The 576,716-nt window shown below is 41.7% G+C and overlaps 3 protein-coding genes and 1 pseudogene across 13 annotated transcripts in view; 1 reads left to right on the top strand and 3 right to left on the bottom strand.

Annotated features, from left to right (window-relative positions):
* Positions 1 to 174,420, bottom strand: part of Liprin-gamma (liprin protein kazrin) — a 199,392-nt gene extending 24,972 nt beyond the window's left edge. The window contains 8 exon segments of the mRNA XM_076796696.1: positions 3,101 to 3,464; positions 7,558 to 7,764; positions 18,846 to 19,231; positions 20,514 to 20,885; positions 23,093 to 23,510; positions 55,435 to 55,547; positions 134,493 to 134,519; positions 174,220 to 174,420. Of these exon segments, the coding sequence (XP_076652811.1) occupies positions 3,101 to 3,464; positions 7,558 to 7,764; positions 18,846 to 19,231; positions 20,514 to 20,885; positions 23,093 to 23,510; positions 55,435 to 55,547; positions 134,493 to 134,519; positions 174,220 to 174,307 (1,975 nt within the window). The 5' untranslated portion in view covers positions 174,308 to 174,420.
* A 14,112-nt stretch (positions 174,421 to 188,532) lies between these two features.
* Gata (glutamyl-tRNA(Gln) amidotransferase subunit A, mitochondrial) lies at positions 188,533 to 190,596 on the bottom strand. 2 transcript variants are annotated; one of them, XM_076799038.1, is made up of 3 exons: positions 190,302 to 190,596; positions 189,641 to 190,214; positions 188,533 to 189,584 (listed from the first exon to the last, which is right to left on the bottom strand). In XM_076799038.1, the coding sequence occupies exons 2-3, from the start codon at positions 190,167 to 190,169 to the stop codon at positions 188,554 to 188,556; spliced, it is 1,560 nt and encodes a 519-aa protein (XP_076655153.1). In that variant the 5' UTR covers positions 190,170 to 190,214; positions 190,302 to 190,596; the 3' UTR covers positions 188,533 to 188,553. The 2 variants fall into 2 exon arrangements, with proteins under 2 accessions (XP_076655153.1, XP_076655224.1); XM_076799109.1 differs by having other exon boundaries at positions 189,641 to 190,185.
* Positions 190,597 to 194,239: 3,643 nt separating this feature from the next.
* Positions 194,240 to 469,347, top strand: Da (transcription factor daughterless). Of its 9 annotated transcripts, none has more exons than XM_076796347.1 (18): positions 194,240 to 194,466; positions 195,857 to 196,955; positions 232,406 to 232,455; positions 239,368 to 239,605; positions 239,686 to 239,714; positions 241,506 to 241,550; positions 436,162 to 436,246; positions 444,031 to 444,167; positions 447,427 to 447,711; positions 448,731 to 448,892; positions 450,417 to 450,476; positions 452,031 to 452,183; positions 452,268 to 452,385; positions 456,114 to 456,267; positions 457,799 to 457,888; positions 460,147 to 460,292; positions 460,377 to 460,531; positions 462,051 to 469,347. In XM_076796347.1, exons 2-18 carry the CDS (start codon positions 196,874 to 196,876, stop codon positions 462,093 to 462,095), a joined length of 2,034 nt encoding a protein of 677 aa, XP_076652462.1. In that variant the 5' UTR covers positions 194,240 to 194,466; positions 195,857 to 196,873; the 3' UTR covers positions 462,096 to 469,347. The 9 variants fall into 9 exon arrangements, with proteins under 9 accessions (XP_076652462.1, XP_076652447.1, XP_076652480.1 ...); XM_076796332.1 differs by having other exon boundaries at positions 241,503 to 241,550; XM_076796365.1 differs by lacking the exons at positions 194,240 to 194,466; positions 195,857 to 196,955; positions 232,406 to 232,455; ... (1 more) ...; positions 239,686 to 239,714; positions 241,506 to 241,550 and adding an exon at positions 292,295 to 292,504.
* Positions 469,348 to 470,580: 1,233 nt separating this feature from the next.
* LOC143358877 (ATP-binding cassette sub-family G member 4 pseudogene) lies at positions 470,581 to 483,544 on the bottom strand (annotated as a pseudogene). Its single transcript, XR_013083021.1, has 2 exons — positions 483,397 to 483,544; positions 470,581 to 474,129 (listed from the first exon to the last, which is right to left on the bottom strand). The product of XR_013083021.1 is annotated as an ATP-binding cassette sub-family G member 4 pseudogene (transcript).
* Positions 483,545 to 576,716: the final 93,172 nt, after the last annotated feature.

Below are 576,716 nucleotides of genomic sequence, written 5' to 3'. Positions count from 1 at the left end.
CTGTTATAAATGTTTAACCACTAATAATTTTATACGGACGTGTATAGTAGATACTTTTCTGTTGTTTTGTTTTTTAACAATTTATAAACCGCAAAGAAGCTTTAACCAGTTAACTGTGGAATTTAATTTTAAAAATCCCTAACAGGCGCGGAATTAAAATCAAATAATGACGAGTATACACGTCGAACGCAAACCAAATGTCGCTATTATAAATTTTACGAAAAAAGTAAAGCGAAATGAGAAAGAATTACATTTTTATTCGTTAAGAAATTAACATTAGCATCAATCGCATCGCAATAGAGATTTGGTCCGACGTGTATACACGTCAAACGCGTTTAACTGGTTAATCATCGCCACTGTAAAATAACTCGTAGAAGAAGAGGTTAAAGATTTTCTATTAAATAACGAGCCTAATTATTAAACTTATTTAAATCACTATCACTATTAAAAGATTGATTAATCAGAAGAATGACAGAATTCAATTGATTATTTTCTATGTAATCCCTAAATGAAATGATCGGGAATTTTTTAGCATTATTACAACTGCGTAGAATCGCAAAAATAAAAAATGTTTAAAAAGATCAAATCGAAGGATTCGGTTTGCGTTTTTCCGAGTTATATATTGTGTATCGATTTGAGCCATATTCTGTTTGGAAACCGTTTTGTTGGGATGCGTTTTATTTTCATGGCGGCGTTCGCGGAAGGGATATTCGCGGGATTCGCGCGCACGCATGCGATCGGCTGCGAAGTATGTTTGTCCTAGCCGAAATCGATCAATCCGTTTTAATGCACGGACACGGCGAGCCTCTGGCTGAATAATACATGAAGGAAATGCGCTCGATTAACCCGCCACCTACGTTCGGCTAACATTCGCGGTTGACGGAGCTATCTTCTCTCTGTTCCTTTTTCATCTTCATCTTCTTCTTCTTTCTTTTTCCCCTCCCTTTTGCGGCAACGAGCGCGGCCCGACGATCCGACGGGATGCACCGTAATGCACTTTAACTAGGCGATTAATCTTGGCGCTCTCGTCGCACACCTAAGCGCAGAAATCGTTGCGAGCCGCCCTGACATTCGGATGAATAATAATGGCGATTACGTTGTTACGCGTCACTCGACTTCATTCGTCAAGACGATTACCCTCGGATGACTTCTGCGCGATTACGCTGTATTACGGGTTAATTAAAACCGGCACGCTTCGCTCTGGGGCCCTGTTGCTTCAGTATAGTGACAAACGGGCTCTCTTATGTATACTCTGTGGTTCAATAAACATTCTCACATGGCGCGATTTAAATAATTCACGAAGATACAGGTTGATTCATCTACGTTGAATATCTTCTTGACGATGCGAAACAATGTGAGAAAAACGTGAGCTAATTTGAGGAGACAGCTGTAGCATTTTATGCGTTTATGGCAAATATGAGGAAAGATGATATAAGATAGTAAAACAAGCTAAAAGAATTTAAGAAAATATAAATAATTAACACAGTGTGTGAGCAGTGTCTTTTCTGACGACTTGATTGCGCTGGAAAATGAATTTAAAAGTCAGTTAATTTTAATTTAATTCAATTTAATTTTTATTTGAAAATTTTTAGTTGCTGCCTATTTATTTTATTTTATAAAATTTTATTTTCATAACGACTATTTCTTATTTTATGAACCTACTACTTTTAGCATCACTCATTTTATTCCATGAAATGCTATTTTAACCACTGCCATTTATTTCATAAACTTTTATTTTCATTATATCACCATTTACTCAATTTTATAATATGCATTTCAACGGTCATATTGTACGAAACACGTAAGAATTATGACACCGTGTCGAAGGAAGAAATGCTTTTCTATTTTCAGTCTCGTTTTTTGCAATCGATGCAGTAAATTCTAAATTTCCGTAGTCTAGTGAACAGCAAGGAGTTTTTCTCACATAGTTTTTCAAAGGAAGAGACTCGAGATGCATCGACGGTCGCAACAGCTGTCCACCTCGCTCTTGTAACCCATATGTTACGAGTCAGGTGTAAGCGAAATGGGGTAGCAAGCCATTATGGTTCTCCTCTTTCGAACGACAAGCTATAGTATTTACGGAGACAGGTAAAACCCATTTCATGTCGTTACAGTCACCACTGAAAAATTCAATGTATTGTCGAGTCGCGTTCGACACGTAAGGCTAGCTGGAACGAAATGTGATATCGAGGCAAACTCGATAAAGAACCACAAACGGTTAAACAATTTTTCGCGCATTTACTGTACATACACTGCCACGTAAAACATGTACCGTCTATTTAGCACTAAACCTACCGAGCGTGAAAGTATGTATCGCTTGATAAGAATGACAAGATTGAATTTATATAGAAGTTGCGCCATTTTTATTATAATTTATTAAGAAATGTATTCAATAATTTTCCATGAAATGAGTCGTTATAATTTGAAACCGAATGACAAATCGCAGAGCTATACGTACATGGTTTTACTAAATTGTTTATAACTACACTGCGGACTTTATGTACTTATGATAAAAGTGCGAAGATCAAACACAACCGTTAGAAAATGATTAAAATTATTAAAAATACTGTTGTATTATTATCAGCCCATTAATATTGTGAAGAAGAGAGGTGGACGTCCATATAGCGCATATATTGTGCAATTAATTCACACAACTTTATGTACTTATGATAAAAGTGGGAAGATCAAACACAACCGTTAGAAAATGATTAAAATTATTAAAAATACTGTTGTATTATTTTCAGCCCATTAAAATTTTAAAGAAGAGAGGTGGACGTCCATATAGCGCATATATTGTGCAATTAATTCACACAACATTTATTTTGCATAAAAATCCGCAGTCTATTTGTAACACAAATCGAGACATTCGCAGCTCGGTGAAATTCGACAGGCTGATGAACAAGATTGCAGAGATTCAAACTTCACCCTATTCGCGAGGAAAATAGAGTTCTCTTTTCTTCCAACTTCCGCATAAATTCTGCATAAATTGATGCGCGGAGAAGAATCCCAGTCATCCCGATAGTCCGCCAATTCCAGGCTGGGAATAGGCGAACCGAGGAAGTTTGTTCGACCAGTTCGGGATAAAATGAATGCGACTTACCATCGGTGGTGGAGTCGGATAGGTTTCCGCCCACGCTGGTCGCGCCTCCGCTCTCTCGATCGCTCGATCCCCTCACACCGCTGTCCGCGCTGCAACTTCCGCGATCGCCCGCCTGTCCACCGGAAGAGCCTGCACCTGCCGCATTCCCGACGTTCCCAACAGTCACTCCTAGTTCTGTGCTGCCTAATGGCGGTTGAGAATTCATATGAGGGATGATACCACAGCCGCCGCCGCCGCCGCCGCTGCTGCTTCCGGCCCCCGGCGTCGCCGCCCCGTTCACGCTGCCCCGGGGGAACGAGACCAAGGACTCCTGGTCGCTCAAGCAGATACCGCCGCCGCCCCTTTCCGCCAATTGACGCTGCAACTGTTGACAGAAACAGTTCCGTGGAAACAACAGTTCCGGCCCGCCCTTTCTTTCGCATAACTACCCGAACAGCGGCCCGTTCTCGTGAAACGGCCCATAGCTGTCCTGGCCAGAGACTCTTCTCCCACTCTACCTCCTTTTCTCTACTCTTCACCTTTTAACCTCTTAAATACTCCACGCCACTGTGGTGGTTTCCATGGAAAGCGTTAGTATGAACGGTACGCCACTATAGTGGTTCTCCGTGGAAAGCATCAGTTGGCATGGTACGGACCACTATAGTGGCTTTTTTCCCATCCGCGGCAATCCGCACCGTCCCTGGGAGACACAGATTCGGACAAGCGCGTCGTGCTTAACCTCTTAAGCACTGTACGCCACTATAGTGGCTTTCCGTGGAAAGCATCAGTAAGAATGGTACGGACCACTATAGTGATTCTTTTCCCATCCGCGGCAATCCGCACCGTACCTGGGAGACAGAGTTGCGGACGAGCGCGCCGTACCTGGGAGATAGAGTCGCGGACGAGTGCGCCTTAACCTTTTAATCACAACTCTATCTACCAGGGTCGGCGCGCACCGATCTCTGACGCGTGTACTCTTCAACGACAGCTTATATACTGTCAGGCAATTTAGTTTAGGCGAATCAAATAAGAAAAAAAAAAAAAGTGAAAAACGTACAATACCGCCCAAAATCAAGATATCCTCGGAAGCCACTATAGTGGCGTACCGTTCAAACTGATGCTTTCCACGGGCGCCGCTATAGTGGCGTGCAGTGCTTAAAAGATTAATGGCAAGCGTCGCGTGCAGGCGCACGGACTCTCGCGGAGAATAATAAGAAAATTATCCGGCTTCGTCGGACGCGCCCCTTGCGACGACAGAATCGGAAGCAACGAAGACAGCGTTCTGTTACTTTCTGGAGGCGATGCGCGTCCACCGTCCGGTTGTCATTTGCAAAACAGTTGATTAAGGTGGAAATCCGCGGGAACGTTTGCCAACCACTTTTATTTAATGAAAGTAGAGTGCAGCCGGGATGTGCGCAAGATCCTCGTCGCGAGGCGGGAAAGCGGAAATATTTCGGAGCGTGCGTGACTGTCGAGCAGATTCCGGGGGCGCAACCCTCGAGCCATCAGTTTTAAACTCGTTAGCCGGAGCGGCCGTTTATGCACAGCGTCGAGGACAATTTGAGGGCTCAAAGCCGGGGCTCACCCTCCGCGTAATTGCATGTGCAGGCAAAAGAAATGCTTCTTACCTAACTGCTCGTAATAACCGGCCGATCGATCGCCGATACTTTTTCCTCGCCCCCTTTTTCCCGGCCACCCCCGCCGAGTGGTTCTGACCATAAAAAGAACTTTACGCCGGTGTTCTTTAAGTAACGGAATTACACGGTCCCCCTCCGGAGACGCTCGATTTAACCGAATACCCCCGCGACCTCGATGATAATTAGTTGAAACTTTATTTTCTAATAGCACGGAACCGGCCATCTTAATACCATCGAAATATACGCACTCCCCCCCTCCCCCCCCGCTGCACGACTAAAAATATTTCTGTCTATAAAAGCACTTCGGGGAAAGCATCCCCTAAGTAACGGGCATAAATGTTGCTGTGAGAGACTCGATTCGATCGAATACTCCTCCGACTGCTCGTAATTATGCTTTATTTTCTAATAACTCAGAACCACTCCATTTTTACCGGCCCTTAAAGCGCACTTCATACCCTTCGCGATTACTCGCGGCTGCTTTTAGCCGAGCGAGGAATTTATGGGAATGTTCTCCCATAGTACTGTGCGGTGTTCGTACAGAGAACTTGCGCTAAGCGATGCTAAAAGAACGATATCGGTGCTGGAAAAATAAATGTGACCGCGAATGGAGATCGAAGATAATTTTTAAAATGGAGTTACATTTTCTTTTTCCACATATTTATCAAATTATTTAACACACAAGTGCCGTACACGATCACGATACTCTGTAAGATGAGTCTAGTAATGTCATGAAATAGCTATCCGTTCTTCGTGTATTTATAAAACACGAAGTTCTGTAGAGTTTAATACGATTTTTATTTATACTCGATCCGCGAAGCGTGCTGCTATTGAAAATAAAAGTTTGCTTCGTCCCACTTTCTTAGAACCAGCTGAACAAAAAATGGAAAATCGAGGAAACGACCATGAAGAAACTCCCCGAGAGTTAATCCGACGGTAAAAGTGTCAAGGGAATCGCATAAAATAATTTTCCTATTTCCGCGAGTTTATTCGGGACCGCGTTTTCCGCGAACTTGAACTTCCTTCTTTTTTTGGCAGCGTCAAAAGGGAGAACCGGGGGACAATTTAATGAAGCTCTTCACGGCGAAAATTAAAAAAAAAAAAAGAGGAATTTCGAAGTGGATTCAAAGCGACTCTCCTAGCCGTATTCCCAGCAGCATTTAATTCCAGGAAAACTTGGTCGCGTAACAATTTCATCGTTAAAACCTTAGAGACCAAACTTCGCCCGGGCGAGGCCAACTTCGCTAAAAGCAGAGTCAACGCGTCCGGTAAATAATTCAGGAAGTTCAGCATCCGGCTGTCTCCACGCGTACAAAAAGAAATCTTTCTCTCTCTTCCTCCTCCTCCTCTCTCTCTCTCCGAGGAGTTCCATTTTAATTGTTATTCCTCGCGAAACACTCGAAAATAATAGCCACCGACGGCATTGAACTGATCAAAGTCACTTCCGGGGCCGAGGTAATACATACTTCTCCGCCCGAGCTATTTACTTATCGACTCGCTCCGCCATTTTCCCTTGGAACAGGAAACCTCATTAAAATTCCCTCGGACACGGCGGAAAGTTCTTTTCGAACACAATAATACTTTCGCCGAGAAACGCCGACGAGCATAATGCCGCCGACACCCTGTCATCTTCCACCGAACTTTTCCGGCGAACTATGCCCGCTCGGGAAAAAAAATTTCACCCCAACAAAAGTCGTTTATTCTTCGCTGACAAAGGGGCCAGGGATCCATTTATTTGAGACATGCACTCGGAAAGTGAAAACAATAGGAGACACCGTCATTTTTCTTTAATCCGGATGACGCGCGAGATTTTTGAGAGAGGGTGTTCTTCTTCTGAACTTTAAGGGTTGCTTCCACCCCTTGTACATGTATTATGCCATATATTAAAAACGTTGGCGTAAAATATTTAAAAAAAAAGTGCTCTGATATTGTTGTTTGTACAATATTATTTTTATTTTAAAGGGTTGCTTCCACCCCTTGTATATATTGTATATTATGCCACATATTAAAGAGGCAAGCGATAAATATTTTTTAAAGAAATTTGCTCTGATATTGTTGTTTGTGCAATATTATTTTTATTTCAAAGGGTTGCTCTCACCCCTTGTGTGTATATATATATTATGCCATATATTAAAAAAGTAGGCGTCAAGCATTTTTGAAAAGAAATGTGCTGTTACATTGTTGTTGTTTGCGTAATATTATTTTTACGTCAAGCTTTAAGGGTTGCTTCCACCTGTCGAACATGAACACTAAAAATAAGGCACGAATGAAAAATATTAATTGTATTTAAAAGAAATGAAGGTGTGTTGCTCTTGTATAATTTAATATATCATACTTACAATGCAGTCTTTTAGGGGTTGTTCTCACCCTCTCGCATATAAACATGAGAGATTTGAGGGATGAGATATTTATAGGAAATGAGAAGCTGCTAGCCCTATATAATTTAATATATCTGTAATATTTCCAATGCAAACATTGAGGGTAGTTTTGACCACTTGAGTGCAAACCTATATCAAAAATTAATCTCGTCAAAAATATTTGAAATGCAATCTATTGGGGGTTATTTTAACCCTTGGTGCATAAATATTGAGAGGAAAAATATTAATCATATTTATAGGAAATAGCTGAGAAATTTCCGTATAATTTAATATATCATATTTGCGACGCTGAAGGGCATTCCAGAGGTCACAAATAACGGGAGCAGAGTCACCTATTTTCCAAGGAAACGGGGCCGTTACACTTGTATTGTACGACGCCTCTTGTTCGTTTATACACTGTGTCACTTGTGTACGGTAGCTGATGAACGGGGGTTGTAGCTAGCCTAGTTGAAAAGGAGATTCTTACCTCTTTTATAGTGGCGTGTGCGTGCGAGAGGGCGGCTTCTTTGTCGGCCAAACTAGCCGCGAGGCTGAGGCTTCGATCGGCTTCGTCCCTCGCAGCCCTCAGCAGACTCCAGCGTTCCCTTTCCCTCTCGCGTTCCCGATCCTCCGAGGGCATACCGACTCCTTGTTGCTGAAGGCGTCCTAAGGTCGCCTCGTTCTCCCGCATCCGCTGCAATCAACGGTCAAAGAGACCCATATCCGGGCAGTAACTCCACCCAAAACCACCACCGTCTAACAATGCATGCGAGCGTACAAAGTGCAAGCTACTTGCTTCCAGACACAGCACAAATGATTAACGTGTCGACCGGACGACAGTCTTCAACATCCAACTTCTTTCTTTCCGACTAGCTAACCCAACGTCATGACGTTGCTTCTGAAACTCTCAACAATCTTCACTGATCACAAAACGTGACATGAACGCTTCGGGATCAGTGATTGCTTGTTTTTGGGTGTTTCAAAATAGGGGTTGCAAGTTGCAAGGTCACGTCATGGTACCCGGAGGCTCTAGTCAATTTCAACAAACCTCCTGCTAAAGTCTTCAATGATCACGTGAAAAAGGGATGGTGGTGTTTCAGTGTTCAAAGATTTTGTAATATAGGTGTTTCAAAATAGGGGTTGCTAGTGTAAGTTCGTTTCATGGGACCTAGGGGCTTTAGACAATTTTAGCCTCCTCTGACATCGATCCTGAAACCCGTGACAATTTTCACTGATCACAAAAAACGACATGGATGATTTAGGGTCAGTGATTGCTGGTTTTTGGGTGTTTTAAAATAGGGGTTGCAAGTTGCAAGGTCGCTTCATGGTACCCGGAGACTCTAGTCAATTTCAACCCACCTCCTGCTAAACTCTCCAATAATCACGTGAAAAAGGGATGGTGATGTTCCAGTGTTTGCAGATTTTTAATATAGGGTGTTTCAACATAGGGGTTGCTAGTGTAAGTTCGTTTCATGGGACCTAGAGGCTCTAGACAATTTTAGCCAACATCCACCCCTGACATCCTGCAACCCTTAACAATCTTCAGTGATCACGCGAAAAGGGGACAATAATGTTTCAAGTTCATTGTTTGCAGATTTATTAATATAGGGTGTTTCAAAATAGGGGTTGCTAGTTTAAGTTCGTTTCGTGGAAATTGGAGACAATTTTACAATGTACCTAATATTTTTAATCCCTAAACCTGCCAGAACAAAATTTTTGTTCATAAAATTGAATATCAAAAATTGACCAGCACACAAACAGTACAGTGAATTCTCGATATATGTCAACAACTCTTGCCAGGGTCATGTATCGTCCAGGAGACATACTCGAGCCGTGTTATGTTTACCGAGGGCTCTCGAGCTTCGTGGCACCTCGCGGGGTATAGCCTGCGGTAGTGGGGATAATTCCGCGACGTTTATCATCCAGGCCTTGGCGACATATATAAAGAAATTACTGTAATTCCTTTTCTGTCAGATTTTTTCCCTTTAGAGCAAAATACTTTTTCGAGAGGTCATTTCACACAAAAATATCTGTAAAACTAAATGACAAAATTTTCCAGTGATTTTCGCTCACAGAACAAATTGATGCTGATGCAATTCCGAGTTGAGAAGGGTCTGTAACCGATTTCGCATGGGAACGTCGGATTTCCCCGCAAGTCTGGCGCAGATTGAATTCTCCCCGGGTATTTTTTCGTTGCCGGTCGATCGGTAACTCGATACAGGTGCGACTCGGGACCCGTTTATTTACAGGTGTCACGTACCCTTCGCTTATTAGCCGGGCGGGATATCAGCTACGGAGAACTTAATCCACTTATCTTTCCCTCGGGCGTAAGTTACTTCACGCTACGTAGAACAGGTGCTGCAGCTGGTTTATCGGCTAAACTTCGGGACAACGCGATTACTGCCACTCCGGCGGATCGGTCAGGTGTTAGCCGGTGTTGGCGAGTCAACATGTTTCGGGGGTTAAAAACTGTCGATCGCGCGTGTTGCTCGCCCGCTCGACCGGAAAACCGTGCTCCCTTACGCGGAAACAAGTTGGACCTCGTTCGAGAATATTTTCTACGTGTTCGAAGAGACTTATTGTAGACTAGACTTATTATCGCAGGCACTGGCAGCTTCCATGAACCAGATTCCGTGATGGTCGCCGCTGATCTGACCTATACGAAATCTTCTCAGAAAATCGCAATTTGCGTTTAACCCTTTGCACTCGAGTGGTGACTCTGAAGCACCACTAAAAATTGTTGTGGCATTATTTCGAAGAAATTACGTGAAATATTACACAATATTTGTTACATTACAAAATTTGTATTTAATAGATCTCTAAACATTTAAATATTATATGTGGAAATCGGATCAGTTTCCTTTGAATACAATGAAAATGTTCTAAGATGGAAGAAAAATTTAGTTTTAGAATGAACATAGCGCCGAGTGCAAAGGGTTAATACTAGGTTTACGGACCACTAAAAGCGACTATTTTACTTTACTTTATAAAAATAACTAGAATATAGCTATCCAAATTTTGTGCCATTTTTTAAACAGTATGAACACAAAGACATACACTCGTTGAATAATTCCTCTTGTATACGTTTTGACAATCACAATAACCGTAAATTAAAAATATTAGAGACCTTCATTTTGATGGGTTCCGCAAACCTATGGGGGTTGCATACATCGGTTGAAAAATACGAGAAATTCAACCATTTTTTTTTATATACAAAATTGTGTTTTATGTACGATATTCGTCTACTATTTGCTGAAAATTTGAACTAAATATCTTGAACTAGAACATGGCAGCCATTCTCTCACAGCTCTGATTGGAACAAGGGAGATCCAACAATTTAAAAAAAATATAAAATTACGCTTTTGGTAAGATCAGTACGTACATCTTATTATATGATATAAATAAGCTAGAACATGGCAGCCAATGTCTCTGAAACTCCGTATTTATATAAAATAAAGAAAAAGAGTTACAAATAAAAATTTTCAGGTTTACTACAGTCAATTACTACAGTCATATATGTCAACAACACGGGTCTTGCAGAGGATCGGACATATTCGAGCCGTGTCATGTTTACATTCCTCGCAGTGGGGATAATTCTGCGACATTTATCCTCCAAGCGTTGGCGACACATATCGAGAAATCAGTGTAATTAACTCACAAAGATTGAAGTTCCACCCCTCGGAAACTCAGCCCCAAAGCTTTCTACGTACACCCTGAAATATCAGCTCTGATACATTTACTAAAATTTCCGAGTACAGAACGAAATACCACCGCGAAACGGCACCACTTCGGTTGGCTCACCCGGTATATTCCGAACGAACAGGTGAGCCTGCCAATCAGAGTACGTCAGTCGAAGAGCCCCGAAAATCGATAAGCCTGTTGAAACAGCGGCCATGGTCGAAAAATGTGTATCCGCGGGCTGTCGATAATTTATTTAACCGGCGCGTTTCGTATTTCGCGTGCAGGATATCCTTCCGCGTATCCGCGCGGCAGGATGTTAGCGAAACATCAAACAGCGAGATCCACGGGAGCGTACATAGCGACGTTTACTATGTCAAACAACGGAAGAGAGCCGAGGATATGGTGGAGATCGACGAGATTGCCGGCGAGTTTCTGTTTGAACAGCTTCTGGCGGGGGTTGGACAGGGGTGGACAGGGAGGGGTGAGAGGGGGTTTGTTGGATGCACGGATGTTAAGCCGACCGGATAAAAAAATCATACACAGAGACCCATGGGTTCTTTCAGGTTCTCCTTCTCGTAGATGGAACAAGACCGGTGGCGACACGTCGGACCGTTCGCCCCGGTGATGAAGTGGATTACGCGCGATCCGACAAGACGGAAGAGTATAAAGCAAAAGGGGAAATTGACGTGCTCCGCGGAAGAGAAATTGCCGTAAGACCCGGAACAAGGTCTGTTTCCTTTCATGTTCCATTACGAAGAAGCACCGGCCGCTTTCTAGTTAGGAGATATCCGATGATAACGGATAACGCGGGCTCCAGCCGCCATTACGAGCTACCATGATGGACGCTGATGACCCCGAACACCATGAAATTCGGTGGAGCAATAATAATACGTTTAATGTTCGCTCTCTCTCTGGGCCAGATGATGTACTACGAGCATTTACTGTGCCGAAATTTGCAGGATTTCAGCCCCAGAATTTATTAGAATCGTAAGGGTTGTTCCCCGATATTGAAATCGGTAAAGGGGCGTTTAAATTCTTGTTTGTACGTTCTTAAAGTGCGTACCTACATCGTGTCCCAAATTAGACAGATTTTTGTATCATTTGATGCAAATAACAATTATTAAAATTTTAAGGGTTGCTCTTTGATATTTAGAATCGTGTAAATTTGTGTAGCCTGGTTTTTCAGTGTGTGCATCCGCGGTGCGTCATAAAAATTCGTAAATGATTCATACTGTGTACTTTTTCGAGTGAAATTTGTTAATTTTTTTATTTCGTTCTTATCTGGACATACAATGTTTGAAATGTACGACCACGTTTTGGCTTCCACGAATATTTTAATTCAAGTGAAAAATGGTAATCGCTTTTTTCGTAAACACGAAAATTACCATTTTTTAATGGCGAGCAGCACGCTCGTCGTACAGAGCTACGAGGTTAACTATGACATGATTTTGTAAAACGACCAAGCATTAATTTCGGTAGCAAGCGACATCTTTTTCGACTGTTTTTTAACAAAATTAATGTTACTTCATGTTAGGTAATTATAATGTATAAAAATCAGACTGGCAGATGGTGTGAATACGTGAAAACTAGAATGACACTTTCTGTGATTCAATTAACAGTATTCATTAAGATAAAATACAATATCAATTAATTAAAATACGAGCAAATGACAAGGACAACGTTCGAAAAATATTTCGCTGATATCAGTAAACACGAGAATGCCCGGATACTTCCGGACGGTACTGCATGTATAGTAAAACGAAGATAATGCGAGCGGAGGAAGTATAATTAAAGGGGAAAACAGAATGTAATTAGAAACGAGATGTATAAAAAAAGAAAATAACAGAAATACGCGCGTTATAAAAATACGGATACAGAAATGAGAATGTACAAACGGTGGAACTGTGAGTATGAATAAAAAAACGTCGATAATAATGAGATACCATTGCAGGTTCTCCTCTTCCAATTAGATTCCAGAGAATATAAATATGAAATAATTAGTAATATACCATCTGCAATTCTACTTGCTCATTAAGTCTTTAACAGAGTATCACAATGACTAATTATATCCGTAATAAATACTACATATATAGCCTAGTCTACAATTTAATTTTTTCATTTTGTTTAATAAAACAGTAAATATTGTATTTATATTTGCAACCAAAATAAAATCAAGAGAAGAGAATAATGGAATATTTATGTTTTTATTTGTCGAAATATTTCGTTGATAAAATATTGTTTTCATAACGAATTATAGCTAAATTAAACACTGTTTGTCTATGCCCAAGCTGTGCAATCAAGAAGATAGAATAACGCGGCGGCTATTAATAGCCACTGACCTACGATTTAATGCATTTTTTATTTTCTTTAATATCGCGAGGGCACACCTGGCAGATTAAAAATAGCTGGCCAACCTTTCGCTCGTTGAGAATAGAATATCAGGGTTGAGGAACAGCTATGAACATTGTTCGCCCTGCGCGGGCGCCTTTTTTCTGCGAAATAACTTAGGGAACACTGGCGAGTCGGCGTTTCTTTTACGAAACGAGAGACCGGGAACTTCGAACCGCGGGGCGCAGTTTCGACGTTTAAAAAGGCGAGTTTCGCAATGCTAACGGAGACGTTCTCCCGGAGTTTCGGGGTGGAAAAGTTTAAATTAAAAACCCTATTTTCCGAGGGCGGTGGAATCCTGGACAGAGTTCAGTCAAGCTTGTCGAACCGCAATGCGAGAAGTTCAATCATAAATCACGGGTGGTCGTCGGAACTAACATCGCCCTCTCCGCGGAAACTATTCTTAATTAATTGGACCACGCACGGGCTTATTAAGCTCGCGGAGCCGCCGACATTTACGTGCTTGTTTCAAGGAACGTTTACGTCGTTTAATTTGGGACACGGTATTTACGATCGTCGGCGCGGAATATAATATTAAAGGATATTAAAGTGTTCCTTCCGAGTTCCACGGGGGAGGACACGGTTGCCGTATGATGCATGGTCCCAGTTCTTATGAGAATTTCTCCTGCTACTAAACTCTGTATTTTTCGCTGGGAGCGCCATTACTGCGCCTTAAGCTGCTTGCAAGAAACATTAAAGACTGTCTTTGTAGAGCAGGGCATTAGCGATCCCGTTCTTCTCTGAACGTCGAGCTCGATTTTTGTCGACGGCGCGGAGACCGAGAGCAAAGGGAGCGTGACAGAACGAGAATGTTTTTTAATTTTCCCTGCAAATACTTTAAGCCGATTCCCGTAATCCCTGTTTAGACCTGGCGCGAGCGACGCCCTTCGGAACTCGCGAATTCGGGACGATCACTATTAGCAGGTGCCGACAGCTCGCGACGCGTGACGTTCTTCTGCGAACCTCGCGAGGTTTATAATATTTTTGTACGTTCATTTTCGACGTTGTCCTCATTTTTGTTCCGTCAAACAGTGGAGAAAGTCGTAGATCAATTTTTAAGGCGTCGCACTGTGGTCCTGATCCAGGAATTAGCTGTTCATTTGATAAAAAATCAACTTGCTTCTTAAGGTGTATATTGCTTGATATCTGTAATCTGTTTGTGAAAATAGAAATTGATATTTAGTGTACAACCACGTGTTCTGTGATGGCTCAATATTGACTACGATAAAATAGAATTTCAATTCAAGACTCCGTAGACTCGCGATAAGGTAGAGTGACCACGTTACCGACAAAAATAGGCGAAAAATGGTTTTACGTGCCTCCACTTTTCGTCCTTATATGAGAATATTTTTCGCTTGGACAGGGCTCATTCGAAAGAGGAAGGCTCAATCTAGCGTGCAAAACGTTCAATATAAAAAATTAATGCCACCTTGGTTTTTCAATCGTCACTGTATATTTTTTACTTAATGTTACAGATAACGTCAAGACGAATCCAACGACCTACTTTACTATGGCTTTACGCCTTGAAACAATGCTAAAATCTTTCTGAACAGCTAATTCCTCGATCTGGACTTCAAATCTGTGGAAGATTCAATTGTGAAAAAAATTGTTGAATGTTTCCACAGAAATTTCAATTTCGAGGAAGAGTGTCTTCAGTTTCTCATCTGCTGCATCGTGTAAAAGTGTTTTAGCGAAAAATGAATAACGACGTGCGGAAGTAGAGACTTCGAGCTTTAACACGAGTCCAAGTTTATTGTTATGCGATTATTTTTTACGGAATTACAACTTAAATTTCGTCAATTTCTCGAGAATCGGAAATTTTATATTCGAATACTTTTGTACACATACGCAGCAACTCTTTTTGCACTGTTTTCTGAGGAACGCATCAGCCGCGCGATAAAAAAGTTGTACAGCTTTAATTACTTATTTTTGTACAGCTTTAATTACTTATTTTTGTACAGCTTTAATTACTTCTTTGGCGAGTTCAAAAATGAGATTGCAGCAAGTTGTTTGCTTCGGAACGACAGAAGTTTTTCATTTTGTTCGTCGCGCGAAATTGTGCGGCTAATGAAGGCTGGTGCATTTCGGGGAGAAAAAAACAGTCGTTTTGAAAGGGACAAAAGTTAATGGAACTTCCGCGCGAGAGCCGGATGAACGAAATTAGGTTTTGAAAATGCAGTGTCTCGCGTGGCGACGTGTTTTCGAACGTTTGAAAATCTAATATGAAAGACGGCACGCCGCCGTTGGAAAAGTCCCGTCGCTCGGCGTGCAACAATTTAATAACAGTCGGGGGAATGGTACCTGATAAAAACGTACGAGATTGTGTCCCGGTTTCTGCACAAAGAGCCCTTCTAACGCGACGCGCGTGTACCACGCCAGAAATATTCTTCCTTCAATCTGTTTAAAGCCTTAGAATGCGGTTGCTCCGGTCGGGGGCAGACATTTTTCGCTCAAAAATCCAGCCATGCTGCTTGAAACTTTGAATCCGAGTCGAGTGCATTCTAAGGATTGCAACGCGCGGCTGCTTTGACCGAATTGAAACGGGAAGATCTCGGTGCTCTTTCCATGCCCGCTTCGGAACGACGATGCATTAGCCGTTCGAATTAATTCGGTGTCTACGCGCTTCTAATGGTAGCTGTGCAAATTAATTCTCGGCTCTGACAATAAATTAGCTGTTGCATTCATTTCTTTCCTTTTTTTCGACATGTGGGACCTAATTTTCTTGTGAACATTTAATTTCACTTTTAATTTTTACTCGGACCTAAAGTAAAGATAATACAATTTTACTGGATTTTTGCAAGTTTATATTGCTGCGCGGCAAACCAGCTTGTTGAAATTTAATACAATAAATACAATACATATAATAATTCTACATATAATAAATACTGTACAATAAAATTTAATACAACAAAATTCTACTCAATTTGTAGAAACGTATATTACTGTGAAGCAAACAGCTTGCTAAAATTTAATACAATTTCGTCTTTAATTTCCTCGGGTCGAAAGTAAGGATGGTTAAATTGTACTGGATTTTTATAGGTTTATATTACTGTGAAGTAGACAGCTGGTTAAAATGTAATAAAATTCCATTTTTAATTTGCCATGGTCGAAAATGAAGATGATAAAATTCTACTCAATTTGTGAGAATGTATATCACTGTGAAGCTAACAGCTTGCTAAAATTTAACACAATTTCATCTTTAATTTCCTCGGGTCGAAGGATGTTACAATTGTACTCGGTTTCCATAAGTGTCTATTACCGTAAAGCTTGTTAAAATGGAATCAAATTCCATTTTTAATTTGCCAGGGTCGAAAATGAAGATGATAAAATTCTACTGAATTTGTGGGAATGTATATCACTGTGAAGCAAACAGCTTGCTAAAATTTAACACAATTTCATCTTTAATTTCCTCGGGTCGAAGGATGATAAAATTGTACTCGGTTTCTATGTCTATTACCGCAAAGCTTGTTAAAATGGAATCAAATTCCATTTTTAATTTGCCAGGGTCGAAAATGAAGATGATAAAATTCTACTGAATTTGTGGGAATGTATATCACTGTGAAGCAAACAGCTTGCTAAAATTTAACACAATTTCATCTTTAATTTCCTCGGGTCGAAGGATGATAAAATTGTACTCGGTTTCTATAAGTGTCTATTACCGTAAAGCTGGTTAAAATGTAATAAAATTCCATTTTTAATTTGCCAGGGTCGAAAATGAAGATGATAAAATTCTACTGAATTTGTGGGAATGTATATCACTGTGAAGGCTAACAGCTTGCTAAAATTTAACACAATTTCATCTTTAATTTCCTCGGGTCGAAGGATGATAAAATTGTACTCAGTTTCTATGTCTGTTACCGTAAAGCTTGTTAAAGTGTAATCAAGTTTCATTTTTAATTTGCCAGGGTCGAAAATGAAGATGATCCAATTTTTGCTTGATATCAATCTCGCGAACTTCCGCAGGAAAGTAAATTTGCATAGCGTATCAGTGAAAGAAAAGTTTGGCCCGAGGGAAGACGCTCGATCCAGCCAATTGAAGAAGTTTAAGGCCGTGAAGTTTCAACATCTGTTACACGAAAATCGAACGTTAATATAAAAGTTGCTCTTACTGCAATCTCAAACGGCTCGTCGATTTCTGCAACACCTACCTCGAGAAAGTGCGAGCAAAAAAAAAAAACAATTCGTTGTTCCCGAAATGAAACGCCAGATTAATTTAAGTGTTGCGAATAGGAAAATGCAAATTCGGGTAAACGTTCCGGGCGCGCGAACCCCGCGGATTCGTCCTGGAAAATGAATCGGCTTAGGGTATCGATGAAGCATGAATATTGCAGGCCGGTTTTCGCGAGATTGCGCGGCGGGGATCAGCGCGCGTTGTTCATTTGACGAAATTGAAATGACCGACAGCGTCGGGCCGGCGCGGGCGATAACGGTGTCGGGAAAATGAGAAATTCCACCAAGTTTAATGAAAGTATTTAACAGGCAAAATTGCTGTCTCGCGTAGAGGAACCCCTCCCGGTTGTTACCGGGCGAGAGCTGAAGTTGACGCGCGCGCCACAGGGAAAATTGAAACGCGTTTCCACGAGGCCGTTCGTTAAGCGAGTTTTCCCGCGGTTATTTTTCCACGAAATTACAAGGTCAAGTCGCGGAGAAAAATTTCGGTTCCCCGGGGGAATCCTGTCCAAGGCCACAGGGGTCCCCACTAATTAGCAGCTGGCCCCTCTGATGGGCGCAGATGAGTTTTAGATTGGCCAACCGAACCCTCCGGCGAAATTTGGCAAACATTGAATTAGCTGGACACGGTTCGGTCGCTGGGCAAAATTCGGTCATGATTTTTTCGAATTTTTCTGGATTAGCGTTAATTCATCTTTCCAAAAATTGTACTATACGCGGTTAGTAAGTTGCCAGAGATTTTCTTTGCTCTTGATCCACTCGAAAAACGTAATAGTGCATTAATCTTCATTTTAGAATACACACGAATGGACAAATTTATTTTCTGGGAAAATATAACATTTTAAGTCATTTAACGGTGGCCTATTAATTTCTCAGTTAGGCGATCGATTCTGGAACATTTTAAGTGATTTAGCAATTTTATTTCCAATTTACTCGAACGATTTAACTTTATTTTTAATTCGCGATTATTATTAGCAGGATTTTACGTTATCTCTAATTCACTCAAATGGCCAACCCCTTGCACCACTATTTATTTTGTGATTATAATAATTACAAATTTTTCATCGTTCAGAATTTCATGGAAAAAACGATATATTTATTGTATGCCTATGTTTTCTCTAAATATCAACTACAACAAAATGGAATTTTATTTCGGTTTAAAGGAAATTAATAATATTTATTAGACTCTGTTCAGCATCTTCATCACGAGTCTGACTCGATATTGCAGGGTAAGGAAGCAAGACGCTATATTACAAAATGTATAGCACACTTTTGTTTATTTTCAAGTTACTCGAACGATTTATGGAAAACGTGAAATAGTGAGCAATTTCTGTCCGTCTAAGCTTGCCTGGAAAAATGCGAAAGCATTGATTTGAACTTGTTCGAATGTAAAAATATCGCCTGGAAGAACGAAAAAAGAAAAAAGGAGGAAAGGAAGCAAGCAGAGTCTACAAGCTTCTCTACAAAACTCTTCCACCATCTACATAATATATCCGCGTCGTGCGAACTTCTCAAATCAACGGAAGATCGACTCACCTGTTCGTAGTTCCTGATGAAGTCCCGAAGTTCCCGTTCCTTGTCCTCGAGGGTGCCGTACAGCGCCTTCATTTGATTAAGCAGGTCGAACTTTTCCGCCTTGAGCCTCTTCCGGTCGGCCTTCAGGGCTTGCAGAGCTTCTTTCGCGTGTTGCAATTCCATCTCGAGCGCAACGAATCTGGCCTCCTCTTCGAGCACTGCATCCTCCGAACCGACCTCACCTCGGGCCGCTCCGCTGAACAATAGCTTCCTCAGTCGGGCAACTTCCGCTACCAAACGCTCGTTCTCCAATCGGAGTCTTCTCGTGCTGGCTAGCTCCGCGGAGCCGTTGCTGCCGCTCCCGTAGATGTTGGACAGCCTGGATGCTACCAGTGGATCCCCTATTCCTGGAAAATAGCGTCACAAGTTAGCCAAGGACAATATAATTCGGAGAAAATGGGATCCGGTATTTGGGATTTTTGGGTACAAGGGTGTTAGAAAAACAAAACAATTCAATATTTATGCGGTACATAGAACACACTGTGCTGAGTAAAAAAGCCCCAGTAAACGTAGGTCAATAGGTCAACCGTTTCTGAGATATAAAAATTTTTGTTTGCTAACATCACGATTCATTTGCTACTGGCCTTTTGATATTTACAGAAAATTTGCCGATACACAACTGACTGATTCCGGATGAAATTTACTGTCGGCACTTGAAACAGGACATTCAGAACGCGGTCTATAAACACCGAAGTAAGTATCGCATGCGATGAAAGTACAGTATGTTCAGGGTGTTCGACTACGGGTGGGAGAAAATTTAAAGGGTGGTTCTCCAAGACAATATAAGACGAAAATGAAGAATAAAGAAATTGCGATTTCGGCTTCATATGTTAGATATTATCAATTTAAAATCCGCCTAAAATGCGGCAACCCGACCAACAGAGGGTACCTGTGACGTAGGCAACGTGCACTTCTGTTGACCGGGTTGCCGCATTTTAGGCGGATTTTGAATTGCTAATAACTCAATAATGAAGCCGAAATCGCAATTTTTGTACTCTTCATTTTCGTCTTGTATTGTCACGGAGAACCGCCCCTTAAATTTTCTCCCACCTGTGTTCGAACACCTTGTAGAAATTGATGGTTGGAGCCAAAAACACTAAATGCCTGAATCCCAGACCATCAACCTCAACTTCTCCACTGGAACAATTCCCCGTCCCCAAAAACAGTGGGTGATAGGGGTGTCTAACAACGCAGACAGCAGGTTAAATCGCAGCGTGGCACAGCCGGGGGCAACCCTAAACAGCAAAGAAACACACGCGCGACTACATCGATCCCTGGAGCCATCAGCGAAGAGCGCAGACCGAAGGAGCAGATTCGGCAAGATGGAGGACGAGGTGGGTAGAGAGAAAGCTAGAACGAGCTAGAGGACCAGCGACGTGTCATTCTCAATAATGCACCGAACCGGTGGCTAGGCGGAACGTCTCAGAAAGGCGTCTCGTTAGTCACGGAGGTCTCCGCCACATTGAAGAAAGCTCAGGCTAGCATTCATCTTGCGCCGGAGACCCCGTTTAATTCCCGGGATTCGTAGGAACGAACGAGTCGCTGCCAGGAACAATCGCGGACACCGAGCGCACGGAGGGCGAACTTGAAAGGGAGGGCCTTCCATAATTAAATGCTGGGGTTACCCACCGAGGGAATTAGCCGGGGACGAGGGTCTGCTGCCCGGGGCTGGTCCAGGTGGTTCATTGTCCTCGTCGCCGGGCCGCACCTCGCCGTCCACCAGGTCCTTGTCGATGTCCTTCTCGTGATCGTTCATCTCCTTGCTGGATCGAAGGGACTCGCGGTTCGTCGATATCCGCAGCCTGTCGCCGCTCGATCGATCGCTCCCACCGCGGTGCAGGAAGCCCGATCTGTTGCTGGATCCTCGATCCGGGCTCGCGCTGCCTGATCGAGAGTCGACGCTGCCACCAGAGCCGCCGAGACGCGTCTTCTCGAGCGCTGGGGCGTAAGGGCGACGAGTTTTGTCGATCGGACTGCGACTCGGTGACCCATTGAGCTTCTCTGCAAAAAAATTAGACAGACTCTTTTGATGACGCTTCTGACGATCACACGAACATTTTAGCGGTTGTGTTTGTGTTTGGGCACGTGTGCCGCCGGCATTGGGAACTACGTCTTCAGCATTCGACGAGGCCTGTGCTTATTGGGTGTATTGAGCAGCGAGCAGGTTTTGAGTGTTAACAGAACCCGTGGTTGTTATTGTCTTTTGTTTATATAGGAAGTCGCTGCGAACTTCGCCAGCTGATGGCTTGCTAGGTTAGGTTGCTCTAATGAATTTTCGTTCAATGTTGAATAACTAGGCCGCTACTGCAGCGACTATGAAAGGATCATTTAAAAGGTGCGAGTCTAGTCAACACTTTACCGACCGGTAGCCTATTAATCCTATTAATCGGCTTCGTATCCCCGATTCTTACCGACCGGTACCCATTAATCAACTTCGTGTCTGCGACGTTTACCGACCGAGCCAATTAATCCTATTAATCGACTTTTTATCTCCGACTCTTACCGACCGGTTTATTAGTTTATTAGTCTATTAAATCAGCCTACAGAATGTGGTTACCCTTTTTTTGTATCTAGCGTTTATACACCCTTCAACGTCTGACCTAGTATAATCTGACCCATAACCGGTTACCACGGCAACCGGAAAAGAGCCGGTGTCAGGAAAATATTTGCGGTCGAGTGATCGGTAAGAAGCGTGTAGGATGATCAACCGGTATCGATCGGTAAAGTGGTAACACTAACCTTACCACCGTCGGTAAAAACGACCGGTTCCAGATTTTTTATTTTACAATTACTGAAATTATAAAGATGCTTTCGTGGGAATTGATGAAATAAATTTATTTAGCATATCATATATTATAATACGAACCGCACAAAATCTGAATAAATTCATTCTCGTCATTGTTATGCGACAACATGTATCAGTTACTTTTACGGCTCGATTTAGTGCTGAATCCAGTTAATGATTCATACGAAACGTCGCCGAGTGAAACCGTGGAGCAGTGGACGCGTGCGAAATAAAATGAACTGCGCAAATTGAATTATTAAACCTGGGTAGCATGGGCGAAGTACTCGACTAGATTGATAATAAAAGTTTCACGAGCCATTAAGCAAAGTGCATGATGTCCTTCGTTTGCATATTACCGACTGGACACGATTGTGCACGTATCCTCGTAAATTAGACATAAAATGTGCATAATAACCGGTAAAAGTTTCACAGCGTCGGCCCGGTATGCGGTGAATCTTTCATCAAAACACGTGGACGTTGTCACACTCGACGACAAAGGGCCCGGGGAAAGAATAAGCGAGAGGCAGAGAGTAAAACCGTAATGAAATCTCCTGCTGGTCACAGAAGAATCTTCACAAAGGCCATGACAGCTGGCGCACGGGGTTTTACACTCGGTGTTCCCATCGTATTACAAGTTGTAGGAGAAAATGGTGAATCATGGGCCAGTCGTAAAACTGGCAGCAAGTAACTGCAAGATAGTGAGGTATATACACCGTGTTCCGGAAATCAAGATAAACTTTTAACCGTGAACTATGCACGAGAACCTACAGTTTTGAATTATACGCCCGGGGAACTTTTCCCGTGGTAAGATTTACGTGTACCCTAAACGTAAGTTAAAGGCACGAACATTTATGGGAGAAGTTGGAACGGTGTCGTCTGCGAACACTTTTAACCTCCGCGGGCCCGGGAACTCTTTTGTTGTGTCGAACCACTAAATCAACATAAAGCTTCCCCTTCTTTTTTTTCGGAGGCGCCGGCTGCTAACGAATAGGTTCGGTGGCTAATTAACGAACCCACAACATATACTCATTGTTTAGCGGTACATCCATGGAACTTTGTAATCCTAACTGAAAGGACCAGCGGTCCATTGTAATCCTTAGAGACGTTATTTTTGTATTCGATATTTAAAACATTTTCTATTGCATTAGCTAAAAAATCTTGCCACTTTTACTGATTAATTGTCATCACCAGACAGCATTACACGTTCCAGCTCATAACTCCGGTTACGATAAACATTTCCAATATTTAAAAATGGCTATAAACAGCCAAGAGTCACACCTAACAGTCCATAAAATTCCAAAAACATAACTCTTTTCATCACCCAGAAAAAAATCCCAAAATCACCTCTGTTATCGGTTACCCAAAGAATATAACTGCTGTCGCCGGTCAGAGGGAAAGGATTAATTATGGTGACCATACTAACCGACGGGGCTGGATCGCCGATCGACGGGGCTGGTCCTCTCCTTCCTGTCAACCGGACTGGTTCGTTTTTCTATGGGGCTGGCAGATTTGTCGCTGGCCGTGCTTCTCTTGTCGACGGGGCTGCTGCCAGCGCTGAGCCTCTTGGCGTCCTCTTGTTGTTGCTGGACGACCTCTGTTGATTCTTGGGTTCCGGGGGTAGTGTTGTTGGTGCCGCTGGCCGACCCGTTGTTGTTGCTGTTCCCCGGAGCAGCGGTGTTCGTCCCGGCCCCGTTGTTGTTGTTCAACACCACCGGCAACGCGCCTCGAACATCCCTCAGCTCGCCGCGGAGGGTCGCGCACTCACCCCTTGCACGTTCCAGCTCCCCGTCAAGCCGGGCGCCAGTCGCTGCGTTCTCCTCCACCATCACGCGAAATTTTGCCTGGAACAACAAAACAAAACAGAAATTTAACCCTCTTGTTCGTCACCGAAAAACTTCACACAGGACCGGGATACCAATCACCAATCATTATTTAATCCTCGAACGGCGTGCCATTTTTATCACTAGAGTGCGGGTTTTATGTATTTATCAGAAAAATAAGTAGTAGAAATGTAGAATAGTAGACAGATTAAAAGAATCAGAGGATAGAAGGAATTTTTTTTTAAATTGTGTTGCAGAAAGATAGCAATTTGTCCCAGAAGTGTACTTCCTTGAAAGGGATGATTGCTGAGGTTATTTGAAGAAACTTTTTCCTTTGCGAAAATGTTCTCCGCGGCTTTGTTAACGAGTTATTAACGAAAAACACGGACCAATCAGAGCGGTGGGCGGATACCGGCTCAGCCAATGCCCACGCCGCGCTCAGGGGAACCTGTCGCCGAGGCGGAGTTTGTGCGCTGTAACCGCAGTCCGATTGGTCCGTGTTTTTCGGTAATAACTCCTTAACGAAGCCGCGGAAAACATTTTCGCAAAGGAAAAAGTTACTGCAAATTACGTCAGCAATCACCCCTTCCAAGGGAGTACAACATTTTTGGGACATCCTGTAGATTCCACAATTTTCATTTCTGGAATCTTTAGAGACTATCGTATCTTTGTTTTTAAGAAAATTTAAGAAAAAATATTGTGAACTTTACGACATTCAATATATTCATAATTTAACTATTGGACTATTTTTAAGAAAATTTAAGAAAACATATTGTGAACTTTATCACGTTCAGTATATTCATAATTTAACTGTTGGACTGTTTTTAATAAAATTTAAGAATAAATATTATGAACTTTATACATTCAGTGTATTCATAATTTATATTCTCAGGAAGTAATTTAAAAACGGAATTGTGAACTTTAATGACACTGAATATATTCGTAATTTGTCTTCCCAAAAAGTAATTTAAAAAAGGAATTGTGAACGTTAACGGCACTGAACAAATTCGTAATTTATATTCTCAAAAAGTAATTTAGAAAGAGAATTGTGAACCTTAACGACATTGAATATATTCGTAGTTTACATTCTTTATTTAGAAACGCATAATTCTTCACGTCGGCTCGGAGAAGCCAAGAAAGAAAAAAGCGCCGGTGAAATCGCGAACCGGAAGCCATAGTGGGCGCGCCTCGGAAACTTCGCGAAACCGGAAGTCCCTGGAACAATCGTCGATTCGTCGACACGAGCCCGCAAACTTCCCGAGGAAATTTTCGAGGGGGGCGTTGACCGAAAACTTTTTAGCGAATTTTTCGCCCCGCTAATGAAATAATGGCGGCGACCCTTTGTTTGCTTAGCGGGGCTTCCAGCGCCATAGTTGGAAGGGGAGAGAAGGGGGATAAAGTCTGGCCGAAAGAATGCGTGACGGAGAAAGTATCGAAAGTTCTGGGAAGTTGCGATACCGGCTGCAATCGCGTTGCACGCCGACCTTTTCGCGAAATTGCGAGCGCTAATGCGGACCCGAAGTACACTCGCCGAAATTTCTATAAAGTCATCGTCATTTTCATAGATATTTTTAAAATATTACAATTTCTGTTGCTTTATCGTATCTGGCCTTGTGCTTTGTTGACACTCTGATAGAAGGACCGCGCACTCAAGACCGCATTGTTTACTATTTACGTTTTTTTTAATTATTTCTGCGTGGTGCAGAACACAAGTGCGAAGTTTCTATAAAGTCACTTAGTGTTTCTCTGGATTCTGAGCAGAGAACTACGGGAAATTGCAAACATTCTAAAAGTATTAGTTTTAGAACTCATAGAAATCCTGTTTTTTATAATTTGATTCGCGTGTAGTATAATGCCGAGAGGAAAAGTACTAACAATTGAAGAAAAAGCATCGATCGATGCTTATAAAAATATGGGCTGCTCTAATCGCGCAATTGCTAAGAAAATTAATCGGTCATATACTGTGATTAATAATTATATCAATTTACGCGAAAATGACGGAAAAAATCATTTTAAAGGTGGTAATAAAAAATTGTCAAAGAGACAACATTCATTATTAATGAGGTCTGCGGCTAAGGAAACGAAAAATGCAGCACAATTGCGAGCTGAATTGGAGCTCCCAGTAACAAGAAGACGTGTGCAACAACTTTTAAATTATTCTGGGCAATTTGTGTGGACAAAAATGCAACGTAAACCAGGCCTTAAAGAAACACATAAACAGGCCCGTCTTGATTTCGCACGGGCACACATGTCCTGGACGAAAGAGTCGGAGTCTGTCATTTTTTTCAGATGAGAAAAAATTTAATTTGGATGGGCCTGATGGCTGTAAATATTATTGGCATGATCTGAGAACTGAGAAAAGTGTGACAATGAGTCGTAACTTTGGTGGTGGTTCCCTAATGATATGGGCTGCGTTCAAAGCTGACAAAAGGACTCCAGTGTGTTTCATAAAACACAAAATGAATTCTGAAAATTATACGGATTTGTTAGACATGGTTCTAATACCCTTTACAGAAAATATTGAAGATGACAATTTTATTTATCAGCAGGATAATGCTGCAGTGCACGCGTCGAAGCACACAAAGCAGTGGCTTCTTGAAAGAAATATCAATGTTTTGCTATGGCCTGCTTGTTCTCCGGACATAAATCTTATTGAAAATGTTTGGGGTATCATTGCGCGACATGTTTATAAAAACTGCAAACAATACAACTCCATTAGCGAACTAAGGGATACGGTGACTGAAGCATGGGCGTCTGTTAAAACAGAAACGCTACAAAAGTTAGTTTCGTCAATGCCCAATCGCATTTTTAATGTAATTCAAAAAAATGGAGGTTATACTAAATATTAAAATAGATATAATAAAAAAACAATTGTTAATTTCAACTTTATCCGTATAAAACGAAACTGACATTATAGAAATTTCGCAGTCTGTTCTGTGTAAAATTATATTTTTGTTTTCTTTTATCAATAAATGTTATACTTATGTTTTTAAATCGGCGTGTATGCTTTCTTTATGTAATCCCGAAATGCTACCAAATACAAATTTTTCATTGGTAATGGTATAATTATAAGAATTCATTACAAAACACAGTGACTTTATAGAAATTTCGGCGAGTGTATAGCGGGCAAACAGGACCGCAGATAAAAGTTGGCTTCGAGCTTGAACCTTGCAAAATTAATAAGTCTACCGCCAATGCACTTCTGTTATGCTTTCTCGCCCCGCCATCTTTTAAATTCTGTAAACTGCAGCCCCCTCACAATTATTAAACATTTATAAAGAGAGATTTAAAAAGTTTCAGATTAAATGACCAATAACTTCGCACGCAATCGCTATTCCTTACTAAAAAAAAATATCCTCATACTCTGCGAAGATGAACAAATTTATCCTCCAACTTTGAAATCCGTGCACATATTAGGGGTGCTCATAAGTAATCAATTATTTGCAAAGAATTTGTTTTGCCTTTAGTTCTGTACCGAGAAGTCAGTGTTCAAAATATTCTAAAAAGTATAATTTTCTTTCAGCCCTGTAATTAAATGGCGGCGTCCGTACCTTGCGAGGATCATATTCGTCATTGCCAACTTTTTCACTTCTGTAGAAGATGCAAGGAGGCACCTCGAGTCATATTTTTCTTCACGAACCCCGGATTTCTATAAGAGGGGGATTGAAAATTTGCAGGAAAGATGGCAAACTGTCCTTGATAATGATGGAGATTATATAACAAATTAAGAAATAAAAACCTGAATTTACTACAAAGTTTGTTTTAGATTTCAAAATAATTGATTACTTATGGGCCCACCTAATAATATTTCCGGTTGAAGAAATTCAACACACAATGGAGGAATGCTGAGCAATTGTTGGGGCGAAGAACGCGATTTTCGAAACGAGAATGTAGTGATGCATTGTTGGGCAGATGAAGGCGGAGGAGTCCGCAGAGACAGGGTAGATTTGCAGCGGGCAGATGAGCCGGTCGGAATAAACAATGCAGTAGATAAAAAGCTCGCTGCAACGGCGAAGCGTGCAATATTAATAAGCCTACCGCGGCGCATAGAATAGGAATCCCATTGTGGACCCGGCATTGTGCCCGTCGTTCCGAAAGCTTCGCCGCATGACGATATTGACTGTGCTCGGGGAAGTTTCTGTCTGGTTCTCCGCGTCGCAAAATCCGCGGCGCGGCTCCGACGCGCGCGGGAACAAAGGATTATTTGGATATTCAACACGGTGCTGTCTTTAAGCCGTCGACTCGGCTAAGACGCGGCCTTCTGTATCGGCAGTTCAACCCTGCGAAGCTCTCTAAGCGGTAATTTCTCGTGTAAATCATTTCGAACAGATTAAACGTAATTGTCGTCTGGAGCTCGCCGCGGAATTATTATACAGGATTATCACAGTGTCCTCTGTGTGTGACTACGGTTCTGCGGAGTTAACGTCGACTGATCCAGAACTTCGCCGACCCCTGGATGCCCCGGAACCAACTTTTGCCTAATCAGGAAAGGAGCCACAACTTCCGGCTTCGTCCTCTCTTCGCCTCAAAGTCACGTTTCCTTAGTATCTAATCAGCAATTTCGTTCATGCTCGCGGATTAACGAGTGACGTCAGGGCGCGCTGAAAGGCCCGGTTTCTGGACAAAATTACATTAGTTGAAAACTATAGGTGATACGAAAAAAAATACTTCAGACATTACTTAGTTGTTATGCTGCAGTTATGGGGCAAAATTAAAAAGAAGGGTTTCTGGCCTATTAACCCTATTTAATTAAATGCGAAAATTCTGAAAAAAAATCGGACAGATGTCAAACACCCAGTTACATATACTGTAATTAATTCTGATTTTTAAGTTGAGAATCCTGGTTGTAAAATACCAAAAGCTTCAAGAAAAATCGAAGAAATGCAGATTTCGCTTTGCAGTTTAAGAGCAACAACATTTATACTTTCACAGCATCTGTGTATAGGTATAAATATTGTCCGTGAATTTTTTCAGATTTTTTCGTGAGGTGTGCCGTGGTAAATAAATAATAAAAACCGCCTTTTATCGACGTTTTTCTCAGGAGAAACTAATACAAAATTTAAGAAAATCGAAGAAATACATATTTCGCTTTGCAGTTTAAGAGCAACAACATGTATACTTTCGCAGAGCATCAGTGTATAGGTGTAAATATTGTCCGGGAATTTTTTCAGATTTTTTCGTGACGTGTATCGTGGTAAAAACAAAATGAAGACCGTCTTTTTCGACGAGGAACTAATACAAAATTTAAGTTTTTAGATTTCGCTGGAGGATCACCGGAGGATTTACGGAGGGATGATACGGGATTTAATAAATGAATTTCATCGCGGAGAAGTTTTCGCCTTTAAAGGGTGGCGCAGGCCCTTTAAGGAAAGCTGGCGCCGGTCTCCGGAAGGTCCGTTCATTAACGTGATCAGGGAAATGATTTATTTGCGAAAGCCCGGGAGATTCTCCCCGGTTCCCACGGCCGCGGTTTGCACGGGAACCGTTGTTAATTGCACCGAATCTCGTCCTAGGGTTTATCAGGGCCGATCGGAGAGCAACGTGGAAAAAGAACAGCAGGAATCTGTTCCGGCGCGCGTCCCGATAACGTCGATAACCATCGGCGACGCTGGTTCCCCGTCGCTTTTATTCGCCTTCCCGAAGATGTAATCTCGGAAACGTTGACCTACATGCCGAACCCGAACCAGCCACTGATACACAAGCCTCTGCTCGCTAACTGGGCTCGCTTTATATGTGCACATGGCGCGCAGCCTGCGCAACACAGGCCCTTAAACACATAAAGCGTCCGCAGGCATTGTGGCGAACTTCTGGTAAACTAAGCCGACGTTTGCTCCGCTATTCTTGGCAGCCCGGCAACCGGGGCCATTGTTTGCCGACCGGTGCGTTTATTTAGTTAATGTTATTAACTTCCGCGGTTGTTGACCGGCTTTTTTTCGAGCTTCATCCCCCTCACCCCTGGAATCGAAATAATTGCGCCGTGGGATCGCGAAACGCTCGCTTGGAAACCGAGGAGGTCTCATTATTCGGTTCCCAAGGTGAGACATGAGAGTTTTTCTGGAAAATTTTATGTAGCAAAATTGTTGGTGAATTTTGTCAAGGTTTCAGCTGCTCTGAATCAGGATTATAATCCCTTCAGAAGGGTCCGAATGGCAAATGGTCGCTCAGAAATTAAGGAGATCTCACTATCGAACTTCTAGGGTGCAAACTGTAATTTTTCGGAAAATTGCATATAGAAAAATTGTTGGTGGATTTGGTTGCGATTTTAATTGCTCTGAATTGGGATTATAATCCCTTCAGAAGGGTCCCAATCGGAAACTGTCGCTTAGAAATTAAGGTGACCTCACTATCGAACTTCTAGGGTGCAAACTGTAATTTTTCGGAAAATTGTTGGTAGATTTGGTTGCGATTTTAATTGCTCTGAATTGGGATTATAATCCCTTCAGAAGGGTCCCAATCGGAAACTGTCGCTTAGAAATTAAGGTGACCTCACTATCGAACTTCTAGGGTGCAAACTGTAATTTTTCGGAAAATTGTTGGTAGATTTGGTTGCGATTTTAATTGCTCTGAATTGGGATTATAATCCCTTCAGAAGGGTCCCAATCCGAAACGGTCGTTTAGAAATTAAGAAGGCCTCACTATTGAGCTCCCAGGGTGCAAACTGTGATTTTTCAGGAAAATTGCACGTAGAAAAATTGTTGGTGGATTTAGTTGCGATTTTAATTGCTCTGAATTGGGATTATAATCCCTTCAGAAGGGTCCGAATGGCAAATGGTCGCTCAGAAATTAAGGAGATCTCACTATCGAACTTCTAGGGTGCAAACTGTAATTTTTCGGAAAATTGCATGTAGAAAAATTGTTGGTGGATTTGGTTGCGATTTTAATTGCTCTGAATTGGGATTATAATCCCTTCAGAAGGGTCCCAATCGGAAACTGTCGCTTAGAAATTAAGGTGACCTCACTATTGAGCTCCCAGGGTGCAAACTGTAATTTTTCGGAAAATTGCATATAGAAAAATTGTTGGTGGATTTGGTTGCGATTTCAATTGCTCTGAATTGGGATTATAATCCCTTCAGAAGGGTCCCAATCGGAAACTGTCGCTTAGAAATTAAGGTGACCTCACTATTGAGCTCCCAGGGTGCAAACTGCGACTTCTGAGAAAATTACAACATAAGTGCAGTTCATCATATACTTTTCACTTTGACGTATGAATTTTAAACAATATAAAAATAATTATTTTCGTCTCTACAGTTGTATCTAAATAATTTATATATTTTATCCAATTTCCTCGAAATGTACTATGAAAACTAGTACAGTGAACACAGCCATACACAACGGAATCATTAAGCAAGTAAACAAAGTGTTCTTCCTAATCCTACCTTATTAAATACACGAAGCAAAGGTCGCCGATCAATAAGTTGCAGATATTCGTACAAATTTTTATGCTGCAGGTTGCGAGACCTGCAGCGAAATGGCACCCCATTTCCCTTACTACGAACACCACTATCAAAATTTGAAAACCTACAGTAACGAGCAAAACTGAGTCTACACTATTTGAAGCAACATAACTTTTTAAAAATTAGATCAAATGACTTATTGGATTGATATTGGTTAATTCGTTTACAAGTTATAACCGCTTAAAAGCGGAAAAATTGCCATTTTTCACGATTTTCGACTTAAAATCGCACTTTTAATCGTTTATAACTCGTAAACGAATTAACCAATATCGGTGAAATTTTCAGCATGGATATAATTTATTCGAGCGAATCAAGTACATTCTTCAAATTTTCAATACAGGCTCAGGTAAAAAAGCTGAAAAAACCAACTTTTACTATTACTTTTGCGATTCCGACCAATTCAAATTTTCTACACCTCGTCTAATAAACTAATCCTTCTAACTTCTCAATAAAATTCAAGTCATTTGATCTAATTTTTAAAAAGTTATGTTGCTTCAAATAGTGTAGACTCCGTTTTGCTCGTTACTGTACGTAACCGTGTTCCACGCGTCCGCGAAAGGCACTAATGTACAAAACGCGCAGTCGAATTGTTGCACGCGCAACGATCGTCGATAAATCTCGCCGCAGTGTTGTCCAATGGGGTTCCTGTCGTCGAGTAGAAATTGATCGATGATCGTGCGGTTGTCTGGTGCGAGGAGGGCATGAATGCGAGTTCGCCGTCGGTCTATCTCACTCTCCCCTTCTTTCCTGCGATGAAGAGAAAACGGAAGGCGCCTCCGGGAACGCAACAAGTTCGCGATCCCTTTATCCTCGTCGGCTATCCTTTTGTGTCCCTGGAACTTGGCCAACGGTGGCTCACCGCCGCTGCTGCTGCTACCCGTCCGTCTCCTCCCTTCGTTTATCCTCCGACCACCCTCGCCTTCGGGTTCTTATCTAACCCGAAAGTGCAATCAATCATTTCAGAGGGCGATCACTCTCCCGCGACCGACTGCTACGAGCAAAGTTCGGACGCGATTGACCGTGTAACGAGAGCCCGCCACACCGGGTTTCCACTTTGCCGGGAACCGATTCCGGCCGGCGATTAAGCGGACCGGACCGTTCTGCTGCGATGGCAAGTTTAAGGGTTGCACTTTAGACCGACACGTTATCTCGGTTTCACGCAAAAATAGCTCCGTCGAAAGTGCTGTCTTCGAACGTCTCTCGAAGTTAACAGCGATTAAAGTTCTAGAACTGGTTGCAGTAGCTGGCGACTTTATACCGGCACCACGACCACTTTGCGAGAGACGATTTTATTAGGTGTACCCATAGGTAATCAATTATTTCCAAAGAATTTGCTTTGCCTTTAGTTCTGCACCGATCTTCGAAGACGAAACACGCATTCGTTTACAGTTTTCGGTAAAACAGCGTGTATTCAAAATATTCTTGAACCTTGCAAAATTAATAAGTCTACCGCCATTGCACTTCTGTTATGCTTTCTCGCCCTGCCATCTTTTAAATTCTATAAACTGCAGCACCCTCACAATTACTAAATATTTATAAAGAGAGATTTTAAAAATTTCAGCGAAATTTTCTCTATCGGTAAAAGCTTCTGGAGAGCGCTCCGATTAAATGACCAATAACTTCGCACGCAATCGCTATTTCTTACTGAAAAAAATATCCTCATACTCTGCGAAGATGGACAAATTTATCCCCCAACTTTGAAATCCGTGCACATATCAGGGGTACCCATAATCAATTATTTGCAAAGAATTTGTTTAGCCTTTAGTTCTGTACCGATCTTCGAAGAGGAAACACGCATTCTTTTACAGTTCTCGGTAAAGCAGCCTGTGTTCAAAATATTCTAAAAAGTATAATTTCTTTTCCAACCCTATAATAAAATGGTGGCGTCCTTACCTTCCGAGGATCATATTTGTTATGGCAAACTTTTTCATTTTTATGCGGGATTGCACCCCCCGTACTCACCGGATATTGCTCCCTCTGACCATCATCTTATCTCTGGAGCAGTATTTATGAAATAAACATTCACTTCTGTAGAAGATGCAAGGAGGCACCTTGAGTCATATTTTACTTAACCCTGGATTTCTATAAGAGGGGGATTGAAAATTTGCAGGAAAGGTTTGCAAATTAAGAAATAAAAACTTGAATTTACTACAAAGTTTGTTTCAGATTTCAAAATAATTGATTACTTATGGGCCCCCCTAATAAACTAGCACTAGAACTGCTTTGCAAAAGATTCTATACACGAAAGTATAACGAACATTCGGTAAATAATAAATGTTTCCTGGAATGAACAGTGAGGCACACGTAGTTCCCTTTGTAATGTTTCCTTGTACAACATCGTTTGATAAGAAGGTATTGAAGAGACATCAGTGTCTGGTTATCGCTGGCTGATTAGGGGGGACGCGCGAGCCAAATGAAATTAGGGGTGGGCAACGAGGAATTTCTATTAGACAGTACCGAGATTACGAGCGTCGAACGAAGGCCAAGTGTCAAATACAACACGATTGATCTCGATTAATATACCTCTGATGCGGTCCGGTGGCACGATCGCCTCACCGGTGTCCCCACGTAACCGCAGCTCTAGCTACATTCCGCAATCATTGACCTATCTCAATGAACAGGCTGCCATGTTAGCCGGAACAGGAGAGAACTGTCTATCATTCCGTGCTGGGGATTCCGTGGTAATTGAATGAGAATTGGCTCATCTAGAGATTCAATCATGTCACTTCATCCCGTTGTTCGTGCGGCCGAGTTGTCGTAGAGGAGACCTGGGATCGAATTTTTTGGTGGTTTGGCGGGAGGCAGCGAAAATGTCGGTGAAAAAGAAAATATTTTTGTTCGAGTGCACGTGCTTCTACTCGTTTTTCCTCTTTCACTCATTTGTTACTTTCACTGTTCATTTATTACTCTCGCGATTCGTTTATTCACCACTCATTCTACTCATTCATTCCTGTCTGTCTTCCTTTATTGCTCTATTAATTCGCGGTTACTTATTCATTCTTCTCATTCATGACTGAGTTTATTAATTTATTACTCTATTGCTGCTCAGTCATATACTCATTATACTCATTCATTACTGCCTTTACTTCCGTATTACATTATGACTATTCGGTTACTGATTTGTTCTACTCATTCAATACTGCTTCTACTTCGGTATTACTTTATGGCTACTCGGTTATGTACTCATTCTACTCATTCAATACTGCTTCTACTTCGGTATTACTTTATGACTACTCGGTTACGTACTCATTCTACTCATTCAATACTGCTTCTACTTCGGTATTACTTTATGACTACTCGGTTACGTACTCATTCTACTCATTCATTACCCTGTCTATTACAGTACTACTTTATGACTACTCGGTTACTTACTCATTCTACTCATTCATTACCCTGTCTATTACAGTACTACTTTATGACTACTCGGTTACTTACTCATTCTACTCATTCATTACAGCCTCTATCCCAGTATTACTTTGTGACTACTCAGCTGTTTACTAATTCTATTCATTCATTCCTGTCTCTATCCCTTTAGTGCTCTATTACTCTATTACTTGCTCATTCTACTTGTTCATTACTGACTCTATTCATGTTTCACTCATTTTACTCATTACCACTTCTTCTCTACTAATTTGTTACTTTCCCCGTCTATAATCATTTAACACTATTCCTGTTTGCTCATTTGTCACTCTCTACTCATTTACCCCTCTCCACTCATTTGCCACTATTCTCTCATTTACAACTTTATCAGAGCTTTATGCGAAACAAAAATGATCTGTATTTTTTTTTTCTAGAAACAGGGCCACAAAGAGAAATTTGTGTCTTTCTGTAATTATTCTAACATGTACAGAATAATGCACCCTCGTTTTTAAATCCTTCTGATCGCTTTAATGCTTTATATTCCATCTACTGATTTTCCTCCTAAATACATAAAATCCTCAATCCAATTATCACATTATCGAAAACTTACTAAAATGTTCAAACGAAGAAATACACTTTCATCGAATATCAGTGTCCCACTGACTCAGAACATTTTTCTTTTAGACAAAGATCGACATTATACTCATCACTCTTTCCATTCGTCTCTGTAAATTTTCCGTTTCCTGAAGGAGGGACCACTTCTCTCTAACATCGCGTCAGCGACCCCAAAAGGAGGGAACAACGGGGCAGAGCAGCGAAACGAGAACCGTTTGACGTGATTCCCCAAATAAATACGCATTCAAGCCGATGATGCAATCGTCGGGTTCGCCGTTGCATTAGCGCCGGGAAAGAAATAAGAGTTGCCAGAGGAGGAGGAGTTGGAGGAAAAAATGAGGCGGAACCGACGGTGAACAGGAAACGCGGAAGAGGAACGAGCCGGAGAATGAGCATTACGGGAGCCACTCGAATTTATGAAATTGCAATTTCAGCTCCCGGTAGCAATTTATCCGCGCAGCGCGCGCCGAGCAAGGAAAATAATCCACCGCCTTGTTCCTTTCCGCCGCATTTCTCTTCGCTCGCGATCCGGGACAGCGTCTATGAATTTCATTCGCGAATTGCTTCTCAACGCGAACAGACTCGTCGGGTATCGTCCCGATCGTTTCCCCGCACCACTCCCCATACGTATCGGCACGCTTCCGTCCGCATACAAACAAAAATATCAGACCTATTTTAATCAAACCCGTCCCGGTAAAATATGACTCTGCCCGCCATAGTAATATCCGCAACCCCTTGCTTTGATACCGGGCCGATTCGAGAACGTCTAAAATTGAATTTTATTACGCCCGATTTTCAGACGTTCCGTGAATAACGCGACGAATTTACTGTCTTGCTTCTCATCGAGTATCAATAGCTACCGGAAACCCGCAAGCTTTCCAGTAACTGTAAAGAAACTCGATCATTTTCTTTTATACGGGCTGTTCGGTGGCACAACCGAATAGGGGGTGATTTTCCATGAAAAAGTAAGCCGAAAATGTGGAGCAACATTTTTCCATAAGAGACTTCGTTTTCGAGAAAATCCAGTTTGAAATTTCCTCCACCGCGCCCGCAAGTAGAAACGGCTGGTCATGACCAGACACGGTCGAGTCCGGTTTGAATTCGATTTACTCGAAATTGAAGCCCCGTATGCGAAAATTTTATTCTACATTTTCGATGCAGCTTCCCGCGGAGAATAACCTCGGGTCGTTTTAAAAATGGTCGCTCGGACGTGGCGCGTGTTTTCTATAAATTAATGCAGCGATTTGTAGTTACCCGGGTTCGTCAGCTTGACGTATGCTCTTACAAACAGAAAATCAGAAGTAGTTCTTATTTTTAATAAATTTTATTGTCGAATCACCCTCTATAAACCCTCTAAAAAACCCACACTGTATTTCTTTTTTTTTTAATATGAACCCACCAGCTCGTGGAACGCTGGAAGACAATTATAGATTGTTACATTTATTCTCTGGAACGTTTCAGCCTGCTGAAAATGAACAACCGCCGATGCAAAAGTATTTGTTAAACATTTCTCTAATGGTGGTTTCTTACGTTCCTCTGTAATATTGACATAAGTTCCCGGCCGCGTATCGAAAGATCCGAGAAATCCACTCGTACAATTACTTAGAGTGACAAATGCTCGGAGCAAGTCGCTTAAAAAATTAATACCGAGGGGAACTGTGCGAGACGCTCGTGTGATGATGGTAATGGAAAGGTTTCCAGCAGATTCCGGGAAGCTCACGAACACTTCTGGACCTCGGTGTGGGTTTGATTTAAACAATAACGGGGGACGAGCAGCGGTTTCACGCTAGCAGCGGAAAAAGTATTACGGCCATTCATAACCGCGGGAGCTTACGGAATTAGCCGCGACGAGGCTGCGTGACACGGAACAACAGGGAACGTGGACCGCCATGCTATTTAAATCATACGTCCCTTGTCGAGCCGCCTGATGTAGGTCAAACTCGAAATTATACTCGACAAAGTATTTCAGCCCATAATTTCCATGATCGCAGCGGTGTTCCGGGATTTTCGGCCTCAAATGCGAAATATCGTTCCCGATAAAAAAAAAAGTCTAATCATTGCGCAATAATTTTAAGTCCTCTGAAGCTGAACATATTCTGACCAATCTAGAAAAACATATTAATAAAATTCTCGACTCCAAAGACGCCGTACCGCTTTTAATTGGATCCAGCTTGGGTCCAATTCGGCCCAGAAGCAATTCTATGATATTCGTATTTTCTTGCAAAAGTAATATCTTCAAGAAATGAACTAAAAATGATACAGGTCATTCTTTATGGCAGGCTCCTTTGCAAAAGAATTATTTCAATGAAATAAACTATTCGTTTTAAAAATGATACTAGTCGTTCTTAATATAGGCTCCTTTGCGAAAGAATTATGTCAATGAAATGATTTACTCTAAAAATGCAAGTCAATTTTCGCGAAAGATGAGATAAAAAGCTGCTCGCAGAAATAAAATTAATTTAATCCACCCACAGAGCGAATTGTTGTCGACGGAGTTAGAGATGCATGTTCTCCCTTAATTGGACGCCGGCTTCGATCCGCTGGATTTTGCAGAGTATTAATGTAACAATTATGTGAACATCGAGGAAACGTTCAAAGGAAACGCGCCGGTGGAAGGAACACACGTGAATAGGAGCGGAAGAGCGTGACAGAACGAAAGCAGAAGCGCTCGCCGTGTTTCGTAATGATTACGAGGCAGCGAGCTGAGACCACGTAATAAAAGAGAGCGTGGCTTCCCAAAGCGGGGTTAACGAGAGCCACTGATTTCATTGTTCCCAAGAAGCGTCATCGCCGCCTCGATTCATTATAGAAACTTTTCTCATGGTTTTTGCGCCGCTCTTCATCATCGACGCGTTGCCGCTCGTTACAAAACACCTTGTACGCGAAGCATTAGCTTCAAGTACACCGGAATTTCTCGGGCTTCTCTTATCTAGACCGTGCGCGATTGTGAAGGTGTGAAAATCAGATAGTAGGCGAAATTTTGCTCGTCCGTGTATTGGTTTAGCTGCAGCGAAAAATTAATTAACTCCCATGGATCGAAGTAGCCAATTACAAAATAAGGTATTCCCATATATGAATTATATAAATTATTCTAAGATAGTTTTTCATAATGTATTAGCTACCGAAAGTTTGGAACTGCTCTGTGAATTAGTGAAATTGTGCCCGTCAAGTTGGCGAGCTCGAGTAACTAGAAATAACTATATTAAATTATGAATAGCGAGAGCTACGTTTGAGTGATCGGTTTTAAAAGTAGTGGAGGTTGTTCTTGGTGAAAAGCTGCATCGAAAGTGCAGAATAAAGTTTTCCCGTACGATTCTTCGTTTCCGAAGAAAACGAGTTTAAAAATTCCTTGTGCGCGCCCGCAAGTAGAAACGGCTAGTCGTGATCAGACACGGTCGGTTCCGGTTTGAACTCAATTTACTCGAAAACGGAGCTTTGTATGCAAACATTTTATTCTGCACTTTCGACGCAGTTTTTGGCGTAGAATAACCTCTGGCTATTTTTAGAACGGTCGCTCCAACGTAGCTTGTGTTATTTAATAAATTAGTGTACTAATTTCTAGTTACTTCATATTGTCAAGTTAGTAACTGTTTCTGTGGAAGCAGACTCCAAAGCAGCTCTCAATTTTATAAGCGAATAAGCGATAAACATTTTATAACTTATCTCTCGGTAAGCTCGAGTTATCAGAGATACGAATCTAAAGATCTAAATTAATCTGAAATCTATAATTGGAAGCTGTCGGAAATCTGTTGGATCAAACGACGGCGCGATTGATTGAAATCCAAATTCTGTAACTCGACGAAAATGTTTGTCTCGGTAATGCACGAAGCGGCAGAGATAGCGAGATGTGCTCGCAGGATTAATTGCGCCGCGAGACGCGAATTGTGGCGAAACGCGGATCACGAAACCGGAAAGTCACCCGGATCGCGATCAGCAGAAGGCGTGGTGGGGGGTGGTGAGGATGGGGGAGAAGTAATTTCCGGAATTACAAGAAACGCCGCGCATCAAAACGGCCTTTGATGGTTCTCCGTCAAAGATTAAGTCGGCACGAATTAATTGGATTGATTGCGACAGTTACGGACCCGTAATCCCGCCACTGTACAGTTACTTCTGTTACTTTGCTCGAACGCTTTGATGTGCCCGCAAGCTTTCGCGAGCTCCTACGAGCGATTTCCGGTCCGTTGGGATTCTGACGTCAGGTAAAAGCGATGTTAATGAAGGTGCGGAGGAAAACTTGCAGAAACGAAGTTATCAGAGATCATCATCCCTCGTCGAGCAATGTCACTTCTGTCTTCAAAAATGTTATTCGTTAGTTATCATTATATAAAAATTCTCCATGTCAATTCATAAATTCTTTTAACCCTTCTATTGGTTTAAATTGCACCAACTCATTTTTCCCATAAATCTATAAAATCCGCAGTCTAGCTATCAAGCTTCAGAATTTATTAAACATTGTACAGTAGGACCTTGTTGATAACTGAAGTCTCTAGTGACTCAACAATCTTCAAATTGCTGAATTTAAGTTTATCCATCGCTATATTATTTATTGTACAATTCTATGTCACGGGAATCTATGAACGGAAATTTTTATTATTCCAGGCTGTAAAAAAATTTGAAAAAATTCTGAGGTACTCATTCGAGCCTCTAATTTAATGTATAAGTGCAAGCTAAACGAAATGTGTACTCGGTTTTACAGTAAAAATAAAAAGGAAGGTATTAAACAAAGAATGTTTCGCCTGACCTTGAACGACCCGGCGGAGGGTTGACTATTAATTATTAGCCGAGGATTAGGGAAGACCTCGACGGCCGGACTTTGGAAGGGCCTGTATAAATTCGACGGGGGCGAAGACTGTACCACTTTCGCAGGAATCCGATGCGTTCGAACGGGGCACGCCGGGTCGCTCGCTAAAGTCCGGTTAATTATAGACGGGGACGCATAATTTCGGCCGCGTGTTAAGTTTATATTCATCTGTCACGCTCCGAAAAGGTTCACTGCACCCGGCATACTGCGGCACCGGCTGATACGGCACGGCCAGCGGGTTCGCAATTAAATGTTCCGCCGTCGACGTCGACGCCGACGCCGACGCCGACGCCGACGCCGACGCCGATGCCAACGTCGACGTCGTGCAGGAGAATTCCGTCGACGCCTTTGCCGAAACTGTGCCGTGCTAAGCTTTGATCTTCGCTCGCCCCGCTTAACCCTTCGACTGGCAAGTTATGGCGGCAATAACGCGTCATTGGTACCGCCCGCGCGATCCCAGCTATACGAGGATTAATTTGCTGCGCGTCGAGAACCTTGCTCGAGACCCTTCCAACAATTTATGCACCTTTTTTGAGCCCCAGCTTCCTGGGTTCGAGTTTGTAGCTGTTTGCACACTGTGCAGCTTATTACTTGGTTTATTCTTTCCTGGATGTATCTTATCCAGTGGTCCCAATTTTATTTAGTTTGTCGACTCGATCAATTTCTTCTTCCCCTTTCGTCCTATCTTTTGTATTTGTACTTCCGGTTTGCTGATGTCCTTACTTCAATGTACCTGCGTCGTTTATTTGGGTCACTTTTTGGTTTTGTTTATATGTGTACGTATCTTATTTGCTTATTTTATATTGCATATTTGATTCGCTTATTTTGACTTCATGTACTGTACTTTGTTTGATGGAATTCTTCCTTTTGCCTTCTTTTTTGTATTTTTAGTTCTGGTTCCTTAACCTCCAAAGTACGGCGCGCTCGTCCGCGACTCTTTCTCCCAGTACGGCGCACTTGTCCGCAACTCTGTCTCTCAGGGACGGCGTGTCTCCCCCGGATGGGAAAAAAGCCACTATAGTGGTGCATATCGTACAAACTGATTCTTTCCACGGAAAGCCACTATAGTGGCGTACCGTTCAAACTGATGCTTTTGACGGAAACCGCTATAGTGTCCGTAACTCTGTCTCCCAGGGACGGCGCGCCTTCCTGCGGATGGGAAAAAAGCCACTATAGTGGTTCGTACCGTTCAAACTGATGCTTTCCACGGAAAGCCACTATAGTGGCGTACCGTTCAAACTGATGCTTTCCAAGGAAACCACTATAGTGGCGTACAGTACTTAAGAGGTTAATATCGTTACTTTGATGTATGTGGTTTTCTTGTATCACCTTTTGTAATTTATATGGGTACGTATTTGCTTATTTTCACTTCATGTGCTACATTTTTTTAATAGAACTTTTCCACTTTTCCTTTTGCACTTGTTCAAAATGCAAAACTAGTTTGCAGTCTCTTTTACAAAAACATAGTGTATTTCTATCATGTAGCTTCTGCATCCTTTGAAATACAGCAAAACAGAGGAAATACGTGAAGAATTATTTAACATTGCTATCAACCTGCCAACATTATCACAAGACAAACTAAATTTCTGTGAAGCTCCACAAGTAATAAGTAGACAGCGGATATTTATGCAAAATAAAAATTATCTACTTGGATGAATAGATTCAAAATAATATAACAGTACTTGTAAATTCTTCTAATATCTTTACTGTTTTAAATTACACCTACCCGTCTAGTAATAATTAACGGAATGACGGGTTCTGGTATTCTTAATCCACAATTGTCGAAATTGTAAAAATGCACGAATGAGAAATTATTCAACAAATTTACTTCTTTGGGTATATATTGTGAAAGAAATGGCTAAAAATTTGGATAGATACATTTCCGTTATTTTTCTAAGTATAGTAACGTAGAACAGGCAAATATTCAGTGCCCCGTAAACCTAGTGTTAATGGCTGAAAGAACATCCAAGGGCTCGTTAACAACCACGTCGAAACAACCTAACGAATTCAAAAAAAAAAAAAAACAAGAAAAACAAACACATTTCCTCGCAATTTGTGTTTCCTCCTACGAACGCGAAAATCCCGGGCGATTGTATCTCGTGCGTTCGCGCGAGTTTTTCTAATGACTGTAATTGATTAGTAGAGCGTGGTTAACGAGTTAACGAAATGCACGCGGCATCGGTTCGGATTTTCTGGGTAGCAGATTCGCGGAGAAATATAGCAACGAGCAGGGAGAGAGAAAGAGAGAGAGAGAGAGAGGGGAGATCAGAGTTTCGAGTGGCGATTTTTTTATTGCACCTTCGTGGCCTGATTCAGCCCCCGGGGCTCGCCGTTGGAAAAATAAAGGAATGCAAATTTAATTACCGGAGTACTCGGCAGGTTGACGAGCGCCGAGCACACGTTCCGCGAGCGAGGCCCCATGACGTTTCGTGAATTTTAGTTTAAATTAATCTCGTCACCGTAATTCCCCCCTTGCTCCCCCCTCGATCCCCCCGCCTCCTGGTCACCATCCTGTTCGCGCTTGTCCAAGATCCACGGGGATACGGTAACGTTGTTATAACTCGCATTATGCGAGCAGAATGTTGCAGCAATTCCGCGTTAATTGAACCGGCAACGGTCGCCCGCGTGCGAATGGACGAATTACCTCCTTTTGACGCACTTTTCGGCCAGCAACGGTGGACACGGTGAATCTTTAATTCGCGTTTGATCTCACCAACACCCAACGCAGCGTGTCGCATAATGCATTTTTCACTGATCCGGTTAGCCCGAGCCTAAATTGCCGCTTGAACCAATTCCGACCGCCATCGCGGCTGTAATGACCAAATGTAAAAAAGTCCTTTATCGGGTTTCGACGAAATTATAGCGTCGAGGATTCTAATGTGTCGGAAATGAGTTTAAAAGTTCCGGGAACACGGGAGTTGCGCGAGTTATTTCTTCAATTCGGAACTGTACAATTTTTTATCCAAAATGTTACTATCTTAACTCTTATGCAGAAAATCACTATGCGTGTATACTCATATTTAGAAGCTTCGGTATTTAGGATTTCTGCTTAAATTTTTATTTTTAAACCCTAAATCGATATAATAGCGCAAATAAAAAAGTACTGTGATTTAATTTAATTGATTAGTAATTTGAGAAGAAATTTATTTGAGAATGGTGTAGCCTTCGTTGCAACATTACAAAGATATTGTTTATCGGGTCCGATTGAAATTATAATGCCGAGAGTGTTCGCAATAATTTCATGTAGCGTCAAGAATAATTATTCGCGCCGGTGGTTTAACGAGTAATTTATTTAAACAGTTGAAAGCGTCATTGGCTTCACCGCAACAGTAAAATGCGAAACCATTAGGTCCGAGCGAAATTATAACGCCGAAAGTGTTAATAGCGATTTCATTTAGAATGGCAAATGATCGTTTGAACAAACGGTGTAACGGATAAACGAATAGAGACATGGAATTGTTAACACCATCACCATGCAAATTCAAGCCATTCAATTTCTCGGTGATTCGATTACTCGATCGCATGTGCAACTTCTAATTTGTTTCGTCGCTCGTGCGAATTTATCTAACATTGCGGGTCGGCGTTATTATTCGATAGAAATAATAGAGTTTGATTGTGCAAAATTCACGCGAAATAAAGTTCCGATTATACGGTGGAATAATTGAATCGTTATTATGGACCATGTGCGCGAGTCTCGGGCAAACATCGATTCCCATTTATCCGCGGACTCGTTTAACATGCTCTCGAATATTGATCAAATCAATTTTTTCCAAATAACTCCAATAAACGATATTTCGCATGTTTTAATGAAAAGTCGCAGTTCTGCTGCCGCTCAATTTCAATTTTTAAACGCGAGTCCGTCGATAATTAATTGCTGCCACCGAGTGAACAATTCTTGTTCGACGGGGCACGATAAATTGTACAAACCCGGTGGAAAATATAAAACAACGGAAAGAACAACTGAATGTTTAACATCGAATGTTTAAACAATGTTTACACAATGTTTTTTCAGGGAAACCTTTCGAGGTCCACTTATGGTCGCAATAGCTGTCCACCCAATCTCAATTGCTTCACACTTCTACAACATTAATCCTTTCAAGATTTGACGTTCCAACGATTATGATATCAAAATACTCGATAAGTGTCCCCAGAATTTTTTTAGATTTTTTGGAAGCCTAGAACTAGGAATACAGTGATTTCTCTATATCTGTCGCCAAGACCTGGACAATAAAGGTCGCGGAATTATGCCCACTAGGGCCTCGGACACCGAGCAGTGTAAACATACCACGGATATGTCTCTTGGACGGTATATGTCCCTGGCAAGACCCGTGTTGCTGACATATATCGAGAATTCACTGTATACAGGGAGCTTCACCTAACTCGAGCATCTAAAATATCTCGCTTGTTTTTTTATGATAGAAAAAAATTGCAGAGGAAAACATTCAGGTTTTCAACATTCAAGGTCATTCAAGGTCAACCTACAGGTCGTTGGATTCGTCTTGTCCTCGGCTATCACATAGCGATAATAACAATATATCATTCCATTTAAAAAAAACTTCGATGACCTTGAAATCTCAAGAAATATAACCTCGAACAAATTTTTTTATCATAACATTTGCCCTTCTGAACCTACTAATGTTTTCCTGTGACATTTTTTTCTATTACAAAAAACAAGCGAGATATTATAGATGCTCGAGTTATGTGAAACGCCCTGTATATAAAAATAAGATTGCAGACGGATAAAGCTTGGAGCAAAAATTTGAAGATAAGAATTTGGTACTTAATGGGTTAACATGCTTCCGGTAGATAAAATCCGGTAGGGAAAATGTGCATCATCGATAACTGTGCAGTTGCAAAAATGGTCCGTCGCGCAAGGGACCGTTCGCGGCATAATAAAATAATGGTAATAACGGTAATCGTGGTATTTTCTAAACAATGACCGAGAGACGCGTGGTCCGACGATGCGAGGTGCGCAAACAGACGGCACCGGTGTACATATGTAACGAGATGAGCGCGGGACGAAGCGGGGGAGAGGGGGTGGGGGTGGGGGGCGGAGGGAGGTTTTCACGGGAACGTTACGGTAAACGTTTTGCGGGAAGATCCCCTGTGAAACCGGAAGCCGGCGGTGTTTCGCGGATCATGCACCCCGTTGAACGGGCAATTCCCTGTTTCGTTGTCGAGCTGAAGGGCTCTGGTGCACGTTGGTGGAGGTCGCGGGGATGAAGGGGGAGAACCGAAAGGAACGCGGTGTAGGAGGGGCCACGTTTCAAATGCAAATAGGAACACGCCAGCCGCATAAGAGGCCGAGCTTAGCAGTTTTCAGGGGTGGTGGGCGCGAACTTTCGGGTTCGATAAAGAGTAGAAAAGCAATTTGGTGGTGGCGCGGCCGAGGGCTTACGCGTTTCGCGGAACGAGCGGGAACCAGGCGAACGGGGAAATGGAGGGAGCGAGAAATTACGCGCGAGAAAACGGATCTCACGGTTCGACTCGCCAGTTTCTCTCTCTCTCTCTCTCTCTCTCTCTCTCTCTCTGTCTCTCTCTCTCTCTCTCTTTCTCGTCGATTCGAGGACAGTTTTATTGTCGGACCTCTGAAAGGAACACCGAATTCTTCGCGCTCCTCCGCAAACGTTGCTCCGTTCGCTTCCTGTTTGCTTCTGTTCGCCGATATGTACACTTGTTGACGCGATCGATCGCGAACGCCTCGGCTTCATTCGGTGCGTCCGGTGCGATGCGATCGACTGTTTCGATGGTCTCTCGGGATGTTTGTGCAATTTTTTAAACCTTCAGCGAGAACGCGTGGCCATTCTTTTAGGCTATTTTTAGACGATTTTTAAGTAAGATAGAATTTTCATTCGGAAATTTGGGGAGCACAGGACAATTTGTGAAGCAGTTTTTGTTCCGATTTTGTCTTTGACTCTGTGCATAATTAACCCCTTGTACTATAATATCGTGTCAGACTCGTGATGAAGACTTCGGAGAGAATTTTCTGAGTATGTATATTATGAATTCCCTTTCAATTGAAATGAAATTCTATTTTAGCGTAGTCAGTATCTAGTCGTTACAGACCACGTGGTTATACAATACAAATTTTCTATTTTTCCTAGTTGATTATAGGCATCAAGAAAGTTCTAATCATTGTAATTATACAATTTATACAATAAATATAAATTTTCTATTTTTCCTAGTTCATTATAGGCATCAAGGAAGTTCTAATCATTGTAATCATACAATTTATACAATAAATATAAATTTTCTGTTTTTCCTAGTTGATTATAGGCATCAAGGAAGTTCTAATCATTGTAATCATACAATTTATACAATAAATATAAATTTTCTATTTTTCCTAGTTGATTAGAGGCATCTAGGTAGTTATAATCATTATAATAATAAAGTAAAGTATAGTGCAAAGGGTTAAAGATCGTCTGAATTGCAAGGGATGGAAGATAAGTGAAAATGTATTTCTTTCGTTAATGATTGTAACACTGCACCTACCAAGCATTAACTGAATTTATTGAGACTGTCCGTAATTTCCAATATAATAAATGCTTGCACAAGGAAATTTATTCTACTATTTTCCACAAATGAATTTTTATAGTTTGAATAATTGTAAAATATGAAACCGGTCATTTTGACCGTGGTAGAGTTAGTGTTAATATGTTTTTGACAATTTTGAGCGAATTAAACATGACTCCTCCTCTAATATCGCAACACAAAAATTGAGATGCTTCAATAATGTAACAGCACACTCTCAAAATTTCAAAAGAATCGGTCGTAGAGAATTGTGCATACCAATATTTATACTACAAATTCACCATCGTCTACAACATCCCAAATTTTGTAAGATTTTATTTCCTACAGCTTAACGCAGTGTTTTATTTTACCGAAGTTCGTAATTTATTGATCTCTGGAACGTTTGATTGGATACGAGCTGCATAAAAATGACCAGAAACGAATATAATGACGGATTATACGTCCTACCGTCAGCATATTTAATCGTAAATAATTGAATATTTAATGAGTTGCTAATGAAATGCACTGGTGTCTGTGGAGGGTATATTCCACTCGTTTCAGAATGCAATATTGAATTTAATGAAATGTATAAAAGACTTAATTACTACGTGCAGAATCATCAATTAGCTGCTGATGCATAAAACTGCACAGTGTGCATTCATTACTGATACCGAATAGCAATATACATTTTCTCTTATCAAGAAAATACTTATTGTTACTTCTATAATGCCGCGAAGTAGCCTGAAAATTTCAAGAGTATCGTTTGCATAATTTCCGAGATAAAAAATTGGGGAAGGTCACGCGATTTCCAACGACTTATACAAAGTTCCTCCCATAACGAATGCAGCAAGGACGCCATTATCGTTGATATTGCAACACAAATATTCATATTGTTGCTTCAATAGCGCGATAACATACTTGCAAAATTTCAGAGGAACTGTTTACATAATTTCCAAGGAAAAAAAACTCCAAGGGGCCACTCTATTTTCAGCCAATCGCGCAACGGGCTCTGCCCTTTAACAAGTGCAATAAAGTCGTCATTATCATGGATATCATAACACAAAAATTCATGTTGGCGCGTCAATAGTGTAACGACGCACTCCAAAAATTTCGAAAGAGTCAGTCGCATAATTTCCTAATAAAAAAACGTCAAAGGGCAACCCAATTTTAAACGAGTTATACAAAACTCCTCCCCTAATGGGCGCAATAGAGACGTCGTTATCATAAGTACTGCAACACAAAAATTCCCATTGACGCTTCACCAACGTAATAACACGCTCTAACAATTTCAAAAGAATCGGTCACACGACTCCCCGGGAAAAAATTCCAAAGTCCAGTCAATTTCCAGCAAGTTCCGCAATGCTCTAATGAATGGTGCACAGTCGGCGTCGTTAGTAAAACTAAAATGGAATCACGTTGAAACATCAAATACGAGTGCGCACCGTCTGTGGCGCGGTCCACAGCAGAAACAGTGCAGCCAGGCACCGAAAATTGAAAAGCAATCGACAAACAAACTCACCACCACAGGGTCACAGGGTCTCAACCCCCGCGTTTCGATCTGCAGCGAATTGCATCGCGCGAACGGTCGTTGTCGTCGCAGAAAATCTGCAATATTCGTAAGTGGTCGGGCGAAAACACCGACCGGCGTGGCACGGCCAACACGAATTTCCCGTGACATATATCCCTCGGCCGCCGGGTCGAAGTTCGAGCACGCTATTTCCCCGGAGGTTTTCCCTGATAGCGCCGCGAGGAAAGTCGTTCCCGCTAATGCACGTGAACGTATTAACGTCACGTTTCGAATTACGACGGGGATACACCGGTAGCCTGATTAAAAACACCAGACATCGTGACCCACTACTATTCCCCGATATGTTTACCGAGCACCGGCACTTTGCGCGGGCGTGAACAATGCTTTTCGCCTCCCCCCCACCCCCCACCCCCCGCAAAACAGCTTTCTCCGGTTTTAATGCAGCGGAATCGATTGTCGGCGTAATGCGTTTCTCGTACGCGCCGACACTTTCGTCTTCCGGGCTTGCGGGATTTTTTCTCCGCCATTTTCTTTCCCCGTCCCCCGGGTTGAACAAACGCGCGAGAACGCAACCCCTAACGCAGCCCCGTGTTCTGCGGAGGTCACAGACGACGACGACGTGGTTCAAAGCGATCTTTGGATCGTCGCGAGAATTCTATGATAAAAAAAATTAGCAGATCGAATGCAAAGAGTTCGAAAATACTGTTGCGCTTCTTTTAAAGAAGAGGAACAATATGCAGCTACTGTACCTTGCAACCAATGTGGACAATTTTTCTTTTGCAGAAATATACGCAGGCTATCTGGATTTATTAGACTGCGGATCTTTATGCATTCATGGCTTCTGAAAATTTTCAAATATGTTGTAACATAAAATTCCACAGAATTTAGTACAATTTTTATGTAATTTTTATTTCCAGATCTACAAACTACTAAAAACCTACCACCAAAAATTAGATTTTATTCGTGTCCACTTTCCTAAAATTTTGCTAGAGAAATTGAGAATTGCATGAACATCCGCAGGCTAGACATTATGTATGAACCATTGAAAAAGAGTTAAAGTAAAGAGTCAAAAATAAAGTTACAATTCTTTCGGTACTGAGAGCTTCGAATTAATTTGCACGCCACGTTATGAACTGGTACTGAAGAAGAGAGCGATTGGATTCGTTCCGGTTCTTTAGCGCCACGATCATGCATTCGCAGCGACGTAACGTTACACAACGGTTAATTCAATAGTCGTGGGAGCGCGGCTGAAACGGCACTAACAAACCATCGTGCTTGTAAAATTCGCGGCGCTTGTTCACGCGCGTGGATTCACGGGTCGCGCGAGTATTATACGTGCCTTCGCACCATTGGTGACGGATTAACCCCCTTCGAGACCCAACCATACTTCCCGTATTACCCACAGGATCCCCATCCTCTCTCTCTCTCTCTCCCTCTCTCCTGCTCTGTCGCCCAGCAAGAAAACGTCATCCATCACCATTACCAACGGAACCACCCGTGAAAAAAAGTCTGACAGTCGAACAGACAAGCGTCTCTGTTGGTCGTAAGCCGATTTGATGGGGACGCACGAAAGAACACATTCGCATCCGGCTCTACTCGGCGAATCCTGCGCCTTTTACAGCCAAGATTCCGTAATTCACGATAAGGTAGAGTGACTACGTTACCGACAAAATTAGGCGAAAAATGGTTTCACGTGCCCCAACTTTTCCTCCTTATGTGAGAATATTTTTCACTGGGAAAGGGCTCATTCGAAAGAGGAAGGTTCGATCTAGCCCGCGCTGGTCATGAGCTGACGAGATTATGCGGATATTTGGTAACATAAGCGTGAACGGAAATTATGCAGCAGTTGCCGACCTGCTGACTCTGCAGAAGTCACGTGACTACCCTTGGCCCTTAACACTAGGTCTACGGAGCACTAAAAGTGACTGTTTTGCATTACTTTATAAAAATAACAAGAACGTGCTGTCCAAATTTTTTGCCATTTTCTTTTTAAATAACATATACCTAAATAAATCTGTTGAATAATTCCTCACGGATGTACACTACCGCTCAAAAGTATCCGGACACTCCGCGGTGGATACGTCGACGAATCTCGTATTTAATTTTAGCGTAGTATTGTTAAGTCCCACATACGTTAGATATTCCATAAGAAACTAATAAAAATCGATTTTAGTCACTATTTTAGGCACTGAAATAACTTTTACGCAATGCTAATACATATTTCGCAAGTGCCTGGAAACTTTTGGGCGGTAGTGTATTCTTTAGAATCTTAATAATTGTGAATTAAAAATATTAGAACCCGTCATTTTTACAAGTCCCGTAAACCTAACGTTAACAGTGGAACTACAAAACCCGTCAAAATGACTCGAGTCTAATTTTTTAATTCGTGATTATTGCAAAGGTGCATCATTCGACAAACCTATATCGTAAATGTTTGTCTGAATTGCAGTTTCACAGAGGACCGAGCACAAATACAGTGATTTCTCTATATAAGTCGCCAAGGCCTGGCTGATAAACGTCGCGGAATCATCCCCACTACAGCGAGGTATACCCAGTGAGGGGCCTCGGACACCGAGGAGTGTAAACATAACACGGCTCAGGTATGTTTCCTGCACGATACGTGACACTAGCAAGACCCGTGTTGTCGACATATATCGAGAATTCTCTGTATCACCACATGACCAATAAAATCGTGAAAATTGTTTATTTTCGAAACGCACAGACATGTAAATATTGTAAGAAAAGGAGTGCGTTCAGTTTCTAGAGAATTTTCGTATTCCACCGAAAGAAGATAGGCGAGATCTCACGGTTCGTCCCCAAAAATTGGCGTCGCGACGGGACGAGTGTCCTAAACAAAGGGGTGGTTGGTGAACTATGTTTGCATTGTAGTCTTGAATTACCGGTTTCTATGCTAACCAGCGATCCGCGGCGAGTGTATCATGAATCACGCGCACTTGCCAATGCGCTCGAGCGAAAAGGGGACAGGGACTAAATGAAAAATGCAAAATCAGGAGACGCAGCAACCGTCCGTTCCCCCTGCCACCCCACCCCCGTTTCACCCTCTTTTCCAGCCTTTTTTTCGCGTACCGCGTGTTTGTCGAGCTGCTAAGTGGTACCCCGCCATGCCTCACAGTGAATCCTCTCTTCCTCTCCTCCTGCTTCGTCTTCTACGAGCTCCCTTTCACGTTCGCCGCAACCCCCCCCCCCCGACGCGCAACTCGGTCTTCTTCAACCTCCAATGGAACGCTGTCTTTCCGCCCCAGAATGCCGCGGGAACCGGAAGACTTTCGTAACGAAACCGAACTGAGAAATACTCGCGATGAAACCCTCATTGTGCTCGGGCTTGCGCCGCTCGAATTTTTCACGATTTCCTCCTTCCGTCTCGCGGGAACACTATGCCACCGTGTCGTCAAGTATTCTAGCACTGAACACGCTCCTACGCCGGTTTTACATCAACTTTATACTGAAAGTATTTTCGCATGTTTTAATGCCATTTCGCATCTGCAAATCGATACAAAAATTATAATAGAAATTGTTTCACCTTTGGATCGATTTGCCAACATTTGGGAATCTTTCGTACTCAAGGTCACGCGAAGGTTTTAGTGTTATAGGTCATTGGATTCGTCTTGACCTTGGCTATACAGTCCCATTCGAAAAAAAAACTTTGGCGACCTTAATATCTGAAAAAAAGAGAAGAGCTTGAGAAAATTCTATTTATTAAGACTTATTGAGACTTCTAACAATCTAATAATCTAATCTTAAGACTTCTATTTTTTACAAAGTGGGTTCGATAAATATTCTCAGAGGAAACGCATTTATCGCTTCTTCGCAAACGTCGCTCTCAAATAAATATTAATCGAAACGCACCGAAGACAAGTGCGCAACGTAACGTCTTCTATTATTTTAAACCGATCCGTTCCATCTTGAAGAAAAACACGTTCCACCTTGCAGGAATACGTTCGATGAACACTTTCGGATAAAGCATTTCTCGCGCGAAGATAAATCCGTTCGAAAAGCCTGACGCGCTTCGAGGGGCCCGCCATCCGGGCGCCTCATTACAAAACCAATTACAGTGCTATACGAACGGATTTCCATCGTTCGAGCATCGCGATCATGTATTCGGGCCGACGATTTCCATCAGGGCGTTTGCTTTTTGTTATTTTTGCCCGGGGATCCTCGGGAGCTTCGAGAGGGGGCGAGAAAAACCGGGGGATCAGAGAATCGAACGCGACGCGCATAAAAGGGCGATTCCGACGTCGAAATGTCGGACACGGAATTCTCGGTACGTACCCGGTGCCAGGCTCCTTCCGTTAGATATTTTTCAGCGGCCCATTGATCATTCCGACGACACGGCGTAAGATTGAAAACGTGTCTCGGCTCGTGCCGCCGGCCAATTTCCGCCGTGTCCTCGTTCCCGGAGAGTTGCGCGCGGCACATCTTTTTCTTAATTTTCGACAGTCGGCCGCGATTTTTCCCCGGAAACCGTGACTGGAATGACGGACGATTCCTCTTTGTAAAACGGGGACTGCAACGCGCGAGTTACACGGCGAATGACGCGATGCGAGAAACCGGGATTCGCCGCGATCCTTCGGCGTCTGACCGATGGCTGACCTATACTACTGGGCGCAGATAAAATCGCTCTGAATTACTTTAAAATTACGAATTCGTGACATACCATGTCGTTTCTGGAAAATCTCTGCCATTTTCTGGTTAACACGTTCGCGGACGTGAATGCTATAGCATTCATTTTCATAGCGATGCAAAACGACGTGAATTCTATAGCATTAAAATTTTAAAGTCAATTTGTATTCATTTAATTTTATACAAAATTAAGTTTTTGTAATTAATATACATTTCAACGTAATGACCAACTGTCGTTACTAATGACAGTTACCTTATTATTATTGTTTATGTCTAATCAGATTTCGGATAGTACAACTAGTTTCAAGAAAAATTGCCTGTCTATTCTTGCAGCTCACTGAAATTTTCACTGTCCGTGAACGTGTTAACTTTGCTCACAAAATGGAGGATTTTTGGCAAGAATTGTTCGAAGTTGAAACAAGTTTTCTCGTATGGAATGATGGACCACGGACAGAAGAGATAAAATATTTAACACGTGCCACATATCAACCCCAGGGATTCTTGCAAAATCAGAGTAATTTAATCAATGAAACCACAACTAGAAATTTAAAATGTATTACAGGGGATGCTGTCTCGACCCTTTTGAATTCGAAAGACTCGAATAAAATTCGGTTTATCTGGTGGGTATCTTATAATAAAAATGAACTTCTAAGCCCACTCAAAAATCACTGTCAGTCATATGTGACTGACGTGGCAGTTAACGTGTTAAATTACCCAATTAACGTGATTAATTTCGATCACAAAAGAGTGCCGAACGTTTGTGCCGGCGTTTCGTCGTTCGTAATAACGGAATTCCGGTGGGATAACGGAAAGAAGAATTTTCGAAAAATTCCACACGGTTCTGCGTGCCGGATAGAATCCACGGGCATCGAAAATATCCAACGAATTCGCGATCCGCCGGGGGGAAAAAATGTCATTTGCGCATGGCGGTAGCATGACCGTGAAAGGAGGAGACGGTTCCATAAATAACGGAGAACCACGGCGTATTGTTCCTTCTCGAACCCTGGACGACCGCGATCCGTGACCATCATCGGCCGACTAATTGCCGGCCCGTCTATTTAATTGCGTTAATTTCGGAATCACCGCAACGGCCGCGACAGGACCCGATTTACCGGTTAATGTGTTTATACAGGACGCGATTCGTTAATTACGCGGCCACCCCCTTCGTTCGTCCGTTCCTTCCTCCAATTTATATCATTTTTTTCACCGTGGATAGGGGACGCCGGATCCTGTTTTCAATGCCGGGGAGCAACAACGGACGAGGAAAAGCGGCGGGAGGGCTCTCGCGGAGAAAGGGACCGCCGTGGAAAAGGGACCAACAAAAGTCAACGAGACGGCGCTTCATTTCATTTCCCGTGGAAAATTGTTCGACGTACCTGGTGGCGCGTTAATTCGTTGCACGAGTTCACCTGCCGGGACCAAAGGCAGAGGATGTTTTTAGGAAAATATCACGAGAAATTAATTTTTCACCCTTTACCGAATGCCCTTTGATCGCTCGAAAGCAGCTCTTCAACTGCGCTCGGGTCTATAATATTCTATAATATTTTAAACCCTTTCAGTGCCATGCGCACATGCTCGTAAATACGAAGTTATACAAGTTATAAAACGGTATTTTGTTTCAATAGGCACGACGCTTTTCGAAAAATAAATTTCAATGTTGACCCTTCAGTGCTCTCTGAGCCTCTGTGATAATAAAAGTAACTTTTCAGTCGTATTCCTAAGTATTAAGTTATACGTGCTTTAAAAGGTATTTCGTCAAACATAAATTTCAATGTTGATCCTTCAGTGCTTAAGAGCAATACTGGTTTTTAGTTTTCAAAAAGTCCATTTTCCTTTGCATTTAACATTAGCTTTACCGAGCACTAAAAGTGACTATTTTACTTCATAAATACAACAAGAATGTGTTGCCCAAGTTTTTAGCCATTGTTTTAATAAATTTGTTGAATAATTCCTCAAGGATGAATCTTTAGAATCTTAATATTTGTAAATCAAAAATATTAGAACCCGCCATTTCGACCGGTCCCGTAAACCTAGTGTTAAAGAATCCGTTTGAATTTGCAAAATTAAAACTTAAAGTTATAAATTGATGAAATAAGCACAATCTTAATTTTTTCAAGGATAAAAACTTGTCAACCAAGGTTTCGAAAATATTTAGAATGGAAAGGCTTAAATGAGCAATAATTTTATTGTATGTATTACAAACAAAATTTTAGTAGCATTAGTAGCAGTACTTCCTTTCGTTTCAAATATTTTTAATACCTAAAATGCTGATCGAGTAAAATCCCACTGAGAAAGCTAATTTTATCTGCTACTTTCGATTCTGTAAATTCGTAATTGCATTCACTTGAAACTATTAATAAACGGATTATATAAAGCCTGCAGTTCCCCAGATAATTGATTAATGGAGAATGACACCGGATGGCACTTATCACTCACGAATATAGAATTCCAAAACGACCGAAACGGATTGGCATCTCGTCGATTTCGAAGTGTTGAAATGAACGAAGTAACACTGGTAAAAATACCAGAAAAATTGTCGAGCATCTATATATCTCTACTCGATTGATTTTTTTCCGCTCCTCCGCGCAACAAATTGCCAGTGGTTCTATCGTTTCTCTCTACCGCAATATAATTTGCGATTTCACCTGTCCGCGTTTCATCGAATTATCGTTCGCGTTCGATTCGTATTTATTGCTTCAGATTGTTTCAAATCTGAAACAACGACGTCGACGAACGCACACACACACCTCGTTGCGAAAAATGAAACCGCGAGGAAAATACGTTCGTCCGCGACGGCCATTTTAAAAAGCAATTTACCATGGCACTTTATGGGGTATTCGTGTCATTTCGAGGGACATAAACTTCGGTCATTTCCGGCGGGACATGTAGTTAGCGAAATCCATTTTTCAGTTGACGCTGGACGGCGTGTTTAGCGCTCGTGGCAAACAATTTTTACGATGAAAATAATTTCTTGCTGACGTTTAATTTATTCTATAAAATTAAAAAGAAAAAGAAAACTACTTCAAGTAGACTCACCTGTGCATCTGCAAGGATGCGTCGCATCAAGGCCAGGGTGGGGTGCGTTGTAAGATCATCCTGAAGGGCAAGGGCCTCGCCTTCTTTGTTCAAGCGGTTTAGTGTGTTGAGAGCTGGAAAAAGAAACCATCGAAACCGTGAGAAAACGGTGAAATTGATTGGCTCATGGCAATTTTATCTTGTGTTAGTATTTTACATCCGAGAAATTTTCGACAAGCATACGTTGATTCCCAGTTAATAGCTTTGTAGAGGGTACTATACTATGTTAGTAAATTTCGCCAATTTTGTAGTACAGAATACTACTAAACAACCAAGGACCTATTTAGGTTAGTTCTATTTTGGTTTTGTTTTGCTCAAAATTAGTGGATAGTTTATAATTAGTATAGTTTATTGAGGAAGCATAAGATTATATAAAATTACGTATTATATTGTTATATTACATTACACATCAATTTGTATAAGAACGAGGAGGGGAGTCCAAACCGGAGAGGCAAGGCGATATAATAAACAATAATTAATAAAGTAATAATAGTGCTTTCGTGAATAAAAATTAATTTCTAATACAGAATGGTACTTTCGCAATTTTTATTAACACTAGAAAGATTGACCCCTAGTCAAAATGACTGGTTCTTAATGTTTTCTTTCACAATTACTGGAATTAAAATGTAAAAAATGTGTAAAATGTACAAAAATGTTTTCATCAGAAATTTCTAAATGAACTTCTTTATTCGAGCACACGTTAGAACAAAAATGGCATGAGGTTTGAATGGACGTAGTCACTATTACAAAGCAATATACATCAGTCGTATTTGTGACTCGGTAGTTCCAGCGTTAAAGAAAGTCATCCGGCGGCGGCCATCTTGCCGAAACCGAGTCCCATGGTTCCTCCAGTTCTCCCTTTCTATCCCAGCCTAACTATACCAGGTTCGACGTGCTCAGTGGCACGCATCCCTTGATACTTCCCGTATCCCGATTCCGGCCAGATGTACCCGGTTAATGAGAGAATATGTAGGTCCCCGGCAAATTATGTATTAGCCTCGCGTGGCGCTGAGTACAAGATTAGTATAATTAATAGGTCGCTGCGTATCGAAATGCTCTGTATGCATTGTGCCGCGGAGCGCAAATTGCTGTACAGCTAATTTCACTGTAACAGGCTTTGCCCTGCTGCACAGGTTTCGAGTTGTTGTCTGAATTTCTGTTGCACTGTGACCTCGCGCAAAAAAAAGAACAGTTTCCAGAAACTGGAGACGCCATTTTGCTTGGAAGAAATATCTGTTGTTCTGGAGTCGAACCTCTTCTTCTTCTTCTTCGAGCATCGTTGAGCGAGGTCTTTTAATGTTGTCCTAAGATCTATTTGCAGCTTCTTCGGCTTCATCTTCGTGCTCGAGGAATTATTTTCGTTCGTAAATTAAAAATTCAATATCCCCTTTTTCAGTACTCATTACGGCTTAAACATAAGCACAATTAATCCCTTGCCTTACAATGTCGAGTCACTCTCGAGATGAAGATTCTAATAAATATGTGTGTTATCAATAGACTGCGGATCTTTATGCATTTATGATAAAATTGAGTAAAATTTGAAGTTGTCGGAAAATTTCAAAAATTTCAAATGTCAATATTCTGTTTCTCGTCTGTTGTAATTAGCAAGTGAAGAAACAACATTCTATTTGATTAAAATTTTTCGTAATCGATGCAGACAATTTGTAGTTTCCACAAAGATCCGCAGTCTAGTTATTAATTTCCTTCAAACCGAAGTAAAATTCTATTTTGGCGTTGTTAATGTACAGCTATTGAACAAGATATAGGCATACAATAGATTTTTTCCTTTTTTCAAGAAATTACGAATTACAGAAACGTTCTGATCACTGAAACGGTAAAATAAATCGCAGTGCAAGGGGTTAATGTGGGCACAGTAATTGGCACCCCCACAGTAATTGGGACCCTTACCCCAGGAGGAACAATTATTTTTCAGACGGCGAGGACTATGATCGAGTAAGAAATAGAGGAAGAGATAAGGAGAAGCGGAGAGAGAACTGGAGGAACCATGGGACTCGGTTTCAGCCGGCAAGATGGCCGTCGCCGCTCGACTCGTTCATCTCGCATTACCTTCGCCGAGTCGTTCTCAGCGATGGGGATAATTGAATTCTCGGAGAGCACGGTGCTCTCGCTCGTGGCGCGAACGCAGAAAGGCCCGAGGGGTGCCAAACTGTTATCGACAAGTTCGTGGGAGAAGCTCGTTTCGGGCGCACGGCCCACGGACGCCATATCCCTCGGCCGTCCTCCTCGCCAGCGTCATGATACATCACGTTGGACTTCCAAGTGCTCTTTGATGTAGATCGCCCGGGAAACTTCCGACGATCGAATCGTGCTCTCGTGCCTCGATCCACTTGGCCCGGCGACCATTTTAAATCTTCATGCTGCCCCTCTTGGCTTCCTACCATCGCGCTCTGCAACCATTGCTTCCTCGGTGATCCCGCATTCATTATTTTTTATAGTCCTCCTAGTGCTCGTTTAGGCGGGCTCTTGGACCTCTTCGTTGCGCTGGTTTTCGTGATGTATGATTTTCACGGGTTCTCTAGTGACCGAATTTTTAGTGCTCGATCTCTACGATTCTGCTGTTCTTATGCTAGGAAAGCCCCAAGATTTTTTGAATTTTTATTTGTTTTTTTTTGGGTGTCGTATCTCCTTTATCAACGAATTTATAAAAATATCAATGAATCAACGAAGAGAATGGAAATGATATTGTATGTAAAAATATATAAGGTTACGTGAAGGTTATAATATTACAAGTCTTAAAAAAACTTCGATGACCTTGAGATCTCAAAAAATATAACCTTGAACAAATTTTTTCGCCTGTCATAATATTTGCACCTCTGAACCAACTAATGTTTTCCTCTGAAATTTTCTACTATCATAAAAAACAAGCGAGATATTTTAGATGCTCGAGTTATGTGAAACACCCTGTGTATGTATGGTTTGATATTGAAAGTGGAATATTGAAAATGAATTTAATGTCGACATTTTATCGGAATTCCCCATCACGGAGAATCACGATTCGCGCGTAAATCAATACAGAAGAAATTTCCTGAATTTTACGAACAGGTGTATGCTTCTTCACGTGTTCGCCGGTCGGTGTAGCAGGAAGTGCCATAAGCGTTTGCCTCGTAAATTCAATTCCGGCGCGGGAATCTCATTCGCCGAGCCAAATACGCCGGCCGTAAACACAGTTCGACTAATATTGCGGTAATAAATGAAAGTATGATGAAACAGGTATTGAACTTCGAGCCAAACGTTCGATGGGAGTTTCGAGTATGCTTCGAATCGACATTTATGAAAGCTCGAGTGACGGAGAGCACAATACATTTACGAAGACGAGAACAATAGAAACTTCGGCTCCTGCGAGTGCCGTTTAAAAACGTCCTGTGCGGGGTCACAGGAAGCGGAAGTGTCGCAGTGAAATTTTTCAGTAATTTTTAATTTGCTTTAATCGCGTCTCGGAAACCTTGCTCATTCTCCTAAACTCGATAACAATGTAAATTCTAATTTAGATAATCGTATATTTTATCTATAAATATTATCTACTTATTCAGTCTTTCAATTGTGTTTTCGGATTTTATAATTGTAAAAAATGATTATGATTTGCTGTTTAGATTATTTTTATGAGGACGTAATCATGTTCGTAAATTTCAGAATATTTTGAGCCAAACAAATAAAGAGAAATTGAAACAATTCGAAAAAGCAGACAGGTTTGCCCGCATCTCTCGCGCAATTTGTTTCTCTGCGAAACCTAGTCGAACAGGATTGCAAATAAACAATTCCGAGGTAATCGGTTCGATTCCGCAGCTGTTCGCGACACGATCCGGAGCTATAATTGCGCCGATACGACAATTAATTAACCGAGAATCTTAAAGGCTCGTTTGGCGGCCTCGCGACGAATTCCTTATCTCGTCGCATCATTACTGCAGCCGGGCGAAGTTCCTGACGAAAGGATGCAGCGCCGCTCGCTTCGAGTGCGAACTCGGATAAGCTTAACGCAATTACGGTTGTGAATTATTTGTTTCTCGGCCGGGGAAAACGGAATGAATTTAAACCGGAAAACGCGGTGCCCGAGACACTAACTCCTCCCGAGCACGGTAAATTGTCCCTAAAAAATTTACTGGCATCGTCCGGACGCGCGTGCTTAAGTATTAAAACACTTATCAAACATGACGCGGTACCGATACGGTGGAACAGCGTGCTCGTTGCACGAGGATACAAAGTTTATGAAAAACTAGCGGAACTTCGCGAAAACAAACTCGAAGTACGCGAGAAAAATTATTTTCCTCTGAGGAACTTCCCGGGCGAAGAAAATCTTCATCTATGCCGAAGAAAATGGCTTCAACGTGTGCCGAAATTTTTATTTTATTTTATTTTTGTAGAATATTTATTATTTTTATAATACGTACGCGAGAAAAATTATTTTCCTCTGAGGAACTTCCCGGGCGAAGGAAATCTTCATCTATGCCGAAGAAAATGGCTTCAATGTGTGCCGAAATTTTTATTTTATTTTATTTTTATAGAATATTTATTATCTTTATAATAAGAAAATGTGTGAAGATACATATGTGTGAAAATTCTCTTTGTGGGATTTACAGGCACCGCAGACTCGGGATTGGCTTCCGGTGTGAAGAGCACTCCGCGGACTCGACTCGCTCGCATCGTTCTTAATTAGAATTCACTTTTCTTTGTTATTAACGATTCCCACGCGGGGCAACGGTGTGTAACCCAGCGAAACGGTAATCGAATTAAGGAAACTTTGCCTGGGAATCGACGACGTTGTTAGCGAGTTCCTCGATATTATACCGGTAGGCATATATCGCCATCGGCGATCGGATCTAATAATACAATTAACGCGCAGCTATCGGTGTGCAACCGGTATGTTTGGGACTTGGGAGTCGTGGTATCTAGATGGGAATTGGCAACTTATACGTGTGTTTCGTATGTTCGGCCGGAATTGAATCAATAACTTGGAAATTCGGTGGCTTTCGAGGATATTGTCAGATAAATTGGGGATCTTGAGGTGAGCCGAAATTATGTTGAATTGGGATCGAGCTGGTCCAGGTGGTATTAAGATGTATTATTCAGTGCTTAATCATTTTCAATTATATTGCAAATTGCATTTCCGGTCCTGGCGCAGGTGAAGCGAATTTTCCAGATAAAGTGGCAAATGCGTTGAAAGATTTTTGAAAATTCAGCATTCCAAGAATTTTTTCAATAATCAAATTCGCGTCACATTCGCATTCAGTTTAATAGCATTCGAGGATATCGGAAATTCCAATGTATTCCAAATTTTTTAATTTTTCGAGAATTTCAAGGTTACAGGTAATCAGAGTTTTCGAAAACATTCTATTACCAAATATTTATGGTAAGCAAACCATTTTTTCACATACCTCTCCGCCATATTGAATCCGCCATTTTTTTTTTGTAATTTTGACTTGAGATTCATATATAACGGCACAAGACATATGGAAATTCTAGTTTGCAAGAGAGTCCAATAATTGTTTGTGTCGCGCATCCGCCATAATGAATCCGCCATTTTGTGTTTGGTAATGTTGACATCAGATTCATGTTCAAGGCTACAAGAAATAGGGGAATACTAATTTTCAAGAGAGACCAATAATTTTTGGTGTCACGCATCCGCCATATTGGATTCGCCATTTTTTGTAATTTTGACTTGAGATTCATATTCAACGGCACAAGAAATATGGGAATACTAATTTTCCAGAGGATCCAATAAGTGTTTGTGTCACGGATCCGCCATATTAAATCCGCCATTTTGTTTTTTGTAATTTTTACTTGAGATTCATATTCAACGGCACCAGAAACATGGGACTACTAATTTTCAAGAGAGACCAATAATTTTTTGTGTCACGCATCCGCCATATTGGATCCGCCATTTTTTTGTAATTGTGACTTGAGATTCATATTCAACAGTACCAGAAACATGGGAATACTAATTTTCAAGAGAGACCAATAATTTTTGGTGTCACGCACCCGCCATATTGGATCCGCCATTTTTGTAATTTCGACTTGAGATTCATATTCAACGGCATAAGAAATATGGGAATACTAATTTTCCAAAGCCAATAATTTTTTGTGTTACGCGTCCGCCATATTGTATACGCCATTTTGTTTTCTGTAGTTTTGACATCAGATTCATAATCAGCGACCCGAAAAACCGCAGAGTATCAACTTTGAACTAGAATACCCCTTCCTATTTTGAAATTAACTGTATTGAAAATAACAATTACAGAAAATTAAAAAGATGCTTTCGTGGGAAATGATTAAATAAACATAATTTAATGGAGCATGTATAACAATACGAACCGCACAAAATCCAAATAAATTGAATCTCGTCATTTTTATAACACGCCATGTTACTTTCAAGGCTCGGTGGGTGTACTGTTAAAGACTCTCAAGATTCTCAAAAACTTTCAAGCTCTGCAACACCAATTCGCAAAGTTCCTGACGATTGCCAACACCATAAAGATCTGAGAACCATTCGATCCCAAGACTTCGAAGGCATCCAAATTGTCGATCGCTTTGCAGATTTCCACGATTTCCGAGATCGCAATAACTCCGATGTCTTTCAAGCCGGGTACATCGACGTCGTAGCTCGCTCGAGCGTTCTCGAAGGTGAGCGTCGTCGGTCGGAAAACGATTTGCAAGAGGAGCCTCGCGTCTTGGAGTCCCATCGCCAGGCGGCACGAGCATCGGGTTACGGTCAGGTATGTGCATTAAAGCACACGGAGGCCTGGCCCGACCCTTCCAGGTGGTATATAGGGCTACGTGCAAACACGCGAGCACGTTAAGTGCGCTTCCAGCGCGAGGTCGCTACGATACCGGCGAAGGATACCGCGAAGGGGTTGGCCTGATATATGGGATGGGTCCGATATTATGCGCGTACGCGTCGGAATAGCTATTCTTTACGAGCGGGAACTGAAAGCCTGTTCAATATCTCCCAGGACCGGAAAAGTGGGCGAGAATCTAAACCTTTTTTTTTCGCGAATCTGCACGAATGATTGACCCTCTGACCGACGCGAACTCTGGCTTGATGCCATGAGCGTTTTTTGCTGCGTGATATTCGCACGGCCATCGTTGTGGATTGGTAAAGAACTTCATAATTAGATTACATTTATGAGTCGGTGTAATTGAAAAGAGTAAAAAGATTAAAAGAGTTTAACAATGTCGGCATACAATGTTTAACATATAAAAATGATTAATGAGTAAAATAAATTTTCATTTGGCTTTTGTAGATTGCAATTGTTGTAGAAAATTTTTATTTTGCATAAAGATCCGCAGGCTATTCGTAATTGCACGAGTTGTCTACCGGCGTTTTTCTTTTTTATTTGTAGACTGCGGATTTTGTGCATTCGTGATAAAAATGAGTAACTGTAAAATCGTAAGAAGATTAGAAGAATTTAGAGATACTGTTACATTATTTCCAATCTTTCAAACATATCAAGAAAAAATATGGATTTCAATTTCACTCCAGTTTGTTGCTATTCGAGTGGAAAATTTTTACTGTGATTTTTATTTATCATAAAAAATACGGACCTGTAGAGGCAGAATAATTATATTATTCTCGGCTTATTAAAATTATAAAAAGAGGAAATGCACTTTCGTTCAGCTTGTACTGCCGACGAGTTGCTCAGTGTTTATTCTGCACAAAAATCCGCAGTGTAGTTGTAACAGGTTTTATGTAATATTGTTCGTTCCACAGAAGTAAATTATTCATTCGACGTGGCTGTTATTCTATTATATTCATAACTACTCTATAAGAAAGAATTAATTGGGCAATGATTACCAGTGTGCATGTTAGTTATTTAGGGATTTTGTTAACTTAGGAAAATCAACAAAAAGCTACGTAAAATTCACAAACTTTGTGATTTATAATAGAGAGTGTAATTACAAAAATGAATTTCACGGAGTTCCAATATGTTCCTCCATATTGTACAATAGCTTCCTGAACACTAAACCTACCAAGCATTAACAGTATCTGGTAAACATTATAAAAATGGCAACCCTAAATTTGTTAAGATTGTCCGTAATTTTCAATGTAATAAATGCTTGGACAAGGAAATTTATTCTATTTTCCATAAATGAATTTTTACAGTTTCAATAATTGTAAAATATAAAACCCCATTCTCTCTGCCATTTTGACCGTGGTAGGTTTAGTGTTAATATTACGTTTCCAATAATTCGTGACTCAATTCATATTTTCAGATGAGCAATCGCAAGAAACCATGACGATATTCAATCAATAACAGTAACAATAGTAATTGTGCAGTATCTCTAATTGTACACAGTTGACAGGTGTCAATAGATATTCCCGACTACATCCGACATCCAGATGAATATCCAGACGAATTAATTATGAATCGGATAAAGGTGTCGAAATAGCAATCCGCCCACCACCACCGCAACCCCCGTTCGATTGGCGTCCGCTACATAGCGTTCTGCGTCACGAGGAGTAGGTACTACGATACAGGAACCAATCACCAGAAAAAGCCCCGTGTGCACCGAAGTAATCCCTGAACCATTTTGTGCGCCTCTCACCGGACTCACCTTCCTCGAAGGGCTGCGCCCGTTTAGCGAATGCCTTCGAGAAAACGCCACGCGGCTTCGAGGCCTCCACGCCGTTTTCTACGGCTGCGCTCATTTTTCTGAGTGGTCCTTCACAGTGGTGCTTCTATTGCCACGACGGATAAACGGACCATCTGAAATTCACGTCACACTCTAGATCTCTCACCCTTCGAAATCTGACGTTGTTCAGCATCGATCGGACGGCAACAAATAATCACATCATTCAGGCATTTCAACATCATTAGCGGGAACATCTTTAAACAAATTGCCGAACATCTTCAGTCAATCGAAGAAACAATCGAATCGACTTCTTAACCTCTTAAGCACTGCAAGTCACTATAGTGGCTTCCGTGGAAAGAATCAGTCTGAACGGTACGCCACTATAGTGGCTTTCCGTGGAAAGCATCAGTTTGAACGTTACGAACCACTATAGTGGCTCTTGTGCCTACTGCGGCCAGGCGCGCCGTCCCTGGGAGGCAGGGTCGCGGACACTATAGCGGCTTCCGTAGAAAGCATCAGTTTGAACGGTACGCCACTATAGTGGCTTTCCGTGGAAACCATTAGTTTGAACGTTACGAACCACTATAGTGGCTTTTGTGCCTACTGCGGCCAGGCGCGCCGTCCCTGGGAGACAGGGTCGCGGACACTATAGCGGCTTCCATAGAAAGCATCAGTTTAAACCGTACGCCACTATAGTGGCTTTCCGTGAAAAGCATCAGTCTGAACCGTACGCCACTATAGTGGGTTTCCGTGGAAAGCACCAGTCTGAACGTTACGAACCACTATAGTGGCTTTTGTGCCTTCCGTAGCCAGGCGCGCCGTCCCTGAGAGACAGGGTCGCGGACGACCGCACCGTACCTGGAAGACAGAGTCGCGGACGATCGCGCCATGCTTAAGAGGTTCAAGAAAAATTGACGTTGTGGTGTCTTGGTTGAAACGGTGGAGAATTCGATCCTGAAACTCGCCCCTACAAAATGAATTCGTTGGAAGAATTTATGGCAGAAGGGCTCGCATTAGTTGAACATTTTTAATCACTTTTTCATGCTTCAGAAAATGAATTTGCCTATGAACACAATTTCTGTAGTTCAAGTTGACTGACAAGCTGTGTTCCCTCCACTGACACACTCAAGAATTCGATCCAGAGACTGGCCCCTTTAAAATTAACATGTTGTAAGCCACAGTCGACGCATTAACAGTGATCACATTTTTTAAACATTTTTACAGTAATTTTGGTAGATGAATTTCCCTACGAACACAATTTTTGTAGTTAAAATTAATTGATAAGCTGTGACTCAAGAATTTGATGTAAAGGTTCGTCGCAAAGCCGTAACATTTCCGAAAATTTCCGACGATAATTCAGTGTTGTTTAATTTCGCACGGTCGCGTACACGTCTAAAATAACACTGCTCGCGATAACGAACCGCGAAAGCTCGCCAATTAAACTCCAATTAAAATTCTTCTCCCGCGTGAACAAACAATCCTCCCCCCCCCCCCGTTCGGTCCGCGATTCCCAATCATTTATCTAAATAAAAGTTTCGTTCCTTCTCTCTTTCTCTCTGTGTTCTAATTGCGCACGGTGGCGCTAATCGCAGCGAAACGTGTATTCGAACTCGCTCCGCGTAGGAGACACCGGAGCATCGATCCCCAGCTCGCGTTGCTCGGATCGCCAGGACGCATAAATCAACGCGCTAACTTCGTCGAAAAGTCCGGCAGAATTTATCGAGCGCGTCCTTTCCCGTGTGTAATGATAAATTATGACGATCGAATATCGGGTTCCAGGCTGGGGGACGCGAGAAACGCGTGTGTACACAGTCTCTATGTACCCTCGACCCCTGTAATAAGGGTGGTGCTGGCCTTGCGCAGTTTTTAGGGGACCCCGCGCTCATGGTATTAGTGTATTAGTGTGCCTACGCTCGACGTCGAGGCGTAATGACATTAACTTACCGACAGGCCGGTAAACAAGGGTTATCGAGCTCGTCCCGGTACCAGATGTCCGCAAACATCGGCGAGCTTCGTCGACGCGAAAGTATCAATCCCAAGATTAGGCCTAGACTTCGCAAAATCATGCTCAACCCCTTCTTCGATTACACTCCTCAAAATGATAGCAATTACTGAAGTTGGCTTCATGAGAACTGATTCACGTTTCTTTATTCGATCATACGATTCCTGAAGCAAAAATTGGACTCGCAGAAAATCGAGTGAGCTCGAAAAACCGAACGCAGTGCTTTCTCGATATATGTCAGCGACACAGGTACTTGCCAGTGACATACATCGTCCAGAAGATACTATTCTTTCATCCTCGCTGAAAATATTATGTTTACACTCCTCGGCGACCGAGGACTCTCGAGGTATACCCCGCGGTAGTGGGGATTGTTCTGCGACTTTTATCAGCGAGGTGTTTGCGACATATATCGAGAAAAGACTGTAATTGATTTAAAAACGAATCGTAGATTTTCGAACACGTTCACTCACTGTAGCAAAGTGTACCGAGATTAATTAACACTAGGTTTACGGAGCAATAAATGCAACTATTTTACATGGCGTTGTAAAAATAAAAAGAATTCTATTCAATTAGACTTTCAGCCATTTTTATTGCAATATGTGCTCAAAGAAATCTATTGAACAATTCTTCACGAGTGCGTCCTTGCACTCTTAAGAGTTGTAAATTTAGAAATATCGTCATTTTGATGGGTCTCGTAAATCTAGTGTTAAATTTCGAGGAATTAATTGCAGCTGGCCGGGAGCGTCAATATGTCGTTTCGTAGTGGGAACAAAGGGATCGAGATTTGATGGAAATCTACAGAGTAGAGTGAGATATATATATATATATATATAACAATCGCAGGGAACCAGGTGGAATCTCGTCACGAGCAGACACTTTGAGCAACAACAACCTCGCGTTTCGAAATAAGCCAGTAATTTCGGACATAACGGAGGGCCGAGTGCTGTTGTCACGTTTATTCCCAGGCCCGGCAAGTTACGAACGTTGCACGACCCCCCAGAGTTCAATTCCGAAATGGACATACTACTAGTTTGTCGATCCCTTTTGTCAGCCGGCGGGAGAGAGCTCGGCGAGTGACAGTCTCATCTACGGGGATCCCGACAAAGCCCCATGCAGAGCACCAGATTTCTTTGTCACCCGGGAAACTAGTACGACTTCCCCCGGCTTCTTCCTCCTCCCAGGCTTCAAGGTCATTAAGCAGATATCTTGGAATTTTGCGAAATATCCGAGGAAAGGTGAAAATTCCTCCGGAGGAGGACATTTGACCTTAGCCCTTTGCTCCGCGTTTAGAACTTCTGTATCATTGGACTGCGCATCTTTGTGGAAAATTAAATTTTTCTGTGTCACTTGCAGTAGACAGGACTTAGATATAGATTTAATAGTTTTGACGGATTAGGCAAAATGACTTGCTCCTAATTTTTTCTTTTAGAAATATTTAAATCATAAATATGTTTCCACGAGGAAATTTTTTAATCTCTATCGAAGTAGATATTTAAACAATGCTGATACGAAATTCTAAACAAATGGAATTTTGTTGTTATTATAAGGCCAGTTGCGTTTAGCGGTTGATAGTTCTAGTGTTAACAAGTTGAAAATATTTTTTGTTCTGGTAAATAATGAAATACTTTATGCAGTCTAAAGTGAGGCATTTTTAACAGTAACAAATGTATGTACACTATCTGATGAATCTCGTATTTCATTTTAGTGTCGTATTGGTAAGTTCCACATACGTGATTTTTAATTTAAAACATTAGTTATTTCATAAGAAACTAATGAAAATCGATTTTAGTCACTATTTTAGGCACTGAAATAACGTTTATGCAACACTAATACATGTTTCACAAGTGTTCGGATACTTTTGGGCGGTAGTGTATGTGAAAACACACATACATACAGTTCGATAAATTTGGAAGCGAAATATTTGGACCAGGAAGTTTAAATTGCGGTAAAATTGTTTTTCAAAATACAAGAATGAAACCTCTGGTTTCCATAGGAGAGACCACCATTTTCAGCTGGAAAATATCGAAATGGTTCCTTACGGGAACGGAAACACCGAATTATCTCGAGGAAAAGACCAGTTCCGAGCTTCAGGTGACGTTAGCCAGAAAAAGTCCGACGTAGCCGCGTTTCAATGTGGGCTCTCGGAGTAATTCGAGATTTCTGCGCTGCTTGGCTTCTCAGAATGGCAAGGTAATGCCGATGTAATTTGTATTTACGGTCCCCCACGGTGCCATTGTACCGAATTGCTCAATGGGCCACATATCCTTTTGGAAGAAGCATCATCCATCGGCTGACAAAGCGGAGAAAAGGAACCGGGGACTCCTGGTGACGCAGATCCTGCCTATCCAAAGCCCTTCTACACCGACCTTGATACATTTCATGCGAAACGTCGCTAATGGGAGTATGACGTCGAATAGAGCCCCAGATGAATATATCATTTCCGCTAATATGAAGCGCAGACTTTTTCTCTCGACTGCTGTGTGGAGACGCGGCTTAAGAGGTCCTGTGCAACCCTGGATGACAATAGAGTGTGACAAATTTGTGCAATTTTGGCGTGGAGTTAAAGAAGAATATAATCTTCGATAATATGTATTGTAGATTTATTCCTTCGATAATGGCTCTTGTGTGGAGACGTAGCTTAAGGGGTCCTTTGGAATGATGGATGTTAATAGAGTGTGGGAAATTTGTGCAATTTTAGCGTGGAGTTAAAGAAGAATATAATCTTCGATAATATGTATTGTAGATTTATTCCTTCGATAATGGCTCTTGTGTGGAGACGTAGCTTAAGGGGTCCTTTGGAATGGTGGATGTTAATAGAGTGTGGGAAATTTGTGCAATTTTAGCGTGGAGTTAAAGAAGAATATAATCTTCGATGATATGTATTGTAGATTTATTCCTTCGATAATGGCTCTTGTGTGGAGACTTAGCTTAAGGGGTCTTTTGGAATGGTGAATGTTAATATAGTGTGGGAAATTTGTGCAATTTTAATGTGGAGTTAAACAAACATATAAATTTTGATAATATACATATATTGTACATTTATTCTCTTGGTAAAGGCTCTTATGTCGAGACGTAGCTTCAAAGTTCCTTGGGAACGGTAGATGATGATGGGACGAAGAAAATTTTTGCAATTTTAATACGGAGTTGTAGAGGATTGTGATTTACAATATTATATATTGATCTTAGTTCTTTATTCTCGATACTGTCTCTGATGTGGAGACGTACCTTAACATTTTTATTAATCGACATGATATGAAACTGTTATAATACAAGGTCGACTTTAACTTAACGAGGTAGAAAAATTTTCTGGAAGCTTTGATACATTTTACCAGATTACCTTTAATATAAAACCTTAAGCTGCGTCTCCACAAGAGTGCCATTATCGAGAGTAAAAATATCCAGTCAATATATACCACAGTAAACGATGAAATTCTTTATTCTCTATAACTTGTGTCGATTAAATTCAAGAGATACAAGTAAAAATTTGTCCAGTAGGAAACAAATTAAATTCTACAAAAGTGTAACGAGGGAACCCAGTCGCCGCTGATTATAGCAGACAAAAGCAATTGAATCTGACTACTAATTTACCGCGAATTCAGTGTGGTATTCAGTGAAACCAGATTTTCCTTCGGACGACATTCGCACAGTTATCGCGATACGGGTCTCGCATTGCAGCGTACACGTTGAACAGGAGAACGACATTAACATTATATCGAGTTTCTAGCGGCTCTGACAAGAAAGAATCGGCGAGCGGCGAAGAATTAACACGTCGCCGGGGCGGAATAGCCTTCTTTCTATTTATTCGTGCCCCCGAGGGAGGGGGAAACGGGGGGAGGAGAGAGATTCGCGCCCGTGAGATTACCAGAACGGTATACGGTTGGCGATAATTAAGCGGATTCTACCGTCGGCTCATGAATATTAATGGAAGCGAGCGCGTGTACAACGCCGGGAAAAGCGTGGACGGGGGCCCCCCGATGTTCTTTGAGCGGCCCGAAACAAGGAGCTACCTCGTTACCAGCTACCTTTTATTTCGTGTCCACCTTTCATCAGAGTCGGACACGATCGAGGAATCTATCAGGACTTTCACAAAGTCCGCACACACATCGCAATGGCGCGCGTCTCGCACACCCCCCCTTCCGCTTGCCGAAGTTTCCTCGATATCGTCGCTCGGTATATCGATGCGAATTAACCTTCCGCTGGCTCATTCTAATTGCTCTCACCGACGCCCATTTCCGACGTGGCCGGTGGACGAGCCTGTTGCGACGCTCAGTAGACAACTTTGGGAATTTTGTGGACCTTGGCTCGAAGATGATGATTTCTTGGAGATGAGTTTTTGATAGAAACTAGGTTCTAGACGTTTTTCTAGGACTCCGCGAGTCTTGGTTTCAAGATGATCACTTCTGGAGATGAATTTTACTAGAAAGTAGATTTCAAATGTTTTTGTCTGGGACTTTCTGGACCTTGGCTCGAAGACGATGATTTTTTGGTGGTGCGTCTAGATAGGAACTAGGCTTTCAAAATTTTTCTAGGACTCCCCGAGTCTTGGTTTCAAGTTGATCACTTCTGGAGATGAATTTTACTAGAAAGTAGATTTCAAATATATTTGTCTGGGACTTTCTGGACCTTGGCTCGAAGACGATGATTTTTTGGTGGTGCGTCTAGATAGGAACTAGAATTTCAAAATTTTCTCTAGGACTCCCCGAGTCTTGGTTTCAAGTTGATCACTTCTGGAGATGAATTTTACTAGAAAGTAGATTTCAAATATTTTTGTCTGGGACTTTCTGGACCTTGGCTCGAAGATGATGATTTCTTGGAGATGAGTTTTTGATAGAAACTAGGTTCTAGACGTTTTTCTAGGACTCCGCGAGTCTTGGTTTCAAGATGATCACTTCTGGAGATGAATTTGACTAGAAAATAGATTTCAAACATTTTTTTCTGGGACTTTCTGGACCTTGGCTCGAAGATGATGATTTCTTGGAGATGATTTTTTGCTACAAACTAGGTTCTAGACATTTTTCTAGGACTGCCCGAGTCTTGGTTTCCAGATGATCATTTCTGGAGATGAATTTTACTAGAAAGTAGATTTCAAACATTTTTGTCTGGGACTTTCTGGACCTTGATTCGAAGATGATGATTTCTAGGAGGTGTGTCTAGCTAGAATCTGGAATTTCAAAATTTTTCTAGGACTTCCAGAGTCTTGATTTCATTTTGGAGGAATGATCGAGTTTGAGAATTTTTTCTGCTTGGAACGAAAGAGCTGTGCGAATAATTTGTATGCAGTATGATTCTGTGGACTCTCCCGAATGTGACGGTATTTTTATTTATAAGAACGCGAGCATTTGAGTATGTTTAAATAATTTTTTAAGAGAACCAGACACTTGATCCTAACCGATGAAACTTTATTCATAACCTAGATCTACAAAAGGCACAATGTAAATTTACAGTCACAGACAAAGAGGTTAAATTCGAAATTCGGAGCAAATACCAATTTCAAAAAATGCTTTTACACATTACCCAGTAATGCTTGTAACATCTCAAAAAAAAATAAATCAAGACATTTACAACAACTTTTTAAAAGTTAACCCTTAGCACTCGAATGGCGACTGCAAGGCGCCACTAAAAATTGCTGTATCATTATTCAAAATATTTTTTACATTATTAAATTTGTTTGTATTCAATAAATTACTAAACACTTCAGAATTGCACGAGTAAATTGCACCATTTGCGTATGTATAACACGAAAAAAAGTATATAGAAAGGAAATATTTTAGATCGGAAGAAACGTTTCGTTTTGGAGTTAAAATAGGTTCGAGTGCAAAGGGTTAATAATTTTTACATATTAGTTTTCACAAGGTTCACATAATGTTTCCCCCGACTGTGCAACGCTCAGATAATTTCCTTGGGAAGTTAAAATTACTGAAAAATAGATGAATGGGCCCCCGTGGAAAAGGGAATTTAGTGGGAAGGTTTCGTGGACGGTAGGAAGAAAAAAAAAAAGAACGGAGGATGATCATGTCACGGGCGGGGAAGCGTACACGATGCATTATCCGCGGAGCAAAAGGTTTAGATACCGTTCGCATTGTCGTGCCGGTGGTCACGGATCGTCGATCCTTCCGGTCCGGCTTTCACCGTTAAGGCTCATCCTGAATGCTCTTTCGAGCGAGACAGATTGTTCCAACGCTTATTGTTCTCGTGCGACGTAAATCAAGTCGGCCGATCGGGAACAGTAACCCCTCGATCGTGAATTCCGTCTTCGGGCTTACGTGCGCCGTCTTATCGGATAAACATCTTTATAGATCTCGTGTCGTACATGGCAGTCTGGTGTCCTGAAAAACTGCTTCCTGCATACTCGTGTACGGGGTGTCGCGTAATCCCGAACGGCTAATCCGATCATCCTTTTATTTTATACGATTTCTCTTATTTCACCGTGCCGATTTACTTTCCTAACGCATTATCGACCGGCCATTATTTTATAACTTTTAATACAAAAGTACCCGTAAGTATCAGTAAGTTTGCAAAAGTATCAGTAAGTTTGCAATTTTGCAATTTGCGTCCCCAGGAACCAATATTTTCGTTTGGAATTATAATTTAAACAAGGATTTCTAAGCTTTCTCTCGGTGCAGCACAATTATTGAAAATATTGTTAACCCTTAGCACTCGAATGGCGACCATAAGGCGTCACTAAAAATTTCTGTATTATTCAAAATATTTTCTACATTATTACATTTGTTTGCAGTCAATAAATTACTAAACATTTCAGTATCGTACGAGCACGATACAGTGAAATACAGTGAATTCTCGATACATGTCAAGAACATGGATCTTGCTAGTGACAAGTATCGTCCAGGAGACACACTTGTTAATGTTGCCGTGTTATGTTTACACTCCTCGACGTCCGAGGCTAGCGGTAGTGGGGACAATTCTGCGACGTTTATGATCCAGGCCTTGGCGACATATACAGAGAAATTACTAATTACTGTATATAGGAGGAAAATATTCTAGACCGGAAGAAGTCTTTCGTTTTGGAGTTAAAATAGCTTCGAGTGCAAAGGGTTAATGGACATCCGGCAGATAAAGTGCCAAGAAAGAACTATTTCGAATTTGCAATGCAATTTTTAATTCCGGGACCCACAGTGTGTTCTCAACAAAGAGTATTGGATTATATTGGATTCGAGGTGCGAAATCCTGATTCGGGACTTCTGTGGGATAACATGAAGAGCAGAAAGGGCGTCGCGGCTCGCCTAGGAAACAATAATTTCTCTTTGCTTTTCCTGGTGGGGGGCAAGCGGGGCACATTCGGGATTAATGAACACGTTCCTCTAATTCGAAGACCTCAGTGAGTCACTGTGCAAGCGTCCCCGCTATCGATTCTCCGTAGAACTGAAGCAAACAGAGCATCGGAGAGAGAGAGGAAGAGAAAGTGAGAGAGAGAGAGAGAGAGAGAGAGAGAGAGAGAGAGAGAGAGAGAGAGAGAGAGAGAAAGCGATAGTATATTCGTGGGAGCGTGCACGAGCGGCGAACAATCGATACAATTACGGCGCGAGGCAAGCTTTTAATTACAGCCGCGCGTAACTCCGCTTACTCAATACGTTCTCGCCGCGCAGAAAAGCGAGTACGGGAGTCTTTCGACCGGGCTTGTCCTTTGTGCCTTGAGCACTTTTCATTTCTCTGCCGTCCGTTTCCGCTCCGGGTAATCGAAAGCTCCGCCGGCCAAACAGAAGTGGAATCAGGCGGAAAGAAACGGGTCGTGGGGTTTTTCGGAGCCTCTTGTAAGAGAGAGAGAGAGAGAGAGGAGGGGAAGAGATTCGCCTAACGTCGGAAACGCCGCGTTATAATTAGCGGTCGCGGGCCCGGGGCCGCTAATTAAGCCAGAAGTAGGAGAAATAAAAGCCAGAGGCCAGGCTCGAGCCGGCTCCCCTCGCTCGCTCGGCCAATTCCGAACTTTCTCGTCGTGTCCTTTCGATCCCGGGCCGAGCCGATTCGATTAAAAGCGACACCTGCTCCAGCAAACTTCCTCCCCGACGATTTAATCGTGTTTCAGAGCTGTTCGTGCTCTTAACTCTGCTCCGCTCTGCTCCGCTCTGCTCCGCTCTGCTCCGCTCTGCTCTGGTCTGCTCCGCTCTGCTCAGATACGCGAAGACCTGTCAGCCGAGACTCGCGCGATAAAGAATGCTCGCCGAGTGCATTCGAAATGTTAATTATCCCGCGGAGACGCGTTTTTAGGTCTTCCTCGTCGCGGAGCATCCTCGTGCCCCAAGAGCAGCGTAATTATTGACTTGTCGCAAGCGTCTTAAACCCTTCCCACGGTAATTAGAGCGGAACTTTACGGCTTTGTCGAGTCCGCGGCGTCGCGAGTGAATTAACGCGCTCCTCCGGTTTTGAACTTTTTGAAAAAATTAGTCTTCACGCGTTTTCTTCGCGCGTTCTTGAACGTGTGTGTGAAACGATTTATTTGGTTTCGTAGAATCGATTTGACTCGTTGTCGCGACACCGTGGTTACGAAAGGTGATATAAATGTTTGTATAAACTGAGATAGGGAACGATAGTTTGTTAGCTGATCGGATACTTCGTTCTCGATTAGGTATCCTAATCGGGGCGTTCAGACCAGCTCGCGGTCGGCTTACTCAAAATTGCAAAAAACTGTAAATTCTTGGAGCTCGTCGATAGATGTGTATCAAAAAGTTTAGTATTGCTAGTTTTGAAAAATCCTGTTAGAAGTAAAAATTCTACCAAAAATTGTCCAACTGCTAACATTGAAATTGTCTAAGAAAATTTGTTATTTCTAACGCGTAAAGAACGATCATCAAAATTTATTTTTACTTGAAGATCCCCAGTTTTGAGAACATTTGTCTTTTACATATTCCTCAGGATCAACAAAGGGAAAATTCTTGGAGCTCGTCGATAGATGTGTATCAAAAAGTTTAGTATTGCTAGTTTCGAAACACCCGTTAGAAGCAAAAATTCTACCAAAAATTGTCCGACTACTAAAATTGTCTAAGAAAATTTGATATTTTTAAACTCGTATATAAAGATCATCAAAATTTATTTTTGCTTGAAGATCCCCAGTTTTTAGAACATTTGGCTTTTACAATATTCCTCAGGGTCAACAGAGGGAAAATTTTCGGAGCTCGTTGACAGATGTATATGTATGTATAATAAAGTTTGGTATTGCTGGTTTTGAGGAGGCCTGTATAGGGTGCCCCACCCATCAGCGTAGCTGGTCTACTGAGCCAATTACCGCGTGGCATCTCTCTCTTTCTCCCGCAGCTCGTGGCAGTACAAGACTCGTCAGGGTGACACGCGAGACGGGGCAAAGACGAAAAGTGGAATGGAACAGGCCGAGGGAAAGAAGACTCGGCGCGTTAAACGCGCGAGAGGAAAATGGCTTGAATGTGGAACAGAGATGACTGAGGGGAGGATCCATGAATATTCATGCCGCGGTTATATCGCGGAGCCAGCTCGGGGGGAAAAAAAAGGAACGCCACCCAGCGTCGGTGACCCGAAGCAACACCACGGCCGAAATTATTGAATAAAAAAAATGCCACTATCCCGCCACGTAACAGGCTGGATAGTAGACTGCGAATTTCGTGGCGACACGATACTACCGACAATTCTGCCCTCCATTATTTATCTTCTACCGAGTCAACTATTTTCCCTTTTTTTTTTAAGAATTTTCTACTGTTTGAAACGATTTTTTAACTTAAATATACAGTGTTGGGAGTCAATGTAGCTAATGTAAATGTAGAATTTTTATTAGGTCTATTTTATGGACAAGGATTCGCGAATTTTTATCAATTTTTTACTGCCAACTTTATTTGGAATTTTGACCCTTTCAAGATTAATTATTTTAAATTTTTCTACTGTGAACTTTATTTGGAATTTTGACCGATTCAAGATTAATTATTTTAAATTCTTATACTGTGAATTTTATTTGGATTTTTGACCCTTTCAAGATTAATTATTTTAAATTTTTCTACTGTGAATTTTATTTGGAATTTTGACCCTTTCAAGATTAATTATTTTAAATGTTTTTATTGTGAATTTTATTTGGAATTTTGACGCTTTCAAGATTAATTATTCTCAATGTCTCTACGGTGAATTTTGTTTGGAATTTTGACCCTTTCAATATCAATTACTATAAATGTTTCTTCTATTAAATTAATATTAAATGTAGTTTTTTTTCGAAGCTTATGACTGTGGAAGTTTCATTTGATTTGTATCCTGGCGTACATTCCAGATAAATTAAATGTTGACCAGCCCCTGGAAATTTGATATTTGAATTTACTAGAGGCGAAAGCCGAGTTGAAGGAGGTAAATATTGAATTATGCTTGCAGTGTTATTTTCGTTCGAAAATTCGACGTACTGTCGACGCATAAAATGTATAATTCAGTTATACGAATTGATTTATTGCTTTCGGGCCGAGTTGTAACTTAAATGAACACCTAATTACGTCGTTATTAATGACAATTACGGACAAGCAATTATTAATGACAATTACGGACAATTTATTAATGACACTCGCCTGTGTGCATTGTCAAATGGGCCCATAATCGTTAATCCATTACTGCGATACACACTGAACGCTTATTGTTACGGATTGCATTTTAAATAACTTTAATGCCTATAATTCATCTATAATTCCCGCCGACGTATTAACTACTTTCGATCCGCAATCATACTGAAACCTACAATACACGACCACAGTTATTTTTCGATTTAGTATCAAATTCTTTCAAGTAGACATACCAACACGGAAAGCTTTTTTACTTTGAAACAATGTTCTGCAAAACCAGAAAATTATTCAATAAAATGTTAAATTCTTTTTCCCAGGGAAAATAAAGTGAAAAACGGTTACAGCACTAAAATGAATTCCTACAGGAAAATTTCATGAACAACGACGACGAATACATAACAGGCCCAATCGCGTTGTTTATTCGACGGAATATGAAATTCTCCAGCCAGGTATACTAACGTGAAACATTGCTGTATCATACAAATGAATTCCTACATAAAATCTTGTCAAAGAAAACCGATGAATACGTGTAATATTAAATTCTTTCGACCAGAGAGACGAGCCGGTAGAATTTCGACAGAAAAATAAATTCCTGCATGGAAACGTCGTAAAAAGAGCTTCGTGTTTTCTCTTTCGAAAAGAGGAGCGAACAGACGGAAGGAAAATAGAACTGCTCGCGTATTTTGCTCGAGTCTCGTTTCTTGTCAGGAAAAATATGGATCACCGCGTGTACACGGCACCGAAAAGACCGATTGCAAGCGGAATTTTCAGTTACCAGCTGTTGCGTTCGCCCGTGTGAAAGCACGGGCAACGGTTAGCCTCGCTCGAGTAAGGATAACTTTAATACGTACACCTCAGCCAGGAAAGCGCGCGCGGATAGAGCTTTATCGTCGCACGCTGTTGCGAAAGCTCGTTCCCGAGAAGGTGCACTAAATTGCTTCTTAATTGCCAGCCACGAAGTTGCTTGTACACATGTATGCACACGTGTACACGCAGGCCATTGAATATACGGGGTGGCGCTCCATTAAAACGGCCCGGATGCGCCATAGCGATTCGCAAACCGCGAAAAAATTAACAAATTCCTTTTTAAGCTCGACCAATTTTTCTGGGATTATTTTGCGGTACAATTTTGGTGGAACTGATCTATTGATGTGACCATTTCATCTTTTTCCTACTTTTTCTGTTTTTTTATCATTTTGTTGGAAAATATTGCGAGCTCTGATTTGTTTGAATTAATTCATTTCAGAGTTTTGATATTTTTATTCTTTTGGTCTTCGCGGAGAAGACTCGATTTTTATTCGCAAGGAAAATAATTCAGGAAACTCAATTGTGGGGACATTTTATGTATACATTAATTTATTTCTTTGTTTTAATGTTTTTATTAATTTTTCTTTTATGTTTGTGGAGAAAATTGACCTGAATTTGGAGTCAAATATTTCAGTGGACTAAATCAAGGAGAAATTAGCAATAAATTAATTTATTTTTCTGTTTTTATGTTTTTATTACTTTTCCTTTAGTCTTCTGGGAAAAGATTTGATTTTTATTCACAAGGAAAATAATTCGGGAAACTCAATTGTGGGGACATTTTATTTATATATTAATTTATTTCTTTGTTTTAATGTTTTAATTCCTTTTTCCTTTATGTTTATGGAGAAAATTGACTTGAATTTGGAGTCAAATATTTCCACTCAATATTTTTCAATATTTGTGGACTAAATCAAGGGGAAATTAGCAACGAATTAATTTATCTTTCTGTTTTAATGACTTTATTCCTTTTTATTTCATGTTTGTGAAGAAAATTGGCTTGTGTTTGGTGTCAAAAATTCCAGTAGACTAAATCAAAGGGACATTAGCAATAAATTAATGTATCTTTCTGTTTTAATGACTTTATTTCTTTTTATTTCATGTTTGTGAAGAAAATTGGCTTGTATTTGGAGTCAAAAATTTCAGTAAACTAAATCAAAGGGAAAGAATTAATTAATTTTTCTGTTCTAATGTTTCATACTATTTTCTCCGAGTTTCTTTTTTTTTTATATAAAATCAATATCTTATTCGCTTGAGAATATTTCCCCGAGCTCAATCACTGGAAAAAACGCCATAACAGTAGCAGGATTAATTTTTTCACATAGCTGGATGCCGGCTCTCAATTTTGGAGGGGCCTGTAGACTCGCAAGCATAAAATTCATTACAAAACACCTTGAGTTCTTAATTCAAGTGCATCCTCCTTGTTCTCCGCGATAAAGACGAGGACTCGCTTAACGACCGACCAGAACAGCATCAGATTTATATGCAGTTCGCCGGGAGAGAGAGAGAAAGAGAGGGAGAGAGACGAGAGAAGAGCGAGAGACAGAGAGGAAAAAGTGTGTTCAACCGACTGCTATATGCGTCGCGACGATTTAATTCCAGAACTATAATTAGACTCCTATGTTTATTAATGAGCCGGCGTACCGTAGTTCCTGTTTGCACCGGGGCAGCCTTCAGACTTTCGTAGCTCGCTCGCAGTCATTCAGACTTCGTCAACTGCAATCGGACAGAGTTTCTGTGCAGGTCGCCTGGCATCGAACTCGACGAACGAACATCGCAAACTGAGACAGACGCGCGCGCGCGCGTTCCACTTGAATAATTACGGTAATTGGCGAAAAGAAAGTTTAGCGGAAGAACGGTCCGAGCAATCGCGTTAACAGTACTAAATGCACCGCTAAACGGTCCCGTTTTAGTCGAATGAAACTGACGTTTCATCGGACGTTCGTTGACGAAAAGATCGAGACTTTCTAGCGAAAATTCTTTCTCCTACTGTAATCATCAATTACAGTCATTTATATTTTATTCGGAAGCCTGTCTCGTCTCGAGATATCGAATTGGCTCATCTCCGTTACGAACTTATGCTAACGAGACGTTACAGGGACGTCGAGGATCGGACACCGTGGAACAAGAACTGTTTCCGGTACCCGTAAACCTCGAAACGGAAGATTACTGTCCATCCGCGGACGTCAAACTGCACATACGTCCACCGTGATTGCAGGAAGCAATGCGTGTGACGTTCAATGACGCGAGATGTAGCTCAACGTTGCACGCCGGCCAATGTGAATATTGTATAAACCTGTTGTGCGAGTCTGACGGGCTGTCACGCTGCCTGGGTTTTGTTTTACTTTTCTCCTCGTTTCCACTGACACAAACAGAATGTCTTTCGCGTTATTTTTTCCGCCTTGGAATCGACGCGGCTAAGACCGACGCACGATAAATAAATTTTAAATAATTTCTTAAATATATACTTGTATTCAGGGTGGGTCGCCTAGTGTTTTTCACCTGAAATTATCTTTGCTGTTTTCAAAGATACGTTAAATGTCTTGAGGACAAAGTTGAATGATAACATGGAGCACGTAGGATATAAAAAATATTTTTGTTATTGTCAGTTTTTTTTTTTTAGAGAAATCAAGGTCACCTTCAGTTTTTGAAACGTGGTCTGGGTCAGGTCTGGGTTAAGTATTCTGTCCTGATATTTTAAATCTTGTACGTTTTCTCCGTCCGTGACCTTGAATGACCTTGAGCAATTATAGTCACTGAATTCCCATTGAAAGGGACTGTCATTGTAGGTGTTTAAAGAAAAGTGGTTCCATTTTTAAAGAAATGAAGGTGACACTGATATCTCTTAGAAAAATGACATAAAATCAAAAAGTTTTTTTGTATCGCGTGGGCCATATTTTACCATTCTACTTTCTCCTCGGGACGTTTAATGTATCTTTGAAAACAACAAAGATACTTGCGGTGAAAACGTTAGGTGACTCACCCTGTATACATAATAAGGAGGCTATTTTAAAATTTTTACTTTTAGTAATTATTTAAGAATTAATTTAATATTTTATATGAATGATAATGTGAGAGATATTTGATTACAGTTTGTAAAATTGAACTTTGCACCTTTTGCATTGGGGGCTATCAAAATGAAAATACAATTTATTATTAACCTGGAGTAGAAATGAGAAAATGAAATAAAATGTTTGGTGCACTTTCCCACCGCGCAAAACGTCGAAAAAATTGTCTGTGAGAACGAAACGTACGGTCTAATCGCAAGGGAGAAGATGCTGCAGGAAGATCTGCGAATGTGTGTCAGAGAAATCGCGTGAAGGAGAAAGAAATGCGAATGGGGGTACGGGGGAGCCATTCGTCATGGGCGTAGTAAAAGTTGCAGGCGTCGTGTGCGCACGGTCACCGTGGAAAATTGACGGATGCCGAGGGAACGGAAAACTGCGGCGCGCATTCATGCGCATTCATTGCGTCACATTCTCGTCGCGGCATTGAAAACGAGCAAAAGCACCGGCGGGCCATTTAAGGCACTTGTGTCTCGTCGTCGTGTTCCCGTTTTACCGTAAAGGTTGCCCTCTCTCTCTCTCTCTCTCTTTCTCTCTTTCTCTCGCGACCGTACGAGGTGAACAAACCAACGAGAACCACCTCGAAGCCCTCGATCCGATCGAGGTTGACGGACAACGGAGAATCCGTGTGCCCCTCCAATGGACACCTTTTACCCGAAACCTTCAACCTTCGGCCCTTAAATGGTCGCGAGAACGACGTCTTGCGTAACCTCTTCTCCGAAGACCTTGCACACTTCTCGCTTTCCTGCTGCGACACTTCGAGGATACCGGTTTCGACTGCCACCGTTTCGATGCAGTACGATTCGTCAACGTTTCGATCGTCGGTGAATTATTAACGTCCACGAAAGTCTCGCGAAATTACAGTCATTTACAGTGATTTCTCTATATATGTCGCCGAGGCCTGGATGATAAACGTCGCGGAATTATCCCCACTACCGTATGCCCTGTGAGGGGCCGCGAGAGGCCTCGGACGGAAGTCTCGCGAAATTGCAGTCATTTACAGTGATTTCGCTATATATGTCGCAGAGGCCTGGATGATAAACGTCGCGGAATTATCCCCACTACCGTATGCCCCGTGAGGGGCCGCGAGAGGCCTCGGACGGAAGTCTCGCGAAATTGCAGTCATTTACAGTGATTTCGCTATATATGTCGCAGAGGCCTGGATGATAAACGTCGCGGAATTATCCCCACTACCGTATGCCCTGTGAGGGGCCGCGAGAGGCCTCGGACGGAAGTCTCGCGAAATTGCAGTCATTTACAGTGATTTCTCTGTATATGTCGCCGAGGCCTGGATGATAAACGTCGCGGAATTATCCCCACTACCGTACGCCCTGTGAGGGGCCGCGAGAGGCCTCGGACGGAAGTCTCGCGAAATTGCAGTCATTTACAGTGATTTCTCTGTATATGTCGCCGAGGCCTGGATGATAAACGTCGCGGAATTATCCCCACTACCGTACGCCCTGTGAGGGGCCGCGAGAGGCCTCGGACGGGTCTATCAGGTATATCTCCTGCACGATACATGACGCTGACAAGACCCGTGTTGTTGACGTATATCGAGAATTTACTGTAAACTGTGTCCAAAAATCATCTACAAGAAAACAGAAGTTCTAATTTATGAAAAATTCGGGAAAAAAAATTTCGGAAAGTATCTTAGTTCAGAAAAAAATTCTAACGAGGCCAAGAAACAATTTTCACTTATTTTTATCCTAGCATCTGACATATATCGAGGATTCACTGTATTCCGCTGGGACAAAAGGGGAAAATTTACGATTTGTTACGATGCCTATGTCCAATTTATGTATCGTCTAAAATATGTATAATTTTATTCCGATATACGACGACGCTTTTTATTTCGAAATAAGAAACTCGCTATCCCTTCTTCTTCATCCGAAATACGACGGAAGCCGGTCCCGAGCCATCGCCTTATATCGAAAGAAAACGGTGGTGAAATATCGGCGTGGGTCAGAAATGACTACGGCATAGGCTTAGAATTGAGGATTAATTGTAATATATTATTGAGGGTTAATGCATCCCTTAGTACTTCAATTATTTCATTAAAATAACCAATACTAGAGTACAAACAAAAAGAAAGTACGTTGCAGTTATTCTGACGAATAACTGTGATTAAATAAAAATTACTTGTAGTCAAGGTATTTACAATTTATTGTGATTCTCCATTTTATTAATAAATGAAATATGGTGAACGAATCTATGTCAGCAGTTTCCCCAGGTAAACAGTAAGACCGGTTCCTTTTGTAGTGTTTTGGGCTATTGTCGATAGAGAAAAGCAGCTTTGGCGTTCACAATAAAATTTTTATTTCTGTATCACGGGGGGGGGGGGGGGGGACTACGAGAAGGGACAAAAAGGGACGAAAAGGGACAAAAAGGGATGAAGTGGTATCCGGCTGGTGCGCGCGGAAAATGTCGACCGAGATTCAGTTCGAGACACATATCGATTTTTCAGTGGCACTGGTCCCGGGCAACCGGCGCAGCCGGTAAATTCTAATAAATATTTATTGCCAGATAAAGTAGCATGCAAATACGCGGTCACGCGGCGGAATCTCGATCATCGGAATACATGTTAACCGAACTCCTTCCGGTTATCTGAGCATTCGACAACCCTCCGCGGTTTCGTCCGCGCTATACTGTCTCCGTGAATTTCCCCCGACACCCTCGCCGTGACTGACAAGTGTAATAACGTTGCCAATAATGCTCATCCGTCGCATGAACCTTTTTGTCGAACGTCGCGCTGTCAAATATATTTCGAAGCGTGGATAAATTAACGCCAAACCTACCGAGCATTAAAACGCAGCTGGTGCGCGTTGGCTTATAAAAATACCAAAACTGAATTCGCATGGGCTTTGTACAATTTTTATTATATTTAGGTCTTTATGTAAAATAAAAATTTTGTGAAAGTAATATCAGCTGCATAGACTATAATCTCAATAAGGTAATTTTTAATAATTTCAGTAAGGTACAAGTATATTGAAGTTCTGAAAATTTGTTGATAGTGTCACTGTTTCGTTTTCGTCATTTTTGTCATAAATGCATAAAATCCACAGTCCAATGGTATATTTGAATAAAGAAATCTATCGAATCAATTCCCGCGGGAGTGTGTCGCGAGATTAAGCAATTTTGAATAATATTTTCAACTGTTGGGATGATTTAGAATTTTCATATGAAGCAGAAATGAATTTTATTTCGACGAAGATAAATTTTATTCGATAAAGCACGCGCCGCTGGTCCGTCCGCATAATTGCATCGCGAATCTCTCGCGCGATTTCGGAGTTTCTAGATAAATTATTTTAGATATAAAGCGAAATTTCATATGCACCGTTTTATTTGTGTTCGCGTTCGATCCTTGAGTTTTAAAAAATATGATGCAATCGCAAAGCTGTTACCGTCCTCTACTTTCCAATGAAAAATAAAAAGTAATAAATCCGTAACTCTTCGATTCAACGCCATCTTTTATTCATCGTTAGTTTTTATTATTTAAAAAAAAACAGGTATCCAAAGAGAAATAAACCGTAAATTTAACAGTAGAAGGAAATGAAAATGAAACAATTAAAACTATCGTTCTTTGCTACGCACACGCAAACATTTAGAATCATGATAGAGTACCGTGAATGTTCAACAGTTTAACAAAAATAATTTCCTGGTTATAAAAAAGAATAGAGAGGCGAAAATGAACCAACGAAATCAATTTAAAATGGCTCTTTCATGCTTACACAATTTGATATGGTACATAAATGAATATGGACCTTCGGTGATCGATCAACATGGAAAATAAAGAACCGTACTCTAAATTTAAACTCGTTAAATTCTGAATAGCCTCTCTAAAATTACACGCAAACACGATCAATACTTTCCACCGGGTGTTTCAGAAATAAACATCCACACATTGCTAGCACGACATACATTTATATGAAACCATTTAACCATTTAAACCATATTTTTATTTATGGATCACGTTTGCATAAAAATCGATTAACAATTAGTAAGAAAAATTGCAAAGAATCAAATTTTTTAAAAATCGCGAAAAATCGAATTTTCAAGATATTCTTCAAACAAATAGTGACATTTGAATTCTGTTTTCGCAGATCTATTCCTTACAAAAAAAAAAATACACAATTTTCAATTTCTCTAGCTCTGTATAATAGTTTCTAAGATGTTCAATAAACTATGTTTTTGACCCCCCCCCCCCAAATTTTGGGGGGTGTTTTCACCCCTTCAGTGTGGACGATGGCCGATAAAAAAAGCATGTGCCGAATATTTCTCTAAATGATTGAATTTATTCACGTTTCAGAGGATTTTTATGATAACACGTCTCTCAATGAAGAAATATATTAATTAATATTTAAAAAATATATATATAGTATATTAAAAAATTTCTTCATAAAATATTTTTGTATAACCTCACGAACAGTAAAAGAAAAAATCTGAAATCCGTCATTTCGACAGTTTAGGTAGATTTAGTGTTAAAACCGGCTTGCCTAACTGGAATCATTTTATGCAGTAGAAACCGTGCAAAGTCTGAACAAGCAGCATGCAGCTACCAGCAAAAATATCGGAGCGTGGAAACGATCGGCTGCTTTGGAAACATCGCGATCCTCGTATTCGTTCCGTCATCGTGTCCGAGACACAGAAATTGCCGAGCAATCGGCGGAACGAATCGCCGTTTAATTAACTCCGATCAAGATTCAAGGATTCAAGAGAGCCCAGCCAAGAGAAACAGAACCGGCCCCGCCGCGGAACAATGCAAAGTGTTCCAATAACGACCGGCACGATGACCCGAGGAGCGGAACGAATGCAACAAGAAGACGCGACGACGGTTTATCAGTTCGAGGCTCTCCGGACTCGCAGATAAAACGACGGGACGAGGTCTCGGGGCGAGAGTGAGCGTCGGAGGAGAGAACGACGACCGACTCCCGACGGGAAAAGAAAGAAAGGAGATGTTGAAGGAAGAACTCGCCGGTGAGCATTCCTGCGCTCTGAACCCGAGGAGAGTTCGGCCTGATCCGGAACGCGAGCGTTCCCACGCCGAGCGGATCCGCCTCGGAACCAAGCCGCTCCCTTCGAGCGCGCGTCCACTTCCGTTCCCCAGTTTCTAACTGCTTCCCTACCCGTCGACGCTCGAAACTGCACGCTTTTCTACCACTTTCTCGCACTTTCTCACCTCGAAGATATCCCACGAAAATATTCAGGACGAATTTGAACAATTCATCAATCCACACGGGTCCAATTTTGCATTACTTTATAAAAATAACAAGAACGTGCTACCCACATTTTTAGCAATATTTTTAAAATTATTAGGGGAATCCATAAGCAATGAATTATTTGCAAAGAATTTCCGGGCCTTTGATCCTACTCGATCGAAGATCTTACAAGTAATATGCACGTTGGCCTGCATTTCCCTCTTTCGAACTTTTGGAGATTCAAGCGTGTTTAAAATATTATCGCGGATAGGGTATAGGAGTACAGTGAATTCTCGATATTTGTCAACAACGCGGCTCTTGTCAGCGTCGGCTTCGAGCGTGTTTAAAATATTATCGCGGATAGGGTATAAGAGTACAGTGAATTCTCGATATTTGTCAACAACACGGGTCTTGTCAGCGTCGGCTTCGAGCGTGTTTAAAATATTATCGCGGATAGGGTATAGGAGTACAGTGAATTCTCGATATTTGTCAACAACACGGGTCTTGTCAGCGTCGTCTTCGAGCGTGTTTAAAATATTATCGCGGATAGGGTATAGGAGTACAGTGAATTCTCGATTTTTGTCAACAACACGGGTCTTGTCAGCGTCGGCTTCGAGCGTGTTTAAAATATTATCGCGGATAGGGTATAGGAGTACAGTGAATTCTCGATATATATCAACAACGCGGGTCTTGTCAGCGACATATATCGTCCAGGAGACGTATCCGAGCCGTGTTATGTTTACACTCCTCGGCGTCCGAGACCTCTCGAGCTTCTTGGCCGCCCACGGGGTATACCCCGCGGTAGTGGGGATAATTCCGCGACGTTTATCGTCCAAGCCTTGGCGACAAATATAGAGGAAATCACTGGAGACCCACTTTTTCTGTCACACGCTCGAGGTGCTCTAGACTCATCGTTTTCGTGTCACGCTCGACAGCTATATATTTCGGCTTGTTAGCGAGCATCGAGTGTTCCGCTTTGCAATGGCGAAAAATTTACCCGTAGAATTAAATTTTCTAAATAATTTTTATATATATATATATATAATTTAATTGTTTAATGTTGCTTCAACATCAAAGGTCATTAGCAACACGGTACATTTTCTTACAATATATTATACATATTTGTATCCTTGATATACTTGGCAAGACCGGCGATATACTCCTTAGAACTTAACAGAATGGGTAAGGATCTAGGCAACTTAGCATTTTTCCTTTCATTCTTATATTTTTTGCATTCTATTATTAGGAGGTTTATGTTAATTCTCATGTATGTTTCCTTAGAACCTCAATAATTTTAAATTAAAAAATACTAGAAACCGTCATTTTGTCGGGTCCCGTAAACCTAGCATTGAAAGCCCGCGACTAGAGCTCAAAGGAGAATTTTTAAACTACGAAGCACCGTCATTAAAAAATGTCATAACTTGGGAAGTGAATGATTTATCTTGGAAAAAATACTGCGGAGTCTTGAAACATACACGAATGTATACAATTGCTCAGTTTAAAATATGTTTGAATATCATCTGTCTTTTTTAGGAGTGTAGGGGAAGTCACCCTTAATAAGTATTCGGTTGAACGCACATACCCCCGGACGTTAGCACACGATTTTCAAAGCGCGACTCTTATCTGTGGCAGCCGAAAAAAATTAATGAACACGCCCCGCAAACGACGCAACGCTGTCGCAAACGAGAAACTTTGGGCTTTCGCCTGGCAGGCTGGGTTTTTCATGTCGAGGCAGAAACACCCGAAAAAGGCAGACATAAACTGTGCCCTTACAAACTGGGTTCGGCCAAGAAAAGTCTTGCAGTATTTTTTTTTTTTTTTTTTTAAGGAAGTTTAACGCTGCATTACTCGGGTCAAGAATATTTACGTTACTATGCCCAGATTGCACTCGCCCCATTTGAGAATTTCTTCAAAGTTTACTGGCACCTGCGAGGGGCGCAACGAAAGAACAAGACTTCTGGCAGTGTTTCTTAATTAAGAACATCAAATTATGCGGAACAGCAGCCTGGATTTACGTGGAAATGCTGTTTATTAGTATGTTGGCAAAAAATTGTAGAGACGCGTTTCAATTAGTTTCAATTTTTTGAGAAATGCTGGTTTGTCCAATTTATTTTATTTCTGTATTTCAGTACCTATTTATTTTTTATTGGGTTTTTGAAGATCTATTTATTATATTCTTATTTAATATTTCTAATACTTCCATATTTCTTTCAATAATAATTGAATATTTGATAATGAGTACCTTGATCTTCAACTGCCAGTGCTTAAAATATTTTTCATATTTTAATATTTCTTTTAGTAATGATTTAAAATTTTTCTAATTTAATATTTGATAAAGAGCACCTTGATGAACAATTTCTCCGACGAACAGTAATAATGCTTGACTAAAAATAGCGAAATAACAAATAATAGTGAAATAGTCCGACTAAATTTGTTACAAAAGTAACTGTGAGAAGTGGAGTTACTTGACTCGATGAATATTAAGATTTGAAATCAGTGATTCGAGGAGGTTCTTGGGACGAGACCGAGACAACTCATCACGGTTTATTTAACAGCTCTCGCCCGACGATATTAATTCGCGATAGTGATATTCCCAGCGCCTGAATATTCATACGTCGATGAAGTACATCCATTAGAAAGCCTTCCGCGTCCCACTTTCCCCGCGGACAAAATCAACAAACAAAACGTCTCGCCGACCACAATAGAAATAATCAAAGCGTAATAGTTCCGTTCGATATCTCAATTAAATGAACACGGCGCACGTTTGTTTCGTTAACGCATGCCGGCGGTACACGCAGGTCCAAATTACACGTTCCGCGCCATAAACCCGGTTTTGAATTGCTATGAACAGTAGTCATGCACTCGGGAGCAATATCGTCGGAACAGAGAAAGCTGTGCAACCAAATCTGTCGAGATGCGCGTGATCTTGTCAACAAATCATCGAAAAAACAAATTACATAATTTTCTTATGTGACTGCTGTGAAATTCTACATATTTCAAAATAACATTTAAGACTTTAATCGAAATACATTTTTAATAGTCTAAATTGCGTCTTTTATTGCTTGGCTTGTTTGGGACAATGGGTGCAAAATTATTGAACCGTGGACTTTATGAATTTAGTATGAAAGGGAGCACTCACATTCTAAAACTGTGAAAATATTGAGGAAATGTAAGAATAGAATTGTTAAAGAATGATTATCTAGCTCCTATTAAATTCTGCTACATTTAAGAATATTTAAAACTGAATTTATTAAAAATCCACATTTAACAGTCTAAATTGTATTCTTTATTGTTTATGTCCTCTCGAACGTGGTGTGCAAAATTATTAGACTAAAACACTAAAAAGTTTAAGAGAATATAATACTAGAATCAACAAAGACAGAAATTTTTATGTGGATACTATTTCACATGAAGATTGTCTAATAAGCATAAAATTCTACTACATTTAGAAATAATATTCAAGACAAGAGTAAATCATATTCACGAAGAATACTCTAGTATATAATAGTCTTTAAGAATACCTGACTTTAATCAGTATCGAATACTCTATACATCTTTTATTGTTCGCCCTGTTCAAACGACGTGCATAAAATGATTAAATTTTAAATTTCGGATCAAATTTAACGAGTTCATTGCAAAAAGGAGTCGCCCCGAAGACTAAAGACATCAAAAGACTCAAAAGAAACAATGCTGAAAGCATTCAAGAAAGAAACATTCTATCTCCCATTTCTCGGGATGCAAATCTTCATACCCCCATAAAGCCTTCACCATAAAGTCCCGCCGTGTTCACGCGAACAATACAAAAAAAAAAAAAAAAAATAAAAAAATTCGCGTTTAACGGCGCCCGTAGTGCCTTTTACAGTCGGTCCTCGGAACGACGCTAAACAACCGAACATCCCGGAGTCGCGAATTTAATTAAAAACTTCCGAACGCGAAAGCGGCCGAACAAATGAATCGAGTTGAATCGCCGTCGTCCTTAAAAACATTCCAGGCCGGTTCCGTTCCATTGGAATAATTTTCGAGCAGCCTCTTTTCACCGGGTAATCCTCGTGTCATCGATGAAGCAGCAATCAGCCGTCGATTCGACGTTTCGCATTTTTTTTTTCCAATTACAGAGAAAAGCGAAAGAGAGAGAGAGGGAGAGAGAGAGAGAGAGAGAGAGAGAGAGAGAGAGAGAGAGAGAGAGAGAGAGAGAGAGAGAGAGGGAGGGTCGGCGGCTCAGTTCTCCTTTTTTAAATTCAATTTTCCGGCACGAAGTTCTGGCTCCTTTGTGGCCGAGGGGCGGCTGCAGCACAACGGGAAACGCATCGGACCAAGATGCAGGCGAAACTTTTCGCTCGGCTACGTCCACGACCCGCGCTAATTATCTCCCGGAATCGTGAAATGAAGCGAACGCAATTTACGGGCGCCCTTTTCCCGTAATCCGCGGGACAAAGAAGCACTACCAGTATAAAAGAACCGGGCTGGAAAAAAGAGAGAGAGAGAGAGAGATGGGCGGTGGAAACCAATCGTAATACGTTTATCAGCGGAGTCACATTTACGATGCCCAGGAGCCCTGAAACTCGGTCGACTTGCTCAGCAAAACAAAGAAGAACGATCCCGGACACCGCACCACGGTTTCTCTCGCACGTGTTTTCTAATTTCCTTCGATACAACCCCGCGCTGCACCGCGCTGCACCGCGCCGCTCGACGTTGCACTTTCATCTCGTCCAATTTTTATTCTCCGCTGCCTGCGCTTTCTGTGCAACCGTCACACTCCATCTGCTCTTCCCGACGCGACACCCGGGATCGATACACGCGCACACCACCTCCACCCTTTTCTTTATATTCTTCTTATGTTATTCCCACTTTTATTTCGTCTTCAGTTCCGTCCCGTTCCTCCAGCACGCTCTGACGTTTCGCGCGATTATTTTCTCTCGAACGTCGAAGGGCCGTTTTGATCGATAATTACTGTTCCCCCCGATCCTCCACCGCCGGGATTTCCCTCAAAATTGAGCACGACGTAGTGCGCGCGAGATTGGGGGAGGTTTAATTCATCATTTTGCTCGGCTCGAATTTATTCGCCGAATGCAGACCCGTAAATCTCGCCATTTTGTGGAAACAGTCCAGCGAAGACTGGCTTTTCTGGATTTTCTGCGAGGGAACTATTTGTCCAATCGAGATGAACTTTTTTGACTCACATTTGAAAGGTTTCGTCTATTATAAAAATATTTTTATTCTAGTCGGAAACGTCAACCTTGTTGTACATATTTTTTTAAATTGAAATTTTCCAGTAGAAATTATATGCGAAATATTCTTTTGTCAATCTTGCAAAATTCTTGTTAAAAAGTTTTCACAAAAATATGATTGTATTCCCTGAAGTCTCTTCTACAAAATAAGCTTTGATCCACTGTGATAACCACACTGCGGATCTTCATGAAAAATAAAATATTCTGTTTCAATTGCAACAAACTGGAGTGAAATAGTAATTTATTTTCTTTCTTAGTATATTTAGTAGGTCGAAAATAATGTAATAGTGTTTTTAATTTCTTCTAATGTGTTCACTGTTTCAAATTACAAAAATATTCTATTCCAATTGCAACAAACTGGAGTGAAATAGAATTTGATTTTCTTTCTTGATATATTTAGTAGGTCGAAAATAATGTAATAGTATTTTTAATGTCTTCTAATGTGTTCACTGTTTTAAATTACAAAAATATTCTATTCCAATTGCAACAAACTGGAGTGAAATAGAATTTGATTTTCTTTCTTGATATATTTAGTAGGTCGAAAATAATGTAATAGTGTTTTTAATTTCTTCTAATGTGTTCACTGTTTCAAATTACAAAAATATTCTATTCCAATTGCAACAAACTGGAGTGAAATAGAATTTGATTTTCTTTCTTGATATATTTAGTAGGTCGAAAATAATGTAATAGTATTTTTAATGTCTTCTAATGTGTTCACTGTTTTAAATTACAAAAATATTCTATTCCAATTGCAACAAACTGGAGTGAAATAGAATTTGATTTTCTTTCCTAATATATTTACTAGGTCGAAAATAGTATAATAGTATTTTTAATTTCTTCTAATGAGTTCACTGTTTCAAATTACACCTGCCCATTAGTGTCATGAACGCATGTAATCCGCAGTCTAGTGATAACTACAAAATTGTCGTCCACAATTAGCTGTTAAAGTACCAGTTTTATTAACACTAGAACTACCAAGCAGTAAATGCAACTGGCATACAGTGCCTTATAATAACAACAAAATTGCATTCGTTTAGATTTCGCACCAGTTTTGTTTAAATATCTACTTCGGTGGAGAAGTTTATTATAAATTTTTTTCATGAAAATATATTTATAATTCCCTTATTTCTAAAAGAAAAAAATTAGGAGCAAGTCATTTCAGTGACTAATCAGTGTTTTCATGAAAATATATTTATAATTCCATTATTTCTAAAAGAAAAAATTAGGAGCTAGTCATTTCAGTGACTAATCAGCGTTTTCATGAAAATATATTTATAATTCCATTATTTCTAAAAGAAAAAATTAGGAGCAAGTCATTTCAGTGACTAATCAGTGTTTTCATGAAAATATATTTATAATTCCATTATTTCTAAAAGAAAAAATTAGGAGCTAGTCATTTTAGTGACTATTCAGCGTTTTCATGAAAATATATTTATAATTCCATTATTTCTAATAGAAAAAATTAGGAGCAAGTCATTTCAGTGACCAATCAGTGTTTTCATGAAAATATATTTATAATTCCATTATTTCTAAAAGAAAAAATTAGGAGCAAGTCATTTCAGTGACCAATCAGTGTTAATCTCGTTTACCACTTGCAGGAAAATTGCAGCGGCCATTCTAATCGGCAACGGTGGCCTGAATAATAGAATTTGTTGGAAACCCATGCACTTTTCCGGAAATTTTCTTTCTCTAATGGTTCTCGAAGTTGTTTCCCGTCGGACAGAGAAGCTTTTTGGTTACAGAAGCTCGAGCAGTTCGGATAATTGGGTAGATAATGGAGTAACCTCCTCAATTATCCGAACTCCCTAATCGCTGATTCGCTTCCGTTCACCCGATACACTTGTAACCCATTCAAACAGCCACGATGCAATTCCGATCGACCCAGAGCTAGACCAAACTATAGCGACACTGGCTGAAACCCCATATCCTTCTCTGTGAACGTGCAAATCGTATAGACGCATGGAATCAATTACTATAGGAGAGTAATCACATCTACGCTAATTGTAATACAAGAATGTATCGCCTGCATATCCAGAAGTAATTGAAATCAATAATCGCGCCATTTTGTCCGGAATCTGTACGCAAAAGTATAGCTACAGAATCAAACATCAACTTTTTGAAAACCAACTTGTTTGCTAGGTGAATTGTGACTCTTTTCAAAAAGATTCTTAGTCCGTTCGCAAAACCACTATCCCCGGCGTCGTAATCAGTCACGCGAAATAAGACTTCGCAAAATGGCGCACGCTTGAAGCTCGAACATCGAAAATTACGGTCGCAACTTTCTTAAAAAGAATATGAAATGTTCAGCTTAGAAACTTTCTTAGAAACTTGTTTCTGGAACGTGCCGTATCCAGTGTCTTGCAAAATAACGTCGGAGAGCTTCGTTCGGATTGGTCGAACAGTCTCTTCTATTTTTCCTCCGACAGAAGAGGAAGTTGTTACTACGAAAATCGAAAGATTTGTTGCTGGAGCTGTTGAAGTTCTCGGCAGTGAATTTTGGAGAAGTCGAAATCAAAGTTTCTGTACGAAATATACCTACTACTCCTACTTTGCATCCTTGCAGGTCAATATTTTCGAAAAACTTTCATGAAATGTCGAATTATTTTGTTATAATTATATTTTACCGGTTTTATTAAAATTATGTATTTTATGAATGTCCTGGTTTCACTGTTATTTAAAGTGTATACAGTAGATCGAGTCGTTCGTACACAGACTGCAGATTGATTTATTGAGAAGACTTTTTCACATTTTTATTAAAAATTCCATATAATCTCTGTAGTCTTGGAGCTCTATATTAAAAAGGAATTTAAATGATAAATGGCACAATAAATATTTAAATAGACCAATTATTAACTGCTCTCAACCTTCCTCACAGAAGTACTGTCTAGTAAAATATTTACTTGTATTATTGTATGTTGTATAATTTGAATTTTCACTGTAATCTATAATTGTCTACTGGAAATGTATCCAGTAGATTCAGTCATTCGTACACAGACTACATATTGATTTACTGAGAAGGGATTAGAAGAATGACCCATTTTGAAGTCCTGGTTGAATGACTAAAAGAACGATTAAAAAATATTAATACAAACGCGTCTGTCAAAATTTATTCAGTCAATTAAACCATTCGTACACAGATTGCATATCAATTAATTAAATTCAGATTAGGCGAAAACCACTTTTCAGAGTGCTGGTTTTACTGTTATCTAAAATATTAATGGAAGCACGTCTGTAGAAATGTATCCAGTAGATTGAGTCATTCGTACACAGACTACATATCAATTAATTAAATTCGGATTAGGGGAAAACCACTTTTCAGAGTGCTGGTTTTACTGTTATCTAAAGTATTAACGAGAGCACTTCTGCAGGAATTTATTCGTCAGATTGAATCATTCATGCAGAGACTGTAGGTCGATTTATTGGAATTGGTTTAAAAGAATGTCCCGTTTCGAAGTCCTGGTTCCATTATTATAAAAAATAGTCATAAAAGCACGTCCGGAAAATGTATTCAGTAGATTGAATCATTCATACGCGCACTACGTATCGATTTATTGAAATTGGATTAGAAGAATGCCCCATTTCAGACCTCTGATTCTGCGATTGTTAAAAATATTAATAAAACCACCTCGGTAGAAATATATTCAGTAGTCAGTTTCATTTATATGCAGCCTACAATTAAACTCATCAGAGATCTCAATAAATGCGTTACTTTCGATATTTATACAGGGTGTCCCAAAAATGTTCTACTTCCTTGAAATGATTTCTGAGGTCATTCGAAGTAACTTTTTCCTTTGCGAAAAATTTCTTTGTTAAGCAGTTATTAACGAAGCTGCGCAGAACGTTATTATAAAGGAAAAAGTTGCTTCAAATGACCTCAGGAACCGCCCATTTTAAGGAAGGAGGTCACATTTTTGGGGGGTCATATTTTTGACGGGTCACATTTTTGGGGAGTCACATTTTTGGGAGATCAAATTTTTGGGGGACCATATTTTTGGGGGATCACATTTTTAGGGGATCACGTTTTTGGGGGGTCACATTTTTGAGGGATCACATTTTTGGGGGATCACATTTTTGGGGGATCACATTTTTCGGGGGGTTACATTTTTGAGGGATCACATTTTTGGGGGATCACATTTTTAGGGGGGTCACATTTTTGAGGGATCACATTTTTGGGGGATCACATTTTTGGGGGATCACATTTTTCGGGGGGTTACATTTTTGAGGGATCACATTTTTAGGGGATCACATTTTTGGGGGATCACATTTTTGGGGGATAACATTTCTGGGGGATCACATTTTTGGGGTCACCCTCGTAATAAAACCAAGCTCTTAATAATTTCAGTTCTGATATAATTTTCACTAATCAATGAGAACAGGAACTGGCGCGAACACATGCTTATTTATTGCAAGGAAACTTGCTGAAGAAGACAGCAGAGAGCGCGGAGACGTTTATTGCTCGAGCAGGCAAAGTAATGTTGATAGGCCGCGGTCGGTGTAGAGCCAAGGAATCGGGCGCGAGTGAATTTCAAATTCATGAGAAAAGTCTCCGGTCTCTCTCTCTCTCTCTCTCTCTCTCTCTCTCTCTCTCTTCCGTGTGTTCCGCAGCGGATATCGTTACAGGCGAGGGAATATTAAATAAAAAAATGTCGAGCCGGTGCTATTAACTCGCTTCCGTTCGTGCATCCACTTGTGCCCCATTGAAATAACTACGTGCCGCCGAGAGAATCGAGTAGGTTACGGGTACTACACGGTTCGTAGCGAAATTCTCGCCGAACAAATCAAGGGAGAGGGACCTCGGAGAGGAGAGAGGGGCTCGGAGAGGCGGGACGGGATTCACGGCGCGGAGATACAACGACGACGACAACGCTGAAACAACCGTGGGGGAGAAAGAATTGCACCGGTGAATGCACTCGCGGTGCAATTCATACAAACGCAACGAACCGGTCGACCCCTGTTGACACAATATCATATCGGGCTCTCTTTCTCCCTCTCCCTCTCCCTATGTGGAACGTCGAGCCAGCAGAAAGTAGAAAACTGTATTTCTGAATGTTGAATTCGGCGACGACGCTGGAAAGAGTCGGATGAGAACGCTCGATTCCGAAATATCAGTCGCGAGTCGAAAAGCGCCGAAAATGTTCGATTCCGACGTCGGGAAACGTGGTTTTCGGTATCAGATGCAAAATCCTTGGACGTACAGTCGTGTCTCGACACGTGTAAACGCTTCTAAATCGAAATGTCGCTTAGATCGTGTTCCAACATCATTTTCCGATCCTCTGTCTCTTCAACGTGGAGAAGAATGACGAGCAAACAAATATTTCTATTTATCCATGTAAATTCTAATGATTGTTTAACGAAACCTTTACCAACATATTCGTGACATTTTTCCGGTTAAAACGATACCAAACACGATACAATTCGAATTCCATTTACTCGTGTAATCCACGATATAGTGGAACCTCGATTATCGGAACTAATCGGTGGAACGCGAGTGTTCGGGTAATGGAACAATTTGATGAAATTTTTATCAATTTGTACAATGAATCGTATCGAAAATTAATCGGTTTAGACGTCAGTTCGGATAATGGAGGTTCCACTAAATCGTCAATTGTACGAGCAATTGAGTTCATAATGGCGTCGTGTTCGGGCTCGTTTTAATCGGAAAAATGTGACGAATATGTTGGCGAGGGTAAATTTTGTGATTTAAATTATCGTGGAACGATCTGTGCAGAAATTCGCATAGTCTGATAGCCTAGTGACGGGAAAATAGGGAGGTAAAGTGTGCCGCGGATAGGAACGACGCAACGGAGATGCGCGCTTTCTACGGGGAAAGGAAAATAGAAAGACCTGCTGCTCTCATCCCCGGGGCCCCCGACATTTAAATCTTAATGCATCGCTTCCGAAGACAAACTGCATCTGATTGCAAGTTTATCTGTCTTAAGTTAATTCGCTGTTACGTTATCGGGGATTGAAATAAGTTAACGTTTCAATAATAAATGGGCCGGCCGCTGCAATCGCGGAGTGCAATCTCTTGTAATCATTTCACTGGAGGCTAACGGACACACTGTTCGAGAGACCACTCGACGAGAGAGACAGAGAGAGAGAGAGAGAGAGAGAGACCTCGATGACTAAAATCTCTCTCCGGTGAAACGTAATGCAGAGATGCGCCCAACGATAACGACGAACAAACGTTGTGTACACCGAATGCACCGGTACCTTTCAATCGGACCGTGCAATCTGAGACGACAATTTCGGCCACTGGGAAAACTGCATTGGCCCGCGATGCACATTTCTGTTCTAAAACAATCCGCAGCTAATCGCGAGAAATCGACTCCGTCGCAGGAATGCAACCCTCGACAGAAATCGACTCGGGAAGAATTCGATTTCCGATAATACCTACTTGCCCGGAATTTAATTACTGCGCTCATCCTGCTGCCACCTGCACCATCTAAAATCCAAGCGCTTGTCCCAAAAATTTTCTCAAAAACTGCAGAAATAGATCGAACTCTACGTGCGCCATTCTGTTCGAGAATATCGAAGAATTCAGCAAAGTATCGCTCAGACAAATTTGGAAAACCATCTGTCCGAAGGTAACATTTATCAATTAATATCAAATTTTTCAGACAAGTCAAAACTATAAATACAAGCTCGGTGGAACCTCACCAATCATTTAGATAATTTTAACTTTGACGTGAACTGATGAGGAGGATGTTGGATGAATTTTTCACATTTCTATTAAAAATTGCATTTAATCTCTGTAGTCTTGGAGCTCTATATTAAGAAGAAATTTAAATGATAAATGGCACAATAAATATTTAAATAGATCAATTATTAACTGCTCCCAACCTTCCTCCCAAAAATACTGTTCTGTAAAATATTTACTTGTATAATTTTATCTTGTATAATTTGAATTTTCAGTGTAATCTATAACTGTCAAGAATATTTTTGCAGTGACATAAAAATGTATTATTCCGCACAATTTCCTAAATGAATTCCGACAATTTATACACTGCACAATTTCCAGGAATTTTCACAAGCGAATATTTTTGTGTTCGAGGTGCACCGGTGCATCGATGCACACGATATTAGAATAGAACGAAGGGTTGGGTAAAGTAGGTACACGTCTCGAAAAATCGACCAGTTTTCTTCTCGAAGAATATCTGAATTTTGTTTTTTCTCTCTCTCTCTCTCTTTCTCTGGAGGAGCGTGGTCGTTTCCGTTACAGAATTTTTCAATCGGGACAAGAATAGGGACGAGGAAGAGTGCAGTTGTTATTGTCCGCGAAAGCTGACCGATTCCATCGCATTGTGCACGGTTTCGTAGCGAGCTAACAGCACCCGTCGTTCCTTTTTCCCCCTGTCATCTCGCGGCTTCAGCCGTTTCCAAGAAGAAGATTTCTACCTTGAAGTGGACCGTGAATAATAGCGTTCCGGGCGAGAGAAGCATGCTTCACGGGCGCAGCGTGAAAATGCATCGAGGCGAAACCGAAACTCTCGCGGCCGGCACCGATGAGATCGCCGAGAACCGATATTATGCAGTTTTCATTGATGAAAACGAAACGCTGCGGATAGACTGCCGAATGTTTGCGCAGCCTCCTGCATTTTTCAATCAAAATCCCGCGACAGCGCAACTGAGAATTCAGCCACGGTTCTGAATAAAAAAAGCCACGGTTCTGAATAAAAAAAAAGCCACGGTTCTGAATAAAAAAAGCCACGGTTCTCGTCGGAAAAAAATTCCATTCGGATGTCTCATTTTACCTTTCCTGATCAGAATTTTCAATAGAGATCCATTTATCTCTTAATGCGATTTTTTCTCCATTTTCTTGGTGTATGGCTTCGGAAATAATTGTTCCTTTATTTTATGAAAAGATTTGAACGAGTACTCGCATTTTTAAGCACTCAATTTGGTCCAAACTATTAAAAATAAGTAACTTTCAGTGTCTTCAACTTTTCTCGTGCGCCGAACTGTAAATATACCGAGTCAAATGTTTCTTTGCAGTGACGAGTTTGCATAATGCATTCCGTTTAGGTTAAAAACAGAATCGCACATCTTATCTTCTAGATAAGGCATTGTATTTTCTTTATTGTTCTCTGGAATCGTTTCGTTACGTTGCAATATTATGTTTTACGCTGCTAGTGATTTTTAAAGAGAAACACTAAAGCAGAAAATTAAGGACGACGAATTGTGAAAGCAATTAATTTTCTATCATTTGTTCTGTGTAAAAAGTCCTGTGCAGAAATGAAATCTCACAATATTATTTATTCTCTTCTGGTAAGCTTAAATATATTAAAACATTATATTTGTAGGCTTGGTGTTATTTGACAAGCGAAGAACATTTTAATACGTCATTATTTAATTTAATATAATTTTAATATAATTCAGTATAATTTCCTACGGTATTTTCTTCGCGAAGAACGAAATTTAATGGAATCGTAACGACATAATTTTGTAGAATTATTTAAGAATTAAGGGACAAATTTTTCTATTCTAATTCTAAATTTCTTAATTATTTTCTATATCTAAATTGTTCTATGTAAGAAGTCCTGTGCAGGAATGAAATCTCACAATATTCATTATTGTTTTCTGGTAAACTTAAACACATTAAAACATTATATTCATAGGCTTGGTATTATTTGACAAGCGAAGAACATTTTAATACGTCATTATTTAATTTAATATAATTCAGTATAATTTCCTACAGTATTTCCTCCACGAAGAAACAAATTTAGTGGACATAATTTTGTAGAATTATTTAAAAAATAAGGGACAAATTTTCAACGGAATTTTTTCGCGGAAAACAGAGGTTTGCGAAAAGCACAGGATCGGTAAATCGCGTCGAGTAATTCGCAACGATCGGAGCAGTAAATCCTTTCGAAATGATCGCGCACCTAGTTTCCCTTTGTCGACGAATTTACGTATCGCGTGCAAGTCGTTCAAGGTGATTTGTAACAGTCCCGATTGCAAAATTTATCGCATCCAAAACGGTAAACACCGCGGCGAATGTTTGCACACCAATTGCAATTTCGAGCGGCAGCGCAAAAACAGAAATTGAGCAATCGTTTGAATCAACGAGTCAGCGAGTTGTACTGCGCCCCGGACACAACCTGTATTAATATGTTTTGTCGTAAGGTACACACACCGTGTACCGGCCCGAAATAAATCCAATCGCGTCCGTCCCGACATGTATGAAACCGTGGACAAGTTTACATTCTGCTAATATTTGCTCGGGGTAAATACTGGAGAAAGCAACGTGTCTCTGCGGCGCTCTGCGAAGAGGAAGATCAATCGTCTTTTACGATCGCAACAGATCCAAAACAATTCCAACCTTTTCGCCGGACCTTGCGCGGCCATGATTGCTCCGGAGAAATTCGCGAAAGCCGCATTCGCCAATGCTTCGTCACTGCGTTTTCAATTAATTTAATATTAAAAAAAAACAGTGGTAATCTGAATCCAGTAGAAAATTGGAAATCGTTTCACTAAAATCAATATTAAATATTCCTAGTATGATAACAGATTTTCCTTGCAGAAATTCCTAGTAACAATAAAATATTTTCGAAAATTGCTATCACGAGCGAGAAGCGATGCGAAGAAAATTAAATAGATTTTGCAGGCGTGACCAGTTGAGTAGATAAGATAAATCGGATTTGATTGAACGGCCGAGATTAAAGTATTCGGATGAAATTATTTCAGTTCCCGACGCGTTTTGTGAGCGTGAGAATTATTTATGGATTTTATTTCGAGGTTTTAGGTTCTAGGCTGATTCTGCAGAGCGTTGATGATTCTCATTCGCGATACAGAAGAATCCGAAACGGGTTTAAGATACGCGAGTGCTAGAACGCCCACGTTTGCACTTCGGGAACATCGATGTACACGCCAGTTTCTCAGTAAAATAAGGAAACACAGTGACGTGGTTTATTTACAAAACCTGGACGAGGCGACTGTCGATGAAAGGCTGCGAGAGAAACTGCACACGAGTATGAACAATTGCGTTTTACACGTTCACGAGTTGCATTACCTCCATTTTATTTTCTGGAAATAAATCAGGATTTCAGATTTCCATTTTTATTTAATTAATGTCCTGGATAATGTATTTGTAGAACTGTAGAAAATATTTTAGGCACATTTGTATGTCCCCAAAAATGGTTTAGTGATTTTATATTTAAGTATTATATTAATATTAGCAGAATACTACAAGAAATTTAATTATTCAAAGCAGAGGGCACTGGAAGCATACAGTCATTCGATTTTAATTTGATATAATATCTATGAAACAACCCCATTTTAATATTGCAGAACAACTAACAAATTAAATCACCGAGCAGTCAAAACATAGAATCGTTCTGCTATTTTCGAAATATTAATTTCTACAAATTTTCCACTTAAATTTACTCGAGACTAATGCCACTACAAAATTTCAGAAAAACAATAGGAAACGACTTAAAAGAATGTAACGGAAGGAGAGCGTTTTATTGTTATCCGATAAAAATGTTTAAAAGGCGTAGAATTCATCGGATATTTTACCGCACAGCACATTCTATTGGTTATCGCGCTCCAGTTAAAAATATTCTGATTAAATTGAAGGGCAAGGTGACCGAGAGACAAAAACATTGCAAAACGAAATCCAAAGTGTTTTCAACACACGTGCGGGTCCGTGCACGTTCGAAGGTGGACAGTGCCACGGGAAAATCAACCCTTCAAAAAGAGGTTAAAACCGGGCAGACACTTTTTATTTTGACAACGGTGCCCGTGTATTTTATTTGCCGCGGGGTGTCGCCCGAAAAAATACCGCAGGAAAAAGGTCGGTCGTGTTTCGAGCGGCACAAAGAAAGTTTCTTGAGCAAAATCAACGCGAGTGGCTCCGAAAGTCCTTTACCACGATCAAACAAACGTAACAAGCTTCCCGAGTCGATACAGAAAATATTGCACAAACCCGGTGCTGCACATTCGAAACACACTCTACAGAAGGAAACCACTCGATCACGGCTCGCATCGGTCAAAAGAGACCCGATCGAGCACGTTCCCTTCGAAAAACTCATGAAAAATGGACCCAGCTTCCTTTTCCATTTCAATCGAGCTCACTCGCTCGCCGCGAGACAAAAATACTGTACCGACACCGCGTCGATCACACAAAAGATATACTGTGACGCAAAAAGTCTCGTTTACACAGAAAACCTCGGAGAGCCCAACCGCAAGAAGTATCCTTCGCCAAAAAGTCACATAAAACCGGACTGATTATCCTTGAGGGCAATTTGAAAGAAACCTAACACCACCACGAAGAAAGCCATGCAACCAGCACGCTGCGAGCACACCACAAACTTGTCGGAATCCTCCAGAAATATCGATCCTCGTTTACGGCTCGACAAAAACCACGATGATCGACGCGAATGGGCAAGAAACCGCACAGGAAAAGGGTAACGCACGCGTGAAAACGACACTGCACCTTCTGATGCCCGGTGTAACGGGCCCAAACCTCCACAAAAAAGAAGAAAAAACAAATTACTGCCGCCGAGAACCACACTCAACGAATCCTGAACAAATCCATTAAACAACTCCAGAATCGCCCATCTTGCGAAACACTGCAGGCCCAACGGGCCCCGGGGCCCAAACCACAATAAAAACTAAACCATCGATACCCAGAACCACACACAATAAATCCATTAAAAGACAACTCCAGGATCTCCCGTCTTACGAAACACAGCAAGTCCCAACGGGCCCCGGGGGCCCGCGACAAAAACCAAATAATTGCAACCGAGAAGCACACTCGACAGATTCTCGACAAATCCATTACAATACCACTCCGGGATCTTCCATCTTACGAAACACGGTGGTCCCCCAAAACGGGGGCCCTTTAAATCGAGGGCCCAGGCGAGTCTCTCGAATCTTCACCGTTTGTGACCCAAGACCCACTTTTAGGTTCACAGACCCACATCGTTTCGGCACCGAAAAATCGAACGAAATAAAACTGGATACGCTACCGGTCATTGGAGCATCCCAGGCGAATTTGGGCCTTGTTTCGATGATCATTTAGGGGAAAAACGCATCCGAGAAACGACACTGACGACACTGACACAGAGAGGGGACACCGTGAGAAGCACTCGGAGCACCGGTCGCCGCAGAACTGAGGACGAAAGAGGAGGAGAGGCTCGTCGGACCTGTTCGGGCCCCTGCACCGGGCCTCCGAGTGGTGGGGGGAGCCCCCAGGAGCCCTCGAGCCACGGATCGGGTTCCAGGGTTGCCACTGACCCGACGTCAGCGGCTGAGCAACGACTCCGAGTCATTATCGTACCCGCTATTATCGTCCGACCGCGTTTTCGGCCGCTCTCCCAAAGAGGAAACAATTGGACACCAGGCTACGAACGGGATCGCTCCGACGCGACGGATCCCTCCATTGTAATGGGGATAGGTAGCCGGCAATTGCTGCTAACGAACTGGTCCTATGACGGTGCTAATGGGACGAACAGCTGAAGTTTCGGACGGATCTGTTGCATTTGATCTAGATTGATTCCTGATCGTCTTGTCATTTGGTTATTACCTTGATTGATATGTGAATGAGTCTGTGTGAAATAGACAATGGGTTTCTTTATTCAGGTATTTTTGATGTTTTCATAGCTTGTGTGTGGGTGACACAGATTTTTCTTTGACTTGGATATTTGTACAGTTTATGTCAAATTAAATATTGCTTGGATATTAGAACGTATATTGAGGTAGTATTTGTTACTTTCTTTGTGGTGACATATTGGGTGCGCAAAATTTTTCAAATTGTTCCTGTAAAGTCTACAAGATGCAAGAAGATCAATTTTAATATTGTTTGGGCACACAAAATTGTAAATATAAATTACGTAATTTTTTTAGTACATACGTTGACGTAAGGTTTGTTACCTTTTTTGTGGTGACAAATTGTGTGCGCAACATTTTTCAAATTGTTCCTGTAAACTTTACAGGATGCAAGAAGATCAATTTTAATATTGTTTGGGCACACAAAATTGTAAATTTAAATTATGTAATTTTTTAGTACATATATTGAGGTAGAATTTGTTACTTTTTTTGTAGTGATGTATTGAGTGCGCAAAATTTTCTCAAATTGTTCCTGTAGACTACAGGATGCAAGAAGATCAATTTTAATATTGTTTGGGCATACAAAATTGTAAATATAAATTATATAATTTTTTAGTACATATATTGAGGTAGGATTTGTTACTTTCTTTGTGGTGACGTATTGAGTGCGCAAAATTTTCTCAAATTGTTCCTGTAGACTCTACAGGATGCAAGAAGATCAATTTTAATATTGTTTGGGCACACAAAATTGTAAATTTAAATTATGTAATTTTTTAGTACATATATTGAGGTAGGATTTGTTACTTTCTTTGTGGTGACGTATTGAGTGCGCAAAATTTTCTAAAATTGTTCCTGTAGGCTCTACAGGATGCAAGAAGATAAATTTTAATGCTTTTTGATCATACAAAATTGTAAATTTAAATTATGTAATTATTTAGTACATACATTGAAGTAGGTTTTGTTACATTTTTTGTGGTGAGTGCGCAAAATTTTCTCAAATTGCTCCTGTAAACTCTACATGATGCAAGAATTATAATATTGTTTGGACATACAAAATTGTAAATATAAATTATGTAATTTTTTAGTACAATATATTGTGAATTATTTTGACAGTATTCCTAACGACTCGCAACACCAGCACACGGCAAATTATTTGCAATTCTATTTTCGAAACCGAATCCGCAACAAGGGGAAATTTACATCGGCAATCAGTGGCTTCGTTAAGCTGCAATTAAAACAAACAATTCTCCGTTTCCGCTGACGTTCGTGTTTCGATGTATCGTACTACATTATCATCTGTCGTAAACGCACACCGAACCGTAACCTACTTACTGCACGACTGAATTGTACGCACGAGTATGGTTTCAACGAACGATTCACTAAGTGCGTCTATTAATTAGTTGAACGCTAACGACAAGAGATCAACGAGCAGCATGTGTACACCGGTTACAAGTGACACTTCGGTAGCCGAATTTTTCGCATAAGCGAAGACAACACTGTACAATAATTTCCCGAGGACCTGATAAGAGTCAGTGGCGAAGCGCAAACAACAATTTCGTGTGGATCGGTTCTCGATGGGATCGCTGGTCCCTCTATTTCCTCCGAACAAACAGAAATCACGGATCAATCGCAGTGGCCGTAGGGAGAAGGCTCTCGATCCTGGCTATACAACTGATTCCTGCGTCAATACGATTTGCGTTATCGTCGGCGCAAAACTCTCCCCGCTAATTCCGCGTTCCTCCCCCTCCTCTCTCTCTTCTCGACCACCCCCCGGCAAACCGTGAGCCCTTTTCAACCCTTATCTCGAGTGGAAAGCGAGTTTTCCAGGGGCGAGGCGCGGTGCCAGCCGTCGCGACGCGTCGGCAGGGTCTCCTCTCCTCGAGCCAATGCTTTTCCAATAAGCCTCCAGATATTCCCCGCCGAAAGGAAGAGAAATTCGAAGGTCGGAAGCTGGGCCGACGGCCACGCTCCGAAAAGGGTGCTAGACGAGAAAGGAGGAAGGCGCGGGGGTAGAAACCACTCCCCACCCCCACCCCCCACCACCCACGCAACGTTGAATAATGTACGACACGTAGATCCTCTCTTTCCCCGTGTCCTTTGGACTTTCGACAACCGGGGCGGAATCAGCTTTCGCGAATTCCTCTGATCCCCGTTGTCTATCCAACCCCTGGCCAGCGTCAACAGTCGGCGAGAACGGCGAAAGAGAATCTTAATGAAATTTTTTTTTCGTTTTCTTTTTCTTTTTTTCTTGGTCGACCTACCCCCCGGGACCAGGGTCACCCGAGACCCGAGATACGTGTCTGGAACTTCTCCTGGAAGCTGGACATGCGCGGGGTTTTTAAGAGCCTTTTTAGGCTTGGGTTGTGGAGGTGATTTGCTGCGACGTTTTTATTAGAAGACTTTAGGGACTTTGAGACGTCGTTGTTCGCGTTTACGGCGAGTTGGGGTAAATAGTGTTTGCCGGTGCGCGTGGTGGTGAGGACAGTGAATAGTGAAGGTGTGTAGGCTGGGAAGTAATGGTTGGATTCAGGATGTTTGCACTTGGATCTTGACTATGTTCTTCAATATTTATTTTGTAGTTTGGTTTTGACTGTGTTCTTGAACTTTTGTTTTACACTTTGATTTTGACTGTGTTCCTCAATATTTATTTTGTAATTTGGTTTTGACTGTGTTCTTGAATTTTTATTTTATACTTTCATGTTAACTGTGTTCCGCAATATTTATTTTCTAGTTTGGTTTTGACTGTGTTCTTGAATTTTTATTTTATACTTTCATTTTGACTATGTTCTTTAACCCTTATCACTCGAATGGCGACTGTAAATATTTTTTACATTATTAAATTTGTTTGTAGTTAATAAATTAGTAAACACTTCAATATTGTACGAGTAAATTGCACCATTTTCGTATGTATAACATGAAAGAATACATACAGAAGAAAAAAAAATATTCTAGGTCGGAAGAAATGTTTCATTTTGGAGTTAAAATAGCTTCGAGTGCAAAGGGTTAATATTTATTTTGTACTTTGGTTTTGACCGTGTTCTTGAATTTTTATTTTATACTTTGATTTTGACTGTGTTCCTCAATATTTATTTTGTAGTTTGGTTTTGACCGTGTTCTTGAATTTTTGTTTTATACTTTGATTTTAACTATGTTCTTTAATTTTTATTTTGTACTTCGACTTTGTCCATGTTTTTCAATTTTTAATTTCTACATACTATGATCTTGACTGTTCTCTTTACTATGTATGATCGCTGAACGATTTGCTGATTGTGAGAGATATCTATAATTGACACATTTATTATTTGTAGGATCTCAAAATATGTTGTATGCTTGGTAATTCCCAAAAACTGCGAACAACGTACCAGATTGACAGGAGCAACGAAAGATGATTAAAAAGCTACACAAACATCCCGAAATTGTTGACCATATTTACAGTGAATTCTCTAGATAAGTCGCCGAGGCATGGCGGATAAATGTCGCGGTATTATCCCCACCTCGATGACCTCGGTCGCCTCATCGTTGTCCTTTTCTGTGTTTAGCATGGATCGACTCCTGGACGATAAACGACATCGAGACCCGTGTTGCTGACATATATCGAGAATTCACTGTACATATAAAATCGAAGTGGGTATGATTTACAATATCGTTGATGATGTACTGTAAAATGGACGTCAGCTCGGTTTCCACAGATTTTTGGATAGAATGAAAAATGGACGCCGATCCAGCGTTCCCCGTGAACAATGTGTTAATTATTATTTTATGTATCATCCGGAATATCGAGCACCGGAAGGCCGATCGCTAAATTATCGGGTGTCGCGAGTGTTTTTAATCGCGATTCTTCCTCCCGCGACGGTACAATTGCAAATTTTACTGCAGCCCGGCGCATCCATGCAACCGTATCACCCTTTAACGGGTTAACGAGTTCGAAATAAGAAAAATGAGTAACGTCCTGGCATCGTTTCTGGTGCACGCCCGGGTGAAATCGGCCGATCCCCTCCGGACTAGAATATTCTCTGGACACGAGACAAGAGGCAATAAAGTTTATGAGCTGCATTTAGTAGGACAATAAATATCGGTGCGCAGGGGAAGAACGCGCCGGTGTACCGATGGCTTTTGTGTATTTAAGTGCTCCGATATTTATGTACCTACAAATTACACGGGACACCGCGGTACGTGTTCGGAAACCTTCGTAAATCGAGGCCTCCTCTCGGTTCTCGCGGAGAAGTTGCAAATTTCGAGTGTATTATCGGGTAATCGATTTGATCGTAAACATTCTCTCGCTATTACGCTATCTTTTCTATGTTTCCACACTTTCCATATGTTCTATGCCTTTTATACTATTTATGAAAATAATTTCTCAAATTTCTGAATTTTTTACATCCATAGTCTTTCTATATTTTCTATACTTTTTACTGTATTATCGGGTAATTGATTTGATCGCAAACGTTCTCTCGCTATTACGTTATCTTTTCTATGTTTCTACACTTTCCACATGTTCCACACTTTGCATACTTTTTATGAAAACAATTTCTGAATTTTCTCAATTTTTTACATTCATAGTCTTTCTATATTTTCTATACTTTTTACTGTATTATGGGATAATCGACTTGATCATAATAATTCTCTCGCTACTATGTTGTCTTTTCTATGTTTCTACACTTTCCACATGTTCCACACTTTGCATACTTTTTATAAAAACAATTTCTGAATTTTCTGAATTTTTTACATCCATAGTCTTTCTATATTTTCTATACTTTTTACTGTATTATCGGGTAATTGATTTGATCGCAAACGTTCTCTCGCTATTACGTTATCTTTTCTATGTTTCTACACTTTCCATATGTTCTATACTTTGCACACTTTTTATGAAAATAATTTCTCAATTTTCTCAATTTTTTACATTCACAGTCTTTCTATATTTTCTATACTTTTTACTGTATTATGGGATAATCGACTTGATCATAATAATTCTCTCGCTACTATGTTGTCTTTTCTATGTTTCTACACTTTCCACATGTTCCACACTGTGCACACTTTTTATGAAAACAATTTCTGAATTTTCTCAATTTTTTACATTCATAGTCTTTCTATATTTTCTATGTTTTTTACTGTATTATGGGATAATCGACTTGATCATAATAATTCTCTCGGTACTATGTTATCTCTTCTATGTTTCTACACTTTCTATATGTTCTATACTTTGCACACTTTTTATGAAAATAATTTCTGAATTTCCTAAATTTTCTACATCTACAGTCTTTCTATATGTTCTATATTTTTCCAAATAATTTATATTTTCTATATTCTCGTGTTACCTACATTCTTTACCATATTCTTGTGTCTCCTATACATATTTTCTACGGTACCTATACTGTATTCATCATTTTCCACATTTCCTGCATTCTCTGCATCTTTTACACATTTTCCACGTCTTTTCAACATTGTTTTGTAATTTCCACATTTCAGATGAGCATTTGCAACATTTTTTTGTAACATTTTCATGCTTCCTTACATTTTTACTTTCTTATCCACTTTATATGTCTCTCATTTCCTACGTGTCTCGTGTTTAACATTTCACACCCTCTGTCTTGTTTAAAATAAAACAAAATATTCCTCGAAATAGTACACGTAAAAACGTCCGTTCAATAATAAATGTAAAAATATACAGTAATAAACGTATGATCGCAATAATGACTGTAAAAATGTGACGATACCAATAAACGTACAAACGTACGTTCCTAATAACAACGAATGTAACAATTAACATTCGTATTTCCGAACATTTCCCGCACTCCTTTGATCGTTCGAATCCTGCGATTTCAATTTCAGCGGGCGCGCACGCGCGCGAGCTGAATACATTTCGCCGGGATAAAGATATTCATAAACCGTTTACATTTCGTGCTGAATGTTGAAATTTAAATAACCATTGCTGAGAGCACCGTTCCCATGGAAATTTATACGCGTCCCGACGTGTATATCCATTCCGCGTCGTACTTTGTGCCATACGGCCCTTCTGCGCGATAAACGCGACAACTAATCCTCTTAAAGTTTTCAGGTCTTCCTTTAAACACATAAATCGGGGGACAATGTGTAATCTCGTACATTCGAGAGGGCGCCATAACTTCCGCAACGGGTTACGAACGTAAGGAGATTTTATTACTAATTATTTCGATACTTATCGGCGCCGCGTGGCATGGCGGCCCGCGCGCCGGTTCGCACAATTATGGAAAATACACGAAACGCTGTAAAGCCCGCGTAATTCCCATGGTTAATAAACATGCTCCGCTCTGTTACCATCATTATGAAAACACTGTACCCAGAATAATACCTGCAACAACTTCAAATACAAATATACAAATTTTCCCTTCGATTGATCAGATTGATTTTTATACATCTATATTTATGTTACAAGTCCTGATTAGTAGACTTGTTTTTATGCAAATTACAAATTGTTTTTATTAATGACAACGTGCAGTTGTAGACCTTAGGTTTCTTTTCTTAATAATCTTATTCAGTTGAAAATAGTACAACAGCATTTTTAAATTCCATTTACTTTATTTTTAATTTCACTTGTTTCACAGTGTTGCATTTGAACTAATCTTTTTCATAAATGCATACACTCAGTCTATTGATTCTATTGGTTGACGTTCTGCTACTTTCAAAAACAAACCAAGGAATTCGCATTTTAAAATAGTAAAATGACGAGCAGAATGCAGACGTTATGAGTATAAAAATATCAATGTGTTATTTCCAGTGTGTTCAAGTTGTTTAGGAGAGAAGGAATGTTCTATTTTCTAAAATCTTTATGTTGCGTAAAACTCTACAGCCCAGTGATGATTAAAATTGAGTAATGAAAATAATTTAATGTTCAATAAGTTCTGGTAGGGATTTTTTGGAATTTGTGAATAATCTGGGAATTAATTTTTAGTTGTAGTAAAATTTCGCGTTTCCGCGGACAGTTGCGAGGTTTGCCAAGTCATTTTCGGTGTGCAGGTGTTCGTTTCGGGGAGACGAGGGTTCGAGGCAGTTTTTCACGAATCTTGGCCGAGCGACCCACGTGGCCCGCACAGTATACCGGGCTTATGGTGGCCCTGAAGGCAGCAGGTGGTGGCTGTAGGTTCACCTGGACTTTTCGGATTTTAGGCGTTTCCGAGTTCATAAATAACGAATTTCCCCCATGGCTGCCTGCTGCCACGAGCCCCTTCTTCCCCCAGTTCTCGCTAACCAGCTTCCTTCGCATTCTAATTAAATTATTTTTTAATTTTCCTCCGAATATTTCCTCCACGTCTCTCTAGAGATCCTCCTTCTCCTTTTTGCCATTATGCGACTGTTTAAAGCTCGAAATTTAATTTGCTATTGCTGCAGAAAATTTCACTCTGCTGAGAACAAGAAAAAAAAATCTGAGAACTCCAATTAACGAAGGCTCGACTAATTCTGGCCGGAGAATACAAAGAACTAGTATACGATTATGAAATTTTATTTTCCTCGCGCGGGTGTTTAAAACGAAATTGAAACGAATGCACGACAACGTTTAGCCAGAATAAATAACAAAGCTACTTCATGAAACGGGCGGAGTTTAATTAAACAAAGCGCCGATCGCATTCCGCGAAGCCCATATCGTAGAATAACGAATCAGACTGGCGGTAAATATTTCATTCACGATTTGACGAGCGCGATTATTATTCATTTCAAACGGGATAAATTCCAACATTATTTCGCTCGTCATGAATATTTAATCTTCGCGATATCTAGAGGCGGCCTCGCCGTACAATTAAATGATTCACTCTCGTAACGCCCGTAACGAAATATCTGCGTGCAATCGGTGCAAAAGCTGAAGTAATAACTTTCCTATATGTTCCCACCACAAAATAACAAATCAGAAAATTTAAGCAAAAATGGTGAAAACTCGCACAAGCACTTTAAAAACCAGCGCCATTTTAATCCCTCTTCAAAGACTTGAATTCAATCTATACAGGTTGCAGTGTATTAAAATCCCGTATCAGATAATATTATTAAGATAAAAAATTGTGTATAGAGGTTCGGTGAAAAATATTTTCAAAATATTGCTAAAAAATTTCCAAAAAATAACTCGCATAGCGCCATTTTAGACCTCTTTCAAAGAGACTTGGACTCAATTTATAGAAGTTGCTACACAATAAAGAGCCTCGAAAAAATTAGTGAGATAATTTTAAAAGAAAGTAAAACGTGTGCAATTGTCAACATCATTAGCAGCCAGTATTGTCAGGATGAAAACCTGGAAAAAGTTCAACCGTTTGGAAAAATTGCAAACTCCCTGTCAGTGTGAGCAGCCGTGCGGCGCCTTCGCGGCGAGCGCATTAAAAATGTTAAGGAACGTTTATGTCGTTTGTGGTTCAATGTTAACCTGTCGGACAGCATTCGAATAAAACGCCGTCCCGCCTCGTTAACGATTCACAACCAAGCCCGCATTTTCCGAGACGTCTCGCGCGTACGAGTTCTCTCGCCTTATTGCCGAAGGAGACGACGCGTGGGTGGATTGCAAGTGCGTCAAACGTGTCAGCTCTCGTTAAACACCTTGGTGCATTCATAGGTGGCAAAGTTCTCCGGGACCTATCGCCGTCGTCGTGCCAATATGTATGCGCATCATCCTCCGGATCGGCGCTGTACACGGGCCGGGGCTGTTTGCAAGCTTTATGCTACGTATCGACTTGGAAATTGCTCTAGAAACTAAACATCTCTGCTGTACAGACACCCACGAGCTATTCCTACCGTTGCTCTCGCGCGTAAAAAGAAACGTGGCGGGAATCGGCTATCAAATCGATAGAGACATTTCAGTCTTCGCAATTTTTGTGGATACGCAGCGTAAGACTCCAATATTTATTTTTTTCTGTCATTTCCACATTAATATTTGTGGTATACTTTTCACTTTTGCTCTAGAGAAACTGTTTGTACACTCGATTGTTGCTCCCATGTGAATACACAGCTTAAGCTTTAGACCTTTCGTAGCATAAGCTCTGAATATTGAGCAGCTTTACTTTAATTTCAATTTTAACGTCATATTTTTCACTTTTGTTCTGGAGAAACTGTTTGTACACTCGATTGTTGCTCCCATGTGGATACACAGCTTAAGCTTTAGATCTTTCGTAGCATAAGCCCTGAATATTGTGGAAGCTTTACTTTAACTTTAATTTCTATGTCACATTTTTCACTTTTGTTCTGAAGAAACTGCTTTATACCCTCGATACTTGCTCCTACGTGGAGACGCAGCATAAGCTTCAAATGATAGAAATCCTTCATTACACTGATAATTTTAATTTTATTGACAGTAAAAGCTATCTAACTATACATTAGTTATTTTTCTCATTTTGCTTCTGCTCAAATTGTTTGATACCCTTGATAGTTGTTTTCATATGTAGAAACGCAGCATAAGCTTTCGACCTATAGAGCTCCAAGTCCACTAGTAATCTTATTCTTATTCCTCTATTATTTTTCTGATTGCTTGCTAGAATTGTTTGGTAACCCCGATATCTCATGCGAAGACGTAACCTAATTTTCAAATCTTAAAAAGATGGCAAACCTAAATTCCTTGTACTCTAGTGTGAACGCACAACATAAGCTCTAAATTCTGAAAGACTAACCTGCTACTCTCCCTGTTCAATTTCGTTTGATACTTCACTGCCTTGAAAGTTGCTCTTATGTGGACACGCAGCCCAAGCTGTATTATAGCGAACATCGAGAAACACCGCAGTGCTCGTTCGTTTCCCAGTTTATGGAAGGGGAATGTGTCGCGTGAAGAGCCCCACCAGCCGTCAACGTAGACACCATGGGGTGTCCATGGAACCATACAGTGAAAAGACTAACCGAGGTAAAGTGGGGGAACTAACGGAGATAGAGTGGGAGTATTAATGGGAGGAAACTGGGAGAACTAATGAGAACAAAGTGCGGCTAGCATTGGGGATATTCCGGGGGAACTGATGGTGGCAAGGTGGGAGAAATAATGAAGCCAGAATAGGAGGAAGGATTAACGCAAAATGAGGGAAATTAAAAAAAAAGGTAATATGGGGGACACTAATGCGGACAAAGTGGGGAAATTGATAGAGACAAAATGGGAGAATTGATAAGGGTGAAGTGGGCAAAGTGACAAACACATAGTGGGAGAAATTAAGGGTAATGTGGCGGAACTGATGGGGGAAAGTGGGAGATCTAATGAAGGCAGTAGCAAGTGGCAATTGCAATGGATGTGAACTGGTGTATAGGCAGTAATAAAGACAGAATAATAGAATTAATCGGGGGAAGGTGGGGGGACTAGTGGAGTAGGGGAAATTAGTAGAGCTGGAGTGGGGGAACTAACAGATGCACAATGGGGGGAATGAGTGGAGTCGAAGTAGGGGAAGCTAATAGAGCTAGAGTAGGGGAAAAGTAACACAGCAGAGTAGGGGAAATTAGTAGAGCTAGAGTGGGGGAAGTGACAGACGCACAGTGGGGGAATGAGTGGAGCCAGAGTAGGGGAAGCTAATAGAGCTAGAGTAGGGGAACTAACGGAGCCAGAGTTGGGAAAGGTAACGCAGCAGACTAGGGGAAATTATTAGAGCTAGAGTGGGGGAACTGACAGACGCACAGTGGGGGGAAGAGTAGAGCCAGAGTAGGGGAAGCTAATAGAGCTGAAGTAGGAGAACCAACGGAGCCAGAGTGGGGAAAGGTAACACAGCAGAGTAGGGGAAATTAGTAGTGCCACAGTAGTGGAATCTGACTAGAGTAGAGAAAACAGAGCCAAAGTTGGTTAACTAATAAAGACAGAGTATGGGAAGCTAATAAAGCCAAAGTAGAGAGACCTAACAGAGACAAAGTGAGCACAGCGTAACAGAGTATAACAATACCCCGGAGTGCTTCAAAGCTATGCCACGTGTCCGAGTGACTCACGCGAAATTTTAGGGGAGGCAAAATTTGATAGCCGCAGCGACACGTCTCGTAGAGAGGTCGAATGTTTGAAGTGACACTCCTAAGTCAATAGGTAGCCTGGCTCGTGCATCGGACCGGCGAAATCTCTCGAAACTCGAGAGTAGAAGTTGGACACCACTGTCCCCGGATACTCGTGTATCCCGGGAACTATCCTCATCTATGCAGATGCTCGGGAACGACGACACTCGGGGCTCGGTCGCCTCTGGTTTTTACTACGAAAGCGACAGCTGTTCTACGGGACCTTGCAGCGTTCGCTGCGAAGACGAGGGGTCCAGGTTGTTTTCTGTGGCCAAGTCTTAACAAGCCTCCCATCTGGAGATCGGTCTCTCGCCCTCGAGAAGAAAAAGGAAGGGCGAAGGGAGGGCGCCGGGCACGTTCCGCCACTGATAGTACTTAAAAATATATTGGTTCCTGTTTTCGCTCCTGCTTTCGTGAGGGGAAAGCGGAATGAGTTTCGTAATCGGGTCTCGGCACTTCCGTTTCGCTGCTGCTGCTGCTGCTGCTGCTGCTGCTGCTGCTGCTGCGAATGGTGTTCTTTACATCTCGAGATCGTTACCAGCAGGCTGCAAATTATTAGCAATTCCAACTGCACCGAGGATTTTTATTTTCACGTACCTAGAACCCGAGGAGAAATTAAACTAGAGAAATTAGATTCAACGAAATTTATACTCGAGCGCTGTCGAACGCAGCGAAATAAATTCGTAATTGGCACAATTATATTTGGAAATAAGTTTCCAAATATTTCCTGAAGTTTCGGAGTAGAGAGTAAGTACGGTGATTTCTCTGTATACAGTGACGAGCGAAAGTGTAAACACACTTCACTAGTTTTACATAAAACGTGATAATACAACCTATTCTTCAGTTGAATGATAAAGATTAGGTACTGATTATTACAAAGTGAATAAGATAAACAAAACATAACAGTTTATTTTAATTGATAGTAACAATATACGGAATATTTATCGAAAATAGGGATTGAAGACAATTTTTACAGTTTTGCACTTTAATTGTGCTCGTCGAAAGAAATCTTTAAATTAATATTTTGTCCATTTTCCTTTAATTTTTGTACTGCTACTAGCCTGTGTGGCATACTATCTATTAAATTTTTTAAATAATTTCATTGACAATTGTGTGTCAAGAAGTTGATACACTACCATAGCTTTTCTTTATTCTTGCAACCATCGTATGATGGTTATGATACATTTTACTGCAATTTGCCGTAGTGAAAAACCTTCATCGCACAATGAAATGATACTGTTTCTTTTATCTACACTAAGTGGTTTCATCTTGACTCACGCGTGTCAACGAACTTTAAAATAGGAGAAAAACCGTGTAAACACCAGTCTTACTACAGTTGACTATCAGTGTTTGTTTACAATTTCATTTCCCTAGCATTCGTGTACTATCTTAACCCGATGATACGTGCAAAACTGTAAACATTGCTTCAAATCCTTATTTTTGTAAAATATTATATATATTGTTAACACTAGGTTTACGGGACCCGTCAAAATGACGGGTTCTAATATTTTTAATTTACGTTTATTGAGATTGTGAAGATCCATCTACGTGGAATTACTCGACAAACTTATTTCCTTGGGTATATATTATTTAAAAAATGGCTGGAAACTTGGATAGACACATTCTTCTTATTTTCATAAAGTAATGTAAAATACTCTCTTTTAATGCTCCGTAAACCTAGTGTTAATATTATCTAACATAAACTGTTATGTTTTGTTCATCACATTCACCATACAACTATTATTACCTAAGCTTTATCATTCAATTGAAAAATAGGTTGTATTATCACGTCTCATGTAAAACTAGCGAAGTGTGTTTACACTTTTGCCCGTCACTGTATGTCGCCAAGGGCTGGATGGTAAACGTCGCGGAATTATCCCCACCACCTGGACGATACATGACGTTACTAAGACCCGTGTTGTTGACATATATCGAGAGTTCACTGTCCTGTCTGCTAAGGCATCACGCTGAGTCGCTAATGAAAATTGTAGTGTCTTATTCATTTCACGCGTGGAAAGAAAAGTGCTTCAAATATTCAGCACACTTCCACAGTAAAAAGGGTGGATGGAGCGCGCAAAGAAGATGCTCGAGGCGGAGCAGACAGCAGGTTTTGTCACACGTCCAACGGAATACATTATTTGCGAGGAAGATACGGAGTTTTCCGAAATACTCGGGAGGCTGGTGAGAAGACATCGTTCGGTCGCGTTCGGAAGGAGGTTAAACGAGTCTTAGGGAAATTTCACGAGAGCAGGATCCTGCCCCTCGATCCCCTCTTCACGTGACCCACCCTCGTCGCACTTAGTCATTCTCCCCTAACCTCGTTTCAGGCTCGTGGCGACGACGACGACGACGGTACAGGACGTTACAAAGGGCGAGATAGAGAAGGGCCGAGGGCTGTGAGCCCGAGTGTAATGCGTCGCGAGAAAATACGATATCCGGAGGATTCCCGGCATCTCCTCCATTTTCCTTTCTCCCGAGGCCGAGGCTCGCTGCTTTCCTTCGTTTTCATTTCGTTCGAGAGTTACCGCCCACCCGTCGAGCCGAGTCGCAAAAGTTACGCGAATCGATGGAACACCCGGGGATATTGCGTTCTCTGATGAGATACGCTGAACGGGATTTATGATCCGTTGTTAACACGCCGTTGACCGTCGCGCTTTCGAGATATCGATGGCACAGTTGGTTAGAAATTGCGAAATTAACCCCTCTTCCGATCGCTCACTTTCAGCGCCCACTGGGGGTCTGGCCAGTTCGACGTTCGCGAATTAATTTCGAGAAAACGGACGCAACCATCGAGCTGAAATTTTGTGGCCGTGTTTGCGCATATCTGAAACAATACCGTGAATTTTTGTTAAACGTTCGGTTGAAAATTGTCGGAGTTGTTAGTGAATGTACACGCCCCGTCGCGAAAATGCTGCGTCCATTGATCCTGTCCGTTGCAGTCGCCTGAATGAAACATATGATGTTTTATTTGTCTTGCGTGCGGCTATTGTTGCGCCTACAATCAGTAACGCTTGAACAATTGACGAAATAATAAAACTAGATATTTGAAGGGGAAACTTTCGGGTTTTATGATTCCCACGAGTTTTAATAAAATGTAATAAATAGTTCTGCTATTACTTCAAAAGTGAATTTCAGCTTACCAGCTTCGGTCGTTATCTTAACATTAATTCTCTAATATTGTCTTGAAAAACACGGCTTGAAATACTCCAGTAAAAATAATGAGAGACGCGCAGACGAACGTGCGACGAACAAACAAATTTTCTCACACGTGAAAACTGTTTGTTCCCGAAGTTATAATTGTAATTAGCTCGGTAAACGCAGAGTTCTCGTCTCGTCAAATAAAAGTTTGAACTTTGTGCGAGCCGAGTCTTTGAAACTATGTTTTTCTCCGCCGTGTCCTCGCAGCAATAAAGGACGGAGCATCGTTTAAATTGTTGATTCTCCTACGGGAACTGACAAAAGGCGAAAAGATTGAGTCCCGTGTAATAATTTGCATTCTGCGCGCCCGGTTCGTCCGTAGCCGGAGCTGCAATTGCAGGAATAAATCGCGCGTAGACAATTGAGCCGGCTGGTGGGGGGTATTTTGAATTCACGATAAGAGAAAGGACATCCAGGCAGATCGATATCTTAATTGCGATCGAGCTCCGTCGAGACTTTATTTCGTTCCCGCTCGAGGATAAATTAATCCGCGATCGGACAATTAATTTCCCCGTTAAACCGGAGAAACGATCTTGTTTCATTCTCGGCCATCAAGTTTTGTCTAATTGAATGTCGCGCTCGTTTCGACAAACAAACAATTGATCGCTTCGACTACGAAAATAGACCATCGAAAAAATATTCCAGCGAAACAATGCGTTTCGTTGAAAATTGTATCATGTACCATTCAGTAGCTATTGTTTTATCAATCACCACTAGACTGCCCGCCTTCATGCAAAATAAACATTTTCTTCGTTAACTGCAGCACACAAGGACCAAAATAAAAATGTACTTCCATACTTAATAATTTTAGTTTTATTTCTTAACTTCTTCTAATATCTTTCTCATTTTTATCAAGAACACATAAAATTCCGCAGTCTTATTATCGCAATTAAAAAATGCTAAAATATTGTATTCCGCCGGCGTTGTTAATTAAACTTCAGCCGACTTGTTCGCATGGGAATTGTGCTTCCGGGAACAACGCCTCGTTATTTTACTACAAATATTTTTCTGAAACAGTGGTTCTGTAAAAAATACCTGTATCCCATACATGAAGGTACACTTTCAAAAATAAAACAAGAACAGGGAACAACTGTTAAAACCCAGATTCATTAAGATAATTATTTAAACTTACTTTGCAACTAGAGACTTCTAACGTCCTCGGAGAAGAACTTTTTGATAAACCTTTCGTTTTCGCAGCTCCGATCCCAAGATCCAGTTCTCAATAAACAAAAGCGAATTCCCAGTTCGATAACAGTCGCCGACAAAACCCGTCTCGGCTAATCAAGAAACACCGAGTTGTCCTCGCCGTATATCGACCGATCGAAAATCCAGGATCAGACTTACGATTATGAGCAACATTCCCCTGGTTCTTTCTTTCTTTCTTTCTTTTTTTTGTCGCCAGGTTTCCCCGTCGATCCGCAATCACCGTCGAATTTCCGGCAGAGCGAAACTGCTTTTCCCGAGTCGATGTTCATTCGTACGTGTTTTCGCGCCACCTTGTATCCGACGATGGGGGTGGTCGGAAAATCGAGGGTGGAACAGGGTGACTAACTGCACGAGCACGAGGAGGGTGGCCCAAGAGTACGCCTGGCGAATACCGAGTGTCCTTAATACAGGGTGTCCCGAGAAAATATTCGCTGTCGTGTTTTATACCGCGATAACGAACCTCTTTTATCAGTCTTTTCCTCGCTCAACCGACCCCACGAACAATGATTATTTATTCTTACGCGCTTAGGACGATCGTATCACCCCGTAGCCCCACCCTGGACATCCCTAACTCAACTGTAATGGCGCTGGTTTTTGAATTTCTCCGCAACTTTTGCCAGCCACTCAACCAATACAATTGGAACGGTGTGTTGTATTATTTTTACTCGCTTGGAGAGAAAATATTTTTTAGAAACTAATCTACTAATTTCTTTTATATTACTTTTAATTCGTTGAGTAGGGGGTGAGAAATTCAATTTTCAGTGAGTTCTATTTGAAAATATTTTCCCAGTACTGCTTCAAAAAATCTTTCTTTTAAAAATTCGATTATTACTCATCAATTTATAGAATAATCTATCTATCGTGTGCCAATTAATTTTCTCCTAAAATGTGTTTCTCTCCCGGTGACAATTTTTTCCTCCACGATTTCATCGTCGCCTAACGAATATTGTTCTGTTTTCGAAAAATGTTCACTGGAGTTCATCTTCCAATTTCTGTCTCTTTCAAAGTAAATTTTATCTCGGGCAATTCCTGGCTTGGAGCTCGTCGCGGTTCTTCTTCGAACTTTCTTTCTGCTCGCGCGAGCTATTAAAGATCGCCGGGTGGTAGCAAGAACTTTTAATGGCGCGGGAACTACTACATAATCGCGGGCGCAGCTAACAGAATTTCAACGTTCGCCTAACAACAACGGCGTGACCGGCAGCGCTAACTAAGCCGGCCGACACATTTATTTTCTCGGTTACGGGTCTACCGTGCAACAATATGGTTCTCGGGCATGATCCATCAGGGACGTATGTATCAACGACGGTGAATGGAGCCACGCAACACCCAGCACGTGACGAACACACGACCCTTACACCCTTACCCTTACGTTCTTGCCCCTCGCAGACCTTAGCCCTGTCCCTCTACCCTCTCCACGGGTCTCTCGGTCCCTTCGTACAACGAGTTATCGGCCTTCCGTCCAAGTTCCGGATACCTTTCTGTTATTCTATCGACGATAGAAACCCGTGTTTGCGTACCATCGGTGACCACAACCTTAATAACGCTGATGGAACCGGTCGACATGTGCAATATCCAATCTATTAATCCTCGGACGGCGAACCAGTCTTGTAACTGTATGATTGATGGTGCTTGGAGCCGTTCACTTTATTTATACATTTTTTAAAACATATTTTTGAAGGCACTTCTTGCTAATCTATTGTACCCAATGCAACAGCTCTTTTCTAGGTCAAAATAGACTATCGTATCACTGTTGGAGAATTAAGGGCGTCTTTTTGTCTAGAGCATCATCTTGGTTTCGAAATTTTTGTAAACAAATCGGACGACTGTTTTGTGTCGAGTTTTTGTATACATATTTTCTATTATTTGGACTACACAACAGAATTTTTTGAAGTCGAAATACCCACAATTGTAGGAGTTATAGTTCCTTCAAGACGGTCATATGGACGGTCAACTGGTTTAAAGCGTTATCTTGTATGCCTTGGTATGGACATTTTTATAAACAAATCGGACAACTGTTTTGTATTTAGTTTTTGCATTCATATTTTCTATTATTTGGACTATATAACCGAATTTTTTGAAGTCGAAATACTCAAAATTGTAGGAGTTATAGTTCCTTCAAGATGGTCATATAACTGGTTTAAAGCGGTATCTTGTAGGCCTAGGTTTGGCAATTTTTATAAACAAATCGGACGACTGTTCTGTATCGAGTTTTTGCATACATATTTACTATTATATGGACTATATAACAGAATTTTTTGAAGCCGAAATACCCAAAATTGTAGGAGTTATAGTTCCTTCAGTATGGTCATATAACTGGTTTAAAGCATTATCTTGTAGGGCTAGGTTTGGAAATGTTTATAAACAAATCTGACTACTACTTTGCGTCGAATTTTTGCACACATATTTACTATTATTTGGACTATACAGCAGAATTTTTTGAAGCCGAAATACTCAAAATTGTAGGAGTTATATTTTTCTTATTGGGATGTTCTGTGTAATTGCACAAAATTTGGTAGTTACAGGTAATAATTATGAATTGTTCGTCGATGCAATTTTTATTCTGCAGATATGGGCGTGTGTTTTGATCTTCGGATATTGTTCAGCGTGAAAAAGGGTATCGACGCATCGTTATTCATCAACGCACGCAACGATTCGTCAATTACCGGGTCTCGTGCGAGTTTAAAAGTTGCGAATTGATTTATTAGACAGAAACCGATGAGAGACGGGATTCGTTCCCGGCATTACGTTGCAGAAACTGGCCCTGGCATTAGCGTCGCGACGCAGGGGTCGTTCTCATGAGTCACCCTCGATCTACACCCCCCAACAGAAATGTGACTCCTCCGATAACCCGAGGAAATTCCAAAAATATTTGGCAATATTGGCTTGTTTCGTGTTACACGTTCATTTTATCGATGGATAAAATACACACCGAGCCCCGTTTCGATGAACGAATGTTATTAACAATCATCGAATTTTCGCATCGATTCAACACTCTGCTCTATTGTTCCGCGGGATAATTCTTGTGTTACTACAATTAAATCAATTATGCACTTTATTAACCGTCATGTGTGATATTCATTCATCGGTACGTTAACGCTTTGCGAATTAAATTGCGTTGAAATTGATACCCAATTAGGAGTGCATTTAATTGTCATTAGAGTGCAGTGTACAATGTAGATCAGCAAGACTAAACGTGAACGAAGCCTACTTGCAACACCCCTGATTCATCCCTTCAATTTTTTCCATCCCCCGAAATACAAGTTCCACAATTTACTAAAAAATAACTGTCAATTTATTCATCTCACAAATAATTAAATTGTACGAAATATATAATTGTACGCCTCGAGGCCTGTCATTTGTTAACACGAACTTCACTGCACAACAAATTTCACAATTCACGAACAAATAACAATTTATTCCAAATTCATTTTTGTCACTGAATTCATTTCCTGTTTCAATCCTGATTCAATTGCCTGCAGAATGGAGAGAAGGTATATGGTAATTATTTTGAGACCGGAATACATTTTAATTGTTCGCAAACGGACAATAAATTCACGTAGAAACAGCCATTTTAGGCATTTATGACAAAAAGGAATTAAGTGAGCTGCGAAATGATGACAATAAACGAATATAGGAGTGTCATTATTTTCGACTCATTCGAATTATCAGAAGAAAAATGCATTTTAGTTTGTCTTCTTTTTATTTTGCACAAAGATCCACAGTCTGAGCAATTTCTAAAAAAATCTAGGTTCCACGCACAGCAGGAACACGTAATAAAAAATATTTCCAACCCCCATGGCGCGACATAAGCGTCGATTTTTAAGTTCCATTCGGAGTCCTTGAAACAATGCCGATGCCCGTTCGATAACAGGGCGGTTTTGTCGCCTGCTTTCGAAACACCCTGTATACGAGGTCACCCCACCGCCAGATATTGATTTAGTATTACAAGAGAGAGAGAGAGAGAGAGAGAGAGAGAGAGAGAGAGAGAGAGAGAGAAAGTGTGTGTGTGCTTCACTCCACACAACAGGGCCACTCTGTCGGCAGCGTTTCTCGCATTCAGGCCAGCGTTCGCTGGTTTTTTCGAAAACGAATTCGACAAAAGCCCGCGGAGCCGATCACAATGCCACGTGTTTGCCGGCTTGCCATCCCGGACGACCGCTTTCCTACGACCGTCGTTTCTTTTCACCGGAGGACTCCCGTGTAATCGTTTCACGCGAAATGACTCCTTTGTCCCCGGGCAAGTCTCTTCGCTACCCTTTTAAATGGGGATAATTGAAACGGTTCAATTGGAAGGCGCGCGCGCGCTCGAAGATAACATTCGTCCCGGGGAATCGTCGTTTTTTACCAGAAAGTAATTGTTGCACTCCTGCCACTGCAGTCGCAAAAATTCGACTGGAATTTAAATTGAACTCGGAAAATAATTTTTTTTTTAATTGTCTTCAATATTATCAGAGGAAGGGGTGGTAATATGGCTCCCAGTTTAATATTTCCCCCCAAAATCAATTTTTTCCAGGAATCAATTGTTGCACTCCTTCCACTGCAGTCGCAGAAATTCGACTGGAATTTAACTTCGACTTGAATTCAGAAAATCATTTTCTCACAATTTGTCTTCGATATTATTGGAGGTAGGGGTGGTGATATGACCCCCAGTTTTATATTTCTTCCTAAAATCAATTTTTTCCAGGAAGTAATTGTTGCACTCCTGAAACTGCAGTCGCAGAAATTCGACTTGAATTCAAATTCAACTGGAGTTCAGAAAATAATTTTGTCGGAAATTGTCTTCAATATTAGTGGAGGTAGGAGTGGTAATGTGGCCCCTAGTTTTATATTTCTCCCTAATCAATTTTTTCCAGAAAGCAATTGTTGCACCCCTGCCACTGCAGTCGCAAAAATTCGACTGGAATTTAAATTGAACTCGGAAAATAATTTTTTTTTTAATTGTCTTCAATATTATCAGAGGAAGGGGTGGTAATATGGCTCCCAGTTTAATATTTCCCCCCAAAATCAATTTTTTCCAGGAATCAATTGTTGCACTCCTTCCACTGCAGTCGCAGAAATTCGACTGGAATTTAACTTCCACTTGAATTCAGAAAATCATTTTCTCACAATTTGTCTTCGATATTATTGGAGGTAGGGGTGGTAATATGACCCCAGTTTTATATTTCTTCCTAAAATCAATTTTTTCCAGGAAGTAATTGTTGCACTCCTGAAACTGCAGTCGCAGAAATTCGACTTGAATTCAAATTCAACTGGAGTTCAGAAAATAATTTTGTCGGAAATTGTCTTCAATATTAGTGGAGGTAGGAGTGGTAATGTGGCCCCTAGTTTTATATTTCTCCCTAATCAATTTTTTCCAGAAAGCAATTGTTGCACCCCTGCCACTGCAGTCGCAAAAATTCGACTGGAATTTAAATTGAACTCGGAAAATAATTTTTTTTTTAATTGTCTTCAATATTATCAGAGGAAGGGGTGGTAATATGGCTCCCAGTTTAATATTTCCCCCCAAAATCAATTTTTTCCAGGAATCAATTGTTGCACTCCTTCCACTGCAGTCGCAGAAATTCGACTGGAATTTAACTTCCACTTGAATTCAGAAAATCATTTTCTCACAATTTGTCTTCGATATTATTGGAGGTAGGGGTGGTAATATGACCCCAGTTTTATATTTCTTCCTAAAATCAATTTTTTCCAGGAAGTAATTGTTGCACTCCTGAAACTGCAGTCGCAGAAATTCGACTTGAATTCAAATTCAACTGGAGTTCAGAAAATAATTTTGTCGGAAATTGTCTTCAATATTAGTGGAGGTAGGAGTGGTAATGTGGCCCCTAGTTTTATATTTCTCCCTAAAATCAATTTTTTCCAGAAAGCAATTGTTGCACCCCTGCCACTGCAGTCGCAAAAATTCGACTGGAATTTAAATTGAACTCGGACAATAATTTTTTTTTAAATTGTCTTCAATATTATCAGAGGAAGGGGTGGTAATATGGCTCCCAGTTTAATATTTCCCCCTAAAATCAATTTTTTCCAGGAATCAATTGTTGCACTCCTTCCACTGCAGTCGCAGAAATTCGACTGGAATTTAACTTCGACTTGAATTCAGAAAATCATTTTCTCACAATTTGTCTTCGATATTATTGGAGGTAGGGGTGGTAATATGACCCCAGTTTTATATTTCTTCCTAAAATCAATTTTTTCCAGGAAGTAATTGTTGCACTCCTGAAACTGCAGTCGCAGAAATTCGACTTGAATTCAAATTCAACTGGAGTTCAGAAAATAATTTTGTCGGAAATTGTCTTCAATATTAGTGGAGGTAGGAGTGGTAATGTGGCCCCTAGTTTTATATTTCTCCCTAAAATCAATTTTTTCCAGGAATCAATTGTTGCACTCCTTCCACTGCAGTCGGAGCAATTCGACTGGAATTTAACTTCGACTGAAAATCAGAAAATCATTTTTTCGAAAATTGTGTTCAATATTATTAGAGGTAGGTAATGCCCAATATTATTGGGGGTGGTAATGTGGCCCCAGTTTTATAATTCATAAACTATCCATTTTTTCCAGGAAGTAATTGTTGCATTCCTGCCACTGCAGTCGCAAAAATTCGACTGGAATTTAAATTGAACTAGAATTGGGAAAATAATTTTTTTGAAAATTGTGTTCAATATTATTGGTGGTAGGTAATGTCCAATATCATTGGGGGTGGTAATGTGGACCCCAGTTTTATTTTTCATTAATTTCTATCAATTTTTTTCCAGGAAGTAATTGTTGCACTCCTTCCACTGCAATCGCAGAAATTCGACTGGAATTTAGCTTCAACTAGAATTCAGAAAATAATTGTTTCGAAAATTGTGTTCAATATTATTAGAGGTAGGTAATGTCCAATATTATTGGGGGTGGTAATGTGGATCCAGTTTTATTTTTCATCAATTTCTATCAATTCTTTTCCAGGAAGTAATTGTTGCATTCCTGCCACTGCAGTCGCAGAAATTCAACAAAAATTTTCCTTCAACTTGAATTCAGAAAATAATTTTCTGAAAATTTGTCTTCAATATCACTATACGTAGGGGTGGTAATATGGCCCCCAGATTAGTATACGTATGTACATAACTATTTGTATAACAAATGCATAAAAATTGCAGAAATTTGTAATCCTTCCTTAATTCTTCCAATAAAATATAATAAAATAAATTGATGCAAATGGGTTGACGTGCACGTTGCGAATGAAACTTTTTGAGACAACCTAACAGATGTATCTCTGGAAACGGATGTTTCGCACGCTCGCACGTCGTTCGTTCGCGGATGCAGGCCATTCGTATCTGTATTCGGATTGAAGATTCAGAAAGCAGGGAATTTAATTTCGTTTCAGCCCGGGAGCCGCTTATCCAATCGAGATACATGTAATCCAGAGAGGAACGAGGCAATAACGATAAAAATAATCGTGTATGGATGCCGCTACACCGGCATTCGAGTAGCCGTTCAGTCACGAAGGGGACATTTCGTACGATATCGCGATGATCCCCGCGCCTCTCTTTGCGACGATAAACTTTTACAATCGAAAAACGAGAACGGAGAACGCAAACAAAACGTCCGGGCGACCGGACGCGGACGTGCCCGTTTAATCGATTCAATTTTCAAAATAAACATAAGCCGCGCGCTGCATTATACTTCGCGTTTACGCGTTTCAACCACCCACGGCTTTCGCACGGCTCTCGGAGAGCAATTCATCGCTGCGACACTTTGAAACCTGTCGCGTTCCTGTTGACTGTTCACGCAGTCTTTGCAAAGGCATCGTGAAATGAAAATTCAAATCGAACCAAGTAATAATAATAACAACGGAGGGAGTTGATCCGCGATTTCTCGTTTCAACGATACTTTGAAGCCTTATGAACCGCTGCTGGCTTTTAATTAAACACAGCTGTTACTTACTTTGGGTGTAGAATCACGAGGATCAATAATAACATAAAGATCACTTTCAGAGAGGGGGTTGAAGATGCTCTGTTATTGATTTTTCGTAGAATAAATATTTTATGAGGCATACATGAAAATTATAGGGATTGAAACAAAATAGAATAATAATGATTTTAAGGGAGGAAGCTGATCCATAATTCCGTGTCTTATATTACTTTTAAACCTAATACACTGCTACTAATTTCTAAGTAAATAGGTTTGTCTTGCACTTTGGGAAGGTGCAACAAAAGTAAAATAAAAACCGAGGGGATGGAAACAAAATAAAATAAAGACCATTTTAAGAGTGGGGGTTGTAAACGCTCTATCTTTGATTTTTCATAGAATAAACATTTTATGTGCCACACATGAAAATTATAGCGATTGAAACAAAATAGAATAATAATGATTTTAAGGGAGAGAGCTGATCCATAATTCCGTGTCTTATGTTACTTTTAATCCTAATACACTGCTACTAATTTCTAAGTAAATAGGTTTGTCTTATACTTTGGAAAGGTGCAACAAAAGTAAAATAAAAATCGAATGGGTGGAAACAAAATAAAATAAAGACCATTTTAAGAGTGGGGGTTGTAAACGCTCTATCTTTCATTTTTCATAGAATAAACATTTTATGTGTCACACATGAAAATTATAGAGATTGAAACAAAATAGAATAATAATGATTTTAATGGAGGGAGCTGATCCATAATTCCGTGTTTTATATTACTTTTAAACCTAATACACTGCTACTAATTTCCAAGTAAATAGGTTTGTCTTGTAGTTTGGGAAGGTGCAACAAAAGTAAAATAAAAACCGAGGGGATGGAAACAAAATAAAATAAAGACCATTTTAAGAGTGGGGGTTGTAAACGCTCTATCTTTGATTTTTCATAGAATAAATATTTTATGTGCTGTAAATGAAAATTATAGGGATTGAAATAAAATAGAATAATAATGATTTTAAGGGAGGCAGCTGATCCATAATTCCGTGTTTTATATTACTTTTAAACCTAATACACTGCTACTAATTTCCAAGCAAATAGGTTTGTCTTATACTTTGGAAAGGTGCAACAAAAGTAAAATAAAAATCGAGGGGATGGAAACAAAATAAAATAAAGACCATTTTAAGAGAGGGGGTTGATCCATTCTTCCTTCACAACGTTTTAAAACCCTACACACTACGTTTGATTACTAACACAATATTCCGTACACCTTTCAACCATGCTACAGAACTATGGCCACAATTCCAAACGTATAAAATACCATAAAACAGAGCAAGCCGATAATACTAAAACGAAGATGGTTAATCCGTAAACCGGAGCCTGGATAAATTGCAAACACTGTTCCAAAAAATATTGCTCGGCCTTCATCTAGGACGGAGGAGAACCGCAGAAACGAGACCATGCGATAAAATTGCATAACGCATAAAAGTCCAGGGGAACCGGTTAAATGCGTCGTCACCTCGAGCAGAACGATGTCGCGTGTTTCTGGAACGAAACAAGGGGCAGGGAGAAGGTGTGGGACGAGGATGATCAAAAAGTGTGTCCCGGCCATCGAGGAATATTTACTCTCGAGGATTAAATTGAAAACAGTCGTGCAGAGGAAAGGATAAGAGCCGACGATTATACTCGACCGGAGAAGGGACGAAGGGAAGAGAGAGAGAGGGAGAGAAGGGCCGATGGGAAACGGGAAATAAAGAAGAAAAAAAAAAGGGAAAAAGCGAAATTGTCGCACGGCTGCAACGTTTCATCCTCAAGAATCACTCCGGAGCACCGCAGTAATCCGCAGGACTAGAAAGGCACGCGAAATTGAAAAGATTTCCGTCGATTTTTCCCTCGTCCCGTTCCGGCGCGGCGAACACGGGAGAATTCGAGGATTTCCAATCCTCTTCGGGATGCACGGTTTCACCTGACGAACCGGAACGATTATCGGGGAAATATATGTCGGGGGTAGAGAACTGGCGAACGTTATCCTTGTATCGAATTGATGGCGGAACAATTTTCTCCGCGGGCAGATCCGCGCCGAAGATATTGCAAACGTCGCGCATTTCACTATCGACAAAAATCAGGAAAACCAACTTTCATGTTGCTATCCAAAACACCTCCATGGAAGTGCTCCCAGACATCTATTACACAGGTGAGTAACGATATTAACCCTTAGCACTCGAATGGTGACTGTAAGGCACCACTAAGAATTGCTATATCATTATACAAAATATTTTTTAAATTATTAAATTTGTTTGTATTTAATAAATTACTGAACATTTCAGTTTTGTAGGAGTAAATTGCACCATTCCCGTATGTATAACACGAAATATATATATGTAGAAGGAAAATATTCTAGGTCGGAAGAAATGTTTCGTTTCAGAGCTAAAATGGCTTCGAGTGCAAAGGGTTAACACATTCGCGACCGCTGACGTGAATTCACGTCATTTTAAATTCTATTCCTGATTGCCGCTGACGTGAATTCACGTCCTGGAATTTTTGTTTCTGAACGCGGCAACATTAGGCGCATTAATGGGATTGGATTTAAATTTAAATTATTAATTAATTTAATAAATTATTCAAAAATTTTCCGGTCGCGAATGTGTTAAAATCAATAAATAAGTATTAACTATGTCTGGATATTTCACCTGTAAAAATTCATTCCATTAAAATTCATTTACCAATTGTGCTGGTGCGTTCTTTTTTGTAAAATCCATTTTTAATTGTATTCAGTATTCTGTCACATGTTGTAATGAGAATTTTTGAGCAAACTTTTATCCTCTTCATAGTTGAGTGTAAACTTAGCTGGAGATGATTGAATAATATAACAGCTAGTTTTATTATTGCTGTTGAAATATTAAAACTTATTATTAGTTTTATTGTTATCGTTAAGATTGATATTTTATGAATAAACTCCGGATATTGTGCACTTATGACAAAATGGACGGATGAAATGTGAAATATTAAATTCAGAGAAATCTGTGTCCGGTTTTATTAAATCATTCTTAAATTTTTTACAATTAAATCTAGAGAAATCTGTATGCAGTTTTATATTTCTAAGTTTAACGAAGGCATTTACGAAGGAAATAAAATTGTTATCTCTTCGATCTCCTTTAAACTAGCCCATAACAGTGTAGACATGTTTATAAAAATGTAGATTCGACTATAAAACCGCAAATTTGCATACAAGAGCATAGATTTGCATGAAATTGCACAATCCGCCGATAAGACAAGCTTGTATTGCACATTTCTCATTTTTCCCGAAGCCGTCCTCATGAAAAAATGCCGTTAAAAATGAAAACAGGAGTTTTGAAAGCATCACATACAATTTTCCGGTGCGAACAATTACAAAATTAAGTTGACAGATTTGCAAATCGATGAAAACAGTCGTCCGTAAAAATTCGCGCAGAAACAGGAAACGGAAATGTGTGCAACGTGAAAACCGTTCGACAATTCTAATTGGAGGAAAATCGAATGGTATATTTAAAAAAAAAAGACGAACAATTTCCTGTCCGATTACTATGATGCTTGTTCGATTATTGCCACGAGCGCTCGAGAAGCCAGGGACACGTTCATTGAATTAATAACGAACGTGAATTAATCCGTCAAATAAATCATACAAGCCGCGAGCGAAAGACGAATCGATTATCGAATGAAAGTTTAATCGACTAATCCCTGACGAGGGATCGATCGACAGATTTGCTGGCCCCCGAGTAAAACGTTGATTGCGATTTTGCGATCGCTCTGTAGCCACGATCGTGTATATTTATCCTGGATCGCTCGACATTGTTCAAATATTAAACGCAACCAAATGAAATATCTTTTTATGGCAATTGAGACACGAATACATTCTCAGTGGTACTTCGAATTAAATAATCATTTTAGAATTTCTTCTTCAATGTTCAAAAATATCATGTGTCATGTTAACCTAAATTCAATAATCGGGTGATTAAACATTTTAACAGTCTTTGGATTACATGTCACTGACGCTGCAAGCGCATCCAGTGCAATTTTAATATTTCATAAATACCGTAGATCTATTATTAAATTGAAATATTAAAGTTTGATAATGCTTCGAACAAAACAAATTTAATGAATTTAATTTCATTGGTTTATTAATTTGTTTTTAAATTCGATGGGATTTTTTTTATTGACTACAAATTAGAAATGGCTATGATAAAGTAAACAAAATTGAATCTAGTGAATTATATCTTTTCAAATTCAAACTTTTGTGCAAATAATTTCGGCTTTTATGATGAGAGATTGAAAATTCGAGGACTTTAAATTCTGAAGATTTTAATGTGTTTGGTCAACAGGATGGATGGAAAACGGTGCTCGCGAAAGAATTTTTAGAATATTGCAAAACGACTAGCAAAACTTGTTGGCGAATATAGTGTAAACATATTTCTATGTCCGCCATTTTTTTCTGGCTGGGAGATGCGCGATAATGGATTTCCGAGCACGGTCGCATTCTCATTTCTGCCGGTAATGGTGTCCCGCGAATTTCATCGCGCCTTCCTCGACTCGATGGCGTTATTTCCCTGGACGATCTTTGCCTCCAGACTAACTTCCATCATTCCAGGAAAGAAAGATCCACCGTGTTCTGTATGGAAGTCGGATGTGATCATACTGTTGCTCCAAACATTCTATGGGAAGCTTCTACAATTTTTAATTTTCTCAATATTTTTAAATTATTAAAAGAAAAATAAGAAACAAAAAATATGAAACAGTGGCAGAATGACGTGACACCTTTCGAGGGATGATTCCAAGTTTCAAAGTAATTTTCACCAGAAAATAAAGTCCTCTTTGCATGGACTACCATTTTATTTTCACAAATACTGATCGTTAAAAACTCGAGACTAAATCTGTCAAGATTAATAGTACAAAATTCAAAATTATTCGCAACAAAAAATAAATTCCTCTTTGCATGAAATACTGTTTTATTGTCAGAAATATGGATCGTTGAAAAATGGAGATTATTTCTGTCAACATTAATACCACAGTATTCAAAATTAATTGCAACAAGAAATAAATTCCTCTTTGCACGAACTACTATTTTATTGTCACAAATGTTTATCTTTAAAAATGGGAACTAATTCTGTCAAGATTAATAACACAAAATTCAAAATTATTTGCACCAAAAAATAAATTCCTCTTTGCATGAACTACCATTTTATTGTCACAAATTCTGATTGTTAAAAAATGGAGACTAATTCTGTCAAGATTAATAGCACGAAATAGAAAATTATTTGCAACAATAAATAAATTCCTCTTTGTATGGACGTCTATTTTATTGCCACAAATACTGATCGTTAAAAAATGGAGTCTAATTCTGTCAAGATTAATAGCACGAAATAGAAAATTATTTGCAACAAGAACTAGATTCCTCTTTGTATGGACGTCTATTTTATTGCCACAAATACTGATCGTTAAAAAATAGTAATTCTGTGGAGATTAATAGCACGAAATAGAAAATTATTTGCAACAAGAAATAAATTCCTCTGTAGATTAACTATTATTTTATTGTCACAGATATTCCGGGTTAAAAAAAAGGAGATAAAAACCCCTTAATCGGGGGAGATAAATTCTATTTTATTGTCGTAAATATTGATCCTTAAAAAATGATTGAAATTAATTCTGCAATACCTACAAATATCGACAAATCGTTGAAACATTTGTTTGCAACCCGTGCATAACCATTCCGATTTCGTACTTTCGATATCAGCATACGCCCTCGACTGCAATTTCATTGTAAACGGCAAAGGGTCTCGGTTGGTTCCATTTGCAAGCAATTATCACGCGACCCGTTCAAAGAAAGAAATTCTCCCGTAAACGGATTAAACTGCGACAACTACGGCGCGACGGAATTCGCCGTGCGGCGGCACAAAGGGCTGAAATTTCGAAATTCTGGGAAACCGCTGGCGGGGATCTACCTGTTTTGCCAAATAATTCACGTTTCCGTGGGCCGCGGTATTTTCGCCGTGCTCTCGCGTAGACGTGTCGCGGAGTTAATTTACTTGGTGGGCGAAGCGCGAGGGTAGAACACGGTGTTACGGCGGGAAAGTCAATTTTCCGGCGAGGGTGGAAAACGGCGGTACACGTAGCAGAGAGCTCAGGGCTCAGGAAAACCCGAGGAGGAAAATCTTCGCGAATTTACGAGGTCCCGAGGAGACAACGAAAACTCGCGCACCGGATCACCAGGACTAGGCGCCTACGAACGACGATTATGCACTCCTCTGAACAAAATGATAGCACGCGTATGCTACCTTCAATTTCTCGAATATTTCACAGAATTTCTGACCGAGACACACGGTATGATAATTTCTAAAAACTTGTTACAGATTCTTGCGAAAGCAGCTTTCTAAGCAACCGGAAGAAAAATTTAATTAATCTGTTATATTTATTTATTTAAAATAAAATTTAATTAGCTATTTTGTAATTTGGTAAAAGGTCTTGCAAATTATGGTACCTTCATTCCCGTCGCCTGAAATTCAGCGTCGTGACATTAGGCGAAATTGCTCAAAAAGCAAATGTCCTGAGCTCGGGAAAATCGAGGGGGGGGGGGGATTTTCGCGAATTTACGAGGCGTCCCGAGGAGACAACGGAAACTGCGAATCGGGGCTAGACGTCTACGAACAGCCACGGCGATTATGGTCGCCGAGGAGGCAACGAAGGGGAACAGATGGAGAAGGAACATAATCCTTGGGTAATCCTAATCGACGGATTACTCCTCGCGCTGAAATCGGTCATTCAACTCTCACCGCGAGGCCCTAATGGCAGGGCCACTTCCGTCGCCTGAATTTTTCAGGCGCTCGCTGTTGCTGCGAAATGATTTTCTTTTTATGCTCGCCGGAAGATGCGCCACCGCCGCCTCTAAAACGTTCTTGAAGAAGGAATAGGGTTGTAGAGGCTGTGCCGAGCTGCGGATTCCCTGTTCGAGGTGGCTTTGAACCCTTCTTATTGGTCTATATTCGACTTTTCAATACTGGGTTATGTCAATCCAATATTTCAATGTTGGATATTCTAGTTTTGGTATTTAGTGTTCTGGATTTTTATATATATTATTTCTTTAACCCGTAGCAATGTTAGTATATTTCATGTTACTATATTCACTCGATTCCATCTCGATTTCTGTAAGTAATTCTGTATTTTATATTTCCATGCTTTCACTATGCTTCTATATTTTATATTTTGCATTTATTATTTCGTATTCAGTATTTCTATACTTCATATTTCGATTCCAGTATTTGAATATACGATACTTTAACTTTAACTGTAATTTTAATATTCAAATATTCTTTTAACTTCAATATTTCATTATATATGCCACTTTAATTTTGAATCCTTGATCTTAATATTACAATATTCTATTTTTCGACTTCGATGTTTCAATACTTAATATTCCGACTTCAATATTGAAAGTTTCGATATCACTTTTCAACTTTAACATTAAGATTCAATATTTCGTCTTCAATATTTTAATATTCAATATTTGATTATATATGGTACTTCAATTTTGAAACCTTGATCTTAATATTGCAATATTCTATTTTTCGACTTCGATGTTTCAATATTTAATATTCCGACTTCAATATTGAAAGTTTCGATATCACTTTTCAACTTTAACATTAAGATTCAATATTTCGTCTTCAGTATTTCAATATTCAGTACTCAAATTTATCATTCTACAAAACGTAGCAATACTACCAATACGAGGAGCCATAAATCTAACACAGTATAATAGGTCTCAAGTGAAGAATATAATCAAAGGCAAAAGAGGGAGACTTACAACAGAAAACGTCCACGAGGTTCCGTCCTGCAAAAAGAAAAAATAATAAAATGAAAATGAAGGCATTTTCTCTTGCATTCTATAAATTGTACATATTATTAATTTCTCGCATATTTCCGCGCAATATACATGCATAAAATTTACAGTGCAACAATTATCATGATCTCTGGAAATAATCTCGAGTGTTATTAGTGAAATGTAGCTCGCAATCGACGAAAATTTGCTTATAATTTCTACATATTAATTTTTTGCACATTTCTATGCGATATGAATGCATAAAATTTACAATGTAACGATTATCATGATGCCTGGAAATAATTTCGAGTGTTATTAATGAAATGGAGCTAGTAATCGAAGAACATTTGCTTATAATTTCTACATATTAATTTTTCGCACATTTCTATGCGATACGAATGCATAAAATTTACAATGAAACAATTATCATAATACCTGGAAATAGTTTCGAGTGTTATTAATGAAACGAAGCTAGTAATCGAAGAACATTTGCCTATAATTTGTATATATTAATTTTTCGCATATTTCTATGCGATACGAATGCATAAAATTTACAATACAACAATTACCATGATCTCTGGAAATAATCTCGAGTGTTATTAGTGAAATGTAGCTCGCAATCGACGAGAATTTGCTTATAATTTCTACATATTAATGGTTCGCAAATTTCTATGCGATACGAATGCATAAAATTTATAATGAAACGATTGTCAGAATCTCTGGCAAGAATCTCGAGTAATTAATGAAACATGGCTCGTAATCGATGAACATTTAATAGGACGTACACTTTCGCGGCGGTCTGAAAACTTTCTCGGCTTTATCAGCGTTGATTACGTGTCCTCTCGAATCACGCAATCCTATTTCCACGAGGTGTCCCAAGTATTTTCAGTATCAGATCAGATACTCGTCAGGACGCATTCAAGGAACCCTCTTTTAATCGTTCTCGCCGAGGAAACAGGCGAAAGCTTCAACCGAGTGGAAATCCAATAACAGATCCTGCGACAGCGATAAATGCCAGCAACGTTTCCACGCCGCGGTGACAACGTGTACGAAGAAAACGTCGGAGGAAATCGAGAAAATCGAAAATAGAAAGAGAAAAAATATACTCGAAGGACTGTCCAACTTTTCACGTTTCAAAGCGAACCCATTCAACGTGTAACAATTCGCTTTACTGACGCTGGACCATTCAAATTGTCCTTGATGCTGCGTTCCTCCAAATACTTCACTGCTGCATTCATTTATACGTTCATTTATTCTTTAAACTCTTTTTCCCCCCATTTTTATGCGGATCTGTTATTCAGCAAAAACGTGAACATTTCCATAATAGTTACCAACTCGCAAAATGTTTTTTAGAAGGGAATTAAATTCTGCGCAATCACCCAACTGCAAAATATCATATTTCTCTTGGATTCTAGTAGTCTGAATAATTTAAACTTTAGTATCAAATGTTTTGGCAATAAGTGCAACTGGGGGTTGAAACAGAAAAATGTAGAGTACAATATGTAAAACTTTTTTACATTCGACTGTTATTTAGAGAAAACGTGAAATTTTTCATAGTGGTTATCCTCTCAAATATTTGTCAGCAGGTACAGTGAATTCTCGATATATGTCAACAGGGTCTTGTCATGTATCGTCCAGGAGACATAACCGAGCCGTGTTATGTTTACCGAGGCCTCTCGAGCTTCGTGGCCCCTCACGGGATACACCCCGCGGTAGTGGGGATAATTCCGCGACGTTTATCATCCAGGCCTGGGCGACATATATAGAGAAATCACTGTAATTAAATTACGCACAATCACCCAGCTGCGGAATATAATATTTTTTTATCATTCCAGCAATGCGAATAATTCTAAATTTTATGTGAAATATTTTTGTAACAAGTTTCTACAAAACACTTTTTGTAAGGGTCCAATATGTAAACATTTTTATATTCGACTGTTATTTAGAGAAAATGTGAGACTTTTCACAGTGGTTACCCTCTGAAAAATTTGTTGGCAGGAAAATAAATTATGCACAATCACCCAACTGCAAAATATAATATTTTTTTAATATCCCTGCATTGTGCATAATTTTAACTTTCATATAAAATATTTTTGTAACAAATCCAACTGAGGGTTGCGAGTTTAATTTGCATACTCGACTATTTAGAGAATACAAGAACCCTCTCCAGTGGTTACATTTTTTCTAACAACATTAAGCAACAGAAATAAATTATATACAATCGTCGAACCGCAAAATAATATTTCTCTTCGCTCCATTCGACTTAAATCGCTTTGAATTTAATTTAAAGTGTTTCGGCAACAAGTCTGACAGGGGGTTGCGAGTCAAGGGGTTGCACCGGGTGAGAAAAGCCGGCGGATCATTGGCAGACACGATTCCAGGGGCGACGTTCGAAGGAATTCGGTGTGCAAGCGTGGTTGTATCGTGTCGGCGACGGTTTTCCCGGTGAAACAACACGCGTAAAATTGGTCGGGCGAGGACGAATCGGTTTGACGTCCGTCGAAACGTCCCGAAATTGGCGTGGAGAATTTGCCGCGTCCCCGGTGCCGGGGTTCATTTGCTACGTGAGAGGCGTCGAAGACGAGGAAACGATTTATTATCGACAGGATACCCGTTATTCTCCGTCTGCGGTGGAACCAGGCCGAGAGAGCGTCCGTTATCCGTCGCTCCAATTTTCCTGCCGGTTTCTCCGTGTACGTGTGCACGCCGCGGGAATCGATCGAAAACCCGTGGCAGCAGCGTTTCGATCAGCTCGACGGGAATCGCTTTATCTCTACGCCCCCGTGTTCGGCTTTTCTTTCGAGATCTACCAAAGAGAGACAGAGTCAGAGAGAGAGAGAGAGAGAGAGAGAGAGAGAGAGAGAGAGAGCCAATATTGCCCGGGACCGGTTCAACCGGCCCGATATTGCTCCGTCGGAGAACACTTGTTCGCGATTTCGTTCGAGTGCGGAAGGTCAGGGATTTCAGGGGTCTACCTACTTCCACGACCTCGAAGAATAGAATTTTTCTTTTATATCCCGGCGAGCTCGCGACCCCATGTCCCGGATACCCACTCGTCACCAAATTGCCTGCACTTTTCTGCATTTACTGCAAGCACGGATTTTTAGGGAAACGCGTGTACGTGTTAATCGGGATTTTACTTCTTCTTTCTTTTTCTCGTGCTGATGTGTCTATGGGGTAGTCGTCATTCCCGCAGCTAGAGTTATTACAAAGTAATTATTGGACTCCGGATAGAAAGGAATAGAAATATCTTTCAGTAATAATTTTAATATGGTAAAAATAATCTATCAATATATTTGAAATCTTTCCACTGTTTTAAGTTGCATCTTACCATTTTTGGCGTAAATGTATAAAATCCGTGTTCGAGCAAAGATCAGACCATGAATATACATATTAATCCTTTTATGATCAAACAGTTCGAAAACTCACAGCAAATCAAAATCGGAGAAGCACCAAATAGAAGAAAAATTATTCGATATTAATGATAACAGTTCGAAACAAAATTGAACGATCTACCTCAACCTTATTTTTTAAGACACTTTTGTACCAAGAATCGCGTAGAAAAGTGAAGACTCGAAAGTTTTGCGGATTCAAAAATTCCTGCGCAGCTCCAACAATTTTTCTCACGAGTCAGACTACGGTGATTTCTCTATATATGTCGCCAAGGCCTGGATGATAAGCGTCGCGAAATTATCCCCACTACCACTGCCATTGCAAAGCGGAACACTCGATGCTCGCTAACAAGCCTAAATATAGAGTTGTCGAGCGTGACACGAAAATGACGAGTCTATAGCGCGTGACAGAAGAATTGGGTCTACAGTGATTTCTCTATACTTGTCGCCGAGGTCTGGACGATAAACGTCGCGGAATTATCCCCACTATCGTATACCCCGTGAGGGGCCACTAAGCTCGAGAGACCTCGGACGCCGAGGAGTGTAAACATAACACGGCTCGGGTATGTCTCCTACACGATATATGACGTGTTGTTGACAAATATCGAGAATTCACTGTACAATGGATTTGGAGACCGAGGTCTCCTCTTTACAATAGCACCATTAGCCCTAAACCTACCACGGTCAAAATGACCGGTTTTCTATTTCACAATTATTGAAATGATAAAATCGTTTTCCTAGGAAATTACTGAATTGACTTCTGTATTTAAGCAGATATTATAATAAAAATCGTACAAAATTTAAGTAAATTCAATCTTCTCCCTTCTATAAGACGTTTCACTTTTTATATGTTTTGTGCTTGGTAGGTTTAGTGTTAAATTTGACGTACGATTTTTCGTTGACATCCTGAAGCACTCTAAACATAAACTGTTCCTCAGTTGTAGTACATTTTACATAACGCTCTCTGATCGAATAGGCATAACTGAACGAAATTTCTGCACACCTAAAAAATGTTATTGTACCCCCCGAACATGGAAAAACATATCCAGAAAATTAAAAATTCCCACGTCCATTGATCGTTTTAAAAAAAAAATCCCAAAATTGGCCCTTTCGAAACAAGCAGCTTGCATCAGGCAACAAAGGAAACCTGCTTCTGAATTGCCACTTCTGCCTAAAACAAGGAGCCTAGTTATCTCCCATTGAGCCACCGGTTAGGGGAAACAGTCGTGGAAATGATCTCGTGGTAGAAATACTCGATCAGGGAGGGAGAGAAAAAAAAAAGAAGAGAGGCAGCCAAAATAGTCTGATCCGCGGCAGCGTTTCAATTACGGTCGCTCAAAAGCGTTCCCTTTCGACCGTTGAACGCCCTTCGAGCGTCCAGAAATTACTTCATCAGTCGACCAAACCGCAATACGTTGAACAAACGATCGGGACCGGCCGTTTTTTCGATTCTTTTCAGGAAACCGCGGTTATATATTCCGGACGCAGAGGGAGATAATTGGCTCCGCGGGCGAAACCCGATCGATCAGCGTAACGCCGAGGCGCTTTAGGGGCTTGCACGGGTTCCCATAACGCGTTTGTGCCACCGTGGATCCATGCTCGGTTCCCGTGAATCCTGATTGCTCCCAGTTTGTCCCGTGTCTTCACGCGATCGACAAGAGGGAAACCTCCGAGAGAAACTACTAGGACAAGGAGATGATTAAAAAATTCCTATGGACCTCAAAAATATTTTCCGCTACTCAAAATACCATGGACTTGAAGATTGAAGTCTCCCCTTTACAATGACACCGTTAAATTCAATGTACAATTGTTTGTTACCACCCGATTTCACTTTGAATGTAAATTGTGACATGGTTGATTACATTAAGTACATTTTTCGTAAAGCTTTCTGATCAAACAAAAATCACCAATTCAGCGAACCAAAAAAAATTGCATCATGTTCTCTGAACATTTACAACTGTACCCAGAGAGTTTGAAATTTTTAAGTCCATTCGTACTTCAAAAAAAAAATTCCCAAAACAAGCCTCTCACATCGGCCAACAAACGAGACCTGCTCTTCTCGAAAATTGTTGACCATTCTAAAATTCCTACGGGGCTCAAAAAATTTTTCTCGTGACTCAAACTGCAGCAGATTTGAAGATTGAAGTCTCCTCTTTAGAATGACGTGATTAAATTTTATTTAGGACTTTTTGTTGCCATCCTATTGCGCCTTCAATGTAAATTGTGCCGTAGTTCATTACGTTATACATATTTTTCATAAACCCCTCTTATTAACAATCAACTCGAGCTAATCTACAGAGACCCTTTTGAGAGACAGTCTTTAAGGGATAGTTTCGCATTGTTCCTCGTTCGTCGCGTGTCCTGGCGCGATCTAGAAGAGGGAAAACCTCCGAGAGAAACCGCTTGGACGATAAGCGGAACGGGGGGGGTTGAAAAAGGGGTGGAAAATGGGGGTGGGCACGCGAGAGGACAGAAGCCGAGAAGCTCAAGTATCCTTTGGCGCGCGTTTAACCTCCCCCCGAAAAGAAATTCATCGCGAATCCACTTTTAGAGAAACGCGAGGCGCGGGAAAGGGGTGGGGGGAGCGGGCACGGCACAAAAAGCTCGAGTATTGTTTACCCTGGCAGGGGTGGGGGGACGACGGGGCGGAAGACGAAAGGGAGACGCAGAGAATTCGACCGCGCGATAAAGGGATGACAAGGAACGAGGCTCGAGTGCCGGAACCCGACTTCTACCCCTTTTTATTCGACGAGCGAAAGGCGTGTAAACGAATGAAAATGAGAGGCCGACCGGTCGACTCTCCTCTTCTTTAATTTGGAACGTTCACTGATTTTTCGGTGAATATTCCTGGGGAATATTGGGGTCGCCGCTGGAACTTTTTGCGAATTTTTTAACCCCTCGCGGTGGCAAATGACAACACTCGATGTTCGAAGTTAATCCGATGACGGCGGATCACAATTTCCTACCTAAACAGCACGCGGTACTGGAGTGAAATTTATTTTCTCTCTTAACGTGTTTAATAGATTGAAAGTGACATAACTGTATTTTTAAGATCTTCTAATGTTTTTCTATTTTAAATTACGTCTACCTATTTTTGTCATAATTGCAGAAAATCTTTTTTTTTTCTTGTGAACCCCTGCCCCACAATATCGGGTCAGATTCCGTGATGAAGATTCTGAACAGAGTCTAACAAATATGTATGTTATTAATTTCCTTCAAATCGAAATAAAATTCTATTTTGTTGTAGTTGATAAATATCCTTTCCAGGCAACATACAAACTATTTATTGTTTGCTACGAAATTCCGAACGATTTCTAATCATTATAATCACAAAATAAATAGCTGTGCAAGGAGTTAAGCATTGCACGAGATCCATTTTGCTATAACACCATAGATTTACAAAATAATTAGCACACTAATTAACGTATTAAATTCTTCAATTACACCTTTCTAGAAATGAAAAAATAGACAGATATTTACATTTGGAGGAGCAACGAACATTTCCACACTTAAAGGTAGATAAATTTTATGCTCGCAACAGACAAGCGAAGAAACTGAAGAGCCATCAGTGTAATAAATAAAGTTTTTAAAAACACTTAGTACCCACTTATAAAATTGAGTTACACAGCTATACCAGCTTCGTGGTGAACGAAGTCTCCACTTCAATGCATCGAGCATCACAAATTGTTCACGGTGCTAAGCGTCAAGAGAAACGTCATTTTCCTAAATTGGAAAAAATCTTGATTTGGTGGAGCGCCGCGTTCCCGTGGCAAGTGTGTCAAATTTCAGTTGGTGAATTGTTCAGGTCTCGTCGAGCCGTGTTTTCGCTGTCCATAAAATATCGCGGCCGCAAGTTTTGCCGTCGCTGCAACTCGAAAGCGAACGAAAGAGGAGGGCGCACGTATTCGTCTGGAATTCCTCTCGGGTTTCTTCGGGGAGATAGTTCCCGAAAAGAAACTATCGATCGGAGGGACCGCAGACCGCAAACTACTACGGGCTGGCAAAGTCAGTGTGTCAGCGAGCAGGGATCTCCCGGGAGACGCTAGCTGGACTGTCAGCTCTTGTTACGAATTCGCGAGCCACCCGCCGCCGCCGTCAGAAGCTACAGGTACAACACACGTTTTCGCTGATGGAGACCGATACACGGCACCGTCTAACGTGCTGCAAGCCAACAGGCTAAACTGGAAAGCGAACACGGGGGCCGACCATCGAGGAGCTGTCGGTGGTAATCGATCGCAACCTCGAAAGGAGATGTCGCACAGTGTGCCGTTTCCGTGAGATGGGTGGAAATCAATTCAAAAATTCTCTCCTGCCACAAAATAGCTTAAAACTGGATCATTTCGCGAGCCACCACCAGTCTGCCTCGACTGAAAAGAAAAATTAATTTCACAAAGATTTTTTAATTTTCTACCCCCTGAATTTCTGATTCCCAAACAAGTAGCTTTAAGGGCCAAGTCACGTGACTTTTTCAGAGTCAGTTCACAGCCTTCAGCCACTGACTTAAGATCCGTCTTGGTCTTGATCCGACGGGTCTTAAGTCTGTGATTAATCTTGTCACATTTTTTGCTCTGTATTATCGATATCATGAATTCCGACGCCAGAAACGTGCTTCAAGTTTTTGGCTTTGTTTCGCAGAGAATCGAGACAAAATATAGTTTAATTTGTAGCTGGAGATACTTTCTAGCGCGCGCTGCTCTCGATTTCATCCAGAAAACTCATCCAATGGCGTAAAAATGCTTGGATTCCACGGCTTGCGCATCGTCAAGTTTTGGCCTACTTCTAACGCTTATGTTACCAAATATCTGCATATAATCTCGGCAGCTCATGACCAGCGCGCGTTGGATCGAACCTTTCTCTTTCGAATGAGCCCTTTCCCAGCGAAAAATATTCTCATATGAGAACGAAAATTTTTGTCGGTAACGTGGTCACTCTAACTTATCGCGAATCTACGGAGTCTTGGCTTACTAGATTCACGGACCACTGAGAGTGACTATTTCATATTTCTGTATGAAATCAACAAGAATACAATTTTTAACCATTTCTTTGTAACATATACTATACTACATATTTATAACATATAATTCCTCGTGGATGCATTTTTACAATCTCAGTAATCATAAATTAAAAATAGTGCGGCGCATTTCCAGGATTCCATTTTCAAGCCGCCAATGCACCATTGATGTTAACGATTCAAATTTAAAAAAACTATTTTTGTTTGCATTATAACGTTAATAAATGATACCTCAAATTTTAAATCAATCTACGAATTAGAATTCTCAAAAAAAAAAATTCTTGAAGAACAAGCCATTTACAGAAGGTTCCCCCCTTAACAGTTAACAATCTAGACCTAGAAAATAAGTAATACCAGAATACTGCTACCTCAAAGAGTCTTAAAATCTGTTTGCAGTTAATAATGTATCCTTAGCAGAGTCATTAATTTTGTCCAGCTTTTTGCGATTCTGGAGCACCGTGCATCTGTTACGTCGGATTCCAGAAAGAGGGTCTCGAGTAACGAACCTCCACGATAAATACCCAATTAAACTGTTCACCTGCAATCCCTCGTACCACCGGCTCATTATACTCCTACGAATTAGCAACCGAACGCCCTTACAGGAGCTCCTGTTGCAATTGAATCGGTGCTTATGGGGTTTCGTTCCGGTTTCTTTTCACGGGATGAAAGTAACTGCTCGGCTAGGTTTCTTTGTAATCGAATGGAACAAACGATTGTTTGTTTACCAATTAGCAGTCTAACTGTTACAATTCTGCAGTTCTGATGCATATTGAGCAGGGTAGTAGACATTTTAAATAAATCCTCTCGTGGAATTTAACACTGGCTGAATTTTGCTTTGTAGAAAAACATACAAAAATCGCTGCGAGAAACGTGACAAATTAGTCTTATGCCCAAGTACTATGGCACCTACACCAGAGTTAACCCTTTGTACTGTAACATTGAATTCTGAACACAGTCTAATAAATATTAATTTCCTTTACTCCGAAATAAAATTCTATTTTATTAACTAGGTCTAAAGGGGCCGACAAAAGGGTCCAATATTTTTAATTTATATTTTTGTACAGTTCTAATATTTTTAGTTTAAAATCATTAAGATTCTAAGGACGCATATATGATAAATTATTTAGCAAATTTATTTCTTTGGGTATATATTATTTTCAAAATACAGTGAATTCTTGATATATGTCAACAACACGGGTCTTGCGTCGTATATCGTCCAGGAGACATGCCCGAGCCGTGTTATGTTTACACTCCTCGGCGCCCGAAGCCTCTCGAGCTTCGGGGTGTACCCCTCGGTAGTGGGGATAATTCCGCGACATTTATCATCCAGGCCTTGGCGACATATATAGAGAGATCACTGTACTCCCTAAAATGCGGATATCCCGTTCTCGTTATTTTTATAAAATAATGCAAAACAGTCACTTTTAGTGCTCCGTAAACCTAGTGTTAATGTACAGGGAGCACATAAAGGCGTGCAATGGATACAAATTTTCCTCTTCCCCTAGTAAACGGTGTCCCAGGAAATGACGAGCTACCAAGGATTTCTGATCACAGCGACCTTAAACTAAATCACAGCGCAAGGTGTTAAACAATACAACAATCCCTGGCAAACAACACACCTTCAAATTCCTCTAACAAAGAAAAAGACAAAACTTCATATCCCACCCAGGATTAGCACGCCTCCATTACCAGACCGATCTAAACAGCCATCAACCTATCGCTCGGAGATCTTTCAGCGGAGATCTACGAAAATTCCAGGTCAGGTCTGGGTTAGGTCTGAGCCGCGCGGGCAGGCACGGGGGCCACGAGCTTCCGAGCGATCCGAGAATCATCCATCAGGGTCGCCTAGCATCAGCTAGTCGGTAACCAGTTCCCGATAGGCATCGCGGCAGTGCCAGGCACAAAAGGCAACACAGTTGATGGTGGAGGGGGGCCTCTCGCGAGAGGGGGTGGCACGCGAAGTCAGTCCTCGGCGTCGGTATCCTTAACGAACCGGCGAAAATCGCTCGAAAACTCGACATACGTTTCCATCGAATCAACAGTTCCGCTGGTTCGATCATCCCTCTTGCTCTTGCTCCGTGTCCTCGAGGCGAGCAAGACGAGCAACCGGTTCTGTAGGGTTGTCCTCTTCCGTCCTCTTGGCCCTGCACGTTCCGTAGGGTTGTCCTCCTTCATCCTGCCGGCGGGTTTGTGCCCGTTCCATAGGGTTGTCCTGCTCGGTCCCGATAGCGCGTCGTCCTCTTCTGTTCCGTTGGCGGGTTGTGCGCGTGCCACACCACGCTGGCAGACCCCTGCACGCCCTGCAACCCGCCCGCGGTATTGATCCACGAGCCAGCAGCCCCCATCCTACGCAGTCTATCGAGTTCCGCCCCTGCGGGAGTAGGATTGTGGCGATGGTGGAGCGCCGGTGAGCCAGGACACGGCGTCGGTGTTGGGCGATGTCGGTGGTGTTGGCAGAGTCGACGGCGTGGACGGTGTTGGTGCGCAGCTGGAGGGACTCGAACCAAGAGGCCAAACCGAACCGAACCGAGCCAACCCCTACCTTGAACCGGGCCGCGTCCCGAGCGATTCGCCTCCGTCCATCCGCAGGCACACACCACCCACGCGGACGGAGACGCATAAAAACCATCCTTATTGCTCCATCGACACGGTTGCCTCGCTACTGCCACTCGTTCTTGGCTGCGAGAGCGTCCGGAGCTAGCATCAGGATACCCTGCAACGTGTCCCGCTGCGTCGACCTAGCTCCATAGCACGCGTGAATAGATCTCTATGCGTCTTTTTACCCGTGTCCAGCGAAACCACTATCGCTGGGTCCTCGTTACGGCTCCTCCACACACACACACACACACCCCACACCACACACCCCCTACCCTAACGACTGGACACCCTCCGCAGCTCCTGCTGTCTACATTACCAGCCGTTTGTACTCCGACTCGGTGATACGACCCGGCGATTCGTCGCGGGTCGCTCTATACCGGTCGATAGCCGCGCTCACCCGTTCAAACGGGGGTCCCTTCGATGCTTACGGCCTCGATTCAATTGCCGATTCCGGCGCGGCGGCGGCTGCGATACACACGAAGACTCGCTGCGTGATCCGCCGAGAGCATTGCCCGCGATGGTTATTGTTATGGTTTTTTGGAGCTGCGGCGGAAGCAACGAGGGGGTTTTGGTGTACTTTGCGCGGAGGAGGACCGCAGGGGCTCCGGGAGTTATGGCGGAGATATCGGGGACTCTTAGGGTTGCGGCTATGGAGAATCGTGGCAGCGGATCTTTAGGCGAAGGAAAAATTGTTTGCAACGGCAAGTCGTGAAGTCGGTGTTCCGAAATTCACGGAAGAAGAAATTTGGATTGAAAACAAAGCTTTTCAGAGAAAACAGAGCAAAGCAAACAGAGTTTTTTTTTTTATTTTGTTTATGATTGAAAATTGTACAGTTTTTATTGATTCATAAAGTATACAGTATAGGGTGGATAGCATATCGGGCAAATGGCCTCCACGGCTTTGTTGGCACATACGCGCTCTTTTGTTGAAATTTTCCACGACCGTTCCACGTCCGTTTTGAAATGTTGTTTGGGACGAACTGCTTCGATGGTTTGTGTTAAACGACTTATTGAATTTTGTAACTTTGTAATTTTGAAATTTTGTAATTAATGTCTTCACAGTTGATGAAGTTCAATACCCGACCATCCGAAGTTCGCTATTCCGTACATATTTTGTAAGAAAATTGCGAACTGCCAAGTCTTCATTATTTTTAAAATATTGCTCAACAAAGAAAACGCTTTGTTCTTTCGTGTAGCGCTCCATTTTGAATAACCCTGAACTGTCACGCTGTCTTTGTTTTTCGTGGTCAACACTGCACAAATGGCGCGAAATTCAAATCTTGCGTGAATTTTGGGACACCCCTAGGAACTGAGTAAAAATTGATTTCTCCGTTTAGTGAACTATTGATCAAAAAATGTTTTGTTTATTTGAACAAATGTTTATTTCGCATGAAGATCGTCTATTTATTAGTCATTCTCTATTACACATATTGTACCGTTTGTTACTTGTAATTTCCAACTACTCCCATCTCAGGCTCTTATCTGCTCCGATAACATAGGTCAACGTTCGGATAATAGAAGTTTGTTGGTTTCGTACATAAAGGTGCGACAGTCTGCAATAGTCCGCGTTTTCTCCTTTACTGGAATAGCCGCATAAAGGTTAGGCATAGACTATACACCTTTATGCGTTTATGATAAAAATGAGTAGATCAAATGCAAAATAGAAAATGCATTTAAAAATGTAAAAATGCTGTTTTATTATTTTCATCCGATTAAAATTATCAACAAAAGGAATAAATGGCCTGTGCAATTAACATGGATAATTTTCATTTTGCATAAAAATCCGCAGTCGAGTAGGTACTAATTACAAAGAAACCTAAGCAAACATTGCGTTAACACTAAACCTACCAAGCGCAGAACAAATAAAAGTGAAACGTCTTATAGAAGGCAAAAGATTGTACTTAAACGATTTTCATTAGAATATGTAATTAAATAAAGAAGTCAATTCAGTAAGTTCCGATGAAAACTTTTTTTGAATTTCAATAATTGTTAAATGAAAAACCGGTCAGTTAGGTTTAGTGTTAACTAGTGAATTTCTTTGTTAACGCAACGCAGCATATTTCTTGCGGATAAATAGCTGGAAACACGAATGACCCACAACGGTAAATTTTCGAAACGATCCATCTGGTTTCGAATTGCGGCGGAGCACGTTATTATTAAAACAGAAGCCCGGCAACATTTCAGCAATATTTCAGGTGATAAAATTACACGAAACTGGCGGTATACTAATGAAAGAGCTACCGGTTCGTGTGCGCCGCGATAACTCTGCTATTCGATGTAAATCTAGCATGAACAAGCTTGTAACGGATGCAACCCTGTGGACAACAATATCCCGGGAACAAAGCATATTCCGTTGCGATAGAGTAACAAAGTTACCGCGCGCTCTCTCTCTCTCTCTCTCCCTCTCCCCCTCCCTCTCTCTCTCTCTCTCTCTCTCTCTCTCTCTCTCTCTCTCTCTCTCTCTCTCTCTGTCACTCTCTCGTTTCGAGTTTACATCGAGCTCGAAGGGAGCACTAAACAAACCGCCGAGCGAATGACAAGAACGACAAGAATTCCTAGTATTGACGGACCCGGAGTTGCATTACAGTCCATTCTCGAGATAGGGGTAGTTTCATCCCTTGCGCGGAACACGGAAAGTCGATTATAAAATCTGTTTGTGCGCGACATCATTTTTAATCGCGGCAGATTAATTATTTCTTTCGCCTGAAAAAACGGCTCAGAGGAATATTTCATTGCTTTTTCGAGAAGAACGGGATCGCTTTGAGCGCGTCCATTATTTTTTTACTCGTCCACGAGTCTTATCCTGCAGAGTGAATAAATGTTTATATTAATGAAAGGTATATCTTGTATGAAAATATTTCACTTCTTACTCGGAGACTAATCACGCGTGGTTTTTCCAAGAATTGTTAAAAGACAGAAATGGTAATTTAAATGAAATTAAATTTTACTCATTGTCGAAGTTATATTTACCATACGTGACATTTCTGAGATTTTTTAAGCGAAAGGGTACACGCAACAAAGCTTCAAAACGTGACCCAGTTAACATTGTAAAGCACGAACAATTTCAAACACAAAGTGCCTGGAGGACTGTTCAAAGCCATATTAAATCCTTCGCGTTCTTAATTAACGTCCCAAAAACATTCCACGACTGTTTATATAACGCGCACGCCAACGACAAGCACGTTTAACAATAACGAAAAGCACAAACGCGCAGTCCTCCAAACGAAATTACATTCAATTACCAACTCGTTCGAACCATCATTTTAATCAGAGTGCCGGCTCAAAGTACCTCGGCTCTAAAATTAATTAATCCCGCGGCAGTCGAAGGGCGTAAAAATATTAAAATCCAATAAAACCCTGTCGCGCAGAATCCTAATTACCAAAATCCCCGGTCAAAGTATCGAAAGCACGGCAGAGAAAAAAAATCTGTCCGCCACAAAGCCAACGATTCTCGAAAAATTCGCTTTCATCCGCGAGATCCGATAAATCGATCTTTGAACAAACGATACAACGTACAAACCGTCTTGTTCATAGCTGAAAAAAATTCACACTGTTTCATTGATTTGCTTGCATTTTACGAACCCTTTGTTAGAGCTTCATTGTTACATTATACGCCAGTTACGATTCACTTTTGTACGAGTGTGCACTCGGGGGGACCCCTATTGTGAAATACGTGTTGCAAACGTCGACGTCGATTTCTTTTTGTTGACAAAAAATTTTACAGTCGCAACAATGTCCCGACACGTTTATGAAGACGACAACTTTTTTAATATTGGACCGCACGATTTTCGAGTATTCAAGACCACTTTTACTAAAAAAAAAGCTGGCTCAAATTTATAGATTTATAGTATTTCTTAAATTTTTAATACAGGCCCACGTGAAAAAGTCGTGAAGAGTTACGACTTTTCTCCGCAGTTCCGACCAGTTGCAATTTTTTCAAAATTTCGTTTCCACGCAGCAAACTCATTACTCTATCTTCTCGAATAAAGTCCAAGTCGTATAGTCCAATATTTCAAAAGTTATCGTCTTTTTTACCCTTTGCACTACAATTTATTTTACGATTAGAATGATTAGAACTTCTCTGATGCCTATAATCCACTAGGAAAAATAGAAAATGTTTATTTTTAGTATTTTCTCCGAAGTTCCAACAAGTTGCAATTTTTTCAAAATTTCGTTTCCACGTAGCAAACTAATTGCTCTCAAAAAGAGTCCAAGTCGTAAGGTCCAATATTAGAGAAGTTATGGTCTTTCTAACCCCATGCACTACAATTTATTTTGATGCCTACAATGATTAGAACTTGTCTGATGCCTATAATCTACTAGGAAAAATAGAAAATTTATGCTTATTTTTAGTATTTTCTCCGTAGTTCCGACAAGTTGCAATTTTTTTCAAAATTTCGTTTCCACATAGCAAACTAATTGCTCTAACTGCTCAAAAAGAGTCCAAGTCGTAAGGTCCAATATTAGAGAAGTTATGGTCTTTCTAACCCATTGCACTACAATTTATTTTGATGCCTACAATGATTAAAACTTGTCTGATGCCTATAATCTACTAGGAAAAATAGAAAATTTATGTTTATTTTTAGTATTTTCTCCGCAGTTCCAACCAGTTGCAATGTTTTCAAAATTTCGTTTCCACGTAGCAAACTAATTGCTCTAACTTCTAAAAAAAACTGCAAGTCGTAAGGTCCAATATTAGAGAAGTTATCGTCTTTTTCACCCCTTGCACTACAATATATTTTATAATTACAATGATTAGAACTTCTATGATGCCTATAATCCACGAGGAAATATAGAAAATTTATGTTTATTTTTAGCATTTTCTCCGCAGTTCCAACCAGTTGCAATGTTTTCAAAATTTCGTTTCCACGTAGCAAACTAATTGCTCTAACTTCTAAAAAAAAGTGCAAGTCGTAAGGTCCAATATTAGAGAAGTTACCGTCTTTTTCACCCCTTGCACTACAATATATTTTATAATTACAATGATTAGAACTTCTATGATGCCTATAATCCACGAGGAAATATAGAAAATTTATGTTTATTTCTAGCATTTTCTCCGCAGTTCCGACCAGTTGCAATGTTTTCAAAATTTCGTTTCCACGTAGCAAACTAATTGCTCTAACTTTTCAAAAAGAATCCAAGTCGTATCCAACCCCTTTCTAACCCCTTGCAATACAATTTATTTTGATGCCTACAATCTACTAGAACAAATAGAAAATTTATATTCATTGTATAACCACGTTGTCTATAATGGCTAAACATTGACTACGATAAAGCAATCCGATAATTTAATTTCAATTTAAAGCGAATCGATAATATACAGGGTGTCCCACATAAATGTAAACCTTTACAATCCTATCAGAAAACTTCAGAGGACAAAGTGACAGTATACATATTTAGAAAATTCTGTTCGAAGCCTTCACCACGAGTCTGCCTCGATCATAGTACAAGGGATGAAGAGTGTCCGAGTGTTATTGCGAGTGACTCTGCACAGGTCAATAAAGAACGAGTTGACGAGAATCTGGCCGGTAATGAACCAAAAATTTCTAGCTGGAAGTGCTAAACGTGTACCAGGGTGGCGAGCAGAGGGTTTGAGCCGAAGAAAAGGGGGATGAGAAATCGGAGTTCGAGACGTCCTAGGAGTGAAATTAATGTCCGCTCGGACGCGTCTCGGACACGGCGCAGGTGACCAGAAAATCGCAGCCACGTGATTACGACTGTAGCTTCTTTTCATCGGGCCGGCTGATCCGCGTTTGGTATTAGCCGTAAGCCGCTTTGCGTGGGCGTTTGACAAAGACGAGGGTAGAGGGGAGCGGCGACGCAAAGGGGGGAGAACGGGCGGATAGCGAGGGTAACGCGGAAGCGAAAAAAAAAAGGGAGCACGACGAATGGAACAAGGGATGGAGGGCTGCTGAAACGACCTGTAGTAGGGTGAATGGGGATCGCACGGTCCTGGGATACCTGTGGCTCCACACGACCATCGCCGCGATGCTTTTTTCTCTCCTACCCCTTTGTCCACCGCACCCTCCCCCTCTCGCTACTTTTTCCACCCCTTTCTAGTTCTACCCCTTTTCCGCCAGCGAATTTCCAACCCCCGCGCCGAACCCCGCGCGTCACGGAACCGTCGCCGCCAGTCGACGCGAGCATTATCGCAAATATCGACCACAGATTCGGCTACTGATAACGAGTTTTCGTCCGCATGAAACCCCAGGGCCGATCGAGAGCACCGTGCGCGCTCTACACGATTTTTCACGGTTTCCTCGACACAAGCTTTGTCCCGCGGCCGCCGATACTAAACCCGCGCGTCTGCCCGTAATGGTGATTACCAGACGCACGCCGGAACCCTCAATGGCTGAACTCGGTCGAATGAAATTCTACCGCGCGGCGAACACGACCAACGCTCGTCCCGTAAACCACTCGTTTCCTCGGACCAGCCTAATTAACGCGCCACTCATTTTTCCGTTTGTCCCGCGGCGATTGAACGCCGCTTCATTGAAAATCAGTGTCCACCGTTCGCTTCCGGGATAATCGAGTTTCGCTTCTGAGAAAGATTGCGGTCCTCGGAAAGTTCAGACTTTTTTGAAAAATTGGACGAAAAATGCAAAATTTTTGGCACCGAAGAGGAATCCGTAAGCTTGGACAAGATAGAATCAATGTGCCTTACTTCAGTCGCTACTTAATAGTTATTTTGGGAAACACAAACTGCCCAAAAATAATATATTACTCGCGCAATTGACCAGACATCATGCTTTATTTTTCTGTGAAGCTAGATTAGGATTAGTTTCGCAAATGACGCAAAATTTTGGAAAAATTGTGCTTGAACGAAAAATGCCAAATTTCTGTTACCGAAAAGGAATCCGTAAGCTTGGACAAGATAGAATTAATGTGCCTTATTTAAGTCGCTACTTAATAGTTATTTTGGGAAACACAAACTGCCTAAAAATGATATATTACTCGCGCAATTGACCAGACATCATGCTTTATTTTTCTGTGAAGCTGGATTAGGATTAGTTTAGCAAATGACGCAAAATTTTGGAAAAATTGTCCTTGAACGAAAAATGCCAAATTTCTGTTACCGAAAAGGAATCCGTAAGCTTGGACAAGAGAGAATTAATGTGCCTTATTTCAGTCGCTACCTAATTATTATTTTAGGAAAAACAAACTGCCCAAAAATAATATATTACTCGCGCAATTGACCAGACATCATGCTTTATTTTTCTGTGAAGCTGGATTAGGATTAGTTTAGCAAATGACGCAAAATTTTGGAAAAAGTGTCCTTGAACGAAAAATGCCAAATTTCTGTTACCGAAAAGGAATCCGTAAGCTTGGACAAGAGAGAATTAATGTGCCTTATTTCAGTCGCTACCTAATTATTATTTTAGGAAAAACAAACTGCCCAAAAATAATATATTACTCGCGCAATTGACCAGACATCATGCTTTATTTTTCTGTGAAGCTAGATTAGGATTAGTTTAGCAAATGACGCAAAACTTTTGGAAAAATTGTCCTTGAACGAAAAATGCCAAATTTCTGTTACCGAAAAGGAATCCGTAAGCTTGGACAAGAGAGAATTAATGTGCCTTATTTCAGTCGCTACCTAATTATTATTTTAGGAAAAACAAACTGCCCAAAAATAATATATTACTCGCGCAATTGACCAGACATCATGCTTTATTTTTCTGTGAAGCTAGATTAGGATTAGTTTAGCAAATGACGCAAAATTTTGGAAAAATTGTGCTTGAACGAAAAATGCCAAATTTCTGTTACCGAAAAGGAATCCGTAAGCTTGGACAAGAGAGAATTAATGTGCCTTATTTCAGTCGCTACCTAATTATTATTTTAGGAAAAACAAACTGCCCAAAAATAATATATTACTCGCGCAATTGACCAGACATCATGCTTTATTTTTCTGTGAAGCTAGATTAGGATTAGTTTAGCAAATGACGCAAAATTTTGGAAAAATTGTGCTTGAACGAAAAATGCCAAATTTCTGTTACCGAAAAGGAATCCGTAAGCTTGGACAAGAGAGAATTAATGTGCCTTATTTCAGTCGCTACCTAATTATTATTTTAGGAAAAACAAACTGCCCAAAAATAATATATTACTCGCGCAATTGACCAGACATCATGCTTTATTTTTCTGTGAAGCTAGATTAGGATTCGTTAAGCAAATGACGCTGGAAAATTTTGGAAATATTGTTTTCGGTCAGATTCAAGATTGTGATCAAAGAAAAATTTTTTATCTGGGCTTGTAATGGAGATTTAGAAAATATTTTGTGGGAAATAGTAGTGAGGAACTAGAAGAGGAACTATTGTAACTATACTGCGGTATTTATGCATTTATGACAAAAATGAGTGGGCGTAATTTCGAACAGTAACAACGTTAGAAGAATTTGAAGATACTGTTATATTATTTTCAGTCTATTAAACGTGATCAAAAAGAAATTAAATTTGTTGCCCCAGTTTGTTGCAATCCAGACAGTTTTTATTTTGCATATAGATCCGTAGTATGATTCTAACGTGGCGTTTAGTCGTGTCGAGTTTTCGATGATATAGATGACCCTCGGTTAACGCGGCAGTTAGGTGTATCGAAGTCTCTAGGGTGGAACTTCCTAACATCGTGAACCACTTATGTCTGAGCGGCTGGATACAAGTTGACAGCGCTTCAACACATGCTTTTAGATCCAAGTTGATACCGTTCCGTGGATATCGTTACCCGCGCCCATCAGGCGAATGGATCCGTGGCTGCGATCCGATCGTAAAGCAAAGCGACGTCGGTTATAATTATCAAACGAATTTAATCTGCCTCCACTTTTACAACCACCAACCAGAATTTCTGCCCTAACGCTAAACCTACCGAGCCTTAAAAATAACTGATACATGTTGTCTTGTAAAAGTGACGAGATTGAATTTATTTGGATTTTGTGCGGATTATAATACATGCTCTACTAAATGTAATTAATCATTTCCCACGGAAGCATTTTATAATTTCAGCAATTGTAAAATAGAAAATCTGGCACCGGTCATTTTGACCGGCGGTGGTAGGTTTCGTGTTAATGAGATTTCTTTCGGTATGTCACAAACATAATATCTTCTATGAAGTAGATGATGTAGTTTACTTTTGTCTGTAAAGGGTACTTTCCACATTTTCTGCATCAAATAAAAGTCCAGAAATAAACTAGAAAAAAAAATCTAGAACTCTCTAGGGTCGATTTCACCCCCATTATATTTATAATTTCATTATTCTTAAAAGAAAAAATTAACCAGACCATTACATTTGAGAAATAAATTTTAGAACAAGCTATGTCTTTCGGTATGTCACAAAAATAATATCTTCCATGAAATAGATGACATAGTCTAGTTTTGTCTGTAAAGGGTAGTTTCCACATTTTCTGCATCAAATAAAAGTCTAGAAATAAACTAGAAAAAAAAATCTAGAACTTTCTAGGGTCGATTTCACCCCCATTATATTTATAATTTCATTATTCTTAAAAGAAAAAATTTACCAGACCATTACATTTGAGAAATAAATTTTAGAACAAGCTATGTGTTTCGGTATGTCACAAAAATAATATCTTCCATGAAATAGATGACATAGTCTAGTTTTGTCTGTAAAGGGTAGTTTCCACATTTTCTGCATCAAATAAAAGTCTAGAAAAAAACTAGAAAAAAAATCTAGAACTTTCTAGGGTCGATTTCACCCCCATAAAGCGAATTTTAGCAGAAAAAATCGCATAACCTACATATCCCCAATGTTTCATGATTTTTCAAATTTCCGGGTTCGAGATCGTTCCTTGACAATCTGTAAGGGGTGGTTTTCACATTTTCTGCATCAAATAAAAATCAGATTATAAAATCACACCAAAAAATAGCTGAATTCTCTAGGGGCGATTTCAACCCCATAAAGTGAATTTTAGCAGAAAAAAAATCGCATAACCTACATATCCCCAATGTTTCATGATTTTTCAAATTTCCGGGTTCGAGATCGTTCCTTGACAATCTGTAAGGGGTGGTTTCCACATTTTCTGCATCAAATAAAAATCAGATTATAAAATCACACCGAAAAATAGCTGAATTCTCTAGGGTCGATTTCACCCCCATAAAGTGAATTTTAGCAGAAAAAAATCGCATAACCTACATATCCCCAATGTTTCGTGCTTTTCAAATTTCCGGGTTCGAGATTGTTCCTCGTCAGTCTGTAGGGGCTGGTTTTTACATTTTCTCTGTGCTATAAAAAGCGAGGTATAAAACTGAACTAGACCACCGAACAAGTATACTAGAAAACATGGAATATTTTCCAGTGTGTTATTAAAGTGCCACATACCGCGAGATGAATAACGTAGAGGGTGTAGCGTGGCGGAAGGGTTGTTTTTCGAGGAAAATACCGGCTCGATCGAGCCCTTCTCTCATCCGGAAGTTAACAAGTACCGGGCAAGATAGCTCGAAGCTCGAAAACGCCAATAAAAGTCACCCCCCAACCCTTTCGGACGGGGTTCCGCGTTCTCGCGTGACGTCACGGAATTCAGGTACTCATTTAAGTTTCGTTTACGTTACGTGCGGGATGCAGGTTGCACCCTCTCGTTTTCCCTGCGCTTGTGCATCGTGGACGCACGCGAGCCAAGATGAGCGCCGACCTTATAGCTCGATAAATTAGTTGGCTGGATACTACCGGTCATCACGGCAGGTGCTTTCACCTAGTAGATTTGCTCTCTGCACTGGGCTCGGTCGGTTGATTGCTGCATCTGGGCTCGACCTGCGAAACCCACCCAGGTAGAAACATATTTTTCACCTACTTGCCCTAGTTGCTTACCGCGAGTTCGGCTGTGTATGGATCTGGTACATTTATAGGTTTCCTGAAATTCAGCGCGCCTATATCAACCCCTAAGTGCCATCGTCAAAATATACTTTAAAAATTCAATGATTCAATTAAATTATATTCAACCCTTCATACTGGGTCACAGAGTTCCTACTTCTTCGTAACCGTTCTTCGAATTTTTATTTTTACTGCTAACTGGTTTAAATATTTATCTAAATTATCACGGTAAAGTAACTCAAAATTTTACTGCGCATTAAATCATAAATATTAGGCCGACACGGTTCCACTATAATTGTATATTTTAGCGTAAATATTCTTCGGAAAATGTGATTTTGCTGAAGCAACTGAGATGCCACCTCCCCAACAATATTATTTTATTAAAGCAACTGAGATAACACCTCCCTAAAAGTATTATTTCATTAAAGCAACTGAGATAACACCTCCCTAAAAATATTATTTCATTAAAGCAACTCGGGTACCACCGCCCAAAAAAATATTATTTTATTAAAGCAACTGAGATACCACCTCCCCAAAAATATTATTTCATTAAAGCAACTCAGATACCACCTCCCCAAAAATATTATTTTATTAAAGCAACTGAGATACCACCTCCCCAAAAATATTATTTCATTAAAGCAACTCGGATACCACCTCCCCAAAAATATTATTTTATTAAAGCAACTGAGATACCACTTCCCCAAAAATATCATTTTATTAATGCAACTGAGATACCACCTCTCCAAAAATATTTTATTAAAGCAACCGAGATACACTTCCCTGAAATTATTATTTCACGGAAGCAACTAGTACACTTCCCTAACATTATTATTTCACTGAAGCAACTGATGCGGTTCCCTGAAAATGTTATTTTACTAACGATGAAATTTCGATGTGTCTCGAATTCTTTCAGTCGCTGATTACGTGCGTTCCATCGTCATTTAGCTGATTAATTATGTGTTCGCGGACCAAGGAGGTTATGAAGCGAGAAGCTGGCAGGTTCATTTTCAATTAAGAAGGATTCGCCGAGGATTTTAATATCATTTTAATACCGTAGCAGCGGCGATCGTTCGGTCCTCATAATTTTCCCTACGGTCGCCCCGGCAACGAGGCATTCGTCCGAGAATTTATACAGTTCCCCGGAATTTTACGGGGGTTTTCTTCTTCCAATTTTCAGCCAACGAACGAACACAGATCACGGTCGAGTTTATCGGTGTTTATTAAAAAAGAAAGAAAAAAGAATCACTTTGTCATCGATGCGACGATGGAGTTCACTGTTTCGGCTTCGGGGAAGAGAATCGTCGGCGATCAATCGCGCAGACATTAACAGAAATTTATGCAACGGATTCTTGTTTCTCCGCGGTCGCTTTACATTCTCTTTTGCCCGTCTGTGTAACCGAATGGCAGGAAATGGTAATATCGCGAGGCTCCATTCAATATACTACGACATCTCTTAAATAAATCCTTTGACTCCATTCAGTTCTCTCTCTCTCTCTCTCTCTCTCTCTCTCTCTCTCTCTCTCTCTCTCTCTCTCTCTCTCTCTCAGCGCCTCTTCGTTCGCGTCCTCGTTCCGCTCTTTTTACTGTCGCGTTCTTGCGCTTCACTCTAAACCGTCTTATTTGCAAAACACACAAACTTACGAGATTACATTGCCAGCCCGCAGAGATGCTGCGTACGAAACTAACGAGTTCGGTCGAGACGCTCTCTCAAAAAGTGAAACACTCAGCAACCAAGAAAATGTCGCTTGAATAAACAAGAGCGCGATTTGAACGGCTCCTCGGACGAATGAAAGAGAATTTTTGAGCATACAATTACGACAAATTGTCATCGATGCACTCGTTGCGTTTGTGAAATTTATAATATGAGAAGAGTGCAAAGACTGGTGATTTTAAGATAGAAGGAAACAGAAAAGACTGGAGATTTTAAGATATAAGAATATTGCAAGACTGAAGATTTTAAGATATAAAAATGCTGCAAGAAATAGAGATTTTTAAAGATAAGAAGACTGCAAGACTGAAGAACTCCAAATATAAAAATACTGCAAAGGCTGGAGATTTTTAAATATAAGAAGACTGCAAAGACTGAAGACCTCCAAATATAAAAATACTGCAAAGGCTGGAGATTTTTAAATATAAGAAGACTGCAAAGACTGAAGACTTTAAAATATAAAAATATTGCATGTCTGAAGACTAAAATATAAAAATATTGCATGTCTGAAGACTAAAATATAAAAATACTGCAAGACAGAAGATTTTAAAGTACAAGAATACTGCAAGACTGAACATTTTTAAATATAAAAATGCTGCAAAAACTGGAAATTTTTAAATATAAGAAGACTGCAAGTCTGAAGACCTCCAAATATAAAAATACTGCAAAGGCTGGAGATTTTTAAATATAAGAAGACTGCAAGTCTGAAGACCTCCAAATATAAAAATACTGCAAAGGCTGGAGATTTTTAAATATAAGAAGACTGCAAAGACTGAAGACTTTAAAATATAAAAATATTGCAAGTCTGAAGACTTTAAAATATAAAAATACTGCAAGACAGAAGATTTTAAAATATAAGAATACTGCAAGACTGAAGAATTTAAAATAAAAAAATACTGCAAGACTGAACATTTTTAAATATAAAAATGCTGCAAAAACTGGACATTTTTAAATTATAAGAAGACTGGAAGACTGGAAGGCTGAAGATTTTCAAAATTAATCCTGCTGGGTCCACAAAAAAATTCATAGCGCCTCCAATAACACTCCACTAACAATAACAATAGCAAACATTCTTAGAACCTCCAGTGACAGGACTAAACCCCGAAAAGGGGTAGTTTAGCGTTGCAAGGGGATGAAAAGCATGTTGGGGGTAAACTAGGGAATGGGGGACTGCACGAATGCCAACTGCAACGAACACTATGATTCATTGCTGCTTCCACGGCTCCAATTTCTGGATCGCATAGTAGCCGAGTCACTTTACCGTGGTTTTAGCACGCGGAATAAAGAAAAGAAGTAGAAAAGTCGCGCGAACGTGGAAAATTGAGCTTGCAGCAACGACAGGCAGTAAACCAACGGGATATCGTTCGGAGCGGAATCGTGATGGAGCTGTAAAAAGCGAAACAGCCGCCTGGATCGAGTTTATTGGACCCGGTCACACGTCAAACCATCCCCGGGCCGGACCTAATAGCGGGAAAGATGACCATGGGTCGATTTTAAATTCGATGGCCGCGCGATTGTTGATAATGGAACGTAAAGCGTACAGAATTCATTAAACGCAGTATGAATACAAATTCCACAATGTTCCGTCGAATGTGCTCCATTATTTACTAGACTGCGTATCTTTCTGCAAATTTCATACGCGATTTCATGAAAAATTAAATAAAGGAAGAATTTCTTTGATCGATCCCGAGATTTATTACCGTACAAATCAAATTCGTTTTTAGTGACACACACGTTCTATTGTATTTTACAAATTTGCGTACGCTGTAAATGCATAAAGGTTCGACTGATAAAATCTGCACTATAAAATCGGACATTTCATGCGCAACAACACCTAATATTTATTTTCGAAATGTAACGCTTCATCGGACAGAAAATAAAATTAACTCGACGCTCGGTTGATCTTTACACGTCTTCCTTCTATCCAGTTTCACGCGAAACTGAATTCCCAACGTTCTAACGAGTTCTTCCCGATATAGTTGGCCCAAGTATTCACAATTAGTAGACATAGTTGGAGCCGCAGCGTCGGCCCATTACCTGAAACGCGCGCATACAGCGGACTCCTAATGAAATTAAATGTAATTGGATCGGCTCGAGCCTAATTCCGATACGCCGCTAGTCAACGTATTAATTATAACTTTCGAACTAATAATTCGATATTAATTCATCGAAGGTGTCCCCCTCCCCCTCAACCGTCCTTTGTTCGAGTTCTATTCCGCGGACACGGTAACCCAGTTTCGCGGATCTTCTTTTAGAAGACTTCTAATTGAGTTCTCGTTTCGAGCGAGCAGGCACCTCCACCGTGATTATAGTTGCTCAACTTGTTTATCGAAAAATGCGACACACTGTGCACACTTCGAAATAACGACCATAAATCTATTCCAGTTTTTCGATGTTAATTTCAACCTCAATTTTAACAGAGGAGAAACATTTCAGATGATTATATATTTTTTTTAGAATTGTTTCTTTCTTCCTGTTTGATTAAAAAATGGATGAATAAAATAACAACCTTAAATTTATTCCTTTTCTTCGACGTTAATTTCTCCCTCGATTTTAACAGAGGAGAAACATTTCAGATGATTGTATATTTTTTTAGTATTGTTTCTTTCTTCCGAGAACTACTTCTAGTTAGATTAAAAAATAGATGAATAAAGTAACAACCATAAATTTATTCCTTTTATTCGATGTTAATTTCTCCCTCGATTTTAACAGAGGAGAAACATTTCAGATCATTATATATTTTTTTAGAATTGTTTCTTTATTCCGAGAACTACTTCTAGTTAGATTAAAAAATAGATGAATAAAGTAACAACCATAAATTTATTCCTTTTATTCGATGTTAATTTCTCCCTCGATGTTAACAGAGGAGAAACATTTCAGATCATTATATATTTTTTTAGAATTGTTTCTTTATTCCGAGAACTACTTCTAGTTAGATTAAAAAATAGATGAATAAAGTAACAACCATAAATTTATTCCTTTTATTCGATGTTAATTTCTCCCTGAATTTTAACAGAGGAGAAACATTTCAGATGATTGTATATTTTTTTAGTATTGTTTCTTCCCCCTAACAACTACTTCTTGTCAGATTAAAAACTAAATGAATTGTGATAAACCACTACTAATTCTCAAATGACCAGCTCCGATATTCTGACTTTCCACGAAGGCACAAAAAGCCGTATTAATTTTTAATTACTGCACACGGCAGTTTCATTTCAGTTTCTTTGACTTCAACGCACGTTCTCATCCGCGTTCAAAGTTTCTTTGATTTATAATTGAAAAAAGCCCTTTGAGGACAACTGCTGTCATATTTCAAGAATAAAATATCCTTGTACATTTTCTAATTCTTTTTTTTTTTTAATCTAAGACTGCGATGTGCGATGATCAAGCTCTCTAAAAAAAAGATATTTTAAACATTTCAAAAACGGTTATAAACTGAATAAAAATTCCCCGATCGAAGTGTTGTCGAGAGGAACACGCAGAATACGTCTGAGACGAGCGAGAATCGCGTGATCTGCGAGAAACATGCGATCATGCTCGTTGACGACCCCCAACGTCGTCGATGATCCTCGGTAAGTGAGGCCTGTTGGTTGGGACAAACAAGTAAATCACGGATAATTGATACGGTTTTCATACGGAGTCCGTCGAATACTCGAGGAGGCCGAAAAAGAGTAAAGTAATCACGAACACGCGTTGCTTTCCATTCATGCGGCTCCGTTCGGGCGGCCATAAATTTTCCGTCAACGATCTGCTCCCTCCCTCTCTCTCTCTCTTTCTCTCTCTCTCTTTCTCTCGGTCCGCGGATCATGTCTTGTTCGCCTGATGGTATATTAAGCCTGGATCGAACTTGCCCATAGAACAAGCCCGCGTCTCCTATAAAGAATGCAATGGCGGCATCGTTAAAACTTCATACAGGCGCAGGAAAGAAATAACGAACGCGTCTCGTGACGAAACTTTTCGTCTCGGCCCGAGATCGTGTATCAATAATGCAGACCCGGTACGAGTCCTCATTTCCGTCGTGACCAGAAAAATGGTAGAAAATGCTTTGCCAATTAGCCACGGATACCTTCTGACTTTTAATCGTTTTCGATTACTGTATTTCCAAATGCTACAATTTCACTGCTTGCGTTTATCCCGGTGAAACATGACCTCTACAAAATTTGTCCACGAACGCTGATATAAGATTGTCCACTGACATAAATTTTAAACTGGAGTAAAAAAATCCAGACAGTAATCGCGAAATATTAAAATATTAAATAGCCACTGAATTCGACAACAATTTTTAACTTTCCTGAAAATAGTTGATGTCTTTTCTCTCTTACATTTAATTGTAACATGTAGCAGCTTCCAGCAGCAAATAAATTATTCTTCCACGTGTCGAGGCAATAATAATTAGAGTGCAAATCTTCAAACAAAATAAAAATTGCCTGCATTAATTGTAAGACGCAGTGGTTATTTAGAAATTTTTGCCTTCCAGTAATAATTTTAATAAATTAGATATAGTACATCGACATTCTTGGATCTTTTTAATCATTCTACTGTTTTAACACTACAACTACCGAGCAATGAATGCGACTGATGTGTATAGCTTTGTAACAGAGACGAGACTATCCATTCAAACTTCGCACAACATTTATTGCAATATGTGCTTGAATGAAGAAGTCAACAATTTCTGACGAAAACATTTTTACAATTTCAGTAATTGTGAAAGAAAAAATTAGGAATTTTTACAGGTTCGGTAGTTCTGGTGTTAAATGCCACCGACTCGTTTTTGTCATGGGTGCATAAAACCGGCAGCCTAACAATAATAATTTTGAAGATTGTATCCGCCTCGATTCGTGACTTTAATTGCAGAAGAAGGTAAGTACCGCGCGGCGCGTGCGGCCCGGTCTTCAGGGTTCCTTTTCAATAAGCACGATCATTAAAAGGTTAATCCCTTCGTCGCCCTTATCATCCTAATTGCCAGCGCCTTGTCGTCACGCTTCATGATTTAGACACAGAACGCCATTGTCCTCCCCCCGTGCATGACGTAATCGTTATCTTTTAAGAACGAAAGGGTTCAGGGTCGTGATTATGCCTGGCGGGGGCGACGCTGATAGATCGTGTGTCCCAAGGGTGTAAAACACTCTCCCTCGAGAGGGGCGCGAGTGGCTTCAACGGGTGAACAAGCATGATGCTGGGATCGGGCCTAAAGCGACTATCTCTAGTATTCGCCATCCCCTTAATTACAGCCATCCGCGAACGAGATCCTTTCGATCTTCGCTCAGGGAAACGAACATACTTTTCCCAAAAGTCGAAAATCTAGAAACAAACGAGTTCGAAAAATTTTTGCACAAAAATCCGCAGTCATTATTACTAGACTGCGAATTTTATGCATTGGAGTAGGTGTAATTCAGAACAGTATCAACATTAGAAGAATTTAAAGATACTGTTACATTATTTCCAATCTAACAAACATAATGAAAAAGAAATTCAATTTTTATTTCAGCCCAGTTTGTTGCAATTCAGATAGAAAGTTTTTATTTTGCGTAAAGATCCGCAGTCTAATTATTTGGGGGACACATAAGTAATCAATTATTTTGAAATCTAAAACAAACTTTGTAGTAAATTCAAGTTTTTATTTCTTAATTTATTATATAATCTCGCCGCCATTTTATTACAGGGTTGTAAAAAAAATTATACTTTTCAGAATATTTTGAACACAGGCTGCTTTACCGGAAACTGTACAAGAATACGTGTTTCCTCTTCAACGATCGGTACAGAATTAAAGGCAAAACAAATTCTTTGCAAATAATTGATTACTTATGGGTACCCCTAATATTACTGTGTACAATGTATAGAAAATCGAATTGCGGCAGGTTTAAAAATTTAAAAACCGCCGTCCGTTCGTCGGTGGATCGATCTCTGCTAATTACCGAGGCCAAACAAGACGACCGTGGTATTTACAAATAAATTCGTAATTCGATGAATCTCCCTATGATTGTATTCCACGTTTAATTTACGGGCGACCCAACGGGAAAATATCGGGCAGATATATATTCTAGCGGGTGGAGGCCGATCCCCGGCTCGAGCCACTGCCAATAACTCCGGACAGTTTTCGTCTACGATATTATTTCACTGTATTTACGTCATCCAATTTCCCCCCGGTTCTAAACCCTGTTATACCGCTGACGATATAATGCCGGATTAATATACAAATTGCGGAGGAGGCAGGAATGCTCCTGTCACTGACAGAAGAGAGGGCGGAGGGCGTTGTGGGAGGGAGAGGAGGATGCAATTGAGAAAATTGCTGGGATATCGGTTTCACCCCCGTATCACTCGGGGATGCTGGGTGCGAAGTGCAGAAATCTAAAAACAAAATTAAATGTAAAAGCTGCGGGACCGGAATGTTGCTTGTATCGTGTGCTTGATCTCCAACCACTAGAACGTAAAGAGGCGTCACGAATAGGTAAAACATTGTCGCAATGCTAATCCAACGATGCAACTTGCTTGTTTCTAATAATTTTTTGGCGAAACCTTCACCGACATATTCGGGACATTATTCCGAGTAAAATGATTCCAAACACGACACAATTTGGACCGTATTTGCCTGCGTAATCCGCGATAAAGTAGAACCTCGATTATCCGAACTGATCACTGGAACGTCTGATAATTCAAATGATAGAACAGTTACGTAGCTACAAATATAAATTAAATCTGTACCGATTTGTACAGGATAGAGGAGTTATATGAGAGTCCAGATATCACAGGTTCGGATAATAGAGGCTCTACGGAATCGTGAATTTAAAAAAGAATTGTGCGCCGAATTGTGTCATGTTTGGACTCGTTTTAATCGGGAAAATGTCACGAGTGTGTTGGTGAACGTTTCATATAAAACTGAATAAAAATTGAAAAATATTTGTCATTGGATTAGTATTCTGTTCGAAACGTTACTTCTCGGTACGCTATCGAACGGTGCAACATGCGTTAAAATCGATTTAAGGGCACATATGACACCCTCGTACTGCCATACCCTTTCCCCTCGGATCTGTCGGATGATGATATGGCTGGGAAATTCTGCGAGACCCAAATTCTACGTCGAAACCGTCATACCTTGCGAGTAAACGATTTCCGCTATAATTTTCGGGTAGACGCCAAGATATTACAGCTGACGCAAAATCTGGTCTTCAACCTCAGAGGGTGGTTTCGTGATCTATTGGTAGCCATGTCCTGAATTAAATCGTTTTTATACTTAGAGGTAATATACAGTGAATTCTCGATATATGTCAATAATACGACTCTTGCCAGCGTCGTGTATCGTCCAGGAGACATACTTGAGCCGTGTTATGTTTACACTCCTCGGCGTCCGAGGCCCCGCGGTAGTGGGGATAATTCCGCGACGTTTACCGTCCAGGCCTTGGCGACATATATAGAAAAATCGCATGTAGACTTCTATGCAATTTGTGCAAAATCTGCGCCAATTGAAAGAAGGCGAAATCAAGAGAGTTGTTTCTTGCTTTAATAATTTGAATAGATTTAAAATTTTGGTAAATTTAAAATTTTGATAGATTTAAAATTTTGATAATTAAGTCGATTTTCCGATGTCATGGTGTATGAATGTACCGATCAGCAGGCATCATATGCTAAAAAGTGCCAGCTACTTGAACCCACCATACAGATTCCCCTCGAAACTACCCTCCACACTATCAGCGTTATTCCATCGGAAAAGTTCCGCAATTCCTCGGATTTATCGGCGTCCCACCCATTCGCAGCTGACTTTCAAATTTACTAGTGTAATCGGCCACTGTAAATGGCCCCCCAAGGTGTTTCGTCTCAATTTCATTTGAATATCGATCTTCCTCGACGAAGATATCTAGGGTAACATAACACACGCGTTGCTATTCAGGCTCCAAATATACCACGTTTTATCCCCTCGTCCATTATCAAAATTAGTAGAGCATTATTCAGTGCCACCCGAACAAAAATCTATTCAACCCTCTGAACTACTGCAAGAGTGTTCGAATAAAAATATTGTATATGATAGTGCGTAAGTCTTAAGAACACTATAGAATTTTTTAATATCATTATCTGTGACCTAAATCGTCATTGTTAGTACTGTGTTTTTAGTACTTTATATAAGACACTTCGAAAATGTTAAAATGAAGCGTGTATCGAGGAAAAATATTTTCTGTGCTGGGGGGGGGGAAAATGTACAAATACATAGAATGGTATTTCAACCCTTAACTGCTAAAGTGAAGAACTAGAGATAACCCTCTATGATCTATGTCATTTTTACTAGTTTTTTTTTATATAAGACGCTTTGAAAGTGTTCGAATAAAACATACGTCGATCAAAAATATTTTCTGCGTTAGGGAAATAACATACAACTTCAACCCTTAACAAAGTCAGGGTCAGTCACTGCCAAAACGAAGTCTTGGAGACGTAATGAAATTTTTAAAAATTGCATTCTCTAGCAATAAACTTTCCTACAGTACCGCCTATTTCAATACACGATTTAGTTTACCTCGGAAGCTTGGTTGCAAAGAAAATATAATAAGTGTACTGGGTAAAAGGGAAAGATTGAAAAAATCCACCCCCAACGGTGAGTAAAAAAAGATTTCACTTAATAATGATTCTGAGCAGTATAACAATTCTATGGGAAGATTCTGCGCAATATAACAAATCCGCATCAACATTCCAGAGCTGAGAGGCAGCATAGTGATTCGAAATTACGGAGGGAGAACGTGTTTCCGGCGTGAACGACGTCGGAAGATCGGCTCGAGCGAGTTCGAAGCGAGTCGGAAGCGAGTCGGAGAGCCCTGGCCCAATTCCGGGCGAACAATTTGACAGTGTAATTAACTGGTCCTCGAAATTTCCTGCTAGCGAATCAGTATGATGCTCGCGGAACAACGGGAATCACGGGCCGATGCGTTTGTGATTTACAAGCGAGTTAAACGGCCGATTAACGGCCGCGGGAACCGACCGCGTAGAATGATGCGTTAACAACGACGCGAAAGCGATTGGAAACGAGATTCGCAGTAGCCGGCGCCGGGCTCGAACGAGCGGAATCGAAATCACGAGTCAATAAAACACCCGCGAGGATACCCTTGGTCAAGAGCATCGAAATCATCGGCGAGGCTGCCAAAGCGAGGGTTTACTCTCCTAGTGTCGGTTATTTCCGTGGGCTCGGTTTCAAGGGGTTGCACGCCGACGCTCTCGAATCAACCGAATTTCGACTGGACGGGGCTTAAGAAACAAAGGAACTTTCAATTAATCCTGTACAATGTCATTGGCGGTCGATTAACGATAATTACTTCTCACCCATTTCGCCGGCAGTGTACCGGCTGCGACTCCATGGCGCTAATTGTGATTAGAGCCGACCCTGGCACGAGCGAACGTGAACTTGTACCTACAATGATCGCTGCTAACCAGGATGACTGTACAGGCTTATGACGAGAATTAGTCGGTTAACCATTCTGGCACGACATCGGTATAACGTAAACACTCTGACTGATATTGAAAAATTGATTACACCTGGTACAAAATTTATTAGGCACGGTAACAGTTTCATAATTTCTCATTCACTTTCTAGAACTTGAACAGTGCAATCGAAAATGCATATTCACATTCACGGGTCCGGAAGTATTTGTGTGGCTGAAGGTCACTTCAAGGTCACGTTATTATGTACGTTATTATGTCTACGAGTTTTACGTGAAAGTTAAATTTTTGTAGCTGAAGGTCACTTCAAGGTCACCTTATTATGTATGTTTGGATGTATGTTGCAATTAGCTGTACGATGTAATAAGAAAAGTTTCTAGGTGTATGCTAAAAAAAGAAAACACTAATCACCTTGAAATCTCTGGAAAAAAATTGTCAGATATTCGTCCATCGATAAGATTTACAGTACATAAAAATAGTTGTTTACATTTCAGCAGCTCGAAGAGATTTTTAGGTGCCCTTACTTAATAGGACCACCCCTTTAGGGCCTATAAAAGTCCCTTAAGAAGTACAGTGTTTACTCTATATACAGGGTCATCCGTTTTTAAACGGCCAAACGTCAACCAGCTATAGAGGACCCCAAATGGAACAACTTTCACCCCTAACACTTTTTTTGATTCGAAGTTATTTCATTCAGTCTCCACGGCGTGCCCCATGTCAAAAAAACAGATGCCCCTATTTATTTTAAACCAAACAAAGGAAAAATCATCAAGATACATAATTGCAGTCCTAATATATTTAATCTTAAGTGAACGCAAAGAATGACGGGTTTTTGCAATTATCTAAAAATCAAGACCGAATCAAAAAAAGTGTTAGGGGTGAAAGTTGTTTCATTTTGGGGTCCTCTATAGCTGGTTGACGTTTGGCCGTTTAAAAACGGATCACCCTGTATAGAGTGTTTACTCTCTCTATATATATGTTCCAAATTCCTAGCCGATAAAAGTCCCAGAACTATCCCCACTTCGGCGTGGTATACCCCATGAGGAGCCAAGAAGCTCGAGAGAGTGTCTCCTGGCCGATATATGTCCCAAATGCCTAGCCGATAAAAGTCCCAGAACTATCCCCACTTCCTATCCACCTTCCACTTCCGGTATATACCCCGTGAGAGGCCGTGAACCGAGACGTCTGACTGTGCTTTTCTACGTCCGGCGTGAGAATAGTATCTTCTGGCCGATGTATGTCCCTGGCCAGACCCGTGTTTTGGACATATATTGAGTAAATACTGTATATACCCTATGGCAGTGTTTCCCAAGGTGTGGTACGCGTACCCCTCAGGGTACGGGAAGAGTTTGGAGGGGGTACGCACTACTTTTGCGCCAGTGTTGCCAGATGGAGACTTGAGTCCCCACTCTAACTTCCCCTTCTACCGCGCTATTCCCCACGCTTGCATCGCGGCTCGATCACTGAGTACTCGGTACTGGCATAGAGGGGGTAACTTTTTCCCCTCGATTCGTGCTCCCTCCCCTCATCTGGCGACACTGGTCAGTGATGCAAAGCAGCCAACCAGCGACAGTCCACTGTTAACTAGTACCAAGGACGTAGACGCCCGAGACTCCGCAGATTCGCGATAAGGTAGAGTCACCACGTTACCGACAAAAATCGGTGAAAAATGGTTTCACGTGCCCCAACTTTTCGCCCTTATATGAGAATATTTTTCGCTGGGAAAGGGCTCGTTCGAAAGAGGAGGGTTCAATCTAGCGCGCGCTGGTCATGAGCTGACGAGATTATGCAGATGTTTGGTAACATAAGCGTTAGAAGTAGGCCAAAAATTGACGATACGCATGCCGTGGAATCCAAGCATTTTTATGCCATTGCATGAGTTTTCTGGATGAAATCGAGAGCGGCGCGCGCTAGAAAATATTACCAGCTACAAATTGAACTATATTTTGTCTCGATTCTCTGCGAAATAAAGCCAAAAACTTGAAGCACGTTTCTGGAATTCATGAAATCGATAATACAGGGCAAAAAATGTGACAAGTTTGATCACAGACTTAAGACCCGTCGGATCAAGACCAACACGGATTTGAAGTCAGTGGCTGAAGGCTGTGAACGGAAATTATACAGCAGTTGCCGACCTGCTGACTCTGTAAAAGTCACGCGACTACCTTTGGCTCTCAAAGCGTTACCTATTGTCCTTACCGAGGAGTACTTGGTGTTACAAAAATGAAACAAGTGTTACACAGATGTCGACACTTTGGGAAACACTGTCCTACGACAACGGTGGCAATTTTCTCCCAAATATCGTGCACATCTCCTTCACCTAGTCCAGATACGACCGTGCTCATGCTGATAACCGAGTGTCCCACCCCTAAACGGCAGAAAACCCTCACAATGGGTCCATCATCCTCTAAGATCGTCGAGCCGTGTCTCGGCGGTCCGTGGAACCCTGCGACCATGAAAATTCCTTTCTCCGCCGCTAAAGATCAATCCATAGGTCGGCATTGCGAACAGACTCGACGCGGAAAGCCGCGTTCCGGTGGAATTATCGTCGGTCGAATCGCTAATTGGATATCCAGGAATGGCTGGAGAGGACTCTCGATTTGCGGGCTTACTTTCGGGAGGGTCGTTCTCAACGAGAAACCAGCCAGCACGGGGAAGAGGGGGGGGGGTATTCGGAACAGGAACGGCGCCGAAGGACAGTCGGTGGAACACGATTAAGGCCTCGCAAATCCAATCCCTCCGTCGACGGGAAAATATTTTCCCTGGCCGGTCGGTAAACACGTCGACGCTTTCGTGTCGACGAAGATTGGCCCCGGCTAACTTTCGGAGGAATGGCGGAGACCAAAGTGAATCAATGGCGGTTGATTGGCCACGTCGACGTGCCACGGAGTCCCGGGCCTCGGCCAATTACACGGCCCGTCCTATAACTACAGGCCACAATGACACCCCGTGATTTTGCGACCCCCTAACCCGACAGGGTATCTGCAACCTTCACTTTTCCACTCTTCGGCTCGCCGCGCTGGACCTTCGGATCCCCGATCCTGATCGCCCAATCGCAACCGAAGTAATCTCCGTGTTTGACCAACACGCTCTGCTCCACCTCTAACGCGTCCATCACCATTTACTAACATTTTTCCCGACAGAAAAATCGGTTCAAGATTTTTCGTTGGGAATCGGTGGATTGCAAGAGAAACAAATTTTTCTTAATTAATTCATTATCATTTCTCTCTTTGTAAGTTTGGTCTCTTTTGCAACCGAAAGGAAATACTACTACCTCTGGTTTGCGAAAGAAAATACTACTCTCTCCTCAGAAATAGTAGCACGATAAATTATCTACGTTTCTTGAACGAGTCATATTTCATTTATAATTTTAATAATGGACATCGGTCGTACCGACGATTCATAATTTGTTAACAGCAACAGCGAGTCGTCTAAATCCACAATTAGGAAGCTGGTGATCTGTGTAAGAACATAAAGTGAGAAACTGAATAAATTACGAGTCGCAGATAAATCCAGGTAGACATCAATATTGAATGGCGGCGCTAAGGAAGAAGAAGCGGCACTCGGCATTACCGGTGCCATTTATAGCGCCCCATCGAGACGCGAATGCAATATGCATCGGCTCCAAGCTTGCACTTGTGGGATCTGTCTCTCCCTTATGACAACAATGAGTTCTTCCCACCGAAGAACTCGATACAAGCGTATCTCTCATCGAATTAAAGTTCGTTGCTATCATTGAATTTGTGAGGATTCCAGCTCGATCTTGGACTCTGCCTCGTAGGGATTCATAATTTGCTCGCGTCAGTTTCCCTGGCGTTTCGAAACACGAGAGAGAGAGAGAGAGAGAGAGGGAGAGTCTACTCTATTATATCTTTCGTTTCTTGTAATAAAATCGCGGATTATTTAAGGGGTAAGAGAACGCGAGAGAGAGAGAGAGATGCGGTTTCTCCTGTAATTCCATAATCCGTTTTAGAAACAACAATGGTGACACGGAGTTCCAGATTCCAGTACGTTCGTCACTCTCGGGGAAACTAATTTTACATACTCCGTTACCATTGTACTGGCGCACGTGTGCTCGCGTATGTGCATACAGAGTGCACACAGAGTGCAGTTCCGCATGAAACTCTACCTTAACGCTCATCATCGTGCGCCACGAGGTAATAGATAGCCGCTCGTTTTGCGGTAACCCGTTAAAGTCCGCGCGATAATGAAATCACTGGCCGCCGCTTTGTTTTGCATCGAATAAAATAGAAGCAACACGGTCCCGCGCCGCTGTTTAGGCAAGAGAAACGCGACGACAAACCGCCGAAATTGAAAACGCAACCATTAGCGGGCTGAATTCATTTTCGTCCGACGAATTAAATCGCCGCGACGCTCCCGTTCGCCGCTCGGATATACTCACTTATTAATCCTTAATCAATCCTAGCCTTTCTCTCGACCTTCTATCGGTTCGTTTTATTTCGAGATTTTTGTGCCGATCGCGACTGGGACCGTTCACCGAGTTGAAACGAATGAGACATGGCGTACAGTAATTTTCTTATTTTCTTGTCGCTAAATTTGACATCAATATTCTTAATACTGGTATCATAGTATCGAGAATGTTAGCACAAATTTTTGTGTACGAATCAACAAATTTTTAAATACAGAATTGAGTAGAAGCGGAAAGCAGGAGTTAAATCGAAGTTTATTTCGCCCCTTTGATTTGTGTAATCTTTCACTATTTTATATTCCGCCCGATAAATTTCTTCACGAATGCAAAACAATAAAAATATACAGGGTGTTCGCGCTGAACATTTACTGTAGCCTCATCAATAAAGAATATTTGTGAACACATTGGTATGCGATATTCAAAATGTTTCTTCCGTTTCTGACCTTGCATGGCCTTGAAGGTCACTGTGCAGTATACGGATGAATTCGTCTAGACACACGCTTTCATGTGATACAAAAAGATATACAGCATACCATTGGAAAAATTGAAGGTCACCTTCATAACTGACAAAATAGTATAAACACAAAAAATGACATTGCGTTGCGTATAAAAAAACAGTACTACTTTTTCCACTTTCATTTCTTTCTAATATTTACTATTTACAAGAAAAACGCTAGCTACTAACAGCGTGAACAGCCTGTATATAGTCTATTCATGATAAATGCATGACACCCACAGTCCCCTAATGCTAATTTCAAAACTAATCCCTTGCACGAATGAGGAATTGCAATTTTTTCGCCGAAATAATCTCGATTCTCATACAAAAATCTTAAGAAAGAATTGAATAAAATTTCACTTTTCGGAGGACTTAAAAAATTGTTTGAGTCTTTCACGACCCGCAACGGAAGAGAAATCAGAGTCTAATCGTGCCACTTTGGAGCACAGAAAGAATGGATAAACGTGGAACATTTGTTGCGCCCTTTCCGCGAGCATAATCTCGTTTGACGAGGAGCAAAGCACCGGGAAGTCTGCCGAGTCTACCAAAACTTCGCTTGTTCGTACAACTGCGCGCCGCAAATGTTTATTGCCGGCAACTATTCCGTTCCCTAGCCCCGTTCGCTGAACTTTCCGCGATGATTACAAAAGTTACGGGGCCGTTCGCGCTGACAGACCGAACGCTGCGCGCGCTCCGCCCGCAGTCGTAAGAATCGCACGACGGGCAACAGCCGAAAGTAGCTGTAACGTAAAACCGCGAAAAATTCTTTCGCCGTTACACAAGCTGGCCCTGTGCGCCGCGCCGGAAACCTTTCATTGCCGACAATTCAGACAATTCGTCGCTGACAGGTCGGATTTGCGACGAGCCCCGCTAATTCCTGGTGCTAACATACACTTCGATGATGTAATTGGATTTTACCATCGGCCCTTATCGCGTTACATTCGACCTCCACCGAAGCGTGTGTAAATTAAACATTTTTCCTTCGTATGCTGCTAATTACCATTTTATCAACGGGCCTGCAAAATTTTCGTGTTATTATTACGATCAGAACGTATAAATACAGTGAATTCTCGATATATGTCAACAACACGGGTCTTTCCAGGGTCTTGTATCGTCCAGGAGACATACCATCGACGTCCAAGGCCTCTCGCATACCCCGCGGTAGTGAGGATAGTTCCGCGACGTTTATCATCCAGGTCTGGGCGACATATATAAAAAAATCACTGCAGTAACATTCGGCAGGGGGATTCTCGTTATGTTAATTGCGTCCTTGAAACTTATAGAGACTCTAGAAAGAAAAGGGGAAGTGCTCGTTGCATGCCTAGATTCGCCATACAAATTAACCCTTAAAGGCCAAGGTTAGTCACGTGACTTTTGCAGGGTCAGCAGATCTTGCAGGGCGAAAAGTTGAGGCACGTAAAACTATTTTTCGTCTAATTTTGTCGGTAACGCGGGCACTCTACCTTATCGGCTCTTAAATGGTACAACGTGTACTCGAACTACGAAGTATCGGGACCTTACAAAAATTTACATTTTCTCAGACATCTCCAAGTATATAATTTAAAGTTCAATAATCCAGAGCAGCAGCAAAGGTACCAAAAATTAGTGTAACTTTTGTTACGGTCGCGAGAGACCTCATACCAATTGAAGGTTAACCAAGAAATGAGTAACGTCCGTGTACATTGAACTCTGCCTACGAATGAATATTATAAACCAAGGAGTCGAAGCAGACGTGGAATCATCGAATTTGTCGAGCGTGTCGGCCCAGGAGATAAGGAGTTGTTGATTTCGATAAGGAACGGTGTTCGCAAGTTCGCGTGATTATGTGCACATTCGGATGGTCACTCACTGAGTCGAATCACGTTCGCGTACAGGTGACAGAGTATCCATCGGCAGCAGAGGAACACTTGTAGCGCGGCCGGTTTCAACGGCAGCATGACGATCGTTTCGTATGTGAAGCTTCTCGATCCGTCTCAAAGACGGATGACCGCGTGTGATCCGCGCATAGAGGAACCACGCACTGAAGTGGCCCACATATTAAACAGCAGTGTACATCGCATCGAGGTCCGAGGGCTGCATAATATGTGGGACCATTGGGCGCGAGCAAGAGGGGAAAAAACGAGGAAGAGCGCTGGAACGAGGAAGAGGGAGAGAGCACGAGCAAAGAGGAACCGAGTCACCCGTATACATACACACACGCGCGCACACGATATTCCCCTACTCGCGCGAACGAATGAATGACGCCATTCGTTCAATTGCGACTAAGATCCGGATGTGTCGAATCTCGAGTGTTTATCGCGGCTTCGAGAAAACGCGGCAACCGCTGACCCTTCTGTGCACCATTTCACATCATTTCGCGCTCTCGACCACGAAGATTACAGTCAGTCCCTTCAGCTACTTCGACGAAAAGAGATAATCGAACGGTCCGGACCTTTGATCCTACTCGATCGAAGATCTTACAAGTAATATGCACGTTGGCCTGCATTTCCCTCTTTCGAACTTTTGGAGATTCAAGCGGCGTTTAAAATATTATCGCGGATAGGGTATAGGAGTACAGTGAATTCTCGATATATGTCAACAACACGGGTCTTGTCAGCGTCGTTTAGGAGACGTACCCGAGCCGTGTTTTGTTTACACCTCTCGAGGACCATTCCGCGACGTTTATCGTCCAAGCCTTGGCGACAAATATAGAGGAAATCACTGGAGACCCACTTTTTCTGTCACACGCTCGCGGTGCTCTAGACTCATCATTTTCGTGTCACGCTCGACAGCTACATATTTAGGCTTGTTAGCGAGCATCGAGTGTTCCGCATTGCAATGGCGAAAATGGTAATTCTGATGTTCAAAATTTATCTGGAAATATTTACAAAAAGTGATTATATAAGTTTACCAACTATTTTTCTAGTTCTAACACTTTCCAAAAACATTCTCCCACTATTTATCACCCGTTCAGCACGAAGAAGTACAGTCGCTAAAGAACAATGTATTAAGGGTACATAAGTAATCAATTATTTGCAGAGAATTTGTTTTGCTTTTAGTTCTGTAACGATAGTTGAAGAGGAAACACGTATTCTTTTACAGTTTTCGGTAAAGCAGCCTGCGTTCAAAATATTCTAAAAAGTATAATTTTTTTTACAACCCTGTAATAAAATGGCGGCGTCCGTACCTTCCGTGGATCATATTCGTCATTGCAAACTTTTTCATTTTCATGCGGGATTTAATGCAACGGTAACAACAAAGAAAATTTGCGTTGTTTATGGAGATGTATTGAAGGTCAACAAATGTCAATGTTGGTTCAGGAGGTCTGCTTCTGGTGATTATGATCAGTTGAATTTGATAATGACACCCTAAAATCTCTAGTGGAAGCTGATCCAAAATAATTGATTACTTATGGATCCCCCCAATATGTTTATAAAAATCATTGGACTTCCGGCGTCCCCCGTCGAAACAGCCAATAAAAATACGAATATGAATAAAAATCCTCCGACAGCTCAACGATGCCAGAAACTCCGAGCAGAGTTTTCAACGGGTTTCTCTTAAGTGAAAAATTATATAAGACCGATACGAAGGGCCAGTGCAAGAAACAGGCGATTAAACATCGGGAACGGAAAAAAAAACGAGAGGAAAGGGAGAAAGAAAAACGAAAGTTCCCGTGGAGAGCAAACATCGCGTGACTTGTCGTTGTAAGTTTATGTCGCGGTTACCATTTCTCTCTACGGGAACGCACTTTATGGAGGATATTATCGTTCTAATACCCCGCAGAGCCCGCTGCCAAGGGACTTCTGGAATCCTCGAGGATCTACTCTCTTTGTCTCCCTCTCTCTCTCTCCCTCTCTCTCTCTTGCTCCATCGGCCAAGAACGCTACGATCGTTTTTATTCGAACCATAACACACCGTGCTCTCTCGAAACAGAATCCTCTCTAGTTTATCGGCTGTTGTTCCTCCGCGATCAAAATTATCATGCCGCCTCGGGAAAATCGTCCCCCCGTAAAATCACTCCTCTTAAACCTTAAACGTCATATGTGTTTCCTTAGACTGAACTCGATTGCGGTTCACACAATTTTCAAATTATAATCCTTTATTCCTTTCCACTTTGTGTATTCTTCCTTCGCATCTCATTGCTTCACGGCTAGAATCATTTTGATTAACAATAAGCCTACCGAGCACAAAATATACAAAAGTGAAACGCCTTGTAGATGTGAGATGATTCAATAAGCTTTGTACTGCTTTCATTATAATACGTGCTTAACACTAAATCTACCACGGTCAAAATGACCGGTTTTCTATTTCACAATTATTGAAATTATAAAAATGTTTTCATAGAAAATTACTGAATTGACTTCTTTATTTAATGTGCACTTATCTATGTATAGTAGACAAATTAAATTCATCAACTGCTACTATTATTATAGTGCCAGGGGGAGTACCAGTTTTTCTAAAACGTTTCGAACTATCCTCTGCATCCGTTTAAAGCGTAATGATTAAAAAGACGAACAGCGCCAAGAAAGGTCCAATTTTCTCCAGGCTCGTATGGACTCAGTCGTAAATAATAATCCGTAAAGATTGCATGGCGTGTGGCATCAGGATAATGGAAGATATTTCGCGAAAAACTGGATGGAACAATGATATCGCATTTTACCCGGTGCCCATGGCTCCATAATACATGCTCAGTAATAAGAGAAAGAAAATTACGATTTAATGCGTTCGGTACGGCAGGCACGAGTACGCAATTACTATGGAAACGCGAGTTCGAAACGTGATATTACCGGAAGACATTTCATGCCACACCGTACAGGTAATACTAGCCTTGCGGTCTCACCGCGAATCTGCAGAAAAATCCTGATCCGAAGATTGATTAATCCTTGTCCGCTTTTCAGCGGGCTAAAATTAGGAATTCGCGATGCGAGACGAATTCTTGTGTTTTGAACGGTATTCGAATCTCGTTTCGAAATTGTCGGACGCACCGAAAGATTAATTCACGATTTTTAGCGCATCATTTGCTAGAAGCAGAAAATCGAAGATGCATTTCACAATAGCAACAAACCTTTTGATTAAGCAATCACTTAACGACAGCGAGAGAAAAATATTTTCGATCGTACAATTCCTTTGTTTATGATCTTCTTTCAGAATGTTGCGCAACAGACGATAATGGTGAAAGTTCGCGCAGATCTGTAATTTGCAATGGACGATGGCAGTTGCAGTTTTAGATTCTCCATTGCAGTTTAAATGCCGGGCATCATTGACATTTCCGGTTCTAAGAGCTTCAAGTTATTGATTATAGCAATAATTTGTTCGACAGGTACAGTTATATTACAGGTCAAGCATCACACCATATACACATATAGAAATGATTGAATTAGAGTTTGCACCGAATTAAAAACTCACCGAGTTATGGTTAAGTGGATCGGCAGGTGAGTTGTGTATTCCAGGTGATTTCAGCGTTCACAACCGCGGAATGAGACACTGTGATACACAAATACACTGTCTGTTGACCTCTTCGGTAAACCTGAAAAGTGACAGAAAATTAGAAAAATTAGAAGAAAAAAACAATTTCCATAAAAGTAATATGGGTCATCGAGAATTCTGTTAATATCAATTTAATGTTACATATTTTTGAACACACTTCCTTCAGATCAACCGTTGACCTTCTTACTAAAATCGGTACTGGAAAATTAGAATTTAGATGGAACGTACTCTGGGTCAAAATCGACCCAAGCTCCGAAAAGACTGAATAATTCACTATAAATTCGATGCACAGGCAGAATAATGAAAAACACCCACATTAGCCAACAATGTAAAATAATTTTCTCTTTCGATGTAAATTGAAATTGCTGTTTCTCTTCGAAATACAAATTAAACACCAAGAAGCTTTCGCGACTCAAAAATCGAAGGACGAGGGACCATAGCTCGGAGAAACAAACATTTGCGTTCAAAGTCCAAGCGTAATCCCGTCTGCCCTGTAATTTAATAATCAGCCCACAGTCTCTTTCACGCCCTCCGACTCGGAGAGGTTAATTATTCGTTAATTAAAATCAGCACCGAAGTAGAAAAGTTGTTTCTAGAAGAAGAAAAAACTGCAAAGTTCCTCCTCCCCTGGTCTGAATAATTCGCGGTCCGGATTTCAAACTAAAATAGGAAAATCGGTAGAAATATGTTTCCGAAAATCTGATTAACCATCAGAGAAAATGCAATCTAGGCCAGGAATAAAAGGGAACGAGCATTATTCGATTAGGCGGTCGATCCGCGGAACCAGGTAAAGGGAAAATTGCTCCACTTCGGTGCCATCCGCAACTGTGTATATCCTTGGCTTATCAATAAATGATTTCGCCGGCTCCGTTAATCGTTACACAGTCTAGGGTCGTTGCACTAGAAACTTCAGTTCAAGAGAGACAGACAGAGAGAGAGAGAGAGAGAGAGAGAGAGAGAGAGAGAGAGACTCAGTTTTGTCTAGAATACTCGCCGGCTTGACCCTACTTTGCATCACGTGCCAAGCCGAGTGGGATCAGGTACCATTTATCCACTCGAACCGGTTGCGATGCTGTAATTCAAACCGTTTCGAGGGCTACCATTGTTGGCCAAGAGAGATATCAGTGTCGCTTTGACGTTAACGTAAATACTTCGTGTTGTTCGGCGGCACGTTAGCAAAAAATCAAGGAATCGCAAACTCTGTGCACGCTGTTTCCGAAATCGTGGTACAAGAGCGATGATTCTGCGTGCAAAAACAGGTCCGAAAAAAGTAATAACATTTTTTCGTTCGACACTTCGTTTTCGAGTAAATCGAGTTTCAAAAAATTCAGCGCGAGCTGTTAATCACTGTGCGACATTTTGGTCATTTCTGACCAAATAAAATTTTCTAAATAATAACAAAATTATATTATATTTATATTAAAAATATTAACCCTTAGCACTCGAATGGCGCCACTAAAAATTGCTGTATCATTATTCAAAATATTTTTTACATTATTAAATTTGTTTGTATGTAATAAATTACTAAACATTTCAGTACCCTACGAGTAAATTGCACCATTTTCGTATGAATAGTATGAAAAAAAATATATAGAAGGGAAATATTCTAGGTCGGTAGACATGTTTCGTTTTACAGCTAAAATGGCTTCGAGTGCAAAGGGTTAAGTTTTCCACGATTATGGAATCAAAAAGCTAGTGCAGCAATCGCACTTTGCAACTGCACCGATGCACTTCCGTGAAATATCGCACTAGAGGACGACACAGCTTGTTGAATCATGCAAAATATTCCTCTACAATTTCTTTCTATCTTCGACAACAACCAGTTAATTATGTAATGTTACTGGGCGAGATAAGATCGTTCAGAAAAATAGCTAATTAATTAGGGGGTTGAAGTTATCAGGAGTCGCAATTGTAGTCGGACCTAATTCACGAGTCGCTATGATTTCATCCTTTCGGTCGTGGCGATTTCATTTTTGCGAACTCTATTTCTGCTCCGCGATAGGATACTGGAACAAGGGAAAAAATGATAGCGGAATATGGCCGGAATAGATACCGGCTCGGTTGTTCGCAGCATCGTAATTCAAGCTGCAAGAGAGGATATCCATTGTCGGCGGAGAAAGATATCAGTGACAGTGAGTTTAGGTACTTAGTCGCGAGTCGCGTATCAAAAGGGGGAAGCCATTCGGAGGCCCAGCGACGGGTATTGTCCGTAAACGTGCCTTTTGTATTCCAATTGAACCTCGAATGGATCATCTGCGTCGCGGGAAAAGTACGTCGCATTCCGCGGATCCTTTTGTTTAACGGATACGGAGTATAGCGCGGGGAGTGGGGCCAGGGGGAAGAAAGGATCCACTCGGTGTCCCTGACAAATGCAAAATGTGTCCTGCACCTTTGAATGCCGGGGAGGGAGCGACCTCCGCGAACGCATCAAATTGTCATCAATTGTTCGACAAAGGCTCTGTACTAGGAAAATGATTCGGATCGAAATACTTCTAAAATATTTCTAATTCCAAGTAAAATAAAATACTTCTAATTCCAATCCAAATACTTCTAACATATTTCTAATTCCAAGTAAAATAAAATACTTCTAATTCCAATCCACATACTTTCAAAATATTTCTGATTCCAAGTAATATAAAATATTTCTTATTCCAATCCAAATACTTCTGAAATATTTCCAATTCCAAGTAAAATAAAATACTTCTAATTCCAATAAAAATACTTCTAAAATATTTCCAATTCTAATAAAAATAAAATATTTCTTATTCCAATCCAAATACTTCTAAAATATTTCTAATTCCAAGTAAAATAAAATATTTCTAATTCCAAGTAAAATAAAATATTTCCAATTCCAAGTAAAATAAAATATTTCTAATTCCAATCCAAATACTTCCAAAATATTTCTAATTCCAATCCAAATACTTCCAAAATATTTCTAATTTCAGGCAAAATAAAATATTTCTAATTCCAATCCAAGTACTTCCAAAATATTTCTAATTCCAATCCAAATACTTCCAAAATATTTATAATTTCAGGCAAAATAAAATATTTCTAATTCCAATCCAAGTACTTCCAAAATATTTCTAATTCGAATTAAATCCACGAGTTTCAAAAATTGTGGATATAAAAGTACCACCACTCTATGGAAAGTATACAAAATATTTGAATCATTTTAAAAGCAAAAGTCTTCTAGTACAGCGTTCAATTCAACTTTCGAAATCTCAGATTGCGAAAGCATAGGTCGATTTATTAAAGGGATACAGAATAGTTTTGAGGATCAGAAGGATTTCTATTAACGAAATATGTTTTATGAAGTTCCCGAACGCGGTACGTTTGAAAATCTTGTCTGCGAGAGGATGCACCGGTGTATTAAAGGAATACAAAAATGTTCCGAGTTTCTCGGAGATACACGGGAGCTGTCGAGCGCAAGAAAAATCTGTGGCGCAACGAATGCGTTTCTTAAATATAAAAAGAATTAGTCCGTACACGCTGAACGAATACGAAATATGCCGAGATCCCGGAGCACCAGATGTTCGCTTTGTGAACCGAGAGCAGAGCGTACTGACATTTTAAATGCAACAAGGATGCGTTCGAATTTCAGAATGCAAGAATTGTAGTGTGAAGATAGTTGAAAATATTCGATCTCGGAAAAGTAGAGCTCGAGAGAAAAAACCCCGGGAACCGACGATATTAGAATCTCCAGGGGAACTTAATATGTACTCCGGTGGCCGTAGAGATGAGTCTACTCCGGTAGAACGTGTAAAAATACACATGATACGAAATCTCGCGTTTTCAGGCCGCGCATTCTGACCTCTCTAAATATAATCCTCATCGATAAAGTTGAATCTCAGCCGGGCTAAATTAATTTCGACCAAGAACGAGCTTTCGGAAAAGAATGACACACGAGCATTTTCCACCGACGGGGCCACTGCGTGTTATTAAAAAATTGTTCGATTCCTAGAAAGAAACGCGGCTCCGATGTAAATTTAGACGAATATTTTCGGCCGCGTGCCTCTGCGAGGGAAACAAATGCATAAGATAATAATCCCACTTTATAGAGAACATTAATATCGGCGTTATATAAATACATAACTGGAACGCAGGAAGTATTATTAAAAATAATTTGCACGTGACTTATTTCGCTTTTCCCTGGAAATTTAATTATCACAGGGCTACATTCATGGCTATAGACATAGCTGTAGAAACGCTATAGAAACGGAACGACAAAGGAGCTACTTCATTTTTTAATTTCAGACCAGCAGGCTGGGGTCGTGTCAGCCAATGAGGTAATTTGATTTACATGCCCCACTTCGAGGAACTATAACTCCTACAATTTCGAGTATTTCGACTTCAAACAATTGTATTGTATGGTCCAAATAACAAAAAATATGTGTGCAAAACATCGATGCAAAACAGTCGCTCGATTTCCTTTCAAAAATTTCCAAACTGAGCCTACAATATTACGATTTAAACCAGTTATATGACTATGTTGAAAGAACTATACCTCCTACAATTTTGAGTATTTCGACTTCAAACATTTGTATTGTACAGTCCAAATAACAGAAAATATGTATGCAAAACCTCGACGCAAAACAGTCGCCCGATTTCTTTCCAAAAATCTCCAAACTGACCCTACAGAATGACTAGACCAGACGACCCCTAACAACTTTTGGCTCTTAGAATTCGAAAGTAGAATCAGTAGGTCATGCACAGACGCGTCAGACGATTCCCACGAGGCTCGTCGAATTTTCACACTTCTCGAAGACAAAAGCTCCTATGAAAAAATTTTTATCTACATTTTCGACTCATTTTTTAATCCAGAAAAAACATCCTTCCTTTTCAATTGTATCACTAGTTTTACCGGATTAAAATCTTTCGTGTAAAATCGAATGGTGTCTAAAAAAAAAAAAAAATAAGAAACAGAAGAACAGGGAAACGAGGGTCGAATATAATCGCCAGGCGAGGAAAGAAATGGGCTCTCGGTTCGTTTGAACGCGTGCAACAATAAAGTGCGATAACTACGTGGCGCGAACGCGTGTTTATGAATCAGGATCGTGGACCGAACGTAGCGAGAAATTAAGCATTACGAGGAAACGGGGGGTCCGCCGACGCGCAAGCACGCTCTCTCGCGATAATAAAATTAGTCGGTTCATAACCGTTCGATGCTTCCTTATCTCTAACGCGTAACCTTCCCTTTGTGTCTCGTCGTTGCGGCGACGATATGGGTTGCGCTCACGTAACGCGCACACTTTTGCGGCCCGTAATGCACCTTTTTTTGTCGCGGCACACGAACGTAGATTAGATTTAACCTCCTCGTTGAATTTCCTTGGAACGAGGTCGCCGAGGAACAGTGCGCGTCGCTCGTTTTCAAACAAACAATTTAGACCACTTCCACGTTACTTGCAAACTCCTTCGTTACTCAAAATCGTCGGCAACGGAGAATTAATGCGGCGATTACTGTGCTCGTTATCGGCGTTTGCTACCAAAAATATTATCACAACGTTCAAATAAATGCGTGTTACTTGCCATTTAAAATACAACGTTCAACGTATCGGTTTTTGTAAATTCTTGGAGAAAGGTAAAATGTTTAATCTGAGCTTAGTTTCACCGGGATCTAGAATACTTCACGGAAGCCTATGAATAGATTGCTGATCCATATGCAAGTTTCTATTTTTGTAGATTGTTTTATAAGGAACAATTTTGACCGAGAAGTTCGTCAAATCTGTGAATACCGTAAGTGCATAAAAATCCGCAGTCTATTTATCAATGAAAAAGTACCTCTATGAAAAAATAGAGGATGGCTGAATGAAGTTCCATAAATAGGTTCTTGTTCGAAGATATTGTTAGCAAGAAAACAAGGCTGCACGTTGCGTGCACATTTCTTTTTTGTGTTTCTTCTTCTTCTAGCAAGATACGCGGGTAGTTTGTCTTCTGCACTGAATTCCTTCGGTCTCGGTTGTCCATCGGCGCTAAAAATTGGCTAGAAAAGACGTTTCCGTGACTCTGGCAAATTTCCACTGATAATATGGTGCCGTTAATATTAGGGTGCACCAAGGCTCGGAAAATGTTGCTTGTCTGCCCCGCGCGGCATGAAGCGTGTACCCATTCGTTCTATTTCGAGGATATTGATCGGCTTTCATGCCATATGAGAATATAAGGTTTCGAGGGAAAGTTAAATCGTTGCCTTACGCTCGACCTTAATATCTTTAACCATGATCACTATAAACTTTCTCAGGAATCCGCGTCCTCATCTCTCGCGTGCTCGTCCCGTTGCAACCGTGTGCAACCGGACTGGGCTAGCTCTCTAGTCGTGACTATAACGCTCTCCTTCTTAGTAAACATTTACCACGGAATCGTGACGATTCTATTAGGCTAGCGGCGTCGCTAGACCGCCGGGGCCTTTGCGCACAAGTTGCATGTGCAAATCGCTATTGGTATTGCTAACAGCGGCTACAAAGTTTGCACTTCATCCTCGTCGATGGAAAACTCTCCGACGTACAAATCAATCTCTCCTTGATTTGTAAGAAAAAAAGATGGGTAACCACAATTTAAATCTGTGGACATATTAAAAAGATTTAAGGATATCAGCGTATTGGTTTCAACTTAATGAAATAATTAAGAGAAGAAATAAATTTTTGTCTCGCTCCTGCGTCTTGCAAACATTTTTTATTCTACATAAAGCTCCGCAGTCTAGTTATTATATTTCTCATAAATTGCAAACGTTGCATTCGCTTTACCAGTGTTTGTTCCTCGGTGCAATTATTCGACCGTGGACGTTGGTGCAATTTTTGTGGGTAAACTTGAAAAAGGTGGTATGAAGAGAAATATTTTTTAAACTTTGTTTTTTGGTATTTTTTACAAATTTTTAAAAGTACTCCAAGGATTTTATGCATTTATGACAAAAATGAGTAGGTATAATTGAAATAAATGGATGAAAATGTATTTTAAAATATCAATGTACCAGTTTCGGCTTATTTAAAATTATTAAAATTGTTATTGCATTCTGCGAAACATATGCCAAAATGTATATTGCTCGATTAAAAATGGTAGACGCCAAAAAAATGTAGTATTACAACTATACAGACTGTGGAAAGCCCGAACAAACTTTTCCAACATACACAAAAATATAATATTCATTATTAAACAGCGTTGCATCAATTTTAATTACTTTTACTTCAAATATTCTATTTTCATCGTCCCAGCGTTCGTTTCAAATAATTACTTTGTAGAATTAATTATCAAAATATTTTGTCATAAATCCTGATAAAAATAGTAATGTTTCGCTGTACTTTAAAAGTATTGAGATAATTATTTCACTTCTGAGCATTTGCATAACAACGCGAACGTTCGTTGCAAAATTTGATTATTTAATCAATCGTTATGATTCGATGTAACGCGTTACCATTGACACCGCGCTACTCGACAGTGGTTATTATAGCCACCCTAACCTCTCGCGCCAAGTGTCAATAGTGCTTGTACTAACAGAACAGTCCATTACTACTTAAGCTCCAATTGTACTAATGCGTGAATGATAATAGAGACGGGCGACGAAAATCAATAATATTTCAGGGCCAAATTGCACGGCTCGATTTTTGTATTGAAGGCACAAAAAAAAATATCTTTTCAATACCTTTGATCCTGCGGACCTAATAATACAAATGGCGACCATGGTGTCTCGTTGTATTTAAGATTCTATCACTGACATTTTCAATGTTACAACTTATCAATTACAACGTAACGTTCTATGGTTGACAATGCGATGAAATCTGTACAGTGCACATTTTTTAATTCAGCATACACACTCATGCAACGTCCTCTCGCATACATATCCAAAATACATTCAACATAGACTCAACGTATACCCCCTAACTTACAGAAGACTTAATCTACGAACCAAACGGGGGATACGAGATAATCGACTTTGCCAATTAACAATATTCTATCACGGTGAAACAAGTGTCCCAACAATTTCCGGCAAGTAAAAATTAGCAGTCGACCATGTCCGTACCGTAATCCGCCACTTAATCGCAGCCTTACATTCGTTCACGCCGAATTAGGTTATCCGTAGAACAATAGACCCTCCGAAGACCGTGCTGCGAGCAACTGTACAGCATGTCATTCGATCAAACAGTTTCTAAATACATAGTAAATAACGTAGCTCGAGCGACCTTGGACAGTGCAGCCGAAATCAAAAAATCAATTGAATATTTACCCGTGTGGCGGTCCGCCGTTGGAAGATTCTCGGCGCACACCTGTTTAAATCCCCGTTACGTTTAATTATCCGTTTCTGCGCAACACGAACGCGCCTACACTGTCGATTCTACTATGAGGGGATCCCCTGTGTCAAGGGGGCTATCTGGATCCACGGGGTAGGGGGACACAAGAGGGGGCACAGCGGATCCTCCGCTTTATTTACGAACTCCTACGACACTGTTGATCGCGGCGCGAAATCGGTCGCGATTCGAAACCCGCCACTTCGACATCGCACACGTTTTCACCGTTAAACGCCGCGGGGATGGAAAACAATCAGATCTTGGAACAACAGCGTGGCAGGGAAAATAGAGACGGTGGGAGAGAGGGGAGAGACAGAGAGAAAAAGAGATAGAGAGAGAACGAGGAGATGAACAAACGACGATTCCAGAATTAATCCGAACGGCTCGCGACACTGACGGTTCGAGGTCGTCACGACGACTGGCGGATTCGTCGGCAGAGTGCGACACGACAGCCCTCGGCCGGGTCAACGCATGCGCGGTAACACCGCCGTGCCCAACCCTGTTTTTCCCCGAAACCTCCCCTAAAATGCGATCACACTTTCCGCTTGACGTTTGTCAAAGTGCTTCGAATCTTTTACAGTTATCCTTGGTCCTAGTACAGAACCGAAGAACGACGATCGTTCGTGCAACACCGGGGACATTAACGCCGCGAGGAAATATTTATTCAACGCTCTGTGCAATTAGCAATTCGCCGCGGCTACGCCATATTCGGTGCACAGGCACGCAAGGATCACGAGATACTTTACGCACGACGTTCCCTATGCTGTTTTGTTTACTTCACTGAGTAAATGTTATATCGACTCTGCGAAGAGTTACTTCTGTTATTCAGCGAAATGTCACACCCTGGAAATAATTTTGATAATTCGAACCCCTTGGCAACTGTATTATTTTTGTACTTTCTGTAACAATTCTTCATGTTTGTCGAATGTATTGCAGAACCACCCCGAATTTCCTTGGACATATGCAAGAGCGACTGCTGATAATGCAAATTGCGAAGATTAACCAGTAACAGAAGGGATTTCATAATGACGAAATTCCGAATATTTGTGTTTTAGATTTTCTCCAAGAAATTGGAAACAACGTCGAAAACTTCGGACGGTGTGGTTTTCGTCTCTTCTTCATGTCGGTTTCGGATTCGTGAATTTCGAATTCGTCCGCGAGAAGAAACCATCAAAATGTCAGCGTGATACGCTCGCAACGAAAATCGACTGAAATGTCAGAGCGATCTAATTATTGAGGGAACTTCAATGGGCGGTACGTGAAACGTACACAATGCTGTTTGTTTGTCAGTCGATCCCTCAAGCCTCTTGGGGACAATAGACTTCGAAATGTCAGAACATTGTGGCAGAATGCTTGCTGTTCGATAAATTCGCGTGCAATACTTCACGAATAAAAAGCTTTCGATTGTAACAATGCTCGATGGGTCTTATGAAAATATAATTATTCCACATGAGCAAAATTAACGATTCTACGTACGAAGTTTGGCGGCAACGATTGTTCGATTTTCAATTGTAATAGAGAACAATGTACACGAAGCAAAATTCGAAAATATATCTTGCAATACATATTCGTTGCGTGGAAAATGTTTAAACGTATCAAAGTAGAATGGGATTCTATTGAGAAGGGGGAATTTCATCCGCGGGCGAGGGCTCGTGTACGGAACTCCTAACAAAGGGCCCGAGTAATCCCTAAACAGCCCTAAAATAGCAATTTCTATTCCCAACAGTTTTCGGTCGTCGTTCGTCCCCCCATTTTCAAAGAGAAAAATGTCTATACGTGAAGATATTACAGCGTCATACACGTATACAGTATTTTAATACGAGATTCATGAATGTACATCGTTCATAGCCAAAGAGAAAGCACGAAATTCAGTGTTCGAGCTTTCCGGGCTTCAATTACGACGCTGTCCACTTTAACATAAATTCTACCCCCTTTTCATACTCGCGACCGGTGTCAAGTAATTTACAGTTGCATATATCGTCGTGGCATTCATTCGTAGAGCACGGTACATTGCGATGCAATAACAGAAGGGTCCTCCATCGTGGCAAGCAAACGCGACCTGATTACTCGATGAATAGAATTTCAGATACGGCCGATAGCTCGTAGGAGCACAATAATTTGTATCTCACGATGATACAATAACCGTGTGAGAGAGAACGCAGTATCTATTTAAATTCCAATTGCCTTTTTACGAGTGACCGTAAAGCTGCGCGGAAATAATATTACTTTTCATGCGTGTCGCAGACGTCGCGGATACCGACCGAGTCCTCCGCTGATTTAGATCGTGAAATTTTTAAAAGGAAAATAAACCGAATAATGTGCTCCCAGAACATCAGCCGCAACGGTTAGCGAATTTTTGCGAATAATTCGACGGACTCTGAAATTTTATTCGGAATTTATGAATAGAATTAAAAAGATCGGGATTGATGCAAAAAAAAAACATTTTATTCATCTAAAAATATGTCATTCAGCTCAAGTTTCGGGAACTTTGCTCTTTGTTCGATCCACTTCGCTACTTTAAGGAGCCTCTCCTCGTGAAAAGGGGGAGCCATAAGCTGCAGGCACAAAGGTAGACCACTTTTAGAAAGTTTAATTGGCACATTGACTGCCGGTATTCCCGCCATATTAGCGGGCTGAGTACAATAATCTTGAATCAAACACTGGGTCTGATTATCCAATGAAATAAATTCGTCGTAATTCGGTGCCTCTGTTAAAGTGGTGGGGGTGAGTAAAAGGTCTACATTATTATTCCACGCTGCGTCAAAATCGTTGGAGATCAGTCTTCTTATTTTCATTGCTTTTACATAGTAGTCCTGATAGTTCTGTTCCAACAGAAAGTAATTTCCGACTAGGATACGCTCTCTCACTACTCGGCCGAAACCCTCCGTTCTCGTTTTTCTATAAAGTTCCTGCATGGATTCCCACTCGTCTGCTCTGTGACCATACTCCATGCCATCGTAACAAGCTAAATTGCTGGCAACATCGCAACGATTCAAGACTGAATAACAAGCTATAGAGTAGCTTGTATGTGGCATTGATACCACAGAAACAGATGCTCCGGCTTCCTTCAAGTACTCGGATACTTCGTCCCAGCATTCTTGAACGTCAGGACTTATGTTTTTGACCTTGTATTCTTTTGGTATTCCAATTCTAAGGTTACTGATGTCTATTGAATCTGGTAGATTCAACGGAACATATTCTTTTTGACTACAGGTTGAATCTGCTTCGTCTGGACCAGCTATAGCGTTTAGAACCAGTACCGCATCATCAACATTTCTTGCTAGAATACCAGGTACATCCATAGAATTTACAAGAGGAATAAGTCCATATCGAGATAGCAAACCGTAAGTGGATTTCAGTCCGACAACACCACAGTAGGATGCTGGATTTCTAGTTGAACCACCAGTATCCGAACCTAATGCAGCATAACAGCTTCCAGTGGCAACAGCTACGGCAGAGCCACCACTACTCCCACCTATAATTTTGACAGTGTTTACAAGGAATACGGGGGAAAAAATTGACAAACTATACCTGCTATATGCCATGAATTCTGATCAGTACTTTGTTCTGTACACTTTTCTTTGGAAACACTGTTACGATAATACTTTGCTGATACATCTGAATTCCACAAGTTTCTAGTTGCCCCGTAATATGAATCAATAGTTCCCGAACCCATAGCAAATTCATCAAGATTGGTCTTGCCTATTAAGACTGCTCCAGAGTCTTTCAAACGTTGGTACACAGTTGCGTTGTATACAGGAACAAAATTTGAAAGCATCTTTGAGGCACATGTTGTTGGGTGACCTTTTGTGCAATAATTGTCTTTAACTGCAATGGGAATTCCATCCAGCCCGCCCAACAACCCATTTTTTCCCTGTCTAGCATCTGATTCTTGTGCTTCTTTATCTGCTGTTTCGCCAGTGACAGTGATGTAAGCGTTTAACGGTTTAATAAGTTCTGTCAACTTGACAGTGGCTTTTGTAATGTCCGAAGGCCGCAGATCACCAGCATTTATCTTCTGGCTAATCTCTTTTATTGGCGCAGAAAGTAATTTATTCATGTTTCTGTTAACACCGCTAAAGGAAATAACACGTCTTCCTAACCCCTACGCGAAATATAACCTCAATTGGTATCCACATAAACTATGTTAAATAAAACAAGACTGCCGAGCGAAGATAACTATTTTACTTACGTAATATCTTATCGACTACTTGTTTATAAAATAAACAATATTCGTTAAATTAAAATAAGTGATTTGTACGTCGATGAGCGTAAGAATAACCTGTACACATTTTCAAATATAGGCAATCATTGCCAACTATTGAGAACGATATGGTTTAAAGGAATTGTATGTGAAAGGTTCGTTTTTTAACAGTTTTTGGCCAATCTCATGCTAATTTATATATTTTTTATATATTTATATCTTTCCATTCAAATTTAACCTAAATACATTCCATCTTAATTTAATAACAAAACCATCTAGTGGCAGAAAGATGGAACTGTAAGAATAGACTTAACATTTTGTTAGTGCCGCTACAAACAAGGTATAGGAGTAGACCAATCACCCAATGTATTTTTATATCTCTTACCATTTTTGTGTCGCATCCTACCGTATCGGTCGGAACTAATTTTGTGGAACTAATATCACAGACGAAATGTAAGAGTACGCCAGTCACCTTACGCTGTTTCGTGTCGCACGACATGAAATACCGACTCTGCCCAAATAGAATAAGCAACTGGTGAACTGGATCTCAGCGCACACAACATAACTCATGAATCGGGAATATTAGTGAAAATCAAGTATCTTTTATACTCCCAATAATCATACATAAAAGTTACTTTGAAATGCTCAAGACATGTTTTAAAAGTTACTCTGTATCTCGAGTACTATTAGCCATTTTTACTAAAAAGATTAGATGGTAAGATAGCCAAGAGGGTATTCGACAGCATCATTGGTAAGAGGAATTCTTACAATCGTTAAATAAGCAGAGACAACAAATTTATCAGTGTACATTTATCCATGGTTCAAAAGTTATTCTGTACCGTGAGTTCTATTATCTATATTTACTAAAAGAATTAGGTGACAAGATGGTGAAGGCTGTGCTCGTCGACATCATTGGCGAAAGGAATTGTTATAAACATTTATATTATAACAGGAGCTAAGGTTTATACAAACGGCGAGATGATAAGGTGGTAAATCAAGCGAGCCAAGGATAACGGGCAGCGGATTTGATATTTCGGAATTTGGGAAACGATGGCCTTGCGACAAGTATGACAACAGACGTAAACAAAAGGTTTACGTCTGCGTTCGTTCACCCGAGGCCGGCCGCGAGCTTGACCAGCTGAGCTATTGTCAACGCCGGTACACGGTCGAACCGAGGCAGTTCTTATATGGATGCCATAAACTTTTTGTTTGGTAATCCACATAAGAACTGTGGTGGCCCGAAACGGTTTTTGCGTTACCGGAGTTACCTGTATGATAAATTAATGCGTGCGAATATTCATGGCTTAAAAGTTATATTATATCTCGGTTTCTTTAATTTATATTTACTAAATAATTAAATGGCAATATGGTCAAGGGAGTGCTTATCGACATCATTGGCGAAAGGAATTGTTATAAACATTAAACAGCCAGAAATAATAAATTTATCAGTGAAATGTGTTCGATAAATTAATACGTGCGAATATTCATGGTTCAAAAGTTACTCTGTATCTCGAGTTCTATTAGGTATTTTTACTAAAAAATTAGATGGCAAGATGGTCAAGGGATTGCTTGTTGATACTATTACAACTTTATCAATAACAAAGAAATAACAAATTTATCAATAATTACTATCGCGGCGATCGAAATCTAGCGAAGTTAGTTTGGGGTGGGGGAGTTGCACCCCGCGCACCTGATCTCGGCGGCCGCGCTCAGTCCGTCAGTCGAGGTGCGCACTCAGGAGGGAGCGGAAGGGCTCCGGGACCAGAAGGACGAAGGACCTTGGAGTTGACCAGAGGTTCTCCAGAGCTGCCCTGGCCCACCCTGACCACCCTGGCCTACCCTCGCCTACCTTCGAGTGGACCAGGGATTCTCCAGAGCTGCAGTGGACATCACTGGTCAACCCTGGTCCACCGGTTGGCTCGCGGTCGGCCAGTGGTTCCTGGAAGCCGTCTCCGCTCACCTTGGTCAACTTTCAGCAGCTGGTAAGTAACAACACAAATATACATTTTCTGTTTTGGAATACGTGTTCATTCAACGAACGCCGTCAATTATTATTTCTGTATTTTTAATTCGAATTTGCTTCGGAATTTTTCACAAGTTTCTTTTCTTGAAATTACATTATATTATATTTTTGACATAAAATTAGTACTCTGAAATTTTATTACATTATATTATATTATATTTTTGACATAAAATTGGTATTTTGAAATTACATTATATTATATTATATTTTTGACATAAAATTCGTACTCTGAAATTATATTATATTATATTTTTAACGTAAAATTGGTATTCCTCCGAGTGGAGGTCCCTCAGTGGCTCACTCACAGGCCTGGCCGTGGGTGAGTACGGGTATTAGCGAACCCGGGGCGACCCGAGCTTGTAGGTCGTTGCGTCCCAATTTCGTTAGATTTATTTTTGATTGGTATTGTCCATCTTTCCGATCGAATATTTACTTCTAAACTTTCAAAAGTCCCTCTTGTAAAATTTATGTATATGGTTTAAAATTGGTATTCCTCCGAACGGAGGTCCCTCAGGGGCTCACTGCTGTGGGTGAGTACGGGTATTGGCGAACCCTCTCGGCCATCGCTCTTCGTGAGGACACGTCGGGTATCGATGCTGGCTGGAGTTGGGCTGCAAGCATTGTACGCGTCGCGTCACCCTCGAACCAGAGCCTTCTGCTCTGGTTCGGTTTTGTTTCTCTCCTTGAAAGAATCAGAGCCTTCTGCCTGGTTCGTTTTTCATCTCCCGTGAATCGGAGACTTCATCTCCGATTCACACCTTTTGCTCCGCAATAATTACTCGATATACGCTAAATGGTAAAGTGACCTTTTCCATTTGTGGAAAAGTAATCTTTCCCATTTAGCGATATGCGAAATGTAGAGTGTAATATTGTAAGAAAGGGAGTCAGATGGAAGCGTATTGAATTCCTTCTGGCTTCCTTTCGGGTCTCTCGTTCAGCAACCTCCTCGTGGTGAGACCTGGGCAATCGGTATTATTCTCTATTTGTAAGAACTTTTAGTATCTTACAAATAGAGAATAATATCGAGCTAATAGCTGCTGATTTATAATTCTCGATAACATTGTAAAATAGAATTTAAGACTTACTAATTATAAAAAAAAACTGGTGTATTTAATTTAATTGTGTCTGAATTTACTTTAGGCTAGCTCGGGATGGGCTAAGGGGCCTTCAATGCCTTCCTTGTCTACCTGTGGCCCATCTTTACCTTCTTGGTAGATCCTTTCAATTAGTAATCGAAACAAACAGTGTTTGTTTCGGAATGCCTTTTTAATAGCTTTAAAGTTCTCTTGTTGGTTTTGGCCGCACTTGTGTGCGGATTTAGCTTGACTAAATTGAGCGGGTGTTAGGTTTGCTCTCGTGAGCGGGTGTTAGGTTTGCTCTCGTGAGCGGGTTAAATTCGCACCCGCGTGCGAGATCGGTAGACCGTAGTCGTGTACGGGGTTCTGGGACGTATCTTTATCATTTATTATAGGCATATGGTCTAAGCTTCTTGTGGATCTAGTTGCAACATTTATCGTTCGTCAGAGTAGAGGGCGTAAGAAATCTAGTTGTTGTTAACGATGTCGGTATTTCAGATCGTGAGACACGAAACCCCATATGGTGATTGTTCGACTCCTATACCTCATCTATGATATCACTCAATTTCTTGCGCCCTCTACTCTGAAGAACGATAAATATTGGAACTAGATCCACGAGAACCTTGGATCATATACATATGTATAGTTGAATAACTCATTTCAGTATTTATTTCCAACTAATTGTCTAATTATTAAAATCCAAATTTAGGTAAGATACAAAATATATCTCGGAATTCATTTTGCACCATTGAATACTGAAATTTAAGATATGTAGTTCTCCTAGAGGTCTCCCACTGTTAGAAGAGTACGGTCGTCTATGCACGCTATAATCAACGCCATATGATTTCGCGTTACATTGAGGAGGCGTTTCGAAGGAGTGAGTCACTTTCGGTTTTGATAATTGTACAAAACAATTGTGACTCGATAAACAATCGACGCAAATTGTCGTAAACAGAAGAGGAACACCAGTCAGTATACTGTTATAAACTCGAATACGGTTTTCTAACTTAAAAAAATGCCAGATACTTCGAGTATATTGCACTATCCATTGAAGGTAAATATTATCAAAATTTTCACATTATGTATTTTCAATTCTGTAAAGTGATATTTTCCGCTGGATAAAAGTGATTTTCTGCGCAATTCCAAATACCGTTCATTGCATGTTAACTATTCGTTCTCCTCTTTATTTAACATTCGTGTTGCTTTTCCCCTGCTCTTCCGCTCGCAGGTATTTAAATGAGATTAATTCGTAGAACAGATGTCTTATAATCTCCCATAATTACATTTCGAAACGATATTTCATGCGGCACCTTCAGCGCTGTGTACATTTACGTTTGAAATAAAATACACTTATGTAAGTGTGGATGGCAATGAAACAATACCATAACTTGTTTGACAAGTTTCTCATATCATTGCTGCGGTTCACGTAATACCGCAATTTTCGTGAAATCAGACCACTATACTGTCCTAATATTTTAAGACCATCTTTTACGATCCTATCGGATTTTTTCAGGTGATATTTGCAATACATTTAGTGCTAGTAACATGGTAAGAATACGTTTTATATCTTAATACATGTCAATTACAAAATATTTCATAATAGAGTTATAGTTTAGATTATAAATTCTCTGTTAATTAGATTAAACAAATGATTTTTAGGAGTGTTCAGGGGTACTGGTGTCCAAGATCAGTAATGTTTTACAATTTACTCTTCTTTATTTGTATATTATGGGCTATACATCATATCGAGTCAGACGAACCACTGCAATTCGTAAGCTAGTAAACAATATAATTTCTTATGTACTGTTTTATTCATGTGCGCATAATCGAATTGATTGTTTTAGGCCCTATTAATAAATGTACTTTCCATATTTTTTGATGTAATAACGTTAGCAATTTATTTTCCAACAACATGTAAGTCAGATTTTTAATGGATTCATGACTAACATATACCGTATGGTATTATATTGGTTTGATTAACCTCCTTACACAGAAGATGTGTCTATCTGATCACACAAACTTGTAGATGCATCTGAGAAGTTTAGCGCAGGGATTATGATCATTAATCTAATCGTGCGTGTCTTCACGAGCATATCACTTCTGAGAATAGGCCAAGCGAGAGGCGGATGTTTAGCAACAATGTCCTCGCAGAGTCCAGCAATGGGTCAGTAATACATTGGACAGAGATCTGTGTTTTGTAGGCCTGCGTTGCTTCTTCAAACTTTTGCTTTAAGTAGGTGCATGAGATGTTTTTAAGTTTCTGTAGAATATATTTTACTTTACTTTTATTGCATCTGCAAATGTCTTTATATTGTCTCAAACTTAGCTTATTATACCTATAAGCAATATTTCTGCTAAGTCTGTAATGTGAACGTCACACTGTTGTCTTAAATTTATGATTTAGATGAGAGAAGTACATGTCTATAATGTTTCCTTTATTTTAGGTTTCGGACGACAGGAGTATGAGGACATATCTCACCCGATCCCACAGAATTCTGACTTTGCTGGAGTATAAGGGTACGACATGAAATTTCGGAAATTGATGTCAAAACTCATATCAAACACTCTGTTGTATCTGTGTTAGCAATAAGATACGTAAGCACGCGTAATTCAGCCATACTCAGATCTATTTTCTACAACAAAAACTCCATGAATCGAATTCAACGAATCTCTTTCTGAATCTGAATCAATGAATCTGAATCTCTAAAGGCAAGCCGAAAAGAGGTGATTACACAGAGGCATTGCCTCCTTTCAGTAATGCAGCAATAACGTACACATCGAAACGTGGCCTGCCGTACCAATCATTGGTATCAGCATATACATTAACAATGACAGGAGATTGTAACATAATACTAAACAAAGAAATGTATTATTGTACCACTCTAATAAATTTTATCTTAGTTGTATATTTCGTACGTTAAATTAACGAAGATTTATTGTCGAAGATCTATTGTTGTTTGTACTTGTAACTTGTGAATAAAACTGCTCACAGCAATCTGTTTGTAGGCTTATATCTACCTGTTAATTATATAAACCCGAATAGGATAAGTTAACAATTTGAAAATCAATTTCTATTCGGTTCTTATGTCTTGCAAATTACTACACTATCCTTCGCACACTCCTCGAAAATAGTTACAATATTCTGATTTTGGAATCGTAGGGAAATACAAAATTTGAATATGTTCAGAGCAAAGAAAGGGGGGGAATTTTTCTCTATAGGGCGAATCAGGGTTGAGAGTTGGAAGTGAATTTGAATTTGCCGCGGCCGAGCGGCGGCGCAAGCGACGTAGGCTAGGTGGCGGCACCGGCGATCTATAAGAAGCGCGTCGGTGAGGCGGCTTGGTTCAGTAGTGTGCGTGACCGTTCTGGGAGGAGGGTGGCTCCGCGCGCGGCCGCACCGCGAAACCGTGCCCACTCTGCTCAACCACGGACGTCCACTCGTTTTCTCGTCTCGTGAAAACATGGCGGCCAGCGACGACGAGCCGATGCATCTCTACGAGGTCTTTCAGAACTGTTTCAATAAGATCGCCAACAAGCAGCCCGGTGAGTGTCGTCAGCCACGAAACAGTCCCTTTCCCGAGCCACGGCAACCGGAATCCCAGTGCTGTGCGTGCGCACCGTGTGAGAAAAATACACGGCCAGTCTCTTGTGTGTCTCTGGTGATCACTTGGCTACGATCAAGCATCGCGGGTTTAATATAGCGAACGCGTCGCTCTGGTGTGCTAACCTCTGTGGACAGATATCTCCCGCGAGGTTGTATCAATCGTCCGGGTGTAGTGGTGCGGTCGATCGAGCCCTCGATCGTCTCGAGGATCGCGCCGGACGAGAATCTCTCGGCCGACTCCGCTCTGCGTTCTGTGTTTTGGTTTGCTTGTCAGTGCTTTGGACAGTGCTGCCCCGTCGTAGTGAACTAACCCCCGGGGGATAGATCTGTTCCTCCTCGTGTTCCACCTTGTACGTTCTCGTGGTTTCGCCCCCGGTTACCGTGAAATTCGTCCACGCTACCACGGGGACACGGAAAAATGTAATCATAACCTAACCTATACACGGATTACACACACCAGAGACACGGACACGCTATTCTCTCTCTCGGCACGGTGCTGTCATGTGCAACAGCGTCACTGTTGTGACATGCCCCCGCGATGCCGTGACGGCTGCGGCCCGCCCGAGAAAAAGACTTTTCAAGGTTACTAGAGAGATTCTTCGCGAATACGCGTGCACGACTGCCTTCGGTTTCATGAATGCCAGCAGAAAAGAGACGCGTTAGTTGAAAGTTTGCCCACGGACTGGGCGTGCTCCGCGATCGCTCGCTCCTCGTACCACGTGTCTCCGGCGACGCCGCTGGAAGAAAGAGAGCAATCGTTAGAGGTTAATCGTTCGAACGTAATGCCACGGGACCATAAATCCGAGTCTTTTTCTCGGCGGACTGCCCCCGGGGGATGTCGAGGGGAAAGGACTATCGTGCGTCTTTTTTTTTCCTTTTATTTTTCTTCTTTTCCATACACCTGCCCGATCCGGAGCGAGAGAGACCCTCGCTGCTCGATAGAGACAAAGAGAGAGAGAGACCGAGAGAAACGGCTCTCCACGATGCGCCGTAACTGCTGCGTGTTGTAAACAGAACTGGCTACGCTCTGAAGCAAAAATACTTTCGAATACTATCCGAATTTGTATATTACGTGCTGCAGGTACAACATTTTAATTTCTGTAACTCGAAGCGTCGAATTGAAATATTTTTGTCTATTCAAATTTGAGGATGAAGCAACGTCCAGCGAGATGAAGCTACTTTTAGGTTAAGCACGAATATTGGTATACAAGTGAGTATGTAACTGCGGATCTCAACATTTTCTAATTCAATTGTGCTAGGCAGAAGATCTATGTATTCCTTCGTCTCATCGTTTTAATAAGCCGAAAATTCATAAGCCGGTAATTTCAGTTTTGAATTTCATCTGACACAAGTATATAAAATCCGCAGACTATGCATGACAAAAAATATTTTTAATTTATAAACACAATTTCATACAACTATTTATTATTGAGGATAGTATTCATCAACTACTGGTTGTTACTTTATGCTTCGAAGTGGTCCTCATTCATTTCGATTGTCTGTTCATGCACGTCTCTCTCTTTCTCTTTCTCTCTCTCTTTCTCTTTCTCTTCCTAAGAGATAATCGACGCTCGTACACGCGTTTAACACCGTCGAAATGTTTCTTATCTGTTTAAAAAAAAGCCAATCTTATCTGACTGACATTGTTCAGTTTTGATTTATCGCCGATAACGATAAAAAACATGGCAGCGCCTCTGCTCGCCGCGAACTACAAGATCGTTCGAAATGTTTATGTATACATCAGGCCGCGGCGGGAAGAAGACACATAATCGAATGGTTCGCGCGACGAACAGGATTCCGAGATCGTAGTTGGTCAACCCCGGCTGTTTGTTTAGCTTGAGAGATGCTGTTTGGAAAACGGCAGAGGTGCTCAACTCGAGCCGAACGCCATCTTGGCGAGTTTCGAATTTTCGCGGGCGCTCGTCGCTCGAACACTTTGAATTCTTCGCGCGGGAAATTCAAACGGCAGTTCATCTCCGAAAGTTTATTCCTATATTAACTCGTACAATAATTCGTATAAAATATTTCTTACACCTATCATAATGCAGTATAATGGATAGGCTATTTAAAAAGCGTCAGGAATTTCTCAAAAATTATTTTCAGTATTACTTCCAGTATTATTTTCAGTTATTACGAACAATTCTAACAACATTTCCTCTGAGAACTCGATTTTGTGTCAAAGTCTTAAATAAGAAGAAAAATTAGCAATATGCTTTTCTAATAATTATATTACACGTTTAGAGCGACATAAATGAAATATGGAATTTTTATAATGTTCAGAGGCGAGAAATTGTGAAAGGAATGATTACTTGGGGCGGAAAAATAGCGGGACTAGTTGGTTGCTAACTAATTTTATTAGATGTAAAATTTGTTGCCGATGGAACGGAATTTCAGTTCCGGGAAATTGTAAGACTCGTTACAAATCGACTAAATTGTATCGCATGATAAACCGTGTCGTAAATTAACAACGGAAGTGGGACTTCCACGTGCGAAATGTTTGATAGATTAATTGCACGGGAACGAGCCGCAATTTTATTATACGATGCACGCGCGCCGCTCGTGTTTAATCGGAGATTAGATACATACATACACGCGCGCGCGGGCGGGTGTGAGCGCACACGGACGGGCGAGTCGTTGTCGGGTTTTACGCGGTGTTTTCGAGTGTCGGATCAACGGCGATTTCGAAAATATATGTCCGCTTGTTTTGGGATCGATTTCTCGTCTTACTCATTTATATTCCGATGTTTGAGCGGCGCGCGGTGTCGGATTCGTTAAGCGTCAATTGTTCTGGCGTGCCGGTCGTCAATTGCCAACAATCCGGTTAATTCTTCGCTCGTTTTGCCCGGTTAATTTTCAACGATTGCTACTTCGAGTGGAAACATTATGTACGATACTGGGTGTCCTGCAAACTCGCGAACCACTAGAACCGTGAGAAACTAATTAGACAAAATAATCGTAAAAATTTCATCCACCGATTGTGAGAAGCAAAGTCCCGACTTTTTGTTTTGATCTATTTCATTTTTCTTCTAAATGCATAAATTCTGAAGTCTACTTATGTGTAATTCAGTTACGGGAGTATCTGTTACTCCAAATTTTGAGTGAAATTATTGGCCCATTAATTTTATAATAATTGTTAGTATTATTATTCGGAGTGCACCAATGGGTTTGGGGATACACACTCGAAAATAGGAAGTTAAACACCTGCAACACGGGGATATTAAAGAGCAAACATGTTAAGAGATAAAACTAATACCGATATCTTCTTTGCTACATTGATATCTTCCGGATGCAATCAAACTCCTTAATTCCTATTTACTCTCAGGCTTACGTATGCATCATTTTGTTCCATTTGCTTGAAATTAAGCTTTCGACTTATATTCCATAATTTATCGTTTCCCCTTGTGACAATTCTGATTTTTGCTATCTCGTAATTATGCATCGTTTCGTCTCTTCCGGGCATCATCAGTGCTCAATCGAGTCAGGAAAACAAATACCAATTTTTAATAGCATTTCAGGGGGTGCATCCGACGATGGTTAATAATTTTCTTTTACTATTATTTCGTACTGCGGGTCTTTATGCAAAATAAGAATTGTTTTAATAATCCAAACAATTTGCGAGTAAGTTGTCTCGATATTCCCTCCGTTTAATTTTTGTACCGTTTGAAATTACACCTATCCATAATTTACCCCCACAATTTAACCCATTAACGCCCAAGAATTTTTTTTTTAATTTTAGCAAACGATGGACAAAACATCTAGTCAATCTTAGATGGCGCTAGAAGCAAGCAAATATAATCTTGTTATCCTGTACTCAAGCGAGTACAATGGGCGCTAATGGGTTAAATAAAATTTTCTTCTAATTTACGCATAAAATTCATATTTCCGTAGTCTGATCATCAGTATTGTTTTCAAATGAAATATCGTTTTACTGTTCAACAAAACGCGGTGCATCGTAAGTGTTGTTTCTTTCGTCGGATACGAATTGTGTTGGTTGAATGGGCCTGGCCACCCTACGTTAGCAGTCGAAGGGTTAACGTCGAAACGATTATAGTTCGAGAGGATCGAACAATTTCGAAAGGGTCAGGGCTCGGTCCAAGTGCAAGGGTATCTAAAAATACGATCGAATCACGGCCGCGACGCTCCAGAAATATTTTCTTCTCATCAGGAGCAACCCGTTCGCGGCTCCAGCGTCCTCCGTGTCGGGTCGAACGCGTTTCCTTTCGATCGAACTTTCGATTCCGTCGCCGGCAAAACGATCGAGAGTGGCGTGTAAACGCGGCGAAAACAGGAGCGCGGATCCCGACGTCCGATCCGATCTAAAATTATCAGCCAGTGACTCACGAGTAAATCTACCTGAAGCGGAGTTTGTTTCAGGAAACGATAAAACGTTGAACGGCGTGCGTAATCGCGCTCGCGCGACAACCCGAGGGTAAATAATTCGCATTAATTATCCATCGTCGAACGAAATTGCACGGAGCGAGCCAAACAGAATGGAAAAAAGATTTATTGAGCGCTGCTCGGCAAAAAAATTAGCTCTTGGCAGTTTCCGGTGCGAAATATTTCTTCAAAATTGCATCGAAGTACGGATTATGCGAGCGGATTCTGAAGTCGATCGGGACGTCATTAACCGTTATGCAACTCCACGTTTCGTTCGAAACCCTGCGGTTTGATGATTATTTTATATTCCATGGATGTATTATTTCGTTGGAGTTATTTCTTTTTCATTAATCCTGCGAGTGTACTTGGATTTTGTTGGGCAATTTTTATTGAAAAAACTGGATTGCGTTCTCACTTTTGCTGCTGGGGAATTTATCCAGGAAATTTTATTTCAACACTTTTCATTAATTCCGGGTATGAGTCCGTAGACATCAAGGTCCAGAGGGTAGTCTGCAGATTATTTTGCATGTCATTATTGTAGGATACGGGACCACATTACTGTGGGGGTGCCAATTACTGTGCCTATATTAGTTACACTTATTTTTAAAGGATAATGAATATTGAAAAAAATGTAATATCTCTTTTTTAATATTCGTTACGCTGTAAAAAGAAGTATAATTAATATACGCACAGGAATTGGTACCCCCGCAGTAATTGGGTCCCTTACCCTATTATTAGGTTGGGCAATTTTTGTTGGTAAACTAGATTGTGTTCCCAGGTTTGCTGTCGAGGAACACAGTTGAATGTCTGGAAGAAATTATCTGGAATAGACATTTCCATACAATGGGTGCCAATAAGTACAAATTAATTGGAGAAAGCAGTTTTAGTACTCAACAATGGCACTAGAGGTTTTACAATATAGAAGCTAGCTTATATTGCTGTATGGAGCAACGGAATTGTTTTCACGTCTTCTTATTGCACGAAACGCAACACACGCCCTTTTACTAGACCCCCACTCAATTCTCCCAACAAGGGAATTTTGCTTTCATGCGAGTGTCTCGGATCTCGAAGGCCTGTAGGGTAGTGACGAAGAATCGAGAAGAGATTTCGATTTGTTTAGGTAAACGACAGCGATGAGTAAGCCCGACTGGCAAGCAATTCGTAGAGATTACCTTCTCGATCGGATCTGACCCCAGAACGCCATTTCTGAAACTCTCTCGTTCCCCGGAGCGAGAGTTTCAGCGAACAACCATAAACGAGCTCCAGACACAACACTCGTGACTTAGCTCCGTTTCTTTCCTTCTCCCACGGATTCTCTTATCCCATAAGACGGTCTTTGTCCTTCTCTCTTTCTCTCCCCTCTTTGACTTGTCTCTTTTTATTCTCTTCCCCTCTTGGATCCCCCCCTCTCTTCTTTCATCTTTCTTGTACTTTCTCTGGCTCCGTCTCGCTTTCCGGAGAATTATCGAGGGAGTGTCACCGTGATGCACCTGCCTCTTGCTCTCTCTCTCTTTCTCTCCTCTTTTTTTCCTCACTCCCACTATATCCTTCTTTTCCTGCCGCCCTCTCCTTCACTCTCTCTCTCTCTCTCTCTCTCTCTCTCTCTCTCTCTCTCTCTCTCTTTCACTCTCTCTCCCTCGTTCTTACTTTCGACTCGTCCCACTCCTTTGGTCGCACACGCGCCTCGCACACGACTTCGGAATCGCCGTGGCCCGCGTATGGAAATTCGCTTTGGCAGTCCCGACTGATAGATGGGACCGGGTTTGTTACACGGGGGATGAAGTTTCTTCGAAATGATTGCCTCGTGTCGATGCGATTCCGCCGCGACTCGCGCCGCATTCGATAACGCTGCCGCGGAAAGTTTAACGCGCTGAATGCCGCCAGAATTTCTTGAGTTTTTCTCGCAAATTTGAACTACAGTGAGTCCTCGATATATGTCAACAACACGGGTCTTGCCAGCGTCGTGTACCGTCCAGGAGACATAGGGACCCGATCACAATTGCTGCGTCCATGTTAATTATACTTATTTTTAAAGCATATTGAATATCAGAAAACAGATATTTTCCATTAAATCAGTTGATATATATGTTATATATCTCTTTTGTAATATTCATTATGCTTTAAAAACAAGTATAATTAATATAGGCACAGTAATTGGGTCCCTTACCCTATCCGAGCCCTCTTATGTTTACACTCCTCGGCGTCCGAGGTCTCTGGAGCTTCTGGAGCGTGGGGATATTTTCGCGACGTTTATCATCCTGGCCTTGGCGACATATATAGAGAAATCACTGTACCTCGTTCGTGGAGGCGTTGAGCGTCATTAATAACGATTGTTAAGTATTTCACAAAGAGGTTCTTACCTTGTTTAACGTATTGGCAGACTGATATTCACTGGCATCGATTTGATTCTTGAGCAACTCAATGTCATCGATGACCACTGCGACGTGTTAATGATTCTGGACACTCGTGATCGGAATTTTAAAAATATATTCCAGAAATCTAGAAGTTGGTCCATGGAGGATGGATTTTGTACTTGGGACACAAATTTTTTTTTAAATGATGGGCACTTGATAGTGAACTCGTCTACATCGGTAGGATTTCATGGTTACTTAGCAACAGACTGATATACAGAGGTGAGAACGATTTTTTAAAGTTCTTGCCACATTTACGACTCTATTGCTTCAATGTATTCTGTAAGGATAGTAAAAATAGCTGCATGGAGCCTGGTCGTTTTACTCGCGATGGAGCGTCTAGCGAATAGACTCGAAGCATCGATTTCATAATCAGGATTTAATAGTCGCTGCGCACTGCTATCTCGCAGAGGTATGAATCATTGTTGTTGGTGAGCCTATAACTTTATTTGAAAACGTTTTATATCACAATCGTGGCGACTCCTAACTGCTCTAAACTGCTGTAAGTAGGTTAATGGAGCTACCCATGGAAATATAATTGAACTATATCATATTGTAGCAAGCCGAGAAGTAAAAGAGAAATACGTTTGTAAAATCGCTAAGGCTTAATGGGCTTGTGGTGGGGGGGAATTCGGTAACTCAAGCGCACCGTACAAGAGCAACCATAAGCAGTAGAATTCCTCCGTGTCGAAACTTCAAAGCGTCGACATCCGAGACGACTTTAAAACGACTCCGAAGGCCACGGTTTGTTCGAGAACCGCCTGGAAAGTTGACCGATTGATTAGCAAGTGGTTTTAGAGCCGCATAGATCTGTTTGCACCGTGTCTTCCGGAAGCGGTGTTCGAGCGAATCCCAGGGGGAAACGGTTTCCCGTGGGCAGCCTCGCCGGCGACTTTTCGTTTCTCTCCTTAGGAAAGGCCAAGTCCAAAGTGCGTGGCGCACACGCACGTCGACGCACACTCGCGAGGGATGAGCATAATCTACATTTACAGGAGGGGCCCGATGAGCATCTGCTTCTGCACCCCTCTCGGCCTCGACCCCTCATCCCCCTTGCGCCCTAGCCCCGAATCCCTTTCTCCTCTGACGAGCATCATCCTCCCACCGTGCACGCGTTCTCCCAATCATGATCGTTCCCTCCTCGTCCCTGCAACACGAACGCGCCTCTCGGCTTCGACCGGGGTGTCTCTCTTCGTCTCTCCGTTCTCTCTCTCTCTCTCTCTCTCTCTCTCTCTCTCTCTCTCTCTCTCTCTCTCTCTCTCTGTCTATCTGTCTGTCTCTGTCTCCCTTTTTCTACCGTGGCGGATCGGGAAACGCGCGCGTTGCAACGGCGTTGCAGTGTTCGGTGTCGCGATAGGGGTCACGCGGCGATGATCGCCTCGTGTTATCTTCCCCGTAGCCTTTATTATTCGCGGTATCGCGCCGCGAAAAATTCGTAATCGTTCCTCGGTCGAGTTTTCAATTCACCGCGATTTTTTCGATCGGAATCGTCGCGCCTGGGCTATTGCGTCGCGGGAACAGCGCACACACGCGATCCGCTTTTTGCGATTCCGTCAGAGAGCATTGTCGGCGATGGTGGGCACATCGTTCCGTCGATTTCTTGCCTGCCGAGTTCCACCAGCAAAAATCCGCCCGATAAAATGGTTAATGAGCAGGCTACCGAGCAGCAGCGTTCGATTTTGCGGTGGATTATGGAACACGCGTCCCCGGCTCGTTCCTCTTTTTCTTTACTTTTTATCTCGCTCTCTCCTTCTTTCTCTCTCTCTCTCTCTCTCTCTCTCTCTCTCTCTCTCTCTCTCTCTCTTTCTCTCTCTCTCTTTCTCTTTGTCTCGCTCTTTCTCTTTCTCATTCGCTTTGTCTCTCGCTCGTCCGCTCGGCAGAGTGGGACGACGCTTGATACGGAGTTGTAATTTTTTGCCGGAGCCGCGTGTTCTCCGCAGTAAATCTTGTTGCGAGTCTGTGCTTACTTTTGTGGGGCGTTGTAGAGAGTTAAACGCTTTCAGGAGCGGCCTTCGGTGATGTTTTACTCAATATCGAAACGGTTCAACCGGGTAAGAACTCTGGTCACCGTCTGGACGAAAATTGGTTGTATCGCAGGCTGAATCAATCTCTTCCGAACTAATTATCGGCGTTACCGATAGCTCAATGTTTGGCGCAATTGGCCGTATAATAATAGGGAGCATGGTACTTTGTTCATTCAAAATGTTCATTAGCTGATTGAACTGAAACGATACAGAAAAAAGTCTACCAATCTCGTAGCTACACTACCAATCACATGACGTCCACCAGTTTAGCAGTCACGCTATTAACAAACCTAAAAAGGCTTTCATCCTAGTAGCTGCACTATTAACTGTCCTCAAAAATCTACCAATCTCACTGCTCCCTTATCAATAATCGTAAAGTGTGTACCAATCTAGTAGCTCCACCATTAATAGTCCCAACAAGTCTCTCAATCTAGTACCTAAACTATCAATAATCGGAAAATGTCTACCAATCTAGTAGCTCCACTGTCAATAGTCCCAAAAAGTCTCTCAATCTAGTAGCTACACTATCAATAATCATAAAATGTCTACCAATGTAGTAGCTCCATCTAGTAGTCCCAAAAAGTCTCCGAATCTAATATCTACACTATCAATAATCCCAAGAAGTCTACCAGTTTAGCAGTCACACTATTAACAATTCTAAAAAGTCTTTCATTCTAGTAGCTGCACTATCAACAGTCCCCAAAAATCTACGAATTTAACAGCTCTCCTATCAATAATCGTAAAATATCAACCAATCTAGCTTCACTATCAATAGTCTCAAAAAGTCTCTCAATCTAGCAGCTACACTATCAATAATCACAAGAAGTCTACCAGTTTAACAGCCACACTATTAACAATCCTGACAAGTCTTTCATCCTAGTAGCTACACTATCAAAAATCCTCAAAAATCTTCGAATCTAACGGCTCCCTTATCAATAATCGTAAAGCGTCTACCAATCTAGTAGCTCCACTATCAAAAGTCGCAAAAAGTCTCTGAATCTAATAGCTACACTATCAATAATCACAAGAAGTCTACCAGTTTAACAGCCACACTATTAACAATCCTGACAAGTCTTTCATCCTAGTAACTACACTATCAAAAATCCTCAAAAATCTGCGAATCTAACGGCTCCCCTATCAATAATCGTAAAATGTCAACCAATCTAGCTCCACTATCAATAGTTCCAAAAAGTACCAACCTAGTAGCTACACTATCAATAGTTCCATAAAGTCCCAATCTAGTAGCTACACTATCAATAATCCTAAAATGTCTACCAATCTAGTACCATCTCTCTCAAGCACTCACCTCTCAAAATTCACCCGCACGACGTTATCCCAACAGCATCCTCACTCCCAATCACCCCTAATCATCAAAACTGACGCCCCCAGTATCAACCCTTTATCCCAAATCATGCTGTCGCGAGGCTCCAGATTCGTCCCAGCTACTTTCTCCGAAGTTTAGCCTATCGATCTAATAGCTACACCATCAACAATCCCAAAAGTCAATCAATCTACTACCCCCACCAACTCAAAAAGTTACCCAATCAAGTACTTTTTTTCTTTCTCAAACTTCAGTCACAGAAAATTGCTCCAAAAGCATTCGCACTCCTAATCAACCCTAATCCTCGTTCGATCTTACTTGCCCAAGAACATTACCCCCTTTCATCGCAAATCGTGATGTCCCAAGGCTCATTCTTCGTCCAAGCTACTTTCCTGGTGTTTTGCCTAGAAATAAAAACTTGTCGGATGAATTCGGCTCTCTCGCTCGCTCGCGAGTTTCCGGGCTCCCGTGTGTAGGTTCGCCTGCGAACTCTAGATCCAGTTGGTCGTCGAGTATGAGGGGCTGAAAGGGGACCGACGGGGGAGAAGTTCGCGAAACGGGCTAGCGCACGCTGCGACTCGAATTCCTGACTAATGCAAGTCCCTCGTTACCGAACGCGGCCCGCCATTCGCCGCGCTCCCGTTATGGTCGATATGAATTTGCCACACCGTGAAACACCGTCGTCGTCGGCTTCGTCGTCGTCGTCGTCGTCCTGAAACTCTCCTCTCCGGTTCCTCTTCCCTCTCCGTTCCGCGTCCCGGCCATCCATCGGTCTCCGTTTCTCTTTATCCTCTTGCACTCCGAAGCGTTGTCTGCCGGGCGTCTTCCTCCTCGCGTTCTCTCTCTCTCTCTCTCTCTCTCTCTCTCTCTCTCTCTCTCTCTCTCTCTCTCTCCGCGTCTCTTTCCATCGCGGGTTCGAACTGGTCCCCGGTAAATTCGCGATGCTCCGCGGGGAAGAGCAAAAGTCCATTAGCCGGCGCGAGAACTGGGTTACTGAAAGGGGCTCGGACCGATAAAAAAGATTCTCGATGATTCTGCATCCGCCGCGATCATCCGAGCGGGCGACGCGATTTCAAGCTCCAGAAGGAACCTCCGGCCTACAGGATGATTCAGATTAGCACGGAGATCTCGAGGTTTTTTGCTTCGAGCAGGAGACGCGCTGGACCATCCTCGTTTCGTGCGATGTCTCATTTTGTGATTGTTCAGACGCGGTTTGGTGGTCTTTCTTCTGCGAGCGGGGGAACTTTCGCGTTTCGAACAGCCAAGCCGCCTTCTCAGTCTGCAGGATCTGTTTCAGGCTAGTGTGGAGATCTAGGGATTTTCGCGTTCAATTAGCTAATCTGCTGGACCACAGCATCCTTCGTTTGCTGTATCGTTGTGCGATGTAGAACGAAGAATTTATTAGAGTCTGAACATGTGAGATCTGTGGAATTGTACTGGGAAATCTGAAAAATGATCAAATCAAATATTTTTGCTATGCTTTTCGTTGCTTCTAGTATTTAATTGGGATACTGAATTGTTCTTTTGTACAGCGTGCTCTTGTTCGTTCATGTTTCATGTGGATTTTGAGAAAGTGATTATGTTTTATGTGGATTCTAATACCTTCGTGAAGTAAATTGAGATATTCGATTGTTCTTTTGTACAATGTATCCTCATTCGTTCAGTTTGGTTTTTAGGAAAGTTTGAGGAAATTTTACTGAGTTTAGTTCGGATGTCCGATTGCGCTTTTGTACAGTGTTGTCTCTTCGGTTAGGTTTTCCGTGTGGAATTCGAGGAAGCGTGCATCATATTTTTAGTGAAAATGTCCGTCGCACAAGGGAGTAGGGCGCGGTAACAGGGGCTACAAGTATTCCTTGCTCAAGAATGTCTTCCCGTCCTCCGGAAAGACGAGCATCCATCGTCCTAGAGAGTCTCTTAGCAGTCTGACTGAAAGCACCACCCTACGAGGTACCATATCCTGGTATCCCCTTGCTCCATTGGCGCAGGCATCGCTGTTCTCAACCTCCCCTCTTCATGCTCAATGCAAACTTTTACTGTCGCCTTTGATCTCCTCCATGACTCAATCATTCGTTTTTCTTTCAGTAGTCAAAAGCTGTCAGCTTTTCGGTGTATTAATTCCAGAAATTATTTAGAAACTTTGTCTTGTCTCTTCTTATATTATTAAATAAGCTGTTTTGATTTAATGTGACTTTTATGTGCATTCACGTGGCAGTCAACTTGTTAGTTCGTACACATAGCTCATAAGAATGAGATTTCTTCCAGAATCGAATGTCAATTGTGCCTAAATTTAACCCCTTAACTTGTACGCTCGAGTTCATTCGAGCGCGCTAAACAGGCCAAATTGTGCACACTCGAGATAATTCGAGCGGCGTTGTATTTTATGCTGCTGTAATTTTTCACACTCGAATATAATCGAGAATTGAAAATAACAATGTGGAAGCAAAGAAAAAAAAATCGTTTCATCGATATTTATCATTTACACGGGATTGTAAGCTATAACACTTACTTATTCAAGAATAAAATATAGCCTTTTTCCGTGGAACAAAAGCGCAGTATATCAAAAATTGATTTTTTTTGGCCGGTTTAAAAAAAAAACTGTGCGTTAAGAAATTAAAAAATTTTCCTAGAACAATAAAATGAAACGCAATCAAAACAATAGCATCACCTCTAGATACGTCCCTACATTTTCATAGAAAAATTCGAAGCGACAACAGCGTCACTCATTATGTGCTCCAGAGGACACAAAAACATTCCGAAACACACGAAAACGTTCTGAAACAGTCCTAAAAATCCTTTAAAAATTAGGCTCCATTAATTAGTCTGTAAGCGGCCGTGCGCCGTCGCGGCCTAAACGCAGGAACCACCTGCAACGATCGGTGGCGTGTGTAGCCACCAGCGAGTACAATTTCTCGTGGTCTCCGAAAATAAATCTCCCTTTCCAAAAAGGATCGAAAGAAACCCGTCTCGAGGCTGCGGTGGTCGGTGCCGGTTCACAGAGACGAAAAGGTCGATCGCGGCCCGATAAGAACCGGCCAGGAAGAGTGATCGCCACCTGTACGAGAGCAACAAGCACCGGCGAATCCGCCGGAAAGCTGTTTCGGTGCGCATGCACGTACGGCGAGCGTGTGCGGGCATGTGCAGGCGTGTGCATTCACGGTTGCGGGGCGCAAAGTGCACGCAAAGTGCAAGAGAGCGCGCGCGCCGCTGCTGGTGGGTCTGGTGTGTTTGTGCCGACCTGCACCACGTTCGTAATAGACATCTGGCCAGATTTCGTGAACTGTCTGGGCCCGCGTGTACACACGCGTAACACAACCAATAAGCCTGTGTGTATGAGAGACACAGGCGAGCGCGCATACACCGGGTCTCCCGAACAAATGTGCATTCGGCTCTCCTGGCGCCAGCCGAAAAGGGGGCTCTGATTTTTTGGCAGGTGCCACTGTCCTCGGTCAGCGTCACCTTCCGACGTTCAATGGCCCGCAAACCGAGCAAAAGGAATCCCCGAGGAATCTTGATTCTAATTGGACCCCGAGATCCCCCGGGTCACCGCCGATCGTCGAACTTCTGCCCTGTAATTTCGCTCTGACATAGATCCTCCGGCTTCTAGACTCTCGATCCTCCACCGAAGCTCCTCTATACTTTGCCCAGGATCCGGCGAATGGATTTTTACTCGAGTTTTTGGGAAAATTGCCGTAGGGGCGTTGCCTTCTTGCGGTCCCGGCACAGATTGAAAGGGAGCTTGTCTGGGTTTTCAGAATGCTGATCCACGATGCACTCGAGTCTGTGGATCCTTGCAGAAAATACAAATAATCCACGTCTATCGAGAGAAACAGGGGTTAAATTAAAATGTATTTCTTCTTTCAGCAACTTTAATAATTTGCGACGAATGTAACGCGATTCTTCCATTTTCTAAGAGCCTACACAGTTCGCGAGTCAGATAGTTAACACTAGGTTTCCGGAGCACTAAGAATGGCTATTTTACATTTCCTTATAACATGTTCGGTTTCTTCTTTGGTAGAACACCTTTATTGTTCCAGTTAGTATGATAGTGGCAAATGATGTGATGGCATACATGTTCGGTTTCTTCTTTGGTAAAACATTTCCTTATAAAAATAACATGAATATATCTATCAAAATCTGTAACCATTTCTTAAATAATATATACCTAGAGAAATCAATTTGCTAAATAATTCCTCACGGATCCACGTTTGCAGTCTCAATATTCGTGAATTAAAAATATTAGAATCCGTCATTTTGACGGGTCCCGTCAACCTAGTGTTAACAAAGGACGCAGGCTGGTGCTCCACTGACTCGTCTCGTTGCACAGCATATAGTAATTTCTATCATTTTCCATGTAAAAACTCCAAACGAATTGCTCGCTTTGCTTATTACGTGTTGCGTCGATTGATTTTACTAATAGTATATCCTGGTAAAATATTTTGTTCACCAATTCAGATGCAAAATACCGGCACATATGTGGCGCGTGAAAACTCTCGCAAAAATTCTCTGGCACATACGCGTGCCGAAGGGGTCGAAGGGGTCAACATGACTGATCGAGAAAACGATCGGAAACGTTGAAGAAAAGGTTCTGAGCGAGCCCGTTCCAATTTTCGTGGAAACGAGGAGCTGGCCGGCGTGAGAACGCGTGCGGCTGGAACGTGGAGGTGAAAATGGCGGCTGGCTCTCACCTGTTGAACGCATCCCCGAGGCGATCAGCAAGATTCGCTTCTCCTCTCGGTATCTTGGCTCTGCCAAGGTGGTCCTCTTGCTTCGGCGAGGTGGTTCGCGTGAACCTGTGAATGAAAACGCGCGTTAACTCCGTGCAAAAGCGACCCGACAGAGGCAGACAGCGAGAGGAAGAGAGACCGAGAGAAAGAGTGGCGAGGAGACGGAAGGCGGGAAACCGGAGCACGTGTACGCCACGTGCCACCGACACGGCACGAGCTAGCGAGCGTGCGCGCGCGCGTGCACCCGTACCCGTACCCGTACTCGTTCGTACCCGTGCTCTCGTACCTGTCCACGTACCCGTGCACACCTTTGCGCGACCGTTTCTTCCCGTAGCGATTTTACGCGGCGCTCTCGCCCGTTTTCACCGGTCCCCAGAATCATCGTCTCCGCGGACCTGCTCGCTTTTACCCGGGCCCGATCCGCACGAATTTCTTCGGGCCCCGATTGCGACACTACGATTTCTTCTGCGTCTGCGTTCCCATCCGCTAATTAACGAAACTCACTGTTCATTCCGCTATGCTCTTCACCGTTCTGATTTACCTGGCTCAAATTACTCGATCCAGCTCACCGTCCACTGTCTGCCATTGTATTCGTATTTTCAAGGTGGAAAGTGTTTTCGTCGGATTTTTATGCATTTATTGGTTACGAAAATTTTCAAAAAATGCTGTAATATAAAATTCAATGGAATTTGGGACGATTTTTCTTTGTTTCGGAGCTGCAGAGGCTGTTCCCTTGAAAAATAGGTTTTTATTTCGTAAATTTGTCTACGAAAATTGGAAATTGCACGAACATCCGCAGTCTGTTCATCGACGACGAAAGTAAGCGCATAGAACTTGTCGTATATAATGAAAATGTTGATATAAAAAATTACATACACTTGATTCATTCATTTCAATCTGTTCTTCTGTGAAGGCCATCGAAAATATGAAAGAGACTGAACGCAAAAATGCGATGTTAAATAACTAAATTAATTTCAATTTTCCTGAATTCTGCAACATTTGTTATACTTTTTAAAATGATATTCCTGATGGTCGTGTTTTCTTTCTCATTCTAGCATTACTCCGGTGTTTACTATTTGTAATTGTGAAACACAATTTTTATGGAAAAAGCAGCAATATTCTATGCGATAATTAAGGATAATTAATCATAGGATAATTAATCTGCTGGATTGTTAATCTGCTCCAGGGTCAAGCAAAATCTCACACCGACGATCATGACAGCGGATTTTTATACAAAATCAGAATCGTCCAAGCCAATTATGAGAAACGGAAGTTAGGCGAAGATGCATTTTCTCTCTCAACAGTACCAGTAAATCGAAAACAATACATTCAATTCCTCCAATGTCATTACAGTACCGTATTTGCCCAACACATTTTTGTCATAAACGCACAAAACCCCCTCGTCATCCGCGTGAATGACTTCGCCAGAGATTATAGTGATGATTGTCGGAACTCTCTTGAATCCTTCGAGGCCGAGAATGTCGTCACATTAGCGTCACTTAATCTCCTCGAGGAAAATATTTCCAATATTTTTCGGAAATCTTCGTGCGCCAATGAATCCTGGATTATCTGTCGCCAAGCTGAGGATTTATCTTTATTTACTATTCCCGGTGGAGAACCAGTAAAAACCAGCAAGTCGAACCCATAAGACCCGCAGCGAAGTTAGCAGTGGCCCCGGTCGATACACCTAAATTTCGAGAGTCTATCCCCGGTATCTCCTCTTCGAGCGAGTTGGACAGCGTCCAAAGGAGACGAGCGAGGGAAGATACCCGGGACAGATAATCCATTTCAAGAACATTCCGGATCGTTCTCTGCAATCAGTCGAGCATTCGTCCGCTTTTCGATTGGTCCTCCGGGTCTCCGTGGCAAGAATTCGTCTCGTTAGCCCTCGCGGAATCGATAGAGTCTTAACACCGAACCACGGCCAAGCGACCTGGCTTTTTAATTATTAAATCCATAAGGAGAAGCTCCCGTGCGAAATGGTTGGCCTAATTCCATCACCTAAGCGTGCGTTGTCATAAAATCGTACAAGATCTGAACTCTTTTTCTGTGTTAATTCTGTCATTCTATCTAGAATCCTGTGCCTACATGCACAGGGACGTACCACTTCCAAAATGCAAATTAGAGAGGAGGTGCAACTCGCTAATTGACTCTAGTATATGCTCAAAACCATTTTAACCCCTTGTACTGTAATATCGAGTCGGAACCGTGATGAAGACGGGGACAGAATTCGAACAGAATTTTTTAAATATGTATTAGGTCGTCCCATAAGTTCGTGCCGTGGATATGTTTCTATTATTCGCCATTGAAGAGTATTTTAATGAGAGACCGCAGAAATTTTATAGTGACGGTATGATGTCGTTGCCAGAAAGGTCGGAAGAGGTTGTGGAATGAAAGAGTGATTACATATTTTATTTTTAGAATTTAAATTCTAATTTAATTCCCTTTAACATTTTGACTGCCATGTCACCCATATGACGGGATTATTTATCCAGGTTTTCACGTTAATATAATCATTGATCCAAATTTGATTAGGCCCTGCAAAATGCAAGAAAGTTGGAGGACTACTCGATATCGTACATTTAACATTTTTCAATTTTTATTTCATTAAATAACTCGCTTTGACTGTATCGAATTTTTGAGGTTTCTAGTAGTCAATATTTAGCCATCACGGAACACGTGTTTATACATATTTTCTATTTTCCCTGGTAGATTGTAGCCATCGAAGAAGTTCCAGTCGTTGTGATCGTAAAATAAATTGTAGCGCAAGGAGTGAGTTCCCTAATTTTCCGTTAACAAGTCTGAGGAGACGGAGAGTGCGATATCAGGGTTAATCCGCGAGCCACGTTGAGAGCCACTGGATCCACCGCAGTCTGCGCCACTGTTCTCCGATGGGCCCCTTCTAGGGTAACACGAAGGGGGGCACTGACAGCGACAGCTGCCGCTGCTGTTGCCGTGCCCCCCTCTCCCCTTTCCGCGTCCCTTCAACGTCGACTCCGGTCCCTTTTGCCGAGCCGTAGCCCTCTCGGTCCCGCGGGGCCCCTTGGCACCACGACGTCCCCACCATCGGGCCCCATGGTCGCGTGGCAGTCAGCCTTCTCCTCCACAAAATACACCTTCGCCGTACCGTTTACTCCCAAACGCCGCAACGGACGATCCTCTCCCTTTCCTCCCTTCTCTCTTCGGTCTTTTTGCCTCTTCGTCTTCCTCGTCCACGCTCTTTCATCCAGCTCTCTCTCTCTCTCTCTCTCTCTCTCTCTCTCTCTCTCTCTCTCTCTCTCCGTCTCGTTCTCCTCGTCCGGGCAACGCACAAGCCGGCGGCGCTGCTCTCGCTGAATTTTTCAGCTCTCCTCTCTACGTGGGCTAGGTCGATTTGACTGGTTTGTTGGCACACACGAGTCCCGGGCCGGACCGGTGTTCTTTTCACCGGGGAATTTTTATGCGCCTCTCTTGCTACCTTTCCGTTCCAGAAAGTAACGGTTCCGGGATGTTTGCTCCTCTCTTTTGCACCAGCCTCCGCGCGAACGTGTCCTGGCGCTGTCCCCGCGGCCGCTCGATCTGGGTATCATCCCGGCTTCAGCTGCACCGCGTCCGTAGAAAATTTGTGACCGACCGGGTCCCAGGGACACGTTCCACCTCGGATTCCCTGAATTTCTGCGAGGCTCAGGTCTCAGGCCGACCGACAGTCTCTCTCGGCTATAAATATCCTCCTAACAAAGAGTCCTTGCCAACCAAGTTCTGTTGCAACAAAGACACTCTTCTATCGACTGTTCGGAAGATCGTTTTGTCAGAGTTAGCACGAGAAGAGGAAGCTCCTGTTCGATCTGTCGCTTCTCCGAGTTCAAGAAGTCTCAACTTGGCGGCCAGTTTCGCTGAGGAAATTCGGTTGGACCGGTTCGAGCGATGAACGCGAGGACGTGGTGTCCAGTCCTGTGAACCTTTCATCAGACGTTTTAGAGACTTTTTGAGATAGAAAAGTCCTCAGAAGTCCTCAGTTTGGGTACTCAATCTTCCTAGGAAAATTAGTGTTGACTGGGGCATCAACTCTAAACAAAGTCCATTGCTTCGAATCCCCTAAATTTCTGTCTAAATGAATCTAGAAATAGCAGATGACCCGAGTCCCTTTGGAGCTAACAAATCCTCAATCTAAGTGTCCAACCTAGCCAAAAAGTTTCCAACACTGATTGGACCAGTAGAGTCCTCTGAATTTCTGAAGAAGTTGAGGTACAGAAGTCCTCAGTTTGGGTACTCAATCTTCCTAGAAAAATTAGTGTTGACTGGGGCATCGACTATAAACAAAGTCCATTGCTTCGAATCCCCTAAATTTCTGTCTAAATGAATCTAGAAATAGCAGATGACCCGAGTCCCTTTGGAGCTAACAAATCCTCAATCTAAGTGTCCAACCTAGCCAAAAAGTTTCCAACACTGATTGGACCAGTAGAGTCCTCTGAATTTCTGAAGAAGTTGAGGTACAGAAGTCCTCAGTTTGGGTACTCAATCTTCCTAGAAAAATCAGTGTTGACTGGGGCATCGACTAGAAACAAAGTCCATTGCTTCGAATCCCCTAAATGTCTGTCTAAATGAATCTAGAAATAGCAGATGACCCGACTCCCTTTGGAGCTAGCAAATCCTCAATCTAAGTATCCAACCTAGCCAAAAAGTTTCCAACACCGATTGGACCAGTAGAGTCCTCTGAATTCCTGAAGAAGTTGAGGTGCAGAAGTCCTCAGTTTGGGTACTCAATCTTCCTAGAAAAATTAGTGTTGACTGGGGCATCGACTAGAAACAAAGTCCATTGCTTCGAATCCCCTAAATGTCTGTCTAAATGAATCTAGAAATAGCAGAGGACCCGGGTCCCTTTGGAGCTAACAAATCCCTAATCCCTAATCCAGCCTAGCCAAAAAATTCCCGACACCGATTGGACTAGTAGCGTCCTCTGAATTCCTGAAGAAGTTGAGGTGCAGAAGTCCTCAGTTTGGGTACTCAATCTTCCTAGAAAAATTAGTGTTGACTGGGGCATCAACTATAAACAAAGTCCATTGCTTCAAACCCTCTAAATTTCTGTCTAAAGGAATCTAGAAATAGCAGATGACCCGAGTCCCTTTTCAGCTAGCAAATCCTCAATCTAAGTGTCCAACCTAGCCAAAAAGTTTCCAACACCGATTGGACCAGTAGAGTCCTCTGAATTGCTGAAGAAGTAGAGATTCCAGAGAATGTAGAACTCCCCGAGCGGCAGAAGTCCCCCAACAAAGACTATCTAGCAGCCAAAGATAGAATAGTCAGAGCACAAAGCCTCTTCTAGCGCAGTCTGGAGCTTCCCGAAGCAATCATAAATGGCTCGATCAGTCTTATTTCCGTCTGCCGGTTTGGAACACTGAGAATAGTTTCCATGTGTGCCGCGCGGAAGAGTTCCACGGGCACAGTATCCTTTTGTTGGCGACTACACTGATCGGATGTGTTTGCTACGACAAATGTCCTTGCGGTCAGCATAACGTATGGCCGAAGGATTCCAGCGCGCAGAAATAACCTTTTAAAAAGACTACTCGCAAGGAAAGGGTCCGCTACATATAGACGGGACCCGTCCAATAAAGACTATCGGGACGGTTTCTACACACGGGAATACCGTTCTGGTCGGGTTCTACACGGGCCGGCGGAGGTTTTACATGCACGGGGCCCGCGCGCACGCTTGTCGACGAAGACGTCCCAGTAAAAACTGAACACAGAGGACACTAAGGAAACCTCAAGACCAGAGATAAGTCGGCCCCGGGGAAGAAGTAAAGAAGTCGCGTGGCGACTTCGTTCCTCTCCGACGACGATCGCGGTCGTGGCCCGTGGGACTCACGGGCCCGATACACGTATAATGCCCTGCGGTTTCGGGCCCCGGCGAACCATGCCAGTGTCCGACAAGGTGGGATATTATATCTGGAAGTGTACTGTACACGCTCTTCCGATTATTCTCAGTCCGTTGGTTCCACTGTGTCCTGGCGAGGGCAAGCTTTCGAGGCCCTGGAGATGGCCCGATACTCCTGTATAACGGGTGACCCAAGAGTTTCGGAACCCCATCCTTTTTATTCAAATCTCTTGATTTTGTCATCAGTCTTGGCAATCTTCACAACACCATTTTATGAGAAACGAGAGGAGGAAATATTTTTCACGTGTACAGGCTGTCTCATTCTTGCGAATTAAAATGGCGTCTTTGGGGCACAAGTTATTGTCAGTGTAAGGATTGTTAGTGTGAGGAAGGATAAATGATTTTGTATCTACTTGCAGAGTCTTCTATGTACACCATTTTTCGATAAATAAGAGAATGAAGCATAATTTTTCTACTTGTACAGGTCGTTTCATTTTTGTGGAACAAGATGGCATCGTTAGAAATTATCATCAGTGGTGCGAGCAAGGATAATTGACTTTTCATCTTTCGTATACCATTTTTCGATAAATAAGAGAATGAAGGCTTATATTGATACGTGTACAGGGTGGTTAATTTTTGTGAATTAAAATGGCGTCTTTGGGGAACAAGTTATTGTCGTTAGTGTAAGGAAGGATAAATGATTTTGTATCTGCTTACAGTCTTTTATGTATACTATTTTTCGATGTATAAGAGAATGAAGCATGATTGTTTTACATGTACAGGTCGCTTCATTTTTGTGGAACAAGGTGACATGGTTAGGATTGAAATTATTATCAGTTGTGTGAGTCAGGATGATTGACTTTTCATCTTCCGTGTACCATTTTTCGATAAATAAGAGAATAAAGGTTTAGGTTGGTACGTGTACAGGTTGTTTCATTTTTGTGAATTGTAATTGCATCATTGAAATATAAATTATTATTGGGGAAGGAATATCGACTTGGTACCTGTCTCGCAGAATCTTATTTGTATACTATAGTGTCTTCCACGAGCTTGCTCAATATTTATAGGTTGATTCACAAGTGGTGATCGGAGCAATATTGTTATCTCGAGATTTTGGGATTACTTGGGTCCCCTTTACGAAGGTATTAATTCTAAACTAATTTTTCTTCCTGTTACTTCTAATGGGGCAATTGTTAATCCAAATTAACCTCCAGCAATTAAGTAGCTAAATGACGATTGCTGTGTTCTGGTTCAACATAAACTCCGCTACTATCTTCAACAACCCAAATACACAGTAGCTGAAGCAACAGTGTCGTAACCACAAAGTATACCTTCTTCATTAGCTGTCCAGGTGTCTAAACCTTCAATCTACATACAGGTTGATCCAGAATTAGTGAAGTTAATTTCGTTGCTTTTTATATATACCTGCACAGTATGGACAAACTTTGGATATTCCATTTTACTCCATCCTCAACAAAAAAGTAACAAATACATCGAGCAAAATACACAATAAATAAAATCAAACTCTGCACCCTCTGCAACCCGAACTCGAAACGAATAATCAAGATATCCAAATTTTGGATAACCAACGAATTGTAAACAATAGGCTTACGGGACTCGTCAAAATGGAAGGTTCCAATATTTTTAATTTGTGCTCACTGAAATTACAAAGATGCATCGATGAGGAATTAATTAACAAATTTATTTCTTTGGGTATATATTATCTCAAAAATGGCTAAAAATGGCTAAAAATTTGGACAGACATATTCTTGTTTTTAGAAAGTAATGTAAAATAGTCAGTTGTAGTGTTCCGTAAACCCATAGAGAGCGTTAGGACATCGAAATTTTGCAGAAACGTATCGAATTGGCGGAATCGATTCGAGAAGTATCGACCGTGGAGCGAGTCGGTGCATGTGAGGGCACGGTTGAGCACCATTGGCTACCTGAGTTCTTTTCCACATTTTTTTCGTCTTTCTCCTGGCCCTCTATTCTTCCTCCCTCGGTGTATAGGTGTGCGTCTCCCCTCTACCGTTGGGGTCGAGGGCCCCAGGGGTGGCAAACCCGCCCCGTCCCCCTTCCTTTCGCTATTCTCTGTCGGCCAGTGAGTTTCGTTGTCCTCGTTCCTCGTTCCCCGTTCCTCCGTCTGGCTCTCTCGTCCTTACCTGCGCGCACGGTACACCCTTTTGGGTCGCGTGGCACCGTGCACCGGCACGACGGTACACACGCGAATTCTCCCATAGAAAATGGCTCGTTGGGGTGCGTGGGCCTTGCACGCCGGCGGTCCACGTATCGGGTGTCCCGCAAAAATATCGGAGCACCGTCCAGAAAAAAAGTTGTCGGCAGGAAAACCGATATCTCCGAGCAGACACGTTTTGTACCCGTTTAATTGTTCGCGGGCCCTACGGGACAACGGAACACATCCTTCTTCTTACCATTTTTCGGGACGAATTCGCAGCTGAACGTGGACCTTTCTCTGTTTGCTTCTCTCCGCGCCACCTCTTTCGACAAACACTGTTTTCGTAAAACAAGTCTCATTCGTTCGGATAATCGAGGTTCTACTATCAAACGCGCGAATGCGATCGAAATGGTATCGAGTTTGGTGTCGTTCCAATCGGAAAACCGTCGGGAGTAAAAATTTCGTTAACAAATCATTCTGAACACATATTATTTTGAAATCTAAAACAAACTTTGTAGTAAATTCAAGTTTCTATTTCTTAATTTATTGTATAATCTCCATCATTATCAAGGACAGTTTGCCTGTCAACCAACGTTGACACTTGTTGACCTCCGATACGTCTCCATAAACATCGTAAATTTTCTTTGTTGTTACATGAAATCCCGCATGAAAATGAAAATGTTTGCCATGACGAATATGATCCTCGGAAGGTACGGACGCCGCCATTTTATTACAGGGTTGTAAAAGAAAATTATACTTTTTAGAAGATTTTCAACACAGGCTGCTTTACCGAAAACTGTCTATCCTGAAGAACTGTTCAACTATCGGTACAGAACTAAAGGCAAAACAAATTTTTTGGAAATAATTGATTACTTATACCCCTAATATTAATTTGCGTATAGTTATTTACGCTTCGACTGGTAACAATTGGGACTGTTTTTGGAATTTCGACGGTTGGGACACTTGGGAATGGTAAAATGGCCATTTTCGTAGACACAGTTCTCGCTCCGCAAAAATCATTTTTCTCCTGCAAAAATAATTTCTCTCCGTGTATACCTGTTTCGCGAGCTCGAAGATGTCCGACGTTCTCGGCCGTTCTGCGGGCAACGCGCGGATGGTCGACTATTAAGATTTATTGTTGCACGACGTAAAAAATAATACTTCGGGGGAGATAATCGAATTAAGCCTTTCCAGGCAGGTGTTCCATTATTTCTTTCAACGTTTTACAGGGCGACGCTGGCTCGCCTTTGTCGCGGCTCGTTCTCCGGATTTTTCGTCTTTCGCCCCGTTCGTTTACGTTCGAGGCTTGATTTAATCGTTCTCTCGGCAGGTGGTGATGCGTCGCGTTAGGAACTCGATCCCCGGTCAGATAGCCCGACGAATTATTAGCTTGTCGCGGATTAATTGTGTTTTTTACGGTCCCGGATCCAGTGGCGTTACGTTCCTTTTACAACTACACGCAGATTACCGCGCGGCTTTGTTTCGTTTTGTTTTATCCCCCGCCTCTTCGGAAAATGAGAATCCGCCGAGAATCTCGCCAATGCTCCTCTGTAGCGGCTTATGGACAGGTGAAACTGCAAATTCGCAATCGTCAATTATGTTTTCTTATTGCAGTGGTTCCTCTATATATGTCGGCAAGGCCTGGACGATAAACGTCGCGGAATTATCCCCACTACCTCACCCTCTGTGAGGGTCAAATTTATTTTATATGATTTTTAGGGGTGGAAATAACGTTCATAAAGTTGAGGTGGCACTGTAAGGTGACAATTTGCGATTCACTGTCTCGCAGTACGGTCGGTTATGGTTGCACCGGCGTTATCGGAGCGGAGCGTAGCAGCGCCGGAATTTTTTTTGTCCCGAATCTTTGTAACTCGATCGAAATTCGGCAAATTCTGCGCGCATATGGGAGCGAGACGGATCGGTCGGTCTAAATTTCACGAACTCCTGCAAGGTACCCACGCGGATCAGGCGTGCGATCATTTTTCGAAAAAGGGAGAGAAATCCTCCGGGGACGGACTGGACACACAGGAATCCTGGGTCAAACTACAGGCGAGCGGTCATCCAATCCCGGGCCTGCATTAAGGACGTTCGACCGAGCGTGTGATCCTGTATTTTAACACCCGAATTTTCAACATGCAGACTTTCAGCTTCGCGTACTGCAACCATGCATTTCTCGTGTCTCTCGCAGACTTTGCCTTTCTTACCCGGGACCTTGTCCCTTGGACAATATTACAGTAACATTTTACGTTCTCTTAATGCACTTTCCATCTTAACGTTTCCTATTCTCAGAAATTAGAATCTTTTATGGTTCTTATATTCTCAATATAATACAGCTTATTTTAGTATTTGATTGCAATGCGTCAATTAGTATTTTCACTATTCCATAAAATATTATAGAATCTTTATTGTCACTTCTCCCCCTATTTTCTATTCTTCTTAATCAGACAGTGTCATTTATGCAAACTTACATGCATTTATTGGCAAATTTTGGGGGGACTGAAGGTAAATAGTTCTGCATCAATGCTTTCAGTAAATGAAAAATAGTCAAAGTGCAGTGTTGTAGAAAATCCGGCACAATTTTATAATTCCATCTAGATTTTCATGAATGACTCTGCTGCACATGCAAAAAACTTGTTATAAAACCACACTTGTAACCAGAAAGATGGAAGATTATTATTGAAAGATAATTTTTATTTCGCGCAAAAACTCCTTTAATCTTCCACCATTCTATCAACTCAATACCGGGGGGATAATTAATATTAAAAAATGGCGAACAGACAAAGTATGAAACAACAACACGGTTAGGCTGCATTATACAGAAGTGCACCACCCTCGCGAGAGCATCCCCCGAACAAATCAAATTAGCCTGGACCTTCAGTTTCAAAGAAGCCGTTAAAAGGCTATCCAAAAAGATAAATTGCATCGTAAACCGACCAGTTAAGGGCTGAACATTCTCGGGCCGCGAAGGGTCGAACATGAAACGGATCCGCAGCCGGAATTCCTGTTCCCTTTTAGGGGAAAAATTCCGGTCAGAAAGGGTTAATGGAGGATCTCGCGGGGGAAAGGGTTGGGGGATGGGGGGTTGATACGATAAGTCAGCCACTCGGCGGGCGGGCGCGGGGGTGGCGAACGACGAGAGCACACGGGGAACTCTTTCGGTCGCGAAATTTTTTTTTTTGCGCGCTCCGGGACCGCGAAATGCAGATAGGTCGTGGCAGTTTTCCGTCCTTGTCCCTCCGTCCATTTTGTTTTTTATGCCCGGCCTCTTGTTTTTCAACGGTTCGCGTTCCACGCGCTTTTTTACGAGATCGTCAACGCTGAAAGTGTCTGGCGTTCTCGCTGCGCGTAATATTCCACGATATTTTCCCCCCCTCTCCAACCCCCCACCCGCGCCACCCCTCCTTCACCCCCTCCACCCCTCGCCGTGCATCGTCCCCCACCCCCGCGTTCCTTTTTTTCCGCGTCGCCGCGGCGAATCCGCGGAACGGTGTCGGCGCGGTTTAATCGATTCGCGGAATCCCCTTTCCGGCGATTGATTTCGCGAATCCCGGCGCTTTCGAAAATTCATTGAGAATAATAACGATGCCCGGTGATGCTCTCTTTTTTTTTCGTTTTTTCGTTTTTTCTTTTTTTTTTTTTTTTATTAAACCGACGCGTCCGCTGCCACGCTGCTTCACCCACATACCGATGATGAAACTCTCTATCTTTCGGATCGAAGAGGGGCGGGTGTGGAAATACTTGATCCTAGCGGTTCAGGTATCGAACGGAGGGCGAGGGGGTGGTTCTGAACTATGGATCGAAGTGATCTTCGGAAGGAGATCTTTGGATTTTTTGTATTTGCCTGAGTGGCACTTTGGGACGATTAATTGTGAATGGCACGGATTTCGCGAAGCGATGTGTCCATGCAGATTTTATAGGATTTAGAGTGTTTTTATTCGACATGTTGTTTTTAAGTTATTCTCAATCCTTTCCAGTCGGAACTATTTTAACACTAGGTTTGCGAGACGTGTTCTAATATTTTTAGTTTACGGTTGTTGAGATTGCAAAGGTGCGTCCATGAGGAATTATTCAAGATGTTTCTTTCTTTCGGTATATATTATAACGACATGTAAAATAAAGAAATGTAAAATTTAAAGTATAAAGTAATTCTTGTATAAAGTGTATAAAGTAATTCTTTACAAAGTAATGTAAAATAGTCACTTTTAGTGCTCTGTAATTCTATGCGTATGAAACTGATACAATTTATTCGTACAATACTTAACTGTTTAGTAATTTAGTAAATGTGAACAAATCGAATAATGTATATTTTGAATAGCAATGTAGCAATTTTTAGTTGCGCCTCAGAGTCGAAAAATTGTTTAGACACTGCTCAGCAAGAATTTCGAAACCTGAAGACATAGAGGATGACAAAGGAATATCCAAGCACGTATTACGATAAAAATGGCAAAAAATCTAAATAAATTCAATCTTGTCATTTTTATAAGGCATGCTCCAGTCACTTTTAGTACTCTGCACGTTCCGCGTTGAAGGACAGCATACATGAAAGTCCAAATTTTTCTAAAATAAGCGTGATGCAAAAAAAAAAATATAAAATTGCGTTATTTCTGAAGTGACCTGCATCAGAATATTTTTGATATTTTTCTACATTTACTTTGCTATGTTATGAAGCAGGTTAAAAATCACAGAACTAGATAATATTCACAATTTTCTTTTTCCTACCAAAAAATATAGTGGATGCAGCAGAAAGAATTAGTGTACGTGGCTTAATATAACTAATGAAAATTTTTGTACGGGTCTAAATTGACCCAATACTGTTCGGAAGTTCACTGGAAGTTCTCTGATACCGAGGGAGTGACTTTAAAAAATTTTTCCATATGGCGAATTAGTGCATATCGGTCGAGAAAAACGGGAAATCAAGCACCGATGAGTAATTATACTATGCAAGCCTACTACAAATTTTGACACGGGTCTAAAGTGACCCAATACTGTTCGGGAGTTGACTGGAAGTTCTTTGATAACGCGGGGTGTTACTTAAAATTCTTCCACGTGACGAATTAGTGAATATGGGTCGAGATAAACGGGAAATTAAGCACCCCTGACTACTTACACTATACAAGCCTACTAAAAATGTTTGATTCGGGTCTAAAGTGACCCAATACGGTTCGGGTGTTAACGGGAAGTTCTTTGATAGCGACGGGGCGTTTTTCAAGGTATTTCCACGTGGCGAGTCGGTGAATATGGGTCGAGAAAGAGGGGAAATCGAGCACCGCTGACTAATTACACTATACAAGCCTTCTAAAAATGTTGACACGGGTCCAAAGTGACCCAATACTGTTCGAGAGTTAACTGGAAGTTCTCTAATAGCGAGGGAGTGTTTTTTAAAATTTTTCCACGTGGTGAATTAGTGAATATGGGTCGAGAAAAACGGGAAAACAAGCACCGATGAGTAATTACACTATGCAAGCCTACTAAAAATTTTGACACGGGTCTAAAGTGACCCAATACTGTTCGGGAGTTGACTGGAAGTTCTTTGATAGCGAGAGGGTGTTTTTTAAAATTTTTCCACGTGGTGAATTAGTGAATATGGGTCGAGATAAACGGGAGATTAAGCACCCCTGACTACTTACACTATGCAAGCCTACTAACAATCTTTGATTCGGGTCTAAAGTGACCCAATACTGTTCGGCAGTTGACTGGAAGTTCTTTGATAACGCGGGGTGTTACTTAAAATTCTTCCACGTGACGAATTAGTGAATATGGGTCGAGATAAACGGGAAATTAAGCACCCCTGACTACTTACACTATGCAAGCCTACTAAAAATGTTTGATTCGGGTCTAAAGTGACCCAATACGGTTCGGGTGTTAACGGGAAGTTCTTTGATAGCGACGGGGCGTTTTTCAAGGTATTTCCACGTGGCGAGTCGGTGAATATGGGTCGAGAAAGAGGGGAAATCGAGCACCGCTGACTAATTACACTATACAAGCCTTCTAAAAATGTTGACACGGGTCCAAAGTGACCCAATACTGTTCGAGAGTTAACTGGAAGTTCTCTAATAGCGAGGGAGTGTTTTTTAAAATTTTTCCACGTGGTGAATTAGTGAATATGGGTCGAGAAAAACGGGAAAACAAGCACCGATGAGTAATTACACTATGCAAGCCTACTAAAAATTTTGACACGGGTCTAAAGTGACCCAATACTGTTCGGGAGTTGACTGGAAGTTCTTTGATAGCGAGAGGGTGTTTTTTAAAATTTTTCCACGTGGTGAATTAGTGAATATGGGTCGAGATAAACGGGAGATTAAGCACCCCTGACTACTTACACTATGCAAGCCTACTAACAATCTTTGATTCGGGTCTAAAGTGACCCAATACTGTTCGGCAGTTGACTGGAAGTTCTTTGATAACGCGGGGTGTTACTTAAAATTCTTCCACGTGACGAATTAGTGAATATGGGTCGAGATAAACGGGAAATTAAGCACCCCTGACTACTTACACTATGCAAGCCTACTAAAAATGTTTGATTCGGGTCTAAAGTGACCCAATACGGTTCGGGTGTTAACGGGAAGTTCTTTGATAGCGACGGGGCGTTTTTCAAGGTATTTCCACGTGGCGAGTCGGTGAATATGGGTCGAGAAAGAGGGGAAATCGAGCACCGCTGACTAATTACACTATCCAAGCCTTCTAAAAATGTTGACACGGGTCCAAAGTGACCCAATACTGTTCGAGAGTTAACTGGAAGTTCTCTAATAGCGAGGGAGTGTTTTTTAAAATTTTTCCACGTGGTGAATTAGTGAATATGGGTCGAGAAAAACGGGAAAACAAGCACCGATGAGTAATTACACTATGCAAGCCTACTAAAAATTTTGACACGGGTCTAAACTGACCCAATACTGTTCGGGAGTTGACTGGAAGTTCTTTGATAGCGAGAGGGTGTTTTTTAAAATTTTTCCACGTGGTGAATTAGTGAATATGGGTCGACATAAACGGGAGATTAAGGACCCCTGACTACTTACACTATGCAAGCCTACTAAAAATGTTTGATTCGGGTCTAAAGTGACCCAATACGGTTCGGGAGTTAACTGGAAGTTCGTTGATAGCGACGGGGCGTTTTTCAAGGTATTTCCACGTGGCGAGTCGGTGAATATGGGTCGAGAAAGAGGGGAAATCGAGCACCGCTGACTAATTACACTATCCAAGCCTACTAAAAATGTTTGATTCGGGTCTAAAGTGACCCAATACGGTTCGGGAGTTAACTGGAAGTTCTTTGATAGCGACGGGGCGTTTTTCAAGGTATTTCCACGTGGCGAGTCGGTGAATATGGGTCGAGAAAGAGGGGAAATCGAGCACCATCGTCGAATTACGCGGTACAGCCGGCCGGTGGCCGCCACGATACCATCTACACGGATTTCGGGCGGGCATCAATTCGGCATTACAGCTCGCGGAACGCGCGCGACACAACCTCGAAAACCGCGCGGCTCGGCGCGCTCTGCGAACGGCGATTTTCACCGCGCGAGACACGACCGCGATTTCGTGGTCAGCCCCGGTACGGCGTCGTATATTAGCGCGACACCATCGAATTAGAATTACCTGAAATTATCGCACCCTTTCTGCGGTCTTGTTACCTTGTACGAACCGAAAGTAGCATCGATTTATTTAGCACGGATGAACAAACCGAACAGACTGTCCTACAAATGCCACTGCACGTCGAAATCGCCTGATTTGGCCAATCGTCCAGTTAAGAGCCTCCAATTTTAGAGCAATTAACACTCGGTGTGTTTACCCTCAAATGAGTGTCCCTTCGAAACAATTAATTTTAGAAAATCGAAAAGGGAAGCAAACTTGACTGTTTTATAGATTTAATCTTAATTGAACCTCAATTTCCATTTTCGTAGACAAATTTCTTGCACAAATAGATTTTCAAAAATTGTATTATTGTGAGAATTCCAGAAAGTTCCCTACAAAATCTAGAATTGTGTAATCCTTCGAAGGCTACACTTACTATGCACACATTACACTGGAGTAATTACAATTTCACAATGTCTCAAACACGAGGTCTGCTCTCAGCAGTTTATTCACCAGTAACCCATAACTTTCTAAAAAGGCTACGAATGATCTCATAAGTCGAGAAAAATGTATAAATCCAGTCCAATTATTACACCGGAGCAATTAAAATGTTCCATAGACGAGGACCGCTGCGAGCAATATTTATTCTTCAGTACGCTAACCAACGTCTTCGTGGTTAGCGCCCCTATGCGGGGCGTAAAATTACAATTCACAGGAGCCCGTGAACACTTGGAGTTCTATCGTGGAAAACAATCGTACAAGGCCAGCAGCAGCTCCGGAATCTCGTGGGGGCACATCCGTGGTAATTCTTCATCGTTGCCAGTACTCGATAGAGGTGACGCCGGCAGCAGCCAACGTGGAAGACGAACTAGTCGTGACACGAAGCTGCCCGGTGCTCAACACTACGTCATAACGGTCGAGCTGGCTTGCACCGGTCCTGAGGATGACACGATGGACCATGGTTTAGCTTGTCCTTTGATGCATGATATTGCAGACTCGGTGCTGCACGCTTCGGCAAACATGTCACGAGCAAGCCGAAACTGTTAGGATTCATAGTTATCTCGGCCCGATCGTGTCGTAGTCGGACACTCGCCCTATCGTCCACGCACGGATATATCCGTCCTACGTAATGTGATATACTCCTCCTGGGCTGCCCTTTCGCGGTTATCAGGATGGCCCGGCCCTTTCTGCTTCTCGGCTTCTTCGGTCAAACCGCAGCGCTGTTCCCTTCAATTTGCTAAATATGTTGCACTTGAAGAGTCATCGAAATATTGGCCCCTTCCGGGTCCCTTGGTTTTCGAACTTTCTTTTCGCGTCGAATCATAGCTTATATCGCGACATTAATCGGTGTAAATTTCCAAGTTGAGTTGGCAATTTGTTTCCGAGATATCAGAGATTAAAGCTCGTTAATGCAGCGATCTAAAATGTACGGATTTTTAGATTTTGGAAACTTTTTTAAATTGTTAGGTATTGTTTACAGATACATTGCATATATTTATTACCTGTTTCCCGTGATATTGATCATATACAAAGTACCACACAATTGTCGTAATATGGCTGCAAGCTCGTCACCTCTGACATATCATGATGAGACTTATATATTGCGAACTTCAGACATGTTGAAAATGTTTCAAATTCAATAAAGAAAATTTTAAATTCGGTCATTTTGGTCTTGCCTTTTCAAACATAGTACCAGCGGATTGTTGAGATTTTTCCGATTAAAATGAGTCCAAACACGACGTATATCGGACTAGTTTTATAGACTTAACAATTACATGACGGACCGTAGTTGCCGGTGACTGGGTCTCGCGTGACCCATACTAGCGACTACACGGTCAGGGACAAAAAGTCGAGATCCACACGCATGTTGTGGACCCGTGCAGACCCGGTCATCGTCATGCGAGGGTTAATGTGAATAACAAAATATATGGTTGTCATAGCACACAATACCAAATACAGTGAATTTATTGATATTTGTCAGCAACAAGGGATTTGCCAGTGTCCTGTATCCGTGTTGTGTTTACACTCCTTTTGTGGCCGCTCACGGGGTATTCCCCGCGGTAGTGGGTATAATTCCGCGACGTTAATCATCCAGGTCTTGGCGACATATATAGAGAAGTCACTGTAGATGGTCTTACTCTAGAAAATAATAGGGGATGATAATAGGAGTGAGAAAAGTACAACACAAAAGCGCACATTTACCAATTGTTCGACCGATTGATAATAAACAACCAAGGTAAATTAACAAAGGCAAGACATTTAAATCGAAATAAACCCGCTCGATATGGAGGGGATGAAAACGCTCGTCCGCATCAAAGAATACATTCGGCGTGGTGATTTTCATCAGCGAGTTAGTTAAAAAAAAAAAGCCCCCGACCACTATCTCTCGGAGGCCGAAAATCAAGCAATAAAATTTTTTTATTCGCATAAATATTCGCGCACTCGTCGCAGTCGAACGGAACGGGTCCGCGGCCGTCGAATACAAATAAATGTAAATAGCAGGAAGCGATCGTTCATTGAAAACCCGACCGAAGCCTGCCCGCGGGGGAAGAAATTCATTGTCGAACGGCGAGGGGTGGCGCGGGGGGTGGCTGGGATACAATAGCGGCCGGTGGCGATAAAATATCGTCGAATTAAAGTTAATCCGAATTCTTCCGCGGCGGTTTTCGAAACCAGTAAATCCAGCCGATCCTCATAAATTGCTGGCAAGACGCGGGCCCACGTAGTTTCTTCCCCTCTCTTCCTCTCGTTCGCTCTTCTACGCTCTCTTTCGCACTCTCTCTTTCTCTCTCCTTCTCTCCCTTCTTCCCTCTTTCCCCTCGGTTCTCTCCTGTCTCGCCGCGTGCACGTACGTACTCGGGGGTGGGCATTAATAACGGATGAAGCCTCCTAGCGCACCGAGCACGGGGAACCGCGTAATGTTTATCTCGTTGTTTATTCCGCGTGCGTGGCAGCCGCAACGCGGAAAACGCGCGGCCCGCGGATTCTTAGCGCGATCGCGGTTTTGATTTATAAAGACTCGCCGCGAATTTATGCCCGACATTAATTTTGCATCGACTCGCGAGCCGCGCCGCGCCGCGCCGCGCCGTGCGTGCACGTCGGAACCGTCTTCTTGCGATACCCTTCTCTCCACCCTTCCACAATTTTTCCGCGCAAATATTCCGCGATCGTCGACTAACGCTGCCGCGAACCCGTTCTATTTACTTCCTCGAAATCGCTGATTTACACCCGAATTTTATTGTCAGCTTCTTCCGTATTTACTCTCCTCTTTCAATCGCTCCCGCGGTGTGCGCTTCTTTGGGAATTTTTAACGAACAAACGGCAGGGTGTACGTTCGCGGAAATTTTACTGTGTTTAAATACTACTTCGAAGAATGCGTGCAAAAATTTTCAGCTCAGAGGATCCATTTTTAAACAGATACGATTATCTGTTTATAGATAGGAACCTGGGCATTCTTACGAATAGGTATTCAGAGGTTCTAATTTTTAATAACTGTATGGTTGAACATAAATTGTCGGAAATTTTACTGTGTTTAAATACTACTTCGAAGAATGTGTGCAAAAATTTTCAGCTCAGAGGATTCATTTTTTAATCAGATACGATTATCTGTTTATAGTTAGGAACCTGGGCATTCTTACGAATAGGTATTCAGAGGTTCTAATTTTTAATAACTGTATGGCTGAACATAAATTGTTCGAAATTTTACTGTGTTTAAATACTACTTCGAAGAATGCGTGCAAAAATTTTCAGCTCAGAGGATTCATTTTTTAATCAGATACGATTATCTGTTTATAGTTAGGAACCTGGGCATTCTTACGAATAGGTATTCAGAGGTTCTAATTTTTAATAACTGTATGGCTGAACATAAATTATTGGAAATTTTACTGTGTTTAAATACTACTTCGAAGAACGCGTGTAAAAATTTTCAGCTCAGAGGATTCATTTTTTAATGAGATACGATGATCTGTTTATAGATAGGAACCTGGGCATTCTTACGAATAGGTATTCGGAGGTTCTGATTTTTAATAACTGTATGGTTGAACATAAATTGTCGGAAATTTTACTGTGTTTAAATACTACTTCGAAGAATGCGTGCAAAAATTTTCAGCTCAAAGGATTCATTTTTTAACGAGATACGATTATTTGTTTATAAATAGGAACCTGGGCATCCTTACGAATAGGTATTCGAAGGATTTGATTTTTAATAACTGTTGAACATAAATAGTTGGAAATTTTACTGTGCTTAAAGGGTGTTTCGAGGAACGTAAATAAAAATGTTCAGCTCGAAAGATTAATTTTTGTAATAAGATGTGATTATTTGTTTACACAGTAAACATTACACTGTGCTCGTACACAGGCATTCGGAGTCTCGTTGAATACCGTGGTTGAATTTTTATCTGGTTCATTGCGAAGCATTTCGCGGCGAGAAATACCGTTTTAATGCGAAAAATATATCTATCCGCGGTTCCCCGCTTTTTGACAATTCCAACGAGTATTTTATTGTTCTCCATTCGTTATTTTCAGCCGTGCTTGTAGCTTTTCCCGCGCGCTGAAATACGATTTTCCTGAACATTCGTGTACAACGACCCACAAATAACGCGAAAACTCAACAAAAACAAACGTTTGATCGCCGATTACAAACAATGGGAGGTCAAAATCTCGGGAACAAGCGGCGAGGGGGAAAAATTGTTTAACACATTTCGCCGCTGAAAAATATAATCTCGCGATTCAAGAACAGCAGGCGAACCGTTACATTTTCCTAACTTCCTGTGACAAATAACGCACTAAAAAAAAAAAAAAAAAAAAAAAGCAAGGATCTCCCGGCTTTACGATGCTCGTTGGCCAGAACCGTCGTAACTTTATTTATGTTAACGTTTAGCGGAACTTTATTTCAACGGGGACGGTGTTCTGTGTTTCAATGTTCGCTCGTTTCTTTCTGTTGCAGAGAAGCCGGGATTCCAGTCGCCGTATGGCCCCACGATGGACAACGGAATGGTGAGTACCATTTTCCCAATTATCCCACTAAGATCCGCCGTTTCTTTGTCCTTTTTTCCACCCGGGGGGATGATCTTCGGGGAGTTGAGCGGGGGTTAGGCGAGTCTAGGATTTTCTCCCCGGGAGAGGAGGGCGGCTCGACCAACTCAAATCTCCAGATAAAGCTGGATTACGTAAGAAACAGCGGCGTAATAATTATTGCAGTCGTGGAGGCAAATTTATCCGAGAAAAAGTTACTCCGACCTTCCCTTCCCACCCTTCCCCCCTCTCGTCTTACCCCCTCGCGCACGCCCCCGGATAATCCGAAAACTTTAGACCGGGTCATATCCTTCGTAGCGGTGCTCATCGTGCTCGGAAGGCAACCGGTGCCCTTATTCGTCGTCCCTGGCCCTGTAAAATCCGTCGTCCCTTAAAAATATCTCCCGCGCAGACTCTCTTCTGATTTTTTTTAAACCTTTTCCCGACTAGTGGCTGCTTCGAGCAGAAATTGCTGCACCGAACTAATTAAGGAAACACGCCGAACTGTTGCTGAAACTTGTGGAACGAGATGAGCAATTTAGGGGATGCTCGTGCAGTTTCGTTTTTGACAGAATTAGCACAGTTAATTAACGAGCCATTAAATGCAAACACACACGACGTCACGAAGACGACGGATCCAGCAACGAGACACGATCAGTAATATGTCGACGTTCAACTGTACATTAAACACGCGTTGCAATATTTATTAACTCGCATGCATACGTCGTGATTACATTGTGTATATCGATCGTGCCACTGCAGTCGGTTTTCAAGACACACCCTCCCCGCATCAACCCTTAAACAATTAGGCGAAGCTAGTTCTGAAGACCCTATACAATTTTTAAACCGATTTTTTTTTTACTTGTATGATTTTGTTTATTTTCTATGTAGATCGTATGTTTGTAAAAGATTCTTCTTGTAGATTTTCAAGGTAATGCTTGTTTAAAAAAGGAAGGATATTGGAGGAACAGTATTTTAAACCATTTTTTAATGATGATCTTGCATTCTAATAATGTTCAAATGTGTTTGAAGTAGAATTTTTCGAGATCAATCTTTTTTTAACACTAGATTTACGGGACCCGTAAAAATGACGGGTTCTACATTCTTTAATTCACAATTATTGTGATTGTAAAAATGCATATACAGTGATTTCTCTATATATGTCGCCAAGGCCTGGATGCTAAACGTCGCGGAATTATCCCCACTACCGCGAGGTATGCTCAGTGAGGTGCCACGAGGAGTGTAAATATAAAATGGCGTGGGTACGTCTCCTGGACGATACAAGACACTAGCAAGACCCGTGTTGTTGACATATATCGGGAATTCATAGGAAATTTATTTAACAGTCTTATTCCTTGAAATATATATTATGGTAAAAGCTGCTAAAAATCTGGCTGAACATATTTTTATAAAATAATCCAAACTGGCCACTTTCAGTGCTCCGTAGACCTAGTGTTAATAACGTTCTTCTATTTTCTATATTTATATATATTTTGTATATTTTTATATTTACATACATATATTTTCTATATTTTCTTTTGGGGGCAACAGATATTGAAGTAATTCAAAACCAACCCCTCCAGGCAAGAACTACCCTCACGAATAAAAACTCTGAAGCTTCTATTCTCATTTTACCAAAAAATGACTAAAAGTAACCACAAAACAGTATTTTCCAGAATTAAGAAGACAATTTAAGGATTTCACATCTTCATACAAACTACTGAAAGATCATTGGGACATCATGGCGTCCATTTCGAGTCATGCAGGTTTCGATGGTGCACAATTAGTTGCTCAAGATGGAGTTTCTTCGGTCCGCGATTTCCACGCGATTTACCAGGAGACATTTCTCCGTGGAGAGGAAGGGGGGGGGGGGGGGTGGGAGGAGAGAAAGAGAGGGAAATTAATCTGGACCGTGAAGCGTTCCTTTTCTCCCGGAAATAAGAATTACCCAATTTGGCGAGGGTTGAGCGTCGTCAACCGGCAGCTTTAATATCACTTACGTTCTCTCCCTACGTTCGCGACGCAACATTGTGCTTGTGAACACGCACACCACCGGGACCGGTACATACTAATATATACATTATGTGGAACAAAGGAATACGATGGAGGAGGGGTGGTCCAGCGGGGTGGTTTAAGCCAGCCCGGATGAAAAGTTATTCGCGGGGCGCGGATAAAGTCCCTCGTATTTTCTTCTGCCACGGCGTGCCGGTCATCCATTTCTTCCGCGCGACCTCCGTGACGATCGCTAATTAGTAAAACATGCGGGAGGACCATTATGCTCTTACGTTTGCTATTCAAGGCCGATTAAATTGGTACGTTTAACTCACGCTGATATTTCTTCGCCCGGGGGTGCTTTCGGTTTTCCTTTTTCATGGCTCTGCCCATAAATGATTACCATGTTTCTTTCTGATGATCTTTTCATTTTGAGGGAGGGGTGAACAGTGAATTCTTAGGGTTGAGTGTTTCTCAGTGGCGTTCTTGTATTTTACATTTATAAATTTCAATATATAATTTAATTTATATTCTTTTTTAGAATTTACATGTGTACCAATATTTTTTAAGTGACAACTTGAAACGTCTTAAAATTTCCAAAATAATGTAAATAATAGTTAGCACTTGAACAATTATAATCGTAAAGATTAAAGTACAATTAATTCGGGCGGTGTTTTTAAAGTGATTAGTAAACACTTGGGAGAGTGTGTCTTTGTTTGAAGATAGTAATCTTTCATTTACGATGGAGTGCTGTAATATTTACTCACGAAACTTCGATAACGTATTATTTTTCGTGTGACTCATCGAAAAAATATATATCGGACGTTGGCATGTTATTCCAACTGGGGAGGGGGATTTTAAGAAAAGTTGGTCTTATCAGGAACATGATTTTTTTACGAGGAATAAAGCAGGCCCCTTTAGCTCGTCATAAACCAGAAAATCTTGATTAAACCCACAAATTGCGATTGTTTAAACCAATCTGCCTTTTCATGAAATTTATCACCTATTTAAAAAAAAATCACAATTTTTCTATGACATTCAACGACGTCGCACTTCGTAATTTCAACGCATATTTGTATGCTTCGAATGTAAATTAATCAGACAAGATCGTAGAAGTCAACAATAATTTTCTTCGATATTCTGTGATCAAGAAAATCTTGATTAAACCCACAAATTGCGATTGTTTAAACCAATCTGCCTTTTCATGAAATTTATCACCTAAATAAAAAGAATCACAATTTTTCTATGACATTGAACGGTCGCACTTCGTAATTTCAACGCATATTTTTACGCTTCGAATGTAAATTAATTAGACAAGATCGTAGAAGTCAACAATAATTTTCTTCGATATTCTGCAATTCAATATTTTCAGATATTCTGAAAATTAATCTGTAATAATTCGACTGCGGGTATTAACGCAATGTAAAAATCGTAAGTATTTTGTCTATTCGTTCGCGATTTCGCGGAGGTAGAATTTGAATCAAACTTCAATTAAATCTCCGTTAACGCGCTCATTTTATAGCGCACGCCTCGCCGCGCTGTAAACGCGCAGAGGCCGTCGACGGAGACCCGTGGAACGCGCGCGGCGGAATAAAACGCTCCGTGTTCTGATCGGGCCGATAATCAACAAGGGTCGGTATCGAGCCCGTTAAACGAATCCTTCGAATCGAATAAATCGATCGGCTATCGGAATGGAAAATCGCAGAAGCTTTCGCGATTTCATCAGGCGAAACGATTTCCGCGATGGTTGATTAAAAGCGACCGGGGCCCCCCTCGTCCGTGGGCGGTGTCGACTCTCTCAGAGAGAGGAGAAGAGAACCGCGTCGAATTTATAAAACGCGTAATAGGATGGCGGCCTTGCGCCCGCATTCATCGCGCCTGTTGCTACACTTTTAATTGTCTTATCCCGGCGACCTTCCTTTTAATCGGTGGTCGGTGATGGTGCACGGCAACCTCGCCATCGAATTAGCCGATCGTCGAATCCTTCAGCGGGTACTCCTGCGGCGACTAGAATGGGGTTTATGACTCTTTCAGAAATAATATTCCTCCAATTTACGCGTCGATGCGAACGCCTACATAGTTGTCGGAATGGATCATGCGAGTGATCATCAATAATTTCCTCGCAACCGGTCGAGGTGCGCACGGTGCCCCGTGGGGCAGTGCCCTGGCTGCCTCCAGAGCAACAAAACCACGCCTACTTTCGGTGGTTCAATACAGGGCGAGATTGACAGTCTTTTGTGGCTGTTGTTTTTCAAATTGGTTAAGTAGAGAGTGCTAGATTTCTTTTACGGTTCTTAGCAGAGCCAAATAATTAGGGTACTCCCCTGTGCGTTGTATTACTTCCTTAAGAGCAATCAAACCACGCCCATTTTGTACTGTGTGCGACAGCAAGATTGGCAATATTCTATGCGTACTATTTTCAAATTTATAAACTAGAGAGTGCTGTACTCCTTATGAGTCTTAGCATAGTGCCCTACTTAGGTTAGGTTATGAGCATGCAGTTCCCTGGCTGCTTCGAGAGCAACAAAACCACGCCTACTTTCAATAGTATAATAAAAAGCTGGATTGGCAGTCTTTTGTGGCTGTTGTGCTTCAAATTGGTTAAGTAGAGAGTGCTACATATCCTTTTATGACTCTTAACGAAGTGAAATAATTGGGGTACTGCCCTGTGCGTTATAAAGACTTCCTTTAGAGCAATGAAGCCACGCCCATTTTGTACTGTGTGCTGATAGCAAGATTGGCAATATTCTATGCGTATTGTTCGTGAATTTATTAAGTAGAGAGTGCTGTACTCCTTATGGGCCTTAGCATAGTGCCCTACTTAGGTTAGGTTATGAGCATGTAGTGCCCCGGCTGCCTCGAGAGCAACAAAACCACGCCTACTTTCGGTGGTTCAATATAAGGCGGAATTCACAGTCTTTTGTTCAAATTGGTTAAGTAGAGAGTGCTACATTTTCTTTTCTGACTCCTAGCAGAATGAAATAATTAGGGTACTGCCCTGTGCGTTATAATGACTTCCTTAAGAGCAATCAAACCACGCCCATTTTGTATTGCCTGCAGATAGGAAGAATAGCAATGTTCTATGCGTCTTGTTTTCGAATCTATAAATTAGAGAGTGCTGTACTCCTTGTGGGTCTTAGCATAGTGCCATACTTAGGTTAAGGTATGAGCATGTAGTGCCCCGGCTGCCTCGAGAGCAACAGAACCACGCCTACTTTCGGTGGTTCAATATAAGGCGGGATTCACAGTCTTTTGTGGCTGTTGTTTTAGAGTTTGTAAGGTGGAAGATGTTCCTTTTCGATTATGGCTTTTAGCAGAGTGAAATGATTATGGTATAGACACGCATTGCCTCGCGAGGCTCTATCGTGGCTCCCTCAAGGGCAACAAAGCCACGCCCACTCTAGATACTTTATGTCAGTGTAAGTGTTATATTTTTGCTTGTGGTCGTTAGCATAATGATCACATGAATTTGTAATTTTATAAAAACTAGTGTAAATAAAAGACGTTTTCCACCCACGGACTTCGCGGTAAAATCAAGATAAAAATAATATTAATATTCCTTAGCATACACGTGTGGAGCTAGTTACCACAGATAGGGGTTGACGGACAGGGTGTAAAGGTCGGAACGATATTTCAAGCGACAGATGAGAAATGTGGTGAAAGCCGGTGAAAAAAAAAACGAGGTCGTAGGGATGAGTTTCGGAGTCGGTCGACTACGAAAGCTTCTCCTCGATGATGTTATTCAAAAAGTGCGTTCATGACTGGTCGCGACGCGGTTTCTAGGAAGAGGCGGAGATAGCAGAGATTTTTTGACGGCGCCGTAGGGCAGTATCTAATCGGCAGTCGTTAAACCATAACTGATAAGGAGTATTGATTTCGATGGGTGATTTATTGGAGCCGACTTCTATCCGCTTCTTTCCTCTGCTTCCTCTTCGCCGATAGCATCGGCCAGACGCGGAATTATTAATTACGAACGTGGCTGGCACGAAAATTGTTTCGCAACGTTAAATCACCGTTTATTCTCCTCTCCCGTTTCAATTTTATCTCACCACCGTTTTCCTCCGACTCCTAGCCTCTAATTTGTTATTGCTTCACGCACTGCTTGTATTTTATAGTAATTTTTACGGTTCTCTTCTTGCCATTCTTTTACATTGTTTGCGGACGTTACATCAATCCTGTTGCGAAAATTTCTTCATGTTTAAAATGAGAAATTAAATTTCTTTTTAATGTTTCCATGTGTAATTTAATTATTTATTTCGTTTGGGAAGCACTTTCTCGCTATTCCGCAAATCTTTGACACATTTTCTAAGTGAGACTTTTTTTATGCGGTCCCTCTCCACCGCACAAAAAAATTTTCTTTAATATGTTGTAAAAACATTGAACTGTTTACATTATATATTAATTTTTAAGGTATTCTACTTGTCACACTTTGTCATTTGTCAAAGGCTCCGCCTGTGCCATGAACGTGTTATTATTGTCATTATGTAGACTGCAACAGTAATTTTCAATGGAAGCATTTTTATAATTTCAGTGGTTTTGGAATAAGAAATGTGAAGTCGGTCATTTGACAGATTAAGGTACAATTACTGTTAAATACAGTAATTTCTCTATATATGTCGCGAAGGCCTGGAAGATAAACGTCGCGGAGTTATCCCTACTACCGCGCGGTATACCTCGTGAGGGGCAATGGATCGAGTGAGCATAACACGGCTCGGGTACGTCTCCTGGACGATACAAGACCGTGGCAAGACCCATGTTGACATATATCGAGAATTCACTGTATTATGAAAGTTCCATTGTCACTGATCGAGAAAAAGTGCTAGTCTAAAGATATGAAAACTGATGATCATGTCTGGTTCCCAGAGCCTCCAAATAAAGGGGATGAAATTGTTCTTTTTGCAGACGTACGGTGGAGGAGCATACGGTCCGACAGCAGGGGGGCCAGGCGGGGGGCCAGGGGGAGGTGGGGGCGGGGGTGTAGGCGGCGGGGGCGTCGAGGGCGCCACCTACCCCCCGGATTCCCCTTATTTCCCGTTTGGAACCCGGGGTGTACCGCCCTCGGTGGGTACACCCACCCCCGCTGCCAACCCCGCGGCACCCACCGGCACCAACGGAGCACGGTTACCAAACTCCGCAGCCGGTTAGTCTCTTTTCAACCCTTTCTTCGTCTCCAGCCCCAAAATTCTTCGAAGCTCAAGCCTCTCTGTTCCGATGTTTCAGGTGCTGCGGCGGTCAAGAGGAAGAAGGATGTAAGTATCCTGATATATATATATCCATACCTTTTTTCTCTCTCTTGTTTTAACGCTTTCTCAGTTTAATTGGCTATTTTGCAGGTACTTAGAAGATTAGAAAATGTCTCCTGGTGCATTATTGTTTCCTAGTACAATTGCTTCGTTATTGTATTCAGTTGATTCGAGAAATAATTTCGCTCCCCTGGATCCACAAATCGGTTTACTATGATATGAACCGCCATAACACTTTTATCATTGTTTTGTAGCCTTCTTAATTTTTAATCGAAATCGTACATTGGACAACTCGATTCGTTTGTTTAATAATTTACAATGGGTAGATTTTCTCGCGACTTCGGTAGATGTGACAGAAGAAATCTGAGATCCATTATTTCGACGGGGTTCGTACAGGGCTAAGGGATGAATTGATAACCGAGCAGGGGATGATGATTATATTCTGAGTGTTTTTAAATTGAGGGTGAGAGATGGACTAGATGGTAGACATTCGAAGAAGGAGGGTTTCGGTATAGTCATATATTTTGATGCTGTCTTACACGGGATCTGGATATCATTAATATACATAGAAGGAAATTGTTTCGTTATGCATCCATTTTTTTATTCGTTTGTGGCTGCAACTTGATTCACTATCATTGGTTTATTCAGCTGTGGATGAACACGAGTATCTAGGACGCTTTTTTCTAACTCTCCAGTTCAGAGTGTCTACAGATTTATTTAATGGAGCCTAGTAAAGAACGTCGTCCATGAAAAAGTATGTTTTATTGTTATTGACGTTCGTGGTTGTCTGCGAATCTACTTAATCAGACGAGAAGCTAGTGTCAACGAAGTGAAGCTTAGCTCAATTACTTGCAATCCTGACCGGCTACAATATCTACGAAAAAAAAAAAAAATAAAAAACAATTTGCCTGACAATTATAATATTGTTAATGCAAGGTGTCAAATAATATTCTAACGCAAGAAAAATTTGTGTCACTATTGTTTTCATGTTTCTAGATCAACTGATAATATTAATCTTAACCCCTATTCGTTCCCAAATGAAGGAAATTGTCATAAATAATTCCTTGCTATCAAATTGTCACAATCGTAGAAAAATTGTACGCTGGGAGGGAATGAATATGATGAAAGATAACAAAATTAACTTCCTAAATTCCTGATTTGTCACAATTAAACACTAGAACTACAAAGCAATAGATGCAACTGGCATACATAGCCTTATAATTACAACAAAATTGGATTTGTTTACATTTCGTACCAGTTTTCTTTAAATATCTACTTCGATAGAGAAGTCTATTAAAAAAATTTTCTCATGAAAACATATTTACAATTTCAATATTTCTGAAAGAAAAAATTAGGGGCAAATCATTTCGACTTATTCGGTAGTTCTAGTGTTAATTAAACAATGTGCAGAACAAGTACAGTAAACACTAGCTCACTCAGAATTCATGAGACACTCAAAATTAATGGACGATGCTTCGTGAAACTCGCATTCGATTTTCCCGTGTCTAATTTTCTTTGTATCTGAATGCCTAAATTTCCTCACAATTAAAAAACGTGTAAAAAAATTGGAACAAAATTGTTCAGAAAAATCGCGTCCCATTTTCCTGCGTGTGATTGAAAACTACGACCGACTGTTAACAGAAGAAAGTTGATTACCACCCCGGCAAAAAAAAGGTTCCAACAAAGCCAAGTTTAGCGTCAGAAGATAAAGATCGACGTGCCCGAGCAGTTCGATCGCGATCGAGCCGCTCGCGATTCGTGTAAATCGGACTGATCGTTTGCTCTTTTATTCAGCAGGCCCTGGACGGACCGGACGGCGAGGTCGTAACAACGCAGCACTGGGTGAGTGGACTCGGAATCATTTGATAAACGCATGCCGAGTTAGGTCAGCCCGTCGTGAAACGTGTTCCCCATTCGATAATCTATCGGGACAAACGCGAGCCTAAGCGGCGCGATTGATAAACGCGCCGCGCCGGGGAAAAAACGACGGAATTAGGTTGCCCCTCGGCGAATAATCCGCGTCGTTTTTCGTCGCCTCTCTTCGCCTGTTCCTCGAACCGCGAGCAAGACACGCGATGATCTCAGACACCGTTTACGATCCTAATCTTCCACGAGAGGTCGCGGGGGATAATGATTTCACCAGTGGTCTGGGTCGAGACTCGAGATTCAGGGTCTCCGGCCAGATTTCTCACGACGATTGTCATATGGTTTAACTATAGTCCCGCTCTATATTTTTCCAGAAGAACCTATTTTATGGTGGGACGCACAGATTTTCTTTACTCGAATTTACCGAGCTGCATAAAATTAAAAAAAAATCTTAAATACACTTTATACAAGACACAATGAAGGAAACAACGTGATGCAAATACATTCAGCGTTGTTAACACGTACAGCGATGTGTATCTAGAATTCGAAGAAGGTGCAGTCTTTTCTCGATATATGTCGCAAATACTTGCCCGATAAAAGTTGCAGAACTATCGCCACTACCACTATCCTTACTGCTGTGAGGGGGGGGGTATAAGAATAGTATCTCCTGGACGATATATGTCGGCTGGCAAGACCGGTGTTGCTGACATATATCGAGGGAACACTGTGTATTTCACACACGTACGCAATAAAAGATGGCGAAGTTCGTTCTAATCAAAGAACGATGGCCGGTGTCGGATCTCGAAGAATGTTAAAAAATGTGACACGCGCGAGGCATACGGAAGAGGCGGTCTCTTCGGCAAATAGAATGTAATATCGATCGATAGGCGAACGTTAAATATTTGTCGTCCCGGTGTTCGTGACTCTCCTTCGAGTGCCGGAGGGAAAGAGGCGGAAAACAAATCGCCTCTCGATCATCAAATACGCCCCCGCACCTGTTTAAATTCTCCTACCGCGCGACCGTTTGGCTGATTTATCCGAGGATAATTCGGCGGACAATTCGAGGTTTATCATTTCTTACTCGGCGGTTTCGAATGTACAGGGCGAGCCGCGTGAATTTATTTTTCGCAAAAATCTCAAGAGAAATGTCGACGATCTTGAGAAACATTTCTTTGGGACACATTTTTGTCGAGAAATAGAGACGGAAGATCTAAATAATTTTGTTATCATTCTGGGTGAATTCTGAAAATGTTTGTGCGATACCATTTGCATAATCCACCCCGTATATTTAATTCCAAGTGCGGCCGTTCCCTCTGAATTGAGCAGTCTTTTAATTTATAATTATTTGTCTTATAATTAGACTGCGGATTTTATGCGTTTATGACAAAAATGGGTAAGCACAATTTAAAACAGTGGACGTGTTAAAAACATTTGGTTTCAGCTTAATAAAGTAATTAAAAAAGGAAAGAAATTTTTATGTCGCTCCGGTGTTTTGCAAACAATGTAAATATTTTTTATTTTGCAAAGGATCCGCAGTCCACTTATAACATTGAGTTATGATATTAAGTGAAGATTTTCAATTGTCGTTCAGTGTGTACAAATGGAACAAAAATACTGATCGAACGATAAGTTACAATAGCATAGGATCTAATAAATGATTAATTCTCAATAGAGTAACTTGAATTACGGTAACGGCGATTCTCGCGTTTCCCGTAGGATCAAATTGAACATACTTGAAGTTAAAGTATGAAATTTGATTAACTAATGGCTTAGAATGGTTGGTTAACCGTGTCGATTTGCACGGCGAAATTACGGCACTCGCGGAAAATTGCGAAGCCGCAGAAACTATGAATTGCGGAGCGAAAAACGCTTCCCCGAAGTCCGCTGATTAGGAAGGCGCGAGTCAATCGATTTCCGTGGAAATTGGTCGGGGATAACGCGGCCGGGACGCGGCAAATCGATAAGATTAATTATAACGATCTTCATTTTCGGCGACCCATGTGATTTCAACCAATCGGCCGAGACACGCGAGCTGATTATCGCTGCTAATCGCGAGCCTCGATAACGGTTAAGCCTGCGTCGACGTCCCTCCCTGTAAGGAATTTTTAATTAACCAACCGGTGCTCGTAGGTGATCTAATCGGTCACCATTCATTTGTACACGAATGTCGAAAATACGAAAAATCAATGGATCGCTTATCGTTGTTGCCGCGTTATCGCGAACACAGAATCGATACTACGGAGCGCCCGAATTCTGACGCCAGTAGGCACTTTTTTACCAGAAAAGTTAACACACGATCACAGTGAGTTCCCGATATAAGTCCCTTGCGCGGTTCTGACGAAGGACATTTAGACGAAATCTGTGATTCCCGCCGAACGTTGTACAGTGATTCCTCTATATATGTCGCCAAGGCCTGGATGATAAACGTCGCGGAAGTATCCCCGCTACCGAAGGGTTATCGGTGTGAGACCACTCCTAGTCCGATTACAAAACTTCTTTATTTTTCATTATTTTTTTATCAGAGTTTCACCGTGGCATTTTTCTGATTAAAGTGAAACCAAATTTGATATAATTCCGATGATATTTACTTGTGTAATGACTAGGGGTGTGCGAGAACCCGAAGGTCGGGGCGTGTCGGGAAGAGGTCGGGTCGGGTCGGGTCGGGTTCCCGAAAATTTCGAGATTCCCGAAAGAATCGGGTCTCCCGAAAATTTCGATTTCCCTTTAGGGAATCCCGATTATTTCGAGACTCCCGACTTTTTTTGGGAATCCCGACACTTTTGAGAATCTCGAAATTTTCCCGACCCGACCTGACCCGACCCGATATGTCGGGTTCTCGCACACCCGTAGTAATGAGCGATGCAAGTTACTTTCCATATTTGGTGTCATTTTAATCAGAAAAATTCCACAAATATATTGGTGAAAGTGTCATAAAAAAAATAATGAAGTTTTGCTATTGGATTAGTAATGGCTCTCGAGTTTCATGGCTCCTCACGGGGTATACCCCGCGGTGGTGTGGGTAGTTCCAGGGACAGTTAAACGCGAGGTTTGTAGGCACTTATATCGGGAATTTACTGTAATTCTGATCTCAATCTGTTCGACAGAAATCGCTCCCAGAGGCTGAAATCAATCCTTGCAATTGTTATCGTAGTTTTACATGCAATTTTGTTGTCAAAAACTAGTTGATTCAATACGCTATCGGTTCGTTTCAATCTTCTAGACATAAAATTGTCAAGGGGTAAAATCAATCCTTAATATTTTCATTAGAATTTACACACAATTTCAGTTGTTTGCAAGTCAGTGAACAATCAAATTCTTTTAATTCGTCAACAGTTCCATTTAATTTTTCAGACACACAATTATTTCTGGGAGGTGAAATCAACCCTTAGAGATTGTCTCTATCAGATACAATTTTTTAAAGATCCGAAGTGCAATAGTATAAATTTATTTTGAGTATCCTCAATTCATGAACTCTCTAGATTGAAATAGTCGTTAAAAAACCAGCCGCTAAAAGTTCCATTCGGTCGATTTTCTAAAATTAATCAGGAAATCCCCTTGACGCTAATATTCGTCAAAAGTGTCTCCCACCCCAGCCTAATCTATTATCTATCATGCGTTCTCAATAATCCCGAGCCCGACAGAGGCGATCATAATTATTACCACCACCCTCGCAGGATGATTCATTCCGTGCCGGTATCCGCAGTATCATTATCCCCGGCACCAGCATCCCCTAAACGATAACAAGGGTAGAAATCTGTAGCCTAGATCCGCCGACAAAAAAAAAATATATATATTCTATTCCGTCCTGCGTGCCGATTTAGCAGCCATGGTATTTATATTACCCGAAGAAGGCATGGGTGCCTGCGTGTGTTTTCTTACGGGGTCGCGACGCCGCCCGGTCACGGACGGTGGACCTTGAAGAGAAACCGGGGAAATAGGGACGTTGAACAGAGGGTGTTGCGGAGGGAACGATAAGTGAAACTCCCTGCGGAGGTAGCCCGGGAATACGGTTACAACACCCTCGAGGACACTAGAACGCTCATATCCTAATAGAAACGTAATCGCGTAGTCCTGCGCGTTGAATAAATTATTAGCAGGCTTACGCTGTGACTGCGCTGGCCCGAGGGTTGTTCAAGCAACACACCATATCGCCTGGATTAACGGCGATCCGCACCGTGGGATAGTCGAGGATTTATTCGGCCGTGACTCTACGCTCTTATTTATTATTGTTTTGGCCCCATTACCCCCGGTTGTCCGCCGCCGATTTTTACCGACGACCGGGGGATGATTTCTGTCGGGTAATCTTGTTATGGCGTCGAGCCTCTTCCCGCCAATTTTATTGCGAAGGATGGACCGAAGGGTCCCGTATGATTTCTCCCTTCTTCGAACTTATCCTGGATTTTTAGTAATTAATTTCTTCCGATTGATTGCACCACTGAGACTGACAAATACAGAGAACTCTCGATATATGTCAACAACACGGGTCTTGCCAGCGACATATATCGTCCAGGAGACGATACTCCTCGACGTCCGAGGTCTCACGGTGGATAATTCTGCGACATTTATCATCCAGGACGTGGTGACATATACAGAGAAATCACTGTATCGATGCTATACGGATAGGCAACCATATTTAAACTTGGTCTGACGTTGACGTGTGCGGTGCTATTAAACCGAAGCTAATTTCGAAAAAGTGAATATATCACCGCATTCTCGAGTGACACGGCCCAGCATGGCGACGGGTATAGTGAGCGAGGGAGCTAAGCCAGATTTCCCGATGTCCTATCCGTTCGACATTTTTCTCCGGGGTATTGTTAAAAAAAGAAATTCTTGGTGTTATCTGGTTTTCGGTTGGACGCTTCGTCGGCGCGCCCGTTCGTTTCGGTTAAGATCTCTCGGAGCCCGTATCTTTCGGAGGCATGTTTGTGCATAGGGGGCTCATGGGTATCGGGAGAAGACCATATGGTGTCGCGTGCTACGGTCGCCAGACCGTGGAGCCCTTCCAGTTCGGCTCCATGGCTCGCGCTATGGCTGCCTGAATGGCTTCTCGCTAATTCGTGGCCTCGAGGAATTTCGTGGCCGCCTCGAAGAAACCGAGGATCCGTGCTCCCGTGTAAGTGGCACGCATTTTCACGGGCCGATGGGCCCTTCCACGGCCCTGGACCACCTCTAACTTTCGATGGACGAACGCCCGACGACCGGTGCACGTCTTGTGTCAAAATGGTCCTCGCTTTGCCCCGTCACGCAAAATCAAAATTTTTGGCCGTCGATTGCAACAAATAGCTTCCTTCCTTAAGGGGGCCGGCAGGGTTTGAAATCCATATGCTTATGCATGGGTCAAAACCTTTTCAAACTATCGCTTCAATATTGCAATGAGCAGTTTAAAAGTGGTCACTTGTGTTTCCTAAAAGTCCAATTTATGTCTGTATAGAGCCCAAATTTCGAATTTCTACCTCATCGGGGAGTAATTAACAATATTCGGCAGAAAATTCGAATTCTGAAGCAAGTATGACGTCACAAGATGGCTGCCGCTGAGAGATTCTCTTAATTTCGCGAGATTTAGTGTTCGTATCGAAAAAAGGGCTCTATACAGACATAGCGAAGACATGTACAAACACGGTGGTATGCATTTTTAATTGATTACTTACTTATTTAAGACGTAAAATGTCTAGAAAAAAGGCACAGGATAACATAGCGTGACAGTCAAGGCCAAATGCCTGCCGGCCCCCTTAAGATCCAAGACTCCGCGATTTACGATAAGGTAGAGTCACTACGTTACCGACTAAAATAGGCGAAAAATGGTTTTACGTGACTCAAATTTTCGTCCTTATATGAGAATATTTTTCGCTGGGAAAGGGCTCGTTCGAAAGAGGAAGGTTCAATCTAGCCCGCGCTGGTCATGAGCTGACGAGATTATGCGGATATTTGGTAATATAAGCGTTAGAATTAGGCTAAAAATTGAGAATGCCCATGACGTGGAATCCAAGCATTTTTATGCCATTGGATGAATTTTCTGAATATTTTGTCTTGATTCTCTGCAAAACAAAGCCAAAAACTTGAACCACGTTTCTGGCGTCGGAATTTATGATCGATAATATAGAGCAAAAAATGTGACCAGTTTAGTCACACACATAAGACACGTCTTAGAGGTCTTTATGCAAGATAAAAATTGCCGACGTTGATTGTAAGGAACACAGGCTAAATGTATTTCTTCTTTGACTAATTTTAATCAGTAGGAAACAGTATAACAGCATTCTTGAAATAATAAATAGTTTTGTATCGCATGCAGTCTTTTTTGTCACAAATCCATAGAATACGCAGATCTCTGATAATTCTTGAAATCTTCTGATATTTTAAAATGTGAAATGAAGTTCCCCAAGTATTGCACGCAGCTATACAACTAGGTTTACACGAGTTCAGTGTTGTTGAAAAGTGGCTTCAATCCTCTATAATCCTGTGGAATTAATAAAGGATAAAGCTGTGCTTAACCTTCTGCATTGGTTATTCTATATTTTCCGAGTTGTCTGGCTGTTAATAGCATTGCCAAAATGTACAATAACAATTTTTGCAATGAGTGATTTGTTTGTCCTTGAAAAGTAGCTTTAGCCAACTAGTGAAAGACATCCTAAAGCAGTCTCTGCGTTAGAAATAATTAATTTTATTCTCTTTTTATTCTGTTTTCTAAGTGAATCCAGCAATAATAATAATTTTGTATGGGGTAGGAAACCATTCTAGTGACCCTCAGCTGATGAGATTGGATTTTTCAGACGACACAATATTTTTAACCCTTACAGCGACGTGTACTAATTACTTAAAAAATGGAACATAATAGTAATTTTCAATATTACTGTTCTAAAAATGAATAGTAAATATATTAATTCCGCTGCTGCATTTTGGAAGCCCATTTTGAACGTCCACCTAAGAATAAATTTATAATGAATTCTAAAGTTTAAACAGTGTTTTAAGTGTGTTGAGTCTTGATCCCTTGTATTAACACTTGGTGTACGGAGTCACTATTTTACATGAATTTATAAAAATTACAAGAATATGCTGCCCAAATTTTTAGCCATTTATTTTTTAATAACATATACAGAAATAAATTTGTTGAATAATTCCTCGTGGATGTATCTTTAGAATCTCAATAATTCTAAATTAAAAATATTAGAATTCTGACGAGTCCGGTAAAGCTAGTGTTAAAAATGTTTGATAGAACATATGAAACACGGAATAATTCAGTATCATTTTGACGATTTCGGTGCTCTGTGTGGAAATAAGGATAGGTGATCACTGAGGCCGATTTTGACACTAGGAACAATAGTGGTCTATTCTATTTAATAAAAGCCGGCGATGATCGTCGGTTGCCCGGATCCTCCACTCGAAAACGCGGGCTGTAATTTGAAAGATCCCCGAGAACGACCCCGATAATGAGTCCCGTGGGATTCGAAACGTGAACGTGGCCCACGTTCGGACAGTGCGGCGCCTACGAGACCGTTCCCCGGCTTTTCGAAACGGCCGGGTTCAAGTAGCCAACCGTTCATTATGGAGCATGAGGCGCCTCGATCAAATAAATGATACAACGTCCGTTTCGAGAGTCGTTATCGGCTGGCCGGATTATGCTGACAGGAAGAGTTTGTCAAACTGGTGACTCCAATGGAATATTCTGTTCCCATAATGAGTCTGCGGATCGGACGATTTTTCACTCGGGCCCGCTTCAGACTTGGAATTAGGATTCGATCGTTTTTCTCCGGAAACTTCAGGACTGATTAGTGACACTTGGAACTGAACGAACAATGACAAAAACGCAGGAACTATAGAAGTATTCGGAACGATTGTATTGGAATCATTTATCATAAGAAATAAAAATAGATTTGGGTTCATTGCTCGAGGACTCTGGGAAGATTTACAGTCTTTTCTCGATATATGTCGCGTATGGCTGATAAAAGTCGCGGAACTATCCCCACCACCGCGGAGTATATTCGAGAGGCCTCTGTCGCCGAGGAGTGTAAACATAATACAAACAGTATAAATATAATACGAATAGTATCTCCTGGACGATATATGTCACTGGCGAGAGAACACTGTAGTACTCAAAAGATAAATGTCACTCTGTACGTAAAGATACGTGTACATATACAGACTCGAATCTAACGTCCCCACTTCCGGAATAAAAAAAGGACCGACCGCAAAAATGATTATTAATAGCCAGCAAGTAAAATCCGCTCGAGTGTGTCCAACAATTTCTAATCTGACGATCTTCCGTTTCCCAACGAGCGCGCATGCCCGTTTCCCGTGGATCCCGCGAGCAAGAGGGATCTACCGGACAGCTCGGCGCGACTTTCTCGCGGCCTCTCGAATTACGCAGTCGATAAACGTCAAGCGGGACAAATGAATATCGAAAATCGCTCGTAAAGCTGCTACTCGGTTTGACGAGCGGCCTGCGTGCGCGCACCGGGGAAAAAAATCGGCGGGGCCGGTTCATTAATCGTGCACGCGCGATTAGGCACGTCGCGGGTACGAGATCTAGGCGGCGTGTGTAACCGAAGTTATCTAACACGTCGGCGCACGGTGCGCTCGAGCGCGCGCGCGCGCGCGCAAGAACAGAAGCGAATCCGCGAGTTTTCGGAGACGAGAAACGGGCCGGGGATAAATTCTTACGGCATTTGCGCCCGTAAAAATAACGACCTTAATGATCTCCGCTGTAAACCGTCGTAACCGCGGGGCGGGAGGGGGGAGAGGGGAGAGAGGGCATTACGGGGCAATTAAAAGCGAAACCTCAAAAGTGGCCGCGGTTTAATTTCTTCGTGAAAACACCTGCGACTCTGGCGCATCGTAAACCCGACCCGAGTCAATCGGAGCCCACCGGGCAACCGGAGGAACGAGCCTCGAAACTCTTCGATCGATCTGGATCACGGGCCCCGCGTGAAACTCGCGACGGCCACGCGCGCGCGATCTGCCTCCTAACTGCAGTCGCAGAAACTGCGTTTGTGCACGCATTGTACGATTTGTAGCTCCGGCAGATTTATGTGGATGCTGATTGTTGTTCATATTGAACTTCACTCCGATTTGTATAATGGCACGAGAAACGCGTGACGTGTCCGAGCCGTCTTTGTACGTCAAGCGGTTGATGCTTGCAAATTGCTGAAATACAATTGGGAACAGAGTGGCCATCTTCCGTCACATGGATGAAAAATATATTTTTCTTTGATCATTTTGGTCGTCCGCAACTCTGTCTCCCAGGTACGGCGCGATCGTCCGCAACTCTGTCTCCCAGGGACGGCGCGCTTGGCCAGGGATGGCATAAAAGCCACTATAGTGGTTCCTACAGTTAGAACTGATGCTTTCCACGGAAAGCCACTATAGTGGCGTACAGTGCTCAAGAGGTTAAGTAATTGATTTTTGCACCGTTTTAGGTGGAAATTGTGATAAACGAAGTTTGTGGTAGAGATGATGGATTGATAATTAAGTTTTCACTAATTGTGATAGCAAAATGAGATAAGATTGATTAAACACTGACTTGAAACTTACACGTTCGTGTGCTTTAATTAATTTTTTAAGTACATATGGTAGGTTAATGAGATTAATTGGACTTTGTACGTTGCTCGGATATCTACACGTACACTTTGATTACTTTTGTTTTATACGTGATGTAATATTGGAAAGTGTCAAATTGTAACACAGTCGTGAAGAAATAAAAGGTTTGACAGTGAGCTGGATGAATTTTTATGCGATGATTAAAATGTCTCATTTATCTGATATTTATTAGGTCAGTATGAATGTAGACATGAATCAAGATTAGTGAAAGTAGAAATCAATTCACTGTAGCGTTATCGTCGTCCTAAATCGATTGTATAATATTCCCTGTATTCTGACATTTCGTTCCATTGTTTAGTAAAGCTTCTATTTCTCAATTTATGATAATAATCTCGTTATAGGATGGTTAAATATCGCCAGTGTTTTCTTACCAATAGATGCGATTATGTCGGGGAGAGTTTCGAAATTGGACCAGCGCCTAGATTGGACCTAATTTACAATTCATAGTCAATTAATACCTCTAATAACACTGTAAATATTTCTCCTCCGCAAGATACATAGCTAAACCAGACCCCGAGCATAACTCACAGTCAATTGATACCATTAATAACACTGTCAGAATTTTTCTCCGCCGAGATATATGGCGGTTCAATCTAGATACCAAATACTTCTACCCTTCTCTATTAGCAGGGGTTGTTTCGCTAATCATAGGCAAATTGCAGATCGTTATGCTAACTTCAATTTCCATAGATTATTTTCCAAAAATCTGAATAAGCAAAAAACTTACACATCAACGATCAAAAAATTCCTAGCGGTAAAAATAAAACGGAGGAATCATTAATATTGTTTAACCCTAAACTATCTAAAATGTTTCTGACAACTCAAGGATATTTCTAAACAAACAATAATGTACTCAAATTTGTTATGAATTTTAGTTGCTTTACATACTTTATGATCATATTAATGTAGTTCGAACGGTTCGTTTAAAAAAAAAGGAATGTCAAAGTATTATTGTCCAGAGATGTTAAAACGCATCGTAAAACACCGAACCAATTAATCCTTTTACTGCTCATCAACATGAAAGTAGCTAATAAAAAATGTCGTATAAACTGTCTTTTATGTAACGCAGATGTTTTGTATTTATATTATAATTGTCCGTGTATTATGTCGCTCGCACTTATGTTAAATTACACTTTTATTACAAACAACGCGCAAAAACAATATTTTACAAGCACATATAAACTGGCTCTATCCCGCATTAAAAAAAAAAACATCGGAGGGTCCAAAGGTTGATATCAACATATTTTGTCATTTTGCAATTACGCATTTTTAAAAAATTCGAAAAACACAAAAATATACTATTATATACACACAAAAATATATAATATTTCTCTAGAGTCAAATATTCATGTTTACGGCGATAGAAAGAGATGTTTTAAATTCGTTTACGGTCTGTGAAACGCGCGAGGGTTGGGGAGGCAATCAACACTAAAAATCTTTTCAATTTTAATTTTATTAAACAATTAGCTTTGATTCTACCCTATTTTTGAGATCACTGGACGAGTGTTCAACGTGTTAAGTACAGGTAGCCCTCCTACAACACGGCTACAATGAAATTAAAGTTGCGTTAAATTAAAATAATATTTTTTGTTTCGTATTGCACATACATTTGTATTTTTAATAAAAATTAAGTTGTTTATGTAGAATTAAAAAAAAAAAATTTGTTTTTAATAAGTTTTCGGATCGTAACCCCCCTTTTTCTACTGGCTCTGGGTCTCATACAACACGGCATTTTCTAGGAACCTATCTACCGTGTTACAGGAGGGTCACCTGTATGTCAGAAGAAATCTTCCATTAAACAAAACGAACTTTCCCATCGTTTCCATAGAAGAATCCGCCGTGATCGAAATTTCTAGAAAAATCCACGGACAACTCACAGGACACAAATCTCCTAAACAAAAAACCCGTAAAAATCGTCATGAAGCGTCCCGATGGCAAAAGGGCAGTGTCAATCATGCGTCGAAGCTCTGTCGCGCGGTTCCCAATGGGGACAGGCTGTTTCGGCCACGAAGTTCCCGAAATCCCATGGATCGGTCGATGAACGGCTGACCATTTGGACAGAAGGTAGCACGGGCTGTCTTGTCGACGAATCAATTACCGTGAATCGCGTGCGAGAGAGCCGGGGTAGAAAGAAGGCGAGAAAAGTGGAGGGAAAAAGACAGAGCCAGGGGGGAGGGGAGGGATGAAGAGGAAGGTCAGCAGCAGGAGCAGCAGCAGCAGCCGTAGATGAAAAGAGAGAAAGTAAGAGAGAGAGAGAGAGAGAGAGAGAGAGAGAGAGAGAGAGAGAGAGAGAGAGAGAGAGAGAGAGAGAGAGAGAGAGAGAGAAAGAGAGGACTGTTCGCCGGAGACGTTGAACGCTGTTTGACGGGCACCTGTTGCTGGTAGCACACGAGCCAATGCCTCTTTGGCTTGCGCTCTCTCCTCTGTCCTCTCCCCTCTCTCTCTCTCTCTCTCTCTCTCTCTCTCTCTCTCTCCTCGCCCTGCTTTGGCCCGTTCCTTGGTTCGCGCGCCATTTTACCGAGCCTTTTGTTCCCTCTTTCCGCGTGGGCTTCGCGGTCTGAGGGTTCCGTAATTTCCCTCGCCGAGGGATCGAGAAACCGAGGGCAGCCCGAGCGGAAACCGCCGCGTCATCTCCCTTTCTCCCTTACTCCCTTTTTCTCTCCTTTCAGATCCCGTTCTATTTAGGAGAGAACCGAATTTAGGGCTCTCGAAACCGAGGAGAATTTTCTGCTATTTATTGCCCGGCTCCTCGAACGACTATTATTATACAGTGACGCAACGGCCGGGTCCGAGAAATCGAGGATTTTTCGTGGATTTCCTCCTCCTCTCTCTCTCTCTCTCCCTCTCCCTCGCGGACTCTCATAAAGTCTTCCGGTGTCGAAGCCGGTCGATTAGGCGAGTGTAAGTGCACTCCGTCGGTGTCGTTGCTTATCTGCGAGCCGAAGTGGTCCCCGATCGTAGGAAACGCGTTTTGCTTAATCCCACGGGACCCCCTAAACCCCCCTGCAATTTCACTTTGGACACCTCGTGTGTCGGCCACCGCCATTGTGTACGGCCCTGTTTTCGAAATTTATGGGCCGAATCGAGCTGTAAATAGTTCTATCATATTGATATTTCTTCGGCCACGGAGATCAATCTGCTGCTTTTTCTTTATCGAAGGACGATAAATCCAACCCCTTCGTGGCGGTGTTTCGTTTCTTTATCGGGGCGAGTAATGGCTACTCTTGCTGGACGTGTTAGCCTAACTTGGCGACTGTTGAATGCATGGTACTTGTTGATTTAACTCGTTTATTCTTTCTAGTAAATCAAGTTAGTTTGAAGTTCGGTGGTCGGTAATTGTACGTCGGTGATCATGATTTTTTGGATTTAGATTTATTAATTGTCAACAATCTGTCTAGGTTCATTCTGCAGCTTAAGTCTACATTTTGACTTTTCCTGCAGTGTAAAATAGTCGAGAGAATAAAACAATTTGAGGATATCGATGTACATATACATATATGTCGCCAAGGCCTGGATGATAAACGTCGCGGAGTTATCCCTACTATCGCGAGGTTACGTCATGAGAGGCTTCGGACGTGGAGAAGTGTAAACATAACAGGGCTCGGGTATGTGTCCTGGACGATACACGACGCTGGCGCGATCCGTTTTGTTGACATAAATCGAGAATTCACTGTACAGCGTTTACTCTATATTTGTCCAAAAGGCCTAGCCGATAAGAGTCCCAGAACTATCCCCGCGGAGTATACCCCGTGAGGGGCCAAAAAGAGAGGGCTCAAGACTCAAGGGAGAGCCAAAAAGAATAGTATCTCCTGGCCGATATATGTCCCTGGTTAGACCCGTGTTTTGGACATATATTGGGTAGTCACTGTACTACTTTCAGCTTTACAAAAATTTTAAACGAAAGAAGACATTTGTATTTGCCTCCGGTGACTTACAATTGGCGAAGAAAATTCTTTATTTATTTACTTATGGTTTATTTTTATGTGGTCGCATTAACAGCTAGGTCATTAGCGACCACATGGTTTGCAATCAAATATATCTCACATGTTACTTGCGGAGATGTTTAATGTTCACATTGTGAGGAGGGCAGCAGAAAGCAAATTTGTAACAGTTTATATACAGGGTGTCCCAAATAAATGGGAACACCTAAATATCTTTCGTATTTACAGTCCTATCAGAAAACTTCAGAGGACAAAGTGACACTATGGCAGGGGGCCATTTTAATGGTGAAGAAAAAAATTTTTTATGTCGTGTTTTTCGATTGTATATCGATAGATTTAAAAAAGAGGACGTTTCCAATGTTGTGCTCGCCTAGATTTGACCTGAGGTCATTCTCGGTGGAAAATCTGGATCGCAGTGAGGAGGATTCTTGTTTTGCATAAAGATCCGCAGAGTACTAATACCGAATAACAAATTAATTCAGGGGGGCAATTTAGGCTCCCCAACAATTAGATCTCTGTTTGCGGAAGAGCTCGTTCCCATTTTGCGAGTGCTCGCGTACGGAACCGACAAAATGGCACCGGTGAAGTTTGTCGTCGCAGGACAAGGGGGTGGTTGTCGATGGTGAGGAGCCAGATTATCGCGCGTTCTTATCGTATTTACCCCCCTTCCTTTTCTTTACCTTTCCCCGTCGATCTTTCACCCCTCTTCTAACAAACTCCCTCTCTCGCTCTCTTTATCTCTCTTTCTCTCTCGCGGGCAGCGTGCAAACTTGCCGCAGTGTACAGAGTACACAGCGCGGCGCAGCACGGGTTTATAGAGTGAGTTGTCGACTTACAACGGGTAAACCACCACCCATCGGGGGTTGCGGAGGGTGAGGGGAGGGAAACGAGCGGTTGTGTTGGCCAGGCGAGACGAGGGGAGGGTTTCTATCGGGCCTGGATAAAGCGACCAACCGAGAGAGAGAGAGAGAGAGAGAGAGAGGACGCCGAGATATGATCTATACACATATTTTCTGGCGTCGAACGATACGCGGGAACCGTGGCTCGCACGCCGGCCCGACTATTGTCCGGCACGGCGCTTTAATTTGTTGCATCGAGCGTCGTTAAGCCGCGTAATTGAAACCGAGAGAGTGATTTTTAGCCGGCGATCTCGCGCCTGATCTGCTTCTACCTTGACGAGAAAGCGATTTTGTTAAATACCGATTAACACTGGGGACCTGTCCAAACAATGGGCTCTAATATTTCTAGTTTGCGATTATTGAGATTACAAAGATGCATCCATCCGAAATTATTCAACAAGTTTACCCCATATTATAAAAAGAATTGTTAAAAGTTTGGATAGATACATTCTTGTTATATTTGTAAAGTAATGTTAAATAGTCACTTTGTAAAAATAACAAGAACGTGCTACCCACGTTTTTGGCAATACACTCTGTATACTTTATATATGTCGCCGAGGCCTGGATGATAAACGTCGCGGAATTATACCCACTACCGTATACCCCGTGAGGGTCCACGAATCTCGAGAGTATTTTTAAAATAATATATATCCAAGGAAATAAATTTTCTAAATAATTTCTCATGTATGCGTCCTTGGGATCTTAATAATTTTAAATTAAAAATATTAGAACCCGCCATTTTGACGGGTCCTGTAAACCTAGTGTTAAGAGTAATGGAACTGTTCCCTAGAATTTTAGTTCCTTATTTAGTAAGATTTATAGGCATACGACCATATAAAATATTCATGAATATTTAATGAAATTGTTGTCTCTTCGAATATTTACAACCCTTGCCAGAGTGAAGATACATGTTTTCCTATTGCGATTTCTATAAATAAATCCATAAAAATCCTTTCCCGCTGAAAAATAATTCAGCGTGAAACTATCGTTTTAAGTACAGTAATTTGATCCTAATGTCCGTGTTATTCTTCTGTGACGCAATCGCATTTCGTCCTTTGTCGTGTCGAAATAATTGTTTCAGAATCACAGCAATTAGCAGAGCTTTAATACGCCGGTGATCGGTACGATAATTCGGATAGTAGTTGCATTTACGATTGTTAAGGCAGCCGACACGGTAATTGATATTATTTTCCATTTTTGATGAGGATATTTAGCGCGGCTGAATGAGAGGGGGAACAGAGAAAAGGTAGTGATCACAATTTCAGAGGTAAATCCTGGTTCATTCTGGTACACTGGTAATTATTATTGATACATTCCCGGTAATAATCTCGACGACCCAATTAATACTATCGACATACCGATAGGCGCAGTTGCGATACACCCAATAATTTATCGCGATAATCCCACAATGACCGTAAACTATCGCTCACGCGTGCATTTTCGGCCGATCGCACGCGAGATATATACGTTCACCGTGTCTTCCACACCCAGCCGAATGCGGATCCTGTGTAATCTGAAGCGGCAGGATAGATTCTGATTCTCCGGTGAAATTAATTTCCTGTAAAAACCGTCCTCGATACGATCTCGTGTCCTGAATCAATTCCCATACGCGATCTGCATCTGTGAAATTGTTCCAGCCGAGCAAACTCCCTTTTTGTTTGGCTATGCACTTAATATACTGCGAATTCTCGATATTTGTCAACAACACGGGTCCTGCCAGCGTCATGTATCGTTCAGGACGCATACCCGAACCGTGTTATGTTTACACTCCTCGTGGCCACTCACGGGGTACACCTCGCGATAGGGATAATTTCTGAAATCTGAAATGAATTTATGAAATCACTGTATATGCATTTTTACAATCACAATAATTGTAAATTAACACTTTAATGGCCGCACGTCTACGCAGTCAAACGTCGCCAGGGGCCGGCAATACTTTTGAAGAATTAACTTAAAACAACTTTATTAAATTCACAAAATAATTCAACATGTGCGAACATACACATAAAACAAAAAGCAACAACAATTTAACAATAAATTTAATATTTTCCCTTTGTGTGATAATTATTAATCACACACATGTTGTGTGAGCGGCCATTGAGCGGTCATTTTTGCCGGGTCCCGTAAATCTAGTGTTAAAAAAAGATTGATCTCGAAAACTTCAACTTAAAAAATGTGTGAATATTATTAAAATGCAACAACATCGTTAAAAAATGCTTTAAAATACTACCCCGCGATAGTGGGGATAATTCCGCGACATTTATCGTCCAGGTCTTGGCGACATATATAGAGTTATCACTGTACTAGTTATACCTATAATAATTAGCATTATTAACAACCGTTAATATGACATACAACTTTATCATTATCTGATCGATTATAACAAACAAACGATACAATCATCGACACATATGATTAGACTGCGGATTTTATTAATATATGGCAAAAATGGGTAGATGAAATGTAAAAGAATTGAAAGATCATAAGAATTGAAAAGTAACAATTAATTTCCAGTTTTTTCTGATTAACGCAAAAGATTTTTATTCTGCATCACATCCGCAGTCTAATTCTAATAATTCGCATTTCTGTCGAAAAATTCTGCAAAGTTCCACATTTCCATCGGGTCTGGTAAATTAAAAATAAATAGAAACTCCAGGAAATTATATATCTGCCAGTGTTTGCACTGTATAATTGTTTGAACATTTTTATGTGCTATGATTACAGTGAGAGTTCTCTGTTTGCTGGTATTGTATCATTTTTTGCGAAATCAATACTGTCGACGAATGTAGTGCCACTTGGATGCTAGCCAGGAATTTTAATTACTTTATTAAACACTTGATACGGAGAATAAAATCCTGTAGAAAGATTCAGTGTGTTTCACAGAAAATTCTGTGTGTCTCGTGAGTGGTTACATTACAAAACAGGAATTTTATTAAACTTATTAAGACTCAGCAGTTTGCTGGTTGTTTAACAGTCCTTTAAAATCGAAGACAAATTATCGAGGGGTTCTTAATAATTCTTCGTTAACGATAACAATTTTATACATGCAGCGACAAATTGCCTCGAGCAACGTACTGTAACAACTTCTCTTGAAATTACTATTTGAACGAAAATGATTAAACGTCCTTCAGGCACAACACAGTCATTAAAAAGCCTAGTAATAAGCTTATGGTAGCTACAGTGTAAAGAGAGGCGCTCAGCAACATTTGCTACAGATCATGAAATAGAAATAGCAATTTCGTCAATGCAAAATAAATTCCACGTTCTAAAAAATAAGTTTTCACCTTTTTCAACAATTGACACTTCATCAACCAAACATAAAATTGCTATGGTAAGGGGGTACCAATTACTGTGTCTATATTATTTATATTTATTTTCAAAGCGTAATGAATATTAAAGAAGAGATGTATAACATATATGTTCACTGATTTTAATAAATAAAATTTAATAATCATTTTCTAATATTCATTATGCTTTAAAAATTAGTGTAATTGATATAGGCACAGTAATCGATACCCCTACAGTGATGGGGTCCCTACCCCAATTCCAAAAAATTCCAAATCTCAAAAATTAAATGTTCAACTTCCTCGCTCAACAATTGCTGCAGCTCACAAAATAAAATATCGACTCCATCAACCAAAAATGAAACTACTAGTTTTGAATCCAATAAATCCCACGGTTTAACAAATAACTTTTCCACCCCTGTTTTCACCGACTCCCGAAAATCGAGATTTACAAGTGCATCGATGGAGTAAAAATAATATATATATTTTCTCAGGGTCTCTAGGCTCGCGTAAATATGACAAGCTCTAAAATGGTGGTTGCGTAGCTCGAACAATAGGAAGACACCGCGATTACACACGGAGCGTGGTCCGAGAAGGGTTGAAAACCGGCCCATACGGCGTGTCCCATGGCTGGTTGATTCCACCATGGCGGGATATTTAACGACCGGTAGGTTTCCTACGGCGAGAGATCAATCTATTACCTTCGACCGGCAGGAAATTTCGAGTGGCCACTATCTGTTCACCCCCTGTCCGAGGTCACGTGTCTCGCAAGGGGGTTTCCCATTCGAGTGGCCGGTTCGCGTGTGCCCCGCGATCGTTTTCATGGGGGATTAACGACCGCGGTGAGAACTGCACGCCAATTAACATATCAATCGTCCTAAATGGATTCATCTCTCGATCCTTTATCCCCGCAGAGGAGTCGGGCGGACTCGCTATCTGCTGGTTGAACAAACGATGCGGTACAATGATGCTTTGCGCTACCATCTCCTGTTTTCTTTTGTGGCTTCGCCGCGATCATTTTCGAGCACCTCCGGTCCTTCTACTATTGCGTGGCATTAAGCGCACGTAATCTGTAACGCATCGGTCGATTTTTTTAGGGGAACAGATGCGAGAAAGTGGAATTTTGCGTGGGGAATGTGTGAAGCTGATTGAAAATTAGAGTGCCGTCGGTGGGTGTTGTTTAGGTATTAATTCTCTAGAGTGGGATTTTATTTGTCGACAGGGTGGCAAGGATTATTTGATTTTTAAAAATTGTGTTTTAAATATAGGTATACAATGATCTCTCTGTATATGTCGCCAAGGCCTGGATGATAAACGTCGCGGAATTATCCCGAGGAGTGTAAACATAACACGACTGTACGATACATGACGCTGACAAGACCCCTGTTGTCGACATATATCGAGAATTCACTGTATCTTTGCTATGAGAGTCATTGCATTGTAATTTATTTTATGACCAGATTGATAATTATAAAATATTCATATTTATCGAGTTCTGTTTGAAATGCTCAGCTAGCGTTTAACTTGAAATTTTATAACAGTGAGGGCAGTTCAAATAGCAAAATCCAGGGTATAGGAATCATATTTAAACTAGTTGTTTAAAATAAAATCTGACAGTTAATGAACATTTTCTACAAATGTCTATCTCCTTATTTTATGAAAATCGAAATGAGGGAATAATTTCCAGTAGATAATTGCTTGCAGGAATTTCAACAGTGTTATTAATTTTCGTTAATGCGCACGTTCCCGCAGATTTTACAAATTTTCGCATGCACCGTTGAAAGTGTCACAAATATGCAATTTGTCTGAACGCGCGGCAGGTGTCCCAGTGCGTACACGCACGTACTCTATTTATATTCTGGGAACCAGTTGAACACTTCAAAATCAAGATTTTTCGGTCGCGATACCGCTGGCTTTTTGTATGTATTCTTATATAATGAATTATACAACCACGCGTGCATGACATAAAATGCGTATTGTATTAATAATCTTTTATATGTCTTCGCTAATGATATACATTACCGTTCATGAATCACGGGTACCCTTTAATCGGTAAAAGGTGTCTCGGGAAAAGAATATATATTTTCCTGAAGTATACTCATCGAAGAATTACATGCTACGTGGTACGTCATCCCCGGAGAATTTCTCTTCAATATACCTCGTTCGAAATTATGCTACGTTCGTTCCAAATTTTATTCTAGAAAGATATTATTAACCCAAAATGGGATGAAAGCCCGACTTGTAATTAGGGGTGCTTGAAGTTTAAGGATAAAATAAAAAAAGGAAAATTGCACCATGTACTATTTTACTCTATTATTTTTCTTCAATTAATTTCTCCTACTGCAATGAGCTTACGATCTTTTATTATTGAAAATTTACAATTTTTATTTGCTAGTCCACTCAATAAATTTCCTAATTTTTCCCCACTAGTTTCTATACAGATCACAATTGCATAATATTTTTCTATAAATATTACGATTTTTTTCGTTAAAGACTACATTTTTATTTTTCCCTAAATAATCAATTAACATCAATAACAACTCTCATTTACACTCTGGCCCACATTTCTTTTTCATTCCTTAACAAGCCACCCCAAACACAATTTGCACAAAAATTACAAGAAAATTATTCTGCAACACGTTACACAATTTATCAGGTTTCACGGTAGTTGATGGAATCGTGGTCGCTGAAAAAATCGTTCCTGTTTGAGGACGCGGTTTTACACAATTCCCAAAGTAAACGTGGCCACTTTCTAGACAGAAATTTCGAGCCGGACTGGTTTCTCGCGAAGATAACGGCCGCGATAAACCGAGCCGGGGAGCCTCCCCTTCCGGTTGCACGCTCGGTGCACCGAGCGCAACGGTGCAACGGTGCGCCGTTGCATAGAGGATTGCATAAGCGTAAGGCGACGGGGCTGCATCCGTGGGCCCTCTCCCCTTGAATATTCGAGGGGGCCGCGAGGGTGGCGCGCGTGGATCCTCGCGTGCCCCAGCACGTGAAGCGAGTAGTCGCGTGTGCAGTGTGCGCCGATCCGCTCCGCGTGTGTTTGAACAGGCCGCGTTTCAGCCCGGGTCTCTCCCGTTGCGGTTTCCCTGTTGTACCGGACGGGCCGGTCTCTTATTTGCTTCGTAGATCAACCGTGGATCATTAACACACTTGCTACCACCTTTACTTGCTGCGTACCACCGCATCTTATTACATTTTGCTCCATTTCATTCCCCACCCCCTGTTTCGTTTCATTTTCCTCCATCTCGTTTCGGTTTGTTTTATTTTTCGGTTTATTTTGTTTCAACTTTCTCCATGTTGCTCCGTTTTGTTCAATTCTATTTTGTGCCATTTCGTTTCATTTTGTACTGGTTTATTAAATTTTCTCCCACTTCGGTTGATTTTATTCCATTTTGTTCCAGTTTGTCCTATATTGCTCCGTTTTATTCCATTGTACTCCATTATGTCCCATTTTGTTCCATTTTGTTCCATTTTATTCCAGTTTGTTCTATATTGCTCAATTCTATTCCAGTTTATTCTCTATTGCACCATTTTATTCCAGTTTGTTCTATGTTGCTCCATTTTATTCCAGTTTGTTCTATATTGCTCCATTTTATTCCATTGCATTCCACTGTGTCCTATTATGTTTCATTTTGTTTCATTCTGTTCCACTTCATTTAACTTTGCTTCACTTTGTACCACTTTGTTTTATTTTGTTCGATTTTGAATCATTTCATTTGATTTTATTCTATTTTGTTCCATTTATTTGGTTTTACTCCATTTTGTTCCATTTTATTCCATTTTGTCCCATTTATTTGGTTTTACTCCATTTTGTTCCATTTTATTCCATTTTATCCTATTTTGTTTCATTTTGTTTCATTCCGTTCCATTTCGTTTAATTTTGCTTCACCATGTACCACTTTCTTTTATTTTGTTCGATTTTGATTTATTTCATTTGATTTTGCTCCTTTTTGTTCCGTTTTGTTCAATTTTGTTTTGTCCCATTTCGTTCCATTTTGTACCATTTTATTTGATTTTGTCCCATTTCATTTGATTTTATTCCATTTTATTTGATTTTATTCCATTTATTTGGTTTTACTCCATTTTGTTACATCTTATTCGATTTTATTCCAGTTTGTTCTATATTGCTTCATTTTATTCCATTGTACTCCATTTTTCCCTATTTTGTTCCATTTTGTTCCATTTTATTCCAGTTTATTCTATATTGCTCCATTTTATTCCATTGTATTCCATTTTGCCCTATTTTGTTCCATTTTGTTTCATTCTGTTCCATTTCATTTAATGTTGCTCCATTTTGTTCCATTTTGTTCAATTTTATCTTGTCCGATTTCGTTCCATTTTGTGCCATTTTATTTTATTTGATTTTGTCCCATTTCATTTGATTTGATTCCATCTCATTCGCTTTCATTCCATTCGGTTCCATTTTATTTGATTCTATTCCATTTTGTTCCATTTTATCCCATTTTGTTCCATTTCTATAATCCTGTCCCATTTCATTCGGTCTTGTTCCATTTTCCTCGATTTCGTTCCATATTGTTTCATCCTGTCGCACTCTACCTTACACAGCAGATGAGTCACTTGAATCGCAACATTCATTTTTCCGTATGAAAAATCGCAAACGACAAACAAGTTTACCAATCGTTACAGGTGTAAACAAAATGTCGTAGTTATTCACTGAACAGTTTCCATTTCGACCGAACGCAATTCGTTTGGAAGCTCGGTAGATTCTATTAACGCGTTCCGGGGTGGAAACAATAGTCAGGAAGCTCAGCTGCCAGGATCAAGAAGACATTAGCGAAGATCCACTCTAACCGTCCACACACGGGTTAGATTCGGTGCCGGAGTATGTATCTATAATTCCCTAAAATTACATGTGTACACAGGGTGGCGCGCGTGTGTGTGTTTGCTCTAGGTACGCGGCAGTGTTTGCGCGTTGCGTACAGCTCGGCCGAGGGTGCGGGTTGATACGAGCTAAATCGAGCACCACCCAAGTGTGCTTCATTTGTGGCGTACCGGCCTGTGAAATTTCGGGGGATGCCACTCTCCGTACCCCACCCCCGCTGCGCCCTTTTGTCGCCCCCTTGGCTCCCGACGATCTGCCGACTGCCCCCGGGATGAACCCGAACCTACCGACGGAATTCCTGTCGGATCTCCTCGAACTTCTGTAAACAATTTATTAACCCCTCTTAATTGGCCGAGGAGAGCCGAGCAAATCCCATGGGGGTTGAACGTCTTAACTAAAATGCTCAGTTCCTCCCTGTGAAATAGACACTTGCTGAAAAAAGCATTAATCTATACTACTGTTAAACCTACAAGAGTTCACAGTGCTTAGAAACATGTGTCAGTGAAAGCGGTGGATGGGGGTGAATGATTTTTTATCCTAAACCTGCTTAGATTTTTGCTGTCATTTTTTAAAGAAAAATTAATGTCATTTGTTCAATACATAGGGACTGGAATAGAATGTAGTATATTAATTTTTTGAAGTACTGTTAGTTGCGGTATAATAGAATGAAATAATAGAAAAATTATAGTATGAGGTAACAGCTTGAGAGAATTTTCTTTGGAGTCATTACAGCGTTTTCTCGATATATGTCAACAATACAGGTCTTGCAGGGTCATATATCGTCCAGGAGATACTATTCTTTAATCCACGTCAAACGTATAAAAGGACAGCAAAGCTCTAAAGGCCTCGGTCGCCGAGGAGTGTAAACATACCTGTCCTACACGATACATGTCAATTCAATCTTTCCCAAACGCTGTTCTTCTTTGCGCCTGGAACACTCATCGTTCATTACACATGTAAATATTCATTTAGTCTCATTCTTTTTTTTTAGAAAAATGCCACGTTGGTGAATGTCCCATAAAAAAATAATGAAAAATAAAGATGTTTTGTTATTGGATTAGTAGTGGTCCCACATCGATATACCCGAGCCGTGTTATGTTTACACTCCTCAGCGTCCGAAGCCTTTCGAGATTCGAGGCCATCACGGGGTATAGTCCGCGGTAGTGGGGATAGTTCTGCGACTTTTATCAGCCAGGTGTTAGCGACATATATCGAGAAAAGGCTGTATACACAAAGTATAATTTCTATAATTTCGTGGATAACAATAAGGATAGTTCTGCGACATTTATCAGCCAGGTATTTGCGACATATATCGGGAAAAGGCTGTATACACAAAGCATAATTTCTAAAATTCCGTGGATAACAATTGATGAACTGACTTTAAAATCCCCAATGAAAATGAAACAAATTCAGTATACAAGACATTCTTGCTACGTATTAAATCTCCAGTACTTAAAGCTTGTTATTTCATTGGGCTGTGTTCCATCATTTACACCACTATGAAACTGTGCGCTCAGCAATGAACTTTATATTGTTTGCATTGGCATCAAGTTGAAAATACGAGACAAACAATGCCTCCGCGGAGAGTTAATTTGTTGCGTTATTATCATCGTTCCAGTGTTTCGCGAGCGAAGGAAAATAGATAGCTGTTTTTCTAATTTATCAGGAGAAACGGGAACTCGCGGCAGCCATTCGCAGTCTACTTAGCAACATAAACGTGATATAGAGTCCCGCGGGGGCGGTTAAGTATCCCGAAACTATTTGAAGAGCAGCACGTACTTTAACTACGAGCCTAGAATTTGAGCCTACCGAGGGGGGTGCGCCGGTTATTTACTTTGAGGGTGTGTTTGCATACACGATCGCGGCTTCCGCTCCGGCTCCGTGTTTCCATCCCCGTCCCGGTGAAAGCCGTTGTTTCGCCTGGAACCTCGGTCAGCCACGTTTTTCCTGACCCGTCAACGGGACCCCGAATTCGATTACCAGGACGTCCTCCACCTTTCCACCCCCCACCCCTAACTTGTTAGTTTTACGGCCTGCTGGATACGCCGCTTCACATTTTTCACGGAATTAGAACGAACGGCGATCGGGCCGCAGAAGAAAGGGAGCGGGACTACCCTTGTACACTTTCTTCGCACTCGCACCCCAATTTCACCCGAGGCCCCCGCACAATTTTCAATTAAATCGCTTCCTATTCCTACCATTTTTGCGCCCCCAATTTTACTATTTGCCAGCAATTTTTTACCATTATTTAGTTTGTCACACTCGCCCCCTTCTCGCAAAAGGAACAAAATGAAACAAAATGGAACGATGTAAAATGGCGTACGATAAATGGCCCCGATAGTTTTCCAAAATTCGGAGACCTAGAAAGAGCGCATCTGAAATGCGGAATCGCTCGAGAGCGTTAAAAAACAAGAAGAAGAAGAGGAGGAGGAGGACGAAGGGAAAAAATGGGAACGATTTTCGAGTCCGCCAAGTTACCCGCGCGCCTCCAATTACCATAAATCGAGGGCGCGCGTTAAGCGTCCGCGGCTACGAAGTATAAAAAGCAAAAAGATTCCTTGGTCGATCGTGAACGATCGAGAGAACCGAATAGCCCCGTGGACCATTACCATTTTCGGGACCCAACGAAATATGGCAGCATGGAATTAATTTAACGACGCCATTGCGGCGCGATGGAATTTGATGGAACGTGCTCTCACCCGATTCTTCGTGGGCAACATCAATTAGTATGGAAGAATGTCTCACATTGTACATGCGCTGATCGCGGAATCATTTTCTTGTATACAAATTATTTCTGGGTGGCTTATACGATCGAAGAGAGATATGCGATGGAGTGCGATCGTGGGGTGAGAATTTGATAAAATATCGATTTTTTAATTTTGCTTTAACATCGCGTGAACGCGTGACCGCATAATTTAAGACGAGCAACGGGCAAGTGAATAAACTTGTGAGAAACCGAGAATGAATAAAACCTGAAAGCACATATTTAGTATTGAAATTAAGTAACCGTAAGCAGACTGTTATCGACACGAAATTATTAACATAATTCAATTTTTCGTTTTATGAAGACCTCGGGTAATACCAGAGGGAACATACGAAGAAAAAGAAGCAGGATACTGAAAAGAATACTGGGCAATGAAAAATACAAAAAAATTAGAAATAAAAAATCGTAACGGTTAAGAAGGAACGTTTTAATTAACCCTCCATGGCCACACTGGGCCGTCTAGACGAAAATTTTACTTTCGAACCCTTCCAAAGGAGAAGGAGGAGAGACCCTCACGTTTCCGAATTTATTTCGAAAAATTTTTATATTTTATTGATAACGGTATTCAAGTAGACACTTGTATAAGTAACCTAGAATTTCTTCAAGTTTTCTGAAAGCCGGAAACTGTAAAAAAAATAGTTTTGTAGACAAACGAGTGCTTACGGACGACGCGAGAAAGAATTGTGTAGGTTCAGAAATTAAACAAACGAATTAAGATCAAATTACGGAGTACAAAGACAGTATACTGCCCCCACCTCTTTCTCTTGTTATATTTTAGCGCGGCGCGTTTGAGATTGACCCTTCCGAAAACCTTTTCGTATTTCAGCCGCGTCCCGCCCTCTTCTAGGTCCCGGAATCTTGGAAAACTATCGAGGGCGTACAGCGAGGCTGATTAGAATTTTATTATCGCGAAGGAGGAGAGAAAAAAGCAGGGAAGAGGTTCAAGAAGGGTGGCATATGGCGCGACTCCTCCGGCTTTTGAAGTTTCGGGGATGAAAGAGGCCGACGTTCCAGAGTTTACTTGACTCCCGCCCCCTTTTCCCGAGGATTCCCCGCACTCTACAACCCCCTAGAAACCCACCCACACTCACACGCATACGTACACACATACATATACGCGCACACCCTCTTTCACTTTCCCATACCATGGAGGAGTCGTTACTCACGGAACGAGCTACGATCCCTCGTTCCAAGTGGCCCGACTTGTCTCCCGAACTCTCGAAACGACTACCGCCACGGAAGACGTTGGCCAAACATCCGTGTGAATCCTATGGTTAGGCCATCTAGACCCTGAGGAGGCTCCACGAAAGCCCGATACGATTTCACAGAGGATTTCTACTAATTCTTGCGACGAGAATTTTTATGGGGTGCTTTCAACCCTTCGATGACGAATCTGGCAAGATTTTCTTTATAGAAAATACAGGGAATTCTCGATATATGTCAAGAATGCGGGTCTTTGTCAACGTCATGTATCGTCCAGGACGCATACCACTGTTATGTGTTTACACTCCTCCCCCTTCGTGGCCCCTCACGAGGTATACCTCGCGGTAGTGGGGGTAATTCCACGATGTTTATCATCCAGACCTTCGCGACATATAAAGAGAAGTCACTGTATTGGTGGACTCCGGAATTTTTATGCAAAATAAAAATCTGTTGCGTTGGTAGCAAGACACAGAAGTTGTAAATTATTTCTGTTTTTACTAATTCTTGTGACGAAAAGATCTTTTTTATCAGCTATAAGGGAATTTTAGGAGAGAATCTCTAGTATTTTGTGAATTTTGGAAATTTTCTGAAAATATTGGATTGGGGATTTTGGGGATGAGTTTACGTTACTTCTTAGAGTCAGATTTTTGAGGGAGCGCTTTCAACCCTTGGACGACAAATTAGTGAAAATAGAAAATGATTGACCCCAGCACTCCCAAGCCTCGAACCTATATTCATTCTTTACCTATTTCTTCTATAAAAATTGTTTTTTAAAAAATGTTATGTAATATTTAAGTGTCTGGCATTTAGATGTATATTTAAGAAATAAAAGTAGATATGTAACACTCTTCTCTCAGAACGAATATTCACTTCTAACAGCATTGAATGCTTGACTGTAATTGAGAATGCTGCGTCGTTCCTTGCCAATCAGTTCTGTGATTCACTTCTTAGTTCTGGAATTATTTGTTATTCTTTGGAGACAAAAGGAGCAGTTGGGTCTGCTTTTTCCCTTCTATGCACTGTAATTTTTTTCCTATAGCAACGGGGCTTCGGAATATTAAGCTTGAATGCACAAACGACGATAAATAATTTTTTGAGAATTTCTCACCCAAGAAAAATGGTCCTAATTTAAAGTTTTTCAACTTATGGGTTCGAGGAGCCTCTCCTTGGGAGTGCTAGGGTTAATCATGTTGCATGGCTCAAATTTAAACTAGTATGTGATCGTTCAAGAACACAAAAAGCCATAATAATTTTGTTACTTCTCAAAAGTAATATTAAAGAAATTGAAAAGTGGGTTCTCGGCATGACTCAAATTTAAACTAGTATGTGATCGTTCAAGAACACAAAAATCCATAATAATTTCGTTACTTCTCAACAGTAATATTACAGAAGATGAAAAAAGAAATTGAAAAGTGGGTTCCTGGAGTGGCTCAAATTTAAACGAGTATGTGATCGTTCAAGAACATAAAAATCCATAATGATTTCAGTAATTTTCAACAGTAATATTAAAGAAATTATAAAAAGAAATTGGAAAGTGGGTTCTCGACATGGCTCAAATTTAAACTAGTATGTGATCGTTCAAGTACATAACAATCCTTAATAATTTCGGTACTTCTCAACAATAATATTATAGAAGATGTAAAAAGAAATCGAAAAGTGGGTTCTGGGCATGACTCAAATTTAAACTAGTATGTGATCGTTCAAGAACACAAAAATCCATGATAATTGCGTTACTTCTCAACAGTAATATTACAGAAGATATAAAAAGAAATTAAAAAGTGGGTTTCCGGCATGGCTCTAATTTAAACTAGTATGCGATCGTTTAATATAAAAATCCATAATGATTTCAGTACTTCTCAACAGTAATATTAAAGAAATTATAAAAAGAAATTGAAAAGTGGGTTCTCGGCATGGCTCTACTTTAAACTAGTATGTGATCGTTCAAGAACATAAAAATCCTTAATAATTTCGGTACTTATCAACAATAATATTACAGAAGTTATAAAAAGAAATTGAAAAGTGGATTCCCGGCATGACTCAAATTTAAACTAGTATGCGATCGTTTAACATAAAAATCCATAATAATTTCGGTACTTCTCAACAGTAATATTACAGAAGTTATAAAAAGAAATTGAAAAGTGGGTTTCCGGCATGGCTCTAATTTAAACTAGTATGCGATCGTTTAATATAAAAATCCAAAATGATTTCAGTACTTCTCAACAGTAATATTAAAGAAATTATAAAAAGAAATTGAAAAGTGGGTTCTCGGCATGGCTCTAATTTAAACTAGTATGTGATCGTTCAAGAACATAAAAATCCTTAATAATTTCGGTACTTATCAACAATAATATTACAGAAGTTATAAAAAGAAATTGAAAAGTGGATTCCCGGCATGACTCAAATTTAAACTAGTATGCGATCGTTTAACATAAAAATCCATAATAATTTCGGTACTTCTCAACAGTAATATTACAGAAGTTATAAAAAGAAATTGAAAAGTGGGTTTCCGGCATGGCTCAAATTTAAACTAGTATGTGATCGTTCAAGAACACAAAAATCCACAATAATTTCGGTATTTCTCAACAATAATATTACAAGAACATATACATAATATTACAAGAATATGTAAAAAGAAATTGAAAAGTGGGTTCCCGGTAATTGGCAAAAATTTTTATTTGATTTTGAGTAGACGTTAGCCTCTCCGTGAGAACGTCAGGGGTGAATTTGTACGGCGAATAAATTGCGGGCAGCGTCTCGCACGGTAATTCGAAGTGTCCAAGTGTTCGCGTTGAATATTCGGTCGCTTGTAAAGGAAGAGATACGGAAGTCGCGGGGATGTTAAACGGGACAGCAAATTGACAACGAAGAAGGAAAATGTTTCGCAGCCGGAAGAAGCATCGCCCGGTGGCGTAGGGTGCGGACGAGGATACAAGGTCGTACGAGCAGGCGTAGGTCGATCGTAATAAATTACCAGGAAAGTTGGATACACGCGAACCCCGCGCGAGCCTCTCTCTCTCTCCGTGTATATATATATGTGTGTGTGTGTGTACGAGCGTGGTTATCCATCCTGGTTCACCCCACTCACTGTTATCTTATATGGCCGTACTTAGGGTACATTACCCGGAATACGAAGGTATACCGAGCCCCGAAATTTCTATTAGTTCTACAGGAGGAAAACCACTTCACGAAATGGGACCCTGAAGTTCCCCCGTCGAGCCACGAAAGCGAAAGAATCCTCGCAGAAGTCTCCGCTTTCCAACGAAAACACCCCCGCGTTCGATTATTTATACTATCATCCCCCTCAGGGGGTTCGATGTTCATTCCTCAATCCGCTGCGAGCGAGAAACTTCGCCAAGTTTACGGCGACGATTGTTGCTCGAACCTTTCTGTCGCGCAGCACCGAATTCTTGGGGTTGTTGTGGTTCCTGGCTAATGGGGTGGATTTGTTTGCAGTCGCCGTTCGACTCGTTTCGGTTATCTGTTGACCCTAATAGAGTTCTTCGGAGTGGTAGCTTGTGCACTCTTTTCTTCTGAAAATTGTTGGTATCCTTAAGGACCCACCGTTCCTAACTCTTTCAGGATCCCGCTCGCTATTAGTTCGAAACAATGTCGATCCGGCCCGAAATAATTCAGATCGTCGTGGTGTACGGCCGGCTTTGTTGCCGAATACCATGAGAATCGATTCCTCGAGTTCGGTTTAATCCTGCCCGGATAAACGACGCTCCCGGGTCACCGTTGATCCGCGTTATTCCGTAACTGCGTCCCCGAAGTTCGTGTCCCGTCGGCCTCTCGCGATCCGGCCACGCTGACGAAGGAAAATCGGCCAACCGATCAATTCCCGGGGACAATATTTTGCAGTAGTTTGATATTTCTCATGAGTATCGACTATAGTTCGGTAGAGGGGGGACGCACGGCCACCGTGCACTACAGCCAAGATGGGTAGACTAAGCGGCGGAGGTTGGTACTAAATCTCACCCTAAAGCATCCCTACCGAGCCACCCCTAACTACGCTACTAGTGCTCCTGCCACCCCTCGTTCAGTGTCTCGCATTGGCGTAGCTAGCGGCGCCGAGGAACCCACGATTTTCGCCAGGATTCCTTCCTGCGGCTGCTCTCCTCTCGCTCCTCAAGATGTCCGCCAGCATCCTTTCTTATCGCGTCCGTCTTCCTGGCCACGATTCTCTATCAGATGCAACCGTACTTCCTTCGTAACGTATTTTTAAGGTTGCGATATTCATCGATTTGGGGCAGTTTTTGCCAAGTCGATTTTTATTAGAAAATATTGGTGTCGCGATCCAGTCTTCGTTTCGTTCTTTCAGCAATGGAGAACCAAAATTGATGTTTACTGCTTTTCCTGCGAGCACAGAATTTATTTTGATTTGGTTACATTGCTATTTTCCTCCCTCGTAGAGAAACATTATTAATCCTTAGCACTCGAATAGCGACTGCGAGGCGCCTCTAAAAATTGCTGCTAAGTTACTAAACGTTTCGGTATTGTACGAGTAAATTGCAACGTTGTCGTGTGTATAACATGAAAAAATAATATATAGAAGGGAAACATTTTAGGTCGGAAGAAATGTTTCGGAGTTAAAACAACTTCCGAGTACAAAATCGTGACATTTATTGATTTTCTCCCTGTTAAACAGTCAATTTGAAGGGAAAGTTTCGTTCTTGAGTGAATAATCGTCCTCGTTTATGTCACAGTTCAAAGTAGCATTAGAATAAAATTAGAATGTAGAATTAGAGAATTTTTCTGTGGTAGATTTAGAAGCCACGCATTGATCTTCCTGTAATATACTAAGCCCTGTGAGAATGTATGACGATACAAACAAATTGACATTTATCAGAAGCTATTACTTTCAGAATTCACTTAAAACGAATTCCTACTTTGTTCTCCTTCCAATAAAGTAAATTAGATTCCAAAAGGAGTGTGCAAATGGTCCCCAAATTGTAGAGAAACAAAAGGCAAAAACTGTCCCAGGTGATCGCGCAGGAAAATCCTCAAACGACAACAAACGTCGTCTAACAAACCTGGTCTGTTGACGAAGAGGAGATCAGGATCGTTGAATAAACGAAATCAAATTCGAAATACGCAGAATTCTTTTCTGCACTGTCGCAGACCATTCGGGGGGAGTGTGTACCAAGTTTTCGCAGCGATGCGAGTCGAGGCTAACTAAGTGAACAGCATTTATTCCGTCCGCTGAAAATCCTCCGTGAAGCAGAACGATCGATAAGAGCGGCGATCGGTCTCGAGCCGCTAAAGCGATCTAAAAAGAAAATAGAATGGCGAGCAAACGAGGGACACGTCTCTCTCGATATGGTCGTTGGCTTTCGTCTCCTTTTTAGGACACTCGGCTTCATCCACCTATAAACCGTGTGTACATATGCCGGTATTATACCGTTTCTCTCCTCTCTCTCTCTCTCTCTCTCTCTCTCTCTCCCTCTCTTTTTCTCTTTCTCTTCCAGCTTTTCCCGTCTTTCTCGTTCGCCTCGGCGCAAACGAGGATCTAGGAATCGACGTGCCGGGATACAACGTCGTGCGCTGGCTCTCCGCGATCGAGATTCGTTAGGTCGATCTATATTTGGACGAATCGATCGCGGGGAGGGGGCAGATACACCGCTAGACCAGCCTCGATTAAGGCTAATCGGGATTAATCTCGCGGATCTCACAATGAGAGACCGCGAGTTCTTCTGCGTCTATCCAGCAGGCCGGCACGCCGAGAGCGAATTAAAAAGAATTAATTAGAGAGAGATTAGATATGGAGGCTCTCGCTAACGACGGAGAACTGGCTACGGACCCCGGCCGCGAGTCACGCAGTGATTCTTTTCTATGTGTGTTGCACCGTCGTCGTCGTCGTCGTCGTCGCAGTCGCAGTCGTCTCGCTCGGTGCACGTAACCGGTGCATAAATCTATCGAAAATTGACCCTTCGTTAGTGGCTTAATTAACAGGATAAGTAACGATGGAACGCGGAACGCAGCCACCAACCACTGCCCCAGCCGAGATTTATTTCCTCATTCAGAGGACTCTTAACGCGGCCACCGAGTCGGCGATCCTTCAACGATTGTTCCACGGTCTTTGCAAATTCTCCGGGAGAGCGCGATTTACGCGCCCGGACCTCGATATATGTATGCGGCGCGCCTCTCTATAGGCTCGCACCGAGAACCGGCTCGAACGGTGCAAAAATTATTATGGATTTGTCATGCGTTGTTCACTCGGTGGTTCGTAGTGTTAAATACACTCCGAGAATCAAAATCCAGTAGTCGAACCCCGAACTGATGCAGCTCAAACCCAATCAACGTTTGTTAATCAAGCTAATTATTATAGGTATAGTACAGTGATTTCTTTATATATGTCGCTAAGACCTGGATGGTATACGTCGCGGAATTATCCCCACTACCGCAAGGTGTACCCCGCGAGGGGCCACGAAGCTCGAGGAGTGTAAACATAACTCGGCTCGGGTCCTGGACGATATATGTCGTTGGCTAGTGTTGTTGACATATACCGAGAAGTCACTGTAAAAGTGAAACGTCTTATAGAAGGGAGAAGATTGAATTTACTTATAGTCTGAATGATTTTCATTATATGTGCTTAAATGAAGACCTGAATTCAGCAATTTCCTATGAGAACGTTTTTATAATTTCAATAATTCTGAAATAGAAAACTGGTCATTTCGACCGTGGTAGGTTCAGTGTCAATAATTTCCCAAAATTTCAGCTCTCTTTCAAGTAGTAGTCCCACAAAAATCAACGAAAGTCAACTTTCATCGTGTCCGCCAACCCTGTGGATCATCAAACAACGCGAGACAAAGTCAAACCTAGATTTCCATTTGCACAAATCACGACAATCCTATCCCATCTGAAGATCTTGAAAGACGCACTCTTCCTCAAGGAGTTCAACATGAACCAACCCTGTCTGTCCATCATGTTTGCCACCCACGTGGATCACCATGCGAGACCAAATCGATCCTAGATTTCCATTGGTGCAAATCACATCAAACCTCAACAACTGTTTCCCAAAACGATGTCCGACCCTCTCAGAGTCCCCAACTCTCTCTCTCTCTCTCTCTCTCTCTCTCTCTCTCTCTCTCTCTCTCTCTCTCTCTCTCTCTCACTCTCTCTATCCGCATCGATCATCAAACAACGCGAGACCAAATCGAACCTATACACTTGTACCCTTCGTGATCGATCAAACAACGTGAGACCAAATCGAACCTGTATTTTCATTTTCGCCCAGCTCGGACAGGTAAAATACCAAATTCGCCAAAGACATCAGCCCGTTCACACCGACGCCCGCACACATGCAACGGTCTCGTCCACCTCTTCCCCCACCCTCGTCAAACGTCCCGAGACCGGACCCGCGCGAATTGATCTCCCTTTCAAAATTCACTCTCCGCTAAATCGCCGGCGAACGATCTCCGGGGCTATTTCCTTTTCTCCGCGCGATAAGTCTCGTCGGTCTTCGACGCGGAGGTGAACAGGGGATGGGTGGGGGGAGGAGGATAGGTTTGAGTCGGCCCGATAATCTCTGGGCGGTAGTGAGTGCTCGAGGTGTGTGCCCCGTGTCGAGTACACAAGCCAGTTGCTCGAGTACACCTCCGTGACTCGCAAGAAAGGTCAGATTAAGCCGTCTTCATGCTACGCTACCGAGCAATCCCGTTTTCCATTGAGCTTACGCCAGTGGCGTCGCCCCCAACCCATCTCTATATACCCCGTCGCCCTGCAGTTAATGTGTTCCAGGGTGGAACCCTGCCTGCTCCCCTCCTCTCCCCGCCCCTGGCCCCCTCGAACTCCCCTCCTGGCAGACCGCCCCCAATTTCAGCCCTCTTTCCACATCTACCCTTACCGGGAGAGAGAGAGAGAGAGAGAGAGAGAGAGAGAGAGAGAGAGAGAGAGAGAGAGAGAGAGACAGAGAGAGCTTCTCTTCTCCCTCCGTCCCTGAAAACCCACCGAACTCTCCGGGATCTCGGGTTCGCCTCAACGAGAGAATATTTCTCTCTCTCTCTCTCTCTCTCTCTCTCCTCTTGCTCGCTCCAGACCCCCCTCTGTTCTTCCAACCCCCTCGCAACCCCTCGAACTCCCACATCGCTTCTCTCTCTCTCTCTCTCTCTCTCTCTCTCTCTGTCTGTCTCGTTCTCTCTCTCTCTCTCTCTCTCGGTTTCTCTAGGTCTCCCGTCCTTCTTTCACTTTCCCGTCCTCGATCCAGCACGGTCTACTCCTACCACACCTCTTTCGCCTCTTCATACTGCTCCTCCTCCTCCTTCCGCTGTCTTTGTTTTAGAAATTAGAAGCGGATTACCGAATCCCCTTTTCAGCTGCGCTGCGTTATTAACTATTACCTTTTAGCCGGTCACCCTCCCACGCCGAACGAGTTGTACCGGGAAATTAAATCACTTTTATGGAACGCTCGCGACGATTCTTTCCAGCCCCGCGGTAGGGGCGAGTTCCGGACAAAGTCGCGGAGGGAAGATCTTTGTGTTCGATTTGTTGGCACGTTGAACGATCCCGAGGGGTGCGGGGGGATTCGCGGATCTCCACTGCGGTTTGCGAAAGTGTTTGGCACTGAAGGGTTTTAGTTGGTCCATTTTGTTTTGTTTAACCCTCGCGGCACCTCCGGGAACAGTTGCTTTGACGATCCTTGGAGAATTATTTTACAGTAATTTTTCTTTACAGTTTAAATCAGCATTGTGTATTTGATTTATATTGACACGGTTTAGTGATATTTGCCTTGCAATATACACACTGAAAAATTGAACGTTTGACAGTATCTAAAGAATTTACTCTGAACAGCGAATTGATAATAAAATATATTGATACTGCATTTTAACAGCATTTTTATGGAAAATCTAGTTCTACGTAATTATGTAGAACTAGATCTTTATAATTATTGCAATCGTGCTCAGTGAGAATCCTAGTGTTCTTGTTTGCGAATTCTTGGTGTTTCCATGTTACGCTCTTCTCTTTTGTCACTTTCCATTTCCATTCAGAAAATAAATTATAAAAATTCAGGAGGAAGAAAAAATTGCTTTCAGCGACCGAAAGTGTCCCAACAAGACAAAGTGTCCTTGAGAAGCTAAAGCAGCCTGGTTGCTAATGATTAGTGTTTCTCATCGCGTTTTTTTCCGTTAACTTCCATTTTCATTTCATAAAATTCCGCGAAGATTGCTTTTATCGAAAGCTGTGTTGGCGAAGCCAAACACAGTAAACTGTCTTCGAGCAAATAAAGTGGAAACGTCGCCGGTGTTTATCAACGCGTTTCCACGCGAATCGGTGAAGTTTATAAATGCGTAAAAATCCGCGATGTCGTGCGTATAACACGGAAAATGTAATTGCACGGTACTCATTTGCGAAACTGCCCGTTTTACGAGCGAATCAACTTCTTTAGTGGTTCTTTATTAGCATTTAAACGTTCGGTTATAGCTAATCCGAGCGACTATATCCTGTTCTTGAAAAGAAGAGACCCGACCGTACACTATCTGTCATAATAGCTGTCTGGTCTACTGCAATTACTCCAGATTCATTACACGTGACCAACGAGAGGATTGGGTTGGACAGCTGTTATAACTGTCTGTAAACGTCGGGTTACATCTTTCGAAAAACAGAACCACAGTGTAATTACATTATTGATCCTCGGCACGGTGTCTGACTTGTACATATTCCCGGTTTATATTTGCTTTTTCTCGACGGTATTTTATCTATATTGCACTCTGTGTCTGCTCGACAGAAATTTTCATGTTGGTACAGGGATTACTATAATCCGTGCAGTCAATAAATCACGGAGTCAATTACGAGTCTGCAAAAATCAATAGAACACAAGATCTCATTAAAACTTAACGCGGCTACGGATCGTCATTAATCTCCCGGATCTCTCAACGCATCGAATCAAATTTCGATTAATCTCGTTTCCTTCAAACCGATCCGAAATATCAATTTCCATAAACGTCCGCCGTCTGATACACTAGCAAAAAGTGACTTCTCTAAAGAAAATTTAATTATACTAGTCTGCGGATCTTTGCGCAAAATAAAATATGTCGGAGAAGCGGGGACAACGTGACAATGGTTTTCTTTCTCTGACGACTTCAATAAGCTGGAGATAGTACATTCATATTTTCAAATTCTTTTAATTCTATTTTTTCAAACTTATGTCTGTCATAAGTAGACTGCGGATTTTATGCATTTATGACAGAAATGGGTAACCACGATTTAAAGCAGTATTAAAAAGATTTAAGAATGTCAGCGTACTGGTTTCAGCTTAATAAAGTAATTAAAAGAAGAAAGAAATTTTTATTTCGCTCCTGCGTCTTGCAATCGATGCAAACATTTTTTATTTTGCACAAAGATCCGCAGTCTACTTGTAATATTGAGTTATGATATGAAGTGAAGATTTTTAATTGAATTCGCCCAATATAGTCATAAATACTATAGTTTATTCATAAATACATAAAATCTATAGTTTAGTTACAGTAGACAATGGTTAACAATTTAACGTAAAATTAACCAAGACAAATAGTATGTATATTTTATTTTCATTGCAATCTTTCAGTCGATGAATGAAATTTTTTGTAGTTTAATCCCTTGCCCTAGATTCCGAACAGTCTAATAAATATGTATGTTATTAATTGAAAATAACATAACAGCATTTTCAAGTTCTTCTAATGTTTTTCTATTTTAAATAACACCTACTCATTTTTGTCGCAGTTGCAGAAAATCTTTTTCTTTTCTGTTAAGCTTTTGACGTGACTCATTCAGCTATAACACTATAGATTTACAAAATAATTAGTACATGAATTAACCCCTACAATATCGAGTCATACTCGTGATGACGATTCCAAACAGAGTCTAATAAATATGTATGTGCAGTGTACTAATGTGCAGCTGTTGAACATATAGGCATACAATAAATTTTCCCCTTTTTTTTAGGAAATCACGAAGCACGAAACAGTTCTAGTGAAATAAATCGTAGTGGAAGCGGTTAAAACTGAATATAGCGATTTCAAAAATGCTCAAAGTACTAGAAATTCTCTCCTAAAATTCCCTTATAGGTGATAAAAAAATCATTTCGTCACAAGAATGAGTAAAAACAGAAATAATTGACAACTTCTGTGTCCTGCTACAAATGCAACAGATTTTTATTTTGCAATAAAAATTCCGGAGTCCCCCAATACAGTGACTTCTTTTTATATGTCGCCAAGGCCTGGATGATAAACGTCGCGGAATTATCCCCACTACCGCGGGGTATACGTCGTGCGGGGCCACGAAGCTCGAGAGGCCTCGGACACCGAGGAGTGTAAACATAACACGGTTAGGGTACGTCTCCTGGACGATGTATGACGCTGACAAGACCGGTGTCGTTGACATATATCGTAAAGTGCTCAGTCTTTTCCAATCTTCTCAATTTCCACGAAATGTGAACTAGCCGCAATCGATAGTGTTTTGTGGACGTAGCATTAAGAGGATCGTGTTGGTGGACAGCGACCTTTGCAGAAAAGAGGGAACGCAGTTCGCCGACTGCACGGCAATAGCCTCGAAGAATTTACACACGCTGGGTTCGGCCCGAATCGAATCGGATCGGATCGGATCGGATCGCGGTTGTTCCTCGTCGCCTGTACTTTCCCCGGAGCCGGTCCCGTCGACGCCTTATCGTTCAATTTCGATCTCAGTCAATTTTCGCGTTATCTAACGATCGGCCTTAATTATATCAGCTCTCGGCTGGTAACGGCGTACGGGTTCGGCTGGTAATGGCACGAGGCAACGTCGGAGTTCCGTCTTCTTGCTCGCGTGGGCTTTTTGCCGTGTCCTCGCGAGAACGCTCGACAAGGAGCATCAGCCGACAACGACCGACAGCGGTCTTATGATTATTTTTTCTTCTTTCTCTCTCTCTCTCTCTCTCTCTCTCTCTCTTCTTCCCCTTCCCCCTCTCTCTCTCTCTCTCTGTTTCCCTCTCGTTTTTCTTTCTTTCGTTCTTTGCGCCGGAGAACGCCGGGCTCGCGAACGGGGAGGGACCACGCGGCGACGAACACGACGAACGAGAAGAAGAGGCGTCCGGGTCGACGACTCTCCACCTTTCTTTCTCGTCTCCGTTTCTTCTTGCTCTCTCTCTCTCTCTCTCTCTCTCTCTCTTTCTCTCTCTATCTATCTATCTCTATCTCCTCTTCCCTTGTACTTTCGATGTGTCTCCTCGAGCCGAGCGGCGCGGATGATCGCGAGACCCGCAGTTTACACAGTTGGCCTGGCGAGGTTACCTAATTATTTGTTGCCCGCCGCCAATGACGAAACACCTCCCCACGCCGACAGGTTACGACGTTGCTCTTCGTCTTCCTCCGTTCGGTGCCGCGAACCTCCTCTTTGCCTTTCCTCGATCGCTTTCTTGATCACCCGCCGATCCGGTGACACGTGGAATAATTTCTAGACGATGCGTCGACCCTGAGGAACGTCCACGATCGGTCCCCGCGCACTGCGATCGAAGAATTCGGGAGTCAACAGAGCAAAGACGGTACTCGGGTCAGAGTACCTTCTTCTCATTTCTAGTTTTCTTGTTCCGCGGCGACCTGCCGTTTAGGCGACACGTGGATTCGTTTCTGGGTGACGCGTCGGCCCTGAGGAACGTCTACGATCGGTCCCCGCGCACCGCGATCGAAGCACAAGGGGTTTCAAATCAGCGAAGATGGGTCAAACAGCTTGGTCCCGCTAACTTTCTTGTTTTCCAACGACACGACACTCGGATGTAGCTCGTGGAATTATTTCTAGGTGACTCCTCGACCCTGAGGAACTCTTGCGATCGCGTCCAAGTACTCTGATCGAAGGGTTTGGGCGTTCACGGAGCGAAGATGGGTCAGGTAGCTTCTGTTCTTCGCTGGGTTTCTTGTTTTCCGACGATGTGGCGCTCAGGAGACACGTGGAATTATTTCTAGGTGATGCCGAAGGACGTGTATGATTGATTCCGTGCACTTTGATCGAAGCATTGGATCGTCCACACAGTGAGGTTCTTTCTTCAGTAGCTTCTTTGTTTTCCGACGATATGGCGCGTAGGTGACACGTGGAATTAATTTCTAGCCGAGTCGTCAACCCTGAAGAACACTCGTGATCAATTCTGCGCACTAAGATCTAAGAATTGGGCGTCTAGGGAGTGAAGATGGGTCTGAGTAGCTTGTCTCCTCTAGCTTTACTGTCTACCTGCCGTTTAGGTGACGCGTGGAATTTCCAGCTGAGTCCTCAACCCTGAGGAACCCTTAAAAATCGTTAGCATCGATTACAACGAACAGCAGACGGATAGAAACTTTCATCTTCTTTCAATAATTTTAATAAGCCGAAAATAATGCATCGACGTGCCTAAATTATTTTAATGTATCCACTGCGTTAAATTGTACCTACTCGTTTTTCTCATATATAAGTAAAACCACCAGGGGACGTGTCAGCAAGGTGCTGCAACGAATCAACCGCGAGACGGGGGATTTTTTGATATAGTTCGATCACGTATATCGCCCCGGGGGGTCAACGCATTAGCAGCAATCGTTCCGAGTGGAATCGTACGAGTTGTTCACCCACGATCCCACGTCGCAAGCAGCCGGACCACGCGAAACATATTCCGATGGCAACGAGTCCGAAGAGAAGCATCGAGTTGACACCAATCGTCTCGGGGACCTTTCTATTGGAGACACTTGATCCGAGCTTCGAACCCAGGGAAGAACAGTTGGATCGATCGATCCTCGATGCTCGTCCCGATAGGTCTGCACGGGGCACAGGTACGGTAGAGCCTCCCATATCCGAACTGACGGACAGACGGAAGTGTGCGAATAACGGGGTTTTCGGATAGCAATCACTTCTCTGATATTAAACTCTTCAGCACTGTACGCCACTATAGTGGCTTCCGCGGAGAGCATCAGTTTGAACGGCACGCCACTATGGTGGCTTCCGTGGAGAGAATCAGTTTGAACGGTAACGCCACTATAGTGGCTTTTGTGCCTTACGCGGACGAGCGCGCCGTACCCAGGAGATAGCATTGCGGACAAAAAAGATAGTTTATATTTATTGTGTGCCCATGTTTTCTCCAAAGTATCAACTACAACAAAATAGAATGTTATTTCGGTTTAAAGGAAATTAATGACTAGACTGCGGATTTTATGCATTTATGACAAAAATGAGTAGGTGTAATTCAAAACAGTAAAAAGATTGACAGAGTTTAACAATGTCGATATACCATTTCTGACATACAAAAATTACTAATGAGCAAAATAAATTTTTACTTAGCTCCTATAGATTGCAATTGATGTATAAAAATTTTATTTTGCATAAAGATTCGCAGTCTATTAATCACATACATATTTATTACATTCTGTTCAGAATCTTCGTCACGAGTCTGACTCGGTATAGCAAGGAGTTAAGAGGTTAAATTTCATCCATACTCGATTTTTGTCAACAACACAGTTCTTGCCAGCGTCGTGTATCGTCCAGGAAACATACCCGAGCCGTGTTATGTTTACACACCTCGACGTCCGGGGCCTCTCGAGCTTCGTATACCCCGCGGTAGTGGGGATAATCCCGCGACGTTTATCATCCATGCCTTGGCGACATATACAGAGAAATCACTGCATTTAAACCGAGAAACTTTGCATAATATTCAACGATCCCAAATATTTTTGGCTATATTTTCTCCGCTAAATCGCGTGTGCTTTTCAACGCAAGTAACTGTGTAGAATTGCATTCTTCCTCGAAGACCCTCAATCAGCCACCATTTCCTTTGGGTACGCGAGGAGGGCCCATATAGTCCCCAGAATTTTTCGAATTAGGGACAATGTTTGCAGAAGTGAAGACCCGCGCTGTAAAACAATAAATCCTGGGACAATGGGTCGAGGGAGTAGGAAATCGGCTCCGAAGTTAAGGTGGATTTGAGGGTGTCAGGTGGAAAGAAATGATGAATGACTACGGCTGGTACCGGCTGTAAAATAATTAAAGGCGACAGGTACAGAGCTAGAATCAAAATAAGCCTGCAGAACAATGTGGCACCAGCACTTCGCAGTTAGGGGCTACCTTGTACCTGAGGTCTGCTCATGGCGGTTAGAAGTTTCACCAGCGACACCCGTGGTGTACGCACACCTGGAACTTCACCGTGTTCGTGATTTTTTGGGGTAAACAAATTCGGGATGTATGCGTTAATTTTAAGCTACGGGAGCGACGTAATAAGATACAAATAATGTAACAATATATTCTTGGAATTTTACTGTTTTGCATTTGATTAATTTTTGCCGCAAATGAAAAGTAAACAATGAAAATAAAAAATCCTGTAAAATATATTAGGGGGACCCATTATTTTGAAATCTAAAACGAACTTTGTAGTAAATTCAAGTTTTTATTTCTTAATTTATTATTATTCTCCATCATTATCAAGGACAGTTTGCCATCTTTCCTGCAAATTTTCAATCCCCCTCTTATAGAAATCCAGAGTTCGTCAAGCAAAATACGATTCAAGGTGCCTCCTTACATCTTGTGCAGAAGTGAATGTTTTATTTCTTAAATAATGCTCCAGAGATCTGAAAAGATGATGGTCAGAGAGAGCAAAAACTTCCCATTGCAATTTTTTGACATTTTCCTGAGTGAGTTTCGTTGTGTGGGGCCGGGCATTGTCAATTTGCAGTATTACACCTTTTCTGTGGACTAAAGATGCCCTCTTTTTCAATAGTTCTGAACGCAGTCGTTGTAATTGCTGACAATACAACTCAGCAGTAACTGTTTCTCCAGGTTTCAACATCTCAAAGTGAATACTGCCACGACAGTCCCACCAAATGCACACTAACACCATTCTAAGTGATAAGCTACGTTTAGGGGTTGATATTGCGGTTTGATTTGCAGAAAGTCATTGCTTGGAACGCTTTATGTTATGATAAAGAATCCATTTTTCATCTCCGGTAACGATTTTGCTAAGAAATGGATCTCTACGAAATCTGGATAGCAATGAAGTGCAAATTGATCGACGAATATTCTTGTTGGTCTCAGATAATTGATGCGGTACCCATATGTCTTTCCCATTTCGTGTAGGTGCCTTTGTATAGTTGACCATGTGGACCCAAGGCTTCTCGATAATTCTTGTATACTTAATTTTGGATCAGCTTCCACTAGAGATTTTAGATTGTCATTATCAAATTCAACTGGTCATCCACTTCGAGGCCTGTCAGAGAGATCATAATCACCAGCAGCAAACCTTCTGAACCGACGTTGACACTTGTTGACCTTCAATACATCTCCATAAACATCGCAAATTTTCTTTGTTGTTCCCGTTGCATTAAATCCTCGTTAGGTACGGACGCCGCCATTTTATTACAGGGTCGTAGAAAAAAATTATACTTTTTAGAATATTTTGAACACAGGCTGCTTTACCGAAAACTGTAAAAGAATACGTGTTTCTTCTTTAACGATCGGTACAGAACTAAAGGCAGAACAAATTCTTTGGAAATAATTGATTACTTATGGTTACCCCTTAAAATATGCATTAGTTTTGCGTTTACTCATTTCTGTTATAAACGTGTATAAATTTTTGGCTTTTATGAAAACCGGAAGAAAAGGGAAACTTGTTTCACAGACTAGAAAATTTCTTCTTAATTTCAACGTTTCCTCGCGGTTTCACGAATTCCATAAGCGCATAAAAGAGCACAGTCCACTAATAAGAAAAATCGTCGGCTCGGCCCACTTCGGAACACTACGGATTAATAAATTCAGCGGAAGTGCTCGATTCGGAACTTTCCCTGCAGGGTGGCGTGTTCCCCATTTTTACGATCCCGTAAATAATGGCCGGAGAGCCGGCCACCGTCGATCCGGCGGTAATTTTATCTGCATCAAGATGTAATCTACGCGGTGTGTATCAGATCGGGACACTCGAAACGGACAGGGGGAAAAAAAAAGAAAAAGAAAAAAGAAGTCACACGGTTAACTCGAGAGCGCGCGCGGCAGAAAGTTCGTCAAGCTCGAAGATAAATAACGACGCCGTTCAAATAAACAGTTGCGTAATTCCTGATTCGTTGATTCGGCTGATAAGTATCGTAGGGAGCTCTGGTCCGAGGCCAGGTTTTAACGACCGATCCGCATCGGTTTCTCGTCCGTGGGTTTCTCGGGTCCCTTCGGTCGGAGACGAGAAAATTTTACGTCTCTCTGCCACGAGGACTCGCCGGGACTCCCGTGGCGCACTTGCTGGCATTAATATGGCCGCTGTAAATCTCGAAAGGTACTTGTCGCGCCACTACACCGGCATATGGTCTTCCCGAATATCATTTCGGACGCACCTTGCCCTGTCCCAACGAAAAAATGCTGCCCCGACCGTTACCTTTCCCTTAGGTTAGGGCGGCCTCGAATCACTCTAATTGCATACCGAATTCATTTCTCGCTCAACCGTGCTTCCTTAGAGGCCGCACGACGTTCTAAACGCATTCTAACACGGACAATTAAGAGGGAGTACACAAAAATTAACTTTTATTGCTTCGAACACGTTCCGGGAAGGTTCGATGGAATAAATTCTTTCGGTAAACGCCGACCTACTGGGCATTCGTTGTTTTCTAACGTTTGCTGGAAGTTTAGAGATGAAATTATTTTTATTTTATTGACTGGACTCCTGGAATTTTTAAGCGGGCCAAGAAAATAAAAACTTCTTTTAATACTTGTCCTGGGAATTTTGGGAAGCTAACGTAATTTTTTGTCGCATGATTATTGGAGTGGTCTGGTTAGGTCCAACAAAGTAAAAAGAATAATTCTGTTCATGATTATTAACTTACAATTAGAGGTAGTGATAAAATTGGAATTAAAAATCTTAGCGTTTACTCGATATATATCCAATACATGGGTCTAGTCGGTGACATATATCGGTCAGGAGATATTATTCTTTGATCCACGCCGAACGTAGAAATTGTCATCGAAACTTGAGGATAGTTCTGGGACTTTTATCGGCTAGGCATTTGGGACATGTACAGTGTAAACACTGTATTGTTTTAAATCGCATCTACTCATTTCTGTCAAATCCATAAAATCTACAATCCAGATCAGTTTTAGCATGTACGGACGATCGAGTGGGGGCAGAATTTCCTAGCAGGTTGAAAAACAAAGAAGATGCGGCTAGATTCCACCCGGAAAAAAGTCCAGCTTGTTACGCGTCTCAACGAGCCGGAGAGGCGTGCGTCAATTCTGCGAACGGGACCGGAGCTAAGTTGCACCGTGTTGAAGCGTCGCTAAACGATCTGTTAGGCGAAAATATCTTCATTCCGCGGGGCGAAAGGGCCGCGACGATACCACGGTTTCGGAAAATCTGTCTCGGGAGACAAACGAGATACCTCCGTGGCGCCAAAGGTAGTGCTCGTTAGTTGGAAATTCGTGAGTAATTTTAGTGTCGTACCCACGCGACTGGCCGAAGGTATATAATTACCTAACCTCACCCGACCCAATCTAACCCACTTGGCAAACGAGCGAGAGTTCCAGTTTTCCCGGATTGAAATCCGGATATGACCAGCCGGACATTCGACCAGGAAAAAAGTAGCTCGATATACACTCGGGAACAACCCGAGAACCACTCTCGACATCGCCTCGATACATGTCCGGAGATGGGTCCATCGAAACCCTCTTAACGAGGCAGACCCCCACTTTCATCTCTGAAAAACCTTCGTTGAACACCGATTTCCCTTCTGTCGCTGTTTCAATACTCGAGCCACTGAAGATTATTCTGATTGGCCTCGAAATTTAAATATTTTATTGAATTTATTTTGTTAGGAATTTTTACAAATGTGAGAAACACCGAGGCTTGAACAGAGCCTCTTAACGAGGCAGACCCCCACTTTCATTTCTGAAAAACCTTCGTTGAACACCAATTTCCCTTCTGTCGCTGTTTCAGTACTCGAGCCACTGAAGATTATTCTGATTGGCCTCGAAATTTAAATATTTTATTGAATTTTATATTGTTGGGCATTTTTACAAATGTGAGATACACCGAGGCTTGAAACATGCTCGGCACCTTAATACTCCCTCTGTTTCATGACATCTGTTATTTGTTTTGACACATCTTTCAATTTTTAGGTTAACTTGATTACAGTGAATTCTCGATATATGTCAACAACTCGGGTCTTGGCAGCGTCATGTATCGTCCAGGAGACATACCCGTGTTATGTTTACACTCCACGGTGTCCGAGGCCTCACGGGGTATACGGTAGTGGGGATAATTCCGCGACGTTTATCATCCAGGCCTTGGCGACATATATAGAGAAATCACTGTATTACGAATTATAACTATTCTTCTAATTTCATCGGCTGATCGAAATCAATTGTTTTATTTCAGTTGAATATCGACCCATTGTAAGAGTACGATGAAAAAAAGGGAGTTTGAAAAGCTTCGCAGCCAAGGGATCCTGCCCACAAGTTTAAACTGCAGTAAAGAAATGATTGAAAAATCCAGAAACTATGTCAACACTCAAAATAAAAATTAGGAGCAATATTTTTAATTTAATCTAGTTTTCTGACGATAAATGTTGCGTGCTACATTGATTTTCTTTCGCTGCTATTATTATGGGACAAATCAAGTTCATCAACTGCCACTATTATTATGGGACAGAGGGAGTATTATTTTACCTTCTCGTAGGCAATATATCCCGCGGAGAATTTTTACAGCGGTTCGAATGGGCAATTTGCAACGGTACGCTAAGATTATTATAAGATATCAAAGAAAAGGTTCCGTGGTGTTCGCCGAAGAGACCGCACAGTTCGAACACTCCTGGCCAAAACGCTGGCAGCAACGGTACCCTAAAATCGTTTGATCGTCCCAGGCAATATCTATGATCTCCCGTGGAGAATTTTTACAACTCTCCTGATGGACAATTTTCAGCGATCTTCTGCCCGAGGACCACACAGTCCGACTGTCTCGGAGCGGGCGCCCCGGAGGCAACGGTACCCTAAAAATCGTGCGAGAAGAAAGGCGGCGGTTTGACCGGACGGAGGCGAAAGGTATTTCGCGAAACGGGAAAGTGCGTGCTTCCCGTGTGGCGTACGCGTCCCAGTCTCTGTGTTCTCGTTCGATCTCGCGTCCGCAAAACCCCGCGGTGCTGCGTGTTTCGCGTTTCTTCGTTCCACGGCTTCCTGGTAACGCGGAGCTTTTGTCTCCTCCGAAGACGCCGGGGCACTTTCGCGTGCGCCGCCGGAAAAGAGGACTCTCCCTCTCTCTCTCTCTCTTTCGGCTCTCTTTCCGACTCAACAAGTGGACCGATGTTTTCGGGACGGCAGGAAGAGAGAGAGAGAGAGAGAGAGAGAGAGAGAGAGAGAGAGAGAGAGAGAGAGAGAGAGAGAGGAAGAGAGAGGGAGCCATCCACCTACACTCGTCTCCCCCGTCGTCGTCGTCGTCGTCGTCGTCGTCGTCGCTACACGAGAAAGAGTGGTGGGTTCTGCGGGCAAAAACGCCGGCCCTTCGCGCTAGGGGTTGCTTCCTGCGTGCAGGGAACGTGAAGGGGGAGCCGAAACGTTCTCTGGTCCGACATACCGGCTCGAGGGGAGAGGAGAGAGAGAGAGAGATGCTCTCGCAGGGACTGAGAGGCCCGAGTCTAGCGATGGCTCTGAAAGAACCGCGTTTTTAGGTTTCACAGAACCTTCCGAATTTTATCCCTTAGCACTCGAACGGTGACTGTAAGGCACCACTAAAAATTGCTGTATCATTATTCAAAATATTTTATACATTATTGCATTCGTTTGTATTTAATAAATTACTAAACATTTCGGTATTTTACGAGTAAGTTGCACGATTTTCGTATGTATGACATAAAAACATATATATATATAGAAGGGCAATATTCTAGGTAGGAAGAAATGTTTCATTTTGGAGTTAAAATAGCTTCGAGTGCAAAGAGTTAGAATTGTCTCTCGTTTTTATAATTCTACTGGCAACAAGGTGATTGCCATGCATATTTAACCCTTTCGAGACTGTTGGTACACGCACATCCCAGTATATCCCATAAATACCGAAAATCCGTCTCGAAAGGGTTAAGCGAACGAATTATTTCTTGAGACTTTGCCCTGCTGTTTTTTTGCAGCGGTAGATAAGCTGTGAAAAATTTGCTTTTGGCTTACGAATTGAAAGAGGATTGAAAATCTGAATTTCTAGTCATTCTTGTGGGTCTCCGATTAGGTCATTTCCATGTTTAGAGGAATGGTTGAAAGGGAGGATGTACAGAAATTAGGAGCTCCGGAAGGGTTAATGACATTTGTATTCCATACATGCAAAAAGTGCCGAGCTACATTGTGTCGTTTTATAGGCGGCAATTTCGAATGTGTCACTGAATTAATCAACTGCAAAAACAGGTGACTCCCAGCATCCATCGTTGACCACGCACACAGCCGTATTTTATTTCGGTCAATGTATACTATTATAGTATTTATAACGTATGCAAATACTAATCCATCTCGCTGTCATCGGGCACTCAGCTCGGAACTCTTAAAAATAATCATTGAATGAAGATAGATCCTCCAATCTAGCTTTGTCGAGTCCTATCGACTGGCTAGTGAAATTAAAATTCTACAGAAACGAAGAAAATTTCACCCTTCGTACTCGGAAGTTATTTTAACTCCAAAACGAAACATTTCTTCCAACCAAAAATATATAATAAACCCTTCTATATATTTTTTTTTCGATGTTATACATACTAAAATGGTGGAATTTACTTGTACAGTACTGAAATGTTTAGTAATTTATTAGATACAAATAAATGTAATAATGTAAAAAATATTTTGAATAATGATATAGCAATTTTTAGTGACGCATTATAGTCGCCATTCGAGTGCTAAGGGTTAATAAAACTCGGCTTCTTTTTTTGAGCACGTCGGACACTTCAAAGACATTTGCTCTGACATTTAACAATAGGATTGACAATTTTTTGAACTCTGAATATTTCTAACTGTTCACATATTACTTCAACCAAGAATTATAAAAAGTGCTGTTAATTTATAGTCGTTGGTTCGAACCATTTAATTATTCAGTACTTGTAAACACTTCAGCGAAAATTCACCTCCCTCCATTACTAGATAATGTTAATCGTTAGGTACCTAATCGCTGCTCACCTGACAGTGTTAAAATTTGTGCAGAGTAAAAAACTCCTAATAATGTGACTATTGGAAAACCTACATGAGCTCCAATTTTTTCCAAATTGTCAAGTAAATTCGAAATACTCCAATGGATACACTTTATGAAGCAGACTTTATGGTATTAACCTGTAAATTGGAAATGAATGAAAAACTACCTTAGTCGATTGTGTATTTTGGATAAAAATGGTTCAATCTCCAATTTTTTCCAAATTGTGAATTAAACTCGAATTACTCCGATAGATACACTTTATAGAACGAACTTTATGGCATCAACCTGTAACTTGAAAATGAATGAAGAACCACCTGAGTGGCTTGTATAAATATTTTTGAAAAAATTTGTTCAATCTCCAATTTTTTCCAAATTGTCAAGTAAACACAAAATACTCTAATAGATACACTTTATAAAACAAACTTTATGATATTAACCTGTAAATTGAAAATGAACGAAAAACCACCTTATTCGATTGTGTAATCATTAAAAAAAAAATGATTCAAACTCCAATGTTTTCCAAATTGTCAAGTAAACTCAAAATACTCTTTAAACAACGAATTATGTAAATATTTTTAATAAAAATGGTTCGATCTCCAATTTCTCCAAATTAAGAACTAAACTCGAATTACTCCAAAAAACCACGCTGTCAGAAAATACCTCAATCTCAACTACAAAACAATTTCTAAGATTCCTATGCAAACCCGAATTATCCAAAAAATAGTGAACCAAGCTCGAAACACTCGAAAAACACAGTTCACCCCGGAATCCTCGGATTTCAACTTTTGGAGTAGAATTCGAGAGTGAGAGGTTCGAGCGCCCATCGCTAGCCGCGCATCCGTAGCCGTTTGGAGGGGATTAGTTTCGGGTTGTAGTGGGGGGTCGGCGTAGCCGGAAGGGGAGGGGTGGGGCGGGAGCCTCCCCTCGCGAAGCGTCAGTCTCTTCGCGTACCCCGTGCAGGAAGGATCCCGCGTGGTTGCTCCTCGTCGCCTGTCCACGCAGCTCTCGCTTCTGCCCTGCCGATCGATCTCGCATCCGAAATTCTCGGCTTCCATCGTGTCACGTTGACCATAATCTCTCGTGCACAGTGCTCTCCGTTGCAATCGTTCGTCGAGTGGTGGTTCGTCCGGTTTCTCCGCGAACGGTCCTCCGGACTCGACTCTGCTCGGCTCTGCGTCCTCGCGTCCCCAGTGCGCTTCGCTTCCTTGTACAATTCCGTGAACAGGTGTTCGTCTTCGGTTGAAAAAGCGACGCCGCGCGTCGGATGGTGCATGGGCGCGCGGGTGAATGCCTAGTGGTACGCGATGCGTCCTCGTGGCACGCGGCGGCGTCGAACCTTGTGAGGCTCAGCCCCGTATCGAGCAATGCTCCGATCTGACTCTGTCCCCTAATCGTCAGTGAAAACCGAACGAGTTTGCCAGTGTGTGCCCGGTGCTCCCGGAAGTCCCGTCCGAAAGTGGCGAAAGCTGATTATGCGACCCGAAATACTAGGAACGTGTGCGCACTGTCCAGCGGAGCTCATCTGATAGAGCCGTACCCTAAGCGTGCAGTGATCTGACTCTGCCCCCCCTGATCTCCATTCTCAGTGAAAAAACGGAGGACCCAGTGAGTGCCGGGAATTTTCAAGTGGCAGCCTGATATGCTCCCCGAGATCCTCGGTGGAACGTGAGCGCACTGTCCAGTGGAGCTCAACCACCAAAATCATCCCCTAACTGCTCCGAATTCGACTCTGTCCCCCCAGTTGCCCGCGTTTCTCAGTGAAAGACCGAAGAACCCTGTTTGCCGTTGTGTGACCGTTGGTTTTACGAGTCCCATCAGAAAGTGGCCGTCTGATATGCGCCCCGAAATCCACGAAACGTGTGCGCACTGTCCAGCGGAGCTCACCAGCTAAAGCCACCCCCTGGCGAGGGACTCTGGCTACCTAGCCGGACGATGAGAGCGATACACCACGGTCGAGGCGCGATCGTCACCAAGATTTGATAGCGAACCACCTGGCGGCCGAAACCCGGCCTCTCTCTTCTCTCTCTCTTCTTCTCCTTCCTCCTCTATCCTCTCTCCTCCTTAGAGTAGCGACAGCCTAACCGCAAGACCATCCCCCGCTCCCCTCTCCTTTCAACCACCCCCAAGGTGGCCGCGAGATGCAGTCGAACACAATACTGCGCGACGTCGCCAGCACGGAGAAGCTGATGGTAAACAACAACAATCTGAACAACAACGGCTCTCCCGGCGCGGACATCATGTTCCAGATGGAGGACGACGGGCTCACGCAGCTCGGCAGCGTCTTCCAGTCGGCATACCAGTCGATCGTCGGCGGTGGTGCGCAGGTAAGACCCGTTTCCAACCCCTTTTCGATGCACCCTGCACTCGTCGACTACCAGTTGCGTCCGCAGACGAAAACAGTTCCATCGATTTCCAACGCTGATCAATAGGCGAACGTCTCTTTCGCTCCGCTCTCGGGAGTTGTACTGCTCGGGGTGAAAAAGAACAGCGTTTCGAAATCCTGTTCGAGGACAGGAATAGTGGTTGGTGATTCTTGGCCGCCTTTGGTCGAGGGGAAGCCTGAAGCGTGCTCTTGACTCGAAAATTATTCTTTTCTACTCCCGACTCGGGAATTATCTTAAGGGTTGAAACAGTGTGGAAATTTCGTTTGAAGATGAGAGTCTCATTGCAGGCTCTTAACTGGTTAGAAGAGGTCCTGAACTCACAAAGTTCGATAGAAAATTTAGTTTTGGTCTTATCTCGGAAATTGTGCTCTGGGGGGTTGAAAAAGAAATTACCATATGACAATTTCGTTTCAAAAAATAATTACTGATAGAAAGATTCTTTGTTAGAGTCTTCCAACTGCCCAGGGTTCCCAGTAATACTGTTCAGTAAAAATCCGTTTTTAAAAATTTGTACTTCAGGGGGTTGAAACAGAATAGCGTGCAGAACAATGATCTTAATTACAGACTTTTATTTAGTCTCTTAACTGAGCAGAATATGGACTTCCCAATGAAAATGTTGATCAGAGGAATGTCCCCATTCGTAGATTGTACCTAAGGGGTTGGAAAGTGAAAATGGCGCGTGGAAATTTAATTTGAGAGCGAACTGGTTGGAAGATTTCTAGTTCCAGTCTACTAACTACCTTCAATAGGCCTACAGCAAATAATTTTGTCACCGAAAAGTGCCTGCTCCTTCAGCTTAAAAAATCATCACCCTGGGGGTTGAAGACAAAAACAGAAACCCTATGGAAATTTAGTTGAAAGAATCTCAAATGGAAGCGCTTACCGATCAAGAAACACGCTCTCAGTTAGCAATATTAATAAAAAGAGCGTTTCCCCTCTAGCAACCGTAATTCTAGAGGGTTGCAAACGGAAACTACCACCTAAAACTTTAGTATAACGGCGGGAGACCTCGATGAAGTGCCCGAGTTATATCGATCTCAACTAATCGATACAGGACACCAATTAAGAAACGTCTTCGATAAAAGACAGTTCGCTTGTCGGGGTTTAGGGGTTGCAAAAATTGAAGGTTCTTAGTTGTCTCTTGGCTGGCCGGAGAGGGTAGCCGCGGTTAAAATAGGGGCAGACCGGATGCACCGGTTGGAAACGAGTTCCTTTCAATCTCGGCCAGGTTTTCACGGTGCACAGGGTTTCCCTGTAAATCCGATTGTGCGTCGATTGAAAATAGAGACACGTTTACGATTTTCTCCGCGCGGCCGACGGAGCGTGCCGAGCACGCCATCGGCCCACTGACGTCACTGTTACGTCACGAGCATGGCCGTCGTCACGTGGGCGGGCACGATGGTCGTCCGCTTTTTTCTTTTTCAATGCCGGCACCCTTGCCTCGGATGCTCGGGGTGTGCTGGAATCTTTTTTTTTTCTTTTTTCTTGTTTCCACGCGTCTCTCTGTTGTCTTTGCGCGTTTCGGATACATCGTGCTTTGATTGCTCTCGGGGTTTTTAAAATATTGCTTTTGATCGGCCGTCAGGATATTTTTCCTCGTTAGGGGTTGTCGGCGGTTTAATGTCACCGAAACTGAAACGATACGCAGCAATATTACAGGTTAAAATGTTTGTTACAGATGATTTCACTTTTAATATTTTAGTGTACATGCTGCGTGTTTCGTTGTGAGTAGGAGGGGATGAAAGTCGGAGTAAAAGGGGTAGTTTAGACATTAATCTATTATTCACGTTTTATATTCCTACGATTTTAATATACATTTCCCATAAATATGGTTGTCACTGAATTTTTTACGCTTTTAAATATTTTAATGGAATTTTTATGTTGTTTGGTAGTTTAATAGGATCCGTAAACAAAATTAAAACATTCAATCTGAATCTAATTTTTCTGAATTATGGAATGAATTTTTTGAATATTTTCTCGCTGTTTACTCGTCACAGAGCTACAGAAAGTACTATACACGTCTATTTAATAGTACAATCAGAATGGGGAGAGCTTACGCAACGACGTAGGCAGAAAATATAGGCTGTCGTTTTTTCCTGACTTCGATGGGAATTACGGACAATATGCTACTTGAAAATTCTACTGGTTCTGATTCTACAATGCGTTCGCATAGATTTATACCCCCGGTTCAGATCCACCCTGTATAATTCAATATTCTAGAATCCATTGTGTACAGTCCTCGGAAACATTTTTCGGCTGCAGGGCATGCCGCACAACTTTCCCTTTTCTCTCCGCGCGACCGGTTCAGTGTGCTAATTCAATTTGGCAGAAGAAAATCGAAAAACTGTGACCACCGAGAAACACAAAATAGCTCGAACGAACAAACTAAACGAGAATTCTAACCAGCCACGGTGAACGAAACTGTGGATTAAAAAACATTAAGGGGTTGAATCCTGTAAAACGAAATCGTCCAATATTTCTTCACCCTTGTCCACTTTGAGACCCTTACTGAATAAACAATATGTTCTGCGCGTGGTTTTATTAGTTGTGGACACTGAATGGCGGAATATTTTTATAACTATGTGGTTGATAATGTTTTTGAAGGTATTTCTTGAAGGCACGTTAATCTTTCTGTTGTCCCTAGTGCTGGATCCATTTAACCCTTTGCACTCGAAGCCATTTTAACTTTAAAACGAAACATTTCTTCCGACCTAGAATATTTCCCTCGTATATATATTTTTTCATGCTATACATGCGAAAATGGTGCAATTTACTCGTACAGTACTGAAATGTTTAGTAATTTATTAAATGCAAACAAATTTAACAATGTAAAAAGTATTTTGAATAATGATACAGGAATTTTTAGTGGCGCCTTACAGTCGCCATTCGAGTGCCAAGGGTTAATTAATTGAGTAACTGGATGACGATTTTGGTACTCTGGGTCAAAACGGACCCGGACCCCATTGTGGGAGGATTAAATTTTTCTCATCTCGCGTTGGATTTGTATTCTTGAAGAAGGCATTTTTTGGCATTGTGTCAACTCGACATCAGAGGACCGATTAAAACATGAAGGGCGTGTACGGTTTAATCAGAAAGCAATCATCCGTTTCAACTGAACTTCGAAACACTGGCTGCTCGCCCCGACGAGATCGAGAAGCGTCTCGTCAGAATTTACGGCGGGTTCGGCCCGATTATCTCCGCGAAGTCAGTTCGCGTAATAAGGAATATCAGAAACAGCCGGGCGGGGTGCGGGGGTGAACGTCTATTTCGACTCGTATGGCGGCAGTGACTCATCATCATCCCGGCATTGTTTCGTTAAATGGAATTTCTATCTAATTTAAATGCGGCTTAGCCAGAAATAATGCGATTATGCGTTAGCTTATTCTGTTTGTTAATCTCCTTTGCACACCATTGTCACCCTGACGGCCGAGAGAGGCTGGGGAGAGACGAAGAGAGAAAGAGCGAGTGAGTGAGAGAGAGAGAGAGAGAGAGAGAGAGAGAGAGAGAGAGAGAGAGAGAGAGAGAGAGAGAGAGAGAGAGAGAGGCAGAACGCCACGGTGTTTCGTGTACAGATCCCCCTCCGTCGCCCCTCTGGCCCCTCTCCGTCGTTGCCACGCCGTTTTGTACGGCACTGTACATTATTTCGCTACAGTCCGCGCAGCACAGCCGCTAGATCCTCTCCGGCTTATGGACTGGTCGGTGCGCAGCGGTTCTCCTTCTCCTTTTCCACTTGGAACTTTAATTTCCCCCTTAATCGCGCGTTCCGGAAGTTCCCCCCTCGCCCTGCTCTCATAAATCTCTTCTGCGAGAGCGAACTCGCGAGTTCCAGGTCTCGCGTTTTCCTCCGAGAGAGGAGAGCCCTCTCTCGGGGGCTTTCACGCGATCTTCCGAGCGAGAGCCGCTCCTCGATAGACCTCGATAGGCGATCCAGGTCGACGAGAGACGATATCGAAATTCTTTTTTTTTTTCATCTCTCTTTTCCGTTGCGCAATCTTCTCCTTGTCTACCGCCGCGCCACTTACCAATTGCCATCGCGACAATAGCGGTCTAATTACAAAGGACCAACGTCAACGCGGGAGACAACAGGTTAGAGCGAGGCGCCTCTCTCACCTGCGCGATCGACAGCTGCCGATCCATTGTTCCTCTTCCCGCAGCTAACCGATCGCGAGCGGAATTGGAGCGGCCGACTTTCCGCGAACGTCTCTTTTTCGGATTCCGCCGGTCGGATGCTGGAAACGCGATTAGGTTCGCGATGACGTCCCCTTCTCCCAATGATACCCTTAACAGTAAACCTATCAAGCATAAAACATATACACCAACGAGCAAAACTGAGTCTACACTATTTGAAGCAACATAACTTTTTAAAAATTAGATCAAATGACTTGAATTTTATTGAGAAGTTAGAAGGATTAGTTTATTAGACGAGGTGTACAAAATTTTTGAAAAAAGTTTGAATTGGTCGGAATCGCAAAAGAAATAGTAAATGTTGGTTTTTTTTTAGGTTTTTTATCTGAGCCTGTATTGAAAATTTAAAAAATGTGTTTGATACGCTTGAATAAATTATATCCATGCTGAAAATTTCACCGATATTGGTTAATTCGTTTACGAGTTATAAACGGTTAAATTTATTATTATATAATTTATTCGAGCGAATCGAACAGGCTCAGATAAAAAAGCTGAAAAAACCAACTTTTACTATTTCTTTTGCGATTCCGACTAATTCAATTTTTTTTTTAAATTTTGTACACCTCGTCTAATAAACTAATCCTTCTAACTTCTCAATAAAATTCAAGTCATTTGATCTAATTTTTAAAAAGTTATGTTGCTTCAAATAGTGTAGACTCAGTTTTGCTCGTTAGTGTAAATGTGAAACGTCTTTTAGGGGGGAAAAGATTGAATTTACGTAAACTTTGGACGATTTTCAATATAATATGTACTGAAATAAAGAAGTCAGTTCCGTTCATTTCCTGTGAAAACGTTTTTATAATTTCAATAATTGTGACATAGAAAACCGGCCATTTTCACCGTCGCAGGTTTAGTATTAATGTGTTTGCTAGTGTTTAATTCTCTGCTATGCTGCCTCTTATTTAATTATAGGCAGACTGCGGATCTTTATGTGAAAGTAAACATTATTTTACCTGAATTGCAACGAACTGAAGTGAAACAGAAATTTATTTTCTTTCTTATTATGTTTAGCAGATTGAAAAGAATGGTATGTTTGATACTTTAAATCACACCCATTTTTGTCATAAATGCATAAAATCCGCAGTCTAATTATAGGTAACTAGGTCATCATTCGCGAACACAACGACGCTGATTAAAAACTCCAATACAATCGAACTCTTCTTATTTGAATACCGAGCCTACCACCATCGATCAATTTGATCGGTTTTATATATTTAAACAATTACTGAAATTATACAGATCTCACGAATGTCTTCAATCATGACTATACTCCTGATCTTTCTGCAAAATAAAAATTACATCACTTGCAGCATACTAACTAAAACCATCTTTCAATCTTTAATGATAAATTAATTGGATGATACAATATAGCTAGTAGATGACAAATATAGCAAAACAAAAATTGGAGTACTACCCTAAAAAGCTCAACAACCCTTAAAAAATGGAACCTCTCGCCAAACCCTTCTAGAAATGTTCAATCACTTCCCGCGCCATGAATTCGCCAAACTCTTCAATAAATCGACAGGCTAGGTAAAAAAAAAAGCAGGTTAGGAACCACGATCAAAAATTTCCATAAACATCTGCGTCGATCCAACGATTTCCTGGCAGCAATCTCTCTGCATCTCATTAATAACTCGGTGAACCGTCCCCCAAAAATTCTTCCACCCTCCGCCGAGGATCGGCCGGGGCATACTAAAGTGCCCTAACGACTCGGAGCCGAGCGAGCACCGTCACCGAAAATCGTAGATCCCTTTACCTGCCCCCCGAACAATGAATTCATTCGACGAGGATTTATCGACCGAACGTAGGGGCGATATTTTTTTATCCCCCCGCCGATCTCGATTTCGAGAGCGTCTGGTGGAACCAGTTTTTGATCGGGCCGTGGTAAGGCCAGCCATTTCCGGTCTGCGTACTCTCCCCCCCCCCTCTCTCTCTCCACCCTGTTCGTATATCCGGTTCTTGGCGGTCTCCCGAAACGTGTTCGAAACGGTCGGGGCGCTACGCGGGGATTTCGAGGAGCTTTTTTCCGGGCTTTGTCGGGCGTAAAATCTTGGCCGAGTCATCGTCGACCCACAGAAACGGGAGAAAGAGAAATGGATAGAGAGGGGAGGAGAGAGAGCAAGAGAGCAAGAGAGAGAGAGAGAGAGAGAGAGAGAGAGAGAGAGAGAGAGAGAGAGAGAGAGAGAGAGCCGACGGAGGCAGCCACTTAAAAATACTACAACAAAAAGCCAGAGGGCCGCGTTCGTTATGAAAGCGTTATCTCTCTTTGGGCCGGACTTAATTAGCCGCTCGCGCGCTCATTTTTCCGCTAAAAACGGACTCGCAATTAAACGTTTAAATTAGCGGCGACTCGTAAGTGGCCCCGGCGAAATATCGCCGGTTGCCTCTCTGTTTCGCAACGCGCGTCGCGTCGTGTCGCGTCGCGGCGCAATTTTCGATCGCAGCCTCAACATCCGTGCCGTATACGGTCCATCCGCCGACACCTCCGCCGGAACGAGAGACATTGTAACTTTTTGATAACGAGCGCGTGATCGACGGTGTAATTGGCCCGTCGCGTTTCGCCCCGTTAACACGATTGAACGCGGCTCACGAGGATCAGTGGAACGGCACACAGCCGCCGGCAAAAGTAATCTTTGATCCGTTACACCGAATCTTGCAAATTTACTCGTACGGCAGGAAATTGCAACCGTTCGGCAAAACGATCCGTTCGACATTATTTTTTAACGAAGTTATACTGCGCTGCAATTTTCCTTGCGAACTGTTTTTTTTTTTTAGAAACGGTTCTTGGAAATTTGTTACATTCACCCCCCATGTGCTTACTCTGGATGTCTTTTTTTTAAATTGTGATTTATTCAAAAACAAAATATACCAATTTTTGGCGGCATATATGAACAGCAGAAAGGTGGAATTTCTTTTATAAAGTAATTCTTATAATAGTAATTCCACTGATATTAATAAAAATAATTACGTTATTATTTGATATTTACCACAAGAAATCTAGTCGCAGAACACTTAGCACTCCTTCAGATTTGTATAAAATAATCCATAAAAATGAGAATTTGCAGACAAATCTGCAGTACTGAAATTATACAGACATGCATTTATCATGTAGTATTAACAGTGTTAATTTGACATAAATATGTACCCACTCCATGAGTCCAAGTAATTTAACTTTATTTTGAAACCTTAAATTTTGTAAACCCTCATTTTCAACGATTTGACTATTTTATCATAAATAGAACAGTTTCCTATGAATAATTTTCTACGATGACAAAGTTGACATTCTGAACTATTTTACATGATTCGAGTTAGTACGGGCATACAGGATGAATCACGCGAACGGGATTGAATAAGAAAAATGATTTTGATCGATACATCCACTGATGTCACAGTTACCATTACGATCCTATCAACATGATCTGGAACAGACACGGCAGATAAATGGATCGTTTTGACCCACCGTGGTTTACACGCAGCCTCCACGATGCAATGTTGCATAAAATTTTATGTGTACTTTCGACTGCATCGTATTAACATACGTAGCCGTATGCATGCTCAATAATTGCTTATTAATCACATAAATGAGTATGTTGAGAGATAAAGCTGACTCCAAACGACATATTTCTTGTACACGAGCGATGTAAATTGCGTGTATTGTTAAAAATTAATTTTTCTGAAATTTTGTTTCGCCGACGATGAATGTTATCGCTCAAGGTGTTCCACATATTATGCAAATTATGTAAATAAGCTGTACTTTATGCTGTTCTGGATTTTTCTACAGGAAGTTTCTATACAAATTTATTCTGGCACAAAATGTTATAGTAGACAATCGTTGTTAGGGAAAATTTAAGTAGCTTATTGAGGATGAAAGAAAATTATAATTGATCTTTGGCAATTTTCTTGCGGCGATAATTGAGAAGAATTTTAGAGAAAAAATTTATTTCAATCTTTTACAATTTTTACTAATAAGCTAGCCAACAGTAACTACTTGAAAATATACTCTGCATAAATATTTTAAAATAAAAATCAAGACTTATACTCCAGGCTACGAATATGTTATGTAAAGTTAATTATTAATAACAGTAACCTTAAGAAGTGATGCCCTATAAATTTCAAACCCTATAAACGTTATTATGCAATTTTTCTTTCACTTAGCTCCAAATCATTTCACGAATCATCGATATTGCCCAGAAAATCGTGGAATATTTCACAAAAATAGGAATTACACAAAGTTAATTTTTATTAAAAATATACACGCTAAAGAAATATGATCTCCTCAACCCCTATAAAAGTTACGATGCAAATTTTCTTTCACTCTGCTCCAAATCATTTCACGAATCATCGATGTTGCCCAGAAAATCGTGGAATATTTTACAGAAATAGGAATCACACAAAGTTAATTTTCATTAACAGTATACCATCTAAAGAAATATGACCCCAACCCTATAAATGTTATGATGCAATTTTTCTTTCACTCAGCTCCAAATCATTTCACGAATCATCGATGTTGCCCAGAAAATCGTGGAATATTTCACAAAAATAAGATTTACACAGAGCTAATTGTTATTAACAGTATACCATCTAAAGAAATATAATCTCGACCTCTATGAAAATTGTGACGCAATTTTCTGCCACTGAACTCGAAATAATTTCACGAATCATCTCTGTCTCAAAAATCATAGATCGTAGTTCTGCGTCACAAACGTAGACAATGCAAACAAGACGCAGATCCAAATTCCGAAATTCACGCGTCCCCGCGCGAATGATCGATCGGACTCGCAAGGGTTTCGATTTCACGCTCGGTCGAAGTCTGCGCGAGCGTGTACCGTTCGGCAAAAAGCTCGAAAACGAAACTGGTTGCGGCAATAAAGTGGCACTTGTCGGCCAATTCGACGATAGGGGAAAGAAAAAACAATCAGCTTCGAGACCGGAGCCAGGTCGCCGTCCCATTTATATCAATTCTATTCATTGCCGCTTTTAACCTAGCCCTCGCCCGTCGCTCAGCGGTTCTCATCCGCGGTCTACTTCGATATCCGTCATCCGCGAAACCGATCGAACGATTACCAAAATCGATCTCAACACGATGATCATCTCCGAGCACCGAAAATTGCCGACTCGATCAACAGTCTATTAAGTGGCGTGCCTGATTACCATCGAAACGACCGATGAGTCCTCGAACTGACCGCCTCGACATAGGTCGCGGGCCGGGTCGGGCCGGGCCCGATTTGCATAAAATTCTGGTCTCCGGGCGAGGTTCTTCGGCAACTCGATGGACAGGTGAAACGAGGCGATGTAACGGGTCCTGTCGGTTTCATTCAATTCCCCTGGTCCCGATCGGCAATTACCTCGACCTCCTGGAAATCGAGCCGATTTTTTGCCTTGATCCAAATTTGCTCGATATATGTCAACAACACGGGTCTTGTCAGCGCCTTGTATCGTCCAGGAGACGTAACCGAGCCTCTCGTGCTTCGTGACCCCCCGCTGTACTGGTAGCGGTAGTGGGGATAATTCCGCGACGTTTATCATCGAGGCCTTGGCGACATATATAGAGAAATCACTGTATTTAGAATACACGGCCTCTATAGCAATTCACCGAGTCCTTAGATCGTTTATCTGTAACAGAAGTTGGTGTAGATACTCTTTTGACAGTGAATTGTTCAGTATAATATTTTATTCAGTAAAAGGTAATTAGGAATTGTATTGTATAAATACTGATGTCAATCCAAAAAGCAGACTATACAAATTTATTATTTCTCCTTAATTCTTAATCTATAAATTGTGTAAAAGATAGATACAGCAGACTATAGTTCTTCCAGCTAAGATATACCACGAAATAAAAATGGTGGAGACCACTGTTGGGGTAGTTGAAGTCAAATAAATTGCTCCGTTAATCAGATTATGTGTCCAAGGCGTCTAATGAAGGTCCCATGCTCGACTCTTGTTTTCGATAGTGAAGATGTTCGGTGCTAAGTGATTTTTGGACTGTGTGGCACGAGAAACCCGCGGTGTGGTGTCCATGTAACCCATGGGACAGCTTTCACGATCAACGTTGGGCGCTTGACCCGATCGTCTCGAATTTTCGTCTTAATTGAACCAGCAGTACGCAGAGGCCAGGACCACCGCCATCGACGAGCACTTTCGCTTTCTCGTTTCTCTCATTCTCTCTCCTCCGCTTGTACAGTTGATCGCAAAAGTTAAATCGCGCGCGTGCCAGGAAAAAGAACTTTGTTCAAATAATACGATCGGTCGCGATGACGACGATCGTGTATGTGTATATGTGTGTGCGTGTGTGTGTGTGTGTGTGAGCTTCCGGCAGAGATGTTTTCCTTTCGTTTCGAATTAACGTGTACGTTTACCACATACGCTGATTCATACATTTATTCACTTAGCGAACGACAATTAAGGTTAAACGTTTTCGGTCCCACGACACGACATTCTATTTTATTCCAATTACTGCGCGGTTTATTCGTTTAGGCTAGTATTTGCTCGCAATGTCACTATTGCATCGCGTGCATCGGCAATCTTAGCACTTTCTGAACGCTATGAATAAACTGGCAGGGAGATGCGATGGAAATATTGTTGAAATATAACGCCAACTGCCATTGATCATAACAGAAATGATGAAAAGTTGTTTGGATTATAACAAGCTCATTATTTTTGTGGTACTGTTAATCGTTTCTAAATTATTTATTCACTGTACCTTTCTGTGACACTATTTTCTTTATTTTTATACAGATGTTGGCTTTCTTAAACTTCCTAAAATAATTTTCATGGTTTTCTGTCAATATTTTTGTGAATTCTCGAGGTGGTGCAATTTTTCTCCCAAACTTTTTTTTTTTTGTATATGTCTTTGTGACAGTATTTTACAAATTTAAATTGTTCGATAAATTCTGTATCCAAGGATAGTTATGCAGCTAATTCTACTGCGATTCTAAATTTCATTATTTAATTCGTAATAAATTCACAAATCCGAGATTTCGAGAGTACATGTCGAGAATCAGTGTATTCACACCATCCCTTAACTTGCACCTTAAAAATCTCAGCATCAAATTTTTTTTTACAACCTCCACCAAGTGTAACAAATAGTCCAGATCATAATCTACAATTCTGACTAATTTTTTCCCCAGATAATCAATTTTTAAGTTCACAAATCCGAGATTTCGAGACTCCATGTCGACACTTCATATATTTAAATCATCCCTTAACTTGTAACTTAAAAATCTCAGTATCAAATTTTTTTGACAAATTCCACGAAGTGTAACAACCAGTCCAGGTCATAATCTACGATTCTGACTAATTTTTTCCCCAGATAATCAATTTTTAAGTTGACTAATCCGAGATTTCGAGACTCCATGTCGACACTTCATGTGTTTAAATCATCCCTTATCTTGTACCTTAAAAATCTCAGTATCAAATTTTTTTTTTACAAATTCCACGAAGTGTAACAACCAGTCCAGGTCATAATCTACAATTCTGACTAATTTTTTCCCCAGATAATCAATTTTTAAGATCACAAATCCGAGAATTCGAGACTCCATATCGACAAGTTCATATATTCAAATCACCCTCCAACTCGTACTCGTAAAGATCTCGCCAAAAAAATTTTTTAAACAAGTTCCAACAAATGTGACATACACTCCGAACTATGTATTAAAACTCCGACTAATTTTCTATCCCCAAAACCAGTCTCGAACCCGCAAATCCTTGGAAACATCCGCAGCGCGGGGCTCCAATCATGCCGGCGACCTCGCCGTTGAAATCCTCTGCCGGAGCGCAGCAGCCGCGAGTTCTATCGGTGCGGTAATTATTAACAACTCAGCGCGGCATCTATTCATGCATGTATATCCCGAAGTCGCGAATAAATTGCCGGCAGAAGGAATTGGGGCGATATTAGAACGGTGGCCCCGGGGGCGAGAAGCCAGAAGCCAAAGGGTCCTCGAATTTCCTGCGGCGTGGTTCCGGTTGATCGTCGCTGCTCCTCTCGTAATCTATGGTCGGGATTAGCATTGGTACTTAGGCACGTATGTGTAACCCATATGATCACGCTTGTAGCTACAGATCCCGGGTGCAGCGTTGCGCTCGCGCGAGTGCGCGCGCGCGCACTCGAGAGCAGTCCACTCCACAATTTGCGCCCGACATATACACACGCGTAAATAGATACTCCGTCGGGGAATATATTCGTAATGGGGTACGCGCACGCTCACACGAGAACGCACACGGACGTAATTAGACACACGCACACGGGGCCAGCACAACCGAGTATCCTCTCGCATACCAGTTATTCGCGTGACAACAGTATATCCCTGCGCCTGCAGCTCCACTAATAGCGGTATCCTAGGATCCAACGCGCGCGCCGACTGATATATCCATTCCTCGTAACCATTATCCCCTTGGTTCTGTTTGCACGGATATGTTGCGTCGGGGACACGCGTATTTCGCGCACACCTAACTCCCCACCCCCTCCCAACCTCGCCGGATCATCGGACTTTTGCGTTTGATCCGCCACTGACCCGCGATCATGACAGTTTCGACGATTTCCGCGGGGATCCCCGATGAATCCAACCCGCCACGGATTAGCGCGCTACGCCTACCCCGCATTAGCGACAGGCGACCCTAATTCCGTTTCTTGGACCGCCCGTGTCGCCAATACCGGAAGTAGAACAGCGAAATTTTTGGGGGTTGAACGGTTCAGTAGACTTCGTCGCGGTGGGAGATGGAATTGGAAAGTGCAAAATAAAAATATTTATTTCTTCTTTTGACTATAGATTTGCAGGCTTTTCTTGTTGTTAATCTTTCGGAAACAGTTTTGCTATTCAGTGAACCATATATGGGTCACGACCACTCCTACTGAGAAATTACTGACTGCACGTAATTGGAGATAACTAATGTTGCGTGCACGATTAATTTGATCGCTATTTTAGATTTAATTCTCCGACCTTGTGAAGGCACTAAAAGAAACTTTGTGTTGTTAGAACAATGTTTATCTTGCCTTCGCAACCTGAAACCAGTCACCGAGTCCCAAAATATGAATGTGCACAATCCATCACGCAATCGATTGAGGTCGGGATTTTGGTCGGGATTAGGCCAATTAAAAAACGATCTCAATATTCAGCTGGGAGTGTATATTTAACAATTTCTCAGTATTATTTATTATACTGCGGATCTGTACGCAAATTCTAAGTCTGATGAGCTCTTTTACGAAATCCACGGTGAGGAACAATTTATCATCAAGTAGACAATTTCTTATGGTAAACAAAGGTTAGCAATATCATTAACGTTTGTTAACCTATCCAAATACTAAATTCGTCTGTACAAACATATTTTCCAAGAAAAGTTCTAATTTCACTATCCATGCGATCTATAAAATCGTGAAGAAAATACAGCTAATTAAAACGCGAAGCGGAAGTGCATCTCCGGAGGATCTATCAACCATTTCCGAGGAGCTTAGAAGAATTAATATTCAAAAGAACTTATGTCCACAGGGGGTTGAAAAGGCGTGCTGAAATATCTATGCGAGGCTCTACCTCGGAGGGGTAGTTTTCCAGCTTGAGGAAGAACGGTCGCTGGAAGGAAACCGTGTCAAACATTTTTTCAAGTGCCGCACGCGTTTCATTAAAATTGGAGGGTGCGAGTCGGCTAACGCCGCTTGTAAGCACACACACACACACACACAAAGAGGAAGTCGTAACAGCGACGGATAAGTTGTTACGCAAACTTTGCGCCGTTGATATGGAAGTTCCTCGGACTCTGGTCACCGCTTAGCCGGTCGTCGGGGCGTAATCCCGGTTGTAATCCGGCCGAAGGCGCGATTTAATTAAGCGGAAATTAATAAAGTGGCGGTGCGCGCGAGCGCGCGCGAAAATTCCTGCGGAAAATCACGTCGTCTCCGTCCGCGTTCTAATTGCCCTGTATACTCTGGCTCACCTGTGTTTGGCTCTGGTATACGTGTCGCCTGACAAGATATACACCTATATCGGTCTATGGGCAAATCGTTGTGCATGTGTGTGTGTGTGTGTCTATATCTCTGTGTCGTCTCTGTCTCCATTTGCGTGTGTCTGTAAACGTGCTCGCGAGCGTCGCAGCCGCATACAACCCCCTCGCGACACACCTATAGACGCGACTTGACAGGAATGTGTGATACCTATATACACGGGTACACCCGCGCCACCCCTTATGTATACACGTGTGCTTCCCGAGCCACTGTATAGACACCATATATACGTCCGATTATTAGTGTGTCACACACGCTTGATTTGGTAGCGGGCTTATAACGGCCGCCATAGTGCCGAGAGGCGCCAGCTGGATGTGTTTCGGAACGCGCCCCCTCCCCCCGACCAACCCCCTTCCCGACACCGCAGCTATCTCGCTTTTGTGTATCGCGCGCACACACCCGATCATGATGACGTTGATGATGACGGTCCTAACGCTGCTAGCCTCAGAACTTCACGATTTTCCCCCGAAATTTCGGAAGATTTTTCACCGTTTTCGCCAAAAATTTAACCCCATTTTTGGGTATCTTGCATCGGTTTGATCATTTTTCGAGTTCGCTAGGTGGATTATAGTATTATTGGTAAGGTAAAGTGATTTTGGAAGTTGGTGACTAGGTATCAAGTTGGCGGTGGTTTCCCGAGGCTCATTGTTCGGCCAGGAGTTGAGAAATTCTGGGGTGAGGTCCTCGAATCAATACGCCTGGGCTTTGTCAGTCCGTTGTTTCCGAAATTTGTTGACGTTCTTTATTTTATCTCCTCCTACATCGTTAGGGGTAATTATTAGACGACTGTGCTATCGATTCGAGGGCCGAGAGCAGCATGCAAAATGTAGAACCAGGAAAGTAGCTCGAAACCAATACGACTGGACTTTGACACTCGATTATTTTCCAAATCCAGTGACTTGTTTCGGCTATTTATTTATACGTATGCTCTCCGACAACTGTTTATTGTAATGCATCGTGAATTTAGGGGTTGAGGACGTTTTACATGAAATTAACAAATACTTTCGCTGTCTCCGAACCAATACACCTGGACCTTACCACACAATTATACAGTTGTTGCATATGAAACGTCGTATTATAGTTCACAGATTTATTAATTTACCGATTGGAGGTACAAAGCTGATCTTTTAGGTCACATTTCCGGTTTTTGCTTACACGTGTAAATGTACTTTTAAGGGTTTGTGTCCGTACTTGTGTCTGCGTCGTTAAACGCGACTTTTCCGTCGGAGGTGTCCGCGAACAATAGTCATTAGCGTAGATACTGGCCGAGGCGTGTGCGAGCGATTTAATAACGCGTCGCGAGTGGGCGTCGCCCGTCACCGACGGAACACACCAATGGGTGTCCGATATGTGTTCCGTCGACGCGACGCGACGCGACGGGCCCGGCGATCTCTGTGTGCACGTCGCCGCACAAAGGAGTACACGTGCGAGATCATCTGTAATTACATGCTTTCAAACGCGACGATATCTGTCCTCTTGTTAACCGTTTTCGTTCTCCTTCTGTTTCAGGTGAGTTCACAGTCGCTACCGTTGCTTGTCGATTAACGAGGCGTCACCGACGCGTCCTCCCCGGTGAGTGGGCGACTCTGTCGCTTCTTGCGAGCATCCTTAAGTCCCGTACACAGTTTTTAGTCCCATCTTCGTTTCGACCTCTCCGGAACGTCTTTGCCTCTTACTGGGTCGAGGAATATTTCAGAATTGACTAGTAGACTGCGGATTTTATGCGTTTATGACAAACGTCGATCATTCCCAGGGACTGTGAGAATTTTAGTGTACCATTTTCAATTTATTAGAATTATTAAAATATTTTGAGAATTTTTATGTGACATTTTCAATTTATTAGAATTAGTAAAATACTTTGAGGATTTTAGTGTGCCCTTTTCAATTTATTAGAATTATTAAAATATTTTGAGGATTTTAGTGTGCCCTTTTCAATTTATTAGAATTATTAAAATATTTTGAGAATTTTAATGTGCCATTTTCAATTTATTAGAATTATTAAAATATTTTGAGAATTTTAATGTGCCGTTTTCAATTGATTAGAATTATTAAAATACTTTGAGGATTTTAGTGTGCTCTTTTCAATTTATTAGAATTATTAAAATATTTTGAGAATTTTAATGTGACATTTTCAATTTATTAGAATTATTGAAATATTTTGAGAATTTTAATGTGCCATTTTCAATTTATTAGAATTATTAAAATACTTTGAGGATTTTGGTGTGCTCTTTTCAATTTATTAGAATTATTAAAATATTTTGAGAATTTTAATGTGCCCTTTTCAATTTATTAAAATTATTAAAATACTTTGAGAATTTTAATGTGCCATTTTCAATTTATTAGAATTATTAAAATACTTTGAGAATTTTAATATACCATTTTTTAATTTATTAAAATTACTAAAATGCTTTGAGAATTTTGATGTGCCATTTTCAATTTATTAGAATTATTAAAATACTTTGAGAATTGTAATATACCATTTTTTAATTTATTAAAATTACTAAAATGCTTTCAGAATTTTAAAGTGCCATTTTCAACTTATTAAAATTGTTGGTGCCAGAGAATTTTTATTTTGCACAGCAATCCGCAGTGTACTGGTCACAGAAGGTCCGATATCCTGAAACACATTTTATAATTCATAAATCTTGCACATGAGCTTCCATGTTAGAAAAAGCAATAGTCCCACGAAAGCTCTCGCAAATATAGAAAATATGCAATTGCGTAAACAGGCAACACCTCTCGTTTCCTCGGAACGTCTTCAACGTTTCACAATTAAAGTCAGACCACAAAGAAGCCTCCGCCATCTGCTTAAAACATATCTTACGTTTACCAACGGCTAAAATATTCCCAAGAAAACTGAAATAAACCTTCAAGTCAACGGTCAGGTTATCCTCGAATGGTACCCTGGGTCTTTCGTGACTCCAGAAAAATGTTCTGTATACTGCTTCTATGTGTTGCAAATATGAAGTTCCTTCAGCTTCCTTTGAACGTTTAGATTTGGCAGGCCCGAATTATGCACTTCGAGTTATCTCGGTACATTTTCAGCATTTTCTCGGTAGATTCTAACATGGTAGAGCGCACAGTCCGAAAGTACCAATTGAGGGTCAAAAATTTTGATTTTCCCGGGGGCTCCGCGTTCGATCCCCAATTACCGAACCGTGTAATAGGCTTAAACCGCGTTTCCACTGTCGGGGAGCTTTCTAATTTTCGGGACAAAGAATATCTGGCAACGTGAACGTGACTCGGCCTTAACGACGAGGAATCGGGAGGGAAAAGAAGCGGCGTGAAGAAAAAAAAAGGAAGAAAGAGAGAAAGAGAGAGAGAGAGAAATGAGGGACGCGCGGTTGGGTCCGTTCCGAGACGAAAGAAAACGAAGGAAACATGGCGACTTTTGGGCCATATGGCGTTTACGGATACCCAAGCACCGTAAAACCTCCACGGACATAACCTGACCTCTCCTCCCCATTTCTCCTTCCCTCTCTATTTCTCTCTCTCTCTCTCTCTTTCTCTTTCCAGCATGAGGCCGTCTCGAACCGAACGGGAGCCTTAATCAACAACCGTCAGGCCCTTAAAGGACGACGAATGGTCTCCGCTCTCTCGGAGTCACGAAACCGACCTGCTACGCCGGTAGCTGTCGGATCGAATTCGATCCTTCCGTTCGAAATAAAACGAGAGAAACTTTTTCCTATTCGTTACGAATTTCCGCTCCTGCCACGGAGAAAATTTCTCCCCGGGCTCGCCCGAGCATCCAGCAAAATTAATTCGCTCGCTCCGCTCCGTCTGCGGCGGCGTTCTCCTTGTCCGATGCCTCATCGGTTTCGGAGCTGTCTTTGGAGACCTTCGTAATATTAACAATTTTCAAGGCCTCTGCAATTTTACATACACCTCGTTGGAACACCCTTTCAAACCCCTAAGTGGGCCTCCGAAATGTATAATACTCTCACCGAACAAAAGATCCCACGAAACCAAAGTAATTTACTCGTTGCAATCAAAACTGCAGAGTTAAAGCACATTGCAAAAATTACTTCTTGAAGATTACTTCTTCTTCTTCTTCCAGATCGTACGATAAATTTCAGTTGAAGCAACTGTATCGCGAACAAAATGAATTTTTGAAAATAGTGACATACGACCGACACAGCGATCAACGTGTTAAAAATGCGATGATTCAATTAATGTATTTAGTAATCGTTTCTCTTGAAATAGTGAAACGCGGTGAGATTGTTAAATTTCTGTTAAATGCATTACGACTTGACATCGAACAATTATTAGCATAAATTTAAATGGGGCAATGTTAGATAGAGAGCAATTTTCCTGGTCACTATCACCGGAGCCGTATGCAACTTTGTTGGTTACTGTCATTATTCGTTAGCTAAAAAATAGCAATGGAGGGTGTTGTCGGAGATGAAAGTAGTAATTCTGATTATAGTGAAGAAGAAATTGGGCAACTGAAACTCAAAGATTTTGGTGATAAAGGCCTTCTTCTCATGATGCAAATGGGTTAATGGTTAAAATAAAAGTTCACGAGACAAAGAAGTTTCTACTTTATATGTACGTAACATTTGAGGAGGATACACCAATTCATTATTGAGATATCATAGCAGCCATGAAAAGTGATATACTGCTGAAATCATACAATAATTTAAATAATAGTAAAGATAATTGCATTAAAATTAGCATTATTCTGAAATGCATCCAAACAAGTATACGTACCAAAATTTTAAGCACCTGCCCTAACCATTATCGATCTCATAAATTATCTAAAATTGACAACTCTGAATGCTCCCTTAACACTAGACCTACCAAGCCCACCAAAATGGCGGATCTTCTTTTAGAATTATCGAAGAACATAAATATTTTATTGAGCAATTTTTTGATATCCCTTTTTATTCAAGTACGTGTTACCATAAAAATCCACGAAAATGGCGGATGTTCTTTTAGAATTAGCGAAGACTAGAAATATTTTATTGAGAAAAATTTATTGGTATAGGGTAAGAGACCCCGTTACTCGGGGGGTACCAAATAATACTGTGCCTATATTAATTACGCTTATTTTCAAGGTATAAGGTACAATTTTATATCTCTTTTTTAATATTCAGTATGCTTTAAAAAGAAGTATAATCAATATAGGGACAGTAATTGGTACCCCCACAGAAATTGGGTCCCTTACCCTACCTCTCCCTTCAAGTACGTGTTACCATAAAAATCCTATTTAATCTGACTAAATTATCCTGATATTATTATAAAAGAATGCACATCACTCTCCGTTTAGGGTTCGGTAGTTCCATTGTCACCACACATTTCCGAACAAAATCCGAGGAAGACCTCGCTTATGGTGAAACGTACGTGTTCAGGCGAACAGAGCAAAGGTGTTGAGAAGGCGAACAAGCGTTGGCATGTAGAGCAAACGCAATCGCCGGGGGCGTTGCGTGTAATTGAACCGCAAGAGCATGGTCGCGTGGCGTAGCTGGAACAGAGGAGAAAAATGCGAGAGCGGGTGGGAAAAGAAAAAGCGGGAACGGGATGCAAAAGGGCAACGGTGCGATCGGGCGGTGGGATCCAGAACCAGGCACCGAGCAAGGCACGATCTACCGTGAGATCTCGCCGGAAATCGGAACTGGCTCGGGCAAACCTAATCTAAGCTCGATCCGACCCCCGAGACACCGGCCCCGGCTTGCACCGTTCGCGGCGTTACGGCCGATGGACGCGCGCACACAAGCGCGACCCCGCACGTTTCGCGCGATTATGCGAGCTACCGCTATGCAGATCGATCCCCCGAGTCGAAGGTGAGGGCCTGTCGACCGGAGAACACGTCCGTGTGCTACGTGTGTCCATGCTACCCGGTTCTCCCTCGAATTCCGCTCCGGATTGGCTACCCGGTTTAATAACCGACCCTGGAGCTGGATATCTGTTTGCCGAGACTCGTAATTGACTTTTGATTTTGGTCTTCCGGCTGCTTGCTCCTTTGTCGACCTCTGTGGTCAATGAATACGGGGCAGTTTTTAATTGCGAGACGATAGGGCTGCGATTAAGAGCTCATAAGTAGTCGTCAAGTGTCCATAAGCTTGTATTCGAATTTTGGTTTTGGTCCTTGGTCTTTTAAAAGTCATTGTGTATTCAGAATTTTTTATTTATTGCTAATAGTACTGTAGTAGAGAGTGTGTAGGTAACTGTATGCTGAGGCTTGTTTCTGAATTTTTGGCTTATGTGTTCTAGACCTCTAGAATGCCACATAGAATGTTAAAAGAGAGAGAGAGAGAGAGTTAGTATTAATAGTTGTCAAGTGGGTTGAAAATCGTATTTGACTGGCTCTGCAATTTTTGGTATATTAAATTTTGGTCCCTGGAATTTTTGGACTATTAAAGTTTTGTCCCTGCAATTTTTGGAACTTCAGATTTTGGCTCCTGGAATTTTTGTGCCCTCAGATCTAGCACTCGGAAATTTTTGGATCTTCAGATTTAGGTCTCTGGAATGTTTGTTCTCTTAAATTTTGGTATCTGGAATTTTTTAGCCTTGAAATCTAGATATCTGCAATTTTTTAAATTTTTCTTTTCTTAAATTTAGGTCCCTGGAATTTTAGAACTTTCAGATTTTGGCCTCTGGAATTTTTGTTCTCTTAAATTTTGGTGTCTGGAATTTTTGAGCCTTGAGATCTAGATACCTGCAATTTTTAAAAATTTTTCTTTTCTTAAATTTAGGTCCCTGGAATTTTAGAACTTTCAGATTTTGGCCTCTGGAATTTTTGGGCCTTCAAATCTAGTACTCGGAAATTTTTGGATCTTCAGATTTAGGTCTCTGGAATAATCGAATCTCTTAAATTTTGATCTCGAAAATTTTTAGGCCTTCAGATCTAGATCTCTGGAATTTAAAAAATTTTTCTTTTCCTAAATTTTGATGCCTGGAATTTTAGGACCTTCAGATATTAGTTTCTGGAGTTTTTGGCATTTTATGGCTGTCTTAAATTTCTATGGATACCTAGAATGTTTAAATTCTTATATATTCCAATAGTACAGTACTAGAGAATGGCCAATACTCGTAGTTTATCGGGACTCGTAAAATTACAATTTTCCCACACGCCGAAATCGTGAAAAGATCTGTTCGGTTCGCGTGTTTCCTGCACACCGATATGGAACTTCATTTTTAAGTCAGTACGAAGAATTTCGTTGCTCGCGCACGATCGACGAGACAGTCAAAGTGTTAATATGTCACTCTGTTGATCTATTTACAACGTTTCAGTGCTGCTAAGATTATACCCACATACGATCCAATTGTAAATACATATCACGTTCGTTGCATGCTTACATTCACTGCATCGCATTAGACTACAAACACTGATAACAGAAAAATCTATTGACTGAACCAGAAAGATTCAAGGAAAACTGTATATTTTCAGTTTGCACCTTGAGGAACCGTCAAAATAACGATCAATACGAGGAAAAGATCACAGATGCCATAATCTGTCGGAAGTACTTCGCGTTTTGCACTTGCTCAGATTCTAACCTTGGATACAAATAATATTATCATTGGATGTAACTGCTATAATAGTTTACAGGTCTAGTTATAAAAATGGGGGCTAAACTCTTCAGATTTGTAATTAAAATTGATATTCAAATTCATCAGAAAATTATCTAGACGATATCGATTCTCAAAATTTTTATAATGATTTTCTTCCTTTATCTAAAAATGCTGAAAATTATTTTAGATGGTTGTATTGGCTTCTCTACCGATAGAAACCACAATATTCAATCTAATCTTGACAATAATTTTTCTATTGTTGATTACCAGAACACTACATTGGACGTTCTAGTTTCTATTACTAATAGATAATTTTAAAAAAATATGTGATGCTATTGACATTAAATTGAATATGACCACACGAGGCAAAATTAACTTCTGCAGACAATACCAATTTCCAGTATCAATACCAGTGGTCCCCAAAAGTGGACAATTTCCAAATCCCTGAAAATTCAGATGACCCAATGAGAAATCATAAAAAAAAGTCTCTATAGTCTGCCAATTGGTCCCAACCATAGTAACTGCAGCGATGCACCGAATCTTTCTCACAGGTCTGAGGCTCCATAATTGGTGAGGTCGGAAACGAGCGATTTAGGGGCGGCAGGGAAGAGGTGGGGTGGGGGGTTAGATCGAAGATACGAAGGGAACAAATAAAAAGAGGCGAAGCGAGTTATCTTCGAAACCGAAACTTGCTTCGTGACTTCCAGGGGGGGGGGGTTAGGAGTCGGAGAAAACTTTCCGAGTCGGGGTTAAATGCGACGGGGGTAGAGGGGGAGAGGGTAGGGAGTTGGTTAGGGGGGGGGGTGGCGCGAACAACAATAGCAAGAACGGCACACGTAGGGACGTAAACTCCGCGGAGGATCAGCAGGATATAATCTGGGGGCAGGCACCGTGGTAGGCACCATCTACCGTGAGATCTCCACGGAAATCGGAACTGGCTCGAGGCAACCCTAATCCGAACCTGATACGACGCTCGCAGCACGGCCGCAGGCTTCTCAATTATTCACCCGGCGATTTCATACTGTCCAATCAAAGTTTAATAGAAAACCGGACCGCCGCGCATTAACCTGTTTGCCTATGAACCGCTTTTTTCCGCCGGGAAACTGGATCGTCGTCGAAACACGTATTTATTGTGTTAGGCGATGCGCCGTAAAAGAGAAACGTCGTCGGGGAGAGCGCGCGATGTAAACATGATCGTAATAATGTTTCTCCGTTCGTGTTTCTCGCACGACTTTTTTTTTTTTTTAACGACTTCAAAATAATCCCAGAGTTTTCTGGATTTTTAGTAAATTCGTAGACTGTGGATTTTTACGCAGGATGGTCGACTTTCGTTGCAGGACACAGGAACCACGTGTGTATTCGTTTCTGTTTATGATCGTTTTAATTAGACGGAAATATTGATGGACTTTCTAGCAAATCAATTTCTTTGGTTTTATCTCTGTTTGGTCTTTTCTTGGAGACTGTGATTGATATTTTGTATCCATTGTCAGCGAATTTGTTTGTTGAAATATTTTTTTTTTTAACTGTTTTATGCGAGATTTTTGACCCGTGGATTTTTGGTAAACTTATTTTGTTGCTGGTTTACAAGACATTCGTTGCCTTCTTTTTCTATTTTAATGGGAAAGTATGTTGTACTGGGACTAAAATGAAATTTCTCAATTTTATATTAAAATTCGAGAAAAATGTTCAAAAATATGGTGTCAAAGATCAATGAAAAATTATCAACTTCTATATAAAATTGTTAGTTGAAACACATGTGGACAAATGTCTAAATATAAATATCGACGTAGGGGCCAAGTAGGAATCTATTCCTCTCTTTAATAATTTTATTAAGTTGTAAGAAATGTATTGGCAATCTTAAATTCTTTTAATCTTTTTATTGTTTGAAATGACACCCACCCGTTTTTCCTATAAATGCATAAAATCCGCAGTCTAACTATCACTGTTAAACATGAATTATTAAAATCCTCACCACTGGTTCACTTGTCGTTCTTCAGGGGGTGGAATCAACCCCTATCTTGCCTGGAGCCTTTACCTAAATTTTATTAAATACATTTCTGCCACCACTAGAAGAATCCTAAATTCATGGAGACATAGATTGTATCATTTTAATCCACTGTGGCTTATGAAACAAAATTTAAACTATTAAGAGACTTTCTCATTAACCGACATCCTCCATCTTTCTCTTTGACTTCAATTTAAAATTCGTGTTTAACACTAGCTTTACGGGGCACTAAATATCCCTATTCTACATTACTTTATAAAAATAACGAAAACATATCTATAGAAATTTTTAGCCATTTCTTTTACAATATATACCCGAAGAAATAAATTTGTTGAACAGTTTCTCATTCGTGCATATTTACAATTTCGATAATTGTAAATTAAGAATACCAGAACCCATTTTGGCGGGTCCCGTAAATCTAGTGTTAAATGCTCATTAATCTTCACATTAACATTAAATCCTTCCTATCTAACTATCCACCAAATAGATTTACAATATTAATAGTTGGATTAATAGCAAATTATGAATATAATTTAAAAGCAGCAAAAAAATAATAAGAATTTTAGGTATAGGATTAGTAAATTTAGGATTTTATCATTTATTAATTCATGCCTTTTTTAAATCTATAATATTTATATGTGTTGGGGGGTATATTCATACGAGTTTGGGAAGACAAGATATACGAAAATTTAAGGAAATTACTAGAATAACCCTTTTAAAAAGAGTTGTATTTATATTTTCTTTTATAAATTTAAGTTGACAGTTAGATACTTTTGGCACATATTTTCGCTACTAAAATAATAAATAAAAATTAGACAGGTCTTTCAAAAATCGTCGTCAATTGCCATTTTTCTTTGGTATTCCTCTCATCTGGAGCAATTGAAAGACATTCTATCGTCTCTATCATCTCGGAAACAAAGGGTCCAGTTTCCTGGAGGCATGCGCGTCGAATCGAGCGGTTCTTTTTCGAGATTTTAAGTCCTTTTACGCTGGATGACGGGTCTCTAAGCTGGAAGGTTCGCGCGCTCGGCTATAGCAAGCGTCAGTAGGCGTATTTATAGCAACAGTCAATAATTTCGTGGTGGAAAGCATCGCGTTTCGTCGAGAGTGTGGATACACGTCGCCGGGGGGGAGAGAGAGAGAGAGAGAGAGAGAGAGAGAGAGAGAGAGAGAGAGAGAGACGGAGAGAGAGAGATTGTTTCGCGAGAAATCGAGCCACCGAAAACGAAAGCTCTCGTGGCCTCGCTGTCGATCCTCGCGATTGCTCTATCGACAGCGATTACCGTCCGCTCAGAAATTCAACATGTTAGTTCCAAGCCCGACGGCAGCCTACTCCCGTCGTCCTATTCGTCGTGGTCGTCTTCGTGGTCGTCGTCGTCTATAAGTTAATTCGAATCGATCAAGTGGCCGGTCGCAGGTACACGTGTCTCTTTTAATTTGCCATTGAAAGCGGTCTTATTTCTCCGAGTGAGAGGAACCGGGTGAGGGCAGCGTGTAATGGGGTCCCATCGACTTATTACTCGGCGAGTACGCCCCCGGTCTTCGGGAAGAAGAAAAAGAGACGTGATTACCAGCCGGTGCAATTTTCTTTATCTCAGACCGGTGTCCCGGTCTTAATCCGACTGATATCGGTTACGTCACGCCACCGATGATACGCGGCAATCGACCAAACTCTCGAATCCGAACTTGTTTTGTACAGATAACGCGATTCCCTGGCTGGTCCTCCAGTCTCGAGAATTCTCGAAAATTCTCGAAAATTTCGCACCACCGGGTGCTCTTATCAGTTCGAGAAAGACTGGTCCCCAGTTTTTAATACCAAAAAACGTCGAGAACGTCCAAAAACCAGCAAACGCTTTCGGCGCTTTATGCGAAATAAAAATTATTTCGATCGCAACTAGCAGAAGTCAAGTATAAAGTAAATGAATAATACTGAAATTTTTTTATTTAATTTTAAATCTATTTTCAATTTAAATTTGAGAAGGCCTTCTTTTTAACTGGGAAATTTATTTGAGAATTTTTTCTTTTTTTCATTGATGGATCCAGGAATGAAAATTGTGTTGGAGTATGGTTGAAATTGTGTTTCCCAAGTTCTCGAAGGTTTCAGCGCGCTATGAATGTGTAAAGAATTGATCCGGCTTTGTTAATACTTTTGTCGAGAGTATCCGTAAGTTTTTTAGTGTTTCGCGCGGGGTTAAACGAGCCGCGAGGGGTTAAGAGAGATTCTATAGGTAGCATTATGGTCGTACTTCGACTGGCTTCTGTTAATAATTGATACTCTTGTAAGCAAGATCGAATGCACTAGCTGTTGAAATTCACCAGTTTGCGGTTGCTATTTATTGAGAGCCGAGATCAATATCATAGAAGGAAGCACAAACGAAGAATTACTTCAATGCTTCCAGCGGATTATGGTGCTTCAAGGTTCGTTCGTTTGCCTTGGTTAATGTTCTTTCACTGTCTTCAAATCATCATAGAAACCGTTACCGTACAACTAGAAATTCAACGAACAAGTTAAAAAAAATGTACGCATGCAAGAATAAAGTCCAGTTACAAAAGAACATTTCTCAAATATGAAAGTAATATTTCTGGAACTAAATTAAAAAATTAAAGCATCTCTAAAAAGACTGATTAAGCGAACGCTTTATTTCGCTCATAAATTTTTCATAGAATATCGTGTAAAAATTACAAAAATGGGACCTAAATGACTCTTATTTAAATTGATACTAAATGTCAGAGACGTAGATTCGACTGACCGAATTTTTCATGGAATATTTCCGTAAAAATTTTAAATCAGACTTCGATTTGACCCGATACTACGTGTACGAGAGAGATATAAACTTCACGAAATGAGAATTTTATGCAATCGATTTTTCTATAAAACATTTCCGTAAAAATTTTAATCAAACTAGATTAGAACCTTCTGAATCTTCAAAGGAAACATATAAGATCGTTACTATAGTATTTTCGAACCCAGAAAAATAAGAAAGCAGCCATCTGCGAAGGAAATATTCCAGAAAAGAGAAAGAATTTCTCCTGGCTTTCGTCGTCAGTCGAAAATCGTCGATTCTTGTTTTCCGGGAGCAGACACCTAAAAGACCAGTTAAAAATAGGAATCCCCGTGCTTCCTTTCTGAAATTTTTTTTGACGAAGCAGCCAGCCCCGAAAAGCACCCTCGAGTCGCCGAGGGTCTAGCGTCGGAGCAATTTCGGTGGGGGCCGGTTTGGATTTGTTCTCACGCGGCGTTATTTACGCGACAAGTCTCGGATTTTAATTCGAGACCACGGGTGACCGGTCCTGAAATTCGATCCAAAATTACGGGAACGATGGCCGACGAGTTCCGGGGCCGGGCAGAGCCGAGCAGAAACTCGAGATCGTTCTCGTTCGGTCCCAGGGAATTATGGTTTTCGACGGTCAGAATTATGGTTTTGCTACGCCAATGGTTGGGTCATTTCCTGAGTGTCGGGGGTTCTTGCTCCGTTCTTCCTCTGTCCCCTTCTCTCTCTCTCTCTCTCTCTCTCTCTCTCTCTCTCTCTCTCTCTCTCTCATCTTCTTTTTCTCTTTCTCCCTCGTTCTCGCTCCCCGCTTTCATTTTTCCCTCTGTCTTACTTTCTTTTTTCTCTCCCAGCGTCGTTTCTTCGTCTCTCCTCTCTTTTCGCCCCCTTTTTATCCCTCCTTAACTGCGCTTCACCGTGGCGGCTACCTTCTTCCTACACGAGACAGGGAACGGTTCGTTCCGTGGAGCAGGAAAATTACAGATGTAAGAAAAAAGAAAAAGGAACGAGAAAGATCCACCGCGGAAGAAAGAGAGAGACAGAGAGACAAAAATGCGAGCCTCGTTCACGCCGAAACAAAACGTACTGTGGGATCGCGACAATGCGCGCCGAGCGCCTTGTTGTTGGACGAAATTCGGCCGGTGGATTATGGCTTATTGACTCTGACGAGTGTCGCAGCCTGCAAAGGGTTGGCCCTGTTTTCGCGAAAAACTGTTCCCCGAAGTCGTACACTAATTCTTCCCACCCTAAGCGAGCTTGACAGTTACGGCCCCTCTCAATGGTCTCCTTAATTGGTATACTTTTACCATTTTCTGTCTTATGTAATCGAACATTCTCAAAATACAGAATTTACTCAAATATTTTGTCGAAAGAAATGACTCCCCATGGGGAAATCATGGAGATAGTTTCCTAATTTTTTCCACCCTCAGCTACATGAATTGGTACATTTTTACCATTTTCAGATACAGAATTTACACAAATATTTTGTCGAAAATAAATTCCTTCCCGTGCGGGAATCATGGAGATTGCTTCCTAATTTTTACCCACCCTCAGCTTCATGAATCTTTTTACCATTTTCTGCTTTGTGAGATCGAAAATTCTCAAAAAACGGAATTTACACAAATATTTTGTCGATAAACTTCCCCCAAATCGTTTCTAATTTTTTCCACCCCAGAGAAACTACCACTCATTTCTTTTCTCAATAGAATCCTCAGATGGTATATTTTTACCCTTTTATGCTTCGTGAAATGGAAGATTCTTAAATAGAATTAACACAAATATTTTTTTAAAAATTGTCTCGTGAATATTTGTTAATTGTTTCCACCCTGAGCAAGCCAACAAAATTCTTTCGTCACTGAATTCATCAGTCGATACATTTTTGCCATTTTCTGCTGAACACAATTGAAGAATCTCGAAAAGCAGAATTCTCAGAGTTTTTATAGAACAAAAAGGGAGAAAGAAGAAAACAGCTCCAAGTGTTTTTGAAATTACTTTCAGAACTCCCTTTTCCAATTAATTAAATTCTGTATGTTTAATATCGCAGGTACTGAAGGTACCATTTTGAAGAAACGATTCCAAAACCACCTGGTTCTTAATGCTTACATAATTCTCCCTTTTCCAAGTCACAGTATCATTGGAAAGTTTCCTCGTCGTAATTTTCTATTTACACTAACAATCCTCAAGGAGGCACGTGTGTATTATTGATGAGGCAATCCAGCAATTTTATCGTCGCGCCATATAAAATGTAGGCTCCGATAACATTGTTATTAGGTGTGCCAACGTGCAATCCACTATTTTTCCAAAGAAGCTTCCAACGAGCGTTGAAATTGAACGCATTGATCCGCTGATCCCTCCTCTAAAAATGGCGGCGAACGTGCTAGACGCTAACTAACTACCGATAAACTCGTCCGTGTTTAATCTTCTACGAAACGCCTATCGATTTTATCAAAAAAACATTGTCCCATAAATTGATCGACAAATTACAGAACTCGACGGAAAAATTAATCGTTATAAATCAATCCGCAACGATTCGCAACAACAGAGAGCTCCTTTCTGTATCAGCTGTTCTATCGCGTTCCAGGAAATACAAAAATCGTTCGACTCTTTCAAACACTATCTCGACAAAAAGGAAAAAATACACAGAGAAGAAAATAAAGATAAAGATAAAGAGGAAAAATAATTTCCCAAGGCCGCAGAGGATTCCACCGATGAAAATCACACCCCGAGCCCGGGCATTTACATCTTCCCACAGAAGTTCCGATTCGTTCCGAAACGACGGCAGTAAAAAAAAAAAAAAGAGACAAAGGCGGACCGCAGGAAGAAGAAGCGTAACCCTCGTTTATGCTTGAACAAAAAGTCCTCTCGGTGGGATCTCGATGGTGTACACGGTCCAGATCGGAACGACTTTCCATCCCGTCGGAACGACCATTTTTTGATACTGTCGAAACAGGCCAATATGGATCCTCCGACCGAAGATTGCATTGAGAAGAAAGAGACGGCGAGAAGAATACGAACTCTTGGGAGAAAGACGGAGCAAGAGAGAGAGAGAGAGGGGGAGAGGGAGAGAGAAAGAGAGAGAAAGAGGGGATCGATAAGGGTCGTCGTTTCTTGCCATCGGGGAGAATCAATTTTCCCCGAAGCGAGGCTTTTCATCGCGGGTATCGCGACTCGGAACCACATTTTCCTTTTTTCCTGCCTCTGGATTAACGTAATAAGCGGCGAGATATGGAAAACGCACCGGGGACACACACCGACGCGTCGATCTCTTTGCACAGGTGCACCTAATCTGAACTTCTTTTCACCTATCGACGATTGAATTGTGCAATCGTGTTGATAGACGCTCGGCCAAGAGGCTCGCGTCGCTTCGCCGGGGCGTCGGTAATTCGCTTGTCGGCCCGCGAATCCTCCATTTCGTTGCCACGGGTCTTTCTTGGGGCTGGAGCCCCGGGGGCGCGATTACAGACAGCTACGCTACTGGATAAATTATAAGTGGAACGCCGACGTCGCTCGTTTATGATAAAAGAGTGAATTTCTGCGACGGGAAACAAGATTGAACAGAATTGAAGAGCAACGATAACCGTCGATCTTAAAATTATTAACCCCTTCCACTACTATTTATTTTGTGATAGTAATAATTAGAACATACTTCGTCGTTCAGAATTTCATAGAAAACAAGAAGATAGTTTATATATATTATATGCCTATGTTTTCTCCAAAGGGTATACATCAAGTCCAGTCTTTTCTCGATATATGTCGCAAACACCTGCGTCATAAAAGTCGCAGAACTATCCCCACTACCGCGGGGTATGAGGAGCCTCGAAGCTCGAGAGGCCTCGGACCCCGAGGATTGTAAACATAATACAGGTCCTGCACGGTATATGTCGCTGACAAGACCCGCGTTGTTGACATACATCGAGAATTCACTGTAGAACAAAATAGAATTTTATTTCGGTTTAAAGGGAATTAATAACATATGTACATACATATTTATTAGACTCTGTTCAGAATCTTACACTGTGCATCTTTATGCGAGCAAAAAATTTCTTTGACGTTTGTTTTTTCTCTGAAGAATTCTAATAAGCTGCAAACTCATATGTAAGTTACACAGTCGTACACTATAACCTTTAACACTAGGTTTACGGAGCATTAAAAGTGAGTATTTTACATTACTTTATGAAAATAAGAAGAATGTGTCTATCCAAGTTTTCAACCATTTTTTAAATAATATATACCTAAGGAAATAAGTTTGTTGAGTAATTCCATGTAGATGGATCTCCGCAATCTCAATAATCGTAAATTAAAAATATTAGTACCCGTCATTTTGACGGGTCCCGTAAACCTAGTGTTAATTTTCACATAGTGGGACTCGGATCCATTTTGTGCTAGAATTGCGAACATTCCATTGAGATTCTGATTTCCCGGTATCAAGTTTAAATCGTTAGCCATTCCTATTTGATCTAATAAGATCAACATCGATCTCGTAGAAGTTCGAAAAAATGTAAAAAAAAAAATAGGTACTAATCTAGCCACGATTGCAACAAAATCGTGAAAAGCACGAGACTAGAATATAAATAGAAACGTTCCCTACAGCATCATTTTGCCGCCATAGATTTACGAACGGGTCTTCCCCGAACCGTTTCTTCCGCAATTTGCGCTTATCTCGGGGCATCTTTCGCGGGCCCGGAAAAATCTGGTCGGTCTCCCCGGGCCTGTCTCGGGCCCGTTGCTCGCGCAGATACGTAACCTGTGATTTGGGTTTTCGAAGGTCCCTAATCCCAGGACCCTCGTCTCCTTGCACAACCTCGTTATTGCTGTTCCGTGTGTAAAACAATGAGATTAGCGCCGGCCGAGAACCGGTCGCACGCTTTTAAAGCCCATAATCCCACGCGGCTAGAGACCTGCCAGAGGATAGCTACCACCGCCAGCACCCGATCTTCTTCTTCTTCTTCTTCTCCTCCCCCTGACAGGCTCCCTCGCAGCCCTTGCTACCCTGCTGCCTGGGCTGCTGTCTAGGCTGCTGCTGCTGGTGCGTCTTCACCCTCTACCTGTTCTCGGAACCCACGAACCTGGCACGAAACGAGACGCGTTCCAGGGGTCTCGAACCTTATGGGATCTTATGGGACCTGGCCGATGGGAAATTAGCCGGTTCGCAGGTTTTTCGAACCCTCCGTGATCATTGCTGCTTGTTCATTTGGACCCTACGAGGTTTCGGGCCAAGGACCTTGATTTTTTCCGATCGGTTTGGGATCTAGACAGAGGCTGAGAACTCTCTTGCTTCCTCCATTTTGTTATTTCACATTTGTTCCTGAAATGCAGACTTTTAAATTGTTTTCCTTCGGCAGAACACTGTTTTTATATTTTATTTAGTCTGTGCAATTTTCATAGTTTCTTTGGACAGTTTGTGTGTTTTTTGGGGGCAAAATATTATTATATTTATATTTATTATTATATTTATATCTATATTTTTAATTATTGTTATACTTTCTTTAGTCGCTACAATTTTCGTATTTTCTTTGGACAGTTTGTATATTTTTCGGAGACAAAATCTTATTAATAAATTAATATTATATTATTGTTATATTTGTATTTATATTTTCAATTATATTTATGTTTTCTTTAGTCAGTACAATTTTCGTATTTTCTTTAGGCAGTTTGTATATTTTTTGGGAACAGAATATTATTAATAAAAGTATTATTATATTATACTATTATTATATTGATATTTTATTTACATTTTCAATTATTTTTATTTTTTTTTTTTACTAAGCACAATTTTTGTTAGACAGTACAGTTTCCTGTAGTAAAATGTGTTTCCCCCTAGTCGTGTCGAAAGTCGTACGTCTTTCTACGTATGTTACAAGATGTACCACTTTATAGAATGTGAGGTTATAAATGAAGCATAATTTTAGAATTTATTAATTTACACAATGTGTGTGTGTATGTTCGGTGAGGGAAATAAATGAATGAAAGAAGAAAGGCACCGATCTACATATAGCGTACAGACAGTCATCGTCAGAGACATATAATAATTTATTCAATAAAATTCTTTATATTCGTCTAATTGAATATTGTGCATAATTTCCCCCCACTTCATTGACTGTAAGTGTAAAGTAGAAATAGTTGATCGTATCTATTTCTGCGAGTATGCTACGGGTCTGAAGATCGAGTGAAACAGCAAGCAATTGGAAAAGTGGATTGACCAAAAATTTCGTTTAGCGGTTGGATTTCGCGGCGCGAAGTTCGTCCGGCGTGGTTTTTACGAGAGTCGTCGGAGAGTTTACGAAATGTTCCCGGGCTTTCCATCTTTTTCTCCCCCATCGTGCAACACGAGGAAGATTTACATTCGCGCAGACGTTGATCGCGCGAGCGCGCGCCCGCCTCGGTCTCTCTGTGCGTGTTGACAACGATGCAGGGCAGATAGTGCACACAGCTCGCCTGTGCATGTGCATTCACACGTACCCGGTGTAACGGCGCTGACGCATGCGCGTGCGTCGGTCTCGCAGCAGCTGTCCGCCAGGTGCGTGGCCCGCTCGACCAATCAGGGGCCTCCCCTTGACCGGGGGGTGCTCAACCTTCGGTGCCCTCGATTACCTGCGCCCTTTTAACGTGGCCCGGTGTGTAACCTGCGACCGAACACAGGACCATCCTCAGCACTATCGAATATCTCTCCTCCCTCGCGCAAAATATTCTTTTAACCTTCTACACAGGAAACGCGAAGCATTCCTGATGGAATAATACGCCTCTCGAGATCACCTGTGCTCGTTCTGCTGAGACTTACACTGGGCTCAGCAGGTCCACCATCCTGAAAAATATTCTACTATTCGGAATTGTTCGATTCCTCTTCAGCAAATCCCATTGGTATGGATGGGTTATACTTTTTGGTCATTTCTGACCATTTTACTGAGACTTCCTGCGGACTCAGTGTGCCCTCGTGGAAAATATTGTACCCCTTAGAATCGTTCGATTTTTCTCGAGAAATTTAGCTGATTTGTAGCTATACTTACATGTGCTTGTACTGGGGGTGAGTTATTCTTTTTGGTCATCTGTGCCGTTTTTACCGAGACTTCCATCAGACTCAGCGTGTCCATTATTGTAGAAAATATACTAGTAAAAATTGTTCGATTTTTCTTCAGGGAGAAATTTACCGCGTTGTCTTCGGGGTGAGTTTTACCCTACTTGATCACTTTCGGGACAATTTTACTGAGACTCAGCATGTCCACTGTCGTGGAAAATATTCTCCTTAGAGATATTTGACTTTACCTGAAATTTACCTGGTGCCCCATAGGTGTCCTTAGGGGTGAGTTATCCCTCTCGGTGAACTGTGCCATTTTTCACCCCATTTGGTACGATACCACCCTACCGTGGCCGAGTTTAATGTACAAGTCACATCTGAACTGTCGTATTTATTCAACGAAATATGAAATACTGTCGTATTTGTTCAAAACAGAATTCGTTCTAAACCGAACTGCAACATCGTTACTCAACTACGGATTTTATAACAAGAACGAGCTAGTGCAATTTAAAACAGTAAAAATATTAATACTAGAACTACCGGCTGAGTTAAAATGACTTGCTCCTAATTTTCTCTTTTAGAAATAATGGAATTATAAATATGTTTTCATGAGAAAATTTTTTAATAAACTTCTCTATCGAAGTAGATATTTATAATAGTATATTATATCAAATATAATGTAACAAGGCAATGTGTGCCAGTTGCATTTACTGCTTGGTAGTTCTACTGTTAAACGTATTTGGAAAGAGTGCATCTTGCAATTGGTACAGACCATTTTTATTCTGCACGAAAATCCGCGGTCCATTGAATGGAACAGGACCTAACGCAGTATATTACATAACATCGATAAAGATGCAACAGCTATGAATGCATGAGATTCATTTTTCAGCAACAGTCTACGCGACATTCTTTGAATCCTCCAAGCAACCTTTGAAACTCTCCAGACACCAGTTTATTTGTCCTTTGTAAAGAAATATTGAATCGTTCTTCCGAAACGACGAAAGTTTCCTGGTTGGTGGCTGTCCACCTGGAGCAGCACTCCTTTCTGGGGAACCTGTACCCTTTTCTGTGGCTTCATTGTACCCCGTCGTACAATCTGAATATCTGTAATCTCTTGACAAATATTCACCTTTACTCTCCCCTGGAAGGCGACATTTCCGTGCCCGATAGGTGTCTTCTCGGAAGACCGATCCTTTGCGACTACCTGAACCTCCTTTTGCAGCGGAATGTTGCAAAGAGATATTTGGCTATTCGTGTGTCCTCTTTTCCTTAGAAAGAGAGAGAGAGAGAGAGAGAGAGAGATTCTACGAATAAATCATCACCTGTCTCCTAGAATTTTAGACCAATTTTGCAACTTGTGGTTCGATTCGGTCACCAAGATGTCCTTTTTCGCCACAAACTGAAATTTGATTACCCGAGATAGGCTTCTTTCAGAGTGCAAAATTGCTTTCCACGTGATCTACACAGGAAAGTATTCGAACGCCCTTTAAAACAGTATAACTTTTTTCAAATTGGACCAAACGACCCGATTTTTCTTAAGCAATTAGAAGAATTGGTTTACCGTATGACGTGCGAAAAAGATTTTGAAGTTACATGAGAAAATAAAAATGGTACTTTTCACAACTTTTTTATTTGAGGCTGTAATGAAAATTTAAAATATACTTTTTGTAGATCTATGTTAGTTATACGCGTACTGAAAATTTCATCGAAATCTGTTGACGCAGATAAAAATGGCACCGAAAGATGTTAGAATCTGTGGATTTTAAGCAGAAACTGACCAAGTCGTGAGAAACTACGATTTTCACCACTTTTATCTATTTCCAGCTCGTGTGTACATTAATCGATTTCGATGAAACTTTCCTCATGTGTATAATTAACACAGATCTACAAGACACATATTTTAAATTTTCATTACAGGCTCAGATAAAAAAGTTGTAGAAAGTGCCATTTTTATTTTCTCATGTAAATCTTGTCAATTGCAATTTCTTCCATATTTTTTTTTTTGTACATCATTTGGAAAACCAATTCTTCTAATTGCTCAAAAAAGTCGGGTCGTTGGATCAAATTTTTAAAACAGTTATTCTGTTTTAGCAGTTTGACTGCCAAACTAGAAACCTCAAAAATTCCATACAATCAAAGTAAGTTATTTATTGAAATAAAAATTGAAAAAATTAAATTTATGATATTCAGTAGTCCTCCAACTTTCTTGCATTTTGCAGATCTTAATCGGTACAATATCAACGTAAATATTCATTTTAAAACCTGGACAAATAATTCCGTCACCCACGTATGAGTGACATGACAGTTAGCGTGTTGAAGGGCGCTCGAATACTTTCTGTGTATATGCCCTTTACACCTAACCAGCAGCGTTACATCTTTCCGAAAAATATTCGCTTCCTTCGAAAATTGAAATGCTCCGGCTGATAGGCGTCCTCCACGAACACTCCCTCCCGGATTACCTGTTTCCTGCAGGTTCATTGTGTCTCGTCGAATCTCCTCGACATCCTCATTCACGAAATTTTCACCTTTTCCTGCCAGAAGCCGCACTTTCTCTGGGCAATACCGCTCGTGCACTCGTTCACCTACTTGCGAGCTGACAATCGGCCGTCAAAATTGCATCGTTCGATACCGAGACTCTTCGCTGGATCATCGGATCATTTTTATGTGGAATATTTAAATTCATTCTAACACGGTCATTAATTTTAAATCCATGCATGTTTCCGAGCTGTGGCGAATTTTGCAAATCGATGTTGGACTGGACTTAACGTGTTTATTGATCGATTAATTATTGTTCACGAAACAGTGAAAATGCTAGGGGCATCCAGAAAGATTATGAAGAAACTGTACAATAATTTACTAACTATTTTAGCAAAAAAATAAAGCGAAAAAAATGTTAAAAAATTTTGTTTTTTATCCTAGTAACTAATCATATTAATCATTTAAACCAGCTTCTCCATCTACAAGAGACATTTAACACTGCATTGTTTACTGGCACTGTGGTCGAACTTCGAATTTGCTACTCGAGCCACCAGAAAAATTAATTAATTAAATTCACCTCTTCATTCGTCACAAAAATCAGTTGATCTTTATTATTTTTATTTCCTGCGTCGTTCTGTAAATTCTCTCGACTCCAGCACTAACATCCATGGTCAAATATGGCGGCTTTCAGCGAACAAGTTCGCGACTGTCTTTCTTTCGACACGAGAAAAATTAATTAATTAAATTCACCTCTTCATTAGTCACAAAAATCAGCTGATCTTTATTATTTTTATTTCCTGCGTAGCTCTGTAAATTCTCTCGACTCCAGCACTAACATCCATGGTCAAATATGGCGGCTTTCAGCGAACAAGTTCGCGACTGTTTTTCTTTCGACACCAGAAAAATTAATTAATTAAATTCACCTCTTCATTCGTCAGAAAAATCAGCCGATCTTTATTATATTTACTCCTTGCTTAGTTCTGTAAATTGTCTCGACTCTAATACTAATATCCATGGTCAAATATGGCGGCTTTCAGCAAACAAACTCGCGACTGTCTTCCTTTCGACACGAGAAAAATTAATTCATTAAATTCACCTCTTCATTCGTCAGAAAAATCAGCCGATCTTTATTATATTTACTCCTTGCGTAGTTCTGTAAATTGTCTCGACTCTAATACTAATATCCATGGTCAAATATGGCGGCTTTCCGCAAACAAGTTCGCGGCTGTCTTTCTTTCGAGGATTTCAATTTTCCCGCGTTTCGCAGCTCGACTCGGCGCAATTTTCGGTTAGCACTTCGGACATTTCCGTTACGAAATGCAGTTCTTTCTCGGATGTAAATTACAATTCGCCTTCTCCCGATCCCCGAGGAAAGACCACACCTTTTTCCCGGCGAAAGGTTCGCTCGAAGAGTGCTGCGTTAACTTCGATCGCGAGGCGGAAGCGTGTTCGCAATTTCTCGGAGGCCGAAACGTGCGAATAGCTTCCCGAGCTGGTAATGACGGACCTCGAGGCGTGGAATCACGATCTGCGGACGCGGTGATCTGTTTCTGCGAAATAACTGCGCCATTAGCTGGTCACTAACAGTGTGTACAACGGTCACAGCCGACCACGGATTAGCGGCACCGTTCTGCCTCGGATTAGCGCAACGTCTTCGCGCGACCTGCGATAGCCGAGTTTTCGATGGTCATTCTCCGCGTTCGAAAATTGTTCGAACTTCATTTATCTGACTCTTTACTTACGCGATTCTAACTGTAAATTGTTATATTCCCATATTCCTGTACAATCGTACAAAGTATTCCTACACTCTTTAAGCACAAATAACTTTTTTAAAATTCGACCAAACGGCTTGAATTTTTTGGAGATGTTGCAAGTGTTAATTTACCAAGTATAAGTAATTCTTTTTAAAGAAATTTCTACTAGTCGCAATTGCGAAGAAAGAAGTAGAGCTCGCGATTTTTTCCATCTGTGTCTGTAATGAATAGACTGCGGATTTTATGCATTCATGACAAAAATGGGTAGGCGTATTTTAAAACAGTAAAAATGTTGGAATACTGTTACATTATTTTCAACCTATTAAACATATTAACAAAGAAAATTTCTATTTCACTCCACTCTGTGGCAATTCAGCTAGAAAATGTTTATTTTGCACAAAGATCCGCAGTCTAGCGATGAAAATTCAAGAGCCACTTTTTGTAGATCTTAGTAAGCTACGTACATGCACAAAATTGCATAGAAATCGGTTGACGCGTTAACAAACTATTGTAAGTTGTACAAATCTTTGAATGTAGGGTTTAAATCGCAGTTTCCCACAATTCTTGCCATTTTCAATCAATTGTATTTCCTAGGGGTCTCGATCGATTTCGAAGAAATCCAAGAGGTCAGGCCCCGGCTTCCTGGAGCCATAAACAACGAAATCAACGAGTCCCACAAATCGCGAGCGTCCCGTTTAGGTAACTATTGTGTACGGAGCTCATTAGGTCGGGCACGGAATATTTCTGGCGCATTAATAAAGAGGCCACGTCCCATAGTTCAGGTCCGATAGGGTATCTGTTTGGCTGGCAGGCCGCGGGATCGGCAGCCGCGAGTGACCAATCATCTCGGGCCTTACTTTGTCCCGAAATCGGGACGCGTTATCACCGGCTGGTCAGAAGTCCCGCAGCTGTTCGCGAATCGGGTCCGCGTTTTCGCCAGCGTGTTTCGTCCACGTGGGTCCGTTCGTTGCGAAACCGTTCCTTTGGCGATGGAGAGAGCCTAGGCAAAGAATCGTAACATACGAGCGATCCATTAAAGGCGATCGGCTTCAGCTGGCCGATCCGGCTAACTTTATCCACGGCGAATTGTCCCGGGTGCCGGGGCCCCTCGACAATGGACGCCATTCCGTCTCATTGTCCGGCCAACGAAGAAAGATAGGCCCCCATGGGGGTTATCGGGGGCAAGAGAGGGTGGGAGAGACGAAGAGAGAGAGAATCTGAGCAGAACGATCGTCGTGCGTTACACCGGAAAAATTTTACAACTCCCATTCGGCGTAATCACTTATTGTGCGCGAGCGCGCGCGCAGCTTAAGACCCGCTCCTATTATTATTCGGTGATAGGTGTACCGTGTAGAACATAAAAGGGTACAAATGCCGGGTCGCCCTAGAGAAATCGGCGCCGCTTATGGGAATCGGTTGCATCATGCCGCTACGGGGAAAAATCATCGAGATCCGTATTTCGAAATACGGATTTCATCCCTTTACGCGCAACGGACGTGTATTTTTAATTGGTTTGCCGGGCGTGTTTAATTTCTCACGGGTTTCTTTTTGTATTTGACACTTCGGAAAAATTCCGCTCGTTCGTTGCGGTTCGCACGTTTTTATCCCGTTTGTTGTTTATGCCAGTTCGAGGCCGCTGTGTTTGAAACGGCGTTGCGCTCTAAGGGATGTTTAATTAGCCGGTCTTTGTGGGATAGAAGGTTGCAAATATATTTTGCGCCGGCCGTTTTTACCGCAATGGAATTGCTGATTTCCGAATTGTGTTATTTGCAGACTGCGGATTTTTGTGGAACGTTACTGTTTATTTTCTTCCCATGGATACTGCATAATATTGAAATATTTTTGAACGATCGAGGAACAATATGGAGGATGAAATTTTATTTAATTGTATCTTGGAATAATGTATTCGGAAATATTTTTCTCTTAGTGGTTGCGTCCATTTCTACGAAAAGCAAAATTCTCTAAAGTTAAAATCGAGGGTAAACGGAGAATTAGAAAGACATAAAAGGGCATTGAATAATTAAAATTCATATTTCTTGATTCAACATTGTTGTGCTCTATAATTTGCCTACAGTTCTTGTTAGTATAACCATCCCATTTGAATAGAATCTTTTACAGCCACATCGGAAAGAGAAAATTCCATTTCGTCGACCAACAGACTAGTGCCAAACTGTGCTTACATTAAAGTGAAGGTAGAAACGTTATTAAAGTGCATTAATGGTTATGCTACATTTTCTTGCACCTTACAACCTCGCAAACGTCATGAAAGCCCAAAGATCCGCAATCTCTCAACAATGAGTTAAATAACGATTTTCCCCTAGTCGCGACTATAAAAGAGAAATTGCGAAGCACGGGAAAGAAGAAAAAATCGTGAAAAACGTCGCGGTGCAGTGGTGGACATTTAGAATTCTCGATATATGTCAACAACACGGGTCTTGCTAGCGTCAGATATCGTCCAGGAGACATAACCGAGCGGTGTTATGTTTACACTCGTCCTCCGAGGCCTCTCGAGCTTCGTGGCCCCCCACGGGGTAGTGGGGATGATTCCGCGACGTTTATCATCCAGGCCTTGGCGACATATATAAAGAAATCACTGTATTCTGTTTTATTTTCCAATTTGAATGTGGAACGACTGCTTTTACTTCATTTGCAGCCTGTTTTTTCAAATTATTTCAGATTTTTTTGTCAATAATTATAGATTATTCCACATAGCAACTACTCATTGTCACTTGTTCCCATAAGCGCATAGAATTCACAGGTTAGTAATGGTTACACTGCGGATTTTGTGCATTTATGACGAAAATGTGTAAGCACAATTTAAAGCAGTGGATATATTAAAAAGATTCAAGGGCACCAGCGTATTAGCTTAACCCATTTGCATCATTCGCGTATATATACGCTCAATTAATTTTTTCTTATAATGCTGAAATGTAAAGTTCTTTTACTTGTAGTCATTTTTGTACTTAAATATAATAAAAAAAAAAAAGAGTTTGGTGATAAAGGCCTTCTTTTCATATTGCCTTATGATGAAAGGAAGAAAGTAATTTTTATTTCGCTTCTGGGTCTTGCAATCGATGCAAAAATGTTTTATTTTGCACAAAGATCCGCAGTCTAGTAATGTGATAAAACGTCGCTTCAGAAAATAAAAAAGAAAATCGAAATCAGAAATCGCTGATGGTCGGACCGATGGAAACCGCAATTATTTTCGCACGAACCTAATGAATGGACTGATCCTTCTCCTCGGCGATTCCCACTTATGCGAAAAGAGAAATTGCGCGGCGACGGCGGCCGCGGGCATGAAAGGGAGAAACGAAAGGGAAAAACTCCGCGGCAGAATGTTTTCTCCCTTTCAACAGGCGAGTCAACCGCGAGTTAACCGTTTAGGGAAAACGTCGGCTCCTTTGAAACGCCCGCGCAAGATTTGCCGCTGATTTGCCGGGGAAACGCTGTGGAAATGTCGCGGCGAACCGGAGAAAGAGAGAGGAAGAGAAACAGAGAGAAAGAGAGTAGGTGCGCACGTGCAGCGGCAGCAGCAAAACGTGTGTGCTCTCGCGGGTTTCGGGGCACGATTGATGGCGACAGTGGAAAACAGAAGAACAAGGAGACGAGGAAAGAGCAGAGAGAGGGTTAAAAGCCGGCCAGGAAATGTCATTTTCATCGCGGGCGGTTTTGCCACTCGAGAAAATGCAAATTGTGGGAACCGACGATTGCGAAACTGGAGACAGAGCTCCGACCTCTCTCTCTCTCTCTCTTTCTCTCTCTCTCTCTCTCTCTCTCTCTCTCTCCCTCCCCCTCCCGTCCCTTTTTTCTCTCTCCTCGACGCTGGTACCCTTTTGTTCTCGAAACCTGATCGAGAGAGTCCGCAGGTTCCCTCGATACGTTTCTCATGTGCCTTGACATTATGCAAAAAAGTGGAGCGCCGCAGAAAAGATGCGCCTCGCTCGATGGAGCTCGATGTGCATACGAACTGCAACCCCCGGGGGGGGGGGGGAAACTGGACCCGATTGCAAGATAGTTTGTCACAATATTGGTGCTGGACTCTGTTGTTCGTGAGCTATTGTGCGAGGCCGGCCGGTTTTGCCTCGGGTTTTGAGTTAATATCGATTTTTAAACAGCATTAATTGGTCTCGAGAGGTTTACACCTTGCGGACGACGATTTTTCAAAATATTTTTCAGTTGTAGTAATTGGTTTATTTTTTGCCTTCCGGCCTGAAAATGGGGGTACATGTGTTTTGTGTGTAGGTGTTTCTGGCACTGTCAACTTATTGTGATTTCTATTTGTCTTCAGTTTCTTCCCTTCTTCTGTTTTCAAGTACTGTACGCATCCATTCGGTTCTTACTTCTTCTCCTCCAAATATTTTGTAATATAGATGTCTAAAAATAGAAATACATATTTCTGCAATTATTAAATTATCTGTTTGCAACGTTAGACATTAAATTTACGGACCTGACGTAACCGATTGGACGACATTTGTCCCCAAAGAGACACTTGACAGTTAACACTGCTCATGAAAATGGTAAATAAGTTCGTTTGGTAATTTTTACAATGCAGATCTTCATCGTTCCAAAGTACCTTAGATATTGTTGTCGACACGCACAGAAGTCACGCGGCGGGGAACGTGTCACAGTGATTTCTCTGTATATGTCGCCAAGGCCTGGATGATAAACGTCGCGGAATTATCCCCACTACCGCGAGGTATACCCCGTGAGGGGCTGCGGAAGCTCGAAAGGCCTCGAACGCCGAGGAGTGTAAACATAATACGGGTCCTGCACGGTATATGTCGCTGGCACGACCCGTGTTGTTGACAAATATCGAGAATTCAAGTAATTGTCGTACTTTTATCTTCCAATGGCCCCACGCATAATTTCTACTAAAATCACAGACGGGCATCGGTGACTTCCTCTAATCTTGAATTACAAACATAAAGTCTGGAATTGTTTGTTACTCAGAGGATATATACATAGAAACTATTTATTTTCGAACGAGAGGTGGCACTTCGCGCTGACAGAGTGTCCGAAGAGTGCCATTAGCGTCGTTAAACGGAACCGATTATGACTGCGGACAATAAATCGTCAGTACTAGCGTTTCGTATGGTGATCGATCGAGCGATCTCGCGTATTAGCGATCGTGAAACGGAGCGGTTGATCGGTCGGACAGGGACTACATACTGCGTAAGTCAGAAACGGTCTTGGAATACGGAACGGGCTCTCGGCGGAAACAGTGGTATCTTCTTTCTGTTGTCGAGCGCACAAAGTGCATCGGCGAGCGCATAGGGCCGGTGTTTGTTCGCTAGACAATCGCACTATTAATAACGCGGCTCGTGTGCTAGATGCAATCGACGGGTCTCCGTATCCGTCGACGCACCGTGAAATCGGCCGGTTTACTATCGAACGATCAAACGTTTCGCGCATCGTCGGCCATGCTAGTGAGATTAATGAGAGGCTTTGATGCGTGCCAGTAATCATTAATTACATACATTACGCGACGCTTACTGACTGCGGCCTCTCCTCTCCTCGTCTCTGTCTCTCACCGACGGTAGCTCTACACATTCTCTCTCTCTCTCTCTCTCTCTCTCTCTCTCTCTCTCTCTCTCTATCTCTCTCTCTCTTTCCGCCTAGCTCTGTACGCTCCTCTGAAACCCTCTCTGTCCGCGTTCCAAGCGGTGTTCAATCGCGTTAACTGTTGGCCTTAATGTACCAGGAAATGGACTTGCCTTCGGTGATCACGTGGCTTCCGTACATATCGTGCCGCGTAATCGCCATCTCGCGATGATATCGACGTTGCGGCCCAACAATTTCGTTAAGTCCGTCGATTACCAAATGGACCCCATAAGCACCACACCGCAAGAAGCCCCGTCAAATCCTTCGAAACACTTCTCTCATTTATCAATCCTTTGCCCTTAAGGGCCAAGGGTAGTCACGTGACCTTTTCAGAGTCAGTAACTGCTGTATGATTTCCGTTCACAGCCTTCAGCCATTGACTTAAGATCCGTCTTGGTCTTGATTCGACGGCTTTTAAGACTGTGACTAAACTTGTCACTTTGTTCGCTCTGTATTATCGATATCATGAATTCCAACGTCAGAAACGTGCTTCAAGTTTTTGGCTTTGTTTCGCAGAGAATCAAGTCAAAATATAGCTCAATTTGTAGCTGGAGATATTTTCTAGCGCGCGCGCTACTCTCGATTTCATCCAGAAAACTCATCCAACGGCATAAAAATGCTTGGATTCCACGGCATCCACATCGTCAATTTTTGGCCTACTTCTAACGCTTATGTTACCAAATATCTGCATAATCTCGTCAGCTCATGACCAGCGCGCGCTAGATCGAACCTTCCTCTTTCGAACGAGCCCTTTTCCAGCGAAAAATCTTCTCATATAAGGACAAAATGTTGAGGCACGTGAAACCATTTTTCGTCTATTTTTGTCGGTAACGTAGTCACTCTACCTTATCATGAATTACGGAGTCTTGGTAATCTTAACGTTAGATTGAAAAAGAAGGTATCTGGTCAGTCAGTGATTCCCTCCGACAGATTTGTGGTATTGTATCATAATGAGGGTGATCAGATATCTTCATAATTCTATTAAAAATCAACATATGTTTAAAGAAAAAATGGATTAAGTTTTTTTTATAAAACATGAATTAAAACATTTTTTTTAGAAAACATGAATTAACGCAGAATAATGCTTGCTATAACATGCAACAACAAAAAATGTGTGTGTATACGTAAAAAACACGAGTGAACTTGAAAAAACTATTAAAAACTTACAATTTATAAAAAACGATTCTTCCACCTGATTCGTCTTGTGAAACCGTTTAGATTGCGTCAGAAATATTGTTTGTATTTTCAGAGATAGAGGAGGTATTTAGGTGACCTGTTTTAAGCGAAACACCCTTTATATAGCAATAAAATCGTAAATGCGTGAAATTAGCTCCGGCAATCTAGTGTTAACACTTTAAATGCCGGTTTTCGTAAAAGTCAAACAAATCATTGAGCCATGAATTGTTCAGTTATTGTTGTTATTAATAATAAAATGTAACATCGGTTAGAACTGACACCGTCAAGCTGCCGTCACTGTCTACCGACGTTAGTCGAAATAATTTACGAGGGGCTGAAGTAATTAATGAACCGAGTAAACAGTCATTTTCGCGCACGAGACGAGAGCCATTTTCCTTGAAGTATCCGCGACGAGTTAGCGCGTTCCGGAAGACGATTCGAGGTTCCTTTGGTCCCCCGGTACTCGCGGAAACTGCCGGCGAATTATTCAGCGGGTCCCCGCTTAATTGGCCCTTAATTAGTCTCCGATAATTTGCCCGGCGAATAACCAGACCCGCTCGGCACGATGAAATCAGCCGATGAATTATTTATCGTTCCCCCGTTAGATGGGTCAAGGGTACTTTGGAGAGTCTCGTTCGTGCCAAAAGCCATTAGCGCGAGAAGCCCGAGATCGTTTCTCCCTCTCTCTCTCTCTCTCTCTTTCTCTCTGTTTCCTCCCTCTCTGCTCCAGCTCGGCGTCTGGCTGCCCACTTTTTCCCCACCCTTTTCCGGCTTTCACTTTTCCATACTAATTTCGCGACAGGACCAACCGGGCGGGGGACAGGTCCTTCCCCGAGCGTGCCAATTCCCTCTCCCTGCGCTTCGATCGACCATCGATCCTTCGCAAAAGTTTCGCGCATCCGTGAAATTCGTCCACCCGCGTCCACCCCCTCGAGGGGGTGGCCACCCTGTGTAGTGCAGGAACAAGTTTCCGAGTTTTTTCAGAGATAATTACTGAGTGAACAGTTCTAATTTTTTGGTGGTTTAATCATCTAACTTGGAGCTTCATGTACCAATTTACTCAAATCAAAAAGTTACAAAATGGCGGATTTGTTCGCCTGCTACGAAAGCTCGCTTCCTGGAGCGTCGATTGCTATAGTCGATGTCATTGTGATTGACTGCAATATCTGAAATAAAAAATTTTAGTTGGTTTGTCAACAGAATTGCGTCATCTAAAAACTTAGTCCACGAATTTTCAAAATTTTCGGCTCTCATAGAAGTGACAACAGTTTGAATTCCAGATAAATCTGTTTGTAGGCATCTTCCCAGTTTGACGATGCGATTTTGAGACAATCTTTTGGAATTTTTTAACAGGAATGTATTGGATATTATAATTTCAAACTTTGCACACTTGTCAACTAACATTCCAAGGACGTACTCCATTTTTTTGAGGCAGCAATAATCATTTCCGTCCATGTTACACCCACTGCAATACTTCAGTGGTTCAACTGAACGTAGATCAACGTAGATCAAATTTTCGTACCTTACTACTTCTGTAACATCAGCAAAAATAATTACTGTTGCTTCCAAAAATTTGTATACACTCTTCGAACATTACTTAACAAGTACACAAAATTTGGAATAATAATACTCGACGTTCTTCTTCCAAAAAGTTCCAAAAGATCGTCTTGCAATCAGAGTATCAAACTACTATTCGGAAGGAGTACTCGAATTTTGTTAACCAACAATATTAACGATGATAGTTTTCTGTGACGTCACAGCAGTGGTTTAAGGTTCGAAAGAGAAGGTGATTGCCGAGAAACACGTCAACCGCGACCCGGAATCGGTAAGAAGAATTCTTTAACCGATCGCACGTGAAATCCCATCAGCCGTCTCGTCCCGTTGTCCTATATACCGGGTGTGCCCCGTGGTTCGTCGCACGACTCGCCCCGAGGGGGTTGCCACTGACTACTTGACTGACAACCAATTATACGAGCCGGTTGGCAAGCCAGACCCGTTTATATCGGGCGAAACCGGCCGGATCCCCAGGATCCTCGTTCGGTTAATCCCGGCGAGGGGTTAGAAAACGTCTTAAGGCGGTGGGCACGGCTCAAGATTGTGTGAGTGCATCCCCTCCCTAGTTCCGCACACGTACCCGAGTTTTGCAAGGGTACGGGAGGCCCGCTCTCATTTGTTAACAATGCAAAAATAGTACTGTTCTGTAGTCAAAATCGCTAGATAAAAGTTCAATCTAGGGTGAAAAGGTCCTCAGAAGTCGTACTTTTGCGTTTTTTAGCCGTAATTTGCAATATTCAGCAGCATACTGCTTAATCGAGTGACATTATCGTAAATATCGAGAGATTCAGAGCTCGTATGGAGTTCGTTGGACCTTTCCACCCTAGCGGGAACATATAGGAACTCAATGCCACGCCGATCATGTTGTATGCTTACGTATCAAACAAATGAAAGCGGGCACCAAGAAAAATTAGATCATTGAGTATTTCATCAAAATATAGTTCCGACATTTTTCGCTACGAGCGCTGTACTATGTTCCCGATCTGTCTCATCGTCAGTAGTCACTGTATCGGTAAAACAGAGGCCTATAGGAGCATGCGCGGCGCGAAAGCGTGGATGGCGTGTACGTGTGCGACGGCGATCGCAAGGGTCCGGGATGCCTGGAAATATTTCCCAATAATGCAGAGACGGGACTTTTCCATAGTGAAAAGAGCTAGATAAAGGTTCAATCTAGGGTGGAAAGGTCCTCAGAAGTCCTACTTTTGCGTCATCGAGAAATGATTAGCTATATTCGGCAGCATGTTGTCCGCCAGAGAGGCCTGTAGGAGCATGAGCGGCGCGTCAACATGGATGGCGCTGTCGTAGCTTTGTTCGAATAGCCGTGCCGTGGCACACTCACACACCGCCTGATCAGCGTGTACGTGTGCCGTCGGCGATCGCAAGGGTCAGGGATGCCTGGAAATATTTCCCAATAATGCAGTCACGGGACTTGTCAATGGTGAAAAGAGCTAGATGAAAGTTCTATCTAGGGTGGAAAGGTCCTCAGAAGTCGTACTTTTGCATCATTGAGAAACGGTTAGCAATATTCGGCAGCACGTCGTTTCTCAGGGAAGCTATGGGAACTGACATGGCGGCACATTCACCCACCGCCTGGTCGGCGTGTACGTGTGCCGACGGCGATCGCAAGGGTCCGGGATGCCTGGAAATATTTCCCAATAATGCAGCGACGGGACTTTTCCATAGTGAAAAGAGCTAGATAAAGGTTCAATCTAGGGTGAAAAGGTCCTCAGAAGTCCTACTTTTGCGTCATCGAGAAATGATTAGCTATATTCGGCAGCATGTTGTCCGCCAGAGAGGCCTGTAGGAGCATGAGCGGCGCGTCAACGTGGATGGCGCTGTCGTAGCTTCGTTCGAATAGCCGTGCGGCGGCACACTCACACACCGCCTGATCAGCGTGTACGTGTGCCGACGGCGATCGCAAGGGTCAGGGATGCCTGGAAATATTTCCCAATAATGCAGTCACGGGACTTGTCAATGGTGAAAAGAGCTAGATGAAAGTTCTATCTAGGGTGGAAAGGTCCTCAGAAGTCGTACTTTTGCATCATCGAGAAATGGTTAGCAATATTCGGCAGCACGTCGTTTCTCAGGGAGGCTATGGGAACTGACATGGCGGCACACTCACACACCGCCTGGTCGGCGTGTACGTGTGCCGACGGCGATCGCAAGGGTCTAGGATGCCACTAACCATTTCCCAATAATGCAGAGACGGGACTTTTTCATAGTGAAAAGCGCTTTAGCCAATTAGCATCTTGGAAGGTTGGATAATACAAGGATGTGAATTTTCAGTAATGGCACTAGATAAAAAGATCAACCTGACATGCTGAATCCCTCAAAAATCCCTAAAAATTATTGTTCGCGAAATGTAACAAATAGTTGGGCAAACTATATTTATCAATTGATTTTTTCTAGTTTTTATCTCCAGATAAAAATGAATATATTCTAAATATTTTCTGTAAAAATTTGATTTCAATATCTCTAATGGTTTGAAAGCAACCTGTTGCGAATTAGTATCTTGCGTCGATGGCCCGCTCCATAACATTGACACTGGAGGGTGTCATAAATTAGCCCTCCCACGACACTGTCTCGCCGAAGACGAAAGAACTTTCCTGTAACCTCAGTGCAAAACACAGTCATTCTCTAAAGTCTGAAACATTGCCGCTTCGCACGAATGTACGATTGCCTAGTAAATATGATCCAAATTATATCATGTTTGGTGTCAATTTTATCAGGAAAATTACACGAATGTGTTGAGAGAAGTTTCATGAATATATTATGAAAAACAAAAGAATTGGGACATTGCATTAGTATTGTTTCACCGATATACCTGACCCCGCATAATGTTACACTCTTCGGCGGTCTAGCTTCTAGCCCCTTCGAAGGGTAGACACTTGGGCGCGTCATAAATTGGCCCTTCTCCGATAGTGTCCAGCCAAAGACGAAAGAGCTGGCATGCAGCCTCGGTGCGAAACACAGTCATTCTCTGAAATCTGCAACATCGTCGCTCCGAACAAATGTACGAATGCGTAGTAAATATGATACAAATTATACCATGTTTGGTATCATTTTTATCAGAAACATTCCACGAATGTGTTGAGAGAGGTTTCAGGAAAAAATAAGGAAAAACAAAAAAAATGATGACATTGCATTAGTATTGTCTCACCGATGTACCTGACCCATGTTACACCCAACGACCGGCACACCGAACGGCCAGGCCGACTACGCTTGCAATGTTCCGCATTTTATATGGATTTCTGTATGCATTGTCTGGCCGGCCTGACGGTACGCGGGGTCCGAGAGTTTCTGCGTTTTTATGAAATACATAATGGTAATAACGGTACTTCATTCATAACTTATAACGTAACTTTTAATATACTTGGTTTTTTTTATAATTACAGTAGGTATATTTAGCAAACATGTGCATAATCTTTATTTGCATTAAATTTTGTATTAAATTAAATTAAATTAAATTAAATTAAATTAAATTAAATTAAATTAAATTAAATATTTCTGGAATTCCGACGAATTTGTTTCGAATGAAGTTGCATACGTATCGATAATATCATTAAAATATCCTCACGAAGTTACCGCACTCCTCAAAAAATTGTCATACTTTACCTTCTTGTCATACCTTCTAGGCGTATGTAACTTCGTAAGTATATTTTAATGATATTATCAATACGCAGAGTTGGGCAAAATAGTTATCGAAATAAAAATTTCGAATAACGAATGAAAGATAAAAAAATTTGTATTAAAATTTGAAAGTTAAAATTACAATCTCATTAAAGACGGTCCAAATGCTCTAGATAAGCTCTAGAAGTCATTCGTATTAACAATATTGTTCTGATTAAAAACATAAAAGCATAAAAAAATAAAAGCATGTATTAATAAATAGATTAAAAACATGAAGCATCATTTGGACTGTCTTTAATGAGATTGTAATTTTTATCGTAACATTACGTATCGGTGAAACTTGTCCTAATCCCACAGGCATTCTGTGCCCCTTAGCTCTTTTATCTGGGGTTATATTGGGAGGGCTAGTTTCTGACACCCTCAAGCGTGTACCTGTCGAAAGACCCAGAAGCTAGACCGCCGAAGGGTGTAACATTGTGCAAGGTCAGGTATATCGGTAAGACAATCCCGATGGAATGACATAATCTTTTTTGTTTTCCATTATTTTTTCATGAAACCTCTCTCAACACATTTGTGGAATGTTTCTGATAAAAATGACACCAAACATGGTATAATTTGTATCATATTTACTACGCATTCGTACATTTGTTCGAAGCGACGATGTTTCAGATTTCAGAGAATGACTGTGTTTCGCACCGAGGCTGCATACCAGCTCTTTCGTCTTCGGCAGGACACTATCGGAGAACGGGTAATTTATGACGCCCCCAAGTGTCTACCTTTCAAAGGGGCCAGAAGCTAGACCGCCGAAGAGTGTAACATTATGCGGGTGCAGGTATATCGGTGAGACAATACTAATGCAATGTCCCAATTCTTTTGTTTTTCATAATATATTCATGAAACTTCTCTCAACACATTCGCGTCATTTTCCTGATAAAATTGACACCAAACATGATATAATTTGGATCATATTTACTAGGCAATCGTACATTCGTGCGAAGCGGTGATGTTTCAGACTTTAGAGAATGACTGTGTTTTGCACCGAGGTTACAGGAAAGTTCTTTCGTCTTCGGCGGGACAGTGTCGTGGGAGGGCTAATTTATGACACCCTCCAGTGTCAATGTCACGGCACGGAGTTATAGAAAGCAAATTTTTACTGAAAATATTTAGAATGCGTTCACTTGTATCTAGAGATAAAAACTAGAAAAGAATCATTTATTTAAATATAGTTTGTCAAACCATTTGTTACATTTCGCAAACAATAATTTTTACGGATTTTCGAGGGATTCAGCATGTTAGGTTGATCCTTTTATCTAGTGCGAATCATTACTGAAAATTCACATCCCTGTATTATAGAGAAATGGGTTGCGGAATTCCAGACCCTTCCAGCCCTCGTAGGCACACGTACACGCCGACCAGGCGGTGTGTGAGTGCGCCGCCATGTCAGTTCCCATAGCCTCCCTGAGAAACGACGTGCTGCCGAATATTGCTAACCATTTCTCGATGATGCAAAAGTACGACTTCTGAGGACCTTTCCACCCTAGATAGAACTTTCATCTAGCTCTTTTCACCATTGACAAGTCCCGTGACTGCATTATTGGGAAATATTTCCAGGCATCCCTGACCCTTGCGATCGCCGTCGTCACACGTACACGCTGATCAGGCGGTGTGTGAGTGTGCCACGGCACGGCTATTCGAACGAAGCTACGACAGCGCCATCCACGTTGTCGCGCCGCTCATGCTCCTACAGGCCTCTCTGGCGGACAACATGCTGCCGAATATAGCTAATCATTTCTCGATGACGCAAAAGTAGGACTTCTGAGGACCTTTTCACCCTAGATTGAACCTTTATCTAGCTCTTTTCACTATGGAAAAGTCCCGTCGCTGCATTATTGGGATATATTTCCAGGCATCCCGGACCCTTGCGATCGCCGTCGGCACACGTACACGCCGACCAGGCGGTGTGTGAGTGTGCCGCCATGTCAGTTCCCATAGCCTCCCTGAGAAACGACGTGCTGCCGAATATTGCTAACCATTTCTCGATGATGCAAAAGTACGACTTCTGAGGACCTTTCCACCCTAGATAGAACTTTCATCTAGCTCTTTTCACCATTGACAAGTCCCGTGACTGCATTATTGGGAAATATTTCCAGGCATCCCTGACCCTTGCGATCGCCGTCGTCACACGTACACGCTGATCAGGCGGTGTGTGAGTGTGCCACGGCACGGCTATTCGAACGAAGCTACGACAGCGCCATCCACGTTGTCGCGCCGCTCATGCTCCTACGGGCCTCTCTGGCGGACAACATGCTGCCGAATATAGCTAATCATTTCTCGATGACGCAAAAGTAGGACTTCTGAGGACCTTTTCACCCTAGATTGAACCTTTATCTAGCTCTTTTCACTATGGAAAAGTCCCGTCGCTGCATTATTGGGATATATTTCCAGGCATCCCGGACCCTTGCGATCGCCGTCGGCACACGTACACGCCGACCAGGCGGTGTGTGAGTGTGCCGCCATGTCAGTTCCCATAGCCTCCCTGAGAAACGACGTGCTGCCGAATATTGCTAACCGTTTCTCAATGATGCAAAAGTACGACTTCTGAGGACCTTTCCACCCTAGATAGAACTTTCATCTAGCTCTTTTCACCATTGACAAGTCCCGTGACTGCATTATTGGGAAATATTTCCAGGCATCCCTGACCCTTGCGATCGCCGTCGGCACACGTACACGCTGATCAGGCGGTGTGTGAGTGTGCCGCGGCACGGCTATTCGAACGAAGCTACGACAGCGCCATCCACGTTGTTGTACGTCCGTACATTCTCTCTTCCTCTGTTTTACCAATACAGTGTGTTGCTCGATACTGAACTTTGGAAAACGTTCCTAGCTCCCCTACTGGACAGAAATGTTACTATTTAGCTTCCTCTAGCGGCCGTTCGTTCTTTCATAGCGTGACGATCATTATTGTGTCGGGGCATTCGGAGCTTGCCCTGGTCAGGTTCGGTTCCCTCCCCTTAAGAAGGATTACGTGCGGAACGGAGGGACCGTGGACGTTGCCGCGGCTCGAAATCGACGTCCGACGATCCCGTGAAAAATGTTTCACGCGTTCCGCTTGATCCGTATCGAAAATAACATCCTTCTCGCAAAAACTAACAATCTAGCCGCATAAAGTGTCGAAAACAACCTGGGACGTGTTATAAATATATAATTGTGCGAAATGAAATTAAAACATTGAAACCGCTTGTTCACCTCGGTTTACGTCTCATGAAACAATGAGCCCACGTAATTTCCTCCCGTAATGGATTCGGAAAGTCCACGTTATATAATTGCGTCGGCTCGGTGCTCGGACGTAACTTATTATACACGCGTATCGATTACATTGTTAATCTATTAGTTCCCCGCGGGGCACCGGAAAAAATGTATTATCTGGCGTAGTAACCTCGCGATGACACGCGGCAACGATAAAAAAGAGCCGAGCCGGTAATTAGTAACGATCGTGTGCGCGCGCGAGCGAGCGAGCGAGCGAGCGAGCGAACAACGTCGTCATTTCCAAGAAGCACGGTCCGCCATTTTTCTTCGGAGGATGCGCTCCCCCACCTCGCGACTTTGAGAGCTTATATCTCTGTTAATACGGGTCGTAGAGGGTTCGTAGAGGGACGAGAGGAGAGAAGGCGAGGGAGAGAAAAGTTAGATAACCCCGGGGGTACGGTGAGATAAAGTTCGACCGGCCGTTTATTTTAATCGGAAGCGATAGTCGCGGATCACCGAGGAGCGCCATGTTGTCTGCCCGCTTATCGCCATCCCATTGGTCGTTGTGATTGACGCACGTCTAGGAAGACTTGCCTCCGACCGAGGAAACGGAGAAAAAATCATTAAGAGCTAGGTAACGGCGCGCGGTCACGACCGCGATCCGTGATTTTTCTACACGCGAGAGGGTATCGCGATTTTTCCGAGCGGCAGGCGGTTTCTTTTTCGAGGGAAAATCAAGAGCCGGCCATTGTTCCGCGTAGAGGAGGTTTCCGAAACATCGGGCGCGTCCGCGATTAAATTTAATCGTCGGAAACATCGCGGCCCCGATAAATTAAAAGCCTCTTTTGATCGGGGCAGCACGCGCGCGCCCCGTCCAAAAGACCGAAAATGAAATTCGTGAAATTTTTCCGTGCCGCCCGCCGGCCCGCGCTCGCGACCAGCAGAGAGAGCTATGTTTTTTCATTCGAGCGTTTTCGAATCGCGGTTTTTGAGATATGACCTCCGGCGCGGCCGATAATAGAGCGAGGGGGGAGCAGGAGGAACGTTCAGAAATTCATTTGTACGGACAGCATGAAATTTTCGATTTATTCTGCCGCGGATGTGTGGCGTACGCTCGCGCGCGCTTTTCGGCGCCCGGGATATATACATATCTATCTATATATATATATATACATGTGCGAGAGCGCCGGGACCCGGCTCGAAATTATTACATAATTGTTATTCACACCGGGCGTGGAAAATTAAAGCGGAATATCGCGAGAATAAAGCAGACGCGAGCCGACCGAAGTGGCCAATAACGAGGCGGTCACTCGTTCCCGGGCTATCGCTCGTAATTTTCGTATCCGCGCAAACATCATTTTTACCCCCTGGAGCGCGGACGCTCCGCCAGCGGCTCTCAACTCTCATCATCTTCGCCGAGCAATGCAATCATAAAAATTCCGAAGCGATTTATTTTACCGAATTTCGGAAAATCTATAAATTTGTCGCTACTGCCCGCTCCTTCTTGCAAACCTCGCGGCCAAGTTTCGGCACACTATGTACCCAAACGAATTTTTCTGCGTGAATAAATAATTATTAGAATATTATTATTGCAATTTTGCATCTCGTTGTCATCAGTTTCGATCGTCTTAGAAGTTGGAAAAACATGTACGTTCAGTAAATTACCCTGGACTGAATTAAAACACTGAACGGATGCAAGAGTGTCTCATTAGTGAACCATTAACCCTTTGCACTCGGCGCTATTTTAATTCCAAAGCTAAATTTTTCTTCCGTCTTAGAACATTTTCATTTTGTTCGTACGAAACTGACCCGATTTCTACATATAATATTTAAACTATTAAATACAAATTTTGTAATGTAACAAATATGAAATAGTGCCACAACAATTTTTAGTGGCGCTTCAGAGTCACCACTCGAGTGCAAAGGGTTAAATGGCTAAAACTTAGTATGGGGATATACAGGGTGGCCCACATAACTCTGAACAGCTCAATATCTCGAAAACTATGCCATCGATTTTAAAGTTCTTAGTCTTAAATTGCATGGAACTGAAGGGCCTTTCTGACTACATAAACGTGAAGTGGCCTCCCTTCCCTTTTAACGGGGGAGGGGAGGTACCTTTATAATTTTAAATGGAACCCCCTATAAAATGTTACATATTTAGATTCTACCGGAAAAAACAAGTCAATTTTGTCTGAAACATTTTTTTGTCAGATACTTCCATGATGAGATATAACAGTTTGAAGTTTCGAGTTGTAGGTACTTGAAGCGCTCGGAAATAGCGTTATGGAATTATACGCGCTTGAGTCCTTTGCTTATTCGTGAAGAAATAAAATGTACTTTAAATTAAATGTTCAAAATGTCCTCCACGGGCTTGTAAACATTTATTTACTCGAAACATCAAAGTTGTTCTAACACTTTTTAACATTTCGGGAGTCACTGAAGCGCAAGCGTCATGTATTCTTTGTTTCATATCCTCTTTTGTCGTCGGTGGTTCAAACATAACTTTGTCCTTTACATATCCCCATAAGAAAAAATCTAATGGTGTTAGATCGGGGGATCGAGGAGGCCATTGACGAGGTCCCCCACGATCTATCCATTTGTTCCCAAATTTTTCGTTCAAAAATTGCCTGGTGATGATTGCAAAATGTGGAGGAGCGCCGTCTTGTTGGAACCACATTTCTCTTCTAACGTGCAGTGGCACATCTTCCAAAAGCGCAGGCAAATGATTTTTTAAGAAATCACAATAACTTGCAGATGTTACAGTTTCTTGAAAAAAATAAGGTCCAATCACAAAATCTCCTATTAGGCCACACCAAACATTTAAAGACCATCGATGTTGAAAGGGAACACATCGCATCCAATTTGGGTTTTCCACGGCCCAATAATGCAGATTATGTCTATTTACATGCCCTGAATTCATAAAAGTGGCCTCATCGGAAAAAAGTATTATGCACAAAAAGTCGTTTTCCACAACACCCTGCAGCCACTCACAAAATCTTACGCGGTGATCGTAATCTGCTATCGAAAGCTCTTGTGATAAAACCATGTGATATGGATGATACTTTTGCCGTTTCAAAATTCGTTGAATTGATTAACGACTAATATGTGATGTTTGTGCAAGTGTGCGTTGACTAATATGAGGATTTAATGTAATTGCAGCAAGAATACTGGCACTATTATTTTCATTAGTGACAGCTTTAGGTGTATTGCGAGTTTTTTTACACAATTCACCGTGCTCGCGAAGCCGCTTTTCTAAATTATGAAATGTTGCATGACATTTTTTGATCCCATAACGTTCAAAAAACACCTAACGTTAATAACATATTCACTTCTGTGTCAAAAGTAGCCATAATCACAATGTTACTGCTTGAATAACAGCTCTAAACTGAAAACATTTTCATAGATAAGTGAGTCAAACTCAAGAATTGTAAATATTGTTGTTTGTGTTTCTTCATGAATAAGCAAAGGACTCAAGCGCGTATAATTCCATAACGCTATTTCCGAGCGCTTCAAGTACCTGCAACTCGAAACTTCAAACTGTTAGATCTCATCATGGAAGTATCTGACAAAAAAATGTTTCAGACAAAATTGACTTGTTTTTTCCGGTAGAATCTAAATATGTAACATTTTATAGGGGGTTCCATTTAAAATTACAAAGGTACCTCCCCTCCCCCATTAAAGGGGAAGGGAGGCCACTTCACGTTTATGTAGTCAGAAAGGCCCTTCAGTTCCATGCAATTTAAGACTAAGAACTTTGAAATCGATGGCATAGTTTTCGAGATATTGAGCTGTTCAGAGTTATGTGGGCCACCCTGTATAAAATTCCATTTGAACATCAACGTGATTTTTCCCAAAGATCTCTGTACCTAAAACATGCAGTCTACTAATTACTTCCAGCGAACGCGCAAACGTATAATTTCTTAATTACAAGAAGAGAAACTCCGAAAAAATGAATCGCGGGGTAAATAACAGTCCCGGTGGCTCAAGGCAGTAACATTTGCGCCAGTGGAGGGTGGTATGGATAGCCAGGGGGTTGGAAAAGTCGGCGGGGATCGCGCGTCTCCGTAATTCGCGGCAGTTCCGCATTGTCTTGTGGAAAAAGTGAGCGGTCCGCGGCTGATTGTCGGTGTGTCGTAGATAATTGTATATCATTATCTGGCCGTTCGAATAATCGTAGTATTTAATTTAATGTAAATTCCGTGGCTCGCGTAGTATTCCGAGTCTTCTCGGAACGGATCGATCGGGCATGTCTCGTTGGCCGATCGGCCGCGCGTTTTCGCGATAAATCGCGTGGCGAGCCGATAATAGGCTGCGGGAGAGAGTTGTAGATTTTTCCCTCTCTCTCTCTCTCTCTCTCTCTCTCTCTCTCTCTCTCTCTCTCTCGGTTCTTTCAGCCCGCGTTTCCGTCGGTGTTTTTTCATCGCGTCGCCCGTGGCCCGTGCGCATGCATACCATTAAAGACGCTCACCTCGCGGGCCGAGCCTAATTGTAATTATTATTATCATCGACGGAGAACAAAGTGCAGGTTCCCCCGGCCCCCGTGATCATCGTCATTATCTCCTTATCGGACGCGGCATCGCATTACCGCTCTCGTTTACATCGGATCCGTGCCCGTTCATTATTCCCCGGGGCAGATAACCATCTCCCTTATCGACTCCTGGCGAGAGAGGACCGCCGCGGGACACGTGGGCGTGCATCGCAAAGGAATTGAAATATTTTTCGTACCTTCGCCCGCATGCTGCGCCGGGAAATCCCGTCTTCCGAGAAGCCCATCTCTCGCCGTTTGCGCGCATTCCGCGAAACCGTATCGAAAATCTTCGATGCCGGCGTCTGCTCTGCGGAAAATTTCACTTCGTGTAATTGTTTACTGCTTTAGTTGGTCATCGGTTATTTATACTGATGACACAGTCCTTTGTGCGGAGCTGGAAATGAATTGTAGACGAATTTACTTGGGTACACCGAGATGCGAGAGCGTTGAAAGTGAGGAAATATAAAAATTTTGTTTTGTAGGATTTGAGGACGATTTTCTGGGATTTTTGTGGGCTGGACGTTGTTGATAAAATAGTTAGAGCATGAGTTACTGTTCGAATTTTTATACCACCTTGTTTGGGAGGTCAAGATCCATTTATTGTTTGTTAAAACATTTTTATTCTGTCTGCAACATTTTCTTAATTTGTGGAGCTCGATTTTGGGGGACTTTTATGGGTTGTGCACAGTTAGTAAAATATTTAGAACAATATTTCCTGTTCAGATATTTATAACGTTTGATTTTTCGGCAAATCAGAAATTTTTGTTTTGGTTAAAGATTTTTCTTCTGTCTACAACTTGATCTACTACTTAACGTACCAGGGTTCGACTTCAAAGGGGTAGTTTCACTCTCAAAATATTTCCTGCGACTAAAAGAAATATATATCTAAATAAGTATATACTCATTGGACAGATTAAATAATTTCTTCGTTTCCTTTTTCGCTGTTTATATTACAGTACAAAAATAAATTGTATAAATAAGTACAGTGAAAGATTAGATAAAGTTATTGACTCAACTGACCCGAAAATATTTTTAATACATTTCAGTCCAAAAAAAAATAAAATGAAACTCATCTTTCAGCTTTCTCAAAAAATGTGACAGAATATTTTGGTCAGACCAATATTTTTCCAACAAAGAAATACTGACGTTGATTTTCTAAAATCACAATTCTTACTTTTCATGACACTTATATTACAAAGTTGCCTCAAATTTTTAGGTCACAGTGTTCTACAAGCTATTTAGATTATTTTCATGTGATCGTCCAAATATAATATTAAAATAAAATGTATATGGGGTAACTTTCCACTCGTCAACTGTCTAAAAATTAAATCTTAATTGTACTTGAAAATGAACCCCTTGCAACTACAATTTATTTTATATAATCCACTAGGAAAAATAGGAAATGGCTAAATATTGATCAAATAGAATTTCATTTCAATTCAAATGGAATTAATAATATACGTATTTCGAAAATTCTGTTCGAAGTCTTCATCGCGAGTCTGACTCGACATTATAGCACAAGGGGTTAAACCGATTCATGATCATCTTGGTTGATCAAACTTCCGTTCTGGGAACAGTATCTTCACTTCAACAAAACCCAGTAGAATAACCGTATTTTCCGCAAACACCGCAAAGAAATACACAAAATCTACTTGCCAAAAACCGTCTCGCCCCGATCACAAATTCGCATCAACCGAAACAACGTTGCTGCAAAGAGCAGCATTTTCCAGGGCTCGCAGTCGGAAAGACTCGGCACAGACTTCGGAAACGATCTTCCCAGTCCCAGGAAGCTGCGTCTCGTTTCGATCGATCGTCTTCCCGGTGTTCTCTTTGTCCGGGTGTTGGAATCGTTCGGACGCAGTCGTTTAAAACGGATCATGCATCCAAAGGTGCAAAACAGTATCCATTCGAAATAGAAAAGTCGATGGGTCCGGGTCGGGTCTCCGTCGCGCGAGAACTATCGTTTCGACGAGCGGAAAACTCCATCGTCCTCGATTCCAATTTCCCTCTTTCTCCCTTTTTCTCTCTCTCTCTCTCTCCACTATTTTTCTGTCGGTCCTTTTTCCCGTTCGAACAGGGTAAATCGCGAGCAACACAGGCTCGTGCGAGCCACCCCCCGGCACGCAGGACGATTTACATATTTCGGCGTGCGTTTGACCGATAATAATGTTTCGTCCCGTTTTCGACGAATGGCTCCATTACCGTGGGGCAGCGGAGGCATCGTTGCCGGTGACTTTTCGTTATTATGCGCTTTGAAAAATCAGCAGCCGACGCGTATCGCTCCGACAACAATACGATCGGGACAAACCGGAGACCCACGGACCGCGGAGTTCCTTTGTGTGATTTAACGCGGCCGAGCGTCCAACCAGGGGGCACACAACGATGTAACTTTTCACTGCGGAGCCTGCACCGGCCATTGATCATCGGCTCTGGATGGCGTAGGGCGGCCATCCGACGGATTTCCACCGGTTTCCGCGGGATTAAAGCGCCACGCGATTGTTTAGCGATGTTGACTTCCGAGGACCTGTTTGTTTCCTCTCCGTGTACCGATACTTTTTCAGTCGAGTTTTGCACGCTGATCGTTCGTTCGCGTTCGGCTTTGATTCATATTGTTTTGCTTGGGGGATCATAATTCGCTTTTTTTCTGTGAACATTGTGATTATTAAAGTACTTGGTCTGTTTGAGAGGATTTTTGAATGATGATTGTTGTTTTATTCGGTTGGGGGTCGATTTTAGTTGACTTAGGGGATGATGGTTCACTGAAGTCTATGTAGATTGTGATCACTAAACCAGTTAGCTTGTTTGGGAGGATTTTTTGACCATTTTTGGACGATTACTATTTTTTTTATTCGGTTCGGGGTGGATTTTGGTTGACTTGGGGGATGATGGTTCACTGAAGTCTATGCAGATTGTGACCACTAAACCAGTTAGCTTGTTTGAGAGGATTTTTTTGACCATTTTTGGACGATTATTATTTTTTTTAAGTCGGTGAAGGGTGGATTTTAGTTGACGTAGGGGATGATGCTTCCCTGAAGTCGATGCAGATTGTGATCACTGAACTAGTTAGCTTGTTTGGGAGGATTTTTTGACCATTTTTGGACGATTACTATTTTTTTTATTCGGTTCGGGGTGGATTTTGGTTGACTTGGGGGATGATGGTTCACTGAAGTCTATGCAGATTGTGACCACTAAACCAGTTAGCTTGTTTGAGAGGATTTTTTGACCATTTTTGGACGATTATTATTTTTTTTAAGTCGGTGAAGGGTGGATTTTAGTTGACGTAGGGGATGATGCTTCCCTGAAGTCGATGCAGATTGTGATCACTGAACTAGTTAGCTTGTTTGAGAGGATTTTTTGACCACTTTTGGACGATTATTATTTTTTTATTCGGTTGAGGGTGGATTTTAGTTGACGTAGGGGATGATGCTTCCCCGAAGTCGATGCAGATTGTGATCACTGAACTAGTTAGCTTGTTTGAGAGGATTTTTTGACCATTTTTGGACGATTATTTTTTTTTTTTAGTCGGTGAAGGGTGGATTTTAGTTGACGTAGGGGATAATGCTTCCCTGAAGTCGATGCAGATTGTGATCACTGAACTAGTTAGCTTGTTTGAGAGGATTTTTTGACCATTTTTGGACGATTATTTTTTTTTTATTCGGTTGGGGGTGGATTTTAGTTGACTTAGGGGATGATGGTTCACTGAAGTCTATGCAGATTGTGATCACTAAACCAGTTAGCTTGTTTGAGAGGATTTTTTGACCATTTTTGGACGATTATTATTTTTTTTTAGTCGGTGAAGGGTGGATTTTAGTTGACGTAGGGGATGATGGTTCACTGAAGTCTATGCAGATTGTGATCACTAAACCAGTTAGCTTGTTTGGGAGGATTTTTTAAACATTTTTCGACGATTATTATTTTTCTTTAGTCGGTGAAGGGTGGATTTTAGTTGACTTAGGGGATGATGTTTCCCTCAAGTGGATGCAGATTGTGATCACCAAACTAGTTAGCTTGTTGGAAAGGATGTTTTGACAATTTTTCGACGCCTAACATTTTTTTTATTCGGTTGGGGGTGGATATTAGTTGACTTAGGGGATGACGCTTCCCTCAAGTCTAAGCAGATTGTGATCACTAAACTAGTTAGCTTGTTTCGGAAAATGTTTTGACAATTTTTCGGCGCTTACAATTTTTTGTATTCGTTTGGGGGTGGATTTCAGTCGGGGGATGATGATTCTCCGGGGTGAAGATTGTGATTACTGAATTAATTACTAGAGCTTCTAGAAAAAGTTGTAGGCAAGTATTGCAAACATGATCCGCGACTACACGAGCAAGCGATATTTCTCCGTCACGCATGTATGCGAAATATTACACAGTTTAATAACCTCACTGTGCACGCGCCTCGCACATTACTCGTTGATTGGAATTTACGCGGAGCAGCGTAACGGGGAATAAAAGGTAAGATAATTGTAGAATTAAAATATTGGAACTGTGATTAATGCGGCTCGGCCCGAGTAATGTATTGTTTTCCTATATTTATCGCCGCTATAATCGAACAAAGAGGGTCTAAAAGAGAGTCGGAACATCGATCGGACGAGGGTTAATTTCATCGAATGACAAATAGCCGTGCGCGGAGAGGACTGGGGGAGGGATCGAGAATGGACTGTTTTTCACGGTGGCTGTACAGTTTTAGGGAACGGTTTTATTTAGATTGTTCCTTGCGGAGATTGTTTGGGTAGGGTTGTATGTCCTGACGAACGGCCGAGAGACCGTCTTTGAGGACGTTTCCTCCCTTCTGCGGCTCTTAGGAATGTATAAATAGGAGAAGTTGGTCTCTGTAAACAGGAGCCTCGCCGGCGGAAGTCTTTGGAAGTTTGTGTACGTATAGGTCGAGGAGGAGAGGACTATGGAAACTGGACTCTCGGGGATAAGCTCTCGACGGTGAAACGTGGGAAGATACAATTTTTATTTACGACCTTGGGCCTCCGCTTCGGGAGATACTGTTAACCGCGCGATTACGATGATTATGATCTTACAGTTTTTAACTACGCCGAGCTCCGAACGAACACGGACAACTTGCACTCTACATCCCTGCAAATTATCGATCTTGACATTCTAATCCGTGGCAACTGTTCAAGGGTAATCGCTGGACTACAAATATTTATTATAATATGGAATACATAGATATAATAGAAATAATACATATAGAAATATTAATAATAATAATAAAATAAAATATACAGTAATAATAATTACTGTTCACGGGTAATCGCTGGACTACGAATATTTATTATAATATGGAATACATAGATATAATGGAAATAATATATATAGAAATATTAATAATAATAAAATAATAAAATATACAGTAATAATAATTACTGTTCACGGGTAATCGCTGGACTACGAATATTTATTATAATATGGAATACATAGATATAATAGAAATAATATATATAGAAATATTAATAATAATAAAATAATAAAATATACAGTAATAATAATTACTGTTCACGGGTAATCGCTGGACTAAGAATATTTATTATAATATGGAATACTTAGACATAATAGAAAATATAGAAATAATAGGAGATAATATGGAGTCATAGTTCGCACTGCAGTGGACCGTTCACTTTGTCACACATTACTCACACTGTGAAGTACTGCAGATATTAAATATACAGGAAATTTTCTCGGCAAGAAATTCAGCATCACCTACATAAAAATAATCAAATTAGTATGTGCGACGCGCGACAGTCACTACACACGAATATGGTGGCGCCATACCTGTTAAAAACGCTGAAAATCTCACATCTCTACAGACATATACCTTTTGAACTAGAGATCACCTAGAATTGAAACTTGGATTTTCGGAATTTTCTCGCCAAAATCTACAGGATTACATAAAACAAAAGTTAAACATTTCTGGTTTCCTGAGGTGAAGTTTAACCCAGTACAGTTTCTCCAAAATTGATTCTACGCGTTATTCAGTCAACCAAATCTAACTTCTAGAAACTACTCGCATCATTCTCTGCAATCTTACCCCCTAAAGTGGACCTTCAAAATATATTTAAAAAATGCAATTATTCAATTAAATTACACTTGATATTCCCGCCTAGTGAAATGGTAAATCGAAACGTGGCGAGACAGCGATCTAAATCCACAAATAATTATTAGAATTTTGAGTGTCGACCCTAACGGTTCACCGAAGGGTTGCTGTGTCACCGTTTCCGTAACAGCAACGTAGAACTGTGCACAGTAGTAGTTAAAATGAAGACTAAAAAGTCGGAAACACAAAAGTGTGAAAGAGAAATGATACTTCGATTGCATAAGGATGAAAAATCATATAAGATTGCAGAAATTATAAACAGAAGTAAGTCTACAATACATTATATTATTAAAAAATCAAAAAATGAAGGAACAATTGCGAACAACGCTCGATAAGGTCGACGAAAGAAATAAAATGAACGAGAACAGAAAATTATCATTCGCGAAATAAACAAAGATCCTACTATATCCGCTCCTAAACTCACAAATATAGTAGCTGATATGTTTCATAAAGAAGTTCATCCGGAATTATGTCGACGAATCTTACGAAATAATGATTTTCATGGCAGTGTACCACGAAAGAAGCCATATATTAATGCGGTAAATCGAAGAAAAAGACTGGCTTTTGCAAAAGCATATCTCAATAAACATCTTTGCCTCAGATGGTCAAAATTATGTTTGGAGAAAACCAAATACGGAATTGGAAATTAAAAATTTACACGAAACAGTGAAACACGGAGGTGGATCGGTTATGGTGTGGGGGTGCATGGCAGCAAGTGGCACCGGAAATTTGGTATTCATTGATGGAATACTCGATAAATATAAGTATTTAAATATTTCAAGGAACAACCTTAAAGAAAGTGCCCGCAAATTAGGATTATTGGAAGACTTCCACTTCCAACAAGATAACAATCCCAAGCATACTGCAGGAATTGCGAAAGAATGGATCACACAAACACACCACATATATTAACTACTCCACCGCAAAGTCCAGCCATAAATCCAATTGAAAATTGATGGGCTGAAATCGGAAAAAGATTAAATAAATATCAAATAACTTCAAAGGAGGTATTGAAACAAAAAATCATAGAAGTATGGAATTCCATTGCCGTGTACTTTTACAAAATCATTGGTTTATAGTATGGAACGTCGATTGAAACACATCGTTACTGCTAAAGCTGGTCCAACAAAATATTTACATTAAATAATGTAATAATATATGTGGCGTTCGAATACTTTTGTGAGTCACTTATTGCGCGTGTTTCTAATAAATATATCATAACTTCTGCCTACGTTGTTGAATCCTTTTCAAATTTCACTGACACAATCTTGAGACCTCCCCCTTTCTATAGATACCAAATTGTTCTGTACAGATTAGTTTAGTACATCTTATTTTACTCATTAAAATGTGTGAACGTAAGCGTTCGAATACTTTCGTGAACCAGTGTAATTGGCCGAGCATCGGCTCTCCGTTCAAAGGTTAACAGACGGGAGCCATTGACTCCCGGGTTCCCGGTATTTGTTTCATTTCAATAACTCAGGAGGGTATAATGGATCCGCCGCGGGATATTCTCCGCGAGAAACGCGGAAACCGTCGGGGGTGTCGGTGGGAGAGAGCTCCTCGCCGAGTTCGGTTAAATATTTAAGTAACAGAGCATTTCACTCCCGGGAGTACATTGCGGGGGCGCGAAGACGTCTCTCGTCTCTCGCAGCATCCCTTATCTTTATCCGTGAGATATCTCGCGGTGACTGGAGCCGGTGCTGGGGGAGGGGGTGGGGGGGGGTGTCGTCGTCGTCGTCCAATCGCGGTTTTATTGGCTCTCTTAGAAACCGGCTTAAGTACGTTTCTGTGTCCCGCGAAACCCGCCTTTCGAAAATTCCAGCCGCTTTTTCCAGCCTTCTCTCTCTCTCTCATTGTCTCTCGTCTCCCGTGATTTCTGAAATTTTCCGCGCCACCGTGCTTCTCCGGAGATCCTCTTGCTCGTCCGAAGAAAAAAGGAGAAACGAGAGGACTTTTACCGGGCTCTGTCGAAATTTGTGAAAGCACTCGGCTCCGGAAGAATTTCTTTTTTTTTCCAGTTTGAAGAGATTCGAGAGGAAAGTTTACTTTGGCGGATTGTTTGTCGAGGGAAGTGTTGCTCGTTCTCGTGGACAATCTCCTGGCATTGTTCTGTCTCTCCGGTTATTTATAATATTTGTTTAATGTGCTTGTTTTCGTTGCGGTTTGGCATTCCGTAAACTTTCAGCGTCCAGACTTCTTTAAAATATACAATCCCCGTGTACATACGGTTTGGCTTAATGTGTTACAACGATGCTCTTGCACGGTGTGTTTGGAAATACTGAGCTGGTGTGCGGTAGACTTTCAATCGTGCCTGTACAAATTTCTTTTTTTTTTCAGAAATGTCTGTCTCGACTTTGGAAAATTAATTGTCCCTGTTTAAGCGGACTTTAGAGCGATTCTGTTGGACAGTATTCTTGTAGAGGATTTTTCAGGAGTGGAAAAATTAAATATTCATATCTTTTAATACAGACCACATTTCAAAAATAGTACTCAAAGAACTTTACAACGCCTTGATTTCTTTTTAAAAGTTGGTTTCATTTAATTTTGTGAGAATCGATTCCGACAAATGTCTGATACAAGGTGTTTTAGAAAAATTGAACCGTGCCCAGGAAATTTTCCTCATTTAATTTCATTTTCAACAATTTTCTGATCCATGCTGTTTCACAAGTATACTGTGCACTGCAGTGAACCTTTTAGATCTTGATTCCTAAAAGAAATAATTTATCCCGACTCGATTAGCTTTCCAGCAATTTATAGCGACGATTTTCTAACAGAGAACGTTTTAAAAATTCTGCTTGGATAAAGTTCGAACATCTTGGTTTCTTTCAAAAATTCGTGGTCCTCTATTATTCAGATTGGAAGAAAGGAATTCGTTTTAGTGCTGGGCAGAGTCGATAAATTTTTCCGAGATTCCAGTCACCGTGAACTAGTCCACAAAAGTCTCTGCTTGCATAAACATCCGCAGTCTAATTATAACGGGCAGGGAATATGTATATCGTAGGTAGCGATACACATACACGCTGCCGGACAGACGAACGAGACCACGAGCCCCGTGATTAATGAAACAGGATAAATATTGTTTTACAACGATATGATAAAACTCGCGCGTAGCCGAGCCGTCCTATGAATTATTTGTGCACCGTTTTGGTAGGCGAGTTTCATTAAACCAGCTAGGAATAATATTTTCCTTCAAGTTAACCCAAGGGTTACATCCCCCTGCCTCGCAATAACGTATCAGACTTGTGGCCAAGATTTCCAACTTACTCTCATAAATACTGACCTTATTCCTATGCTTTTCACTGGAAATTAATATCTCACTTCTTTCCTCGTAAAATGGAGTTAACGATATCTTCATTTTTCCTCGCTAGACTCCTACGTTCGCATTATTGTTACAATAAATTGTTAGGCAATGTTCGGGGCGACTGAATTTGAATCTCTGTACAATATTTGCCAAAATGTGCATCGTGAATTCTCACGCTATAAGTTTGTAAATTTACGTATACATTATTATTTATTTCGAATAATTTCCTTTAGTTTCATTATTTCAATTTTTGTTGCTCCCAAAATTGCCTACGTTTAATCTGCGATTATTTCGTAAAAAACGATCGTACAATATTTGCTACAAATTGCATCAATAATTCAGTGCATTCACTTTTCTCCCGCTATAAGCTCGTAAATTTACATATACATTATTATTTGTTTCGAACAATTTCCTTTAGTTCCATTATTTCAATTTTTGTTGCTGCCAAAATGGCCCACGTTTAAACTGCGATAATTTTGTAAAAAACGATCGTACGATAATAAATTTTGACTCATTTTGCAGCTAGAAGTCTCTAGTTTCATAATCCATCGTTCATTTTACGCTAACATTTTTTCCCATGATGCAGCGGGCGAAGAACCGAAAACAGCTTTTTCTCAATAATACTGTACACTTAAACATCTGTGGAAACTTTGAAAAATTGTTTTCATGACCGAAACCGCCACGGGTTTAAAGATTGGAGGTTCCCCTTTACAACGACACTTTAGAAATTGTTGTACGATTTTTTAAAATCGTTTTATGGAGCCTTGAATGAGAGGCGAGCCACCCAGCGTACGGTATTATAAGCTGCACGAGGGTGCAACTTTGCGCGTCCTTGTGCCTCGATTTCGTTCCACAAAAAAGTGAACAAAAATCGTGCATCGATTTTTAAGGAGTCGTTGTAAAGGGGAGGCTTTAATCTTCGAATCCGTGGTAGTTTCGTTTACGAGAAAAATTTTTGAAAGTTTTCGGGGCCGTTCGATTTTGCATTTTGCAGGCAAAATGGCTCTTCGGTTTCCTAGCTGCCGCGTCGTGCAAGAATATCTCGGAGGAAAATGAGCTCTGCTTCAAAATTGGTCCCATGGTTGTGCTGGAATATTGGAGTTTATGCGATGATCCCGATTTAAATATCTGGAATGTCAGAAATGTTTAATTGCTCTTTGGATCCGCTGTATCTGGACGGAGACGTTTCGAGCGGACGCGTCGAATGAAAGAGATGGCGCGTGGGTGTAGCATTGTTCCGCGAGGAATCGGGCGTCCCGTATCGAGTAAATCGCGAAATGGAGCCCACCCGATCTCCGGGGTCTCGAATTAATGGAATCGATGGCACTCGTGGAATCGCGAAACAGTTGTCGTTTCGAGGGTCGTCGACGCGCTCAAAAATGATATTCCACTCGATGGGCCCGGGGGATAATCGAAAAATTAGTGAAGTGCCCTCGACGGCTGGCCTGACGCTCGTCGAAAAACGCACCCTCGATGGAGCCCTCGAGTGTCCTCGATCCTCCGGTTTTCGATACTCGCGGAACAGTTACCGTTCCCGACCCCTATCATTCTCCTGCTCTTCTATTTTTTTTTTTTTCACCCACGCACACCCTCGCAACCGCACCGTTGAAAACCGAACGCCTCGGCTGTTGTCTACATTGTAATCGAGACCTGCTCTTTTCGCAACCTAATTTTAAATTCGATCGGCCCGTAGACAACAAAAAAATAAAAGACCCCCCGACGAACAGCGTTTCCGGGTAATTAATTATCCACTCTATATGCTAATTAGCCGGCCAGCAACGCCGCGCGACCCTACCACGGTTTGCCATTGTGCTCGCCAGGAAAAATTCAAGAATAGGACGAGAAAAGAAAAGCTTCCTGTTTACGAGCGACCTCTTCGCCCCCCCCCCCCCCCCATTCTTTCACTCTTACGCAATTCACATTGAAAACACCGATAGAAAAAATCGAGCCTAATGGGACTCGCCGCTGACATAAATGCACGCATCGATTCGATCCATAACGCGCGTCGGGGATGATCTACGCACGTGAAAGCGCGAGCCGCGCGAAAAAGAAATTATTTACAGGTGCGCGCCGCGTGTTTATGCAAATATCGAACGGTGCATCGCGGTTGCCAGTACCGGGTGACCCGAAGCAGTCCGTATTCCATGGAATCCGTGTGTGGTTATGGCTTTTCAGGGGAAGTGCAAGCGTCGACTGTTGCCGTATTTTATTGCGGAAATTTAATCTTCGGGGTCGGCTGCCGAGTCTTATTAATTGGCGCTGCGTGCGACTTTTTGGGTCGAGAAGTGCACTGTGAACTGCGATTTTCAACCATTTTTTCTCTTTTCACAAATTTATCCAGAGGCTGCACTTGATTTTTTGAAATAAGGGAAGAGTTGGTAGTGAAAATGACTGCTTAGTTTCGCTTCTGTGACCTTTTTTAAAATTTGTAATTATTTACACAACTTTTGGCGTAAGCAGCGCGTGTCTCTTTTTTCAGCAAGCTTTCTTTCAAGTATAATATATTTTTTGGTAGGTCATTTAAAAATTATCATCACATTATTTATTGAGTAATAAAACCACAAGTTGAGGAATAATAAAATTCCTTAATTTGAATTCATGAAAACGAATTGTATCGTCTTTTTGTTTTAAAAGAAGCTCCTAATATTTTGTGTTTTTTTATTGATGCAATTTGAGTCCCAAGAACGAGATTATTTTGCAAAATCTCCTAACACCTTCTTTTAAAGTGTGCATGATTCAGACTCACGAGTTAATACGTCGTATATTATTTATTTATTTAAAAATTACTTTTTGAGTACGTTTTTAATGATACTGCAACGAGTGAATGGAAATTAAAATTATATTTCTTAAACCTTAGGGAATAGAGAATGAATGTTACTGGTGTTTTGCGTAACAGTATTGTGTACTGCAGGCATAGTTACGGGCGATACGATATCGAGAAAGAACAATCTATACCAACAGTGCGCATAGTTGATAGTGAAGAAAGTTCTTCGGCAAAGTTGGACAAAGTTTTTACACCACTACTATCGCAGTTACAACTTTTAATCGAGGAACTCGCCTCCTGTTTCATTGAAGTTTTGATAGACTATTGCATGACGATGTAGATTTACATAAGAATTCACCGTCCCAGAACAATAAAACAACTGCTACAAATATTTACGTAAATTCACTATAAATTTTTCTATTACCGAAAAAATATATATTTAATCTCATAATCTAAGAGTTTCATACTGTCACATAATAAGGTAGTAACTAGGTTTTACACTATGTACGAATTATGCATACTAAACTTTATTAACATTTTTATATGTATATTTTATACTTTTATAAAATCTTTTATTACACGATAAGTCGTTATTGAGTGTGCATAAAGATTTTCAGTATAATAAGAATTAGAAAAAGCTGTGTTCTTTCAGGAAACCTGTAGAACATTCATAATTCATAATCTAGAATATTTTGCCTCCTTTAACTCTTTGCATACGCGGATTTTTCTATATAAAAATCCTATATAAAACTTCATTTCTGTAAAAAAAAGATATACTCTCATCGAAGAGTTAATTAAAAGCAAAAGATATGGCTGCAGAAAACTTGTGAAAAATATTCATAACTTGGATTCTTTCGCCGCCTTCAATTACAGAAAGATATATTTGTGAAAAAGTAACCCGCAGAGAAAGTTTTTCGCTTGGAATATTTCGTTCCCTCGGCGAAAATAACGATTTTGCAAACCCGAGAGCCTCGCAGCACAACTTTTCGACCGTTATCGATGGCTCGTTCGATCGAGCACGATATTTAATAAACCTGAGATTAAGCGGAGAACACCGGTCGGCAATTAATAACAATCGGACACGATAAAGATACAGAGGCCCCAGCCTGTTCGCGGAAAATATCATCGGACCGGGGCGGGATTGATCGGCGCCGAGCTTCACAATCGCGCAATTGCCGCAGGTGCGGCTACAATTTCACGCGTCATAATTATTTGTTATCATTTAATTAATCGCGGCGACGAGCATTTATTTATTTACCGGCGGGTCGGGCCGAGCCGGGCCGGGCCGGGCCGGGCCGCAGAGGATCGATGCGGCCACACGGTGTACGCCCCGTCGACGGTGAAAAGCCGAGAATCGACTGGCGGGTTCGATTAATTGAAATTAGGCGGCACGCTGCGAGAGCCGATTGTTCGTTCGCACTCTCGGTTTCGTTCCCGATCGCATTTCGCGACCGCAGAAACGAAATTATTATCTGGTTTTTAAACCAATTAGCCGTCTGCACACCTGCAGCGTTTTCGCATCATTTCATACACGTTTTTCAATGTTGATGTTACATTCAGACATTTTTTAAAAACGATTTTAAGAACGTTTGTAAATGTTGATTGGGTTCAACGTTTTTTAAAAATGATTTTAAGAATGTTTTTAAATGTTGATTGAGTTCAACGTTTTTAAAAATGATTTTAAGAATGTTTTTAAATGTTGATTGACTTCAACGTGTTTAAGAATGTTTTTAAATGTTGATTGACTTCAACGTTTTTTGAAAATGATTTTAAGAATATTTTTACATGTTTAATACATCCTGGGAATTTTTTAATTGATTTTGAACATGCTTTTATATGTTGAACACGTCTAGAGATTTTTTAAATTGATTTTAAGCATGCTTTTATATGTTGAGCATATCCTGAGATTTTTGAAATTGATTTTAAAAATGTTTTTATATGTTGAGCATATCCTGAGATTTTTGAAATTGATTTTAAAAATGTTTTTATATGTTAATTGCATCCACAATTTTTCCAAAATGATTTTAAGTCGACGATTTTAATGATTTTTATACGTTGATTGCGTCTAAACGTTTACAAAAACGATTTTGATAATAGTTTTAGTCGTTGTCTGAACCTAACATTTTCTAAAATAATTTTAAGAGCACTTTTGAATATTGATCGTACCAACAATTTTTTGAAAACGACTTTGAAACATTTTTACAAATTAAGCACATCTAGAATTTTTAAAAATTGATTTTAAGCCTGCATTACTGATGCAAGAAATATTTAAGTCACATTCCTCGTTTTGAAAATTCTTCAAAACTTTTTGAGACATTCTACCCTGTGCATAGATTAAGTAACCAAATTTTCAAGCAATAATAATAGTGAAATTAATAACGACGATGATTAATATCCGAGTGAGCAATGGTTAACACCGTTTTTGAGGGTTGAGCACATGCAGAATTTGTTTAGCATGATTTCCACAAATATAACAATGAAAATACGACCAAAATAAGTGCGGGAAACGAGTATAAAATAATTGACAAATCTGGAATAAAATGGAAGCAGGATTGAACGATCTCGAGAGACCCAGCGCTTGAGCACCGTAAACGCAAAGATCATGTCCAAGGAAAAATGGAAAACATAACTGTAAATCCGAGAGAGATCAGCAGGTCGGCAAATGAACAATTTACGACAGTCTAACCCGAAACTAAAATATACCAATCTAACAGTTTTTTCGCATTACGGTAATGCTGCTTTCCCATTCGAGACGGATGGATAGATGTTAACGGTAAGAGGTGTACATCAATTCGCCAGGAAATTTTCCATTTTTTCACGCGGTTCGAGAGAGAAACAGGAAGATAGGATCGGAAATTACACGAACGCAAAAAGAGAGGGATAGAGAGAGAGAGAGAGAGAGAGAGAGAGAGAGAGAGAGAGACGGAGATAGAAAGAGAGAAACGGGTGATCTATGCCGGCGAATTGATCTACGACGAATTCGCGAGGCGGCCGCACAAATCATGCTTCGATCGGCGGCGGTTCCAGGCCGGAGATGCGGCTCCTCGGTGGAAGCAGAAATTGCTGGCGATAAATAATAAAACGAGCCGTGTAATTTGAGGTAACGGCTTTCCCGTCTCCCTTTTTCCCTTCGTGTGCGACTCTCTTCCGCGATCGCTTGCATTCGTCTCCCGTTCTCTCTCCCTCTCTCTCTCTCTCTCTGTTTCTCTTTCTCTCCTCTCTTTCGATCGTTTTCCGCTCGAGCCCCCCGCGGCGCCTCTCGCGTCTGCAAGAAAACGCACGCGAGCCTCCGCAAAAGAGGCGCGTGCTCGACACGCACAGTTGGAGAAGAGGCGAGCACCACGATTCTGCAAACTCCGGGACACAAGAGGAAACCGCGGTCACCAACCAATCCCCCTATTCTCCGTTTTAATTGCGGACCGTTCGAGCATCGGCGTCATCTGCTCGCGAGTTCAACCGCGACGACACGATCTCTTCCTGCCACGCACGACACTTTGCCTGCCCTTCCGGGCTCCCGATTTTTCGCTTCCTACCCGGCCCCACCCTTGCCGGAATTCTGCCAAAATACTCGATCCAAAAATCCCCTGTCTACCTTCCGCAATTTTTAGAAATTTTTCTGGAAAAATTAAGAGGCTAGAAACGGGTGCCTTATTCATACAGCATAGTATAGTACAGTGCATATTATAGCAGTGTGTAATATAGTATGGTGTAGTATAGCAGTGTATAGTATAGTATAGTATAGTGTAGTATTGCAGTGTATAGTATAGTATAGTATAGTATAGTATAGTATAGTATAGTATAGTATAGTATAGTGTAGTATAGTATAGTGTAGTATAGTGTAGTATAGCAGTGTATAGTATAGTATAGTGTAGTATAGCAGTGTATAGTATAGTATAGTGTAGTATAGCAGTGTACAGTATAGTACAGTGTAGTGTAGTATAGCAGTGTATAGAATAGTATAGTATAGCAGTGTATAGTATAGTGTAGTGTAGTATAGTACATGCAGTATAGTATGTAGTATACTATAGTGTAGTATAGCACATGCAGTATAGTATGTTGCTACATATACTATACTTAGTGCCGCAAGAGTTACACCCTTCCTTAGAATCGTCTGCAAGAAAAAATTTCCTGCTCTGGAAAAAATTTTGTCCGTCTGAAAAGAGTGTGAAGAAATTTTTCTGGACACAAGAATGAACCGTTTTCTTGAACAAGTGTTTTTAAGTAATGTTTCCAACTTTTTCTCACATTCTTAGAGCAACTTCGTTACCAGACATTTCCCAAGAAGCAACGTTAGAAACACTCGATGTCAACGGTCTCTACGGCCCCTGACGAGGGTTGATGGAAGGCCGAGGGAAGTGTTTACGCGACCCGGTGCGATTGATTCATCGATCTCAGTGGTGCTCGTGTTTCGCATTCAACGGCGGCGATTCTTGCCGATCAGCCGCACACCGGCATTCCGAAGCGCGAGCCATCGATACACGCAAATGCTTGCGGATTTTATACAGGGTGCGCCAAAATTCGCAATACGCGTCAGCTCCGAGAGACAGTGCAGCTCAGTACACGAAGAAAATTACGAACAACGGACTTGCATTGGTGGCTGCGTTTCCGGGATAAATAAAAATCATTTTGGTACTAGTAACCATTTTTAGAAAATGAGCCACGATGGCAGGAAATCGCACGGAGATCCTAGTCTTTTATCGAGAAATGGTCAGTCGATGTTGGTACAGTGATTTCTTTATATATGTCGCCGAGGCCTGGATGATAAACGTCGCGGAGCTATCCCCACTGCCGCGGAGTATACCACGTGAGGTGCCGAGATGCTTGTAAAGAAGAGTGTAAACATAAGACGGCTCGGGTACGCCTCCTGGACGATACATGTCGCTGACAAGACCCGTGTTGTTGACATATATCGTGAATTCACTGTATGAATAATTTCTACGAGTTTGCTGGATCTCGGGATACTTATGGTCGGGAGCGTATGTCGTGTGGTGCACTGGCGCGCATACGTGTTGCACGCATGCAAATACTGTAACGTTCGTTGTCGTATCGCGCGCGCTCCGCGGCCCCTTGGCGATTTATTACGTTTTTGCGGCGGGCCCCTGTTCCGCCGCAATATCTTGTGTCGCGGTAATTGAATATCTGAAAATGTCAGGAAGCATATAAGACGGCAGGTTGCATGGGGGAGCTGATTGCACTTGGCCGGGAAAAATAACGCGTCGCCCGACGTGAAACTGTGTCCGAACGCCGGCCTCGTCGCCGATGGAAATTGAGGGATGTCGCCGACAATCGGCCTCGTTGCACCCTGCGCTTTATTGCATCGGGGGATAATGAGAAAATTGCATAATCGTCTCCGAAACAAGTCCCTGAAAAGAGAAAGAGGCCGTTTGTGACAAAAATGATGGAAATTTTGTGGGACAATGGAAACTACAATAGAGTACAGTGAATTCTCGATATATGTCCACAATACGAGTCTTGCCAGCGACATGTATCGTCCAGGAGACATACCCGAGTGTTATGTTTACACTCGACGCGACGTTTATCATCCAGCCCTTGGCGACATATACAGAGAAATCACTATAAAGTATTTCAAGGTTTCTATTCCATTCTATATGTGAGTGCAAAAACATGGACGATAGCATTATGTGATATTTAACCAAAATGTGGTGATTAATTAGCGCAGAATTTGTCTTGTATTATAATAAATCATTTAAGACAAAATTGAGTGAGTACAATTTGAAGCAGTGGGCAGGTTAAAAGAATTAAAAAATATTAATATAAAATGTCTAGTTAGCCCTATGTTTTGTGCAACTTTTATTTTGCATTAAGAAAAAATTTCATTTCTAGCGTAATACAGTCCAGCAACTTGTAATTCATCGACAGGATATGTTTGCTTCCAATGGTGTCTCTTCCGACCAATAAATTTATTTTAAGAAAATGTGCTTGTTAAATGTTACTGTCAAGGATCGGACATTTCATACGCGGCAATTAAAAACTTACAATCTCGCATCTCGAGGTCTTGGAAAAATCGTTTTGGATCGATGTCGAGAGAACGAACGATCGAGCGTGTATCGTGTAGGTTCCGGGCTATCAAGATCGTCGTTTCCCGGATCGGGGCTGGTAGCGAGGCTGGTAGCGCGGGCTCGCCACGGCAATAAATATCGCAACTAATTAGCGATTCGCGCTCGCATTTCACACGGTCGTCGAAGTTCCCCGGTAAATCTTCGTAATTGCACGCGGTCTGGCCGGGATACGCGTGTTCCCGTCGCGGTATTCCGCTCTGGTCCAGGGTCAGAGGACGCGGAACGAAGCGGAGCGGAGAGGAGACGCGCGTAGCAGAGCGGTGCAGAGCGGAGCAGAGCGGTGCAGAGCGGAGCCGAGCGAAGCGGAGAGGTACCGAGTCGTAAGATATTTATCTCGTGCTCGCACGCGCCTCGTAAATTCGCGCGCCGCTGAACTTTTATACTTTGCCTTTAATACACTTTGCTACGGACCTCCGGGGAGAGGGGGGGGGGGAGAGAGAGAGAGAGAGAAAGAGAAAGGGGTTGGTAGGGAGCTTCACCTTTCTCTTGCCGGGTCCGCTGGCAAAAAGAGTCGAGCACGAAATAATACTTACGACGTCTGGAACGATTCTCGGAGATCCGCGGCTCGTGTGCACTCGCTCTCGCAGCTTTCTTCTTCCTATCGTCGATCGATCCACCGCCGGGGATAAAGCCGTAAGCCGGCACCGTTTTCGAGCCACCCCCCTGCAACCCCCTTCATCCCCGTGACCCCTTCCCGCCGCTGTATCCCCCCTCCCCCGCGCAACCCCCGCGAGCTCCACCGTCGACGATGAAAACCAGTCACCGGGAGAAATGGAATTTCGCGGAAATCAGATTTACCGTTTCGCGGTGTCCATCGCTCTTTACCTCGCACCCCCTCTCGACCCCCTACACCTGCCTTTTTGTCGAACGCTTCCGGTCAATGGTTTTCGGTGGAAATTGTCGCGTCGATCGACACCGGCGACTTTTTCGTGTTCTTCGGAATTTTTGAATTTTTTTGACACGATCTTTCGATGATACCTTTGTTGGGGTGAGGCCAGATCTTTCGCGATCGTGAAATATCTCTGTTAGTCAGCTTGAGCTCGTTTGGAATAATATGCGTGAGAAAAGACTGCAATTGATTCGTGATTGAAGATTACAGTGAGTTCACGATATATGTCATCAACGCGGGTCTTGCCAGCGTCCTGTATCGTGCAGGAGACATACCCGAGCCGTGTTAGTGTTCCATTTCCAAAAGTTGTATTTTGCAACTTTTTTATGCGGGTTTATATTACAAATTTAAACAGTACATTTTGTACATCTGTATCAATTATACATATTCTCTGAATGTTTCATCTAAATCGGTCAACGTTGCAATGAGCTACAATCGTTTAACGATGAAAACTTAAGGGCGAAAGTCGCAGAATTTTGGCCTTGTCAGGGAATTTCGCCCTTATGTGATCATTTTTCAAATTCTCAGAATATGTATAATTCACACAGATCTACAAAATGTACTTTCGAAATTTTCAATACAAGTCCTCATAAAAAAGTTGCAAAGTACAACTTTTAGTATTTTCTCTGCACTTTCGACCAATTGCAATTCTTGTAAACATTTTTTTTCACTTTATTGTGTTAAGTTCTTAAAAAAAAATCCAAGTCGTATGGTTCAATATTAACGAAGATATATGATTTTTAAAAGCGTCCGAGTATTAGTGGGAGTCACTGTATATCGAAATTTTACTGCGTTTGAGTTTTCCTTAAAAATAGGCACGAACTTTCCGGACAACCCAAGAATTCTACAACAATAATATGAGCCGTTTATTTTCAAAGTGGCCTAAGTCCATTTGTCAATTATTGTTTGTTGCCCGTAATTACGTGTACAACTTCAAGTTAGCTGTCACAAACAACATTTGCAGTGAAGTATATTCAGAGTATATACGATAATTTTAGACACATAAGTTTTCGCAGTTAGTTCAATAATTAAAACCATCACTTTGAAAGTGGCCTAAGTACAATCCATTATTGATAATGTCCGAAGAACATTATCACAAAGTAATAACTAGAAAAAAAAGGTAATAACGGAAAGGTAATAACTTTAATCTAAATGAAATGAAACAAGAGTATTTCATATCAATACAATTTTTGGAGGTCGCAATTTTTAAATGGTTAAAAAATTCTAACGGAGAAACAATAAATGGGTTAAAAATATGCTGAATGCGTTTTTTGAGAGATGAACCATATAAAATTTTCTGTAATATATCAATGGCTGAGTTTGAAAATATTGTATTGACACCACTTTATAAAAATATAAGACGAATTACAACAGCGCAGCGATATACAAAGACATGATGGACTTACTATGATACATACCACCGGAGCACTATGACTTCTCCAAATCTCTCCCGCATACACAAAATGTAGATGAGCAGTGAATTGTTATGTGATTCATGTAGTTAGGAAATGTCCTGAATTGCATAAACTGTGTTTTTGAAGTATTATAAAGATATATAAACTAAATTGAGTATTTTTTTTTCAATTTGAAGCATTTTAAATTATGTCGAATGGACTCGGGCTCTTTCAAATTTTACAACGAATCTTATTGTTAACTTTGAAAGTGGCTTAACTCTATTTTTGGTAAGAAAACACATATTATTCACTTAACAATTGCTATTATTTTAATAGGCACTGTAAATAACTCTTTTAGATACACTTAAGCAGTATGACACATTGGTATCCTATACGTATATTTTTAATTTTATTGAAACACAAACCCTTAAATATCTCAATTTAAGTATAAGTGGACTTAGGCCACTTTCAAAATAAACGGCTGATATAATTGTTCAATTTTTGGAGTTCGAGTAAAAATGTCTGAGAATCGAGCATGAGAAAGAATTCGAAGCTGGTCGCACAAAGAAACCGTGCCGCTGCGCCGTCGGAACGCAGAAAAATCGAGCAGAAGGTCGTCGTTCGTCGAAAAAACTCGTTGCCCGGGACGCTGGGGTCTCAATTTCGCCAGGCTTAATTTACCAGCACTTCAGGAGCGGGCTCGTCGGGTCCGATGCTCGGTGATTTGTGACTCTGGATGCCGTTTCGTTCTCCGCCCTGTACCGGAAGCGTTTCCCGCGTGTTCGAGCCCTGTACAGGTTATCGAGGAACGCGCGGCGTTCGACCAACGAAAAAAGTCGCGCTAGCACCGGTCAGCAGGTAGAGGGGGGGGGGACAACAGGGGTGAGGGGAGGGGAGGACGATAGTGAAATGGCCATTAATTACGAGCGTCGGCGCTGGTCTTCCAATTAGCTCGAAAAACCGGGTCCCGTTTCCCTCCTCGTCTCGCTCGCGCGAGCTCGTAATTTATGAATCGACTAACAAGCGACGAGAAGAAGAATCGCCACGCGCCGATCGGAGCCGACTTTCCCGTCTTTTCCCGGGCTCCGGTTAATTAATCGCGCGACCTTACGCGAGTGGAACACACTATTCCCCCGATGATCGTCTCGAGCACGGAGGATTAGGCTCGGTTATTTCTGTCACGGTGTATAATCTTCGCCGCGGGGGCGCGAGCGCGCGCTCTGACGATCGGCTTTGTGCCTCCGGTCCACCCACCCCATGGAATATATTTTTATTTTTTTTTTTTTTTCGTCCCCGGTCAGATCCCCCATGGCGGCAGCCAAATCCGCTTCCAGGCGTACAACTCTATCGGCCGATCAAATAATTGAAACGCTTAATGCCCGCGCCCTTTTCCTTCCCGACCCTCGTTACCGGCGACAGTATCAATCACTATGTCTCCGGTTTCGCTTACCCCTTGCTCCGCGATTTATTCTTCGGTCACTGTGATTAGAACCTATTCAACCATCATCGTTTCCTGGGAGAAAAAGAATATTTATGTGCGTTGCACGTCTGTGTACTCTTTTAAGAGGCGTCACTTTAGAAACTTTTTTTCGACTAGGAGGAATTGTTTTTTATAGGACTTTCGGAGTTTTTATTGACCTCTCGAACATTCTACATTTTCTTGTCCCAACGTTCCTAGTTAATTCTTTGTTAATCTTTACAAATCGATCTAAAGTGTCTCAATTATTTCTTTTAACATTTCCACTTTAATTTATGAACAAACATTTCCTTGGAATTTTGTACGTAATATTTGGGTCGTTTCTTAATTTTTCTATGTGAAATGAAAGAATCTCGCGACGGATCCTCTACGTGCAGATTCTCACCCCATCAGGGGGTGAGAATTTGTCGGACGACTCGTGAGAGTTCGCGAACTGTGGATGATTTTTAGTGTCGAAACTCTACCGGTGGAAATGTGGGAAATGCTTGCGAATTGCGTCGTAAATGAAGATGACTGCTCTAGTCGTAATTCCAGGGGGGTGGAAACTTGCCGGAACTATGTACATTCGTTTGGAAGAAGGATTCATTGTGTTTGGATTTTAGAGCTCGCCGTTTCGGGGACTCGTGAAAACTGTGTCGAGGGGAGGATTTTTGTCATCGGAATTGCGGGGGCGGAAAGTCGAAAAATATTTCGGAACACTTTTCGGAGGGACGAATGGTCTTAAAGGTGAAGGGGATGAAAATTTAGAATTGATTTTAAAGTGCATTAAAAGTTACGACGTACAAAAATATTAAAATTCCAAGTATTAAAAATTGTCTGAATTGCTACGAAGCACGGTAATGCACGGGGATGGTTTATAATAGTTCCAGGAGGGTATGGTTTCGGAAACCAGGAAAGGACAAAGTTCAATAATAGGTTCTTTGTGGATAGAATCGATCCGAAAATTGCACCTAAATCGCGGAAAATTTACCCCCGAGGCTAGCACTGCAGTTTTCACCCTCCTTGCGATTAATTCTCCCCAGAATGTATTTTCGACGCTAACTGCCGCAAACTCAATAACGAGGCGAATTATCTGTGTGATTGTACCCTAGCGGCGAAGGGCGTTATGAAACCTGAGGGTCACTATAGTCGGTACCCAATAATTCAACAAAATACAGTCAGAGGGAAATGCTACGATTTTTGTGGCGAATCACTTTGATTGTAATGCGTCGACTCAACTTTTTATAGCACGCGATACCTTTTTTTTCAATCCCATTTTAAATCACAAGTCCAAGCTATTTTTCATACGAAGAGAAACTGTGGACTCGACACTTTTATATCAAGTATAGAAAGGGAAATATTTATATTTTTTTTTTTAAGGATTAAAACATTCCACACAAAATTTTAACCCTTTGCACTCGAAGCTATTTTAACTCCAAAACGAAACATTTCTTCCGACCTAGAATATTTCCCTTCTATGTATTTTTTTCGTGTTATGCATACGAAAATGGTGCGATTTACTCGTACAATAATGAAATGTTTAGCAATTTATTCAATACAAAACAAATTTAATAATGCAAAAAATATTTAAAATAATGATACAGCCATTTTTAGTGGTGCCTTACAGTCACCATTCGAGTGCTAAGGGTTAAATGTTCAAGAAAAGTAATATCAAAGTACTAAAAGTGTTTTTAGTCTAATTATTTTTACGGGAGAGCATGAAGTCAATTTTTCCTAACTGCCAAAATAATTTTCAACCCTTCAAGTATTGCATACAAAATTTAAGAAAAACTGTTTTCACATACCTAAGGGTTGTACAATTGAAAGTCCTCACGAATCTCTTTCAAGACCTCTATTTCCATCACATTTCCAAATCTTGGCTCTCCACCCCCCGGGAATAATTCTAGATTACTATCGTCCGCGTAAAGTCCCCAGTTTAAGAGCTTTCCCAAAAACCACCCCCATCGTGCCAAAAAATTCGTACGCAGCGATTCCGTGTCCTTTAACGTCCCCTTGCAAAAATGCCAGGACAACCTTGGTAGCTTGCACCGTTCCCGGCTTCGTAACTCTTCATCCCCCCTCCCCCGGAAACCACCACGTTTTTTTCCAACGGAAAACGTAGCTACGTGTTGCTATACCGGCCAAGGGCCTGGAAGGGAGGCGGAGGCGAATCGGTGCGTGTTTCACGGACGGGCTGCGTGTTCGCCGCTCCCTGTACTTGTGTCCGTGGAGGGTTGAAACGTCGAGGGGGTTGGGAGAGGGTGAGTCAGGGGGGTGGGTAGTTGAGGCATTATAGTGCCGCTACAAATCATAGGGCAGACCCCTGTGCTTCAACACAGTCCGTGTGCCCGGCTCCGAAACCGTTTCTCTGTGTTCCCGGGGTGGGAAGGGTCGGCTGACAGTGGGACGTTACACGCTCTGTGTACTGTATATTCCGTTGGTGCAGGCAGGGGTGGCGCACCCCCGAAAACTGCCGCCGCTAGAGGGGCCCGAGGGATCCGTGTACACATCGTTACTACCTTGTCCCCCCTTTTCGACCCCCCTCCCCTCTTTCTCTTGTCGTACGCTCGCCCTTTTCCGATTTTTTTTCCTCGCTGTACTCTTGCTAGTTCTGGATCTCGTGACGTCATCGGCGATCCGGGATTTAGGGTGGGACTACTAACATTACTCTACCACTGTAGAACCTCGCTACTTGCAACCAGCGTTGCCGCACAAATTCCCTCCGAGGCAATGCGCGACGTCACGTTCCGACGACTCTCCCACCAGTGTACCAATGGAGGGGATAACCAGTGACGTCACGATCCATACTGTAGTCCGGATATTTCCGAATATGTCCGTTATTATTTCGGTTGGACTATACTATAGCTTCTTGAAGTCACTCGGGTTCTGATTATAGCGTTTCACTATTTTTCCTTCAATTCCCTCGATCCGGTGACGTTGGTTTCAACCTCGATTTTTGTTTTCGATCCCGTGTCGTGCAACGAGCGAGGTTCTACTGTACATCCGTCTCGCTCGTTATACGGTAGTGCACGGTTAAATTTACACGAGAATGAATACGATGTATTCAAGGCTATGACTAGGAAGATCAATGTTGCTTCACCAGGGACAATAACCGAGTACCCACTTTCAATTTCATAACTTCGTTCATATGTTCGTTGACAAATTGCAAAATTATTGTAAACTTTTATGTCCCCGGATGATCACAGATTAATTTCTATTTGGGGTATAAAAATATACAGTGATGTTGTAAAGTGCAACATGAACTTGTTCATGGTTGAACTGAAGCATTGTTAAACGAAATATATTGTAGGATGCGTATTCTGTGTGCGTGTGTGAGGAAGAGCATGATTCAGACGCAGCGCGATTGAGTGGCGGTGTGATTGAGGTGAGCCGTGTTTGAAGGCACGCGTGCGCACTGTTGTCAGACCGGGGAAATTGAGGGGAATACAGTTACCCTTTCCCTGTCATTACCGGATTAGTCACGTGACATAGTGGCGCACGCACGACAGAGGCGAAGCGCGTCACGTGACCGGCCGTGGTGGAAGAGTGGCGATAGGCGAATGGCGTCGTAGGAGGGGTGAGGTAGAGTGGGAGGAAAGTCTTGATTTGGCGACAATGCGCGCGCGGGCATAGTGAGTGCGGTTTTTGGAGGGAATGAGTGGTATTTAGGAAGGCCTCGCGAGGACATACTTGAGTAAACCGGCGTGAGAGAGAAGAGAGAAGACAAGAGAAGAGTCACTACAGTGATTTCTCTATATATGTCGCCAAGTTCTGGATGATAAATGTCGTGGAATTGTCCCCACTACCCCATGGAAGCCACGAAGCTCAAGAGTCCTCGGACGCCGAGGAGTGTAAACATAACACGGCTCGGGTATGTCTCCTGAACGATATATGTCGCTGACAAGATATGTTGTTGACATATATCGAGAATTCACTGTACCACTCCTCAAAGGGTCCGCAAATCGAGAATTCGAATCCCACAATATCTATGAATTAACCCTAACACTCCCAAGCCTCCCAAGAATCCATACTATTCTTTACTCATTTATCCTAAAAAAAAATTATTTTTTAAAAAAAGTTTTATACTTTTCATAGCAAACTTTGGTTCTTCCTTTCTATGCACTGTAATTTTTTTCCTACTGCAACGGGACTTCGGAATCGGACTTTGGGACTTTAAATTAAAATTATTTTTGTTGGGTGAAAAATTCTCAAAAAATTATTTATCGTCGTTTGTACATTTAAGTTTAATGTTTTCCAACCTATGGGTCCGAGGAGCCCCCCTTGGGAGTGCTATGGTTAACACACTGATTTCTTTAGTCAGTAAAGTTTATAAAATTTCAAATCTTCAGAAAGCGACCAATTATTAAGAGAATTAGATCCACGGATCAACAGAAGCTCTGGCAGTTCTGAAACTTTCGAATAATTCGCTGAAAAGACGTGGCTCGTCATAAAGGTTCGAGTCCTGTTCATACCATAGCGCGTATAATAATATACCTAGTGGATGGGTTCTCGGTTGGTTCTCGACGGTGACAGAATGGGTCGTTGGGAAGATCAAATGTTCGAGTAAAGGGTGGGCCGTAAAAGCGGAATCGAAAGCGTCGATACCGGTATCGATCGTCGAACAATCAAGATTTTTCCAGCGAAGGTGTTCCTCCGTCGGCGGACATGCAAACAATCCTTGACAGCCGTGTCACTCGACACCGCGTCAAGTGTTTAATGAGAACGCACGGTCATCAGCCAACTATCTCCCATCTATCGGGTTACGTGAGTCACGAGCTTGTAATCTGAAATAATGTCGGCAGCGTGCAAAATTCGCCGAACGAGCCCGAGAGATCGCGCCGCGCGGAAACAAAAGCTCTCTCTCTTTCTCTCTCTCTCTCTCTCTCTCTCTCTCTCTCTCTCTCTCTCTCTTTCTCTATCTTCTGTCAAGTTATCGTAGCGTTCCCACACACCTGCCTGAAATCCCATAAAAATCCCATGAAATCAGCCACGTTATAATTACTCCCGCCAGCGGATGAACGTTCCGAAGAATTATGTGGACTTTAGGAAGATCCGATGGGGATGAAATAAAAATTTTTCCGAATTAATCTCAACATTTATTTCATCTCCGAATAATTATAATCCGTTGGAAACGACATGACAGCGTTTTGAAATTCATTTAATGTTTCTTCTATTTTACACTGGAGCTGCTCATAAACGCATCAAATCCGCAGTCTATTTAAACGGTGGATTTTTAACGTTACAGAGAGTTGCAGTTTTGTTGAGAAGAAGAAAATATATACATTTTTTATCAAGGGTTAAAAATTCCGAGAATATTACGAAAACTGACATATACTTTTGTCATAATTTTAAGGGCTGTAAACCTGTAAAGTGAAATAAACGGTGGTAGCATCTCCGGGGATGAAAAATTAGTAAACATACTGCTAGAAGGAACGAGTCGAAACGTTTGAATATTAATGAAGACATCTTCCGAATTAGAATTTTAAGGGATGAAAGGTGGAGGCTCTTACTTACAATTCCCCCCAAAATTCCGCGTTTCTTTTCCTCCTGTGGAAACCGCGAAAGTGTTTACGCAGTTCAGTAAGTGGCCAGGAAACTGCGAGGGGTGGGTTTCCGCTCTCCTCGGAGGGAGTTAACGCGATTGGCCACGAGCTTCCGTGTAATTGGGAACAATTCATAAATTTATTGCGACAGACAACACACAAGAGTCTCTTCCTCGTGTTCCTCCCTCTGTTCGAGCAGCCCCTGCACACCCCGTTTTCTCGCTCACCCTCGGTTCTCCGATATTCGGTTCGGTCGGAGGGGTTGAAGTGGCTCCGGGGGGATGAGGGCAGATAGAAGGGCGAGAAAAACGGGGTCTCGTCTGTACCAACTTCGACACATTAAAAATTTAATAACTCGCCCGGGTCGGTTGGTAAAGTAGGCAGCTAGAGCCGGCCAGGTCTCACCCCTAAATCCTCCCGGAGTCTACCAACGTGTAGTCAGTGGCTTTCAATTTTCATCCCCCTCCTTCTTTAACGCGTTAACCCGCGCCCGTGTATGTATCCTTGTCTCGCGTTAAAACCCGACTCGGTGTGCACTTTGTTTCCCCGTCGACGGGGGTGCACCCCTGTTAAACCGTTTATTTCGCAAGAAAAATAATCGGAAAATATTCCTTTCTTGTCCTGAAGCTTCTCTTGCCCGGCCAAGATTAAACTCTTTCACTATGGCTGCAGCGAACGCTTTTTACAACCCCTTTGCCGATGCGTTTTTCAAAAACTTGGGGTAGAATCTGCTTTTAATCCTTGTATTCCAAATTGGAAAAATAAAGGACTCCCTTCTGATACGGCAGAAATAAAAATTAGAATTCTTGAGGGTGGCTTTTCATTTTCGTAATACTAAATTTTTTAGTATTAAATATATAGAGAGCGTTGTGGTAGCATTTTAGGGGGTGAGAAATTAATAGAAATGTTACTAAAATGTTAACGGTGTAAATGTAAGAATCTAGGGGACAAAGTAAAAATTTAGGGGTTGAAAATTTAGGATACGGGGGGTGAACAATTACAATAGAAATCTCACTCAAAAATTATAAATACAAGAATCTAGGGGACAAGACAAAAATTTGGGGGATGAAAATATAGAATATAGGTGAGAAAATATAATAAAAATATTACTAAAAAATCGAAGGTCTAGATATGAAAATCCAGAAAAGAGAATAGAAATTTATGAAGCGAAAGTGTAGAATGTGTTTTTCGCGACACTAAAATGTTCGTTCGGGGTTTTCAGTTAAAATTAATCGCGGATTAATTGTAGCATGCGAGGAAGGTGATTGTCCGGCCCTGTAACGAAAGTTGCAGTGACAGGGAGAGGTTTTACGGTTTTTTATGGTCGCAGAAAACGGAGCCGGGGTAAGTCATGATTTAGGGGTGGGCTCGGAGTAATTATTCTGTTCTTCAGCGGGATTGAGAACCCGCGGGGTAATATATTATCAAATTACTACCACCTTTTCCCCGCTGCTGCCATTCGTCTCGGTGGCTCTCTGTTCAACCCTCGGCCGGCGGCAACGGCGAAACCGTTTTCGTTTCGCAATTTAACTCCTCTTTCGCCTCATTTAGGCCACATGCAGTGTGACTCAGCGATCGTAATAACTTCTCCGAGAAATGACAAACACAGGGGGTTGTTCGGGAGCCTCGAACTTGGAAAATTCTCCATTCGGAGGGTAAAAGTTTCCTTTTCAACCCTTACGTGCGCCTAAACTCTCCAATTAAACGTTTTCATATTTCTGCCGTGGCAAAAGTGTACCGTCGAGGGTAGTTCTTTAACAACAATACTTTTCCGTTCCCGTGGATACCTAAATTAGTACATGTTTTATTTATTTTTTTATTAATTTATAAATTACCTACTGAAGTCATCAAATACACAACTTTGCCGTTTATTTCAGGAACTCTTGAAATGTAAAAATTCTGGAAAATTTTAGATCTAAATTACACTTGTAAATTGCACTTTCTGCGGTTATTTAGATTTAATTAACGGTAACGGGACGAAGATGGCCGACGATCCGGTGCTCGGGCCTCTCGGCAGAAATCGAGTTTCGAGGTTTCCGGTTTCGGGGACGAGGTCCTCCTCGAGTCCAGGCTCTTCAGGACTCGCAGGACGAATTTCCTTCGGCCCCGCGCCGCTAAATTATCCCGCGATTAAGCGCATCGGCGAATCCATTAACGCGCGCGACCCCGGTTTAATTAACTCCCCGCCGCGGAATTAAATACTATCGCGGACGCGTATGAATTCGTTACGGGGTAGAGATAACGGTCAGCTGCTTCATAAATTCGCCGCGGGCGCTCTCTCTCTCTCTCTCTCTCTCTCTCTCTCTCTCTCACTCGCGTATCGGCCGATTCCTGGATCCTCTTTCCTGGAAGCCTGGCGCCGGCGAGTCCTGATCCGAATAACGGTGATCTCGATCTCTCGGGATTTCGGGACACCGGTAACTCGTTTAACGATCGCGAATATATATCTGGCCATCGCAGTTTCGATCAGCGTTCGCCAATATCGGTTCGTTAATGGTAACTAATTACCGGCGATATCTGTAAGATTAACTCCGCGTTAAGGATTCGGTATATCTTATTTTACCTCGCTCGTATGCTAATTAATTTTTACTGCTTCTTTTCCGTGTTCTGCGCCTGATGTATTGGGCACTGTATCTTTATCGCTCTCGGTATATTTTTTGTCAATATTTAGTGAGCTGTCTTCCGTTAAATACGGACCATATTGACAAGTCAATTTGACTGTAAGTTTATGAGATTATGTGTTTTCGGAGCTAAATTTGGAGACGGTTCCAAATCACGCGGAACTTCACACTCTTTTCGTGTTTTTCATTTTTCACGAGAAAAGTTTGCAACTGAAAAATCGGAAAAAATTCTCGAATATGTGGTACGATATGCTGAATATGTCAGATTTTATTTGGAATTTTTAGTTGCGATAAAATGGGGAGAACGGGGCAAAAACTGGTTTTTCGTTTTTCCCCCGAAACTACCCTTACGGGCGGGGCTGAAACTTGGCAGAGAGGGTTCTTTCCTCGAACGAGCCATTTCCGGATAAAATCGGCCGAAGGGCGTTTTTGACCCCCTCCATCGGCTGGGCCCTTTTCATCCCTATTAATTGAGCAATTATCGTGTTCCCACCGCGGTCAGGATTTCCCAAGTGAGCGATCAATTAAAGAATAATAAATTGAAATAACTAGGTTTGTGAAGCAGAATTTTCGCTCATTTTCATCTGCGTTTCGTGCTATTATCGAGGTGCTACCGTAGTCAGAAATACCCCAAGCGAAGGAAGGAAGGACAGTGCATTTCGCGGGATGATTTCCGCGCTGGGGGTTTAACGAGGCTTTGATGAAAACGCCGCGCGTCGCGCAATGGTTAATCTTCATCTGACCAGACCGGGAAATTTATTGTTCCCGACGATGACGGTACAAACCACTGTTAAATAACAATTACAACGGGACGAGGGAAAGCAGCCACCGAAATGCGCCCGTGTAACGTCAACCGGCGGTAATTTAACTGCCGCCCTCCATAAACAATCGTAGCCAGGACCATAATTATTATTGTACAGGTCCGCGCCGGAGAGAGCACATTGTATGCGCGCCACGCTGCGACAGTTAAATCGCCATCGTTAAATGTCCGGCTTTACGAGTGCCGTTGGAATCGGCGTTCTCTTCGTTATCGTGCCACGGGACTCCTCGTCCACCCCCTTTCGCCCCGCTCCAACCCCCTCGACGCGCTTCTCCAACCTTTTTCTTTCGCTCTGTTATCAGTGTTCCAGCGGACCGCGAGACTTCCGGTTTAGGACGCGAATAAAAGTCGTCATCGTTCCCGTAGTTAATCGATACAAGGGGGTGGGTCGGGGTTGACAGCGCTCGAAAGATCTCCGTCGAACCGAGTCTACGCCTGTTACGAATTTAATCGCTGTGACTGACAGCGAAAAGGGGTTAAATTACAGGTTCCCGAGCGGCAATTTTCAGTGGAAATGGAGCGTCCATGGTCACAGACGCTGCTACTTAATTTAGGCCCGGCCATTATCGAACCGTTTAAACCTGGCGGCGATCATGACGTGGTGAATCGAAAATTTGTATTATTTGCAACATCGTATCTCGTCCGAAGGAAAAACTTGATGTCTCATTTCGATTATACAATACGATCTCCTTCGGTTTTTATAGTCGCACATTCGAGATTGTACGAAAATTCAACTTACCGGAAATGGAAAAATTGTAATTCGTATTCCAATGTTAGCAAATATTCAATTTTGGTGAACACAGTAAATTCTCGATATATGTCAGCAACACGGGTCTTGCCAGCGACATATACCGTCCAGGAGACATACCCAGGAGGCCCCTCGCGGGGTATACCCCGTGGTAGCGGGGATAATTCCGCGACGTTTATCATCCAGGCCTTGGCGACATATATAGAGAAATCACTGTATTTAATTTCTTATAGAATTGGCTAATTAATTCTATTTATTTATTTATTTATATGTATCGTTTATTTTAAAGTGGTCGCATTAACAGCTAGGTCATTAGCGATCACATCGATTACAGTTGAATATAAAAGAGAAGTGTTACAGTTAATATTTACATTGTGATGGGGTGCAGCAAAAAACGAATTTGTAACATTTTATATGTATCAATCGATTTAAAAAACAAAAGGACGTTTCCAATATTGTTCTCGAAAAACAGTATACAACTATACCATAATAGTATACCTACTGTTCGGAAAATCCAGATTTAATTTCTATACCGATGCGCCTGGTGGACCAAATTTCGCATTAGCAAGACGCGAAAGAATGTTTGACAGACCTAACTGATGAACGTTGTCCATTCTATTTTTGTCGGCGAATGAATATTTTCACCGTTCCGTCAGCGAGCGTGTTAATTGTGTTCCTCGAGACAGGGCTGCACCGTGTGCAGCAGGCTTTCCGTGAAATTTCGTGTGCAGTTATGCGACACTCTTGCTGACGCGTGACGTCATCCCAGCACCGATCCAGCACACCTCCGACACGTGATTTTTTCGCGTTGCGATGGGGAGCAGAGCGCAGAAACCCCGTGCGTGGGAGTGTACCGGCGACAAACGGCAGAGCGTTGAATATCCTAGAGTAAGGACATCGGGACCATTGCTCGCCTACTCGTCCTCGTTGCTCCATTATTACTCCACTCGCCGGGGATGACGAATGCTTCGTTGGGGTGGCCGGAATTTCGCGCGGCTGGCTAATTTTCTCAAGTGGTCCATCCCCCTCGGTCCTGAATAAGCTAAAACTTCTGAAAAATTCACCCTCAAAAGGAGCTCAGGAGCTATCGATTATTCGCTTGTCATTGATTAAACTATTAACCTTCAAAGGTTTTAGTGAAGTTTCATCCCTTACTTCTATTTGACCCCTTGCTCTGCAATATCGAACTACAATACAAATAAAATCTTTGAAATACGTACTGTCTTTACTCGATATATGTCCAAAATATCTAGCCGATAAGAGTCCTAGAACTATCCCCACTGCCGCGGGGTATACCCCGTGAGGGGCCATGAAGCTTTGCTGTCCTTTTCTACGTTTATATATCAAAGAATAGTACTTTCTATCCGATATATGTCTCTGGGTAGACCCGTGTTATGGACAAATATAGAGTAAACACTGTACGCTACTAATTTTCTTATAATTTCTTTAAAATAAAATTCTTATTGTTGGCGATATTTAACCACTGGAGCATACATTCAATATTAGATTACTTTGTTTGTAATAACTTCACGCGAGACTGAAAATATTTACTAAACAATTCTTGAAGAAACGAATATTCATTAAGGTTATTCATTTCCGTGAAACCGAACTAAAATTCTGTTTCTCTGTTACGGATATTTAACCATTAGTGGAAATATAGGAATGCAGACAATATCAATTTTCTTTTTCTTCTAAAAAATTATAAACAACTAGGAAGTTTTATTCATTGTAGATAGAAAATGGTCGTGCAAAGGGCATGAACCAAAGCCGATGAAAAATGTGATGATAGGCGACGTTCATTTTTGGAATATTTATTCTGATTATCAGTGGCGATAACGCTAATGATAACGCTCGCGACATGGATCAATTCGATGACGCACTTCGCTGTAGACGTGACATAACCGGAGCGGTATTTTTTATGGCATTAAATATAGAACGTTCTTCGTTTTAATTGGTTCAATAAAATTTGCATCTCCTTATTACTATATATTATCATATATACTTTATACATTTAGAATTAGTGTTTTACAAGACAAAAATCCACTCTCGACATACAAGTTTATTTTGTTAAGAATGCATTAAGATCATTGTTCTTTCATTGAAATCTACATAAAAATAGAGATTTTTATTTTTAAGAATGTGTCATATATAGATTCTTTCCTTTACCATTAAAACTCATTCGAAAATAGAGATTTTTGTGTTATTATTTTCTAATGGGAATCAGAAGCACTCCAAATGTTGCAAAAAAGAAAATACTATTTGTGAAAGGACAATATTCAAAGAACAAGCTTCATCAGTTATTGTTAAAAAATGAAGCTTCATCAATGGTTCTTCCAAATGAAGTTCATCAATAATTGGACCATTTATTTTAAAGGTGGTGGAAGTCTATTTTTTGTTGATAAAAAAAATACAAATATAAAAATTATGTGATATCTCATTTAAAAAACAAAATTGACTTACACCACTTTCAAAATAAACGGTCCAATTCTCGGTCAAAATTCCAAAAAATGTCGCATGGGGACACCAAAGTATCCGGTTCGAAAGGGTTAGCGTAATCGAATAAAAACGCTCGTCACGAGCAGAAAAGCTAATCAAGTCTCTCGGCAAAAGAAGCAACCTCGAGTCCATCTTTGGGAAAAAAGTGATCGGATGACTCTGATGACTCGCGGCGGCTTATCCGATCGGAATAATCACGCGGCCTTGGTCACCATGAGGGCGACGGTGACACGCGATGAGAATTCTTCGTGCCCCCTCGATCCCCTTCATTCCCCCCCTCGATCCACCGTACCGCGTGGATCCCGCGAGATCACGGGATTAGAGGTAGTAAACGGTTTCCATGAAAATCGTTCGCCCGTTACTTCCGGTTACCTTGAGCCTCGCTAATAATTCGCTCGTCGGTCCCCCGTAATTGCGTTATACTGCCTGACGAGTCTCTCTTGTCCGTCCACGATACTAATTAAAATTCTTTCGTTTTGTTTCAGGTAAGTCGATCGATCGCCGAGGTTCATACGGCGCTGCCTTTGCCGACCAGTATTCAAGGTGGGATCGTTGATCAGCAGATTGCGGATTTTTCCGTGTAATTAGAGCTCGATCGTACGAACGCTGAGAGCTTCTGCGATTTTTAGCCAGCTCGAAATCAGATGACGCACAGGTTTAGTATTTTGTGGTAGTTGGTCAGCAGGAAGGTAAAACTGGCCCAATTTTAGAGTTTTCACTTCGCGATTTTATTTTGTAGTCTGTCGATGAGGTGACGGTATTTTTTATACTCTTCGATCACTTTTTTAAAGTTAAAATTATAGGTCGAAATGAGGCATTTCAGATTTTGAATTCATTATACAATCACATAAGTGATATTTTTAAGTTCTTAGCAAGACCATTGTCTCTTCAAACTTCGTAGAACCCATTTTCATAAACCGGTGGTGCATAAAACATAGTACAGTGAACTCTCTATATTTGTCGCCAAGGCCTGGACGATAACCGTCGCAGAATTATCCCCACTACTGCCTCGGCTGGGACTCTGCCGAGGAGTGTAAGCATAACACGGCTCGGGTATGTCTCCTGGACGATACATAACGCTGACAAGACCCGTATTGTTGACATATATCGAGAATTCACTATACTGCATAAAATCCGCAGTCTGTTGTTCGTGGAGTACTATAAAGCTTCTCTCATCTGACATAAATAGGAAAATACATAGATCTTTGGGTGGGGGAACATTGAAGTAGTAGAACAATCATTCCTATGATAATAAAATTTATGTATTATTGAAAGAAATAATTGTGATGCTGTTGTAAACGTCTCCAAGCTCGTTAGCTATAGAAATGTTTATCCAAAAGTGTTGTACAGAAAATGCGTACACATAAATACACACAAAATTATCTACGATCAATTTTGGCGGGTGGTTATAGAATTTTAGTTTCAAGAAGAGCGGCCTTATAGCAAAAATTTGAAAAATTAAACGAAATAGAAGTGAACACTCAATTACATTGTTCACAATTTTCTCAAGCAAGTACTCAACCAGTTAACTGTGTTTGACGAGTATACTCGTCATGAAGAAATGGCAATATTTTGTGTCGTGACGAGTATACTCGTCAAAACAGCTATAATTCAAACAGCGGTTAATTTTTGCGACGCAACTTAGGTACACATTTTTCAAAGAGGTCGCAACAGCTAACTGGTTGAATAAAAATGATCTTAGGTTACGGCGTTGTCATCAGGGTCTTCAATAACCACGTAACTAGGCAGATAGGCGTACAAAATGCTCGTCTTCCGGAAAAATGATTCACCGAAAAAGAAATCATCTTCGAATCAATTCGCTTCGGCAAGTTTCTCCCGAACAATTTCTCGAGCAGCGCACACAATCTCCGACTCGTATCGACTTTTTCCCGTGTGTATAACTAATGTCCTTTCTGTAGTTCAGATTGGTGGAGGGGAGCGGGAGGTGGGGGGACGAACAAACGGTTAAGCGTCGTAACGAATTCTCTGTTGGTCGGATAAAGGTGGATCAAACGAGATCCCATTGTCGCGAACGAAAGGAGTCGCGCGATCGACGGAAAGAAGGTGAATTCCAGGAACAACGACGCGGCGCACAAACCGAACCAAGCCCCCGCTTCGTAGCACGTGGGCAGCCGCTAACAATCGTAAACAGGCGTGCTTAATTCATTCAACTTTCTAGCACCGCGCCTACCACCTTCTCTCTCTCTTCCATGCGGAGCGGAGTTGCCCGCGCCGATATTTTCCACGTTCCCCACGGAAATGTTTGTCATTCGCCGTTTATGCCGGTTTCTTTATTCAGCTGCCGCTCGCCGCGGCGATATGCAACAGCGTTTTATGTGTTTACCTAAGCCGGATCATTAATCTTTGACCGCGCCTCCTGCAACGACCTGTAAATCTTGCGCGCGCGGAAATCGCGAGCGCCTCCGTTCCTCCACGCATCGCCGGACCCCGGTAACACGGACTTTTATAGCGAGCAAACCGATATGATATTTACACCGATATCCCCCCTCCCCCCAACGCTGGAAATACCGCCGATCCTCCGCCGAGCTGATTTCCTGCGGCGACCGATCGGCACTTGTTTGTTCCGAGCGGAAATCGGTAGCACTTGGAACGAAATCGGCAAAATTTCGGAGTAAACTACAATTTTTGGGGATTTTCAGCAGACATACTGGCGATTTTTGACCGAGGACGCCGATTTCCTGCGACGATCGATCGGTACTCGTTCGTTTCGAGCGAAAATCGGCGGAACTTCCGTGAAATCGGTGGTCTTCTCTAAGCAAACTGAAGTTTTTTGGGATTTTACAGACGTAACACCGAATTTCTACCGCGTAAGCCGATTTTCTGAGACCACCGATCGGTACTCGTCCGTTTCGAGCGGACATCGGCGGAACATCCGTGAAATCGGTGGTCTTCTCTAAGCAAACTGAAATTTTTTGGCATTTCTACAGACATAATATAGAATTTTTACCAGGAAAGCCGATTTTCTGCGATGACCGATCGGTACTCGCTCGTTTCGAGCGGAAATCGGTAGCACTTGGAACGAAATCGGCAGTCTTTTCGAAGCAAACTGAAATTCTTTTGGGATTTCCAGCGGGCATAATAGCAAATTTTTATCGAGGTTGCCGATTTCCTGCGTCGATCGATCGGTACTCGTTCATTCCGAGCGGAAATCGGCGAAACCTCCACGAAATCGGTGGTCTTCTCTAAGTGAACTGAAATTCTTGGCATTTTCACAGACATAATAACGAATTTCTGCCAGGGATGCCGATTTTCTGCGACAACCGATCGGCAATCGTCTGATTCGAAATCGGTAGCACTTGAAACGAAATCGGCAGTCTTATCTGAACAAACTGAATTGTTTTGGCGCCCGTCGCAGAAATTGCGAATTTTTAATCAGGATAATCGGTTGCTGCACATCGCAAATAAGATGGAAGATCATTTTCCAAACAAGAAAGATTCCTCTGTGACGCTACACGAATCGACGATTGTTATTCCGTCTAGGGATCGTCGATCGCTTGAGATTCAGGAAGCCTCGATCGAAGGCTCGCATCGGATGAGCTAACGGTACCGAGGCAGTGTTAGAGATCGTCCGAGGAACGCCTTCTAATTGCACAGGCTCGCTAATCTGTCCACGAGATCTCTTCTTCCGCCGTGTCACGCGAGATCGGCGAATTTTTTTGGGACACTGTCCCCCAGCCAATTCATCGAGATCGTTGACTCTTCTTCCTTTTAACCTCTTTAGCAACACTTCCTGTGAGTCCAGCATCTTTGAAATTACGCAAAGTAAAAAAGAATTAACAGGACTCCTATAGAAACGTTGGTAATATTTTAATCAAACAGAAAAGTAAATCATTCTTTTCCACTTTAAAAAGTTTCTCACGTTAAAATATTACAGACCACATAACACCATCAAGCAACTGTTTAAAGAGCCTGTATCTGTTCATATTTTATGTAGCAGTAAATGTATAATAAATGTACAAAGAATTGTGTAAATATACCGTACACTTACTAGTACAACAGATACTTATATACAAAATCATGATGATACTTTTCTAAACGATTTTTTGTCTCGTTATACTGGGGTCTACTGTAATTAATTTTTAAAGGAAAGTCTAGCCACATTGGAATCTTCTTATTTTTATGAAGCGCTTCAGGAAGTATTAAATCGCAATGTGATCGGTCAAAAATTTCTATTCAATGTTAAGAAGTCGTATGCCACTTTTGTACTAGGTAAAATTTATATAATATTATTTCGGACTCCTTCTTAAGCAAAAACACAAGGTTGATTCGTCTAAAAATATAGAGTTTTATTATTAATTACACACTAAATAATATTTACATATTTCCCACGTGTCACACTAACCTAAAAATATAGAGAATCAACAATTAAATGTTTGTGCTTCCCTATATTCTCTCCCCGTACAATCTTCTTTATAGAAATTTAATATTAATATATTATATTAATATTAATATAGAACTTTAATATTTCATTAATTCGTTTCTCACGAATTATCGAGGTAATTAATTATTAAATTAATTGATTCACGTGTCACTCTCTCTATCTAAATCTCTGTTTACTTTTTCCTGTCTAGTCCTGACCTCTCTCGAGTATTTATATGTAACTCACCAGCCTATACACAAAGCTTACATTTATACAGTTCTTCATTGATTAATTTTCTAGAGGCACACGACATCTCCAACGATTAAATAATTTGAGAGCTTAGATGTTACACGATGTAATAGTTTGTGGCCGATTTTTAAAAGTGTTAGATTCTGAGTTTTGTCATGATTTTTAAAAAATTGAAGGCAGTTTTTTTCCTGGTGTCACTGTTGGTCCCAGATTTGACAAGAAGAGGGGGACAGTCGATGGCAAAAGTCCCGCGCCTAGAATATCGGCTGGCAATTAAGAATCGCGTGGGCGGTGCCGATGGAGGACGACGCTGAAAGTGAGAGTGGTTCGCTGAGCTCTGCGGCCGGCCGATTGAGAATTCTGCGATTGAGTAATTGCCAAGCGACGAGTGTTACGCGAGGATTTACTGGGTTCGTTGACACCCTCGGGGACATTCTTTCCGCTAATCGGAAACCCAAGTCGATCTGTCATTCCGTGTCCCGCGCTGCGCCGATCGGACAAATTGAAATTTTTACGGATCGGGTGTCGCGATTGAAACGCTCGCCTCGAATCGGTAAACATTTCATTCAAGTACAACTGTGCTCGAAACAATCGTACATTTATATCAACTGCTTTTTGGAAATTCGACCTCTCTTGCTATCCACCTGCAGCTCGACTTTTATACACGTTTATTGGAGTGAAAAACGTTCTTGAGAACGTAATTCTCGCTCAATAATAATTATATTCGGTAATCATATTTTTATTGAATCCTACATGTAATTGTTTTTTTTTAGACTTTTCTGTTATTCACCCTCACTTTAAACTTTATACTCATTTCTAGACTACGGATTTGGTGCGTTTATGATGAAATTGGTGGCTGTAATTTGGCTCCTATTTGGTACCTGCGTCCCGCAATTAATATTTGAAAGATATTTTTAACACTAGAACGACCGGAGCAGTCAAAATGACTGGTTCCTAATTTTTTCTTTTACAATTACTGAAATTGTGAAAATGTTTTCATCGGAAATTTTCTAATGAACCTCTTCATTGAAGCACATAATAGAATAAAAGTTGTATGAAGTCTGAACAGGCACAGTCTTATCACTGTTACAAAGCAATATACGTCAGTCGCATTTATTGCTCGGTCGTTCTACTGTTAATTGATGAATCCAAACATTTTTCAGGACAGGAATAAAATCTAATTCTACTGTTTTCTATGACAATATCGTTTTGATTACCACTTGCCTTCGGTACTAAAAAATTGCACGAGGCTCAACAAACTGCACCTGGACAATCAAGTAAAAGAAAACGTGGTGGAAATCAGTGTAAAAATTATTTCCTTAGAAAGATGTCTTACAGAAAGAGAACATATGTGTCTGAGGTTTTTCAGGGGAGCACAGACTATAATGCCAGCATTAAAAAGATCATTTCGCAGAACCGGAAGCTAACGAAATCGTCAGCTCCAAAAACCCCGATAGGACGGTGTAGTCCGCTTTGGTCACGAGTTATTCAGAGCCGGATCGCGTGTTTCATTTGTGCCCAATAGATTTCTAATTTGGTCGAATAAGGTCAGAAAAGGTGTCCACGTCAGTGTCGGTCGTTTTGGTCGTGCTTGTTCCACGTTCCTCGTTCCTCGTCGGCTAGTTTTATTGGCACGTGTGCGTGTCTCTGTGTGTGAGTGTGTTTGTGTGTAGGTTTGCCCGCGCTCCACCAAAGGCGACAGGCAGTCTGGGCCAATTTACTCTTCGCTGATTAATTCTTTCGTCGGCGGGACAAAAGGAGGGAACGTCCCGTTAATCGATCCCCACCCGGTTCTCTTCCGGACAACAGCTCTCTGGGAATTGGAAAGATTCCTCGGAGACAAACTCTCTATCGGTTCCCTCGGAATTTTCGTTACCCGTGGCCTTGATTCCTCTCTTTGATCTCTTCCTGCACTGTCTCTTCCTATTTCGCCTCAAACAACCTCCGCCCGGGAAACGGGAACGAATTTTTTACGCGAAGGTATATTGCATTCCAACGTTTGTTGCAGTTGGGAAAGACGAAAGCGTTCAGCTAAAATCTATTGACTTCACGGTTTTGAAAGAGCATTTTAACCCACAACTGGATTTTCAAAAAGAACTTTGCAATTTTAATGTTTCAATTAAATTTGAATCAAATTCAAATTTAAATTAAATTCAATCATATTCATTTATATTTAATATTATATTTACTTATATTTAATGTCATATTCAGTTATATTTAATATTATATTTACTTATATTTAATATCACATTCAGTTATACTTAATATTATATTTACTTATATTTAATATCATATTCAGTTATATTCAATATTATTTTTACTTATATTTAATATTATATTCAATATTCATCTGTGGAAATAGTAAATAGAAGTGTAGTAAGACAGTAAAATTTCACCTAAACCCAAAACAATATTTGTAGTTACAATATTCATAGTTGCACAGTAAATAATTATAAGCATAAGTTTGAGTGTAGCCTTATCTGCCCCAATAGTTCACTTAAAGATTAAAGGCATCATTTACAGGCAAGTAACCCCCTATTCATAATTTCATAGTTCAAGATTGTTCATGTCTGCACCAGGCTATGCAATTTGCCAAGGGATGAAAAATTGTATAAACGTTCTTGGAGTTGTAGGATCGGCAAAATCGCAGTAAATAAATTCTTTAAGAAAAAGAATAATATTCATGACTTAAGAAAAATCAGCAGCACGATCAGTGTAACACAATACATATACCACAATTTCAGAGATTGCTGACAGGGGTAGCAGCGAGCAAACTTTGAGAAAAATTAGGCTCATGATCTACTGCATCAGTGTAACACAATTTTAGGGGTTGCTGATGGGAACACCGATGAACAAAATTGAAAAAAAATTAGGAGCATGGTATACACATATTAATTGCTAACAAGGGTGGCTCTAACCCCACAGATCTTCGAAGACACACTAAAAGAAGTATACTCTCTTCTTCCAAACCATTTTGATGACACTCGACTGAAAACTTCTGTATTCTTCCAAGGATGATTTCATCCCCTAAACCCACACGAAACCCAATAATTACGGGGAAAAAATATACTACAAACGAACTTCTCTACCGCAACTCCAAAATTTCCAAAATCCTCCCCGAGGCTCTCACTGAAAACTCGAATTACCCCCAAAAATCGTGTCTCTGCGAGCTACAAGAAGGGCGTGTTCGATCGGCTTTCTGCTCGCACTGTACCGGTTTTAAAGGACTCCGTGGGACTATGGGAGAAGTGCACGAGTGGGAAGGAGAAGGAAAGAGAGCGGTCGCTTGCTCGCACAGGTACGGCGTGCTTACCTGGGATCTGAACGACAAGGACGGCGGAGGTGATCGTGCCACGGTTAAACACACCGGGGATAGGCTAGTCGTCGAGGAAGGAAAGGGACGGACACACCGGTTGTCGAAGCGTGTTCGAGGGAGACAGCTTGGCGCTCGGCTACGGAGAGAACAGAGAGAAGAGAGAGAGAGAGAGAGAGAGAGAGAGAGAGAGAGAGAGAGGGAGGGAGAGAGACGCAACGGAGGCTCTCTAGCTGAAGAGTAAACTGGCCAGACTGCCTGCCGCCGTCGACAACGTAACACACCGTTCTACCAGCCTCTCTGTGGCGGTGGGGGGAAACGGACAGGGGAAATAGGAGAAATAGATACACACACACACACCCTCTCACCCACCCACATACAGACACACACACACACACACACACATGCACACAGAGCTCGGCAAAATAATATTTTCCGCGAAACACCACGCGACACCATTCTCTTCGGTGACCGACTGTGTTTCGCGAGCGAACGACGGACGGTGTCGCGTGACGAAATTCGAAGACGTTCGTGAGCCGTTTCTGATTTCTGTCGCCGCGACACGGAACCGGAGAAGCTGTTTCCACTGATTGCTTCTGTTACAGAACGACCGGGGATGGTCTTTTGTCCAAGCAGCTCTATCTTGGCTCCAGTGCTTTGTTCTTGAACCGAGTTCGCTTTACCAAACGAACACTCTTGGAGTTTGGTGGCTGGCGGACGCCGCTTATCGTTTTTACTCGGCCGGGATATTCAATGGTCTTCAAATTGCACTTTACGACAATAGGAAATTGTTCCGGGACTACCGAGGTGTCCATTTTCTGTGGACTTTATTGTCGCGGCCGGGCGCGATTCTTGTAATTTCGTGGCGAACGCGTGGGTGTCTTATTATGTTCATTTGTCAGGAATACAATCCTTTGATCTTCATTCTGCTTTTATTGGCGGGGCCAACATTGTTGCTGGATATTCTCCGATGTTCTTTTGTCCTAACTGTTCTCGCTTGGTTCTTCTGCTAATTTGTCGTTTCTGTCTGCCAACTCTTGTTGTTGCAATGGTCTTCAAATTGCACTTTGGTGAATATGCAATAGTCTTCAAATTGCACTTTTTGATTGTAGGAGTCACTGCTTCGGGACTATCTAGGTGTCTTTTTTGGGAGGATTTTATTGTTGTAGTTTTGTGCCATTCTAGTAATTTCGTGGAGGGGTTGCTCTTATAATATATATATAAATATTATACATAAATATTTTTTACTTTAATTTTTTCAATTGTTTTAATTTTACTGAAGCAAAGGTTTCCGATTTATTATTCCCGCAATAAATAGTGGAAATAACTGTCCTATTGTACGTTCATCTTCCACAGATTTGTTTTTTGAACAGAGTGTGCATAATTGGTTGCAACACAAATATTTTGAAATGCGCGCGAGCTCCTGCGTTCAGTAGGCGAGTATGAAATGTTGGTTTTACTGATTGTCGCGTTTGTTAATACTTTCGTGAATGAAAAATGTTTACGACGGCCACCATTTACTTGTCGAGCTACAGTTTACCTTGCCGCTTTTACGAAGCAACGTTTGCGTCCGTGCTAAAACAATGCAGAGAGGAACCGGTGTACAATAGTATTCAAAACTATTGATACGGCCATAAAACCATAAAGGAAAAATTAAAAAGTGTCCCAAAAAGTTGTAGAAATTCTGAAATCCGCTTTATAAACCGTCTGGATTCCTCATTTTTTAATAACATCAAAAGTCACCTTAAGGTACAGGAATATAATCCAGTCCGTGCTAAAACAATGCAGAGAAGAACCTGTGTACAATAGTATTCAAAACTATTGATACGGCCATAAAACCATAAAGGAAAAATTAAAAAGTGTCCCAAAAAGTTGCAGAAATTCTGAAATCCGCTTTATAAACCGTCTGGATTCCTCATTTTTTAATAACATCAAAAGTCACCTTAAGGTACAGGAATATAATCCAGTCCGTGCTAAAACAATGCAGAGAAGAACCTGTGTACAATAGTATTCAAAACTATTGATACGGCCATAAAACCATAAAGGAAAACTTAAAAAGTATCCCAAAAAGTTGTAGAAATTCTGAAATCCGCTTTATAAACCGTCTGGATTCCTCATTTTTTAATAACATCAAAAGTCACCTTAAGGTACAGGAATATAATCAGTCCGTGCTAAAACAATGCAGAGAAGAACCTGTGTACAATAGCATTCAAAACTATTGATACGGCTATAAAACCATAAAGGAAAAATTAAAAAGTGTCCCAAAAAGTTGCAGAAATTCTGGAATCCGGTTTATAAACCGTCTGGATTCCTCATTTTTCAATAACATCAAAAGTCACTTTAAGGTACAGGAATATAATCCAGTCCGTGCTAAAACAATGCAGAGAGGAACCTGTGTACAATACTATTCAAAACTATTGATACGGTTATAAAACCATAAAGGAAAAATTAAAAAGTGTCCCAAAAAGTTGTAGAAATTCTGGAATCCGGTTTATAAATCGTCTGGATTCCTCATTTTTCAATAACATCAAAAGTCACCTTAGGGTAAAGGCATATAATTAATCAAAATAATCGTCGCTATTGTAACACGATAAAATGATCATTGGAGAAATTATTGACACATACAATTAGAAACAATCAATGAAGGTAGACAGACAAAATGTTCTGCCTGGATTACAACAAATTGGAATGAAATAGAAATTTATTTTCTGTCTTAATATGTTTGATAGAAAATAATGCAACAGTATTTTTAAATTCCTCTGTTTTCTAAAATCTAGGTATTGAGCAGGCTAAAAAAATGATTGACATCAGGCACGGCATGATGATAAATAAAATAGGATCATTGATGGTACAGAAGAAAATAATCGTCGATACTAGACCCGAAGAAAGAAATCGATAAAAATAGTTGTTGAGGTTGCATGCTACCGCTGCGGCGGTGCGCAGGGATGAATTGCAGTGGTATTGTACAGCAGGTTAGGGTTAACAGCCGCGAGTTATTCGGTCCCCCCGGCGGCTGGTAAACAAGCACCGTGTGTAATCGAGGCTCGGCGTCCCGCAGAAATCGAATCGGCGCGTTCGGAATCGCAGCGAGGCAAGGCAAGGCAAGGCAAGGCAAGGCAAGGCGTAACACGAGTAACCGATTCGAAAGGGTACGGTTGTCGCGTCGAACAGATATCTAGGTGAAGGTGTACGATTAGGCACCCCGCGGCCCGTGGTACGGTACTAGTTTTCGTTGAGCAACCGGTCTCGAGCCGATTCCGGAGTGCGCGCGCGCGTTGCCCGTTTTCTCGGTTGCTAGTTTGCTCCGGCTCTCTCGATTACGCATGCCGATCCCCGTTTTGTGTCGCTTTTCCCCGCGAAATCCCGCCGCGGACGACCGGCGCGCGATCGATTGCGCGAACCCCGCCGATCTGAAATTAAAAACCTGTTCCTCGTTCCCCCGCGACACCGTTGCCCGTTGTGTTACGCGTTTCATAACTAGATCGCAGATCTTTATGGGTCTTTCGGTTATTTAACGATTATTGGAACCGTTCATGTTCGAAGTTCGAGCGAATTTAGTGGCGACACGTATTAGTTTTAATTGGCAGGAAGTACTACAGGGATTAATGTTCTGTGCGGCTGTATTTATTACAGACGCGGTCCGAGCAGATAGAAATTTCTCTGTGCGTTCGTATGGTCGGTTACATGCGCGACAATTTGTAATTTTGTCGCTCGAATGAAATAATTTGTTCGAACATTTTCACGCGGAGTCGATCAGACAGCATTTTCTCTAGCAATAAAGATAAAAAGAAAAGAGTGCAACGGGATTTTGGAAACATTGTTTCATAAATTCCATTAACGTTTCGGAATCGTTTCGTTTCGCATTTTTTCCCCGGGGGCGGCCAGTCTTCAATAGCAGGTTACGGAATTACGGCGGGAAACTCCGAGATAGAGATAAGAGATTAAGGGGTTGACAAATTTGAGGAGAGTCTTGCACACTGTATTTATTGTAGAGTCGGTCCGAGGAGATAGAAATTTCTCTGTGTGTTCTTATGGTCGGTTACATACGCGACAATTTGTAATTTTGTCGCTCGAATGAAATAATTTGTTCGAACATTTTCAGTCGGAGTCGACCAGACAGCATTTTCTCTAGCAATAAAAACAAAAAGAAAAGAGTGCAAAGAGATTTTGGAAATATTGTTTCATAAATTCCATTAACGTTTCGGAATCGTTTCGTTTCACATTTTTTCCCCGGGGGCGGCCAGTTTTCAATAGCAGATGACGGAATTACGGCGGGAAACTCCGAGATAGAGATAAGAGATTAAGGGGATGACAAATTTGAGGAGAGTCTTGCGCGCGGTGGAAATTCATCCAGCCACCGTGGAAAAAAAGTGTTCCTCTCGTGCCCTCCGCCCCCGCGGCGCGTGTAGCGGTGCCAGAGGTAAATCCGAGGAAAAACTGGCCCGGCGACGTGCAACAGGTAGGAAAGCGGATGCACACAGGCCACTGCAAGTCCAAGCAGCCCGTCAAATATCGGCGGAACGAAGGCGGCGGTTAAACTCGCCGCCGGCAAACCGAAATATCGACGCCGGCCAACTATTTCCGATTCGAATCGCCGACCAGCCATTAGCCCCGAGCGAAATTTCCGCCGTGCTTGTCGGAACGATTTTACTGTCTCGCCTTAAAAATCCAAACGGACCGAAACCATTTTCTTCCACGTCCCCTACGCGAATTTCTAACGAACCGGTCGCTTGTTTCATTTTTATCGGACAATCCGGCCAACTTTTCTTATCGAGTCGGAGTTTTTAATTGTTAGAAGATTTTCATTTTATACTGTCTCGCCTCGGAGGTTTCGAGTGAAATCCTTTTAGAATTTCGTAGAAATTTTTCTAGACAGTGGTTACTCTGTATATGTCACGAATGCCTAGCCGATATAAGGCGCAGAATTATCCCCACTGCCGCGCAGTATACTCCGCGACGGGTCAAGAAGCTTCGCTGACCTTTTCTACGTTCGACGTGGATCAAAGAATAGTGTCTCCTCGCCGATATATGTCCCTGGCTAGGCCCCTGTTTTGGACATATATCGAGTAAACACTGTATTTGTAATACTAGACTTACGGGACCCGTCGAAATGGCGGGTTCTACATTCTTTAATGTAAAATTATACTAAAAATGCATTTGTAGGAAATTTATTTAACACGTTCATTCCTTGGAACACATATTATGGTAAAAGCTGCAAAAAATCGGACTGGATATGTTCCTGATATTTCTATAAAATAATCCAAACTGGCCACTTTTAGTGCTCCGTAAACCTAATGGACACTTTGAGTGAAAAAATGATTGTAGCTTTTCGTGCAATTTTCATTCAGCAATTTAGTGAATTCTTCTGATGCTGTCTTGATTTAGAAAAATTCTGAACGAAGGGATTTTCCTCGCGATTTAAATTAATTTTAATTGGTCGGGGGTCGATTCGGAACAGTCGACTCGTTAGAATATTTTCGAACAATAGTCTTCGTCGGAAATTCCCTCGACAAGTGATCGGTTCCATTTACTCGCCGGTCCGAGTTTGTCGTCGTCCTCGAGCTCATCAAATCGAGCTTATCACGTTCTCCATCGCGACGAGCCTAACCTTGGACCGAGCAACTGTGTAAACGGGATTCGTGAGTCGTTCAACAATGTTTCCGCAGCATCGATTCACTGCGAGGATCTATAATATTGCACGATCTTTCGTAGCATAAATCACGCGGTAGCTAACGAGACATTAAAGGTCGAGTTTATCGGGGAGGAATCGAGGCAACGAGTATGCTACCAGTCGCCCCTACACGGCGTCTTCATTTGCAGTCTTGCGGAATAAAGTCCGTCGGTATTAACATTTTAATAGTTTACGTATCGCTAGTTGGCCGACGAAATGAAAAAAAGAATCGTTGTTTAACTGTCGAGGCTTTAACATAAGCTGTAATATATTTCATTTGCTTATTTTGACGATATTATTTAAAAGAGCACTAATCTTCTTTTCTCCAATAATGTCAATTGACATTGTAATTGAAATGTGGCATCTTTTCTTTAATTTAATTTTTACGTTTGGTTCTTGCTTAATCGTTTCAAAGAATCGTGCTCGCTTATGGGAATTGTTTCATGATAATCCGGGTGTGATTCATAGAAATTGCTTCATAAAAGTCATGCTCGTTATGTAGAAATTATACTCCTCCTAAAATTGCAATCTTGTCAATTTTTATTATCTTCGACTGCACTTTGACACCTAGAGAAATGACTTCACAGTACGTCAAACCGAGTATGGTGTGATTCTTGCTGTAGAAGACGTCTTGTTATGTCGATTGTTGCGTTATAGCGAGAGCGAACGTGTTATCGAAATACCCGGAAAAGATAAACAATAAATTATTTCGGGCATTTCTGCTGAAGTAGCATCAGGTGGTGGCGTGGTCTGATGTTGATAGTAACTATCTGCAATTATCGTTAATTATTAGTTATCGTTGTTATTGGACATCTGCATATACTGGACATTGCTATACATTTGGGTCGGAATGCAGTCTACAGTTCACAGAATCTCCGAGAAATTGTTCGTCTCTTTCCAGTTCGTGTACACATTAGTTCCTGCTTTATTTAGCACTCGAATGGCGACAGTAAAGCGGCACTAAAAATTGCTGTATCATTAAATATTGTTCACATAATTAAATTTCTTTGTATTTAATAAATTACTAAACATTTCAATATTGTACAAGTAAATTTCACCATTTTGTATAACATGAAAAATATATATATACAAGGGAAATATTCTAGGTATGAAGAAAAATTTCGGAGTTAAAATAACTTCCGAGTGCAAACGGTTAAAAATATAAAATTTACGGAAACATACTAGATGCTGCTCTACAACTATCTTCCGCAGGAGTCTTAAAAAGCGATGTTCTTTTTTCGGACACATCCCCATAAAAATGAATTCCCGTGCCCGGTCGGAACAGTGCCACTTATCCGTGAGCGACGGCGGCACTTGCCGCGTTAAGCGTACGCAAAGTATAAAATTCATGAAAACTTTCTGCGATTGCCAGCGTCGCTGCAGAAAATCCGCAACGTATTTCCCTGCAACAAAGTGCAATGGCCAGTTTCCCGAGGCCGCAATAGGGAACGCAACAGAGTTGCCGGGAAACGGGGTCAGAACGAGTCTGCCCGTCGAGAAGGGGTTGAATTAGAGCAATTAGATCAGCCCCGACGGATATCCCGCCGCTTTGTTTCGCTCGCGAGAGGGAGAATGAGAGGGATACTTTCACGCTGGAAGATCGAGAGAAGGAGACGGGGACGAAGATAGAAAGATAGGGACAGATTCTCGAGAGACGGCGGTGGTCCGCGGATGAATCGATTCTCAGGGCGCGCGCGGAAGTCGGGACAAAGGAAGAGGAACGGAGGGAGAGAGAAAGAGGGAAATACAGGGAGCAGAAGAGAGAGAAGGGGAGAGAGAGAGAGAGAGAGAGAGAGAGAGAGAGAGAGAGAACCGATCTGGCGGCAGTAGCACACCGGTGGTGCCTCTCCTCTCCTAATCCTCGGCAAAGCGCCTCACGTCGCCACGAAGTCGAAGTTTACTTTTCGTGCTCAAACATAACTCCGGGCCTTTCGGAAGTGGGGGGTTAAACACACATAATCCGCCGTTTTCCGCCGTAACTCGTAACTCCCGCTCGTATTTTCTCTCGTCCCTCTTCTCGCTTCTCTCTCTCTCTCTCTCTCTCTCTCTCTCTCTCTCTCTCTCTCTCTTTCTTTCTAGCGGTCGCCGTCCGAAAACGCCCCCGCACGCCCCGCACCCCTCTATGCCCCCTCGTGGCCCCGAAAATCGCTCCGCCTCGGTTCCGAACTATTTCTGTAGCTCTCTCGGTGCATCCACGCGGGGAGAGATGCAACGATGCACCGCGATGCACCGCGAGAGCTCGACGTCTGACTGCCGGCTCGAGCACAACGGCTTTCGATGAATCGTGCCGTCGGCATTCCCATCCCTTCGGCGCCCGCGACGCGATTAGGCTCGTCCTGCTTCCTCCTGGATCCTTCTCATCCGGTCCAAGCCGGATTTCACTTATGGACTGTGCATATCTTGGCACGAAAATATTTTTTGATCCTGGAAAACCCAAAAGACTTTACGGAAGGTTTTTTGGATACAGGATTTAACGCTAGACCTACCGACACTTCTTGTATACCTGTTACTACCGTGCGTTGTTATTATATTATTAAGTTATTGTTAACCCTTTGCACTCGACTCTGAAGCACCACTAGAAATTATTGTGGCATTATTTCGAAGAAATTATAAAAAATATTGCAAAATATTTGTTACATTATAAAATTTGTATTTGGTAGATTACGAAACATTTAAATATTTTATGTGGAAATCGCATCAGTTTCGTATGAATGAAATGAAAATATTCTAAGACGGAAGAAAAATTTAGTTTTAGAATGAAAATATCGCCGAGTACAAAGGGTTTATATATTGAACGTAGATAATAGGCAATTTGTTGCTGAACGAATTAGTAGATGAACAACTTCCATAAAATGACGATACTTTATTTTCATATAATTTCAATTATACAAAAAATACTACAGTGCTCTTTCCTCGATTTACAAAATCGTATTGTGTCGTCCACCTTTGCGGTTGGGTAAAATAAAAATATTTCCATTTACTATGAAATCTGGAAATTTCAATAAGATGTAATAAAAATGTCATTTGGCGGTATGCTTCCTTTATATTACCAATAAAACTGCTGTGTATTTCTTTAAACAAAATTTTAAAAGATATTTGATTATTCTCTCTGGTATATTAATTGGATATTGCCCGCAGAATGTATTACTTTTTACATGCTAAGTTGATTATTTTTTACCTTGCTTTGAAAAATACCACACTGAAATCCACTGAATTTCTTAAAATTGTAGTTTTCTTTAATTTTCCTTGTTCACGAGTGTTATTATTTTTTGACAATTTTTAAGCTTTTCAACAGTGAATTGTTAATTTTTTATCGAATAAAAATGTAATCCTTTCTCATTCTGCTTTATTATTTATATTTACAATTTGTCATTGCTAGAGTTTAATTCCGCGTGCCGTGAGGGATTTTGAAAATGAAATTCCACAGTTAACTGGTTAAAGAGGAAAATATATTTCTTTTACGTAAGCAAATACAGTTCAATACACGAAAGCTGAGGAGTTAATTAACGAAACGATGATTAGGCTGTTTGTAGCTGCACACGTTGCCTAACGACAAGCAGACGAGAAGTTTCACGTTACAAAAAGGATTTTTGGAAAAAGATCGATACGTACATTGCGACAGCGTGATGGGCTCGGGCTAAGTTTATAGAAATGTTTGCCTCACTGCATTTTATGTGCGAGATACCATAAATGCATAAACATCCGCGAGTCTTTTGATGTGTGGACTGCGGATGTTTATGCGATTCCCAGTCTTTGAAAAGAAATTTTCGAAGGTTGCTATTAAATAGAAATACGCGGCGTTCGGTCTCTCTTTCTGTGATCAAGGTTCGAATACGTTCGAAGAAATACGAGGATCGCCAATGATCATTTTGTCATAGTTGGCGCAGTCAAATATGCTGTAAATGCATAAACATCCGCAGTCTACTGATGAAATATGACCACTGTAAACATAAGCTGCGGTTATCGAAGTAGTTATGATACAATACATATCGACGGTGTGTCGTTTCAATCGCGTATCTTCCAATTTCTGTTTTGAAAATATCCAGTAACTAAGTATCTATAATACATAAAATTCTGCACGTATTATCGTGAACATACATAATGTATAGTGAGTAGACTACGGATTTTATCCATTTATGACAAAAATTAGTAGGTGTAGTTTAAAACAGTGAAAACATTAGAGGATTTTCAAAATACTGTTATATTATTTCTAATCTATTAAACATATTAAGAAAGAAAATTGATTTCTATTTCACTTCAGTTTCTTGCAATTCGAAATTTTCATTTTGCATATACATCCGCAGTCTAATAATGGGATTTATAATAATTAGACTCCGGATTTATCACCTGGAAATTTTCAAAAAATGCTAGAATATAAAATTCAATCGAATTTAGTAGAATTATTATTTATTTCGGATCAACAAAGCCTGCCACCACTGAAAATAAGATCTAATTTGAATTCACTTTCTTAACATTTGCCTACAAAAATTGAAAATTGCATAAACATCCGCAGTCTAATAATAACGTAAGGACCTTCTAACTGGTATTAATTTTAAAATCAAATTACTGTAATATAAATCTTAGAATTCTTATAAATCCTATAATAGGAGCTATGTATTAATCAAGATTTGGTATTAATAAAGTTGTTTGTGGGGTTTTCCGTGTAGGGGGTAATTCTGACAATTAATAGACGATGTAAATAAATAAACAAACCAGCTGAAAAAATTAGCAGATACACAGTTACACCGATACATAGATACACAGATACATAGTTTCTCAATTTTCTGAGTCTTCGTACAATAATTAAAAATAATATTCCACTTCCAGATCGATACTTATTCCCTATGGGCAAATCCCAATTAAATAAATTCATACTTACTCTTCTACGAGCTTTCCTATCCCGTTCGACCACTTCGTTCTTAACAAAAAAGAGGACGACTTTATTAACAAGAAATAATAGTAACGCTAACACGTCACCAAGACCCACGAACCTCACTGAGAGAAAAATGTTTCAAGCAACTTAATACTATTTTTACGAGATCCAGAGGTTACCAAAAATTTTTCTCGAACCGCGTTCGCTCTCGACCCTCACAGGCAACCGTAATAATTAAGAGTAGCACGTAGCAATCGTGGCTCTCAGCTTCGTTTTCCAATCGGCTCGCGATTCTAGCGCTCGGGGTACTTGACCCCCGACAGAAAAAGGGAAGAAACAGCCGATTAAGATATCGCGATTAATGCTCGCGCGGAACGGAGCCGAAGAGGGAGGAACGGGTGAGCACGAAGGGGGCGGAGGAGTAGGAAAAGAGGTGAGATAGCGCGGCGCAAAACAACGTTCGCCACCAATGAATCAATATACACACACTCGTCTTTTTGACGATGGCCAGCGCGCGTTCCGGAATAAATCTCCCGCGGCGCGAGGCGAGCCAAGAGGCGAGAGAAAGAGAAAGAGAAAGAGAAAGAGAAAGAGAAGTAGAGGAGACCCTTTACCGCGCTCGAAACGTCTTCCTCCGTTGGTCCGTTCGTCGGCCCGACGGAAGGGCGACGGGGCAACCAAACCAGGAGGGGCGAAGAGGGAAAGAGGAACGCTCTCGATCGAGATACACTCGCGACAAAGCCGCGCGAGCGACCACCCACTCGCTCGGAATCGCTCGACGGAGTTCTCGGAACCTGCGTCAAGCTCTCCCGACGAGATGAAAAACTGTTATCGCGAGAATTGCTTTTGGGGAACGGCCGCCGCGGCAACGTGGAATCCTCAGACCTTCGATTGTTAATGTCCATTTCGATTTTTGGGGATATTACCCTTTTTTCACCCTCTGCGCTCTCGATTGTCTTCTTATTCGTTGGAATTTTTCATTCTGCTGATTTTGAAGATCAGAAATTAAATAAATTACTGGGGAAATTAAACAGAAATTAAATTAACGGGGACAATTTTTCAGGATTTTTAGACCGTGAGTTATTTAATGATATTGACAACGTCGGTGGATGTATGATCGTTTAAATGGCCCTTTAATCTCTAGCATTCTGCTTCTTCGGCGACATTCATTTTATTGTTCTAACTTTATTAACCACATATTGTAAATATCCTGATATGTTCGGTAATAATTACAACTTCAATGAAACACTTCATTAAACATTTTGAAATAGCCACCCCAGTCACCAGATTTGAACCCCATAGGGAAATTATGTTATGAACTGTACAGGTACGGAACTTTTGCTCCACTTCGAAAGCACATTTGTGGAATATTTTGGAACGGGAATGAAACAATATATCAACAGAAAGTATGAAAAAGTTGATCACGCGGACGCCAAGAATAGTGGAAACTGTAATAAAGAAACGTGGCGGATTCATCGATGCAAAGAAAATATAAATATTTTCTAAATAAGGAAAAATTTGTTCGCATCCTTCAACGATTATCTGATTTTTACAGAGTCGAATACAAACATGATCACTGTCCTAAGGAGTTACGAATGTGTGATAATCCCAGACATTTAATTGTAACCATTTTTTAATGGTCCTCGAACGAGAGATACACACAACTTATGGATCTTGTCTTTAGAAAATCATATTTCCAGTGTCCCAAAACATGTACCGCAAAGATTTACGACCGTTCGGATCGAAGGAAATTATCATACACGATTCGTCAGCGTGCTGTCAATGTTTACAGCCGTATAAATTACAAACATCTTCGCAAATGAATGACACCAGAAACCCTCGTAGATTTCCTCCTTTGCATCGCTTTGAGCCAATATCGAGGCAATAAATCACGGGCAATAAAATTCACTGTAGCACGAGCAAGAAAACGAAAATCTCCATAAACATCCGCAGAGTCTATTCATCATACGGATCACCATATAATCTCTCGACAAACGTTTCGAGATTCTCGACGCGAGAGGCGGACAAATGAAAAGTGATTGCTCACGGAAATTAATTGCGGTTCGATAGAGAGTCTAAAAAAAAAAAGAGAAAGAAGAGAAAAGAAATCTTCGTGGTCGAAGAGTCAGGTGTGCTCGGGACGGACAAATGAAGTGAGAGACATATAAAGTACATAGATAAAATGAGTGAGCCGAGTGAAATGAGTAAAAATGAATCAAATTCCTCGTTCCCGATCGCGGAGAGGGGGTACAGAGCGTGCCCCCATGAAATTCTTATCGGTGTTCCGCGAACTTCGAGAAACTGCAACTGGCGGAGAGTGCAGCGCGCGCGCGCGCGGCTGCAACGCGTTGCAACGGGGACGAGTACAGTCTAGTGTCCGAGAAGTGAGAGAAGGTTTTGCACACGAGCGCGTTTTCTACGTGCACCGGGAACAACCGTGGAGGGGTACACGCCTGGACCCAGGCTCCGTGCGGCGCGTAGCTTATGAGCCGAGCAACAAAACCAGTCGTCTCTCTACTGGCGAACCAGCTGCCCGTCGCACAGGCCTTCTAATTCTCTCGCGATTGTTCTAGCGGCGCGACGCTGCACGCGAACCGCTCGCAAACTCTTCCCGACGCGAACGAAAATCGCATAGTCTCGCACCGCTCGGAATCCCTCCGCGTCGTTTTTGTCTCGAGCAGAACGTCTTTTTGGGGTTTCGGATCGGAGAACGTTGGAGACCGTTTGACACACTGCAGCGGTAAAATTTTACGGTTTTGTTGGGAAACGTAGTGTGCTGTGATCGTGCATTTTTGGTTTCTCTGGAAGGAACAATTTTCCAGAATTATTCTGTTTGACTAGGTTGGGAACGGTTTGACACACTGCCACGATTCTCTTTTATCATTTTGGATGTATGTAGTTTGTGCTAGAGTCAGTGATTGTGCATTTAAAGGGTTTGAAGAGGAACATTTTTTGGGGAACAGGTTCGTTTGACTATGTTGGGTACGGTTTGACACACTGCTACGATTGTCATTTTAGATGTATGTAGTTTGTGCTAGAGTCAGTGATTGTGCATTTTCTTCGTGCATGTAAAGGGTTTGAAGAGGAACATTTTTTGGGGAACAGGTTCGTTTCACTACGTTGGAGATTGTTTGCAACAACTGCACCGTTACACAGCCTTTCTTGTAAAATCAAACGTGCACACTTTGTGTTACAGGGATAGTGATAGAAATTGTTTGACGTTGTTTAACGTTGTTTGACAACTATGTATCTGCATTGTCTTCTAATCTGTATTACGATTTTCTTAGAATTCAAAGCTTCTTCTCATTTTTATCAGACACGTGGAACTGAGTTTCTTCCAAAAATAGGAGTCTCTTTTTGTGCACATGGCTTTCTTGTTCTTCAACAATTCCTATAAACTGGGCCTACATTCTGTTAACTTCGATTTTCAAGAGACCAAAATATTTCTTCAGAGCACGGGAACAGTACTCGAAATCATTGTTTGACACCGTTGCACGCCGTTTGAAGAGCACGCTTACGACTTCAAATCATTCTGCTTCTCCTAGAAGGAAACTTTCAAGCAATCCCAAGACAATACGATTTTAGCTGGTTTGTTAAACGCGGCTCGCGTCCATAATTCACCAGCAGTGTGCTGGATCGGGCAGCGCGCGATCAATCTTGCTCCAACATTGTCGCGAAGAATACTCGGTGTTTGACACGGTGCGTGGCGACGGTTCTTCGTTTTAACGCGCCGAGCGTATTTTCGCGCGCGGAACTCTCTCGCAGGCGGGTGAAACAGCTTGTTCGTTAAACGCATTGTGCTCGAAACCGTTCGGGCGGTTCGTCGAAAGGCCCGAGCGATTCGAGGAATTCAAATCGAAGGGAGCCCCGGGACACGGGTATCTTGTACTTTCCGCGCGCTGATTAATGATCATCGCGAGGCTCTCGCTCGCGCCAGAGCGCTGGCCGACTCTCGCGCGAGTTTAACCGAATAACGAGGAACGTCGGCAGCGAATCGAGCGATCCCAGTTCCTGCAGCGATAAATTGCATTAAACGCTATACAGTCGGAGGCGGGGGCACACGCAGAGCCGATCGTCCTACGCGAGATTGTTTATCCTCGGCGTTGCACACGCCGGATACAAATTTATCTCGCGACTTTGCATAATTTCCTCGGATACGGACCGACGACGCGCGACCGGCTCTCCGAGGCCCGAGCTTTTGGAAGACGTTCAAGACAGCCACGCTGAAACTCGCATGACGAGATCGACGATGATAGCTAAGCTGGTTGCCGATCCCATCGATTGCCCGAAGAAGCGTGACGAGCTGATCGCGTGCTCGGGCACGGTGTGCTGTAGGACTCTATTAACGGGTTGAATTTCGCTCGTGGAGACAGGTGCCAGTGCTAATTTTCTCTTAAAGGTTCGTTCCTGTACGGAAAAGCGTGTTTGAGACTGTTGCATACTGTTTGAGTTAATGGTGTGGCGAAGGGACTCGTTGTACAGTCATTCATTTGTAGGTGTCAGTTCTTTTCTGAAGTCTCTTGACGATCGTTTCGTTTGTTCTTACATGGGTGATGTTTGAGACTGTTTGAGAGTGTTTGAATTCATTTTGTTGTGCAGTGACTCTCCAGACAGACGCAGGCATCAATTTTCTCTGAAGTCTTCTGACGTTCATTTTCTTTATTTGTGCACAGGGAAAGAGGTTGAAGACTGTTGGTTCGTGTTTGAATTAATAGTGCTGTTAATTTTGTCTTATATAGACTGAGTGTAGACATCGTTTCTTTTCTGAAGTCTGTTGAAAGTTATTTATTCCCGTTCAGAAGACGAGGTTTGAAATGGTTGGTTAGTGTTTGAACATGGGAGTGGCAATTGTGTCGTGAATCTTTTTCATAGACTGAGTGAAAACTAATTTTCTCTTTTCAAATTCCATTTGGTTGCATGTAGGAAGAAGATTCTGTTTGAGACAGTTGGCTAACGTTTGAATAGTCCACAAGAGGAAGTGTTTGAGCCAGTTGCCCGAGTTTTGACCATTCCCTGAGAAGGAATGTTTGACATTTGTTTATCCCTTTACCATTCCACGGAGTAAAATGTTTGAGACAGTTGGCTAACGTTTGAACAATCCAGAAGAGGAAGTGTTTGAGCCAGTTGCCCGAGGTTTGACCATTCCCTGAAGAGCAATGTTTGACATTTGTTCATCCTTCTACCATTCCACGGAGTAAAAGGTTTGGAGCAGTTGGCTAACGTTTGAACAGTCCAGAAGAGGAAGTGTTTGAGCCAGTTGTCCGACGTTTGACCATTCCCTGAAGAGGAATGTTTGACATTTGTTCATCCTTCTACCATTCCACGGAGTAAAATGTTTAGTACAGTTGGCTAACGTTTGAACAGTCCACAAGAGGAAGTGTTTGAGCAAGTTGAACCGAGGTTTGACCATTCCCTGAAGTGCTCGAGGCAATTGTGTGACCTTTGACCATTCCTCGACGAAAAATGTTAGAGACTAACGTTTGACGATCCGAACGAACGTTATTAGCATCGGTCCCCGGGATGATTAAATTCCGAGGCGAGATTTGAAAGTCTAATTCGCCCGGGAGAAAATGTCGCCGGCAGCATGGACCCGGAGCAGAAGAACCGTTTGATTCCGATACGAGAGAAAGCCGGCATGGATCGGAGCTTCAAGAAGAACGCGGACTTCAGGATGAATCAGCAGAACTTCAGGCTGATCGACTTCGGGGTCGACGCGAAGGCTGGTCACGCGACCGAGCAGGGCAAAGTCGCGACCAGGTACGGCCAGATCACGGGCGCGCAGGTGTCACAGGTGCAAATAAGACAGGTCAGGCTCGGTCCAGGGAACGGAGGACCGTCGAGTCCTCTGCAAGCCGTCTGCAATCGTTCGAGGCTGACCAGCTCGAGGAGCCCCAGCCAATCGATCGGACAGTTGAACGTGGATCAGTACCAGGCTTCCAGCCCCAACAATTTGACCGGAAGTGGATCCATGATGCAGCTCAACGTCTCGTCGGTTCCCTCGCCTGGATACTGGAGCCATTACAGCGGACAGGAGAGCGGGGTAAAAATTTATTTACTGAGATTAACGGGAAAGACCAGTCTCAGCTTGTTGAAAAGCTGAGACTCATTCTTCGGGCTTCGTGGATTCATTTTGATTTAAAATCTGGGAGATCAGTTGAGCTAAAAATGGAGGGTTGAATTCACTGATTAGGTTTAGCTCCTGCCAGCTGGAAAATATTTTTGTTACAGTATTCTCACAGTACCAGATTTCTCTTAATTTTGAGTAGAATACTCAATCTTTTAAATGAATTCTGAAGTATCAATTCTGAATTATGAAGTAAAATGTATACAGAACAAAAACTTTCGTTGTACTTTGCACAGTGATCTTTGCTAGAAGTGCATAAAAGTTGCTGAGTAGTAACAAGGCTGGTTATATCAGACGTCGAAATAGAAAGGCTTAGTTAACAATTTACTATCACCAGACTCGGATGGTCTGTTTGCATTCACAGCAGCTCAATGACAACATTTGCATGGGCAAGCATTAATGAGGTTTCTAGTTTATCTCCATTACAAACAATTTTTTAGTCGGCAAGTTCAACTTTCCTTCACGTTACAGAATTTTCTGGCATAATCTTAACAGTACAATTTGCATAAAGATTCACAGAATCTCCGTAGGGTCGAATTGTCAGCATCTTTAGTAATAGTGCGTAATTTTGTGCGAACTCAAATCATTATAGGCAATTTACTTGGGGAGATTACTCATCCTACAAAAGGGATACAAATACCATTAATTTGTGATAACTAATTTTACTAAATTTTTAAACTTTCTTACTAGTAAAATTAAATTGTGTCACGGGGAGCTCTGTCGTTTGGAAAGAGAAATAAAAAAGTGCAAGCTTTGCCATTTTTTTCCGAAGAAACTATGAGGCGATTCTTTGTGAAACTTTCTGGGTAATTTGTTTCATATTCAAGGAACGTTCACAAATTTTTTCGTTGAAAAATATGCTCTTGAAAGGGGTACATAAATAAACAATTTACGTAGAACCTCGTCACAGTAGCCTTGGATTTCTACCACAAATTGAAAAAATGTGAAAAATTGACAAATTTCATGTGTAAGAAGATAGATGTAATTTACTGTTTCCCCGAATGTGTTAGGTTCATCTAAGTAGCTATTCTTCAGCTGTATGAATAGGCGCGTGACAATTGACGGAGTAATTTTCTTTCGAATAAGAGGCTACTGTTTCGCGTACAGTTTCTGCCATAAACGTCAGGGGAACCAAGGAAGATCGGTTTCTCGAAGCCAGTGAATTGTCGGATTTTCATTCATCGTTAATTGGTCTGATGCGATTATGTAGGTGTCGGAGCTCGATCCAGGTAGCGGATCGAGCGCGCAGCATCGTCCTGGATCGGTTAGGGCGTGTTGGTACGTAGCTTAGACCGTGGCACGGCTTGTGCGAAAATTCGCCGTCTCTGTCGGACAGGTATGACAGTTTTACGATTGGTGTACCTGCGCGATCGGGAACTCTCGGTGTTCCCGTGGTGCGCGAGTCCCCGCGCCGATTAGTCCCAGACGGTCTAGGACCGGTTTAGTACCCGTACGTGACTTCGAGCCGGTTCGGAACTTTTATTGAACCGGCGCGCATACCGGATGCACTTGCCGCTCGGTTTATTCGCCCGGGAACTCTACCGGTCAGCTGTCCCCTGGGCCTGCGACAATGCGTTTACGTTTTCTCGGGGCCCCATTGTCGCCACGACCAATTTTCAGGTGTACAGTCTCGTACGCGTACGCCTCCCGTCATCATTGTGCCCCGACGACTATTGCCCCGGTCTACCTGCTCAGGTGTTGCCGACTTCCAGAACTTCTTGCCCTGTTTTATGACGGACCCATTAGGGTCGGTGCGCGCGAAACGAAAGATAATTTCACGGACCTATTATACGAAATATTTATTAGTAGAATCCGCGACTGGGACCCATTAATGTGATTAGCGGGTCGAGTGATGGGGCTCCATGGGGTACCCAGGGACTCTGCTCCTTTTTTTACTCAAATTGCTGTTGAACTCCTTTAGAAGCCAAGCTTGTAAAGGGACGCTGATTTTTTGACTTTGTTCGTCAGGGTCGATCCTTGGTGCTCGTTTTAGCCGCTCTTTATTAGGCCGCTTTGTCTGCCGTAATGAAGGTGTTTTATTTGGTAGTTATTCTCGGCTCGGTTTTGTTGCTTAGAATCCCAAACTTTTTTACAGGTTTTAGCACCACAGTTCGCATAATCAGCTTTAGAAATTGGTTCTGTTATTTTGTCGATGAGATTACCGGTGGTAGTGTAAGGACAAAGCGCGAGGTTCGATTTAGTGTGTGTTTAGTCGTTTTTGGAGACACTTTTCATTTATGATTATTGCTTTGCAGTATAGCTTGCTAACACTCGGCTGAGATTGGTATAAAGTTGTGTCTTTACAGAACGATTTCGAGAAACAGGCGTCAGGTAAAATTATAGTATACAGAAATGCACAGATTTTGAATCTCAAGATCACATTTTTGCTCATTGTCATGATACGGAAAAAAAGTAATTTGACCTCGAAATTCAAGGTCAATTTTGCGGCAACTCTTTTTGATGGATCTTCGTCGATCCGAAGATGTAGAATACGTCTATGACAACGAAGACCAAACATTTCTTTAACACTCTGTATTTAAATTATGAAACGTTAAAATTAGCATTTTAGAACAATTGAAAACGCCACATAGAAGTGATCACTAGATTGCAGAGTTTTGTGCAAAATAAAAATTCTTGTCTTAATTATTCAAACACGCTGAAAATAATGTCACAGTATTTTTACATTCCTCAAATTCTTGGTATATCGTACTTTTTCGTATTCCATCGACTCTACTTCGTCATAAATGGGACATTTTTTGATCGATAAGGGATGTCCATTATTTGTCAGCCTAATGTACAAAATTGCCGGTTAGAGAAAATGATTTGTTCGTTGTAGAGCACACGCGATCACATCGGGCGTTCGTTTAATTCCCATGTTGAGTCGCGGATCGGTCGGTTTAATTTTCCATTAAAGCCCCGCCATAATTAAAGACCGGAACTCTCGGTCGAGGTTACGAAAAACAATTGGCAGCAGGAAGTGGCTCGCAGGTCCGAGGCTGAGCCTCGACCTAGCCTCGAGTCGCGTATCTAATGTTTGTCTCTCCGCGCGAAGTCGTATTCACGGCGCGTTTCGCTCGCACAGCTAATTAGTATGTGCCGCGGTGGCACGTATTAGGCGACGGTCACACTTGCATACGAAACGCACGCACACGTACACACATGGGGAACACCCTTTGAATCCCGTCCTTGCGGTCTGTCGGCGAAAAACTCGCGCCAAAGAATTTCAAGAATCCTCCCATTGTAACGCGCTCCCAGCACCGAGCGTGCTTTAGGCGAGAATCTATTAGGTCAACGCCGAATTTTTACGAGGAACGACCGAAATGCAACCTTGCAACTTTCCACTTTTCCAGACACGCTGCAACCATTGAGATCGAGCGAAATTTCCTCTCCCCTTGACGATATTTTTTCATAAATTAACAACTTTCTGTGGAACAAGGAATTTAACTCCTGACGAAGATTTTTAAACTGTATTAAGCACGAATGGTGTTCATTTGATTTATGCTGACATTGATCTTTGTTTTTCTGGTATCAATGTAAATATAAATATCTTCCTTTTACACTAGGAAATTATGGAGCACAAATTGTTCTAATCAAATTTTTAAATTGTATTTAGCACGAATGTTGTTCATTTGATTTATGCTGAAATTGATCTTTGTTTTTCTGGTATCAATGTAAATATAAATATCTTCCTTTTACACTAGGAAATTATGGAGCACAAATTGTTCTAATCAAATTTTTAAATTGTATTAAGCACGAATGTTGTTCATTTGACTTATGGTGAAATTGATCTTTGTTTTTCCGGTATCAATGTAAATATAAATATCTTCCTTTTACACTAGGAAATTATGGAGCACAAATTGTTCAAATCAAATTTTTTAATTGTATTAAGCACGAATGTTGTTCATTTGACTTATGCTGAAATTGATCTTTGTTTTTCTGGTATCAATGTAAATATAAATGTCTTCCTTTTACACTAGGAAATTATGGAGCACAAATTGTTTCAATCAAAATAGCTATGGAAAAATTCATACATTGTGAAAAGAAAAATATGATCACTATACTCAATTTTGAATTTTTGTTCCTAAATATCGTAAAATGTTTAATTCCCCTCTATTTAACGCTTGCACATACTTCTTCGAGAATTAAAATTACGAGTGAAATAAAATGGACCAACAGTCAAAACACAAAATAGCTCTTGCATCAAATAAAATTTGAACCCGAAGATCTCCGACGCAATTGTTAGCAAGGAACTTTGGAGGAAAGAGAAATTTCCATGCTTTATTTATAAGTGGTCATCAGTGTTGTTGTTTCTGTGTTACGGAACGAGTTTTAAATTTTTCTGCGACCGAAATGTGCGATACGGTTACTTAACATTGTTTACCATGCGATAATTAAGTATCGCTCTGGACTGAGTCACTTCCGGCCCGTGATAAATCTTTTATCTGTGCATTACATGCTAATCTATTCCACTATGTTTTATGTATCTTTGTACCGCGACTTTTAACTCTTGATATCTACATGTATTTTTTTTTTAGAATATCCATTATAAACATCCACTCCTGAAATGTTCCGTGAAATAATCGGAGTATCGCTTGAACAGTATATAAGTTACAATAATTTCAATATTCCGTTAATATTAACAATGGTAGAAACGTTTATGTTCATCAATTTCCAACGTTTAATTCAAGAACGAAGTTTGCATTCATCTGTGTACCTGTTCTCATCGTAGTTAATAACGTGAGAACAAGTTTCGAAAAAACTTCACGGTGTTCGTTTTAATAGACCAGAACTCGTTTGCAACTTTTATAACCCTCCGCCGGTCTGATTTCAAAAGGAACGTTATGGCGCATCACAAATTACCAACTACAAATTGAATCAGTTTTTCTCAGGCTTGAGTTAACAATGCGACGTAAAAAGAATTTTCTTTCGCCGCCATTACGGATCGTAAACGAGCAGCAGTTCGTAAAGCTCAATTATTATATTTTAGTATGAACTGCGAAGGTACTGTACCGGTGTTTAACACCCACAGCGAGGGGGTTCGCGTAGGTAAACTAACGGCGTATAGGTGTGTTCCCGGCGGATAGAATAAATAAGGCGGACTCCGGTGGCGGTATGTCAATTTGCCGGAGCTCTCTCTCTCTCTCTCTCTCTCTGGAAGACAATTATATTAATTAGTTGACGGGGGATCATTAAAGTGCCTTTGATGTTCTCGCGTCCCCCGTTGGCAGCCTCGGCGGATCAGTTTTTTCGCTGCGAATCGTTCGAATTCGCCGCGGGCTTCGCGGGACCGAAAAACCGCGCAGCCAATTTATTTTCCCGGCGTATTATTTATTAAAACAGTCACTTTTCGACAGTGTAATTACGATTTTTAGCGGTGTCAAAGAGACCAAAAAGAATCCCGCCGATCCTCTCTCCCGCGTGCATGGAAAATCGACGGAAAGTTTCGTTGTTTCCTCTGCCGGTGTTTGTTCTCGTTTTTTATCCGGTCGGGGCCAGTCACCGACAAAAGGGTACCTACCGGCGAAATTAACGAGCGTTCACCGAGCCCGCACGTTAATAGCGGTAATAACCGAGAGACAAGATTATGAAAAAGCCCGGAATAAAAAAAAAAAAAACATACCGCATGAAATATTCCGGATCGGGCGTGGTGCACGTCCCACACGGCAAAGTCCCGCCTGTCTCTCGCCTTTCTATCCTCTGCTCGCGGCGTTCCGGCCCGAGCTTAATCGCTATCAACATCTCTCGATTGTCGGACCACCGTTCGCTCGAATATCGACCCTGATTATCCGCCAATAATCGCGGAAAACGCAGATGGTCCTCCGATAAAAGTTTCGATACGAGTTCTGGAAACATAAAACAGAATTGGGATCGGGGCGCAGAAAAATTTACCTTGCTAAAATTGAAAGGAAAAAATTAAATTTTACTTCGTTGAAATTAAAGGAAAATTTGAGGGAACCATTACTTCCAGCTAAATACATCTCACAACACAAACAGAAAGAAATTCAAGTTCTTAAAACATCTGAAAAGAGGAACCGGGCGAATTTGTACTGTGAGGAATGCGTAAATATTTTTTTTTTTATTGAATTTTATGTTGTATAATATTCTGAAGATTTTTATAAATGCATGAAGACCCACGGTTTAATCACAATTCATAAAACACAGGGGACACGAATTTTACTGAGATCTCACTTCAAGTGAAATATAATCCATTCAATCTGTATTTTAGATATTGTTACAACAATTTTATCGATGAATTAAACAGTGCTTCTGTCAGAAGAGATTGTGGACTTCGATTTCGGACACGTTTGCCACCTCGTGGAGACAATTTTCATTCATGATTATCGGATTATAGTAGAGCCTCCATGGAGTAGACTTTATGCAAGAATTGGCCAAGTGGATTGTAAGAAAATGTGTTTTATTTTTCAGTGATTTTAGGAAGTCGAAAATAATATACAGAAATCTATAAAATCCGCGATTTATCCATAAGGTTTAACGCCGTGAGATTTATATTTACATTAGAAATGAGGTACAATTTTGTAATGCATGTAAGAAACGGGGATCCATGGATCGCCACGATGAGACGTTTTCGCCGAGTCTAAAGGCTTCGTTACCGAGTCCGCCATTGCGAAACGTTTTCCGCGAACCGTTCGCCCGGAGAAAAAGTGACGTCCGCCCGGTGAAAATGTAGGCTAGTATCTCCTCCTCCGTTCTGGCCCTCGAAATGACGGAAAATGATCTTCTTGCTAGTCGTGGTCCTCGTTTGCTTGCCTGATAACCTCGTCGTCGTGAAAATTGCGTCTCTTTCCGCGGGTTCTTGCGCGCAGCAAACGAGCTCTAATTGCCCTCGAACGCGAAATAGATATCGTCTGCGAAGGGTAGAACAGTGGTAACAATAGTAACAGATTGTAGACTAAACATTCGCCGACGTTGATGAGACGTGCTCCGGTGTCCAGGCTCGTGATTTCATCCTGGAAGATCATTCGAGACGCTAACGTCAAATTTAGTGGCCCCGGAATGCATACGCGAGAAAAATTTATTGCTCAGTTGTTTTGCTCTGAATGATATACATTGCCAGTGTTTTATTGTTGGCGGAAGCGTTTATCCGGCAGTCAAAATATTTTTGTAATACATATTTGACGATTAAAGATAAAATCCTTATGAGGAGTTCTTAATTTCATAATAATGAGGAATTTTTTAGTACTGCGATTCTTATTATTATGAATAAAGTTCTTGTGAGGACTTCCCATTGGGAAGTTTGTTATTTAGGAAAAAGTATTCAAATAATAGGACCAAGGCTTTTTAGTGTTATGTTTTGTTTGTCTAGCAGTTAAAATATTTTTGTAATACATCTTTGATGATTACAAATAAAATCCTTGCGAGGAATTCTTAATTCCATAATAATGAGGAATTCTTTGAATGGAGAATTTGTTTAGTACTGCAATTTTTATTATCATGAATAAAGTTCTTTTGAATATTTCCCATTGGGAAGTTTGTTATTTAGGAAAACGTATTCAGATAATAGAACCAAGGCTGGTCCGAGACTCTATTTAATTTATTTAATGCTACAATAAAAAATGGTTTGTCATATCTCGTAAAAATCATAAGAGTGAATTTATTAGGAAAGCAATTTATTTAAAACGTTCTGATAAATACATCTTTTTGAGAGTGGCAAAAGAAGAGTTTCTATATTTGTCTTTTCGTTTTTGTGAACTGCATGCCTGAATAACAGACTAGAAACCTCGTATCATTGGATAGTGAATAATCGTTATTAATAACATTGATCACCGCTACGAATAAAATAAACGGTGCTCGCAGAACGAAACACATAAAACCCACGTGGCAGTCAACATATCACAACTGGTTTTTCGAAAAAAGAGATCTGCGATACACCTACGGTCACAATAGTTGTCCACCCTAGTTCTATGATCCATATATACTTGACTTATCGAAGCGGGGTGCTCAGTTATTACGCGACCAATGCTGCACATTCACGATTATCCGACCAAAAAATAATTTCTAACAACTTCCACCGAAATTCTGATGCAATGAAATTATTGGATTCCGTACTCCAAACAACTTCCAGTGCTGAAAGTTAAATTTGCATTGATTTTGTATTAATTCTGCACAGAAACATTGATATATATTAGTTGAGTTATTGCAATTTTCCAAGTTGAAAGTTTCCGGGGAGGTGTCACTATTATTTGATATTGTCTTACCGTAGCTTTGGCCCTTATTTAAACAATTGATATTTTACACTAAACCTACCACCGCCGGTCAAAATGACCGGTCCCAGATTTTTTATTTCACAATTACTGAAACTACAGAGATTTCTCTATATATGTCGCCAAGGCCTGGGTGATGAATGTCGCGGAATTATCCCCACTTCCGTGGGGCCACATCGAGGATCCTCTGTATAAGGATGATTTCGTGGAAATGATTAAATTATTATACAGTGTTTACTCGATATTTGTCCAAAACACGGGTCTAGCCAGAGACATATATCGGCCAGGAGACGCCGTTCTTTGATCTGCGTTGAAAGAGCAGCGAAGAGGCATTGGATCATGTCCCCTCACGGGGTATACCCCGCGGCAGTGGGGATAGTTCTGTGCCATTTATCGGCTAGGCATTCCTGACATATATCGAGAAAACAGCACAGGATCCAAACAAATTCAATCTCGTCATCTTTATAAGACAACATGTATCAGTTACTTTTAAGGCTCGGTAGGTTTAGCGTTAATTATTTCACTTTATTACGTTATTGTATTCATATTAGCATAAACTGCACCGGATGCACGTCGATTCGGTCAACATTTTTGTTACGTTCGCTCGAGCTCTGCAAAACGAGGGATCTGTGCCTGTCCACTTCTCCGGAATAAATGACACTGAATGAAAAAGATGTTCGAGATAGCTGAGTGACGAAGCAAAGTGTTAATTAGCAGGTGGCGAAGCGGTCCGTCGATTTCGCGCCACCCAGTGGACAGGTTCGCACAAATCATCGCCGGCCGTTCGGAATACAGAAAAATCGGCGGCGTCGGCGATTCGGTCGCGCGTGCAAGCGCCGCAGGGTTAAGTAGGGGCGGAAAAACAGGGTGCCGGTCTCGGGTGGGAGTGGTGTCTGGAGGGAATCGCTTTATTTTCCCGGAAAAAGTTTCCCGTTCGGAGGGATTCGTGAGAAAAGGGGGACGGGCAGAGGGGTTTCGGCGGGTAGGCGAGGGGACGAGCCGGGAGCGAGAACGCGATAACCGATCGTTCGGTATTCCGCGCGCGGTGACAAGAGAGGAAAGTTCCTTCGTATATCGACGAGCGGAACTGCATGCCTCTTGTAATTCTGCACGGCCGTCGTCTTTTATGCAGGCTTAAATCACATTCTCGACGAATGAGTCGACCCTTCGAGCAGACGTAGAGCGAGAGAGACGGCGTGTCGGTGCTCGACGAGAAAGAGAAACGCGGCCGTTCGGCCGAATCTACCGGGTGGCCTGCGAAATTCTCGCCGATCCGACGACTTTGCGTCGCTTTGCCACTCGATCGGCAGAGTCTACTCTCCCTTGCTCTCTTCGGAGACTCGCGTTCTGATCGAATGAGTCAACGGGAGTCGAGGAACGATACACCGTGTTCGCGTCTCCCCATTTGTTTTTACACTACCCGCTGTTAACACGTTCACTGCCACGAACATTTTACGCATTTCACACGAGTTTCAACTATTTCGTTGAAATCGGACACTTATCATAGTACTGTTATGGATTTTGTTCACATACGGATGAAATCTGAAAAATTGCTGGGTTTACGGACGCGTGAAATGAAGTGTCAACCTTTTTTCATTAAATTATAACGGCTGAACCAACAAACCGACGAGAATGAACTTTTAGATACTCGTAGTGAAAACATAAGAGTATGCGATAAAAATTATGTCACTTGAAGTACCGTTGTTATTCACCATTTATTTTGCAATTACAATGAACTCTCGATATATGTCAACAACACCTCGAGGCCTCTCTCCGCGGCACCTTACGGGGTATACCCCGCGGTAGTGGGGATAATTCCACGACGTTTATCATCCAGGCCTCGGCGACATATACAGCGAAATCACTATATTTTGAACGAGTGTTATATTTGCATAGCGTGGATATACTGAAACTTTTGAACGAGTTGAAATCTAAACACTGAGTATATCGTCGCTGACGATTGAACTGACTAAAATTACTGCATTCGACTATTGAAAATGATTAAAAGGGAATACACAGTTTCATTTAACATCTGTTTCGTACAATTGAACAATTTCTATTTTGCACAAAAATCCGCAGTGTACTAATGACTAAGCTGTCGATGCTGAAGAAGAACCTGTTGTTAAATAATCGCAGCAGTAATAACGTGTCACTATTCTCGAAATCCTCATATGTCTTCCCTGTGCGCTGTACCATCAACAGTGATTTCTCAATATATGTCGCCAAGGCCTGGACGATAAACGTCGCGGAAGAATCCCCACTACCGCGGGGCATACTCCGCGAGGGGCCACCGCAGAGTGTAAACATAACACGGCTCGGGTACATCTCCTGGACGATACACGACACTGGCAAGACCCGTGTTGCTGACATATATCGAGCATTCGCTGTACTCATTTCTGTCACAAAAGCGTGTTGGACTTCCTGATGAAGCAGCGACGCTTTCGGAGCCCGAAATCTCCGGATCACTTATTTTTAATCGGCGCGCGCGCGCGGAAAAACCGGCGGTTTTGAAGCTGTTGTACCGCGGAATCGCGGCCGCGTCGGAAGACGAATCGCGTGTCGGTGAACCGGCGTGTTCCCGGTGCCAAGCCAGCACTGATTTAGCAGCCGGAAACTTGGGATCGTCGTACGAACAGCAGCGCTACCAGTTAGCATTGTAACCCAGATATTCGAGCGTAGACTTCGGCCCCGTAGATCGACTCCGTCTCTCAATCCGATATAGATTACGGGAGCCTCTGTGCGAGTCTGATGGCTCGAGCTCGTATCGTTGTCCAGGTACTACCGGGACTAATTCCCCTATAAACTAGGCGCGCGGGGTAGATCAGACGCCCGATGATCTACGATCCGGTAGATTTTGGGTCACCGGGTACCGCGGCGCGAGCGATCGCTACCTAAATCTAGACGGTCTAACTGGCAGCTACCGCTGTACCGCTTTGATTACCTGTATGTCACTGGCGGATTTGCCGAAATTCAGCTGTCTCGCCGCTGCCGGGCAGCTTAGCTTCCTCGTAATTAGCGTACAACGCCGGGGGTAGAAGCTCCGCGATTACGCGTAGAACGTTCCGATTTTCGCGCTCGCTATGTTTCGAAAGCTCGGGGAGCCTGTCCGAGCATTTTTCAAAAGTATACAACCTTGAAAACGCTTTCCCTGACAAAGTTATGACGAGATGTAGTGCTCCGCAGTAGCAGTGTCAGTGATTTCTCTGTATGTATATGTCGCCAAGGCCGGGGTGATAAACGTCGCGGAGTTATCCCCCCTACCGCGGGATAGTGAGGGGCCATGAAACTCGAAAGGCCTCGGACGCCGAGGAGTGTAAACATAACACGGGTATGGCAAGACCCGTGTTGATGACATATATCGAGAATTCACTGTACAAAATCGAAAACACATTTTCGCGCAGGATATTTCAATAACTAATCGACTAATCGCGTTCAACCATTTTGTTCCTCGCATATTTCCGTGCAGCACACATTTTTACTTCATATTTTATTTTTTCATAATTTTTACCCGTTTTTGTTTTTCCTTAATTTTTCATAATTCAGTCGTTTGTGATTGCCGTAATCGCCGTGAAAAGCTTCAGCTCTTGAATTTTGACTGCAGTGATTAATTTGTTTTTATTTTTCGCATCGAGTATTTTGTTTTTGCGCGTACGATTAGGCGATGACTTTGCGTAGCCGGCTGCACCATTCAGGTTTATATCGCAATGAGAATACCTCGTGATTCAGTATTCATAATTTAGGTTTACCGTGACGTAAGCATCTTACTATTCTAGTTTAGTGCCACGTGTCCCGTTGACTCGGTGTGATAGCGTCTATCTACTTCGTAAGTTACGCGTAAAATATAATTGCAGTTTAAGACTATTAGAAGTTGAACAGTTTCGCCACTGGCGCAATCTGGATACTTTATAGCAAAGATATAGTATGTATATTGTTTCTCGGAGCTATATATGGCTTGCTGATATCGTCTGAAGTAAGCTTCGATATTGTTTCTTTCGATGCGGTTCTTTATTAGGTGGTACAAGTCAAACTCGAACAATATACTTCAATAATATTGCAATATCTCTTGACTGACTGGATTCTTTCTAGGTTTAGCAGAGCGTACTATATTTTATATAGTGCGTGTCTGTTAGCTATATAGCACTCGACACTTTGTATGAGTTAGGTACTTTCTCTCTGCAATTTAGTTACTTCGGATTCTACGTCTTTTGCAAGTTAAGCACTATGTATCGTACTCTGGAACTTAGCTACCTCATGCTCTAGGCTTTATGCAAATTAGACCCCGTACAATCTGAACTGTAATTTAGCTACCTTGTACTTTAGGTCCTATTCGACTCAGGTATACACTTAGCTACCTTGTAACCTAGACACTTCACCTTCCAGGTCAATTGTAGACATCTTGATCTCTAATTCCAGTTTTGCCCTAAATATCGTGATCTCTAGACCTACGGGCGCTAAAGAACCTCGCAGTTTATGTCTATTATACCCTAAACAGTCTTATTGTTGGTTCTACGGTGCTTTGTTCTATACGTCTATGACAAGCTATGCACCTCCAACCATAATTCTATTGTGCAGTTTAGCGAACACGTTAAGTACCAAGCCCGTTTTTGCCGTTCCATTCAGGCCAAAAAATCCTTCGTTTACGTTTTTTCAATAAATTGCGTTGTCCCCTAATCTTTAGTCTCACAATCAGTATGCAAGGGCAGACCTGTGCCGTAACATGAACCTAAAATCTGTGGCCGGTCCCTGGGGACCGGCTGGGCCCGAACGGAAAGTCTAGCGCCGGTCCCTACGGACCGGTGTGGCACTTAGCGTGTTAAATGGAATTGTAAATCTCTAGAATCCAGGTATTGCAACGTGTTACTCCTTAGCCTAACATTTTTGGTGCTCTGGAGACCTAGCATCCAAGCACCTCGCACCATAAATCCACTGAGCTACCCTTGATACTAGATCTGAGATCAGGTACCTAGGTTAGGGTTAGGTCTGGCACTCAAAGTGGATTTTCTCGAAAACAAAGCCTCGTATAGAAAAATTTTATTCTTTATTTTTGACGTAAAATCGTCCCCTTTCTGGTTGTACCGTCAAATAAAATTTTCTAATTAACACTAGGTTTACGGAGCACTAGAAATGACCATTTTACATTACTTTATAAAAATAACATGAATCTATAGATCAAAGTTTCTAGCCATTTCTTTTAATAATATATACCCAAAGAAATCAGTTTGTTAAATCATTGCTCACGGATGCATTTTTACAATTTCAATATTCGCAATTTAAAAATATTAGATTCCGTCATTTTAACGGGTCCCGCAAATCTAGTGTTAAAGTAAGCACCGTTGCAATCATCATATTCTACAGATGGAAAATTTTCCAAATACGCTACGGTAGAAATTCAATATTTTGATCGTTCAGGTTCTTCATTTATCTTCTGAGCATTTTCTGAAATTTCATATGCAATTGTTAATCAAAATCTTATAGTACTCAACCATATCACATTTTCGTCTCGCGGTCCACCTAACAGTTCCACAATTTCCCCACAACCTAAGCTTCTTGTCCCACGATTACCGATCCAAAAAAAGAAGCTGGTCCACCAAAGGTCCCATAACATCCCCCATAGAACCGTGGGGGGACCACCGCCGGCGACTGGTCTTGTCGATCGAGGCCTCTCGTGGTCGTCGCGGCTCGCTCGTTAAAAACCGATCACGTAGACCATATCAGCCAACTAATTGTTGATTATGCAGCCGTTTGTCTTGGCTCCGGCTATGTACGCGGCGACGATACGGCTAATAAATAATGTAGACGTCGTTGATCTCTAGCCTCTTTTCACGTGCTGCGCGCTGCTAGCCGAGGCACCCATACGGAATTACATATGCACACCTGCGCGCCTCTGTGTCCCGACCCGTTGTAAACCGACGTACACCTTACGGGCTCTCCTCGTTGGCAATGGCGGTGATAGCGATAGCGTTGGTGTTGGTGCCGCTCCGCCACCGGATCCTCCATCCCGTGTAAACGGCCTTAAGCCTCTTACGTCAGGTTTCCACGAGTGGGTACGCCTGATAATTACCAATTAGTGGGTGCCAATTAAAACCAGGGTAAGCTTTCGATCGTACCCGGTTCACGATCCCAATCCTCTTCTCTCCGACACCTCTCCCATCCCCTCCCTCTCTCTCTCTCTCTCTCTCTCTCTCTCTCTCTCTCTCTCTCTCCATCTTTCTCTCCACAGCAGCCGATTCCTTCCGCCGAGGATTTACTCGTCGCAAATGAATTCCAGGTCCCGAGACTTCTGTTTGCACATCGTATCGTCGTCGTCGCGGCTTCTTTGTTTAAAGACTGACTCCGGAAAATTTTCTTTGGTACCGGTTTAGTCATCCTCGCTCGGCTCGGGCTTCTCTCTCTCTCTCTCTCTCTCTCTCTCTCCTCCTCGGTCTCGCTGTCTCTCTTCCTCTCTGTCTTCTCCGACAGTGTCTTTTTTCGTCTTTCTCAGCGCGGAACGAACGTAATTGCCCGTGAACGGTTCGGTTCCCGCCTCCTCGTTCGCCGGCGTAAAATATATATGTACATATATATATATGTGTGTGTGTATGTGTTGGATTTGTAAGCACGGTTTCCGCGTCAGCACAACAACCGATCGGGTGTCGGTATGGAATAACGTTCGCTAATGAGATCTCAAATATTAGGCGGCATCGTATCTCTCGTGTTTTGCGAAACTTTCGCCCCCCCCCCCCCTCCTTCCGTCCGTTTCTTTTCCGCGGCGCCCGATAAAACGCGATTCCGCGAAATCGGAGATACCGGACGCGACCGGGAGAGTAAAGTTCGGGCGAATCTGTGGAACAGCTAGCGCGCACACTTACGCGTACTGATCCATAATGCACGCTATGTAATTACTATTCCCCCAATGGCGAAAAAAATGGAAACTCCGAGCTTCGATCAGGCCAGTTGAAACTTTACCGCAGAAATTCTCCGCCGTTCCTTCGGTTAAATTCGGCAGAAACCACCAGCCCCGGTTAAGTGTCCGTATTCGGTCCCGAATAAAATTACATTTATATCTTGTACCGGTATGACTTGATTCCAATTTAAACGTGTGTAGCTCTCGTTTGACCTTCAGTTCGAGGGTCAGTTCGAATTTTTTGGAATTGGGGAAGGGGGTGGAGGCGGTCACTTAAGTTTGCGTTACCGTGGACGCGCGGCAGTTCCGCCAAAGTCAGACGTTTTCGAATCGGTTTACCTGTTCGACGAGGTGATCCTGTGTTGTGGGTTTTGGTTTATTGTTACCGGGGTTGTTGTTCACTTTTTTTTTCGGGGATTTCCAAGCCGTTGGTCGACGAGCTGTGCTTAAATTATGCGAAACGACGCGACACGCTCTCGCAGCCGCATTATGCTCGACGAGGAGAACAGAGAGCGTGGCTCGATTCCTATTCGTCGCGGACGTTCGAAATGGCACAACCGGAAGTCGTCCTGTGTCAGAACATGCCTATTCCATCTACGGGTATTTCCTTTATGGCCGGCCGTACCCTCCTCCATGGGAAACCATCGGGACCCCGTCCTACACGGGCTGAACGAACATAAATTTAGTAAAAGAAAATACGAGAATCAACGGCGACGGTTTATCGGCCGATTCTTTCCCACATTCGTGGGCCGGCTACGATCGGCCGTGAAATTTCTCATTTTTGACCGGTGCAGATCCGTGTTTTCTCCTTCGTTTACCGGAAATGTTAATTCCTCTTATTCTAATATGGTAGGTCTCGTAATAACTTTTAAGTGGAAATTCGAGTTTTTAAACATAACGTGGAAGTTATTCTGATCAATTATTTGGTTCAGAACCATGATTTATTAATATTAAAATAATCAGATTAAAATGGTCCGTTTCATTTCTGTCTCTTTCATAATATTAAATAAATTGATTTTCCAATTCGCACAATAAAATGCGAGCCAATCAATGTTTCGGCGAATGCGCTCTTATAATTTATTTTTAACCGGAAATTTATGCTTGCGTTTTATATATTATATTTTATTATTTATATTGTTTTTTTTTTGTTTAATTAAATTGCTGCGTCTTACCACTGTTTTTAAATCTGGTTTTTAAGATTACAATTCACAGAATTACAAATTTACAAATTCACAATTTTCTCAGATGTTTCCATGCGTGTTATTAATGTTTTCTGTCATCTGTTTAAATATAGCCTTTTTATCAGTTTGTTTCTATATTTTTTATTGTTCCTGATCTCGGTCAAACGTTGTATTAATTTTCTGGACCTACTTTCGGTGTATCACGTTTTCCCTTCACATTCCAATTTTTAATGTGTCTGGTCGATTTAACACGGTAACGATAGAAACATTTTTTCTTATTTTTGTAACCATCGATACAGTGTTGCATGGTACTATAGCTGTAAAGAATACACCTTTTTCCATCATTTACAATTTTTTGTTACAAATTGAACGATCTTCTACATTTCTCCGAAGCTAGGTACTTTCTATAAGACACACACATCATTCTCGGACGTTCTCTAATCACTTCGACCATTTCAATTAATTTTATATTAAAAGTTATAGCAGAAATAATTTTTCGTTGCTTTTCTAATTTCCGACACGCGGAGATAATAATAATGCACGATCAGCTTCCATTTTTTTACAGTTTCTTGTATCAATCAAACGTTGTATATTATTTTTTCATATCTGCTTTCTAGAAGACACTTTTCTCCTTTACAGTATACAATTAAAATGGTTTTATAGCAAAACAGACGCTTTTCAGGAACCATTTTCTATATCTATACTGTTCATTCTACAACATACTTCTTTTCAGATTTTAATCTTTCCGATCATGTAAACGAGTTTTATATTAACACTCGACGTAGAAATACACTTTTCTTGCCCCTGTAACGTGCAACTCTAATCTCTCTGGTCATCTAAATTAGTTTTACGTCGAACCAATGGTAAAAGTACATTTTTCTTATACTTGCAACGATCAGTTGCAATCTCTTTGATTGTGTAAAAATGCATTTTTCTTAATTTTCAAGCATACCAGTCCAATCTCTTTAGACCTGTGAACTAATCTGGCTTCAAGATAATAAGTAAAAATATTTCCAGTTTCCTTGAGTATTTAAAACTTATTTTTCTGAGTCTCCTAACGTCTAAGCCCAATTTGTGTAGACTTATGAATTAGTTTAGTTTTGGAATCATAAGTAGAAAACATTTGCAATATCTTTATATATTTAAATCAATTTTCCATTGAACCAAGGGTATAATTGTATGTTTCTCATCTTCCAAAAATCACATTTCAGAAAGGACAAAAATATTTAAATCAATTTTCCATTCAACCAAGAGTGCAAATATATTTTTCTTATTCTTGCAAGGATCAGTTGCAATATCTTTGACTGTGTAAAGTGGTTTTACCGAAAAGTAAAATGAAAATGTATTTTTCTTAATTTCCAAACATACACGTCCAATCTCTTTAGACCTGTGAACTAATCTAGCTTCAAGATAATAAATAAAAATATTTCTAATTTCTTTGATTATTGAAAACCTATTTTTCTGAGTCTACTAACGTCTAACCCAATTTCTGTAGACTTATGAATTAGTTTAGTTTTAGAAGTATAAGTAGAAAACATTTGCAATGTCTTTATATATTTAAATCTATTTTCCACTGAAACCAAAGGTACAAATACATTTTTCTCATCTTCCTAAAAATCCCATTTTAATTCCACCGCACACGTAATTTCTTTCGCATCGAAACTAAACGTAAAAATATATTTTCCCTATACCCCTGATCTCAACTCCACTCGTTTAAATAGTCCTGCACCGAACCAAGAATTAAAACTATATTTTCCCACTCTTCTAACGTCGTGCACGTTTCTACATGTCTAAGCATCGTTAGATTAGCGTCCTGCATTCGATCAACACCTGTTCGATCGTTCTCAAGGGAAGTTCCCCCGTCCCGAAGGAAACCGGCTCTCATTGGCAACAAGGTGTGCGTGACACGATCAATTTGCGTAGAAGTAAACAGTCTCATGCGGGTGCGTATAAAGAGAAAGAAAGGGAGAAGAAGAAGAAGAGAGGAGCAAAGCTCGTTAGAAATTATCCGGCATTCATCAGTGCCACGCCGGCCACTTAGTTTAAAGACCGTTGCGTCCTTTTTACAAATCGCCCCGCATTTAATCTATTATGCGGCCGGTACGGGGCCCAGGGTCACGATAACTCGAGATCCATTCTTCCAGGGTATATAAATTTTCATTGAAATTTAATTAAACCGATAAACAGATACGTTATCGATACGCTATCGGACGTCCGACGCTCGCAAATCTGTCGGTTCGATCCGTGAAAGTCGACTTCGACGGGCTTTTACTTTCGTTTTACTCGCGCGTCCGTCTTCCACATTGTACAGGCCGATTCGGAGCCGATTCACTCGAATTTACAGGCACAACGTTGACCTCGAAAGCAGGGACGAACTTTCTAGCTGGACGTTCAAAGCGATCATTTTCTTCTCGAAACGCGCTTCGGTCATCTGTCATCGAATCTCTCCGTGCGCGCGCGGTTTTCACATATTTATTGAACAATACGATAACTTTGATAAGCTTTGATACAACTAATTAACGGGGAAAAGCTCCTCGAGGTTTCCGCAATCGGATCGGTGTATTCCGGTGCTAATCCTTGCGGCTGCTGGTTCTTTCGCAACAGCGTTCGTCAGAGCTAATTATTAGCCGGGCAATTTCGAGAAAAAAAAAAAACAGTCCGTGGAGAATACTATTCAGCTTGCGTTACTCACGCTGATTTCTAAAGCGTTGGAAAATTTACACATCAACGAAAATCGATGCCACTTTCGTTCCATCTTTCGCACAAACAATTTTCTTCCGATCCTCTTCAATTCTCACGAAATGAGAAAAATCCACAAAAATTTCAATATGAACAAGTTTTAACCCCTCGCACTACTATTTATTTTGTGATTATAATGATTAGAAATTCTTCATCGTTCGTTCACGTTATTGTATGCCTATGTTTTCTCCGAAGGATGTATACCAACTACGACGAAATAGAATTTTATCTCGGTTTAAAGGAAATTAATAACATACATATTTATTAGACTCTCTTCAGAATCTTCACCACGAGTCTGACTCGAGATTGTAGGGCAAGGGGTTAATATGACAGGGTTGACAATTTTACGGGAATGACTAAACTGCAGATTTTGTATAGTTATGGTAAAAATGGACGAGTGGAACTGACCAGGGGACAGACCAGTGCATAAGAAGAATTGGAGAATATTGTTAGGTTTAAAAAATTTGTCAATTTATCAGGACTAGAATAGATACGGCTTCATATAACTTCTTACCGTTCATGCAGAAAGTGTTCCGTTCGCGCTGAGATCGGCGTTTCCGTGGTGATAAGGGCGTGTTAGGGGTTGTCTCGAGAAATCGGTCTCACAGGCCACTCTAATTTATTCCATCGGGTCCCGAAGACAGTATTTAAGGAATCACTTTATCGTTCCGATCGCATGCTGGTAGATGACTCGTCGAATATGCATAGGAAGCGCAGCAATGCCGGTAGAAGTGTTCTCATGGGAGCGAAGTGCCAGCTGGTTACGTCGAATCGCTCCTCCTGGCCGAGCGTCTTGGTACAGTAATTAATAAGGGGGTAATCGGCGATCTATTATACTGAGAACCGGGGGGAACCCTCTCTCTCTCTCTCTCTCTCTCCCTCTCTCTCTCTCTCTCGCAGCTCTCCCCGGCTCTCGCACCGACCATTTCCGCCCACGTGTAGTCGATAACGGCGATGACACGGAGACAGAGGAAGAACAAGAAGAGGAATCGATTGTCTCCGTAATTCTTACTAATTCGTCATCGCTGCGAGATCATTCGCCCTTTTCCCCCCGGGAAACATTACCTGCAGGCTACAAAATTTTTTTGCTGCAGTTCCGGACTCAGTTTTGCCCTCGCTGTATTTTTTTTTTTTTTTTATTTAGTTCGAATCGTGATTTTGCGAGCGAAATAATAGATGGAATAAAACAATATTTTCGTGAGCGAAACAGTAGACAGAATTCATATTTTTCATATTTTTGTGAGTTAGTGGAAATTAAGTCGGTGGAATCGACAAGTGTAATAGAATAAATTTTTTAAGTCAATTAATATCTGAAATAGATTCGCATTTTTGTCGTGAGTCAGCTGATACAGTAAAACATGATTTTTCTGCGCATCTTGTTCGATCACTAATTAGTAGCTCGGGAAGAATAATGAGGAAAGATCGTCTTGTTTTGTTCGTCCCACGACTTTTTATCTGAATTATTTTTCTTATCGAGGACTTAAGTAGAGTGTTGAACTTCTTCGTTATAGGTACAGTGCGATTGTTATTTTGGTACACAATTAATTCGGTTCGGGGTTAATTAGTGTAGCGAGATATTCGAACAAATTGGTCGTAAATCAGAAGCGTCTGGGAAATGTTACCATACGCGAAGATGTCTTGGCTGTAACAACAACAAAATTATTATTGTAACGCGAAAGAAATTGTCTGGGGATAATGCACTTTTTCCGAGATCTTTTTCAAATTTCTTTTTCTCAATCTTTTTTCTAGAAAGTCGATCTGCATTGCTACGCTTTTCCAAACAGAAAATACAATAAAGTTTGCACGAGTGCACAATTAAAAATCCTATGAAGAGAAAAACTTTGTAGCAATCTAAGATGCAAAATTATCTTAGGTAAAGGCTAGAAGAGCGCCATATAATCCCTGAGAGCTGTCATGAATTACAACCATAGAACTTGTTACGTTCGTGGTGAACTACGTGAGAAAACGCATCTCTTCTACGATAACGTTATCGCTAGACGTCTACTTTTCTATTTATACCATGTTTGAACTAACACTCGGTACACAACCTGCTTAAAAAAAGGTTGAGTAAGACTTTCGCGTTGTTTGCCGTGTAATGTGACCCCCAACGGCGAAATTTTTCTCTCTATCTCGATTTCTGCAACTTCAAAAATCCTCAGTGCCTTCGCTCAATCAACACTCATAGTTGAAATAAAATTTACTCTTGCAATAAATGCCTACAAATTCATCATCTACTAATAACTCAAACAGGCTGCTGAAAGATGGGGACTTTAAATGTGATCTTGTCAATTCTGGGTCAAAATGGACCCAACTTCATTTAGAAGAGTCAAGCAACTCAAATTGCATCTCAATTCAGAGAAGTGAAATGTTGTTTACTCTTGTAATAAATGCCTACAAATTCACCATCCACTAATAACCCAAACAGGCTGCTGAAAGATGGAGACTTTAAATGTGATCTTGTCAACTCTGGGTCAAAATGGACCCAAGTTCATTTGGAAGAGTCGAGCGACTCAAATTGCATCGCAATTTAGAGAAGTGAAATGTTGTTTACTCTTGCAATAAATGCTTACAAATTCATCATCTACTAACAACCCAATCAGGCTGTTGAAAGGTGGAGACTTTGAAAGAGATCTTCTCAACTCTCGGTCAAAATGGACCCAAGTTCATTTGGAAGAGTCGAGCGACTCAAATTGCATCGCAATTTAGAGAAGTGAAATGTTGTTTACTCTTGCAATAAATGCTTACAAATTCATCATCTACTAACAACCCAATCAGGCCGTTGAAAGGTGGAGACTTTGAATGAGATCTCCTCAACTCTGGGTCAAAATGGACCCAACTTCATTACGAAAAGTCAAGCAGCTGAAATTGAAATGTTGTTCACTAAGACGTGTGGTGAACGAATTTTGATCGAACAGCGTGTATGAAGAATGAAAGAATTTTTGATTAGGCGCGCGTCCGAGTCCCTGAAGATGACGTAAGAGGATAGTAGGAAGTTCTCCGAGTATCGCGTCGGGCAATAATTTCTGTAAGGGCAAAACAGCCGGTATGAGAACGTGAGACAGACATCACGTGCTCAATTTTCCGAAGGCGTCACGTAACACGCGTTGCCCGGCTCGTAGCCGACCCTTCTGTCCTATTTCAAACCCGAAGGAAGCTAATTTCCCTGACAGAGACGTTTCCATTCGGGTTTCCTGGAGGCCACCCTCTACGTCTTGTCGCTCGTCGTCGGCCGCAGCCCCCGGGAAAAAGCGAACTAAATCAATGTAGGACATTTATATTGGCTGGAAATCGCTGACTCTCGCCACCGTGGACACCCAACCAGGACATATTAAGATTTCTGATCCGCCTTCCTTGCCCGTCCGGCCGCCGGACATTTTTATTATTGCGTGTCCACCCCCCGAAACCCATCCCCCGCCCCATCGCCGCCATTCGGAAATAAAACGTGAATTATTGGCCACAAGGTGGCTCCTCTCGGCCACCAGGTCCTGGCACCACGGTATTCTCCGTGCCATCGTCGCTTCCCTGGATCAATTTCCTCGATCTTAATCGGTGGGACCTCGATTTTTTTACTCCCGGTGATATAGCGCGCGAAAAATTTTATTATAATTCTGTCTAGCTGGCACACGGCCGCGAATTTAGAGGACTTCCGGAGATATAGTGAGATATCAGCTCGGATAAATTTTCTGGGTACCCTCTGATTGCTTCTTCAGGGTCTTATTGTTCTCTGTAGACGAGATTTATTTGGGGACAATTTTTTAATATGATGGAGACACTTTTCTAGTGTTATTTTTCACAGAACACTGCAACATTGGCAGGATTTTTGAATTCTCTTTTTGTGAATTCTCGATATATGTCAACGACACGTCATGTATCGTCCAGGAGGTATACCCCAGGCCTAGGCCTTTATCACCCAGGCCTCGGCGACATATATAGAGAAGTCACTGTAATATAAAAAATCTACCCTTATTGGTATTAGGCGGCACATGGGAATCGTTCAAGCACCACTCTAGTAAATAGAAAATTTATGTTTCACGAAGGACAAACGGGGCAGAGGGATCAAGATGTTTTGAATTTAATGACCAGGTTCGTTAATCACCGCAGCCTCCCAAAGAAACGAAACGGGAAACGTGTTCGCGGGAAGGAAAAAGGGGAGTAGAGTCAGAAGTGAAATCGTGTATGGGAGAGCGTATCAGAGCGGCCGATGTCAAAGCAATTCATTTAAATTAATAGGTCCAGAGGCCGAGAGCGTTTATCGCGTGATTAGCAGCGGCTTTTTTCTCTCGTGACTCCCACCACCGGATCGTTCGTATTTGTAAGCCGTTATCGACTGCTGCCGCGATAAACTCGACGCTTTTATCGCGTACAATTATGTGCCCCGTCCTCTGCCCCACTCCTTCGCTCGCCTGAGCCTCCCTTCCACCCCTCCCCCGCCCCTCTTTTCGCGAGATACGAACGCATCGCGGAACGCTGTCGAAGATCTTTTGTTCCTCGGATCAGATTTCCCGCCATCCTTTGCCCGCGATGTTCACCCTTTCAAACCGGGGGCGGTTCAACCCTTTGCCCCCGAATTTCTTTTCTGTGCGGCTTTTGTTTCATAGGGGTGCATTCGTCGAAAATATTTTTAACTGAGAAACAGCGAAAAGAGAAAATTATTTTGCATTTCTTTTTAAGTTAGGCTCTTTTGGGTTTATATTCGGCTGATTGAGGGTTGTTTGATCTGCTTTTTGGTAAAAAATTAGGTTGGCTCAGAAATTCTAATGTGCACAATGTGAATTTAGAATAGTTTTCGTTCCTCGAGAATGTTTTATTTAAATTGGAAAACAGTGGAATTTTTTGTAGTGATCTGTTTTTAATTTATATTCTCGTCTGGTGAAAAAATATTTTATAGTTCGATAAACATTGTTATTGAGTTTATAGCGCAGTCGGGATACAGAGGATATTTTAATTATTCGACATTTCTGCGGATACAAATTTTATACGAACTGATTTGTGAAAGCTCGGGGTGGATGCGAATTTATTTATTTTATTACGTCTCGTTGTCACGATATCATAAATCTTTTCAATCTCTCGGTAAACTTGTTTATTTTATTGCGTTTTGTACATTTACGACTGCTATAAATGTATTAAAACACCGGAGGTAGTGCACGTTAAAAGTTCATAATGTCTTATCAATGCTACGGGGAACTGGTTATTGATATTTTGTGCGATTTTTAACATCGCTGTTTATCGGCTGATTTTATGCACTGCTCAACAACCAGTGGCACTAATTTTATGGACGGGGTTTGTACTGACAAATAGTTCTGACATGTAATCAATTTAAAAAATGTGTCGACAAGTGATTCTAAATAGAAATCAATTTGAGAAATGAACTAACAAACAATTCCGAAAATTAATCAGTTCAAAAAGTGAACTGATTTTATTAATGAAACATTATTGTGATAAATGAAAGTTTGATACCGCAGTCTTGTGAATACAGAGATTAACAAATTGTTCACAGTGTTGAACTCTAAAAACGCAATCCCAGTAGGTAGCTGTTATACAAATAACAATATAAAAATAAATCAACAGTCTCAAGGTTATTGACATAATTATTAAGACACTTTACACAACATTAAATTTAAATTTGAAAAAACGAAGAATTAAAAAATTCTAGTAAAATTATTTCTGCGCATCTCACAGAAATGAATTTAAACGCGTTAATTCTGTGCAATATTAAATTCCAAAAAATTCTATACATTGTTGACGGAAGGGGGCAGCAGCCCCTCCAAACTCTTCCCAAAAATTTCAAAAACATTAAAATTCCAGTAAAAGCTGTTCCTAAGCAATTTCGCAGAAGTGAAGCAAGTATGTTGGCAATTTTGTAGAACATGAAATTGTAATCTCAGCAACCTGGTCGGAGATCGGAAAGCTGCAGTTTAAAAAGAAAGTGTTTCGCCACAGTAGAAGGACGTGTCGGAAACAATGGCAGACTGGCTGGCACAGGTCCCGAGTCGTCAGAACGGCCGTCGGCGGCGGCGGGCCGCGGATTCGCAATTGTGCGAATTTGTCGTTCCTCAAAGTGGGAACGAACGACACACAGAGGCTATCAAAAGGACGACACCTAACGCGTCTTAGCCCCTCGACTATTCCGTGTCCCCTGATTGGCTAGAAGGCTTCCCCCACCGCTGGTCTAGCGACTCGGCGCGTCTCGGCGCGCAGCCGAGCCCGCTCGCAGTCTCGCGTCACCCTTCGCGTGCTCGGTGTCTCGTTTTTCCTCGTTTGTTTCGCCGCCCTCGACACTTGTTCCTCGGTTCTCCCTCCCCTCTTCTCTTCTTGGTGCTGTCCACAGTGTCTTCGAACCGCGCCATAACCGTCGGCGAACAGTTTACCGGTAGTGCAGTGCTATCGACAAATTCGACCGTCGTACAATTTTATTTCTATTTTTTTGGTGAATCTCGAGGGGTGGTTTTCCACGAGCGAATTCCGGGGAAAAGTTGCTGGGCCGCTTTCAACCGCTGAAATTCGACGACCATAGTCCTCGCGTTAGCCGAAACTTGCCTGTCCCTCCAGGACCCTCGCTGGCAGCAGGTGGAGGTGGCGGAAGAGAGCAGAGGCCGAGAGGCGGGGGTGGGGATACCCACGGACAAAAGTTTTCGGAGCGGGGAAGCGCCGCGGAATATTTTAACATATATCACGGCGAAATTGGGACGAGGGTATGCCGCCGCGAGACTCTCAACCCCCGCCGAAAGCTTTCCACCCCCGTGACCGCGTCCCGACGTCGTAGATCGCCGGATATACACACCCGCACACCCCCCAGCCCAACGTCCGTGATGCTGCTGCTGCTGCTGGGCCACCACGCGATCTGACTTCGTTCTTCTTCTTCTTCTTCTTCTTCTTGTTCTTCTTCTTCTTCTTACCGTCGTTTGCTGAGACACACTCGCCGGTCGAGATGTTTGTGTGCCCTACAGACTACACCGGATACAGAATGGTAAGGGTTGAGGATGGTTTTATGAGGAGTGTCGGTGTGGGACACTGGGTTCCATCGATTCGGACACCGAGTGATTGGGGATGCGATTTGAGACACACGGTGGGGGAAGGAGACATTTTTGGGTACTGTTGAAAATTGTCATCAAATAATTCCGGGGGTTGTGTGAACTGGTATAGTAATTTTGGGAGGATTGTACATTCTTTCGTGTGACGAGAGAGTAGATTGCAGCTTCTGGAAATTGGGGGTATTTTGGAAATCGTCATAAAGTGATTTTAAGGGTTGTGTAAACCGAGCTCTGGATTTTGAGATAATTTTTAGAATTGTGCTGGTAGAACATTTTTGTGTATTTTTGTGCGATGAGAGGTTAGGTGGTAACTTCTGAAAGTTGGGGTGGCTTTTGTCGATCCAAAAAATTTTGTGAAACGTTTTTAGGGGTTGCTTAAAATCAATTTTTAATTCTGGGACGATTTCTGGAAGGATTGTGGTGATTGTACATTTCTATACATTTTTTTTTAAATTAAAATATCAGGTTGGAGCTTTTGGCGGTGGGGGTGGTTTGTATCCATCGAAAAAATTCCTTCATCAACTTGAAATTTTGTTTAACTCGGATTCTTAATTTTAGGAAGTTGTTTTTTTTTAAGGGATTGTGAAGATTGTAGATTTTTATATGTACACCTACTTTTATGAATTCAGTAAGTAGGTTTTGCAAATGAGGGTTGGATCATAGCCATTGTTACAACACCAATTTTAGATTTTCTCTCACGAGATAATAATCTGCACTATATGCATAATTTAGGAAAATAACATTATCGATAAATAAAAATTGAACAATTCACCGTCTGAAATTTACTTAGCGTATTTATTGCACAGAAGGGAAACCCAATGTACAGGAAATTAAATGAACTAACGAGAAAGAGTAAAAAATGTGCAAATACAGGAAGTACGAACCGGCGCAGCGCGGATGCGCGGAACACGAGAAATTTGCTGATCTGTCCGAGTTATCTATGTCGAAAATACTTTGATCCTTGAGTCGCGAGAAGATCGTCGTTCTGGCAACACGGTGATAATTCCTCGGCACATATTTTCATTGTGCCGTAAACGCTTGGCATTCTAACTAACACTGACGCCATTGAGACGGCCGTGCTGTTGCAACGTGTTGCTCTGAAACTGCAACCGCGTGTCAATAATCCACGGCTGTATTCGCGGGAGGAATCGTGCCGTTGCATTATTGATAGACTTTATTCGTCGGATGACCTCGCCTTTCAATTCTGAACGATCTTTCGTGCGCTGTATCTGGCTGCTGTGTTTTAATCATTTTCTCTGGCCTTTTTTGTTGCAGTATGGCTCGGATGAATTCGGCCAGGACTCGCCGAGATACACGTCCCCGAAAGCTGCGGCCCTTTACGCTGACCCCTACTATATCGGTGAGTACACAACCATAATCTCTTCCGAAATGCAACGTGTTTCAGCTCGTACAATATTACCTGACTTTCAACGCATTTTTCTAACGCGATCTTTTATTGCAGAATTTTTTTTTATCGCACTGCAAAAACGTTCGACACTTGGTTGTTGTAATTGTTGCTTTTATAGACTTCTTTTTGTAAGACAATCGTTAGCCGAGAACTTTTTTGCTGCAATTTAAAAGCATTTAACACTGATTGCTACATCATGCGTTTGATCGTAAATTACGGTTTTTGTGGACGATTTTATGGGAAGGCGGAGAAAATTTAATGAAGATCCACTTATTTTTTTTGTTTATTGTAGAGAACGGAGTAGAAGAGCCTTTTTTTAATTATTGTGTTGCACTTTACAAAATGAAACGTGTAGAGATATACCGGAGATACTCTGTGCCCCTGTGTTGTACATTAATTCCGAAGGATTCGTTTACTCCTCGGAGGACACAATTTTTTATTTGTACTGAAAATCTTTATGCAAATATAGAGTTTCTTACGTCCCGCAAGAAGCCTAAGAAAAGGACATTTTAGTTTCGTCGTAACTGTTGATGTTTAAATACAGTTAACGATCTGATTAAACGTTTACTGCGGCATTAGTTATTCAATACTCTGCACATTCGTGTTGCGCATAAAATCCCACAATTGCATAAAATCCGCAGTCCGTTAATCAGTCGTAAACCGTTGAATAAGCACTATATAATCCTGCACCTCGACAAAAACTTGACTGAACACGAATTGGCCAAAAAAATAACTAATACGAGGATCTAACAAGATATCAATTAAAGCGTCAAATAAGCAGACTTTAAGATCGCCAGTTAAATACCATTAACAAATTTTTGCTGAAACGAGACAAAACGCGCTCCGTCAAATATGACGAACGTTTTCAAAAATGTTTAATCGCACTGTTTCACTGAGTTTTCAACCTCAAAAAATTCTGCTGGTCAAGTTCAATTCTTTGTAATCGTCAAAGCTGCGGTATGCAAACCTTTGTTTAACACTAGGTTTACGGGAACCGTCAAAATGACGGGTTCTAATATTTTTAATTTAAAAATATCAAGATTCTAAGGTTCAACAACTTTATTTCTTTGGGTTTAAGTTGTAAAAAAAATGGCTAAACAGGCTAGGCTAACTAGGCAGCTCATTCTTGTTATTTTTATAAATTTTGTGCTCCGTAAACCTAGTGTTAAAACGCTGGAGGAGGCAGCAATCACTAGTTGCAAGATTCAAGATTGCAGTAATAATTTTTATATCAGAATCTTTCCTTTTTATTATATCATATACATTAACGGTAGGTTTACGGGACCCGTCAAAATGGCGGGTTCTAATATTTTCCATTAAAAATTATTAAGACTAAGGATCCATACACGAGAAATGATTTAACAAATTTATTTCTTTGGGTATATATTATTTTAAAAATGTGGGTAGCACGTTCCTGTTATTTCTACAAAGTAATGCAAAATAGTCACTTTTAGCGCTCAGTAAACCTAGTGTTAATAAGCTCTCTAAGAAAGAAGTTTTTTCGACAATTTCCGGAAAACATTTTCACAGTTTCAATGATTGTGAACGAAAAAATTAGGACCGGTTCGATAGATTCGGTGTTAAAATCGGCGTAGACGGTGATCGATCCGGATCCATCGATCGATGGATCGATTAGCCCAGACGGTCCGCCCCGGCCAAACCGTGCGCGCGCGCGCGCGTATGTCTATATCCGCCGGGAATCGCGTAACGATTCGAACGAACGATAAAAGGGAGTTTACGATCGCAGTAATATTCAGCTGTTTAACGCGCGCTCGTAAAATTCGTCGCTCTGGCTGTCGCGCGTAAAAACAATAACAATCTCTCGTTATTTGTTCGGGCTGGTGCGGGCCGCGACGCGCGACGCACCCTGAAATTTCGCGGCTACGCCGTCGACCGTGGGGGAAATCGGAGAATAGCGTCGACAAAAAAAAAGGATAGCAGGGAGGAAGAGCGAGGGTGAGAGAGAGAGAGAGAGAGAGAGGAGAGAAAGAGAGCAGAAAAAAATTTCGTTCGCGCGGAAAAGCCGCGTCGACGCGGTTCGTTCCCCGCGGCGCGCAATAAACTTTATATCGCGGCTCGCTGTTCCTGTTTTACGCCGATATAATTTAATCGCGTTGCGAAACCGACGTCGCGGTGCTATTTCGACGTCCCGACGCCCTCTCTCTCTCTCTCTCTCTCTCTCTCTCTCTCTCTCTCTCTCTTTACACCGCGAACTCTGTTTACCGTCGTTCGCGAACACGTCAGGGATTCCGACGACGCGCGGCGTCGAGGTCGGGATCGAAGGAATCCGCTAATGATGAATAATGATCTACGTTCAGTGCATCGTTTTGTAGAGCTGCAGCTTCCCCTTCTATTAAGAACTATTGCCTATAACTTCTTTTTCGAAAACTCCGTGCAATGGGAGCCACAGTCGAATAAGAATCGCATTTTCAAGTAACATAGTCCAAATCAGTGAACGCCTTACCCTCTTAACAGTTGATTTACGGGACCTGTCAAAATGACGGATTCTATCGTTTTTAACTTGCAAATATTGAGATTGTGAAGCTGCATCCATGAGGAATTATTTAACAAATTTTGATAGATACATTCATGTTATTTTTATAAAGTATTGTAACATAGTCATTCTTAGTGCTCAGTAGACCTAGTGTTAAATTAGGTGGTGTTTTTTACGTGGTAAAAAATCTGGAGTTTATGGGAAATATTAAGCGACGTCTTAGCTTCATTTTTATATTTTTTTCATTTCTTAAAATTGCAAATTGACAGAGTAGCACAGCATCATTTTACCACGTGTCATAGTCAGAACCTCGTCACTTTCGTCCAGCGTTCAATCTTTCTGCAGTATGTAAAATAAAAACTTTTGCGACAAGTTGAACAGAAATATATGATTTTGCAATAATTCAAAAAGAAAATAAAAAATGCCAGCTTCCTAAAAATTTTCTTCCTTCGCTGTAGACAATTCAACTTTGTACGAAATCAACTTCTAACATTCATAAAAATTCAACGAATTGAGACACGAAGAAAAAAGGTACGCTACATTACAGATGATTTTATCAACGACAATGCTTAAAAATTTCAAGTCAATCTGATGGAAAGTTTGGGAGATACACTGGATGCAAGTTTGAAGTGTATAGCTGCGAGAAAGAAGCTAATACATTTTGATTGGAAAATACAAGAAGTAGTTTCTTGACACAGCAGCTCTCCTAGAATTATGTGAATAAGTAAATTTGTAAAAGTCGTGTTCAAAATTGTTTCGTGTAAGCGCATAACATACCACGTTTCTATAATGATTCGCAGTTTACTAATCACTTAGCCGGATGCATTCAGCGTCGAGTTACTTGTTTGCTCGCTTCGTAGAATCGGAAAGATTCTGTTTTCTCGGAATAGTCGGCGTTATTGACGCGAATCGTCGGAATTAGTCGAAGGATCCCTGCATTAACGGTGTTACTGTAGTTCATTGTCTGATAAACGGTGAAGCGGATCTCGTAATGAATTTCAATGAAAATTTTGCTTACTTCCAAAAGCGACCAAAATTCTAAAAAAATCCGCTGGAAGCATTACTCATTAATTGACTCGTCTATATTAATCTAAAAAAAAACCCACAGAAAATTACACGTTGACACGTGGACTTCTCTATGCAAAATAAAAATTGCAACGATGGTGCAAGTAGCCATATAAAACTTTCTTTAATAATTGTAACAAGTTTGAAACAGTATATCAGCATTCTCAAAATCTTTCAATCCCTCGACTGTCCCAAACTGCACCAATTCGTTTTTGCCATAAAAGATCCCCATTTGTGTCGGAGGATTAAAAAATTGTGCAATCCGTTCGCAGAGCCCAAAAAATATTTTTCCATAATTTTTAATGAATCGCGGTAACGTGGAATGTTATCGGGGATTCCGCGTCGCCGAAGTTCGAAATACGGAAAGAATGTCGAGATTAATAGCGCCGGGACTTAATAACCGGCCGAAGTTTATTCAATTTTGAGTTTAGGGATGTTTGGAGTTATCGCAGGCCGGGTTTAATAGGATTTAGGCGCGAGTTAGCTCGATGGAAATCTAGGTTCAACAGATGGCTTAGGAGAACTTGGGTCGTTGGTGGGTTAGCAAAACTTGGCTGTATCGTAATTTCGATCTGATATTTAGGGTAATCGATGCCCGTAGCGAATTATAAGTTCCCCGGCAGGAGAGTGATTTTAATTCAATTCGAACTTCTAGAACGAGTTCGAACGTTAATTTATCGAAACGTTTGCCCATAAGGGGAGTAGAAACTGTCTGGCATTGAATGTCGGGCAGGTTTTGCATTTATTGTAATTCGGGTACCTACGATCTTTTGCGGAGCATGAACTTCCGGTTACCTAGATAACTGTATAATTTCTACCACACTTCCGTGGAACGTGCGCGTAACATGACACTGTTTAACGAATGAGTTTCAGCAGAATTTGGATTTCACTGAAATTTTAGTTAATTCTCGTCAGTTACATTTTAGTTTCTGTGAAACATGGGCTCGGGATGGCTGAAATTTACAACGGACCAGAAGGTAGATCTACTTCAATTTCAGTGGAACGTGTTTTAGGGTCAGTAGAATCTCCCAAATTAAATTAAAAGTTCCAAAACCTCCAACGCTCTCAGACACTCGGCTTTGCTGAAGGGATTGTGTCATGCACCGTGTGTCAACAATTATTACTACAGTAGCATTTATACTATATTATGTACTATATTAGTACTCCTAACTCTAGAACTAACGGTGCAAGCGATTGCAAATCGAGGCTCAACTTTCGTGGAACCGAGGATGTCTTTCCACCGGGGAAGACGACTTTTTGGAGTAGTGTATCGCGGAGTAAAAAATTAATTACGGCCGCAGCGAGGTGAAAGGTCTTCCAGGCGATTTCCCTATGTTGGATTTTTGCGGTGTACCATTCTCCCGTAGGAATCGCGGAAACGAGCTCGCGGAAACTCTCGCGGGCGAAAGTTTCGCGGACGGATTACCGAGGCGGTAAATCAATAAGATCGGTAAAGTTTTCCGGGTAAAGTTGTTATTAAAGATCAGAGGGTAAAAGGAGAACCCGTTGCCGGTGGTTGGCTCTCCTCCTCGAATACGTTTCCTCGGGCTCGTGACACCCGGTAGGCGAGCGGAATAGCTTATAAATGGGCGTGCGGGGGAGGGGCCGGGGGACCTGGACGAAAAAGTTTTATCAGACATCGAATGCCGGGTAGTCGGGTAGGGAACGGCCGGGTAGTTTGGCTTAGTTTCAGTTCGCCCGTCGAGGGAAACCCCGGCCGCGGAATTATATCAAGCAAAAGTATCAAGAAATACGTTCCCGAAGCTTATTGCTGTTGTTTTCAACTGAAATAATGGCTCTACCGTTCGCCCGTTATCCTCTGTACCGGGTGTCCCGATCCGGGAGCTCGAAAAATTGTCGCTTGAACGGTTTACAAACAGTGTGCTTGGACCTATTAACACGATTACGCGAGAAAACACGGATCTGATTGGTATTCTAGAGCCTCTATCGTTGTCTGGAGCCCTGTGGCCCCGCCTACGGGCACGCCTACTTTTGTTATTGGTTGCAACAGACGCGGTGCCTAATTGAATTGTGTGATAGAGTAGCGACATGGACTATAAGTGTTTGTTATTAGTTAGGCAAGTGAACGCACGTTCGATTCGAGGGTTCAGTCTAGTAGCCCCGCCTACTTTTGTTATTGGCTTAAAAAGTGACATTTTCCAATTGAATTGTGTGAAGGACTGCGAGAAACCTGTGCAGACTTAGCAAATTAGTTAAACAAAAGAATGCAGCTCTGATTGATGTACAACAGCCGCTACCCTTGTCTAGAATTTAGTAGCCCCGCCTACCATTACGCCCACTTTGCTTTATTCGCCGAAACACTCACGTATTTTCTTTAAATCGCGAGACAAATTAGCGAGCAGGATTATGAAACTCCTGTATAGACATAGCAAGTAAGTTAAACAAGTTAATGCAACTATTATCAACGTCAGAGTCTATTAGCTCCGCCTACAGTGACGCCCACTTTGTTTTATCAGCTAAAACGGTTGCGTTTGCCAATTAGATTGTGTGACAAGATAACATAAGTGTTTCTGTTAGCTGACAACTAATTTTCTCACCTCTGTACCATGACACTTGCTAGATTTATTTAACCCCCTTTGACCTTTTGCAAATTGACAGTTTGTGTGGTCTACATTTTTGTACACAGCAGAAATCAGACTTTGTAAATTCTGCACGAAGACTATCAGTGAATATTTAGTGGCCATTTTAATTTTATTAAAAATATGGGGAAGCAAGTTAAAATTGCGAAACATAGACTTAAAAACGATTTTAAAGACTTAAAAAATTGCAGAATAATTGTATAGAAAATTCATTTAGTGAAACAGGTGCCAGATTAGAAGTTCGAGTGATTATCAACGGAATGTAGATCACTATGTGGGTAGTACAGTACATTACCCAGCTCCCCGGAAACGTAATTTACACGGGGTCCGCGGAATCGAATTTCCTCGGCTCGTATCAATTCAACGGGACGTTTTTCTCGCGCCCCGCGGGGGCGTGCTCGTTAGCCGAGAACGATAATCTCGAATGGCGGGTAATTCGAGCGAAGTTCAAGCCGGGTACGTGTCTTTTGACCTGGACAAGGAGGTGCGAGAGCGTTATTCGGGCACGTGCGCGACATTCTCTGGTCACTGAACGCCACGTGCTGCTATTTGTTGCTCCAGCCGCGGCTCTACACGTTCGTATGTGTGCGGATGCAAACGATCCGATTACGGGTGCAAATTTGTAGAATCGCGAGGAATTGATTTTTTCGTATTTCCCTGCGGTGTGCGATCCAGGAGAACCTCGAAATCTCAGATTTTAGGCTTGTTCCGAAAATTTAAAACGTAGACGACAAAGAATTAGTTCAGTGCAATATAAAAGAGATTTTCTAAGTATGTCGTACACTAAGATATTCTGGTTTCAACCATTTTCTTAAGACGGACGAATACACTGATTTCTCTGTATATGTCGCCAGGGCCTCGATGATAAACGTCGCGGAATTATCCCCACTACGGAGTATACCCCGTGAGGGGCCACGAAGGTCGAGAGGTCTCGATACACGACTCTTGCAAAGCCCGTGTTGTTGACATATATCGAGTATTCACTGTATTTCCGAATTCTTTCTTTTCCTCTGTTTTAAATTTCTCCTACTCACTCCTACTATAAAAATACATTTTGGTGATCCGCAGTTTAACCCCTTATCGCACAGTTTTTTTGAAAAAACAAATCAATTTTTGATATACTGCGCTTTTGTTCCATGGAAAAAGGCTATATTTTATTCTTGAATAAATAAGTGTTACAGCTTACAATCCCATGTAAATGATAAATATCAATAAAACGATTTTTTTTTCTTTGCTTTCACATTGTTATTTTCAATTCTCGATTCTATTCGAGTGTGAAAAATTATAGCAGCATAAAATACAACGCCGCTCGAATTATCTCGAGTGTGCACAGTTTGGCCTGTTTAGCGCGCTCGAATTAACTCGAGCGTACAAGTTAAGGGGTTAACAATAAATTCCCCGAAGCTTAACAAATTTGTTGCACCCACCACCATTGTGAAAAGATCGACAACAATGGAATTAAATGTCCATTCAGCCCCAATTTTTGTAAATTAAAGATTGTTTCAAGATTTTGGAGAAGGAGAGGTACATACAAGGAGTTGCTGAAGATGCTAAAAGTGAGTTTACCTTTGTTTCAGATGGGAACGCCGCAGGAACGGGTCCTGGAGATCCATGGACGGGTGGCGGCGGCGGAGTCCAGCCCCCGTACAGCGGCTACGCACCCCCTCACCTGGCCCAGCCAGCCTACCCCATGCACCTCCCCCACGACCCCATGGTAAGCGACTCTTTTCTCCCTTCGGCTTTCGTTCTCTCGTTTGTACGGCACCCCCTCGTTGGCCGGCGGCGATCAATCACGCGTGAGCTCCGCTCGCTTCTTCGGACCCGGCGTTCCGGGAACCCCGTGACAGACAAGAGGAACCTCCCCCATAATTTCTGTCGTTGGTCGGACCAGCTGCCGACGAGGTCGTTCGATTAGAACCTTGCTGGTTATCTTCGCACCGGGAGATCTTCCCCTACGCTTCCGCACGAAACATTTTAAACATCTTCCTCGAGAAAATTCCAACCCCTCGCAACCCTCGAATATTCAGACTTTATAAATTGTTAATCAGCAATCGACAATTTGGTTTGTCCTAGGTCTTTGTCAATCTTCTTCGCTGTTACCTCGGATCTATCAGTTCGGATAATCGAGGTTCTACTATTTCGTGGATAACAGGATTAAATAGGATCCAAAATGCGTCGTGTTTGGTCTCATTTTAATCAGAAAAATGTCACGCATACGCCGGTAAGAGTTTCATAAAAAAATCAGTACAGTCAAAAGAGTATTATCATAAAATTACTATTCTGTATCGTGTAGTCGCCTCTAGGTAAGACACGTTAAAGACTCAGCTCTTTCAGTACATTTATCTTCATGTGCTGTGTACTTTAGGGAGTGCACTCTTCATCCCAAAATCATCGCAAAACATTTTTTCATTCCAAGCAGAAGCTATGCTTGAAGAAAGGACGCATAAAGTCTGTTCGAAAAGCAAGCTCGCTCGCACCTTTGTGGCCGCAGGAAACGAACCCATCAATTCCTAATTTATCAGTTGCCATACACCCAGGTTCCCGAACGACCCGCCATCATTTAGCTAATCCAGTCTGGAGCATATTCCCACAGAGGGTAGGAGAGCGTGGAATATATATTTCCATCATCGTAAATTCCCGCGGCCGGTTTCCCCGACTCCCAACAAGAGTTTCGACTCGTTTGACACTGTCGGATTCACCATGGTCGTTGGCTCCCACTAGGTCAACCTCTCCGGGCTAACTCTAATCCTCTCCATGAAGCAGTGATATCCAGCAGCCTCTCGGCCAGCTGGTCGAATCTCGAAACCTCGCACTGCAGCATCGTCTTGTTTCGCCAGGCTGTCTCTCGCCGTGTGTCTCCGCGAGGTTCGCCGCCTGTCTTCGTCCGGTTGAGAGACACTGTTGACAGTGTACTCTGAGCAACGTGAAATGACTCAGTGGCTTCTATATATAGAACGTTCCTCCCGCTACTCGGTGTTTCTAGTCAAGTGCAGCCTTCGTTTGATTTACGCCGTTCATGGCTACCACGAAATCCTCCGCTCTCCGAACGGCCTGCGTTCCTCGAACGAACCCCATGGAATCCGGCCCCTGAGAGGTGCCCCGATCGATCCCCCGGGAACTCGCTCCCTACCGTGCATCGATTAAAGGGTTCCCGCGACCTTGGGACCCTTATTTCATCGCTCCGCCAGCCGCAATCCTCGGCGGCCAGGAGACGTGACGCAGACGCCTTCTTCGGGCCTTTGTGGAGGAGCTCCACATTTTCTTACTACCTTACTATTTTTCTTTTAGTTGTTTAGGCTCATAGAGTGGGGTAGACAAGTATTCTGAATATTGAGTAAGTGGTTACAGTGTGATTGCTGAAGAAAGACAGCTTGAACGCGGTAGCCTCTCGTGCAGCTTGCTGGAGGTTATGCTTCAGAATTTTTTTACAGAGAACCATGGGACCGACTTACTTGAAATTTATAGGGCGTGTCAACAAAGTATCGAAGCAGTAGACGCAATTTTGTTCACCGAAAATTCTTAGTCCTTGCTGAATTAAAAATAATATTCTGTCACAATGACGACACTTGTTCGTCGTCTATCGTTCCCGTCCATCTGAAGCGAACAATTCGAAATGGCATCACTTTCTACGGAGTATACCCATTATCCACTATCGTGTTAGCATCCCAGTGTCAATTTGGCAAAAACTCGAACCTACTTTCGACAATGATAACGCAAAATTGTAATTTTTTTGGCGCTCAGAAGAAAAGGAACCGCTTCCAGCCGAAGATTTTTGCGTTCGAGTTTGAAGAGAAGCACAGGGTTTCTTTTCAGCGTTTCTGTCGGAGAAAGCCGAGTCTCCCCCCCCCCCCCCTGTTATCGCCTCGTTCTTCCGTTCGTAAAGCGAACAATTAACGGGCTTGTCGGGCTCGTGAAACGGCGGGCACGACCGCGCACGCAAACCTCCCTCTAATTTGTTGATAAATACTCTTCGGTGTTCGCGTACCGGGACCGCGCTTAAAATTAGACGTTTTACGAGCGGGCTTCAGTAGGTGCGAGCGTGCGTGGCTGCACGCCACTAAGCGTATCCGATATCAAAGCTTTCCTGGCCCACCCCATGGTCCATTATGAACCTGAAGAGTCGGAAAGGTCGCGAGGGATCAGTCGGCCGGGACCGCGTCACGGCCACAGAAAACTTTTCGCGAGTACATTTCGTTCGGAGATATCACCCTCGATGCACTTTGTCTCGCGGACTCTTTATCGTCGCCGTTTCGAACGGTACTGCGACGACTGTGACGTCCGACGGACGCCAGCTTTGATCTCCGCGCGGCACATCTAGTTCAAATGTTTATACAGAATTGTCAATACACCGTTTTCAACTTGCCAAGGTTGTTAACCTCTTAAGCACCGTACGCCACTATAGTGGCTTCCGTGGAAAACGTCGGTTTGAACGGTACGCCACTGTAGTGGCTTTCCGTGGAAAGCATCAGTTTGAACGTTACGAACCACTATAGTGGCTTTTCTGCCATTCGCAGCCAGGGCCGCCGTCCCTGGGAGACGGAGTCGCGGACGAGCGGCACCGTACCTGGGAGACAGAGTTGTGGACAAGCCGTGGTTAAGAGGTTAAAAAGGGAACAATAGTTTATTCAGTTGCCGGATTTGCATACCTTCTCGGCACCCATTTAAAAAATATTTATGCTCCAAGGCCCGATTAACCCTTTGGGTAAAATCTTCTATTGCAGTTGCGCGTCTCAAAATGAAAAATCGTGAATCCCAAAATTATGTCCGCAAGGTCGAGAATTGTGTGTCCCAAAATTTGGATTGAAGATCGAAGAAATAAAAGAAAATGGGGGTTTAACACGTTCGCGACCGATGGTACAGATGCAACGGCCAAAATACGGCCCTGTCGTGAACGTGCGTTGGGGCCACCCTCCAGATTCTTGTCCAGGGATGAAAGTTGTGAGCGAAGGGGTTAATGACGATGATCGTTGCAGGCGTACTCGGCCATGTCGCCGAACGGAGAACCGGCGGCGCCGATTCTGGGCTCGGCGGTGACCAGTGCGGCCTCACTGCCACCAATGTCGACATTCCGGCCTACCGGCGCAGTTGCGGCGAACAGCGGTACCGGTGCACCATCCCCGGCGTCGTTGCAATATAGTCATAGTCCCGGTGCACCGACGACCGCACCCTCCGCGCCCAATTCTGCACCCACGACGAACCAGCAACCCACCACGGGGGACAACCTCGGCAAGACTCTTGCGTCTGTAGTCAGCACCAGAGTAAGTCCCACATTGTTCCTAGTCCAATTTTCCGCACACTGGCTTCCAACGTCGCAAAACAACTTGGAAACATAACACTTCGTCAACCTCTTTCGACCATTTCGATGTGGGAGCCTGGAAGTACAGGGATGTCCGGATACATGGCCATCGACTGGGACCGGCGTTTGCTATATGTATGTATATCCCGACCTTCCAGGAATTTGTTCGGACGGTGTCGGAACGCTTCCAACGATTGGTGGGGATAACTCGTGGCCATGTATCCGGACATTACTGTGTGTGCTTCAAAAGTGTTTCATGAAATTTTTACAGATTGTTTAGGAAAAGAAGCGGGGTACCATTTCATTGTTAGGAGAGTTCTTAAATTCTCTGATATTGTGAAAAGCTTTTAACCCTTAGCACTCGAATGGCGACTGTAGGGCGTCACTGAAAATTGCTGTATCATTAGTCAAAATATTTTTTACGCTATTAACCTTTAACGGTCCGGAAGTATTTCAAGTTTGCTAACCAACAAGCGGAAACAAATTCACAGAAGTGACCTGGCACAGTGCTTAACGCGTTCATTATGTAAATATGACAACAGTAAGAGTGATAAAAATCATTTTATTATTTTTATCAGTCTTACTGTTGTCATATTTACATAATGAACGCGTTGTAATAACCCGTTAAGGGTTTAATTTGTTTGTATTTAATAGATTACTAAACATTTCGGTATTGTACGAGTAAATTGCACCATTTTCGTATGTGTAACATGAAAAATGTATATATAGAATTCGAATATTCATTTATTTATTCTCTTTTATTTTAATTTATTCAAATATTCATTTATCTATTTTTTGTATATTTATATTAGTTGGAAGAAATGTTTCGTTTTGGAGATAAAACAGCTTCGAGTGTGTTCTAAGTGTCTCGCTGCGAAGACCGAAGAAGCTAGGAGGTTGTAAGGGATGTTTGGCGGGGTAACCGAGGGGTTCCGGTTTCCGAAGATCGGTATGACATCGGGACGTTTTTTCACCTTGCAGATTTACCCCACGGACCAATCAGTATCGAGTTATAGCAGCAACCCGTCGACGCCAGTCAGTTCGCCGCCACCTTTGACGGGTTCAGCGCCGGGTTGGGCAGCAGGTGCTGCGCCGGTGTCTCCGCACTTCACGGCGGACCCCAACCGTGGAACCATTCACATGGTATGCACCGATGCAACTGTGGAATCGTTATATCATTTTTTCGTTTATGGTTCACGTAACATCGTACACCTGGCCGCTACTTCCAACGAGACCTCTCTCGGACGTTTAATTCTTTTTTTTTTTGCTTTCTCTCTCTCTCTCGTAAAAGAGAGTTTCTCTCTCCGAAGGTGGTCGAATTTATTCGGGGAGGGGAGGGGATCTCGTTGGGAAAGTGCACTGGTGCATCCTCGAACGCAGACACGCTTCATCACCGTTACCGATGCGCTTTAGAAACAGGTCAAGGACGTTCGTAACAGAAACCTCTGGTGCTCACTTCTCTAGCGATAGTTTATCGCGTTCGCACTGGGATCGACCGTGATGACACTGACGTCGTGTTGTCGATGACGCGTTTCGGGGAGGATCGAGACGCGAATCATTCGATTATTACGATTAGGCTCCTGCCGCCACGCATTTGGACACCGTTCGCAAGTCGTCGGGAAAATTAAACATTTCTGGAAATTCTTTTAAAAATTTATGAAACTATGCACCTTCATTTTACGCTATTAATCGTTTTGTTAGCTACCCTTCAATGCCAATAGTTGATCTATTAAATTAGATATTGAACATAGGGGTAGTTTGCGAGAGGCTTTCAAACTTCTCCATTTTCTCACAGATTTAAAAGCGAGTGTATAAAATTATGACAATGTTAAAATGTTTGTAGGCTTCAACGTCAGTGTAAATTACTGTAAAGTGTAAATTTCCATCGACTCTCGCGGTCTATTTCACGGTTCTGCTAATTATTCTCTGTAAATCTTTTACTGAGGTGTGCTTTGATATTGAAAACATTTTCCCGTGACAATAATCCTCGATAAAAATCGCGTGTAAAACATAGGAGGGAACGCAGCGAGCAGCCATCGATGCAATTATCAGCGCAACGAGCGTGACTCGCGTCAAATTAATTGGCACCACGGTTTTCGCACCGCGGCGCGGCAACAACGAGATTAATCGCGCAAACCGCGTCTGCACGGCTTCTGAAATGACCATACGAAACGTATTTGTGGGTCAACAGTCCGCGAATCGCGTCCAAATGCGTTCGCAGCGGAGGACCGGTTTTCGCCATCCCCGCCGCACATTCTTGCATTCGCGAAATCAGGGGTTGATTGTCGCAGACGATTGAGATTGCCACGTTTTCTTTTTTTCTTTTGGCTCCTTTATGCAACGATTAATTCCAACTGCACCCGAAAGTAGCATGCACACCGGACGCATCGGAGAATTCACAACCTCCTGTGCTCGCATCTCGTCTCCATCCCCCTCCCCCGCACACACAACCCCCCACAAACAACGAATCTGCAAATTTCAATCGCTCAGATCGCATCTCATCGTTCGTGTCCATTTTACGTGTCTTTTTTTTCTCTCTTTTTCGTTCACCCGTTTTTACCAACCCCGCCATACACCCCCCCCCCTTTGTTTGTTGTGAACGTTGTGTTGACTTGGTTGTTCTCTTTTTTTTTTGGTTTTGTTGTTGCGTTGGTGTTGTGTGTGAAGCCGGCGCCTGAACAGCAGAGGCTAGACGATGCCATCGGCTTCCTTCGCGACCACGCCGAGGTGAGGATTGCCGATTTTCAGTTTTTTTAAACTATCCAACCCTTCACTCGTCCCGTCCCTCCCTCCTCTTGTTCGTTTTCTCGTTTACCTGTTTAACACCTGTTGACCCACTCATTCGTTAACACCACACTCTGTGCATGACCACTGATAACGTCGTGACTTCTGTGTACACTGACACCTGTCCTCAGAAATTACGTTTTCCCAACCCCCTTTCGAACCACCCCTCTGTCCTCTCGGTGAATCAATCGACAGCACAGTCATAACTGCTTTGAAACAATTACTATTTTATCCTGGCTTCAGAACGGTTAAAATTCACACGTTCCACAGATAAAAAATCATCCATTTTTATGATTCTAAAATAAAATATTTAATTTCTCTTCGATTGTGTTCGAAGTTGTGTCTGATTTCACGTTCTAATATTATGTTTTAATTTTATGTTCTAATCTCGTGTTGCAATTTCATATTCTGATTTTATATTTTAACTTCATGTATTTGCTTCAAACATCAAATCACGAATTTTATTTTTATTTAACTATTCTATGCCTCACAATTTATTTAAATGATTTTATTTGAAATTATGAGTGGGATACAATTTTTAAGAAAATTATTGCTTCTGAAGAGGAAATGGATAAACTACCCATTTGAAGAATGTTTTCCGAAATTAATTTGTAAGGAGCGTATGAGGATACGAAGGCTTAGCGTTTTTTTTTTAATATTTTGTACACAGCAAATTTTTAATTACATAAGCTGTAGTAGCTTTACAAAGTTTAATTCTTTGTTCTCCGAGACGTCAGTAACTTCATCCACTTGCTGACTAAACTGATCCTTGATTTTGTTTAATCCTTAAACTGCAGAGACAATTTTGTAATGATTTAATTACTAACTACTAGTTTATACTACTAGTTATAGAGAATTAATATTTAACATTGCGATTGAGTTACTGACAAGTTGATCTAACGGAATTGATTTATGACGGACATTGTCCTTCTTAGAAAGCATTTAACGTCTTGCAATCATTTACTGATCAGTCAGATTATAATAATAGTTGTGCAATACACTTTCATTGATTCAAAAATGATTATACAGCTTGCAATCGCCAATAGTCCAGATTATTTCTAAGTTACCGGAAGTCCTCCAATGTCATTTCAAAATTAATTGATTAAATTGGAGTGGAATACTAAAAACTAAAATGAATCTATATAAATTCATTAAATGGAAACTCAAATTCTGTAATAGCACCCTAGAGAATCAAATGTTAAAAAATTCTAAGGAACAAATTAGGGGATGAAAGAAGCCCCAAATAGTTCCCTCTGCAGTTCAAGGATGAACAGCGTGCTAATTCCTTTCCCAACAAATCTATGTTCCATGCTGTCTCTTCAACACACCGATACTATTCTTTACGCGCTTTTTCATCGCTTCAAAGACTACGTATAAAATTCCCCACCAGCGTTGAAATTCGATAAAAGATATTCTGAGAAAAAACTATTCGACGCTGGTGACTTTGCAAATTGAAGTCGAGCTGGTGTGTAATCGAGTCGCGTGTCCGGTATTCTGTTGGTACAGGGAACGCGGATGGAGGAGCGACTGGACGATGCCATAAACGTTCTGAGGAATCATGCGGAAAGCCAACTTGGCCTCCATCTTGGTCCCGTTGGTCCACACGGTCCCATCTACTCCCACACATCACCACCGCAGCTGGACCATTTGGTAAGTCTTCATTGTTCTATATAAATATATTGAACATGATTGATCGTTCGATGAATCTGTGCTAATGTATTGTTTTTATCACAGACGAGTCCACATCCTGCGGTAACAGTGACGCAACCACAGGGTTCCTACCCTGGTCTCACACCCACGCCTGACACAGACGGATCCATCAAAATCGAAAGGTTACCTGTGACGAATGCCAGTAAGTGTGACACACTACTTCCCTAGCATAATCGTTCTGTCCACTGGCTCCTGGAATAGAGGACGATCTTCGATGAATCCCAATCTCGCTGCCATTTCAAACATTTACCAAACTTTTCTAGATTAAAGCGTTAAGCTTTGTGAGCTACTTTAAGTGGGAAATTTATTCAAAGATCAATTTCTGCAGAATTTTTAGCAAATTCTTGCAAGTTATTCTAATGGAAATTTTATTTGGAAAGGAAATTGGTTGAATGTTTTCTTGAAGCTTAAGTGTGACACACTTTTTAGTTGTTCTTCTATAAGGGATGCAAATGAAAATATTTTAAACACTGAATATGTAGTTACTAAAAGATTTGTTCTGCTCTTTATACATTTCCTTTAAATTGAAGTTTGAGCTAAAAGATGGGAACAGTTATCAAATATATTTTGGGGGGTTCTTTTCTTAAGAGCTTAAAATGCAAAATATTTTAAACACACGATGTAACTAGTCGACAATTTCTTCTCTTCTGTATATATTTTCTTTAATTTGAAGATTGTGCTAAAAGATATTAATTTAATGGGAACAGTTATCAAATATATTTTTGGGGGGGTTCTTTTAAATATATATTATATTCGCAAAATATTTTAAACACACGATGTAAAAAAAATTATTAGACAATTTCTTCTCTTCTGTATATATTTTCTTTAATTTGAAGATTGAGCTAAAAAATATGTTACTGAGTACATGTACTGAATATATTTTTTGTATCGTGTTTCTTTCTAAGGGATAATTTGAATACCTTGAACACATAATGTAACCGTCATAATGGCGTAGTGGAGAATCTCTTGGTCTAATAATATTAACTTTCCATAAACTGTCAATCTATTAAATGTCGTTGATCGACGGACGTTTTCGATGTCTTCATAAACAATGATGTCTAAATCCACTGAACCTCAATTCACAAATTTTCGTGGATACATATTCAACATTCTTCTCTGATTGAAAGCATTGCAGCAGCATTGGAAACGCAAGAGACAGCCTTAAATAGAGTCTTCTTTGTAAGATCGAGCCAAAGAATTTCATTGAAACTACGCGATCTATTCTTCGAAACATTCTTTTCTCACAGCCAGCAATGTTATCTCCGCTCGACATCGTCGATCCACGTTCGGAATCCCTCGATCACAGCACCAAAGCCTCGGCTAATTCCTCGACTCATTCATTCCCGGTGGAACGGATCCGATGAATAACGTCACAGACCATTTTAGAAAATTGATCGTTAATTCTCTTCGCGGGAGGGGGGAGGGGGGAAGGAACTGTTACCCCGGAAGCGAGGCGACCTTCGCCGAACACGGCGATCTGCGCGCCGCATTATCCTCGAGCTTTGGGTCGCTTAGTCACGAAACCGTGAAAACCGTCCAATTACGAGCAGGAAGCGCGTTTCAAGCTCTCGATACTGATTCAACCGTCGCCATAAACGTTCCCTCTGTGCTCTCGACAATTCGCGAATGCATTAAACCGCCGCGTTTCTCTCGGACCTCGCAGATAAATCAGCCCGCTGGCCGATTGTGTGCAAAGGTCTGACCGATTTTTCACCGTGAAACGTTATCGGTGTTCCGACCGGCGAAAGTACGCAAATTGTGGTTTTTTTTTTCACCGGGCGTCCAATGAAACTTTTTAATTGTGCGGAATATGTCGACTGGCTCTTCCCTGTTCCCGGAATACTGTCGTGAAATGCATATGCACCCGAAACTTTCAGTCCCCTGTTAGGGATGCATCTGGTTGCACAAAGAATGTTTTGTGGAAATGGCTCTGGGAAAATGGCTAGCATTTCTTTTTAGTTTGAAATATTTTGGTCAAATTTTTAGAAAGCACTACTTAAATATCATGTAATAAGATGTACATATTGGATTTTTAAGGAGACGTGGTTTTATAGTTTCAAAACATTTTTTAATTTTCCCTATTTTTCGACCACAGTGTTTCGCAGAAATGACACTGGGAAGGTGGCTCTGGCAAAATGGCTGCCATGTCCTACGATTTTAAGATATTTAGCTCAAATTTTCAGAAGATACTATTTAAATACCAAATGATAAAATGTATATATTAGTTTTTTAAAGAAACATAATTTTATATATTACAAAAATGGCAAAACTCCGCTTATTAGTCACACTTCTATAAGTGTGTTCTTTACAGTGTTTCCCCGATATATGTCCACAACACGGGTCTACCCAGGGACATATATCAGCTAGAAGATACTATTCTTTGATACACTGCCGAACGTAGAAAAGGACAGAAGTGGGGATAGGTCTGTGCCTTTTATCGGCTAGATATTCGTGACATATATCGAGTAAAGCCTGTAATAGGATATAAAGTAACCATGGAGGCTGAATCCGTGCAATTGAACCATTCCAGCCTGGTCGTAAAGCAGCGCATAATTGATGCAAAATGTTAAAAAATTCGTTGAACAACTTCCGAGAAGAAAATGAAAACAGTATCGTCCGAGCGTGGCGTTTTTCTCGCAAAAACCGAGAGATCGAGGGAAAGAAACGGGGAACCGCGGGGGTACGGTAAAAAGGGAAAAGGTCGAAGAAAGAAGCATCCTGCGGATGCGACCGCGTGTTCCAATATGGCGGGTGCATCTCGGTGGGTGGAGAGAGGTAGTAGCGTGGTCTGAATTCCGCAGGCCAGAAATGGTCGATGATGGTGAAAAGAGCGCTTCTTTGGCGAACTGCCCTCGGAAAACTTGCGCATTCCATTAGGCGGCCGCCGGGAGAAGGATTACGGGTAAGAGGAACAAGAAGCGTGACAGAAACGGAGACAATGGGAGGGAGAGAGGGAGAGAGATAGCCTCTCCGACGATCTCTCTCTCTCTCTCTCTCTCTCTCTCTCCCTCTCCTACAAGACAGAGGTCTCGGAGAATAATAAAGGCACGACAACGATGCGGGATAGTAGCTACTTCGCGTGATTTATCTAATGTTTCCTTATCGGGCTCCAACTCCGCCGCGGAACACCTGGGAACTCCTTCTAGCCGGGCTTTTTTTCCTCTTCTTTCTTGCCCGCGTCGTGTTGCGAGCTGCTCATGGGAAAAACTGCCTGGCCGATGATGCGACACCGCGAATAGAAACGAGCCACGACCTCGTTGACACCTTTTCTTTCGAGACTTTACGGCCGCCGACACGAAAACGCCATTTTTCGGTTGGTGCATCTCTCTGTGATCACCGTTCGAGAGAGAGAGAGAGAGAGAGTTGAACTATGTCTCAAGCAAAGAAGTCAGATGTTCGCATCGGTTCTAAAAGTGAAGAAAATTTGTACTACTATATTTCCGAAAATTATGTGAAAGTAGCTTGGCTAGTTAGGCCCTGCAATTAGAAGTTTAGAGTGGACGCGGGTTAAACAATTTTTTGATTCCATTTTGAGGAAGTCTACTGTGCAATACGGTTTTGTGGATTTGAGGTTTTGGGGATTTAGCATCTTAAGACCCATTCGTCCGCAAGTCTATCTTCCAGGTACGGCGCGACCGTCCGCGAATCTGTCTTCCAGGGACGGCGTGCCTGCTGGCGAATGGCAGAAGAGCCACTATAGTGGTTCGTAGGGTTCCAACTGATGCTTTCCACGGAAGCCACTATAGTGGCTGAAGAGGTTAAAGGAGAGAGAGAGAGATTGGGTTTCGCCTCTGTTCCACGGACGACGTGAAATGTTTTCAGTGTTTGTTGCGTCGTGCGTTGTTTAATAGCATTGTTAATAATGAACAGAATACGTCTCGTTAGAAAAGAGAAAGGACCCACCGGATAGCAGCGGCGGCGAGACGAAACCGTCGAGCAGCGAGCTGGCGGCAGCGGGTGTGATCGGCGCGGCCACGGTCAACTCGACGTCCCAGGGAAAGGGGACGAAGAGATCGCGCAGATAGTAAGTATATCCTGGATGTGTATCCTTCTATCTGAGATCGGGGCGCGTCATTAACGACCGTGAAGTGACAGTAGTGAAACCGAGTTACATGAAGAAACCGACTATGTACCTCTCATATCTGTTCACCGCTCTTCCAATCGCTGCAAGCGAACATTCGCGCGCTCACCGCTTGCACGCCGCCTCGAATCTAGCCTCGTCGAATACTTTCCGAACTAAATCCAATGGGTGGACATCGATACTCTATTTTCATACTGAACACAATATTTTGTTTGTGGACTGCAATTTATTTGCCACCGGTGTACAGTGTTTTACAGAAATGCACTTGGGAAAATGGCTGCCATGTTCTGTTCTCCTAGGTTGTGATTTTTAGCTCCCATTTTTAACAAACACTACTGAGATATCGTGTAATAAGATGTATATGTTGATTTTTTAAAGGAAGATCATTTTGTGTAAAAAAAATTATGAGCTTCTCTCATCTTTCAACGTTAAAACGATGTTTCGCAGAAATGACTGCCATGTCCTTCTAGTTTGTGATTTTTAGCTCCCATTTTTAACAAACACTACTGAGATATCGTGTAATAAGATGTATATGTTGATTTTTTAAAGGAACATAATTTTGTGTAATCAAATTGTTGAACTTCCCTTATGTTTCAACCGTTCAAACGATGTCTCGCAGAAATGGCTGCCATGTCCTCCTAATTTGAGATTTTGAGCTCAAATTTTCAGTAAATACTACTGAAATATCGTATAATACGATGCACATATTGGTTGTTTAAAGAAAAATAATTTTATATATTTAAAAAATGGCTGAATTTCTCCTATTTTTCGACCGTTCAAGTTCCTCTAACGTTGAACAGTAAATTTCGTTCGAAGTAATTGCTGATAAAAATGATGAAATAAAGACTGTGGAGTATAATATATCTAATTAACAACAGTACACAAAGGTACACGAATCTAAGATGATAAAATAGAAGTATGTGTCTGGCCTCTGGATTTAGTATGGGAGTGTGTAAACTAGTTTGAAATTTTTGAGGAAATAACGGAAAGGTTTCGAGCGAGATTCTTCTCGTCTCTAGATTTAACACTAAACCTACCGAGCCTTAAAAGCAACCGATACATGTTGTCTTACAAAAATGATGAATTTATATGAATTTTGTACCGTTCGTATTATAATACATACTCTACTAAATATATTCAATCATTTCCCACGAAAGCATCTTTATAATTTCAGTAATAGGAAAAGAAAAATCTGGAACCGGTCATTTTGACCGTAGGTTTATTGTTAATCTAAATTTTTTGGGGGTAAAATTCTGTAAAATTAAGTAAAGCAGAAGCTCCGATGGAAATTGTTCTGGTTTCTACATTTAATATTGTAACATTTTTCGGGGTGAGTAAAGTTCTATGATTTTGTACAATATTCGAGGCGGCGGCAAGGGGTGGTTTCCCACCCCCTTAGCCGACCGGGGGAGCTCGTCTCCCGGTCGTCCCGGTTCTCACAGACTCCAACTAATTGATTGCATTTAAACAACCGTTGTTCGAGCGCCGACGAAGACTGCGACGATCCCAGCACCAAAGCGGTGCGCGAGAAGGAACGTCGCCAGGCCAACAACGTGCGTGAAAGGTTAGTGAACACACGCAGTAACGCACTCCCGTTGTACTCTTCAAAGTCCTCCGGGACGTCGAACACTCCTGAGTCCCTTGTTTTCCGTATGCATGCCCGATACGAAGACAAAGAAACGAAAAGGAAAGAGGGAAACTTATCAAAGGAAAACCGACAATGAAAATCTGTTTATCGTTGATAAAACCAAAAAAAAAAAAAAAAGAAGAAAACAATAGAGAAAAAGGAGAAATTATTTGGCATGCTTACGCTCTCCCGCAACCACGAGGCCCGTATTCTGATAATTAAAATGCGTCTGGTTAAGGACAGAGAAAACGATAATACCGTTCAATCGACCGTTCATCAATCAGTCTCATTTTAATTCGGCTGCGATCCCGGCCAAAAACCCCATCTCTCAAAGGCATGCGACAAAATCACACATACACACACACAGAGAGACACATTATATTTTCTTTTCAGTTTCATTTTCTACCGTGCACACACCTGTCTTTCACTCTCTGCATCACTCTGATCGTGTTGTTGCTGGACACTTTCTTCCCTTGGACGAAACGTGGGACCACCTGTTTTTGGATCTATCCACTATCTCACTTTCTCTCTATATCTCTCTCTATCTTTCTCTCTCTCTCTCTGCTCTTGTAAATCTCCTATTGCCCTGTTACAGTTCGCTCACCCTCGAAACAGCAGGGTTGCTCCACGTATAATGAAGATTTCTTTCAGAAGCCACCTCGAAGACCCTCCACCTATCCCTAAATCCTAAAAGACCACTTTTCCTCTCCCCGAAGGACTCTCAATTTTCTAGGTAACAGCACGAAAAGACAATCAGCTCCGATCGATAAAAATTATATCACGATAGATATATGTATTCTCTCTTCTCGATCACTCTCTTAACCACTGGTTTGTTCTCTGTGCAAAGAATACGGGCCCATAGAGTACGGAAACCTGACTTTCTGTCCACAACCACGACATCAGCTCTGCGTGTGTTCAATCGACAAAAAGCTAAGACCGTAGATTATTTTGCGTCCAACGAGAAAATCATTTTTTAACGAAATCGTGAACGAAAATTTCGTCGGTTTTCACTGCTGTCGCGAACGCCCCCCCGTCGCTCGATCTAGGACGATCGAGCGACAGAGAAACGGCCGCCTACGTCAGGTGATTAATCGAGTATTGTTATTGCGCAACTGTTGTTCGAGCGCCGAGGACGAGGATGACGATCCCGACGTGAAGGCGCAAAGGGAGAAAGAGAGGCGGCAGGCGAACAATGCTAGGGAAAGGTAAGGAAATCGACGGAAGCGCGCAGTGAATCGCGCGGGAGAGAATCTCGTATTCTTGATCTTCTTCTTCTGCTTCTTGATCGGTTACCGATTCGAGACTCAAGCTCGGCCCGTATTCTATGTGTACACGCGACAGAGCAGGATGTGTGTTCCGTCGATCCCCACGGATCGATCCTGCCAACGATCGATACGCTCGTGCTATTACGTAGACGAACATTGAGGTTCTTCTGGCTCCCTCGATCGATCAGATCGCTCGACGATCTCTGTCCTTAGACGCGATTGGTCACGGACTTTCTGACGAGTTTCTTGGAAAATGCATTTCTTCTTCTGGTCTGTTGTCCGAGGGGATGAATTTTGGAAATTCGATTTGCTTAACCCTTGCATGACCTTCAGAAATTGTGAAAGGGTCTTGGATAGTTCATTTTTGTTTTACAGTTTAAATCAATGATTCGTGTTGATTTTGTAATGTCACAGTCCGAAGGAATACATTTTACAAGAGAAACAGAAAGAAATTGAACGTTTTCTGCTGTCTGAAGAGTTCAAATGGATGAATTTTGCAGCATGAGTGTTTGGTAGGGGAATTGTGGAAATTTGTTTGGTACTAACAAATTAAGTAGAAAAAGTAATGGGAAGAATTTTTTGAGTGATGGTGGAGGTAGTAGAGAAACTCTAAAAATTTGTTAGGTGCTTCATTGGCAGAATACAGTGATTTCTTTATATATGTCGTCAAGACCTGGATGATAAATGTCGCGGAATTATCCCCACCACCGCAGGGGCCTCACGGAGGTCGAGAGGCCTCGGACGCCTCGGACTGTAAACATAACACAGCTCGGGTATGTTTCTTGGACGATACACGAGGCTGGTCGTGTTGTTGACATATATCGAGAATTCACTGTAGTCGGTACCAAGCAGATTCTCGTTGTCGTTTTAGTTCCACGTTCCGACCTGATGATTCGTTGTTCAGCAATTAATATCGGTTTGTCCATTTAGGATACGTATTAGGGACATCAACGAGGCCCTAAAGGAGCTCGGCAGAATGTGTATGACGCATCTGAAGACGGACAAACCTCAAACGAAGCTAGGTATCCTCAACATGGCTGTCGAAGTGATCATGACGCTGGAACAGCAAGTTAGAGGTGTGTATTAACACGATTAGTGAATTAATTCGATGGCCTCTTAGAATATTACTTTTTTAACCATTGGTATGTGTTTGTTGGCAGAACGAAATCTTAATCCAAAAGCAGCGTGCTTGAAGAGGAGAGAGGAAGAGAAAGCGGAAGACGGACCCAAACTACCCGGCCATCTTGCGGCGCACATAGCTCACCCGCACCCTCACCCTCACCCGCATTCTCAACCACCCTTTTCCGCGATGCCTGTGAGTATATTTCCTACCCCCCAAAAAGTATGCGCAACCTGGAAAATTATTATCTGACTGCGCTAGGTTTTTTCTTACACGAGAATGACCTTGGACAGTCGGATAATATAATTTCTAATCGAGTTGTTACTCAATATTTGGTAATTATTTTGAACAAGGACGACCCTAGCGTGGTAATAGCAATCAAGGTCATTTCAAGGTCGTGGTACGGTTAAACTTAGACATTGTTAGACCTCACCTGTTCAATAGTAAACAAATAAGTCACCGTAGGAAACAATACTGCTGGTAAGATCTCAATAAAACGACCTTCAGATGACCTAGACCCGCACAGATTTCTGTATCCAATACATAACCTTTACCTCAAACAGATTTCGTATCTGCACAAATAACAGTGATTAGGGGTGGCAGAGCTAGACAGATCCCTCTGCGTATTGATCTCGACAAACTACCCCCTTATTTCCAATGTCCTTGAAAATATATTTCAAGATTTTCTTATCAGCACGAATAACAAAGTGGTTATGGGTGGCAGAGGTCGTGCGTTAACGATTGCCTACACTCTGTATTGATGTATTAATATAAACAATCTAGTAGATGTGAAGCTCTCTAGAAAAGATTAACTAGATCTATCGCCCTAGTTTCTTCCTTTTGTCCCTATGCTCTTCAATTTGTAGATACTGTCCAACTTACAATCTGTTCAGTTTTATATGTTGACCTCGACGAACTACCCTGTTACACTCTTACTTCCAATGACCGTGAAGATATATTTCAAGGTCATTGACGTTAACGAGGTCGCCGGTGTTGGAAATAATTTCCCAGTTTTCTTTAAATTAATTTAGAATCGAGCTAGCATCCTAGTTTCCTTTTGTCCCTATGCTCTTCAGTTTGTAGATACTGTCCAAGTTACAATCTGTTCAGTTTTATATGTTGACCTCGACGAACAACCCTGCTATACTCTTACTTACAATGACCGTGAAGGTATATTTCAAAGTCATTGGCGTTAACGATGTCGCCGGTGTTGGAAATAATTTCCCAGTTTTCTTTAAATTAATTTAGAATCGAGCTAGCATCCTAGTTTCCTTTTGTCCCTATGCTCTTCAGTTTGTAGATACTGTCCAAGTTACAATCTGTTCAGTTTTATATGTTGACCTCGACGAACGACCCTGCTGCACCCTTACTTCCAATGACCGTGAAGATATATTTCAAGGTCATTGACGTTAACGAGGTCGCCGGTGTTGGAAATAATTTCCCAGTTTTCTTTAAATTAATTTAGAATCGAGCTAGCATCCTAGTTTCCTTTTGTCCCTATGCTCTTCAGTTTGTAGATACTGTCCAAGTTACAATCTGTTCAGTTTTATATGTTGACCTCGACGAACGACCCTGCTGCACCCTTACTTCCAATGATCGTGAAGATATATTTCAAGGTCATTGACGTTAACGAGGTCGCCGGTGTTGGAAATAATTTCCCAGTTTTCTTTAAATTAATTGAGAATCGACTAAAGTGGAAAATGTTTTGTTCCAGGGTCCGCCCCCTTCCCTCCAGCACAATCCATCGCAGCCCCAGTAGCAGCGGCTCAGCGGCGGTGTGATCCTGTGCGAAAGGGGTAGATACAGCTTAAAGTTATCGTGGTATCGGGACGTTGGCGGGACGCGTGCGTACAGAGAGGACGTTTTCCCCGGCCCCGTGTGCCCGTTCTACGAGCCGAGCAAAATTAAGGGTATTACAAGGCGAGCCAATGAATGGTGCACACTCTTCGAACGTAACCGATTACGTTCCATCGAAGAGGCGGATAACGAACGGGAGAAGACGCTTGGCGACTGCTTGAACGATCGAGCGGAGCTAAACACTTGCGCTAGGTATATACAGATAATACTAGATAATAATAATAACAATAATGAAACCATCACCGGGACAATAATAATCGTGACCGTCGTAACGACGATGATAATATAATAATAATAGTAATGATAATAAGAATCGCGATAAGGTAATTGGGCCAGGCGTGCGACACCCCCTCTCCCCCGGATTGTACATAGTCAGAATCGCGCGCGAGATCGATTTTTGGAACGAAAATTTTGCGCATTTTTGCGTTCCCGTGATCTCTCTCGACGGGCCCTTGGGCGATCTACATATCATACTGCGTACCCTAATCGCTCGTCGTTCACGGACAATTTGTACCATTTCCCATGGTTCTTCCCTCTCCCTTGCTGTCTTCGTGTTCCAAAGCGAATCCTTGTTTCGTGAACAAGAAATATTTCTAGCGGAAAAAAAAGAGGTGTAGCGATTGTGGTGCCTTGGAGCAACCATAAACTCTTCGCGAGATCGTAGTAATTTATTTAGCGAAGCGAGAACTAAATGTTAAGTTTTATTATTATACATAATCGAAGCGTCGAACACTGAACATATCAGCATAAAAATTATTTTTTGAAGTTCTATGAAAAAAATGTGAATGTGTTGATACTAGTTTAGAGTTGTTTAGGGGTCGGTTAGTATCGAGACGCTAATGTATCGCTAAAATAACGATCTCTCTCTCCCACACCCTGGAATCATGAAATAAACGAAATATTTATTTTTCCTGTCACTATTTGTACAAATCATTTCCAACCCCCTGCGCAGGGGGTGGGGGAAATTGTAAAGAAAAGTTTACGAAAATTTCCCCAGCAATCGGAGATAAGCTCGCATCAATTATCGAAATTTCCCCTAATTTATAAACTCTCTCCCTTACTATAAATAATGTCCGCGCGTCTCGTTCTCCGCACGCCTAACCCGATCGCCTCATCGCGATTGTTATTATTATTACCATTATTATTATGTTATCATCATCATTACGACGGTTACGATTATTATTGCCACGGTCACGATTTTATTATTCTTATTACTACCGATTATAAATGATCGCCGGGGAGATCCTTCGTGAGAAAGAAAAAGGGGACAATTTTTGTTTTTGAACAAAAATATAGCTCAAAACTCAATGTGTACCCAGTTGCCATGTATTTTAATTTATTTAGATTCATAAATAAATTTTATTAAATAAACGAAAGAACAAAAAAAAAAGATATGAACACACACACACACACGCAGACGAGCACGCGGAATGAAGCGAACAACGAGTATAAAGAAAAACGACTCGGGAACAGGAAGAAGAGGAAGTGTGCCCAAGCGAAAGACAACGTCTCGAGTGTTCGTGTCTCGCCCAGTTTTCTCTTCGGTTCTCTCTTTATTCTCAAACTTTCTTTCTCCCCCCACCACCCTATCATCCGTCTCCCGAGCGACATCATCGTGATATCCTCTCCTCGCATATCACACGAACCACACACACACACACACACACAGCTATATTTTTCTTCAAAAGCGCACGCATATCGAACGGTCCTGGAAAACGTATAGAAAAGAAAAACACAAAAAAAAAGAACAGGAAAGAAAAAGGAAAGAAGAGAAAATGAAAGTCTCGCTCTCTGTACCGTCGTGTTCCTCTCTCTGTCTAGAGGAAGAACAAAAAAAAAAAAAAAGAAAATAAAACGAGCAACCGATCATCGCGTCGTTCGATCTGTTTGTTTCCTTTCGAAAACCGGAAGCGCCGTGTTTCGCTCCTCGAAGGTCAAATCGATAAACGAGACGAAGAGAGAAAACGACCCCCGTGAACCACGGCCCCCGATCCGAGACACGATCCGGGACTCGTTCGAGGCTTCTCGATCCCCGTGGATCGGAGCTCTCTCGATCACGAGAGACAAACTCGCACAACCTCGCTTTACCTTTTAATCGAACGTTCGCCGGAATCGCGAACCACCTCCGACTATAACGAAGAGAACCGATGAATGATAGGGATAAAAATCAGTGAGTGTGTGAGGCAAGGGAGAGATCTATCGATCGTGTGCAAGGAGGTCAGCGGCGCCGTGACAAACACGGACAAAAACACACAGGCACAGACCCCCCACACACACACACGCATACGGACACGGAGAAAAAGTGCGCGCGGGAAAAGACGCGGATTCTACGATACACACACGCACCTATAATCGCGATGGTAATCATGTAAAATAATAACGACAATAAATAGCTCGTAAGCCCGTCTAAGCTAGGCACACACCTGTCGATAGTCTTAGATAGTCAAAGTGGAAAGGCGAAAGGTGAGGAAGAGTATGCTCGTTCCGAGTGAGAGGGAGAGAATGAGAGAGAGAAAGAGAGAAAGAGAGAGTGCGCGCGCGACGATCTCAAAAGGTCTCTCGGCGCGGATTATCCCGCGGTAATCGATCCACGTTCAATTCAATCGATCGTTCTTTCTTTCCTTTTTGTTTCTTTTTCTTCGTTCGGCTTCCGTTGATGATGAAGTCCAAGAATGTGCGTAGTTTATTCTTTCTGCTCGCTTCGAGCACGACGGTTCTGTTTAAAAGATTGTTTCGAAGGTGAACATTGTAACGAGGAGAGAGTATCTCGCCGCTCGAAAAACGCTCGACGAATTGCGCTCGCCCTTTCGCTCCCGTGTTCTGTTCTACGAGCTCTGTTACGGTAATTAGGATTACTTTGTCGAAGGATAATGTAATTTATTTTAATATGTTCTTAGGAATATAGTGTTTCTAACGCGCGGCGAGAAGTAAATTGTAATATAGTATACATAGTGCGGCCGTGAGCGAGAGGGTCGCGGATTCGAAAGTCGCGAAGGTCGAGCGGCCTGTGTTGTACATAGCAGACGAGGAGGAGAACCGATCACGATAACATTACTTCCTAGTAATAACGATTTATTTTATCACCGTTTTTCTGTAAATCCCTAGCCTCGAACACGGGGCGAGGAACATATTGCCGATTATGTTGCGCCGATTATTTCAAGATCGACGAGATTTACAGACCCTTTGAGGACGAATGTCACTTCGACATCAGTATATTTAACCCCCGAGATTGCAAACGTATAATTTCATCGTGTACACTAACCCTCCCGTGCACGGGTTAATTGATATTCCCACGACGTCTGGACTAGTTCATGAACCCCTTGCACTGCAATTTATTTTATGATTACAGTGATTAGAACTTCTTTGATGCCTATAATCTACCAGGAAAAATGGAATATTTATATTTATTGTCTAAACACGTGTTTTGTAATGGCTAAATATAAAATAGAATTTCATTTCAACTTAAAGGGAATTAATACTATACGTATCTAGAAAATTCTGTTGGAAGTCTTCATCACGAGTCTGACTCGATATCATAGTACAAGGGGTTAATAAATATTGTTCTCTCTCTGATTGTTGCGAGTAGATTGCGGATTTTATGCATTTACGACGAGTTTATGCAATTTAAAAGAATAATGAATGAATTCCAAATATGGATCTCTAAGTGTTGAAGTCATCAGAGAAAAACAGAAAATTTCTATTTGGTTCATATGTGTCTTGCAATTGATGCAATTTTTATTTTTGCACAAAGATTATTACTAGACTCCCAATCTGTATGCGAAATAAAAAGTTTGTGCAAGATATAGGAGCTAAATATAAATTTATATTTTTCACTGATACTCTTAGAGTCTTCTTTGCATTGATTTAAATTGTACCTACTCGTATTTATCCTAAGTGTATAAATTCTAATTAGTAGAAACAAAGGACGCGAATATACTGATTCAGCCCCGTGCACCAGAGGGTTAAGAAAGAAAGCATAATGTTCATTTTCCCTATTTTCGAAGACTTCCCGTTACTCGAGATTCCGATGGAAACTGTTCAAAGAAATCCTCGTCCGCAAAGGGTTGGCTAATTCAATCGACGAGCCCGTCCCTCGGAATCGCGGATGTGTTTTAAATTATTGTACAATCATTTTGTAATTACCTGACGCTTCTCGCCCGAGAGTTTACTTTTCCTTTTTGTTTTTACCATACTCGGCCCAGCGATTTACTGGCCGGGAGAAGCACGAAGTGGATTGGATTCCGAACGAATGGAGGAAAACGTCAGGTGTCGACCCTTTCGCCTCGAGGACGATCGAAATCGGTTTCCGTTAAGCGAAGGAAGCATTTCCGTGAACAATCGCCGGGTTGTAGGGAAACTTCGAGGTTCTTTCGAGGTCCCTCGAAGAGGACTGCGTCGAAACAGTTCCTCCGCAAGTCTCAGAGTTCTTCCGGACTCTGAGATTCGCAGATATCTCGTCGACGCGATCCTCCTTCGAGCCGCCATATTCGAGCTAGTTCTTTCATATAATTTTTGTGTATGATCACGGAACATCCCCTCGGTTGCCCGGGACACGATTGTCGAGCGACATCACAAGCAAACACGTACACACACACATTTACTCGTGAAACGACCCACACACACACACACACACACATACACATCTGTAAATTAGATCTAACGACATTATTGTATAATATGTAATTAAAAAACGAGGAGTTCGCGTGTGACCGTCACCCCTACGAGACGGCCAGAGACATGATTTTCGACATGTAATAATGCGATTGTTAACGAGAAGAGTTGCGATTCTATTAACATCGATGAAGCACGAAGCTGAATTATTATGCATATATTGAACGTGCGAGTGAGAGGGAATACTTCTCTGTGTGAATGATTGAGAGAGAGAGAGAGAGGGAGAGAAAGAGGCGCGAGCGAAAGAGAGAAAAAGCTGAAGAGAGGAATGAGTGGTGGCAGCGTGTGCGCGAGTGAATCTTTTCGTTTGAGAAAGAAAAAAAATGTATAATTATCGGTAGTAATATTATTATCACTAATAATATAATAAATGTGCCATTTTTTCCATAATCACGGTGCCTCCGGCCCTCTACTTTCTCTCACTCGGTTGTGTCTTCGATCAGTGTTTATTTTTTTGTTGTTCGCCCTTTTTTTCTTTCTCACTCGAGCTTCCCCACGGACACATTTTTTTTTTGGAATTTTTTTCTCTTTTTGTTGTACATTGTACGATCTCCCCCCCGATTTTGTTTAGCTGCTACCCAACACCAGTATTAGGTCGTATAAGCAGCCGATTTTGTTTTACGATTCTCGTTTAAGTCTCCTACACAATCCCCGTTCTTCCCCATTGTCTCTCTTCTTCATTGTTTTCTCGATGTACGTTCCCCTCTCGTTTCTCTCCTCCTGTTCTCGCTTAGGAGCATCCTTCCCCCCTCTCCTACTCCTCCATCTCCTCCTCCCCACCCCATCGTTATGTTTCGTTAATCAAGCCGCCTACTTATTGCGTAGATACGAGCATATACATATTAGAGGTAGATACGATTTAGCGGATAAGATGTACACCTGTTTTATTTCGAATTAACTCTCGCGGGTGCTCTCGCCGGTTACCCTAATCGGAGTTCGTTCAGCTGTGTAAAGCATCTGCAAATGTCGTCGACCGATGGATGTTTGTAATACAGAATTTTCAACGTTTTCAGGAACGACCGCAGGTCTTCATTGATTTCTCTATATCGCCACACGTATTCTTTCTTTCTTTCTTTCTTTCTTTTTTTCCTTTCTTTTCACACGAGCAAACCGATCTTTCCGAATCGAGCGTCGATCGGTTTTCGGGCACGCATGTTCAGTTGACGAGCTTCGCGAATTGTACAATCTTTTTTAATACCTTCTTTTTCTTCTTCTTTTTGTTTATACACGTCGAACTCCATCCAGACACTTTGGCAGCGTTAGCTCATTCCATAAGTGATCTTGTTTCCCTCTGGAACGATCAGATGTTCCACGAGGAATCATGTTGAATGCATACGTAATTAACGCTAGAACAACCAACGTGGAATGTACCTAGTTTTGTCATGTCCGTCAATATTTTTAATATTTATATTGATTATATATTAAGAAAAATTGCTCTCACGTGGAAAGAGTTTTTATAAGGATCTTATGTTTATTTTATCCTTGAAGATACTTGTCCATCTCCCTCTCCCTTTCACGTCTTTCTTTATAATGTATTATAGTAATCGGATTTTTATTAGATGTATTAGAGGATTTTATTTTTTCTAGAATAGGGAAGGTGACTTATAAAAATATATATGTATGTTCTTTTTATAGATTGAGTGCAATGATGAATTTCGGTCACTTTTAGATATCTTTGTTCATTCGGGCATTTTTTATAGTGATTTTTGGAATTAGAATATTTGATAGGAAATAAATTTGAAAAATCCATTTTTTTGTCTTAACGAAAATAATTTCTGAAGTTCAACGTCTCGAACCCTCAGATTATATTAAATAATTTGGTTGTTCTAGTTTTATGTAATGAAATGCCTCATTTCCTGTATTCAATTAGTGATTAAAAGTAGCTGTATTAATATTTACTAGCTTATAAATTAATCATGGAAACGAAAGAGCGTTCAAATTGATCTGGCAATTAATTTTACATTTTAACGGTGGGAATATGTCAAGTTGAAGATCAAAATTAATTAGCAAACATTTCGAGCTGATATAATTAAGATTGTACATTAATATTCCTTAGAAGAAAAATTTAAGAAAATTAATTCACCCGCATATAATCTCGTCAACTGAACACACCCCTAACTTCATGCTGCTCCAAACTATACAACCCTAAATACAGAAAATCGATCAAATATTTCTCATACAGCCACCAAAACTTGTTTCCCACTTTCCGATAAAAATACCTGGATATGTAAATAAAGGAGAGCAATTAGGGTTCGCAATTTTATTGAAAAACAAATTTACAATGTGAAAAAAAAAACACTTAACGTTAATCAATCGTGTTTCACGTAACACTTGAAAGGTTGCACGAGAATTGCGATAATTAATGAACTTGAATTATTGCTGCATGAAATCCGAGTTCAGAGATTGGATTATCGATGACGATCGTTGGTTTCGATGATCCGATGATGGTTTCGAGCAGCATGCGTCGACGAGCATTTATCGAATTCACCTTTTGCCCGGACTTCCCATTCACGTTGACGTTGCACAATCGGCACACGTAGGTTCAACGTTCTCACAACTCGATTATCAAATCGCGTCGCGAACGCATGCGAATGTATTTCGACTTTTGACCCCGGTACATGCGTCAAGCTCGGGTGTATTTCCAATTTCTGCATCGTTCACCCTCGGATTGCGGACTTTTTCGACAACTATACGATGGACGACGCCTTAGGACCATTTACAGGTTCATTCAAAATTTTTTTAATTAATTCTAATAATTCTCCGTAATTCTCCTACATATGTAAATCTTTATTGGTACAGCTGACAGGTTGAATCGATCGGCAAAAATTGAGCAATCAAATGCCGATTATGGCACTCTGAGTCACAAGGGACTCGGACATTGTCGTTCGGCATTGACAAGTAATCCACTATTTTTTGTTTATTTTTTTTTTTTATAACCCTTTAACATTGAATGAGACAGGTGAAGTGACGCGAAGGCTCTAAATTGAATTTACTAAATATAAATATTATTTAGTTCTCGTTAGTCAAAGGAATATATTTTGTGCTTAAGAATATTGAACATTTATAGTGCACATAAGTATAATGAACTAATATAAATGCATCATTAGTATAAAGAATTTAAAAACAGAAACAAACGCGTAGGTGTCGTGTAACAATTTTTCTACTAAATTTTCGCAGTCAATTTTTCTATTTGAATTTATTTTGCAAATGACTGATAAAATGGTAAATATGGTAACAGGTGGCGGGACGTTTTCCAGGCAATTCCGCAGGTAATACGGCTCAGAATCACACTCGTTTCGAGACGCTGCTAATGGCTATATTTTCGACGCAATAAAACGTAGGAAAAGTAGAAAGCCTCGTTCACGGAACAATGAGAGGAAGCTATGATTGTCATTGTCGACGTCAGGTTCGATCGTACGAGATCTGACCTATTGGCGAAGGTTCATCATGAATATTATATCTGTGTTCGCATTCACACGACCACTCGATACTATTGGCCCCTTTCTTCCATCGTCAGCTTTGGTTAATAGTTTCCATGACACGCGTATTCAGGAGTACTTTTAGTATTGCTTTGGGTGCCGGAAGAAATACACGAGATCGATGCACTTGGGGCCATTTTGAAAGAAAAGGGAACGACACGAAAGCGTACAACATTCGATGCATTCAGTTATTCAATTCCCTATTTTCCAATTCAGTGACAATACAGTTTTGAACTCTCCTTTCTGTTCAAAATGGCCCAGGTCATTGGGGAAAGGACAAACGAATGTCTTTTAATTGGATACTTAATGTCACCCAACCTTGACTCGCTTGAAAAATTTAAAATATTTTCTATTATTTATAGAAAATGAAGTCTTTGCTTCATCGCCATCTTGTTATCGTCTAGGCTAGCGAAAGAATTCCACCGCAAACGAGATCGACTAATTGCGCAAAGTTTGATTTCGAAACTTGCTTGTCAACATACACGTCGTGATATGCCATCGACATTTATCCTCACTTTTAAAGAATAATGGACAGCACAATTTGTACATTTATATAAATATCTCCGTGAGGTATGAATTATATCAATCCTACAGTACCAACATGGACTCTTTCGTTCTCCAGTTGTTCTTTATACAGAAATTTTGTTCTAGAAACAGCGTCATTTCCTTTTAAAGCTAGCGTTGAAATTATTTTAGCCTGCACACTAAAATTTTGTTCGCAATTGGTTTAACCTCTTAAGCACGGCGCGCTAGTCCGCAACTCTATCTCCCAGGTACGGCGCGCTTGTCCGCGACTCTGTCTCGCAGGGACGGCGCCCCTTGCCGCGGAAGGCACAAAAGCCACTATAGTGGTTCCTACAGTTACAACTGAAGCTTTCCACGGAAGCCACTATAGTGGCGTACCGTTCACACTGATGCTTTCCACGGAAGCCCTTGTAGTGGGGTACCGTTCACACTGATGCTTTCCACGGAAGCCACTATAGTGGCGTACCGTTCACACTGATGCTTTCCACGAAGCCACTATAGTGGCGTACAGTGCTTAAAAGGTTTGGAAACTTAGCGGTCTCTGACTCTCCATCTCGGTAGAATAGACGACCGAAGAATCGGTTGCTACTCAGCCAAAAATGTCAAAACCGGCATCGTTTTTGAGCGAATTAAAGCAGTCTGCGCAACAGAAAGACGACTCCCGCAACGTTAGTCCAGTCTTATCGTTTTCATCGATTCGGTTCTCTCAGGGAAGCGAACAAAAAAAGAAGTGGCCCAAACTAAGAATCACTATCCAATCCAACTAGGGGTCTAACAGAACACTTGCCACTGCTCGACCTTGAACAAACATCCCAGGAAGACCACCGACAATGTGTCTGTCTCACTGCACACAACCACAGTCACCTATTCCCTTCGTCAAGCGGAAGAGAGCTTCTTCTTGAGCGTGCAGTACGCGGCGAACCTGAAAACGATGAAGTTGGAGAAGAGGACAGCAATGTCGAACCAAAACCTCCCATCGGGCATCCAAAACTCCTCCATAACCGTTCTGGGCATCTTGTAGTGGCAGTACATCTTGGTACAGCTGAGCATTTCTCGATCAAACCCATACAGGGCGACCACAGTGGCGTGAATGGCGTACTTGAAGTAGCTGGCGTAGCTGAAGTAATAGAGAAAGATTGGAATGTGGCTGTAGAGCGCCAGGAACCCTGCGAGAACCAACAAGGAGCAGGTGGTGATGGCTGCGGTGAACGTCCCGTTGACAGGATTCATCAACGTCCCGATTAGAACGCCGTAACTTTCAGCGATCAGAGCCGTGAGGAACGACACGAGCAGGAACATGAAGAATCTGTTGGCGTCCATCGGCTGGTAGCTCAGAAAATACGACACTGCGCAATAGGAGAAGGTGAATAAGACCTGCAGAGGCAGTGTGCAGACGATGGTGGCCGCGTAGTACGTCCTCAGCTTGTACCAGTTGTTGAACTTCTCCTTCTTCAGCGTGGGAAACTCCAAGGGGAACCTGAGGACCGCGGGCATCATGCTGGTGTAGCAAATGTACACGCAGGTGACGAACAGAAACGCCACGTTATTGACGGTCTTGCTCCCGTCCTGTCCGCAGCCTGTAAACAACAGACCCAGAAGAATCCCCACGCAGATGTGCAGCACCAGCTTGAGATGGGTGACCGTCCAATCGCGGAACAACTGCACCATGCAGCGATTCAACAGCACGAAGAACCTCTCTATCTCGGTGGGCGTCTGGATCAGCACGGTGGCCTTGTCCTCCTTGAAGTAGCAATTCTCCTGGGACTCCGTCTTCGCGGCGGGTGGCGTTTTCCAGCAGTCGCCATTGCTGGCCAGCTTTACCAGCTGGTCGATGTAGTCGCCGTACTCCCCGCTAACCACTTCTATCATGAAGTCGGCGGGGTTGTGGTACTTAGGGCATTGCAGGCCGACGCCTTTGAAGAAGTCGATCGTGTTCTTCGTGGCGCCGTCGTACACGCACCTGCCGTCTACCAACAGGTACACGTTGTCGAACATCTCGAAGATGGCGGCGCTGGGCTGGTGGATGGTGCAGACGATGGTCCTGCCGGCCTTCGCCAGGCTCTGCAGCAGGGAGATGCACTGGTGAGAGGACAGGGAGTCGAGGCCGGTCGTTGGCTCGTCCAGGAACATCACCGGGGGATTGTCTATCAGTTCCAGCGCGATGCTGAGCCTCTTTTTCTGACCGCCGCTCAGCGAGCCGCATCTAGTCTCCTTGGCCTTCATCAGGTCCAGGTTCTCCAGCACGTCGTCTATCAGCATGTCTTTCGCTTTGGCGCTCAGACTGCTGCCAATCTTCAGACCCATCGCCATCCGCATCGACTCGTTCACCGTGAACAGAGGGTGCAGCTTGTCGTCCTGCTGGATGTAGCAGGTCTGCTTCTTGTACTCCCGCCAGGTCTGTTTCCCTTCCTTGCCCCTATACTCTATGTCACCCTTCCAGGCGCCGCTTTTGAAACCTGTCAGGATGTTCAACAACGTCGACTTTCCAGCCCCCGATGGGCCCATGATGGCCGACAGTTCTCCGGACTTGAAGCTCCCGTTCACTCCCTTCAGGATCTCCTTCCTCGGACCACGAAGTCCCCTCCGGGTCGCATAGCTCACGTTCGAGAACTCGATGTCGACCGCGTGAGACTTCGGCAGGTTCACCAACACCACGCGCTGAGTGTACGTAGTCATTGTAGCCTAGTGACCCGTCGGTGACCCGCTGCGAGCCGATTGCTCCGCACTGACCCTCTTTCCGCCTCCCTGTTCACCGAACCGCCAGTACGATAAGTGTATCTATGAGACTAAACGGAGTCGGCCGCAGACAGAGTCATTGAAGCTGGAAACTTTTCCTGAAAACTGATTCGCTAGCTGACGCTTTGCTGAGAGCTGATCTGAGACGATTAGCATCACATCTCGGTCAGATTGTTGCCGAGGTCAGGGTTTACGGGGTTGTTTCTTCACAGAGTTGGAGGCTTCATCCGCATCTCTGGTCTCTGGAGAGTTTTCTTGGTTATGAAGATCGTTGGAGTTTGTTGGCTACTATGTATTGTTGTCGTCTATGGGTTGGCTACTGCCCCTTGTGAATGTTAGACGTTCATCACAGCGCGAGACGGTTGCGCAAGCGATTGCCACACGAAGAATTCTCCTAGACGAAATAATCGGTTGTGTTTTTCCTTAGTTCTCCACGTCGAATGAAGTCCTCGTGGTCGCTTTTCCCGCGGGAGTTATCGGTCGCAGACTGTCGGGGCTGGCGCAGCTTCGAATCTTCCTCTGTATCTGGAAAATTTTGAATACTGAGTTGTTTTAGGCGATTGAGACGAGGACAGTTTAAAATACTTTTAACTAATAATTTTAACTAAGACACGAATTTTGGCAAATCGAACTGTTTCCTTTTAGCAATTTTATTTATTTCTGCGAGCAAAATGTCCCTCCTTTAAGAATATTGACGAAAACACAGTTTTGTTTTGACAATCTCGAATGCTACGTGGAATTCAGTTTAAAATATATTTTCAAATAATTTCAACTAAGACAGAAATTTTGGCAAATCGAACTGTTTTCTTTTAACAATTTTATTTATTTCTGTGAGCTAAATGTCCCTCCTTTAAGAATATTGACGAAAACATATTTTTGTTTCAACCATCTCGAATGCTATGTGGAATACTGTTTTCAAATTTTCATACATGAAAATAACCTATTTTCATTAAAATATATTTTAAAACACCAATTAGAGCAGAGGATATACTGATAAGTAGACTGCGGATCTTTGTGCATTTATGGCTTATGAACATTTTCAAACAATGATATAATATAAAATTCGATAGAATTTAGTAAAAATAGGATTCTATTTCACCCTACTTTCTTAAAAGTCTACAAAAATTGGAAATAAGTACCGATACAACAAAAATGATTGGACCATTCATTAATAAATTCTGGATTTGATGTATTTATGATCAAAATGAGTATATCAAGTGCAAAACAGTAAAAACATTCGAAGAAATTAAAGATACTGTTGTGTTGTAATCGACTCGCTGATATTATTTTTAAAAAATGTGTATTATTCTAATTTCTAGTGCGTAAAATAATTTTTAGGGCGTAATCTTTAATATGTGACTCATGTTGCACACGATATCGCTTCTATTACGGATGCAATTTCGCTGCTGATCATACTGATTGTGCAACATTCTGGCACGTGTAGATTATCAAGAGCGTCCGTTATTTGTAGCGCCCGACTCACTTTACTCGCCCCGTGCTCCAGTTATTAAGAATTATGAAGAATAATTGTATCGCTAGTAAACAGAAGCCATCGTCTCTGGTCTCCGATTGGCGTTCGAATGTTCGAACACGACCTCGATAAATCGCAAAATATTCTTATTCTTAGAGCTGTCAAACTCTTGTCAGTTTTGTGAATCCTTGACTCACTACAGTTGTTCAACGGTTCGCAGAATGAATTTCCATGTTTCAGCTCGAAGGTTGTTTGTCGACGATTAGATAACAATTGACATAAAGTTTTGGAGGATGAAAGTGAGGAGAAGGGTAGAGCTACTTAAAAGAATTGAATGTTTATTACTTTATCATTTCATTTTCAAACGGAAGACAATCTTGTTTTCCGAATTTGTCTTAATGCGAGTTAAAATGTGAAAATATTCAAGCCTCAAAAAACAATTAAATAACTGACAGCACACTTTTTAAATGGAAAAGTTAAGGAAACAGTTAATGTAGGTATAAGTTACGGTAGATATCTTTTAACTTCGGTCATAACAGTCAACATTTCCATAAATCTATGCAAACAATCCATTATATAAATCGTCTTGCGAGTGGGGAGCCGTCATACATTGAAACTGACTTCGTTTATTGATTAAGTAACTATAGACGTTTTAATCTTCGTATGACAGTACTGTGAGTAATGATAGCTACTTTATTGCGAGGTCACATTTTTTTTTCCTACTGCTTCCGGTTTTTACACTTATTTTGCTCAGTCGACTAAAGCGTGAATGACTGATGAGTAAATGATCGTCGAACAATCGCTCGGTTGAATCTGATTGATTGATTTCAGGGAACAGCAGTTTTGGTTCTACCACTTGATTTTCAGTTTATTTTGATTTCTAAGTTTGGTGGCTTTTTGATCCGCTAATTAGCATAAATTAATAACAGCGGTCGGTGGTACGTGGTGCCATTTTATAATGCCTCATTATTCGCGTCTGCCGGCACAGTTTTACGATACGTGTCATGTAAACGTGACCTTGAACCACAAACAATGGTTCATTTTGCATTGTCGAGGAAATTTCAGTCAGCGCTGTTACTTCAGCGGTTGTCCCAGACTGTCCTCTTACGTGTCTTTCTTCTTGTTGACCTAATTGTACAATCTGACAGCTGCCTCTAAACAGTTGACATATTGTGCGTGTTAAACGTAATTATCAGGGTCATATTATGTCTGGGAGATAGAGGATGAACATTTTTGTTGTCAATTGCAAGTCGTACCACATTCTAGCTATTTTGAGATATATATCTCGAACACGCGTTCATCTCTTTTTGTTTTTTAGAAAATTAAATTTTTCTAACGTTATCAAATAGAGTTCGAATTGTGCTTTGATTATTTTGCTAATCTTGTCTGGAACAAAAATGTCTTCTTCATCCCATCCCTGTTATTTTTATTATTTAATGATTGCTATGTAAGTGAATTCAAAGCAGGCGAAATTGGCCGAATTTCTGATAACTTTTTTACCAAAGGAATTTGATAAAATTAATACACAAGCGAACTCGATTCTTGCCGCAACTTTGAATTCATGTTTGTTAAAGAAACTACAAATGGCAATAAAACGTTGAACTCCAATCACTATTTTTATGTTTCAAATTCTGCATTTAGTTCATGCAGAACGTTTGCTTCAAACGATACCAAAAAAGTTTGATTTTACATGAGGATTCGCCGTGCTGTCAGAGTTACACGTAATGCGTATTATCATACTTAAGGATTACTGCACAGAAAAAGGCCTGTTCAAATGGCAATAAAATCGGATTTTGCGTAACAATGCACAGGCCAATTCATAAATGCACATTAATGCACATCAATGTTCAAAAAGAAGGTGAGGTAATTAATTGGTTAAGTGGACACCGCCGAGGAAGAAGTTAACGCTGTTCTTTTCAAAAATTCATATCGCAAAAAGGCGCGGAGATCGATCACGAATGCATATTCAGCACATAACCGCGTCTATGAATTTCCTGGATGCATTCAACGGATTTCACAGATCATAATTTCTGCTGGATTGAAACCGATTATCCCCAGTGCATGGAAAATTTGGTCTGCAATTTATTTACGGGTGCAGTCTATGCATTTTTCTGCATGTTCAAGTGTCTCAGAAAAAAATTGATGCGATTTATTTGTCCAAGTGACAAATAGAGTTCACGCCCATATTTACGCACGACGCACAGTGGGCAATTTCGACGAAATCGGATTCAAAATCAAAGAACTTTCGATAGAAATGAGGTAGAGTGATGAAACTTTTTTTAAATTAAAGCTGAAACTTTGTAGAATATGAGAAAAATAGGGAGATTATGGTGCGAACGTTTTTTAACCTTGAGAAAATTCGTTAAACTTGCACAATTTCAAGAAAATTATGGTTATTCCAATACCACGCGCGGAAAAAATTTTTTTTTAACATGCTATACATCATTTCCCATAGATTTTTTCACGCTGATTTCAAATCTGGTCTCAAAATTTGTCTACAACCTCAGGATTTTGCAAAAAATAGATTTTTGTGACAAAAACTAATGAAATCATTTTTTCGTTGAAACGATTGGATGGTAATAATCTCCCTATTTTTCCCATATTCTACAAAGTTTCAGCTTTCATTTAAAAAAAATTTCATCGCTCTACCTCATTTCTATCGAAAGTTCTTTGATTTTGAATCCGATTTTGTCCAAATTGCCCACTGTGCGACGCCAAGAAAATTTCCTCCTGGCACAAAGCTTCTGCTGCACAAGCGCATGCGTGCGCATCGCTGCGCCCAAAAATTTCCCGGACACGTCGACAGCGATACTACGGGTGAAAATGCACGCGGAATCGTAAAAGGAGAGGAGAGTGCTGGAACAATGTTCTCGTTTGTTTCGAGCGGACGAGAGACCGCAACCCTTCTGCATTATTATGTGCAGCGGCGATTGCGGTAAGACGAACGATCCAGCGATAACGAAGCCCCGCGCGGATCCCTGGCTCGCATATTTTGAAAAATATGCTCGTACAGGGATACATACTAGGATTGCGAAAACTCCGTATAAGCCTGGTTCGCAGAAGATTGAGCTGTGCATGCCAATGACGCGGCGCGTCGTTCGTTAACGACACGCTAGCAGGTAATCGCTAGCCGTGGTTCAATCGCGATGATGAGGCGGTTCTGGAGAAAGGTAACGAGACATCGGAAAAGGGGGGAGGGGATGCACATTAGGCAACGATTGCCATTAGATGCACGATTATTAACAATGACCGTGCCGAGCACAAGATGTGATTGCTATACGCGTTCTTTTATCAAGATTACAAATTCGTTTAGACCTCTCTCGCAATTTTCATAACAATATCTGCTTGGACGAAGAAATTTATTTAGCAATGTCTAACGGAAGCATCTTCGTTATTTCAACAATTATGAAGCACGCGAAACCGATGATTTTAATTTTTAGCCTGAAGAGAAACTGTTTGAATCTTTGCAATGGGATTTAGCACGCATACTTATTGGTATTTCAAGTGTATCTGTGATTTTTTTTATCTTTGTTATTTCTATAATTGTGACGCGTGCGAAACCGATGATTTTAATTTTTAGGAATTTTTTTCGGGGAAAATGTTCGAATATTTGGCAGTGTGCGCATCTGTGATTTTTTAAAAGTACAGATAATCAAAATTACGCGAGTTATTTATTTTGTCTGTGGATTTGATGCATTAATGAATTACTAGATTTAGAGAGTAAAGACATTTGGGGAGTTCGAATCTATTGTTGCATGGTAGTAGAATCAATAAGAGAAGAAGCAATGTAAAAGTTTTTAGTAATGTCATACTGTAACGTTGTAAATAATTCATATAAAGTCCGATGTCATGTTTACGAGTCTGTGTTTAAAGAATTACGAGCTATAACGTCCTGGTTATGAATCAATTGCTGTCAGTAGTAATAAATCTTTAGCATTTATGGTCGGAACAAGAGGATAAAAAGCAGATGAATAAAAGTACACTGCTTTCAACTTAATAACATTATTACGAGAAGTGTTCAACTATTATTGAATCATTTGGTCTTGTAACCAATGCAGAAAATTATTATTTCGCATAAGAATCCTGGCCTAAACTGCCAAACATTATGCATTCATGGCACACCAAAGTCTTCGAACGATTCTAAAATAATCAATTTAATAGAATTGTACAAGGGTTTATATTGTGCCTATTAAAATTATTCAAAGAATTTCATAATTTTAAGACGAAGCTCTCGAAAACCAAGAATTTGCTTTATTTTAAGCCATAATGAGATTATGGATGTCCCCAGGCATCAACGGAGAACAAATGATTGAACAATAAGATATCAAAAATATAATATTTAATCGAATATTTTCCTATTTATTTTCAATTTTGCGGTTACCACTTTCGGAAGAAAATTCGACTTTAGAATTTTATTTAATATCACCTGAAAATTATCAAACAAAAATATCAATCTGAATTGCATGCTCTAATAAGAGCAATGACAATCTTCCTGATTATTTCGCACGCAAAAGAAGCAACATGGCGGCGCGTCCTCAGCGTTTACCGTACACGAACTATTGCCCACGAATTGCCCCAGGCGTTTCACTTCTTTCACGCTCATTAAATCTTATTTGGACAGCTTGCTGTCTTTTTCGATATTTTTATTGGTTTCCCTTTAGCACGAGATTTGTCTATCCCGCAATTATGTTGATATACCGGTCCAACCTCGAATAATATCTATTACTGAGTTCCCGACTATCATCCGGAATTTATGACTCCGGCCTTATGCTTGATTGGGTCTCCGATATCATCAGACGCCAACGGTCCAGTGGCAATAAAATATGCGTAAAAATGCCTCTTGACGTAGAATCAACATTGTGCCTTTTCCGACTTGGAGAAGTACCTTGAAATTTGTGAATGTACGGTTTTAATTGTGATGAACTGTTGGAACACACGAGCCAGTGTTGTTCACCTTGACTGCCCTAGTAGGAATATTTTCGACATTGTTTTGTATAATAGATGAGTTTCCTGGCTGAGCAGGCTCGTGGCAATAGGGCTTCCTCTTGTCAAAACAATATTCAGAAATTCCAAGATACATATTTAATTATTTCATAGAATTCTACTTTACTTTCTCGAGACTGAAGCTGCTCTTAATATATTCTGTCAATTAAGACACAAGGTCAATTGAAAGGTCAGTTTGATTCCACTTTCAGGCGAAAGCCTCTACTTTTTAAGGAAATTCCGCTCATTACAATTTTAGAAATTTAAAACTGCAAATTTGTCATTGACTAAAACAATTTTTAATGTTTTCTTCTTGTTGTGCTCCTAGAAATATGATTTAGAAACGTCATAACACAAAGTTGACTAAAATTCAATACAGTTTTATTTCATCTCCTTTAAACCAAGTGTATTAGAGGAGAATTTCAAATCTTGATTTGAATGATTCAAGAATTTTTTGAAGAATTCTTTTTAGATTTGTTTCTGAATTGAATAGAGTCCTATAATTGATTAACAATATTTTTGTTTGTACTAAAGATTGCTGTTAAATCGGTCTACAGGATTGATAGAAACGATATTAAAAGTACACGTGTGCGGAGTGAGTAATTTCCAAGATGGCGGAGCGCTACCATCCATTTTGACACTTGTAACATTGTGCGACATGCAATCGGAGTGCTGGAGAATACGCGATCACGAGCTTGATTACGGGATAGAGTACGCTGATTATATCGACCTAAAGCAAACGATTCCTTGTCATTGATAATGAAGTTTCTTGCCCGAGTAAGGAATTGTTTGATTGCAAATTGCGATCATTGACAACGAAGTCAATTCCTTCGCTCGTTACCTGACATTAACCTTCCTCATCCACTGTGTTTTCAACTTGCTATCTTATTATGGTTGCGCAACTTCGTTACTTCAATCCGTTCCAGGCAAAAACACACATACATTACAGGATTCATTAAATCGTCAGTGCAACTGTGATCGAACTCGTAAATTATTGTTGCTGCGTCAATTTTACGCACCGTTTTGAAATCGAAATTCTGTGCGCAAATCCTGTTTTACGAAAAAAAAAAAGAATGGAGCCGCGACCACTGCGCATTCACTTTCGTTGACATTAGAATTTAATAGCGGCGCCATTATCACGAAAACATATGCACTCGTAACTGCGTTCGGCTGATAGCAGGTTGCACCATTATCTTATCACGGAATAGTTTCGTTTTCGCTTGAAAACATCGACTTCGTTGAGATCGATGTTATTTCGATCGACGTCAATTCGTAATCCGCTATAGTAATCGTTACACTAGAACTTTGTGCACGTGGAGTAAAAACGAGTTAATGAAATTCAAAACAGCGGAAAACAAACGAATTGAAAAGTTTTAACATGTTATCTTCAACTCCTCGAGAAGGAAAAATTCTTCTGATGTTTCTTGAAATTGAAGCGGATAATTTTTATGTTGCACAAAGATCCGCAGTCCGGCAAGTAACTTTTTTTGCTTGTAGGTGTAGCAGAATTTGATGCATGTGGCGCTATAGACGCGACCTGTGGACGTTATAACCGTTTGTAATCGATTAATCATGCGTGCTTGACACGGATCAAATCCGTAACCGGTTTCGCTTGCAAAAAACCGATTATTACATCAAGAATAATTTTCTTGACGCATTATGAGATTGTTTGAACTTCGATTCTGAGGCTGTAGAAGAGGAAGTAGGAAGTTAATTGACTGTAGGGAGTCTATTTCCATAGTCTGTAATTAAAAGAGGTCTTGATTGGTCTTTAATTAACTTGCACTTTTAAACTCATTCACCGCAGTATCTCGATCCACGTGCGCATTGTTTTTACCATTTTGCATAATTGTCGTTGATTCGCATGTAATAACAACGAGCTCGATTTCAGTATTTCGGTAATGAGTGTTCACAAAAAATCGAAAACAAATGACACTTTGAGTTTTCTCGAACCTAACCGTGATATAAAAAGAAATCTTTCGAATCACGATTCCTTGTCGACAAAAAAAAAGAAAAAATATTTTTCTCGATCTATCACTCTTTCTCTAAAAAAAAAAAATTTCCAAGGATTCAAAAAATTCGAAGAACTTCTGTGCAACGTCCTTATGAATCTTTAATCGAATAGTGAATAATTTATGTGAATTACGTGCAAATGGATACGTTGTTGTATCACGTAAACATCGATCACACTTTTTCAGGTGGTTTTTCATTAGTTTAATCTACACAGATTTGTCACAATCTATCTCAACTTATGTTAAGCCATGCTATAGCACAACAGCATAATACAGCGCAACAGTTTCATTATCAACACGATCAGTGTCGAACGCAATTCATTTTACCGGGCGAGCATTAATAACGAAATGAAAAAACGATGGACGTACCCAGCTAATTAGAAACGTCGATTCAATTTATTCTCCTCGATTAAAGGATCAGATAATTTTGCGTTGGCATGTTATTGTTGTATTGACTCTGTTATTGTTTACTACTGCTTGACAAAGTAACTTGATTCAAATGTTTGTTTAACACCACCGGACGATAAACGGAACTGACACGCATTGACTTCCGTACGATTTTTAGTATAACTGCAATAATTGTGAAGCAAAAACTCAGAACCAAGACGAATGTAGTAATTTTAGTGTTAATATAGTAGACTATGAATGAGTTTCCCTTTGGCAATTATTAGACTGGAGATTTCATGCATTTGTTACAAAAACAAAAAAAAAAAAAAAACAGTTAAAACATTGGAACAATTAAAAAATGTTGCCATATTATTTTTTACCAATTGAATTGACTAGAAAGAGAAATATATTTGTATTTTGCTTCAGTTTGATGCAATCGATAAAATATTCATTTTGCATAAAGATCTGATTGTCTTCAGCCGAAGAACGAATTAGCATTTCGGCAAACAAATTTAAGGCACCCGAAATCGATCCAACACGGCTCCAATATAAAATGTTATAAACTTAAAAAGTTCCGCGGTTCATTGCTAAATCGCTAGTTTCCAGTAACGGCGGTGAAAAATAATTTATCGGCTGCATAAATTACGTTCAATCTATCGCGGCACCGTCTCTCGCACTCGATCACGTACATACTTTCCAGACGATAACACAGAAAAATCCTCACCTTTAGATCTCTGTTACCTAATTCCGTAACACATAATTCAACGATTCATAGACTCTAACACACAGCCAGCAAGCATGCTGAGACGTCATGAGCGCATAAACGTGACCATAAACGTTGCCCACGATCAATACTGGTGTGTTTGTTAAATAAAATAGCTGTGGCCACTTCGGAGTGTTTTCTCGCGCACTTCGGCTCGCGAATGGTCGGGCACTCACCGAGGGTCGAGGCTCGGCTCGCAAATATCTCCCCGAAGGATTCACCGGACCGGTCTGCCTGGATCGCGGTAGATGGATCGACGCGGACCCAAAATTTCGCCGACAGCTCGAAGACACCGCGCGGGACAGAATGCGAATCGCTAGCGGTTCGAGTCCGCGAGGAAATCGCTCGATGCGCCCCGCTCGATCGCGTGCTCTCCGCGTCTCTCGCCCTTCTAACGCGCTCCTCCCGCTACCATTTCTGTTTCGCGTTAGATTACCGGCGCTCGAATCGGCAAACCTGTCCGTGGACTTTGCTGTCGACTCCTCGAGGTCGCCGGCCCTCTTCCGCTCCCGTTGACCCCGGTTTCCGTCGCTCGATCCGCCCACGAGCACTCCGGCTTAGGGTGGTTCTTATTTTCCCGATCGTTCTTGCTGGTCTTGACGCGAAAACAACGCGTGCAAATTAGCGACAACGGGAAACGGTGCCGCGGTTGCGTCAGAGTTTTACAATTCTAATGAAATGATATCATTTTTAAATCTACAGTCAATTCTCGCTGTATATGTCCGGGAGACATACCCGAACCGTATTGTGTTTAATGTTATGTGTTATGTTTTGCGTCCGGGGACCCTCTCGGGGTACGCCCCGCGGTAGTGGGGACAATTCCGCGACGTTTATCATCCAGGCTCCGGCGACATGTATAGAGAAGCGTCGTTTAACCGTTCCGGAAGGTAGAAATTTCCAGCATTGTTAAATCTGTGTTGAATAAATTCCTAAAAAATTAAGTATGAATATTCTAGGTCGGTAGAATTGTTTAGTTTTCGGGTTGACGCATTGTGTCCGAGTACGAAGAGTCAATCTTGCTGTAAAAAATTCGATTACTTCGTCAGCCGAGAGACTGAGATTTATCTGAGAAGTAATATTTCCCAAGGGGGCGCCAAACAAATTCGAACAGAGGCACGTCAGCCTATCGACGTTTACGCAGATATCTGCAAACCCATGGAGACGGTAATTAGATGTTAATCGCCGGACTGATTGGCCTGGCTGACTCGGGTAAAAAGCGCCGAGGAAAATCGGAGGCAACGTCAGCAACCCAGTTATTATTTATGCGACCGCTTGACACTGGTAACAGTACAAATTGCACGGTTCGTGTGCTCCGATCGCTGCCAGTTTTATCCACGTGGTCCGTCACGGATGCTGTCCGATCGATGACGCCGATTCAAACCGATTAGAACCGAAGGAACCGGTATGAAAACATCCGGCCACGTGGCGGCCCGGAAGATCTCGCCGCGATTGTTCCGCGGTTGCGCACGCGTTCGTGTAACCGCGTTGCATCATCGTCGATCGTTCTACCGTCTACACCCGACCAGGCGCAATTCGTCAAACTCGTTGGCTCGCGTATAAATCTCTATTGCTAAATCGATACGCGGTGAACGGGCACGAGAGAAACGCCGCTGGATCCTTTCGTCGACGAGTCCGCGGACCGCGATTAGTATTGTCGCGTCCGGTGGTTCGATCATAAATGAATAAACGCTCAGATAAAGAATTACTATTAATTATTATAGAAAAATCCGATGATGTCGCGCGAGAGGAAATAAAATAAGATTAAAATATATGTTAGCAATTCTACGAAGTTAGGTAGCGCGGAAAAAGACTTCAACTTATCTTCCTGCAAGACACGCAGACGAAGATCAGTTTACACGTTGGAAAGAAAAGAAAAAGAAAAGACGTCTTTTCTTATAATTCGGCATAATTGGATACCCTTCCTGCTTGTTTCCAACGTGTAAACTGATCTTCATCTGTGTGTCTTGCAGGAAGATAAGTTGAAGTCTTTTTCCGCGCTACCTAACTGCGTAAGAATTGCTAACGTATATTTTAATCTTATTTTATTTCTTCTCGCGTGACACCATCGGATTTTTCTATAATAATTAATAGTAATTCTTTATCTGAGCGTTTATTCATTCATGATCGAACCACCGGGCGTGACAGTATTATGCGCCAGGCGATTACACCCGACGACCTTTTTTCCCTCACTGATTAGACTCGCAACCGTGTTTTATGGAACGTCCTGCGTGTCCCTCGCGCGTTAGGAAATTCATTCAGATTTTCACGGCTCGGTGTGCTCGGGTCGCGCGTTTCAATCGGCTGGAGCGCCTAATGTCAGTTTTGGTATTTCTTGGAATGCGAGGTTCGATTAAATCGAGGAATGTTTGAATGCTATGCAACATCAACACTGAACCTACCAAGAATTAACAGTCGTATGGTAAATATTGCCTTGTAAATATGGAAACTTTAAATTTATTGAGATTGTCTGTAATTTTTAATGTAATCCTTGGACACGGAAATTTATTCCACTGTTTTCCATAAATTAATTTTTATAGTTTCGATGATTATAAAACCGGTTATTTTGACCGTGGTAGGTTTAGTGTTAAATGAATTAGAACTTTAGAGTAATTAAATTCAGCACGGTAATGAAAGTCTCACGTTTATGAAAGTCTTACCAGATTTTCGTCTGTCTTGGAACGTAATGTTATATGCAATATCACCGCCTTGGAATACCAAATGTGTTACTATCGATGTTTTGCAATCAACCTTTTACGCGAGATGCTTATCTTCCCTGGTGTATGATACAATTTCTAATAGAGTAACAGTATTTTATGAACAGCGTCTAGAAACATTTATGATTACATAAAAGTGTTTGATCCTCTGAAATTCGTCACGAGAAAATGTTTAAAAATACTTGAGGATTTTTAGAACGAATTTTAAAAGAGTTCATGGACATTCATAGAATTTCTACCTTCATAGAATTGTGTTTTTGTAAATTTTGTTGTTAAAAGATTTTCCATGTGATCCGAACTAATAAGGTTTTGTCGGAGTTCGGTAATTTCATTGTTACAGCGCCAGAAACAGACGTTCAGAAATCAGTAGGCTAAACGAGTAGAGGTTTTCGGGATACTAAATTTTATTCGTTTTTTTATTCAGCCTTTCGTTTGAATTCTTTCTTTTGCGGTGGATCCCGTCGCCACGTACCTTCCTGAGAGCATAAGCTCGTCGCACGATAGTAATTCCGGCGGTCGGTTTCGGAATCGTCGACTGTAAACCGGTTCCGATTTTTTCGTCGAGCCCAAGGACCGCTGGTTAAACATATCGATCTAATTACGCGTCTAAAAGCTGCACATTCTGTAAAATGTCCGTATTGGTACAGTTGTCGATCTGAACTATGTAACTCGACGATTTTGATTTTCGAAGAATTTGTGAAAATTGTAGAATATGTTTGGACGACGAGCAAATCCTATAGTTCGCCTAAAAGTCATTTTCTCATCATCCGAATATACAATTTTTTACTCTGTGTATTTTATTATATTATCTTCTATTTTCATGTGTATTTTTATGTGTATTTTTACCATGTCTGTTTGTAAAATAAAAAAGAAAGTTTCAAAATGGCTGCTAAGAAGCTAAAGAATTTAGTTTCTTGTGCATTATAAGTCTGACTACCGACAGCTGTTACTACTTAAGGAAAAGAAATGCAGAAGAAGATGCTGTCATTGTCGAGATCGATTATCAATTACAGACAATACAGCATGGTCTAAAAAATTGAGCAGTTTATACATTCATGCCAGTGTTATGAACGCGCATACAGATGCTCTGATAACCGTTTTTTAGACACAGAACGAGTCCGTTCAATTTACATGTTTATTAGGTGTCACTATATCCTGCGACTACGAAAACAACAAGCCTCTCTATTCGCATATCAGAATAGCAACAGCGACAATAGTCATGCATACATAATGCATGCAACTATGTAAGTTGGCTGAAAACGTTTCAAATCGCGGACAATTATGTGCGTCAATGTCAAGAGCGTCAGGTGCCTATTCAACAGGCGTTATCTAAGCATGTACATACTTGAGAAGTTGAAGTTGAAAATATACAATGTGCTACCTGCACTTTAACACTAAACCTACCACGGTCAAAATAACCGGTCTTCTATTTCACAATTATTTAAATTATACAAATGTTTTCACAAGAAATTGCTGACTCGACTTGTTTATTTAATCACATATTGAAATATGTGATTTATATTGGATTGACAATATATTGAAAATCATACAAAGTTTAACTCCCTGGTACGGCGCGCTCGTCCGCAACTCTGTCTCCCAGGGACGGCGCCCCTGGACGCGTAAGGCACAAAAGCCGCTATAGTGGCGTTACCGTTCAAACTGATGCTTTCCACGGAAAGCCACTATAGTGGTGTACGGAGTAGGGAGAGAAAAACAGTTTTGCAAATATTTAATCAAGGAAATGATCTACTGGTTTTCCAGTTCTGCAGGTAAAAAAAAACGTCTGTCCCGTTACAGGTAAATTGTAAGATTCTCCATACCCATGTAATGTTTGATTTCCATATTGATCGCTACACTAATCTAATTTCAAATGGAAATTTGTATACCGGGAAGATGAGGAAAAACGAATGTCAATGAATTTCGCGGAATGTAGGGTTTTCTGTGTGACGGTGATTCGTATTCGAAACGAACTTTGAAGCGTTCGGGGCGATGGTAGCGATCGATGAACGATCACGTTGTCTTGTCTTCTTTTTTTTTGGTGGGAAATTTTACCTATCATCCTCATCATCCGGCGGGCACTTACCGCGTGAAGTTCGCTATGCAATTTTGTCGCCCGAACGCACGCGATCCGAAAAACCGCGTCCTCTCGATGCATGAACGAAATCTAATCACATACACTTAACGTCCAACATCGAAGTTCAAGATCTCGGAGTAATTATCGGAAATTAGTGGTCGAACGAGAGACGGTTGTAATGGGGGTCACGTTTTCTGGCATTCTTCGGTTCGAGTTATTGCGAACGCACATATGAAACATATTGATACAATTCTTACCGGAAACGTATGCTTTTTCTTACGCGTTGGGTGCAGCGTTTGTAGATATTTGCATTTTAATTGCTACGATTAAATCGAATTGCTGAACATAGTATTAAAAGTTACTTAACGGCGGGAAGAATTCATTTCAATTCATCGAATGACACTCCTTTTTCGTAGCACGCAACACCTTTTCCATGACATTTAATTTCATTTGTGACATTTACGTATGTAAATGTACATTTGTTTCAACTTCGACAGATATTTACTAAATACTTATTTGAACAGGTTAAATAAATATTGTATATACGTATTTACATTTTCATCATTTATTTCTATACACAAATATTTACATTGCGAGATCTAGCCATCGATTTCAGTGGAAATAAAGATTACCACGGTTTTAGCATATTTGTAATGATAGTAATGATTGGACTGCGGATTTTATGCATTTATGACAAAAATGAGTAGGTGCAAATTAAAAACGTACGTCATCAATGCACGTCTTCCTTGTAGCACGAACGTTTTCAGCAATTTATGCACAAATTAATCCGCTATCCACAGTTTCCTAGTATGTCATTCGGTTCTGTAAACAACTATTTCAACAGCATGCAAAAAGTAACAGTAATTTAATGTTTTTCCCTTCGATATTTCTAGTTCAGTTTTGTGCACATTAATATGAATGAATTCAATAACAACTAAATAACTGACAGTGACACGATAACTTTTTCCTGTTTCTGGATCTATGATGCAGGATCTATTCAAATAGAACTGAGGAGTATTTAAAAGAGAAACTCTGAATTTTGACGGAGCATTTATTTTTCAAAATATTAATTGAATTATCGATTAGATGTTAGTTGTTTTCTTTTTCCTAAAATAATTAGAACGGATAGAATGAATGCGTTCGATCGGGACAGCTTTTTCGCGACATGACCCGCGCTTTTATTTTTTAACCGCCACAATTTTTCGTAGAACTCCTTCCAAAAATTCGCGCGATTACTTCGAACATGCGCGAATACGCACCTAAAATTTTAGCTTAGTAGCGTCGCTCGTTTTCTTGAAATTAATTCTTGAAAATGCGCGTCTCGACTAGAAACACCTTGCGGATTTTCCGAGTATACACGCGCCATAATTCAATATACACAACATTGTGGCAGAAATTAATGATCGGCTGCAATGTTCATTCTAATTTAGTGCCTATTACAGACGCTGAAAAAAAAACGAATGGCTAACGAAGCGTAACCTAGGGACTTTCTACCACGGTCATTATCAACGCGTGGCAATTTAAATATGAATCGAACACTTTTGACCATCATTATTGACAAGTACCGAGAAGATTGCTAAGGAGGAAAAAATCGGAATCAGGTAATAGTCTCGCAACAATTTATTACTTCTGTCGGGATTGAAAGAACCGCAAATGACGCGCGGCAGTTGACGAACGAGAAAAAACATTCCTTAATGCTGACTTAATTACAGTGAAGTGGCGTTACGTCTACCGTGTATGTAATATCAAGATTTTATAATTGTCGGCCTGTAGAAAAAGTGCATACGATGACGAACCAGTTACGTCAATTACGTGATTGGACACTTCCATTTCATTGATTGTGTAACGAATCAATCTTTGAAAATGCTCTTTTTTTGAGACGTTTTTTCACCACGATTCTTCTGCAGCGAATCTTTGCATATCATTAATATTAAAAGTACTACACACGTTCATTTTAAATTGCCGGAGCATATGAATGCTGGGAGAATATGTAATACATATTTAATATGAAATTAATTACTCTGTATACCATTGCAGTCATTTTTTCAGCATCCTTGAAGCAATTTTTTTGTAAAGATTCAATCTCAAACGAGTGTTTTATTCAAAGAACGGTAGAAACTTCGCAGTACGTGTAAGTGCATTTATCATTTGAATTTGGAACAAAGAAAAACGGATTTTTATTCAAAAGCACGCAAATACTGGCAAGAATCTTTAATTATAATTGAAAGTACAAATTTAGTAAATTTGTAAATAATATTAAAGATTCATGTGAAAAAAATATTTTTTGATTATTTTATACAATTTCTACGCGGTTTGAGCTGACAGCGCCATCCATGGCAAAAAGCTGAAACTGGTAGATAAATAAGAGTAGAAATCCGAAAATTGCGTAAATTTTCGAAAATGCCGAAGATCGAACTTTGTATTATGAGAATATGATATTGAATGAGGTGACACGAAATTCAGTAGTATAACTCAACGACAAGTCGGAGGTTCGGGAAAAATTCAATAATTGTACACGCAGATACGTCTTTTCATTATATTGTCTTTATTTATTCATTGTTGATTGTTACATACAATGATTGCGTTAAAATGCAATATAAATGTTTACATGTAATGAGGATTGCGCGTCGGTAACCGTGCTATCGCACATGGTATTGACAGTAATTTAACATCAGCGTTACCTAGCGGTAGAGTCGAGAACCAACTGGTAATTGGTATGCGGATTTAGCTGCAAGAGGCGCCATTGTCATGCAGCGTGTCTTCTCTGCACAAGTACAGACGAGGTATAGGAGTAGATCAGGCTATTAACAAATAGAATTAATAGCAATCCTCGAGGCAGTTTTGAATGAACGCGTCGTCCAAGAGCCCCCCGAGGCTCAGACAGAAAAGCCCATAACCTGCAATGTCTATAGTGATCTTAAGTCTGTGGTATCAGACAAGTATGCCTACACTTACCCATCAATACAATTTGTCTACCAGTTTGAGTGTTCTGCCACGGATGGCGCCACGAGTCTATTAAAATAGATTTTTAAAGCACAAATAAACACAAAACAAATATCACAGATTTAAATAAGATGCAAAAGTTTCTCAAGAAATTTTATCTTTAGGAAAAAATTCTTTACCTCTACCCTTTGTGCAAATATTGTTTTAATCAACCTACTTCCACATAAAAGCATCCCTTAATGTTAAGAAAATGGAATCAGCAAATACAGTGGTCTAAGGAAACGAGTAGATTAAATTATACTAAAATTTAAAATACGAGCATTAAAATATAAACTCTAAAAAATCCTTTCCCACTTATTTCGCTACATATTCTTTTTAACTAGTTTATTTCCGGGGAAACACACCCCTAAACGTTGGAAAAACTCAATTAAAAATGCGATGCTTTAAGAAACCAAGTGCTATCCTCTTTAAATCAAGAATTAAATGCCTGATCTTTCTCTGTTCTCATTCGACTAATAATATTATACCGAAAGATGATACACAATAGTTTTTGTTTTGAATGCAATAATCTTCAGCCAGATTTATCAGAAAAACAAAGTTAAATCATTATGCTCGCGTGGCTTGAAATGCCTCAATCATTCTCCGACGGAAGTCTCACCTTGAAGACACGATTGTGAAATTAACGGAGTATAGTTTAAACCCTCCCCGTGAAAGGCGGCGAAACCACCCCCTCTGAAACGGCTTCATTTCAGTGGACGGAAAAGGCGCCCTTAGGAAGAAGTATTTATCGATCCCCACTGCTTTCTTTCTTCTCAGCCTGGAGGCTACAGCCTTGGGGTGTCTACGGGGGCGGGGGTGGTCGTAGAATTAAAGATGGCGGGACTTTTTCCTTTGTTTCAACCCCTGCGATTCGGAACCGGTTCTCCCTCCGTTTCCTTCGGAGGAAGGCTGGGCGAAAAAATGGCTGGAAATATTTTGCGAAGCCAATTAGGGTCGGGGGTGGACACCTTTCTCATTCTTTCGGGAGGTCCAGCGGAAGTGGCCAGCCCAAGTGAACTCTGTTGCTTCTGGAACAGGGTAAATAAATTCTTTCGTTAGTTTGAGCATGACGATGTGGTAGAAAAATGGAAAGTGCTGAACAATATTAAATAATTTAATTTTTTGGCCAAGACGAGCAACTTCTAAACATTATGCACTCTTCATTATATAATGTTAGCTACTGGCACTGCAACATGATAGTATGATAATTGTTATTGAAGATAGTAAAGCATAGCATAATGTTTAATGAATTTTTAAGTTTTTGTGGCACTAATAAGTTTGTTTGAGTTGTTGAAGTTTATTTATGTTCTTTATGGAGTTGCATAGTCTAACAATAAGCACATTACTGTTTAAAGATATTCGTGGGGTTGTTATGTACAGTCTATTCGACTCGTTAAGGGTTGAAAAAATATGTACCTTCGTCACAAGACTTTATTATTTAATTGAAGTAGGAAAAAGGGTAATTATAGTGTCTCTCCGGGAAATTTCGCAGATAAAGATGAAGTTTTCTGCGAGGACGTCGCAAAACCAGCTTCCGAGGATCTACACCCCCTCGATCCATCATTCTCGCTCCTTTTTACCCATTATTTCTGCCGTTTCAAGGAGCCAGGTATTGACCGAGCAGGATATCGCAGTATTTTCCTCGAAGCTTCCTCGAGACCGAGAAAATGCTCGTCTTTGTTTTTATTGCTCGAACGGGGGATGGGGAGGTGGGGTGGTTGGAAGCGGAGGGTGCAACGGGGATGGTAACGATGGGGGTTGGAAGACGGAGAGAGGAAAAGGAAAAGCAAATGAGGCTCGATGCTCCGGGGGTCTGAAGGGGATGAGGCCAGTAATGCGAACGGTACGCAAGAAATCGCGAGGAGTCGTTTCTGTTTCTCCTCTCCTCCACGTTTTTCATCCCCTATCGACCATCGCGGGAGACTTTTCGCCGCGCAAAAAGTCCAACGGGATAGTCCGCGCCACTTTGAAAAGAAAAAGGGAACGAGAGGAACATTATCGAACTCGTTCCCAGGTATTGGGCGGCGAGCAACCCCTTTTCTTGCTGGACGCACCCCTAACTTCTGGAACGTGCGCTTTCAGCTATAAATATTAGCTTGCTCTTTCCTTATCTCGCAGACAGATTGTACACACCACAATTGACATTTGTACAATTGAAAATTGATCAGGTCCAAAATGGAAGGAAAAAGTAAAAATACTGGTACTGTACTGTGCATTCTTTTACAAAAAATTCCTTTTATACTTTGACGCTGAATCCAGTGTGCACAGTTGTGAGAGTGACTGGCATCTTATAAAATTGACAAGATCAAAATTATCTAAATTTTGCATTACTTTTTATTGAATTATATTAAAGTTTTAAAACACTATTTAAAGTTCGCATTAGGACAGCATTCTTCTTTAAACATCCAAACAATATTTGGTTCACTATTTTTGATCCAGTTCACTGAAAATATCCAAACATTATACACAACTGTACCACACCAAAAATGTATAAACTGTGTCAACTTGTGTTATAAATTCTCTATTAACGTTCGCAAATGGTCGACTCAATTTTTACACCACACATATCCGGTACATCTTCTAAAGAATTAAACAATCCATTAAAAAATTAAATTGTCCACTTAAATTCACTCCCAGTTGCATTTGTCATCCCTCAAATTCACTCGAATTTAGCACACCACCACGATTTTCGGAACAAGCAGGAAACGTTGAGGCAGATCCGCACGCGGGACGTATTGATGTATTAATTACGCGGGGTTAAGTGATCGTCTAGCAATTAAACACACCCCTGTGGAGGATTAGAACGTACTGAGCTCGATCGCGTTGCGAACATGATCGTGTTATATGCGGGACGTGTAGAGGTAACGTGGTCACATTTCCCGACGCGTTTGACCGGTATGCAAAACAGACCGGCTGACCATCGTCCCTTGAAAAAGGCCCACTTCCGTGAATCTTTGTGGAGGGTTGAATCCCGAGCAGCTGCCGCGTTATCCTTCCTACCCCTGGACGAACCATTCAGACACCTTTAGCATACCCGTGTCGAAATCACTATTAATTTTTGACCGAGTTTCGTCGAGGACTCTCGATCGATGTTCGGTTTTTAATTTTTTCTAGGGAGTGATGGTATTTTTTAATCTTAAAATAATACGTTTTCATTTTGTTGGGCTATTAATATACAGTGTTTATACCTACAATGATCGTTTTTCAATTTTAATTATTCGTGTCTTTTTTAGAAAGTTCCCTTTCATTACAAAATACGTAAAAATCAAACGCCAGTGTAGAGTTTAATATTTTAATGAAAGTCAGTCGAATGTAAATTCATTAAAAGGTGTAAAATGGATCATTAAGGTCCTTTCGTTTTCTTTCTCGTCCCCGTTGTACTCAAAATCCACAAACTCTTCTATAATTCCATTAACATGGAAATACAATTAGCTCTTGAACATGGTCGAACTCTTGACACTGGTCAGCTAATTGTTACATTAATACTTCGTGAATTAATTTTCGATCAAAGTTGGGATTCTGCCGAGGGAAAGAACTGTATCCGTAACTCGGGTGACATGAAATTAATTTATACAGCGTGGTGTATTAATATTTGAAAGAAAAAAATCGTTTCTTTCGTCGAAGGAAGGAAAAATTATATTACAAACTAAACTAAGATTTAACTAAGAAAATTCTTTTATATTTTATATATTTATTAATATGCATATTTGTATTTTATAAACTTGTCCATATCAATCACATATAAAAGTCTATTTATGACTGTTTGAAAAAAGATTGCAAGACAAAGTTTTAATGTTCAATTGAAATAGTGTCTAAACATTTTTACGGGCCTGTTCCTTTCCAAAAATTAATTTCTTGTACAATATTTACTATTTAAGAAAACTGGAGGAAAGGAAAGTTTAATACAAATAAAAATGTCCTATACAAAAATAATAGTTCACGTAAGATGTAGTGATGATTGAGCGAATTATTATTAAAGAATACGAATAAAGGAAATTTCAGTACAAATACGAAAGCCTTTCTAAAGATGATACGTAAGCTTGCCATTTATGCAGTTTGCGCCTCTCCAAAAATCAGGAAGCAGATTTGTTTCTCGATGACACCCACACACCAAAGTTTGTGTTTGCGATTGAATTTCGGCAGGCAGATGGACGAGCAGAGATTGAAGAGCACAGTGCATCGAAGGTTTATTATCGGTGAAAAATAACGGGATCGCGAATTTCGCGTGACAAGCTGCTAAATGAAACAGAGGGTGGCGCGCGAGGGGGTGGCGCGGGGGTGGCCGCGCTAGCGTGGCAGTTTATTGATTTAATTGCACGGCAATTAGTTGGCCGTTTGTCGTTAAATTTCATCCGGAACGGAGCGGCGATTCGCTTATTTAACCAATGATTAATCGCCGGCAGTTTTATCTGTAGCTAACAAATGACGCTAATGGGTAACCAGGAACGCCATGGCGGCGTCGTGGGCACCATTACACCCGGCCCCGATGATGGCGCGTTGAACACGCGCGCGCGAGTCCTTCGACAACTTCGACGCTTCTCTCTCTCTCTCTCTCTCTCTCTCTCTCTCTCTCTCTCTCTGTCTCTGCTCTCTGCTCCTCCGTCCGATCGAAATAGTTTTTCAATTTTCACGGACGATTGGTCACCCTCCGCGCGCAATTTTCCCGTCGCTTGGCTTTTCGATTATCCGGCGAGAACGTCCGGGAACGCGGGCCGAAGTCGAGCGCGGCCGCGATTCGTCTTTCGACCCTCGATCCCGACGATCGTGAACGCAAATGAGCCCTCCGATCGCCTACCACGATCGAGCAAGGTTCCCATCACTCTGGCCACGATTTTTACAAATTTTTTCCTACCCCTGTTCATTTTTTACAAATTTTATGAACTCAAATTCAAGGGCATCTGAACAATTTTCCATCCCTTTGAAATGCGGGACTGATTAGTATGTATTTCTTGGAGCTTGACGGGAGCCATGTGAGGGATTGGAAAGATTGTCTTGTTGATAAAAAATTATTGTCGTTATAAATCCGTATTTAAGGCAAATGACTTGTATAATTATAGATTTAGGTGACGTTCGGTGAGAGCAACGAGGAACATGGAAATTGATTTTTAAGAGGTCTTGGAATAATATAATTATTATTAAACTTTGGATTTTTCCAGTGTATTCTTAGATATTTTATCGGAGCTACGTTCGAAACGGCGCGTTCACGATCTGGCTTTTCTGAAGGAATAAATTAGAGTGACGACGAGATAAATTATTCCTCGAGAGACTGTTAATCCCTACCCTGGAGGTTAGTAGGGCAGGAAAGCGAGGGGATGGTTGGTGCAAGGGGTTGCGGACGAAAGAGGACCGTATCAAAACTCCTGTATCGTGAAACAGGTTTCGGACACCCGGAAGCCCTTCTGGTCAACGTTTCTCTTTTTTTTTTCTTTTTGTACCTCGTGTACCTCGAACCCCTGCACGCTAACCCCTCCTGAAAGGGTGCTTTTCATTAAAAGAGAATCCTGGATGAAGTTACTATAGCAGAAATTGCTGGACGTGTATGTACAATCGCAGGAACAACCTGGGATTTCGACGAAAGACCCAGAACGTTAATTAAACATTCGATGAAGGTTCTTTTATCCCTTTTATGAATAAAAATTTGAGAAAACATTACTAACTTGTGTGTCATGATTTTATGCATTTCTTATAAAAATGAGTAAGTGAAATACAAAGCTATAAGGACATTATAAAATGAAGAAATATTCTTTTATTTAATTTTTCTGTCTTACAACTGCCTAATAGAAGAAGAAGAATATTAATTAATTTATTAATTCCAAGTGAGTATGTTCTATTAACCCGTATTAGCGTATATATACGCAAGATTTTCCTGGTCACTATCACCGGAGCGTATATATATGATCAATTTATTTTTTCTTATAATGCTAAAATATAAAGTTCTTTTATTTGTAGTAATTTTTGTACTTAAATATAATAAAAAAAAAGTTTGGTGATAAAGGCCTTCTTTTCATATTTCCTTATGATGCAAATGGGTTAAATAAATTTGTTACACAGTCCCCGATGTGTTTTATATTATATTAAAAATAGGGTCGAGGATATGTTGGTGCTATTAAAAAACCTTTGTTGTCTGCGAGTATATTGTATTCTACGGTTAGAAACAACGGGAAGAATAAGAATGCAAAGTGTTGTAACAGTCGGCGCTCGGCCGTAATATCTCGACGGCAGAAATTGCGGGCAGAAAATTTCAAAGTAGCTCGCAGGCGGACGTTCTTAATTAAAGAAAAGTCGGGGATCATTAAGCGGGCGACCCTTACGAGGAAACCGCCCCCGCGAGTGTGGCCAGCCGTATAGATGCCGTTGATCGCGGGACACTAAAAGCACCGCCGGTTTTAAGCGTCATTCGGCTCTTTTACGCGCTTCTAAAAAGTGCTGGCACGACGATAAAGGGTGGCCCTGTGGGGTGCCCTCGTAAACTCCGCGGAAAGACAGGCCGGCCGGGTCCAGTCGTAAAAAGATCGGGCCAAGAGGCGACTAAAAATCTTTGAAAACCCTCCGAGAAATAATTATGAGACCCGGATCCGCCCTGTAAAACATTCATTTAAATGTGTGCACCTGTCGCGAAATTAAAAAACCGAAAAATAAAAGCTCGAATCCTCCGCATAAATTCTACAGTGATCAGAGGTCCGATCATCGGTATTTTTCAATTTTTACATTGCTTTCGATTTACTTAAATTATTAAGGGAGGAAAGACGTTCTTAAGTGGTTTCTGTTTCCAGCGAAGGTACAGAGAGACCTTCGTGAAAAATAACCAAACAAATTCTGTCGTCGTCTGATTAAAGTAAAAATTAACCAAAGATCTTGCAATTTTTATAAATTTCTGTAGTCATTTTCTGTAGTGAAAAGGCTGGAATAAAAATGGTGAACGCAGTAAAATCGTCGATACAACAACCCTGAGCACGTACGCGCAATAAGGCAGGCACGGTGGTGGGGGTGAAGGTGTAGGTGTGGGTCGGAGGAACTGCTAAAAATCGTAAAGACTCCCCACCAACGAGGTCACCCCCCTACTTTCGCTTCTTTGCCGGGTTTTTCCTCGTTCCGCGGGACGCGAAGGCGAAAGAGAAAGACGCGGGGGTGGTTTTCAGCCCCGCTCGCGAGCAAACGGGTGGGAGAGGGTGAGACCGGGGGTTTGAGACGGGGGGTAGCGTTAGAAAGGCAAGAAGAAAAGAGCGAGGGAGCCCCGGCTGTCCCACCTTCGCCGCTCCAGTATTTCAGATAAGAATAAAGTAAACGGCGAATGGGGTTGCTGGAGGGGTGGCGGCTGCAGCTCCGTCCCTCTCGCTCTCACGGGGTTGACGGTGTCCGGTGGGGTGGGTGATGCTTCTCCGACTGGGCCGTATCAAAGCGAAAGGGGTGAAGCAAAAAGTACGACGATCGATGCAACCGGCCACACGGAATACAATGAAGGCGCCTCTACTTTTCCTTCTTTTCATCCCCCTCGTCTTTCATCCCCTCCAGCCGAGACCCTAGCGAGCCCGGGCAAGTCTTAAGGTTGTTATTGTTCTTATTATACTGTGTATTTATTACCGGAACATCGCGATGCGTAGATAATACGTTCCCTGAAGATAGTTGCGCAAAAGACTGGTGATTAATGTTCAGACATTTTTGTTCCACAATTTGAAAAGTAATGGGCAGAATTAAAGTATTATGTGAATATATAAAGTATTACATGGACGTAAAGTAGGCGAATTTTTATCCGAGAGGGTTAAAAATACACAATCTTCTATTATTAAAGGGGTAATTTCTATTGCATTATATTTAAACAAATTTGGTGGCATTGCTGCATTCTTGGAGTCTTTTATATTGGCTTCACATTTTTATTCCTTTGACGATATGATGATTTTTTAATTTCTTTATAAATATTACACAATAGGAGTACTGTATTATTTCTTTAATGCTTTTCTATTCCTTTAGTCACGCTCTAAATTTGTTATAGAGGCTCTTATATTCTAGAAAAATGTAAGAAAAGTATATATTGTTTAACATTATACTGTTTCTGTTTTCTCAACATTATTTCAACCAAGCATCACAGCAGATTTAAGTTGGGAAAGCGTCCGTGCCTTTTCCGCATAGTGGTGCGAAAAAGTAAATTGATTAAGTGCTCCGCTTTTTATGGAAATAATAAAGGCATTTAATGAGGCAGAGTGAAAATTTTCTGTTCCACCTAACGCTTAATTGTGGCGGGATCGTTTGGAGATACAGCGACTCGCGTATTTAATCATGGGGAGGCCGTCTCGTTTATTTGCTGTAATTACGTATAAAATTTCAAACAGAACATTAACACGAAGAAAAATTTATGTCAATATCAATCGAATGCAAATATGGAGTTCCCTTAGCTCCTATAAAACGTATGAATTTTGTAGAACCTGTAAACTCTTTTCTAAATTTTGCAAATTCAAAATAAAATTCATCGAACTCCTATTGGGTAAGAATCAGCTGGCGCGTCTGATCATGACCTGCCGAATCTACTTCCTCCAAACACTAGACCACGCGAATCCGTCTTCAAACTCATTTTTCTCAAAAACGGAGCGTTCAACAAAAAAATGTTATTCCTTTTTATCGACTGTTTTCTCCATGTAGAATCACCACACGGTCGCTTGGTGCCATGATTTGAGAAACAGGTATGCTTTGAAGTACCTCAGTAAATTTTTACGAAAAGAAATATTCTAATGTGACAGAAAGCGGTATTGAGGGTCTTTCATTGATTTTGAACGGTATTGAAAATTCGTATTTTTCCGCGTTTCGACCATTTCGGACCAGTGTGCGCCGCCCCATCGGCCATCGTTCCGTAATAGTCCCGTACAAACAATATTTCCTCGACGAGAAGTTCGTGTTTTAATAGTCGTTAGAAGTTCGCTACAATTTTCCTCGGTGTTAACTGAAAAACGACGATCGTTACCCTTTTTTCCACCCCCATCATCCCCTGCAGCAGCGGCTCGGTTCTCGAGCTGTCTTCTCGAGCGGGCTCGGGCGTAATAGAGGTGCGGCGGCGGCGGCGGGATGAATTTCCTAATTAAAACTCGCGGGAAACTATTTAAAACTTAAAAAGGAACGAGGCTAGACCCAAAGCAACCCCGGGCCCCATTATCGCCCTCGCCACGAGCAACTTCGGCAAATTATAAATTTCATCGGAACTGGCTCGCCCCTTCTTGTACCTTGTTTTATTTTTCCTTGTTCTCCTCCCGGTTCTCCTTTTTTCCCCGGAAGAAACTATCCCGGAGGAGAATCTCGCCCTTGCAAATTGCACGAGGATCCGCGGGAATCATTTTTATGCTAAACTCTGTGCCGCCCCGGTTTTAATTCTTTCTCTGCGCCAACGGTTTTCTTGCATCGTGCAACGCGGAGGGCTTTAAATTAGGGGTTGGTCGAGGAAACGGGCGAAAAATTCGCCCGGGGCGCAATTAATCGTATCAAGGGTTTACGGTTCTGCTGGGCTGCTTCCTCGGAAATAGAGGAAACTGGGAAATGCCTTCTATTCACCCCCCAAGGCTCCTTTTTATTTCGAGGAACGCGCACTGCTACCCCCGCGAGACTTACTTTAACTGCCTGCGACGTGGCGAGCAATTAGAAGCGGCGTCTTTTAAGCCGGGTCATAGATTTTTCCGCGTAGCTACCCGGCTTAAAGCGGGGAAATTTAAGGGCAGTTTACAAGCCACTTGATGCATGTGGCCGCGGTGCACTCAATTCTACCCCGAAACGCGAGAGAGAATATTCCCGAGCAAATGCACTCTCGACTTTCAGCAGACCAAATTTTTCTTCCACCCCTTTTACCGAGTATTCATCCTTGATTTTATATTGAAAAAGTAAAGGGAGTTGTTGTGTCTGAAATTTATTATTTTAGGGGTGAGTTGCAGGGAACGCGATGCAGAGGGAACTGCTTTATCGACTCAGGAAGTTGAGCACGTCGCCACCTGTGATAGACTCGGGAATCGTGTATTGATTTTTTCTGTTCATCGGTAACGAAGGGAATTTTGCTCGTGGGAAAAATGCTGATAAGGGATGGATGACAGAGGGCGGCAGGATAAAAGATTCTGATAAAAAGCTGACTTGGTTTTCGAGGCTGTATTTTGCCTCACTAGGAAATATTGATATTTTCTTTAGAAATTAAGTTTATCGACTTGGTTATCTTAATTTTGTTTTTGTAACTTTACTTAGCCATTAATTTCAACAAGTGATAGATATTTTTACAATTTTACAAGCATTTGTAATTAATCTGAGAGCAAAATATTTTACAAAAAATATGTTCAAGTGTAAGTATACTGTTAATTCATATAGCAGCGAAAATTAAATATTAGTGGCAATCGAGTTAGATGTTAATAGTTCTTATTATCATGCATTACTGTTCGGATAATTGCTGAATTAATATGAATTTGTAAAATAGTTAAATTATGCGTAAAAAGATCAGAAATTTATAAATTGTGTTTCAAAGTCTATTTTATTTGTAGACGAGAAACTAGCCTGAATAAATGATTGATTCTATTACAAGATAGGTACGTAGAGATTCAATGAAAAAGAGTTGCTTAAAACTATTGCAATTTTTAGAAACACAAATAATTTTTAACTCTTTGCACTGCAAGCTATTTTGTCACCAGAATTCAGACGTTTTATCTGCTGTAGAATATTTTAGTTTTATTTTGTTTATATAAAATTTAGGATATCTACTTGTACCTAATTCGAACGTTTAACAATTTATTAAATACAAGGACGTTTAGCAATTATTTTCAATTATTTTGAATTATGGTATAGTAATTTTTAGTGATGTATCAAATGGGACAGAGTGCAAAGGGTTAAATTATGGCATGAACCAGTGAACTCGCAATTTTGAGACCAAATTAAATAGTTTGAAAATTCCACACAAAATCCTGTGTTCAACTTTCCCGGACTATCGGTTAAATTTTTCCGTGAAAAACAAGGCAGACTCGTTGCTTAAAATTGACATGAGCGTCGACGAGCTCGCAAGCGGCGCTCCGGTCTTATAAATTTGTAACAAGGTTGAGAGACTTCGCATAAAATCGTGCGTGCACATTTGCCAGATTTAATAATTAAATTTTTCGGTGGGAAAACGGGACGACGGACTGGTCGCTAAAAATTGGCAAACGCGTCGACGAATTCGCAAGCGACGCGTGTCGCCGCGTAGCGCGCGCCGCTCGGCGCTCTTGTAAATTTGTAACAAGGCCAGCATAGCAGCGGCCGGGGTCCTTTGAATAAATAAAATCGGCTGCGGATCGATGCCGCATGTCCGCTCCCGCTCGCAAAAATCCGCGTTTCCCATCGCATCCGGCTACCTAAACGTCATGGGGGGTGGGGGGGGGGGGGTGGGGGGAGTTGAACGCGTTGGGGGGTACAGTCCGTTCCCGGCCCCGGCGCTAATGAAGTTTCTAATTAACGCGACAGACGAGCTCTCGCAACGCGACCGGATTACATCGCGTCAAACGAATCGAGGCAAATGAAACGATTACCAGCCAGCCCGGTCCGGTCAGCCCCGTGAAAATCAACCACGGGGAGAGAGAGCATACGCCCGAGGATCGACTGTGAAATTAATCGACTGATCGCGCGCGCCCTTTGACGCGATGATTGAACCGGGATTTTTCGACGTTCCGGCTCCATTGCTTCCTCCGCGATCGGGAATTTTGATGCCCGATTAGGTAATCTGGCTCATCCGACAATGCCGATGGATTTACTTCCTTTTTTTCCCGACGCGAATTTGCAGAACATGCGACGATATTTATGTCGAATTTTTACGGCGATATCTATGTGGGTTTACAGAAGAATGTATATTAGATTGTCTCTTGTTAATATTCGATGTCCAGTGAATCGGATTAACACCCCTTATTTATAATTCGGTTTTTATGTCAATTTTTGCGTAGCTCTAAAATAGATTGTAGGGTTTCTCAAAAATTTGATGTCCAGTTTAATACGATTGGGTCACATTCTAATTTTTCCACTAAGAATATTATTTCCCCTCACTCGTCACTTCAGTTAAAAGTAAAAATGCTCTTGAAATCGCGAATTTTGTATACTTTCATAATTCTTTAACCCTTTGAGGACGGGAATTATTTTTAGCATACTTTTATTTAGTGGGTGGTATGTATCTATTTCATGGTATCATGGAACTGTGTATGTAACACTATGTTTACGGGGCACTAAATATGCCTATTGTATTAGGTCGTCCCATAAGTTCGTGCCGTGGATATGTTTATATTATTCACCATTGAAAAGTATATTAATGAAAAACCGCAGAAATTTTATAGCGACGGTATGATGTCTTTGCCAAAAAGGTCAGAAGAGGTTGTGGAATAAAAGGGCGATTACATATTTTATTTTCAGAATTTACATCGTACAAGAATAAACGGCACGAACTTATGGGACGACCTAATACATTACTTTATAAAAATAACGAAAATGTATCCAAATTCTTAGTCATTTCTTTTACAGTATATACCCAAGGAAATAAATTTGTTCACTAATTTCTCATCCCTGCATCTTTCAAACTTCGATAATTGTGAATCAAGAATACTAGAACCAGTTGAGAACAATTGTGTATTGCATGAGAATGAAATGAAGGGAAAAGTATTATGTTTGGCAAAAATGTGCTTGGTATTTTTTGGCAGTAACAGTTTATTAACCCTTAACGGACCAATAATTATATGCCATATAAGCGGCATGGCACTTTACTTACTGGGTCCAATGCCACGTATATGGCGGCAAAAATCAAATTAATTGATAATATAAATATCTTCCTTTCTATACTTGATATAAAAATGTTGAGTACACAGTTTCTCTTCGTATGAAACATAGCTTGGACCTGGTGGGAAGTAAACTCGAAATACTTCCGGACCGTTAAGGGTTAAAAAATAATGCGCAGTCAGCAGGCACGCGTTTGCAAAATTTCAAAAATAAAGCTTGCACAATCAACTAAAAATCACGCCAGAAATTAAGACACCGATCGCATGAACGAGCATAAAGTAACAGGTGTTGTTATCGCGGTATCTCGGCAGGCGATGAAAACGTTTTTTAATCGCGAGAGGGTGAATTAAAAGTGGGAACACGGATTATGGCGTGAGCAAGGGAGGGAAGGGAGGGAGCGTATATTATTAATGCGGTCGTCGACGATGGATTTTGCGCGCGATAAATCGCGGGAATCAGCTCGAGGGATCGCGACAGGATGCCGTTGCTCTCGCATACTCGTTCGTTCGCTCGATCGTTGGAAATTAGGTCGTCGACTTTTTATCGGGGCTCGTTAACAGTCATTTAATTTCACGGCGATACACGCGCCACGCCTGCGAAAACGGATTATCGGGACTATGGCAACGCACGCGTATCGAATTACAAGCCCCGGCAGCCGGAGACGCTTACAAAAATTAATTGGCCGATACACTGAATAATCAACCGGCCCCGGGAGCGTATAATTGCGCGTATTTAATTTCCCCACGCAAATTCGGACCAGCGTCGAATCACGCTCGCGAATAATTTTATTATAATTACGCCATATCGCCGGCTTTAACGACCCGAAACCGATCCCGACAGGGCAAAAACTCCTGGAAATCGAGGGAACGATTTTTCGCGATTAATTGAACCCGCTCGACCACGTCGGGCGCAGCGAAAGAATTTAATGCGGTACAAACGCGTGTGATTTAATGTTCTATAATTATTTAATTGCGGACTCTCCGCGGGTTCATTGGTTGTACAGGTGTTTACGAATCAATACAAGGCTTTGAAAAATTTAATACAATTGTGGGACACCGGAATATAATTTAAAATAACATTCTGCTTATTTTATTATATCCAGCGATTCTATATTTATTGGATTGTGAGTCTCTGTGCATTTACAAATTATACAAATTTTTGCATCGCAGAGGTTAATGAAATTTGATACAATTTTTAGGCAAAAGAGAATTTAACGTGACCAGAAAAATTGGCTCTACTTTTTACAAAATTGTCAATCTAAACAGAAAAATTTGTAATTTAACCCTTTGCAAATTACAAAAAATATTACAAAATATTTGTTACATTACAAAATTTGTATTTAATAGATTACTAAACATTTCAATATTATATGTAGAAATCGGATAAGTTTCGTATGAATAAAATGAAAATATTGTAAGACGGAAGAAAAATTTAGTTTTAGATTGAAAACAGCGCCGAGTGCAAAGGGTGAACAATTATTCTAGGAACGCGATAAGTAACCCAAAATGAAAATTAGATGGAGCATCCAGTTGATATAAAAACAAACAAACTCTAAAAAAAAAAGATATAGAATACTTAAGAATCACATGCATATAGTTGACCACGAAAAGCCACTGGTTAGGCGATTAATACACTTCCCCAAGAAGAGATAGTCGAGCAAGAAGTAAACACTCGATCACGCGACCCCAGAAGCGTGCTCCTCGCGGCCATATTCTCGACAGTAATCCGAATTAAACTGCCATAAATTTTTTCGAGCGGTCCCACGAAGAGCCGGTAATACGGTTTCCACGGGCGTTTCCTTCGTCGGAGGGCGGCGTAGGGTCAGGAAGTAGCCGGAAGGGTTGTCGGATCTTTTTCCGTAAAAGCGAAAGCTTACGGGGCTGTTTAGAGGGGTAAAACTGCGTTTAGAGTTTCCCGTCGAAGGGACGGGGAAAGTGTATCCGCAAGAGCCAGAGAAGGACACAGAAGGTTGAAGCGTCCATTGCTAAGGGTCTCCTAAAAATCTCACCCCCGAGCTTCCCACCCCCTCGTTCCTCGCCCCGTGTCTCATCCGCAGGGTCCTTTCTCTTTCAGCCCTCTCTTTCATCCGTCTTCTTTCGTCGTTCGTCGACGATCTCTCTCCCTCTCGTTCTCTAAGCACGGCTAATTCAAAATGGCGTCGCAGCCCCTATATCATTCGCAGCCCTGCCCGGCCTCTCTCACTCCCCTGCTTCAACCACCCCGCGTCCCGCAACCCTCCTCCGTGCACCCTGTCTCACCACCACCGAAACGTTCCTCGACCCTAGGCTGCGCGTCAGGGGTGGGGCCACCGAACTATGGCGCCCCGTACACCCTCCGACCTGCACCCTAGATCCTGACGCTCTCCGCGTCTCGGAACTCGACCAACAAATTGAAATCCCGCATTTTCCACGAGCCTAAGCCTAGCTAGCTTCCCGTCTCTGACTCGCGCACGATTTCTCCAGGGGCTTCCCGATAAACCACCCCCGCCAACCCCTCGCCGTGTAGTCCTACACTCTTTTTCAGGGGAGCACAATCAAGAAACTGGAAATGTCGCTGATGTATACAGAAACGGTCCAGGAAGCGTGGACTCGAGTGGGTCGTTTATTTGATCATGCTGTGGGCTGGAAAAGCAAATTTTTGCCCACTCAAATTTACCGATTAAATGATTATGTATATTCTATTTTATGATTATAGAAAAATTGTAAAGATCTCACCATGGAAAATAATTGCATACACTCTTGTTTACTCTAGCAGGATCTAACCTTGTCATTTTTATAAGACACGTGCTAGACACTTCTAAAAAATTCCCATTAAGGGATTATCATTTTTAGTGCTAGGTAGTTTTAGCTTTAAGTAGTAACAGGGTAGTTTTTGAGGGTAGTTAATCCTCTACAAAATTTCATAGAATTTTTCCTGTGGTTTTATCGAAATTAATGTAACCAAAAACTATTATCTATCCTTCAGATATAAATGAGTAGAAGTATTTACAATTTGTACAAAACTTGAGTGTACAATTAATTAGGAAGCAACGGAACTTACGCACTTATTCTGAAAGAGAATGTTTGACTAAAAATATTAATAATCGTGCCGACAAAAAGTCTGAAAAAATTGTTGTAAGAATTCTGTGTCGTTGATTTTAATTTTGGTACAATTTTTATTTTTTTATTTTGAGTACAATATGAATCACTGAGTTTTCTTTGTTCGGTTCTGAATATTGGATAGCAGTCGTTGTGTCGAGTGTTCAATCCTCCGCGAGGTAGGGGCATAGTTCAAACAAGCATGTTTGCGCCGCTCCATGCGCGTACTACTTAGTTGATTTTTATCATGGAAGCACGAGAATGGAGTTATGCGAGGTTGATCCGTTCGGAGAGGGGATTATAAAGTGCTCGATTAAAAGTTTCGGAACGCGCTCCGCGTCCGTTGTTTTCGGTACACTTTTCATCGGGAACACTTTGATTTAATTACAACTACCGACTTTCTGGCTGACGAAATTGTGCCAGCGTTGAAATAAAATAAGCCGTTGCAATTGTACAAAATTCGTTCACCGGTTTCAATCCTACTCACCAGACATTTTCATAAAATGTCAAACTAAATGGCATTTCATACTTACACACGAAGAAAATACCGTGATGCTTGTACGAGAAGGATAAAATCTTTTGGAATAATATTTCAAAAGCAAAATTTCGTGAAAGGATTTTTGGCTTGCCCATTGGAGCACCATTTCGTAGTGATACTAGGGGTAGTAATTTTAGCAATATTAAAAAGAGGGAAATATTCAATGAATATTCAATGTTTGCATTAACAGTATTACAGAAGCCAAAAAATAATTAGTCAACCTTTTTGAACCCCGAAAAGGAAAAGTCAATATAAATATACCTTTCCATAGCTCCAAATAATTTCTCAATAATACTAAGTCTACAGACCAAAGCATATCAACCCTCTCCAACCCTCCACTAAAGACTCAATAAGTAAAAAATTATTTAAAAATCCTGCGTATTTACTGCCACGTAAGCCACAACCTTACAATCTCCTACAATCTCCTACAATCTTTTCAACCCCTGAACCACGAAGCTTGGGTCCATCTTGACCCAGAGAATAAAAATCGTTAAAAATCACTACTAAATCGTTGGAATTGTGTCAGCAGTTTAATTCGGAGCAATAGAAAGACTAAGTATAGAAAAAGCACATTGAAAAATACGTTTCAAAAAATCGGCAAACAATGCTGCGAATGAGTAATATTAATTCCGTTATCAGGAAAATTCCATTCAAGGGTTAAACAAATTGTCCACGTTATCGAGAGTTCCGCGCAAACAAAAATAAAACAGCACAGGGTGCAATCAAGGGGACAGAAAAATTCTAAAAGAATTTCGCCAACGAGCCCCGAAGTTCCACGCGTTCCGGCATTGTTCTGCAAGAATTCCGCGATTCGTCATCGTCCGCCGCAAAATCGTTGTCGCGCAAACCGGATGACGCGGAGACATCGGGCGGCGCAACATTTTGCACGCGTTGATCGTCCGGCTGCCGGCCGGAAGCGTGGGGTCGGTGTTGCAAGCGAGGGTGGCAAAAGAGAGTGTCGGAGGGGGTGTAGTCGGAAGGAGGAGGGGGGGGGGGTGGAGGGAACGATTCGGTGTGTCGGAATGCGAATTCGGACATGGTTGCAGGGCTGGGAGAGGCAGGGGAGGGGGAGGGCCGCGTCCGTCCCGCAAATTTCGACGACCGCCGAGATTTCGCTGTCCTGTCCATATAATCACCGTGCTCCGAATTCCAGCTGCGAGATAGTTAGGGCACTTGTGGCGTCCGTTGCGCCACTTTCCCACTTTCTTTCCCGACCTCGATTTTTCGCCCCGCTCTTTTCCGCGATCGTTTCCGGCAAACCGATATCTCTCTCTCTCTCTCTCTCTCTCTCTCCCCCTCTCTCTCTCCGTCTCCACCCCCAGCCCACAGGATTTGCGAATTGCCGACGAAATTGCGATCGCCAGTCGCATGATCGTCGTTCGTCAAGAGACCGCATCGACGCCACCCACACCCCGATGACGGATGCAATGTGCATCGCGCCTTGCACCCGAGCATGGCATCCGGAAAAAATCGCACGCGACCCTCAGCGTCGATGATGAACTCGCGAGGAATTCGATGATCGTACGAGGACCGACGCCCCGGTCGTCATCGTCCACATTTATGGCATGTTTTCACGGCTTTTTGGGAAGTGGGCGGTGCATGATGAATCCCTGCGAACGGGGCCGGTGATTGCCTAACTATTCGGCTCGTGGTGGATTGTTAGCATTGCGTTTTTCTTTTCTTTTTTCCTGTTTTTTTTTTTAATTTTTGATTGCGGGAAGAATTAACACGTGAAAGGGCTCGTTGATTGTAAAAGTATGCTTGGAGGGGGTTGTTTGGAGTGTTCTACCTTTAGGAAAAATTAGTAGACTGTCATTGGAAGTTTGAAAAAAAATTTGAAGACATTACAGTGTTCAGGTAAATTCTAGGTGGAGTGAAATGATGCAAGGGCTGCACCCTTGACGTAATTTCTTTTTATTCTTGATGTTTTTATTAATATAAAAATAGTTCACTGACAGAAGTTCTTTAGAATGTTTTCATATTTGTTCTAGATATATGACAAGGTCGTTTAACACTCGTAGAATTAAATAATAAATAAATATAGAATAGTGAATACAGCTGAGACGAAATTAAAGGGTTCAGGTTTCAGTCTTTGCCCGTCCACAAAAAGTTAGATGTTTGCTTACATGAATATTAGAATTACATTAATTCCCTATTTTATTTATGTCCTCATTTATTCAATTTTTAGAACAATTTTTTAATCCGATACACGTCCGAAATGGTTCTAGTTTCTTCTAACTGTTTAATGACTCTTGTAGGGGTAAATTTAAAATTCGAAGCAATTTTTAAGAATCCATTGATTATTTTTGGAGATAAATCTTGCAATTATTCACCATTGTAGAGTGCACACATTGATCTGATAATTATTTGAACAGTACGCAGCAATCAAATCAATTTTAGAAAATTAAAAAAACTGAGAAATTGAGTAATACATTATACAAAACGCCAACATGAAGTGGCTAAAAAAACATTTTAACAAATTACTAAGACATGGCACTTTAACTTAAACTTCAATTTCTATCGAGGGAACAGACACTTAAGACTGGATAAGAACAGAAATTTTTTTTTAAACTCACCTATAGATGCAGCAGATTTTAAAGTTTAAACTGACATTTTTAAATTCCAAGGAACATGGCAGCGTTAAAAATTCCAGGCTCGGCATTCGGTACTATAGCGTATCCACTCTGAAATTCATGCCACCTGCAAACCACCATATATCCATCACGCAATGGGAAGAGCGTTTCCGGTTTCCGCGACACCTCTCGGATGCAACAACAGTTCGCCGAGAATCGAAAACGGGAATGAGGACAACACGCGGGGATTTTGCGTGAATTTTTCCACGGTTCGCGGCCAACTGACCTCGCCCTTATTTTTCAGGCCTGCTCATTCCTTGGTCCCTACCGCTCCCCTTTCGTTGCCATCCCCTTCTTCCCTGCTCGGCGGATTTTTACGATTCTGCGCGTGGAAAAATCGCCTTTTTCCAACGGGCGAGTCTGCGCGTTAACTTTGCCTCTTTTAATCCGTTTCTTTCCGTGCTTCCGCCTGTTTCTTCCGTGTGTGCACTCTTCATCCCCTCCTCGAGGGTGGAAGAGGATATATTCACTATAAGTCCTCTGTTCATCACTATAAGCTCTCATTTATGGTTATTTGTGCAATTTATTTTCTAGGAAATGAATTTTTTTAACTTTTTTACTTTTTAAATAAAAATTAATTACCATTTTGTTAGACTGTACAGATATGAAGCTTGATAAATGTCTTTATTACATATTTTCAGAAAGTATGATATGAGAATTGCGAGAAAAAAGTGTTACATGTGAAAGAATTAATAAATTAAAAATACGGTATTACACAGAGGGTGGAAGTAACTATGCAGATTATTTTCTGTGTACAGAAGCCGCTTAGAAAGTAAATGTTAACAGAAGCTATTACAGCATCCTAGCTGTCCTTCTCACACTAATAAGTTTCGGACATAGTTGTTCCATTAAGGGATGCAACGCACCCTAAGAAGAATAAATATGAGTATAATCTTTCTGACACTCATTACGTGAAGTTTTATGTTACCAAAAATGTTATCAATACACAAAATCCGCAATCTAGTTACCAAGTAAGTACTACTGCCCATCAATGTTTTATCCTGATTAATAACCAACCCTTACAATCCACATCAACCCTGCTCCATCATCATTCATCTTCTCCCTACTTCATCAGTCACCTAAATCACCGAAACCTGTGACGAATATGCTAGAAAAATTTGTAAATAAATAAAAACTGCTAACACAGAATCGAATTTACTAAACAATTTATCCGGACCTCTAAAAACCACCCCAAAAAGATTAAGTTTCCACAACGACTTACCCAGATCTTCAACAATCAAGCCATAAAAATTAAAAAGAAAATACCAACAACTGAAAACGAAAATGTTCCCGACAGAGCCTAATAAAACAAGAAACGACCAAGTGCTCTAACCAACTCCAGCTTCCCGGAGATCCGAGAACATAAACGAGGACCACGTATCACGTGACCTCCGCACGATCGCTCGCCATTCTCAGCCGCAAACGCGACCCGGCAAACACGATTGCAGGCTCTAAATAAATGTCAAAATCACGTGTTTAGCTGCGCGAGGGTGGCTGCCGGCCTCGTCTCGACTCATACGGATAAATCCCGCGAAAATCCCCTGGATCTTGGAGCGTTGCTAGCCGGGTAGCCGGAGTCCGGCCGGAAGCGGGCAACTATTATTCAAGAAGCCGGGACGGCTTCGGATAAGGGTGCCGTCTGAGGCCGGACGAAGTCTAAAGGAATAGACACCCCCCCCAGTGGGGGTGTGGGTCTCGGATTCGAGCCTCGCACCATAAATTTCTGTTCCGAAATTCTCACCAGTCGAGGAAGACGACTCGAACGTCTCCCTCTTCTCTGGGATGAAAACGGAGCCGAAAACAGAGACGGGGAGGGTGGTTCGGGGGGTTGTTGCAGGCACACAGGGGTGGTATCGGACTTCAGGGGTAAAAGGAGTCTCTAACTTTTAATAATTTCATCCTCGGACGCTGTCACTTCGACTAATAGCATTCTTTCGCATTACTTTCACCAGTTTCATTTCCATGAAGGTATTAGGTTGTTAGGAATGTTTTGCGGATTTTTAGTAGAAAAAAATTTAATCGATTGCAAATATTAACTTTGCTCATCAGAAACCGTTTCGGGAGCTCATTTAGCATGGTCTCTCTTCAAGGAAAGATTCCAAAAGAATCCCTCTTGCAAAGATAACAATTTCGTCTGGAATTTGAGGAATTTTATTCCAGCAGTGCGCAAAGACAGCAGCCATAGAGTATGAACTCGACATAGACCTTTCGCAACTCGCAGAATTTTGTAAACGAGGCAATATAAATTCGCCCCGCGGAATAAGGGTAGGTTTCTTGCAGACTCTGGATAAGGGTGCCGTCTGAGGCCGGAGGGCAGTCCAAAGGAATAGCTGGCGGTGGTGTGGGTCTCGGAATCGAGCCTCGCGAGACCATAAATTTCTGTTCCGAAATTCTGGCTAGCCGAGGGAGACGAGCCTCGTAGACGACGCGAACGTCTCTCTCTCTCTCTCTCTCTCTCTCTCTTCTCCGCGATGAAAATGGAGCTGAAAAGAGAGACGGGGAGTGCGAGCGAGGGAGGCAGAGAGAGGGAGAGAGAGAGAGAGTGAGAGGGTTGGGGGTTGTTGTAGGCACACAACGTCGGAAGGCAGCAGGCAGCGTCTACACGCAGCAGATAGAGGGGCGAACATATAAATTCGCTTCGCGGAATAAGGATCGGCCCCTTTCAGACGTCGGCCGGGTGGCGTGGCGGCGAAGGGGGATGGGGGATGGGGGTTGGCGTGAGTTCTAGCCGGCTAGGGGGGTAGGTCGAGAGCGGAGGTGGCGGGAGGAGGGTGAGTGCCACCTTCTTGGATCAATAAATGATTTAACATTCACAAAATGGCGGGTGAGCCCCCGGCGGGGGCGGAGAAATAATATAATCTACCTTAGACTCTCTCTGCCTTCCTCCATCCCCTTTTCATCCCCCCGCGCAACCCCCCTCGGTATCGTCGTTCGGGGGTTGACGGAGGGGTAAGGCAAGACGTAAGGGGTTCGCAGGGTGGCTGCACCGGGGGGTGGGTTCGTCCCCCTTTTCCAACTACCACCGGACCATCGTTACGCCCGCACACAACCGTCGTTTTCTACAGGGCGGTTCGTAACTGGTGGTGCGATCGGATATAGGACGATTCTACGAAAAGTCTGTCCGGAAAGAAGAATTTTTTCCCTCGGACGCTTGGTTTTCGAGAAAATCGACTCTTCGTCTCATGCGTTTCTCAGATATTGTTGCACGAGAATTTCACAGCCATTTTTGTTACACTCCTTCAACCAGCAAACTATGCTTCGCTTGTAACGTTGCGGAGAATATTTCTCCTAACACGGACAGAAAGAAATCAATCACTCTACAGTACGCAAAAATAATGGGTGAATTTTCACCCTGAGGAACGCACGAGGGTTAACAGTGTTCGAATGCTTCGTTAAAGCAACCCTTATTTGTCTAATACATTAAGTTGTCTCAAAAAATTCTTTCGCAACGTGCACGTTCATTATGGTTAAACAACACGAGCTATACAAACAACGTGAACATATGTTCACCAATTTTTTACTTTTCTCCAAGCTTTTTCTTATTTACCCTTGCCATTTGCCTTTTTAACACTAAACCTAACACGGTCAATATGACCGGTTTTATATTTTACAGTTACTGAAACTATAAAAGTTCATTTGTGAAAAACGGTGGAATTAATTTCCTTGTCCAGGAATTTATCATATTGAAAATCACGGACAATTTTATTTAGAGTTTCCATTTTTACAAGGCAATATTTACCAGACAAATGCTTGGTAGGTTTATTGTTAAAGAACTAGTCCGAATTTGCGACATTCGACGCAATTTATATTCAATACAGTGAATTCTCGATATATGTCAAGAACACGGGTCTTGTCAGCGTCATGTATCGTACAGGAGACATACCCGAGAAGTGTTATTTTTACACTCGGCGTCCGAGGCCTCTCGAGCTTCGTGGCCCCTCACGGGATATACCCTGTGGTAGTGGGGATAATTCAGCGACGTTTATCCTCCATGCTTTGGCGACATATATAGAGAAAGCACTGTATCTCGTTATTTTGGAAGCGTCGTTTAAACGTTTCCGAAGGTAGACATTTCTAGCATTACTAAATTTGTGTTTAATAAATTCCTAAACAGTTAAGTATGAAATATTCTAGGTCGGTAGAATTGTTTAGTTTCCGAATTAACGCATTGTGTCCGAGCATACTAATCTTGCCGTAGGTACCCTCGACTCCGCCATTACCAAAAACTCGATTATTTCGTTACGCAAGAAACTAATTGATCCGAAAAATGCGACGTTTATCATCCATGCCTCGGCGACATATATCGAGAATTCACTGTACTATTTTCCGTACTTGATATACACTCAAATAATTCGTCGTCCGATCATTTTCACGACTTTGATCGAATAGTTTCCGCCAGGGGTAGTATCGTGCCGCCACGAACAATAAAAAATGCGATAGTATTTAGAATGAAATGATTTTGATTTTTCTGAAAACGAAACGCGTCGGACGAATGATTCTTTTGTCTCGACCGATTTCTTCTCGCGGAATCGTCTTGCAGCGGATCGCACCACCATATGCGAACCACCCTGTATAGGTACACTTGCAACCCCGTCCACCCCCGCATCGTCAGCAGACTCGAGACCCTGAGAACTCCGGCAATACCTAGCTACGTTTCTGCTTGCAACGCCGTTACCACCTAAGAGGGAGCGGCGGCCCGGGGACTGGAAAAGGCGGGCCACGACTGCGAATTTTGACTTTTCAGATGCCCGGAATAGTTGCGAAACCCTCCAGCTCGGCAACTCGCGACCCACCGACGCGCAACCCCGGTTCTATCTATCTGTCTTTCCGTGGACCTTTCCCATAGAGCACCACCGCCATTTAACCGCGAAAGGAGCTGATTGAGCTTCCGGGGGTGGAACCGAGGGGTGGGAAGTTCTGCGAAGAAACGGATCGCTTGGCGGTCGATGGAGTTTTATGGGGGCGAGCATGGTTGATGGGGTGGAGATTCGGGGAGGTTTTTGTCCTGGGGGCGAATGTCGAGGTTGAATGACCCATTCCGGATTTCTTTGGTTCATTGTTATCGAGGTTTTTACTGTAATTTTGTGGCAGATCGACGAGCACGTTATTAACTCCTTAACAGCTTCTTCAGAATCAGACTCCGGCAAACTGGTGAATAATTTATTCCATATATCAGATAATCGACATTTTAAAATAACTAGACTGCGGGTCTTTATGCAAAATAAAATGTTTATAGGTCAATTCCCATCTATAGGAACTGAGTAAAAATTTATTTTGCTCGTTAATAATTTTTACATCTAAAAAACAGTATATCGACATTGTTAAACTCTATTAACCTTTTCACTGTTTTGAATTTCGCCTACTCGTTTTTGTAATAAATGCATCAAATCCGCAGTCTAAAAACAACACTCTGTGTAATTAATTGTACAGCCACGACGAACAAAATATTGTGATCGATGATGAAGTAATCAGACTAAAAAATCCTCAACGGCCGCTATAAAAATTGCAACTCAAAAATATCACAAAATTTTAATCGCAGATGAATTCGGTTAAATAAAAGACCATGTTCAACCGTCACCGAAAACAGGAATAATCTTCATCCCCTACGACTTTCCCCACTAAAAATTCCACGAGAAAGATGGAAGCAGAGTACTCGAAGTCCGTGTTCCAACAAAATACGCGGGAACAACATTCGCCACTTATCTAGATCCGTTGAAATAATTCTGCGCTAGTGCAAATAATAAATATGCTTCGGAAGCTGGTATCCTTGCGGTGAAACGCGAGGGAGAGAGTTGTCGTATGTCTGAAGACACCGGAGCGAAATTAAGCAGCCCCGCGCGCGTATTTAAGCCTAAAGCGTAGGGCAAAGTGGATTTTAAGAGGGCGGAGGGTGAAGGCGACGGTACTTCGGCTTCGAAGCGGGCAGACACGCGAGATCCCTAAATATTAAGGGGGCATTAACGTGGTCGGCCATTTTGCAGGGCCACCGGGCTCTGCGCGTACGCCGAGCCTTCTGCGGCGAATATTATTATATTATAAGGGGGGTGCGGGAGGGCGCCTCCCAAGATTATGGAAATCGCGATGGGTATTAAGGCGGCTGGCCTGGCGGAAACGGAACGGAAAGGAACGCGGAACGCAACCCCCGAGCCGCCATCGCTGAACTCCTTCGAGATTAGAAACCGAAATATCGCGATACCATCGGAAACCGAATCATCCCCTCCATTATCTAACTATGATAACAGAATAATAAGAGAAATAATAGAAATGGCAATATTCAATTTATCTAGGCAATTTTTTTTGTATTTAGGTAATTTTTAGTATTTAAATAGAAAAATTGACTCATTCATTTCCTCACGAAGCGATCTTTATAATTTCAGTGATTGTAAAACTAAAAAATCGAATCGTCCTCTCCATTTCCTAACAATGATAACAGAATAATAAGAGAAATAATAGAAATGGCAATATTCAATTCTTTTTGTATTTAGGTAATTTTTAGTATTTAAATAGAAAAATTGACTCATTCATTTCCTCACGAAGAGATCTTTATAATTTCAGTGATTGTAAAACTAAAAAATTAGTCATGATTACACTCAAAGGCTTAAGAAATAGGGGTTGATAAAAACCACCCCTGTATTCTCTAGTGAAAATTTAGTAAGTGTAACCATTTCCCATTTGTTAATACAACGTAACAACATGACATAGACAATGAAACATCACGTTATTATCCCCAGCTTTGTAAAAAATACTTAACCCTTAACAGACGAAGATCGTTTTAAAGAAAAATGTTTTACGAACTAAATTATGTGTCAGAATATAATGGGAAAAATGAACCATGTGAAGTGATGTCTTGTTAAGAACGTAATTAAAATGTACATATGTTTGCTTCTTCAAGAATTGGATGTACAGCCTTGACGCCGACAACTATATCGACATTCGTCCACCAAGGGTTGAAAACATGCTTCGGATCAATCTGAAGCAAGGGAAACAGTCCTTCGCGTCCACGGACATTAAACTCTTACACTAAGCGTTCATCTACGATGAATATATAATTTCTTACCCTGCTAGGAAATTATTAACAACAAAGTTACTCTTGCTGGCCCAGCCGCGGAATAAATCATACAGCAAGTGGTTAAACGAAGTCATTAAAGCGTCAGCATTGAATCAAGGCTTATATCGCAAACTATGCTGCACAAGCAATGACAAAATCCGAACAGTTAAAGCAAAAATTATTTGAGAAAATTCGACAGGAAAATTAAACTCACTAGCTAATAAAAATTACTCATAATGTAATTGTAGGAGGACTAATGGAAATACGAGTTTAAAAATTCAAAAAATTCTGACCAGGGGGACTCTGAAGATTCATTTTTCATTTTTTACTGATTACAAATAATTTAACATCGGATACCTCAGTAACACTGGTGATTGAAAGAGGATTGGTAGTTGAAGTGTTGGGGTAAGTAGGGGGTTGTTCTTTTTTTGGAAATGCTTCGAGTTTGTGAAAGAGTTGACTTTTTACGTTTCAGTTTGCAGGAGGTAGGCGGGATTTTGGAGGATTAATCGACACAGTTTCCCAAGCGAAGAAGGAGGAGGCAGAGATTCGTATGGTGGTTGGCCCTGTCACATATCTTCATTAAGGGGGTGGCAACCGGCAGGACAGGAGGGTACTTAGTTCCGCGGAGGGCGGCAGGGGCGAGCAGGAAGGAGGCAGTAACTACCGTCGGAGAACCAGCTCCGGAGTTCCTCCAAGTTTGTTGTGTGAGAAAACAGGGACTGATTTGAATTTATATTACTTGGCCTCCCCTCTGAATACGGCGCTGGCTAAGGAAATTTCCATATATCTGAGAAAGCCCAGGCAAGTCGGGCCCGGGTCCGCAGCCGCCGCGAAATGAATACCCGTGGCAAATTCAAATTTTGAACGTCGCCGTCGAACTCGGGCAAATCTCTGGCCGTCGATCGGTTCTGTGCATACGCCTGAAAACCACCCCCTAAGGGACGCCCACCCTACCTTCCCTATCGACTGCCTGGCGGATGATGAATTTTCGGAACTGTAGTCACCGTGAAGCACAAAGAAACCTTCAGGCTTATCTCGAACTTCTGCTCACTCAGTCTCACAGAACTTGAGATTATTATTACTGTGTAATTGGTATTTTCTTTGCGACCTATCAGCCATTGTTGTCTTATCTCGAAGTTCCGATGAGTTTCAGAAAAATTGAGTTTATTGTTTTACCACCCTGTAATTTCTTTTTTTCGGAGGCTACGAGTCATTGTTATTTTCTTCTACTGAATTCTTGGTTTTTTATAATGTATGTTATCTCGCCCTTTAAGTTCAAATCTCTAGTTTCAAAGTCTTGGAAATCGGTGTGTACGCTCTGATATAGCATCATCCCTGTAAACATGATATAAATGATGAACGGCTGCAACCACGCTATCCTAATCTTGTAACTTGTAAGATACACAATGTCGCAAATTCATCATTCCTACAAACATGATTCCTGCATTGTTGCCACTGAGATCTAATTAATCCCTCGATTCTTTAAATTGACGTCTCACACGATGTATACTTCGTGAAAACTAACACAAAAAATACAATATTAATTATCTACTTATTTTAGCTTTAATTCGACTATAAAATTTAACATTTGTTGCAAAGACGAAAATAAATTTTGAGGGGTTGAAATGGGCGGTTGAAAAATTCGAATGTAATTGTGATTGAATTGTTGGATATTTCTGATGTATAAATCGTTTTTTGTTGCACAGTAATTTGGAATACCTTTTGCCAAATAGTAAAAAGGTACAGCTGAATTGAATTGAATTTTCCAACAGAATTCCTTTGTGGAGAAGAATTTTTGTTTTTTTGATCATTTTTGTATTAACTGTAGGTTATAAAGAATGACACTGTTGATTTTATTTGTGAAACAGAAAATACTCTCAGAATGTCTCAAATCATCCCCTCAACAGCACCACCCCTATTTCCCAAATATATTGTATTGGCCCCCGAGTTACTAAAGTAACCAAAAGTAACGCAATAGTTAGTAACGTCATAAAAGAATGTTTGAGCGAAACAGGTTACAGTAAATTTGGACACAATGAAATTAAAAAGAGGGTCGAACGGACAAACTCGATTCAAACTTCAAAGAGCTCTTCGTACACGAAATTAATGAGAAATGGCGCATTTTATCGAATCATTTTCATGCCTGTGAAGTCGGAGAAATGAAATTACGGAAAAATTTACTCCCTTCGCCACAATATCACCACTGAATGAAAACCACCCCCTATACAATGCTATACGTTGCTTCATCCCTTGTCACAAGATGGTAGTAGCTAAATCCTAGTAAAACTGAATGAAAGAATATTCTATTCTGATTTGAATCCAACCGGGATTAATTAATCAAAAGATTGTTCTCTTTGAAATGATTTTGAAAAGCGAATCAGAGGATACTGTCTACAACATGGAATAAAAATCTTAGAAAAGGAACTACAGTAAAACGATATCGATTAAAAATAAGAAAGAGAATGAAGTAAAAATATGTTTGTGTCTAAAAATTTTAATATTTAAAACCAGCAGGTACCAACAAAAAAAGGCACTGCTCTTTTGAACATCATTTTAAAAAATATTGCCTAATAACAAACGAAAATGGTAGCCAACCGACGCTAGATAAAACTGAACAAATTAGAAATAAGAAAAAAACGAACTACAAAAATTGGATTTTTAACCCTGTTTTCATTCTAGACCAACGAGCATCAATTTTGAGGAACTATCTCCGTCAGAATTATTTACAAAAATGAAACCAAAGAGAAAATATGCTCCATATAGTAAAGCAAAAATCTCGGTCAAAGAATCAAAGTAGAATAGGGCGAGCGAAAAACGAGGGGGATGTAGAAATGGCAAAAATGAAATCGAGGGGAGTGAGATTCCGTCGTCGACGATACCGTCAATGGAATCGTGCCCGAAGAAAGAGAGTAACTCGTTTAATTCACTCTGTGGATGGTTCTCCATGTCGGCTCTTAATTCTCGCTTAACCTGCGGGTTTTTACGCTAAATTTTCGCCGGTCTCACCCTCGTTACCGCAACGGGGGTTGGGTTAGGTGGCCGGCTACGCGTTTAAGCACTTTTTAAACGTCCCGTATATTTATACCGTGCCAGCCTCCGCCCCCGCGCTCGGTTTCTCTTTCTGTTCCTACCTTCTCGCGCCGCGAGCACGAAACAATTAAAACGTCGAAACGAGGGTCCGACTGTTTCACGGGGAAGCGTGTTTTCGCACCACCGTTTTCCACCGGCTCTCTCACCGCCCTCTCACACTCCTCCCTCCCCCCCTTCCGCACCCCCTAACTCTCGCACCCTCTCGGTTACATAATCCCGAATGAGAAAGAAGGTGTCTGCCCGGCAGCTCTCCATTTTCCAGCACGGATTCCCTCCCTATCCTTCGGAGCCACCGAGTATCGCGGAAAATGATTTAATTCTCGCACGGCTGCTGCATCGCAAGCCGATCGATTAATCTTCCCTTCGACTACTCTCGATTTCCAACACACGTCCCATAATTCGACGATGCCGAGATGCTTCGTTTCAACAAAAGGGATGATCCCTTCGGAAAATAATGTGGAAATAGTTTTCATAATTTTAAAAATTAATTACCGTGTATAAATCTGCAATTTCCACTTGATCTACTCAGTTTTGTCGTAAATGATAATAATTATTCATTGTGTGCACGAATAATACTCATTTTACAGATTTGATCTTGGGCTGGGTGCTAAACAATGTTATTTAAGATATTATATCTCCACAATACGATCACCAAGAAAATGGTTCCAATAATAAACCACCCCTTCATAACCACTTTCCAATCAAAGCCCCTTTCTAACGAAAATCCCGGTTGGTAAATTGAATTTGCAATAAAATAGAGATGGTAAAACAACAGATATAAATATATTTCTCTTCTAACAAAAATCCCGGTTGATAAATTCAATTTGCAATAAAATAGAGACGGTAAAACAACAGATATAGAAATGTTTCACTTCTAATAAAAGTCCCGGTTGGTAAATTAAACTTGCAATAAAATAGAGACGGTAAAACAACAGATATAGAAATATTTCACTTCTAACAAAAATCCCGGTTGGTAAATTAAATTTGCAATAATACAGATATGGTAGAACACCGGATATAAATATATTTTACTTCTAACAAAAATCCCGGTTGCAAAATTAAATTTGCAATAAAATAGATACGGTAAATCAACAGATACAAATATATTTAAATTCTAGCAGAAATCCCAGTGTGTAAATTAATAAATTCAAAATAAAATAGATATGGTAGAACAACGGATATAAATACATTTCACTTTAAAAAAAAATCCCAGTTTGTAAATTAATATATTCCCAATAAAATAGATATGATAGAACAACAGGTGTAAAAATATTTCGCGAGAACGTCTCTGGACGGAAATACAGAATGGAACATTTGTCGAAGTCACTTTAAATTTTGCACTCTAGTCGCGACGCGGCATTTGCTCGGTTGAAATAAAATCCGCGATGTTCCTTGGGCCAGAAACGATACGAGACTGTCAAGTTCGGTATCTGAGATCGGCGTCGGCGAGGTCTCGGTCACCTCGAAAGATAAACCTGTTGGACACCCGTTGCTGACCAGTCACGTGAGAATCGCAACGCGGTGGCTCCGATGAGCATTGTGAAAACAGACTCGCTTTCCGTGGGCCGTGAATGTGGGACAGCGCTGCCAGAATTCCCACAGGACTGGTCCTAGTAACCTGTTATCGTTGTTTCTACTTGCGTGCTCCGCAAATAGATACTGACCAGTCAGCGACTGGTCAAGTCGGCCCTGACGGCCGGAGAGGACTCCAAGGAAACGTCCACCGGAAACTTGTCTCGACGGACCGGAGACTTGGAGGAACGTCACGATGGAAATTCTTGTTCGAGGGTCGACGAGACCCGTTCGAGACCCTCCATTCTCCACTACAATCACGACAAACGAAACAGATTTCTTTTTATCACCCTCTCATACTTGTCCTAACACTTCCTCGATTTTTACTTTCAACCCTCATGCTATACATTGCATTTACATTCAAGCGTACATTGGCTTACGTTGAGTAAAGAAGTGAAATTATACACTGTATTTTTGTAACTTGGTTTATAAAAGAATTTTATTTCTTCTCCGAATTATTCAATTTCATAATGAGTTTGTATCAAAATTTTTGTAAATATTTTAGCACTCCCTCGATTTTTACTTTTACTTTTATTTTAATATTAATTTTCTCTGGCACTCACCATTTATGATAGGGATGAAGTAATAAATTACATTCTTGTGACTAGCTCATAGTTGACCAAAGAAGTGAAATTATACACTGAATTTTTGTAACTTGGTTTATAAAAGAATTTTTCAAAATTCATGGATGCATGGAATTTTATTTCTTCTCTGAATTATTCAATTTCATGAGTTTGTATCAAAATTTTTGTAAATATTTTAGCACTCCCTCGATTTTTACTTTTACTTTTATTTTAATATTAATTTTCTCTGGCACTCACCATTTATGATAGGGATGAAGTAATAAATTACATTCTTGTGACTAGCTCATAGTTGACCAAAGAAGTGAAATTATACACTGAATTTTTGTAACTTGGTTTATAAAAGAATTTTTCAAAATTCATGGATGCATGGAATTTTATTTCTTCTCTGAATTATTCAATTTCATAATGAGTTTGTATCAAAATTGTTGTAAATATTTTAGCACACCCTCGATTTTTACTTTTACTTTTATTTTAATATTAATTTTCTCTGGCACTCACCATTTATGATAGGGATGAAGTAATAAATTACATTCTTGTGACTAGCTCATAGTTGACCAAAGAAGTGAAATTATACACTGAATTTTTGTAACTTGGTTTATAAAAGAATTTTTCAAAATTCATGGATGCATGGAATTTTATTTCTTCTCCGAACTATTCAATGTCATAATGAGTTTGTATCAAAATTTTTGTAAATATTTTAGCACTTCCTCGATTTTTACTTTCAACCCTCATGAGAAATATTTAACTTCTTCTGGCATTCACCATTGACGCTAGGGATGAAATAATAAATTACATTCTTATGACTAGCTCATAACAGAATTTTTAAAGATTTTAAAAACTTCGAAAAGTCAGGAAAACATTTTTTGGAGAAACTATAAAATAAATTGTCATAACAGCATACACTATTTAATCTTTGAATGTTTTATTAAAAATGAAAGGACATGTTTCTACCCCAATGTTCTTAAAAATATTTTGTACTAACATTAATTTTGTAGTGTCAATTACAAACGTTTGAGAAGAAGTATTTATTCGCTGCGAAAAATTATTTGTTCAATCTGTTAATAAAGGGCAATACAGACAGGCTGAATGGTGGCATGAAAATTGTAGAAATTCGAGATTTACATGGATCCTTTCGGATCGAAAAGGGAGCTGAAAGGAAGAATCCTGCAGGCGCAATGTCCTAGTCAGCCTGCGCAGCCATTTTCCGACGGCAGACGAGCGTCGCGACGCCCACAGAACCGCCTCGGAGATTGGGAATATTGAACGCGTTAATCGCTCGCAAAATAATTAAAACCCTGTCGTGTCACGGAACCAATTTCGAAATTTGCAGTTTATTTAATTATTTCTAAGCACCGATATCGCTCACTCCAATAAAAATCCATAAAGCTACCCCACACGAAACCCAAACTATCCAACTAATCACTCACCACCAATCAACTGCATATTAAAAAAACATAATTACGACACAGAAAAATTTAATTAATCACTCATTACATTTAATTAATCAGTAAAATAGTTAAACAAAACCCCTGAACGTATTATAATTCCACACGCTTACTTTTTGCGTATGAAAAAAAAGTAAAAAATTCTAATATTTGCAAGCTGTCTAAAAGTATTTGCAAATATTTACAATAAATTTACATAAAATATATGATATAACAAAGGGATTAAATTTGAGGGAATTCAAGTATAGAAAAATTACCAGAAACCAAAAACTACTGCTTCGAAACGAGAAAAATCAAATATTAATAACAATCGTAAAAATGTAACATAATTTTTGGTTACCTCCCATTTTCCAAATGATTGCAGATCATTCCGGTTTGTTCCACATTTGCATAAACTGAGTCGCGTTTAGAATTCTTTGCAAGGGGTCCTCGATGAAGGGTTCCTTGAAGGGTGGCAATCAACGAGACGGTTTAATTGTTTAATTAACGGTGCCCATTGTTTCAAGGTGTTTTTTCGCTTGTATTGTTGTCGTAGATCTCGATCGGGTCTCGTGTACGATGTTGCGGACAGCGACGTGTCCACAAAGGACGACAATGCTCATTGTCGTGGCCCGGGAGGAGAAACTTAAGTTCTCAAAGGCGACAAGTGTACAATTAAGTCGTTAGGGGGACTTCCGGGAACTTGGACCGTGCAAGTTTTCGCACGAGAATGGACCTAAGCGGCCGTTAAACGGTTTGCAAATTGCAATTTCGCCGCCCTTCCGCGTCCACCGGCCGGATTGATCAACGGCCCCTGCTCATCTCGCTTCCGGTACGCTTGCAAAAATCCAATATCAATCAGCCAGTGTTTTCCGTGCGGTCGGACAACATTTTAACGAATCAACAAACCCTGCGCGCAATACTCTACAGACGATCATTATTTTTTTATTGGAAGAAGGAACTTTGAACCATTACGCATTTACAGCAAGCGCAAATTTATGAAGGAAAGAATTTGTATTCTTAAACTGGAATACCATTTTTAAAATGGAAAATGAAATTCTTAGATAGGATGAAAGAGTTTATCATTTGTTAAGGATTCTTCTCTTTCCTGCTCACGTTTCCTATGGGACTGAAGAACATTTAAAATTTCTCGAGTCAATTGGGGGAACAGAAGTGAAATGAAAATATATTTTCTCTTTTAACAATTTTTCCAAGCCGAGATAGAAATAGTATGGATGAAAGAGTTTATTATTTTTTTAAGGATTCTTCTCTTTCCTGCTCACGTTTCCTACGGGACTGAACAACATTTAAAAATTCTCGGGTCAATTGGGGGAACAGAAGTGAAATGAAAATATATTTTCTCTTTTAACAATTTTTCCCAGCCGAGATAAAAATAGTATGGATGAAAGAGTTTATTATTTTTTTAAGGATTCTTCTCTTTCCTGCTGACGTTTCCTACGGGACTGAACAACATTTAAAAATTCTCGGGTCAACTGGGGGAACAGAAGTGAAATGAAAATATACTTTCTCTTTTAACAATTTTTCCCAGCCGAGATAAAAATAGTATGGATGAAAGAGTTTATTATTTTTTTAAGGATTCTTCTCTTTCCTGCTCACGTTTCCTACGGGACTGAACAACATTTAAAAATTCTCGGGTCAACTGGGGGAACAGAAGTGAAATGAAAATATACTTTCTCTTTTAACAATTTTTCCCAGCCGAGATAAAAATAGTATGGATGAAAGAGTTTATTATTTTTTTAAGGATTCTTCTCTTTCCTGCTGACGTTTCCTACGGGACTGAACAACATTTAAAAATTCTCGGGTCAACTGGGGGAACAGGAGTGAAATGAAAATATACTTTCTCTTTTAACAATTTTTCCCAGCCGAGATAAAAATAGTATGGATGAAAGAGTTTATTATTTTTTTAAGGATTCTTCTCTTTCCTGCTGACGTTTCCTACGGGACTGAACAACATTTAAAAATTCTCGGGTCAACTGGGGGAACAGGAGTGAAATGAAAATATACTTTCTCTTTTAACAATTTTTCCCAGCCGAGATAAAAATAGTATGGATGAAAGAGTTTATTATTTTTTTAAGGATTCTTCTCTTTCCTGCTGACGTTTCCTACGGGACTGAACAGCATTTAAAAATTCTCGGGTCAACTGGGGGAACAGGAGTGAAATGAAAATATACTTTCTCTTTTAACAATTTTCTACGGCGAGATAAAAATAGAATCACGTTTATCGTTTTCAAGACAATAGCTCAGCGAGCAGAACGCTTCCTCAAGATCATTCAACATCGTGCCAAGGAGCGGATAAGGGTAGCTGAATTTTTCGACCCGAAATCGCCTGGACGCAGCGAATTCGCGGATCTCATCTGATTATCCGCGATTGGTGCATCGGGCCGGGGGCAAATAGTGGGCTGCTAAACGGTGCCGGCCGCTATTTCCTCTAATTAAAAGACAGAAACGAAAGGTACTGGTCCGGTCCCCGGGTTCCGCAGTAAAATCGTCGAATTAAATCGTCGCGGGTTCCTCGAACGTGCCTCGAAAGCCCTCGACGAAATCGAGCGAACGAGTTCGAGAGGGGTTGACGGGGGGGGGAGGGGGTGCAGCGGGTAGAGGGTAGATAGAAGTCCGTAGGCGGGTGGTGGCGGGAAATTGGGGGGTGGAAAAGGGAGTTGGAGAAGGGGGTGAGTGCAGCCGGGAGAGGTGATCGAGCTAGGTATCGCGAGGGCTGCAGAGACGGTTCGTAAGACCGACAAAGAGAAAGGTGGAAAGCGAAGGTCGAAGCTCGCTCGAGTTTGCTCCGCTGTTCGTTCGATTCGATATTCATCTCGAGATTGAATTCAATTTCCCTGGGTAGGTAGGTAGGTAGGTAGGTAGGTATCCTGGCGCTCTCTCGTCGTCGCAGCGCGTCGAGAATCGCGAGTCGTTGGACGGGGGTGGGTCGGGGGTTGGGGGTGGCGAGACGCGGAGCGAGATAGAGAAATATATGTATACACACATGTTCACGTGTGTGTGTGTGTGTGTGTGTGTAGATGGTGGGAAGGAGAGAGGAAGAGAGAGAGAGAGAGAGGGTGGCTAGAGGAGTTGGAAAATAGGAAGGTGAAAGGGTGGGTTGCATTGAAAACCACCGCCTACCTCCTCGCCATCTCTAAGAGGAGATAAAACGAGCCGTGCACACAGCCCTTGCGCCGCTACCCCGCGGACGACACCCCCTCCCGCACCCTCCCCGCACCTTCGCCTTCTCCTCCTCCACCACCCCCGTCGCCAAACTCTCTCACGATGGCAGAAGGTACTACGCTGTCTCGAGAAACTCTCGTAGAGAGTACGTAGAGGGTGGGCCCGTGGAGAGGCGAGGGGGGTGGGAGGGGGTGAGGGGTGCGCGCGAGAGACTAGGGGGTTGGAAACTGTTTTCCACTCGGTCTTACTGTACTAACTGTACCTAACCTGCGCTCGTATCATTAATTATCTAAATTGAAACTGCCACGGCGCACCCGAGTGTCTTACAGCGAAATTCTCAAAGGAACCGGCGGCGCGGCGCTACGCCAATCCACCCCATTCCACCCTCAGACCCACCCCCGGCAAGCCCCACTCTCTTTCCCTCTTACGCGTGTATCTACGGGAAAATGGCGGATGCCCGCGGCCCGAGAAGGCGAAGGCGAAACGTCTTTACGCCGCGCCGTCTCACCACCCTTAGACGGATAGTTTCAATTAATACCGAGGGAAGAAGACCCCGGACTGGCGGGGCGAGGTACGCTAAACGTGCTCTAGATTCCTGCTCACCTGGAGCGAAAGAGTCCCGGGGAATACGCGAGCTGTTATGCTAATTGTGGATTTTCCGCTTTCAACCCCCCTCTGCGAATCGTTGGTCTACTTAAAGTCTTTTTATTCACTCGATATTTATTCTTTGCGAATTTTTGGTGGGGGATGTTTGCGATGCAAGTTATGCTATTTGACTTGTTTCATATTTCTGTTATTTTAGGAATCTCTAGAAAGCATTTGAAGTGTTGATCCGTATAATATTTTTGTCCTTTGGCTTTTTTGTATATTTATTCCTTACTGAGTTTTAGGGGGTGTGACTTAACCCAACCCTGGAAGCCTAATAACATTGAGTGAATCCAACATTTTTCTTTCGTACACAATTTTACCGTAAAAATGCGATATTTAATAAAACATGATTAAATAAAACGTCAAGCAATGCAACTTTCAACATTCCACGATTGTCAAGAGTAAAAACTATTTATCCATCCATCTATTCAATTCCTATTTCTCATAATTGGTGCAGAAAAATTTTCTTTCTCATAAAGATCCACTATTTAACACATTGAAAAGAAATTGCTGTAGTTACAATTCGATTTTTCGTAAAACTATGCATTTTAGTTCCCGATAACGTTCCACTAATGCTGTTCATCAAAATGGAATAAATTATAAAATATTAGCTTACAAAGAATTCCAGATTTCAATAGACAATATACAAAAAAGATACTTGTCCCGCATAGACTGTGCTAATTACAATAAATATATTAGAACACAGACCAAGAATGTGCTCAATTTCGACCAACCTCAGCCTACAAAAGGGGTCAAAAAAGCAGTTAACAGTACCAGTGCTGGTTAGCCTAAAGCAAGCATAGAGAGCGCAGGACTCGCCCCAAAGGGATCCGATTAAACCCTCTGATCAAAGTTTTTCCCTGAAGAAGCGTATCGTGGGCGGGTTCCGAGCTCTCTCTCTCTCTCCCTCTTTCTCTTTCTCCCTCACTTGGGGGTGGATGGCGTAGCAAAGACGAGGGGTTCTCCTCAGGTCGTCTCATATCGACGTATTTTAGGCGTTTTCCCCGGGATCGTCTTGCCCGAACCTAGACGGAGGGTCGTGTGTGGCGCACGCGGACGCGTGTGTGCACGTCCGTGAGTGCGCACGAATCTCCCTCTTTCGAGCCCCTCTACGCCCTCGCTCTGCCCTCTCAACCCTCGACTTCCCCGCGACTAGTGAGTAACGATTTTCCTCCATCTTACCCCGATTCCGGAACACACCCTTGGGGCACCATCCCCCTCCGAGCGAGCGCCGTCAACCCCTTTCCACCGCCGCCATCCCTGATTCCTGTAAGCTGCTGCTCTCGCGTGAGCTGAATTCGGATGAAACCGGGCGGCCATAAAACACCCCGGAAAAAAAGAACACTCTTCTAACCGAAACTGCCATGCGTTCTCCTCGAAAATCATGCGATGCGTTCTTCCCCTCAAACGTAACGTACCCTCGGTCGCTAGAATTCGGTAAGGTTGGGGATGATTTTTGTTCCGGTATCCTTGATAGAGCGTCGTTCGGATCTTCCTTCGTTGAGAATTTGTTAGAAATTGTGCTGTGCACTGTTTTTATTAAATAGGAGACTTGTGGAATGTTCCGGGATCGAAGATATTTTTTCTAGAATTTTTAGAAGTCTGGTTTGAACTTTAGTCGTCGAACATTTATTGAGAATAGTACAGTGCAATGTTTTTATCAAATCGGTGCTACTGGTTGATAGAGTGCATTAAAATTAAGAGTTAATTTTCCAGTACTTATTTTTTGAAGGGATTTAATCCCCTATGAATTGGAAATTTATTAAAATACGGATACGTTTTTTTATCGTTTTCAGGAAGGGGTGGTTTAAGCTATAATAGGCATTATTCATTAATAGAACGCTTTAAAATTGAGAATAATTTAATTTTCTATCATTTCTAGAATAGGGTAGTTGAATCATCCCCCTCAGTAATTCCTTAAAAATCATGCAACCCTACCCTCTCATTAAATAAATACTGCTGATTAATAGAACGCTTTAAAATTGAGAATAATTTCATTTTCTATCATTTCTAGAATGGAGTAGTTGAATCATACCCCTCAGTAATTCCTTAAAAATCATGCAACGCTACCCTCCCATTAAATAAATACTGATGACTAGTAGAACGCTTTGAAATTCAGAATAATTGTATTTCCTACCACTTTTAGAACAGGGTAGTTTGAACCATCCCCCTCAATAATTCCAAAAAATCTCATAATATGTAATTTTCACGAATATTTTCCTCTCTCGTATTCGTTGCGAAATTATTAGAAATACTGCAGTTTTCGTTGAATAAACGCAGTTGGTAGTCAGAACGCGGTGGAGGGTAGTTTTCGCTTTTTCCAGTGTTTTTGAGAGGGAGGTGGCACGTTGATTATGGAAATGTAATTTCCGAGGGGAGTGGTTGGTCGACGGTTCTGGGGCAAAGCGGAGGGTAGAGAGAGATTTTTCGCAGCATCGCGCGCATCGTCTACGCGGCGAGTTTTTGTCCGCGCCGCTCGGTGCGCCGCGCGACGATGGAAGGGTGGTAACCCAGGAAAAAACGGGGATTCGTCGGTGGAAAACGAAAAGTCACACCCCCTGGCCCGTGGAGACATCGATGCAGGGTGGAAGGATATTCTTTTATAACAGAACGGTGTACTTTTTTCCGTGGGAATCGAGCTTTCTGCCTCTGACGCTCGCGCGCTGTACCTCAACCCTTCCGAACCGTTTTATTGCACTCTGCTGCGTTCGTGAAACCATTTCTGATTCAATCTCTCCAAATTAAACATTCCGCATATTTAACATCACTATAAATGTACAGTATTTAATTAATTAGCTGTGTCCCTGTGTCTTTAAAAATAGTTCTATGAAAGTGGAAAGAATATGAGAATATTGTTACACATATAGGGGTGGTTATTTTTCATTATATGGTCTCTTGTGATTCCATCTCCATCCAAATATTTTTATTTTCTTTAATACCATTATGATTGTACGTTTTTTTAGTTAGGCACGTCCTTGTTCCTTCAAATATTGCTCCACGTTCAAGGAAAGTGTAAAAATATTGATACTCGTACAGAGCTGTATTATTTTTCCAGCATTTCCTATTCTTTATTATGAACAGACTGCAGGCTCTATTTATGGCAAAAATGAATAAGTGGAAAAGGAAGTACAAGAAATATCAGATGAATTTAAGAATACTGGTAAATAATTTCCAAGCCATTAAAAAATGATGAAGGGGAGAAATCAATTTTCGTGTAATTCGCCTTTCTTGTAAGTGACACAGACAATTTTTATTTTACACAAAGATCCACAGTGCAATTTTCAATAAAATTATGAGATGAAATGAAACTGCAAAAACAATATTCAAAATATAATCTCAGATTTAGCAATTTCTAAGGAGCGCGTAAGAGCTGCCACGACTCAACAACCCTTAGTAGAACTTGAAGAATCCAACCGAATGAAACCACGAATTAAATTACACGTTCAGGTACCGTTGAAGGGGCAGCAGTTCGGTAGCCATTGAATCGATTGTATGGCAGTATCGAAAGAGTGAAAATATTTTTTCCACCATCAGGGCTCAAGGGAAATTCGGAGAACAGAGTCCTCGTGGTCTCAACAGCCCCGTGAAAATGCGTCGAGACCGTGCACGCCGGAACTTGCGAGGAACGTTTCAGGGTAACTGGCAAGACAACACCACCCGCGAGGCTCGTCTCGTGTAATCAGCAGAGACGCGTCTGCTTTTCGTTGCTGAACCGTCATCCCCCGGTAACCCCCCGGTCCCGTTGTTTCCTCCTTGGAACAGCCCATTCCATTTTCACCCCCACACCCCCGAGCCGGTTCCTTGCCATTCAGGGAACCTGGAAAAGGAGCCGCTAAGCCGGAGTATACACGCATCACGGATGACGTAGCTGCGTATTTACTTAGCAATTCAGTTGATGGGATACCAAGAGACTGCCGCAGAATTATTTCTCACCACCCTCTCAACCCCCATTGCACGCGTCTTGAACGGAAAGGCGACTGGCTTCGAACGGAAGAGTGTGTTCGTAGGCTTCTCAACGAGTTTGGGCGAGTTCTTTATGGATTGTAAAAAACAGGAGTTTCCTAAAAATGTATTTCTTTTTTAACTAGTTTTACTGAATTTAAAAATAATGTAACAACACCCTTAAATAATCCAGTGGTTCTCAACGGGGGATTCCTAGCATTCTTAATTTATTAAAAATATTCTCCTCAACGCGAAACCTACCACCGCCGGTCAAAATGGCCGGTTCCAGATTTTCCATTTTACAATTATTGAAATTATAAAGACGCTACCGTAGGAAATGATTAAATAAATATATTTAGTAGAGTAAATAAAGTATCGGTTACTTTTAAGGCTGGGTAGGTTCAGTGTTAACAAACATTTTCTTTCATCGTCCATTCTAAATTTAACATTTAACTAAATCCTGTGAATGTTAAAAAACTTCTGTTCGCCTTCAAAGACCGTACACAACGGGAGCCACTTTTACAATTTTCCTGATGTCAGGAGGTGAAATAACATCAATTTCTCGTGTGATTTTTTAAGGGTGGCGGATGAATTGAACAAAGGTCACGATCATGTCATGCTAAAAGGGTGAACAGTGAAAGGTTCCGGGAAGAAAGCGTTCCGATTCCGCGTTTCCACATCGAAACCATAATAACCGAGGCTCGCAGTGCCACCCTTTCGATGCCCGGACTAATCCAATTCCCATTAGGTGCTCGTACGTCGTAACCATCGAGTTCGCATAGCAAACGCCCGACGGGGGTGTGTACGTGGGTGGCGTGCGATTCTTTCGGTCCTCGCGAGGCACACCCCGTCTGGCTGGGTCTTGTAAAATGTATAATCAGATGCAAATGGAATCCGGTGGAGCCCGGGGCGGCCATATTCAAGGAAACGAACCGGGTGTTCCCAAGACAGTGGGTGGTTTTAGTAACGAGTCGACGGTGCACAGGCATCAAGGAATGTACGGCAAGGCTGCCGAAAGAGATAGGCGGCTTGGAGGGACCTGGAGGGAAAGAGAGACAGATAGAGGGAGAAAGAGAATTCGAGAGGGAACGACAGAGAGAGATGGAGCTAGAGGATGTGCGCTGGAGGGGGGGATTGAAGACAGGGAGACAGACAACTTCCCCCCTTTCTCGAGCGGTATCTTAAGTCTTACAGGGTGGTTCGGTACGCCTGACAAGCGACGTTAATGTATGTATGAGATCCACGAGAGCAGCCCCATCCACCTATTCCCATCCCACCGTTTTCCGAGCGCCGGGGGTGGGAACGACGCTGAGGAAACCCCCTTTCCTCCTCGTTTTCCACCCCCGTCGTCATCCATCTCCGCGTGTACGTGCGTGTCTTTGGGTTTCTAAGGGAGGCTGCACAATGAAACGAGAAACGTGAGAGACCAACCGGCGCAGCCTAGAACCACCCCCTTCGCCCGCCTCTCTTTCGCTGGCTCGAACCCCGCGTTCGTATCTCGGCCCACCGTTCAAGACGCGACGAACACACGCCCGTTCCTCTCTCTCCCTTTCTCTCTCTCTCTCTCTCTCTCTCTCTCTCTCTCTCTCTCTCTCTCTCTCTCTCTCTCTCTCTCGTCACCAAGGAATCTTCCCATTTCAATGACAAAGTGACGGTACGCCGCGGATGCGTGTCCCGAGCAATCACGAGACATTCCAAAGCGCTGCCGGCCTTTGCCGCGAATTCCTTTCGCACCCCCTTCAATGAGACTCGCGAGAGACCAGTAACGGGATTCGGAAAGGTTGATGATCTTTGGGATCGTTTCTGATTTTCTCAGTCTTGTAGGGTTTTTGGAGAGAGGGTGCACTTCTGCTGGGGAGGTACCGGGGTGGTATCATTGCCATTACCGAGGATAAAAATTTAGTCAAGACTGGAAATTTAATTAGTTATTTTTAATTTTCTGAGTCTTGTGGTGTGATCGAAGGGGTAGCTTTTCTTAAAACGGTGGTTCAGGGGTGGTACCACCTCTGTCATCGAAGAAGTTCATCAGGAAATTTTATCACTCATTCTTAATTTTCTGAGCCTTGAGGAATTCTTGACGGGGGTGCGTACCTTCAGAAGGGCGGCGCAGAAGTGGTATCGTTGCTGTTATTGAAGATGGAAATTTAGTAGGAAATTTAATCATTCACGTTTTTATTTTCTGGGCCTTGTGGAGTTCTTGAGGAGGATAGGGTCTTTTAGAAGGGTATTACAAGGGTGGCATCATTGCTGTCATCGAAGAAGTTTAACAGGAAATTTTATCACTTATTCTTGATTTTCGGAGCCTTGAGAAATTCTTGACGGGGGTGCGTACTTTTAGAAGGGCGGTGCAGAAGTGGTATCATTGCTGTCACTGAAGATGGAAATTTAATAGGAAATTTTATCATTTATTTTGTAGATTTTGAGTCTTGAGGAGGGATCATTGTTATGAGTGAAAGCGGAAATTTAATAGGATATTTGATCACTCTTTTTTGAGAAGAGTGCACCGTCATATGTTTCATTTCTCTCCGAATTGTTAAAGAATTTGTTTCTGACGAGGTTCATTCCTACTTTTAACACTATTTTTTCCAGAACGTTTTGTCGCTTCTAGAAATGTAATCGCTCTTTTTAGTCACAGTACATTTTGTTAGAACGTTCTTCTAGTCCTATTAATATTTTTTCTACATTTTTGTGGGAGTGGTCATTTTTGTATCTTAAAGACTAACCTACCAAACTTTGTAGAAAATTGTAAAAGTTCTAGACTTTTCCTGAATTTTTTCTTGTTTCCCATATTTTATATTTTCTATTACTTATTCTGTTACGAATTAACACTGAAGCTGGTTATTCAACCATACAATTGCCCAAAAATCCAGAAGATTATAACAATCGTAAATATAAGTAGACTGCGAATATTTTTTTTTGAAATACAAAAAGAATTTTCAGAATTTCTTAAATCTTTTTCCTGTTCTAAATTTTGCATCAACGATTGAAACAGACTAAAACCTTTGCACACATCTAACACAAACAAAGATCCCAACACAGAGAATTCCCAAGATTAAAAACTCCTACAGAGCACACCTAGCGTGAATCAAAATGGGGCGACAGGGATCATGTTAAAAATCCATTAGGGCAGGTTTCCACGGTCTCGCGCCGCATCCCTTATGCCTGATTGCCGAACGCAGGAACACCTCCGCGATTTCCTCCTCGTCTTGAAGGCAGCTTCGGTTCCTGCGGCAGAAGAGATTGGAAAGCTGGAAGGAAGGGTGCGTCAGCCTCGTGACGAAGGAGCATCGGTGTGGTACGGCTACGATGGGTGTTTGCTGGGCCCGGGGTGGCACGGGGTAGTCGAAGGGTTGGGGAGTAGGGGGGGGGGAGTTGAGGGCGAAGGGGGGTTGCACACGGGGTGGATGGTCGGGTGCGCAAAGGGTGGCTCGGGTTTACAGTACGGCATAATATAAGGGTAGTTTGTGTTGGAGCAGCTAGTGGTAGTGCGCTCCGCACGTGTCTCCCCCTTCGTCGACACCCGCCACCCCCCCAAGACGCCCGAGCGGGGCTTCTGATTGGTCGACATTATTCAAAATGGCGTCTTCGCCACATAAGATCCGTTTTATTAGCATACCGGGAAAGGAGACGTCGCCCGTTCTCCTGATGACGCCGTAAAAATCCCCGGGCTCTGCCGTGTCTTCCGAATCGCGTCGATTTATCTCGGCTCCTCGGCCACCCCCTTCGGCTACCCCGGCTTCGGACCAGATCGGAGGACCTCCGGAGGTCGTGCCGGTTGACCTTGAAGGGTCTGAGGACAGTCGCAGTGGCTTTCTACGGACAACACTTTCCAGAGCCCGGTTTTAAGCCGCCACCTCCGTGTCTAGCTCGCAGGGGGTGGCGACCGGGGGGATCATAATGTTGGATCCCAGGAGCCTTGGATGTTCCGAGGGAAACTTTCATTACTATACCGGGGCTATATATTTATCGCTATGTACTCGGGGCCCCGCGCTAGTCGGTCGGCTGGGTAACGTAAATCCTATATTAGCGTCCTCTGTCTGAAGTCGGGGCTCCAAGGAAATTTCGTTATCTTCTACTTCCTCGTGTCATCAATTACCGGCAAGGCGGAATTTAATTCGAAACCCCCTTCGGAGGATTCGGCGCAATCCCCGGAAGTATTCGTACGGCGATCTCGACGACGACGGGGGATTCGAAATCGAGCGGCGGAAACTCGGTGATAAGGCTTCTTCTGCCGTTGCCAGCTCGTCTGGATACGTTGCCAGATGCTCGGATTGCTCCCCGAATTTTCTGCAGGACTTTTCGTCCTTCTTCCCACTATAAATCCTATCTCTCGCGAAATTAGGCACACAGAGATTTTTATAAAGTACAAAAGAGTACAAACACTTGTTCTCAACCCCTTGTTGCATGATTGGCATCTCTTTCTAGTCATTCTGAAATTCTCGTAGTCACTCCATTCAGGACAAACAACTTCAAATAGAATTGCAGTGTAATAGAAAAGTGTTCTAGATTATAAAGATTAAATATTGAAGGTATATTTATATCCCCAACTTTGGAAATTTTCTATCATGAAACTAGAAACTTTTCATTTCTTGACATCAAGTTGACGTAACGATAAAAAGGTCAACAAAAATTCAAATTTTAAAAGGTATTTATCACACTCGATACAATGAGATTTTTAAACATTCAAGCAAATTGTCCCCTGCATTTTGCACAAGTAACGAGCACACTGTCTTTGAAAGTTAGGTACAGTCGAGACTATTAATACTAGGTTTACGGGACCCGTCAAAATGAGAGGTTCTAGCTTTCTTAATTGACAATTATCGAAATTGTAAAGATGCACGAATGAGAAAATGTTCAACTTTATTTCTTTGGGTATATATTCTAAAAGAAATGGCTAAAAATTTGGACAAATACATTTCCATCATTTTTATAAAGAAATGTAGAATAGACATATCTAGTGCCCCCTAAACCTAGTGTTAAGGGTAGTTATGAAAAAAGTTAGTCGATTAAAAATTTTTCTACGAACTCACCCTTCAAGCTCCGAACCCAACTTGCGAATGGAGTAACGAAATATCGCTGCTCAAGTAACTATAGCGATCGGACAGTCGTAGACCGGCAAGCGAAGGGAGTTTTTGAGAGGACAAAGGGGTTCTTTGGGGAGGTTCTCGCGAAATAAATTCGAGGACGTCTTGAAGAATCGTCCGAGCAAGACAAGCCGCCCCTAATTGGGCAAACGAGGGATTTGCGCGAAAGCAGAAAGGAGAACCGGTCGACCATGTCACCCTAGGTCCGGAATGTCCTTGGAGGACGAGGCATAAAGACGATTCCTCGATGTCCTTCGGGGAACTTGTCCAGCGTTTCTGGCCGGGGCGAGTGGACGCGTTTATTGTGGTTATTGTATCCATGGCTGCGGAGTTCGGCTCCTTTAGACAGGAGCTTTAAGGTGGCGGACCACCTCGTGGCAAACCTGTTCGCGTTTCCCGCGTGAAAACTGATCGAAACAAGTTTATCGAGATACCGAGTGGTCAGCGCTCGGTCTACGGGGAAAGAAACTAGATCCTTCGATTCTGGTTCCCGTGAGAACGTCGAAATTCACCGATGGTCATTATACCGAAAAGTAGTCTGACGTGTGGATCGTAGAAATTCTAGTTTCTCCCCTGTCGATTGCTGTCTGTCGTTGAATTCATCAGTTGTCTAATAATACAGTTAACGCTAGGTTTACGGAGCACTCAGAGTATTTTTCATTAATTTATAAAAATAACAGGAACGTGCTGCCCACATTTTTAGCAATATTTTAAAAATTAAAATAAACACAGAAATAATTTTGCTAAATACTTTTTCATGTATGCATCCTTAGAATCTTAGTAATTTTAAATTAAAAATATTAGAACCCGTCATTTTGACAGGCCCCGTAAACTTAGTGTTAATAAGACGTATACAGTACCTACTGTTCGCTGTGCATGTAAATTATTCACTAGACATTATAAAATGTAATGTGTATTAATTTGATCAGTGTTTTACAAATTTTAGATGCCCGTGAGTTATAAAGGTTTTAATGTTACTCGTTTCGAATGTTCAACGAAGTCTGCCAATTTGAAAAAATAAGTTTTCAGTTCGTATTACCAGACGATTTTATTAAGAATGATAGTCGATAGCTTATTGGCAGATTTTATCATTTTAAGACATTCCCTAGACGAGAGTATTTAATAGAACGTCGAGACCGAATGGTTAATAGCTGATTAACGGACCCCATTAATACAGTCTTTTATTAAATGAATGATTCAGTAAAATAACAAAAGCTGTTTCAAATATTTATATGGAATTGAAAAGCGTGAATGTATATTTTTTTATTATTCTTCGTGCAGTAGTCAAAATGAAATCGAATATGCAAAAAGATTTTCAAACAAATGGATAATTGTTTAAACCTGTCGAAAATTATTATAGTATCATGCACATTTATTTCACATTTTGTCAGTATAGAGACATAGTCACTGTAGATTTTTCTATGTCTCGACGGAACGAGTTTTATGGAAATTTACGTCACCATTATAGTTAATGATGTCGTTAAGCTAACTCGGAGAATACCACACCAGATCTGTATCAGGTTTCTTTAACAATTTACGCTCGCTATTCCGGGCAGTTTCTTGACAGCAGACTGGCAATTATGGCAGGCAATTAAAACCGAAGTCTTGTAGAACATGATTTTATAACCGTCCTCTACAAATATTCGGAACGTTTATGTCGCAGGCGAATTCAGCTCGATACTATTCCAGTAACTTCGAAACTTACGCGTCGTTGAACTCGTCACGGAACAGTGCTTGGATTCGATTACGATCACGATTATGCCGCCGATAGAGAAACAAGAAGTAAAACAACAAAGAGACGATTAACATTAGGTTTACGGGACCTGTCAAAATCACGGGAATATAATATCATTAATATTATTTATATTATGATATTATAATATTATAATATGATATTTTTAATTAAAAATTATTAAGGTTCTAAGGATGCATACCTGAGAAATTATTTAGCAAATTTATTTCTTTGGGTATATATTATTTTTAAAATATTGCTAAAAATGTGGGTAGCACGTTCCCGTTATTTTTATAAAATAATGCAAAATGTTCCAGTCGTAAAAATGACAATGTGAAAATATGTTCAAGAGATATGTTAATGAGAGAGGGGAAATTATGGTACTTGCGTATTTTTGTGCTAAAAATGTTCTTGAAATAAAATACTGTATGAAAAGGACATATACATATGTTGAAGAAAAACGTGGAAAAAATTGTAGAAATTAATAAAATTGTCTTTGTGGTAATTCTAAATAAATGAGATTATAATAAAATATAATAAATGAGACCCAGAAAGAATATATTCAATTTTTATTGTGCGACTCAACTACGAGCATTGAGCACCAGCAACCATCAATTTTAATAATAGTCGTTTTGTTGTATATTTTCTATTTTTATGTTATAGTTTAATACCTCTCTATCTTTCCAACATAATTTAATATTCTGCATTATCTAGTAGTATTTATTGCAACACTAGAACTAGTTGAGCTATAAAATGTTTCCTTTAAATATGATTAGTAAATAAAGAATGCATTTGATGATTTTTTGAAATACAAAATGGACATATTAGCTGACACAAATGATTAAAAGAGTGCCTTAAAAAAGAAAGGAAATTGTTACTTAAGCTATAGGATGGCCCATTTAGGTACTAATACATAAAATAATATTACCGGGAAGAATAGAGAAGATTTCTTGAAACACAACATGGCCATTTTAGCTTCCACAAATGATTAAAAAATTCCTTTGATAAGGAAAAGAAATGGTTACTTAAGCTATAGGATATCCGATTTAGGTACAAACATATAAAATAATATTACCGGGAAGAATAGAGCAGACTTCTTGAAACACAAAATGGCCATTCTAGCTTCCACAAATGATTAAAAAATTCCTTTCAAAGGAAAAAGATATGGTTCCTTAAGCTATAGGATGACCAATTTAGTTACAAACCCATAAATTAATATTACCGAGGAGAAAAGGAACGATTTCTCGAATTAAAAAATGGCCCTTGTAGTTGCCCCCAGCGGTTAAAAAATTGCTTTAAAAAGAAACGGTTTCTCAAGCTGCGAAACGGCCCCTCTGGGAACTGTTATGAAACAAAGGAATGTTCCGGGGAGGAAAACGAAGAGTTTCCCGGTCAAGAGAAAAACAGTTCTGGAGGGTAGTTCCGGAAAGTCAGACGCGGCTCGCGTTCGGGACCAGTAATACCGGTAAAGGAGTTTCGAGGAAGCATACGGCACTTTCCCACCGCTGACCAGTGGTCAAGCAACACCGGAGACCCTTGAACTGGCACGTAGTAACCGATAGCGAGTCGAGAGAAACAGTTGCCCCAGGTATCGTGGATCGACGGGGTCCGGGCGAGATTATTCCGGAGATACGGGTGTCGAGGGGTGTGCTCGTGAAACCCGCCTAACTCGTAAAACACGGCTCGCAAATATTTTTTTTACTCCGGCCCCTATTATCATACTAATTCCAATCAGACTTCGGAGCGACTCGACGAAAACCAGGCCCGGAATTGAAATATCCTGGGCTGGATCTTCTATCGATCCTCGGTCACCTCTCGCAGGCGTGCTCGGCACAGCGGGACGGATTGTCAGAGGCGAGTTGCAGTCCGAAAATCCTATTCGGACATTAGGGAAGTTCGAGACGCGGCCACGGTCTGGAACAACAAACTCTAATTACCGTAATTAATCCCGTTTAACTCTGTAAATGGGATTTTTCAGTTAGGGGACCGCCGCCGCCGCCGCGCTTGCCGTCTGAGCGCAGGCGGTATATGTATGTAGCTCGTCGTCCGGTCGACGACAACGTGCCGTGGGGACATCAAGGAAACATCTCCGAGACAATTAGCGAAGACCGAAGGACCACAGGAAACGCTGATGAAGACGGACCACTCAAAATTGCCCCGTTGTTTCTCTAACTGGCCCCTTTGTTTGCCCGTCTTGCGAGTCCGTTACGCGCGCCCGCGCTTTCGCAAAGCGGAAACAGGCAGGCCGGCGCGGGATTGTTCGCGACGCAGAAAAGTGAGGGAACAACTTCTTATTGTTCCGATTGACAACGGAGTATCGGATTTGTCCGGCTCTCCGTGAAATCCGCCGGCTTTTTGCCGCTCTGTTGCTGCGACTGGTTGAATCGGTTCCATCAACCTTTTGAAATTTGTTGTTCCCGGAATATTGGGTTTTTAAAGCCATGTCTTTTCACGTCTTTCACAATTTTTAGTAGCTTTTTGTTGCCTTCTGCTTCATCTTTTATTTGGTGAAAAAAAGGAGCCGATGAAAGTTGATAGAAAGTTGTTTGTTGTTGCTTCAGTGTGGACTTTTTCAGGAAATTTATTCTAAATAGTTGACCCTCGGACGACGGGATGGCTCTTATAACTAGTTGATGAAGTTTAGGACCAATTACTGCTTCATTTATCAATTTTTTAAAGTAGATTCTTGCAGGTGCTTCTTGTGAAGACCACAATTTTTCCATTGTGCCGAATGCACAGTAGCTGTTCATTTAATTAACTTTCCAAATAAGAAATTTGAATAATTGAATGGGGATTTTGATTCTCTGGGTCTGAACAGACCCGGACCCCACCGTCGGAGTAGTCAAGTTTAATCTGAAGATATTGTAGTCTAGGTTAACTAGAATTACTTCTCTAATCAAGATGGCTGAATTCAGATTGTTTTACTTTTTCATCATTGAACCTGGAAATTCAATTTTTGATACAATATGAATGAATACAGTCTTGCTATGTTTATAAGGTAATTGAATCCAATACTCAGTTCCTTTACTATTACAAAAGTCGTCTAATCTAAAGGAAAGAATCTATCTTACTAAACTTACCAATCTTATCAATCTTACTTCTTCTTCAAAATGTATCAACTAATAGAACTATGAACTTCCCCGAACTATGAAAATTCCAAAAGAATTGATTCGAATTTTCTCAAAGTAGGGACACCTTGAAGAAGGTAACTCATATCACTTTTATAAAAAATATGTCAGAAATCATCCCCCAAGCCATTAAAGTTAAAAAAAAAATCCATTGAACCACCCTTAGTCCTCTTAACATAATCCAAAGTAGAACCACCCTAAAGCAGGCACCTCGCATCAGTCTTCCCCAAAGTATATTAACGATCATGTCCAAATCACCAAAGTGCCAAAAGAATGAACTGTACCTTCCTACTTAATACCAGCTCACTTAGACGCAGAGCAGCTCGAAATCACCCTGAAGCGTCCATCTCGTATTATTTTTCTCCAAAAATATATCAGAAATCATCCCCCAAGCTATTAAAATTCCAAAAAAATCCATTGAACCTCCCTTAGCCCTCTTAATTCCGGACCTAACCTATAGTAACATAACCCAAACTAGAACCACCCTAAAGCAGGCACCTCACATCAGTCTTCCCCAAATTATATTAACGATCATCTCCCAAATTACCAAAGTGTCAAAAGAATCAATTCCACTTCCTCACTTAATTCCAGAGCTCTTAGACGCAAGCAGCTCTAAATAGATTCACCCTGAAGTATCCACCTCATATTATATTTCTCCAAAATATATCAGAAATCATCCCCAAGCCATTAAAATAAAAAAAAATCCATTGAACCTCCCTTAGCCCGCTTAATTCCGGACCTAACCCATAGTAACATAACCCAAACTAGAACCACCTTGAAGCAGGCACCTCACATCAGTCTTCCCCAACGTATATTAACGATCATCCCCCAAATTACCAAAGTGTCAAAAGAATCAATTCCACTTTCTCACTTAATTCCAGAGCTCTTAGACGCAAGCAGCTCTAAATAGATTCAGCCTGAAGTATCCACCTCATATTATATTTCTCCAAAATATATCAGAAATCATCCCCCAAGCCATTAAATTTCCCAAAAAAATCCATTGAACCTCCCTTAGCCCCCTTAATTCCGGACGTAACCAAATAGTAACATAGCCCAAAGTAGAACCACCTTGAAGCCTGCACCTCGCATCAGTCTTCCCCAAAGTATACCAACGATCATCCCCCAAGCCATCAAAGTCCCAAAAGAATCCAGTCAGCCATCTTCCACCCCCTTAACTCCAGACCAAGCGCAGCAGCAACACAGCCCAAAGTAGACCCTACCCTGAAGCAGCCACCTCCATCACGGCGATCCAGAGCATATACCAAAACCATCGAACGATTCTACAGAATGACGGGGTGGATCAACTATTCCTAGGAAAAAGCCTGGGACCCGGTAGGTCCCGGGCAAGTTCGCTCGTAAGCTCGGCGCGCCGCGCCGGTTCGACGCGGGTCGTAGCTCGGCAAGACACCGATCGCAGATTCTTCGTACGACACCGTCATAATCCATCTCTCGGGGAACTACTTCGCTAACTACCTCCACAGACTCGCCCGGGGTTGGGTTCTTTCGGGCGGAGGACGATCATGCCGGCGTTGCAACGCTCGGCAACGATGAGGTGGCTGCGGGGGTGGGCGGCGGCGGCTGGTAGCTGCTTTCGGGGCACATTAACGTCAATTTCCATCCAGGCTCTCGAGAACTTACTTCCAGTCCAAGTTCCTCGCAACCGAGGCAGAGCCCTGAAGTCTGCAGGTGGAGGCGGAACACCGGGGCAAGATGAGGAGGACGATGAGGAGAGGCGGGAGGGCTGGAGGGATGGCGGGAGGAGAGGTTGAAGGCGGAACGCGCGCCGCGGCGGTTCCCTCTTCGCTCGCATTATTAATGTTACGAGACACGCGAGCAAGCGATAGAGCGACGGAGAACCCGCGTAACCCGCTTCCGGATAAGACGGATTTAGGAAGAGAGGCGCGCTAAGGCACCGTAAGAGCAGCGAATGGAGGAAGATCAGCAGCCAGCCGAAGGTACCGCCGCCGTTGTTGCCGCTCGAGCATAACCCCCCCCCCCCGGGCCCACCCCTCGCGCCTCCCTCAGCCTGTCCTTTAGTCTTTGCTAATTGTCTCGGGGATGTTTCCCGAGGCAACTGCCGCCGCCGAGGACTGACGATTCGAGCGCCCGGTAATGAGCGAAACGCTCGGCAACTATGGCCGAATCGAGTGCCACTCTTTTCTTCAGGATAATTGCTCGATGGTCCTGCGATTCTTCGGGTCGAATGGGACCCAGAGGGGTTCATTTGGAGGTCGAGAGATGTGATAGGGGGTGGACAGGGGTTATTGCCTCTTGAGGTTGAGAATTTTTAGAATTTGCGATGGTGGTTTGGGGTGGTTAATTTTGGGGTGGTTAGTGGTTCTTTACATTAGTGAATTCAGTAATAGTAATTAACACGTTGACTGCCATGTCACCCATATGTGGGTGACGGAATTATTAATTGTACATTGTTATATATTAATTGTACGAAATTTGATTGGGTTCTATAAAATGCAAGAAAGTTGGAGGACTGGTCAATATCATACATTTAACTTTTTTCAATTTTTATTTCGTTAAATAACTTACTTTGATTTTATGGAATTTTTTAGGTTTCTAGTTTGGCAGTCAAAGTGTTAAACTCTATTTCAGTAATAGTAATTAACCCATTGCAGTACGATTTATTTTACGGTGTCAGTGATTAGAACTTTTTTGTAATTCGTAATTTCCTTAAAAAAAGGAGAAAATTTACACCTCTTTTATGTCTATATGTTCTTCATATATGTTCTTTTAGCTGTGCATTAACGGCGGCAAAATAGGAATTGGTAACAAACATATTTATTAGACTCTGAATGAAAAGTAAGACTCGATGTTGTAGTGCAAGGGGTTAATTGAATTACTAGTGAACGAAATATTACAACAATCTGCAGGTTAGTATAATAACATAGCTTGTAGATTGGAGAAGGAGAGTAGTACGGGAACGGAAAAGCATAATACATATATGCGTATACAGTGTGTTTTGTTTAACATATATTATCTTATTTTGGAACGTTATTGCTACTCTGACGATTAATAAGCACTGGCATAAAGTGGATTTGTCGTCTGCAAATATAAACATCATCGACTGTAATTCTAAAGTTCCAGGTGATGGAAAATACCGTCTGGACTTCAGAGAGTAGTTGGAGAGATTTTATATTTTTGGCTGGGATGTCGTCACGAAGCTATTGTCTCCAGGTCTCCCTCCATCTTTTTCCAGGATCCTCGTTTGAATTTTGAATTGTTGGATCTAATAATAACCGTGTTTGTACTGTCAACGTGAATTGTAAAATTAACTCCAGTTCTCTTTCTAATTTTAAAAGTCACTTCCTGATTGCTTCATTTATTAATGTACTGTCTCTCTACTCAGAAGTTTAACTTCAAAGTTTGATAACCCGCTGGAACAAGTTTAACAAAACGTCTATTATTAATATATCGGTGGGAGTACATTTGAGAGGTTTCAAACAATTTTTTTACTTAACCTCATGTTTACACTCTTTACTATGTACCTAAGTAGTGTAGACACTATCATGAAAAATTGACGTAGTACAGGTTTGAATTTTATAAACTTTCTTAAATACAAAAATTAGTGTTCTCTTCTAATAAAAAAATAACAAGTTTTAAAATTGCTTGGAAGCCCTGAAGTAGTGCATAAAAATAATTGAGGGGCGAAAGAAAGAAGGAACCAATTCAACGAAAATTTTAAAGGAATGAAAACAGCTACAAAAATTTTTTTCTAGAAAACTATTAACGATGTGGATGTATACTTTCTCGTGATACATGCATGCATCCTCAAACTAGGAGAAAACATTTTTTTTATTCATTTTATTTGTTGCTAGGCATGCGGATGTTAAAAGTTAATAATTTCCTAAAAGTTGGACAGTTTTTGCTGGGTGTTATATCCACTACTGAAAAAAGTATGAAAAATTGAACAAGTCCTAACGCTTACAGCTAGAAATGATCTCTTTTCTTCAGAAAAATTCATGTTACTAAAAAAAAAAAAGGTATCGTAAAGAGAAAATAATATTACCGTCCATACTTCTGCGACGTAGGTTCAAAAAAGAGGGTCCTAGAAAAACGCATTCAAATATTTTAATCTTAGTGTTTCAAAACTAAGCATAGCTCTGAAACGTTCATCGATTAACACAAGGTTTACCGAGCACTAAAAGTGACTATTTCGCATTACTTTACAAAAATAACAAGAACATGCTACCCACATTTTGAGCAATATTTTTCTAAGAAATAAAGTTGCTAAATAATTTCTTACGGACGTATCCCTAGAATCGAGGAATTGAGGGAATACTACTACTTCAAAATCATTTTTTTCTGAATCTTAGGGGTCGATTTTTAAGGGAATAATTTCTTAAATTAATATCGCATTCTTCTTCATATTTTCTACTTGAAATTGCTACAAAAAATACACAGAAAAATTGACTTCAAACTGTACATTTTTTTCTCTGAATGTTGAGATGAAATTTTTAAGGGTTGAATTACGCATCCATAGAATCTCAACAATTTTAAATTAAAAATACTAGAACCCGACATTGTGTCGGGTCCGCTAAACCTAGTGTTAACGTACGAAAAAGAAAATCGATTTTTGGAACAGGTTATTCGAGAATGCGCGCTTAAACCCTGCGGAGGACCCTGGAAGACCCGAGGAGCCTTCGGAGTCCCGTTTCTTCGGCAAATTGGAAGTAGCCCCGGTAACGTAGCTAGACGGAGGGCCGGGATCGCCGGGGGCCACATAAATTCGCCGTGGAAACCGGATTACCCCGGTAATTGCGTAATCGAGTAAAATATCGTCTTTCTCGTCGCGGCGTGGCGTCGTCCTTTCCGAAAGACACAGAGAGGGTTCTGTGCGTCGGATCCGGGTAACGTCGACGACACCGCCGACGACGCCGACGACGCCGTCGAGGACGGAACCTTCGTCGACGACGACGACGACGACGACGACGCAGGCCACGTTAGGAACCCGTGTCCGGGGGTTCAAACTTATCGATTTCTCGGGGTCTCCTTTCGCAGGAACGGCGGCGGGCCGGTCTCCGGATGTGCCATTGGAGGTGGCCCCTTAAAGGTTGCGCGAAAACCGAAGAAAACCGCGCCGGAGTGGAGCCAATGGCCGTGCCGGGCTTGCCCGATGTCCCGGCCTTTTTCCCGGTGATTTTTCCGCGGCGGCGTCGCGACGCCTCTAAGAAAGCCGTCCGCAGCGAATCGCAGCGGCGCAAAATCGAGCGGCGCCGCGCCGATTGGCGGGCCTCGAGCGTCTTGACGCCGCCCCTCGAGGAGCAACCCGGGAAAACAGAGAGTATCCTCTCTCTCTCTCACTTCCTCTCCATTACTCTCGGACTATCTCTCTCCTCCGTCTCCCTCTTCGCCGGCTTTTCCTACCTCTGTCGCCGGCCGGTTCGTTTTCTCTCCCTTCCGCCCCGGTTTCTTCTCCGTTCTCTCCTCGTCTCGCCCTTCTCCGGTGTTCTCCTCGCTCGCAGGACCTGTCCTCTCCCTCTCGAACATCCTCCTGCTCTCTCTCTCCCTCTCCCTCTCTCTCTCTCTAGGAATACGCGTCTCGTTCCCGCGTCTTTCCTCTCTTTCACCCGGCTCGTTCCTCCGCGACGCCGACGGACGCTTCTCTCCTCTCCTTCCGCGATCCTCCGCGTTCCGTTCTTTCCCCCCTTTTCAGCCTCCCTCGACCTCCTGCACCACCTCCCTCCCTCTCTAAAGTCCCCTCGCGTTTCCCGGAGCTCCACAGATTTTCCGTCTCCCTTCGGCTCGCGACGATGTTTCGTTCCGTACGTTTCCTTTCTTGTTCCCTAACCGCCTACCAACCGGTTTTCCTCCCCCGTTCGCTCTCGCTGCAACGAACCCGACGAACCCCGCGGGGGTGCGCCAGTAAGGGGGGACGGCGGGGGGTGGACGCTGCAAGATGAGGAAGAGGGCGAACCCACCCCCGCCCAGCGCAACGGCACGACGTCGCTTCCTCAGATATTAGATTTTACAAGGAGCTCGCCGGGATTTTCGAGGGGTCACGCGATAGAGAGAGAGAGAGAGAGAGAGAGAGGGGGGGGGGGGAGAGAGAGACGTGGATGCTGAACGAGGCTGCCGCCGCCGCCGTTGCTACTGCTGCCTCGTACACAGAGGCCCGTCGGGGGTGGGATAAATATTAATTACGTTCCTAAGGGTTGCCTGCGGCTACCGGGCCCCCGTTATACTTCCCGGTGTATCGGTGTGCGGCCCGGTCTTACCTCCCACGAATCTGCGGGATTACCTTGCCCGGTTGCTTTCTTATTGATCATCTTCGCCGAGCCGAGCCGAGCCGAGCCAACCAGGATATTGCGCGTCTGAGGAAGAAACCGGGAACCGGGAAAATTGCCAAGATTAGACGGCGTCTTTGGACAGAATACCGTATTGTTGCTGGTTTCTGGGAAAGAACGGTTCCGGAAATGCTATGGCTATGCGGATTTTTATGCGAAATAAAAATTCTATGAATTCGCAAGATACGAGAGCTACATGGACATTTTTCCCCCGGTTTTATATTCCTGAAATGTTTTCATTCTGCTGCATTTGTATTATCCGTTTGTGCCATGAATGCAGAAAATCCGCGGTCGTGGCTCTTGATCATAAAAATTCTATTAATTGCAAGATACGGGAGCTAAATTCACATGTTTCCCGCGGTTTTATTCATTTCAATTAGTTGGAAATGACAGTATTTGTATGTTCCTGAAATGTTTTCATTCTGCTGCTTTTGGATTATCCGTTTGTGCCATAAATGCAGAAAATCCGCGGTCGTGGCTCTTGATCATTAAACCTTTTGCAGAGAGGATTTTTTGAAACGTTGAAAGTATTTTTCGCGGAAAGTTAAACAATACGTCGAAGTCTTCAATCCCGGACTGTATTAATTAGCTTAAATTGCATTATTATACTGCGTACTAAATTAATCCCGGGGAATCTGCATTCATGTAAATACTCATGCTCCCGTTATTCAAACCTTGCAAACCAAACCCTGTAGATCATTCACCTCTACTTCGCAGTATGCACCCCTATTCATCACTGTTCAAGAAGTTGGGATATTTATAAATTAATTTACATCAAAACTGATATTCTGTTAAACGAATAAGCTTATCTGTAATTCGGTAGGATTTTGTTTCAAAAAAGCCTATGAACGTAACGTATGCATTTCTGGCACAAAAAATGTATGAAAATAATTCAAAACTAAATGTTTCCGATATTATTTGACAACTTTCCGACGGTCTTTAAACTGTTTCCTAAGTGCCTTCTTAAAAGCATCGTATTCAAAAGAAAATAAAAACGTAATTTTTGCAACCGATTTTGCAGAAGATTTTTAATAACCAACTGACCAAAGAATATTTCCTCGTACCCTCTATGTTGTGTTGAAGGATGCTCCATTCATAATTTCACGAAGAAAGAGGCTGATGACGCGTGGCGATACGCGAGAGTCAATTCAAGTGGTGCATCCCGGTGCATGGTCAGACCGGTGCATTATCTCGAGCGGTTCTTCGCGTTCACGTCGACCAAAGGAAAAAACCGTGGCCGATACGAGTCGTCCGAGGGACAAAAAGTGGTTCGATCGAGTCCCACGGCCGGTCTATTATCTGGCCACGGGCGGTGAAATTGATTCCCTTTATTAGAGGCGGGCTGAATTGGCCGCGAAAGTTTTTCAATTTCCCTGGCACTGTCTCCGGCCGTAAATTACATTGATAAATTACACAATGCCGCCTGGTGGGAGGCGAGCCAGCGCTCGAAGACACACACTCAGGTGTCTAGACGCGTTTGTGTACTTTAGACAGGGCGAAAATTTCATTTGCGAACGGGATCGGGCGTCGTCCTCGTGCGTGACCGTGGGAAACAGCAGCGTCAGTTATCATTTTAAAAATTCTCTTTCTTCTCCTCTCGATTGACAGAATAATAGACAAAATTACTGAAAATATCAGATCGATAAGAAATGAAATTCTTTCTTATTTTTTAAAAATTTTATCACAGTTTTTACGAAATTATTTTAATTAGATTTCTTTGCGGTAATCGAAAGTTAACACGGTGTAACCGGACATCGCCCCAGGCGGCGTTTAATGGCCCATCCATCGAATCTGCGGGTAATTATATGAAGTGGAGGTGGTCGAAATGGAACGATCCGGTGATTTCGTGTCACGGTTGGACGGTGATCGCGCGAGATTATCCGCGGAGTACTCTTCCGCTCGGTGGGTAACCAAGCGGATTGCTGCGACTCGTAGGAATCACCCTCCGGGGAAACGGGTTTAGGGGTTGTTGGTTCGAAACCAGGCTGAGACAGTTCGTGCTGCCTTCTGACGGCAGCTACCTTCACTAACCGTTGCCGTACACCACCCCTTTCTCGCGTTATTCGCCGTTCCTGCATATTTTTGTAATTACACCATCACCATCAATATCCTAAGAAAAGGGGCAGCAAGTAAATTATGAAAAATTATTTCAAGTCCATCTATGTTCACTTTTTAGTACATTATACTTCAGAAAATTGGTTTACAAATTTTATGCAATATAGGAAGTCAATGATCCTCAGAAGCAGATTTTTGGGGTTGAAATAAATTTGGAGGTTATACGAGAAAGGTCTATGTACCACCATTTCTTTTTTCTTACGCTTCTCAATGGACTTCAGAAAAGTAAACTAATATGTTTTAGATAGGATAGGAAGTCAATGATCTCCAGAATTTTTTTATTTATCCTCAGAAGAACAAATTTAAATACAAGACATTTTAATCGAGAAAGAAAGATATTGGTTTCGAGAATTTCTTGAGGGTGAAATAATTCGATGGTCCTGATGCAATCTTTTATAATTTATGTTATTTAAAAAAACCAAAAATTAAAAAGTATAACCAGCGTAGAGAGACCCAGGTATGCTGGGGTCTCTCGTGACTCCAACAAAATTTCTGCATACTAACTGTCTAGTACGGTAATTGCAAATACCAAGTTTCTTCAGAACATTTGCATCATTTTGCTCTTAAATTATGCTTAAAGGTATTTGCGAAAATTTGTGCAGAATTTTAGAGAGGTCTGATACTTCTTAATCAGAACCCTTACCTAGGGGTTGAAGTAACAATTAAAAAATTGCCAGCAAGTAGAGTGTTAAGATTGTCAAAAGAAGAAGAAGAAGAAGCAGAAGAGGAAGAGAAATATTTTGAGACGGTGGTAACTCGAAGACGGCGAGCGCGAGCTAGTCGACGATCGATGGATCGATTCCAGAGGATCACCGGGCACCCTCGACGCACCGGGTCGCAGCAATCGACCACCACCATTACCGCAAATGACGTACTTAGTTGACGGTGATTTCCCAGTGATTCGATCCGACCGTCAATGTTCCTTCGGACAATGATTCCAACCCCTTGGGAGTACGCGTAGGTCTGTGCCCCCTTCTTCGTTCAGCCTATTGATTTTCCATTTGGAAGTGGCTCGCCACTCGAGGCGGCAAACGTCCTCGCCCGACCGATTGACCGACATTCGATTATCAATCAACGCGTCTCGATCGATCGCCTCGCAACAATGAGCAAAACACCCTCGACACGCCACCGAGGAACCCCTCTGAGGGTGCGCCAACACCTTACCCCGGACCTGACTCAAAGTATGCACCACCCACTGCGCTTGGTCTGCAGGAATTGCACAAAAATATGGCAGACTCTTCAGATTGTTAAATTGTACTTCTGCAGGAACTTCATTATTTCAATTAATGCGTAGGAGAAATTTAAAGCACTCGGCAGAGTAAAAATATTTGAGAATATGTATCGACTTTGTTAACATTATTAAAAGGAGAAAGGAATTCTGAGTTCTTTGAGCTGTGACTTTGCAAGGAAACATTTCATGGATAAGGGTAGTTGCTAACCTCTTAACCGTGTAAGATGTTTAATAATTGTTAACTGTATAAGATATTATTTTCTTACCCAGATCTGTGTGCAGGTTATGCCTTTTTAAATAGATACAAATATGGCAGAATATTTTTCCCTAAAACAGTCCATAGGACTATTTAAATACTTACTTTAAATGCTAAAGCAGATAACAAGACATTATTGTGCGATATCTTTTTCGCAATAATTTTTCAGAGTTCATTAAACCGGGGGTTGAAAATTGCTTGGTCCAAGAAAAATGCGAGGCGATCGATATATGGAGGGAGAGGGGGTTCAGGCAGTAATTAATGCCACTGTTTGATTTGGACGTATTCGACGGTTCTGATTGGGTGAGCTAGGGGGTTGCTGCTTCTCGGCTTCCGAAGGAAAGAACAGCCCGGGGCCGTTCGCTCTGCGATATGTCGTGAAATGCTGCTGGAGCAGACGATGCACGACCCGACTTAAGAGCCAACGAAGTCGTCGAGTTTGGATGAGACGCGCTCCGACGACAAGACGATGAGAGAAACGCTGGAATGAAGCACTTTAGGGGTGGCGAATGTGCACGGAGTTCACCCGTCAGGTGTTCAAGGTTTAACGACGCGAGGAGAGCATTGACAATCCCTTTGTGTCGGTGTTTGAACCTTTTCGAAAGAATATTCTGAGCCTCAGTAAAAAATTCTCTATCCTTTTCTCAATATAAATCTGTTTTCGATTAATGTACTACGGAAAGTGTCGCTCTCGACAGTTCTCTATTATAAAAACGGATACTTGAAAAATTATTGGGGAGGATTCATGATGATCCTTTTTAGTGCGTCAACAAATTTAAAATATTCTAAAAGGCCAATGCTTTTTAAAAAACAGAAAAATGTTTCTCTGGACAATTCCTTGTGGAAATAATGAAGTGAAAATACTTTTTTTTATATTTTACAAATTCTTCAATACTACGAATGTATAGACTAGCAGTGTAGTGAGATCCGCAGTCTCGTTAGAAGAAAAAAAAATGAGTTTGATATTGTAGACTGGGTGTTATTTTAATTAGAAGAATCTCATTTTTGATCGGAACTGAGGAAACATTAGTACTTCCATTTTAAAATAATATTTTTCTGAATCTTCAGGGTAGGTTTTTAAGAGAATACTTTGTTAAATTAATATCTCATTCTTCTTCATATTTTCTACCTGAAATTGTTACACAAAATAGACAGAAAAATTGACTTTACTATACATTTTTTTTCTCTGAATGTTCAGACGAAATTTTTAAGGGTTGAATTTCTATTTGGTATTTTCTCGAGTTAGTAGACCATATATTCGAATCAATCTCACTTCCTTTATACTTTTGCTAATTATCATTACTCTAAACTGAAGAGAAAAATTAACATTAAATAAAGTTCCTTTTTTCCTGAACCTTGTAGGTAGGTTTGTAAGGGATGAATTGCTATTTGGTATATCCTCGAGCTGAAAGGCTACATTATTCAAGTAAACTCACTCCGTTAGTGTTTTCTAATAAAACTTCTAACTTCACTTCATCCCCAAATAAGTAGAGAAATTAACTTTAAGGTCTCCAATAAGGGGTTGGAATTTCCCCACTGCTTTCTTCTAAATTCCTCTTGTATTCGTAAAAAATAAATTGTTTAAAGTTACCTAACGGTCTATACAAACTCCAGAACGGGTCTTCCATCATTAAAAAAAAGAAAGAAATACTCCAAACTAAGAGGTCTGGAGGGTAGAATCTCCTTGAATCGTCGGACCGGTTCTTCAACCCCCTCGGATTACGCTATACTTTTTTATTTCCCAGCGGCAGAAGATCGTGTTAACGGAGTTATCCGAGGGTCGAGTATTCAATTTGCTCAAGCATGGAGTAACTCGACCGGATGTAACGCGTGTCAGCTTGGTGGAGGGGGGTGAACGAGGAGGGTTGGTTTTCTGTCTTCGTATGAAAAAAGAAAGAAAGGAACAGGTTCTGGATAAAGATACCGGTATTAGGTCGTCCGAGTTTTTCCCCTGGGTCGACGGTATTTACCCTGTCGAGGCGGATTTTCCAGCGATAGAGTGAGAGAGAGAGAGAGAGAAAGAGAGAGAGGGGGGGGGGGAGAGAGAGATAGAGGGGGTGGGCTCGGATGAAGACAGCGAAGAGGGTTGGAAAAGCGAAAGGAAAGGAAGGCAGGGACGAGGACGAGGGTGCAGGATGTAAGACGAAGGAGGCGTGGCCTCGGCATTGATCCAGAACCCCCACTCTCGTGCTTAAAAGTACGGCCCTGGCTGCTCCGTTCCGTGGCTCACCCCCGTGTGCTCGACCTCCTGTAAGAAACCGGCAAGAAATGAATATTCATGAGCCACCGGCTTCGTCGTCTCTCTACCTTCTTGATTCGAGCCGGCGAGGACCCGGGAAAAAAGGGGATGTTGCCCGGGGATGATACCGGAAGTTTATTAAATTTCCTGACCGAGCGGTCTACCCTCCAATTATTCTTGTCGCCTTTTTTATTCGGACCTCGCGGAAAGATTCATATTTGCCAGAGAGTCGTGCACGACCTGCGCAGGGGTTGTACAGGGTGGGTTCGTTGATACGCTGAATGTTATTTACTCTGGGTGTGTTTTACAATTTTTGTTTCACTGGGAAGGTGTGAAGGGTTGAAATGTTGTAGCTCGTGAGATTATTTTGAGAGGAATTTGAAAATTTGGAAGGAAATTTAGGAGATGGGGTGGTAAAATCATTTACCCGGCGTGAATTTTACAATCTTTAATTCGTTGAAATTGTGTGTGGGGTTGAAATATTGTGGTTAGCTTGTGAAATTTTTAAGTCGAGGGGAAGTGGAATATTTGGCTAGAATTTGGAAAAAGGGATGGGGAGGGAAAGATGTAGGGGGTAGATTCGTTGACATATTGCTAATTATTTACTTCGTTCGTATTTTAGAATGATAATTTTAGTGAAGTGATGTGAGGGGTTGAAATATTGTGGTTAGCTTCTCAGGTCTCTTATTTTTAGGAGGATTAAGAAATTGAGATGAAATTGATTGACTAGAAAAATGGGGGATGTCCTGGAAAAGTATTAGAAGGGTTACTAAATTTAGTGAACAAATTTTATTCGAGCTACCCTCGAATAATTTACTATTCCTTCTGTTTGTATTTATTCAGTTTTTCTCTGAGGATATTAGGTCTGGATAGGGGATGCGGAAGGTACCTTTTGGGAAGATTACTATAATTTATTTTGTACATATTTTACAATTTTTATTTAACAATAAAGCATCGAATCCACACAATTATTCGACGATTTTTCCATTTGAAGCAACATTTAAAATTTCTACACAAACTTACACTCACAGTCAGACAGTCACAAATTACTAACGGATTGAAAAATTAACATTTCGCATATTCACTACCTTCATTTTTTACGCTGATCATAATTAAACGTTTCTATAAACGACGACGCAGTCTGTATGCATTAAAACGACATGGTTGATTGAAATTATCGTCAGAAGGATGTATTAGATTTTCCGCTTCCATTTTGTAATTTGTTAAGGGTTGGCACTATATAATTAATCGCGCTTCGTTTCTTGGCGCGTTAAGGTATTCTTGAGGGGTGAAAATTAGATCTGGCGAACAGTTATAGAATTCAAGGAGCCAGCTCCGCTGGAAATATCCATTCACCGGTGCGTTTGGATTAATTATAGCAATCCTATTTCTATTTACTGTCGCAGGATATTGCTTTATCTAATTGTCAGGGGGAGAGATACCTAGCGTCGTCAATGGATCGGTAACAAATTACAAAGTTTCATATGTAACACAATTTAAAATAATCGTGACGCAAAGCTAATAGATAATGGCATTGGTTAACATAATAATACACGCACTCTGATTCACAAATACACTCATTATCAAAAATACAGCAATGGTAAAATACAGTGTACAATTATAATTTCATACATATTTTCAAGATTAGAAATTTGTACTGTACTATAATTATTACTGGATTGTGGAATGTTACGAATTAAAAATACTGTTAATTATTATTATATACAGTTCTTTATATGTTCCAAATTTCTACACGCCAGGAAGGTTGGAAAAGGGGTAGTTTTCTCAATGACTATAATAGGTATAGAATATCTATAACAGGGGGTGACTTTATCCAAGCTTCATCAACAAATTTTAAGTACCTGATATGAAATATAAAATCTTCATAAAACGTCTGAAATTTAAACAGATAATCTCTTCATTAAAGAAACTTAATAATTGTCCCTACACGTAGGGGTAGTTTCTTCACATTAACGCTTGAGACTTACGAACACTATTCCATCAGGATCATTATTTTTGCATTGTGCTTAGCTTCCTCGCGACCCTGTCACCCCAAGCAGTCTCCAACCAGGGGGATGGTTCGACCTTATTTTTTCAGGACAAGTAGGGATTAAGATGGCCGCGCGACACCCCCGTTTTCTGACGGACCACGACGCAGGGATGTTATTTTATCCAATTCCAGGATGCTGTTCGCCACACGAAGAGAGAACAGGACCGACCAAGGGGGTGGGCGAGCGGGGGTGGCACGCCGGTGGATTGGTTGCCGGCTACGACGTTCCCAGAGTACACTGGGAGTTTGTTCTAACTTGCAGTCGGTGCCAGTTCTCCTCAAACAGGATAGATTATATTCCACGTCTCTCCATTTCGTTCCCGCCTAGCTCGCGAATCGCTCGCGCGCACCGATTGCTCGTGTTTGTTCAATCTAACTCCACTTGGCTGCCGCCATTTCGCTGATTGTGAAAAATCCCAGTCTGGTACAGGGGGCTATGGCCTAGGGGATTTGTTCGCGGAACCCGCCTGAAAGACTATGGCTGCGGCCACCGGGAATCCTTGCGTCCATAGAACACCGATTTCATCCCCTAACTGGCTCGTTCAAGCTATCCTTCCTACAACTTCATACATCATTTTTGTACTGGCTATAATAACTCTTTTTTGTCATCATCTGACGAAGTTCTGAACAGATCATTGACTCATACAGAAAGGAATCACATTTTTCATTTAAATCGGGTTTGAAAATTCAGCGAATACGCGAGCCATCAGATAGGAATCGTCTGACGAGTCTGATCAAGACCAACCATTTCTACTTCTTGCTACATGCAGAAGAGTATATCTTAAAGCACGCGAACCCGACGGATAATTAACCCTTAAGTGGACCTTCAAAATGTACTTTAAAAATGCAACGATTCAATTAAATTGTATTTAATATTATACTTATATTTGGACAGTGAAATTTCATCTAAATCCACAAATATACTATTAATTAAATGACGTATTAGGTCACACCGGCCCGAATTCACTTAAGGGCTAACCTCGGTTTCTTCGACAGAGAGTCGTCAAACAAAAAAAAAATGTTACTCCTTGTTTTTGACTTATTTTTACATGTATAACTACATGAACATACTTTCCTATTTTTCACAGTGTTAGTGACCGTGATAAATCTAGTTTTCCGAGGGATTTTTAATACTTAGAAAATCCTCGTCCGCGAAAGGCGTTCTCGGTGCTTATTGCATTCTTCACTGAACCCCACGGGATAATGAATAACGGAAGGTTCGCCCGCTAATAGGACCCCATTAAAAAATTCAGGGCCTGTCGCGGGAACAAACGATCCGAAACGGCGATGTTCGGGGTAATATAATCACCCGGGGAAAATTCCCGCAATTTTCGGGGGCAACGGCGGTAACGTTGCATGGAAACACGGGCCCGGAGCCATTCAATTATCCCCAATTATTTTCCCTCGGGGGACAGCCGGCGTAAAACGCGCGCGTCTTCGTCTTACGTCGTCCGGCAACCCGTTAAACCCGAAACGGCCGAGGGGGCTGATTTACGGGGCCGTTAACGTATCCGATAAAATACAAGCATCAGTTTTACTGCGGCCATTCCGTGTACGAGGAATTCCCGCGCAGGAACGTATCTCTTCGCTTTTCCCCTCACCTGTTCCACCCCTCGCCACTTTCCGCTGTGTTCCTCTATCTCTCGTCTCTCTCTCTCTATTTCCGTTTCTATTGCCCACGGGCGTCTTGATCGCGACAATTTCAATCGGCTGTAACGATCCTCTTCACCGTCCGTGTGCTCGGTATCTTTTTTTTTTCCAGGGGGCGGAGCCCCTGCGCGATTTAATTCACTTTGATCGCCGCGGACCAACGCTCGGCAACGGAAACCTCGAATTCAGATCCGAAAGATAGGATTAACCGGGCTTCGCGGAATATATTGTCCGCGGGCCGGTCTGCCGGAAGCTGCTCCATTGCCCGTTAAATTATCCTCCGCCGTGATTTTTTCACCCTCTCTTCAGGATCCCTCCCGCAGGACTTCCAACGATGGCCCAATTGTCTCGTTCTCCCGGCCGAGTTTTCTGCGAATAATTAGCGACCGATGGGGATAACGATGCTCCGTGGACTGACCAGTTGCCAGATGAAGTGCCGAGGGTTGTTGTACACCCTCGTCGATTTGCAGGAGGTTCTACTTATGACTTACGGAATGATGGAAATATTTAACCCTTTGCACTACGATTTATTTTATGGTTACGATGATTCGAACTCTTATGTCGTTCGTAGTTCTCTAGAAGAAGAAAGGAGTTTGTATTTATTGTATTCTTAAGAAGATAGAATTTTATCTCGATATATGGGGAATTAATAACATACGTATATTTAGTAGAACCTATTCGAAATTTTCATCATGACTCGAAATTGATGTTATAGTGCAATTGATGTCAGTAGTTAATGGAGTTTCATGCTATTTATCATTGAACCGAATGGCTGCGTAGTGCCTGGATTTATTTTGCCACTTGTAGAAGAAAAATTGCTTTAATTCGTAATTTTTTAAATTTTGTAAAAAGAGTTTACTCGCCCTTATTAATGTATCTATTTTACTGTGCATGCACTACATACGTACACAATCATCAATCTAGGTACGAATCTAATTGAGGAAAGTTTTAATTGTCTAAATATATTCTACCTTGACTAGTGATCATCCCTCACCATTTCGTAAAACATTCTACCCCTCCGATATGCAAGACAAATATTAATACTGTCTGAATAAAATTCAGTTGTAATTCGTCAGAGTAGTTATTATTCGTTTCTCAAAAACATTCCTCTTTCTGGTCCATTAAGGTCGCTGTCATTTTTCAAAAATCTGAAAACCTGGTTACCAATCTTTCCTTATATTCTAAGTAGGTGACAGAAACCATGCTAACCAGATTCTACATAAACCAGAGTTTCAAAAAAGTTCGTACCTCAAAACCTACGTAAATTGCAATGTCTACCTATTTTCAGTATTTTCTGCTTTCAAATTAATACGTGGAAGTAGCTTAGCGAGTGTGTCAGGATGAAGGTAGAACATTTTGCTTTCGACAAAAGAACCAAGGATAATCTAACTACATCAGAATTATTCAATTGAACCCAGAACAGAATCAACACATTTAAAATTCTCGAGACTATTTCACCAATTGTTCCTCCTTCAAATTAAAAAAAAGTAATTATTCGACTACGGATTTTAAGGCAAGATTGCAAGGTGCAACTTAATAGAATGGAAAGGTTAATCTGATCTAGGGATGCCAATCTATAATTTTCAGCTTGTTAAAATAATTGAAATAAGAATAAAATGCCTATTTGGCTCGAGTCTCTTGCAATTTTCATTTTGCATAAAGATCCGCAGTCCAGTAATTATAATGTAGATGTAACTAAATCTATTTAACGTAAGTCCTTCCATTTCCTAATTAAAGAAAAAAGTGCATCAATCTTGCCAACACCCTGGACCCAAGTGCATCGATACTAAAAGCTACCATCCAACAAGTGTTTCGGAGTTTTCTGCGAACAATTACCGGCCAATGAGAGGAGTAGCGTAACCTGCGGTTACGTCACGAACTCATAAACTGAATTCTTGCGCTCCTTTAAAATATTTAGAGGATCCAGCCCAGGCTGGAGGGGTGGCTGGGTAGGGGGTGGCGCAGACCGAGGCGGAGGAGCTTGTAGGTGGCGGAGGAGAGACTCATCCAAGTTGGCAACTTTCGGTCGTATTAGCTTTTGTATATATATTACCTCATTTGCGAGAGGAAAGCTTATACTTCTACCCCCTGTAGACACTATATAGATATATGTGCACTCACCTACCACCTCCCTTTACAATATACTCGTGCACGTGCTCCGGCTATATTCCCAGCCTCGCTGTGCGACCAAGTCGGTTATCGTCGCGGGGCCAACGAATGGGCTGTCGGAAACTTTTCCAAGTAGACTGCCGCAATTTCGCGCGATCGTGAAACCTTCGAGAGCCTGACAATACCAGTCGAATGGCGCTCGATTTTTCCTGGGTCACGCTCCGCCCGGGAACAATGCCGATTGTTATCAGATCCGTCAAAGTCAGAACAATTTTTACATTCTCCACGGAGGAGATGTTGCAAGCTTCGTTTCATTTAGAGAATACGTGCAACTGTACTACGTTCTCAGAGCATCAAGATCGACACTCGAGCCCTAAGACCTAATTAAAATGAATGTAATTATTCACTGAAAATCTGAAAGCCTGTTTGCCATTCACCCGTTTAATGCAGAGAAGAAATCCAATCAAACTAGGGTCTAAGTGTATCAGGATTGGCACTCTGAAACATAATCGAAACTAAAATTATTTTATAACAATCCTGAAAGCTTGTTTACCATGCCCTTGTTTAATTCGGAAAAGAAACACAAGCGAGCAACATAGTTTCTTATGTGCATCAGAGTAAGCAGAAATTGCTCCAATTCTGGGACCTAATCCAGAATAACTTGTCAAAAATGTGATTGGTTCGTATTTTCTTCCTATAGACAAAAATAGGAACCGAAGCAGTCATTACACAGGTCTATCATAATTACGGTTAAGTGCTACAGTTCTGAAATATAACACAGATCTAACTTGAACCAAAATCTAAGATATGAGCTAAAAATATCAAAGCGAGCTTGACAGTTTCCCTTGATAAGTTTTCACAAATCGAAGACAGGAACCAAGACCACTCATAACACAAATGACCCCAGGTGTTTCAATCACTACCCAAATAGGACGATGATCAAACATAAAGCATCTCCTTCACCTGATCTCCAAACCCCATCGAAGATTCCAAACCAGGCGTAGCCAAGACCGAACCTAAAATTTCAAAGCAGACAAATTTCTACGAATTAAAAAGAGGAATCTAGGTTTCAAAGTGTAACCTAGGTGCCCCATAATCAAGAAACACGATGGTCATCAAACTTGCATTAGAAGCCGTTAGTTATCGATGTCTCCTCCAATCCAGTCCCTTAAAGGTCTTGCTGATCTTTAAATCTGAGCTGACCAAGACCAAATCTACGTAAATCTCCAAGCTAGCCTGTCAATGTCCCCTCACAAATATTTACAAAATAAGAATAGGAATCTAGGTTGCAAGCTGTTCTCCAGATGCTCCCCAATCGAAATAAAGAACACACAGCAATCACTACCCAAAGAGGACTATGATCAACCACAAAGGCCAATTAGCAACATCTCCTTCACACCACCCCCCAAGTTCCATCGGAGATTCCATACCAGACCCAGCCAAGATCAAGCCTAAAATCTCAAAGCTGACAAATTTTTACAAATTAGGAAGAGGAACCTAGGTTTCAAGGTGTAACCTAGGTGTCCCAGAATCAAGAAACACGATGGTCATCAGACTAGCATTAGATACAGTTATCAATGTCTCCCTTCAATCCAGTCCCTTAAAGGTCTTGCTGATCTTTAAATCTGAGCTGACCAAGACCAAATCTACGTAAATCTCCAAGCTAGCCTGTCAATGTCCCCTCACAAATATTTACAAAATAAGAATAGGAATCTAGGTTGCAAGCTGTTCTCCAGATGCTCCCCAATCAAAATAAAGAACACACAGCAATCACTACCCAAAGAGGACTATGATCAACCACAAAGGCCAATTAGCAACATCTCCTTCACACCACCCCCAAGTTCCATCGAAGATTCCAAACCGGACCCAGCCAAGACCAAGCCTAAAATCTCAAAGCTGACAAATTTTTATAAATTAGGAAGAGGAACCTAGGTTTCAAGGTGTCCCCCAGGTGTCCCAGAATCAAGAAACACGATGGTCATCAGACTAGCATTAGATACAGTTATCAATGTCTCCCTTCAATCCAGTCCCTTAAAGGTCTTGCCGATCTTTAAATGTGAGTAGACCAACATCAAATCTGTGTAAAGCTCCTGTCAATGTCCCCTGACAAATTTCTACAAATTAAGAATAGTAACTTAGGTTACAAGCTATTCTCCAGATGCTCCCCAATCCTAATAAAGCACACACAGCAATCACTACGCAAAGAGGACGATGACCAACCACAAAGGCGAATCACCAACGTCTCCTTCACCGCACCCCCCAAGTTCCATCGAAGATTCCAAACCAGGCCCGGCCAAGACCAAGCCTAAAATCTCAAAGCCAGTCACCAGCCAGGTAATCCATCTAAAGGGAGCAGGCTGGCCTAGCCTAGCCTAGCCCGGGGTGTATCAGGACGAGGGATAAAAACGGCGAGCAAGAAGCAGGTGGAGCGTGTCGGGGTAAGAAGAAGGGTGTCGGTGCATCGGACAAGTATTGGCCGGCTGTCAGATGGTGGGTAATGTGTAGAGAGAAGTGTTGGTAGAAGGAAGGTACCTACGCGGAGGTTAGGTCGGAATATAGTTTAAGCTAGACGAATGGGCTGGTGGGTGGTTCTGGAGGCAGAAGAGTGAGCCGAGGCGGGTAGTTTTGCCTGGGTACCGCCACTCCACCTCGCCGACCCGGTCTCGTCCCCCTTTCCATCCCCTACCTCCTTCACCGCCCAAACCCCCCCCCCGTTACTACTCCGCCACCTTCTCCAACCACCTCCTCCTCCTCCTCCACCTCCTCCGGCTTCTCCTCCGCCTCCTCCGACGACGCCATACCCTCGTTCATAATATCCTGCACGTCAGACTTTGAAAACTCCAACAATTTCCTCCTGCCGCCTGGTTGGAGAGCCGAAAGAGGAGGAGGCCCGGGGAGCCAGGGGGGGTTGCCGTCCGGGGCTCCGGGGGTGTTGGGGGTGTGTGGGATGGGGTGGTGCGCGCGGGGGTAGCGAGGTTTCTACGTGGAGATAGTTCCAGGCTGGTGATGCTGGTGCCGGCTCGTCGTGGTGGTGGTGCCGGCGGTGGTGGTGGCGAACCGACGGTGCGAGGGAGACGAGTTTCGAGTTTATATAAAGTTCGGGCCACATCAATAATTATAAGTAGAGAGCCGAGGCAAGATGGCGCGCTCGACTGGCAAGCCTCTCCCCCGCGCCAACCCCCACCGATCTCTCCCCCTCCCCCCGAACCCCCTCTCGCAACGTGCCAACCGAGTCATTATTCAAACCATCTCTTACTTCCTCTTGTTTCCTTGTCCGTATCGTGCGCCTTCAGTGGCTCTTCCGCCGGTTGGCTGCCTGGTCGGGGATGATCGACGTGTCCCTGCCCGTGATCGAGGATCGATTTCCTCCACTGACGAGCTCTCGCTCGCCTAACACCCCCTCGAGTCCCGCAGCACCCATGACTCCCTCTCTCTCTCGCTCACCCCCGCAAAGCGACGGGGGGGTTAGTTCGCGGTTTCGTGATGAGTCCCGGCTCCGGGACGAACGAAGCACCAACGACACGCACCGCCACCTGGAAGATCGTTTAATTAAGACACCGGTGCGACGTCACGCGTCTTGCTTTTTCGGAGTGGGACGTGTCCGTCAGACGGTCTCTTAGGGGATCATCTGGTCCGGCGATTGAAAGTCGCGACTTGGATTACGAGCCTGAATTTTATAACGTCGATGTACTGTTTTGCAGCTTGCTGAAGTCATTCAAGAGGGAAAGTTTAATATTGCTACTATTTCCTGCAGTTGATGCAATTTTATAACACATAGCATGATATTCGGGGAATTTAGAACTTTTTTGTAACGTTATCTTTCTTCATATTTTACAGGATGGTACACTGCGTTTAATAGAATATTATAACTGCGAAGACTGTTGTTGAAATGTTACTCGCGAATGTATTGGAGAAAGAATGGAATTTCCGTTTGTCTTCAGAGCCTTAAAATCTGCAGTTTAATCATAACCATCTTAATGATAAGGCATTATTAGACTACGGAGTTTTATGCAAAATAAAAATCGCTGTCCAAAATAAAAATATAACGTAAAGTAAAATTCGAATAGGGTTCCTCTCCGTAATGGTTTTATTAAGTTGTAAGAAACGTATCGATACTCTTGCAATATTGTAATCTTTTTATTGTTCGAAATTACACCTGCCCACTTTTGCGTACAGCTAACGAATCTTTATCCGTGACAAGGCCAGTGTACGTCCGCAAAGGGTCAATAGGAGTCACTTCAGGTTCGCAGCTAACCTTGCCGAAACTCTGGTGGAGCTTTGGCCCGCGGTTGGCGAACGTCAAGGTCGTTGTTCCGGGCGATCGAAGGTCATCGGTGGCCACTCTCGCTATTTGCGATCGCAAACATAGCTGGCACCGATTGCTTTCGCTCGGGAGAGCCCCTCACCGATATTCCACGGTGGCTTGAATAGATCGTCGACGGTTTCTAGCTGATCGCGGACGGTTTTGAACAGATCGCCGACGGTTTTGAATGGACAGCGAGCCGAAAAGACGAGTGGCCAGCCGTCTCAAAGATTCAACGAGCCCGAGAATTATTAAGGGGACTAAAAACACGCGAGGGAAGGCGATAGGAGAGCGCCCGGTTTCCGGCAAAGATGACGGTTGATTAATGTTGGGGGTAGTTTCTTACTCACCCCCAGTCCACACCCCCACACCCCTGCCTCCCACGACCCCCCATCCAACGCAGGGTTAGGATACTCGGTTACAATGGCGGCCGCCACCTTAGATAACGCGCAGAATTAATATCGCGGAGCCACCCGGCTACGGTTCCAACCCCTTCAATTTATTATTTTGAAGACTCGCCGAACGGCCCCGGGTTTAGCTAAATATGCAATTGTTGATGGTAAATGGTCCGCTGTTTTTTCCCCGGTCGTTGCTCAATTTAATGAGCCCGACTACTCTGTGAGGTCTTGACAATTACTGCAAGATTAGAAAAGAACGTTAGAGAATTTTTTTATTGCAGGACAAAACTTTACCCCCGAGGACACGGATTGGGTCTGTGAGATCCACGAATTGTACTGTTTTAATTTCACAATGCATTCTTGTTTCACTAGGAGCGGTAAAAAATTGGTAATTTGACTTCAAACAAATATCACAATTTTTAGTTCCTTTACATCCGGATTAACAAAAAATTTCATTTATTGTTTCAGATCAGTAGAAAGGCCAGAATGATGGAAACCGTCAACCCATGCTCTCGAAACATACTCTACAGAAAAATATATAACTCGCGTAATTTTGATTATTTTTACATAGAAAAAATCACACATGTACTTCGAACACCAGTAAATACGTGTCCAAATTCCCGATGCAAGAGGTGCAATAGTTTTTCTGAAAAAAAATTCCTAAATATTCAAAATGGCCTCGAAAACCACAATACCCGCTTAACCCTGCAGGGAAGACATACGCCGTACTAACTCTGACGAATCTTTAAAAATGGATTACTCGTGGTCAAATTGTTAGTCACGGTACAGTTTCATATTTCATACTTCAGAAACACCGAAGATCGGCTGTTGTCATCAAAGGGTTTGAATAGTATGGGTTATAGTGGACCCGGCTTCCGCCGTCGAGGGGATAAAAATAGGAGTTGTGGTGGTGGGTGAGGGTGGAAATGGCGGTTTGTCGAAGGTGGAGGCGAATTTTTCGGCAACGAGCCGGTTTCCTCGAGTTGGCCGGCACTTCCGACGCCAAAGGGTGTCCGGCTGCAGCCGGCCACATAGATACACACCGGACCGCTGGCCAGGGGGATCGGTTCGAATCTGTCCCTAACGTAGTTTCCAGTTGAAACGCAGATCTGGTGTTGCCCTAACTCGACTGGGGAAACTCAGAAATCTAATGCCAGGAGGACACACACAGGCCGCGCCAGCCAGCCAGCCAGCCCCGACGTTAACTTTTAATGCACGGGATTAGTGGCGCGGGTGCACGCGGGGCCGATGCTCAAACTTTGCGCTAATTTGTTCGTCTATTAATCTCCAACAACCGCTGCCGCGGCCAAGCAAAGAACCCACCTTCCTCAAAGAAACCCTGTTTTTCTAGGCGATGACTTTCCATGACCCCCACCACCCTAAATGCCACATTCGATACGTACATAATCAGCCTTTCTGTAAATGGTCTACCGTTTCGACCAAGCTCGACATTTCAGTGTACGCTTATTTTTCTTTTTTCGTTAAAACCCTTTAAAATTTACTGTAAAGTATACTTTTTTTAGAAGTGCTGTGTCAAGGCTGCCATAAGTTCGGATTACATCAATATTTATATTTATTTTTAAATTCTGTATGTCGTTGAAGAATAGATTAATGCATCTGCAAAGATTGGAGTTGTTCGATTTAGTAGTTGTTTTTTTGAACAATTTCAGAAAGGGTCTCATTTTTCTACTGTGACTTGGACTTAAATTTTCGTCGATTGCAAATTTATTCGTTGATTCCAACTGTATTTATTTTTCACTAAATGTTAACACTGTAAGGAGCAATTTTATCGAGACAATGTCCTAGAACTGCCACAATTTCGAATTAAATCGAGAACAATAAGAAAGAACCAAAGGAAGAAATGTGTATTCTTCATATGTGCATTGATAAATGTACAAAATTCAAAACTTCTAAAATCGAACGTTTGTCTACTGTGACAGGGAACCCTTTTGGCATTCCACCCACTTTTATATAATAATTCTACCTCGCGTGAAATATGTATCTGAAAGGTATAAAATTGCAAACGCGAGTTGATAAAATGAAGAACAAATGGAAAACGTGCGGAAGAAAAGTTAATAGCCGGAGCTTTACTTTCGGGAAAATGCAGGTTGAACATTTATCCGACAAACATGCATTCGTGCTTACTGTAAGTGGAAACGGTAAGTAATGAACAGACACATTAGCCAAGCCCTATTTAGTAGCACGCGCACCGCCCTGCCGAAATTCCGACTCAACTTCCTCGGTAACAAAGCTTTGTCTAAACAAACTTTTACTCTTCTCTTTCTGCTTTTTCTGTTCAGCTTCTAGTTTAAAACTGCAACTTCACATTTCATCGCATAACTTAGGAAACAACCTGTTCATTATCGAATAATTACTGAAACCAGTGAACCACTTTTACCCTAGCTTAGAGTAATTCTCGTTGTTGGTCCTTGGGGGATTGGAACCAAAAAACCATTTAAAAACACCTTACAATTACAATGTAACAATTTAAAATAGAATTGAAGAATTAAAGAAACACTACTATTGAACAATAAAACATCACAACAGGGTAATTGAGGCTGTCGTTGCTGAGGGGGTTGAAACCAGAAAAAATATTTCCCAAAGACACAAACATCCCCAGCCTAACTGCAACGTCACGAAACAATGCAAATAACTAAAAAAGGCACGCTAACCAACAAAACAGAATAATAGGCTAATTGGGGCTGTTCTTTAGGGGGTCGAAACCGGAAAAAATATTTTAAAATATTTTACAATTACAATATCATAAAATGGTTCAGGAAGCAAAGAAGAAGAATTAGAGAAACAAACATACTGAATGATAAAACACCACAACAGGGTAGTCGGGGCCGCCGTTCCCAAAGGGGTTGAAACCAGAAAAATATATTCCGCACGTATAAGCGTCCCCAGGCCACTTACAAATTCAGGAAACGGCAAACAGGTAAAAGAATCAGGCTAAATAACAGAACAGCGTAACAGGGTAATTGGGGCTGTTCCTTGGGGGGTTGGGGGCAGAAAAATATTCCGAGCGAAACACCGAGGGGCAAGGCACGAACGCAATCACGGTGAAATCGTGGATAATCGTCCCGGGAGGGGCGAAAGAGGAATCTGGGTCGAGCGGCTCGTGCGGCCGTAAAAAGGGAAGAAGAAAACCGTGGGGGTGGAAGTGGCCGAGGAGAGAAAAGGGAGAAAAAAGAGGAAAAAGCGTGTAACCGGCGCCGCAGAAGGGTAGGGAACGGAGGGAGGAGAGGGTCCGCGCTCAATTTACCGGCCGCGGAAAAAAGGAACGCGGGAAAAGACGGGAAACAGCTTAACGGGGTTAAAACCACCCCTCTACGGTGGCTGCCGGCCAGGGGTAGGAGGTAAAAAAGCTAAGCGGCGTTTTATAGACCCAACAAGCGGCCCGCGTATACCGACCCGAGTGCCAACCCCGTTTTTACACCCTCGTTGGAAATTAGAGGCTTTTTGTGCTAAATATACCCCCACCCCTGACTCGATCCGCTCTCTTTCTCCCGCCTCATGGTTTGGGCAGAGTCCTAGCAGGACGCCAGCGAATCTCATATTAATTTCAGGTCCACGCGAATCTGACCGCGCCACAAATTACTCGCCGACACTCTTTTTAATCGTCCGCGCGTGCGAGCATGGCTTTATTGGCGACAATGGGGCGGCTCCTCTTTTTATCCTCTGCACTCTCCTTTTTTTCTCGATGGAGGTGCGTGGGGGATGACAGTGTAACTTGTACGCGATAATACTTCTGCCTGTTCATGTCCCCCTTTTTAAGCAAATTTTACTCCTTTGTTTTTAGTGATTTTTTCCGTAAATTGTTGAAAGAATGATGTTCTGAGATCTATTCTATTTCAGTCTTTCATTGAACAATTTTTAATACATTTTTGAGGGATATAAGTTGTAGAAGCATTTATCTCCCTCTTTCAACCCTTAAGGGGATTTCCCAGTTTATGTTCTTCTGGTTTGACAAATTTGGTATTCATTTATTTTTAGTAATTGTTTTAGTAAATTGTTCAAAGAATGGTATTTTAGATTTAACCCTATTTTAGTCTTGCTTCGTACAATTTTTAATACATTTTTGTGTGCAATGAATTCGGGGATGTTTACCTTCCTATTTCGACCCTTAAAGGAACTTTCAGGACAGAGTTAAAAAATGTGATCAATCATTTTATACATTTTATATTATGTTTAATAAGACGTTCTTATCAAATTTATAAGTGCTCACCAGTTTTAAATTATTAATAAAAAAATCAGTTTTGCCAGGCATCGTGAAAATCGAAATTCATTTTAATAGATGCTTCTAAATAATAAATTTAATATAGAACGTGACAGTACGGGTTTTTTACGTTAATCTAATTTGCAGATTTGTAGCAGACCGAAGATTTCCGGAAGACCGCGGAAAGCCACGAAGAAAGAGGAAGTCCGGGTGTGTCTCGTGCCCGGGTCTAAGTGAAAATAAAACGCTCGAGCTGCCGCGTAAGAGGGTGTGAAACGAGGGTGGCGTTTCTCTCACATAAATTAGCCCGCGGGAGTAAAATGCAAAACATTCGTTCAAACCGCAGTTCAACACGGGCGAGATTGGTCACGTTGCGGCTTTGTCTGTCCGAATTCGCTTGGGGGTGAGTTTGTCCCTCTATCTGTCTCGTTCTTGACCTTTCCCCTCGCCCTTTGCCATCCTACCAGTTTCGGGACTTGACGAACCGTTTCCAACAATACCACAAGATAATTATTATTTATACACTCGCAAACTGATCGCATCTATTTTTAATTTATAACTTTCTTAGACCACAACCCCCTCTTTTCAAGGGTTGCTTCACCTCAACGATAATTGGAGGCTCGATATAATAATTCGTCTATTTTATTATTTCGATTTGAAATAACGAAAAATGGCAAAAATGAGTTCCCTAATATCCCACACAGTCAACTTTCATAGGATCGTAACAATAATAACAATAATACCGTTCAAAACCGATCAATTCGCAAAGACAAAGCCGTTGTGCAGGATCGTCGCACCTTGCGCATTCCCAGCGGATGTTCCCCGCGATGTCCTGGCCAAGGATGCCTGCACCGGGAACGGACGTTTGCTGTGTTCGGTTAACGGGGCCATTTTTCGGCAACGGCGGTATCAGCGATTACAGGGGACGGAACCCCCAAGGGTTCCATCGAAGGTGCAACTAGCTGAAAATTCATGTGTCGCACGAAGGAATCGAATATCCTGGTCGCATCGGAACCGATGTATCTACCGCCCTCCTCGTTATTCCCTGGAGGTGGTGTGGGGAACGTTCGAAAACGGTCTACTAGGATGGCGGGGGTTGCGCGGGCGGGGGGCGGGGGTGGTTCGAATCGGTGTAGCGAAGGTTGCAGCTCGAAGGCGAAACGTTTCTCTAGGCGGTGGAAACGATGGTATGGGCCTCAGATAGCGGCCGATTCCGGCAACGACTGCGGGAGGTTATAGGTAGCGGGCTAGAAAGGTGTTGGAGAAGCGGAGGACGAACATCAGGAGAAGGAACGGGGGGGTATTTGGGGGGGGGGCGGCTGCGTCGAAGAGATGGCGGAGAAGGTGGAAGAGAAGGTTGTAGACGGTGTAGCCTGTGCTCTCTCTCCGTCTTTCTTTCCCTTCTGTCTCTCGGCCTCTCCTCCGCAGAGCGCCGGTTCTGGCTTTCGAGGCAATATAACTCGAAAATGGTGGCTGGCTTGCGAGTGCCGTTATCATTTCTTAGCCCGGTATCAGCCCGCCCTCCCGGTTATTACTGCACCCCCGGGGCTACGCCATGGACTCTTAGATAAGCCACCCACCGCGAAGGTGTATTGTCTGTTTCACCTAACCGCCCCTCCCCTCCCCGCACCCCCAACCCCTTCGCCTTTCTGTACGATCTTCCGTCTCCTTTCGAGGACCGGCTCCAGCCCAGACAACGGCTCCAGACCTCTTTGTCCCCCGTGATGCTCGCCTCTTTCCTGCAAGCCTCCTCTCTGTGCGCTACCTCTCCTTCTCCTTCGATCTCTCTCTCTCTCTCTCTCTCTCTCTCTCTCTCTCTCTCGCTTGTCCCTCTCTCCCCCCGCGTACTCTTGCCACTCTCCAGCCACTTCCGACACTCGGGAGATGTATAGAATTGTTTGAGAATCGCCCGAAGCGCCGCGAGATTACTTGGGAAAACGGATATGTCGTTCGCGAGGGAGCGAGCGAGCTGGCGAGAGACCGACCCCCGATACAACGCCGAAAACCGGCGGACCACGATCGATTTCTTACGATCCGGCACCGCGGCCCTCGCTGGCGACCTGTTGGAGAACCTGCCTGGACCCTGAAGGGCTCGTAGGACAGTGTCGATAGGACAGTGTTCATCTTTGGGGCACACGTAGACGCTCGTGCAGTGGTAGCATTGACCATTGTTGGAACGTGGAACAGGAAAAATTGTACCGTTGCATTTTGTGCAATTCAGTTTTACGGCACATTTAGAGTGCCCCTCTACCTGGAAAGTGTCCCTTCAATGCCTAAGGTCATTGGTCAGCTGCTGAGCTTCGGATGCTAGCGCTGATCACTGGAGAGATTGACAGTAAATGCAATCTTGCACTCGAAACGACTCATTTCGATTTACCCTTTTAGGTGATCAAGGTGGAAGATCTATTGAGCTAATTTTTCTTAACATTCAATTTTTCTTAACTTAATTTTTCTTAACATAGGAAACTCATTAAAATGATTCTTAACGACTGTTCTATATGAAAAGGGAACTTGAGAATCTGCTTTTCAAGAACAACCCTGAAAGAAATCCCTAGACCCTATTATTTCATGCCTGGAATTACCGTCGCCGCTGAATAATTTTATAATAAATATTCAGCTGTGTTGCTCACCTAACCCCTTGCCCTACGATATCGAGTCATACTCGTGATGAAGATACTGAACAGAGTCTAATAAATATGTACCTATGTTATTAACTAACTTAGAAATCTTATTTTCAAGAACAACCCCGAAAGAAATCCCTAGACCTTATTATTTCATACCTGGAATTACCATCGCCGCTGAATAATTTTATAATAAATATTCAGCTGTGTTGCTCACCTAACCCCTTGCCCTACGATATCGAGTCATACTCGTGATGAAAATTCTGTACAGGGTCTAATAAATATATCTACCTACGTTATTAATTTCCTCTAAACCGGAATAAAATTCGAAATTGTTAATGTCAATGTTAATTGTCAATGTACAGTTATTGTAGATCATACAGGCAAACAATAGGTATAAATTTTCTCCTTTTTTTCAGGAAATTACGAATCACGAAAAAGTTTTAATCACCGAAACCGTAAAATTAGTCCTGCTGCAAGGGGTTAATTGAAGCGTGCTGTATATAGTGTTGATAGAGTCAGTTAATAAAGAGTTAATAAAAATGTGGTGCGACTGTAGCTGGTCGAAATTCGACGCTGATACGTGTGACGGTTGTCAATCAGCGGAGGGGACCGCGAGGTAATTTCGATCCCGTTATGGTCGTTCGGCCGGGTTGTTAGGATAATCGTCCCGGCGAAGAAGACTCCCGCCAGTCACGCCGGAATTCGGGTCGCGTGACACACTGCGATAAACGCTCGCGAACGGGAACCGAGAGCCTTCTCCGGGAGAGAATTAATTCACTACCATCACAACCATACTACAATTAATTCACGGTTACCTGGACATGGGAGTCTTCTGCGAGACTCCCAGCCGATCGTATCGGATGGGGCGGCTCTAAGATGCTTGATGAGGAATTTTTGCATCGGACTACCTGGGGATTGAGTTATTGGTCTGCAGGTGAACGAGTTAATTGAATTCTAATTTGTTTGTGGGAGGGACCCTGTGAGCCTTGAAACTCGACGTGATATATTACCCTTTGGATCATTTCGTGGGCTGCTTCGGGAACGCGGGAAGTCAGAGAATTGTGTGATACGATTACTGACTGTTTGAACAAGTATTTCTGAAATCGCCTAATCGCTCTCGAAATCACTACGTTTCAGTTTTCAATTAAATATGTTTCTTAAGCTCCAGATTAAATATTGAGCTCGAGAAATACTCTCTACAAAATTCTATAGTTTTCTAGACCCAATGCTCCAGAAATGCCTAAAATAAAACACAGTACAGTGATTCAGAAAGCCTCAAATTGGTATCATAGTCATGTTGTTATTATATCATACTGGAGACTCTTGGAGACTCACAAAATCTTATTTCAAAATTCTACTAACTTGTTAGATCTGATGATGAAAAAATATTTAAACAAAGTGCATCGTATAATGATAATACTCCTATGGAGGACTATGAGCCTTCACATTGCATCATTTTGCATTACCCTCGCGTTCCACCGTCTTGCCAAGTGTAAAAATATTTCCGTCAGAGCATTTCAAATACTTTCCCAAAAATCTGCGGTCATTTTAGACCCAACGAAGCGAAAGGTACTATCCAAAATCCACTATACTCCTCCGTGTACCCTCAAATTATAGTCACGGAATTCTCAATCGGTCAGGAATCTCACGTTCCGTTATCCGGAACCAATCTCGCGGCCTCGCCAATAGGGGATGGTCTGTGTAATTCCGTGAGAATCAGAAATCTGCTCGACTGTTCTTGCAGCCGGTTATCGTTTCCTACAAGATCACTATAGTTGCTACAGTAGCGCTCGGTTAAATTTACATCATCAGCAGAACATCTTTTCTGTCCCCTTTCTTTACATTGTATTCATTCTATACTCTTGATAGCTTCGCCGAGCTCATGGCAAATGAGTTGCGAAAAAGAAATCTGTAGCTAACTCATGTAAATTTAACCGAGCACTACCGTACAACTATACTCAGATGGTCCAGACCTCGATCCAAGAAGATGGCAGCGGAATTAGAAGAATTTGGGGTACCGGTCGGTGAAGAAACGAGGATAGGGGTAGTTCCTGTGGGTTGAGGAGCAATTATGAAAGAAGGGTGAGGTTGACTCGTGTAAATTTAACCGAGCATTTCCGTACAACTATACTCAGATTGTCCAGACCTCGATCCAAGAAGATGGCAGCGGAAGTAGAAGAATTTGGGGTACCGGCGGGTGAAGAAACGAGGATAGGGGTAGTTCCTGGGGGTTGAAAAGCAATTATGAAAGAAGGGTGGGGCTGACTCGTGTAAATTTAACCGAGCACTACCGTACACCTGCACTCAGGTGGTCCAGATCTCTATGCAAGAAGATGGCAGCGGAAGTAGAAGGCCGACTCCCGAAGAAACCGTGCTAGGGGTAGTTCCTGGGGGGGTTGGAAAGGCGCGAGTCGGTTTCGAGAGTGCGAACGATTCCAAATGAGGTCGGGCCGACTGACTGATGACGTCATTACTGTCAGGCTTAATGAAAATTTCCGGAAAGTTACCGCTCGCCTCGACTGCTGACGCCATGTTACCTTCGCCGGGGCGCAGGAGGCACGAACGAACCTAGGGGGTGGGCGTTGGGTGGGGGTGCACGGGGGTGGTTTGCCGGGGCGATGGGTTGAGGAGAGAAGGGGGTAGGGCTGGCGCCCGCGAGCGAACGAGAAATTTTACGAGAATTTCCGAGACTAATTTCTCCGGCGCTTTGCGCTCGAGGCAGGCGGGCGTCGTTAATTTCTGACGTTAATTGCTAAACCTGAAGTTTCTAGAAATTTCCTGGGCGCCCCTGGCCCCCCGCCCCACCATCCTCTCTCTCCCCCGGTTTCGTCCTCTACCTCGCGCGTTTCGAGCTATCTCTTTCTCAATCTCTCGGCTTGCTCGATCTTTCTCGCCCTCTGCCTTTCTGTCTTTCTCCGGAGTCTGTCTCTCTGGCTCTCTTCCTCTCTGTATCTCTCTCTCTCTCGTACTTGAACGCGTACGTAGGTAGGTAGGTCCGCACGTGTGTACGTGTGCCGATCCTCCATCTAGGTATCCTCTTTCTCCCGCGACTCCGAAGCCGGAGCCCAGCTTTTCTGATATGAAGATTAAACATCGTTTATTCAGGCCGGACCGGGGCCGCGTCCTTCTTCACGAGGCCGCTGAGACACGGCCGTCCGACTGTTCTTCCGCTACCATCCACCCCCATGAAAAATTGATCGCCTCATGGGGTGGATCCGGGATGGCTCCGGAAATATCCGCGTCCGGCCCCCAAGGAACCTCGGCGAAATCCCGGGGCCACGTTCGCGAAAACTTCCTGCTCTCGGTTTGCTCAGAAAACTGTCTCTCTTCCAGGTTGTCGAGAAATGCTGATTTGAACATTCTAACACTAAACCCATCGACTGGTATGTGTTGCCTTGTAAAAACGAGAAGATTCTACTTATTTAGAGTTTGTACAATTTTTTAATAGAATTTCAATAATTTGTAATTTTATTTTCTCTCCTGCGACGTGACCGTATAGCAATTATATTTTTGCAAGGTTTTACTCTAAACTGAACAATAAAATAGAATTCATGTATTTATCAATCTTGAAAACAGAATTTTTTACACTTATGTAAAATTATGCAGATTACAGGAACTAGAAGTAGGATATTTCTTGTAGTAAAAATGTACTAACTTATCATTTCTTGTGGTAAAAATGAATAAAAAACGACATTAACGTACACGATGTTAATACGTTTCCTTAGCTGTCTAGTTTCTTCTTCATTCAACCATTAAGTGTACCTCATAATTGTTTTATTGTAGACATCTATTTCGATAAATATCATCATTACAAAAAGATAGCATTTTATTGAATTCTGAAAGAAAAGCATAACATTCGTATTTAGCAGATTTTGTTTGAAGTGTTCGTCACGAGCCTGACTCATTCTACAAGTGATTAGCCCGCATACGCTGCTCAGAAATAGTTGCATAACAGATCCTCGCATAACATCTCACCTACTTTTGCTTTCTCCTTACAACCAACCAATTATGATTCATTTATAATGTGAGATTTTGATCAAATATGCCTCGCAACACGGACAGAAAGAGGTTAATCGATTTACAGCACGTAAAAAATGAAAATGGGTGAATTTTCACCCCGAGGGAACGAACGATGGTCAATTGAAACAAATAAACATAAAAGCTTCCTCGCAAACAAGTACGTAATAGATTATAAAATGTACAAAAGCATAAATCTCAAAACCAACCACCACCCCAAGGCACCTCGCGCCAAAGGCAACCCCCGAACTCTTTTCCAATGATCATCCACCGGCTGGCAAAAGAAGCCGCCAGAAGAACCCCCTAACCACCCCCTGCGAAGCCATGCGTAGGTCCGAGGGTGGATGGCACGTGGTACACCACAACAAGCCGTCGATCCTCTGTGCCCATCGGAAGAGGTCATCGTCGGAAGACGCAAGCTCCGGGTCACGGGTCCGTTCAGACGACCCGTGCCTGCAGGGGTGGTTTCGGAACCGAAGGGGGTGAAATTCGTCGCGATAAAAGGTCGAGAGAGCTTCGGCGTGAGTCGTTCCTTGCGCGTGTTCGCCCAGTTGTGTAGTTTTCCGCCATCTTTGTTCGCGCTTAGACGAAACGTTGGCCAGGAGGTGGGTGGGGACAGGAGGGTTGGGGGGGGGTGGGAGAGGGTGAGCAGAAGGGAAAGGAGCGGGTTAATAGCGGGCTCCAGCGGTTCTGCAGCCCCGTCGAGGGTTTCTAGCGAAAGAGAGGGATGAGAAAACAGGAAGAGAGAGAGAGGGGGGGGTTGTTGGAGGGGTTGAGCGTTAAAAGGAGCGAGCGCGCGGAGGGTGGAAAGAAAGAGAGAGTAACGGTCGGACGGAGAAGGCGGCTGGAAATAGCGGAAGATAGAGAGAGAGAGAGAGAGAGATGGAGGGGCGGGTTGAGAGGAAGGAGAAGGAGAGAAAGAGTGAGAGAGAGAGAGAGAGAGGAGAGACTTTACTTACTTACACCCTCGACCGGGGGAGCTCTCTCTTTGTCCGCGGCGAGACGAAACGATGCGAGCCACGGTGCGGAGGAAAAGGAACGTGGCTGCTAGGTATTTCCCGTAGCGCGCGCGCAAAAGGCACCGTAACGATTTTCTGCTCCTTCGAAGGAATATGAAAGGCGATATTTGCGCGCGAACCCAGGACCAGAACACCGTTTCCCTGGCAGAGGGGGGTGGCGGAGAAAGAGGGGCACAGCACCGGTTCGAAGGGTTCCCCGAAGAGGGAGAAGACACGAGGCAACAGACGGCGCGACGGAGAGAGGAGGCTCTCTCTTCTTCGCCTTCCTTCCTTCCTCTTGGCGAGGTCTCTTTCTCCCCCGCTAATGATGGAGAGCGGGGCAGGCTGGGTCGCCCCGGCAAATACCACTCGGGCGGGATTTAAGGGATGAAAAGGGGCAGGAAGGCTTCTTTGCTGCCTACGGCGATGCCAGGAGAGAGGAGAGGTCTTTGATGTCGCGACGAGACACCGCCGACGCCGACGCCGACGCCGCCGCCTAATTTTCCGCGCGCGACGACCAGCGAGAAAGTCGCGCGCAAAAATTATTAATGCCCCACGACTTCGCGGATCGTCAACCCACCGCGAATCCGAGATGGCGGAATTTCGCGGGGCTGTCGTCGACTCGCGGATTTTGCCTAGGTTCTGAATGTTTTATGTTTCCTCAGCTTACCGGGAGCCGAGGCTGCGAGAATTGACTTTTCGCCATGACGAGAGCGGTGAAATGCTGGGGACTAGTTTCAGGATTTTTTAATGGAGTGATTCATTAACGTGGATAGAGGAACAATCTTAGG

The sequence above is a fragment of the Halictus rubicundus genome, chromosome 1, assembly GCF_050948215.1.
Source record: "Halictus rubicundus isolate RS-2024b chromosome 1, iyHalRubi1_principal, whole genome shotgun sequence".
NCBI classification, from domain to species: Eukaryota; Metazoa; Arthropoda; class Insecta; order Hymenoptera; family Halictidae; genus Halictus; species Halictus rubicundus.
Note: the sequence above shows the minus strand (reverse complement) of the source record. Positions and strands in the feature narration are given on the sequence as shown.

Excerpts from the sequence above, each read along its gene's own strand:
- Gata (XM_076799038.1), bottom strand. The coding sequence starts at position 190,169 with ATGAATAAATTACTTTCTGCGCCAATAAAAGAGATTAGCCAGAAGATA. Across the intron at positions 189,585-189,640 it reads GAATTCATGGCATATAGCAG|GTGGGAGTAGTGGTGGCTCT; the intron begins GTATAGTTTGTC and ends TCAAAATTATAG.
- Da (XM_076796313.1), top strand. The coding sequence starts at position 408,291 with ATGGACCCGGAGCAGAAGAACCGTTTGATTCCGATACGAGAGAAAGCC. Across the intron at positions 444,168-447,426 it reads ACCTCCCCCACGACCCCATG|GCGTACTCGGCCATGTCGCC; the intron begins GTAAGCGACTCT and ends TGATCGTTGCAG. Across the intron at positions 460,532-462,050 it reads CACCCTTTTCCGCGATGCCT|GGTCCGCCCCCTTCCCTCCA; the intron begins GTGAGTATATTT and ends GTTTTGTTCCAG.